This window comes from Rhinolophus sinicus, linkage group LG10 (genome assembly GCF_036562045.2).
Source record: "Rhinolophus sinicus isolate RSC01 linkage group LG10, ASM3656204v1, whole genome shotgun sequence".
Taxonomy (NCBI): Eukaryota; Metazoa; Chordata; class Mammalia; order Chiroptera; family Rhinolophidae; genus Rhinolophus; species Rhinolophus sinicus.
The window spans coordinates 55,884,142-56,460,857 of record NC_133759.1 but is presented as its reverse complement, the minus strand read 5'-3'; the positions used below and the strand labels follow the sequence as shown (position 1 = coordinate 56,460,857).

The window sequence follows — 576,716 nt, the reverse complement described above, 5'->3', positions numbered from 1 at the left end:
GATGGAAATGTATATGGATGGCTAAATCAATGAAAATAACCACCAGGAGACAGGATGAGCCAGGTTCTGACATTGCTAGATTGTGGTCCAGCACTGTTGGAACACCAGTGACTGGAAATACTCAACTGAAGAATGGGGGAAATCAGCATACAACTAAGGCCTCACTACAAACCTGTACTGGGCAGGCAGGAGTTTCATGGTGTAGGACCACCAAGACTGCCTTATGAGAAGATACAGTAATCTTTATAACTCCATAACTAAAATCTTTCCCATGAAGTGTCATACTACAGCAAATCCTATTATAATGAGATTCTGCTGTGCAGTATTTTGGAAACATCAAGGTGTCTTAGAAATTATAACAACAAACATTCTAAACAAGAGGGAACCAACGATTTGAATGACTATTTGAAACACTCAAGATGACAAGCTTTGGTAGATTAAGCTCTGATTTATGCTGGATAAAATGAAAATTGCTTTCTTGCTGGTCTTGGATAAATTTGGATTTCAGGTAATAGGTGACAAAACGAATTTCCTTTCCAATCAAATCACTTGTCACCCTTCAGTCCACCTTGAATTACTTGTGCTATCTTTAGCATGCAAGATATATTTGTATTTATATAATAAATTATGGGAAACTATTTAAGGCCCAGAAAGAAATTTTCTTTTTTTGATGTTTTTTGTACCCCTAAATTTCAAAGTCATACATTTGTGGTTTATTGTAATTCAAATCAACTCCACAACTTAGCAAATATTTATTGAATGTTTGTTCAGACAAAATATTGCCTGTTCTGTTCAGACAAAAATTGTGTATACTAAAATTACCTCGGAAATGCTCCTAACTCACCCAATGTGTACAATAATATATGTGTGATTTTGTGTTTATAGTCTTGTATCAGTTTATCTATATTCTCTTTATTCAGCATTACTCTATGACGCACACTTAATATTTGCATTTCTTTACTTGAGGATATTGATATAGTATCACTGCCTATTTACCTGGTCACTTAATCAATGTGTTTCCGCTTGGCCCCTGGTTGGCACAACTTAGTCTTCCACACATTTTTCCATAGGTTTTTCCACCGTACATTGACTGTGCAGGCTTACTTATATCCATTGACTATTTAAAATAGTTAATGTAGGGGCAGCTGGGTGGCTCAGTTGGTTAGAGCACGAGCTCTCAACAACAAGGTTTCCAGTTTGATTCCCGCATGGGATGGTGGACTGCACCCCCTGCAACTAAAGATTGAAGACAGCGAGTGGACTTGGAGCTGAGCTGCGCCCTCCACAACAAGATTGAAGGACAATGACTTGGAGCTGATGGGCCCTGGAGAAACACACTGTTCCCCAATATTTCCCAACAAAGAAAAAAATAAAACCACTAGCTAATGTAGTGTTTCCCTTGCAAGCTGGCATGGTTGAGGTCATGGACATGGATTTGCCTGTGTTATGGCTCCACTATGCTGTGCCAGTCAACATGGTGACACAAAGATGAGCCTTGTGCAACGTTTGAACTCAAGGAGATCCCAACCTTATGTAGGGGAGAGAGATGGTACAGAATAACTACAGCACAGGGGAGAAGGTAGTGTCTTAAGCAAAGCAGAGGAAGAGGTTAAATCTGAGGACTGTCAGAAGAGCTGAAGGGAGGAGGTGGCATTTGCAAGGAACCTAAAAGATAGATGAGATTTTAAGGGGCACAAATGGAGGGAAAAATGAGTCTAGACAGAGAGAACAGAAATAAACTCTCAGAGCTGGTAAAGGGCAGAGGTGTTCAGGGAATATGAAGATCTAGAATTTATTACTGCTTGAGTAAAGAGAATGGGGGTGTTGCAATGGCAAGAGTAAGGCCAATAGGCTAAAACAAATCTGAATGTGAATCCTAGTTCTGCCTCTTATGTGACCTTGAACATGTTACCCAGCCTTGCTAAGCACCATGGCTTTACCTTATGAATAGGGAAAATACCACTGTCTCCTAGGATGGCTGTGAGGGTTAAATAAGCTGAGGTGTTCATTGAATGCTAATATCCTACTCCCATACCTTATTTTTCTTCTGAAATCACTATACCTCCAAAGAAAGCAAAGGAAGGATGTAAATACTTATTTTTAAAATATATAATAATAATAATATCTATTGAGAATTCAATATATGCTAGACACTGGGCTTAATATTCTATATGCACCCTCTTCATGATTTGTGTTTTATTATCATATCTATTTTGCAGATAAGGAAACTGGGGCTTATAGAGGTGACAATTAAGTGGTAGAGCAGCACTTTTGACTCAGGCAGTCTGGCTCCATGGTCCATGTGCTAAAGACCACATTAAATTATGCCCTGTTGAAGTTCATCCATTTATTCAACACAAATTCACTGAACTCATAGTATATGTCAGACACTCAGTAAACCAAAGAGACAATGATCTCTGGCCTCATAAACCCATGGCCTATATAAGGAGAAGATTAATGAACAAGTAAGCTGCATAATATTTTGGAAGGTGATAAGTTCTATGGGGCAATAAAAAAGCAGGAATAGACAGCAGAGAGTGTAGGAGTGGATTACAATGTTTAAACATGGTGGTCTGAGCAAAGACAGTATTAGTTTAAATATAGTGGTCAAAGGAAAGGTGACAATGAACACAAACTTGAAGGAAGTAAGAGGGAGCACTTGAAGAGATCTGGGAGCGACAAATGAAAGGGCCAGAGGTGGGAGCAGGCTGGGTGTGTCCTAGAAAGTGTAAGGAAATCAGTGTGGAGTGAAGTCAGTGAGGAGGACAGCAGCCAGCCACACCTTGCAGGGCCGTGTGGGCCCTAGAAAGACTTTGGCTTTTCTAAGAACGAGCTGGGAACCGTGGGTGGGTTTTGAGTAGAGAAATGACATGATCTCATATGATAACAGCATCAGTCTGCCTGTGCTCTTTAGGCAGGGGCAGCGTCTGAAGGTGCTACAGCGACCCAGACAAAATGAAGATGGTACAGATGGCAATAGCAGAGGAAGAAGTGACAAGTGGTCACATCCTGTATATATTATGAAGGTGGAGCCAGTAGGGTTGCTGATGGATTAAATGTAGGGTACGAGAGAAAAGTGGAGTCTGCAACGAAGTCAAATGTTTTTAACCTCCAAACCAGATTGCTCTTATGGCAGCCCATTCATTGCGGTTTCTCCCCCACTAACCAGCTGATTATGCCAAGAAAGGAATACTCACTATCTTAGGACTCTCACGTGGAAGTAAGGCTTAGAGGAACACAGGTATGGACTATAAAGCACTGATGGTGACTGTGAAGTAGGGATTTATGTTTCTGTCTTGGTCCAAACGGACAGTGTTTACAGGCTCCCCAGCACACGCAAAGCTACTCAGTCTGAGAGGGATCTGGGAGTCACTGACAGAATGTGGAATATCTGTCTTTGGAGTTTTGCTACCAGTTTTGCTTTAATCACTCTACACTTTTTAAGCCTAAGGAAATATCTAGGCTCACCTACTCAGTCTAGGTTTCCCTCTGTATCCGGGAAAAAGCCATCTCTTTCCTCCTAGTCTTTCCCTATCTACCCAAATGCACATGCATTTTGTCTTTGAGGAGAATCCTGGGTTTCTGTTTGGATGAACATGTGGCCACATATCCAGTTGGGTCCTTAGTTCCCACTACAAATCAAATGGGGAGTAATGCTGCTTTTGGACCAGGTGCTCTCACATAGATCATCAAATGAGCGCATATACACATGTATGGACTGGCTTCCCCAGTTACTTGCTGTGTGGTTTAGGCCGAGTTACTTTACCTGGGAAAGCTCCTTTTCCTTGTCGGTGGCATGGGAACAAGGGGAACATCAACCCTTTAGGGTTTTCATGAAGAGTGAAATAAAGCATGTGAATCCTTAACTCAGGGCCTGGCACATAAAAAGTCCTCAATAAATATTGTTTGCTCTTTCATTCTGATTATGTTTGTGATGACCCTTAATTATAAGCTTAATTAAATGCCTGGAATAAAGATGCCCAATGAATGTTAATGTATTCTCTTTCTCTCAACAAAATTGGGTTCAGAATCTTCCAAAACTGGAGCAAATTATAACAATACATGGAAGGGAAGTACACAGTCGTATCAGACAGTGTGAGAAACTGCAAGAGATGAAAATGACTGGGCTAAATGAGTGGTAGGGATGGTAATAGTAGTGGATGAGTTAAAGGCATTTCCAGGACAATAAAATAAGACCTGGAGCACAAACACTCTCTACTCTTTCTGCCAAATAAAGCTTTTCTGCACATGGCACCAGTTATCTATTGCCGTAACAATGCTGCATAACAAGCAGCCATAAAACTTCAATGACATATAATAAACATTCATTTCCACTCATGATTGTATTGGTCAACCAGGTAGCACTACTGATCTGGACGAGTCTTCACAAATCTTGGCTGAATTTACTCAGGCATCTCCAGGCAGGGTCTTCTGGGATCTAGCTGGTTAACAATGACTGGATGTTGACTGGGGGAACGGAATGATGGGGCCATCTCATCATCCTACAGGCTCACTGGGCTTATTCCCACAGTGCAGCAGAGTTCCAAGGAGGGAGGTAGAAGCACACAGGCCTCTTGCAGTCAAAATTTGGAGCTGGCACACTGTCTCTTTGACCACATTCTATTTGCCAGAGCCAGTCATTGACAACTCCTGGCCATGCAATGGGCAAGGATATGGGGTATGAAGAACTGAGTACATGTTTGCAATCAATTTACCACACACATCAATTTAAGCAAGTCAACACCTGCATGGAAACGAGAGGGTGTCAGCCCATAACTCCCATCCCTGTTGTGCTCTGCTGGGTTACCCTGCTATAAACTTAGGACAGATTGACTGTTGATCAAAGAGTTATTTGTATCCTTTCTAATGACTGAAAATTGACTTCTCAGCTACTGAATGCAGAGTCCCTGTCTAACCTTCACCACATTAGAAAACCCCACTTTTCAGAGGCAATCTTAAAAAGTTGTATACAGATCACATTGTTGTACATTGTTCCTCTTCCCCAAAGACTTGTTATTTTTGTTCTCATCATTTCTGATTGATTTAGGCAGGATCTCTCACTCTGCTATCCTCTAATCTTTAGCTCCCAGATTTCTCTGATCCCAGCCTCTCTGACAAGCTGTTTATAATATGTTTAAAAAAAAAAAAAAAAAAAGTTTAATTTATTGGAGTTGGGTTTTTTGTTTGTTTTTTTCGTTTTGGTTTGGTTTGGTTTGGGTTTTTTTGGTATGGCAACTCAGAGACAAATCCTTGCTTAAATCATCTGCTTCCTTTGGAAAATGAGATTTTCTTTCTTTCTTTCTTTTTTTTTTTTAAAGGAAGTATCCCTGGACATACTCATTGGTAGATGCAGAAATCAAACTAACAGCCTGAGCAGTGTTTCCACTGAGGTTTTACCTAGAATCAAAAATGTCATTCTTAAAGCAACAAACTACTGCCCTGTGATTAAGTGACTGGTGGAACAGTCCCACAAGTAAGTGGGCAGAAACCACCCTCCAAGTAGACAAACTTGGCAGTCTCCTTACAAGCTGTAATTTTAGGGCTTTGGAAAATGCATCCATCTATCTGCTCAACGGTAGCTGAAACTGGCAGCACACACAAGCTCTAATTAAAATTAAAATTAAGGCTTAAATTGCAAATATTCTCCTGGCTCTAACATAGGGACCTGTGTTCATGTTAATAAAATAGTATGATTAGATAGGACGATGATGGATTAAATAGACTGATATCTATCTATCTATCTGTCTATCAAATATGATGTGAACACCTCTGTCCTTTGATCCTTTTTTCCCTCTAAGTCTTTCCTTTTTGGAAAATTGCGTTTCTTACTTGCTGCCTTTCTTCTTCCCTTTCATTTTTTACTTTTCAATCCAAAGTGTCATTCTGATAGCTCCAAACCACAATGTGAACTCTTATCAGGTGAAAAGGACCAAGTGAAGGTGCCATCTGGTGAGCTAGGTAGGCCAAATGTACTAAGCATGTCTTTTTATTCTGATGCTTTAACTTCTTGGGGCCTTGCTGACACTTGAAGGGACTGCCCCTCCCAGAGTTAGCGAATCCTTGAGAAAGCAAACTGTCCCAGGCGTGCGCCTTTCATATGCAAACCAAGCAACCCAACCACCTCCTTTATCTAGCTCTTACTATTCTAGGCCACTATCCACCTGCCCTAGTCACTCCAGGATCAGGTATCATGATTGGGACAACCCTTATACTCTAGCCTCAGCTGAAATTCAAACTAACCAATCCCAAACCTGTTTACCCTACCTCATAGGTTCCTTCCTGTAAAAACCACAATAAAGCCTCTCACTGAGTTTTCTCCTCACTCCCTCTGTCTCCTGACTGTCTGGTACTGCCCCACGTAGCCCTCCATGGAGAGATGTGCTTCCTGTTTCTAGGTATCTGTGAGCATAAAAACGTCTTCCTTCATGACCGTCATTTCCATGTCTGCATGTCTTACCATAGCTAAGTAAAAGAAATCCCAGCTGTTTTAAAATATCTGAATACCTGGAATCAAATAAAAGATGAAAAATGTGATTTTGCTCATCTCCCAGATTCCTTTTTCAGGTCCACACGTGAGTCAGATCTGAATATGATGAAGTGAAGAAAAAGTGAATCCAGAGGACACACTTACCAGAGACAAGGAAAAAAACAAGGCAAAGATGCACTGAGACCCTTAGTGCCCAGCCCTGAGCTGCCTAAGCTTCCTGCCCCGTGAGAAGGAGAGCCTGAACCTCCATGGCCGTCATAAAGCAACGATGCTCTGAGCGTCTGTTCACATTCTCTCTTCAGTCAAAGGTTGGAAAATAGAAAGTTGAACAAGATGTGTCCCTGCCCTGAAGAGGATTGCCTGCTGCTGAGGGCAAAGGACAGTCATGAGATAACTGCTGTTAAGTATATTAAAGCTCCAAGCTTCCGCTATAGGTAGAATTTGCAATAGGTCATGAAGGATGAACAGAAGTTGACTTACAAAAGGTCAAGGTGGAGATCTTAGATAGGGCAACAGTATTTCTTTGCAAGAATAAAAAGTGGGAGAAAAGTTACGCAGTTTGTTTTTAGGAACTTGACAGTGTTTCCATGGTTTTGCATTTTTACTTAGTTTGTATTTTGTCCATCAGCCTTTGTACCTAGTCAGCAAATCACAAGAGTAGAACAGAATTGCAGAGTTGCAGTCTGTCAGTCTCAGGAGATAACCCATCCCTTGGGATTTCAAGTTTGTAGGCACGCAGGTAGATTCTCCCTCCTCTTCAGAGCTGGGTTTGTGTCTGGCCCTTTAAGAAACCACTTGAACTAGTATCAAGCAGAGGAAAATGAGCTGGTTAAGTGGAAGATTTACACTCTGCCATTACTGCATTGTATTCCTCAGCAATCTATTATGTGCCCAACCGGAAACACTAGAAAATGAGGGTGAAAAGCAGGGGGTAGAATTCTCAAGATGCCAGCTATGAAACACAGCAATCATATTTTTGCAGTGGTCCAAGTCTTAGGCACTCACTGATGCTCGCTTGTTCCCAAACTCCAAAGGTTTGCAAAATGTAGCCCTCTTAAGAAACTTAAAGCACTCCATTACTTTCAAGTCGCTCTACTCTGTCCAGACCCAAACTGTACTCATTTCCAAAGGAAATGACTCTTGAGAATCTGAAGAACCTCAATTATTCTAAATCACTCTGAAAGGCAAGTGCAAAATTAATCGGGGCTCCTATGCTTGGCGTCAGTCAGGCGTGCAGCAGAGAATGCCATAAATAAAAACACCAAATCCACTGCTGGCCAAAGCCCCGGGACAGTCTGTTTTCAACTGGGTAAAATGAAGCTATACCAACCCGTTCAACACATTCTACTGTTGAAATGAAAACTGGAAAATCTCTCAAATAAATAAAGCACTGATTAGCAAGGAGTTACTCCTTCACTACTAACCAATTAGCAGAGATATTTGTTTATTTTTTTAATGTTAAAATGATAACCTTATTTCCTGCTTTTGGGTTAGCAGTGTTTCCAGGTAGACAGTATTCAAAGTCTAGGGCTTTTTCATGCACTTCACCACCCTCAGGGCTAATTTGATCCTTTGCAGAGTGCTGGGACTTGTTTACTTGTTCGATGTTTCAGAATTCCAGGAAGCCGTAAGTAGAAGAGAACTTAGAGATCTCCTCTGCAGAAGAGTGAAACACACACAGACACACACACAATCCCAAAGATAAATCATCCTCCTGAGTATTTACCAAGCACTCATTACATGTAAGACACTCTGATAAAAGATTTATCTGGCAACTCTTGAATTCTCACAGCTATATGAGAGAAGGGCTTTTATCTTTCCCGTTTTATATTTGAGAAACCCAGAGAGGCTAAGTAAGCTGTCCAGGATGACATTGCTGAGAAGCAGAGGAGCGCGGACTCAAGGCAAGTTCCATGGCCTGAAGACCTCTGCCCTATAGCCACAGGCTGGACCACAGCGGGTGACAGCGCTGAACCACAATGAGTGGTGGGGCCAGAATGAGGACCCAGCCCTTCCAACTTCCTTTAGTTCTCCTCATACACAAGGTTGGCCAACAGAATCACGGAATAAGAATATAAACCTTTACTTTCAGCCCACTGCAGATTTTGAGCTTCTGGGAAGACACCATATCTCTTCCAATAGTATACCCAACACCTACTATAGTCAGGCCTTTGGTTAGTGACCAATTAATGGTCCTGGAATGAAGAAATGAATGAATTTAACCCAAAGTCATGTTTCCTTTGACAGTCTTCAAGTTTCAAGAAAACAATACAATGCAACCAACTTCTAGAGATAAAAACACCAGATACAATTCAGCTTCCCAAAGCGTCCATGCATCCACTTGAAAAGAGTCATTGGTAAGAGCTAGATAGTTTTAAAAGAGTCAAACTATTATCAATGTTCCACCCTCCCTAACAGGTACATTAGGCAGCAAGTGGACAAAAGGAGCTCGGGGTAATTATAGGATTGTCTTGGACAAAATGCTTGAATTTAAATGCAACTTAACTCCACTAGTGACAGATTCCTGGCTTTTGTCTCAGACACAATTCAATTGAGGGATAGAGGGTAGAGCTGCAGCTGAAAATACTAGCATAACAAGAGAATGTATTCAAAGCAGTTTCTTATTGTTTGAGGAAAATCATATATAAAAAAATACTTAAGATGCAAAGTTGATTATTCAATATACAGCTTTCAAAAATAATTCCATGTTATGTAAGAGTTCTCATTAATTTTATGTACTCAGTTTATTTTGTTTTTTTTTCCAAAACCATAACCACTCAATCCCCAAACACACATTATATCAGGCTAATTAGGTGTCATTTTCCTTACCCAGATTTGTAGCTATATTAATATAGGGCTATTTCCTGGGAGAAAGTGATGGAAGTGGGGGTTTAAAAACAGGGCAACTGAAACCAGACTGCCTGAACTCAAATATTTGTCCTGCCACTTTCCAAATGGGATTTGGGCAAGTTATTTAATATATTTGTGACCAATATTCCTTTGTAAATAGGGATGATAATAAGAGTATCAAAGTACCCAGTACCATAGGGATGTTCTAAAGATTCAATGAAATGATCCATGTATTTTACAAACAGTGCCTGGCCCAGGTAAGTACTCAAGGATTAAGAAGTACAAACTGGAAGTTACAAAAGAGTCATGGGGATGTAAAGTACAGTATGGGGAATATAGTTAATAATATTGTAAAAACTATGTATAGTGTCAGATGGGTACTAGACTTATGAGGGGATCACTTCATAAATTATATAAACGTTTAACCACAACAGTGTACGCCTGAAACTAATATAATAAAAAAAGAAAGGTTAAATGTCATTATTGATTTTCTGTCATTATCAATTTACCTTATTTCTTTAGATCTCATTTAGAATAATGTGGGTTGAGAGGAGTTTACCACTCAAAAGTTAGCTTTGATAATAAAGCTGTCACCTTATTTGCCAATTTGATCTTTTAAAGATGCAAATTCCATTTCTAGATTCCCAGATAAGATACTATCACCACATACTCAAAAAATGTACCTGATTTGTTAGAGACTAAACTAAGTAAACAAAGAAAAAGTATCTTACCTAACTATAGAAATAGTAAAAGTGATTAATTATAATGACCTACTATGTATGGGAATATTATATAATTTTGACTCCTCAGCACTTTAAAAGGTAGACATTATAATCCTATTTTATAACTGTAAACCCCAAGGCTCTGAGAGGCTAAGTAATCTGCAGCAGGTCACATGACTAGAAAGTGATGAAGATGAGTTTTAAAGCCTGCTTTTTCTGATGAAAGCCCACATTATACTATATATACATGTACACTCCTTCCTTAGCAGTTCTCAGATCTGACAACATGTTAGAATCATCTGGGGAGCCTTTGAAACCACTGATACACAGGACCCGTTGAAAACTATTGAATCACAGCCTCTGGGGTTCGAGGCAAAATCCAGTCACCTGTTTTTATAAAGCTTTCCAGGTGTTTCTAATGTGCAGTGAGGACTGAGAGCCATATATCTAGACTCTGTGATCTATCTGAAATGTAAAATAAAGATTAACTTAAAGGGGTACCTTTTGCATTATCTCTTCCATTGTTTAGTTTAAAGTAGCTTAAATAAAGACTCATTTGCATCATTTATATAATGCCTGATTTTCCTTCTCTTCTTAGATAGTCATCCATCCAAATTTGGATAAAGAATCCCACATCAGTTATGCTCTTTATCTAGATTGTGAGCTATATGATAGTTTCTGGTTGTGGGGACCGAACCCCAAAAAGCAGTTTCCAGGCTCTCGGCCTCACATAGACAGGTGCTGGCTCAGGTAGTAAATGGCCATCAACTGTGATTGCGTGGCCATCAGCTGTGGCTAGTTGGCCATCAGCTGTAACCAGTGAGCCATTGGCCACTAATATAACTGCTGTGGCTATGCTAGCAGCAAATGGGGGCTAGCAAGATGGTGGCTGAGCCTGCACGCGGCTCAATGAGGATTGAGAATTGTGTGGCTCCTGTTTCCTGTTTCTCCAACCCAGCCACCAGCGAGAATATAGTGGTATGACTCCCCCATCTATGGCTCCGTGGGTGTTCCTTTTTGGCCTCACCATATCCTGCGTTCTTATGTGGGGAGCGGGACCAGAGACCCCGCAGGTGCCCCGCACGACAAATGGCGCAGCGAGCAGGGTCTCTCGCATGACATTGGTGATAGACTTTTTTTCATTCAACAAATACTTTTGAGAACACTCTTTGTATCTTTATTATTAGTTATGAAAGACATAAATAAAAATGAGACAATGTTCTCCAGGAGCTTGACATCATTATTATAACCAATACCTATAAAGCATTTTATTGATACTGGGCATTGTAAAAGCCATTTGGGTACATACCGTGTTTCCCTGAAAATAAGACCGGGTCTTATATTAATTTTTGCTCCAAAAGACGCATTAGGGCTTATGTTCAGGGGATATCATCCTGAAAAATCATGCTAGGGCTTATTTTCCGGTTAGGTCTTATTTGGGGGGAAACACAGTATTGGCAAACAATGAACATGTAACTTCTGTCCTCTTAGAAATTATAGTCTAGCAGAGAGACAGGAGATCAACATGTAAATCAGTAAATAAATATATAATTACAAATTATGGTAAATGTTATGAAGAAAATAAACAGAGAGGGTCTCCTTTAGATTGGCAGTCAAGGATAGTTTCCATGAAACAGCTTCAAAATTATAAGACTATTTGATTGTTACCTGATGTATTCATAATAGATAATTTCATAATAAATATACCCAGTCTATACTTTTTTATGTCTGACTTTTTTCTCTCAGCATAATATTTTTGAGATGCATCCATGTTGTTCAGTGTATCAATAGTTCATTTCTTAATATAACTAAGTAGAATTTGGTGATTTTTATGCAAATGAAAGTATAAGAATCACTGAATTAGACTGTTGCTTCTTTAAGAGCAGGAATAATATCTAATACCTTTATTGTACTTTCCAAAACTTGGCCCACAATTGGATGGATTTTGGTGCTCACAGATAATACCTTTTGTTCTCTCTCCAATGTCCCTACCCACAATATACATGTGACTTTTGTTTCAATTTAAAATAGATGTTAATCTGACCCAACAAAAGACAGAAAGGATTATTTCTACTCAAGGCAAAAGATCCGTTTGTGCTGAACACAAGGAATCACATCGACAGCATTGAACATGTTTATTCTTAAGATTCTTTAAAATCGAATGTGTCTAATGCCGACAGACATTGCCTCATTCATAAACATGTCCATGGTTGGTTCTTACACTTTAGCAGGGATGTTAATTGACTACCCAAAATTCAGATTCATTGAGAGGTAAAGGTGCTACTGCGAGATCCTAGAAAAACCTGGCTTACCCTTATTCATCTCTGCCTCCACTTTAGCCCAAGTCACAGCATCTAGAATCTAGTAGGTAATCAATAAACTTTTCTCGAATGGAAGTGAAGGTAGATAAATTGCTTTAATACAAAATACAAATGATTACAATGCGCTTATCCATAATAATTAGTTTTGAAAGTGTTAAAAGAAACCCTTACCCACACTGCATTTTAATACAGGGCACAGTTTTGACCCGAGAAAGATGCTCTCTTCAATGTCTCCCGTGAAACAAGATTAACATTTAAAACCGTTAGTATGCCAGAAGCAGTCCGGGAAATGTCAGTGTGGTTTGCGATTATGAGCTGGTCTAAATGAAGAAAACAAGCTCCTCTTAATAACTGAGCTTATGCAGGCTGCGGAAACATATTAAAATTAAGGGAGACTGACTTGACTAAACTAGAAAAGGCTTAGACATATTATTGCCTAGTAAAATTTAGTCCTTAATTATGGGATAGAGCCATCAAGAGTAATTCCATTTTGATAGGAGACAGTTGGAAGATAGCTGTTGAGTGCTTAGGCTCTTGATGCAGATAGAATTCTGTCCGCTATGTCCTATTGGAGATCTTGGGAAATTCACCTAACCTCTCTGACCTTGGTTCCCTCATCTATGAAGAGGAGATAATACTATCGATCTCACTGGGTTGCACTCTGATTGAATTATATAATGCATTATAAAATGCCTTGCTAAACAATTTGTGGGCGGAAGCCCAGCACACCAGCATTATCTGAGAGGTTGTTAGAAATGCAGAATCTTAAGCTCCACCCCAGACTTACCGAATCAGAAACTCCATTTTTGTAAGATCCTCAGGTGACTTGCATGCAGGTTCAAGTTTGAGAAATCCAGATCTTAAGCACACAGTACATGCTCAATAAATATTTGTTACTATTATTCTATGGAAAAATTTAGAAATATAAGTAAAATATAGTTCCATTGTCTCCCTCGGGATAGTCAGATACAATTCTTTACTATATTGTGCATGTCTTTCATCTCTTTAGAATTCTTCCACCATTTCTAAGATCAACAGTCCTTTGATGTACAGCATTCAATAAAAACACTGACTTTCTTAGTTTGATGATCATTTGCAAAACTAGGATCCCATGGTAGGCATTCATTACCTAAAAAGCAGGCCAGATTTCTTTGTGGACTACAAACTTACAGCTTTATCAGAATTAGTAGGCTGATGTTAAAAAGAAATTATTAATTGACCTTTTTTTCTCCCTACAGTCATGAACCGATATATTGGTTTTAAATGGATTCTTCACACTCTGGAAGCTTAATCACACCAGAAGATGAAACATAATGAAACAAAGGGTAAATTTTAAGAGACAATTATTTCTAATTTCCTTGAGACTATTTTAACAAAGATTGGAAAGAGTGTATATTGGGTGGCGGACAATATTGTTTTCCTCACGGATTTCTTTTCCCCTCTCCATCAATATACTTGTGTATGGTGTCTGAAAACCTGTAAGAGAAATAAATAGTTCAGAATTTGGCTTGAGAATTCTCCTTCTTTCCTGAGAAGGAGCTGGAAGCATAGCAAAGACAATGCATTGCTTATAAACTGCAATTAGAAAGCACAAACCATCCAAATTTTTCAGAACCGCATGCTGGCTTCAAAGCATATGACCTGTAAATGGTGTCAGGCTGTAAAAAGTTAATTTACTGGAGTCTCTTTTGAGAACAGTCAAGTCATTCTAAATTCTAGTGCATTAGAATTTTTGTTCTTCTTCCACAACTGTGGCTGAACTAAAACAGAATAGGAGGAATTTACAGTGGAAGCTTTACGAAAGGCAGACCCAGAAGTCTGCCCTCCTGTGTGCATGCTGATCCGAGTTGTTAGTTCTCTCTGCTTCACTGAGAATATTTTCTGTTTTCCTAACATTTGTACCAGCCCACTGCACGGTGATCAGGTCTCCCTGAACACCCCTACTGTTAGCTGATCATCAAATGGAGAAAGTACAATTTGTCTTAGCAACCACTCCTTGTACACCCACACACCCTTTCTTCGATCCTTTCGCCCCACCTTGAACAAATTTACCTTCATGGAGCCCTCAAGTTACCATAGAGGTGATGAATCTAATAAAATAATTCACGTTGCAATATCTGTATCTAATCATGTCTCTATTTTTAAAAACTTATTATGAAATACAGAAGGCTCATACAAAAGGCATAAAGAATAGCATTTTTCTGTACAACATGCTCCAAAGAATTCCTGTTTCATAGAGAATGAAAGCAAATTTCCAACATGGACCTACGTGAGATGCTTCCCACTTCCAAACCTTCTCCTCTCCCCTCCGCCCAGCCCTGTTTCCCTGTATTAGTTCCAGGAGCGTTAACCCTCCATGCTCCCTTTGCTTTCAACACTCTTTTCCTAAGTATCTGTAAGTGTATATTCCTTGGTTTCTTCAGGTCTCTGAAATGTCTCTTCAAAAATGCCTTTGCTGACCATCCTACATGAACTAGCTCCCTCTTCCCCACCCCCGTTTCAGAATTTCATATCCCCTTATCTTGCTCTGTTTTTCTCCATGACAGTAATCATGACCTTGTAAAGTATCTATTTAGTTGTATATTTATTTATGGTCTGGTTGCCCTAACCAAAATATTTTTATTTCCATAAAGTCAGGAATTTTGTACGTTTTCTTTCTGCTACATTATCAGAACCTAGAAAAAAGTCTGAAACATGGTAGGGGCTCAGTAAATAACTGTAATGAATGATTTCCACTTTATCTATACCCACCATTCAGCTTAAGAAAAGTATAAATATATATGATATAAATAAAATTAAAAATTATATATGTACGTGTGTGTGTGTTTGTGTGTGTGTGTGTGTGTGTGTGTGTGTGTGTGTGTGTGTGTTGACATCACCCATGTATCCTTTCTGGTTTCGGGCACCTTCCTGTCTCTTGGAAGTAATCAGTATCTTGAATTTGGTGTTGATCATTTTGATGCATTTCTTTATATTACATCTACAGATATTCTCAAGCAATGCACAACCATAGATAGCACTACATCATAGCGTAACAGCACACCATAGTATTAGCACTATAGTAAAGTCTAACATAATCTACTATAATCATATAGAAAAGAACAGTGGTTTTCGAACATTGAAGCATCTTAGAATCATGAAAGGAGCTTTAAAAATTCTCAGTATGACTTTTATCTGAAAATCGCAATGGTGGGATGCTGGCATTGTTGGTTTAAAGCTCCCAGGTGTTTTCAACGGCAGCCAGGTTGGAGGAGCAGTGGTACTGCCCACAATCAAGTACAGTGGTTGGGAGTTAGGCTTAGGAGCCAGCCTGCTGGGGAATCCAGCCTCCTGATCTCTCTGGAGTTTCTAAAGTTCCCCAGACACAACATTCAGCTGCCCCCACCCACCCCACCCCAGAATGGAGCAGCACACAGAATCCCTTCTCAGAGACATTGACCAGAATCCAACGCTACCCCTTCAACTAACCTCTCTTTGGCATTTTTCTGAACTATTCAACCCTCAGTCATTTTAATATGGCCTTCTACCTAAGTCATTAGCAATCTCCAAAAAAAGTGGTCAATTCCTTGCTCAAAACACTCACTAATGCTTCTGAGTTTGTAGAACTGAAGTTCAACATGTAGAAGGAAGAGTGCACAAAACATAATTCCACAGCCGGATGAATTTTCACAAACTCAGCACACCCAGGTAACGAGTATCTTGATCAAAACACAGGACAACTTCAGTCTTCAGAGCCCCACTCAGATCTCCTCCAGGCTCTACCCTCCCTAAGGTAACTACTCACTAGGCACCTAATGATGGATTAATTTTGCCTATTTTTGAACTTCACATAAATAAAATTATAAAATATATAATCTTTCATCCGGTTCTTTCATAATACAGAGACATTACTTCTTAATACTTGCTAGATTTTTAAAAAGAAGTCTAAAATGGAAAACCATGCAGAAAAGAAACTAAAAGGCACTAATTATAAATAATAGATTTGATTCACTACCTAGAAAAATCAGAGAAATAATGTAAAGCGTTCTATAATGTATGTTTTAAAAGACATTTCTAATTTTAAGCTAATAACAATATTAGTCTGAAATACCTTTAGATTCATTTATTCAACAAATTTTGAGTGCTAGGAATATAACATTGTGCAAAAACAAATTTGGTCCCTGCCCTAACAGATCTTACAGTCTGGTGAGAGACAGATATTAATAAAAGAATTATGCAAATAAATTTAAACAATGCTAAGGGCTGAGTGGAGGCAGGCATAGCTCTATGAGAGCATATCAAAAGAGGGAACTGACTTGATTGGAAGAGTCAGAGACAATTTCCCCAAGGAAGTGATGGTGGAGCTGATAATTAAAAGATGGATAACAAAAGAATGGTGCTGGAACTTAAAACAGCCTTGAAAATGTATAAACTGCGTATATAGAAATGGAGTACAACATCTCAGGATTCTGTTTGCCTATAATAGTCTCCATATTCCCACTAGTATTCAACACACACACAGACACACACACACACACACACACACACACACACACACACACACACCGTTTGCTGTGTAGCTCTTACGCAACCTCAGGTGTCAGCTACAATTTCTCTTTCTTAGGGAAGAAGAACCTGGCTGTTCTTCATGCATCTAAAGTAGGTCAAGGTCCTCAGTTACATACTATTACATTACTCTTCACATCTTCTTTGTAGCATTTGTAATAGATTTTTCTCCCTTTTTGTAAAGAATAACATGAGATGATATACACCAGGTGCTTCACACAATGCTTTGCACATCACAAGTATGCAACAAACATTAGTTCTTAATGAACTTAATGTGCATAATCTCTGTAGAAACACTGTAAGCTCTGTGAGGGCAGAAACAATTATGTCACATTTTCCCCAGTAACCCCAGCACTTGACATGGTACGGGGCACTAGTCACCCAGCATAGCATAGTGTGAAGCATGAACTCAGTGGAGTCAGACTGTCTGGGTTTGGATTCAGAGCCAGCAGGGTGACCTTGGGCAATTTGTTTAAATTCTATTGCCTACATGTTCCATCTGAAACTCATCCTTATGATACAATTTACTTCAAAGTGTTGTGAGTGTTTATACATGGAAAGAAACAGTGTCTGGCTCACAGTAGGGGATTTATAAATGAGCTACTATTATTATTATTAGGGATTCAATAACTACTATTATTCCACTGTGCTTCCTTTAATAGTGCACAAACAGTGTGAGAATCCAAGAAAATGAGAACTGAATACCATGACACAGACCACCCAGGGGCAGTTCATGCATCTTGGGCCCTCCTCAGCTGAGTTAACTGATCCTTGAGGTCGGCCCCTGAACCTGAGCAGAACTCATTTGGAAAAAGACCTACAGTGACAGCCCCACTGAAAGAATTTGTACTTAAACACCTTGCTCTTCTTTCCCTCTTCCCACTTTACCAAGAGGATTCCTTTCCAACTTACACGTGGTTTCATTGTCTTCAATTTCAAAGGAATTCAAAGATTTTATAACTGGAAAGGAGCTGAGATATTATTTACTCCAGCATCAATGATTATATATGAATAAACTGAGGCCTAGAGACAAAAATTGAGTGGAACGAGGTCACACTGTGAGACTGCAGCAGATCAAAAGTAAACAAGCCCACCCTTTGACTCCAAAAACAGTGTTCTATCACACCACACAATTTCCTAATTGCTTTGGTTAATATTGTATCAATCTTTATTTTTAGAACAAGCCAGAAGAACTTGGCTACAATGGAAAGGAAAGTATGGTAATAGCTTCTTAATATTTTCCTAAATGAAAATTATAGCATAGATAATAAATATGCAAAACAATAATAATTTGTACACATATGCATTGAGCTACTATTTATTGCATGTTATATGTCATTGCATGAAGCAAAAGGTATGTGTTAAGATATGTTACCCTTAAAAGAACAGGGAACAAAACAACATTACTATTAGAAGTCTCACTCAGCCTGAGGTTGAATGACATATCCAAGGTCACACAGTTTGTAAGAGCTAGTCTACTCTGCTTCCTTTATCACTATTCTAACATCATCATAGTGCTGTATGGCCACACCTATAAAATCCAGGAAAATGAGAATAATTGGGTGCTACACTATTGTTCATCCAGGGTCACTTCATGAATCTTGAGACCTGCTCAGCTAAGTTAACTGAGGTCCATGAAACGCATCAGAAATCATTTGGAAAGGGCCTAAATTAAGAACCTAGTGCAGTCATTAAGAATAGAGTCACAGGAGATTTTGGACAAGATGTGCTTGCCTTCTCTTATGACTACATCAAAATTATAACTACACTACAGAACAATCATCACTGGAGAATTGCCTGAAGTCTTGCTGAACAAAAGCCTTACAACTAAGGACATACATAAGAAGCTACCTCAGACTGGTAGGAAGGGCCAAGCCAAGAAGGAGAGCAGTCCCACACCTCTGTCTGACCATTAAAAATGGGCAGGGTTATCTTAGCTGCAGAGGTCCCCCCAGGAGGAGAGAGGAATCCCAACCCCTCCCCAGCCCAGGGATCCAGTGCCAGGAAGACAAGTCACCATAATTTCTGGTTGTGAAAGCCAGCAGAGATTGTGGCTGAGTGAGATGGAGGGCAGCTGCATGCCCAGGTACTTCTTTTAAAGGGCCTGTGCACGGACTTACTCCCTGATGGACTCACTTGCTCTGAGCTCAAGCGCTGGGACAACAGCTCAAAAGGTGACAGAGACATATGGGTGGGAGGACAGGGATGTTAAGTTGTCTGGCCTCAGGGTGAGGGTTGGAAGAGCAGCTTTGTTTCAGACAGATGTGTTGGCAGAAGCCATCAATCCTTTGATGAGCCCTCCCCTCTCCCAGTGCAGATGCAGGTGGCCACCATATTTGAGTCTCCACCAATCTGGCTAACACTGTTGGCTCCACCCTGGTGATTCTGAGACCCTGCCACACCCAACTTTCGGGCACACTCAAGCTGCTTCCAGTGGCATTTTCATACAAACCGCCTGCCTTGGCTCATGCTGCAGAATTTCCCAAAGTCTCTCAAAGGTCCACAAAACCCAAATAAGCAGCATCTGGCTTGAGTGTGCCCCGTATCACTGGCTGAACAGCTCCAAACCTGGCACTAGTGGCAGCCAGCCTTGGTTAGTGGTATCACCTCCCAACGCACCTCCAAGCACAGAGCAGGTGGGAGGAATCTGCAGCTTGCATTCTGAATCATGGCAGGTAGCCCCAGGCAGGACACAGGCTATGGATAAACTTAGCCTGCAGTAGGTCCCCTCAGAGGTGGCCCAGTGGCCAGCTTCAAACTGAGCTGGAGCATTAACCAGCTGCCTCCAAGAATGACACACCAAAAAGCCAGACTGGGCAGGCACCAGAGTCCTGCTAAGCAAATCCTGTTCCATAGGGTCAGCCCCTTCACAACAGCTCCTTCATTGTAGTCATAGCCAGTCCTCGCAACCAATCAGTCCAAGGATCAATCCCTCCCATGGACATATAAATAGCAACAAAGACTCAACTACAACAAGAGGACAAACAACCCACACGAGACAAACCTGGAGCACCCTGCTCTAGTGACCAGGGAGACTGCACCACTGGGCCTCACAGCACACCTACTACATAAGGCCACTGTACTCAGACCAGGAGACATAGCAGCCCTACTTAACAGATAGAAACAGAGGCAGGGAGGCAGCCAAAATGGGGAGACAAAGAAACATGTCCCAAATAAAGAACAGAGCAAAGCTCCAGAAAAAGAACTCAACAAAATGGAGACAAGCAACCTACCAGATGCAGAGTTTAAAACACTGGTTTTAAGGATGATCAATGATCTCAGTGAGAACTTCAACAAAGAAATAGGAAACATAAAAAAGAACCAGTCAAAAATAAAGAATACAACAACAGAAATGAAGACTACATTACAGGAAATCAACAGTAGATTATAATAGATAAAGCAGAAGATATGGTAGCAGAAAACACCCAAACAGAACAGTAAAAAGAAAAAAAGAATACCAAAAAGTGAGGGCAATTTAAAGGGCCTCTGGAACAATATCAAACATACAACATTCGCATCATAAGGGTACCAGAAGAAGAAGAGAGAGAACAAATAATTCAAAACCTATATGAAGAACTAATGATGGAAAATTTCCCTAACCTGGTATGGATATTTCAACCCAGAAAGCACAGGGTCCCAAACAAGATGAACCCAAAAAGGCACACACCAAGACACATCATAATTAAATGACAAAGATTAAAGACAAAGAAAAAAATCTTAAATGCAGCAAGAGAAAAGCAGTCAGGCTGCTCCCATAAGATTGTCAGGTGATTCTTCAACAGAAACTTTTCAGGCCAGAAAGGATTGGCACGAAATATTCAAAGTGATGAAAAGAAAGGACCTACAACCAAGATTACTCTACCCAGCAAAGCTATTATTTTGAATCGAAGAATAGATAAAGAGTTTCCCAGACAAGAAAAAGCTAAAGGAATTCATCACCACCAAACCAATATTACAAGGAGTCTTAGAGAAATTTCTTTAACACAATAAATAAATAAATAAATAGATAAATAAATAAATAAATATTTAAAAATAAAAAATGTAAATAATAAAATAGCAATAACTACATACCCATCAACAATTACTTTAAATTTAAATGGATTAAATGCTGCAATCAAAAGATAAAGGGTGGCTGTATGGATGACAAAACAAGACCTATATGTATACAACGGACTCACTTCAGATTAAAAGACACACACAGACTGACAGTAAAGGAATACAAAAAGTGATTTCATAAAAATGAAAAAAAAAAGGTGGGGTAACAATACTTGTATTAGACAAAATAGACTTTAAAACAAAGGCTATAACAAGAGACAATTCAGTAATCCCATTTCTGGGTATTTATTCAAAAAAACCAAAAATGGTACTTCAAGGGGTGAGACATGTTTGTCCATTTGTTCATTGCAGCATTATTTACAATGGCCAAGATATGAAGGCAACCTGGGTGTCCCTGAATGGATGGATGGAGAAAGAAGATGTGGTACATATATACAATGGAATATTACTTAGCCATTAGAAAGAATGAAATCTTGCCATCTGCTACAACACAGATGGACCTAGAGTGCATTGTGCTGAGTGTAGTAAGTCAGACAGTGAAAGACAAATGTCATGTGTTTTCACCTATAAGTGGAATCTAAAGAACAAGATAAACAAACAAATAATGCAGAAACAAATATACACAGAGAACATTTTTATGGTTGCCAGGTGGGAGGGCAGTTGGGGGTTGGTGAAAAAGGGGAAGGGATTAATAAGTACAAATTGGTTGTTAGACAGTAGTCATGGGGATGTAGGGTATAGCATAAGGAATATAGTCAATAACATTGTAATAACTATGTATGGTGTCAGATGGGTACAACACTTATTGGGGTGATAGACGGGAGGGGTGTTGGGGGCAGGCTGAAAAAAGTAAAGGGATTAAATACAAATTGGAAGTTATCAAATACTCAGTGGGATGTAAAGTAAAGCATAGGGAATATAATTTGAAAAACATGGTAAAAACTATGTATAGTGCCAGGTGGGTACTAGACTAGTTAGGAGAATAACTTCTTAAATTATACCGTGTTTCCCCCAAAATAAGACCTAGCCAGACCATCAGCTCTAATGAGTCTTTTGGAGCAACAACTAATATAAGACCTGGTATTATGATATTATATTATATTATATTATATTATATTATATTATATTATATTATATTAGACCTGGTCTTATATTATAGTAAAATAAGTCCTGGTCTTGTATTAATTTTTGCTCCAAAAGATGCATTAGAGCTGATGGTCTGGCTAGGTCTTATTTTTGGGGAAGCACAGTATAAATGTCTAACCACTATGCTGTACATTTGACGTAATGTGAAGCATGGGGAAAATAGTTAATAACACTGTGATAGCATGGTGCAGTGTCAGATGGTTGCGGGACTCATCATGATGATCCCTTCTTTAGGTATATAAATGCTGGATAACTATGGTGTACACATGAAAGTAATATAATATTATATGTTAGCTATATATTAGTAACAGTTTTTTAAAAGAAGTACAAGTTAGTTCTTAGAAAATAGTCATGGGAAAAGAAAAAAGAAAAGAACAAAAAGAAACCCCAACAAAATAAAATAGTCAGGGAGATGAAAATTATAGCATTAGGAATATAGTCAATACTATGTATTATGATAACTATGTATGGTGTCAGATGAGTACTAGATTTATTGGGGTGATTGCTTCATAAGTTATATAAATGTCTAATTATTATGTTGTACACCTGAAAGTAATACAATATTGTATGCTAACTGTAATTAAAAAATTATTAAGAGTCTCAGTATAAGCAAAGAATGTACATGATCGGAATGAATCATTCTACAAAGACTGGATTCTGAAGCAAAGAGCAGAACTTATTAGATAAAAGAGAAGTAGCTATTCCCTCTGGGGTTAAAGTAGCCAATGGATCACCTCTCCCCTTTCAATTTGAGAGCATGTTTAATTAGTTAGGAGTTTTATGTTCTGATCATTCCAGTGTAAAAATTCTAACATGGTGGGGAGAAGGTCTGATATGTAGATATTACTCATACAGTACTTATCACATGGATCACCCAGGACCTCAAAGAATTGGGTTTTTTTAATTAACATATTTGGTGATGTACCCATTACTGAAATATTCATATAGGCTCGGGGAACAATACTTCTACTGGCAAAGCCCTGAGTTACAAGATCTATACCTGGAACTGGGGGGTTAAATCAACTTCACCGAGAAGTACTCTGCTGGGATTGGAAGAGGATTCCCAGAGGAAGTTCAGGATCCTGGCCTAATATGCCATTTTTGCTCTTAGGGGAATCTGAACAGCTGGCCAGTCTATGCCCCCTGACAAGACCAGACAAGATACATGGCTTTGCCTTGAGATGCCTATGCCATAGTCAAGTTTCTATGTGACTTAAAAGAATTTTCATCTTGTGTGTGTTTGTGTGTGTGAGAATATTTACATTCTAAAAGATAAATATGTGAGGGAATGGATGTGTTAATTAACTAGATGGGGAAATCCTTGCACAATGTATATGTATATTAAATCACCACGATGTACACTTTATATATCTTACAAATTTATAGGTCATTATACCTCAATAAAGCTGAATTATTTTTTTTTTATAAAGGAGAATTTTCAGAAGTAGTAAGTGTCCTACATGATACTATGGTTGGTGAGTCAATGGTCCAAGAGAGGGCAGAGGGAGGAGGGTACAAGTGGTACCAAGCAAAGGAAGAATAGCCTGGATGTGGTTTGTCATTTACACTAGTCAGAGAAATGCACCAGTCTTTCCTCAAAATTATAGCCGTGGCCAAAGGAGACATCCCATCATGTTCCATCATCATAATTGGTTGGCCCTTTTCTATAGTGGCAGCAACAATCTCTGTGTTGGGAATTCATAGCAAAACGAACTACCATTCTCAACTCTTGTAAGGAGCAATAAATTTCAACAAGAAAAAAATGATTATTTCTGTAAAAACAAAACCAGCAAACATCTCCAACTAGGGAAGTTAGCTGTAAATGAAAAACAGAAATTAAAGTTTGAGTTTCAGACTATGAATTACATGTTTTTTCTATGACTGATTTTTGCTAGTTAATTAGAATGATTCCTTATTAAATCAAACACTTTTCTCAAGAGATGCTGTAAACCTTTACTGTACCTTTTTACCTTTCTTGACAAATAAATCATATTTCTTTCTAGTATTGTTTCTACTTTTATGCCCTAACATTTTCCATAACAAGGACTTATAGAAACCGGTAGTTAATAAAACAGATTAAAATGAAATCATGAAAGAATAGTTTCTAATAGGATCAAAATTCCCTTGGATTGAGAAATTTAAAAGAAAAAAATACGAAGCTTAAAATGAACATTTTTACAGAATTGATATTTTATCTTATTATCTTCCCTCATGCAAAGTAAAATAAAAGAATCATGACACTAGATCAGAATAAACAGATTGTACCACATTTTATTGCACCTTGATGTTAAGAACATCTGTTTAATGAGGCTATAAAATTCATTTAAATTGCAGTAGACTAAAATATTAGCTTGGTGAGGACAGGGATGGTTCTGCTTATTTCCACTGTATCAATGTCATGCCCCTAATACAACTTTAAGAAATTTGTTAAGCAAATAAATTCAAGATGAGGAAACTGATGTTCTAAGGGTCAGTTGAGTTGCAAGTCTTAGCACTATGAGAAGATCAAAATTATCACATGGGTCTCTTAATTTACCCTAACTCAGTGTTTTATTTTCTAATTAGAATGATAATAATGAAAGATAACATCCCTGGACATAATGCCATGTTCCCAGCATTATTTCCCCTTCTGCTTTCCCATTATCTCCCAATTTTCATTTGAGATTTATAGAATCTTTAAAAATCTGACTCCATTTCCAACTCCAAGAGCACATGACTTAAGTTAAATCAATCAGCGCATTCTGCCTTCTAGTTACAGGGATTGGTTCAGGGTAGGCATGTAACTTAAGCCAACCCAATCAGATTGACTCTCAGAACTTCAACAGGAATTGTTCTTGCTATGCTTTCTTTCTCTGGCTAGAATGGAATGTGGATGCAATGCCTGGAATACCTTCAGGGATGTGCAGAATAAGGCCTGTGGCAGATGCAGTCATTTTGTCATTATGTGAAAAGCCAGCCAGATGCAAATACAGATTCACGTGGAGGATATAACAAAGAGAATTAAGGGAACCAAAGCCAGAGTTCATTGTAAATCTCTCTAGATCAAACCACACCTAAAAGTTTGCCTTGTCTTAGAAGGTTCTGCCATGTGATACAACACATTTCACTTTATTTTCTGAGTTGGGTTTTTCGGGGAAATGGAGTTCTGGACAACCTAATGATATCTGTAGAGCTCCTACCATATGCAGGTAATGGTGATAAGTACTTAAAATACAATTTTATTTCATCTTTACAACATCTACTTAAGGTAGTAATTCTGTTATCCTATTTTACAGATAAGGAAACTGACGCTCCCAAGAGTTAAATGATGTGCCCAATATCACAGAGCTAAGTGTTAGACTCTGGCCCCAGAGCCCACCTAATTAAGCACAGTACTATTATATAATCCCTAAAACCACATTGCTTCCTTTCAGATATAACACAACAGACTCTTTTGTACTAAGGGCCTTTCATTTGTATTCCCTATGCTTAAGAAGGTTGTTCTTGTCTCAGTGGCTCTGGTTGCCACTGCAGGAATCCACCCAGATAGGTGGGGGTGGGCGCAGGGTGGGTTGTGAGAGGTGGTTCTGAGCAATGGCGACTACCAGCTTACAAAGTTGTCTTGCCCCTACAATTCCTTCCCTTTCACCAGAATTAGTTACCAGAGGGGAAGGGGGGAAGGTAGGTTGTAGTAGAAGAGGGTAAATGGGGTCAAATATATGGTGACAGAAGGAGAACTGAGTGGCTGGTGAACACACAATGTGATATATAGATGATGTATTACAGAATTGTACACTTGAAACCTATGTATTTTACTAAGTATCGTCACCCAAATAAATTTTAATTTTAAAAAAATGTGGAAAAATACAGATACATTTTTTTTTTAAAAAAAGGTTGTTCTTGTCATGTAAGTCATTCATTTCTCAGGTCAAATACAGTGGCCTCTCCTAACCACCTTATTTAAAGTAGGCACCCCAACTCCTGAAGGAACTCTGTATTCCATCGCCCCATTTGTTTCCTTCATTGCATTCTTCTCATTTTTATTTATTCCCCATTAAAATGTAAACTCCACAAAGGCAGAAACCTTGAACCTTGTTCACTCCTGTATTGCAGAGTTTTACATGGGGAAGGCACCTACTAAACAATTAATGATTTTTGAATGAATCAATACCTCAATTAATTAGAAATGATTGTGATTATTCAGATCATAATCTCACGCCCATTAAATTATGTTATAAAATTAAAAAGAGATGGACAGAGACACAGGGAGAGAGACAGAGAGATACCTGAGATGCTCACTGGTAGATTTGTTTTGCTGTGGCACCTAAGCAATTTAATGAGTCAGCAGGTCTGCAGCATCTGTGAATAGTCAGGTTATAATTTTAAATGTTCTCTGTATCCAGTCATGTGCTTGGCTACCCAGACAGTTATTTAAGGGAAGAGGGGAAGGAGTTGACTCCAAGTTCTATGTGATTCATGGGCATGAGGAAAACAAGTGGAGGTAAAATGGAATGAAAATGAATGCTGAACAACATCAGTTCTTGGCCAGGTCTTAGCATGCTCCTTCCCCAAACCCACTTCTGCTAGAGCACTCTTGGCAAAACTCCTAGCCTAGAACTCTGCCCTGCAATACATGCCCTGAGCCCACCCAACTTCAGAACCACTGTGATGGACAGTTCCATGTACATTACCACTGTCCCAACTCAAGAGCATACGTGGGGAAGTCTATCCACTTTTCTGCCTCAAAAGTGAATTGGCTCTAAAATGTGGGGTAATTTGTGTCCCAGGAGCAATCCTCAACTAACAGAGGATAGAAATCAGTGAATAAATGTCTCAATTTCCCATTCTTTCATTGACAATTTCTCTACATTTTCCTCAGAGGGTCCCCTGTGTGATTGAGCTCTAGTTGTTCACAGTACAAAACAGTTTAATAATGCAAACTTTAACTTTTTCTTTTTTTATTGTGCTTTCTTGTGTCTCCTCCCGAATAAACTATTGCACCCAAGTCCTTGGCTCAGGATTTGCTTTCAGGGGAGACTCTGAGCAAATTACATAAGGATTCTTCCAGATGTGTGAATGCAAACAGGAGCCTTCTCCAGTGGAAAAATTACAAAAAGGAAGAAGGCACTCTTCCTTTGAGCTGACAGACAGCCTGTTACAAACATAACTTGTATTTCAGCCCACCTCCCCTGCCTCCTGGGCCAGGTGATCTTGTGCAGCTCAAAAGTGCACAATTGTGCATGGCCTTTTTACTCTAGCCTCTTTTTACATCTCCTCAGATGTAGCAAAAACATTTCTAAGGTTTATCATATTTATCAAATTCTAAAGTGATCATATGCCCCCAAATTCCATTTTCCCCATAGTAGACCTATTATGAGTAAATGTATACTTTTAAAGCTCTTCTGGTGGATAATAGCAATGATTCTAATAAAGGTTGCATGTGTTTAAGTTTTGTTCCTAAATTACTACACAATATATTACCTCACAAGTTCCTCACGTGTGTATATTTTTCCCATTGTACCGGTAAGGAAAGTGAGACTCAGAGAGGATAACTAACTTGTCCAAAGCAATCTAGATAACAAGCTAGGACATAATTAACCCAATATTTAAACCCAGGTCTTCTGATTCCAGAATTGATTATAATGAGGTGTGAGAAAGAGAGGACCTGCAAGAAAGAATCACAAGCCATCTCTGGCCTTTCTATGGAGAGCCTGAATTGGCAGCTAATAGTACATGAGAGGAAAAGATACCGTTACAATAACTGTCATTCACTGGACATTTACTATATGCCAGGAACTCTACCATATTATCATATTTAAATTTCACAAAAAAGGTGAAGTGTGAGCTCCATGAGGGAAAGGACTTTGTCTCTTTCACTGTGGTACCCTGAAGCCATAAAAAGTGCCTGGCACATCACAGGTACTTCATTGATAGTTTTGAAGAGAATGAATAGATTGAATTATCTCCATTTTCTAGGTTAAAAACCAAGGTTTAGAGATGGCAGTCACATTGTGAAAGGGATAGGATTTGGACCTGTATCAGTCTGATGCCAAAGAGCGTACTCTTTCTAAATAAAAATCTTTGGAATTGGCATAGAAAACAAAAAAAGCTCAAATTATGAAAATCAGAAATGAAAGAGGAGACATCACTACACATCTCACAGAAATAAAAAGGCTTGTAAAGGAAAATTATCAAAAACTATCTGCCAACAAATCAGATAACTTACATGAAATGGACAAATTCCTAGGAACACACAAACTCCTGAAACTGACTCCCTCAAAGAGAAATGGAAAATCTGAGTAGACCTATAACAAGTAAAGTGGATGAAACTTTTGAAACTTCCCATGAAAAGAAGCTCAGGCCAAGATGGCTTTACTAGTGAATACTTCTAAACATTTTAAAAAGAACATACTTAAAGAAGAATTAACAACAATTTTTCACAAGCTCTTCCAAAGAATAGAAGTAGAAGAGGAGGGAATACTTTCTAACTCATTCTATGAGGCCAGTACAACCCTGATACTAAATCCAAAGATATCACAAGAAAACTATAGACCAATATCTTTTATGAATATGGACATAAAATATTCAACAAAATCCTAGCAAACTGAATCCAGTAACACACACAAAAAATGATGATTCATATTGACCAGGAATGTAACATCGCTTTAACATCCACAAATCAATGTAATACAGCAAATTAATAAAATAAAAAACAAAAACCACATGATTATCTGAACTGATACAGAAAAGCCATTTTACAAAATCCAACAATGTTTTATAATAAAAATGTGCAACAAACGAGGAATGGAAGGAACCCTCTTCAACCTCATAAACCCCACAATTCTATAAAATCCACTGCTAATATCATACTTAATAGTGAAATACTGACTGCTTCCCTCGAAGATCAGGGATGAGACAAAGATATTTTTCTCATCACTGCTCTTTGGCATTGTACCATAGATTCTAGCCAGGCAAACTAAATAAGAAAATGAAATAAAAGGCATTTAGATTCAAAAGGAATAAGTAGAACTATTTATATCGGCCAACGGTATGCTCTTATATATTGATAACCCTTAAAAAATGATTACAAAAAATAAACAAGCTTATCAAGGTTGCCTAGTACAGGATCAGTATGTAAAAATCAGTTGTATTTCTACACATTATTGTTATGAACTGAATGTTTGTATTCCTCCAAATTCATATACTGAAGCCCTGATCTTTAATGTGATAGTATTTTGAGGTGGGGTCTTTAGGAGATAATTAGGTTTAGATAAAGTCATGACAGTGAGATCTTAATGTTGGAATTAGTGCCCTTATAAAAAAAAAAAAAAAAGAACAGAGAGTACTCTCTCTCTCTCTCTCTCTCTCTCTCTCTCTCAACCCCCCATACACACACACCGACACACACACACTCTCTCTCCATTTGAGGATATAGTAAGAAGGGAACTATCTGCAAGCCAGGAAGAGGGTCTTCACCAGATCTGGACCATACTAGCACCTTGATCTCCAACTCTGAGCCTCCAGAACTGTGAGAAACAAATGTCTGTTGTTTAAGCCACCCAGTATATGGCATTATGTTATAGCAGCTGAAGCTAAGACAACTAGTGATGAATAATCAAAAATCAAATTAAGAAACCAATTCCTTTTAAAATAACATCCCAATGAATAAAATACTTAACAATAAATTTAACAAAAACAGCAAAATAGAGGAGACCCAAGATGGTGAAGTAGATAAACACTGTGCCTGTATCCTTCCATGAACACATTAAAATGACAACTAAATCATAAAACAGTGAACCTGGAGAACCTCTGAAGGCTGGCTGAACAAACGTTTTATAACTAAGGATATAAAGCAGAAGCCACAATGAGACTGGTAGGAGGAACAAAGATGTGAAACGGGCTGGTTCCAAACCACCACGTGGTGAATGAAAGTTGGGAGGGATATCTCAGCCACGGACGTTCCCCCCAAGAGGAGTGAAGGATCCCAGCCCCACACGAGGATCCCCAGCACGGAATGCTGGTGCCAGGAAGTGTAACCCCACAATATCTGGCTGTTAAAAACAGTGGGGATTCCAATCATCAAGGTGGGATGAAAGGCCATGGGAAACTGAGACCTCTTCTTGAAGGGCCCGAGCACAGACTCATTCACTCGCAGGCACTCACCTTGGACTATGGTGGAGGGACAGTGACTGGGGGGGGGGGGGGGTTTCAGAGGCATATGAGGAGCAGACTGAGGTGTGTGGCTTCAAGGGTAGGCCTGGAGGACAGTCCCATTTTTCCTGTAAGGGGGTCCTCCTTCCAAGCAGCCAGCAGCCTCCATCTTTAATGTGTTGAGCCTTCCCCCTACACTTATGGCCAAATCTGAATCTGATTGGTCTGGTGAGCTCCACTGCTCCACCCTGCTGACTCACTCAGACCCCACCTAACCCAACTCCCCCAACGCTGGAGGCACTTTCTTTGCTAGCAGCCAGCACCATCCTGCATTGCACTCTTTCTTCAAAAACTGTTGGAGGCCATGGGCCCCAGGCAGGCAGTGACTGTCCTTGGTGTGCTCTGCGACTATTGCTGAGTAGCTTCAGGCTCAGCACAGGCACCAAACCAGAGTCTACATTAACCTGGTGACCACAACTCTTCCTACTCTAGTGACTCCCTGAGACCCTGCCTCACACAACTTGCATACTTCATGAGGCTTTATCAGTGGCTGAACTTTAAGGGAGCTGGCAGGCGACAGCAGGAATCAGGGTGTCCTGGCTTTTGGGGGAGCTACCCCAGGCCTGGTACTGGTGGCAGCCATCCTCGTTTCACAGCACGCCCTCACCCACGTGCCTCCAGGTACAGCACAGGCAGCAACCAACTGGGGATCACTTTGTAGCTCCTACCAGATAGTCACTGGCCAGTCACAGGCAGTGGGTGACCTGGGCCTGCATGGAGCCCTTATCAAGAGACCCCAGAACAAACATACCTGGAGGTTGGCTTCAGACCACAGCAGAGCACTACCCAATTAGACCACCAAGTGGCACACAGAAAAGGCAGTCTCAACAGGCACCACAGCCTGCTGGGGTGAATTACACTCAGTGGGGAAAGCGCCCTGCACAGCAGCCTGTAAGCTGTGTATATGGCCAAGCCCCACAGCGAATCAGCAAGAGGTTCAATACCGCCAACTAATGAGCCAATAGCAATCAAGGATCAACTATAAAAGGAAGGCACACACAACCCACACAAGGGACACTCCTGAAGCACCCGAAGCAGGTGACCAGGGAGACTGTACCAGGGCCCCACAGGGCACCTACTATATAAGACTCCCTGGCCAAGACTGGGAGACATAGGAGATTTACCTCATATATAGAAACAAACACAAAGAGGCAGCCAAAATGAGGAAACAAAAAAACATATCACAAATAAAAGAACAGGAGAAAACGGAAGGAAAAGAACTAAATGAAATGGAGGCAAGCATCCTACCAGAGACAAAATTCAAAGCACTGGTTATAAGGATGCTCAAGGAACTTAATGAGAACTTCAACAAAGAGCTAGCAAGCATACAAAAGGACATATAAACCATAAAAAAAGGACTAGTAAGAAGTGAAGAATATAATAACTGAAGTGAAAAATGCACTAGAAGCAATCATGAGATGAAGTAGAAGATCAAATCAGCTATTTGGAAGACAAGTTAGCAGAAAACACCCAATCAGAACAGTGAAGGAGGAGGAGGAGGAGGAGGAGGAAAAGAAAAAAAGAATCCAAAAAAAATGAGGAAAGTTAAGAGACCTCTGGGACAACACGAAGCATAACATTCACATCATAGGGGTACCAGATGAGGAAGAGAAACAGCAAGGGACTGAGAATGTATTTGAAGAAATAATGACTGAAAATTTTCTGAACCTGGTGAAGGAAATAGACATACAAGCCCAGAAAGTACAGAGTCCCAAACAAGATTAATCAAAATAGGCCCACACCAAGACCCACACTATAATTATAATGGCAAAGGTTAAAACAAAGAGAGAAACCTAAAAGCAGGAAGAGAAAGGCAACTAGTAACTTGTAAGGTCACACATCCCAATTTTAGCACTTAGTACAAAGCTACACTAATAAGATAGTTTGGGACTAGCACAGGATAGACAAACAGATGGAATAGAATTGAGAGACCAGAAATGAGTTCTTACATTTATAGTCAATTGATTTTTGACAAGCATGTTGAGACAAATCAATGTCAAAAAGAATTGTCTTTTCAACAAATGATGGCAGAAGAACTGGATATCCACACGCAAAAGAGTGAAGTTGGACCTCTTTCTCATGCCATCCACAATAGTTAACGCAAAATGGATCACAGATCTAGATGTAGGAGAGAAAACTATAAGACTCTTACAAGAAAATATAGTAGTGAATCTTAGTGATCTAGGTTTAGGCAGAGTCTTCTTGGATGTAACACTAAATATTGGGGACTCTCCATGGCTGCACATGGTGAAGCAAGACTGTAAGCATTTCCTCTCTGCAAAGCATGGCCAATCTTGATGTTTCTCAGTCTCAGTTTTACATGATGTTGTTCAAAGTTTAGCCCCAGATCTTCCTGTGACACTTGCCTTCCTTGTGCTAGTGAGCTAAGAACCCTGCTTCCCCAACACACACACACACACACACACACACACACACACACACACACACACACACACACTGGCCATTGCTGTATTCTGTATGTCTGAAGTCTATGGAATCCAAGATAGTTGTTAACATAATATTCTAGCTACTTTAAGTTCCATGAAAATTAAAACTGAGATTTTATGACCTGAATTATAGAAGATGAGGTTTGTAAACATAGACCACCCACTCAGACATAGACAACATCAGGCCTGATGTTGGACTAAGAGGGTGTAACTAAGACTGGAAATCTGAATATCAGGACTTGGATGGCATCATGACAGATTTCAGGTACCAACCTGCCCCGCATCACAGGTGGCCTTTAGTGATGTGTAATAAATTGAACCTCCAATAGATACATAATATAATCCTACAGCACAAAATAATGGTGAAGACAGGCCAGGTTCCAGAAAACCTAAAGGGCTGTGAAGCATGAGAATCACATCCAGATTTAAATCATGCAACCTTGGTGGTTCCAGGTAGAGAATCTTAAAAGCCTGTGTTGGGGGCAGAGTGCTGGGGATGAGGGAGAAGAATATTAAAGGGGGGAGGCACTGATACACCACCCAGCTTTCCCTTCAGAGAAGGACTCATTGCCCCAGCTGCTAGGAGCAGTGACAGCCCCCTATAGGCCTTGGCTATAGGGATCTCCTTTCCTTTCCGGGTAGCCCATATCCGTGGCCAATATAAAGAGGTGGCCAGGAGTATAAGGACCTGGTCATCTTAGCCCTACTTGTCACCTCACGAGGGCCTTTCTAGCCCCTGAGCTTCTTGGACAGTTGGCAGAAGCTGATGTTGGACTTGCACCACAACTCAATTTCTCTCTGCTCAATCCTGCTTCCTCCCCCTCCCTCCACAAGTGGTGGTGATCCTAAGATACTCCTCAGATAAACCTCATGTATGGTACACTCTATCTCATCAACGACTTCCAAGACCCAATGCTTGACACTATTCAATTTTGAATGTCTATTCAAAATTCTTGTCTCTGAAACACAGCTCTAATCACTTTTGTACCATTTTTTAATATCATCTGACTGTCATCCTAATATCTAGTATAAACCCAGGTATGAAATTTTACCTAGGAATAAAATATATGTTTGATGTGGAGAAGTGTGAGGAATTAGAACTTCAATTTATTTCTGCCATTAGCTTGTCAGTTTCTTCCTCTTATACCTAGAATATTGTAGGGGAGGAAAAAGTTTTCTTCAACCCTCTGAGGGTCCCTGAAAATTCAAGTGACAAAGACAGATTAACAGGAGAAAAGCATACAAATTTATTTAACATAAGTTTTACATTGACATGGGAGCCTTCAAAAAAAATAATAAACGAAGACCTGAAGTATAGTTAAACATGAGGATTTTTATGCTAGGTTTGATGGAGAGGGGGCAGTTGTGGAGAAATATGATAGGGCACAGAGTATGAGACAAGTGAAGCAAACTGGGGGTTAATTAGCAGGGCCTGGTTTTTCATCTTTAGAGATAAGGATGCTTCTTTCCTCTGGATGTAGGGAGGATAACTCTTACATATCTACTTTAGGAAAGAAGGTTAGGTGAAGGTCAGAGTGACCTTCGAACTTCTGCCATTTTCTCAAATTCCTTCAGTTTAAAATATTCAATATGCCAAGGTACCATGTATTGGAGAAGTGTTGTCCCGAACCCCAGCATAAAGGTAGCTTTATACTTTCTCTTCAAAATCTCTATAGAATGAAGCATTCCCTGTTATTCATTTTTCCACAAACACTTAAATGTACTTAAGCGGTTTCAACCCTGTTCCCCACTGGTCTACTCCCCAAGTTCGGTTTGTATGTCTAAATTCATCCAGTATGGGACAATCAACACTTAGTACGCACTTAGTTCATGCAAACTTCAGACATGCGAAGTAGCTATAACTAAACCATCCAGAGGCTCTCAGTGCCGGATGTATACCCTTCAGGCCTTACCTGTCAGTGCCCTCTGGCTGATTCCAATGGACAGTAACTGCTTCTTTTTAGCCAGAAATGCCAGAAAATTGACACACATCCCTCCAGGAGCCCTTAACCAATGAACTAGTGATGGGAGTTGATGTATAAAATCTCTATCACCTTCAGCTCTCAGTGAAACCGGGCCCAAACACTAAAACCAGACTCTGATAGTTTTGTTTCTGGGTTGTGTGTGTATATGTCTTTCAGGAGATAATAGTAGGCATCCCCTCAGATCTCCTGAGACCACCAGACTAAGCCAGATCAAACTGTCCCAAGAAGCTTGAGCAGGATCAGTTAGCAGCCAAATGACCCTAGGCTGACCTTGAGAGAACAGCCGAACCAAGATTCACTGAACTCAAGGTGACAGCGGTATTACTGTTGCCCCCCAGAATACTTTAAAAAGTGAGAGGTTCATCAATAAGGAAGATCCTGAGCCCAAATCAAATATAAACACATTAGGACTGACCAGTCAAACTCTGCCAGATTGGAATTCCTTTGTTCCCTCTGACTCCTTTCACATTCTTTATCTTAGATGGCTTAGTTCTCAGATTGTCCAATCAGACCTCCTGAACTAAAATTAATAAATAGTATAGTCTGTCTTTACCCTTATTCTTTAAATTTCATTCAAGTCTTTATTCGGGGGCTCTGATTTGAGCTTTGTCTCCAGTCTCATTGGCTGCCTGACAAATAAACCCTTTTCTCTGTGAGAAACCTATTGCCTCAGACTTTGGCTTTTCCGTGCAGGATGGGCAATGGACCCACCAACTTTGTTCGGTAGGTAACATAAGTAAGATAATACTGAGGCGTGTTTTCCACCCCATTTTCCAGAGTTCCACAGGAGCACTCTAGTGGTAGCTAAATACTGCATACAGGGAGGTAACACACACAGATTTCACCGCCTTCTCTTGTTGCACCTACCTTGTTTCCCTACCGCGCCACTGGCTTCCTCACCTCTCAAATAAACTACTTACATTGAAATCTTTCCTTCAAGGTCTGCTTCTTAGGAAACAAAATCAAGGCATACGTTGTTCCCAACCATGCAGAATTTATAATACATTAATGATTGAATATAGACACAAAATAACTTAAACATGCATGCAGGTTTCCAGTGACCCAAAGAGAATTTTTTTGTTTTTGAAATTGAACAAAGAATGAATAAAAACTCTCTCAGCTGTTTAGCATAATGGTGTCTCTGGTTACCGGAGGGAGCTGTTAGTTAATCCCATCAAAGGCTGCTTCTCTTGCTGAGAGAGTAAAGCATTCCTCCTGTTCTCTCCACCCTTCCTCCCCAGGAGCCCTGTCACCATTAGCACCTCACTGATGGCAGATGAAGCCAACAGAGAAACACATAAAGGCTTGTTTGGGGAACCAAGAAAGCTGTTCTTGCTTTGGTCTCAAATCAAAGAGAGATTTCAATGTCAAATCTATGACTGAATTGTTAAACCTTTCTTTTAAAGTTTGAGGAAAAAGTCACATTTAGATCCAGTTCTTTCTGAATAGCCAGGAAGGAAACACACACACACACACACACACACACACACACACACACACACACACACAGCCAGCCAGCAAGTGTAAGGAAGTTATTTGTCCAGAAATCTAGAGAGTAAGAAAAATAATGAAAATGATACAATAACAGCTAACCTTTTTTGAATATTTACCAAGTGCCTAGCTCTAGCCTCCCAACAACTCTAAGAATTAGGTGTCTTTATCCCCATTTTACAGATGAGAAAACTGAGGTTTAGGGAATGTAGTAACTTGCTCAAATATTAAGGGAGAAAATAAATATAAGCTCTATGAGAATAGCAATTGTATCTTATTCATAATTCTATTCATTTAGCCAACATATAGTGCATAAAAAGTGTTAGATAAATGTTTGTTAGATCCTGGATGAATGTTGAAAATCTATTCTGTGGACCAAGTATTCAATTTCAAAAGAATCTTCTACAGTAGGGGCAGCACACTTTCACTGTAAATGCTAGCTAGCAAATATTTTAGGTTTTGCAGGCCATAAAATCTCTGTCATAACTGCATGGCTCTGCCACTGCAATGAGAAAGCAACTATAGATGCACATAAGCAAATGGGAATGGCCTTGTTCCAATAAAACTTTATTTACAGAACTGGATGAGGGCCAGGTTTGGTCCACTAGTTGTAGTTTACTAACTGCTGATCTAGGACCTTGCTACTCAAATTGGGGTGGACAGTAGCACAGGCATCACCTAGGCCAGAAATGCAGAATTTGAGCCCCATCCTAGACCATCTAAATTCTAAAATGAGTAAGTACACCAGGGACTCATATGCACAGTAACTTGAGAAGCACTGCTCTGGGAGATTTGAATAGGTTAACTGTCAATCAGAGTAATTATACAGGTTTTAAAATAAACTTTCATTTCCATTTGATACTGCCTCAGTGTGAAGATAGCAGAAATTTGCTTGGTTGGATGTGACCAGGTCACTCTTCTTTATTGGTGGAGAGAGGAATGGAAAAAGCTGAGAAGAATCAGCGTAAGGCCTACAGAATTGGAACTGACTACCAAATCTGGACAGTTCGATTTTGCACAACTCACAAGTAATCACACCACTCCATAGAACCAAGAAGCCCATGCCTTATTTTCCTTTTCTCCCACAAAGTAGAAATAGCTTCTACTGAACTGAACCAGTCAGCTGTGAATCTGATTGCTCAGATGTGTGTACAAATAATTTAGGTGTCTTTGCCATCACAGATCATTAAATGCCCACAAAGTACACAGATGTTCCCATAAATATCAGGTTCAGAGCCTTGAAAAAAAAATGAATACCTCTCTCCAAGTGCTGAAATGCCTGCTTGTTAAACTTACTAATCATTTTACATTCTATCAAAGATAAATCCGTAGTGGAAAGGACAAAGGAGGAGGAATGTGGGGTTGAGAGTATTGCCCTAGTCAGAAAATGATTGACAACCTGCTCTGCCACTCGCGAATCACATGAGCTTGAGAAAGGCGCTTGCATCCTCAGAACCACAGGATTCCCATCTGGAAAACGGGGATTAAAAATACCAGCTCCTGTTTTCTCAGTACCTGTAAACATTTTACAGGCTCATAACCTTTGACCCAACAGTTATACTTATAGTAATATGTTTTATAAAATTTTCATATAAGTTTACATATAAGTGTATGAAGGTTTATATTGACATACCATGTTTCCCCGAAAATAAGACCTAGCCGGACTATCAGTTCTAATGCGTCTTTTGGAGCAAAAATTAATATAAGACCTGGTATTATATTATATTATATTATATTATATTATATTATATTATATTATAGCATATCATATTATAAAGACCCAGTCTTATATTATAGTAAAATAATATATATAGTAATAGACTGGGTCTTGTATTAATTTTTGCTCCAAAAGACGCATTAGAGCTGGTTGTCTGGCTAGGTCTTATTTTCGGGGAAACCCGGTATATTCATCCAGTGCTACTTTGATAGTAAATATGAAAGCACCCTAAATGTTCCATAATGTGAGAATGACTAAATACATTGTGAAACAGCTAATTATAATATGCAGCAGTTTAAAAAGATGTGGATCCATTTGCACTGAAGTGAAAACATATCTGTGCTTTACTGTTAAATGAAAAAAAAATGCAAAACAAGGCCATATTTCCTTGATTTCAAGATGTGTGTTTTTCACACTACTATAAGGTAAATCATATAATTTATGGTGTCTTATAATTGCCGTTGGTCAGGCAACAGTCTTGATACTGTATATATTAATGAAATAATGGCAGGTTATGTCATCAGTAACATCCCAGATTTCATGCAGTAAGCAAGACAAAAAACACATGCATATGTGAATGGATGTGTTCATACATGATTCTTTTACATTGTATATATCTACATTTATAAACACATACACATATATATGAAAGCATTGAAAAATGCCTAGAAATAGACATCACAAATGAAGAGTGATGGATTTTAAGAAGGAGAATTAAGTAAACAGGGCTGGCGAGTGAGATGGGAGAGGAAGTTTTGCTTTTTCAGATTTTACACTTTTTACACTTCCTATATTGTATTGACAGAAAACGTATTTCACTTTTTTAATTTAAAAAATCACATGATAATAATGTCTTTATTTTTGTCTCACAAGACTGGGTGAAAATGTTGCCACGCACAAGTAATTGCTGTAGTGCTGTGTGGCCGGTCTACTATCTTTTCTCATCTGAGACTCAGCATAAGAGACAGAAATTGGAGACATTCAGGGCTGCCACTTTTTTCCTTTGCCTTGCGTACAACAACATTTATTCTGTGAGAAAATGAGACGGGATAGCCCACGGCAACAGGAGAAGCCAAATTTTTTGCTCATTGGGATAGCACTTCCGATCCCAAATGTGTCATGAGACATTCATTCATGAGGCAAATCAGCAAGGAAGTGTCAAAACATCGGCAAATTGTGAGTAAATAGATTCAGACAAGTTGGTGCAAACTTGCTGAGAACAGAGGCTGGGGTTTCCATATGCCCCGACAGATTCCACTGGTAGAAGCCCTCATGAATATTGACGACTTATATATTTCAGGGTGCATGATGGTGGTACAACCAAGCATGCCAACCAACTCAAGAAGAAGGGTCTGGCCCTCTGATGGGAAGGACTGAAGGAAGGGCAGTCCAGTCTGGCATCTCAAAGGCTTTCTCTGGAGCCAGAGAAACCATGTCCTAAGCAGAGCCGTTTTCTAAAATTGGGACATTCCATCACCTGTCATGAAACATATAGCCATGCTTTGCAAACTAAATAGCATCCTGCTCCTTCTTATTTTGTTGGTACATTTCGTGACAGTGTCTGTACATTTAGCTCCTGTAACTCAGTGCTTTTCATTCACCTTGTGCTTCACTATAACCAGGGGCTCAGCCCACGATCATAGGCAGCAGACACATTTTCTTTCAGGCAAAATTAACAGAGTAAACTTGCCGCTTTGAAAGTACAAGACTATTTCAGGTTTACCCTTGAGGATCTGCAAGGTAATTTATCCTCAAGTGAACTACAGTTTTCATGGAAAATTGGAGCAAAAAGACACGAGCAAAACGTTGGTGGAGTTAATGAAACAAGACAGACATGTTGATAATTGTTGACGCTGGGTAATGGTACATAGAGATTCATATTGCTTTTCACTCTACTTTTGTGTAAGCTTGAATTTTCCATAATATATAGTTAAATAAAGGAGAAATAACTGGGAGACTCCTGAAGAGGAGTGCGGAATTTCTGTATTAGTAGGCAGAGGATAATAGGCCAGCAATATTTCTGTTATTATAGTCTCAGTTTCCTTACTTAAAAAAATGGAGATAATACCAACTCATTGGGTTGTGAAATTAATATAAAATTCCCAGCACTGTGTCTGAAAGTGTGCTACTATTACTAAAATTAAATAAGATAAAAAGGCATTTAAAATACCAACATATTGGGTGGCCGGTTAGTTAGATTGGTTAGAGCATGGTGCTGATAACACCAAGGTTGCCAGTTTGATCCCTGCATGGGCCACTGTGAGCTACGCCCTCCTTAAACAAACAAACAAATAAACAAACAAACAAACCCAACATATTGACAGTGATTGCATATTAATGTTGGAAATATTTTTACTTGCTTTCTTTTAACTCTATTTTCTCTATTTTCTATATTGAGCGTGTATATCATTACAATTAAAACCAAATGAAATAATTTTTATTTGAAATTAACATTGGCTCATCTCTACTCGTATATGAAGAGTCTAAAAACTTGGAGTACAAAACATTCAAAAACATCCTTGGTAGTGTAATTTCAATTCCTCCCTGTCTGAAGTTTAAAGGCTTTTTGAATAACAACTTTGATTTGAAGTTCCTTAAAGAGCAATAAAAAAATAAAATAAAATAAACCACCTGAATTATAATATACTCATCTCTTCTACCTGTTAGTTTCAAAACAGTGTTTAAATTACCTCCTGTCTATTCCTGTATAAAATTCGTTTGTGATTTCAGTTGACAAGTGATGGGTTATAGTAACTCACCCTGTAGTTCCCCCAGGGATAAACATGAAATATTCTACTACCATCAAAGAAGCTAGATTGCTGTTGAGATTTTGCCTAAATAGCATTCATCTTGTGCCTATTGCTTCTGCTTTTATTTGGAGCATAAGATAAGTGGAAGACACTGACTTCCAGGAGTGTGGGGACAGAGCCCCAAAGAGCAGTTTCCAGGCTCTCGGCCTCATATGGAGGGGTGCTGGCTCGGGTGGTAGATGGCCATCAGCTGTGGTTGGTTGGCCATCAGCTGTAACCATTGTGTCATTGGCCACTAATATAACTGCTGCGGCTATGGAGGAGAGTAGAGGAGCAGAGTCGAGGAGAGTTGAGGAGCAGAGTCCAGGAGAGTGGAGGAGAGTCGTTGGTCGGTTGGCAGCAAAGCAGACAGCAGGTCGCACGTCGTGTGAACCCAGCCTCCAATGAGACCATAGTGGTATTACTTCCCTACCTATGGCTCCGTGGGTGTTCCTTTTGGGCCTGGCCACATCCTGCGTTCTTATGAGGGGAGTGGGACCAGAGACCACACAGGCCACCCCGCACGACACCTGTGTTCTTGTACAGGGAGCGGGAGCAGAGACCCCGCCTGATACCCCACACGACAAGGAGTTTTCAATGTTGCGCTGCTATAAATAGTCTTATATACTATATCAGTTACCAGTTGCTATAATGACACTATATAACTAGGCAAAATTGATACAGCAACATAACTCCTTGAGCGAAGTAGAATATTTCCCTGGGGGAACTGCAGGGTCAGTTAACCCCTCAAACTGTCCATGGAAAGAGAAAATCCAGGTGGAAAACTGAGCAGCCTACAATAATAAGCATTGATTTACCTTCTGAGGCTACAAGGTACAGTTGATGGGGCTGGGCTTGGCTGATCTGGGTTGGACACACCTTCGTTCACGTGTCTAGATTGGGCTGGCTGTGAGCAGCTTCAGGGAAGATGTGGTTGAAAGAAAGGAGCCAGGGGCTCTGCTGTGCTGCACATGTTTGTCACCCTCCAGCAGGCTATCTCAGACATGTTTTCCTGATGGGAGAAGAACAAGCACAAGCAAAAATGCCCAAGTGCTTTTTTCCCTTATCATTTTGTTCAAAATATGTCTTATATTGTCCCCTTATTTTTTTCCAAGTGCTTTTATAAACCTCTGGGTCATGTCTGCTAACATCCCTATGGCTAATGAAAGCATTAAGACAGCCCAGATTCAAGGGTGAGGAATCATCTTGAATCATCACTACATCTTTAGTGAAAGGAATCACAAAGCCACATGGCCAAAGCTGGCGATACAGGAAAGGGTAAAGAATTCAGGCAATTAATGCAATCAATATGCTATATAAGCTTACATAATAAAAACTAGCATTTCTCTGTGATGTTGTGTACTTTGCAAAGCATTGTTTTATATTTTCTTATATTTAAATACATCCCTAAGGACCAAAGAGGGTTAATTCTTTTAGTAGAGCAACTATGAGTTGTTTCAATGCTTAAATTTATTTTTACTTTTAGTATCTTGTGCCCTAATTTGTACATATAGTTGTATGCTATGGTAGTTTGAAGTTATATTTCAGAGATCAGTGAATAAAATTGCTTTCTGCACATGCACTTTATGCTTACCTGATACACTCTTGTGGTTGCCTGATAGACACCCATTCTTCTTTCAAAACCTACCTATTATGTCACCTCCTCCAGGAAGCCTCTCTGGTCTCTCCAGATAAAATTAATCATGCCCTTCTCTGATTTCTGTTTGTGTCTTGTACCTGAGTCTGTTTTCACCCTTATCTACTTGGAAAAGCTATGATCTGTCTTCTAGAGTCTGAGTCCATCGAGAGGACTGAGGAGCACAGGCTCTGGGATCAGTCTGCCATTTCTTACATGTTGGACCTTGGACAAGTTATTTAACTTAGGCTCTATTTGCCTCCTTATTCTCATCTGTATAATGAGAATAATAATTGCATTTGCTTAAAAGGGACATTGAGAGAATTAAATGAGCATTAAACATTTGGTAAAATACTTGACATAGAATAAAATTAACTAAATTAACTAAATAAAATTGACACTAAATAAAATTAACTATTATTCATTATAATCCTATTATCCTTAATGCTATTTAGTTGCCTTTATACCACATTGACATAAATTTCTAACACAGGGTCTGGACTGCCAAAGTAACCCTAGATCCTTGAGTCCTTTTTATTTTTTTTCCCAAAGTTTAGAATATCTTTATTTATGTTTTAAAATAATTGTTTTATTTTTCAATTACAGTTAACATACAATATCATATTAGTTTCAGGTGTACCTCATAGTGATTAGACATTTACGTAACTTATGACGTGATCACTCCAATACATCTAGTACCTACTTGGAACGTACAAAGTTATTATAATATTATTGACTATATTCCTTATACTATACTTTACATCCCCATGACTATTTTGTAACTACAAATTTGTACTTCTAAATCCCTTCCCCCTTTTCACCCCCAACATTGCTCCCAGCTGGCAACCATCAAAATGTTCTCTGTATCTATGAGTCTATTTGTTTGTTCATTTATTTTGTTCTTTAGATTCCACATATAAGTAAAATCATATGACATTTGTTTTTCTCTGTCTGACTTACTCCACTCAGTACAATCCTCTCTAGGTCCATCCTAGTTGTTGCAAATGATAAAATTTCATTCTTCTTTATGGTTGAGTAATATTCCATTTTCCATATGTACCACTTCTTCTTTGTCCATTCAGCCATTGATGAACACCTAGGTTGCCTCCATATCTTGGCCATTGTAAATATGCTGCAATGAACGTATGGATGCATATGTCCCTTGAAGTAGTGTTTTGGGTTTTCTCCAATAAATAACCAGAAGTGGGATTACTGGTTCCTTCTTTATCTCTTGCCGTAGTCTTTGTTTTACACTCTATTTTGGCTGGTATCAGTATTGCTAGTTTTTTGTTTATTTGTTTGTTTCTATTTTCATGAAGTAACATTTTCCATCCTTTTGCTTTATATTTGTGTGTATCTTTCAATCTGAAGTGAGTCACTTGTAGGCAGCAAATGTAAGAGTCTTGTTTTCTTATCCATTCAGCCACCCTATCTTTTGATTGGAGCATTTAATCCATTTACATTTAAAGTAATTGTTGATAGATATGTAGTTATCGCCATTTTATTATTTACATTTTTTATCTTTTTTGTTTTCATCTCAAAGAAATTTCTCTAAGATTGCTTATAATACTAGTTTGGTGCTGATGAATTCCTTTAGCTTTTTCTTGTCTGGGAAACTCTTTGTCCGTCATTTCTAAATAATAGCTTTGCAGGGTAGAATAATCTTGATTGTAGGTCCTTGCTTTTCATCACTTAGAATATTCCATGCCAATCTTTTCTGGCCTGCAAAGTTGCTGTTGAAGAATCAGCTGACAGTCTTATGGATGCTCCCGTGTAGGTAACTAACTGCTTTTCTCTTGCTGCTTTTAATGTTCTCTCTTTGCCTGTAACCTTTGACATTTTAATTATAATGTGTCTTGGTGTGGGTCTCTTTGAAATGTTGGCATGCTTGATGTTGTCCCAGAGGCCCCTGAAACTATCTTCACTTTTTTTGTATTCTTTTTTCTCTTTGCTGTTCTGATTGGGTGTTTTCTGCTATCTTAACTTTTAAATCACTAGTTGGATCCTCTGCTTTATCTAATCTGTTGATTCCCTCTAATGTATTCTTTATTTCAGTTATTGTATTCTTCATTTTCACTGGTTCTTTTTTACATTGTCTATCTCCATTTTTATGTTTCCTGTCTCTTTCTTGAAGTTCTCACTGAGTTCACCTACTCTTCCCCTTAGTTCACTGAACATCCTTATAACCGGTGTTTTGAACTCTGCATCAAGTGGATTGCTTTTCTACTTTGTTTAGTTCTTTTTCTGGAGCTTTATTCTGTTCTTTTATTTGGGACATGTTTCTTTGTCTTCCCCTTTTGGCTGCTTCTCGTGTTTGTTTCTATGTATTCGGTAGGGCTGCTATGTATCCTGGTCTTAGAAGAGTGGCCTTATGTAGTAGGTGTGCTGTGGGGTCCAGTGGTGCAGTCTCCCTGGTAACCTAAGCTGGGTGCTCCAGGTGTGTCCCTTGTGTGGGTTGTATGTGCTCTCCTGTTGTAGATGATCCTTGGTTGCTGTTTGTATGTCAGTAGGAGGAATTGACCCTCAAACTGATTGGTTGTGAGGACTGGCCCTGATTACACTGGAGGAGGTATTGTGGTAGCCCTATGGAACAGGATTCACATTAGCAGGGCTCTGGTGTCATCCCAGTCTGCCCTGTGGGTGTGTCACCTGCAGAAACAGATGGGTGGTGCTCCATCTGTGTTTGAAGCCAGCCACTGGTGGCCTCCTGGGAGGAGCCTTTCTGTAGGCCAACTTCAGCCACAGTTTGTGCCCTGTCTGGTGCCACCTGGCATGAGCCCCAAAGCAATCCACAATGACAGATAGCCACGATGCCCTTGGGGGTGCCTCCAGAGGTCAAGCCACAAACAGAGGCTGGTTCCTCTAGTGCCAGGCTTAGGTCTGCTCAGCACAAAGCTCAGTACACACAGAAACCAGATGCTGCTTGTTTGTGTTTTTGAATCTCTGAGAGACTTTAGGAACACCCACAGCATGAGCCAAAGCAGTCCATTTGCATGGAAAAGCCACTGGAAGTAGTTGGATGTACCTGCAAGTTGGGTGGGGCAGTGTCTCAGGGAATCACCAGGGTGGGGTAAATAGTGTTAGGCAGATATGGTGGCCACCTGTGTCTGCATACCAGGAGGGAGGAGGGCTCAACAAAGAAATAATGGATTCTGCCAGCAATTATGTCTGGTACAAAGCTGCCACTCCAGACTTTGCCCTGTGCCTAACAACTCAGTTCTTTCCTGTATGTCCCTGGCAGCTTTCGAGCTGCTGCCCCACCCAACACTGAAGCTCAGAGAGAGTGAGTCCATCAGTGAGTAAGTCCATGCACGAGCCCTTTAAGAGGAGCACCTGGGACTCCAGCTGCTCATCATCTCACTCAGCCACAGTCTCTGCCGGTTTTCATAGCCACAAGTTGTTGAGACTACTCTTTCTTACACTGGAACCCTGGGCTGAGGAGCCTGGTGTGGTGCTGGGACCCCTCGGTCCTCCATAGGGAACCTTAGCAGTCAAGATATCCCTCTTGATTTTTAACTGCCATGCTAGTTGGGGACCAGCCTATTCCATATCTCTGCCCCTACTACATAGCAGTCTCACGGTGGCTTCTTCTATACGTCCTTAGAGATAGGACTTTGGTTCAGCTAGACTTCAGGTGATTCTCAAGGATGGTTTTTCTGTAGTTTAGTTGTATTTTTGATGTCACGAGAGGAGATGAAGTACAGCATTTACCTGCTCTGCCACCTTGACCAGAAATCCTTTTTGCCACCTAGATCCTTGACCTTAAGACAGTCCTTTCAAGTCCATTGTTTAAATACAAATCATTAATGATACTGCAATCAAGACCAGAAGGTGAAGGGGTATAAAATTAATCACTGGGCAGTGTAACGAGCCTCTGAAGACCAACTCATTCAGATCTGATTCATAATTCCATGAAGATAAAGAAAATATAGGAGTACCTAAATGTAGCCAGTTAATATTCATCTTTATAGACCTCATTTCTAGGTATTGTCTTTCTGTTCCTCTGAGCAGAAGGTTCACTTAAGTTATTTAAATAAGCTCTATTTGCCAAAAAACAAATAATAAGATGTTGGGACACTGGGAAATAAAATGAATGGCATAACCCATCCCTGAGGCTAGAAGAGGCAGTGAAATAAAATGACATAAGCCAGGCAGCTGGTTAGCTCAGTTGGTTAGAGCACAGTGCTCTTAACAACAAGGTTGCAGGTTTGATCCCCATATGGGCCACTGTGAGCTGCACCCTCCACAACCAGATTGAAACAACACCTTGGAGCTGATGGGTCCTGGAAAAACACACTTAAATAAATAAGTTTTAAAATTATATAAGCTGCCCCTAAGTCCTCAATTTGAATGATGCATTTACTTTGAGACATTTCATCTTCAAAATGAGTGAGCTAAGGATTAGAGGAATTGAACAGATGCCATCTTGATAAATTAAATTAATACTCTGGAAATGAGAGGAGACACTGTCTATAAAATTCAGAAAGCATTTCTAGTAAAATAAAGTACATGGTATATATTAAAGATATTCTGATGATAAATTAAAATATTTGTGTTATTATCATTGCTTTAGTACCTTTTGGGGGACAAAGAATCTTAACAAGTGGAAAGATATACTTTACCATCTATTCACTTGTTAGAGTGCTACCAAATATTAAATTCAAAAGATAAGCGTGGTATATAAATAATAAACATGCTATTGTTTATCAAAGAAATTATCTTTGTAGAATTATATAATTTGGATTTTTAATAGATAAAATGTATACATAATAAAAATAAAAATAGTACAAAAATGTATATTGTGAAAACTGTCTCCTTTCCAGCTATAATTGTCCATTCCTCAAAAGAAACATGATTACCAGTTTATTATACATCCTTTCTTTTCTTGTATGTACTTATATGATCTGATAACTGTATTATAGCTTGAGAGAATGAAAGTTTTTTTTTTAATCTAGTGACATTTATTTTTCATTTATTTTCTTATTTTTTATTTTTCATACATATTTTTAAAAAAACTAAAGCCTTGCCACATAGAGAATTTACATGATTTGGGTAAAGTTGTTCAGTGAATCAGTTAGTATTCATTTGGTTTTCAAGTAACTGAAAGAAAACTGGCTTAAGAAAAAAAAAAATTATCACCTCCTGGGAATATGTCCAGGAGGTAGATCTGACAGCTTCAAACACAGCTTGAAGTCTTGGCTATTCATTCTCTTCCTTGCGTTTTTTTTTTTGTGTGTGTTTTTTTTTTTTGGCTCTGTTCTCCACAGGTTGCCTCCATTTTTAGATTCCATGGAGTGACAAAATAGTGGTCAGCAGCTCTAGCGCTATAGTCCACCTACCTTCAAATCTAGCAAAATGAAAAAGAGCTCTTTTCTTCTCCAGCTATTCAGGAAAGTCTAAAGCTTAATCCTTACTGGTCCAAATTAGCTCATACTCATCCCTGAACCAATCACTGTGCCAAGAGGGATGTCCTTTCATCTCAAAAGCACATGCACCCACCCCACCCCCACGACAAAGCGTGTGATCTAATATTGAGAGAAAGTGTACTGCCGAGGAAAACCTAGGGTGCCGATATCAGAAGATGGATGAATTGATGGCAGGCAGATGGAAATCACAGAAGTTCACAAGACTTATCCAATTAGGAGAAAGATGGGAATAGGTATCTCTTGCTATGCAGCAGAAACTAGTCATATTTAAGATTGGGGAAACTATATCCTCCTTTATCATATCACATAGTTGTTTATTTTCAAATCATATTTCTTACTACAGGATAAACCTCAGTTGGACAAGGGGTATACATTTGCCTGTATAATGTTCCTGCTTTCTATAATACTGACTTGAATTCAATAGTACAGTAATTCAAATTTTGGACACTTCCCAATTACTTTCAGAACCATTCCCAGCAAATGCATGGTTATAGCGTTATATTTTTCTCCCTTTCAGGAAATCCATTGTAGGAATCCTTCTTAGCCACTAACACCAGCAATTAAATTCTTCTGTTACCCAGATAACATGAACATACACACTAAAGTGTATCTGAGATAAAAATGATGAAAGAATATAGATGAATTAAATTAGGAAAATAACAGGTAAGAAGTAAGTAAATCAATAAGTAAATCAATAGGTAATACAAGGCAAAATATCCCCTTTTTAAACATGCATTTCAAGTGTCATTTAGGAATGTTGTTCACAATTAAAAAACAAAACAAAAACAAAAACAAGAACTATTCACTAACATTAAAAATATATTGCTTTTAACCTGTAGACTGCAGTAGATTAAGGCAGGAATAGAGATCACCTAGTCTAACGATGACTCCACAGTCCACTGGAAAGAGCAATAACTCAGGTGCTGGCTTCAAATGCAAATTATTGGGCATGACTTAGCTCTAATGAGCAAGTGATCTGCAGGTGGGATCTGAGAACTGTGTATTAATTAGCTCAATTGGTGAAGCTTATGCAGTCTAAACGTGAAAAAAAAACCACATGGTCTAACCCCCTCATTTCATAAACAGGGCTATTGAAGTGCAGAAAGTGGAAACGATTTGCTAGAAAATGGTTGTTCTGGGGCCAAGCCCGTGTGTGGTGGTTGCCATGCTCTTACCTTCTCTCTTGCTTTCCACCTTTCTGTACATGCACTTCAGTGGAGTCACTGAGAGTGAACCTGGCTGACCAGATTCTCCAAGCTGGTGAGAAATTCTTTCAGGAAGACATCTGGCAGAGAAATGACCATATCGATGGCCTTTAACTGTACCTTAAAGGATTTATTCTCCTGACCATACAAAGCATCTGTCTGGTTTAATACTTAGCTGATTTTTAAACAAAGAAAATGTCCCAGATAAGGGACGATGTTTCTCTTGGTCAAAAGGCCATACATTCAGAAGATCCAAATCAAACGATGGAACTCATTCAAGTTCAGGGTACACTGTATCCGAAATAGGTCCACTTCACTACACAATTGATTCTTTTTGTGTTCTCTACAATAAAAGTAAAGAGAGACTAAGGAGATTATTATATTGAAACCTGCTTGATTATATTTCTCCTGGCTATCTCAGGTCTTATTTCACCATACATAAAAGTATATCTTGGTAATTTCTTTGAAGTGATGTTTTAAACTGGAATGAAGCAGCCTCCACAATCTTTCAATTCCTAATAGTTGAGATTTTCTCTTCCTTACTTCTACTCGGACTGGTTCAACTTTGTGTCTTCTGTATCCAGCATAATGCCTAGTCCATAACATGATGACATTATGTAGAAGTTACATGCCACAGTAGTTAAGAGAAAGAGCCACTAATGTGCTGGTAAGCATCTAACAACTTGCTCTCCAAGATAAAAAAGTCCTGATTTGTCGTATTTGCTGATTCCTATGGTGTAAATAGCCCACCATGGCCAATTTCAAGCTACCAACGTGATGTCACTGAATGCAGAGCTGCAAAATGATGTGCCTTCGCACACCACTGTGTGGTATTTCCACCACAGAATTTCCAGAGATAGACAGAACTTCAAGGCAAAGGATAGAGTAGAATATAGCAAAATAATTAGAGCGCTATGAGTTTGAGTATGTATTACCTTTTTAATATAATTTATTTGATAAAAATTATATAATTTAATTTTAATAATGGCTGTATTTAATAACCAGTGCTCAAAATTCCTGAATATTTAGCGGTTGGCTCTCGTGAGCTAATATGATCTGATTTTGGTTGCCACTAGAAAAGGCTCTTGGATCAGAAAGATCTGGGTTTCAGTCATGACTTCCCCAAAGACTGACTCTGAGACTCTGAACAAATCTACTTTACCTCCGTATGCTTCACTCTCCTTACCTGTATAATGGAATAATAATAGTAAGTACCTCTCAGTTTGTGTGAAGAATAAATGAGAAAGTACATGTAAAATCAGTGAAGTTTTGTAAGAGCTCAACAAATGTTAGCTTTCAGTAATAATAATAATAATAATAATAATAATAATAATAATCAAAAAATGCTGACTTAGTGATGGATGGTAAATGGATGAGTGGATGGGTGATAGATGGATAGTATTTCTCAAGTGGGAGAAAAGAAAGCTTTTGAATGCAAAAAAAATACATAAATAAAAATGAGCTGTGTTCATCCATGAAATGTCTCTGAGACGGAAATGAAATCCTCCAAACTGAAATGCTGAGTAATTTAATCAACTACTCTGCTTTCTGTGGAACTACATGCCTGCCGTTATATACTAAGAGACACAACATGATTTGTTACTAGTAGCATCAGCAGTTACTGACAAAGCAGGGAAAGTAGTGCCTGTTATTCACTCTTAACTTCCCCTGGGAGCACAAGTGTTAAATCCTCTCTTTCAGGCATCTTTTCTGTGTGTTCAGTCCCTTTTTTTCAGAAGAGTCTGTCTTTCTCAGAATCACACCTTAGCTATTATCAAGTGGCATTGTTTATCCTCCAGCTACTGCCTCCTCTCCTAAGACCACCTAAGGAAACCTCTCTTTCTTGCTAAAAATGGATTGATCCCAACAGGCTTAACAGTGCCCTGTGGCACTGTCACCCACTCAGACAGAGAGTCTGACATACTGGGAACTATGTTTCCTCCCAGACTAGGAGGAGCCCTTCTCCTTTGGGACTGTGTCTTCCTCCTTGCTCCAGTTAGGGCTTTAGTTCACTTTCACATGCCAAGAGAGAGAAGAAAAGAGTCTCTTGACAACTGTGGATCCTGGAGCTTCTGTGCAAAAAGAGTGTCTCAGAAAAATACTACAAGAAGCCCAGTTGCCATCAAACTCAATTTTCTAAATCACTGAAAGAAATCCCCCAATGGTGGTACAACAACAATGAAAATAGGGGACCTGCAAAAAGGACTTTAACAAAAGTCTGCATCAATGAGTCAGGATGAGAATATTAACCTCCTTACTCTAAGTCTAGGCCTTTTCTTCATTGAATCATGCTGCGTTTTTTAGGGGTGAAGAGTAGGGGTTAGAGGGTTAGTTCTTGACATGTAAGTCATACACTTATTTTTGCTTCTTTCAAAAACTAAACACTAAGAGTATCTATGTGTTTGAATGAGGACACAAATCTATCTAGTATTTCTATCCTAAATATTTTAAAATGAAGGGGAAGTATTTTTTAGTATCTATAATAGGACTGGTAAACAAAGAAAAAAGTTCCATCGAAAGACAATAATCGAAAATGGATGGAGATTTAGAATAGAAGAAATATCTTTAACTTGGTAAAGGTTACCTACCAAAACCCTAGAGCAAGCCCCATATTTAATGGTGGTACATTCCTCTTAAAAATCAAGGAAAACGCCAGCATTTTCACTCTAATTTCTTCTGTTATCCTAGAGGTTTCAGTGATTACAGAAAGACAAGAGAAAGAAATCAAAAGTATAAGCATTAGAAAGGAAGAAATGAAACTGTCATTCACAAATGATACAAACTTAAACAGCTCAAGAGAATCCTCAAATTATTAGAATAAGTGAGTCTAAGAAAAGTGGTTGGATTTAAAATCAGCATGCAAAAATAAATCTATACACCAGCATCACATATTTTAAAAATTGATTTTAAAAATCTCTATTTATAATATTTTTATGATAGTGAGGAATAAAGTGAAAAGAATTGCTACCATGTTAATGAATAGGAAGATTCTACATCATAGTCAATTCTCTCCAAAATTACCTGTAAGTTAAATACTATTGCACTCTAAATTCCTGTAAATTTTTTTTAAAAAAATATATGTTAAAACCTGATTCCATAGTTCATGTAAATGAGGACAGGGATAAGCTATGACGCTTAAAGAAAAACAAGGTTGGGAGAGCAAGGTGCTCTCTAGGTATCAAGATATAGTATAAATCTATAGTAATTAGGACAGTGTGGTACTGTTTTAATTATAGACAAGTAGACAGAAAAAATAACAGACTAGCAAAGCCAGAAATATACTTAAGGACTGTTGTGGATCATGTGTCCCCAAAAAGGTATGTTCAGGTCCAAACCCCTGGAAACAGGGTTTTTGCAGATGTGATCAAGTTAAAATGAGGTCATACTAGATTACAGTGGGCCCTAAACCAGTCACTCATGTCCTTATAGAAGAGACACGGAAACAGAGAAAGAAACAGGGGAGAAGGCAGATAATGAAGTTATGCTGCCACAGCCAAGGAATGTCAAGGAATCTAGGCAACCACCAGAAGCAAGGAGGAAGTAAGGAAACATTCTTCATAGAGCCTTCAGAGAGAGCATGGCCCTACTTATACCTTGACTTTGGACTTCTAGTCTCCAGAACTATAAGAGAATACATTTCTATTGTGTTTAAACCACCTAGTTTGTGACACTTTAATATGGCGGCTCTGGAAAACTAATACAGGGATACATGAAAACCAAATCTAAAAGTCACAAACCATAAAGAGAAATATTGACAAATTTTATTAAAGACCTAGAAGTGAAAAACAATTTTTTAAACATTTTAGAAAAAATATATGAAGGCATACCTGTATTTCCTGTTATAGGAGTTCTTTACATATTTTGAATATTAACCCATTATCAGATCTATATATCTGTGTTTTGTGCCCGTGTTCCCTCTGTCACTTACAGACCCATCATCCACTCAAATTCTTAGGTCTCAGACCTAGAAGAACGCTTTAATTCTTCTCTTTGTCTTGCAAGTACTCTTGGCTTTGCCACCAAATATATCCAAATTCCCATCACTTCACCATCTCTGCTGCTGCCTCTTAAATCAAAGCAACCACTGTATACCTCTGGGCCACTGAAGTAGCTTTCTAACTTGCCTCCCTGCTGCTACTCTGCAGCCCCCATCCATTGCACACAGATAAGTCTCCGACAAGCTACTTAGCTACTTGCTATGGACCGAATGTCTGTGTCTCCTCCCCACCCTAATTCATATGTTGAAGCTTCAATCCCCAATGTAATGGATTTTGGAGGTAGGGCCTCTGGGAAGCACTTAGAGTTAGATGAGGTCATGAGGTGGAGCCCTCATGATGGGATTAATATCCCTATAAGAGGAGAAGACAATCTCCCTTTCTCTCAATCTCAATCTCTCTGCCTCATGAGGACACAGTGAGAAGGTAGCCATCAGCAACTAGGATGACGGCTCTCACCAGAACCTGACCATGCTGGCTCCCTGCTCTCGGACTGTCAGACTCCATAACTGTGGGCAATAAATGCCTGTGTTTTTTTTAAGCCAACTAGTCGATGATATTTATTAAAGTAGCCCAAGCTGACTATGACATTACTTGGAGGATTTTAAAAATTGTAATAAATATGGACCCTGACTCATGCCCTTATTTAAAATCTTCTAATGATCTCAATTGGACTTAGAATAATATCTAAGCTTCTTAACACGTTCTCCAAAGCCCCAGGTAGGCTGATCCTTGATCCTTCCTTCTTCTCTGGCTTCTCCTCCTGTTGTCCTCTAAGACCGAAACTGTCCCAAACTCTCACATCATGGCTATGCATGTATTTAAATAGAGACCAATGGCACAGCTTCCCTGGTGCTCTGGTCTTCACATTAAACATCCTAAGTTTTATCAAAAAGATCTCATAAGACAAAGTTTTGTGTCCCTTCATCACGTAATTTTTAAAAATGTATTGCTTTATTTATTATTCAAGTAACACTGGATTCTTACTACAAAAATATCAAGCAATATGTAAATATGTAGAATAAAACTTGAAAATGTCTTTTCATGGTCTCTTTTCAATCTAACTTCCCTCTCAGGCAGTAGCAACTCTAAGTAGTTTCACACGTTCTCCAAAATCTTTATCCCTTCACTTATATACTTATATGGACACAAACTCGTACATAGGATTTTTTAAAAAATACAAATGGATTGCATTATTCTGATTATGCAACTTCCTTTTTCTCTGACGTCTTGTGGACTTTCCATGCCAGTAAATATGGATATATTTTACTTTTTAATAGCTACACCATATTCTATAGTATGAATATACTAACATGCATATTATACATCAAAAGATATTTAAAGGTTCATCTATTGTTGGGATTTAATTTGTTTCTATTTTTGCAATAACACATAATGCTAGGAAAAACCTTGGTGTGCATGTAGGGACATTTCCAATGGAAGCAACATATATGAGTACAGCAAAACATAAGTTACATCTGGTGAGAGAAGTTAAATTCGTGAAACTATAATATGGTCCAGGAAATTCAGATTGCCAGACTTGATCGCAGGATCTCTTCTAAGGATCCTTTAAACACTGGGAACAAATATTTGTCATATAATCAACTTTTTGTGTTAATTTTGCCCTTTTGTTTTAATATTTTATTAAATAATTTGCTACTTAAAAACAAAAGTCTGTATCAAGAGGCAGGAGTAGAAACTTGTATGAGGCCAGTGAAATGATTAGAATGAGCTTTGGAGTTAGAACAAGCCCTCTGTGTGTCCTGGGGCCAGTTACTTAAATTCTCTGAGTCTCTGATTTCTTGTTCATAAATTGGGGAAAACTGTAATTACTTGTAGACTTGGGGGCTGGGGAGCAGAATGAAATCATGAATATAAAATGCTAGTCTAGTTCTTTGTCTACAATGAGCATTTAAAATAACATCTGTTATATTATTAATAATGTTTTACTTATTATTAATAATATATTATTGTTATTAATTGACTCCTATCTTGCACCAATTACTCTATGCACATATTTTCATTTAGTTCTCCCAACAACCATGCAAATGCTTGTTGTTGGCTAAGCATTTTTCACAGTTTGTGGGCTAGGAAACACAGGTGTACACACAGGAAAGAGAGGGCACATTCACATTTGAGGAGATATTAATAATGTGAAGGTAAATCTGAAGCATCCAGGGGAAGGAATGAGTCACCAGACCCCAGAGAGAACTATGTGAAGAGAGTCAGCTGAGAGCAGATGTGGCCTTCCTTAGAGACCACCCAGAAGTAAGGGAGCTGGAGAAATAATTATCCTGACCTCATGCTCCTCTTGCCCAGGTCTCCTGCTGGTGTCCCCACAGGTCAAGAAGAATCCAGAGAGTGAGGGTGTCCATTGATGTAGTCCATATTGGTCAGCCTTTGGGGCACAGAACGCTGTAGAAAAGGGGGAAGAGAGGATTTGGGAGGAAGCACACACATGACTAATTATATCAGTTTTACAACAGCCATAAGGGATATTCTCCCATTTTCACAAGAGAAAACTGGAGTTTCGAGAGCTTAAGTTACTTGCTGACAGCTGGCACGTGGTGGAGATGGAATCTAGGTCTAGAGAGTCCCAGTCATGAGTGAAGCTCATGGCTCCCTCATAGTTGAAAAGACTATGTCTCAGATCAGGTGCAAAGTGGGACCAATGCCACAAGAAAGAGCTAGTGTTTTCCAGTACTGCCTGGCTCCAAAGGCCACGGTCCACCCATGACACCATATGACCACCTATGACGTAGTGACTCACGAGAGGCAAACGCTTGGGATTTCTCCTCATAATAACAAAGTAGAGACGTAAGAACACCAATACCATGTTTCCCCGAAAATAAGACCTAACCGGAAAATGAGCCCTAGCATGATTTTTCAGGATGACATCCCCTGAACATAAGCCCTAATGTGTCTTTTGAAGCAAAAATTAATATAAGACCAGGTCAGTCTTATTTTCGGGGAAACATGGTAGTACTAATTGAAGGATTCAGCTGGTTATCATCAAAGCTGAGGGAGCAGTCATCCTTAGAAATTATCAGTGACGTGGAAAATAGTGAGGAGTAGGCCAGTATTTGCAGATCGGCATTTTGCAATCCCCCAGTGGTAACTAGAGATGTTCTTAGGATTTACATTGTTAAAGATGTTGGGGTATCTGCATTCGTTTTGATTTTTAAAGCCATAAAATAAAATAGTTCAGTAAAGGTGTTTTGTTTTTTTTTCTACTAAGGAAAAAAGAATAGTCTGAGGACTTACAGCTTTTATTATGGACACTTTCAATGTATGTAGTCACTTTTCACTCAGCTAAATGTTATTGGCCAAAACAGGGGCTTTAGACTTACACAGCTTTGTTTGGTTTTTATTAGTCTTGTTTATTCACACATTACTTAATTTACACTCTTATTAGACAGGATAAAGTTAGGGAGCATTAGAATAGCAAGAAATTAATGATCATGAAAAGGAGGATAAATCTATAATTTTCTCTCAGATTGATACCTTCTAGATTCATATGCTGACTTATCTGATAAGAATTTTTAAACTACACACGTCAGGATGTGTCTACTGCTCAACTCTCATTGCTCAATAAAGGAAATTCAGTGGGGATTATAATTAATTTGGCTTTTGATTTATTGGAGATAATGATAACTACCCACATTATGGTTTTTATTTGCTGAAAAGTGTTGCAAATAGAAGCCCTGAATTTTTTTAACTTGTCGTTTGGAAACAAAGCAGGAAAACATTAAAAATAAACTTTAATGTAAAAACATCCAAGCATTCCAGACGATCAACTAATGAAGCCATTTAAAAAAAATCTTTTTTGGCCGGCCCGGTGGCTCAGGTGGTTAGAGCTCCATGTTCCTAACTCCAAAGGCTGCTGGTTCGATTCCCACATGGGCCAGTGGGCTCTCAACCACAAGGTTGCCAGTTCAATTCCTCAAGTCCCCCAAGAGATGGTGGGCAGCGCCCCCTGCAACTAAGATTGAACACTGCACCTTGAGCTGAGCTGCCGCTGAGCTCCCAGATGGCTCAGTTGGTTGGAGCGCGTCCTCTCAACCACAAGGTTGCCAGTTCGACTCCCACAAGGGATGGCGGGCTGTGCCCCCTGCAACTAGAAATGGCAACCCAACCTGGAACTGAGCTGCGCCCTCCACATCTAAGACTTAAAGGACAACAACTTGACTCAGGAAAAAAAAGTCCTGGAAGTACACACTGTTCCCCAATAAAGTCCTGTTCCCCTTCCCCAATAAAATCTTAAAAAAAAAAAATCACAAACAAACAAAAACCTCTTTTGATGCTGTAACACCTGTTAAATCCCAATCTCTATTTTACTAACCATTCAATCCTCAAACTAAATAAAATATGATGTCCTTTTAAAATGCATTTTTGTTCCAGAATTAATTCAAAGTACATTAACTAGTGTCTGTCCTTTTTTAAAGGGAAAAAGTTGTCATTTTTTTTTACATATGAAGTGATTGCTATTGATCATTTAAAATTTATTTTATTATACAATAAGGGTCAAAATATTTTTTAAAATAAAATCACTTTTTTATGATATGCCATGAAAGAAATAATAAAGTTATTTATTAATGTGACAAGATGATTCACAAAGCATTGCTGTATGTAGTACACACTTGTGGCTTTTTTCCATATTTTCTCTTCTTCTGGCAATGTTGCCTGGAGTCTCCTCTGGGAATTTCCCTTTCCCAGCCACAGTCCCATATGGTTTAGGCGAAGCTGACCTGACTCCCTGCCTTGTTGATGGGCACCTTGACAAAGACCAGGAAAATAAAAATGTAGAATGACCCAAACTGGGCTAATGACTTTTACTGGAACAAGGAGAATCAAGAAGCTCTTTTTTGGCTGGAGCCACTGAGATGAGAGAACCTGAGGCTGGAGTGATCTTAGCACTGCATAGTAAGAGCCAGCCTGAGAAGAAAGCAACACGGAGAAAAGTAGAGCCACGTGATGGATAGCGACAGATTCCCGATGACATGTGTGAGCCCCTGGATGGAGCTACTACTGAACTCAGTTGAATATCACTCCTAGATTTCTCAGTTATATCAAGCAGTAACTTGATAGATGACCTTGAGTAAATCACTTTATTTCTCTGGACTTCAACATCCACATCTAAAAAGTAAAGTCGTTAGACTAGATGACAGCTTAAGATCTCCTTCAAATGTTACATCTTTTGATATTGTGATTGGCCATGCATTAGTGACTTCATTGATAGAATGTGTAAATGGATCCAATTTCAGTTGACAAAACTAATGCTGCTGACCACTTCTGCCCTCTTCATAAATAAAAAAGGTGACTTCTACAGTAGTTATAATTGTAGGGGGCTTGAGAGGTCATCTAATCCTACTTCTAAGTCTCTGATCTAAATTAAAAAATACACAAAGAATGTTTTATACACAGTATCTTCATTCCGATGGAACTCAAGGGCAAATGTCTGAGTTCACCTAATCAAAGATGCTATTTGCAACCTAGATCATGATCCTAAGTATTCCCGCCCCCATTTTGATGGATAACCCTGGCAGTTATCCATTTTAGTCTTAAATGTGTTTGATGAAATTCTTCTTGTACAATTCAGCAAATGCAAAGAAAAAGCCCTTTTATGTAATCTCTCATAGTTTAATAACTCTTTGTTAGATAGCATCTATAGCCTCTGTTAATTATTTTCCCACAAGGCTGGATATTGTATTTCCCAGAAGATGTTTTACAGATAGGAAAGCTTTTGAAAATATATAATATTTTGACCTTTTGAGGTAAGAGATTTGTTGTAAAACTAGTCCCTTTTATTACCAGTGTGTCATTCAAAATAAAATAAGACATTTAGACATGTTGCAGCAATTTACTTGCTATTACTCAAATCTTACCCTCTAATTAGAAAGAGAAATATGAAGCTTTATCAGTGCATAATTTAACAAACTCAATGTCATGAAATTACCATATTTTATTCTTGCCTAGCACCAAAATTTGTGAGCACAGAGGAAAATATTCACTTCTAAAAGACAAGATATGACTTATAACAAAAGAGTGCTTGAGAGGTTAGAGTACAGGTTCAGGCTAATCAAAAGTTTTGGACAAATTCCAAAAGGCAGATTTTAAAATAGACTCAATCTTCAAATCCCATCTGCTTTGGGATGCAGTGGAAAAGAAATGAAGTTACTTTGGGAGAAAGAAAACTATGAAAACCAGGGCTTTTAAAAGTACTGATGGAAATGATAATGGAGCAATGGGGATTCCAGAACGAATTTTCAAGGAATTAGAATTTCACCTTCAAGTAGAAAAGCACATACCTACGAAAGTGTCAGAGATCTGAATTCAAGTTTACTTTGCTCTATCATCTCTCTATCCACCATCTACTTATATACCCATATTAGGGTAGGTTAGAGGCTTTACCTGACAACCTTAAAATTATATTAGTGTAACAAAATCCAGGTTCTTTCTCATCACGTCATGATCCCATTAGGATGTTCCTGTTTAGGAAGCCTTCCACTTGGTCATTTCATTTTGTGGCTCCACCATTCTCTAGTCTCAAAGCATCCTCTCCACTCAGCTAGCAGTTGGGAAATGAAGACTTAGGGAAAGCACACCCACATCCATCTTAACTACTCTGGCTTAGAAATGACACAGATCACTTCTCTTCACATTTCATTAGCCAGAACTCACTCATATGTTTACATTCAGGTGAAAAGGACGCCAGAAAATATAATCTGTGTGCCAGGAGGAAAAGGAAAAGGTTTTGATGAACATGTCAGTCTCTGTTTCCTTCCCTCTACCCCTCTTTTCCTCCTTCTATCATCTTTGTAGATGCAATATTGCAAAATAATTAAGAATGCAGAGTTAAGTATGCTCCAGAGTCAGGATTCAAATGCAAGTTCTGCTCTTAGTAGCTATGTGATCTTGGGAAATTCTGTAAGTTTTCTGTGTTTACTCTTCCATTAAACAGGAATAAAGAAAGTACTTACTCATAGCATCATTATAAATATCAAATAAATTCATGCTTGTGAAGAACTTAGACTGTGTCTGGAACTTAGTGACTTTTCAATATCTTTATCAGTCAGACTTCTAAGTTGCAACAGAATCAATCTTGCTGACTTAAGCAAAACGGAATTAACGAGGAGACTGTGAAGACTGCAGAAAGAGGCTGAGGAAACAAGCCCAAAGCCAGCAACCTTTCGAGGCCCGAGGGCCGCACATCAGGAATCAGAACAGTTCTCCCAGCAGGAGCTGACTCATCCACAGGCCACTCTGTTGTTGGGGTGATGATTTCCTCCAAACCCCACCAAACCATGCAGCACTTTATTCAATTCCAAGTGCTACAAGAGACTGTCTGATTGGCCAAGATGAAGTCAAAGTCTGTCCTTGAATGTGCCATAATGGAGATAAAGGGAATTTGGCCTCATTTGCTTTCCATTTCCCCAAAATGCACACAATGGCACATTTCTAAGAGGAGAAAAAGTTTTAATCGTCACAGTACCTTGCCATGATTGGATTCTGGACAACCAGAATTTAAAAAGATAAACATCTATTATGTCCCATCTTCTCCTACATTCACTCATTCACCCACACACCCACCCACCCGCCCATCCAGTCATCTATCCATTCACCCACCCAGTCAACCAGGCATCTATCCACACACCAAGGCAAAGATACATATTTGACAAACACACATCACTAGATTTCAGTCATGTTTTTTATATCCAAGTGCCCAAAGGGAGGAAAAAAAGAGTCTTTCAGAGGAAGCTTTTAGGAACCTAGCTCTCCCCAAGGCTTATGTCTCTCTGAGCAGTAGATGAAAAATACTGCAGCCTGAAAAGAATTGACTTGAAAGAAGTAGGACCCCTGCCTACATGCCTAATGTAGTATAAAAGAGTGATTCCAGCCCCAGGGTGAATGGAATATTATGTTTCACAAGGCAAGGTATTTATTATGATGGCAGGACAGAAAGGCCTTGGTCAAATCTTAAATCCAAGATTCATCTAAAGCAAGAATGTCTCTTTCAAATTCAGATCGAAAATTTACATTAAAGACAAAGAGTGCATATGAATTATACTTAAAATTCTCTTTATAGAACCGGATAAGAGTTGAAATGACATAAAGCTTCTGTTCTACCTGAAATGCATTTAACGCTTTGAGCAAAGTGTAAGGCTTTCTTCTGGAATTAATAACCTCATTTAATTTGGAATTTCTATGTTAGAATTGCTGTGCTCAAAATAAAAGAAGAAAGTCACATTATTTTCTTCAATGAAATTCTAAATTAGCCGTTAGGATCTCCAACTATGACAGCCCCCACAAAAGATTCTGTATTTTAAAGGAGTTAATAGTCTTGGCATTTTAATGTCTGAGGAATTAAAATTCAGTCACCAAAATGCATTGTAATGCAATTGTAGTAGACACCTTCTTATATTTATATTTGCCTCCTACCCCTTAATGATTGGGTGCAATACACTATGCTAAGATATTTGCATAGATTAGTTCATTTAGTCCTCACAACAACCTATGACACAGGCTCTATGATTTCCATTGTGTATATGGAGAATTTGAGACTTGTAATATCAAGTAGCTTCCCCAAATTCACATATGTATAAAGGATGAAAATGAAAATCAAATCAAGTAGAATGATTCTAGGACCTCTGTTCAACCACCATATGGCCTTGCAGGTCCACTTACCTGTCTCTCTTACTTAAGTGGCTCATTTGCAGCCATGTTTGGTATGTGTGACCCCACCATCTTGATTATTATTAGTAGGGTTAGATACCTCATTCAAGAAGGACTAACTGGGGGTGGTAGTTCTGGAAATCTGGAATTGAAATTAAGATACTTCTATTTAATTTGTGCTAGCTTTAAAAAATGGGAGAGATATAATCTGAGAAGATGTGGATATGTGTATTCTCCACATGATGTGGGGCTGGGTAGTGGGAAAACTTGGACGGCAGCTGACAGAAGGAGTAAGAGGACATGCTGAGAGAAGTTTGGCATATTTCTTAAAACATTTTTAAATTTATTTAAGTAACATTTGGTGAAACATGGATTTAATGGCAATCTTAATAACAGCAATGTTGGAAACATCCCTTCCTGTATTTCTATAAATACAATTATTTCAGTTTTAAGAAAATCTGTAGAATCTGACACATTAGACAATATACCAGAACATGTACCTGTTATTTGCTTTACTATTTTGTCTGTAATGGACATTTTTTAGCACTTAACTAATGTTAGCAGTCCCAAAGGCATCTTAATCTATAGGTTGTTATTCTGAAAAAATATTGGTACTTAACTCATCATTTTCAGGTAGGGTTCCTTCTTAAAATAAAGTGCCTTTTTTTTTTTTTTTTTTTTTAAATTACAGAACTTTGTAAATGGCTTCCTAATATTTATAAATTGTGTTTGAAACTCTTATAAACATATGTCAAGCAAATGTTCCTCAAGTTCTGTCTGGCTTTCCAATTGTTCGAACCTCTTATAAGCCCAGTTGCATCGTTTCCTTTGAGTTCTGGAATTGTCCCTGTATCTATACAGTGCATTTCCTTGTATGTTTAAGATAGCTGAAATTGTTTTCTGTTGCTTGCAACCCAAAGTGCCCTAATCCTATAAGAAGCACGAGAGGGATCCAATATTTACTAAATGTTTATTACCTGCTAGGCCATTTATACAAGTTTACTAATTTAATTCTCATAGCATCCATGGGTGTGCTTTAAGTGATTTAAAGAAGTCAAGTTTCAGCTCAAGTCTCCTGACTCTAGAGCCCTAGCTCTTTCTCCTATACCATGCTGTAACCTACTTCAGAATTAAGAAGAAAAAGAAAAAAAAAATCAGAAACTCAGAAATATTGCTCAGAAGCTGAACTTCAACATTTGTGAATAATGAGGGTACAAATAAAATCTGATGACAGCTGTTTGCTTCTAAATTATATCACTGCCCCTTCTAAAGTAATGAATAGTAAGTGCCTATTTATGGTCCTGTGTACCCAGGGATTATAAAAGCCTGAACAGTTCTGTCATAACTTGCACAAATCAGAACAAGGCCAATCGCTCAGAAAAATAGGCAAGAAATGGACAAAGAATAAAGACGAGAAGGTAGTACATGCAGGACTGCAGTGTATGTAGAGCTGCACAGTTATACTGATGTTTGCTTTGCTTTAATTATTTCACCACACGGAAGAGACTTAGACCAAATGAAACAAGGCACGTTAATTGTCAGGGAGATGGGGATCTCAAAACAGAAACCCAGATGGGAAGGGGCCTGAGAGAGGCAAGAGGAGATGCCGAAGCACCTCAGAAGACCTGGGCAGAGGACCTGTGAGATCTTTCCATCAGTGCTGCACCCAGAAGTTGACCTGACTACTCTTTGTCCCATCTTGGTGTGTTTTTGCTTCTGCTCTTACTGCCAACCAGCTTGCTTGTCCACTGCTCTGTTTCTCTCCCTTGCAGTTTCTGTTACTTGTGGCTTCTACTTCCCTGTAACGTTTGCATACTGAGAGCTTCTCCTTGGTTCTTCTGTCTCTCAGGATCCCGGCTCCCCTACATCGTACCTTTCAACTTCACCCAGGACCATTAGCAACTGGGTGGGCCCTACAAAGTCCTAGAGTTTGATGCCTGAGTTCATCTTTACGTCAGCAGAAGTTTGTTTGTTCTTTTGCCAAGCCCTCTCATACAGAGCTGCCCAGATCATGGATGGCTTGCTGTGTGCACTCCTGACCCAAACAACTCTGGGTAGTGTGTGTGTGTGTGTGTGTGTGTGTGAAGGTGGGGGAGCGGTAGAGCTAGGACACAGTATAGAAATCACCATGGCCTAAGGCTGCCCACTAATCAGTCAGTGGCAGCGGGGGGTGGGGGTAAGAGGTTGTGGCAGCCACCAGGAAGGAGGTGCTTAGTCTGGGTTGTACCTGAAATCTCTATGTATTAATAAAACAACAGGTAGTATGTGCCAGCCCCTACTAGGTGCTTGGAACTATTCTAAATGCCTTCTGTACACTATCCTGTGTGCTGCTAATAATAACGTTATGAAGTAGGCCCTCTTTTTGAAGTATCATCTCATTTTAGAAATGAAAAAACAAAGACTCAGACAACTCACACTCTTAACCCCTAGATAGATTAGGATTTTTAGGAGAGATACCATTTAGAAAGTAGAACAGGGCAAAGTTATTCCTTGTCTTTGGTATTTCCAATCCCTAATGAGACTTGAGCATTTTTCAAGACCCTAAACAAACAAATAAACAAACAAAATAGTCTGGAGAAGGGTCATCTATCCAAAATGAGTTTGGGAAAATGGACTCAGCAAAGCAATGAAGGCATAGATTGACCAGGACACTTAGGTCTTGCTCTTCCACCCAGATCCTTGATTATAAAAGTGGGCTGGAGAGGCCGACTCTGATTCCGCCTGACCTTAAGATGTGATGAATTCCCCTCCTGCAAGAAGACTTCCCAGATTATTGTGGGTTCTCTCCTGCCTTGAAACCCTCGTTCCCCTTATTTTGCAGCTAGCACCAGAATACTGTTCATAAAATAGAAAAGAATGAAATAATTGTGAGTCCAATGTCTGAGCCACTCTGTGGCAGCTTCAACTATGGCAGCCGCAGGGGCCCTAGCAACTGCCAAACTAGTATGAGCATTAGCGGTTCACTCAGATACCCAAAGCCAAAGCAGACTTGTGTCTGGGCCTTAGTTTAGTCTTGCTGTGGTGGCAGCTGTGTTCCCTTCCTTCTTGTGCTCTAATCTCTCTCTTTTCTCTTTGGAGGGCCCCGTCCTGGGTTCAGAAGAGGCCTGTGGATCTTTGTGGCCTGGTCAAAGACCATTATGCCTGGGTGAGTCCACTGAGCAATCAGAAGGAAGGGAGAACAAACACAGCCAGGAAACAAGCTGCCAAATGAACTGAAACAAAACAGAATGCCGTAAGGAGACCGCTGCGGTCTCTGTGCCTTCCGCTGGCTCCACCTCAGGCAAACTGAAGAGTTAAGGACATGGTCTTCCTCTCCTGCCCCAGCAAATGCCTCCTGTGCAAATGCTGTCCTCCCATCCTCTTGATCACAGTCTGCTGATGGCTTTCAGGCTGCACTAAAACTGCCTTGATCAGAAGAAATGTGCAGTTACGTTCAAAATCAGCCCCCATCCTCCTGTCCCTCCCTGCCAGCAACTGGTTACTATTCTATTTCTATCAACTGCAATGCATCTGTCAGGGAAATGCCGAAGAGGCTTTCTTCCCCTTTGTCTCAAACTTCAGAGCATTTTTTATGCATTTGTGTGCATACGGTTTCAAGGAACAAATGCCCTGCAGAAGCAGAGGAACACTGCTTTTTACATCTAGACTGAATACCTGTCTATCAGCTATAGAGTTGGAAAATGTAGATTTAAATGTGGAGCCCATGTGTGTGTGTATGTGTGTGTGTGTTTCATTAAGACCAAATCCTCTTTCTGAGCCAGAATATGTCTTCTTTTAGAAAAAAACCACTGAGATCAAGAAAGTTTTGTGTGTTTGGTTTGGTTTTGGTTTTATTTTTAATAGCACAGTGTTACTTTCTTTGGAGGAAAACAATTGTTTTCAAGCTACACCTACATATCTTTTCTTCACGTAGTTCTGGGCTTCTCAGCCTCGGCACAGTGATGTGATGCGTTGGGTGGATACTCTTCGATGTGAGGGACTGTCCTGTGCATTGCAGGATATTTAACAGCATCCCAAACTCTAACCACTAGATGTCAGGTCAAGTCTTCCCCTCATTCCTGCCCTGCCACACAACTTGTGGCAACTAACAATATCTCCAAACATTGACAAATGTTGCCAAGGGGGTAAAAGCACCCCCAGTTAAGGACCCCTGACTTAGAGGAAAGCACAGGGCTTATACACAGTACATACTCAACATGTGAATTTAATTATGAACAACACAAAAAAACAGTATTTCACACTGCTCTTGAGGCAAATGCATAACATCTAAACTTGGCCTTTTTGGATAACATGTCTGGCCACAGTTGCTTGTCAATTCAGATCTCAAACCATACACCCCCTGCTGTCTTTGCTCCAACCAACTCCCTCTGCCTGGGGCTTAGCACAAGCTGGTCACTGTGTGGAAAGACCTCTCACTTTTGCACACTAACTCCTGTTTGTCCTTCAGGGCTCACTCTAGTGACCCTTCCTCAGGGAAATGACAAGGAGGTCCTCCCCCAATGGATTTCTCACTTTATTACAGCCACTCTTAACACCTCATGTGTCTCCTTTTTAGCTCTCGTCTTACTGAAAGTTCCTACTGTCTGTGGATTTCCGATAATGTCTCTCTGTCCTGCCTGGCTATAAGCTCCAGGAGGGCAGAGACGAGGACCAGGGGTGTTTACTTTTGGTTCTCATTTTTTCACCACTGTTGTCCATCATCCAGCACAGTTCCTGGAGTCATAGAGCATTTGAATAAATGATTGTATGATTCAATGACTCAAAGGACTGTTTCCTCACAGACTGACTACTTCAAATATCCTACTTCCTTGTTACTGTCAGTAAAGAGATTTGAATTTAAATAGATGCTGACACCAGAAAGATGTCCTTTTATTTTAAAATCTTGATTTAGCTTCCTCCATTCAATTGATCCCTGGAAGATGTGGAAAGCAATAAGAGTTTGCATATGACAATTGAGACTAGCATCAGCTCAATCAGGAGATTCCAGAGCAGTGGTTCTCAGACTTCAGTGCATCAGAACAGCCAGAGGCCTTGTGAAAATGCACCAAATTGTTGAGCCCACATCCAGAGTTCCTATCAGCAGGTCTGTGGCAGAGCCTGAGAATTTTCCTCACTAACAAATTCCCAGGTGATGCTGATATTGCTGCTTGGAATACCACACTTTGCAAACCATTGTCCTAGAACAAGTAGCTCTTTGGAAAGCCTGTGGGAATCTGGGCTTCTTTCAGTGGTGGCTTTTCTGGGGAAAAAAAAAAATTCTGATGACCATTTTACCGGAAATTGAGGTTCAGAATGACGGAATGATGGACCACGACCACACAGCTTAGCTAGTAAGCTGTAGAGTCAGGAAAAGATCCATTTCTGATTGCAAAGCCTGTGCTTTTTACTCCCATGGCCACGTGCTCTTTAAGTTGCTGAATGATAAAAATTGCTGGAGGCAGTTGTTAAATATACAGGTGAGTCTCTTGGTGAAGCAGATTTGGGAAACACTGCCCGAGCTGTACTTCCTGCCTCCCACTCAGAGACACAGCTTTGTGACTGGGACTTCCCCCGCTCCATCTTTTTCGGGAGCTACCCTGAGGTTATTCCTTCACTCAACTGATACAAACCGACCTACTCAGAACTTCTTCAGCTGGTATCTCTCTAGAGCTGAGCAAAATTGTGCCTAAGTTATGCAAAGGTGCAAGGTGAAAAGGACCTTTTCAATTTTTTTGGAGTATCAAGTTTTAATCCTTGTTTTAAGATGTTAAAAACAGCTATTATAGATAAGAGAGAGAGAGACAGACAGACAGAGAAACAGAGAGAGCTCAAAATGAGATAATCACCCCCGCCATACAACCCTTCTGTTCTGCTGTTGGAGCAATTCTTCACTGTTACTGGGGTCATTGGTGACAAGTTTGAAATTCTCAATACATGAGAGGATTATAATAGCATCTAAGGAAACAGTGAGAACAACCAAGGAGAATTTGCTATCAGAGGATTGACGGTTACTTTCATTCCTGAAAGGCAGATAAAAAGGCAAGTCAAGTCATAAGACAGCAGTCCCTTTCCCCCATCCTCAGTTTGGCTTCCTGAGGTTTCGGTTACCAGTGGTCAGCCTCGGTCTGAAAATATTAAATGGGAAATTCCAGAAATAAACAATTCGTAAGTTTTAAGTTGCACGCCATTTTGAGCAGCGTGATGAAATCTCGCAAGTCCCGCACCATCCCACCGAGGACGGGAATCGTCCCTTTGTCTAGCATCTCCACGCTGTATCCACTCCCTGCCCCTTAGTCACTTAGTAGCTGTCTCAGATATCAGATCGACTCATGGTATCGTAGTACTTGTGTTCAACCAACCCTTGTTTTACTTACTAATGCCACCTTCACATAACTTTTATTACAATATATTGTTATAATTGTTCTATTTTATTATTAGTTATTGTTTTTAATCTCTTGCTGTGCATAATTTATAAATTAAACTTTTTAATAGGTATGTATGTAGAGGAAAAAGCATAGTATACATAGAGTTCAGTACTACTCCTGGTTTCAAGCATCCACTGGGAGTCTTAGAACATATCCCTCCATGGATAATGGGGGGAACACTGTACTTAATTTCAAGAAGTTACAATCCAGGGGGGTTCAGGTTGCCAGAAAAAATACACAATGCCCAGTAAAATTTGAATGTCAGATAAGCATATCCCATGCAGTACTTAAATATACTTATACTAAGAAAATGATTTATTGTTTAACTGAAATTCAAATTTAACTAGATATTCTGTTCTCCTCCTCCCAAACCCTTAGTCTAGCAATCCTAAGTGGGGCAAGAAAGCAAGTACCCGTGTTATTATAATACAATTCCAACATTGGTTAGACAGTGAACATTACCGCAATGGAATGACAAAGGAACTGGTTTGAACCTAAAACTGACCCAAAATGTAAGAACTCCCAACTTATATTCCACAGTTCATTCATGCATTCATGCATTTATGTATCTATGGATGTACTTGTGCAGAAAACATTTATTGTGTTTTCTGCATGTGCCATTCCTATCTTAGACATTGAGCAGTCAAACAGTAATAATAATAGTAACAATAACAGCAATGAATGATTATGATAATGATAATATTTATTAACTGCCTGACAAGACAAGATACTAGGCTAAGCAATTTATTTGCACTAACCAATTTTATGTTTATCATAAATGTAGGAGGTGGCTACTATTATTATCCATTTTACAATTGAGGAAACCAAAACTGAAAGTGGGTGTTGACCATCCTAAGGGTCACACAGCTAAAAAGTGGCAGAGCCGAGATTCAAACCCAGATCTTTCTAACTCCAGAATCTGAATATTGAGCTATTGTTCCCCACTGCATTTCTAAAATGAGATTTATACAGTTCCTGTCCACAAGCAGCTCACTCTCTAGAATGAGAAATAGATGTGTAAGTAGAACTAAATGCAAATGGAGAGTATCGTGATGGAAGTATGGAAAAAGGGGTCAATCTCATCAATTGGTTTACTGATTTTTTCCCCAAGAACCAGCTGCAAATTTCTACATTCTGCCTTTGCTCACCAAATTTCCTCTACCCAGAGTCCCCACCCAGCGTCTCTCAATTTGTCCAATTATACTGCTATTTTAAGACTTACGTGCTCCCTGATATCTTCCCTCACGGTGGCAGACATAGCTAATCAAACACAAAAGAAGCTCTTTCCTGCCCAATCTGGATCTAACTCAATTCTTCTCGACACAGCTTTCAGAGGAGCCATTATTAATTAGAATTGGCACATAATATAAATATATACTGTCTGTCAAAGCTAATCTACTTCAATTCATTTTATAAATGAGGAGGTTGAGGCTTGGCAAGCTGGAATAACTGGCCTAAGGTCACATGGTGAGTCAGAGACAGACCAAGGTCTAGGAGCCAGGCGTTGTCCTTCCCAATCCAGGATTCATTCTCCCTCTTATCCCACACCCTCCCCATTCTTAGCCTGCCTGTGTCATCTATTGCCGTTCATGAGAAATGATGATAAATGAAGTTCAAGTAATCAGAGAGGGAGAAGGGAAGTAAAATGCCAATTACTCAGTCCTGACAGACTGGGTGTCTACTTTCAAGCTGCATAGAAATGGATACACCTACAGACACTGTCTTTAATTAAGGACATATTCTGATGAACGGTTGGCAGTGTCTCTGAAATCCTTGTTTGCATTTAAGTTCATGGAACACTATGAATTTATATCATTTCCATGCCATATTTGAGTTGAGGAATATTAAATATTTATTCTTTGCCAGTTACTGAGTAACATGCTGCTCAACTTTCCTGTTTACTAACACCACTCATTTATTTGGTCCATGGCTGCATTTCCAGTTGGATATCTAAAATGTCACTTCCAGCAAATTCCTAGGCATTTAAAGAAAATTTTAAACTTACAAAGGCCTAGAAATTATACACCTGTAAGATAAACTACAGGCCTGGTCATGGTCATTTAATCCCATGGTGTAGTAGGAAGGGCCTTTAGAACTAAGAAGATTGCAGTTTACACCAAAATCTCTTCTTGCCACCTGTGTGACCTTGGATAAGTTAATTAACCTTTCTGACCCTGGTTCTTTGTCTCTCTCAGAGATGCAAGATTAGTATAAGATAAGAGGCCCTCTATTGTGTCTGACATTTCTATTTTCTTGTTAAAAATATTTTTGTTCACTTTATGCTAAGATAACAATAGCCAATAGTTAGTAAACTCTTACTACATTCTATGCCATATGAGCCTCTTCATGTGGTCCCTGTATATGTGTTAGTTTGGGCTTCCTCACTGCACAAGTGCCTGGGACACAAGAGTGAGCACTGAGAGAGAGAGAGAGAGAGAGAGAGAGAGAGAGAGAGAGAGAGGAAGAAGAAGAGGAGGAGGAGGAGGAGGAAAAGGAGGAGGAGGAAGAGGAAAAGAAACAGCATCAGGCAACGTGACTGGCCTGGAAGTCACATAACAACACTTCGGCCACACTATTGGTTGAAGCCACCACAAGCCACCCAAGTACAAAGGGAGAGAAACAGGCTCCATATTGGATAAAGGGGTGACAAAGTTCTAGAAGAACATGTGGAAACTGAAATATTGCTTGGACCATTTAGGGGAAACATACTTTTGCTATAGAATATAAGTGCCACGAGGGCAAGAAGTTATGTATGTTTTGTTCCCAATTTGGCTCCTTCGTCTAGGAGAGAACTGACTCCCAGAAGTGCACAGTAAATTTTTGTTAAATAAGTTTAAAAAAAAAAAATGCCAGCTTGTAAGACCTGTGACTTGTCGAACACTTTGTTTTATGGAAGATGAAACTAAGACCCACTGAACAGAACAGATCTGTGCAAAGGCAAAGCTGGGACTACACCTGAGATTCCTGTTTCTAGGCTCCTGTTCTTTCCATACCCAAAATTCTGTGCTTCTTGGGTGAAGTTACTGGAAAAACCTGAGAGTAATTGTAATTCAATGTCTGCTGATGATGACCAATTTTGGAGCTCCCAGAAAGCTCCTGGAAGTAACAACCCTTCCCCCAACAAAATATCATTACTATATCCTGTTCCATTGATCTATGTGTCTGTTTTTATGCCAGTACCATTTTTATGCCAGCACTATTTTTATCACTATAGCCTCTAGTTTGATATCAGGCAGCATGATCCCTCCAATTTTGTTCTTCTTTCTCAAGATTGCTGTGACTACTCAGGTTCTTCTGTGGTTCCATATAAATTTGAGAATTACTTGTTCTAGTTCTGTGAAAAATGCCGTTGGTATTTTGATAGGGATTACATTGAATCTATAAATTGTTTTGGGTAGTATGGACATTTTAATAATGTTAATTCTTCCTATGGAACAAAATAGAGAGCCCAAAATAAACCCACATCTATATGGTCAATTAATATATGACAAAGGAGGCCAGAATATACAGTGAGGTAAAGATAGTCTATTCAATAAATGGTATGGGGGAAATTGGACAGATACCTGCAAAAAAAAAAAAAAAAAAAAAAAAAATGAAACTAGACCACCTTCTTACCATAAACAAGAATAAATTTAAAATGGATTAAAGACTTAAGTGCGAGACCTGACACCATAAAACTCCTAGAAGAAAACATAAACAGTAAACTCTCTTGACACAATTATTAGTAATATTTTTTTCTGATATATCTTCTTGGGTAAGGGAAATAAAAGAAATAATAAACAGCGGGACTACATCAAACTATTAATAAAAACTTTTTGCACAGCAAGAGAAACCATCAACAAAACAAAAAGCCAACCTACTAAATGGGATGAGATATAACCCAATGATATATCTGATAAGGCAGGGGTTAATATCCAAAATTTATAAAGAACTCATACAACTCAACACCAAAAAATAAACAATCCAATTAAAAAATGGGCAGAGGACCTGAACATACATTTCTCAAAAGAAGACATAGAGATGGGAAACAGACTTATGAAAAGATGCTCAGTGTCACTAATCACCACTAGTTATTTGGGAAATGCAAATCAAAACCACAATGAGATATCACCTAACACCTAGAAGAATGTCATCAATAAATCAACAAATAACAAGTACTGGTGAGGATATGGAGAAAAGGGCACCCTTATGCACTGTTGGTGGGATTGCAAATTGGTGCAACCACTATAGAAAACAGTATGGAGATTCCTCAAAAAATTAAAAATAGAACTGCCTTATGACCCAGCAATTCCACTGGGTATTTACCTGAAGAAAACCTAAAGCCTAATTCGAAAAGATATATGCACCCCTATGTTTACTGAAACAGTATTCATAATAGCCAAGATATAGAAGTAACCTAAGTGCTCATCAATGGATGATTAGATAAAGAAGATGTGATACATTTATACAGTGGAGTATTACTGGGCCATAAGAAAGAATGAAATCTTACCATTTGTGACAACATGGATGGACCTAGAGGGTATTATGCTAGGTTAAAAAAAGTCAGACTGAGAAAGACCAATGCCATATGATTTCACTTATATGTGGAATCTAAAGAACAAAATAAGCAAACAAACAAAACTGAAACAGACTCATAGATACATAGAACAAACTGATGGTTGCCAAATGTGAGGGGTGTTGGGGGGCTGAGTGAAAAAGGTAAAAGGATTAAGAAGTACAAATTGGTAGTTATAAAATAGTCACAGGTATGTAAAATACAGCATAAGAATTATAGTTAATATTGTCAACACTATTGTAATAACTATGTATGGTGCCAGGTGGGTACCATAGATTTTTCAGGGGGATCACTTTATAAATTACATAAATATCTAACCACTATGCTGTATACCTGAAACTGATATAAAATAATATTGAATGTCAACTGTAACTGAAAAATAAAAAACATATTTATCATTACTATAAATTGCCACTTGTTAAGAAACTTGTGGGGGTACACCATATTTACAGAAATAGCTGGAAACTGAGAGAACAATTATTAAAAAATGGATCACCCATAGCTCAACCCAATGAGATTCGTATTGTCCTGTGTTGTGGGGTACTAGTGAATCCAGTGCTGTGATATTTTTGAAAGACCATTGAATGCTCTCTGAGTAAGAGTTCATGCAGTTTGGGCCAAAAAGCAAGCCTGCATGGAACTCCTGATGAAATTTATGTAGCTACGTTTAGAAATAACTGCTAGGCCGGTTGTGAGAGTTACTGTTCTGGTTTCAGAAGCCTGCACAGTGCTTGTGTCATCCAATTAAACTACTTTATTAGCAGGTTAGTATTAGATGATACAGTTAAATATCATCTAGAGCTGGAGAATAAATCAAAGGTCAGAGCAAAGCCCACAACAATTCCCAGTTAGAATACTGATAATATGAAAGATAAACAAGATAAAAACTTGTCAGCAACAGTAGAACAGTGGTTAAACACATCAACTTTGCCACTGTGTTCCCTGGGCTCAAACAACCCTTCCATTACCTCCTAGCTGCTTGAACTTTGCAAGTTGCTTAAACTTCCTGTCCCATTGTTTCTATAATGGAGATAATCATAGCATATATCCAAGGCGTTGTTTGAACATCACAAAATTAACAAATCTAAAGCACTTAGGACAGTGCTTCTTCGGACATACCAATTGCTATACAAATACCCAGTTTCCCAGAAAATTAGACCTAGCCAGACAATCAGGTCTGATGTGTCTTTTGGAGCAAAAATTAATATAAGACCTGGTCTTGTTTTACTGTAATATAAGACCGGGTCTTATATTGTATAATATAAGATCGGGTCTTATATTAAGTTTTGCTCCAAAAGATGCATTAGAGCTGATTGTCCAGCTAGGTCTCATTTTCAAGGAAACACGGTATTAGTTGTGATTATTATTATGCAAGGGATCCATCTATCAAAACAGTTGATCATCTTCCAACAAAAAATTTTTAGCATCACCAGCCACCTAGCTACCAACCAGGTGGTAAAGCTGAGACACAAACTCCAAAGTCCTGCAAACAAGCTCAATGTCTTCACACCCTCCACTAAAAGGGCTCTTTCTTTATCCACTCCTAGGAGCTATATTTGCAGTTATCATTTGCTGAACTTCTAAGAACCAATGTCTGAGGTTCACCGAGCTGGAAAGTTTCCCTGAAATGAGGCTGAGGGGAACAGCTTGAGAGGAAGCAGTGTAAAGGACCCCAAGACCTGGAGGATTTAAAACTTGTCTGGAGGCATGGGCCACCTGCCCTTCTTTAATAAAGGAAAAGGCTTATTACTCCTGCTTCTATCCCTTGTAGTCTCTGGGTTGATGATCTCCTCTATGTTTGCCCCCATAATCTTCGTGTCTATAGACAGAGGGCCCACTGTCCCAGACTTCTTTGCTAAATCCTCCTTTATAGAAGGTGGCTGGTGAGAGTCCCAGTGTAACGTCTTGCCTATACCCACAGAATCACTTCCAGCATAGGAAGAGGGAGACATCAAGCCTTGACATTGAGCAGAAATCTGAGTTGTCAGATGCATGCTACTGTATGCAGAATTTTACTGAGTTCTTTTATCTACTAAGTGTTGCAATGTATTCTCGTAACAGCCTTATGACGTTGGTACCGTTACTGTACCCATTTCCGTGATGAAGAAACAATGACTCAAAGAAGTTAAGTAACTTGCCTAAAGTAACATGAAGAACAAAGCTGAGATTCACACAGGCCTACCCGACTCCAAAGCCCATGTTATCAAGATTTGGGTAAAACTGCACATAATCCAGAATTCTTATAGTGACCTGAAGTGCCCTTGGTGCTCTGGCTTCCACTTTCCTTTCTGACCTCCTGTCTCGCCCTTCCTCATGCCATTCAAGCCACACTGGCCTCCTCATTATTTTTTGAAGATGCCAGGCCTAGCCCTGCGTTAGGCCATTTCTCTAGCTGTTCTCTCAGCTTAGAATATTTGTCCCCCCCCCCGCCCCAAATATCTGCTTGACTCACACTCTCATCTCCTTTCTCACCTCTCATTTTTTCAGTAAGCGTCATTTTAATCTCTTCAATACTAAACCTGTCTCCCCATCCCCACCCACCCTGATCTTAACTACTTCAGCTTTTTTTCACTTACAACATCCTTACATACTGTATAATTTACTTATACTGCTCTTTGTCTGTTTCTTGCACTAAAATGTAAGCCCGATGCATGTAAGGATCCTTATTTAGTTCACTGATGTATCACAAGCATCTATAATAGGATCTGACGTGTAGTAGGTGCTCAATAAATAGTTGTCAAGTGGGAATAAATAGCCCCTCCTTAGATACACATATATCTTTCTTCAACCTTTCTCTTTTCTCTCTTCTTATCCTAAGAAGTTTTCACATTCCTAAGTTACGTCCCACAAAAATGTTACTAATATCTGACTGTTTATTTGGAATTTGCATACATTCTATTTACATTTATATATAGAATTTTCCTTCAAGTCTTTCAGGTTTCCTCCCTCCCTCCCTCCCTCCTTTCCTTCCTTCCTCCCTCCCTCCCTTCCTTGCTTCCTTTCTTCCATCCAAGATTTTCTGAGCCACCTACCCTACGCCTGGCATTCTATCACTTTCTGGGGATGAGATGATAAAAACTTCATGATCTTTGAAGTCTAGGAGATCATTTACTGTCTTAGGTCAGACTCACCAGAAGAACACCTCAGGAACAGGATTCATTTGCAAGTGATTTATTCAGTGCTCTTAGGAGAAGCCAGTGAAGGAGCAGGGGAACCCAGACAGAGGAAAGCATGAAAGCCAATCATAAGCACCATATCAGACGAAATCTCAGCCTCAGACAGATCCTGCCTGAGCGCTCCGGACTCCAAATTACCTCTTAGAGTGTGCACCTACCAGAGGCAGGAGACATGGGCTTTTTATACCCCCACATCAGTCAGTCCTGCGCTAAAGAGTGTCCTGGGGGTGAAATCACCACCCAGACACTTACCTGAAGCAGCTTTGGTAACATTAGGACAAGGAGAGCTGCAGGTGCTGGCTCACACAGCAGACAGGGATTGGACGCAGGTGAAGGGGATTCTAGGGAAACTGGGTGGAACACAGTGCGTACGCCACTTAATTGTCTGTAACATGTGTGGGACTTAATCGTTTTCTATTTGGTTCTTCATACTACCTCCCCATCCCACGCCCATGTCTTCAAGATTTCTTCCTTCCTCCCTGCAGATACGTATGTGTAGGGAGCACCAACAATGGACCCAGCACCGTGCCAGGTGCTGTATGTACTTCCGCCCGGTCCTCATGGAGTTTACAGCCAGCGGCTCTTTACAGAGCCGTGCATGTATCTTTGTCACATGAGCAGCTGCAACATCACTCCCATTCAACATTTATTCTGTTGAATACTTTAACCAATTAGGAAACTTGCCATTGCCTTCCTCTAAAATATGTTTGATTTCATCTTTTCAAGTGGTCATCATCTATTAGGCTGTCTAGAATTCTTCTAGTTTTATGTCACCTATGAATTAGTACAGTAACAAGCCCCTGACAAAAGTGTGGACAGAATCATACTGAAGACACGTATCTATACATAGACTTCTAGGTTGGCAGATGCAGTTAAATATCACCTCTGGAAGCATGTGCTTAATCCACTCCATCTACCTATACTATTGTCCTCTTCATATTTTCTCTCCTTTCCATTTTTGAATTTCATGACAAATTTTGTCATAGCACATACAGTTCAGATGTGCTATATCTGCAATAGTTCCCTGACTTTTCCAGACTAGTGGCCTTCATAGGATTTCTTGGTATTTCCTCCCCTATACTACAAATCACCCCCAAATTAATCTTCCTGGAATTAAATATATTATTAATTTATTCCTAACATTTCATTCTCTCTCCTACTTTCTCCATTTATTCATCAAGTATTCCAATTAAACAATAATAATATTCAACTTAAAGGTGACATTTCCATTTCAATGGGATGAAATAACTGTTGTGATTTTTATGCCCAAAGTAAAAATGTCTTAGAAATGTACTGTTTGACCAAAAGACAAATATCCCACACAAACTATACTCATATACTCACCCTTTCACTTTTTTTTAATGACAAACTATTTAAACAATTAGGAGAATGGTGATCTGAGAAACAATAGCATCATCTACATTGAGATTCTCCAATGGTATATGGCAGGAAAACAGATTTATGTAGCTACTTTGAAAATATAATGTTTAGACTAAGATAACTGACTCTTATGGAAAGCTGTATGTTGCACAAACCTGTTAGATTAACTTGTTCTACTATTAAAACCTTATGAACAACTAGTAACGATTTCCTAGAACATAATATTCTTAATAACCATAATAACATAATTTATTGAGTAGTTATTTGTATATCAGCCACTATGCTAAAGGTACTTGTGGGGACAGAGCCCCAGAAAGCAGTTTCCAGGCTCTTGGCCTCACATAGAAAAGTGCTGGCTCAGGTAATAAATGGCCATCAACTGTGATTGGATGGCCATCAGCTGTGGTTAGTTGGCTGTCAGCTGTAACCAGTGAGCCATTGGCCACTAATATACCTGCCGTGGCTACGCTAGCAGGAAATGGGGGCTGGCAAGCGTGGATTGCCGTTAGGACGACAGGTTGCAGACAGTGTGGTTCCTGCTTCCTGTGTCTCCAACTCAGCCGCCAGCGAGAATATAGTGGTATGACTCCCCTACCTATGGCTCCGTGGGTGTTTGTGGGGGCAGAGCCCCAGAAAGTAGTTTCCAGGCTCTCGGCCTCACATAGACAGGTGCTGGCTCAGGTAGTAAATGGCCAACTGTGATTGCATGGCCATCAGCTGTGGCTAGTTGGCCGTCAGCTGTAACCAGTGAGCCATTGGCCACTAATATAACTGCTGTGGCTACGCTAGAGGGAAGAAGAGAGGAAGAATGGGGGCTAGTAAGAAGATGGCGGCTGGCCTGGCAAGTGTGGATGGCGGTTTGCGGACAGTGTGGATCCAGCCTCCATTGAGAGTATAGTGCCGCCAGAGAGAATATAGTGGTATGACTCCCCTACCTATGGCTCCGTGGGTGTTCCTTTTTGGCCTCACCATGTCCTGTGTTCTTATCTCAGGAGCGGGACTAGAGACCCTGCATGACTCTCTGCACGACACATGGCGCAGCGAGCAGGGTTCCCTGCATGACACATGGTGCTGTGAGCAGGATATTGCATTCACTTCCAGGCTCCTCGCACAGGGCCCCTCGCGGAAGATGCTTGTCGGGTAGATTGTGAGGCGAGACCCTGTAGGGGTGGAGTGTGGGGACAGAGCCCCAGAAAGCAGTTTCCAGGCTCTTGGCCTCACATGGAAAGGTGCTGGCTCAGGTAGTAAATGGCCATCAACTGTGATTGGATGGCCATCAGCAGTGGCTAATTGGCCGTCAGCTGTAACCAGTGAGCCATTGGCCACTGATATAACTGCCGTGGCTACGCTAGCAGAAAATGGGGGCTAGCAAGAAGATGGTGTCTGGCAAACGTGGATTGCAGTTAGGACGGCGGGTTGTGAACAGTGTGGTTCCTGCTTCCTGTTTCTCCAACCCAGACGCCAGAGAGAATATAGTGGTATGACTCCCCTACCTATGGCTCCGTGGGTGTTCCTGTTTGGCCTCCCCATGTCCTGCGTTCTTATGTGGGGAGCGGGACTAGAGACCGCATGACTCCCTGCACAACAGTACTACATCTATCAGTTTATTTAATCCTCACCTCTTTATGAAGCAGCTCTTTTTGTAATTACTCCTAGTTTCATATATGAGGAAACTGAAGGTCAGAAGTATTGATTTGCTCAAAGTCTCCTGTGCAGCAAGGAGCAGAATGGGATCCTAAAAGAAGCTATCTGACACTACCATATTCCCTCTTAATCCCTAGCTATATTGACCCTGTTATGTTCTTCAAATGGCAGAAGTTGGAAAGAGCAATTAATTTTTCATTTTCTAGACTCCTCCTGATACAGGCCAAGCAAGTAGTCCCCCCCATTCCCCACTGAAAAACTGTAAGTTTTCTTTCCTATAGAGATGTCATGCAGGGTGTCATGCGGGGTCTCAGCTCCCGCTCCCCACATAGGAACTCAGGATATGGTGAGGCCAAAAATGAACACCCACAGAGCCATAGATAGGGGAGTCATACCACTATAGTCTCGCTGGCAGCTGGGTTGGAGACACAGGAAGCAGGAGCCACACGATCCGCAACCTGACATCCACTTCTCTCTGCCAACCAACCTCACTTGCTAGCTGCAGTCCACCATGCTAACTGTAATCCGCTCTTGCTAGCTCACTCACCATCTTCTTGCCAGCCCCCATTTGCTGCTAGCGTAGCCACGGCAGGTATATTAGTGGCCAATGGCTCACTGGTTACAGCTGACGGCCAACTAGCCACAGCTGATGGCCATCCAATCACAGTTGATGGCCATTTACTACCTGAGCCAGCACCTTTCCAAGTGAGGCCGAGAGCCTAGAAACTGGACTCCTGGCTCTGTCCCCACACCTGGCTAGCTCAGGCTTTGGCCTTTGCCTCTGTGGCTCCCCCTATCAGCTCCCAGGGGCAGTACTAGTCTCTTCCCTCTCACCCATTCAAGCTCTACTCATCCTCTCCGTCTTGGCTCAAGTCTTTATTACCTCCTCCCTGTAGCCGTCCTGACCATGAACACTTATTATCACTGGTTAATAATGGAAAGTCAATCAGATCAAGTATGTTTCTGAATGTAGGAGTTAAACAATTTTCTTTTTTTAATCCACTGGTCATGCCTAGAACAAGATTGCAGAGAAGGAAGACCACAGAGGGAAGCAGTATATGATGTTTTGGCAAAGTCTTAGCAGGGTTTGAATCCCTGCTCACCCACTTACAAGCTATGTGATTTTGGATACTTTACTCAAACTCTCTAAACCTACAATGTATCATCTGTAAAACAAAATATTATGGAGCTTTCTTAGGGATTTAATAAGATAATGTACATAAAGCATGATGCCTGCCACATAGCATTCAGGAAATGTTTGCTACAGCTATAGCTGCTGCAACTAACAATATTCCCTTATGCTAGTGGTTGATTCATTTCCACCTTTCCTCTAATACAATTGGCTGAATGAGGTGAGCTGAACTCACCAAGCTGTTCATTGGCCTCTATTTTGACTATCCTGGTGAGTTACACTAGAAAGAACTTTTGCTTATATGATTAAAGTATTATTCAAAATGTCAATATTTACTAGTTTGAAACGGGAGAAATCAAATGAGTTTTTGCTGTATTATGTATCTCTAGTCTTCTTGGCTTGTTTAATCACATTTAACTGGGTTCTACACGCCAGTCTAACCTTAGCTATTTGGCAACACTAGTCATGATGACTGACGGTCTCCCACAACTTGAGTCTTCCATGTAGCTACTACAATGAGCAGCATCTTCCTGGGACAACCTGCTTCTCTCCAACAGATTGCCACCTGCAAAGGATTAGAAGCACATCAGCATTCCGAAGCAGAGAAGTTTGTTAAAAACTATACACGTTTAGCTTAAACCCAGGAAAGGACAAATGGTACACAGAATTTCTCATCAGTAGAAATGTATTATATCCTGAATACGATCAAGGGCCATGATCATATTATCAACCAATACATACTCAACAACAGCACAGGGCCTGGCAAGGCAGTAAAACATCAATAAATATGTGTGGGACAAATTAATAAATTAAATTACAATAAAATCCAAAGTTCTAATGAGAATAATATTGCAGATCTTAAACCACTCTGAATCCTTTAAAGATTAAGGCAAAATATTAATTGCTTAAAAGCCCGAGTATAGTTGCTCTAAGCTCTCTCAAGAAAAGGAAATCAGATTAGATTACAAATAATTACTTTAACAATCTTTCTTTAGAGATTTTTTCTGTTCTAATCTATATTACAAATTGCCACCAAATTAATCTTTAAAATTCATTCTTTTATTAATTTATTACTAACACCACCTATCAGTTCTTTCTTTCTCTTACTTTCTCCACTCATTCATCAAATATTCCAATTAGGCAATTATCACATTCTACTTAAGAATGATGTTTCCATTTCAAGGAAAGTAACTGTTGTGACTTCTGTGCCCAAGGTAGAAATGTCTTAGAAATATACTGTTTCACCAGAAAGACAAACATCCCTCACAAGTTATATAGTTACCCTTTTACTCTCTTTGGATGACAAGCTATTTAAACAATTAGAAAAAGAATGTTGATCCCAGGAGCAAACAGCATCATCCAGCATATTGAGATCCTCCTATGGACTATGGCAGGAAAATAGATTTGTGTAGCTACTTTGAAAATAGAACATTTAGAAAGATAACTAACTCTTATGGAAAGCTAAACTTTTGCACAACCCTCTTAGAGTAGTTTGTTCTATTAAGACCTTATGAAATAATTAATAATAATTTCCCAGAACATAATATTTATACTAATGAGAACATCTATCACTTATTGAGTGTTTGTTGTCAGTCACTATGCTGAAGGTTTTACATCTGTCAGTTTGTTTAATCATCACCTCTTTATGAAGTAGTTAAGTAGTTACTGTTGTAATCTCCATTTCATAGATAAGGCAACTGAGGCTGAGAAATGTTGAGTAATTTGACCAAAGTGACCACATAGCAGGGAGCAGAATCAGATTAAAAAAGAAGTGGTCTACTGCGCTGCACACCTGAAGTTGAATAATATTGAATGTAAACTGTAATTTAATATATATGTATGTATATATATATATGTGTGTATATATATATATACACACACACACACATATATATATATATATATATATATATATATATATATATAGTCACAGGATATGAGTCATAAGGAATAGAGTCAATGGAATTGTGACAGCTATATACAATGTCAGAGGGGCAATAGATTTGGGGAGGAGGGTTATCACTTTGTGAGGGGTGTAAATTTCTAACTATTACATTGTTTTGTAAACCTGAAACTAGTATTTTTTAAAAAGGAAATGGTCTAACTCTACCACGTGCCCTCTTAATCCCTGTTTTTATTGACCTTGTATATTTTCCCTAAATGGCAGAGAGTAGAAAAGAGAAATAACATGAATATTTCAGCATTTTTTTGAGTCATTCTATAAATATGCAAAACCACTGCATTGGATACTTAACCACTCTGATCAATAGACCAATGAGCATTGGCAAAAAGGAAGGCGAGAGAATGCAAAAGTTTTTGTTATTGAACATGTATTAGGTAGTGTGCTAAGTGCTTTCCATAGTTATTTCTCAAATCAACAAACAAGCACTGCCCTTATCACCGTGCTTGCCACAAAATAAGTACCCACAACTCTATGCGGAAGCAAACAGCCAAACTAATACTTTAAAGTAGGAAACATCAGGTGACATATCAGTGGGGGGCGGTGCCCGAAGAGTCCTCTCTTTGTTACTTTCCACAAAATTTGTAGTAACTCAACATTTCAGTCAGGAGAGGTGTGAAAACATTCTTCACAGACACGGATTGTTAGATAGAAAAACAATAATGAAAAAATTTGAACATATTTTTTGAATGTAAGTGTAACTTTACTTCTATAAATTGCCTGAAATAATGGCCAAAAATGTGTTAGTTAAAATATGAAGTATGAGTGGGATTTGCAACACAGTCCATCGTAAATTTTTGTGGATTGTCAAAGCAGGGGTTCCAGAGCACAGAGAAGGGGGCTGGAATGGTCCCACGGACAGGAAGAAGTGCACGGAGCCCCACTCTAGGGAGATAATCCAAGGGACAAGACTTCCCACACCAAGTCTAACCCAATGACAATGCATACAAACTTGAAACACACTTCTACGATAGAGCAAATCTACTGGCAGTCCCCCCCACCCCCAAAGTAACTGCAAAATTCTCCTCCTATGTGCCTACCAGTGTAGTAGCAACAGACCCTTTCCAGATGTCCATTTGAAGCCGTCCTGTGCAAACTCTCAGCTCACAGTCGTGCATCCTTTTTAACTGTACCCCTTTCTTCTTATTCTCCAGGTATTTGAGGGTGATGAAAGGAGAAGAGAGCCAGAAGCAGCTCATCTCTATTTTTAGATTATTTCATTCCTGGCTAACCTTGGCATAATAGCTACAAAGAGAACAACTCAGAAAATATTAAAGGCTTTGAAAGTCACATCCAAAAGAGAAGCTGCTCCCCCTCCCCCAATTTATAGATGAGAAAATGGAGTCTCAGAGAAGGTAAGTAACTTGCCTGATGTCTTACAGTGGGTGGCAGAGCTGGAATTTGAGTTCAGATTTCTTTGCCTCCAAAATGTATACTCTTACTTAATGTAAAGAGGGTAAAACAGAAAGCTTTCCAAAACAAGGGTTCAATTTAGAATTCAAAACCGATCCTATGGAGAGGTGGTGACAAGAATCAAGCAGTAAGATTGATTATGGACATTCTGCCTCCACAAGGACTTCAGCACTTAAATAGCTAAACCTCAGAAAACAGATTGGGGTGTGGGCTTATGGGTGGCACCAAACAGATTGTTTAAAGAACCTTGTTAAAGGAAATCACTATCTATTTGTAGAGTACTAAAAATGGAAAGAGGAAAAAACCTATTTCACAAAATCTGCCATGGTGGTGTAAAACTATTTGAATGCTTTGGAATTGGAGGTTTAAATTATTTGTAAAATTAGTTAAGCCAGAATAAAATGATGTGCTTAGCAGAAGGGAAATGTCAACAGCCAGAAACACCCCCTTCTTGGTGGTCTTTACCTCCTGTGGTAAAAGTATTCTATGAAGAGGACAAAACCAGAAACATTATTTGCCAAGTCATAAGAAATATTTTGTCCTCAGAAGAGCCACCAAAAAAAAAAGAAAAAGAAAAAAAAAGAAAAAGAAAAAGCAAAGAAAAGTAAGAAAGAAAAGAAAACACAATAGAAGGCAATAATGCAACAACTCAAGCCCAGTTCAAAGGAGTACATTTTGATAAAATTCTGGGTAGATTAAAATCCTTTCTAAACTAAAGAAAGACTGATAACTTGTCACAGGATGCAGAATGCTTGGGTGCATACTGGAGATTTGGGAGGCATAATAACTAAATGCACTACAGATCCCAAAATTGGATCCTGGAACAGAAGGAGGAAAAACTGGTGAAATCCAAGTAAAATCTGGAGCTAAGTTAATAATAATGTGTCAATGTCAGTTTCTGTTTTGATAAACGTTCCATGGTAATGGGGGGAAACGGGTGAGGGGTATATGGGAACTCTCTGTAACTATCTTTGAGACTTTCCTGTAAATCCAAAATTAATGCAAAAATAAGAAGTTAATTTAAAATGCCATTTATAATATTTGTGCAGTGGTCTCCCAGTTCAGTGTTCTCTTCCCTATCACCATAGCAACCTTCATCCTATGGTAAGTGATGGGGTTATGAGAAGGGAGGAAGAAGCAAGCAGGCTAATGTGATCTTGGTTCCCAATCAAGGAATTTGTTCACCAAGGGCTCCACCAGAAACTTGGTCTTTTTATTGTCAGTGCTTGGTATCTTGGGATATAGGACACCTGCCCATGAACACGGGAAATACTCTAGTTTGTACTGCCGATGTCTTGCTATTTGAGGATATTGCTTAGTCCACATGTGTTGTGTCTGGTTTCAAGAACCAACAACCATAAAAATGTTTATATTACATAAATATGCACCTTCCATTGGGAGAAAGGCTGAACTTTCTAAGAAAAAGGCTATATGAGAAGCCCCTAAACTTAGATATGGAGATTTCAAAAGTTAGAAAATTAATATGTTGTCCAACTTAGAGATCAAAGAGAAAAAATTACCAGCCACATTTTAACACATCAAGAGAGGAGGAAAGACACAAAAAGCTCTCACAACTGGGAAAAGTCCAAAAATCATTCAGGCCATTGCATGCTGTCTTCAGAGAATTCTGTTATTTAACATCGTACTTGTTACTGTGTGCTAATTGGACCAAGGGATATACATGATTCTTTTCATTTAAAGAGTGATTAACAGTTTTTAGGAAAAGTGTCTGTAATAAACTGCCCAACAGAAGTAACTTACTTGCTGAAATGTATGTGCTTTCCCAAAATGTGAGCTAAAACAAAAAATGATGTAAGCCGAATTCAGCATAAACTGAGGCAAGTATAAATGTGATAGACATCCAAATGGACTTTTTGTTTTAAATGTGATGTGACACAGAATATTCTGTAACTTCCTTTATAATATATATCTTACTATGAATCAATGAGGAATATAATTCAAAGACTAAATTGCTTACTTCTTTACCTGCAAGCCAAAGAATTGAGTAAATTAATTTAATACTATCTTAATTTGAAATATCAAATAAATGAAATATTTTTTTAAAGAACTAAAGAAAATAAGAAAGAGAGAGAAACAAGGAGAAAAGGAGGAAAGAGGCAAGGGAAGAAGAGCGAGAGGGAGGAAAGAACAGATCTTTTAAAAACAGATACTGCCAGTGGCTTTATTTAATATACCAGCATTTCTTCTCCCACTCAGAATGCTTAAGCAGTGTTCTTTTTCCAGGAATACTGAGTTTGGGAAATACTCCCACAGTTATATAATGCTTTCTAAGAGGGAAGAAAAATAACAGATTTGTCTATTTTGTCCTTGTTAAGCAATAACCATTCTATTGGTCTCATTGAAAATACCATCAGGAAGCAGATAACAGCCCATCCTCTCCTTTTCCTTGGGGTTTGTTATTATTTCTGGTTATAAGAGGTTGGTTCTGAGGGTCAAAAGAATCGTGGCAGGACCTGTGCTAGCTTTGCAGGTCACTCTGGCCATGAGCGACATTCAGGCACAGTTGTTGCCTTAAAGCACCTCCCCCTCCTTCATTATTGACTTTATTTTATTGGATTTTTTGAAAAAGTATAATATATACAGTCACGCATCACTTAACAACAGGGATACAGTCTGAGAAATGCATTGTTAGGCGATGTTGTCATGAGAACATCCGAGTGCACTTACACAAACTTGGATGGTCTAGTCTACTCCACAGCTCGGCAATACGGTGTAGCCTATGGCTCCTAAGCTACAGACCTATTCACATGTTACTGTACTAAAAGCTTAGGCAACTAAAAACAATGGTAAGTATTTATGTATCTAAGCATAACTACACATAGAAAAGGTACAGTAAAAATGTGGCATAAAAGATGAAAACGGTGCACCTGTCTAGAGCACCTATGTATGGAGTGTGCTGGTCTGGAAGTTGCACTGGGTGAGTGTGTGCAGGAGGAGTGAGTGACTGTGATGGCTGGGACGTTGCTGTACGCTGCTGCAGACTTTATGAGCACTGTACCCAGAGGCCATACTCAATGTATAAAACAACATGACATTAAATCAAGCATTGGAGGAAATGATGGAATCGAAAGACATGTGTGAGGTTGCTCTGGTGTAACACGGCACACTGTTTTACAGCAAACTATTTTTTCTAAGTAGAAAGAGTACACTCTAAAATAACAATAAAAAGTATAGTACACAGGACCGACAATTAAGTTCGCGAACTTGCCCTGGTGCGCTTACATTGGCAGCACTGTGCAAACAGCTCGGGAAGGTTTCATAACCTTGGTGTATCAGTGTCTCACAGCTGTGTTCGTGTCGACGTGTGGCGGTGTCTTGCTGAGTGGCATTCATTATTTGTTGTTGAATGTTTTTGTGTGCCGTCCCAAGAATGTCTGAGCTTGAATTGGAGCAACAAGCAAACATTAAATTTCTTGTTAAACTTGGCAAGAGTGGAAGTGAAATCAAGGACATGCTATTTCAAGTTTATGGGGATAATGCCATGAAGAAAATGGAAGTGTGCAAATGGATTAAATGTTTTTCTGAGGGGAGAGAACACGTCACTGATGAAGAGAGTTCAGGGCATCTAGTAATGAGCAGAACTGATGAAAACATTACAAAAATTCACAGAATTATGTATCAAAGTTGTCAGCTGACTGTGAGAAGCATAGCAGACCAAGTAAACATTGATAGAGAAACAGGAAAGTTTTAACTGAAAATGTTGACATGAGAAAGATGTGTGCAAAAATGGTAAGAAGGGTCTTACTGATGAACAAAAGCAAAGGAGAGTCGAAGTTTGCCAAGACCTTTTGGAGAGGCAAGACAATGTTTGGGGCCGTATTATCACTGGTGATGAAACATGGGTGTATCAATATGACCCTGACACAAAATGCACATTGGAAGTCAGCCAATTCTCCACGACTGAAAAATTTACGTAAGTCCAAATCAAGAGTCAAAACAAAGTTGCTAAACTTTTTTGATATCAGGGGGATTATTCATTATGAATTTGTACCAACTGGGCAAACAATTAACCAAGTTTACTGTTTGGAATTGCTGAAAAGGCTGCATGAAAAAGTTAAGTGACCTGCATGAAAAGGCTGCGTGAAAAAGTTATTGCCAACAATTAATTCATGGCTCTTGCATCACGACAATGCACCAGCTCACATGGCACTGTCTGTGAGGGAGTTTTTAGCGAGTAAACAAATAACTGTATTGGAACAGCCTCCCTACTCACCTGATCTGGCCCCCAATGACTTCTTTCTTTACCTGAAGATAAAGGAAACATTGAAAGGAAAATATATTGATGACATTCAGGACATCAAGGGTAATACAACAACAGCTCTGATGGCCATTCCAGAAAGAGTTCCAAAATTGCTTTGAAGGGTGGACTAGGCACTGGCATCAGTGCATAGCTTCCCAAGGGGAGCACTTCAAAGGTAACTGTAGTGATATTCAGCAATGGAGTATGTAGCACTTTTTCTAGGATGAGTCTGCAAACTTAATTGGCAGACCTAGTATTTATACATAAACCAGTAACATAGTCATATATTTTCAAGTATTGTAGTACAGTAGGTTTGTTTACACCAGCATCAGCACAAACACAGTGAGTAATGTGTTGCGCTACAAAGTTATGACAACTAGAACTACAAGGTCACTAGGAAATGGGAACTTTTCAGCCCCATTATAATCTTATGGGACCATCATTGAACGTGTGGTCTGTACTTGACCGAACCATCATCATGAGGCATATAACTCTACTTATCATAATAAGTCAAACAAAAGTTAATAATATGCCCTTCCCTTGAAGCGTCCTTCTTACACCCTCCTGATAATCAATCCAGTGTTAATAGGTTAATAAACATCATTCTATGCGTTATCTATGCTCCTTTAAACATGGAAAACCATAAAGACTCACAAGTAGGTTTTGGGCACAGTATTTTACAATGCTGAAATTACATTCCTCACTCTACTACTCTGAAGCTTGTTTTTCCATTTGACAATGATTATGAACGTCCTCCAGGCCAAGATATACAGATCTAACTTCTTCTATTTTTGTTTGCAATTATGTAGTACTTCACAGTAGAAATGTGTCATAATGTAATCAACCAGCTCTCTATTGGTGGGCTTTGTTTCTGCTTTTGTTTTTCACTGCAACAATATTAAAATACATATCTATGTCCATCTATATCTATTTATATATTACATAATTATATGTTATATAACTAGATATACATAGATGCTTTATTTTTATAAGACAGATAGTCCAAAATAAGATTATTGACTCAAGGAAGCAACCCACTTTCCAATCCAGATACAGAGGCAATTTTAACTACAAGTATCCATTTTTTTCTCTTTTAATATTGATGGTCATATAGTAACATAAAAAGACAATAATCAACAGAATCCAAAATAAATTTGTTGGTACAAATATCCTACACATCACGGGACCAAGCAAAGTTCCCAAATGAACTTGATGGAAAGAGCTTCACACAGAGATTTTATAAACCAGTGTGATGGAAGCTTGACTAAGCCCTTCTCTGACGTGGACCATTCTCACCACCATGACAACTGGAGTAGGAAAAGAGGTTTCTAATAGTACCCTAGCCACGGTGCTTATCTCCTCCTTAGAATGCTAAGATTTACTCAACACTAATTACTCCTATTTTGAAGAATCAAGGTACCTAAATACTAAAAATAATGTAAGACACTACTTTTCTTTTTTGGGGGTATTTGCTGTGACAGCCTTTGAAAATAGCAGCAGTTTTGTAAATAAGTAGTTAGGGACAATACAAGTAACAAAAGAAAAGCCATTTGTGTCTGCAGAGCAATGTAGCACTCTTTAACATCAACAAGACTTATCAGGGAAAGAGGAGATGGTCATCCTCTTAAGTTGGAGCTCATCTGAGATATTAGATTTCTTATAATGAATATCAATTCTTTTATGCTTATTAATGTTACACCTCAACAGAAGCCTAGGCACAGAGATGGCTATGAAAACAGACTAGCCCCCTGTGGTCTTTCCAAATGCCCGGTGGAGAAGAATTTGTGTTATAAAAGCCATAGCTGGAACCTGAGCTCAGCCACCTCTGCTCAACATAATGGAAACGATTTGTACTCAGGAGACCTAGGTAACATTGAGCAAGTCATATGAACTCTCTGAGTTTCCATTTCTTTTTCTGCAAGATGGGGTAATCCTGCCCCCCTGTTCTATTTACCTCACTGTGGCCAATGAAACAACCTACCTGAAAAAGCACTAAACCCAATGTAAAGATAGAGGTTGAGAACACAGACTGGAATCAACCAGTCTCTGACTGTGGCACCAATGATGCTAATGAGCAATCTTGACCCCCTTACTTGCCCTCTGAGCTTTAGGTTCCAAAAAGGGGGTAATATACCTACTTTCACGACTGATTTAAGAATGAGATGGGACCATACCTTCAAATGTGCAAGCGCAGTGCCTGGTGCATCCTGAGACCTCAGTAAATGAGAGCTGTCATTTGTAACGTGCCAGTTGGAGATGATAATTCCTTACGGAAGCTCAGGCTTTCCGCTAAGGCCACTTCAGCATTGTCTTCCATTCAGTAGCTGCTGTCCTTCCTCTCCTGAGCCCTCTGTTCTTGCTACGGCCCATTTGTCCTGTCTCTGAGAGATCAACAAGGGCCTCAATGCTACAATCAAGGCCGCAGAAAATGGGTGAGAACACGAGATGTAGCTCGTGGTCTGATTGGAAGCCAAGTGCTCCGGAGTTCCTGGACACCTACATAGGCCACGGCATGGACGCCACACTAACTCCCAGTTGCTCTCCATCTCAGAACAAACCAAGAGGTCAAAGAGCAGCACATGCACCTGGATGTAAGCAGAGAGATTTCTGTCAACCCACTCTGAGATGAAGTGTGTGGGTTTGGGGGAGTTAAAGAATCAGCAAATGTATTCCCCTGCCTTGGCCTTTCCTTAGCGTCCATCTCATATTGTTTTATACTTATTGCCCTCAGGATCAGGAAGTAGAGATTATTTGTCTGAATGAGTCATTTCAGAACAAGTATGAAAACAAATTTGTATTTGTTTGGGCTGGGGCTGGATCATTCTATACTAGCTCTGGGGTAAGAAGCAGCTCTGGCCTTGAATCATGAGTCAGAAGGTCATGGTCAAAATAATTCTCATATGAGGGAAGTTGTATGGCCTTTGCAACATAGTGATAGATTAGAGAGCTGTGAGACCCGTCTGGAATTACATAATTTACAGACATTACAAATAGTAATATGAGGTCAGACAATTAAATTCAAGAACTCATCCTAGAAAAAGTGCTACATACCTCATTGATGAATATCACGACAGTCACCTTTGAAGTCCTCCCCTTGGGAAGTTATGTGCTTATGCCAGCCCCTTCAAAGCAATTTTGGAACTCTTTTTCTGGAATGGCCATCAGAGCTGTTGTATTATCCTTGATGTCCTGAATGTCATCAGAATGTCTTCCTTTCAATATTTCCTTTATCTTCAGGCAAAGAAAGAAGTCATTAGGGGCCAGATCAGGTGAGTAGGGAGGGTGTTCCAATGCAGTTATTTGTTTACTGGCTAAAAACTCCCTCACAGACAGTGCTGTGTGAGCTGGTGCATTGTCGTGATGCAAGAGCCATGAATTGTTGGCGAAAAGGTCAGGTCGTCTAACTTTTTCACGCAGCCTTTTCAGCACTTCCAAATAGTAAACTTGGTTAACTGTTTGTCCAGTTGGTACAAATTCATAATGACTAATCTCTCTGATATCAAAAAAGGTTAGCAACATTGTTGCAACAAGTTCTTGAACTTAATTATCTTATTTCATAGTTTAGAGCAAAGGGGGTGCCATGAAGTCTCCAATACAGATTTTAACTTGTCCCAGAAATTACCAAGGAAAGAGATCGTGGCCTGTTGAGTGTTGGCTCAGGGTATTATCTTGTTGGTTTTAATAAGAAGGTTGATCCCACAGGCTGGAGAACTATGTATCATCTGAGTTATGTAATTATCATAATAGTGACTTCAGCAGCTGCCAATTCTTGGCTGCCAGACAGTATGTCAAGGACATCAACTGATATGAGGTAAGCGGTTAATATCATTTCAATTCCATTTTACAGGTGAAGATCGGAGGATCGGGCCACTTGTCTGAGGTGCTGTCATAGGTATGCTGTGATCTGGGACTCAGACCTAGGTCTGTATGTCCCCAAAGATTAGGCTGTTCACCACACAAGCAGTATCTTGTAGGACAGCAAACTCAGTTTTATATTGAGACCCACATTTGCCAGGGTTGCCTGCCAACAATGCAGCTAGATTTCCTGCCTTAAAACTTCAAGTAGAACTTGTGGAGGAGGTGGCATTATAAGCTAATGACTCCTGCCTGGCATGACTGTAGAAAGGCCCAAAGAGGACAGTGTGTAAGGGGTGAGGCATGGAGCGGCATGGCTGCCCATCCTGTTGAGGGAGTAGACTGCAAATAGGGAAGGGCAGACAGCACAATGGGTGAGGATGCTCCATCCAAAACAGTCAGTTCCCACTCCCTTTATCAAGATTGGAAATGACATTTAGAATTCATCTACTACTGACACCCAATAGAGTTTCCTGTGAGAATAAAATTATTCTACATCTGTACTAGCCAGGTAGGGCTATTGAGCATCTTAAATGTGACTAGTATAACTGGGAAACTAAATTTTAACTTAATTTAATTTCAATTAGTTTTAACTTAGTCACGTGGCCAGTAACATATTGGACTGTACAGGTATAAACCACCTATCTCTCTGCTATCCAGTACGGTTTTGTCAAAATTGCGAGTCTGTGAGCCAATTCCTGATTTCCTTGTTTACATTCCTGAGAATTGACTCACTCTCTAGGAGAGGTTCTCAGGTCTGACTGCCTAGGCTTAAATTCCGGCTCTTCCATTTTACTACCTCTCTGTGCCTCAGTTTCCTCATCTATAAAATGGATATTAAAAACTATAATTACTTCATAGGGTTGTGAGGATTAAATTAGTTAGGGTTTAAAAAGTGCTTTACATGGTGTCCACAATGTCGTAAGGACTGAATAGATGTTAGTCGGGCGGCATTCATTCAACCAACATTTGAGTCTCTACTATTTGCCAGATCCTGTGCTCAGTTAAGTGTTATAAAGATACAGAAATGAACAAGATATATTCTCTACTCTAAAGAAGCTTTTCTTTTTCTTTAACCATTGCTGTATCTTTAGGATTTTTATTTATTTTACTGCCCCTGACCCAATGAGTCTATATAGTATGTAGAGATCAGCAGTATGAATCTGAATACTACGTATAAATTCGCAATGTCTGCTCTGTGTGTGTGTGTGTGTGTGTGTGTGTGTGTGTGTGTGTGTGGTATCTCTCACAGAACCTGGCACATGGTAGGTACTTGCTAAATAATAGAATGGCAGGACAAGTAGGTGGTGCCATTATAGGGTTTGCTTTTCTGTTTCTCTTCCCTTGGCCATCTTTCAGAGGCTTCATGAAATTTGAGGACCTGAGAGTCCTGGGGGTAGTAGGTGCTCCCCCAAATCCAGAAGTCCAGCAAGGGACTCACAATCACCATTTGCTTTGTCTAATCAAGTAATATGCAGTAGAGTTGTGTTGTCTTTTTTCCCAACTGTCCCACTGATTTTCTTCTGAAAACCAAACACTTCTTTTCCTTAGGGAACCACTCCTTCCCATTACAGTTCATGTCCTTTAGTGACTGGTTTTGACTCTAAGACGGGGCATGTGATTTTGGATCACGTAATCAGAACACTGCATGCACTTAGCCATGGTGATCAAGCATAAGTGGCATTTGGCCCAAATCAATCCAATGAGATTCAAGTCACAACTTTTGGGGGACTCTTGCGAAGAAAGAATACGTCTTTCCAAATGGCTTAAACTGAAAGGACGTTGTCTGGCATTGCCAGTAGACAGTACACGGAGAAGCCCTGACCTGGAGTTAAGTCAACACAAAGGAAACCAGAACTCAAAGAAAAAGGGACTGAGTCTTCATGATTTCTCTCCAGCTCTGGACTGGCTGTGCCTAAAGCTCTATCAAGGATATCAGGTATGTGAGCCAGTACCTTCCCTAACATGCTTAAAATGGTTAGAGTTGAGTTTCTGTTTCTTGTAACCAAAGCAGAATGTTCCCTCTGCCATGTCCTCGGTGCTAACTAAAAGGGTTGTTCCCAGCAGCTCAGCAGGAGTAAAGGCCACGTGACCTGTACTCTCCTTCCCTCTGGAGCCCGACTCACAACAGACTAAATGGTAAAAGCTGCCCATGTGCTCATGACAGCAATTTTAAGGATGTCCTGTGTGGGACTGACCCTAAGAAGGGATTCTAAAAAAGGCCTTGCTTATGTAATTTAAATTCTTAAAATAACTGCAGATTGAGTCTGAGAATCCCACGGGGGCCGTTGATGGCCTAACCTGGGATGGAGAGGTCAGAGATTCTCAGTGAATGAAAAATAGGCTGACAGCAAAATAGGCTAAGAACAAAATCATCTCTTATCCTCGGCAGAACATAAGAGTGAGTCAGGACTCCAAGTGGCACATTAGTGACTTTGCATTTATTTAAGTACTTCTCAAAAATACTCTTAGCAGCGCAGGAGGAGAGCTGACCCATTTCTGGGTCTGGAATCAATAGACTAATAAAAGTAATCCTTAAAAATAGCTTTTCCTTCTTCAAATATATTTTCTCATTGATAAGTAATCAGTAGAAAAATTTTATATGGGTCCTGGATCATTTTTTTATGGATTGAAACAGAGTAAGACAGAAGCCTTGTCATACTTTGTGGTTATTTGCCTGGATACTGTGCACAAGGGCTCCATTCCTGGGTGGAGACTCCAGCCCAGGTTTCCCAGGTCTCCTCCCTCCAGTGGGGTAGGGTACAATGCCGAGAGCCTCCCCGACTTCACTTTGCCAAGAGGGGTGCATCGGGTGTTCACATCCTGGTTCCATCAAACTGAAACCTGGAAGCGAAGAATAAGAAGCAGGGTCTGAAATGCCCAGAATGACCACTTGAAATAGTGCTGGGAAGTCCTCTGGAGGGAGTGACTGCTAAGATTATCCTGGTGAGTAGACAAGAGAGGGGGGAAGAAACCAATCTTCAGAAAAAAGCAAATACTTCAAGACTGTTTGAAATTTTTGGACAATGTCATTTTCTTGGGCTGATATTGGTTCCTTCAGAATGACACTGTCATTAAGCCCCCATTCAGATTGTTGTTTTTTTTCCCCCAAGTGTTCTCTTTCCTATGTATGCAGAAGAAAATATCTTTCTTTCTTCCACGTTCTGTCCAGCACTTCCTGCATAAGTAATAATTTGGGGTCTATGTCTCCTCTCCTCCATGTATGTGTCATTGGAATGAAAATTCCCTCAAGAGCATTTCTCTAAGGGGGACATAGACCAGTTGCACCAATTTCTCCCAGGGCACCTGACAAAGAATGCATGTTCCAGAAATTCGCTACAGACCTACTACATCAAACACTTAGGGGATGGAGACCAGAAATTTCCATCTTTAAGATTTTTTTCCAGGCATCCTTTGTGCATACTAAAATTTGAAAACCATGATCCAGTTGTAAGAGCATATGTTTTATGTTGCCATGGGCAGATGCATAGTAGGGCCTCCTATCACCATATGCCCTCTGATCTCCAGGGAAAGGTCCCACCTGAAGGTATGGTGTTCAAATTTGGTTGAGTGGGGAAGTAAAAAAGAAAGGACAGAAGTCATGTAATCCTGCATTTTCCTTCCCACATTATTCATTGTCAAAGCAATAGGTCCTATTTCTCCCTAGTTCATGGGAGAGACCTTGAAAATTCCAGAAGCTTCAAACTTCTTCCTAACTTCAACTCTAAGTCACTTTCATGAAATCTATGGTTAATGCTGTTTTATGGACTTTGGAGATTTGTCTATCCCTAATGCCACCAGAGATGGCATTGTGCTGTGAAAATTATTTTATTACAGACCATGACCTGGATTTTTGGTAATGGAGACAGTGGTGATTTTACAGTCATTCCTTTTGGGCTCTGAGGCTAAAATAATGGCCATGGGAGGGACAAAGGAAAAATGAACAAATTTGTTTCAAGATTTCTTAACTGGAATTTGAAAAGGATGAGAAATAGAGCCTAGACATTATCAGTGGGACATGGAGTACAAAATTATTGACAGATGCAAATTGAACCAAAGAGGCTTTCTAGGGAGCAGACAAGATAAGGTGAGAGTTTCCCATAACGGTATTTGAATGTAGTCTCAAGGAAGCAGTATAAAGGTGGTAAAATGATGACTGACCCCACAAGATAGAACACATTTGCTCAGGAGTTCTCCCTTAAAATGAGAAGATTGAAAAGGAACAAATCAAAGGGGAAGTCTTGAGCTCTGCCCTTGTTGGTAGTAGCTATACCATCAGGAGTGTGGAGGAAAAGATTAGTTGATGATTATGAAGAAATCTAAGAGTTACATATCTTGAGTTCTACATCTTAATCTTTGGAATGATCCTATGAACAAAGGAAACTTGGGAAATGAAACATTAAGTAACTTGACAAAGACACTGTATTTATCAGGAAGTATGACTAGCACCTGAATCCACTTTACTGTGGTAAAGGATTTGACTCTTAAATCTTCTGTTGGTGGCCTTTATAAAGACCAAAATCCAAACTACAAGCAAGTGATCTTAGAACCTTATTTTCCCTATGCTATACTGAGGTGTCTAACAAAACAACCTCACATCAAGACCATGAGACACTTGTTAGGAAAAATAAAAAAGAGAGACGTCTTTGGTGTCCATGTAGATTAAGCAAGCACCCCATAAATAAACATTATTTCATTATCATTATCAACATTTATCATTATGATCATTACCACTATTCCCCAAATAGGACAAATTTTAAAGTTTACTAATCTTAGACTTTTCTAAAGTTCACAATAAAAGTCTAAATTAAAATAGAATAGCAAAGCAGGTTCTGAATAGATTCAACTGCTCTAAGAAATTTCTACATGGTTTGACATTAGCTAGAGAGTTACAGAGCTAAGAGTTGAGATTTGAACCCAGGCTTATCTGACTCCAATATCTGAGCAGACCCCACCATGTACCATTCTACTGTTTGCCCTTGAGCCTCTGCTTACATAGTTCTCCCTACCCAGAGAACCCCCTCTGTCCTCCTCCTGCTTCAAAGGTAGCACCTTAAAACCTTTCTGGCACTATCATAGACATATTTCAAAATAGAGATTCTCCCCAGATCATCCTCTTTGGTACACTTTCCACGTTTCAGACATATTGGACTATAGCCCATTGTCCACTGCGCTTTTCTAGTTTCTTATGTAATTTCACAACCCAACTATAGGTGTTCCCCCTCTGTGGTCCTGTAACACCCAAGGCCTATAAATCTATGCTTGGACATTCCAGAGGACATTATCATTTTACATGTATTGCCTATGCCAACTAGACTGTGAGCTCCTTGGAAGCAAAAATCTTGCTTATGCAACATTGTATTCTCAGGATCTAGCACAGAAGCTGGCATATAATAGGGGTTCAATGTGTGTTTATTAAATCAATGAAAAAATAATTGAACTCTAAAGTCAGGAGTTACTCAACAAGCATTATTAGAAGTTCCCATATACCTTCCATAAATGTTAAGGATTCTCAGAGCCTCTGCTAACAAAATCTAACTTAAATGACAATGATTCTGGTCACAATGGTAAAAAATTCATCCACATTTCAATTAGCAGAATTGAAATGACTTTGAGGTCCTGGAATGCACTTTTAGGGTGCACACACCAGAACTCTTGCTCTCTGTAAATTTTCACGCATAATTCTTGTTACTTAGCATTCTCAGACTTGAAAATTGGCAAATGCTGAAAGGAATCTATGGGGTAAGAGAAAATCCTAATTCCCTGATATGTTCCAGCAGGGACAGAAGGATTGCAGTTTCATTTCCTGCCAATTTTTAAATTATGAATATTTTGGTATGATTATAAGTAAGCAAGACAAGCCTACCAAGGAATCAAATAATCCAGGAAGATGAAAACATAGATTATTGTTTTCCTTCTCTTTTCCTCTCAACTTGATTTGTTTTGCCTTTGCAAAAGAAAATAATGTCAGGTGGCTGGAAAATTACTTGGGGAAATTTACATCTGAAAAATCATTGCAAAAGGAAATTTATTCTTTCTTACTCAGTCACACCATCCAAATGCATAACGCTTCTCTGGTCACCTTAGAATTATGGGCAAGTTATTTGATTATTTTAAGGCCTTTTTTATGTAAAAAAAAAATCATCTTGCTTGATCACCCAGATACCTCTCCAGATTAGGTAAACTCTTTAGAAACCATCCCTTGGAAATATTCATAGTAAAATATAGACAGTTTAAAAAGAATTCCTAGTTCAGGGTAATAATAGAGATGACAGCAGATTTCCTTTTTAAGTTTCTGGAGTGAAATAAAGCTCAGCTTTTATGGCATCTTTTCCTAGTTTTGAAACACGGGTTTTGTTATGTTAATGAAACACACACTACTATTTGAGGACTCCCTATATTTTCCTTTCATACAAAAGCACTTTCAGAATCCAGACAGATTAGTTTAGGGCAAGACTACCTTTCCCATCACCATTTTATAAGCAAATCTTCCAACATCTAACATATGTTAGTTGAATTAATGAGAGCACTAAAGAAAGAAACCACGATTAGCAATGAACAGGATCAATAGAAAACTTCATTTTACTCTAAAATCGTCTCTCTCTCTCTCTCTCTCTCTCTTTATTTTTTTTGCTATTTCAATGTTATTGCTAAATATAAGATGAGAATGCTTTCTTGTATACTTCCCTTTATGTTTCAGTCTTGTTCACAGACTTTCTGACTCAGCCCTATTCATGATCAAACACAAATTTCACAAAAGGTTTAATTGCATCTAGACTTTAATAAATATTCTATTTGGGATCTGCAAATAAGACTATAGGAAGGTGGGGGAATCTTTTTATTATGCAAATACAAGCAAGTGGAAGCTCTTTCTGAAAGTTATTTAGTTGAGTCCTCAAGAAAACAATGTTTGAATGGGTTTTTTTGTTTGTTTGTTCTAAGAATGTCAACCTCATTACAAGTCTGGTTATAGCATCCTTATTTTGTGGACATTTGGCAAATAAGTTCTTTTTGAGATGAATTTTGGCAAAATATCTAATGATAACTTGATGTATTTTTATAAGCTATCTCAAAGTTCTTTATTCAGGGATGGAAGGTCAAGTTCTTGATAACAAAGAATATTTGCAGAGCCTTGTCCAACAGGAACTGTCCTTTCTGTAGAAGGCAAATAAATACTAGATATTTCTCTTCTTTTAATTTTCTCATTCAGCAAGACACAAATTCATGTGTAATGTTGATAATAGCTTCTATTTCCTGAAGTTGCGCCAGACATTGTGCTAAGCATTTTGTATGCGTGAACTTAACTCACCTTTAGAAAAACCTTATGCATTATTGGTACTTTCATTTCCAATTTCAAAGTTGAAAAACTAAAAAGCAAACAATTAACTATGTTTTCCCAAGTCACACAACTGGTAGAACCAGAATTTGAAATCAACTCTGATCCCAAAGGCAAAACTCATACCCTTTAGGCAAAAGTGTTTTTTATTTTTGGTTTGAGTATCTTTTTTCTTTCCAGAAACAACTAAATGAGTAAATCAGGAGGTACCTGGACATGTTTTACCCAGTGAGGCATGTCTATAAGAATAAGAAAACAATATACAAACCATGGCAATAGCAAGAGTAATAGTGAGGACAAAGAAACCAATTGTTTGACTTTGGGATTTCACAATAATTATGGAATATAAGATTGATACGGGGATGTCAGAAGTTTGCCTTTATCACCTAGATGTCAATTAACAGAGGAAAAGTTAGGGGTGGAAAAACAAACCCATAACAGGCTACAATTTCTCTTATTTTTATACTAGTTACTTCTATAAGAGATTAATTTTGACAGTTCTTATTTTGTAGCATGAATTTGGACACAATTTGAATATTCATCACTTTTTAGCATCCAAGTAAAAATGTAAGCAAGGAACTGAAGACTCATTTGCCCTCAAGAAATCTGAATAGATAATTGAGTTTCAGGATGAAATTACTCTATGATGATGTCATTCCTATTACCTGTGAAGTCATCAGAGGTTATGCATATGTATAGATGGAAAAGAAACGATCACTCAGTTTTATGTGATTACTCAACAGACTGCTTGAAGGCATCATCACACACGTAAGGTTTTTCCCTTTTCCACAGATTTTTCTAAAGTAATCAAATGAGTTATGGCCACTGCATGGCAAATATGCTGTTTTAAAAGCTGACAGAACAAATGACTTGATGACTCATAGGTGTCTTATTTTGTTCTGCAGTATAAATAATAATGCAAGGAAAGCTGAGGCCTTATGATTTAGGTTTAGTTTTCTGTAGTCTGTCTACCATGAGTTGACTTTGAGTGCAGAATATTCCTTAAACATTTATTGCATCTCCTATGTTGGGTTGATTCAAATGGAAATGGACTTTCACCAATCCAAGAAAACTCTCTATACTGATCTTCTGATGGTATGAAATAATGCTCTGCATTATAGATATAAAAGTATTTCTATGGCAGTTGATGTACCTACTCAAATACACTCCAAGGGCTCTCCTTGGAGTCCTAGCGCTACTTTCCAGCATTACTACTTTGCCCCTGACCTTCATTTAACTCTCCTCCTATACTGGTGTACCTTCTAAAAATGTAAAGGTGGACCAAGATATGAGAATGGGTAAAGAAGGGGAAAGTATTAAATTTAAACTGAAAGAACACAATGCCCACTTCCTCCAAAACCTGTGTTGTGGCTCTGATGTTGACTCTCATAGCCTACTGTAGGTTTGCAGTCTTAAGCTGCCCTTCCTTAAGGGTCAAGAGGTTTCTCACTAGTCTTAGTTAACTATGTTTCCATCCACTTTCAAAAAATAGGCAATAGAGGGAGATCCAAGATGGCAGAGTAGATAAACACTCTGCTTGCCTCCTTCCATGAACACATTAAAATTACAACTAAATTACAGAATAATCAAACTGGAGAACCATCTGAAGTCTGGCTGAATATAAGTTTTATAACTAAGGATATAAAGAAGTCACGTTGAGACTGGTAGGAGGGGCAGAGACATGAAATAGACTGGCCCCAAACCTTGTGGTGTTTTAGAATCAGGATGAATATCTGGGCTGTGGGAGTTCCCCCTGGAGGAGCGAGAGATCCAGCTCCACACCTGCTTCCCCAGCCCAGAGTACTGGTGCTGGGAAGAGGAGCCCCTACAGCATCTGGTGGTGAAAAACATTGGATTCTGACCATCCAGGTGGGATGGAAGGCTGTGGGAAACCCAGACATCCTCTTAAATGACCTGCACACAGACTCTCTCACTTGCAGATACTCACCTTGGGCTCCAACGTAGAGACAGTAACTTGGGGGGTGTCAGAGATAGATGGGGGACAGACTGAGGTGTGTGAATGGGAGTGAGGACTGCAGAACAATTGTCCTTTTCCCATGTGGGATTCTCCTCTCATGTAGCCAGCAGGCAGGTGCAATCTTTCCTGTGTTGAGCCCTCCCACACATAGCCAAATTTGAATCTGATTAGCCTGGTGAGCTCCACTGCTCCACCCTGCTGACTCCCTGAGATACGGCCCCACCCAACTTGACTAACACCAGAGGCACATTCTCCGAAAGCAGCCAGCACTGCCCACATTGCACTCTTTCTTGGAAAATGATCAGAGTCCACAGGTCTTAGGGAAGCAGTGACTGGCCTTGGTGTGCACTGAGACTTTTGTTGAGTAGCTCCAAGCTCAGCACTGACACCAAACCAGCGTCTACATTAACCTGTTGATGACAACTCTTCCCACTCTAGTGACTTCCTGGGACTCCACCTCATCCAACACACGTACTGCATGAGGCTTTACAAGTGGCTGAAGCTTAAGGGAGCTAGTAGGTATCAGCTGGCCTTGGAATGTCCTGGTACTGGTGGCAGGAGCTGGTACTGGTGGCAGCCACCCTCGGTTTGCAGCGTGGCCTCTCCCATGCACCTCCAGGGTTAGCACAGGCAACAGACAACTATGGAATGCTTTGTAGTTCCTACCAGGTAGTCCCCACCTGGTCACAGGCAGTGGGTGACCTTAGCCCTTCCCAAGAGGCCCCCAAACCAACATACTTGGAGGTTGGTTTCAGAAAACAGCAGAGCACCACCTAATTAGCCCCACAATTGGCACACCCAAAGGGCAGTCTCAACAGGCACCAGAGATCATTAGAGTGAATCCCACTCAGTGGGGTAAGTCCGACCCCCCCCACCCACCCCTCACAGCAGGTTGTAAGCTACAGATGTGGTCAAACCCCACAGCCAATCAGCCTGAGGGGCAATCCCACCCAATGAAGTGCCAATAGCAATCTAGGCTCAAGTATAACAGGACGGCACACACAACCCACACAAGGGACACTCCTGGAGGATGCAGAGCAGGTGACCAGGGAGACTGCCAGGGCCCCACATGGTACCTACTACATAAGGCCACCAGACCACGACTGGGAGACATAGCAGATCTACTTAATACATAGAAACAAACAGAGAAGCAGCCAAAATGAGGAAACAAAAAATACGTCCCAAATGAAAGAACAGAACAAAACACCAGAAAAAGAAATAAGCACATTGGAGGCAAGCAACCTACCAGATACAGAGTTCAAAACAATGGTTAAAAGGATGCTCAAGGAACTTAGTGAGAACTTCAACAAAGAAATAGCAAGTATTAAGAAAGACATAGAAACCATAAAAAGAACCAATCAGAAGTAAAGAATACAATAATTGAAATGAAAAATGCACTAGAAAGAATCACCAGTAGACTAGATGAAGCAGAGGATTGAATCCGCAATTTGGAAGACAAAGTAGTAGAAAACACCCAATCAGAACAACATCAACAACAGAAAAAGAATTTTAAATAAATGAGGATGGTTTAAGAAATTCTAGGACAACATCAAGCATGACAACATTCACATAATAGGGGTACAGAAGGAGGAGAGAGAAAGCAAGGGATTGAAAACCTATCTGAAGGAAAAATGACTGAAAACTTCCCTAACCTGTTGAAGGAATTAAACATACAAGTTCAGGAAGAACAGAGTCCCTAACAAGAGGAATCCAAACACGCCTACACCAAGACACATTATAATTAAAACAACAAAGATTAAAGACAAAGAGAGACTCTTAAAAGCAGCAAGAAAGAGGCAGTGAATAACATATAAAGGAGCTCCCAAAGGATTGTCAACTGATTTCTCAACAAAAACTTTGCAGGACAGAAGGACTGGAACAAAATATTCAACATGATGAAAAGCAAGCACCTCCAACCAAGGGTAGCCCACCCAGAAAGGCCATCATTAAGAATCAAAGGAGAGATAAAAACATTCCCAGAAAAGAAAAAACTAAAGGAGTTCAACACCACCAAACCAGTATTACAAGGAATGTTAGATAAACTTCTTTAAGATGGAGAAAAAAAAATATGAATAATAAAATGGCAATAACTACACAGCTATGAATGATTACTTTCAATGTAAATGGATTAATGCTCTACTCAAAAGACATAGGAGGGCTGAATGGATAAGAAAACAAAACTCTTACATATTTTGCCTACAAGAGACTCAGTTCAGATTGAAAGACACACATTGATGGAAAGTAAAGGGATGGAAAATGATATATCATGAAAATGGAAATGAAACAAAACAAAACAAAACCTAGGATAGCAGTACTTATACCAGACAAAATAGACTTTAAAACAAATGCTATAACAAGAGACAAAGAAGGGACCAATAATCCCACTTCAGGATATTTATCTGAAGAAACCCAAACGCTACTTGCTACTTCGAGGGGACAAGTACATCCATATGTTCATTGTAGCATTGTTTACAATGGCAAAGATGTGGAGGCAGCTTGGGTGTCTGTTGTTGAATGAATGGATAAAGAGGAGGTGGTACATATAAACAATGGAATATTGCTTGGCCATGGAAGGGAATGTGTTCTTGCCACCTGAGATGGCATGGATGTACCTGGAGGGTACTGTGTTGAGTGGAGTGTAAGACAGAGAAAGACAGATACAATATGATTTTACAATGTGATTTCACTTTGATGTGGAATCCAAAGAACAAAATAAACAAACAAAACAGACACAAAGTCATAGATACCAACATATTGATGGTTGACAGATGGGAGGGGTTTTCGGGGTGAGTGAAAAATGGGAAAAGATTAAGAAGTACACATTGGTTGTTACACAGTAATAATGGGGATGTAGGGTATAGCATAAGGAATATAGTCAATAATATTGTAATAACTGTGTATGGTGTCATATTGGTACTAGATTTGTTGGGGTGATAGATGGGAGGGAGTTGGGGGACAGGGTAAAAAAGGTGAAGGGATTAAGAAGTACAAACTAGTAGTTACAAAATAGTCATGGGGACGTAAAGTAAAGTACCGGGAATGTAGTCAATAATATGGCAATAACTATGTATAGTGCCCAGGGAATACTAGACTAATCAGAGGGATCACTTCTTAAATTATACACATGTCTACCCACTATGCTGTACAGTTGAAATTAACATAATATAATATTGAGTGTCAACTGTAATTGAAAAATTTTAAAAAGGGGGGAAAGTTTAAGAGGAATAAGAGGTTCAAATTTCCAGGTATAAAACAAATAAGTCATGGTGATGTAATATACAGTATGGGGAATACAGTCAATAATGTGATAGCATAGTATGGTGTCAGATGGTTGCTGGATTTATCATGGTGATCACTTCTTTAGGTATATAAATGTTGAATAACTATGCTGTACACCTGAAACTAATATAATATTGTATATTAGCTACAGTATAATAAAAATCTTAAAAAACATAAATTGGAAAAAAAAAGTTAAAAAACAAACAAGCAAACAAACGAACCAGAAGTTAAAAAACAAGAACAACAAAAAATAGGGACTAGCCTTGTTATTTGGAATATAAGTTTCATAGTAGTTATCAACTGTATCTCCACTGGCATAGCAGAAGCGTACTAGGAGCTAGAGTTTATTTTAAGCACATACCTGCATGAGCTCATTATCTCCTTCAAAGATACTGCCAAGAATAGTGCCAGAATTCCAAATAAATACAACTGATGGAAAGACCCACTCCTGAGGAACAAGTACAGGGGTTCATCTGATTCTTGGTTGTAAGATAATCAGAACTCTGAGCTCCTGAGCCACTTGGTGAAAGGTGGTAGCTTGAGTTATGATCTTACAGGGAGAAAGGCAAGCTTCTGGCCCTCTGCCAGCCTGTTTTGCTACCTTCTCCTCCCTCCTCCTTTAGAAGAGGGCATATTAATCAGATTGATTAGGTGACGTATGCTAATTTGGGCGTGTTTATGAGTAGGCAGGTCACTGTGCATTAAAGAACGCTGGTACCCCTGTGTATCTTTTCTGTTTTCTTCTTCCATGTGGCTGGGGTGAGTGAATACAAGACCTGCAGTCCTGGGGCAGGTCCTTCTATCTCTATTTTTGCAGGCATGCCTAATTGTACTAATTATTATTCCAGTTTACTGTATATTACAACTGATAAGAAACTGATAACATATCAAGAGATGAATTCTGGATAAGGAAGGCAGAGATTTTGCTTAGAAATAAAGCCTAAAGTATATGTTTCACTCTAACATTATCCGAGTTCAGTGTTGGGGAAGTGTTAAGCCCTGGCCCACTTATCATCATAATGGCATTGTGATTTTAATCTGCACCTGCTCCTTGTATATGTCTCTGGAGAGCCAGATGGGATGAAAGACAACAGAAAAACAGGATTCACATACTCATAAATACCTGGTTGGAATAAATCAAACCCCATGGTAATGCAATCCTAAATTGTAATGAAAGCCCCTTGCTCCTCATGGTAAAGATTGTTAGGTGCAACTTATAAGTGAAAAATAATAACATGTCAACATCTCATAAATATTCTTTTGGAATCAGACTGGGTAGAAAGTGCTTATTGATTAAAGAAGCAAGAAAAGAGTAATGGCATTCTTATGAACAACGGGCTGGAATAGTGGACGCTACTATGGAAGAGGAGTCTGTGTCACCCCAAGAAGAAGAGGAAGAGGAAGAAGTGTCCTAATGAGCAGAGCCCAGGCCTTCCTCTATGATTCCCTTTTTCTTGTTTGGGTTGGCATATAGGTGATTAGACCTTGTTGAGAGCATTTCCTGCAATACATTTACACGTATCAAACCCTTACTCAGCTGACAGTGTTTACCCTGATCAGGACCCATCCTTACACTTGCACTTACTGTCCCTTCATTATTCAAGCCTCTCTCAACCTCTTTTCTCCTACTCACTTTATCTCACCAAAAGAGTAAGTAAGACCCGTATTTTTCAGGGTAGCCTAATTTGAAGGAACTGAAAACAAACTTGTTAGTATGAAACACTGATTTCAGTCATTCTCACGTACAATCCGCAGAAAGCTTCCCAGTCTATATCCACTGTAGTTTGTGAAAACAATTAAATATAATCCAGCAAATTATTTTGAGAAGGTGGAGATATAATGGTAGCAGCAATTGCGAAAGTAAGTCAAACTGAAAAATTGGGCTAAGTAGGCAAAACATCTACTGAATATCTTTTTTTTTTAATTTATTGAGGAATATTGGGGAACAGTGTGCTTCTCCAAGGCCCATCAGTTCCAAGTCGTTGTCCTTCAATCTAGTTTTGGAGGGCACAGCTGAGATCCAAGTCCAGTCGCTATTTTCAATATTTAGTTGTGGGGGGTGCAGCCCACCATTCCATGTGGGAATTGAACCAGCAACCTTGTTGTTGAGAGCTCATACTCTAACCAACTGAGCCATCCAGCCACCCCTCTACCCTAATATCTTATCATGTGGACACAGCTATTTGGGTACTTTTTCCCTTTTTATTTGCTGGAAGAACATTGTGTCCCGGAGTCAACATAAAAGGCTTAATCCTCCAACTTTTCCATGTAAACACCAGCATAAACTTCATTTCAGTGTATACCATATCTAGCTTCCACTTCTATTAAAAGAAATTGTGTGTGCAAGAAATGTGATTACCTTTGCAAATGGTTGGTATTCAGAATTCAAGTTAAATATTTATTATAACGTATGTAGCTCCATTTTTCCTTTTCATATTCTTAACTAATAAGGTAGTTTTCCAAGACCAATTCCTGCAAGTAGCATTATTTATCTTTCCAAAATGTGTTTTGTTGCCTGGAGTGAAAGATGATGTTTTTATTTGGCTTGATTTTATTATTTTTAGTCTTATGATTATCCTTTAATTCAACCCTAACCCATTTCATTTCAGCAAGAGTCATCATATGATAAACAGTAAATTTCTCAAACAAAATAAACCATTTTCTAAGTTTCTGAAAATACAGTCTAAAACAAGACAAGGATCAACTTAAAAAAAGGCAAATATTCTTTTATTCAAGTATTTACGAGGTGTGATAAAAAAATTATGGTGAATGTTTAAATAAAAAATGTATTACAGTAAAAGACACATTGCCATTAATCCCTCTCAAAAACTCCCCCTTACTTCGCACACACTTATTTCATCATTTTTGCCATATTCTGAGGCAGTTCTTGAAGTCCTCTTTCATGATGTCTTTAGTTTTGCTGTCATGGCTGCCTCAATGTCCTGAATCGATTAAAACATTTACCTTTCATGGTCGTTTTGACTTTGGGGAAGAGCCAGAAGTTGCTCAGTGCCAGATCCAGTGAATAATGTGGATGAGAACACACTGTAATGTTTTTATTTGACAGAAATTGCCGTATCAGAAGTATTGTGTGCCATGGAGCATTGTCATGATGGAGGATGATTTATAGCTCAGTTTAAAACACACCTCCTCTCAACTGTAGCTCATACCTGACTGACTGCACTAAACAAGTTGAAACTTGTCACACACTGTTATAAGGTTCAATGCACATCTTCCCGTATTGAAGATCCTGCCCTTCCATTGGATGGTACTTGGCAGCAGCATTCACTGTACTTTTTGATCACACCTCATATTTGTTGATTTTTTAATGTTGTTTTTCCTTCCAGTCATTTGCATCCAATTTCTGGTCATCTCATTTATTACAAGACCCTTTCCCACTAGTTGAAAAAAATTATGTTTAAGCCTAAAATCTGTTGAGACATACTTTTAATATAACACCAAATTAAATTTTCATGTCATTCCATGGGAAATGAGTACTATTATCCCTCATTTTACATGTGAGAAAATTGAGTCTGAGTCCTTCACTAATTTGCTCAGAATAACTGCTATTGGGGTTGAGAGTCCAAATATTTAATTTGACATAAGCATACATACCATAAGGTTCAATTTACCATTTTGGTGTTTATGAGCTATTCTTAAACTTAAAAAAAAAAAAGAAAAGAAATCTTCGTCGGATGATATGATTACATCTAGTAGATAATATAAACTTCATTGTGAGATTAAAGAGAAAATACTTAACATGACCAAATTCTATCTCCTAGTAACAAACACACAAAAACAGTAAAACGGACATTAAACTCAGTTTTATTTGATTGAAACATGTTATATGAGTGACATAAAGAAGAGATTGTTTTTCACCAAAGTGTCTATCAATTGCTAGTGAGTCAGATATCCCCTCACACTTGTGGCCTTTTACATAATCATAGCAAATCCTTCAGAGGAGAATGGAGATAATCTAGGTCTAAATTATAAAACCTTGGCTTAGTGTTTCAGTCATTGGGATTTTAAAAAACAAAAACAAAAACAAAAAACACACAATGTTATAGCTTCTGCTTTTATGATATGGTCTCCAGATGGCTGACTACGATTTGTTTCATCACCGTGAGGTTATTCAAGTTATTCAAAGCAGAACTGGAGGAATGGGGGAGGGGCAAACATGCAAGCACATAAAATGGCTTGTTTGAGCATAGAAATACTTACGTGTGTTGGAATCTATGGTAGAATTGTATTTTTTAAAATAAGAACATTGATATTAACAAAAGTAGATGTTAAGAGCCTTTGCATTTGTTCTGGGTTATTTTCTTTCTTGTTCATCAAAATTTGGATCTAGAAAAGCTCACACACTCCTGGTTTAGATGCCTAAAGAGTTCTGGTTGGCATATCTTATTTTCAGCAGTAGCGAAGAATTAAAATATCTTCAAGGACATTGAACTGACTTTTAGGTAAGGTAAAAGATATCTTTGAAAGGTTGTACATTTTAATAGACAGCACACCATTTAATGCACACCATTTGAAAAAAATATATAAAAGTATTTCTAGTAAAATCTATTAAAGTCTCTGACTACTTATGGGAGGAATTGAGAAGAGTATTACATTCACCTAAGCAATGTTATATTTAATACTCTAATCATAGATATATATGATTAACAAAGGGTAGATACTGAGTTTGTTTTAATGAGTATAATTGGGGAAAAAACCTCACATAATTCCAAAAGAATTTGTAAAAATATAAAACTGACCAAAATTTTATTATAGTGCTTGAGAAGTTCCAAATAATTCTGAAGACAGAATTCATGGTGACTCTTCTACCAATGTCTACTATAATCATACTTAAATGCCTAAGCTTGATTAAAGAAGAAATATTGAATTTCTTCAATATTGGCCTTCAAAAATGGCCTTTGTTTGGCTTTCCAATAGCACCCATTTTACAAATAATGACATGCCCCCTAGATAACTTAATTCATTTCTTTGTGTCCTAAATATGATCCCTCCATTTGACCCAAATGGGTTATCATTTCAGGTCTTGGTTTTCCTCCTCACTTCCCCCTTACCCACACATTATCTCCATAACACTCTGTACTTTATTTGGTCCCTGACCTATCACTATGGCTCTGCAAATCACTTTTTCCACTTGTAGTATGTTCCCATTTCATCATCCATACATATGGTTCCTTCCTTTAAAATGTACCTCTCTTCTTTGGGAACTATAAGATTCTCTTCTATTTCCAGTTGCTTCATTCATGCACGCTTATAGCAGTTTACTAACTTGGATATGTTGATATGTTGACTTGAAAAAAGTGCTGTCAATCTTTTTTGCATGTCTATGTTGCATCTCCCAAAGGAGATTATGGACTCTTTAAGAGAATGTCTTCTAAAAATTCCATCTACCCAAGCACCTAGAAAAATGTTCTCTCCATAAAAAGGAGCTGAATAAAACTTGTTGTTTGGGCAGGCCCGGTGGCTCAGGCAGTTAGAGCTCCATGCTCCTAACTCCGAAGGCTGCCGGTTCGATTCCCACATGGGCCAGTGGGCTCTCAACCACAAGGTTGCCGGTTCAACTCCTGGAGTCACGCAAGTTATGGTGGGCTCCGCCACCTGCAACTAAGATTGAACACAGCACTTTGAGCTGAGCTACCTCCCGGATGGCTCAGTTGGTTGGAGCACGGGCTCTCAACTACAAAGTTGCCAGTTCAACTCCAGCAAGGGATGGTGGGCTGTGCCCACTGCAACTAGAAAATGGCAACTGGACCTGGAGCTGAGCTGCGCCCTCCACAACTAAGACTGAAAGGACAACAACTTGAAGCTGAACGGCACCCTGCACAACTAAGATTGAAAAGGACAACAACTTGACTTGGAAACAAAAGGATTGGAAGTACACACTGGTCCCCAATAAAGTCCTGTTCCCCTTCCCCAATAAAATCTTAAAAAACAAACAAACAAACAAAAAAAACTTGTTGCTTGATTGATTGACCTATTATTATATTTTCTGTTGCAGGGAAAGCAATACAACATAATTTGAACATCTTTTACTTCTTTAAAAGAATTAAAAAGTGAGGACTGCCAAACTGTAACAATTGCCACATTGTGTAATTATTTGTTTTAAATTGATACAGAATGAGTAATGGCCTTAAAGTGAGTAAGATGGTGAAGTCAAATATAAACCATACATATATTAATTAATTCAACAAATCAAACAGGATTGCTGAAGTTAATGTTAAACTAGATGTTGTTTTGAGTTCATTATTAGTTCTCAAATAGATTAGCTAGAAAGCTTCACTTGAATATCAAAGCCTACAGTGAAACTCTGGGTAAATTTGAAAATACATCAAGACAGATGTGATGTAAACTTTAAATTCACGCTACACTTTTATAACAACTCCCACGAGTACCTACGAATAATTAGAGCATTGGGAGATACAGAAGAGGGAGTGGGGGAAGGTGGAGAGAAGTCTCTAGAGAGCCTAAGATCCGAGGGTGGCCCGTGTTGGTGTTTTTAATCCATCTGCGGGTCGTTGATTAGATTCAGCACGCTGGCCAGCTCCCCATCCGCCGGTTTATTGGCCTAAGTGAAAGGAACAGGGGAGAGGAAGTCACCATCTGCTGCTTTTGAATTAACAGATAACCGAGAAGCAGGGATGAAGACAGTGCGACAGTCATCACATTAGATATTGATGCTGCTGAATTTTGGGGGTATCTTTGTTTGATCTTGGGATCCCCACTCCTCTACCCAGATTCTCCAGCGAACCAGACTGGAGAAAGGGCTGAGCAACCAAAAACCCATCTATTTCTCTTGAAGGCTCACCACAGCAGAAAGTGTTTCTAGTTCTTGGATTTGAAGAATGTTCATTATAGCTTTTGCGGGGTAGGCAAGGGCGGGGATTTTACTTAAATAGTTGAGCTGCACAGTCGATACACAAATCTGATTCACTTTTATATTAATGAGTGGGCGTATGTAAATTACTGGACTCAGAGTTTACACAGGTGGGATAAACCCGCTGCCAAGCCCCACTGCCCCCACGCCCCAGGTGTGAGGAAGCCGAGGGAAGGGAGATGGACTCTTTCTTTACTGGACGGGATCTCGCCGACTTCCTGCTTAGTGAGACCTGGATTAGCTTCTCCACTAACAAGAAGTCATCACTGGTTTGTCTATTTCTTCCTCCCCCAAGAGCTTTTTGTCCGAGAGAGGTCGAGGCAATGAGAGCTGAGGATCAAGGAGGAAATTATCCACAAAGGGGAGGGGGTGGGGTGGGGGTGAGGAGGATGGGAAAGCGTTAGGGTCAGTACTGAAACTCTGAGACTTTGGGGACGCTCGCGATCTCCCCCTTCCAGCCCTCTGCAGCCGCCCTTTACACCGCGGACACGGGAGAGTTAAGCCAATAAACACGTAAGCGCCGCTCCCTCCCCAATCGGCAAGATGCCTCTTCGGCTCTTGGCTGCATCGACAGCTTGCAACACTGGGCATCTTTTCTGGAGGCGCCTCCTTCAGCGGCTGCAGATGGCATCCGGCTGCGGGCTCGGGGCTCGCAATTGACTCTCCCCCTTGCCCACATCGGGTCCACGGACACACCTCTTCCTTCCCCTCCTCCCCTCGCGCTCCTGGGTCTGAGCCCAGCTCCGGATCGCCGGGCAAAAAAAGCAGCCGCGGCAGCCGAGGCTGAGCAGTAGCGCGCTCGCTCCCTTATTTAGGGAGAAGCGTCCATCCGGGAGAGCCGATCCCCAGCTGCCTCCAGCGCCCCCCATCTTTTGCACCCCAAGCCAGGGGCTCCAGGGACCCCCCTCCCCAGGCGCCACCATGCTGGACCCTTCGTCCAGCGAAGAGGAATCGGATGAGATTGTGGAAGAGGAGAGCGGCAAAGAGGTTCTCGGCTCGGCCGCGTCCAGCACGCGCCTGTCTCCCAGCCGCACCAGCGAGGGCTCGGGCGGCGGCGCCGGGCTGGGGGGCGGCGGCGGTGCCGGCGCCGGGGCCGGGGTGGGCGCCGGCGGCGGTGGGGGCAGCGGCGCTAGCAGCGGCGGCGGGGCCGGGGGGCTGCAGCCCAGCAGCCGGGCTGGTGGCGGCCGGCCCTCCAGCCCCAGCCCGTCGGTGGTGAGCGAGAAGGAGAAGGAGGAGTTGGAGCGGTTGCAGAAGGAGGAGGAAGAGCGGAAGAAGAAGCTGCAGCTCTATGTGTTCGTAATGCGCTGCATCGCCTACCCCTTCAACGCCAAGCAGCCCACCGACATGGCTCGCCGGCAGCAGAAGGTAGGTGCGCCTTTGAGGCCCAGGCAGCAGCGCCGGGACCTCGCCAGTCGGGAGGGGCGAACAATGGTAGCTGGCGGCGCAGCTGGCGCGGAGGAACAGAAGGAGGAGGAGACCGCGCCCTGGGGATGGGGCTACGAGGCCCCATCTCTGCGGCGCGGACTGGTAATCAGCCTGGAGCGCTATGCCGCGCGCCCGGGCCTCCCTTCCCGGGAGCGCAGGGCTGCGAGCAGGGCAGGTCCCGCTTAGTGACCCCGGAGGCTCGGGGAGTGACTTGCAGCCTACGCCGCCCAGAGAGGCCTTGCTTGTTTGCAGCGCTCCTGGCACTCTCCAGCGGCGGGCGGCTGCACTCAGCTCCGGGTCCGCCCTCCTGGGCGTGCGCTCCGCGGGCGGGGGCACCCCTCAGGTGGGGGCGCCAGTGTGGAGCGAGAGGAGCGCCTGGCTCGCCGGGGCAGGCGGGAGAAAGCAAGCTCGAAAGGCGAAGCTTCCAGTCACGCTGCTAGGGCATCCTCGTCACCCCGTTCGGGTCAGCTGACAGGGTCGCCAAAGGGTCTTGGGGCACGCTCTCCTCTGCCCCGGGTTCCCTCCAATTCCCCTTCCTTTTCTCACTGACCCCAGAGCAGGGGCACGCCCTCTGGTCCTTCAGCCCTCTACCTTCCTCCCTTTGACCCTCTTCTCTTCCCAAGGTGACTTCGCCGCCACCTTCTGGCTTTCCAAGGCCCTCAAAACCCTGCCGCTGCTGGCTTGATAAAGTGCAGCTGCGAAAAGCCTCGCAATTACAAGCATCAAAAGCTTTTTGTGTCTGAGGCTGGGGCAAGGCTGAGGCGGCTCCGAGCCGCCTTTGATGTGGGGGAAAAAGCGCCTATTTCCATCAGTTGTTCTACAGCCAGAGAAAGGAGGGGGGTGGTTACAGCAGGATGTGGTTGGGGGGGCAGTGGAGTGGGACCTGGGGAGAAAGGGTCAGGTACCCAGTTGGAGTGAGTTAGTGAAGAAAGTCAGCCTTCTGTTGTTTCCTGAGCGAATCTGCAGCAGCACTGGAGCTATCACAAACCCAGCGTAGGCCCCCGACGCGCGGTGTGAGACGCGAGCTCTAACCCCATTAAGGTTGAGAGACCAGTTTCTTATAATAGTGAATTTCTCGGTTGCTGCCATTTAAGACTGAATTTTATGTTGCTGTAGTAGAGTGTGAGGTTTTCCTGTGTTTATCCACCCTTATCATGAGTTAGCACAGATTCCTCTGTTTGTTTTGCTTACATATGTACACACACCACACAGCGCTGATGATTTATTTCGGCTATTACAAGCTTCGGTATCAGTTTTATTAAAAATAAAACTCATTTCCTGGTTGAGAAATAGCAGGTGGGCTACACACTCCATTCTCAACCCCTCATCAGTAAGTAACCCCATGCTTTTTTTTTACCTCGTGTTTTGGACTAGAGTAGAGCAAAAGTATCCTCAGAACAGTTAAAGTGTTTTGGATTTTCTTTTAAGGTTGGGTACTGGGTCCACACACAGGGCCTGATGTTTCAAGTTGCAGCTTGGAATTATTATAGTAATTGTGCCTTTATAGCAGGGGAAATTCCATCTTTAAAATCTATCCGGTTAATCAGAGCACCAACCAAAGATGTGCTATTCGTTTGGCAATGAAAACCGTTGTTAATAAAAACAAAAAGCCAAAAAAACAAAAAAAAGTTTAAACTTCCCTTTATCAGTCAAAAGGCCCTAGAGCTCTGTCCTTTAAATAGACACTTAAATCAAACACTGGAATGGAGAGAAAAATTCATTCTCATTGAGACCCTTCCTGTTCTAAACAACCTAAGAAAGATTATCACGATGTTTTGAGGGGCCAGTGGGTTCTGTTTTTACACATGACCTTAACGGCACCGACTACAGGACAGATTGGTAACAGTGGCATTTGGTCACACTATTGTTAGTTATTGCAGCAAATTAGTGCTAAATACATATCCCAGCAAAGCTGCCTCAGGGCTGTTGGCTATACTAGGAAGCTAACTATCTCTTTATTACAGAAGAAAACAAGCTTTTCCTTTACACTATCTTGAAGCTTTTAGTATCTTTTTGAAAAAGGATGTTTTGCTATTTTTCTCCAAGTAGAAAGCTTGGAAGTTTGATTTTATTTAAAAAAGCCATTATTGAAAGTAGCTAAACAGTTTGCATAATCATTGTGGTAAAATTTAAAGCCAACAAGTAAGATTGATGAATTAAAATTAGCCGTGGAGAAATACAAACTAGTTGTAAACTAAACATGGGTGGGTAGTAGAATAAAAATGGATGAACCAGAAAGAGCTAGAAAAAATTATGCAGCGAAAGGGAATAATAGAGTGACATGGTTGGAGAAAAAAAAAGCTGCCTATGAAAAAGAATTGCTGAATTGGGGAAAAGAGATCATATTGTCAAATCATCACACTGTATGCTTTAAACTTAGGCGTTCTATGTTGATTATATCTTAATAAAGCGAGGGGTAAAACCAGATCATATTGTACTGCATATAATACACGTTTTGAAACCAAATAGTCTATTCGTAATACTGACTACTGTTATTCAGGTTCTTACTATGTGCAAGGTACTTCACTTACATAATTTTTTTTAAAATAGGCATTATTTTTCAAAACAGTTTTAAATTTACTAAAAAATTGAGAAAATGATAGAGTTCCCATGTACTCCTCACCCAGTTTTCCTCTATTATTAATATCTTACTGTGATATGGTACGTCTGTTACAATTAAAGAACCCATATTGATAACATTATTATTAACTAAAATATATAGTTTATTCAAATTTCCTTAGTTTTTACCTAAATTCCTTTTTTTTTCTGTTCTTATATCATTTTAAATCCTCCTAAGAGCCCTAACAATGTAGGAATTACCATCTTCACATTTAGAAGAGAAAACAAATTCAGAGAGGTTTTGTAGTTTGCCTAAAGCTCTTACGCAGATAGGTGAGAGTAGGGACTGAGTCATGGGGCATTCTGATTCCAAATCTTATCTTTTTAATATGCAACACTGGCCAGAAGTTGTCTAAAGTAAAAAGTAGAATCTTAGTATCTGACAACATGTCAAGTGTATTTTTTTACCCAGGGTTATTTAAATTTGAATTGAGAGAGGACTGCCCCTCTCCTATCAAATAGAGCAGCCCATATATACAGAGAGAGAGCTTGGTACTATCCAAAGTTTCAGGCATCCACTGGGGGTCTTAGAAACACCCCAGTGGATGCCTGAAACTTTGGCTAGTACATATATATATATATATATATATATATATATATATATATATATATATATAATGTTTTACCTGTATATACATACATGTAAAATTTAATTTATGAATTTGGCACAGTAAGAGATTAAAAAATAACTAATGATAAATAGAACAATTATAGCAATATACTATAATAAAAGTTATGTGAATGGCTTTGAGGCCATTATTAAGTAAAATAAGGAGTTCTTGAACATAAGCACCATGATACCAAGACAGCCAATCTGATAACAGAGGCAGCTACTACTGAGTGACTCACGGGCAGGGAGCATATACAGCTTGGATACATTGGACAAAGGGATGATTCATGTCCCTGGCAAGACAGTGCAAGATTTCACCACAATACTCAGAACGATGCACAACGTAAAACTTATGAATTGTTTGGTTCTGGACTTTTTCATTTAATATTTTTGGACCGTGGTTGACCATGGGTAACTGAAACCGCAGATAAATGGGGACTACTACAGTCAATATGGGCAAAATGTATGTTTAGGTACTAACTTCATAAAGCATATGAAGGAGAGAGATGGGTTGTTAGCTGGTAAAGAACACCAAACTGTTGTCAGTCTTTCTATGTGGTTCTGGCTGGGAAAAATAAAAAAGTACTTTAGCTCAGAAGAACAGTTGGGAAGGAGCAGAGGGCAAAGGTACTATTGCTGGATAATTCTGATAGTTAATTACTTTGGTTTCACTTTTACTGGAAAAAAGAGTGGCTGGGCATTCCAACAATTTCCCCAGAAAATAAGAGACTTGAACCAGAATATATGGAAACATAGTTTATCATTTATAGGTACATTTTTTCTTATACTACTGTGAACCTAAATATAGCATTCTGGTAATGATAATTTATGACCAAAAATCTGGCCATCATCCTGACACAATTGTGTTTCAGCAGCTCATAAATGACAATTTGAAGAACAGTTCTGTGCTTTGTATTTTTCTTATTTTGTCAGAATGGTAGAGTGAATACCTAGAAGTTGGCATGGCAAAGCTACACCATATGTTCCTGAATTATGTAGTAACGGTGATGGGTGGCTACCTCATGTGAACCAGCTACTCAGGGATGGTACTGAGAGAGCGTAGAAGCAGGCATTGTAAACCATTGTGTAATATCTAGATTGACATAACCAATTTTTAAAAATTGGCTAGGAATGATTCATAATGCCTAGATTACAAAAGTCCAAAATGAGTGTTGTGTGCATATGTAGGTGTGTGTACATGTGTGTCTATGTGTGTACATATGTACATGATGAGTAAAGGGGCAATCCTAAAACTGTGTTTATTCTATACGAACTCCCATTTCATTCAAGAGGATTTGATAACTAGGCCAAATGTGTTGTAAATTCAAGCTACTCACTTCCATGTAATTCAGCTTATATCTTGCCATGAAATTATGGTTAACTTTGAGTCACTGTTAGCCACAGAAATTCCATTTTTATTAATTTACTTATTTGACTTTGTTAGTTGGTTATGGCTCAAAAGACTATACCTTTCATAAAGTTTAAGAACTACTGCTGGTTAACCACATATGTATATGAGTGTGTGTATTTTAAATCAATAATAGTCATTCATCCATTCAGACATGTTTTGAGGCATTTGAGTTAGCTCCACTACTCAAAATTCTTAAGGGTTGCTTTGTCAATGCAATGTATTTGATTTGCATTTTAAGAAATAAATATTCTAACTTTTTGAGAGAATTAAATGACTATAAAACCAGATTCCTTTTTAAAAGAATTATGTTTCTCTCTTTATCAGGGAAAGAATTGCATTCTTTAAATATGATTTTTGCCATCCCCCTCCCCCAATCTCTGTGCAATAGGCAGGAACTCTTATGCACTGGTATTAGCAGAGACATTCTAAAGATTCGAAATACCAAAAAAGTCATGAGTGGTTTTTGCCTCATTACACACATAGAATAGCCTTATGCTTCTCTAAAACTGAACTGAAGAACAAAGGAAATTAAATATTTCATTCCAAAAGAATTGTACTGTGTAAAGTGATAAAAGTCAGATGATTCAGAGATCTTACCCTGCACAAGTAAATTTAATACACGATTATAGACTATCACATGAAAATATCAATATTCATGATTTGGGGCCCGGTACATATACAACTTAAGCTGGAATGATCAGGAGAGTTCTACTAACTTAGAACTAAGTTCTAAATAAATGACTATAGTTACTCATTGCACCAAGCACTCTCCCATGGCAGAACAAGAAGATACCTGTGAGATAGTCTCCTTAACTGGAAAGCTATATTCTAGTTTCAAAGATAGCATCCATACATGTCAAGTAAGTTGAGAATAAGAAAGGGTTTAATTATAAGATGTTGATTACAAATACGAAAGTAGTGGAGGGAGAGAAAGAGAGTCTATTCATATGCATGCACAAGATTGGATATAATAGTGGGGAAAATATTCACGGAGGAAGTCGGATCTTAAAGAATTTGTATGATTTGTGTAAGCATACGGAAAAACAAGTATTCTATTCTGGAGAAGAGCATAAGGTAGCAGGAATGTGAAAAGGAGTCATTGTTTGTGGGACACTATTAGTCAGATTCTTTAGTCTGACACCAAGTGACAGAAACCCAACTTAAATCAAAAGGAAATAATGGGGAGAGGAAAGATTTATTAGTGCATGAATTGAAAAATCAAATACAGATGTGGCTGCAGGAATGGCTGGATCCAGGAGTTCAAATGACTTCATGGACAGAATGAAGAAAGCTGGCTAATGATGGGAAAGGATATGTGTTGAAACCTGTGTTTGAGTTCAAACTCTCCACTTGATTGTAAGTGAGTTTTCTTCTGTCTCTGGGATAATACCTTCATCTGTCATATAGAGAGGGGAATGGGGAAGCCTCAAATATTTTCTAATGTCCCTTTCTATAAAATAGTTGGTAGTTTTTTTCTGCACAATGAGCTTACTCATTATCAAGACATAATAATTTCATTCAAACTTGTATTTGGTATGTTTTTACATTACAAAATAAGGCATTGTCTTCAAAGAATCTGAGGTGGTTACAGATGAAGTTCAAATTCACTTTGTCCAACTCTCTGAGTTCTCAGACAAGGATGTGAGATCTTAAACGGTTACAAGACTACAAACTACATGAGAGATTATAAACTGTGGCCTCTGGTCTGAAAGTGACCCACAAATGTATTTTGTTTTTGTTTTTTCTACATTGAATTTTTCAATTTTTAAAGTTAGTTCTTGGCATTTAAAACTATCAAGATATGTCACATAAAAAAATCTGTTTCTGTCTTCTCTTATAATTGGAAGATGGAGTAAAGCTGAGCCTGAGATTTTATGAGTTTGCAAATAGCAATAGGAATAAGACTATCAAGCCATCACTTAAACAATGGAAACTTGATCACTTCTAACTGAAACTATGCTTATTCTAAGAGGGATACCACGTATATCTGGATGTTAGAACTGTCTGGTTCTTGTCCACACCATGTCTCCTTGCCATTGCTACACAGATGCTGATGGTGTGACTGTAGCCCCTGTAAGGCATCCAGAAAAAAAGAATCTGGAATTGGGAACTCTATGTTCCCTGTCTCTGGCAACTGTTTCCCTGTTAGGATCAGATTTATTGTTTCTGCAGAATCAGGTGGTTGATGATCGGAATTACCTTGTTATTTTTCTTCATTTGTCAGTTGAAGCATTCGGTAGAATTACTTCTTTGTCATTAGCAGGCAAAGAAAGGGGAATGAAGTCAGTCAAGGGGTTTGAAGTCTGGTCTTTATTTTTGACAAATGATGGACAGTGAAGAACTACTGTTAAGAGCACAGACTCTGAAACTTGAATGCTTGGGTTTGTTTCCTGGCTGTACCCCAAACTGGCAGTGTGATTTGAGGCCACTTAGTTAACCTCACTGTGACTCAGTTTACTCATAACAAAATGGGGATAGTAGTGGTATCTCCATCTTTGGGTACTTGTGAAAATTAAGTAAGATAATAAAGTGGCACTCTTAGAGCAATGTCTGGCCTGTGATAAGTGCTGTATAAGTGTCACATCTTGCTATGCTAAGATGGTATGTACAATGTTGTTTTATTTTTATCAATGAAAGGACTGAAAAAGTTAATATATTTAAAGTACTGACCATAGCAAGCCTTATTTATTATTGCTATCATCATTGTGATGGTCGTCATTAACATGATAAGCAGACCTTGAAGGCAGTGATTATGATTATAGCATTGTCTGCAAAACAGACGTGACAGAAGGTACAACACACCCCTGTTCCTCTTTTCTTGAGACACTTCACTAACTCTGCTGGCCATTAGTCTCTGGTGCAAATCCCAGGTCAATTTTGTGACCTTGGCCATATTATTCAATCTCTTTAAGTCTTGGTTTCCTCATCTGTAATATGGGAGAAAATAATGTGAGGATTATAATGAAAAAAGCACGTTCATTGCTGACAAGTCCTTACTTAATAAGGGGTAAATTTTGAGCAAATGTTATCAGTGACACTAATAATAGTATTGCATTTTTGTCCACCAAATGCCTTCATGTTGTTTTATATTATAGTACTTTTTCTCGTGTTGTTCCTTATTTTAGAACATATTTCTCACCTTTATTCACCTGACTTGCTCTTGTTCATCCTTTAATTAACTCAGGTGTTATCTCCTTCAAGAAATCTTACCCAAACCTTATTTTGGGCTAAATGCTCCCATAATCCCTGGTCTGTTTCCACATTATCTCCTATACATTATGTTAAATTACCTCTTATGAGTGTGCCTCTCTTCCACGAGACTGTAAGAACCTCAAAGACAGGGGCCACATTTCACTCGTCTTTGATTCCCCGTCTCTCGAAACAGTGCCTGGCACATAGTAAGTGCTTGTAAACATTCAGACTGTTGAAACTCTGCGCTGATGCTTTATTTTCCAAGGAGCTGCTAAGGAGAGAAAGTGAAGGAATCTTAAACACAGTCTGCTTCCATTACAGAAACACAACTTATTTATTTTTATAAAACCTTCTCAGTGGAACACATGAAGGCTAAACCAATTACCAAGTGATTTCCAAATTATTTATGTTGCAGAAACATACCATTGATCACCTCCCAACTTAGCTTGTTTATACCAACAATTGACCAATTTCTAAATTCATTATAGAGAAAAGTGTCCTTTAAAAACCATTAGCGATTATAAATTTCTTGCAATGGCTGAATCTCAATTGAACTTGAATCACTATAGTGCACATTTATGTGGCCAAACACTAAGTCAGAAAGAGCCAAGATGCAAACAAAATCTCCTTATTGGATATATGTTCTTCAGTATGTTTTATTTGATTTAGCTATTTCTGAGGGGGAAAATGAATAGGCATTATACAGCATTATAGTGAAAGTTAGGCTGTTTAAAATATTATCAGTCTCATTGTTGCCGACGTTATAGAATAGAATCTGTAAGTTCTGTATACTTAGACAAACGTAAATATGCTGCTTTTCTCTCGTTTTATTCTCTTATGGAATATAGGCACTATTTTCTCTGTTCCTGTATGCTGTCCTTACAAAGGAAGCCCTTTAAAGGTATAGTTATTTATATTTATATGAGTATTTAAATGACTATAAATGAATAATAACTATAGCAATATTGATAGTGGATGTGGTAATAAGAATATGACGGGTGTGAAATATCTATAAAAAAGTAAAACCACTTAGGTGTGGATTTTTGTGTTGTCTTTCACTAGTCAAAGGGAGAATTCCCTTTGCTAAGCCATTCCTTTCATTTTAACAAGCAGGGAAAACACTGAGAACTTTAAAAAATGAATTGAATTATCAAGCCTCCAAGTGTTCCTTGTTTCCCAGCTACCATTCTAAAATTGAGAGATATGGAGTAAACTAATAATGTCTGGATAATGTCTGGATAATGAAACTGATAATGGTCATTGATAATGTGTTATATAGCAGCCTACGGGAGGAAAACATCAAGCTGTCATGTGGTGTTTCTCAGGAGCACATCTGTGCAGCAGGAAAGTTCAGAGATACTTTGAAGTTAACTTTTTCAGAGATCGTTCCTAAGTGTGGTAGGAGCAGATGATAAGTCACAAACCTTCCAGGGGCTGTAGTGCTTTAAAAAAGACAATGGGATTTTGACACACATGCAGAGTGGTACAGAGAAGCTACTGTGCCACTTAGGAAAGCAAAGGAAAAACATTGAAAATTCTTGCAAATAATTATGCCTTCTGTTGCCCATGCAGAAAAACAGCCTTTTGGTGTGGATGGTAGGCATCGAGTTGTTTAAGCAAATGAGTTAAAACATATCTTGAACATCTACTTTGGTGATTTTTCTGACAAGTACAGCAACTGTTGTCTATAAGGCAGCGTGTCATAACATACTGTGTTCAAAACATTTCTTGGGGGCTATTCCATATTCAATTTTTGTTTGTTACACATCATCAGACAACATTGTTCTGAGCTGCTTATACATACAAGAAACTCTAAATCCTGTAGGCAAAATACGCAAAGACATTTCAGACAGCCTTCCTGGTCTCTGAAAATCCCATCAATCTGGCTGAGAAGTTGAGGTGCACCTACACATACCGTATACTGTAAAGCTGAGCATACCTTATACTGTAAAGCTGCCTATGGTGAATGTCTGAACCTTAAATATTGGTGTTCTTCAGGTCTCCATCTCTCTATCCTTGGCTTTTGTTATGGGTTGATTGTGTCCTGTCAGAATCCATGCTTCTAAGTCCTAACCCCCAGTACTTCAGAATGTGACTTTATATGGAAACAAGTTCTTTGCAGATGTAATTAGTTAATGAGGTTGTTAGGGTGGAGCCTAACCCGTTATGACTGGTATTCTTATTGAAGAGGGAAATTTGGACATAGAGATGCACACAGGGAGAATTCCATGTAAAGAGGAAGGCAGACATTGGGGTGATGCTTCTACAAGCAAGGACCACCAAAGATTGTCAGAAAACCACCAGAAGCTAAGGGAGAGGCATGGAATATATTCTTCCTCACAACCCTCCAAAGGAACAGACCCTACCAATATCTTAAATTTCTAGGCTCCAGACCTGTAAGACAATAAATTTCTGTTGTTTGCGTCACCTGATTTGTGGTACTTTGTCGCAGCAGCCCTAGCACAGTGATACAGTCGTCTTCTCATCTCTATTACCATCTCTCAGCAACCTCACCACTAAATAATAGTTGTAGCTACTAACATCTCTACACTTTCCATTTTCAAATCTTTATCTCCAGCATAGACCTCTCACCAGCCCTCAAACCCATCCATGTGGCCATTTACATCAGTGCTGCTGAAGGTGTGATCTCAGTCAGGTCCTAGTCAGTGAACTCTTTGTCATGGGCCTACAATGAGGTAAGGAGCTTGCACCCAAATGCAAATCAACTTGCTAGTGTCTTCAAGAAAGTCTTGCTACAAAAAATTGTCAGTTGACTTGAACAGCTTAGTGATGAAGTTGCTGTAATTTCTAGTACTAGAACTTTCTCTTGGTGAAGACCAGTAAAAAGCCATTCACAGATGGCAGAGGTCTATAGACTACACCTGAAAGAGCTACACCTGAAAGAGCATTGACATTCCTTGACACCTCCCCTGGGGTGTCCTCAGACCACTCGACATAGGATTCCTTACCAAGGCTCTTTCCCGTTTTCTAATTCAGTGAAGACAAATTTATTGTCTTCGGTTCTGGAGTACAGTTCTGGTACTACTATATGACCAAGGCAGAAAAGCACAACTGCAAATCTTTGCGTGGGTCATCCTCGCCACCAAAGGATGCACGTGTCCTGTTGATGTTGTTGCTGAGAAAGTTTGCATCTTTTTCTCTTCTTCTTCATCTTCATCACTGGTGCCCTGCTTTGAGTCTCTGTGATTGCTTACATGAACTTTTTTTAAATATAAATTTTATCGGGGAATATTGGGGGATAGTGTGTTTCTCCAGGGCCCATCAGCTTCAAGTAGTTGTCCTTCAATCTACTTGTGGAGGGCGCAGCTCAGCTCCAAGCCCAGTCGCGATTTTCAATCTTTAGTTGCAGGGGGCAAAACCCACCATCCCATGCAGGAATTGAACCAGCAACCTTGTTGTTGAGAACTCACTCTCTAACCAACTGAGCCATCTGGCCACCCCTGCTTACATGGACTTTTGCAATAACCTTCTAACTGGTCTCTCTGCCTCCTTTCTTGACCACATTCCATCCACCTTCCAGGGTGATCATTCTGAAGCAAAACTCCCATCATGACCCTTCCCTGCTCAGGATTCTTATGTAGCTTTTTGTTGCATTCACAGGACAAACTCCAAACTCATTTGCATGGCATATCTGTGTGCTACCTCCCTCCTGCAATCCTGCACTCACCCTTTGCTTCAGCCCATTAAACCACCTAACATAACTGCCCTGTTGTATGCTCTTTTGTGCCTCAGTGTCTTTGCACATGCTGTTCCTCCTGCTTGAGAAACCCTTCCCACCTGGCTTCCATCACTCTCCAAGGTAGATAATAGCAACCAGTCATTACAAGTAACAGGAATAAATAATGAATACTGCATGTTTACTCTAATAGCCACCGTATTATCAGTTTATAAATCTTATTTAATTCTTACAGTAACTCTGTAACACAGAGTTACCATGTTACTAATAATCTCAATCCTACAGATGAGGAAACCAAGAGGCAAAGCAGCTAAACTTGCCTTGGTCATACATTTAGGAAGTGGTAGAGCTGGGTTGGGGCCCATGCAGTCTGCCTCTAGCCTGCATTCTTACCCATGTGCTATACTAACTACACCAGAGGATGAGCACACCCGAGTTCACTGTATACCTGTTTCTTTCTTCTGAATCACAGAGATGACTTCATTTCATATTCCCTGGTAGCTGGTAGATAGTACATATACTTAATATGTGCTCAAAACCTAGCTGATACATGAATTCACGATTGTTGAATTCATGACTATTTAGAGAACAGTAATGAATAGTACTCACCATTTATAGCATGTTCATGAAGATGTTCTCATTTCTTCTTTAAAACAACCTTTTCGAATAGGTGGGGCATGGACTCTAAATCTGTCTCGGAGCAGATGAAAGTGAGATCCAGAGAGGTCCCACTGGCCAGAACTGTAGGATACCAACCTGGGCCCCTGCGTGCATGCAGGGCTCTTCCCGGTGTGCTGTGAGGCTCTGATTCGCACAAAGTATGGCCAGGTCATTGCAGACTTTTGAAGGCCACAGTGACTCACTTTCAGAAGGTCCACCTCACCTCATAGCAAACATCTTAAAATGTGCCTCACATTCCACATCACTATCTTTTTTATTATGAAAAAACTTGAAAAGATTTTTTCAATATTATTTTTGAAACTATTCATCTATGTAACTTGGTTAATAAATGTCTATGGTTTCTCAGGAATCATGGTGTATTCACAGCCATCCTTGCCAGCTGAAAAAAAAATCTCACCAATTGTTTTCAATCGTGATATTTTATGAGTACTGAATTTAACAATTAATGAAAGTGACACGTTTGGAAGTCATTTAATTGAACATTTATTAATTTCCATTTTCCATTTTTAGTTTTCCATTTGGGAGATAATACATTTTACTTAAAATCTGGGAATTTTTTTATTTAGACCGCTGGAAAGTTTCAAGTCTCTGGTCATCATGCCTGTGTTGCTAATGCCTTTGACCAGGCTTCATGGAAGAAGTGGCATTTAAATTAAACCTCAAAATGACTGATAAGATCAAAGGATAGGGATGTGATGTATTTTGAGGGGAAGAAAGATACTTTCATGTATTCAGAGATGAGAAAATGCAAAGCAAGTCTAAGGACTTCTGAACAAATACAATTGTATAATGTTGTATTCAATTGTATAATAACATTGCAGATAAAAGAAGTGGTTACAAAGATTAGTTCATGATCGTGGTTGCCCTTCAATACCAGAGAGAAGGGGTTGGGCAGCAGGGGTGGGAGATTTTATCTTGTACGCAATAGGGAACCACTGAAGAATTGTGAGCAGAGCAGTGACATAACCAGAACCCCACATTAAGTGTTATAAGAAGATAAATCTAAGTGAAGGATGAGGAGAGAATGGAGAAGGGAGAGAAAGAAAGAGTGTCAATGTCTTCACATTGTGAAAAAAGGTCACGAATTATGCCTGAATGCTGTATCCAACACAGATAATCTTTATAGTTTTGTGGGGGTATTTGTGGAAAATCTCAGAAAATTAATGCCTATATGTAGAAGTGTCTTGAATTAGTAGTTCAAAGATGTTTCATTAGAATAATTGTTGATCCTTGTTTTCATTTTATTAGAGTAATTTTTATGTATTTGTCATAATGTGCAGGGTATAAGTTTTCATTTCTCTCATTACAAATATTAAAAATATGAAGCAATGTGCCTGCCCTCTAAATTATATTTAATTTCAGTGACCAGTATTCTGGTACCTTCCTGTACAGGTGCAAAAGCATTCCTGCATAACATCGTGGAGAACGTAATGTCTCTTGGACAGAGATTATAGAGTCAGACCTGGTGCAATTTCAGAAATAATACATGTGATTCCTTTCCAGTTCCAGCGGACCTAGAGGATTCAGATGAAGCTTAATCTAGGCCCAAGAGGAAATGAACCCCACAATAAGCCCAGGGTTATATCAAGCTCACAGGAGGATAGAGGGAGCCTGAGTTGTGGTACAGGTATGGGATCTGAAGAGAAAGTTCAAAGAGTGCCCAATCAGACCAGAAGAGAATCCTGGACTTGTCGCTACCACTGTATAATTCCATCACCAAAACTGACCTAGGTTTGCATAAAAATCGGGGGGTGGGGGTGGGGGTGGGGGTGGGGGAGGCACATTTATATTCCCTGCCCTTCCTCACTCGGGAAGGAAGATTTTGATGTTGGTGGTAAGATTCAAGAAAAGTTATCGGGCCACATTTATTAATGGTCAGAGTTACATCAAATGGGAAACGTAAGGTTCCCCATAGTTTCTCTGTTCTTTCACATTCTTGGGTGCCATCGTCTTTTCTGTTTTTCATCTTTTAATAGAAATGGTAAGGTTTGGATGTGGGCATAGGGGTAGAGAAAGGTTACGTGCTCCAGTCTTCCAAAATTCTAATAAAGAGGGATTTTATTTTCCATTTGTCATTGGTATCTGTGTGTGTAGCTCTCCTGAGAAGATAGGTGACTTCTGGTTTAAAACAAGATTCAGGTATTTCTCGGTCAGCATGTCATTACACCAGCTTAAAGGCTTCAGAACACCACATGAATTACCAGAGGTCCACAGTCTACTTCCTGGAGGAGGTTGCATTGCAGCTGAGGAATAGGTAGTATTTGAACCTGGAAAGGCAGGAGAATAGGTATCTAGGGACAGCATGAGCAAAGACACAGAAGCCACACAAAGCTAGAACAAAGAGCACTTACAAGGCATAAGATTGGAAAGGTAGGTTGGAACCAGGTAGTGGTAAACTGACTACTACTAGTCTTTGTCAGTTGTCCTTTGTTTGTTAAGAGCCTTCAAAAATGACCTATACCTCTAAGTAGCCCTGATGGAAATACCACCAAACTGAGACATAGGGCCTGCCAAAGATAATGCAACCATCTGAGCAATTGCCAAATGGTTTTGCCAGAGGGTGTGATTGTCCTTGACCTTGTGTTGAAGTGATGTGTTTTCCCATAAGCCACTATGAGGCTTCAAAATATCCAAAGAATATTGTCAACACAAGCAGAAAGTCTTATTTGCAAAGCAATGCTTTGCCCCGGCATTATTTGCAGGGCCATTGGTAGAAACAACTACCTATGAGCTTTGACAATTTGCCAGCCTTCCTGTTTGCCCAGCAATGGAGAAAAGAAAAGGATTTCTTTCTACTATCTGCTTTCCACAGGCAGCCTATGTACTGCTGTGTATTATGAGTCAGCATTATAGACCTTCAAAGTGGACAGACGCTGGTTAAGATTTGTACTTGTTTGAATTAATCAGAACTACCTTCCCCACCCCACCCCCCGAAGGAGCAGTTCTAAACAACTGGGAATCTGTCATTTAGTACAAAGAGCTTTCAGTATTTTCCCCTCGATTTCTATATGCTGAGAGCTCAAAAGCTGTCTTTTAATCAATATTCAATTAAGACTTGTGTGGGAAGGCCATGTTGAGCTCTTACAGAGACGCGCAATGCAGTCACTTGCTCTGTCCTCCATTTGCCTGTGTGCAGAAAACAAGCCATCATTTTTCACTAAAGAAATGTAGGTCTGCTTCAGCATAAGTTAAATATTATGCCAAGATCAGTGTTTACTTCCTGATGACCTGGCAATAAATGACGGTGTTAAAAAAGAATTGTCGGAAAAGAAAACCGAATTCAACATTATGTATTTTGTCTACGCCAAAATTTAGGGGATTTCTAATCTAGAACATTTCCCTCTTTTCCATTCACAGTAAGAGCTCTGCATTTCTGTTTGGTGTACGTATCCAGATGCTTTTGTATGATGCCTTCTCGCATCACTGTCCTTGGACATAGTCTGTTGTTTCCAGGACAATCTACTATTCAATATCATCTTTGTCATTGAGTTATGATTTCAGAGACAAGAATAATTCACTCTTAACATTTAAATAGAAATCCTAATAAAGCTTTCCTACAAATATGACAGCAACAAAGATATTTGGAGACTGCATTCATTTCTTTTGATTTGATTTAAACTATATTTACCTGTCTACTTGAAATGCCATATCTTTGGGGACAACAGTAATATGAGACTTTTTTTTATTAGTTTCAGGTATACAAAACAACATAGTTATTAGACATTTATATACCTTACAAAGTGATAACCCCCTAAGGCTATTACCCACCTGACAATGTACATAGTTATTACAATATTATTGACTATATTCCCTATGCTGTACTTTATATCCCGTGACTGGTGTTTTTTTTTAATTATAGTTGACATTCAGTGTTATTTTATATTAGTTTCAGGTGTACAGAGTGGTTAGACATTTATATAATTTATGAAATGATCCCACTAAGTCCAGTACCCATCTGACACTATACCTAGATTTTACAATATTATTGACTATATTCCCCATACTATTCTTTACATCCCTATGACTATTTTGTAACTACCAATTTGTACTTCTTAATCCCTTCACCTTTCTCACCCTAACCCCCCTCCAATCAAGCAACCATCAGTTTGTTCTCAGTATCTATGAGTCTATTTCTGTTTTGTTTGCTCGTTTATTCTGTTCTTTAGATTCCACGTATAAGTGAGATCATATGGTATTTGTCTTTCTCAGTCTGACTTATTTTATTTACCATAATACATTCTACGTCCATCCATGTTGTTCCAACTGGTAAGATTTCATTATATTTTTATGGCAGAGTAATACTCTGTTGTATATATGTACCACAATTTCTTTATCCAATCATTTGCTGATGGGCATTTCGGTTGTTTCCATTTCTTGGCTATTGTGAATAGTGCTGCAGTAAACATAGGGTTGCATAATATGAGACATTTATGTTAAGTTGAATGAAAATTTATACTTGTTCCATGACCCCAGATTTACAACCGCAATACAAACCATTAAAGTAATGTAGATAATCCCAAAATTATGCAGCAAATTTAATCAATATGATTAGCCAGTTGAGATACTTCAAATGAAAACTTTCAATTGTGTCCTGTAAATATAAAAAAATCTACATATTCTATTTTTGGTGATCATTATTGGTTACCTATCTGTTATTCACACCCCTATCGCAAACAGAATTACAGTTTTATCAGGCAATTTTTTCTCCATCTGGAATTTCAGAAATAGATGCAGATTAGTCCAAGCCCATCAGCACATGGGACTGTACTGGAAATACAACTGGGTCACGGGTGTCCTTGTCACCTAAGTTGATCCAGTCAGACTGATGGGAAGGACTTGCATTCCATGGTTAAGAGGAAGGTTTACTCCTTTCCTGATGGACATACCAAGGAAGCATGTGCCTTTATTGCTACTGTCAGCCATCTTAGAACCATGAGGAGACCCAATAGGCTGAAGATAATGAAGTACTTGAGATATGGAGATAATTTCTGTTTCTCATGACATTATTGGGCCCCAACAATTAAGCCAGACCTGGAGTTCACTTTTCATCTGAACTTCCAATAATGTAGTACATTCCCTTATTGTGTAAGTCATTTTAAGGTGAAGTTTTCATTACTTGCAGCCAAAATCAGTCTACCCCATGCTATAATTCTCTTCAAAATAGGAATTCTGGGACTTGAATGAATGATCAGGCCTTAACTAGCTAATTTGTTTTTCATATTTAGATTCAGACATAGGTGGAACTATAATCCTATTTACCATGTAAGAAGCAAAATAAGAATTACTGCCTTCTATAATTTGATTTTTAAAAGTTTATTGATTAGATATAAATCATGTTTTAGCACAGGGCTATCTTTTATTGTAACTGAGAAGTAATAGTGAATTCAATGAAATGTTCTTCCTCACAGACTTAAATTGATTATCTTAAACATTTTTCTGTAAACAAAAATAAAGCCTGTTTATTACAGAAAAATCGAGCAATGTGGAAGTATAAAAAATAGAATTAAAAGTAATCCCTTAATCCCATTACCGAAAGACATCTACTCTGCACATAAAATATATTTACATTATCTTCATGGATCTATATATAGAGATCAATATTATATATACTTTTATATAAAAGTCGTAATTCTATACATGCTCTTTTACAATCTGTTTTTTTGCACAAAAAGGAAATCTTTCCAAGTCAATAAATACAAACACTACAAGCCTTCTAAATGGCTTGTAGCAATCCAGTTTATGGGTGCACCATAATTTATTTGACCAGTTGTCTGCTGATTTCTGTTTCTTACCATGGTATGTAGTCTATAGTGAGCATCTTCGTGTACATATCTTAGTACACGTCTACAAATGTATATGTCCTTAAATACAAAAAGTATGTTCATTTAAAATTTTGTTACCAATTTCCAAAGCATCTGTTAATAGAAACACTCCCACTAGCGGGGCACGAGACTGGTTCTCCATATTAAAACTAGACATCATTTTTTTTTTTCAATTTTGCCAACCTGTTGGGTGGCTTTAAAAATTTTATGTTTTTATTTCCTTTTTACATGTTTATTGCCTCTTAGATTTATTTTACAAATTCCCTGTTACTTCCTATTCATTTTTCTGTTTATTATTTCTTTTTAAGAGTGGTTTCTATTTTGATAGTAATAACACTTGGTTATGTGTGTATAATTTATGTTTTGTCATTTACTGTTGGACCATTTTTTTGTTTTTGTTATATTGTTGGTTTATTTATGTTTATCTGAACAGAATTTTTTAATGTAGTGAAATCTGTTAATTAATCTAATTAATCTAGCTTACTTTCTGCACCCAAACTACTGACTTTATTACTGTACTTTGTTAGGTTTTAGAATATCTTAACAAGAAGTTTCTTTTATTATACTTCTTCAGAATATTCCTGACGCTTCTTGAATTTTTCACTCTTTGGGAAATTCTGTTTTAATAACTCTGTAAGTTCTAAAATAAAATATTATTTGGATTTTGATTGAAATTCTATTGCATCTATAGATTAGTGTAGGGAAAGCTGACGTCTTTATGACATTGACTAATCCTGTCTAAGAACGAAGACTATCTGTGCATTAATTCACATATTTTTGATGTGTCTCAGTTGTTTTTTTTTGTAGTTTTCAACATATATGCCCTAAATATTTATTGTGAAATTTATTTCTGAGTGAACTATAACATTTATTAGATGAGTGCCCTTAACTGGGTTCCCCAAATTAACCAAAACTCTCCATAGCGTACGTGCTCAGGGCTAATGAACTACTCTCTAATACACCTGGATCCTTCTGCACCCATAGGCTGAGATGTACACCCATCAAGAGTAATTGTGCTCCCCAAACTTGTTTAAGCTGATTTCAGCAGTAATTGTAATTGCATTATTCAGTTAAATATTATGTAACTTAATGAGATATGATTGTGAAAACAAGTATTGTGTTTATGTTATCCAAGTTGATTGCTTTGGGAAGATTCAGTTGCATCTAAAAATGTCATATTTGGTAGTTGGGAAAAGCTACAGTAAAATTTTGGTGGAAAAGTCACAAAAATACAAAAGATTCTTTATCAGATTGCTTCTAAATTTCTTTAATTTTTTTATGCCTATTTAAGGAAATAAAATCTGGAAAGCGTAGACCGGGTAGTATAGGTCTGAATGAGATCATTGAACTTTAATCAGTGAACCTACACATAAAGGCAAGATTGTAACCCTACATCAAAAAATCAGCAAGTGAATAGTTACAAATTTTAAGTAAAATTAGATATTTGTTGCCTTATGTGTTAAGATTCTCTACTTCAGCTAATTTTTAAAAAATTAACCTGCAAAATATTATCCTGAGTGCATCGATTAAGAGGAATTCTACAGTATTTTATGTTTTTATTGTCATGTACCAAAACTATACATTTTAAAAATATTTATTATTTGTCATTCTAAATAGTTTATAGCATTTTTGGTGTTTCTTGATACTGAATTATTTCAAATTAAAATGATAATTTTGCTTTTTTTTCTATACGTTTACCTTTCCTTCTAATTTCATTGGCTAACGTTGGCTTCTCTATTACTACTAAACATGGCAAGATAATATGGTGCTTATACTGTCAGATACATAAACTCTGTAAAACTTAAAATCAGGACAATTAACTTTATTATGGTTATCATTTTTTAAAAAATAATTGTAACTCATATCTAGTAAAAACTGAGTGTACCCCAAGAAAGGAAAATGTAATTTCCATGCTGAGATCTATGTTTATTTTGAATAGGGCTCACTCTAGCTCATGCTAGAATAAAAGATTGATTCAACACATTTTTATTGAATAAATATTTCCGTTTTTTAATCTTTGACATAAAAATGTGTAAATTATAAGGTGCAACCAACTTTTAAAAGTCAAAAACTAGTATTCCATCTCCTTTAAATTTCACTATTATTTGTCTTCTTGTTGAAGATTTTATCATGCATGAAGGTGAAATATTTTCAGGCTCAGGTTAGGAGCTTCATATTGGGAGGAAGAAACGGAATACCGTTTTACTTATGACTTATGACTGCACAATTCTAGCCTGAAAATATATGTAATCTTTTGCAAGCTAGACTTTCCCCAGCATGCTCATATTTCTCACCTACATCCATGTAGAAAAGCAACATATAAAACTCCTAAGATAGCCATTTCTACTCTTCTTATTGGTCTCCATATTCCTTGATAGTAGAGAACACCCAATTGTATAGGCATTTCCCCACATTCTCTTTGTCATTAATGAGTATTCTCCCTCAGAAAGGTGTGATTTGAAATTTAAAATTACAGTCTTTATATTAGAGACTCTAGAATAAAATTCCCTGCACCAAAGAAAGATGAATGTCACTGCTACCTGATACACTGATTGCTTGCTATGACCTTCACAGGGCAAAACTATGAAAGAAATGTATGGAGATAAACTTATTGTTTCAACACAGAGATTGGTGATTTTATTCCATCAATTCCAACCACATAGATTCTATCTCTCAATTTACATAATTAAAGAAGTGTTGAACATATGGGTTGGTGTTTTTGACAAGCAAGTTACTTTTAAAACTTTCTGAGCTGAGATTTCTATATTTTAGTTCATTCCAATTAAACCTTTTTTCTTTTTTTTTCTTTTTCTTTTTTACAAATGGTCTTGAAAATGCTGAGATGCATGTCAATGGAGCAGCAGTAGATTAAGCGTAAAATGACACTAAGAAAAGAGAATTCAATCTTTCCTTTTACTTATTTTGTCATCTATATTTTAGTTGCTCTCTCACAACATATCACTATGTCTGTGATTATAGGCTGGAAGTACTGAAAACAATGTGATTGTGTGTGATGGAATCCTCTCTGACCTGGAAGAACTGTATTTTATTTTCTGGAGGTTCTTTCTTCTTTTTCAGTCTGCCTACGGAAAAAGGTGATGAAAGTGTCAGTGATCACAGTGATGTTTCCCTTTTTGATCTGCTGTTCACTTACGAATTCAGTTCATTCCGTTTCTGCAAAATTAATATGTCAAGTACAAGATAAAGCATTTGAACCACCACTTAGGCAGGCTTCCTAGGGCTTGCAGCTCATTTACATATCACGGGAGAATTGGGGGAAAGTTGCCAGAAGATATTATCGGTCTGGTATTTTTTAAACATTTTTTTAATAAAAGAATAATTGAATGTCAAAAATATCAGTAACAGCTCTGATCCGAGTTATTTTATGTTTGTAGTTATTTATTCATTCATTCAGTGCTATACAGACATGTAGACAAGTAACTAAAATATGAACTGTTGAGTGAAAAATGCCAGAAGGAAGAGTAAAACAAAGATCTTTTATAGCTTATGAAACTCGCAGAAGGAGGTGGCTTCTAACCTGTGTCCTGAAATATTACTGGGATTGCAAAAAGTAGAAAATATGGATCATCTTAAGCAAAGTCACGAAGGTGGAAAAGTACAGGACAATTTTAAAGAATTGTGGTGATATAGTTTGGCTGGAGTATATGATATACTTCAGGAAATTCAAAGTAAAATGGGGCTAACTGGGGCCAAATCGTGGTGAATCTCAAAACTCAGGTCAGTGAATTTGGACTCAGTATATATTTAAGAATGGATGAATTACTAAATATTTTAAAATAAGGGAAAACTGCTTACATGAGTTTTGTTTTTTGTGTTTTTTTTTTGTAAGTCTTTGGAGTGTGAGTAAGGAGAAAAGATTAGAGAAAGGCGGTCAAGTTAAGGAAGAAATGTTAACAGTCCCATGATGGGGCCAGTATGAATTGAACTTGACTCCTGGCAGAGAAGAAAGAAAGAAGGGATGCAAAGGTCATCTCAAAGGCAGCTGACAGGATCTTATAACTGGAAGTGGTGGGGCAGGAGTATTTTGTCATATCAAAAAGCAAAGAAATTATCAATGAAGTTATCAAAGACTACCAGGGTCATGTGAAAAGGACTCAGGAACCTACTAGAAAAGCCTCTGACTGGTAGAGGGGCCAAATGAGCATTAGTAATGGTTTGAACTCATTAAATTTATTCAAACTCATAAGTTTATAGTAATACTAAGAAAAAATACTCATCTCTTTGATTGGTCACTTTTGGAAGATGCAAGAAAATCAGTATTTTGGAACCTGATAAATGAAAGGAAAGAAGTATTTATCCTATCTTGCCCTATGATTGTCCTTTAGGGCAACCAGATAATGGAAAGTTTTTTCTTATAGAGCATTGCAAATAACATTGCAACTCCTAATGAATGATTGGGTCTAGGCAATGATCATAAATGCTGACAAAATAAGAAGAGATATAACTAGACATCACGTATCTCCTGATGGATACATAACACACTGTGTATGGATCAGTCTTGCCAGAAAATTGAACTAGAATCTGATCAGTCATCTAGATCTAACCATCAAAGTACAGGAAATACAAGTCAGAGAGAAACATGACCGTGCCAGATGGGGATGAAATCGGAACAATTCAGGCTGTTAGAAACTTCAGAATAAAACATCGAATGTCTTCAACCACAACAACAAAATCACAGGAAGAGATAGAGAGAGAAAGTGAGGGGGAGAGGGAGAGGAGAAAATGTCAATAAATTAAAAGAAATTTAAGATACATATCAATCAATTACATCAATACTTCAGGGCAGCAGAGATTAAATGGAGTTTGGAACTTAAATTCTCAAAATCCACTCTTGATAATTATGATGACAATAATAAGTTATGAAAATCAGTATCATGATAATGTTGATGGAATCAAGCATTTTTCCTATCTTTCCTCACACCTGAATGTTAGGCCAACATATTGAACTCCTACTATGGGCTTCATAACTTATAGTTGCATGTTTAACCTCATTTGATCCTCAAAACAACCCTATGAGATAAGCATAAAATATCACCTTTTCAGAGGTAATAGAATTGAGTTTCTGAGAGTTTATGTAACTTGCTCATGATCACACATCTGGCACGTTGCAGATTCTATATGAACAGCTACATTTTCGACTACTCAATATCTGGACATTTCTATTTTGGGGAAATAACAGATGTGAGTGTGTTGGGATATGGGGCTGTCTTTTACAACAGAAGCTCAAAAGACCACACCTCTGACAGTGCCTGAGAATCTGACCTAACATTGATCAATTTGATGGACATTTCCTCCTGAGATGAAAAAATGTGGAACAGTTGAAACAAAGTAACAAGAACCATTTAGGATTTGTTCCACCCACAGCGATAGCATCCTGCATCCAGTGGAATAAAGGCAGCAGAGTTACAAGCCTCACCCTGTGATGGTGAGTGACCATGAGTATTTCCAAGTATGATCTGGCTCTTTTCTCAGTAACCTAGCTTTGGCTCCTGCCAAAATGGTTTTTCCAAACCCATTCTGCCTTCCTGAAGGCCTATCCAATATTTCTCTAATAAGTTCTTTTTCAGGTTAAGTTAACCAGAGTTAGTTTCTCTTGTTTGCAATCAAGAACCCTGATTAGCTTGGCCAGAGTTTGACCACAAATTTGTCTGAAACTGAGCCTGTGACTTTTCCATATAATAAAAGACAGAGAGTAGTCAGCTATTTTCTCTAGTTTACATATTATACTAGGAATCCATTTTCATTTGCAGTAGTATGTTAAATAATCTACCCCTCAAGGTTTTTAAGTCTCTAGGTTTAGTTTTCAAATTTAGTTCAGAGGCCATGGTAACTATGGATCCTTGTGACTTCCTTAAATTTGTATTAAGTATTAGATTATTTGCTGTTCTCTCCAAGCTTGGAGGCTGTGTGCCCTTGGCTTTGGCAGGCAATCATTAGGGAGAGGTTGGTGGTGGGGGATGGGGGTTTGCTTCACAGTACAGGATAGTGATAAAGGAAAGGAAGAAAGGGAGTGAAATCTTTTCATGAATTCAACAACAATAACAACAAAAACTGGAATAAACCATAGGAACAGAAAATTATGTTAAAAAGGAGGGTTATCAACCTGAATCAGATTTTCCTTTGGTCACACATTCCAGCTGCATTCTTGCTCTCAACAAAATGGTTTTAATGGTTTATATTTCCTCTTACAGTTTTGTCAAGTCTAAGTCTTCTGTTGTTTGTCCACCTGGTGAGTTTTAAACCTGAAATACCAAAGTTGTACTAATGGATGACATAATGCTTGGTAACTTCATCAAAAGAGGTCGAACCATAACATTGTGGTTTAGCCCTTTGCTTTGACCCCTCCTTCCCTAGGCAGTGATAGTAGAGGCTCAAAAACATTTACTCCTGTGTATAAGATGTCTGCATTTAACTCTGGGTTATGCAACCTCAATTAAGGTTTTAGATTTCGTGTAGTTGCCAAGGGCCTAGATTTTGGCGTGGGGGAGAATACCTAAAAGACCTGGGGTAATGTCTTATTTTAAAGAAAAAATTATTAATACGTTTATATTCTTAAGTCTCATAGAGATTTTTAATTGTCTTACAACACCTATTCTCCTCTTCTTCCTAATAATAGGACCTTATTTTTTAGCTGGAGACAAAATAAAGATTCTTCCCAGCTCCCCTTTTATAGCTAGATATTGCATTGGACTAAGTTCTGGTCAATGGGAGGAAAGCATAGGTGTCTGAGTGACAGCCAGAAAGTGTCATTTAAAGAACTGGCCCCTCCCTTCCTCCTTTTCCCTCCTTCCTACTGTCTAGAAAGCAGACCTAATGGCTGGAGCTTGAGCAGCCATCTTGGATCATAAGGCAGAAGTTTTGTTTTGAAAATGGTGGAGCAACAAAATGGAAGTAACCAGGGCTCAGTTGTGGTTGAGTCCAACTTTGTACTGGTTTCCTCCAGCTTTAGTTTGCATGTGTATGTGTGTGAGTACACACACAGACACACACACACACACACACAACTGCTATCTTGTTTACATCACTATTATTTTGGAACATTTTATAATTCAATTCTATTTCTGTTAGAATAAAACATGAGCTATTGTCTATCTGTAACATAGAAACCTCAAATATATCTGTCTCGTGGCCATGAGTCTTTATTATTTATTAATTTCACTAACAATGGAAAACACACATGGTTTTAGTCATAAACAGTAAGGAACTAATGTAGTCTTAATTGTTTTCTGTTTAATAGTGATTATTAACAATCACTGAAATATTTGCCTATAATGCTTGGAATATTAATTCACTTTAACTTTAAACTGCATCATTTGTCTCACAGGAAATATCATTTTGATAGACTTACCTATTGTTTTGTATTTCAGGAAAACAAACACCAGAAATTAATTATCCAATAGAACATAGATTAAAAAAAAATTTCAATTTCATTATACCAGAGGCTGATAGTGACACTAAACTTGATGATAAATCATCATTTTCATTTTGAACACATTTGTTATGTGCTTTACAAAATACCGTGTCTTCCAGTGGCTAGGAAGAACTTGAATTCTCTTTCAGGCTCATTGGGTATAGGTCAAAGAAACTTCAAAGTGAAGCTTGGTTAAGCAGACATGTTTGCATTACACAGTTATGTATGTCTACTCCTGTGTATCATGAAGGTAAGTATAAAACTTTTATCATAATTCTAAGCAAAGGCTATGTCTATAGAGTGAGCAGGAGATGATACATTTATCATTATTGGAGGCTATGGGCCATGAAGTCTAGATTCCTGGCTCTTCATCTTTCTGTTTTTGACCTTGGGAAAGGTAATTAACTTCCCTGCACCACAATTTTGTTACCTATGAAATGAGGCTAATTTCTGCCTTGGAAGAATTTTTATAAGAAATCAATTAAAAGAAATAATCTCGGCAATGTACCTACTGTAGAGCTAGGCATATAAAAAGCAATAAAAAGCACTTATGATTATTTTAATGCGACAATGATGATGATTAAATACATAATAGAGGTTGTCATGCAGAAAATTAAACATACAGTCTTGCTTTGAAATTAAAAACAGGATTATTTTGATTGGCTGTATATTAGACAGATTTACTGAAGAAAATCCTCACTCCATTGTGGTGAAGAGTACAGATTTTGGAACCAGACTACCTGAGTTCTAATCCCATCTCTACCACTTACCAGTTGTATGACTTTGGGCAAGTTACTTGATCTCCCTGTGTCTCAGTTTTTTCATCTGAAAAATAGGGGTGACTCTACCTACTTCACTGGGTTCTAGTAACAAGTAGATGAGATACTATTTGTGAAATTCTCAGAACACTGCCTTGGCACTGCTAGGTGCTATATTATTGTCAGCTTTTGTTATTGCCAGCTCAATGTGTGAACACTGTTCCCTTTTGACCCATTGTGAATGAGGTCCATGTAGATTTCAGCCTCTGCATAAACTATCCCAAATATTTCAATTTATTTCAAATAGGATTATTTGCGTCTTGGATGTGGTTTAAAGAATGTCTTCATGCTTAGTTTTAATTTGAGGATATAAGTGGACTGGTAGCTAAGTCCATGAATAAGAGAACTGTCGTGGAAACATTTTCAGTAACTGAACAATGGCTTTCAATTAAAAGAAATAAATTTTTCTCAACCTTCATTTGTAGGGGGAGAGAGCCATAAGGCAGAGGGAAATGATACATGGATGTATTTGGGAGAGAACATTATAGCTAGCAAACATAGTTTCAAAGTTCCTTCTTAGGGAAGTCCCAGTATTACAAGGCGATGCCAGGTAACCATAGTGTTTTCTATCTCATCCTCTTCGGAGATAAATTATTTTATGTCTTCAAGACCCCAGTGCCAACATGATTACCTAAGAGATAAGGATTTCTCCTGCTCCGAGAAGATAGTTGTGAGACAAGCTCATACAGTGTTTAAATGTGCCACATGTCCTCTGCATATGTCACTCTAAGAAATACACAATGAAGCTCTTGACTGGTGGCTTTCGTTTTGTTTGTTTTGGACTGAAAGTTTTTTCTTCTTCTCTTACTCACTAGGCCATAAGTTTTCTCCTCAACATTTTGCATGCTGTTTGGTACCTAACAATGGATTTAGATGAGGCTCAGAGGAGTTATTTGCTGGCAATAAGGGATGTTAAAGAAAAGAATGTGTTACAGAGAGAAATTTAGCAGTCTCATTTACTGCCTAGAGATGGGGAATTGAGTAAATGAGGTTCCTTTTCCTCAAAAGTGAATGGACTTTCAGATAAATGAATACCAAGACTGTCTGGTTCTTGGAGCTACCAAGATTATTAGCATTACAAAAAAGGATTTCACCTAACTGACTGTGATTTCCTGACTTGGTCAATATATCACAAAAGACTGGCAGTGATCCAGAAAATTAGATATGCAAACAAGAATGTGTATTGTTTGGGACCTAGGCTGCTCCAAATACCTTGGATAATTGCTGGCCCTTAATTTTGACTTTTCAGTATTTCCTATGAGGCATATCTGCTGCTCAGGATATCAAGAGTTTATGCTAAAGTGTGAAAACTTTGTATAAAAAGTATTACTTCCTTAGCTTTGATTTACCAACCAACCTCAGGGACCCAGGTTGTTGACTTTATTAATTGTTTATTTCCAATCTGTACATGTAAGGGGGTACATACTTCTAAGTACGCACACACAATATACATACACGTACAAAAACATATACAATATTTTGTTTTCTGGGAAAGAGTTCTCAAAATAGATGTATGACTAATAGGAAAACTAAGTTTTCACTTACATGATTAAAAATTGCTTGGCGATCTGTCATATTAAACCATGCATTTCAGAGCTCTAATTGTCTCATTATTAAATATTGTGGAAATCATTGTTGTACACTGTCTCATCTCTTTGAATTTAATGCCATTTAATAATATTATGTTAGATTTATGTGTCTTTCCCACAAAAAACTCAGTGCTTCATAGATAATTTCATTTTATACGCAAATATCTTAGGAGTTAGAGATGATAGGTTGTTATTATTCTCATTGAAGCAGATGAAAAATTTAAGGATGAGAGAGGTTAGATAAGAAGTTGTGAGGCTCATGCTGTAAGCTAAGGGCAACAGTAATGAGGATAATTAGATTTTTTGTAGTTTACAAAGCAATCTGTGTGCCCCACCTAATTTAATCTTCATTAGAGACCTAGTTTGTACTCACTCAGTATGTCCTACTCAGTTTGCTCCAACTCAGTATGTCCCAGGCTGAGATCATCATCCCCCTAAGCATAGCTTTAGCTCCTCGTCACTTTCCTAATTTCAGACGTTGGAATCACCACACACCTAGACACACAAGCAAGAAATCTCAGTGGTTATACTTGAATGGGTCTCCCTTGCATCCCATGTGTCATCAATCACCAAGTCATTCACGTTTATCTCCTAGTGTTTCGTGTATCTTTCTTCCTTAGTTCTTGCCATCCTTGTTTCTCTCTTTGTGTTTCTCTTCCAAACCTTTTGTAAGTAGCCTCCTGCCCTCCAGTCCTGGTCGTCTTCAATCCGTTCTTTACACCTCCATGTAAGCCCTAGAATGTTCCCTGTAAGACAAGTCTTGGCTCCTTGCCAAGGGCCCAGGTCCGTCATGGTCTAGCCCCACCCTGCTGCTCCCTTCCCACCACTTCTTGTCCCATATTAGACTCCAGTATCATGAATCTACTGCGGCTCTTCGCACTTGCAGGGGTGTTTCTTGTCTCTTGGCCTTCGCTAATATTCTTGGCTTACAGACCCTGACCACTCCCTCCCTCTGAAATACCTCTTTAAGCAAAGCTTTCCTAGACAGATGTTGAAGGTCATCTTCCCCCACAACTGAATTAGCATCTCTCATGCGTGTACCCATAATTCTCTGAATGTAGCTGTGCTGTTGAACTTGCCAGTTAATTACAAGTATCTATATTCATTTTACACTTATCTACCCATCCTGGGCCAAGAGTTTCTCCCAGGAAGGGGCATGATTTTACTTTTAGCTTTAGAGGGGCTTTCCAGTTCCTGGTGCAAAGCAAGTGTTCAAAAGTCTTAAGGCTAGAAACTGTACCATTTTATATATTGGACATGTGATGTCAGATTTCTCAAGTGACTTGTTCATTAATTTTAGGGCAAGGTTTGTACAGTAACCAGTGACAAGCAGTTCCTTTGACATCCAGATGATGATAATTATTATTAATGAACACTGACTATTGTGCCCCAGGTACTTTTCTAAGGACATTGTAAATATTAACTCATTTAATTATCCTAACAACAGTATGGGATAAATTGGATTACTATTCCCAGAGAGGTTAAGCAACTTTCATAACAATCACACAGTTAAAAATTAGCAGAGCCTGGATTTTGAACACAGAGTCTGTGCCCTTAACACTTTTGAAAATCCGAAGAATGTAGATTTCTGCCCCCAAAACACACTTACCCACATAATATTTTACACACAGTTTTAGGGGTTTTGTAGATTCCCTAAAGACCGTATGAGAATCCCTTGTTTGAGAACCCCAGCTAAACAACCCTAATGCTGGATTTTCCTACTTCTAGAGTATCTCAAAGCTCTTTGATCTTCAAAGTACTGAATGGTTTATACTCATTCCTGCCTGCCTCCTGACTTTGACTTTTAAATTGACCTTCTAAAAACCAAGTGTTTTCCCTCCATAACATGTTAAATTGTTTCTCGCCTCAGTCCAACAAGGAGACTCACATGTTTCTGAGGCATCTCCAAGCCTCATCATTCCATTGCCTGTTTGTTAGTGAAGACAGTAACACATACAGCCAATGGAAGCAGCCCCTGGGCTCATCTGCAGGGTGCCCCACAAGTAGCCATGTCTTTTTTTATTTTTTAATTTATTGGGGTGACAATTGTTAGTAAAATTACATAGATTTCAGGTGTACAATTCTGTATTACATCATCTATAAATCCCATTGTGTGTTCACCACCCAGAGTCAGTTCTCCTTCCATCACCATATATTTGATCCCCCTTACCCTCATGTCTTTTCAAGTCTGCACAGATGCTGGGCACTCAGAACTCACTCTCGATGATATACTTAATGAGCATGTGGATTTCTCACCTATATTGGAAAGTGACATCTGTTTTCCTAAAAGCTAGTCCATTCATGTAAAGCCAATCCTCTCTGTCAGCTATAGCATGTCCGTTTTGGAGGCTCTTTCACTAATGTTTAATTAATCCATCTTTAGTCACAGCAGAAGAAAATTCTACATTTGTAGAGGGATCACTATGTGACAAGACTTTGACTCTCATACATTGTTTCTAGTGGTCACAATTTCCCTGCATTTTATAGATGAAGAGACTGAGATCCACAGAGGGTAAGTCTTTTGCCCCAAGTCAACTCAGTTAATAAGTGGTGAAACAGAGATTTCAATCTGTGTTTGACAAAGTCCATACTCTTTGCTCTATAACAGCTTGCTCTGTGGTCTTCTCTTGTTAATAAATATTTATTACTTGGTTATATCCTCATATCCTGGCATTGAGTTACCAGATAATTCACTGTGAAACATGATGTAGGTCATCTCAAAAGATCAAAAAGAAACGACTGTATAAAGAGGTTGGAATATTGAGTAGGCCAAGCCATGAATCAGGGGCTATTCCACATTGCTTCTGGAAGATATATCCAGCACATAAAGGTACTCTGATTGGCCCACATTCCTGGACCCTGATTAGCAACCATGAGACTCTGACATTGTAACTGGAAGAAACTGACTATGCTTTCCTCATCTTTCCTTTTGGATTCATTGTCATAACAGGGCTGTTATAAGTATCCTGGCAGATTATTGATGCTGTAATTTTCTTGACCTACCCTCTGCTGTGAGGTCAAGGGGAACAGAGAGTGTTCTCTATGTGGGTTGGGGAACTGAAATGTGTAAGATGAAAGAGGCTTAACTTTATAGTCAGGTGTGAGTTTTTATACCAGCTCAGTCACATATAAGCTGTGTGATCTTAGGCAAGTTATTTCACTTCACTGAGCTTCACTTACACCATGTGTAAAATGAGAATTCTAATATCACCTTAACAAAGGTTACTATACAGATTAAATGTATGTCCATTTCCTGGCACATAGGATGTGACAAAAGTTACCAATGTTAATATTATTACTGTTGTACTTCCCAAAAGAGGAGCTTTACTGTTTTTCAAACACTAAGAAATGGTGTAAGGCTTCCCACTTCATAGTGACAAGTTACCTACAAAAATATTTAATAAATTTAGGCTGAGCAGCCAGGTGTCCATATGACATAAAGACGGAGAGAAATTAATTCCTATAGGCATATTGTAATAAGTAAATGTGTCCCTAATTCCTTCATTTATCAAAATAAAGTTCCAGATTTACCTCAAAACCTAGACATTACTAGTTTAAAGTTCTTCAGAAGCTTCTTCAGAGCTCCAACTCCTGGGTATGGCAAATGATACTTTTTTTTTTTTTTAATAATCTGAATCTAGCGTCTCCAGTTTTGCTCCCAAATGTACCTTCTACACCAGCCCCATTGATAAACTCATGACTCCAAAGGCACACAGCTCTTTCTCATCTTCATGCCATCACACATGCTGTTCCCTCTGACTAAATGCCCTTGATGTTATACATATATACGTACACATATGTATACACAAACACACACATATATATATACATGGGCTAATTTCAGCTCAATCTTGAAAATTCTGGTCACATATTACCTCCTTAAAAAGACTTATCCCTAAACCTACATTCTGGCTGCCCAAAGGGCCTTCCTTTGGGGATCCCTTTGAATCCAGTGCTTACCTTTCTCCTCATCTTATTTTTATTGCCTGTGTCTCCTACCAGACCATGAACTCTTGGGGCATAGGGCAGTGTCTCTGTTGCCTCAGTTAGTTCCTGGCACATAATAGAGAGTCAATAAATATTTGAATAAAAGGAAGGAAGAAAGAAAAAAGGAAGGAAAAATGATTTCTAGGAAAATTTTAGCTTAGTTTTTGTTTGTTTATTAGGGTCTGAATTAGCCTGATAATTTAGTAAGTTCCTGGAGAGGGGGCATTCCTGATTTATCTTTGATTCCCATGTGTTTAGACCCATTAGTCTCAAACTTGGATACACACTGGATTAACCCAGGAGCTCTAAAAGATATAGAAGCCAAGGCCTTCATAAATTTTGTAATCTCCCCAGATGATTTCAATGTACTTCCAGGTTAAAAAACACTAGATTAACCAGAAGGTGCTCAACAAATGTATGGTGGTTGAATCATTCAATTAATAAACCTCACTTGGGCAATGTGTCTAAATACATATAGTTGTGGATAAGTAAGGGCAAGAAAAGAGTGAGAAAAAGGGGAAGAGGAAAAAAAAAGGCACGATTAGCTTTTAATTGAGTCACCTAATGAGTGTGACGCCCCAGGAATACAAAATATTTTTTAAAATAACAATGTAAACAGTTTCAGTTCTTCCTTTTCATTTCTAATTTCACCGGGCATTGTCAAGTCTACATTTGGGATAGGAAAGCTGAGTGCATCTTTGTAAACATCACAGTAAACAGGAGGTTGTCTGACAGTTCCTCGTATCAAGACTACACGGCTCAATTTTGCCCCTTCTATGATTTCCTCTGTCCTTTCTGAGGTCTATGCAACTACTCTCTCTCATAAGACAGCTAATGCTGGCCTGCATAATTCATGATTACAAAGTGTATATGCATGATGATAAAGGAAACTGGTATTTAATTTATACAGTCCTGTATTTTCTTATAAAGAGCCAAGCACAAATTATAGACTCAAAAATGAAAAGTAACAAGGAGGATGTGTTGGGTGTCATTTTTATAGACAAGATGCAAGAAAATTGAATTTGGAGATTATATGAATACCTGGATCAAAATCGTGTTTTCAAAAATTCAACTTGAAAACAGTCTGTCTTGCGGAGCCTCTGGTAAGCTTGGCAATGGGATCTTAGCAGCAGAGGATTGGAACTATATGATTTTTCTCTCAGGTACCATAGTTTTGGGTGGTATACTGGTGCTGGCAAAAGAAGGCCCCACAACATCTGCCTGTGAAAAACAGTAGGGATTCCGATGATCCGGGTGAGATGGAAGGCTGTGGGAAACCCAGGTGTCCTTTTGGAGGGCCCATGCACAGACGCACTTACCCTGGACTCTGGCAGAGGGAAGGTGACTTAGGAGGCGTCAGAAACGTAGAGGGAGAGACTGAGTTGTATGACTTCCAAGTAAGGACTGGAGAGACAGTTCCCATTTTCCCTGTGTAGAATCATCCTCCTGGGTAGCTGGCAACCTTGTGCCATCTTTCCTCTGTTGAGCCCTCCCCCACACAGCCAAATCTGAATCTGAAATGGCCTGGTAAGCTCTGCTCACTCCACCTTGGTGACTCCCTGGGATCCCACCCCACCCAATTCCCTCAATACTGGAGGTACATTCTCAGTCAGCAGCCAGCCCTGCACACATTGCATCCTTTTTTGGACAACACTCTGGAGTTTGTGGGCCCCTGGTGAAAGGCAGCTGGCTTTGCTGAGCTCTGAGACTTTTGCTGAGTATCTCCAAGCTCAGCACTGGTACCAAACCAGAATTTCCATTAATTGGTGAACAACACTCTTCCCACCCTGGTGACTCCTTTACACCCTATCACACCCAACTTGCATACCACACAAGGTTCTATCAGTGGCTGAGCCTTACAGGAGCTGGCAGGTGGCAGTAGGCCTGAGGGTGCCCTACCTTAGACCAAGTATTTGTGGTATCCATCCTCGGTTGGCAGCATAGCTTCTCCCACATGCTTCCAGGTCCAGCACAGGGAGTGACCCACAGCGGATCATTGTAACTCCTACCAGGTAGTCCCCAGCCAGTCACAGGCAGTGACTGACTTGAGCCTACAAAAGGCCCCAGAACAAACATACCTGGAGGTCAATTTCAGACCACAGCAGAACACCACCCAATTAGCCCCACAAGTGGCACATTCAAAGGGCAATCTCAGCAGGCAGCAGAGCCCCACTGGGGCAAATCCTGTTCTGCAGGGTAAGCCCCCACACAGTAGTCTCTAAGATGTGGATGTGGCCAAAGCGCACAGCCAGTCAGCCTGAGGGTCAATCCGAATCACTGATGTGCCAATAGCAATCAAGGCTCAACCGTAACAGGAAGGCACACACAACCCACACAAGGGACACACCTGGATCACCCAGCTCAGGTGACCAGGGAGACTGTGCCACTGGGCCCCACACAGTGTCTACTACATAAGGCCACTCGGCCAAGACTGGGAGACATAGCAGGCCTACCTAATACATAGAAACAAGCACAGAGAGGCAGCCAAAAAGAAGAAACAAAGAAATATTTCCCAAATGAAAGAACAGGAGAAAACTCAAGAAAAATAACTAAATTAAATGGAAGTAAGCAACTTACCAGATACAGAGTTCAAAACAAAGGTTGTAAGGATGCTCAATCAACATAGGGAAGAATAGATGAACTCAGTGAGAATTTTTCAACAAAGAGATAACAATTATAAAAAAAAAAGGACACAGAAACCATATAAAAGAACCAGTCAGAAATGAAGACTACAATAACTTAAATGCAGAATGCACTAGAAGGAGTCACTGGTAGACTAGATGAAGCAGAGGAACAAATCAGCAATTTGGAAGATACAATAGCAGAAAACACAATCAGAACAGCAAAAAGTAAAAAGAATTTTAAGAAATGAGGATAGGTTAAGAAACCTCTGCGACAACATCAAGCACAACAACATTTGTATTATAAGGACACGTCAGAAGGAGGAAAGAGACAGCAAGCAGCTGAGAACCTATTTCAAGAAAGAAAGATGGAGAACTTTCCTAACCTGGCAAAGGAAATAGACATACAAGTCAGGAAGCACAGAGAATCCCAAACAAGGTGAACCTAAACAGGCCCACACCAAGACACATTATAATTAAAATGGCAAAGGTTAAAGACAAAGGTAAACTTTTAAAAGCAGCAAGAGAAAGGCAACTAGTTACTTACAAAGAAACTCCCATAAACTTGTCGGCTGATTTCTCAAGAGAAACATTGCAGGTCAGAAGAGATTGGCATGAAATATTCAAACTGATGGAAAGCAAGGACCTACAAGGACTACTCTACCCAGCAAGGATATCATTTAAAATTGAAGGAGTAATAAAGAGCTTCCTAGACAAGAAAAAACTAAAGGAGTTCATTACCACCAAACCAGTATTATAAGGAATATTACAGGAACTTCTTTAAGAAAAAGAAGGGGGGGGGAAACACAAATGTAAACAATAAAATGGCAATAACTACATATTTATCAATAATCACTTTAAATATAAATGAATTAAATGCTCCAATCAAAAGATATAGGGTAGGGAGCATTTTCTCAATCTGTTGAGATTTTGCTTCCCAGCAACTGTCGTCAGTTTGGCTCAAATAAACTCTTACAAGTTAAAAAAAAAAAAAAAAGATATAGAGTAGCTGAATGGATAAGAAAACAAGATCCATACATGTGCTGTCTACAAGAGACCCACTTCAGACTGAAAGACGCACACGGACTGAAAGCTAAGGGATGAGAAAAGATATTTCATGCAAATGGAAATGAAAAAAAAATCTGGGGTAGCAATATTTATATCAGATGAAATAGACTTTAAAACAAAGGCTATAATAAGAGACAAAGAAGGACATGAAAATGATGAAAGGATTAATTCAACAAGAGGATATAACCTTTGTAATCATTTATGCACGTAATATAGGAGCACCTAAATATATAAAGCAAATATTGAGTGACATAAAGAGAGAGATTGATAGTAACAATCACAATAGGGGATTTTAATACTCCATTGACACCAATGGACATATCTTCCAAACAGAAAATCAACAAGGACACAGCAGCCTTAAATGACACACTAGACCAGATGGATTCAATTGATATTTTTAGAGCATTCAACACCAAAGCAGAAGAATATACATTATTTTCAAGTGTACAGGGAGTATATTCCAAGATAGACCATATGTTAGACCCCAAAACAAGTCTCAATAAATTTAAGAAGATTGAAATCATATCAAGTGTCTTCTCTGACCACAATGGTATGAAACTAGAAATCAATTACAAAAAAAAAAAAAAACCCTATAAAAACACACAAACATATGGAGTCTAAATAACATGCTACTAATTAATGAATGGGTGAACAATGAGACCAAGAAAGAAATCATAAGATACCTTGAGACAAATGAAAATGAAAATACAATGATCCAAAATCTATGGGACACAATGAAAGCATTCCTAAGAGGGAAATTCATAGCAATACAGGCCTACCTTAAGAAACAAGAAAAGCTCAAGCAATCTAAGCTGACACTTAAAGGAACTAGAAAAAGAACAGCAAATAAAGCCCAAAGTGAATAAAAGGAAGGAAATAATAAAGATCAGAGCAGAAATACACAAAGTAGACTCTTAAAAAAACAATACAAAAAGAATCAATGTAACCAAAAGCTGGTTCTTTGAAAAGATAAACAAAATTGACAAACCTTTAACCAGGTTAATCAAGAAAAAAAAAGAGAGGACCCAAATAAGTAAAATCAGAAATGAAAGAAGTGATAACTGACATCACAAAAATACAAAAGATTATGAGAAAATATTATGAACAATTATATGGCAACAATTGGACAATGTGGAAGAAATGGATAAATTCCTAGAAACATAAAATTTTCCAAGACTGAATGAAGAAGAAACAGAAAATATGAACAGATCGATTAATGATTACTCCTAACAAAATCGAATCAGTAATAAAAAAATTCCAACAAACAAAAGTTCTGAACCAGATCACTTCACAGGAGAATTTTGCCAAATATTCAAAGAAGAATTAGCACTTATTTTTTTTTCAAACTATTCCAAAAAATTCAACAGTAGGGAAAGCTCCCAAACTCATTTTACAAGGCCAATATTACCCTGATTCCAAAACTAGACAAAGACATTACAAAAAGAAAAAAATTTATAGCCGATATCCCTGATGAACGAAGATGCAAAATTTCTCAACAAAATATTAGCAAACCAAATTCAGCAATACATTAAAAAATCATGCACCATGATCAAGTGGTATTTATTCCTGGACTGCAAAATTGATTCAATATTTTCAAATCCATTAACGTGATACACCACTTAAACAAAATGAAAAATAAAAATTATATAGTCATATTAATAGATGAATAAAAAGCATTTGACAAAGTCCAGCATCCATTTATAATAAAAACTCTCAGCAAAGTGGGAATAGAGGGAATATATCTCAACCTAATGTCCATATATAACAAACTCACATCTACCATTATACTCAATGGGGGTAAGCTAAAAGCATTCTCCTTAAGATCAGGAACAAGACAAGAATGCCCACTTTCACCACTTTTATTCAACATAGTATTAGAAGTCCTAGCCACAGCAATCAGACAAGAAAAAGAAATAAAATACGTCAAAATTGGAAAGGAAGAAATGAAATTGTCATTATTTGTAGATGACATGATACTATATATATACAGAACCCTAAAGACTCCACCAAAAACTACTAGAAATGATCAATGAATTCAGTAAAGTAAAAGGATACTAAATTAATAGAAGTCAGTTGTATTTCTATATTCCAATAAAGAATTGTCAGAAAGAGAAATTAGGAAAAGAATCCCATTTACAATTGCATCAAAAAAATATGTAGGAATAAATTTAACCAAAGACACAACAGACTTATACTCAGTAAACTATAAGACACTGAAGAAAGAAATTGAAGAAGACACAAATAAATGGAAGCATATACCATGCTCATGGATAGGAAGACTTAACATCATTAAAACAGCCATTTTTCACAGAACGCAAACAAATAATCCTAAAATTTATATGGAACCATAAAAGACCCTGAATAGCCACAGCAATCTTGAGAAAGAAGAACAAAGTTGGAGTTACCATGCTGCCTGATATCAAACTATACTAGAATCCTATAGTAATCAAAACAGCATGGCACTGGCGTAAAAACTAACACACAGATCAACGGAAATAAACCCAGAAATAAATCCATGCCTATTTTGTCATTTAATGTATATCAAAGGAGGTAAGAATATATAGTTGGGTAAAAACAGTCTCTTCAATAAATGGTGTTGGGAAAACTAGACAGATACATACAGAAACTGAAACTGGACCACCTTCTTACACCATATACAAAAGCAAACTCAAAATATATTAAAGACTTAAATGTAAATCCAAAATCATAAAACTCCTAAAAGAAAATTAGACAGTAAACTCTCTGGCATTGATCTTAGTAATAGTTTTGCTGATCTCTCTCCTCGAGCAAGGGAAACAACAGAGCAAATGGCTAAATGGGACTACATCAAATGAAAAAGGTTTCGCACAGCAAAAAAAAAACCACCAACAAAATGAAAAGATAGACTACTGAATGGGAGAAGATATTTGCTAATGATACATCTGATAAGGGGTTAATATCCAAAATTTATAAAGCACTCATACAACTCAACACACACACACACACAAAAACCAATCCAATTAAAAAATGGGCAAAAGACCTAAATAGACATTTCTCCAGAAAAGACATACACATATTCAATAGACATATAAAAAGATACTCAACATCACTAATTATCAGAGAAATACAAATTAAAACTACAATGGGATATCACATCACACCTGTCAAAATGGCTATAAATAAATCAAAAAACAACTAGTGTTGGTGAGGATGTGGAAAAGAGGAACCCTAGTGCACTGTTAATGGGATGGCAAATTGATGCAGCAACTATGGAAAATGGTTTTGAGGTTCCTCAAAAAATTAAAAATAGAACTACCTTATGACTGAGCAATTCCATTCTGGGTATTTAAATAGCCAAGATATGGAAACAATCAAAATACCCATCAACAGATGATTGGATAAATTGTGATGTATATATCTATATATGTAGATATCACATCACATTACATATATATTAATACATTGGTATTTAAATAGCCAAGATATGGAAACAATCAAAATACCATTAACAGATGATTGGATAAATTGTGATATATATATATATATATCTATATATATAGATATCACATTACATATATATGTATATATAATGTGTGTGTATATATATATATAATGTGATGTGATATCTATATATATATATATATATATATATATATATATGTAATGGAGTATTACTCTGCCATAAAAAAGAATGAAATCTTACCATTTGCAACAACATGGATGGACCTATGGACCTAGAGGATGTCATGCTAAGTGAAATAAGTCAGACTAAGAAAGACAAATACCATATGATCTCACTTATATGTGGAATCTAAAGAACAAAATTAATGAACAAACAAAACAGAAACACACTCTAGACATGGAGAAAAAGTGATGGTTGTCAGAGGGGAGGGGCTTGGGGAGTTGAGTGAAAAAGGTGAAAGGATTAAGAAACACAAATTGGCAGTTACAAAATAATCACAGGGATGTAAACTGCAGCCTAGAGAACATAGTCAATAATGTTGCAGCAAATATGTATAGTGCCAGGTGGATACTAGACTAATTGGGGGGATCACTGCATAAATTATGGAAATGTCTAACCACAGAGCTATATGCCTGGAACTAATATAAAATAATACTGTATGTCCACTGTACGTAAAATAAATAAATAACTTAAAAAATAAAATTAAATTGAAAAAAAATCATTTCCAATCTAAGGTCAAAAACCAATTTAACTCAAGTGTGGCACGTTACGTGGAATTTTCTGGATTATACACACCAATCTCCTAATCATTTCCTGATTATTTTAATTTGCTGCAAGGTAGTCCAATATCATTTCTTTCTGTTTTTGTTTTTTTAATTTCAAGATAATACTTTATGAGGAAAAGTAACTTTACTATCTTGTATATCATCACTTATTTCCATGAAACTAAAAAAAAAAAAAAAAGTGCTCTAACTTGCTTTTTTCCAATTCAAAAGCTATCAGCATGCATTGTTTCTCATAAAATGGACTTACATTTTGCCAAGACATAGAAAACTTCCAAATGAACTTATATAAAGGTATCTGCTTCATCAGTCTTTATAGTGTGTGTTCCAGACAGTGAACCTTGCTCCTCAAAATATTATCCACTCTTCCAATCAAGTAGAAAATGGATGTAAAATTCCGCATTTGAACTCTGGTTACAGACTGGATATGATACTACTCATGTTACCCATTACCTGGGCATATTTGTGTAAGAGAATTGTAATTGGGAGAACATTGCAATCTCTGGCCTTATTTTCAAAATTGGCAAGGACACCCCTTACCTACACCTACATTAGATCATCCTCTGTAACTTTGCTGGTCTTAGAATCAAATATAATGTCAATGCGTCCAAGAAAAGCAGATAGATGGGGGGAGCAAAGGAAATATGATAATAATACTTATCATACTTGTAAATATTTGGTGACCCCAGACTAGGTCTGGTTCTGTGTTAGCCAACATGCATAAGAGTTTGGATCTAAGCCTCACTGTAACCCTGTGCAGTAATATCATGACCCTGATGTTGCAGTTGAGGAAGCTGAAGCATGAGAATGTAGGTGACCTGCCCGTGGCTTCAGCTGGGTAGGGGTGGAGCCAAGGCTCTGACAGATGTCTGACCCCAATGTTGGTGCCCTTAACTACTATGCTCCTACCTCAGTTTATCACTAAAGAAGGGCTGGTGCCCAATTGATTGAGAGGAGCTCGAAAGACCAAGGATCTAGTCTGTATTTTCTATAGCCAGTGTGTGGTGGGCTTCAGTGACTTCTCTGCTTTCTTTCCTGTAAAACCAGAGCATCTGCTCAAGTGCATTGAACTGCCCTTGAAGTCTGAATTGCCTACTACTGGATATCACCATTGGATTGGAAATGGTGATTCTTGTAGGATGCTGGGTGGGGCCAATTGAAAGCCAACCGCGTGCCCCATTTATGGATGTGTAAGCACACCCGAAGCAGGGCGTTTTCCTCAAACAGCACATCTTCACGTGGTCCCAAACCACACCTTCGTGTTGCTAAGGAGTCTTCAGAGCTTCAAGTTTCTTGAAAGCATGACTTTTCCTCTACTTCCACTCGTGATTCTTTTTTCTCCTTACAAAACCCATGACAGGGAACTTAGAAAATAGAAGTAAGTAAAATAATGAAGGTATGAATCATTATAATCACATCAGTAAGAGGTACCTCAGTGTACATATTTCCAGTACCTTTTTCTTTCTGATTAATATAAATACCTATATGCATATTTTTGAAAAATGAGATTATTCTATATACATGGTTAATGTTATGTTTTTCCCCAATTAATACTTTTTAGTAAGTGAAATAGTTTTCTTAAAACCAATAAGCAGAATCCCAATAGATAAACAGATAAAAGTGGAGATGCTCTTTTGGGGTGCAGAGAGAGAGGGGCGTGAGCCCACACTCAGTGCCTGCTTCTTTCTGTGTCTTCCTTATGCCCTCATGAGGTATCCTGAAGCACCACAAGGCAGAGCCCAGAACTTAGATAATAAATATATCCTCCAGGATAAAAATAGTATTAAAAGGTATTAGTAGTCATAATAGTTGAAAATATCACTTATCAAAAAGCTAAGAATAATAGAAAAATCTGTGCAGTATTCTCCCGGGCTAGAAAAGTAGCCTGGACTCCCCCTAAGACCAGACATTGAAGGAGAAATGACAAAAAGAAGGTACCTTGTGGTTTTTGTACTCTTTCCTAATTTTAGGCATATAAACATATTTAAAACATCCCCTACCTAGAAGAAGTAATTTCTCCAGAAATGAACAAAAAGAAGTTGTTGGTTGTTGTTGCTTTTTTTAAAGAAGTGAAGAGGTTCTTCATTCCATCCAAGCAGAGATGAATCTGTAGCCAGTGAGAAGCAGATGGCCCCTTCTTCACTGCCCTTTAGTTTTATGACAGTGAGACTGGGAGACTTTTCAGCAATTGCAGTAGTTGGCTTCATCTATCGTGCAAGGCAGCAGCTTATCTTTTTACATTTAGGATCTATAGATAAGGACTAAGTAAAGCTCTGTGTTTTCACATCAGAAAGCATGATGAGCCATGTGTGGAGACAGTGTTAAACAGATTCTTCCCCCCCTCTTCCCTCCATTCCTTAGTCCTATTGGTACCCAGGAGCTTCAAGCCGGAATTTATGGTGCTAGGTGAAAACTGCTCCAAAGGTGAAATATGTTCTCTACAACGTCTTGAGGTGTAATGAAATCACCTTCCTGCTTACATTTTAGGCTGTCTAAAGTAGCAGCAGCATCTTTACCTCAGAAATCTTCCCTAAAATCCAGGCACAGGTTTTCTGGATTCTGTTTTTGGCATATTATGCTGTGTGGCCTTGGGCAAGTCATTTAAGCTCTCTATTCCTCTGAGATCATATGCCACTATACTCATCCCTTAAAGTATAATATAAGGCAGTTTTTAAAGAAATTTGCATGGATTGGTGGCTCTCACATCTCCCTAGACATTAGGATCACCTGGTATTTTGAAAAATTACCAGTATAAGCATACCTTGTTTTACTGTGCTTTGCTTTATTGTGCTTCACAGATGTTGTGTTTTTAAATTTTTATTTATTTTTATTTTTTTACAAATAGAAGGCAAGACCCTCCACCAGCAAAAATATTACGACTGGTTTTATTGTGGTGGTCTGGAACCGACCCTGCAATATCTCTGAGGTGTGCCTGTACCAAGCTCCAATGATCCTGCAGTGTAGCCAAGATTCAGAAACACTAGCCCTGACAAACCCATTCAGAATTACTCCCCTGTGTTTGCTGTTTTTCTTTTATAACTCTTAATCCAATAGGATTCCACTTTTTCTTTCTGCATGTGGCTTATCTATGCAGTAATGAGCTATAAGCTTCCTGAGACAAGAAACAGATGTGTACTTCATCTTTGTATTGCCATAATATCTTGAACAGAAGGAATCCAGGTTCAAAAATTAGCTCTAAGATGTATTTTCCATGCAATCTCTTGGACAAGACACTTAGCTCTTCTGCATCTGTTTTTTCACCTGTTTCATATGGATGTGAATACAAATACCCACACTGCAGGGTGATCCTGAGGCTTAATGAAATTATTTATGTTAGGTTGTAGCACCTAGTAGGTAGTCAACTCATATCAGCTGTGCAATAAATGTTTGCTGAATTTTATGCCTTTTGTGTAATGATTATTCCTTTGTTGCATCAGTCATTCATTCACTCAACAGAAACTTTTGGTACTTCCTACTGTGGTCCTAGGTGTTTGGGATACTGTGGAAAATATGTTCATGTAATTGATATCTATAGGACCATGTCTGTGGCCTTATATAATTTTTAGAAACACCTGTGTTTTCTTGTGCCTAATCCAATAAGACCCCGAAGGTTAGGGAGATTAAGTGAATTAGCAAAGGCCTCACAGTAATTTGGTAATAGAGCCATGTCTGCAAACTATGTTTTAAGACTTTTACCCAATGCTCATTCAAAAGCATAGAATCATCATCTAATCAGTGACTGTGACAGTGGACTATTGTCCCAGAAACAGCCTTATGTGCGGGATAAGTTCGTGGATGGCCCAAATGTGACTAGTGACTCTGTCACTTTATAACTGTGTGACTTTGGAAAAGTTATTTTACCTCTCTGCATTTCAGTTTTCTCATCTGGAAAATGAAAATAATAATATGTACTTCAAAGTTTTTTGTGGATTAACTATATGTAACGTGTTGCACAGTACCTGGCTCATAGCACAAAATAGATGTCGACTATTATGATGCTTATCATAGCTACAGTTAAAAGTGAGTAGACTCTATTTAAAAGCTTTCCAGGATTTTAGGGAAGCTCCATAGCATGCTGCCCTTAAAATGGTGGGGGTCTGTTGTCAAGCAAATATCCTGGTTATAATCTTTGAAATGTACATACTTTTCTACAGTTATATGTCTAGGAAGTGTGATGATTCTGACATTTGTGCATATGAAGGAATAAATCCTCCCCAGCAAATTGGAATTATTCCATGGCCAACAGTTGGTGAAGTCCACAATTTGCATGAGGGTATGTAAAGATGTTATATATCCATTTATAAAAAGACTAAATGGATAATAAAAATATTCTATGGCATCGATAGCCTGGGCTTGGATGAGATGATCTCTTACGTGTGTTTGTATTTTCTTGTAAGAATAAACTAATCGAGTCTCCAGAGAACATGTGGAGTCTTATCTTAGGAGAGAAATGTCCATGACCCGCACGCCACATCAGTCAGTGTAATAGCTTTAACATCATTGAAAAGGCCATCTTTTGAAAGATTTCTTAAATCATGTCTGAGCAGCTAGAGAACCAATTTCCTGTCAGGAGACTTTGTTTATGACTGAGTGGAATTATGGGGTTTCTAATTAATTTAGCTTCTAGCACTCAGCATAGCCATTATCCCTTCACCTTGTTTTTTCTGTATTATTCTCCTAGGGAAAAAGCAAGGAGGGGAGAACAAAGACAAAAGCACAAGTATTTTCATCATTTCCCTTGCTTGGTGTACCAGTTTGGATAATAAGCATATTCAAGGAAGGGAGGGGAAGATGGCTAGCAGGTTATTGTGATTAAAGCAGGCTGGAAGAAAGCTTTTAACTTGGGTGGGGGTAATGTTCTTTTTTCTGTTTAAGATGATCTGATTTATAGAAATATCAGACCCCAGAGAAGCAATATTGGTGACTTGCTGTGGGCTAGAGGAGAGGGAGAATAATTTTCAGAGATGAGCACCAGTTGGATCTTTCAATAGGTCTCAAAAATTAGGATGTACGAGGCACCAGACCTCCACCCAAGACAATGGGTTGTGTGAAGATGCTTACATTCTTCTGTTATGGAATTATTTCAATATAATGTGCTAGGTTGTTGAATAGAACTTAGCACAGGATACTATAGGAGCAAAGAAAGGGGAAACCCACCCACCTGGTGGTGGTAGACAAGAAAGGAATAAAGTTTCAGCAGAGAAGATACTTGTTTATTGACAACACGTTTGTTATTGGGGAGGAATAGCTCCTGAAAGTTACAACCAAGTGGATAATTGAAAGTCAGTATTTCTTCCAACTTTTCTTGTCTCCATCTTGCATTCTTCTCTATATGAGCTATATTGTGGTCCTGTATCAAGAGTTGGCTGTCAGAAATGAGTAGAATACTCATTGGCATTGAGTTTGAAGCCTAAAGAGCTAATATTAGCTCCACAAAGCCTTGGCTTGTTCATTACTCTTGGCTCTGAACCAAAGCAAGAGTGTGCAGTAAATCATAGGCTCTTGGTAAATAGCCTATGTGTGAGTACATGCTTTACTTTGAACTTTATCAAAGTGTTTTCATATTTATTTGTTATTCAATCTTTATATGACACAAGTGAACTTATACCAGTATCATTTTTTATGCTGGGAAATGAAGGTGTCAGAAGGTGAAAAATCTGCATACTTTTAAACCATTAGCCATCAGGCCCCAAAGATTTTGATATGTAGTTTAGCTGTAATTTTGATGTAGTCATGAAAGGAGGCAAGCACAGTGTTTACCTTTTTCTCCATCTTGACTAGAAATCCCAAAGAGAGAATCTTAATTGCAGCAAAAGAAAAAGCAATTAGTTAAGGGAGCTCCCATAAGACGATCAGCTGATTTCTTAACAGAAATTTTGCAAGCCAGAATGGATTAGCATGAAATATTCCAAGCGATGACAAGCAAGGACCTACAACCAAGAGTACTCTATCCAGCAAAGCTATCATTTAGAATTGAAGGAGAGGTAAAGAACTTCCCAGACAAGAAAAAGCTAAAGGAGTTTATGAACACCAAATCATTATTACAATAAATGTTACAGGGACCTCTTTAAAAAGAATAAAATAAAAATATATGAATAATAAAATGACAATTACTAGATATCTTTTTATAAATGGATTAACTGCTTCAATCAAAAGGTGAAGTGGATGAATGAATAAAACATGACCCATACATATGCTGCCTATGAGGGACTCACTTCAGATTCAAAGACACACAAAGTAGAGGGATGGAAAAAGATATTTCATGAAATGGAAACAAATAAAAAAACTGGGGTAGCAATACTTCTACCAGACAAAACAGACTTTTAAAAAAAGATTCTAACAAGAGACAAAGAAGAACCCAGAAATCCTACTTCTGGGTATTTATTTGAAGAAACCCAAAGCACTACTTTGAAGATATATGTGCATTTATATGCTTATTGCAGCATTATTTACAAAAGCCAAGATATGGAGGAAACATGGGTGTCCATCAATGGATGAATAGATGAAGAAGAGGTCGTACATATTTACAATGGAATATTACTCAGTCATAAAGAAATATGAAATCTTGCCATCTGCAACAACCTGGATGGACCTAGAGGGTACTGTGCTGACTAGAGTAAGTTAGACAAAAAAAGACAAATGCCTCATGACTTTAGTTGCATGTGGAATCTAAAGAATATAATAAACAAACAAAACAGAAACAAACTCACAGATACAGAGAAATTTTTGATGGTTGCCAGATGAGATAGTGGTTGGGGGTGTGTGAAAAAAGGGGAAAGGATTAAGTACAAATTGATAGTTGCAAAATAGTCATGGGGATATACAGTACAGCATAAAGGATATAGTCAGTAATATTGTAATAACTATGTATGATGTCAGATACCCATCTAGATTTTTCAGTCTGGTCACTTTGTGAGTTATATAAATATCTAATCACTGTGCTATACACCTGAAACTAATATAACATTGTATGTCAAATGTAATTAAAAAGTTATTTTAAAAAGAAAATTAGAAAATATAGTTAATATAATTGGCATTGTGATGAGTGGATGCCAATTAGACAAATACAGAATCTAAGAAAGTACATTTGTGTATTTATTGGAATGATGCTTTTTAACATTAAAAAACAGAAATCTTAAAAAAAAAAACTTTTATGTCAAAGGTATGATTATCTCAATGACATTTGCTCAGTACCTTGATGATAATTATATGTTAACATACTCTTCCTGATGACTGACACAACAGAAATTGTTTTATGGGACCCACTTAACCCTGGTTGGGCTCCTACACATACAATGGCTTAGAATAGTGATATGGTAGATGGAGTGATGGATTTTTTATCTGGAAACCAAATCTGAGCCCTTGTTCTATGACTTATAAAAGGGTGCCCTCATCCCAACCTGTGCCATGTATCAGTGAGTCTTCATTTGGTGTCAGGGGGTTCAACTTCCTTAGGGCACATTTTCAAATGTGGTTGGATGAGGTTTGGTTGTGACAACAATTAGGCGGAGCTCTTGGCCTTTCATGGGTGGGAGCCCAGGACTGGCGCACGTCCCGCAGTCACCTGACAGCCCCACCAAATGAAGCAGTGTCCCGGCCAAAACCCAGAAGCTCCCTCTTTGAAAACCACGCTCTAGATAAGCTACTAACCCAACAGGAACCTCCTTTTCTTCATCTGTGAAATGTGCTATTGAGTTTATAGGATTATTATGATCAAATGAGATAATATGTGTGGAAGTGCTTTGTAAGCTGTAAAGCATTGTTTGCATGGGAACTATAATAATTTCTCTAAGTGGCAGAGAAGCAAAACTCTTTACGACAAATTGTGAACTGTACAGAACTATAATCTCCCTTTTTTTTTTTTTTTAAAGAAGGCTTAATCTGGATTATCTGGGTCAAGACAGTTGTTTTGATCCATTAAGATATTTTTGTTCTCTCTACTTTTAGGAAAAAACCCGTTACAAGATGTACTTATTTTTGAAAATGTCAACTACAATAGTCATTTACCAGCATCTAATTTAATATCAAAGCTACTCAAATTTTCAAAATAAAATTGTTTCCAAATCATTCACAATGTCTTAGGAAAATCACAGTTGGAAATGTCGACATAGCATATATAGCAAAACTGCAAGGAGTATGAATTTAGAGACCAAAGGATCCCAATTTGAGGCCTGACTCCACCACATCCGCACTGGCTGCGGGATCCTGGCAAATTAATTCACTTTTCTAATCCTCAATTATTTATAAAATGGGGATTAAAATACTTACTCCTTGGTGTTGAGGCATAATGAGTATTTGGCATAATGATTATTTCCAATAAAAAGTACTTTTATCTTGTTCAGCCCCCAACATGTGCTTGAAAAGTGCCATCGTACCTCTGTTTTCACATCTCACTACTGATGAAAGGGTTCATCCCATTTTCAGACTTCCCGGAAAGATGTGATTAAGGACTATATTGTATTTCCAGTTACTGGGTGGAGAGATTCCTTCATAAAACTTGGAGGGGAAAATCAAGAACTAGCCTCCACCCTGCTCTGAAGTATATTGTCTGATCTTTTCTGTAATCAAATTATCTACTGGAATGCCAGTATGTAATATTCAGTCTCCCATTAAAACTATTAACAGGCAGACAGGCAGTCAGTTGATGTGACATTCTTGGCTCTCAGTAACAGTTTAGGATTATTTTTAAATATTCCGTCTGGCAGCTCAGGAAAAAAAACAAAAAACTGAATAGGCAGCAACCAACAGATTTCTTCTTTCCAACAAAGATACTTTCCCCACAACTTGTCCACCCCTTTCGAGGAAGGAATAGTTTGAGATATGCTATACCAAAATAGTAGTGCGGCTACATTACCTAGCAACCACGCCTAAGGGTAGGTGCTAGACAAGCCAACTAATTACTAGATCAGAGACCCTCCCTCAGAGTGTGACTTCAACAGTGAGCAAAAGCATCTGGTTTTCAGTGACTCCTGTGAAAGGATAAGATGATGTGAAAGCCTCTCTGTTAGCTGCTCAGGAGCTGTAGGAACTTACAGGGCCAGAATGGGATGACATTTCAGGATCTAAAATAGTATGACTCAGATTACTTTCTCCAGACCACTTCCTGCCCTTTTTGCCATAACACCCTTTTTTTTTTCCAGCTTCTCTGAGGTATGATTGACAAATAAAAATTGTCTATATTTAGGTTGCGCAACATTATTTTTTAAAGGTACATGATATGATGATTTGATATATGTATGCATTTGGAAATGATTTCCATAATCAAGTTAATTAACATACCCACAGTCTCACATTGTTACTGTGTGTGGTGAAAACACGTAAGATCTACTCTCTTAGCAAATTTCAAGTATAGAATAATTAACTATAGTCACCATGCTGTCTGTACATTAGATCTCCAGAACTTACTTACTTTAAAACTGAAAGTTTATACCCTTTTACCAATATTTCCCTATTTCCCCCACCTCCCCCCATGACACCAATTTGTTATAACTTTTTATTTTGCAATAATTGTAAAATCATATGCAGCTGTAAGAAATAATAGAGAAGCCCTATATACCTACCCTTCAGCCAGTTTCTCCCGGTGGTAACATCTTGCCCAGCTATAGTACAGTATCACAGCCAGGAAATAAATATAATCCATCAACCTTATCCAAACTTCAGCTGTTTTACATGTACTATGATGGCAATTTTAAGGAAAATATACACCTAGTGCCACAAACCCCCCTTTTAAAAAGTCTTTCTTGATAACTCTGAGCAATTGAAAATATGGCCAGAATAAAATGGTTTTGGAAATGTGTCAGTAGCTCCACAAGAATGTGTCTGACCGTCTCTCTTGCTCTGTCTTCTACCTCCACTGTGTCTTCTAACAGCTGAATCAGAATTTGGGGGATGGAGTGAGAGGTCCATCAAGGTCGCATGAGGATGTAAGATAAGGTACAGCAGCCATGTTTCAGTTACTTACAAACCCATGGCCCATATATAGTCAGGACACTAAAGTCTGAATTTGGAGAGGTTAACGAATTTGAAAACCTGATTGTCATCCTGGGCTACTTCCCTGATGCTTACCTGCTGCTAGGTGTTATGATGCTGTGTCTAGCAGATTGAGGACTGAGGGTAAAAGAAGAGTTTGACTGCAGGTGTACACATAGGAAGGACCATTGCACTTCCAGGCCTGGGAAACTGCTTCATTTCTGGGCAGTGAAGCTATTTTCTATAGCCAACAGCGATTATATATTGAAGGCTGCATGGGTAGGGTTTAAGGTGAAGCCTGAACAACTGGAGTTTAAACCCAGACATTATTGACCAGTTATGTAACTGCTCACTTCTCTGAGCTTTGCTTTCCTCATCCATAAAAATTGGAGATGGAGATGACAATTTATACTTCCTAAAGCAGTTGTGGGGTTTAAATGCTATAAAGCAGTGGTTCTCAAACTTGAGCATGCACTGGAATAACCTGGAGGGCTTGTGCCAACAGATTGCTGGACCCCACATTTCAAGTTTGGTCCCCAAAATCTGTCAAAAATCCACAGAAAATAATTATGACATTTATATTTTTAAGTAAATACAGTTAAGGTGCTACATTTTATTAAAATAAATGATTCCTTTAAAGCATAAAAATTTCCTACTGTTACTCATTCTTGAAAAGCACAAAAATACAGAAAAATGTACATCTGCTTTCCTAAACTTCCTTTCTGGAACACTGAACTCATGGGGTAAAGTTGACTGCTGCAGTCAGTTGTTTGGAAATATCATTTGACTATAGATGAACATCAGCGGAAATGTTAATTCCATAGGCCTTGGGTAAAGCCCAGTAGTGTGTGCATTTCTAACAAGTTTCCAGGTGCTGCCGCTGTTGCTGGTTTGGGGATCCCTCTCTAGGAACCCCTAATATAAAGGAAATAAAGTGCCTAATAATATAACTGACCCTTTGTATTCACCCAGGGGAAGTAGTTCCCCTCCAAATGAATAAGGAATGAGATACCCTCCCACCCTCGGCTAAAAACAAAAACAAAACAAAACTAAGTTCTTTGACTTTCTAGAGACTAACCCTCTCGTGAATGTTTAAACAAGCAATATAAAACAAAAGTCTATGAAATTATCAAGCATATTTGACAAGTGTGCAAAGCCAATTTTGACATTTCCCAGTTTCAAAGAGATTTTCCCCCTAAAAGCGAATTCAGGGTTAGAGTTTCATGCCGGATGTATGTGCAGGTGTGTGTGCTGGCACACACATATGTACACATGCTTTTTAGCTGTTTATGTGCCAGCTTCAGCCTGGCTGGTTGCCTTTCCTTTTACCCAGGCAGGGCCCACCTTACATGCTATTTTTTGGTGTGTGCATGTGGGAGAGAATGTAGGAGAAGGAAGCTTGGGAAAACAAATGTTCTTAGAAGAACTGCAAAAAACCTCTCATTACAGAGGAGAATTAAAATATTTCAGTCCCTGGGCTATTCTCTAAATACACCAGATTACATCAGTTCTTTTTTTTTTTTTTTTTTTTTAATTTTATTGGGGGAGGGGAACAGGACTTTATTGGGGAACAGTGTGTACTTCCAGGCCTTTTTTCCAAGTCAAGTTGTTGTCCTTTCAGTCTTAGTTGTGGAGGGCGCAGCTCAGCTCCAGGTCCAGTTGCCATTGCTAGTTGCAGGGGGCACAGCTCACTATCCCTTGCAAGAGTCGAACTGGCAACCTTGTGGTTGAGAGGACACGCTCCAACCAACTGAGCCATCCGGGAGGCAGCTCAGCTCAAGGTGCCGTGTTCAATTTTAGTTGCAGGTGGCACAGCCCACCATCCCTTGCGGGACTCGAGGAGTTGAACCGGCAACCTTGTGGTTGAGAGCCCACTGGCCCATGTGGGAATCGAACCGGCAGCCTTCGGAGTCAGGAGCATGGAGCTCTAACCGCCTGAGCCACCGGGCCAGCCCCCAGATTACATCAGTTCTTGATAGAATAAACTGCAAGCTATAGAACTATTTTTTAAAAAAAAAGAAAAAGAAAGAAAAAAGGGCGCTCAGATGGCTCAGTTGGTTAGAGCACGAGCTCTGAACAACAGAGTTGCCAGTTCGATTCCCACATGGGCCACATGCAACCTCCACAACTAGATTGAAGACAATGAGCTGCCACTGAGCTTCCGGAGGGGCAGCCAGATGGCTCATTTGGTTAGAGTGTGAGCTCTCAGCAACAAGGTTACCAGTTCAATTCCCGCATGGGATGGTGGGCTGTGCCTCCTGTAACTAGATTGAAAATGGCAACTAGACTTGGAGCTGAGCTGCGCGCTCCACAACTAGACTGAAGGGCAACAACTTGGAGCTGCTGGGCCCCAGAGAAATACACTGTTCCCCAGTATTCTCCAATTAAAGACATAATTAAAAAATATAAAGTGAAGTTTCAAAAAAAAATAGTACTGTGATATAAGTCACTTGTGCTATGAATGATGTAAAGGAAATCATTCTAAATGTGATTTTCTTTGCCACTATGGATGTTTCTTTGTCAGGAAACGCTGGGTGTGAGCCTAAGGGATTATTTTAATAGTCTTCAGTGCCCTTGGTTTCCTGACGGTGCATATAGCCCTTGATTTCTTTTTATTAATTCACTCTGCTTACATGCTCTGACTTCCAGCATTGGAGAGCACACTCTCAAAACCTATGATAAAACTCAGATTGATTGGGCTAGCCTCAAACTTGACTTCCAGATTCAAGGTGCTATTGAACCTATTACTGCAACAAATGGTATAATAGACTCCATTTTTAGCAGATGATGACTGTTGAATATTCATCATTGTACAAACATTAGTAGCTTTAGCTTTCTCTCAAATATATCTGTGAAGATAGATTCATTTTTTTGAGGTTATAGCAACAAATACCAAAGCAAAAGCTGCAAAATATTTCAGAATCAGGAGATTAGAATGGCAATGCAATCTAGCCTTGGATGCCAGTTTGGATTTAGTTCTATGTCCAAGCCCTCCTAATCTGAGATTATTTCAGGCCATTCCCCTCTTGTGCATCATGTACTGTCTGCAAAGAGAAATCAGATGGAAAATATCAGCAGCAGTGATGGCGGATAAGCATGCGCAGTGTTACCTCAGGCTATCATACAACTTGAAACTTGCCGCCCCCTAAGGTCCAGCCAAGATGAAATGACAAGATGCCTGATCCCCATCAGTTCATTCCTAGGAAAGGCAACCAGCAGAAATTGAAATAGTAATTGCTTTCCTGTATTCAAAGAAATCATGGATGAAATGATTAAACAGATTAAGGCTTACTTCTTTCAATGCACCAGAATAAATGCAGTCTGGTTTTCTGATAGGACTGTAATGTCAGTCAAAGGATTAGGCCCGTAGGGGGTGGAGAGAGGAGGTCGCCTTAAAATGTATTCAAATTTGCAAAGTACAGCTGTGTATTTTAATCCTGGAGCTACACATTAATCTTGTCCCCTCTTTGAAGTCTGCTGTGCTACTATCTACAGGCTGTCTGTCCCCAACCAATTTCCTTACATTAAAAGAAGAATATTTAAACAACTCACTTAAAAATAGTACTGCTCTGAATCACCCAAAGCAGAAATATACTTAAGGATAACTATTTGCATTTCCCTCAGTGAGGACAAACTTTAGGAGTGTGATTAACTTTGGAATATATGAGTCTGATTATTTCATCAGAAATGCAGCATTGTGTATACCTAAAAAAGTTTTTTCCAGCCTGTTCGGGATTTCATACTTACAAGAAGTCTGTTTATCTATTTAGCAATTCAGTTGAGGGCTAAGTTTAGGTTTTTAATCTTGGCAATACAAGTATGCCTGTTGCATAAGTTGAGTTAGTACAGCTACAAAATGCACATACTGTTTTCTCACTAGCTGTCGTACAATTGTTGGCATCTCTTAATTTTTTTTAAAAAGGTAATAGATATACCTGGAGAAATCAAGAGAAAGTGGCAGATCATTTCTCAAATGGTGACAGACCATAAGCATTTGTAAGTTTCTTTCTGACAGTCGTCAGTCAGGGTCCTGGGTTCATTATCTCAACCTTGGCATTCAGATTCTTAATCTGCATACACAATTTCTTCCCACCATTTTCCTGCCTGAAAGCAAAAGTCCCATCAGCCAAGACTATGTTTCTTAATGTTTCTATACCTAACGAAAAACTCATGGGTAAGCTACTATATTGAATTAGGAGAAATCCATCTATTTTCCATCCACCCATTTGTGGATTCATTCGTTCAACAAGGGCCTACTTGGTCTCGTGCTTGGTTCTTAAGACACCAATTGTGAATAATAAGTGTTTATTCCCTACGCTCTTGGAGCTTACAACCTAACAAATAGAAGACACATTTTCAATAAGGAATTAGACATTTGAGGAAAGCAGCAGAAGAGACTGGCAAGGAAGATATGGGGGCAGAATAATGAGTGACACCTAGTGACCCTCAACTTTGTATAATTCCCTTTGCTATTTGTATGGGTAAACCATGTGAATATAATAAGATACCCTCTTTTGATTATGTTAGATTATATGGCAAAAGGGAAATTGTCCCAGTGGGCCTAATCTAGTATATGACCCTTTAAGACCAGACAATTTTTTTCTAACTGAAGAGCAGAAGAGGAAGTTAGAGAGATCCCAGTCACGGGAAGGGTTCAGTGCTCCATTGCTACCTTGAACATGGAGGTGGCCATGTGAAGAAAAATGGTGGTGGCCGCTGGAAGCTGAGAACAGCCCCTGGCTGACAGTCAGCAAGGATATAGCTGCAAGGAACAGAATTCTGCCAACAACTTGAATGAACTTGAAAGCGAATTCTCCCCCACAATTTCCAAATAAGTGTCTTGCCCTGCTCATACCTTCAGTTCAGCCTTGGGAGATTGCTATGGTTTGAATTTTGTCCAACATAAAAAGATAAGTTGAAGTCCCAGCCTCCAGTACCTTTGAATGTGACATTATTTGGAGGTAGGGTCTTTACAGGTTTAATAAAGTTAAGATAAAGTTATTAGGTGGGGCTCCATCCAGGTTGACTGGTGTCCTTATATGAGAGAAAATTAGATGTAGACACTGGTACACAGGAAGAATGCCATGTGAAGACACAGAGACACAAAGGCACACACAGAAGATGGCCATATGAAGGTGTAGGTGGAGATTAAAATGAGGCTGCCACAAGCCAAGGACTGCTTGGGGCCACCAGAGCTGGAAGAGGCAAAGAAAGTCTTCCACTGGAGCCCTCAGAGGGAGCATGGCCCTGCCAGCACATTGCATTTGGACTTCTAGCCTCCAGAAGTAAAAGAGAAAAAATTTCTGTTGTTTCAAGCCACCCAGGTTTTGGTACTTTGTTATGGCAGCCTTAGGAAACGAATACAGAAGCTCTAAAGCAGAGAACCCAGTTGAGTCTGCCCCAAGTTCTGATCTGCAAAAGTATAAGATATAAATGAGTGTTGTTTCTTGAGCCACCATGTTTGAGGTCATTTGTTTTGTACCAATAGAAAATTAATACACAAGAGTATGGAAAGAGTGTCTAATCTACCTAATGTGAGGGCAGTTTTCTGAGAAGGATATTTAAGATGAAGAAAAAGAGTAAGTACAAATGACCTAGCAGAAAGGAAAAAGGGAAGATTGTTCTCAACAGAAGGAATAACATATGCAAATGCCTTGATGTAGAGAAGAGCCAACTGTGCTCAAGGAACTGAACTACAGGCTTTATTTCCCATGCTGTATATTACATCCCCAAGACTTATTTGTTGTACACTTGGAAATTTCGATCTCTTAGTCCCCTTCACCTTTCCCCCCCTTTTAAAAATTTTCCAATTACAGTTGATATTAAATATTATTTTATATTAATTTCAGGTGTACAGCATATGGTTAGACATTTGTATAATTTAAGAAGTGATCCCCTGACTAGCCTAGCACCCACCTAGCACCATACAGTTATCACCATATTATTGACTATATTTCCTATGCTTTATGTTACATCCCCATAACTATTTTGTGACTACCAATTTGTATTTCTTAATCCCTTCACCTTTTTCACTGTGCCCCCAATGCCTTCACATCTCCACCCCAAATCTAGTACCCATCTGACACCATACATAGTTATTAGAATATTATCGATTATATTCCTTATGCTATACCCTATATTCCCACGACTACTGTGTAACAACAAATTCGTACTTCTTAATCCCTTCCCTTTGTTCACCCATCCCCAACCCCCCTCTCATCTGGCAACCATCGAAATATTTTCTGTATCTATAAATTTTCTGTTTTGTTTATTTTGTTCTTTAGATTCCACATATAAGCAAAATTACATTGCATTTGTCTTTCTCTGTTTCACATACTCTGATCAGCACAACACCCTCCAGGCCCATCCCTGCCACTACAGATGGTGAGAACATTTCCCTTCCCTGGCCAAGCAATATTCCATTGTATACATGTACCACCTCCTCTTTATCCATTCTTCCATTGACAGACACCCAGATGCTTCCACATCTTGGCCATTGTAAACAACGCTGCAATGAACATATGGATGCACAGGTCCCCTCAAAGTAGCGTTTTGGGTTTCTTTGGATAAATACCCTGAAGTGGGATTACTGGGCCCTTCTTTGTCCCCTGTTATAGCCTTTGTTTTAAAGTCTATTTTGTCTGGTATAAGTATTGCTATCCCAGCTATTTTTGTTTTTTTCATTTCCATTTTCCATCTTTTTCCATCTCTTTACTTTCAGTCTGTGTGTGTGTCTTTCAACCTGAAGTGAGTCTCTTGTAGGCAGCATATGTAAGGGTTTTGTTTTCTTGTCTATTCAGCCCATCTGTGTCTTTTGATTGGAGCATTTAATCCATTTACATTGAAAGTAATTGTTGATAGATATGTAGCTATTGCCATTTTATTATTCATAATTTTAATTTTTGGTTTTTTGTCTTAAAGAAGTCCATCTAAGATTCCTTGTAATACTGGTTTGGTGTTAATGAACTCTTAGGTTTTACTTGTCTGGGAAGCTCTGTATCTGTCCTTCGATTTTAAATGATAGCCGTGGTGGACAAAGTACCCCTGGGTGTAGGTCCTTGCTTCTCATCACGTTGAATATTTGGTGCCAAACCCTTCTGGCCTGCAAAATTTCTGCTGAGAAATCAGCTGACTATCTTATGGGAGCTCCCTTATAAGTTACTAGTTGCCTTACTCTTGCTGCTTTTAGGATTCTCTCTTTGTCTTTAACCTCTGCCATTTTACTTTATTATGTGTTTTGGTGTGGGCCTGTATGGGTTCATCTTGTTTGGGACTTTCTGTGCATTCTGGACTTGTATGTTTATTTCCTTCACCAAATTAGGAGAGTTTTCATTCATTATTTCTTCAAATAGGTTCTTAATCCCTTGCTTTCTCTCTTCTCCTTCTGTACCCCTATGATGCAAATCTTGTTACTCTTAATGTTGTCCAAGAGATCTCTTAAACTATACTCATTTTTTTTAAATTATTTTTTCTTTTTGCTGTTCTGATTGGATGTTTTCTGCTACTTTGTCTTCCAAATCGCTGATTCAATCCTCTGCTTCATCTGTAAGGTAGTCCACTGGTGATTCCTTCTAATACATTCTTCATTTCAGTTACTGTATTCTTCACTTCTGATTGGTTTCTTTTTATGGTTTCTATGTTCTTTTGCATGCTTGCTATTTCTTTGTTGAAGTTCTCACTAAGTTCCTGAGCATCCTTATAACCATTGTTTTGAACTCTGCATCTGGTGGGTTGCTTGCCTCCATTTTGTTTAGTTCCTTTTCTGGAGTTTTCTCCTGCTGTTTTATTTGAGATGCATTTCTTTGTTTCCTAATTTCGGCTGCCTCTCTTTGTTTGTTTCTATGTCTTAGGTAGACCTGCCATGTCTCTCAGTCTTGACCAGGTGGCCTGATCGGCTATGGGGTTTGGCCACGTGCACAGCTTATGGGCCGCTGTGTGAGGGGCTTACCCCACTGAGTGAGATTTGCCCCAGTGGGCTCTGATGCCTTTAAGACCACCCTTTGGTTGTGCTGCTTGTGGGGGTAATTAAGAGGTGCCCTGCTGTGGTCTGAAGCCAACTGCCAAGTATGTTGGTTCTGGGGCCTCTTGGGAGGGGCTCCAGTGCAGGCCGATGTCACTCACTGCCTATGGCCAGCCAGAGACTACCTGGTAGGAGCTACAAAGTGATCTGTGGTTGTTTGCTGCCTGTGGTAAACTTGGAGACGTGTGGGAGAGGCCATGCTGCTGTCACCAGTACCAGGCCTGGGGTAGCTCTGCAGAAAGCTGGAACACCCCAAACTCTGTTGCCACCTTCCATCTTCCTTAAGGTTCAGCCACTGATAAAGCCTCATGCAATACACAAGTTAAGTGAAGCAGTGTCTCAGGGAGTCAGTAGAGTGGGAAGATTTGTGGTCACCAACTTTAGATTTTGGTTTGCTGCCAGTGCTGAGCGTGGAACTATTCAGCAAAAGTCTCAGAGCACACCAAGGTCAGCTACTACCCAACTGGGGCCTGTGGATTCTGATAGTGTTCAAAGAAAGAGTGCAACGCAGGCGGGTCTGGCTGTTCCCAGAGAAAGTGCCTCTGGTGTTGGGGGAGTTGGGTAGGGCAGGTTCCCAGTGAGTCAGCAGGGTGGAGCGAGCAGAGCTCAACAGACAAGTGACATTCAGATTTGGCTTGTGGGGGTGGGCTCAACGTTGAAAAGATGGCGTCTGCCTGATGGCTGCATGGGGAGAGGCACTGACACAGTGAAAATGGTGACAGTCTTCCAGCACTCTCTCCAAAGTCACACACCTCAGTCTGCTCCCCTGTATGCTTCTGATGCCCTCCCAAGTCACCGTCACTCCGCCAGAGCCCAGGGTGCGTGCCTATGTGTGAGTCTGTGGGTGGGCCCTTTAAGACGACATCTAGGTCTCCTGCAGCCTTCCGCCCCACCTGGATGGTCAAAATCGCCACTGTTTTTCACAGTGAGATGTTGTGGGGGCCCCTCTTCCCAGAACCAACACTCTGGGCTGGGGAAACCAGTGTGGAGTTGGGTCCCTTGCTTCTCCAGGGGAATCTTCCATGGCCGAGATATTCTACCTGATTCTCAACCACCACATGGAGGTTTGGGACCAGCCCATTTCACATCTCTGCTCCTCCTACCAGTCTCAATATGGCTTCTTCTTTATATCTTTAGTTATAAAGCTTCTGTTCAACCAGACTTCAGATGGTTCTCTCCAGGTTGATTGTTCTATAATTTAGTTGTGATTTTAATGTGTTCACAGAAGGAAGCTGGCACGGTGTTTATCTACTTCACCATTTTGGATCTCTCCTGGTAGCTTGTTTCTTTTAATTGCTGAGTAGTTTTCCACTGTATGGCTACAGCACAATTTATGTATCCATTCTCCTTTTCATAGACATTGGGTTTGTTTCCAGTGTTTAGCTAGGATGAATAAAGTTGCTGTGTACATTCCCATTCAAGTTTTTCTGTGGACATATGTTTTTATTTCTCATGGATAAATAGCTACGAGTGGAGTGTCTGGCTTGTAAGGTAGATATAGGTTTCCTTATCTGCCAAACCATTATGCAAAGTGGTTGTATTGTTTTACACACCCACCAGCAATGTATAAGTGCTATGGTCGCTCCATATATTCTCCAACACTAGTTGTCTGTCTTTTTAATTTTAGCTATTTAAATAAATGTTGTGGGGACAGAGTCCCAGAGAGCAGTTTCCAGGCTCTCAACCTCATGTGGAAAGGTGCTAGCTCGGGTAGTAGATGGCCATCAGCTGTAACCAGTTAGCCATTAACCACTAATATAACTGCCTTGGCTAGGCTAGCAAGCATCGATTGCAGCTAGCAAGTGGAGTTGGTTGGTTGGCAGAGAAGTGCACGGCAGGTTGCAGGTCATGTGTCTCCTGCTTCCTGTGTCTCCAACCCAGCCGCCAGCGAGAATACAGTAGTATGATTCCCCTGTCTATGGCTCCGTGGGTGTTCCTTTTTGGCCTAACCATATCCTGCGTTCTTATTCGGGGAGCGGGACCAGAGACCTTGCATGACAAGTGTGTAGTGATAATTCATTATAGTTTGATTTGTATTTTCCTGACAACTAATGATACTGAACACTTTTTCATGTGTTTAACAGCCACATCTTTATTTGTGAAGTGTCTGTTCAAATCTTTTGCCCATTTTAAAAACTGGGTTGTTTGGTTTTTATTATTGAGTTGTAGAAGTGCCATTGCTGACTTAGCCTTTCTTGAGATTTTGATACAGTAGGTCTAGTGTGGATCTCCCCGTGACTCTGAGGTGCAGACAAATTTGAGGACCACTGCAATAACGGCTAAGACATGAGTTTGCTCAGACTTCAACTGTTCTCAGCAGCCTAAGACTTGCGTGATGATGGTTTTAAATTGTCAAGGAAAACATTTGAAAAATGATTCCAGTGTGTTGTTTCCTTCTCACGCTAGACTTGACATTGAATTTTAATGTGAAACTTCAGCTACAAAATTCCAAGGTTGGACACAGTCACTTATACCAAGTGTGGGTTGCATACAGTGTATCACTACAGTTATTAAAGGGCCCTTGAGTCCATTAGTTGCAGCATCTTCAACTACATCCTGTTTTCCCTCCCTCAAAGGGAACTATGGTAATGCAGATATTTGAACTTGGTAGCCAATATGCAATTTGCATTCTTTTCTAAGTAAAATTGGTTTGGAAACAACTTTAACTTCATGTTAATGTTCATATCCTAGCATTTTGTCTCGTGTACAACCTTCTCAACCGAAAATGTTAAGTTTCTACTCAATAATTCTTTGAACCTTCATACTGATTCACAGAGCATATTGAACTGGCTATCTGCCTAAGGACCTGTATTTAACCTCAAAAGAAAAGATTAAGCAAAAAATTCTACCCAATTATTTAATAAACCTTGGACATGTTAAAGGAAACTCCAGAATTAGAAGTTATTTTGACCTTGGTTCATGATTCTAAAGGATTAAAAGGCTAAAGAATCAGAATATCCCAGGAATCAAAAAGTTTCTACAAACTGAGGCATCTGAAAATGTACCAGTAGATTGTTTCTCTTGTCCAGATGCCCTTCTGCCCTATACAAAGATGGCATGTAGGTTGCGTCTCAGATGAAAATGCTGATTGATGTGGTTTCCTGGAAGGTCATGCCCTTCCCTGTTCCTTAGGAAAAATGGGATGCAGTTGCTATGTGATGTCCAGCATCCCTGATCCAGAAAGGACATTTTTCAATACTGTATACTTGACCTTTCAAGATACGAGGTTCTGAAGTTAGCCAGAGAGCAAAAGCAAACAAATTATGCAGTGTCTATCAAATATTCTATTATCCCTATGTTTAGAAAGGCTTGTCAGTCAACAGTTGATTCTCCATGTTAGTGAAAGGAGATATGTTAAATCTTAGAGAAGGGAGATATTTAAATCCTCAGATGCTCCAGGGACTGTATCTGACTTGGTTTTTATTTCCTGGCCTTGGACTATTCCCTGTTACTCCCACTGGGTCAGGGTTGAGAAAGACCAAGAAAAGTTCAACCCAGATCCTTCACTTCATTTGCAGCTCTGGCTGGAACATTTTGATGAGGAGAAGGTGGAGGAAAACCTGAGCTGTGATGCAGCATCTGGGTCACAAGTAGATTTCTGTTATCCTTGTCACTGCAGCCTGTGGAGATTTCAAAGCTGTGGGGATTAGTACAACATGCTGAAATGTGAAAGGAGTGCTGACTAGGTGTCAGCTCTGTTTGGTTTACACTAGGAGAAGCTGCATTTTTAAAACTCTCCTGTGAAATACATGAGGCTTTCTGAATGCAGAGCACCATACCATTGTGCACCAAGGCCAGTTCCTGCAGATGGGAGGGTCATCTTATCCAGCAGAACCAGCAAGGTCTCTTTCAGCCAGGCCTATATTTTATTTATTAAAAATTTTTAAATTTCTATGTATTCATTTTTTTTCACTTGCCACTGAGGGAGATTTTTTTTTTTCTTTTGTCACCCTGCAGTAATGCCTTTGCTCTAAATGGCTGTCCTAAACTGTGAATAGATTTTTTCCTTTGTTTTAGGTTCTCTGTCTAAATCCATGTGATGCTTTGGAATTAGGTCATTTTAATGCAAATTACTTTAATGGGAGGCAGAGACTAGTGAAATACCCACCTTTGTAAACAAACTTGTCTGAGGTTGGGTAGGAATGAGGAGGGGGGACCAATTTCTAAAGCCCAGAATCTAGTGGGTTCCTTGGAGACTGCATCCAGAGCCTGTGTCTAGATTACCCTTATCCTTCAGAGGCCCTGGTCCAGGAACAGTTGAAAAGGAAAAGATATATATATATGTATGTATATGTATATATACATATATATATAACATTTGAAAAATGATTCCAGTATGTATATATATATGTGTGTGTGTGTGAGAGTGTGTGTGTGTGTGTGTGTATACATATATATATATCTTGTTTCTCCGAAAATAAGACCTAGCCGGACCATCAGCTCTAATGCATATTTTGGAGCAAAAATTAATATAAGACCCGGTCTTATATTATATTTTATAATATATTATGTATTATATATGATATATTATGTATTAGACCCGGTCTTATGTTATAATAAGACCGGGTCTTATATTCATTTTTGTTCCAAAAGACACATTAGAGCTGATGGTCCAGCTAAGTCTTACTTTAGGGGAAAAACTATATATATGTGTGTGAGTGTGTGTGTGTGTGTGTGTGTGTGTGTACACACACACACACACATGCACACACACATCTGACAATTAAGTTAGCGAACTTTGTTGCAAAGACGTTGCTGAACTTTTTTTATATCAGAGGGATTATTCATTATGAATTTGTACCAACTGCACAAACAGTTAACCAGGTTTTCTATTTGGAAGTGCTGAAAAGGCTGCATGAAAAAGTTAGACGACCTGAACTTTTCGCTAACAATTCATGGCTCTTGCATCACGACAATGCATCAGCTCACACGGCACTGTCTGTGAGGGAGTTTTTAGCCAGTAAACAAATAACTGTATTGGAACACCCTCCCTACTCACCTGATCTGGCCCCCAATGACTTCTTTCTTTACCCAAAGATAAAGGAAATATTGAAAGGAAGATATTTTGATGACACTCAGGACATCAAGGGTAATACAACAACAGCTCTGATGGCCATTCCAGAAAAAGAGCTCCAAAATTGCTTTGAAGAGTGGATTAGGCACTGGTGTCATGCATAGCTTCCCAAGGGGAGTACTTCAAAGGTGACCGTACTGATTATTCAGTAATGAGGTATGTAGCTCTTTTTCTGGGATGAATTCTCACACTCAATTGTCCAGCCTCGCACACACGCGCGTCTGTGTGTGTGTGTGTGTGTGTGTGTGTGTATCACATATTTCATCCTTTTGGCCATTCCTATATTTCTTATAAATATGCTAAGTATTCATAGCAAGGCAGTGTCAGAATATCTACCATGTAATTGTTAGTTATAGCTTTATAAAAATATATTCCTCTCTCATAGGCACTCTCCAAGGAAGCTAGATGGGTGGAGAAAAATTGATCTCTTTTCCAGCTCAAATTGGAAAATGAGAAATTGAGTAAATATTCTAACTATTCAAGTTCCCCTCATCATCATGGAAAGATTAATTTGAAATTTTCAGAGAGCCCATAGCTGTTCTAATTCAATCCGAAGAGTTGAGTTATTTCTAGTCTCTCCTTTTTCAGTGAATTTGCTCACCTGAAGAAGAGAGTAGGCCAGGGACAGGGGCAGGAGTGGAGGGGGAGGGGATCAAAAGACGGAGACACAGAGAAAAACATGTCTTTTATTTAAAAGCCATGCCAGTTGTTTTATCTCAGCTACTTAGAAATCCAGAAAGGCAGAAGCATGAAGCAACATAAAATGACCGATCTTTAATAGAAACACATGCAGGAATGTACAACATCAAGCTTCTAACTTTCTTATGTATCCAGTTATTTTTGTATAAATGGTACCTAAGTATAATGAACATACAGGACATTGCACAAATCTTACATGTACCACACCCATGTTATCTGCACCCAGATTGAGAAACAGGATGTTTCCTGTACCCCAGCAGCCCCGTCTTAATCACTGTCCCCCTGAGAGTCACCACTGTCTTCATTTCTATCATCATAGATTAGTTTGCTTGGCTTTGAACTTTATATAAATGGAACATACAGCGCGATGTCCCTTGCTTGTGTCTGGCTTCATTCACTCACTGATTTGTTTGTGAGGTTCATCTGTGTTGTCACATAGAGCAGTAGTGGATTCATTTTCATTCTGTGTGTACTCCATTGACTAGACCATAATTTTTTACCCATTCTACTGGTGATGGACATTCGGTTGTTTGCAGTTTGGGGCCATTACAGCTCACGTTGCCATGATCAACCTAGTACAGCTATCACCCACTTTTTGGAAGTCTGCGTTACGCCACTTTGCTTTTTATGAAACACCTACATTAGTGTCTGTTTTTGCTAACCAAAAAAAAAAAAAAAAAAATCCAAAGAGGATTTTTGCTTTTATAAAAAAGGCAAAAATGGAAAAGAGCATTCAGAGTTTTGCAGGGAACCGTTTGCAGAGGCAGTGAGTACTTCTAGCAGCACCAGTGACCCTGCCAAGGTCCTTCCCCAGGAACTCCACTCAGCATCAAGCCACCATAGCTTTGAACTGTGTCTGTGAGCATCTGTGTTTAATCTCAATTTATTTTGTGTGTCCAATAGCAAATTATGACCTAAGGTATCAGAAAAGCCTAAGAGAGCTTGTAAGGTTGTTACACTTAGCATAAAACTGGATATAATTAAGTATTTCTATCGTGGTGTATGAGATGAAGACATTCACTGAGCATACATTGAAATTACGTGCATCCATCATTTGTACTATTTTCATGCAGAGAGAATGAATCTTGAAAGCTGCCAAAGTTCCTATTGGTTCTGCCAGCAGCAAAGTGGTCTGCTATCGTCAGAATCCAGTAATGGAAAAAAATGGAAAGTCTATTGCTTGAGTGAATTGATGGTTGTACAATCGTGGTGTTCCATTATCTTATACTTGAGAAATGTCAGTTGTTTTAATAAGTGAAACTACACTTTACATACATCATTTCTACTTTATACGGGCTGTGTATTTATCATATTATTCCTGCTTTTAGTCTGTTAGCGTTATTTTAGGTTTTATGTGTTACTTGCTGTTTTTTGGTAGGTTGTTTTGGAGGTCTGGGAATGCTCAAAATTTTTTCCATATAAATTAGCGGTAATTGCTACTTCACTTTATGGGACTTAGGCTTACAAAAGGTTTCATGGGAACACTCTACTTTCTGATAGTGGAGGTAGGGGGACTGTACATATCGTTTAGTGAAGATGTACATATGTATTTTGTCTCCATTTAGCCTAAGAATGGTAGTCTTACAAAAATCTAAGAAACAGAAATTTAAGTTTTTTTTTAAAACCTCTATACTTCAAAAGAAGAACAGGACAATTTTGGAAGGGTTGACTAGCTCTGCCAAGGGAGGGAGCAAAAAGAAGACAGAAATAAAGCCAAACCTGTTCTGTGATGTTCGTGTCTATGAGGAGTCCTCAGAATTGAGTTGGCTTTAAAATGTTAATATTTGTTTAGTAATTTATATCTTCAACTAATGGCTTTGATCTCTGAAGTAAGGAGAAGAGTTGAAAGAGAAAGATAGTGGGTACTCCCTGGACTGGACAACTCAGCTTCCTGGAGGCAATCCCTAATGATTACAGAGCACACAGGGTATACTCCAGCCTCATTTGAAACATGTTCTTGCAGTAACAAATCCCCATTGGCATTTTCAGAATACAGCTTGCCAGTGTCCAAGGAATTGTAAATTCAAGATCAACCATAGTTTAGGTTCTTCCACAGTGTAATTTCCTGAGATTTGATTACACACTTTGGAAAGTTATAAACCTGTGCTATATGTGTATAATGCACACAGATTCAGGAGAATTATAAAAAAATACCATATCACATAAATAACTTTTGATATTGATTACATTCTAAAATGATAATAGTGTAGCTACATTGGGTTAAATAGATTAAAATTAATGTTATCTATTTCTCTTTACTAAGGCAGCTACTAGAAAATTTTAAATTACATATATGGCTTACATTACATTTCTACTCTGTTTTTAGACCTTCACATCACCTTCCAAATATTGATGGTTCAGTCCAGAAAACAATGAGTTTGACAGGATTAAAGAAATGTTTCTCAGATGTGCTTTCTTTCTAACTGCTTACTTTCTAATCTACCCACAGATTCTGTGGCATATATGGGCTTAGTTCATTGCAACTATATTTTACCTTGTTTCATAGTTCTTTATCATAACATTAATAGACATTTAGTAAGTGCCAACTGTGTGCAGAGATAAGAGAGCTGTGTTATATAGCCATTGACTCTGGTTGAAGATAAAGGCCCCATATGTTTGTTTCATTCATTCAATTAACATTTATTGAATTTCTGCTGTGTGCTGGCAAATAGGCAAAACATGGGGGATTTAGTCATAAACAAAGCACAGCTTCTGTTGGAAATGAGCTTAGAGTCAAATGGCAAAGAGAAAGGAAACAGTGTATGGCAAGTAGGACCCTGGAGGGAGTGGGGAGGCGCGGTAGAGTATGATCTGCTTTAGACACTTTCACCAGTGACCGACTCCCATGCTTTTTTACCCCCAAAAGAAGCCTGTATAATTTTTACTAGGTAGTCAGAGGATGTAAGGGCTCACCAACCAAGAGTGTTCTGGGAGGGAGGTCTTACATATACTGTACAAATCAGTCGCCTGCAGAACCGTGCCTTTGGCTGATGCTTTGGGGCACTGGCTCAAGAAGAGTGATGGCGGATTCATTGGATCTGTGATAATTTACCAAGAAGTTCAACACCAGTTTCCTAAAAGAATGTGTGTATGTTCTTTTACATGATGGAGAGGATACATTTTGAACTGATTAATTGTCCTGTGACTGACTTGCAAAATGTGTACAGAACCATCTAGACAGTATGTGTGGCCTAAGGCAGCACACGCCAATTGTTTTTTCCGTTGCCTTTAAAATGAGATTGAGTGCATATCTGAAGCTGAGAGACTTGTCACCTTATGCTGATTCAGGATATAAAAGAAGGCAATTTGCTAACTCGTTTCTAGCAGAAAGGAATCATTTCAGTGTTCTATTTGAAGTTTCTGGGTTCAACCTTCAGCTCTGATACTCACTAGCTGATTGACCTGGGGCGCACCAGCTAGACTGTCTGGACATCACCATTTCACAGTGCAAGGCTAACTTACATATGTGGTGAAAGGGCTTTCAAAAAGGGACATTTACACATCATCTTGAGGGCGTGGTTCAGATTGTGTTGGGAAGATGCTCACCTCCTCCCACAGACACAACAAATCTACAGGTGCATATGGAACAGTTCTCTCTGAAGAAGACCTTGACACTAGTTGAACATCTCTTCCACGACAAAGGATAGAAGAGCCACACTGGGACTGACAGGAAAGGTAGAGATGTGGTCTTGCCAAAAACCTAGCCCCCCATCCCACAGTACTACGACTCACAATCAGATGGGGTCTCACAAATACAGATCGGCTCCCTGGGGCGGATTGTGGCCCACATCAGTCACCCCAACACTTGGGGTCTACACCAGAGCCTGCAAAATGCCTGGCTTTGAAAACCAACAGGGTTTACTTCCAGGAGAACCATAGGGCTGTAGGGAATGGAGATTCCCTTCTTAAAGGGCTTGCAGGCAAACTCACACTCGGGGGCCCAGTGCCAAAGCAGCAGTTAGAGAGGCACTTAGCCCCTAAGGAAGGAGTTTCATTTGCTCATCTTAAGGCATCTGCCAGGCGGGCAGGAACCGGCTGCAGCTTCTCCCAGGACAGGGGGTGTGCACTGATGTCTCAACACCCACCTTTTTGCTTAAGATGTCATGGGTTCCAGGTGGAGAAGGGCTGGTGTATAAACCATGTATAGTTGTAGAAAGTACGGTACCCCAGTCCTGGATTTGGCTTTCCCCTTCTAATTCCTTTGGCTTTTGAATCAGGCTCATTGGAAGTGAAAGGAGAGACGGGAACTCAGCTTACTCGTTTCCCTTCACACCCAGCACTGTGCTTGGCACCAAACACATTGGGGTCCTGAGTCCTGACAGCAGCCAGAGTGAGCAGGCAGCATCTCCACTTAGGGTCGGGGAATGGACGGGGGAGTTGTATTTGCCCTATTCGGAAATAATCAGAGTAAGACTGAGGAGACCTAAAACTGCGCATGATAAAGTTTCATATTGCCTAAACATGGATGACAATAAAGTCTTTTTGACAAAATTTCGATTTTGCAAATGTCCCAGGAAAATGAGCCTCCATAGAAATTACGACCAATGAGAAACTTCACTGTGGCCAAACATCCTTGGAGTCACGCTGGGTAAAACCTGACAGATGACGCAAAGTTCGTCAAACTTTTTCAGAACAAATGACGGGCTCACCCCTATGAAAATCATTTTGATAAAATGGAAAAATTCGAGATGATTCATTTGTGTTGAATAGAAATTTGATTAAGGAATTAAACTGACTTAATGACATTTACCTGAGAAACTCCTGCCTTGACAAAGATTCTGCCTTGTTGATTTAAATCTGATTAATGCTTGTAATCAAAACATTTGTGGTGTTGACATGGCTTGGTCAAACTCGGGGCCAGAACATCTTGTTCCCTGATAGGTCCAGTGGGACGAGAGACCCCTCATAACTCCCTGCACGACAAATGGCGCAGCGAGCAGGGTACGGTGCTGGCCAAAGCTCCCCGAAGGGTGGTGGAGCAGTTTGTGCGTGTGAACACTCAGTCTCAGGAAGACCAGGAGGAGAAGCTGTCGGAGAGCTGGACCCCGTGGAGGGGTGGGAAGACATGGATGGTTCCCCAACCAGCACAGGCTGGAGAAAGTGAAGGTCGTTGCAGCCCTGTGGGCTGGGAAGTGCTTGCTGAGGCCCTCACCCCCAGGTTGCAGAGGACTTGGAGTCCTCGCCCTGCGGAGAGGGCACACATTGTGAGGCTAACGTACAGCCCTGGCAAATGACTGTGGACTGTGGGGAATGGGCTCCATCCCTAGTTTAATGGACCGCTTGACTGTTTGCTTGGGAACGTACCACCATGTGGTAGAACTGGCAGCTGTTTGCTTTTGTGTCTCGACCAGCCGCCGTGGAGAATATGTGAGAAAGACTGGCTGTGCCCAGGAAGACTGGCTGTGCCTTGGAAGACTGGTGGTACCCTGAGAACCCTGGCTGAGCCCAGGAAGTCGGTCTGTGCCCAGAGAATGGGACAGTGCCCTGAGAGGGTGGCAGTGCCCTGAGAACCTTGGCTAAGTCCAGGAAGTCTGTCTGTGCCCAGAAGTACGGGTGGTGCCCTGAGAGGCCCTGGCTGTGCCCACAGAGCCTGGCTGTGTCCAGGAGACTGCATTCACCTCCAGGGTCCTCGCACAGGGCCACTCGCGGAAGATGCTTGTCGCATAGATTGTGAGGCGAGACCCTCTAGGGGTGGAGTGTGGGGACAGAGCCAGGAGTGTAGTTTCCAGGCTCTCGGCCTCACGTGGAAAGGTGCTGGCTCAGGTAGTAAATAGCCATCAACTGTGATTGGATGGCCATCAGCTATGGCTAGTTGGCCTTCAGCTGTTACCAGTGAGCCATTGGCCACTAATATAACTGCTATGGCTATGCTAGCAGAAAATGGGGGTTAGCAAAAAGATGGTGGCTGGCAAGCGCGGATTGCAGTTAGCACAGTGGAGTGCGAGTTGTGGATTGCAGAGTAGTGGACGGCAGGCTGTGGATAGTGTGGCTCCTGCTGCCTGTGACTCCAACACAGCCGCCAGCGAGACTATAGTGGTATGACTACGTTCTTATGTGAGGAGTGGGACCAGAGACCCCGCGTGACTCCCTGCACGACAGGTCCATTTTAGGCAATAATGCATTACAAACACAACTGTGTCTAAGGTGCAAGCTTTAATTGCTGTTTCAGAAGTTAAAGGACCATAGAAATAATTCTTAATTTCAAAGCCCTTGATCAAAGAAGTGATGGCTTTTGTACTGCAGTTTGTTCTGTCCCAGTTAAGACTGTAAATGTTAGAGAGGAAATAATTACAACAGCATCCTATTCAGGAAGAACTGCATATTCCTTGCCTGAGCAAGGACAGTTTCTAAATTTGTGTCATCTGAATTAGTGCCTTTTCAACTGGAAACAGTTCTCTCTAAAATACTTGTTTGTTCTTATGCTTGCTCTTTTTAAATTCTATTCGGTTGCAGTTGAGGTTAATATTAGTCAAATTTGACTGCTTTGACTGCTAAATTCAGTAATAGGCTCTACCTGTTACTGGCTGTATGGCCTTAAACAAGTTACTTCATCTCTCTAATTTTGTTCCCTCAACCATGAATGAAAGCAAACACACACACACACACACACACACACACACACACACACACACACTCCATAGGGTTATTGTGAGAAATCTGAGAGGAAGACTTTAAATACTTTGGCTTAAAGTAGATGTTCAATAAATTGTAGTCTTTACTCTCATCATTTTTATTAGTCTATTGCTTATTTTCTATACTCACAATGTAATTAGCTGTTTGGTTTGAATGATTTGTTCCCAATTAGGCTGAAAATTTTCTAAGACGGGTTAGGCTCTGTTCCTTTATTAGTTCCTTTCATTCCTCTGTGTCATCAGAGTCCTAGCAAAAAACAAACAAACAAACAAACAGAAGAACAGCTGGCTCACCCAGATTGGGTAATTGAGGTATGCTGAATGAATGCAGGATGTGAAAAAGAGTGGGCTGAATAAGGGAAATCCATAAGGGATGAAGAATTGCACCTGGGGTTAGCAAAAGCAGGGAGCCACAGCTTGAAAAGGCAGGAGACCTGCAAGAGGTGTGACTTTAGATAGAGAAATACCAAACAGCTATCTCACAGAAAGGAACCAGTAGGACAAATACTCCAACCTCTCTCTCATCCCACCAGAGAGGGATTGATCTCCTGCTGGTACCTTTCATTGGCTGAGCCCAACAGAAAGCCAAAAGACAAGCTGGGTAAGACAGTGTGTGGAAATCAACATCCCTGAACACAGAGCAGAGAGATTGGAGGAAACAGACCTGGGAAGTCAACAGAGTGAGCAGCAGAGCCTTTCCCAGGCCCGTCAGTTAATATGGCTGCTTTATGTATGGCAGGTGCCCATAAGCGGTTGTGGAAGACTAGGAAAGGAAAATGGTCCATAAAATGTTGAAAACTCATCTCTAGATGTAGATTAAGATTCTTCTCAACGACTTAGTAAGTAGTTTGGAGGTAAGGTTTAGAATCAGACAACCCCAGTTTGAATCATGCTTTTACCACTTCCTAATTGTGTGATCAAGGGCAGTTACGAAATGAGTCAGCCTCAGTTTCCTCCTTAGAGAGAGGGAGATAAGGTTAGTATCTACATCACAGGCTGCCTTTGAGGAGTAAATGGGAGGGTGTTTATAGTACGCCCGGCACAGAAAGAACTGCTAAAGAAATGTTAGCCAATAAATTCTCAATACCAGTGGTTCTCAGCTGGGGGCACTTTTGCCCCTGAGGGAACATTCTGGGTTGTCAAGAGACATTTTTGGTTGTAACAACTGAGAAGGTGGTACTGGCGTCTAGTGTGTAGACCTCATGGAGCCTGCTTACCGTCTTACTATGCCCAGGACAGCCTCCTGCACAAAGAATTAGTAGCCCAAAATGTCAATAGTGCCAAGGCTGAGAAACCCTGGACTAGCATGTTTCCATCTCTGCATCTCCATCCTTGGGCCTACGTATTGTTTAATACTCATTCTTAAGACCCATGATGACTACTCCTTTGTTCACTCTCAGTAAATTTGAGACTTCTGTCCTCTCCCTCCCATAAAAAGATGAGTAATATCATATACATATTATTTCAGTGCTCTGTGACTTTGTCCTTCCATTCTGTTAAATAAATAAATAAATAAGGAAAAAATAAAAATCACTGTGATATGTTATAATCTGAGCTACAACTACCCAATATTAAAGCACTTATGTCAAATACATGTTACAGATTTGTAAGGCAAAATAATACAGAGCTATTTCTACAGGCGTTTCAAATCATCAGAGTGCAATACGTTGGAACACATTGTTGCTTCTGCATCTGTAGTCTCAGGTGGGACCATTTCCTATAGAAAATGAAAGCCACAACTCTTCACAGTAATGACTCTGAAATAGGTCTGTGAAATTAGCATTAATTTAAATAAGAACCACCCTTAAACATCTTTTGATTGCATTTTTTTTCTTTATCACTTTCTTTTGTCTCTCAATCAGTTCTGTTCTACCCAGAGTTGTTGCCCCTGGCAACAGTAGACTTTCCTCTGGACAAAGTTGATGCTATTAAAGCAGCATGTTCCTGGACCTGAGGACGGCTCTGGGTCTTTACTATTTGTTTATTTTCCTCCAACCTCAAAGGAGGCATGGTCCTCTCAGCTCTCCAATTCATTTATTCATTCATCAAGTATTGACTCTAGTCCTTGGCTAAGGCAGAAGCAGCACAATGGTCTCTGTCCTCATGGAGCATACAATCTACTCGATGGAGATGATGGAGATGTAGATGACTCCATGGGGATGGAGACATTAATCAATTAAGCAAAGCAAATTAATAAGTTCTGATTGTGACCATCAGAAGCAGGGGTCATGACAGAAAACAAAACCAGAATTCTACTTAGGCAATCTCATCAAGGAAGGTCTCTTCCATGAGGCGACGTTTAAGGTGAGGCAAGAAGGAAGAGAGAGGGCTCTCCAAGTGCAGAGCAGGGGAACAGCACTCCAGGAAAAGGATGAGCAAAGACAGGAAAGACATGGGTACATTCAGGGACTAAACATTGGCAAGGGAGGTTTCCCTGGGGAGAGGATACGAGACAAGATCAGCTGAAGCAGAGAGAGCAGGGTCACTGAGGGTCTTGAAGTTACTCTGAAAGGAGTGGGAAGACGGAATTAGTTTAAACTGGGCAGTGATTTAATATTTATCAACATGCAGTGTGCATTTTCTATGTCCACCTTGTGAGGTAAAAACTGTTATTATACCCACTTTTACAGATGAGAAATTAGAGGCACCGGAAGGTTAAGAAACCTAAGGTCACAGCTGTACATCAGGGAGTCTCACTGCACCACGGTTGACATACGGGCAGGGGCTAGAACGTTGACTGGAGGATGTTTAGCAGCAACACTGCCCTCTACCCACTGATGCCAGCAGCAACCTCTGCTCTTTTCTAGTTGTGACAATCTCAAGTCCAGACTTTGTCAGATGTCCCTTGGGGTGGCGGGTAGGGTAAGAGCAAAATCATCCCTGGTTGAGAAACCATGCTATATAGAAAGAGAAAAAAAATTAAAACACCTCAAATCCCATCACCAAGTAATGACTGTATTGATGTCTGCCAGGCACCTTTGTAAGCTTTTTCTGTGTTTGCTTCAGAATATGGATCTTGTAAAGATCAGCCTCCTCAGAGCAATGCTTCCCTCCATGCCCAGCAAGTGGGTACTCAACCCTGGTGGGTCTACCCACTCATAAACTCCCAGAGAGAGTGGTGATGTGGAGTTGTCTGGCTCAGCTCTCCTGAGCATCCAAATAGATGTTGAAGGTGGAAGAGGAGAGATGTGCAAGAGGAGGCAGGTTATAGAGGAGGCCAGTGTTCCCTGTCTCATAGCCCCTCTATTCATGAAGGTCCTTCTCGTTCATCTCAGAAGCCACTCAGAACTGCCCTGTGACCCTGAGGCAGTGTCACCTCCAGGTCAGAGCCATTGCCTTTTAGCAGGGCCGGGGGATGGCTGGTGATGACCTAGTTTTAGGATACAGAAGAGTACATCCTTCCTCTGGTCAGTACTCTGGACGAGAGAATAGTGGGAAAGAGAAGGATAGCTGTGACTTACTTGTGGAGCAAACGATATACCACAGTGAGGTAGCTTCAGATTCTTGATTTGAAAAGTATGAAGGTGTCTAACATTATGAGTGTCACTTAATAAGTGTCCACAAGTGTTTATTTATTCAGCATCTAGAATGTCGAAGTATTTTGAGCCCTTTTCATTTCAAAACTATTCCTCTCACACAAGGTCTGTAACTCAATCCCTGTCAAAGTACATCAGCCACTCAAGGCTGACTCATTGCAGGAAAATGTACTGGGTGTCTGCCATGTACTAGGCAACACATTCTGTGTCCTTGGGGAGTTTAGAGGAGTGAGAACCCCATCGAGGAATCACATAAATAAATGACAACTCCGACCACCAGTTGGAAGGGGACGCTCAGTACCTATTAGGGGGATTAGGGAGGTGTGACCTAGTCTTGGAGTGGGAGGAGGGTCTGAAGAATGAGTAGACATAACTTAGGTGAAAGTAGAGACAAAGAAAGCACTCCAGACAGAGAGTACAGCATGTGCAAAGGCTGAACAGACAGGCTGACGTATCTTAAGCCCACGAGTGTGTGTCTCACAGGTACGTATGTTTGTATGTGTGCATAGGTGTGCATGTATGTTTTAATTTGGCATCACTGGACACTGCCCACCCTGCGTAATACTAGGTTATAATCAAAATTCATGTGTCCTGTGGTTTTAATTGTGTTTAATTTCCACTGATATGTATCATTTGCCAACACAGAAAAGACTTTTGCTGTTGAGCTCAGCTTTGGAAGGTAAGTTTGCCAATCTGAATCTCTGTCTTTATGAAAGCCTTGCTGGACAGCAACCATAAAATAATGTGTCAACACAAGCAAAGTGAGACAGAAGAGCGATACCTACAGGAGTGTGTCCAGCAAAATAAATAACCATAAAGAGAGGAAAATTAAGATCCAGGAAAATCTAGGTAAGAGAGATGATCAAAACCGGAGGTACTATGAAATTGTGGAAAGAACATAAATTTTGAGGTCAGATCAACCTGCATTCAAATCTCGGCTCCACGTCCTGTGTAACCCTGACAAAATTGCTTCACTTGTCTGAGCCTGTTTTCTTGTCTATAAAACGGGGTAATGCCACCTACTTGACAGGCTCGGTGTGAGGAGTAAAGATGATTTATGGAAAACAACTGGCGCATTGTTGACGTTGAATAATTGGTAGCTACCATTATTTTCATTCATATTATAAAGTTGGAAGTGCTGGATTTTACTCAGTGAACTACAGACTTCCTTCCTGGTGTCCATAGCAAAACAGGAAAGTTCCACCATTGATAGTGTTAATGACATAAGAGCATAGACATTCCCAGTATGACACGATTATCTGGGAAGTTAGGCATAAAAGAAATGTTGTATCCAGGTCTTCACTGAGGCCTCCCTGAATAATATAGGAGACAATATCTTTAGCATCATCCATCCCTATGACAAATAAATATAAATTCTATGTGTTTATTTCTTCTTCAACTGTTCAGAGTAAGCCAAAGCCATAAAGCCAAAGAGCAGTTGTTGGCAGGAATAACTTAATTCAGCCTTATATATCTGCCAAAAAATTCTTGCATTTGGTGGCATTTACTAAGCAGATCATCTATTCTTTTTTTTTTTATTTTTATTTTAGAGGCATGCATTTAAGTAGCATTCATGAAGCACTATCTCTCAATAAATCTTTGAGGTATGTGTTATAATGCCATTTTACAGATAAGGAAATTGGGGTTCACAGTTTAAGGGTAGTCCAAAGAGGGATCCAAGGTTCATTTAACTCATTCAATGCCATCCTTATCCTCTGCCCCAGCCTGCCACCTTAACATACAGCTAAGATATGTGTTCCTCTGACAGGGAAATCAAGGGCTTTGTATAAAAACAGAAAGAAGGAAAGTAAAATTGAAGGCTCTAGCTGTAAAATTGTCTTATTACTAAGACATCAAGGAAGAATGTTTTCTAAATGAGTTTTCTGGGAGTGATGTTTTAATCTTTTTGTTGTTGTTATTCTGGTTTATTCCAAATCATTTAACTAAAATGGCATAGATAAAAAGGATATCAAGAAACACATCCAACAAGATTGTGGCAGTGCAATAATATGCCAAATTGCACAAATGGCTCTCTTGAACTCTGAGCCATCGAAACAAGCAGAAACAAATGAACCTGTTTATATTAACGAGGAATATGCAAACCTGCAATTTATAATTTAAATGTAATTCTGTAATTAATCAGGTGAGCTCACGTCCAGTAAACACACTAAAATTTAAAGGGTGTTTAAAATAGCTTCCTAGTTAACTTAATTTTCATTTTTCTACATGATTCTGAGTGAGACTATTGTACATTAGTCGTAGTAAACATGTGCAAAAATAAATGATTGGTACCTTCCACAGGAGAGACACTCCTGAGATATCCAAGGACTTTCACTTGGATAGAGACTTTAATATTTGCTTTCAACATTTTCACTTAAAAGAATGATGATGATGATGATGTTGATGATGATTTTCAAGAACTAAGAAAGATCTGAGATTTGACTCTATTTGCAAGCTAACAAGTTTACTTGCCAGAGATTCATCGATGCTGGCAGATGGTACAGAACTCCTGTATCAATGACAAAGGACTTTCCTACTCATGCCACAGCGGGGGGGGAGGGGGGGGGCGGGGGGGGGGGGGGCGTGCACTGACTGTTTGCCCTGGTTCCACATGTTCCCCAAGTCTCCTGGGGTGACATGGAAGTGACCTGGTAGACACTGTATATTCAGTGGGTCTGTGTCCTAGCTGAGGAACCCTGAGTTTAGGAAACCCCAAGTTTTTAAGGTGCTGCCAGTAAATCTGCCAGAGTTTTGTCCTGGAGGGAGACTGTGTCTTTATTACCCTTGTCAGGAAACGAATCTTCCCTCCACCCTGTAGAGAAGCCATATCTTTATCTTCAAAAATACAAACATCCTTGAAAGGATAGACAAGAGCAAAAGATGTCTCAAGGATTGTAGAAACACCATGGGGGATCACTTCCCAACAACGATGACAGTGGTGGCGGCGGTGGTGGTGGTGGTGCTGGCGGCTAACATTTATTGAGCTCCTATTTCCTTGACATTGAGCCAAGCCCTTTACTACATAGTCTCATTCAACTCTCATTACAATCCTAGAAGAAGTCAGTATTATCCACATTTATACATAGACATAGGGGAAACTCCGAGAGGTTTAGCAACTTTCCCAGGCTTGCATATGCAGAAAGTGGCAGACCCAACGCTTGAATGCAGGTGTATTTGATTCTAGAATCTGTGCCCTTATTCCTAACATTATCTTGTTGCTTTAGAAAATATCCTTACACCTGAATATTTGCCACAGAGAAAACAAGTTGCTATTTGAAAACAGAAAGAATTTAGATTGGGTCTGTAAAAGTGTGCTCTTTTCCTTGCCAAGATGACAAGGGAGGGTGTTTCACAAGTAATCTTATTGGGAAAGTAGGTGACAGAGGCCAGATTTAAATCTTAGGAAGTCTGTCTCCAGAGTTGGAGAACTTCACCAGCAGGCTATGTGGCCAACACTGGACAGATGAAACCTTGGTTATAAAAGCCCGAGTACTGAGTGAATTTGGGGCAACTCATCCCCTATTTGACTCTTTAAACTTCTATTTAAGAAGAATCACGTCCCTCAAAACATGAGGTAAAGTGTTGTTGACAAGAACGTGTTATCTGAGAAGTGCTACTGTTCTCCTGGAGAACCTGGGCGATTTAGAAACGCATGACCCACACGGGCTGTCCAGAGAGGGACCATTACAAGAGGGGGCTGGAAGACAACAAGCAGCCAAAACGTTCTGGGACACAGTTCTGTAGGGTGACACCAGCAGTAGCTGGAGAGGTTACTGTCCAAATATCCGTGATGTCTAGAGAGACTCACGGCAGTGGATTCTCCATCAATACCTGGAGATTCTGATACTTTAAGAGTTACATCGGGTCATTCATTCAGTGAACAAATTCTTATAGGACGTCTGCCATGTGTGAGATCTTTGTTCCTGGTCTGCTGTAAATACTGACAAGCAAACTTATTATTAGAACATAAAGTCACTCATCCTATAAAGGACCTATGTAGGAAGTTTAATGAGAGAAGATAGGAAAAAGTAGCTAACACACCCCTGGACACTGAGGGGAGAGATTTACGGGGGTAACGTTTGGACTGAACTTTAAAAAATAGTAGAAACTTAATACCCCATTTATGTCCTTCATTTCATTTATCTAAATCTGGAATGTTTAATTTATTGAACATTTACTTGTATATTATCTATCTCCCATGTCTTTCTTGCCCACTTTTATATTCACAGTCCCAAGAACAGTGCCAGAAACACATTATTTGCTCAGTATTTATTGAGTGAATGAATTAATGTTAAACATGTTCTGCTTATATTCTTCATGATGGTGTCTAAAAAATATGTATGTTCATTTTGCAGTCCCCAAAGTTACTTTTGTTATAAGTAACTTTCAGGAAACCTTTTAAATTTGTTTCATGGCAGGATCTTTCTTACATACAAGTCTGGAGGCAAAGTGTAATGAGAGTTGATTGACTGATTCGTTCATTATTCATTAAATGTTTTTTGAGCATCTAATACATGCAAAGGGTTGGATGTATTAGAGGGTCATATAGAAGCCAACAACGTGATCCCTATCCACAAAGAAATCAAACATAGATAGCCATGGAACAGAGTGAGTGGGCACAGTGTATAAGAAAGAACAAAACAAAGAGGCATAGCTAAAAGAAAAAGTATGAAGTTAAAAGGCTATTTCTTGGAGATTCCCTGCAGAAAAACTTAGTAACTCAATTTTTAAATTTTTTTTAATTTTCCTGGAGGAAAACTTTTAGGCTGGATAAAGAGATGAACTCTGTATATTATTAATTTCCCCAGAGTGTTTCTTACCCCCATCTTACTTCTATTTGTCTCTTAGAATAAAGGACAAATTATGCAATTGGTGAAATTGTAAATATAAACACACTTATTGTTTTAAGAAAAATACTGAGATAAGCTTAGAAATATCCTAGGATGTATTTAATTATTAGGTGATTACCAAATACTAACTTAATGGGAACTAGTGTTTTCCTAGCAACAGTTTGTTTATCCAAGGAATTTCTGTTACACATCTTTTTGATTCCAACATGCCCTGCATTTATTCAAATTTTATTTTTTCTCTGCAGCACTAAAGCATACAAGTTTATTAGGTAATCGAGCTCATTCTCAAATAGGCTGATCCTGAGTGGTTATAAAATATTTATGCAGGTCATTTAAGTGGAATCAGAAATGGTTTCCAATCAGAGTGAAATCATCTTTTAGTTTGAGCAAATGATGCCAGTATGAAAAAAGAGTTGCAATTATACCCATGCCTAGACTCTCTGCTATAGGCCTTCTATCAAAAACAAAACCATAATGTCTTTTAACACAGCATTTGTCTTATGTAACCCTTTGTGGACTTCATCGTTCCTTCTCGTTACTTGACCAAGTGCAAACCGCTGCTCTTCAGGAGCGCAAGGAAAGGAAGCTTTGCAGTTGCTTCTTAAAAATCCAGAGAATGTAATACCTTTCCTGGAGAGCTCACTCTCCTGAATAAAATCTTCTATAGTTCCCCATTGCTCATAGGATTAAGTTCAAGCTTTTTAGCACGTGACTCGTGACCATCCATGATCTGGCCAATGTCATGCCTTCCTCACACTTACCCAACGAATATATAACCACTTAGAGTTTCCCTACCATCATGATTTCTGTAGTCTTGTTGATGCTACTTCCGCTACCCAGAATACCTGCCCCAACTTTCTTACTTGACTGTCTCCCACTTCTCTTTCAAAACTCAGCTTCTCTTTCATGTCCTGCAGGAAGTCTCCCCACTGCACCAGTTAGGCTAACAGCCCGTCTGCACTTCATAAAACCAGTGGTAGACAGAACCTCTGTTGAAATCATCTACCAACATCTGCCTCACCCAATGGACTAAAAGTTCCAAGAGTTAGAATGTGTCTTGTTTACCTTTGTGCCTCAATGTCTGTCCATTTGCAGGGGTACTCAACAAATATTTGTTTAATGAATAAATGAATGCATGAGCGCCCATGAATTAGAACCTGAAATGAGAAGTCAATGAGGCAGGAGAGACAATAATACAATTCTAGGGAGGCAAGACAAATCAAGGATACAGCTAATGCAAGAGAAAATATATGTATTTGTTGAATCAGTATTTATTGAGCATCTGTGTGCTAACATAGGAGGTCCAGTGATGAACAAGAATATCACAGAGCTTACTTCTAGGGCATATATCTACATTACTATAAAAAAATATGGTAAGTGGTATGAAGAAATAAACAAAGTGAAATTGATGAACGGGTGGTAGGGGGAGACATTTAAATTGAATAGTCAGAGCAGGACTCTTTGAGAAGAAGATTTTGGAGATGACACCTGAAGGGTGAGAAGAGGAGTTGGCCATGCCAAGAGCTTGTGGGAGACTATTCTAGTGTGTGCAAAGGCCCTGAGGTGGGGCAAAGCTCAAGACTGTGGAAGAGAAGGTCTAGCATTATCTAGAAGTCATTTGGAGAATCGGAGGGCCTGAGTTTCAAAGGAAGATATTCAGTGAAATGAGGCTAGCAGTGGGTAACTCTGAGGCCCAAGACTTAGAAACCTACAGAGAAAGGTCCTCTTCGAGCCCATGAAGCTCTGGCTGAGAGGCAAGGATCGGGAGGGGAGCCTCCCACAGGCTAATTACCAGCATCCACATTCCGGGAAGTGATCTGCAAGAGGAGAAATTAGCCTTTGGAAAATCTTCACCTGAGCTACTGAAACTAGAACACACATGAGGACAGGCTCTTGCATTCTTTACCACTTTGCCCTTCCGTTATAAACATGAACTACAAGTTTTCTAGCCCACAAAAATATATCAGCAGGGCCCTAGGCAGGGATAAGTAATGGCATAGGGACATTAGAAATGGTTTCTGCTCTATTTTTCAGTAATGTCCAGCACAAATGAAATAACAATAAAAACTAATTTCAGTAATCGCTTTTGCCAGTGACTCATAGTGCCAAGCAACTAGCACAATGGTTAGTTAACACATAGAGTCTGGAGTCAGACTCCCTGAGTTCAAATACGACCCCCTGTATGTACCAGTTTTTGAGTTTTGGCAGATTACCAAGTATGCATGTCTTCATTTCCTCATCTGCAAAATGGAGGGAAGAGGAGATAACAGCATGCACCCATGGGACATTGTGAGGAGTAATGAAGTGCTTAGAATAGTACTTAAAACATACTAATGTAAATGCAAGCTTCCATCAGTAACTTATGAGGTCCTACAATTAAGTTCGCAAACTGTTGCAACGATGTTGCTAACTTTTTTGATATCAGAGGGATTATTCATTATGAATTTGTACCAACTGGACAAACAGTTAACCAAGTTTACTATTTGGAAGTGCTGAAAGGCTGCGTGAAAAGTTAAACAACCTGAACTTTTCGCCAACAATCATGGCTCTTGCATCACGACAACGCACCAGCTCACACGGCACTGTCTGTGAGGGAGTTTTTAGCCAGTAAACAAATAACTGGATTGGAACACCCACCCCACTCACCTGATCTGGCCCCCAATGACTTCCTTCTTTACCTGAAGATCAAGGAAATATTGAAAGGAAGACATTTTGATGACATTCAGGACATCAAGGATAATACGACAACAGCTCTGATGGCCATTCCAGAAAAAGTGTTCCAAAATTGCTTTGAAGGGTGTACTAGGTGCCAGCATCAGTGCATAGCTTCCCAAGGGGAGTACTTCAAAGGTGACTGTAGTGACATTCAGCAATGAGGTATGTAGCACTTTTTCTAGGATGAGTTGGCAAACTTAATTGTCCGAACTCGTATTTAATTACACACACCTTATCAGGTGGGTGAGATTGTTATCCCCATTCTACACACAGAAAAACTCGGAAGCTCTAAATAACTTGCCAAAGTGTCATAGCTAGTCTGTGGCAGAGCTGGGATTGGAACCCAGCTTGATTTCAGAGCCCAAGCTCTTAATCATCGTTTTCATACTTTTTATTTGAATTAGAGTTATCATCTTGGTTGGAAAATAGCCCACTTATTTTGGCAGACTTTGATTGTAGGTTTTGTTTGTTTGTGGAGTTTTAAGACAAAAGGGGCAGAAATGTGCTGGAAATGCAAGGGTTTGGGGTCTTGATCAGACTTCTGGTCTCTATGACAGCCCGGAAAGTTCCACAGGTTCATACGACAAGTTAGATGTTAATTGGCGATCCTGCTTTCCAACAGTGTTATCTACACTTTATAATAATGATTCTGAGAAACAGTCATCAAACACACGTGTGTGCACACACACACACATACACACACACACACACACACTCTCCTCATGCTCAGGACAGTTCCAATTTTCTCTTTAATGTTTCTTTGAAAATTGGAAATCCGTAAACATATTTATTGAAATCTCTAAAAACCCGGTTACCCTCAGGAAATAACCCCATCTCTGATCATTGTGAGATAACCAAGCTTTCTGGAGCTGGGATGAAGATGAGTCAGAGGGAAGGACCCCAGTTATTCAGTGCAGTCATTGTCTAGCATTGGTTTGTGTCAAAAGGTGTATGTTCTGGGTTAAGAGTCATTCTGGCAAATGAGCAAGGGTGCTTAATGGATGGCCTGCTGCATATATTAGCTCAAATGCCAAATTTGTTTCTCCAACCTCTTCCATAGTTTTTAATTTTGTTCATGGATAAATTTGGTCGGCAGCACCACTGAAACTGATTCTGTATAATTTAGGTCTGTGTTGGATTCTCTCCAAGGAGACTCAGTTACAGAGAATACCAAGGAAACGTGCTACATATAGATAACTCAGTTTCACCTTTAATACCAGGAAAAAAAGCAACCACGTAATGTACTTGTTCTGAGAAATCAAATAAGTAGTGATGCCATATTCTACACCATATTAAATTTTATGTGTTATATTTCACAAGCTTATATTGTAAATGCTTGTTGTCGTTTACCATTCACAAGCTCTTGCAACATGTGCTTTGAAAGCTGAGCAAAATAGTGGCAGAACTAATTTGTAAGGAAAAGACTACTTCCAAACACTTCCTAGGCTGATAGACTTTAGGCAGTTTTTTTTTAGAAAGTCACTTGAGTGAGTAGTGTTTATAAAGTGCATGTATGTTTTTATTTTATTCACCACTGGTGTCTTTCTAGCTTGTATTTACTGAGCTACTGTGGTAATAAATACCCGACACTCCACTGAGTACTTTCAATGTAAAAACTCACTTATTCTTTACACATCCCTGTGAGGTTGATGTTACTGTTATTCTCATTTTGCAGGTGAAGAGACTAAAGCACAGGACAATTTTGCTAGTAGGTGGCAGAGCCGGGTTTCTAGTCTAGGTAGTTGGGCTCTAGAATACACGCTCTAAATCTCTATGCTGTACTGCCTCCCAAAATTAGGTTATCTGTAAATATTTAAGTAAATGAATTATCATGTGCACTTTAATTGTCCTGTGGCAGAAGATATGGCCTTTAAAAATTGAACAGTACACTATTATTCACACGAATTGATTACCGTGTGATATTTATTTAATGAAAAACGCATCCATGTGCAGAGGCTCCATCTTTTCCTACATGCTGAATTTGGTAAGCGTGACATTCCCTAGGAACAAAGCCACTGTGACTCAGCATCTTTTCAACATGGCCGATCGTTTATAAACTCTCCTCTGCTGCAAGGGTCCCTCTAAACAACTGGTTTAAGACTGTGAAATTCCTGCAGCTAAGTTGGAAGAGCCCAGATAATCAAAACAACAGCCACAACCATTTCTCGGGTGCTTGCTGTGTGCCAGATGTGTGCTAAGCCCTTAGTGTGAATTATCTCATTTAATCTTGAACAATTGTTTCTGCTTCAAGGGTGGGAAAACAGTTTCAGAGAAGTAAATTCACTTGTTCAAGACACACGTTTAGGCATGCAGAATACACACAGAATAGTCTGACCCCAAGCTTCTGCTCTTACCTACTGTGCTCTCCAGCCTCGTGTCCATTCTGATACCTTCTTTATTTCACCTGCTGCACCCAATCCAGTGCCTGGTGCCATGCACAGATACTGGTACCTGCTGACTGATTGAAATTTCAGTTGGTTGCTTGATTGACTGATGGAATGAAATGGAAAATTGAACACTTGTCCCTAGAGTGGTGCTTCTCATATTTTAGTTTGCATTTGAATCACCTGGGGATTTTGTCAAAGTGCAGATTCTGGCTCAGTAGGTTCCAGGTAGGGAATGAGATTCTGCATTCCTAACAATCTCCTGGGTAATGTTGTTGCTACCTATTTATGGACCACACTTCACATTGCAAGGCTCTCACCTGAGCTGTCCAGGTGTAGACACAAACCATATGTGGCTATTTAGATTTAATATAATTAAAATTCAGTTCTCATTCATGCTAGTCACATTTTCAGTGCTAAATAGCCACATGTGACTATTGTCTACCGTATTAGGCTGATATAGAGCTCTACCATCACCACAAACAGTGCTATTGGACTGCACTGCTATAGAATATTCAGTTCATGGAGAAAAATAATTACTGTAAGAGTCCCAAATGCATTCATCTCTTATTTCATGGGACTGAAAAGTGTCTATTTTGTCATCATCTCTTAGGCTATCCTGTCCGTACATCAGATATTCGAGTCTTTGATCAAAATGGCAATATTGCACACACAGTACTAATAAATAAATATATAATATATATGTGTGTGTGTGTGTGTATATATATATATATATATATATATATATATATATATATATATGTACTATATAGCTATGTATACCAGGGGTACCAAAAAAATGTATACACATTTTAAGAAAGGAAAAAACTATATTAAAATTGTAATAATATATACTGATAACAAAAGATGAATACAAGTCATGTTTGACGTCTGCAATTACAAGAGGTGCTCAGAGTGGTTACCACCAGGATCCAGACGCTTCTGATTACAGTGAACTACTGCTTGAGCAACGTTGACCAAAGTGTCCACTTGTATACATTTTTTTGTACCCTGGTTATACACACACACACACACACACACACACACACACATATATGTAAACATACATATATATTTACTTAGACTCCAACATATGTGTTCAAGGGAAAAAAAAAGGCATTGTTTTTAAAATAACAAACCACTGTCATGACTCCAAAAGCACCAGAACTTTATTGAAATTGTTCAAAGTAGACTCAGGAAGCCATATGCGGGCGCACCTGCAAACCCAGCACTCTCTGGTCCTTTCTGATCACAGCTGTGACTTTTCTCCACACATAGTTTTGTCAAGGTCTGAGCTTCCATCAATGCCATGGAATCTAAAGGCCATGGTCATTGTCAGCAGAGTAAGGAAATCATTTGATCATTGACAATATCCTTAAAACTCATTTTGTCCAATTCTCATATTTTGCAGGTGGATAAACAAAGCCTCAGATAGGAGATGTAATTTGTATTAGTGCTAATTAGAGCTGGTCTTAGGTGCATGGGGATATTTGCGGAACTGATGTAAATCTAGTTTTTTTCTCCACTGGATTATCTGAGACCAAACGACACAATAAGCACTAAAATACATCACCTTTTACTTCTGTTTCTTTGCATTCTGTCAATGACATACATGGAGACATTAGATTTCGAAAAACATATATATGGAGACATTAGATTCAGAAATAAATTGTCCGGGATGGAAACAAAAGGGCTATAACATTTATAATTTCTGTTTGCATCAGTGGTAACTATTCATTTTAGGAATTTAGAAAATACAAATAAGAAAACAATAAAATTTAAATCATCTACAGCACAGTTATTCCGAAATACTACTATAAATTTAGTGATTATGAAGCCTTATATTTCTGTGTGTGATTTATAAAAATACCTGCTCTTTTTCAATATCTGAACATTCTTCCGAATCATTTTATAGGATTCTAAGTCATTGGCAGTGACTGAAATAATATTCCATTGTATGGTAATGTCAAAAAGTTTCCATTTGAATCACAATGTTCAACATGTATATTATTATTTCCTTTTACTCATTATAAACAATCTTGTGATGAGCATCAATGTAGGAAAACTTGGCATAACTTTCTTCAGGATAAATCCCTAAAATTAGAACTGTTCAGTCAAATTTTAAAAAGATTTTAAGCCTTCAGATGCAAGTTTTCAAATTCCCCTCCAAAAAAGCTTATACTAATGTATCCAAGATAAACCATAAAAATTCCCTGAGCATATGGACTTTGGCTATTTTATTCAAGACCCTATCTACAGAACTCACAATAGTATCTAAAACTTAGTAGGCCCTCAGTAAATATTTATGATCCCAGAACCTGGCATGTAATGATGCTTCATAAATGTTAACTACAATTATTACTTTCTTTGCAGTAGTAATTCTTCTCATTGCACACACATTCCACTACACGGCAACATTTGTATAGGTTTACTTGGAATTATGTCTAAGAATAAACATAAAACTTCTGAAATACTCCAATCCTTTTTATATCCTCATGTACATTGTCTTCTTTGTTGAATATCTCTGAAACACTTTCATGGAGCTGGTTTCTGCCTTTTTTTTTTTTTTCTTTTTTTTTCTGCCAGTGTATTTAGAAAACTTTTTCCTTGGTGTCACTTGATGTCTGCTCAGGCTCAAAGAATACAACCCTTGGGGCAAATGAGCCTGAACAAAATACTATTGAATTGATGAAAAACAAAGAAAATGGTAACAATCGTGCCATCTCCAATATAAGTACTTTTTAGAGTGTCTGCTGGTTGGGCTCACACACTCCTCCCCTTCTGGGGGGAATAAAATGGAGTGATTAAAAACATTGGCTTTACATTGGTACTTGGAGTCTGCCATCCTGGCTCTGTGACTTTGGAGAAATTCTTACTCGGTCTCCCTAAGTCTTGCTTTCCTCAGTTGTAATAGCAGTGCCTACTTCTCAGGATTGTCAAGAAGAGCTCTTGAGACTACAGTCTAGCTCAGAAGGAACACCCAGTAAACAGTGGCATTGACATAAGAATTTCATTATCACCAGTGATTGAGAACTGAGTATGTGTACAGTTTTATGTTCCCATGGTTCTACTTTATGGAGTTGACATTTGCTTCCAAATTCTAAGAGATCAGTGCATTAGATCTTGCTCAGCTTATGACTTGGGGAAATTTTTTGGCAGATTTTATTGAGCCCATTTTCCACTTGGAGAAAATAGGATCCAAAGTTGCATAACAAATGCTTCTGGCATGCCAGAGATCCAGAAAAATGTTGGAACTGGAACTTTAACCACAACATCTCTATTTCCGCTTCGAAGTGCCAGACTACTTCATGATAATCGTACAAATGTGATGGTGCAATATTGAATGTCAGGATGCTGATGAAAGCTTGCATAAAATGATTGCTTATTTTTGCTGGACAGTATGCATTTATACATAGTATCTCATTTAATCTTTACAACAACCACAAATGTAGGTGCTATTATTCCCAGAAGCTGAGAGGATTTATTCATTTGCCCAAGATTACATAGTTGGGAATTGTAGAGTTTTATCATTTCTATCTGGAGCAAAACCTGTGCTTTTAACTACCACAATCTGGCCTGGAAACCCAACCATTCGGAAGCTAGTCCCTTCTAAAAATCAGTGAGAACATTTTTTTTTCTGATCATTGAAATAACGTCCAAATCACCAGGATTGAATATGCAGCCAGGTCAGCTCAATATTACAACCTAAGCTCTGTTTTCTATTTGCAGTCCTATTTCAGATCTAGGAAAAATACCCTAAACCACTAGCCTTTCAAATTTGAAGTTCAGTGGAATTTATCTTTAAAGCCTTCCTGGAAAAATACGTGAGTGAAATCCTGCTTTCCTTTGTAAAAAGAGATTCATTTTGCTTGTATTCATTAGTTCTCCGGCTGAGCACACAGAGAGGCGCAGATTATTCAAATAAACAAGTCATCTGATTGAAAGCACACTAATAACTTCGTTACTTAGGAGAGGCCCTGGCTGCTGGAAAGTCTCTTTAGGAACAAGTCAAGTCATTGAATCGGGAGCTAGAGCAGGGAGTAAAGTACACACGCAGTAGCTTTGCAGAATGTTAATATGCAGCTCTGTGGGTCTCCCAGGTCATTCAGACAGGGCTTTAAAACACATGGATTGAAGGCATGAATCTTATTTAAGTGGACATTGAGAAATGAGTAAGTTTCCTTGAGTCACCGATTTCCCACGTATCCTCACAGTAAAGTGCATGCTTATTTCAATGTCCTCTTAGCTCAGTTTGTTCTCATCTAAGGAAACCGAGGGATACGGAAACTATATGATGCAGCCATATAAGCAGCATCTGAGAGGAAGCTGGAGAAAAACTTTATGGTGAGAAGTGCTGGCACTGTGCCCAGTCTGATTTCTTCCTCTTAGATTTTATTCATACACTTTGTAAACAAATTAAGGGAAATAACTAGTAAGGAAAGGTATTGCATGGTATACCCTTCAGTTATTTCGGAGTTGACTGTGGTGTATCTCAAATCATTCAAATGAGCCTTGAGGGATACCTGACCTAGCTGAGCAGCCATGCTTTTAATGAAGCTGCCAAAATAAGTTATGGAATTTCTCCCACAGCTGTGAGGTCCCTACAAAGACATACTGAAGGTTACTGGAATTTTATTACTTCGGGTATAACATGGGTGGTAGTGAGTAGACAGCTGGTTGCATGATGGTGATGATGATGATGATAGCACCCAACATTTCTGTATACTTACACGTGCCAAGGACAGTGCTATAACTTCATACATTAGCTCAGTTAGTTTTTATAATAATTATAATGAAGACCTTATTAATATACCTATTTTATAGATAAACAAACTGAGGCTGAGAGAAGCCTCTTGTCCCAAGGACACATAGCTAGTGAGCAGTAGATCCAGAATTCAAATTCAGATAATCTGATTCCAAAATGAAGATCCTTAATCACTGTATCCATGGTCTTCAAACTTATTTGAACACATATCCCATCAGTAAAACATTTTGAGGATACCCCGTCTATACTCATTTATTAATAAGTAATGCTATACTAATATGCTATGTACATAATAATACACATAAAGTAAAAATTTTAAAGGATGAACCAAAGCTGAAATAATGTTTGGTTTTATATTTATTAATGGAATAAAAGTATTTTTGATCTCATGAAAAGATAATTATAATTAATGTTTTGATGTCAGTAATATGCATAAATATGCTTCAGTACTTTTGAAAATATTTGTTTAATGCTTTGTGGATTAGTAACTCAAAGACTCAGCTTTTGAGTTTTTTCACTACTTGGTCATGAGTGGAATAGATACTTCAGAAAGATCCTTAGATCCAAATGGAAGGTAGATGTCATTGGCTGCACTTTTATTTTTAAGGAGGGCGCAGCTCACAAGTGGCCCATGTGGGGATCGAACCGGCAATCTTGGCGTTATTAGCACCACGCTCTAACCAACTGAGCTAACCGGCTACTCCTTGGCTGCACGTTTTAAATTGAGATATGCATGGTTCAGTTCTGCCCACCACTTATTCCGAGATTTTTGTTAACATCTAATAAGTGGCTGTCTTTTCCAATGTCAATCTATTGTTATTCAATAAATGTTGGCTCTTTATATCTTTTAAAAATTTGTTTAAAGCTTACTAAAACTCTTAATTCAGGACCTCTAAAAACTGATTAATCAGTTTTGTAAAATTGTTTCCAATAGTTTAAAGAGATTTTTATAGGTATACCAAGTATATAGATACACCTTGACATCACACAATAAAAAATCATTTCCAAAAACAGCTTCTGCTTTCAAAGTACCCTCTCTATAAGCTCAGTTATTTTTTTTTTTAATGTTTCTTTCTGTCCTAGCTGCATAGCTTTTAAGTGTCTTGCTAATTGTGATGGCTTCAAACCATCATTAGCTAACGTCTCTGAATAGGATACGTGGGCACGGTTCAGTGTTGATGATTTTCCATACCCATATTTCAAATCTTTTTTCTCAGTAATTTTACACTGAGGAGGAGCTCATCTTTCTTTCTTAAGATTTTTTAAATTAAATTTATTGGGGTGACATTAGTTAGTAAAATTATATAGGTTTCAGTTGTGCATAATACATCATCTATATGCTGCATTGTGTGTTCACCACCCAGTCAGTTCTCCTTCCATCGCCATATATTTGACCCCTTTTCCCTCTTCTACCACCCCTTTCCTTACCCTCTGTTAACCACTAAACTGTTATCTGTGTCTATGAGTTTTTTGGTTTTTAGGGGCTTATGTTGATAAATTTGAGGAGCTCATCTTTGTTTTTACCATGTAATATGGTTGATAAGGAGTAAGAGTAGAAGTGTTGATTCTGCCATTTTCCTACTCACTTGTGGTAACCTTATTATCATCAACTTAACTACCTTAGGCAGGGATGGGAGGTGGGAAGCCCATGGGTCTTTAGTTATGTCACACAGCATTCTTTTCATGGGTTCTCTTAGCTTGGGGTATGGCTAGAGATCTCACCATTATGAATTGGGTGAATACTGCAGTTATAAAAGAAGGCTACTTTGGTAGCAACAAAAATAAAACAAAAAAAATTGCTGGATGGCAAAAGCGAGCCTCAAAGTATGTGACATTCAAAATCCAGTTTTTCAAAATATTCAAAGAACAGAATTAGCAAATAAAACTCATGGTGCTAGGAAGTGAAGATTCAGCATTATCATGGTGGGGAAGTTAAATTGCTATAGCTAACCCTGGTCACTTAGATTCCCCATCCCTGCCACAGCCACAACTACCAGCAGAGTTAGATTACTCACTAACTTAAAAACAGAAACAAAAGCCTTTTCTAAATTATGGAAATATCAAATGTATGTATAAAAGTAGAGGGGTTAGTGTAATAAACCCTCATGTACCCATCACCCAGCGTATTAACTGTCACTTCATGGTCATTGTTTCATCTATATTCCCCTGCTTCCCTATTGAATTATTTTGAAGCAAATCCCAGACATAACATCCATACATCCATAAATATTTTAGTATGAAAATCTAAAATATTAGGACCTGTTTTAAAAATGTAACCTATCATGCCAATAATACACCTGATAAGTTAATAGTACCTCCTAAGATCAACTATCAAGTCAGCTTTCAACTTCCTTAGAAGTCTCACAAATATTTTCCAGTTTGTCCATTGAAATCTGATTCCAAATAAGGTCCATACATAGTAATTAATTGATATAGCACTTATGTATCTTTTTAATCTATGGATTTTATCGTGTGTGTGCGTGTGTGTGTGTATGTGTGTATTTTTTTTTTCTTACAATATATTGTTGAAGATACCAGGTCATTTGTCTTGGAGAGTTTCCACAGTCTGGATTTGCTGGATTTACCCCTTGGTATTATTTCACAAGGTCCTCTGCATTCCCCATAAACTGGTAATTGGACCCAGTGGATTATCACATTAAGATTTGATTCTTTTTCCAGAATATCTCAAAAGCAATATTTGTACTTCTGTCAGTAGTCACATAATGACTAGTTTTCTCCCTTTGGGCATGTTAATAGCCCTCAAGGACAATTACCTAAATCCATTATTTTATTAAGGGTTAAAACCAGGTGACTGTTTATCATTCTTTTTTCATGCATTAGCTAGAACAAGTTTCTAAAAAGAAAGTTTCCTTCATCAATTGTTTGTTTATTCTGAGGTAAAGATCATAGAGGAAAGGCAAAAAATAAATAAATAAATACATGATACTTTTTATTTATTGATCAAAATAAAGGGTTGGTTCCTTAGCATTCTTGGAAGGTGACTAATTACATTGTTTGTTCAGTTTTGTTTTATTTATTTGAGTACTGTTATGATTTAAGGATATTTGACATCCTGCCCTATGTAGTCATTATTTTTATTGATATTCAAATCACCTATGGCCAGTGGGAACCTTTTCTGATTGGTTTGTGTATGTATGTGTGTATATTTTTTCTTACAATATATTGTTGAAGATGCCAGCAGTTTTTGATAGCTTCCTGAATTTCTCATCAGACAAAGGTCATTGTGTACATTTCATGTCTCAGGGAGTCACCTGAGGAAACCCCATCAATTTTCATGGGAGATGGTATTTATAGATCACAATCCAGAAACCATTTTCATTTTAAACTTTAGTTTGTCTTCCATTTTTAAAATATAGTTGACCATTGAACAGTGCAAGTGTTAGGCGCACCAATCCTCCATGCAACTGAGAATTCATGTACAACTTGGCTCCACGAAAACTTAACTACTAATAGCCTACTGGTGACTGGAAGCCTTACTGATAATGTAAACAATCAATTAACACATCTTTTGTATGTTGTATGTATTATGTATTGTATTCTTACAATCAAGTAAGCTAGAGAAAATAAAATATTATTAAGAAAATCATAAGGAAGAGAAAATACATTCACAGTATTTATTGAAAAAAAATCCACATATAAGTAGACGTGCATAGTTCAAACCTATGTGTTATTCAGGGGTGAACTGTATAAGCAAGTGTGTGTGTGTGTGTGTGTGTGTGTGTGTGTATTTCTCTTTCTCTTAGATAAATAGTACCATATTACACACACACACATTTCTCTGCCTCATATTTTTTCAATTAACAATATGTACTAGAGGTCACTTCATATCAGTATCTAAAGCTATTCTCCAATCCTTTGTTATAATTATATAGTAATCCATTGTAGGTATAGTGATACAATAGCTTAGTCAGCCAGTCCCCAATAATGGACATTTGCTATTATAAGTAATACTTCAATGAATAGCCTTGGGCATATATCTTTTTTTTTTTTTTTAATTTTTTTTTAATTTTCAGGTTTACAAATCAGTGTAATAGTTAGACATTTCACCCCTCACAAGGTGATAAGCCCCCTACCCCAATCTATTGCCCCTCTGACATCGTATGTAGCTGTTACAATTCCATTGACTCTATTCCCTATGCTGTATTCCATACCCAGTAACTATACATGTATTAAATTACAGTTGACGTTCAATATTCTTCCACTTTAGCTTCAGGTATACACTGCAGTGGTCAAGCATATATGTCTTTTTTAAGTTGTCTCACCCACATTTATAATCATTCCTCACAGGTTAAGGACGTTACCTATGGTCACACAACTCCAGAGTGCTGAGCTGGGATTCAAACCCTATATGACTATCCAGCTCCGGAATCCAGGTGTTTATTTGCTGTCTCTTTGTTATTCCCAGAGAATTCATTGACCTGGAATTATATCAATTTAGTATAGAGCTACTGCTGGTCTGAAATTTAAACTTTACCCCACTTTTGATTAATAAAAGTAAAGGGAAAAGGGGAGACAATTACTAGATAAAAGCAAATCCTTAAGGAGGAGACAACCTTCAAAACTTGGGTCCATAGGAGAAAACCATTTCTTGGTGGTGGGAAAACTTAAGGTGTACCATTCCCAACTGTGCTTGGAACTAGCGTTGGCCCTTTACTGATGCATAGACGAGAGCACACATCAGTGAGACTGCTCACCCAGGTCTCAAACTGGTCACTTAGATCGTCTGTGATCAAGGAAAGCTACACATTGTGTTGTTTGTTTTCTTTCTGGAGGAATATTCTGGAGGAGTGTAAGACGATGTTATTAGGAAGATAATAGTCTGGACTATACTAAAAACTCTTGGAATCCAGTGTTTAAGCACCAAAGACAATTTCTGAGGTCATTTTTTCTCTTGCCCAGGATTTGGCCTCCAGCTAACACAATACTTCTTCAAATTCTGTATATCCTTCTAGAGAGAGAAATGTGGCCACCTTTCATGGCCAAATTTAGTCCATGAAGACATTTTTCACTTTTGGTGACTATATGGAAAATCGTAAGTCAGAATTTACCTTTCCTTTTATTATACACTAAGTAAACTGTTGGGCATAAATTCATGCTATCCATTGGGCATCATGGGGGTCAACTAGAATGGTAGCTCCCAAAGGACAAGGTTTTCTGCTTTTTACATCACCACTGTATTCTCAGTACTTATAACAGTGCTTAACACATAGTGATGCTCAATTAGTAATTGAATGAATGAATAAATGAATGAATGAATGAATTTGGGCTCCAGAACTGTGAACACTAAGAGCTGATGTTAAACTTTAGAGACATTGTATTAGTCTGCCTTATGTAAAAATTAGCAAGAAAGGAAAACACTTTTTTTCTCTCGCTCTTTTCTTTCTGGCCTTTGGATATCCTCTCCTTTCTCCAGAGCTTTTCAACTGGATCCAGAATGATGTTTCTCTTCCGTACACACACCAAAAGTCCAGATCTTTCAATAGAGCAGATGTCAGCTTAGTATTTGTAGGATCAGGGTGAGGGATTGTTGGATCATTAGGGTATGAGTAGCTAGAAATTGATATTTAGGTTTTTTTTAAGCTTCTTAGAACTAAAAAATCTTGATTATATTGTGAAGGTTCTAGAAACCAAAAGGAAACAGTTTCAGTGAAGTGGAGGATGTAAAGCCTGCTATGGTCTCTTATTATTGATTTTTAAAATCAAGAGGGAATCTCCCAAAAAGCACTCTCTGAGATGCAAAGACTTGGAAACCCTGGCTTCTGCATTACCCTTCCATCTTGTGGTCTGCTTGGCTTTTGGTGCTAGCTGCCATGGGGTACCTCACAGGTCACTCCACTGCCAGCTGCTCCCCACACAAGCGCAGCATGTCCTGGCTCCCTGGAGTAGCTTTCTCTGAACTCCAGTCCTCTGTGTTCTCCCAGCAGAATTTACCTTGCTCTTTCCAGAAGCCTTATTCCACATTTCTCCCCTTTCTATTCCTGCTCCAGGATTCTCAGGTACCCGTGCTTGATGTTAAATGTGCTATTATCCCTTCATGCTGGTACGTCAGCGGCCCAGGAGGCTAACCCAGCATATCTGCTCTTCTCTGGCTTTCCACACCAAACTTCAAGGTTGCTTATTCTTTGAAAAGAGCAGGTTTGTGTAGGAAAGGCTTCTGTGCTTCTAAAAGGGCGTATGTCAATGGGGTGCATGTCCTGACATGCCCTCAATTTCCTCCTGCCCACAGTGTCACTGCTCTTGTGTTTGGCAGCAGCCACCTCAGCAAAAGGGCTGATGGCTTTGTCTTCTGTGAGCCCTCAGAGCAATCAACACTCCTGAGAGAGCCTGGAGTCTGCCCTGGGACGAGCTTCCTGGTTATGAGTTGTGTGAATACAGCATGTCTGTCCTCTCACCCCCGGGAAAACATATCTCCTGCAAACAAGGTTGCCTGTCTCCAATAGGTCTCATTCACATCAGTAGCCATTCATATGTCAGGAAGCAGACTGGACCCTAATGAGCATCGACAAACTTTTTCTTTTCATGAATGTAGAAACTAAGTCCTGGAGAGAGAGAGAGAGAGAGAGAGAGAGAGAAATCAGGACTGATGCTTACTAGGTAGCACTTAACTGCCAAGTCCTATGAGAAGTCTTTATATGTTATCAAAGTATATTTTTTCAGAAAGTTAAAAACATGACTCACATATAAACACATGATGAGCATTTATCAAAGATTTATTTAACTCATTATTGAAAGTACCAGAAGGATGGAAAAGCTGGTTCAAAGAGCATTAGAGATGAGAGATTTATATAGTCAGCCAGCAAAGGAATCCTAAAATAAGTTTGACAAGTTACATTCAGAATTGGATAGTGTCCCACAGGTCAACCAAGCTGTAACTTTTGGGGTTATCTTTTCTCTACCAGGCAGAAATCATTTGCAATCAATATTCTATAAGTTAACCTCAAGCTTCACAGATTCTGAGGCCTAGTCATTAGACACAAGTAAATCAAACAAACTTACAGTTCTTCTGGGAATGAGGTGACCTCTGGGTACATTTGTTAGACAATGTCCTATATGACACCATCATCTTTTAGCTTTATTTCCTAGTTTTAGATATTTTTTTCCCAATAAATTACCTAATTTAATCTGCAAGAACCCAAGATGGAAGTATTTGTATCCCTGTTTTAAGACAAACAAACTGAGAGGACTTAGGTAAAATGCCCAAAGTCATATAGCTCAAAGGTGGTAGAGCAAGGGAGAATATACAACCATTCCATTCCCCACCTAGGGCTTTTTAAAAAAAACTGTATCCAATTGCATTTTATGATATCCATTCATCTAGCAGCTATTGAATAAGTAATTTCGATGTATCGCTTTGTTAGTGCAGAAGATGGCGTAGAACAGGAAACTGAGTGGAACAGACTCAATCCAGTCCTATGGGCAGATTATAGTAGAGATGGTGCCTATTCGATAAATAAGCACAAGGGTGGTATGGATCGCAATTGAAGCAGCCATAGGAGTATAGAGACTCATCTGGGTGTTCAGAGACAGCTTCCTGGAAGAGGTGGCATTTTACTGGAGTTTAGTACTAAAACCGCGGTGGGAGATGAGGTTAAACAGTGTGGATATGTGCTACAGTTCTGTATTGAGACAGAGTTTACACCTGAACGAGTATTTCCCAGTTGCCTGATTCAAATAAAACTTCTAGATTTTAAAGAAGTGAGATGAATTTTCTTGGAGTTTGAACTTGAGTTCTTCTCGGTCATAAATTACATATGGATAAAAGATGAAGGGCGATGAAGAAGGAGGGAGAAATTGGGAAAACATAAGAGAGAAGGATGATGAAAGAGGAGGCAAATTTCCAGCTTGTGCTCGAACCAGTTATCAAGCCCAAATGTTGCATTTTCGGGAATTTTATGAGAAAATGTTCCTTTGGTAGCTTGAGATCCATCATCTTGGAAATATTTACATCATGGAAACCAGCAAATAGTACAAACCATCTCCACCCCGACCCCTTCCCCAAGGTCTAGTTGTTAGACTTTTACCATCACTGCAGCTTTCCCAGGAGGAAACTCAAAGCCATGGGTTTATTTAACATTTTCAGAGAAAATAATTAACTGCTCCTTATCTCCACTGATTATACATTTCTATGATTGGAAAATACCTCTGTAGACTAAAGTGCCATGAACTCTGTGTGCAAGGGGCCATGGTCACCAAATACTCCATTCTCAGGTCAGTTTCTCAACAAGAAACTGCATCAAAGGGAAACCTAATTCATTATTTTAAAGTTGCAAATAATAGAAACTCTTCCCTCATGTTGCCCTAAATCAGCTTTCCTGTACCTTCCTCTTACTCCTAACTTAGTATTTTGAAATTGCATAGAAAAATCTAGTTTGTATTTCACAGGACATTGGGGAATGTTCAATCCATGCTAAAGACAATAGGAAAATATCTTTAATTCTTTATAAAAATACACCACAGTTCAATTAATTCAGTAAGCTTTTTGGCAGTGGCACTCAACTTGGATGTGCATTTGAAATGCTCGTGAAGGTTCTAAACTTGTATGTTCCTGGATCTCCACCTCTAGACATTCTGAGTCTGTGGTGGGGCCACAGGCATTGATATTTTTTATAAGCTTCCTGAGTAATGCTGATACAAATGATTAATCCCTAAATGTATTGAGTCTCTCGGCTACTACTAGGACCTGGGTTTCAGTGATTAAAAAAAAAAATCATAAAAAACAAGGTTCTTCTCCTCAGGAGCAGTGTAGTAGGAAGAACAGACATAGAGTTCATGCTTTACATTAATACTATAATAAAACGCCAGGAGTCAGGCGATGGAGTTCAGAGAAAAGGCATCTAGCTCAGGGGCTGGAAGGAGCCATCAGAGAGAGGTGGCGTTAAACAGCAATTTAGCCAGATGAAGAAAGTGAAGGGAGAAGACAGAAGGAAAGGCCTTTACATGACATTAACAGCCAAAAAGGAACAAGGCATAGTGGAATTGTGAAGACATGCTGAAAAATAGAATTTGAATTATTGTTAAAAAACCATAGGGGCGATATTCTAGACACAGCGTAAGAGCATATTGTTTCCCGATGGTAGACAAATATTACAAGGGGATTAAAGGAACTTTCCTCAAGGAGATTTCAGTAATATTTCATGCATTCTACCCACATGCTGCCCAATGTGTGAAGTAAACACTGCTTGTCCATTGATAGGACAAATGACATCACTCATGAAGGCGGTTTACCCTCTGGGCTGCTTCCTAAAGAAACCAAAACTCTGTCAGATGGAGCAAGATTAACTCACCGATGCCTTTAAAATATCAGTAACACAGAATCTCAGGGGAGAGAATTGAGTCAATGACAAATATCACTTCCATAAGCCAGAACTCATTCGTGAGTACAGAAAGGTCCCTGAAACCTCTGTGCAACCCAGCTGGTTGATATTGCCATAAGGTGTTGGAAGACGTAACTCAAAAACACTGATGACTTTTTACTCTTTCCTGCTTCTGAATTTCAGGACAAGCTTGAATGGAAGGATTTTCTGTTCTCCCCTGTATAGGTTTAGGTCTGCATTATGTGTGTTACTATACTTAGATCACTTTGTGTGTGTGTGTGTGTGTGTGTGTGGTGTGTTTGGTGTGTTTAATTAATATACTTTATTTTTTAGAGCAGTTTTAGGGCTATGGAAAAATTGAGCGGAAAGTACAGAGAGTCCCACATACTCAGTATTTCCCCTCCCCCAAACAGTTTCCTCTATTATTACCATCTTGCATTAGTGTGGTACATTTGTTACAATTGATGAACCAATATTAGTACATTATTATTAACTAAAGTTCATCATGTACCGTAGGGTTTACTGTGTGTTTTTAGTATTTCCCAGTTTCAGAGCACCTTCCAACTTTCTCCCATTTCTTCTCTCTGCCATTGTGGATCATGAATGGAGATTGTTAGAACTACTTAAGGTCTCCACTTCCCTCCAAATACACCAGCAGCTGAAGAGTGACTGCTGAGCAATTCTGCCTTCTCTCTCTGTTCATGACTGACAGGGCCAGGTTCTTATCTAAATCAATTTCAGTGAAGCTGAAGTCACAATTTGTGCGGTGTTCCATTAAAATCTTCTGTAACCTATATATAGACCACATTTAGATTTTTCGACTTTTTCTCTGGAAATTATTGCAACTGATAAATTCACTATTAAATCTCATAAGCCTCAGGATGGTGTTTAGTGATTTCATTAGTGTTGCTGCACTGGTCTTTTAAATCTGGGCTTCAGCCAAATGGAACTATCTGCCATTTCCATTTCCAATGTTCCTACTGAGAGCTGCCTCTAACCCCCGCCCCCTTGTTTTAAATCAATAGGATCTAAATAGACAAAAGAAATTGTTACTGAGTCCCCCAAATAGGACCACATTTTCTCTTCTCTCTTTATTTATTCATTTTGTACCCCCATCCTTGAATGCCCTTCTCGTCCTTTCTCCCAGTAGTCCTCTCTCTTCCATCTCATGCAGCTATTCCTATCTCTGCCAGCTGAGTTTCTAGGTACTACTATAGACCCTTCTCTCCTCAGATGTCACAGCTCGCATCAAGCGTTCTCCTGATTCTACACTAAAACCCAGAGCTCGTTACGGTTCCCTTAACCAGCTTTCTTTCAAAGTATGTTACTCTCTGGTATAAAACACCTCTATGGTTTCCCACCTTTCTTTGAATTAAATCGCGACTCCTCACTCTGGCACGCAAGGCCCTGCACCATAGTCTGCTCCCTGCCTCCTCTCCCAGAGCACACAATACCTCTCTCTTCCTGGTTAACTACCTTGCAGCATTAATAGCTGACCAAGTTTGTTGATTCGCTAGGTCAATGCTTCTCAAAGGGTGGTCCTCAAACCCTGAGAGTGATTTTCCTAACAATACTAACACATTATTTGCTTCCCCCTCCCCACACTGTGCAAAAGTAAGGGTGGGTAAAACTGCTGGTGTGTCAGCACAAACCAGGGCAGTGGTACCAGCCTGCCCTACTCACGGTATTCCTCAGAGCCACACACTCGCTGCCTAAACTACTGAGTTCATGGCATAGTCTTCTTTACGAAGCAGCGGGAATTAATAACGCTGTGTTTCCCGGAAAATGAGACCTAGCCGGATAATCAGCTCTAATGCGTCTTTTGGAGCAAAAATTAATGTAAGACCTGGTCTTATTTTACTATAATACAAGACTGGGTATAATATAATATAATGCAATTAATATAATATAAATATAATATAATACCAGGTCTTATATTAATTTTTGCTCCAAAAGACACATTAGAGCTGATTGTCCGGCTATGTCTTATTTTCGGGGAAACACGGTGTTATTAAATTTTGACCCGGAGGACACACTCTTTTAATATTTTATATTAAATGGTAACTAAACATCAGGCACTTAAGCTGCATAACAAAGGGCTGTGGTTGTCTTATGGGAAGGTGCTTATGTTGCCAACTGAACCAGTCTTTTTTTTTTTTTTAAGTTTTTTTTTACTTTACTGATTTACACCAAGAGTTAAATTGCTCATAGCCATCACTTCAGTTCACATTATGATTATCGATCTGAGCAAGGCCACTTTCTTACTTTACATAATTATTTATTACATTTTATTGCCATATTCCAATAGCATCCCCATATAATATCCATTGTAAAGTGTTCAATAAATGTTTTTGTTTGAATATGTTCTTCCAAAATGTATATGGATGTTTTGTGAACATGTAATCCATACCCCTATCAAAATATAAAACATTTCTATCACGTTGGAAAGTTAAATTATGTCCATTTTGAATCAATACCACCACCCCCAATCAATTACTCTTCTGATCTCCATCACTCACCTGTTTTAGAACTTCATATAAATGGAATCATGTACTATAAAGTTTTTTTACTACTGGGTTCTGTCAGTCAGTATAATGTCTGCATCACGTCATTCATCTGTGTAGTGAGTATAGCAGTAGTTCCTCCTTTTAAATGTTATTATGGGGAAATCACTTAACATGAGGTCTACCCTCTTAACAAATTTTTAAATGTACAAAAATGCACTATCATTGATGATAGGTACAGTTTTGTTTCTATCGCTCTAGAGCTAATTCATTTTTCTTAACTGAAATTTTATACCCAAGGATTAGTTACCCCCATGTCTCCGACTTCCCAACCCCTAGTAACCACCATTTAATTATTAGATTCTACAAACTTGACAATTGTAGATAACATATATAAGTGGAATCATGCAGTATTTGTCTTTCTGTGACTATGTTATTTCACTAAGCATAATGTCCTCAAGTTTCATCAATGTTGTCACATATTAAAAGAACGTCCTTCCTTTTTGAGGCTAAATAGTATACACATACACACACATATATATTTATCGCATATATTTTTAAATATGCCTTTATTTTTCAATTACAGTTAACATGCAATGTTATACTAGTTTCAGGTGTATAACACAATGATTAGATATTTATATAACTTACAAAGTGATCCCCCCAATAAATCTAGTTCCCATCTGACACCATACATAGTTATTATAATATTACTGACTGTATTACCCACGCTATCCTCTACGAGTGTGCGTATATCCCCATGACTGCTTTGTAATTACCAGTTTGTAGCTCTTAATTCCCTTCCCTATCACCTATTCCCCCAAGGCCCTGCATCTGGCAACAATCAAAATGCTCTCTGTATCGATGAGCTTGTTTCTGTTTTGATTGCTTATTTATCTTGTTCTCTAGATTCCACATATAAGTGAAGTCATAGGTCATTTGTCTTTGTCTGTCTTACTCCACTCATCCCCTAGGTCCATCCAGGTTGTTGCAGATGGCAAGATTTCGTTCTTTTTAAAATTGAGTAATATTGCATTTTATATATGTACCTTATCTTCTCTATCCATTTATCCATTGATAGACACCCAGGTTGCCTCCATATCTTGGCTATCGTAAGCAATGCTGCAATGAACATATAGATGCACATATCCCTTCAAGGTAGTGTTTTGGGTTTCTTCTGATAAATACCCAGAAGTGGAATTACTGGGTCCTTCTCTTTCTCTTGTTATAGACTTTTTTAAAAAGTCTATTCTGTCTGGTATAAGTATTGCTACCCCAACTTTTTGTTTTCATTTCCGTTTTCCATCTCTTTACTTTCAGTCTCTGTGTGTCTTTCAATCTGAAGTGAGTCTCTTGTAGGCAGTATGTGTAAGAGTCTTGTTTTCTTATCCATTCAGCTACCTTATCTTTTTATTGGAACATTCAGTCCATTTACATTTAGAGTAATTGTTGATAGATGCATAGTTATTGCCATTTTATTATTCATATTTTGATCTTTATTTTTTCTGTTTTTCTTCTTTAAAAAGTCCCTCTAATATTTCTTATAATATTGGTTTGGTGCTGATGAACTCCTTTAGATTTTTCTTGTTTGGGAAGCTCTTTACCTTTCCTTCAATTCTAAATAATAGCTTTGTTGGTAGAGTAATCTTGGTGTAGGTCCTTGCTTTTCATCACTTTGAATATTTTTCATGCCAATCCCTTTAGGCCTGCAAAGCTTGTGTTGAGAAATCAGCTGACAGTCTTGTGGGAGCTCCTTTATAGGTAACTAATTGTTTTTCTCTTGCTGCTTTTAAGATTCTCTCTTTGTCTTTAATCTCTGGCATTTTAATTATGGTGTGTCTTGGTGTGAGCCTCTGTGGGTTCACTTGTCTGGGACTCTACACTTCTTAGACTTGTATATCTATTTCCTTCACCAGGTTAGGGAAGTTTTCTGTTATCATTTTTTAAAATAGTTTTTCAATTCCTTGCTCTCTCTTTGCTCCTTCAGGCATCCCAACGATGCAAATATTGATATGCATGATATGCCCAGAGGCCCCTTAAACTATCTTCATTTTTTGGATTATTTTTTCTTTTTGCTGTTTTGATTGGGTGTTTTCTGCTACCTTAACTTCTAAATCACTGATTCGATCCTCTGCTTCGTCTAATCTACCTCTAATTAACTCTAATGTAATCTTTACTTCAATTATTGTATTCTTTATTTCTGACTGGTTCTTTTTATGTTTTCTATCTCTATTTTTATGTTTCCTATATCTTCACTGAAGTTTTCCCTGAGATCATTGAGCATCCTTATAACCAGTGTTTGGAATTCTGCGCCTTGTAAATTGCTTGTCTCCATTTTGTTTAGTCCTTTTTCTAGAGCTTTGTAATGTTCTTTTATTTAGGGCGTGTTTCTTTGTCTCCCTGTGCTTGTTTCTATGTATTAGGTAGATCTGCTCTGTCTCCTGGTCTTAGTAGAGTGGCCTTATGTAGCAGGTGTGCTGTGGGGCTCAGTGGTGCAGTCTTCCTGGTCACCTGAGCCATGCACTTCAGGTGTGTCCCTTGTGTGTGCCCTTTTCTTGTAGTTGAGCCTTGGTTCCTGTTTGCACTTCAATGGGAGGGACTGACCCTCCAGCTGATTGGCTCTGAGGATGGGCGTGACTATAGTGGAGAAACTGTTGTGCAGGATCTGACCCTACAGAGCAGGATTCACATTAGCAGGGCTCTCTGGTGCCTGCCCAGTCTGCCTTTTGGGTGTATTTTTTTGTGGAGGTGATTGGATGGTCCTCTGATGTGATCTGAAGCTGAACACCAGGTATGTTGGCTCTGGGGCCTCTTGGGAGGGGCTTTGTTGCAGGCCAAGGTCAGCCACTGCCTGTGCCCTGCTCATGGCCACCTAGCAAAAGCCACAAAGCAATCCGCAGATAGCAGCCTCCTGTGCTGTGCCACTCAGAGAGGCCACTGCTGATAGCCGGGTTTGGGGCTGATCAGCACAAGGTATGGGGCACACCAAGGCCAGATGGTGCTTGTTTGGGTTTTGTGAACTCTTGAGAGAGTTTAAGAAATTTCACAGCATGAGCAAGACAAGTTGCTTGTATGGAAAAGTCACTGGAAGTGGCTTGTGGGTCCACAATTTGGATGAGGTAGGGTCTGGAGAAATCACGAGCGTGGGATGAATGATGTTAGCCAGGTTGATGGAGACTCAAATATGGCAGCAGCCTGCCTTCGAAGGCTGGGAGGGAGGGAGGGCTCAACAAAGAGATAAGGGATTTTACCAGCACTTCTGTCTGGTAGACTGCTCCTCTTGCCCTCACCTACAAGCCAAACAATTCAGTTCCTCCCCTTATATTCCTGGTAACTTTGAGCTGCTGCCCCAGAGCTGGAGCTCAGAGAGAGTGAGTCCTTCAGCGAGTTAGTCCATGTGCAGGCCCGTTAAGAGGAATGCCTGTGACTCCAGCCCCCCTCCATCTCATCCAGTCACAATCTCCCCTGGTTTTCACAGCCAGAAGTTTGGGGACTTCTCTTCCTGTCACTGGAACCTGGCCTGGGAGACTGGTGTGGGGCTGGGACCCCCCTCACTCATTCAGGGGGACCTCCATTTCTGAGATATCCCTCCTGATTTTTAATTGCCACATGTGGGTGTGGAACCAGCATGTTCTACGTCTCTGCCTGTCTTATTAGTCTCAAGGTGGCTTCTTCTGGATGTTCTTAGTTGTAGGGCTTCAGTACTGCTAGACCTCAGGTGATTCTCAATGATAGTTTTTCTGTAATTTAGTTATAATTTTGATGTGGTTGTGAAAGGAGGCAAGCACAGTGTTTACCTTCTCCACCATCTTGACCAGAAATGTGTTCTTTTTTTTTTTAATGGAACATCAATTTTACTTGAAAGAACAACTGACAAACTAAAATTATTTAAACTTAGATATTTAGAAAATATTTTCCAGAAAATGAATGGAGGAAGACTGTTACCTCAAGAAAAGAACTTGTAGTATATTTTGCCAGTGATAAAATTTGAGCTTTCAATTCACAACTATAAACCAGACAGTTTCCCAATACCTATAGACTTTTTTTGTGATACCAGTGGTGACATTAAGTAATATGATTTTTTATATATTATGTAATAAAATGTTTCAATATTTGAAATATTTACATAATTCAATGAACTGATATTTTCCATATGACCAATGTATGATTTTTTTCATGGGTAAAAGATTATTTCAAAGAAATAAGATAGACCAATGAATTTTAATGTAATAGAGTACAAAATGTTCATTGATATGGTTTACAGTTTTACATTACAACTAACCTTTAAGAAAATACCACTGGTTGAAGTTTGGTTTAGTATCATTTAAGACTATCTATATCTGCCTGAAAAGGCTATTAAAATATTCCTCCCTTTTCCAACAATATATCTGTGGGAGGACAGATTTTCTTCACATACTTCAACCAAAATAGTATATTACGAGAGATTGAATGCGGAAACAGGTATGAGAATCTAGCTATATTTTATTAATCTGTAAAGGAGATTTGCAATACTACAAATATAATGCCAGTCATTTCACTAATTTTTGTTTGGAAAATGTAGTTATTTTCATAAAAGTGTATTATTTAGGTTAACATGTGATAAACTTATTGTTATTTTCAATGAATTAATAAATATTTTAAACTCCCCATTATAGCACATATCGCTAGATCTAACATAACTTGCATAAACAAAAGCTCTTGGGATTCTTCAATAAATTTTAAGAATGTAAAGAGACTGGAAACTAAAATGTTTGAGAAACAGGGCAATTAGGACAACTTTTAATGATGTGTACAGGTCTAACAATCCATATTTGACTACCTGTCAGAAGAATCTAGGCGAATACTGCCTGAGTGCCTCCAACCTAGAAAAATATATTCTTATTTTTAAAAACTATCTTTCATTCAGGGGTAGGATGTGTGATCCAACTCTTAAGCTGCTTTGCTCTGTGTGTGTGTGTGTGTGTGTGTGTGTGTGTGTGTGTAGAGTATCTTCTGCCCTTAATCTTTTTCTTTGCCTCTATCCTCTTCTTCCTGTCTTTCTATCTTCAATCAAACTATTAGCCTGACTCATCCTCTAAATTCATTTTTCCTATTTTTTTCTCTTCTACTAAATAATTGTTTACTGAGAGAATTCCAGCTTAATCAGGTTTAAATTTTGTTTCCAAGGTCACTTTCCTTTAGGTCATAGAAACGTTTGCTCTTTCTCTCCTGTCCAAATAGGTTTTTAGGAATAACATGGCTAATTGGTCTTTTTTATTATTTAACAATTAAAAAATTCAGAGTTGTTTTTATTAAAGTAGTAATTAACTTGAAGACATTCAGCTGCTGCTACCCTAATTTTTTTTAAATGAGCAAGAACTTTTATAGTAGATTTAAAATTTTTTTCTAAAGAAGCACTTCCTAAAATGTGGTAGATACATGCAGGATGATAGTTCCTATCTATTTTAAGTGTAGCTAGTCTATAAAGTCTATGATTTCACAGATATTACTTAGAATAAGTTTCAGTTTTTAAAACCTGAAGTGACTTGAAATATATTCAAGGCAAAATATAAAGTAAACAGTAGTACATTTGGTATATGCAAAGGACGTACTCATGAAGGTAGTACTTGAATAGTTGAATTTGGGGAAACCGTGTTCCAAAGAGAAGTCCAGGGTTATACCCCCATCATAACACCTCACACCTTCAATACTTTTTCCCCTTTAACTTTGATTTCACAATGATTCAGTACTACTTTTCCATAATGAAGTCTTTCAAATTGATTTTCTTTTGCTCAAGCCAAATGAATAAAACTCACTTAAAACACCTTTTTAAAAATTGTTATGTAAATGCACATAATATAGAAGTTTAAAAGAAGTTTATGTAATTAAGTAAATATTTGGTTAGGATGGTACAATTTCTAAATTTCCTAGAAGCACAACTTCATTTAGGGTGGAATATATTTTAATCTGGTTGTAGAAAGAGGATATTTTATTTATCAATAAAATTAATGGACCAATGTAAATTTTTGATAACCTTCAAACAAAGAAAATTAAATGAACATTGCTCTCATCTCTCTAGACTAACTTATGGCTTTTAAAAAACTCTTTGACTTGACATGTTTGCCAGATTTCTATGATGAAGAAGAGTTAAAAAATACTATTTTCCCCAAATAATGATTTCTTTTTAAAAAAGAATAGGCATAACTCATATTATTTGGTTGTAATATATAGTGTTGACCTTCATTTCTATGTATAATTGGAACATCTCCTTATACTTCAAAATAATTTTTCTATTACCTGTTGCCTGTGCTTAGAATTCCACCATTCTAGATTCATTCCCTAAGGGTAATCATTGCTTCCCTCCTCTCCTACAACACAGTTACTGCTGTGATAGGAGGCATATTAACCAGTAAGCACCTTGGTACGTGTGCTTTCTTTTATGCCTAGAGAAAGTCACATGGATCCATTACGCAAGTATTTGGCTGCAATTAAGAGGAAACACACAATGACTTGAACAAATAGTGATTCATTTTTTTCTCATATAATCAGAAGGCCAGAAATATGTATTTACAAACATTTGTACAGTTCCTCAAAAGTGTAAGGACCTATTGTCGAAAAGACAAGGAATAACAAGTGATGGAGAGGTTGCAGAGGAAAAGGAACCTTAATACACTGCTACTGGAAATGTAAACTGGTATAGCCACTGTACAAAACAGCATAGAGGTTCCTCAAAAATTAGGAATAGAATTACTGTATGACCCAGCAATGCCTCTTCTGGGTATCTACCCAAAACATCCAAAAACATTTATCCATAAAGATATATGTTCCCCTATGTTCATTGCAGCATTATTCATAGTGTCCAAGACATGGAAACAACCAAAGAGTCCTTTGATAGATGATTGGATAAAGAAGGTAATATATATATATATATATATATATATATATATATATATATACACACACACACACACACACACACACACACACAGTGGAATATTACTCTGCCATAAGAAAAGATGAAATACTGCCATTTGTAACAACATGGATGGATCTTGAGATTATCATGCTAAGCGAAATAAGTCAAACAAGAAAAGTTGAGAACTATGCGATTTCACTCATATGTGGGATATAAAACTGAAAGCAACAACCAAATAAGACAAGCAAACTGTCAGTAACAAGCAAAAACTCATAGATACAGACAACAGTTTAGTGGTTACCAGAGGGTAAGGAGGTCATATAAATGGAACTGACTCTGGGTAGTGAGCACACAATACAATGTATATTAGATGATATATACAATGCAATATATGATATGTTATAGAAGTTTACACTTGAAACCTATATAATTTTATTAGTCAATGTCACCCCAACAAATTTAATAATATGGTATATTATTCTTTAAATAGGTTTTCAATTCCTTGCTCATATAAATATATCTCAACATCTTTATGATGCTCTTGGCTTTTCTTCATGGTCACAAAATAGACCCTAAAGGTCTAGACAATACATTTGCATTCTCAGCAGAAGAATGGGGCAGCAGAAATGGAAAGGGTTATTCCACCAGATATGTTCCATTTTATGGGGATTTCAAAAGCTTTTCCAGAAGACCCTCAATAGTTTTCTGCCTCTTTCACATGGCTACCCATGGATACACAGGAGATGGGAAAAATTGCCTGACTTTTCAGCCTCTAAAATGAGAGGACCAAAGAAAAAAGGGGCAAAGAATACCACATCAGTGTCACTTCAAAAGACTAAATAAACAAGAAAGAAGGAGCATTGAAAGAAGATAAAAGATTAATGACAATGAAAAGTAAAAACTCAATCATAACAATAATCTTCTTACTTTTGTTTTTATTGATTGAATCCTTACTGAATTCCATATATTATGCTATGTACCTTACATAAATTATCTCATCTACTCACAAAAATGCTGTAAGACAGATAAGATGATCTCCTATTTACAGAGAAGAAAACTGAAGTAACTATTGGCCCAAGGACTTGTATTAAAGCCAGGATTTGACCTGAGCTTGCTCTGACTTCCGCATTGCCTCTCCCGAGACCAGCACTTAGGACGTGCAGTTCTCTCTTCACTGTAGATCCCATTTCATGCTGCTCCAGAATGTTGCAGTAAATCACAAACTGCCTGAAATGCAGTGGGAATTTCAGGCCTTAATGAGGTGGATTGAACCAAGGATGCTCAAATAGTTCTAGCAAACGCAGCTGCAGCACTTTCTTCTACAATAATTACCTTTCATTGTTTCAGTTTTTCTTGCTCTTAGAACTCATTACTTCAATTCTGAATTTGGATCTGAGGCACAAGTCGTTTCTATACATGTTGAAGGCTTTCAGATGGACTTCTATTTTAGGAGGGTTCTGTTTGTAAGCAGCTCATGAAAGCCCGTTTGTCTGTTTAGAGTTGCACTGTCAGCTATTCTGGGCCAATTATTTCCACGTGTTCATGTAAGGTCACCTTCACGGTTCAGTCCTATCTAGGTCAGTTATCTTTTACCCATGATAATTCTGTCCCACAGATTGGTTCTCAGCCTGGTTATTTATGTGAGCTCCTCATGGAGATTTCCATTCCCTCATACAATCACCAAAAAAGGTTGCTAAGGGCTCAAAAATGAATATGTGATCTCTGACTACCTTGTAAGGAAACAGAGAACTTTATTGTGCCTTGGTATTTTATATCTCCAGACCCTAACATTGTGCCTGCTATATATGAAACACTCAATACGTTTATGTATTCACTCAACAAATATTTGGTTATAGCCCATTATGTGCTAGACACTAGAAGCACAGCAGTAAACAGGATAGATGTTGTTCTTGCACATGTGAAATATGGGGAGATAGATTATGAAAAGTAAGCACAATTTTATAATAAAAGAGGCCCAAATGTCCATTAACAGGAGAATGGACAAACTGTGGTAGAGTCGCACAATGGAATACTGCTCAGCAATGAGGATAAACAAGCTATTGCTACCCCCAACCACATGGCAGAATCTCATAATGCATGACCGCACAGACATCCAGTTCAAACATAGGCAAATGTAACCTATGATGATAGAAGTCGAGATCCTGGTCACCTTTGGGGAGGAGTATTGACTTTAGGGACACGCAGGACATTCTGGGGTCTAGGTAATGTTCTCTATTTTGATGAAGAGTTGGTTCCATGAGAATGTTTACATTGTGAAAATTTCTTACACTCTGTGCTGATGACATATTTTTCTATGTGCAGGTTGTGATTCAGTTGAGTAATTGATCTTAGAGAAGATACGTGCTGACTATGATAATGAGCATGAAGGTAATGCAGAGGGTCCAGGGCAATGAGAGGGACTAGTTTGGAGGCACTACTGTAGACAGGATGGTGAGGGAAGACCTTCCTAGGAGATGCTGGGTAGGCTGAGCCACAAGGGTGAGAAGGTGGCAGCCATGGGGTGAGGCAGGGGGAAGGGCATTCCAGGAAGCGTGAACGGCAAGTGCAAGGGCTCTTAGGCAAGTGAGGTTGGGGCCCATTTGAGAAGTAGAAAAGAAGCCAGCATGGCTGGAGCAGAGTAAGTGGAGAGCAGAGTGGGACAAGACATAGCCAGGAGGTGACAGAGGCCCCACCTGCGGGGCCTTGAGACCATTTAGTTTATGGTCTGCCCCTTATTATTTGACTCTTCTTTTATGCCAGGCATTGTGCTAAGATCCTTAGGTACCTCATCCCCTTCCTTTTCATCTTTTCAGAAAGTAGGTTTTGTAATGCCAGTTTTATACATGAAGAACCAAGGCTTAGGAATAGTAACTTACCATGGTCGCCCAGCTTGAAATGAGTGGGACCACCAGGATTTGAACCCACATCCCTTTGAACACAAACCTGCATTCCCAACTCCTGACTCCTGACCATGCCTCAGAGTATCAGTGCCTAAAAGAATAACTGCTTCACAGTATGATCCATTGTGGGGACAGAGCCAGGAGTGCAGTGTTCACGTTCTCAGACTCACGTGGAAAGGTGCTGGCTCGGGTAGTAGATGGCCGCCAGCTGTGACTAGTTGGCCATCAGCTGTAAGCAGTAATCCATTGGCCACTGATATAACTGCTGTGGCTAAGCTAGCAAGGGCAGATTGCAGTTAGCAAGCATGGATTGCAGCTAGCAAGTGCAGGTAGCAAGTGGATTGTGGATTGTGTGGCTCCTACTTCCTGCGTTTCCAACCAGCCGCCAGCGAAAATATAGTGGTATGACTCCCCTATCTATGGCTCCGTGGGTGTTCCGTTTTTGGCCTCACCATACCCTGCGTTCTTGTGCGGGGAGCGGGAGCTGAGTTCCTGCGTGAAAGTCGTTTTCCCAGTGAGACACAGCTAGAGAGGTGACTAAATAAACACTATGCTTATTTAATTAGTGGTGAGAAAAGTATTGAACATGGACTGGCAGGTGTCAAAACCCATACATAAACATAGCTCTGCCACTAGAGTCTGTGTCCCTAACTCCCCACTGAGAGCAGGGAAATGGAGCTTCCTGATATGTGTTCTCTGAACTTGACTGAATTTAATATTCCTGAAGTCCTTCTCTTTTTGACAGTTCTATATATTGTGCAATCTCTTTCCTCTGAAACCCTAAAGTATTCTTTTGTGCATTTTTTTCGCATGCTTCTTCCTCTCCTCTAGACTTCAAGGTCCCTGAGGACAATTCTTATTTCTTTTGATTCCCCAGGGGCTAGCCCCGGCAGGCCAGCAGGTGAGATCAGAGGTTGAGTGTGCTTTGATGATCATTAAACACTCAGGGCCTGGGGCAGGGCCAGGCAGGTTGTAGGTACTTTGTAAATATTTCTTGACTAAATGATCACTGGGAGTATTTAACAAAAAGTTAGAGTGATAATGGGTTTGGCTTGGGTCAACAATCAATCTTCATCATTCAGAGGGTGTGTGTCGTGCGGAGCGCGGAGGCCTTCTCGCCGCGCCATCTTTCAGGCGGGGCGGCCTGCGGGGTCTCTGCTCCCGCTCCCCACATAAGAACGCAGGATATGGTGAGGCCGAAAAGGAACACCCACAGAGCCATAGGTAGGGGAGTCATACCACTATGGTCTCACTGGAGGCTGGGCCCACCAGACGTGTGACCTGCCATCAGCCTTTCCGCCAACCGACCGACGACTCTCCTCCACTCTCTCTACTCTCCTCTTCCGCTCTCTTCGGCTTTGCTCGGCTCCTCGGCAATCCTCCGCAGTCCTCCATAGTCGCAGCAGTTATATCAGCGGCCAATTGGCTAACCGGCCACAGCCGATGGCCAATCAGCCACAGCCGACGGCCATTCACCACCTGAGCCAGTACCCCTTCCACGTGAGGCCAAGAGCCTGTAAACTACTCTCTGGGGCTCTGTCCCCACAGTGTGTACCTAATTTTATTTCAATTACTTAAAATTTAAGGCAAGCAAGGGTTATTGGTCTCCCTGCTCTGGCAGCCCCATCATGCCACTCCATGCCACACCCCAAGTCACACAGAATTGGTAGTGACCCAGTGTGGGGACAGAGGCCCAGAGAGCAGTTTCCAGGCTCTCGACCTCATGTGGAAAGGTGCTGGCTCTGGTAGTAGATGGCCGTCAGCTGTGATCAGAGGGCCACCAGTTAGCCACTAGCCACTAATATAACTGCATGGCTGGGTTGGCAAGGGGGTTGGTTTGTTGGCAGAGAAGCAGATGACGGGTTGCGGATCATGTGGCTCCTGCTTCCTGTGTCTCCAACCCAGCTGCCAGCGAGAATACAGTGATATGACTCCCCTATCTATGGTTCCGTGGGTGTTCCTTTTTGGCCTCACCATATCCTGCGTTCTTATGCGGGGAGCGGGAGCTGAGACCCTGCAAGACATCCTGCATGACACCCAGTCTGAGCAAGAAATTTGTGAGACACCTTAGTTGGTACTATCAGTAAAGATTTGTGACTGAAGCCAGTTAAGGCTGGCCTGCTGAAAAGAGATTCATGTCATGGTGTCCCCTTTACAAGCAAATCAACTGTTTATATGGTTTCAAGTGCATATGGCTTTCTGTACAACTGTGCTGATACCAATGTCCCTGGGTCAGAACAAGAAGGCTTAAGTGGCTTAGAAGTGAGTTCATTCCATATTGCAGGCTGGTGCTAACAGTGTGGCCATTTAGCCACGTGCACCGTGGTTATTCTGTATGAAGAGGTACCATGCATATAACATACACCAAATTTCAAACACATAGCATAGAAATAAAATGTAAAATATCTCAATAATTTATTTAATGATTACATGTTGAAATTATAATATTTAGGACATATTGGGTTCAATAAAGTGTACTACAATTCATGTGACCTGTTTCTTTTTCCTTTTTTTTAATATGACTACTAGAAAATGTAAAATTACGTGTGTGGCTAACATTGAGTGGTGGTACTTGTCATGCGGGAGACCCTGCTCGCTGCGCCATTTGTCATGCGGGGCGTCCTGCGGGGTCTCTGCTCCCACTCCCCACATAAGAACGCAGGATATGGTGAGGCCAAAAAGGAACACCCACGGAGCCATAGGTAGGGGAGTCATACCACTATATTCTCTCTGGCGGCACTATACTCTCAGTGGAGGCTGGATCCACACTGTCCGCAAACCGCCATCCACGCTTGCCAGCCCAGCCGCCATCTTCTTGCTAGCCCCCATTCTTTCTCTCTTCTCTCTCTGCTAGCGTAGCCACAGCAGTTATATTAGTGGCCAATGGCTCACTGGTTACAGCTGACGGCCAACTAGCCACAGCTGATGGCCATGCAATCACAGTTGATGGCCATTTACTACCTGAGCCAGCACCTGTCTAGGTGAGGCCGAGAGCCTGGAAACTACTTTCTGGGGCTCTGCCCCCACAGTACTCTACTCATAGAATGTAACAAATATGAATCTGATTTAAAAAAAACCAACTCCTTTATATCTGCCCCCTATTTCACTCTTCCCCACATATCCCAAACTTACAAAAATTAGATAAAGCACCCACTTCTTATCTAGGTTCATTCTCAAAGCTGTTTTGTTTCCTGGATTGAGTCAAAATTCAAGCTACTCTTCAGTCTCATAGCTTTAAGGTTTGTTTTGTATTAGCAAGACTTGTATTGGCTTTAAAGATTAAAGCATTTTCAATTTATATAGAAATTTATAATTTTAAAAAAGAACCAATACTATATCATTGAATAGCTGTAACTACCCTGAGGTAGCAAGAAGTGAGAATTGTCACCATTTTCCAAGTGAAAAATTATCTGTTTTCCAAATGAGAAAACTGAGGATGAGATAACATTTATTTAAACCAGGCCCTATGCCAGAAAGACTTTCAGCTCTCTGGCCAATTCAGAGAATATAAGTGGCTTTTCCAGTGGTCGATTAAATGGGGACTGGAATTATCTTCTTACTCTTTCTACTAGAACAGCAGTTCTCAGACACAGTATTGCATTATCAATTATAAAGTGTAACTTTTTATAAATAATAGTTAAAAGAGCAAAGTTTTAGGTGACTTTATATAAATTAGAACTGATTAAAGGATATTTGAAAATAATTTATCTTTTGTACATTTCATTCATTTATTCATTTAACAAGCACGTATTGAGTGCTTGTTATGTGTAAAGTACTAAGTTGGTCTCGGGGGAAACATCAGTGAACAAAACAGCAAGAAAAGACAGATCGTCTAACAAATTCAATCCTAATTAACAAGCAGTTAGAATAAATGGTGTGTTGTGGAAAGACATCGCGGGAAGACCTAGGCTAGGGGTTGGGAAGGGCTTCATTAGCTAGGACTGCACATGCTGAGACTGAAAGATTGTGGGATACGGCCAGATAGGGGTGGAGGAGGGAAACGCATAGGACTCTTTTAGGAAGGCTTTCCTAAGTGGGAAAGAAAGGTGGGATTGATAAGGCAGGGAATTATACAGAACCTACCGTCCAAATTATCTGTGCACATCCTGAAAATGTATCCTGTACCTAAATATCATCTGTCATATGGTCATAGATGCAACAACCACAATAGTTTGAAAACTTCTGCATATTACCATGCTGCACTTAGGTTCTTTTTTTTCCCCTGCTATATTGAAATATTATTGACATATAACATATGTAAGGTTAAGGTGTACAATGTAATGATTTGACACCTGCATATGCCATGAAATGATTTCTGCATTAAGGTTAATTAACATCTCCCTCCCCTCACATAATTACCATTTAGTATTATTAGCTATAATCACTATGCTGTATATTAGATCCTTAGAGCTTGTTAATCTTATTACTGGATGTTTATACCCTTTGACCAATATCTCCTCATTTCTCCCCACACCGCAGCCCCTGGTAAACACCATTCTTCTCTGCTTCTTTGAGTTCAACTTTTTCTAATAGATTCTACATGTAACTGATATACTGTACTTGTCTTTCTCTGTCTGACTTTTTTAACTTAGTATAATGCCCTCAAGTTTCATCTAAGTTATGGAAATGGCAGGATTTCCTTCTTTCTCGTGGCAGAATAATATTTAATTGTGTGTGCATGTGTGTGTGTATTTGCGTGTGTGTATGTATGTGTGTATCTCACATCTTCAGTCATCTGTTGATGGGCACTTAGGTTGTTTCAAATCTTGACTGTTGTGAATAATGCTGCGGTGAACATGGGGTGCCAGTATCTCTTTGAGATCCTGTTTCATTTCCTTTGTACATATACCCAGAAGTGGGTTTGCCAGATCATATGAGTTCTGTTTTTAAATTTTGAGGCACCTCCATACTGTTTTCCATAGTGGCTGCACAAATTTACATTCCAACTAACAGTGTACGAGGGTTCCCTTTTCTCCACATTCTTGACAGCACATATTATTTCTTGTCTTTTGACATTAGCCATTCTAATAGGTGTGAGGTGATATCTCCTTGTGGTTTTAATTTGCATTTCCCAGATGATTAATGATGTTGAACACCTTTTCATGTATGTGTTAGCCATTTGTATGCCTTCTTTGGAAAAATATCTATTTAGACCTCCCCCATTTTTAAATTGGAATTTGTTTTTTTGTTATATAGTTGTATGAGTTCCTTATATATTTTGGATATTAACTCCTTACCAGATACATAGTTGGCAAATATTTTCTCTCATATCATAAGGTGACTTTTCATTTTGTTAATGGTTTTTCTTACTGTGTAGAAACTTTGTTTTTGAAGTTGAACATGCAAAGGTTTTACATTTTTTAATTCATTTTTAATTGTAGTTGATATATATTATATTAGTTTCAGGTGTACAACATAGTGATTCAACATTTTATACCTTACAAAGTGGTCACCACAATAACTCTAGTAACCATCTATCACGGTATATAGTTATTGTGATATTATTGACTCTGTTCTTTATGCTGTACATTACTTCCTGATGACTTATTTCATAACTGGAAGTTTGTATTTCTTAATTCCCTTCCCCTTTTCTACCCACCCCCACCCCCGTCCCACTATGTCTCTCCCCTCTGGCAACCATCAGTTTGTTCTCTGTATCTATGAGTTCGTTTTGTTTAATTTTGTTTGTTCATTGGTTTCGTGTTTTTTTGTTTTTTAGATTCCACATATTAGTGAAATCATAAAGTATTTCTCTTTCCTCTGACCAACTTATTTCATTTAACATAATACTTTCTAGGTCCATACATGTTATCACTTTTTAATTGCATTCCTTTCTTTTCATTTTCTGTGTATTGTATATTTTTGGTTATGGTTGCCATGAGGTTTATATATATTAATTTATATCTATCTCGGTGTATTTTAAGCTGATAGGCATTTAAGTTCAATCGTATTCTAAAAGCCCTACATTTCTTCTACCCCGTCCACTCTTTATGTTTTTGATATCATGTTTTTTATATTTTTGTTTTGTGTATCCTCTGATTATTTATTGTAGTTAATTAATTTTGCTACTATTGTATTTTAACATTCGTATTAGCTTTTTAAGTGCTTGATTCACTGTGATTATTGTATATTTGCCTTTTTCAGTAAGATGTTTTATCTTTCCTGTATTTTCTTATTTCTGGTTATGGCCTTTTCTGTGTAAAGAAGACACTTAAATATTTCTTGTAAGGCCAGTTTCGTGGTTGGAAACTCCTTTGGTTTTTTACTCATCTGGGAAACTTTGTATCTCTCCTTCAATTCTGAATGATAACTTCGCCAGATATAGTATTTAGAATACTACAGTATTCTAAAGTCCTTTCTTTGAGCACTTTAAATATCTCCTGCCACACTCCCTTCTGGCTTGTAAAGTTGATTCTGAGAAATCATCTGATAGCTTTATGGGGTTTCCCTTACATGTGACTTGATGTTTCGTTCTTTCTGCCTAAAAGATTGTCTCTTTATCCTTCACTTTTGCCATTTTATTGAAAATATGCCTTGGTGTGAGTCTCTTTGTGTTCATCTTGTTTGACACTCTCTGTGCTTTTTGGACCTGGATGTCTGTTTTCTTCCCCAGATTAGGAAAGTTTTTGGATGCTATTTCTTCAAATATTCTTCCTTCCCCTTTCTATCTCTCTTCTCCATCCTGAATCCCTATAATGAGATAGCTTACAATATCCTCATTTTCTAAAATTCTTTTTTCATTGTGCTGCTCTCATAGGGTGATTTCTACTATTCTGTTGTCCAGGTCGCTAATTCCTTCTTCTGTATTAGCTAATCTGCTGTGGATTCCTTTTAATGTATTCTTCATTTCAGTTATTGTGTTCTTCATCTCTAATTCTCTGGTACATTTTCTATGTCTTTGCTGAAGTGCTCTGTCAAGTTTGCTGAGCACGCTTATGACCCTTTCTTTGAATTCTTTATCAGGCAAATTACTTATCTCCATTGCGTTAGGGTTTTTAATCTAGAGCTTTTTCTTTTTTTTTTTTTTTTTATTTAGTAAAATTGCCAATTTTGTATTTCTGTTTGGTCATTTATTGACTGCAGCATTTGATTCTACATTTAATGTTTGTATTTCTTTTTTTTTTAATTTTATTTTATTAAATTTATTGGGGTGACAATTGTTAGTAAAATTACATAGATTTCAGTTGTACAATTCTGTATTACATCATCTATAAATCCCATTGTGTGTTCATCACCCAGAGTCAGTTCTCCTTCCATCACCATATATTCGATCCCCCTTACCCTCATCTCCCACCCCCCACTCCCCGCCCCCCTTACCCTCTGGCAACCACTAAACTATTGTCTGTGTCTATGAGTTTCTGTAGAGCTTTTTCTAGTTCTATCATTTGGGGCAATTTTGTTTGACTTTCTGTTTATTCCTAAGAGTTGTCTAGATAGCTATCTCTTCTAGTCTTGAAAGATGGTCTCTGTGTAGGCTGGGTGTTGAATAGTTTTGTCAGGCTGGCTACAGTCAGGGAAGGTGCAGGTGGTACCTGATGTGTCACCTGACCTGGAGGAGTGGGTTCCAGGTGGGGCAGCCTGGTGTGTGTGTGGTTTCCTTGCCCTTTTAATATGAGTGGGGCTGCTTAATATAGACAAGGCTTTGAGGCGTGCTCTTAGCTTGCCCTGTTGCTTTAACTGTCTGTGATCAGAGCAGGGTCTGGGCAGAGATACTTTAAGTCTCAGTGCACCAGCAGCTCCACGACCACTCCAGGTGAGACAGACCAGCTTGCATGCATAACCTCACTTTTCCAGTCTGCTCTCTCTTCCAGGACTGCAGTTCCTGACACACTCAGCCATACCCCTCTCACTCCGCAAAGGCAGCCCTGCATTCATGTCTTGTTGCTGTAATTGTCCACAATCAGAGAAGGGTCTGGGTGGGTTTCTTCCTGTGCATGCTGCTCAATGCCCTACTAGCTCTGCCCTTTTTCCAGGAGGGGCAGCCTTGCTTGCCACACAGCAGTACCCTTCTCACTCCATGGGGAGTAGTCCTCTGTGTGGGCACTGCAGTTTTGCTAGCTCTACACTCCCATGTGAGCATACAGTAGGACCCCATACTTTCTCTGGACTAGATAGCCCTGCAGGCAGCTACTGCAACCATTTTGTTAGCTCTGCACGCTCTTCAGGCCAGGGAACCCCTTGTGTGCACATCCCAGTTGGTGTATAAAGCAAAACACGGCTGCATCTGCGGGATCAATCTCCAGGTGGAGGGGACACTTATATGCGCACTATGGCACTGTCCTGTTTTTGCTGGATCCAGTTCAGGAGGGGTGACTGGCGATGAACCACAGCGCCCTACAAGTTGGCTAGAGAACCTAGCTGGAGCTCCTGCCTGCTCTGCAAGCTCAGGGGAAATATCAGCAATGGCACTCACCAGGTCCTCTGCTCCTGGGTTGTTCCCTAGACTCCTGGAGAGCTCTCATGTTTCCTTGACCTTCTCTCTGCAGTCCCTCCCTCTTGCTTGTTGTGCAGAAGCTGTTCAATTGGCTCACAGTTGTCTCTCAGGAGAAAATGCTCTAAATATGTGTACATTCCGTGTGTTATTGGGAGGGGATGACCTCAGTGTCCACCTACACTGTCGTCTTGGACCCACCTCCCATGTTGTTGCTTTTTAGTTTGATGTAGTCCCACTTGTTTATTTTTGCTTTTGTTCTTTGTGCTTTTGTTGTCAGAAAACCATTGCCAAGACAATGTCAAGGAGCTTTCCCCCCATTTTCTTCTAACAGTTTTACAGGTTGGGATCTTACATTTAAGTCTTCAATCTATTTTGAGTTAATTTTTGTAATTGTGTAAGCTAGGGGGCCAGTTTTATTCTTCCACATGTGCACATCCAATTTTTCCAACATCATTTATTGAAGAGACTACCCTTTCCCCATTGAGTGTTCTTGGATCCCTTGTCAAATATTAGTTGACCATGTATGCATGGGTTTCTTCTCTCTGGGCTCTTAATTCTCTTCCATTGGTCTATGTGTCTGTTTTGATTACTATAACTTTGTAAAGCAGGATGTTTCAGACCACCTGAGGGGCCTGTGACATGGTGTATTTAACAACCATCTCTAAAAACAAAAAACAAATTAACAAAAAAAAAAAAACCCTGACATGCAGCATTTGCCAATTTCCGTGGTGCAACTACTTCTACCTTGTCTGATACTAACTGTCTAGATATCTAGATGTCACTGAATATGGAGTTGAGAAGAGATGGGGGGTAGTACCCCATTATGTATCATTTCCACAATACAAATACAATAGATGTAAATAGTCCCCAAAGCACAGATAATAATAGTGAATTGTAAAATAATCGAAAGCAATTAATTTCTAGTAGGTATTAACTTTGTAACATAATTTATTTAACTGTGATTTATACATATGTTTAATAGTGGCTGTGTCTAAATTAACAACTGCATCACAAAATTGCTGCCAATGTAGCCACCAGTTCTCACATGCCTGTACAGGCTGCTCCAGCACACCACTGGGTACGGTGTCTTCAGCGAAAAAGAACCATGATCCTGATGTAGAACAGGTCCTCACTGTCCCCTTTCTCTCTCTGTTTCTTACAGATCAGCAAACAGCAACTGCAGACAGTCAAGGACCGGTTTCAGGCTTTCCTCAATGGGGAAACCCAGATCGTGGCTGATGAAGCCTTCATGAACGCCGTCCAGAGTTATTATGAGGTAAGACTCACTAGGCAGGCGAAGGCCAAGACTGCTCCGGCCTGAAGCCCAGCGTCTCAGAACTACTGGGCAGTGGGAACAGCAGGCTTGGCCTCTACAAGTCCATTCCTCCTGAGGCAAAGCGGGTGGGGAGTGGTTGCCATTTAAAGGCGTAATAGCATTTTGTCTGAGGGCAAAGTGTAAATAAAAGCTACTGCTTACCAACTCATTTTTGTACCAGGCAGTGTGCTGAGTGCTTTACATACGATTTCTTGTTTAATCTTTACAGCAGTCTTAAGAGTTAAGTCCTGATATTTTCCCCATTTCACTGATGAAGAGATTGAGGCTCAGAGTTTAGAGCAATTACTCAAGGCCATACAGCTGTTAAAATGCCACAGCTAAGACTTGAAGTGAGTCGGAGCATTTTCCCACCACTTACACCTTTTCTAAATGATCTGAATACCTCCTAAGGATGATGCCTTCGGTAGTTTTCTTGTTCTTTCGATTCAAATGGTGCTGTGAGTTCTTTTCTGCAAGTTAGAACACCGTCCAAAATACAGTACTATTCTCAGGAGAAAACCTGTGAGTGAGGGAATATATCCTGAGTATATCACAAGTAAATTTTCACCCTGACTTCAGAGGTGTATTTATTAGTAAAGTGAATTTGGAATACCACTAGTATTTTTAAATGTTATAAGTATTTTGATGTAATGTGCATGTTGGCTATCACTGGTCCACCACTAATGAAGTGACAGGCCATACCTTCCTCCTGGCACTGCTTAACTGACATGTATATGTTCAGAAATGATGATCTGATCATTGAAAGACATTTTACTTTATATTAAGCTATTTTCATGTGAATGTGAATGAAACAAAACAAAAACAATGGTGCTCCCACTTCCACTCCAGTCCTCAATAGATGCTTTAACAATGTTCATTGAGTGATTTGGTAAAACTGTCCTTCCCACTTGCAAAAACATTTGACTCCTTTCATGGAGAGAGTGGAGCAAGATTACAATAAAATCTTGTGAAAATAAAGATATTATTGATTAGTTTGCTAATTAGTTCGCTAATTAGCGTTTCATAGCCAACAGCCTTTGTCTCTATGATGTTTTCTGGATCCATCCACAGACTCATCTTACACGTCATTTCCTCAGTGACATTTGTATTCGGATCTATTTTGGAAGTTGGGTTCGTTTTTTACACTTGTCAAATTTAAGCTTTTTTTCCCCTTTTACAAGCAGTATTAATTATTGCCAATAAATGTCAAACTTCATGCTTTATCTGATGTGATACAATATTTCAGTCAAATTTAAGGGAGAATGGAAATGAGATTTGGAATCACAATGATGGTATGACAGTGAATAACTTGAATATATTTTACAAAAGATTCTGTTTAGAAACTGCCAGGGAATGAAATTAGTTCCCTCTCCCCTTTTTTTCAAATTCTGAAAGCCAATTCAGACCAGGCAGACCCTTACTAATAACTCTCCATGTTTAAAGTCATTCACCAGTTTACAAATTTCAAAATTGCAAAACTTAATTAGAAAGCTCATTTGACTAATGACATAAATTGAAAGAAAGTGCCATTTCTATCTATTAATTAAATCTGAAAATTAGTAGTTATCAACGTGCTAATCAGTCTCTGGAAATTACCATTATATCTATAGTGACCCCAATATTTTCTTCTATATTGTCCAGTTTGTTTGAAAGGACTTCTTTTTAGTCTGGTAAGATTATAGGCATTGAGAAATTACTGAATATTTCATACTGAGATTTGAGTAACAGGAAACAATGTGGAGTATTAATTATTTACCATATTCATTAGTAAAGCTTTAGAGTGCCCTGAGATTCACGTTTCCTGGAAAGCCTAATCCTCTGCAGCAAAGGTCCTCAATCAAAGGATCGGATTAACACTTTACCTGGGAGAGCCTCAAGCTGTTTATTCCTCTGTTTCCCCCCTTTCCCTTTATGCTCGGGCAATGGAGAAGCTAGTGTCTCTTCCTCCACCCTATTCTAAAAATCCAATTTCTTTTCTGTCAGTATCTGTCTTGGTTTGGTCTGTTTGGATTACAAATGACAGACAACTACTTCAAACTGGTTTAAGCCAAAAAGGAGATTTATTTGCTTAAGCAACTTAAAAGTCTAGGGGTAGATTTGGCCACGGTTGTGGCTGAATCCTGAGACTCCGAAGATGCCAGCAGGATGGATGGATATCTCTACACACCTCAGATTTGCTTTTGTCTGTGTTGGCTTTATTCCTAGGCATGTTCTCTCCATGCTACCGACTTAGCAACCCCAGGAGCAAAGAGCATACATCTTTACTGAGAATACCAGCAAAAGACCCGGGGGTGACTTAGTTGGAGTGACATAGGTCATGTATGCTTTCTTGAGCCAATCACAATGGAAGGGGGTGAAATAGGCCCAAGACAAATACTACTTCGAGACCCTGAGTACAGGCTCAGTCCCACTGAAGTCATTTGAACTGAAAATGCAATGGTTTCCTATTAAGAAATTAGGGAGATTCTTACCAGAAGAAGGGGTAATGTATGTTTGTCAGGAAAAAACCCCCACATATATTCTCCTTCTAATTCTCTCTCTCTCTCTCTCTCTCTCTCTCTCTCTCTCTCTCTCTTTCCACCCCACCATACTACACCTTCACATTCCAGGTTACCAAGGGTAATGTCATTAAGGAAAAAAACAAAAACAAGAAATATTTTCCTCAAAAAGTTCTGAGATTATCATACTAGAAAAAGTCAGTTTCAGCTATTTGCCTGTCTTACTAAGTAAGGCAGAAATGGTTTGTCAACACACTAGAGTAGTAAAGAGCAGTTTCTGTCTGTGCTCATCCAGCCCAGTCTGAACCCAGCCTGCCACCATCAACGGCAAGCTGGTGAGGCCTGGCACCTGAGCTGGGCCAGGGTGAAGGGAGCCCCAGTTTCCCTATGGTATTTGATCCTTTGGTGGTGGCCCTGACTATCCAAGAGGGTCCAGCAGGGCAGCAGACGAGTCCTTTACTCTCTTCCATCATGGCTTTGAGGGCTGAGTGCAGGGGTAGGTGCTGAGATGTGGCCCAGCAACCCAAACTGGTCCCACAGCCACAGTCCTCACACTTCAAAGAGTCCACTCTTGGCCTCCACATCTTTTCTGACTCTCAGCCCTCTTAAGACAAACGTCTAAAACGTAAGCCTCCATTCTCACCTTCACCTCCTCATCCCCCTGCTTTATTTTGATTTCTTCACATGCTGATCCTAGCATCAGAGATGAGATGGATGGAAAAGTTTTACAAAAACTTTCTCACTTAGATGTGGCCTGGAAGGAAACATGGGGGATTTGGTGGGAAGTGGGGCTGTAGAATGGGGAGGAAGACATGCGCGCACTTGCGGAGAACTCTGCAGCTGCGCCTGGGCTTCAGGTGGTGGGACTGCTCTGCCTGACTGGTTTGGTTGTTTTTTTGTTTGTTTTTTTTTAGCTGATCTCCTCTAAAAAAGGCCCGGTTGGTTTTTGTCAAACTAGCTTTGAATGTTGTATCAGACAAAATTTTTCAGTTGCTAGCAACAGAAACTGGCTGTGATTAAATTAAGCTTTAATAATAACAATAACAACTATTGTTGTTGTTGTTGTTATTAAAAGAAATAACTGAGCATAAAGAAAACTGGAAAGCAGGGCAGACTGACTTTAGGAAGGCAGGTAGCAGGCTATAACGGACACTCTATCATTGGTCTGAATCCTCTCCAACACCATTCCCTCCTTGTGCCTCCACACTCTGAATCTGAACCCCAGAACGGGAAGTGTGATTGGCCAAGCTCAGGTCCCAACTCACCACTTGGCTAAGGAAGGACAGGGTCCCATGGTTGACAGTCCCATTGAAACTGTGTAATGACAAAGAGGTTTCAGACTGAGAGGCTGTTCAAAGAGGAAAGGATGGTTGACAGGCTAAAAAATGCAAGTGTCCTCTATACAGGGTGACATATTTTGTTTAGTCTTTATGATTGAAGTTTTTTTATTAAATCTAAGAAAAGTAGCTGTCAGGTCACACCTGGCTGTTTCTCTGAAATGAAGCTGTATATTTTCCAATATGCAAAACCCACTATAACTCCTTAGTGGTCTTAGAACAGACACATCCCTAGGAGAAGAGAAACTACCCATTCTGAAGGCATTCGTCCTTATGGGAAAGCCAGGAAGGAAGGACGAGGCAGAGGTCAGTGTCATTAGGAGGACAAGTTTAGTGTCCAAACAGTGTACGGTCGACTTCTAATTTGGCTGTATGGTGACGTTGGGATGCCAGCCAAGTCTGAGCCTCAGTGCCTTCCTCTGTAATAAGACTGATCGTGCATAATTGTTCTCAGGGTTAAAGTGTACACACACACACACACACACACACACACACAATCACACACACACAACCTCATCTTGAATCTAGCACCTGGAACGTGCCATTATGAATATATGAAGGTTAGAAGGAGAGAATGGTGGTGTGGTGCCCATCTAGTGCGTAGAAATAATAGCAAAGAGTTGAAAGTTGATAGAATCAATCCACTCCCGAATTTCTGGGCCTGGGCTTGGGGTAAAGAAAGTACAAGGTCAAGACAAGGAAAAGAAGTATAGACAGGGGAAAGGGAACTGCTTTTGCTCCTAAACGACCACCACCTACCACAGGTCATGGCCCCAGATCTGCACTGGAGTTTGTCCTAGGATGCCTTACCTTTTGGTGAGGAATAGCTTTGAGATCCAAAGGTGTATTTTATTTTAGAAATTAACATGAACCTTGCCTTACCAAAGGTAAATTTTTACTTTTTTTCACATAGGAAGGGGCACTTTAAGTGATTTTGCAAGTAAAACCTGCCAATTATAAAAGTGGACAGTATAGGAAAAAATCTAGATGAAATAGTTAGAAAAATACCTATAATCCCATCATCCTGAATGACCACTGTGAAATTTGGGTATATATCTTTTCAGATACTTTAATGTATCTATAAACATAAAGATAGCTGTTTGATTTCCATATTAAGATGGGAACTATTAATATCCCACTTGTTTCATTAGCACATGGTTTTCAATCCCCTTTCTATGTCGGCAAAAGTCACACATATGACAGTCATCGGTAAAATGTTTTACCACCTAAGATGTTCTCAATCCAGGGTCATGCTTCGATCCTCCAACCCCATCTCCCCCCTGCCATTGGAAGTCTCTGGTTTAACAATACATCATGGACATCTTTTGATGCTAATGAAAAAAGTATTATTATTTTTTCATGACTGCATGATAGTCTTTTAAAAACGAATAACTAACTTTTGTTATATTCTCGTAGCAGGCACCGTGCTCACTAGTTGACGGACATTGTCTCATTAAATCCTTACCCAACTCCTTCAGGTAGGGTAGTTAGGATTCCCATTTGAGAGTTGAGGAAACTAAAGCCCCAAAAGTTAAGTAACTTGCTCAGGTTTCAAAACTAGCGACTGGTATAGTCAGGATTTGAACCCAGGCCACGTGGCACTAGAGCCTGCGCCTTCTGTTATCTGTGTGTCATTTATTAGAAGCGACCAGGTCGTTGTTGTATGTGTGTGTGTTTTAATCTCATTTACTCTAACATCCAGATCTTTTTGTAATTTATGTCAGAATGATGTGATTTGTAGAGCAGGAAAGTGCCTGACTTGGTTTCTCAGCCAGTCAGCAAGAAGTGGGACGTGGGCCAGCTTCCCCCCGCCCCGTACTGTGTACAGTCATTAAGTACTGATGTGCTCATGGCTTTCTGAAACAACCTTGAGGTTGCTTGGCACTGGCGATGGAGGGGAGGACTGATGGATGAGGTCAAGTCACTGAACTGACTGCCCTTCACCGTTCCATTTTTACTTGTTTATCTTCCATCTCCCATTATGACCTATCTGGAAGTTGGCAGAAGAGTAGGGCGGATTTATGGATGGGCCGCATAAAACTGTGCCTGGAGAGGAAGTCTCTTGCGACAGCCATTGACTGCCAAAAACAAAAACTGAAAACAAAAACACCAGATAAAGCTCTCAGTACAAATGAGTGTCAAGAGTGGTTTTAGAGGCACAGAAGCAATCAGTCCTCAGTGGCTGCATTCACTATGGGGCGAGGCTGGCCCAGGCCCCACTTCCCTCTGACAGACGGAGAAGCCAAGACGGATGATGTGCCTGGAAAATTAGTTTTCTGCTGCCACCTTTTCTCCCCCGGGCTGCCTTGCCTCCTTTCGGCACTCCATCTTTGCTGTCTCCTCAATCTTCAGCCTCCTTCCTCCACACTCGTGACAGCCCACTCATCTCCCCTCATCCTGGGGTCTGGCAACCATATTTTACCTCTGGACAGATGGAGCCTCTCCTTTTCAAAGTCCTTTCAGTTTAATCCTCATCAAAGAAGACTGTCTGGATTAACCCTGTGTGACAGTGAAGGAGAGTAAGGTTGATAGAGTTTAAGTGACTTGGCTAAGGTCATCTAGTAGTTCGACAAATATTTTTTGAGTGGCCACTATGTACAAAGGAAGGGACTATGTGAAGCAGATGATGTGTCACATAGGAATCACCCAGCCGGTTATGGACACCAGCTGGGACCAATGTGCCAACATCCTCATTTCTTTTTTTTTTTTTTTAATTAGTTTCAGGGGTACAAAACAATGTAATAATTAGACATTTATCCCCCTCACAAAGTGATAACCCCCTTCCCCAACTTACTACCCCTCTGACATCGCACAGAGCCATTGCATTTCCACTGTCTCTATGTCTCTATTCCTAATGCTGCACTCTATTTCTTGTGACTGTATATATATATATATATATATATATATATATATATATATATATAATTATAGTTGACATTCATTATTGTTCAGCTTCAGGTGTGCAGTGCAGTGATCAGGCATCTACATCATCCCTGAGGTGGTCTCCCTAATGAGACAAGTGTCCATCAGGTACCCTACCAAATCTTTACCACATTATTAATCATCCTTAATTCTTACCACCTATTTTCAGGTCCCATGGAATATCTAGTCTCAACTGTTTGGAGAGACAATATATTGTGCTTGCTGCTTTCCCCTTTACTTTCCTGCCTGCATATAGATATAATCTCAGTAGGGTCTCTGCTTTGAGAAGGGTCTTTTGTTCTTATTCATTCACTCATTCAACATAGTACCAACTGTGCACCATGCTGTGTCTTAAACACTCAGGAGAAGTAATAGGAAAAAGTAGCTACAACTTCTGCCTTCCTGGGACTCAGATATTAACCAAAGAGTCACAAAGACAGATGACAAATGGGAGCTATGAAACGTCTTTGGGGGAAAGGAATGTGATGCTGAGGGCTTATAACTGGGGCCAGCCCTAGTTTCATGGGCTGGGACACTGATATTAACCGATGGGGAAGAGAGTATGGCTTCATTGTTCATTGAATGTTGCCAAGTCACCTCTGATGTTCACTAGAACAAAAACAAGGGATTAACCCCTTTGCATCCCCTCTACCATCATCAGTCACCTGCATTTCTATAAGTGCTGCCCACTGGGCTGCTGCCTAGTCTCCTGGCCCTTTTCAGGTCTGTTTTCTACATTAAAGACAGAGAATGTGAACTTGATTGTGTGTGTCCCAGCTTAAGACCTTCATGGTCTCCCAGTGCCCTTCAAATGAAGACCCACATACCCAATGTGGCCTCCCATGCCCTTGGCATTCTGGTCCCTTTGTGCCCACCTGACACGGGTCCTTCCCCACTCCTCACTGCCCCAGCCACACTGGCTTCCCCTTATTTGCTCAGACACTCAGGGTCTTTACATAGATTGTTCACTGTCTCTGAAACACTCTCTCGCTTTCACTTCACCTAACCATCTTTCACATATCACCTCAAAGGACTCTTCCTCCAGGAAGGCTTTCCTGACCACACATTAGAACAGATTCCTGATTATATGCACCCATGGACTCCTGTACTTTCCCTGGATAGCACTTATCCCAGATTGTATGATATTTGCATGGAATTATTAAAATAATGTCATGGAGGTGTGCAGGCTGGATCTGCATCTGTTTCCTCACTGCTGTGTCCCTGGCACCTGGCACAGTGACTTCTACCTACTGAGTGCCCAAAGAAAGGGAAAAATAAGCTTGTAAAGAAGAATATAGGCAGCCGGATGGCTCAGTTGGTTAGAGCACAAGCTCTGAACAACAGGGCTGCCAGTTCGATTTCCACATGGGCCAGTGAGCTGCACCCTCTACAACTAGATTGAAGACAACGAGCTGCCGCTGCCACTGAGCTTACAGAGGGGTGGACGGTTAGTTCAGTTGGTTAGAGCGCGAGCTCTCAACAACAAGGTTGCCGGTTCAATTCCTGCATGGGATGGTGGGCTGTGCGCCCTGCAACTAGATTGCAAATGGCAACTGGACTAGGAGTGGAGCTGCGCCCTCCACAACTAGATTGAAGGGCAACAACCTGGAGCTGATGGGCCCTGGAGAAACACACTGGTCCCCAATATTCCCCAATAAAATAAAATAAAAAGAGTATAAATGTTACAGCTGGAAGGACATCCCCAACATTTTATAGTTCAACTCCTTCAATGTGCAGATTAGAAACAGGAGAATCAGAGAGGGAAGGCGACTTACCCAAGGTTATACAGCAAGTTGGTGGTAGAGCTGGCCTGGGACCATGGTTTATAGCTCCTGCTATATTGCCTTCCCAGAAACTTCTATTTGACTCAAAACTTTGATGTTCTTTGAGATGGAGATCTAAAACTGAGACACAATGTAGAAACCATCTGTATTAAGCATTAACAAATTTTCAGATGAATTCTTTGGCTCATGAAGGCTTATAAAGCCTGAGGATTTATTTGAAACTTTTTTTCTAAAATTGATTTTTATTTTATTTTATTTTATTTTATTTTAAACTTTTATTTATTTAAGTGTGTTTTTCCAGGACCCATCAGCTCCAAGTCAAGTAGTTGTTTCAATCTAGTTGTGGAGAGTGCAGCTCACAGTGGCCCATGTGGGAATAAGAGCACTGCACTCTAACCAACTGAGCTAACTGGCCACCCTAAAATTGATGTTTAAATGAAGTCTAAGATCTCAGCTAAGTACCAGTTCCCAGGCTCAGGTGAATGGGCCACTGCCTCTAGCCTGTGAATCAAACCCTCAGCCCTCCTTCTTTCTAAGTGAGTTCATTAAATCAGTAATAAATGGAGGCCACCTTTCTAATATCGCTCTTCCCCAAGAAAGGCTTTGTGAGGAAGCAGGAGGTGATGAGATGCACCCCAAGCAATGCCATCTCATGGCCATCAAGGGCATTTCCTGAAATCTGACAGAGTAATGAACATTTGTTCTGCTTCTGAAAGGATATTTATACACCTTATGAAGTGTGACCAGGACACAGCTCAAAAGTGTCAGAGTTTCATCTCTGTGAATACGAAGTAGCAGCTTCACTACCTTGTATTTCACCCAGAAGAACCATGTAGCTTGTGTAAGCTCCCAAATGGTTGGCACTGCAGTAAAAGTAAACTCTTCTTAATGCATGGTTTGGTCCAGGACCCAGGCAGCACCAGCAAAACAACTTAGGGTTCCCCACCAGAGGACAAAGCTTTCCCACCAGGCAGGGGAGACCCCTAAGGAAGGAAGAAACCAAGGTGAAGTCAAAAGACCACACATTCAAAGTCAGCCAGTTTGAGTTACCAAAAACAAGTCCCTTCCCCTCTCTGGAGTCTTGATTTTACATGTACAAAATGGACTGAATATAATGCCTACCTTCTATGTTCACTCACTCTGAAAGTGCCAGGCTCTGTACTAGGGACAGATGGTTTTGTGGGAAACAAGAAGGACACAGTCCTTGACCATGTGGAGTCTACATTTTGGGAAGGGAAGATAGACATTAAATACATATGTGCTTAATTCAATTTCCATTGTAATGAGTATCACTGAGAGGATAAAATGAGCTATAAATAGTGGTTAACATTTAAGTGCTATGTGCCAGACATTGTGCCAGATACTTTATGTATAATAATAGTGACAAGCACAACAACTACTCCTAAGGCATTAATACCCTGTTTTCCTGAAAATAAGACCTAGCCGGGCCATCAGCTCTAATGCGTCTTTTGGAGCAAAAATTAATTAAAAGACACATTAGAGCTCATTGTCTGGCTAGGTCTTATTTTTGGGAAAACACGGTATGGGCTATTTTTAAAAGTGGTTTTCATATATTAACTCATTTAATCTTCATTTTAAAATATATGTGATGCAGAGACTACTATCCCCAGTTTATAGGCGAGAACACTGAGTTACAAAGAGATTAACTTGCCAAAAGAAACACAGCCACTAAGTGTCAGAGAAAGAACTCAGGCAGTCTGAGCTCAAATCTAGCTACCAGATTTTACCTCTCAGGATATTACTCGTTTAATCCTTGCAACAACCTGGTCAGTACTGTTGTTATTCTCATTTTCCAGATTTGGACACAAAAGCAAAAAATGTGCGTGACTTCCCTGAGTTTGCACAGCCAAGAGTCCCCCACATTGGGGCCTCCTGCAATGCCCGGGAACTGGTATTTCCAGGGCCAACTTCCCAATGTTTTTCCTTGTTTTCTTCTTGCTCAGGTGTTCCTGAAGAGTGACCGCGTGGCCCGCATGGTGCAGAGTGGGGGCTGCTCCGCCAACGACTCGCGGGAGGTCTTCAAGAAGCACATTGAGAAGAGGGTGCGCAGCCTGCCCGAGATCGACGGCCTCAGCAAGGAGACGGTGTTGAGCTCCTGGATGGCCAAGTTTGACGCCATCTACCGCGGGGAAGAGGACCCCAGGAAGCAGCAGGCCCGGATGACCGCCAGTGCAGCCTCCGAGCTGATTCTGAGCAAAGAGCAACTCTACGAGATGTTCCAGAACATTCTTGGCATCAAGAAGTTTGAACATCAGCTCCTGTACAATGCGTGCCAGGTAAGTTGTCTATCACCGGGCCCAGAGCGGTGAGTGGGCAGGCACATTATGACTTAGGTGTACCCTTGGCACTGCTGCCTTCTTGGGTCATGTGTTGATTAAAAAACATTTTACAACTGCATTGGTAAATGTTGAATGTAATTCAGGTTAGAATATATTCATGTTTTTCTTTTGATTTTAAAAGAAATTAAAACATTTTTGTGATCCCCTCAAGGCCTCGGGTCCAGGCACTGTGCTCATTGTGTCTAATGGGTAAATTGACCCTATGAGTAAGGCCTGGCTCCCATGTGTAAAAGAACTAAAATGTCAAAATAATGTTTTGTTTTTCTTTAAAAAAGATTGTTTTGCCTTTAAAATAGGAGGTGTTTTCCAGAGGGGTTTGTACTTCCTCAGCTGGGGCGACAATTGGACTTAGCACCTGGGCATCAAGAGTAATTATTTAAAATAGAAGGCCTGAGTATATCTTACTCATATAGTCACATCATGAATTTCTGAGTGGATCTGAAGGGGCTAGCTGAGGCTCTATTTGGGCTCACCCTAAAATGGGCTTAAATATTCTCTGAATCAGGGGCTGGGGGAGTGAGTTTCCCTATATCTTCATTTCCTGCGAATCTTTCCTTTATATTCATTCATTCATTCATTCATTCATTCATTCATTCAACAAGTATTTATTGAGTGCCAATTTTTTTTTTTTAAGGATTTTATTGGGGAAGGGGAACAGGACTTTATTGGGGAACAGTGTGTACTTCCAGGCCTTTTTTCCAAGTCAAGTTGTTTTCCTTTCAGTCTTAGTTGTGGAGGGCGCAGCTCAGCTCCAGGTCCAGTTGCCGTTGCTAGTTGCAGGGGGCACAGCCCACCATCCCTTGCGGGAGTCGAACCGGCAACCTTGTGGTTGAGAGGATGCGCTCCAACCAACTGAGCCATCCGGGAGCTTAGCGGCAGCTCAGCTCAAGGTGCCGTGTTCAATCTTAGTTGCAGGGGACGGAACCCACCATCCCTTTCGGGACTCGAGGAGTTGAACCGGCAACCTTGTGGTTGAGAGCCCACTGGCCCATGTGGGAATCGAACCTGCAGCCTTCGGAGTTAGGAGCACAGAGCTCCAACCGCCTGAGCCACAGGGCCAGCCCAAGTGCCTATTTTGCAGTGTCTGTACATTTTACTGTCATTTGAGAGAATTTTTTAAATGCACATTTTAAGCCCCAATCCTAGAGATTTTGATTGTGATTCTCAGGGCAGGGCCCAGGAATCTATTTTAAACAAGAACCTCCCTTCCTAGTAACTTTGCTATTCTTCCCTTCTAAGAACCATTAGAAAAACTTGGCTGTGCCCTGGTTCCCCTGTGCCAACTCTGCCCCTACAGTAGGTTAAATGGAGACATTGTAGTGTATTGGCTGAGATTTGTGCCTTGCTCAGAATCAGACAGACCTAGGTAAACCTTAACATGACCCCTCACTAGCGGTGTGGCCTTAGGGAGCTAGTTAGCCTCCCCACACATGAGCTTGGGATGAAACTGTTATAAGGATTCAATGTGTATAAAGCCCAGTGCAACACAGGACACTTAAATGGTTGCAGTTAATATATATTTCAGTGTCCTGGAAGAGGCAAAAAGTCAAGGAACAGTATCAGAATGGCAACACAAAGTTTTAACATAAAAACTGCAGGGTTTTGAGGCTTACTTCTTTCCACCTCCATGGCTACCCCCGGTTCAAAGCACCAGCATCTCTCACCTGGCTGACCAGTGTTAACCCAACAGATCATTCCGACCCTTCTCTTGCCCATGGCAATGCACTCAACACACAGCTGGAGTGATCTTAGCATGTAAATTGAATCATGCCAGTCCTATGCCTAAAACCTTCCAGTGGCATCCTAACACCCTTAGAATGGCATTTCAACTCCTCACTATGGCTTGAGGCAGTGCATGAACCAGCCTGCTCATACCACTTTCCTGCATGCTCACTCACTGGCCTTCTTTCCATTTCCCCAACATTTCAAATTGGTTCTGGACCAAATTTCAAATTGGTTCTGGACCTTTGCTTTTGTTCTCCCCTCAGTTCACAGTACCCTTACCATGACCTTGGCATCAGCTTAAATGTCAACTTCTCCAAGAGGTTGCCCACGACCACCCATCTAAAGTTCTCCCTTGCCTCACACCTCACCAAGTCACTCTATCCCACCCCCTGATCTGTTTTCATCACAGCCTTTACCACTATTTTTTCCATTTCGTATTCATTCATTTTTACTTGCTTATTATCTGTCTTACTCCCCCTGCTCATCCTTCACCAGAATGTTAGCCTCCAGAGGATGGCAGTTCATCTTTGCCTTCCTTACTCACTAACATTTCCAGTGCATGAAACAATTCTCAGTATGTGGTGAGTGGTCAATCATTGCTTATTTAATTAATATATGGATTATAGCCGATGATTTTAACTGGTAAATAGGGTCAACCCTCATAGTTTGCCCAGAACTTTCTGAATGTTTTAATAAGTAGAAATCTATTTAGCATTTCATAATGTAATACATGCATTACATTTGAAGATATTCCTGACATTCTACTTTCTACTGAGCCACTTCAATTGAGGACACTAATTGCCAACCCAGAGATAAAGGGTATCTTTGATTAGTAAAGAAGTATTTTAAAATTCTCAAGTAAGTCTCAATATAAAATTAAATTTAATTGTTCTTTTTATTTAAAACTTACTGCATTCCATGTGACATGTTTAGATTGAGGTAAGCAGGTAGTGTCACCATCTATGCCCATCAACACCTCTACCACCACCACCACCTTCACCAATGGAAGATGGCTTATCGTAGCTTCCTAAAGACTATCACCACCCTGGGTTATGAGTAAGATTCAAAATTACAGACAGAATCAAGTGTTCCTAAACCTGATACACACAGAATTATTCTAGGAATTATTTTTCTCATTGCAACAGTTTATTACGTGTATTTTCTGTTCTTGCTCAAACATCTGCATCATTGGAATGAATCCATCGCTATGCCATTTTTTATCTTGGTGTTTTTGAACTTGATGAATAGGGCTGAGTGGCTGGACCACATTTACTGTTTTGTCCTAAAAAAATGAATTAATTTGACTCACCTTTTCCATGAGTTAGAAAAAAATACAATAATATAAAAGTTATATCCCCTCTCCCAAGAATAATGATTGTCCCTTAATTAAAAGAGAATTGTAAGAAATGTAAAGTGAGATTCTTCTTGGGATAGGAATAGTTAAGGCATTTAGCATTATATTCTAGACTCACACCTAAGTCTGATTAAGGGCTTCATGTCAAGAGAAATTAGGACAAAGAGTATATGCAGGTAATTCACAAAAGGAAAAAATACAAATGACTTCTAAATACATGGTTATTTTTACATTCCATGTCTTTAGTAATCTGAGTTATATAAGTATATTGGCAAACAGTAAAAGTATTTTAAAAGAAAACAAACAATGGTAATAATAATACATTGTGAGTGTTATAGGAATGGATATTCTCATAACTGACCGTTGGAATAATTTATTATGGTAAACTTTCTATAATCTGTTAATTTTCAGCAAAACACCTTTATAATGGATAAACCTACTGAACTAGCAGCTTTCCCTCTAGGAATTTGTGATAAGTAAATATTCAGAGATATGTACAAGAGTGTTAAGTTCCAAAGATGGTCATTGAATATGGCAGTGAAAAAGTGGAGACAATTTTAATTCCCAACAGAAGGAGATTAATTAGACTTTGATTTAATCACCCTGAGAGAATACTATTCAGCCAATAAAGTCGTTGTTGAAGAAGAAAGCTTACCACATGGGAAAAATGTTCACTAGCTATTGTTAAATGGAAAACACTTAACAATAAAGGCTGTCAAACAGAGTATGAAGGCATAATTCCATTTTTATGGGAAAAGTGCTGGATGGGTGAAAAAGAAAATCTTAACTGTGCTTATCTTTGGTGCTAGCATTATGGTTGATTTTTATTTTTTTCATTTGTGCTTTTCTGGGTCCCCAAATTTTCTGCCTTAAGCATATAGATATTTTGTAAATGGAAACAAATAGCAAAAATCTCAACCAAGAAACTATCAAAACAATGGGAGAAGAAGAACATTATCTTCTGCACTGTTTTCTAGGCTTCAGCCATTAGCATACCATCTTAATGAGTTTTGTCATTTCCAACTACCATCTGTATGATTACTTATTTAATATTTCTAATTAAACCAAGTCCTAATTCACTTTTTAAACCTATCTTTATCTTTAGAAGTAAAGTATGTGAAATCATAGCTTTGAAGTATCCCGTTGTTTTAAAAAACAATATGAGTTAAGGTGATACATAACCATCTAAACAGAAGCTCTTCATCAGTCTGCCCTCTTATCTAACCACAGCACCAGTGATGTGGGACACATGGCTCGGGTGACTAGTCCTGACATCCTGAGGTTGGTGAGCCCTCTGACGCTATCCTTGAAAATAGCCCCAGACTGACCAGAACAGCTTTCACATACGTCTGCATTTCTCACACCCTGCAGTCAGGTTTCAGAAATTATATTAATAGATTCGCTCACTGGCTTTCTCATAGACCACACTGAGTGCTTCTGAACTCTATTAACTCATGGAGCAAAGATACAGAAGTGAAAATCATATGGCTTTCATTCTCACCCTGCTTAAAGAGAATGTTTCTTATTTTGTTTTGGATTTTCTGGACTTTCTCTGGACTTTCTCCTTGAGACAAAGCAATTCCTAGGTGCTTCCCAAACCAGAAATATGCACAGTATTTTCTTCTTATGCATATTGCATTCTTGGGAAAGCTGTAATCTGATTTCTGGTACTGCTTTGTGAAGGTTCACGTGATCTCTTTTTAGAAGCTTCTTCCAGTAACTGCAGTTTTTATCTCAAACAAGAAATGATGTTTATCAAAGAGTGATTATATCAGTCACATACCAGTTCTCTGTTAACATCAACGTGTCTATCAAAATATTTAAAAAAACAAGGAAGCTTAACAAATGTCTTCCGATTTGCACATGGAATTTTTTAAGATCTATTATTTTTTATTTGAGGATGCGTGGTCCTGTCTCATAGAAGTTTACTTATACTCAACATAATAGTCAATGTAAAATAACTGGAAACTTTTATGAAATCATGGTTGTTTTTATTTTCTTAGACTCTTGGGAGGGAGCCATCAATTATGTAGCTATTTGAGTATTTGACTTGAATACTAAACCTAACTCAAAAGAAGTAGGATAACCTCTTTCGCAATGGGTGGAATCATCTGGAAAATGAGACTAAGACAGACCTGCCCTCCACAAAAGGCAAAGGTGGTGATGATGATGATGATGTGTTTAAAAGGTTTTAAAACTGCAGTGCTCCATTTCTATCCTTTCCCTTTAGTGGCCTCCACATCTGGAGTTGATTTGATACCCAGTTGTACCAGCTACTGCTGCTTCCTAACCCTCTGCTTAACCGTATGAGTTATCTTTAATCGCTTCATTTGGAAAAGGGTGGACCTCTCCCATGAAAAACACCTCTGCGGTGTGTGTTAGAAGGAGGCAGGTCTACATCTTAATACATTTTAAATGTAAATAAACTATACTTTGGGAAGCAGCCCAGCTAATTTCCAAGGGGTTATAGATGAGTATGAGCTAAGGAAATCAACTCATTTCCTTCCTCATGTTTTGATTCTGCGCTTGCAGAAGGCCACTTGTGGTCGTGCTGTTCCTGCCCTCGGCCCACCTCCTCAGCACATCCGCAGGATGACGCTGACCTTCTGCTGAGCCAGCATCTGTGCCTCAGCAGCAGCAGGGAAAACGTGTACGTTCCACCTGACAGAAGCTCAAAATATTCCCTTCATTTATCTTCTCTGAATTCCTAGAGACTCTTCACATAGAAGACTTGACTAGAGACACCTGGGATATAATCTCCCAATCTACAAACACCTTTGCATTTTCAAAATTGAATTCCCCACTATTATTGAACTACGTATTTTCTTGCCTCCCAACCCTCATCGATGTGGTCATCTTATTACAGTGCTATCTTCCTTGGACTTGATTAGCACTTGCCACCTTTTCCGATAGTTTATTAGACTCTGAAGAGAAACCTCCAATTATCAGCTTTTTGGCTGTGACCCAGATATTAGGTTTGTTCCATACCTCATTATAGAGTCTTTAGTCCAGAAGTTTCCCATAGATCAGTTAGCTGAGAATTTGCTTCTTGGACAAGGCTCTATTTCTCAATCCCTTTTCTTGGCCCTCTAAAATCAATACAGTTCTTTGCACATAATGGTCTTTAAATGAATATCTTATTGAAGAAATGTTTTAAAATCTGAAGGGGGTGGCAATGATAGTCTGGTCTTAAATACTTTAACTACATCTTTTCATTATCCACAAATTCTTTCATTCTTTCAGCAGATATTTTAAGCACCTACTATGCCCGAGGCACTGCCTATCAGATGCTGGGGAGAAAGCTTGCACTTTCCTACTTTGTCATAGAATGGCGTGATCTGGCTCCTTGCTAACCACTATGCACCTCCCAGCGACTTCATAGCTTTGTCCAGCTTACAGTGTTGTATTTGTTCTTGTTGTATTGCTGGGTAGCAAAGCACCACAACTGAGAGGCTTAAGCAGAGACCCATGTATCACCTCACAGTTCTCCTAGGGCAGAAATCCAGGCAACACTTAGCTGGGTTCTCCACTCAGGGCCTGAGAAGCCTAGAATGATGGTTCTGCCTGGGCTGTGTTCTCATCTACAGGCTCAAAAGGGAAGGATATACTTCCAGCTCCCTTATGGTGTTGGTACGACTCACATCCTTGCAGCTGTAGAATTCTTCAAAGCCAGCAAGAGAGAGAGGGTGTCTCTGGTACTTCAAGTCTCTGATTTCTAGACCCTCTTTTAAAAGGATCAACTGATTGAGTCAGATCCACCAAGAATAATTTCTCTTTTCTATTAAAGTCAATTGATTCAGGTCTTTAATTACATCTGCAAAATCCCCTCACTCTTGTCATATACTATTGATTAGAAGCAAGACACAGGTTCTGCCCACATTCAAGGAGAAGAGACTATAATAGAGTATGACTCACTGAGTGACATCCTAGGGTTTCTACCACAAGTGTTCTTTCTCCATCCTGGTGTTATTTATGTAGCTGGCTTCTTCAAGTATCAATTTAAATGTGTTCTTTTTAGATGAGCTCTCGCTCATCATTCTGCCTAAAATAGGCTTCTCCTGTTTGCTTATTTATAACAGTACCTTGTTTATTACCATCATAAAATTTCATATCATCTGAAATTACCTTGCATACTTCTTCATTCTCTTATTGTCTCTCTGCTCCTCTAGACTATCTCTTTCAGAGCAAGGCCGTGTCTGGTGCATTCGCCACTAGATGCCAACACTTAGCACAGTAAATACTTGGCACAACAATAGATGCCCACATTCCACAAAGGTGTGTCTTTGGTCGTTTTTTCTGGTTAGGCCACGTGCAGCAGTGGAATAGGCTCGTCACCCCGAGACCTGAATCCACGTGCTGAAAGTCTTATTCCATAGTGTGGATTTCACCTGAATTTCACAGTATGTCTTAAGCCGTAAACTTTCCCTCTGTTCACACGTGACTTGTCTCTCCCATCACAGGGTGAGACAGGAAGAGGCATAGAAATTAAATCTCATCTTTCCAAAGTCATCCACAGTTTCTAAAAGTCATTAAATATTTTATGGACAGCTGGCTTTCGGTGGCTCTGCTTGCCAGATACACTTCAGTTTCAGTGTTCTTAGGATGCTGTGAGAGGTCAAGATGCATATACCACATGAACATGTTCTATTCTGTTAAAGACAAAATCGGAAGGCATTAGAGATGTGGAGGACACAGGGCCAGATAGCAATATTTAATTTCCCAGGGCAACGATTCTTTGAGACGCCATCATGATTTTCCATGATGGGGTCATCAGAAAATTCTTCCCTAGCAGTTCCTCCTAGAACACGTGACCAGATATTTCTGTCCCACTGCACCTGTGTTATTGAGAGAGCAACTGCAATGGAAAGATGAAATTCAAAGACAGTGGGTATCCTGCATCTGAGGAACAGGGAATTGGGTTTTCTATGTAGTCTTCTAAACCTTTATAGATATTTTATCCATCTCTTCCCTTTGTTGCCAAAATAGAATCATACATATGCTCTTTTATTCAAAGTCCGTTCATAAGCATTGAACCACAAAATTGTAATCTGAAGTGTTAAAGAGGTATGCATTCGGAAAGAGGCATTCAGAAATAGTATTTTCTACTTTTGCCATCTTTCATCAAATGATGGAAGTTATTATCAACCGTCTAACACAGCTTTGCAAATAGAGAGATTTTACAAACCTCTCCCATGTTTTACCCGCCCAGATTCCCCATGATAATGATTTGAATTTACCTTCTTCCAAAATGTAGCCTCCTTGCTTCTTCAATGATTCAAACCTAAAATTTGCAGGAATTTGGGTAATGGAGTGTAGAGTGATGACTACATTTTGTTGTTAACCATTTTTGCCTTAAATCTTTCTGAAAATATGCATAAAATATCTTAATTATCTTTCCTGCCTGGCTAGTGAATAATTCCACATGGACTTTCAGTCACGGGGGGGGGGGGGGGGGGCTTTATGATCTTTGTACTGATCTCCTGTTTGAACAGTAATAATGCCCGCCAAATGTGAAGCATTTATTATGTGCCAGACGCTAAGCCTAGTGCTTTACTTATATTTAATTCTTATAATAAATTTGTAAGCTAGATATTTTACCCACATTTTAATAAGGAACCTGAAAAAAAAAAGGAAAGAGAAAAGGTTAACAGATTTTCTGAGGTCAAACAGCCAGTCAGCAGCAAAATCAGAACTTGAATTCAAGTTTGTGTAACTTCAAAATAAGTTCTTTAATTCAATTGCTGAAAATAGTAGTGATTTTTCATTGATGTAGAAAGTTCTGGAGATGCAGTAGAAATTTGATTGGTCCTGCCTATACTCTAGGAAGATGTGTGTATTTTGCTAAATCTTCAAGGAGTTCTTTGAATAGCCTACTTCTTTTTTTCCTAAAATTTGTTGGGGGAGAAGAGAGGTCAGCTGAAGACTCAGTTCTGTGTATTAGCTGACTGTGATTTTCATGAGTATTTCCTCACTCAGTGGAAACTGATTAGGTTTATGTTTGCTTGACTCATTTGGGTTCTACCATATCAACACACTATTTCCTGGTTTAAGTTTTGAAAATATATATAAAGCCCCACAATATTCAGAGGACGATTAAGGATAGGAAATGCTCATCTTTCTTGTTTTGTCCTTGCTAGTGTGTGATGGAGCCAGTCGGATGACTTGAAAAAAGTGGTTACTTCGTGTTTCACATGGGTACCTTCTGGCAGGGTCTAGTGACTCCAGAATTAACACAAAGTTGCTCTTTGGAGAACTGCATGCAAATACAAATTACAAAGATTTTAAATAAAGAATCCAGTGTGGTAAATATTTTAGGCTGTGTGGGCCATACAGTCTTTGTAGCAACTACTTAATTGTGTCATTGTAGCAAAAGCAGCCATAGACAATATCTAAAGGAATCAGCATGAAGGTGTTTCACTAAAACTATTTACAAAAACAGTCAGCAGGTGGATTTGACTCAAGGGCTACAGTATGAACCCCCTAATTAAATAAGTATCACATTGTAGCAGAAAGAGTATTTTCACTTTCCAAAAACTTACCTTGTGGATATGAGGTGTTACTTTTTTGACTCAGAAAGTTGTAAAGTAAAACTTAGCCCATCCATTCTGTGCAGGGTGGGAAGTGATGGTTGTTTACAATGTTGGAACTGAGCAGTCATGAGGTAACACAGAAGCCAACTATGTGCTGTGAGACTAGTACACTAGACTCATACAGGCTCTCGCCCTAACACTGTAAATCTTGGGCAAATCACTTAACTCCCCTTAGCGTCAGTGTGCTTGTCTGTAAAATGGGAATAGTAACAGATTGTACCTTACTGCATTTATTATAAGTTAATGAATAAATCACTTAGCACCGTGCTTGGCATATACACATTTTTTAAAAATATAAACAATCCTCATCATTTATATTATTGCCACTTGAGCCAAGACTTGGTCCGTAATTAGGGGGTTAGCAAGAGTTGGTCTTTATAGAATTGCACAGCTAAAATCTTCAGCACAGTTAGAACTTAACTCTAGTATTGTATAGAAATTAAATATTGAACACCAGTGTTAGAAAAATAGAACTCTGAAGTTACAGAGATTTACATTTGCATTCTGACCCTACTAGTTACTCTGTGTTCATGACACAGTTGGTTAACCTCTCTGAACCTCACTTTTTGCATATATAATATCAGAATATTGATAGTTCCTGCCTAATAAGATAGTTGGTACAAGTTATTATTAGTCACCACTAAGTAATTAATCGAATTCCTGTGTCTTGGGAAATTCCATTCTGTTGAATAATGATGTTTGGGATTGGGCTGCTTCTCTGCAATCAGTTCTTGAAATCAAGCAATCAAATCGTGCTAAGGAAGAATCCGAAGACGTGTAATACAAGATACTTGCCTTCAAGCAGGATATAATGTAATTTAAAGGAACAAAATGCATATGCAAGCAACATGCATCCATAATACCAAGTCAATATATAAAACAGTAGACAGTTGTAATGTGTGTGTGTAACATAATATAGTAGAGATAGTGTGTTTATAGATACATCTGGGTATGAATCCAGATACTCAGTTACTTATTATCTATTAGCAAGTTCATTAACTTCTCTATAAAGCAGGGATATCAGTGCTACCAGGTAGAAATTAAGAGCCTGTCACATACTAGAGATTCAGTGAACAGTAACCTGAGTTGGTCATGGCAGTTAGTAGCAATGGTGACAGGGGCAGGAGGGATGGTAGCAAAGCAATGTAAGCTTCAACAGTTGGAGGATTTTGGAGACATCAGATAGCAATGGGGTTGGGTTGGTCAGTAGCTACTCCACAGAGGAGATACTAGTTGAGCTGGGTTTAAATGATGAGGAGGCAGTTTAGGCTGAATGAAGAGAGATGATCTGAGATGCCTGCTATCCTCTTTTGCCCACTGATGGACCAGAGTAAAGAAGAAATTGTATTATAAAGATAATGTTGATTAAACAATTGGCCCTAATTCTTCACTTACCTGTATAGCATTAAATATCCTGCCATGGCTTATGGTGCATTGAGTAAACTTATCCACCATTTGACTTTGGGCCTGGCCCTCACACTTGCTTTGTCATTGGGCAGTTACCAGAATTAAAGAGTGGACAACTTGAAATGTGCTTGTGCGTGTGGTCTTGTTCCCATTGCACTTTGGTGGTCTTCCAACATAACGTGCCTCTGGTAGTTGTTACTCTTCCAGTCTGGGCCTCAGTGTAATATTTATGGAAAGGCCTGAACTGAACCCATAGCCTGGAACCAAGCCCAGACAGCCTTCAGTCTAAAGCAACCCATGCTCTAAAGCCTACAGCCAAGCCCAGTCTAGATCCGCAGAATCCAGCCGACTCACAGACCCATGAACAGGACAACCGATGTTTGTTAAAGTGAGTCACTGAGTTTAGGAGTGGTTTGTTGTGCAGCATTATTGTGGCAATAGCTCCCTAAACATATGATGTTTAGCATAGTACACATTATAAGGACAGAACTCTAGTAAGACTCAGGTACAACTGTGTCTTACAGAACCTCAGGTATAGTGGGGATCTAGGGCTAATTACCAACCTCTCTTTACTATTACAACTGTCTTAATCGACAATTCCCATGTTTGCCTCTCTCATTTTCTGTGTCAAAGCTGAATTGTCCACTTTTCCAGACCATACTCATATGCTGGCATCCTGGCATCGATGCCAACATGCTAACGTTAAAGGGCTTCTATGAGATTGGAAAGAAGGAGAAAATAGGTGGGCTGGGTGAATATCTGAGAACTGAAACTAGACGGTTTTACTCATTATCCAAGTGTGAGGGGAGAATCGGAATAGTTTTGGCAACTGGACAAGAGATCAGGAAATCCAAATCCCCGTTTGTTAGGGAGGCCAAAGACACTAACAAGGACTGTTAGAAATCTACAAAGCCCTTGCCCTTTAAGGGCATTTATTTTACTTTTGCCCTAATGCCTGTATCAACTAGCGATCGCTACATAACAAACACAGTCAAACTCAATAGATTAAACCAGTAAGCATTTATTATTGATCACAAGTCTACCTGGGTGCTTGGTCTGGCCGTGGCTGGGCTCACTGGTGTGTTTGTTGTCAGCTGTAGGTCTGGTAGGAAGTTCTGTTCTCTTTGGTGGCTATAGATTCATTGGATGACAGCTGGGATGATGCAGGGATCCTCCATGGGGTCTCACAAGCTGGATTTCTTCACATGGCTGCTAGACAGGGTACTAAGTAAGAGAAGGGAAGGATGCCGAGTCTCTGGAAGTCGTGGTTCAGAACGGTCACCCTGTCACTTCTCTTGGCCAGAAGAGCTCACAAAGTCAGTCAAGATTCCAAAGGAGGAGAAACAAACTCTTTTTCTTGGTGGGAGGACCTGCAGAGTTGCATTGCAAATGGTGTGGCCATGATGGCAGAGAAGACCTTGGCCACCTTTGGGTCTACCACAGTTTGGGTTATGCTTATTGTTGACATGTCCTATGTTCAACTGTATAAAGCTAATATATGTCCAACACATTTTACCAATTTCTTTTAATGAATAGGCAATGTTTCATTAGAAAATAATATTGTTATTGCTGTAGTAAAAGCAAACACCATATATAACAAGAAATTGGGACCTTATGGTCATTGATTTATCCTAATGAAAAGTGCAGCAAAATTTTAAGTGTGGAAGTATTTTTGTTCTCAGGAAACTATTAGAAAATGTAGAAAGATGAATCTGGTAATATTTTCAATTAGAAGTTTGGAAAATCATTAGCTTTTTTCCTTTTTTATGTTATACATTTTTTTTTAATTTTTATCAAATTTATTGGGGTCACATTGGTTAGTAAAATTATATAGGTTTCAAGTGTACAATTCTGTACTACATCATCTGTATATTACATTGTGTGTTATCATTTCAAATGCTTTCCAGAGGGAAAGAAAACATTCTATCTGTTCCTTTCGTCATTGAGAAGCATTAGCCACTTCATTATGTCCCTCTGAGATGTACAGGCATTGCTTTTTCATCTAAAAATACTGTCTTGATAACAATAAAATTAGCAAAAAACTCATAAAAAAGTAAGGTGACAGTGAAATTCGGTGCGTAAGGCTCGATGCACCATTAGTGATGAAACAATTTCGCATTTATTCAACATGAATTGAGTGTCTGTCATGTGCTAGATGTTGTTCTATGACCTGAGGACACAGCAGTGAGTATGACAGTCAAGATCCCGCCCTCATGAAGCGGACGTGTAATGGGCAAGACAGGGAACTCATTGCCTGTGTGCACATGATTTAAGCTGTCTCACCACCAACACATTCATCTTCATCCCACAAGAAGAGAGAAAATGGAAATGGTAGGCAAGTTGCTGCATTTTAAAGACATAACTGAAAAGTTGTACTCACTCCAGTAAGATTCCAAGGCAAGAACTTAGTCATATGACCACATCTCTTCACAAAGAAACTCGACAAGTGTAGTCTCTAGTTGGGCAGCCATGTGCCCAGGTAAAACTTTGTGGGGGTGCAGAGATTCGTGCACTGATAAATGAAGCTTAAATACCAGGGCATGCTTAGCCATCTCCACCGGTTTGACAGATTCTTTTGTTATTACTATACACTTTTTAAAACAGGAAAAATGATAGAAAATGTAATAGCACCAACACCTCCATGCCCATTACCCAGGCTAATAAATAAAAATGATTGATGCAGTGGAAGTCTCAATGTCTCACCCTGCCCCAAATATGGAGTAACCATTTTCTTCTGTTGCTGTTTATCTTTTCTATGCATTTCTTAATACTTTCGTTACCAGCATATCCTTAACAGGTCTAGTACTGTTGTGACTGTATTAAATCTTTATATAAGTCATACTGAACTGGGATATTTTTTTTTGCCACTATTTTTGTTTTGGTTCATTATATTGAGAGATTCATTCATATTGATACAACTAGCTCTGTTTATTTTCATGATGATATCCCATTATGGATATGTTGTCATTTATTTACGTAGAAATTCCATTTTTTTTACTATTATAAAAAAATGCTGTTATGAATATTCCTATACATGTTTCCTTGTGCACATGTTCAAGAATTTCTCCAGGGAACATACCTAGAAGTCTAATTACTGGGACATGAGTTAATTGTATCTTCACGTTATTAGATATTACCAAATAATGCTTTAATTAGTTGTTGTATATTCCCTTGTACTCTTTACAAATATTCACTGTTCAAAAGTAACATTTTATTTTGATGAAGCAAATGGACTTCTCCTACATTGCTGTGGGAAGGATAAGACTCCGCAATACCCCCCTCCCTGGTACGTACCCAAGAAATTAGTATATTTGTCTACCAAAATATATGCACAAGAATATGTATAATAGCTTCATTGCCAATAACCACAAATTGGAAACAACTCAAATATCTAACAGTAGACTGTATAAATAAACTATGGCATATTCATACATTGTAACACTCAAGCAATTAAAAAAAGAAGTGGCACATTCAACAAAAAGGATAAATCTCACAGACGTCTACTGAGAGAGTATATCCCAACCCAAAGAGTGTATATTCTATGAGTTCGTTTATGTGAAATTCAAGATCAGGAAAAACTGATCTATGGTGATAAAAATCGGAATAGTGATTGCATCAGCAGAAGGAGGAGGGAAGACTAGGTTGGTATTAATTTGAAGGTAGTATTAGAAATGTTCTATATCTGCGATGTCCAAAGTGGTAACCACTAGTCCAATTAAATACAATTTAAAATTTAACCCCTCAGTCACACTAGCCACATTTCAAGTGCTCAATAGTCATGTATGGCTTGTGGCTGTCACAGTGGACAGACACATGTGCAGACAATGTCCACCACCACACTCAGTCCTTTGGGACAGGACTGTTCTATATCTTGAGCTGCGTGGTGTTTGCATGGTGCACATATGTAAAAATTGATCAAGCTATGCCCTTAAATATTTCACTTTACAATATGTATGCCTCGTACATAAAACATCCTTCAAAATAAATACATTATGCCTCAGAAAATAAGAAGAAAGAGAGCAATAAAGGAAATAGAAAAGACAAAGAATAAACAACAAAAATTCTTACAAATAAGGGCTTTTCAAATTTGAATTTTGAATGTAATGTGTCGTGAACTCAGGAGCTAAAAGCGCAAAGACTCTGTACAAAAATAACAAATTAAGACTTTTGAAATGGAGATTATTCCTCATTAACTTTAATTAGGCTCCTTCTAGTTTTGCAGGTTTAGCAAATGATTCAAACCAAAAATAAAAACCTTAGGCTCATCTCTCAGGCAAGTTTCCTCAAATTCCAAAGTGTCCGTGGATGCCCTTCTGGCATCATTGCCTTTGTTACATATCTACCTCACTAATCTATGTTGCTAATTAGATTCCACCATGAAGAATGCTTTCAGTCATTTTCTGTTCAACACCAGTGTCTTTGTATAGAGATATGTGACCACCACCCCAACCATGTGCAAATGTATGCAGAGTAATGAGTTAGATTAGATTGGTTGCTTTCTGTTTTATGAAAGTTAATTGGAAATGTAATGTTAATCTTTGTCACAGAAACCTGATTAACCTATTGCCTAGCTTACATTTGCAGTAAAGAATTCATTTCAATATATATCTGGTTTTAGATTACCAAGAAGCATATGGGAGAAGCAGTCTGATCCTGTAGGTTGAAAGAGAGAGTCTTACACTGGAGATAAACACATGTCCTCCACCATGTTTGAGCAGAGCAGAATGAATCAGAAGAGCTGTGTGACCTTGGGCAACTTCTTGCCCTCCCTGAGCCTCAGTTTCCTCACTTCCTGCCTTCGCTGACTCTGCCAGGAAGAGTTGTTGTCTCCCTTCTATCTGTTCGCCACACAAAGCATTGCAATCAGTAGAACAGCACAGAGCACAGCTGTCTCATAAGTTAGTACCAGGCACATCGTCTCCTTCTATAAGACTGTGAGTACCTGAGGACTGTTTCCTTAGCACCTAGATCACTGCCTGGCCTGCAGGATATCTCAAAAAAGATTTCTTGAATAAGTGAGTCAGTGAGTGAATGAATGAATGAATCAATCAATCAATCAATCCATCAATGTTAGATTATCTGTTGCTGTGCAACATATTACCCCAAAACTTATGCACATTTATTATCTCATAATTCCTGAGAGCCGGGAAGCTGGGCATAGCTCAGCTGGGTCGTCTGTTCCAGAGTCTCTCACAGGCTACAATTAAGATATTGGCTGGAGCCACAATCTTCCCAACTAGGGTTGGATCTGCTTCCAAATCCTCTCTGTGGTTGTTGGAAGGACTCAGTTCCTTGCAGGCTGTTGGACTGAGCCTTCAGTTTCTTGACGTGTGGGACTTGCCAATGTGGCAGTTTGTACCCGCAAGAGAGAGTCTGCTAAGAAGATGGGGGTCATGATCTTTTATAACCTAATCATGGATGTGACATACCATGGCTTTGGCTGTGTTTGATTTGTTAGAACCAAGTCACTAGGTCCAGACCTCACTCCAGAGGGAGAGATTCCTCCAGAGTGTGACCCCCAGGTGGGGATCCTCACGGCCCATTCAGAAGTGCCTGCCACAGGTGCCTGCTTCACAAGACTGTGAGGAAATCCAAAATGAGACAATGTCCGTATGCTTGCCGATTACGCCTCCTACATTGTTCTTTCCCCTACTGTGTACTTGCACCACCTCCTTCTCATCGTTCATGTTTCAGCTTAAATGCCACCACCGCCAACGGGCTTGCACTGAGTATCGCAGTATGGTGCCCAGTCGTTCTTTTAACCCAGCGCCCTACTTATTTCATTTCAAGCACAAATTACCATTCATAATTATTTCATTTGCGTATTGTTGGTCTTCTCCATTAGAAAGTAAGCTCCATGAGGCCAGGAACCCAGCCTGTCTATGCTACTTTCTCCTCTTTTACCAGGGCCTCACATACGGGAGGACTCGATAAATATGTGTTGAAAAAACTGTACTACTATCCCACTGTAATTTATTTGCTTTGTAAAATTAGTGCCGTTGGGAGTCATTGTACTTGTAATAGTTTTCAGAGGGTTAGAATCAGACCAGTGCGTCCTCGGGCAGGGTCTCCTCATTGTGCTGAGATTTCATAGTGTGCATTCCAACAAAGACAATCAGCTTTAGGGTGCAAGTTATTAATAAACTGCAACGACAAATGGCTTCCCTAAGTTCAGCAGGTTCGAGCATATTAAGGCCTGTCATGCAAATGAAAGTGACATTTGTGTTTGGTTTCTCTCCACTCCCTTCCCCACCCTCCCCTCCAGGCTTCTTTGGACCGCTACAGCTCCCACAGCCTTACGCCTCTCTGCGCCATCCCTCTCAGTTCCCACCCCCTGTCCCAGCATTAGGGCTGCATTTTCCAATGCTGTCATTGCCACTTACTGAGTAATAACTACATGCCAGGCATTGCACTAAACAATTTACATATGTTCTTCCCCATTCACACTACAACTTTTACACAGGAGACTGAAGTGCAAATAAGTTAAAAAAAAAAAAAAAAAAAGACAACCCTCAGGGCAACCAGACTTTGAAGGCCAAGCTAGTTCTGCCATGCGTATGTCTACCACCCACTCACCAACCCCTCTTCCCTCCCCAACATCTGTAAAAAAAAGATTTGGGGATGAGCAGGAGGTCTGCGTTCTGGTCTTGGTTATGCCACTGATCATATGACCATGGACGCACTGTTTTTAACCTTCTGTGAAGTTCGGTCATCAATCTCTTTGAAGGAAGCCTATTAGAATTCCAGCTCAGACCTTGCCCACAGGTATTCCACTGTGCGAAGTCCTAATCCAAATGGACGTCTCATACCTATGTCAAATTCCCTTTCCTTCCAAGTCTTTAAACTGAAACGTTTAATGAGCCAGAATATGGATTTTTCTGTGATTTTTCTAGACGACGTCAGGAAATTGTATAACTTGGTGGTAAAAGCGGAAGCTTGCAATGGAAGAAGAGAAAAAGGCCTCTTCAGGACAAAGACGCCTTGTTGCTTTTGTAGTATCTGCACTTCAGGTCAGGCTCACCTCCCAGGGTATCCCTTACAGGGGTGGTCTGCAGAATCCTCGTGACACAATGTTCGTTGTTCCTAAAGTACTCAGTGTGTCAGGTGACCGAGCATAGTGACGAGAGAGCATGGTCCCTGTGGGCATTTGGGGCATGTTCTCTGATGACAGGGAGTGGGGTCTAGGCGGAGAAACTGTAAGAAGGTAAGCAGTACGAGGGGCTGAGAGAAGCTCGGTATTGGGCACAGTGCTACTGACACTTGCAGCTAGATCATTTGTTCTTGTAGGAGTTTCCCTGTGGATTGTAGGATGTGTAGCAGCATCCCTGGCCTCTCCTCACTAGATGCCAGTAGCACACACATCACTCCATTTGTGAAAACCCCAAATGTCTCCAGACATCAAATGTGCCTGGGGTGGGCTGGTGGTGGGTCACCAGCAGCTGACAGTCACTGCACCGTGGGTAGAGATGTGGTATGATCAGGTTTGGCTAAATAAGTGACATTAACAAACAGCACCAACGTCTCAGTAGCCTAAAACCAGAGGTGTTTCTTGCTCATGCTCCCTGACCATCGTGGGGTGACAGAAAGATTCTAGACTTCACAGTTACTCAGAGGCTTAGGCTGATGGAGCAGCCAACATTTCCACTGTCATAAGCTGCCATGCCAGAGGGAATAGAATACTCTGGTGAATCTCAAATCCGCTATTAAACCTTCATCCCAGAAGCTTCACTTCACGTCACTTTCTCTCACCAAGCACTAGTCAGAACTAGACTCGCCCAACCACAGGGAGACTAGGAAGTGTAGCCTTACCATGGGCCCAACTGAGAGAAGAACAAAAATAGTTGTCAAGTAGCGTTAATGACTACCACAGATGCAGGGAGATCTCTCTTCCCTGTTGACCCAGAATGAGCAAGTGCTAAAGGCAGGATATACAAATATTACCAAAGAGCAAGAACAATACTGATGTAATCATAACTACAACTTGGATTGTGCTTATTACATCAGATAATTTAATTCTCACACAACAACCCAATGTGGAATGTACAGTTGACCGTTGAACAATGCGGGGGTTAGGGACATCGACCCTCTGTGCTGTCAAAAATCCACATGTAACTTTAGATTCCTCAAAAACTTAAATACCCATAGCTTACTGTTAACCAGAAACCTTACTAATAACAAAACCAGTCGCTTAACACATATTTTGTATGTTGCATGTATTATTACATACTGTACTCTTACCATGAAGTAAGTTAGAGAAAAGATGTTATTAAGACAATTGTAAGAAAGAGAAAATGCATTTATAGTACTGTACGTGTTTATTGGAAAAAATCCACATATAAGTGGACCCGTGCAATTCAAACCTGTGTTGTTCAAGGGTCAACTGTACATTCATTTTCATTGTACAGATTATGAAACGGAGACACAGAATGTTTAAGTAACTTGCTTAGAATCCTATAGCTGGTAAGTAGCAGGACTGAAATTTGATCCAAGCTCTCTCTCACATTAAAGACAATACTTAAACCTCACTTTCTAAGCCAGTTAGTTGTGCAAATCACTTCCCCTCACTATTGGGTTGAATAAGCAAATTCTCTCTCCTGTAACGTCCTCTGCACAGTTATGGTCTATTTAGAGGCATGACTGAAATGTTTTGGCAAACTTGTTCCGTCCTTTCACTCCCTAACTTTTTTCCTTAATGAATCCCACTGTACCTAGAGCATTTGGAAGAGTTCCTTCAGTACCTCCATCATGGGGCAGTCATGCTCAGAGAAACGAACAGAATGTTTCCAGACGTTTAGAGACAGCGCTGAGAGCCACGTCACTTTGGGTACTAAGAACACAGACTCCTACACTAAAAGCAGGTAGTGGACGCAGCCGCGTGAATACGGGAGGGTGCGGTGACCACTCCACGTGAAGCAGGCCCAGGTACACCTCGTGTTTCTAGACCCCAGACACTAAAGCCAGGGGCTTCATTACCAAAGCAAGCAATAATGAAAAATGCTTAACATTTATGCTAGGGACTGTTATAAGTATGCATTTTCTCATGCAGACAAATACTGTGAATATCACTATGTTAGAGATGTGAAAACTGAAGCTGAGAGAAGTTAACGAGCCAAGGTCACCGGAGGAGGTTTTGGAGGGATTATAAACTTGTCAAATTTCAAACATTTATCCACACTACTGGATACATGAAATCGCTTATGTTTTAAACACACACACACACACACACGCACACACACTCACATCTAGTATCTTCCCCACTCGTCAGTCAAACTTACAATATTTATTTCAGAGAGAAAGGAGAATAAAAGATGCAGGTTTATTTTACCTTTTCTTCCCTTGGTCCAAAGTGTTATCTGAGAATCATTCAATTTACCATGTCTCAATACAGCCAAGCTTTCCCAAGCAGGCATCAGAATGAGATAACTCAAGTTATTAGCACTGAAAGAAACTTTAGATTTAGATATGAACTGGCACTGCGTCCATTGTCTTCCTCAAGCTCAAATTCCAGTTTTATTTTTTTAAAGTATAGTTGACATGCAATATTATATTAGTTTCAGGTGTTCAACATAGTGATTCAACATTTATATACCATATGAAATGATCACCATGATAAGTCTGTCATTATAGAAAATTATTATGGTATTAGGACTGTATTCCCTATGCTGTACATTACATCCCCATGACTTTTTTATTTTATAACTGGAAGTTTGTACTTCTTAATCTCCTCCAACTTTTTCACCCATTCTCTCACCCCACCCCTCTCCTCTGGCAACCATCAGTTTGTTCTCTGTGTCTATGAATTTGCTTTGGTTTTGTTTTATTTATTTTTATGATTCCACATATAAGTGAGATCATATAGTATTTGTCTTTCTCAGTCTGACTTATTTCACTTAGTATAATACCCTCTAGGTCCATCCATATTGTCTCAAATGGTAAGATTCCATTCTATTTTATGGCAGAATAATACTCCATTTTGTGTGTGTGTGTGTGTGTGTGTGTGTGTGAGAGAGAGAGAGAGAGAGAGAGAGAGAGAGAGAGAGAGAGAGAAATTTCACATATTTGTTGTCCATTCATCTGTTGATGAACACTTAGACACTTTAGTTGCTTCCATGCATATGCATACACGTATCTATCTTTCAAATTAGTGTTCTCTAAATATCCAGAAGTAGAATTGCTGGGTCATAAGGTGGTTCTGTTTTTAACTTTTTGAGGAACCTCCATACTGTTTTCCATAGTGGCTGCATCAATTTGCAATCCCACCAACAGTGCACGAGGGTTCCCTTTTCTCTACATCCTCGCCAGCATTTATTTGTGGATTTATTGATGATAGCCATTCTGACAGGTGTGAGGTGGTATCTCATTGTGATTTTTATTTGCATTTCTCTGATGATTAGTGATGTTTAGCATGTTTTCATATGTCTATTGACCATCTGTATGTCCTCTTTGGAGAAATGTCAATTCAGGTCCTCTGCCAATTTTTTAATCAGATAGTTTTTTATGTTGAGTTCTTTATATATTTCAGATATTATCCCCTTATTGGATATAGCCTTTGGAAATATCTTCTCCCATTCAGTAGATTGCCTTTTCATTTTGTTGGTGGTTCCCTTTGCTGTGTCAAACTCCAATTTTCAATGTCATATTGGAGGAGGCTGTTAAGATCTTTGGTAATAATTCTTGCTAAAGGAATGAGGACATAGTAGGAAAAGAGAAGCTGAGATGTGGCTCTTAGTATCTTCCAAAGAATTTAATTAAATCTATTTAAGGAAAAAGTGAGATGGGTGTTAGATTTAAGAAAGACTTCCCTAATTAAGTTGGAAACAGATTGTTGATGGTAACAAGGAGCCTGTACCATCTCCCTCCCTGTGGAAGTCTGAGGAGCAGACGATCCACCCCAGATGGAAACAGCCAGTGTGGGAAAAAGAACATGGACTTTGTACACAGACCCTTCTGGATTTGAATTCCAGCCCTGTCATCTACTAGTTTTGTGACCTTGTGCAGTGACTTCACCTTGCTAAGCCTCAATTTCTCCACCAGCCAGATAAAAATAGTAAAATGTTAAGATGGTAAGATAGTCCTTCACAATCAGATGGCCATTTATACATTGATAAGAGCCATGCATGCACAGTTGAACCAAAATTGCATTTGTGCCACTTCTTATAACCTACCCCTGTTCCTGGACATCTAGAAAAAGAACAAGACCAGCAGTCAGAATGATCTCATTTTAGTTTCACTCCAGGTATGAGCAAACTAAGTATTTGTGGGGAAGCTTCATCAGGATTTCCATTTTCTGTATCCATTTTGCACCAGGTGAATCACAGTCTCCCAGGACTGAACCGTTTGCTTCTAAATGAGTTAGTGGTGTCTGTCAAGACGGTGGTTCTAAGGCCTCCACATGGTGTTCACGTTCAAACTCGCCCGAGTACTATCATTTGCAAAACCTTTCTCTAATGGGAAAAAGTGTAGGAAGCCCCGCGTCTATGCACCTGCCACTTTAACTGGGCATTGGCGACTTTCCCAGGCAGCTGCCGAGAATGACAATCTCTTTTGTGTTTAAGAGACTACCCATTTCAGAGTGTGCAACTATTGCTATGGAGACAACTGTGAACACAGAGAAAAACTAGGTATTGGGTTTTTAAAATCAACATTTTTCTCAGACTTCCCACCCACTGCAGCTGTTCTGATGGATTAGCTTTGCTGTTTCGAGCTTCCTGTAAATGAAAGTATAAAGTACATACATACCCTCTTGTGTCTGCCTTCTTTTTCTCAACTTCCAGTCTATGAGATTTATCTCAGTTGTTGCAGGTAGCAGTAGTGCATTCTCTGTCATTGCTCTGTAGTATTCCAGTGTGTGAATATACCAAAACGATCAGTCTACTGTTCATGAAGATTTGGGTTGTTTCCATTTTGGAGCTATTCGGAATAAAGCTATTCTGAACACTCTTAGACATGCTATGTGATGAGTGTTAGGACTCATTTCTGTTGGAAGATACCCAGGAGTGGAATGCTGGATCATGAAACAGGGGTAGACAGATAGATGTTCATCTTCAGTAGGCATTGCCAAACCATTTTCCAAAGTGGTTTTACCAACGAACACTGCTACCAGCTGTGTAAGAGAATCTGGGCGCTTCACATTTTCACCCACAAGTAGCCTTGCTTATGCTCTTAAAGCAATGACTTTTTTTAAAGAGTTGCCTTTAAACCCTGTACAGGTTTACATAACATTCCCAAATGTCTACCATACCAGATAGATAGTGAACAAAGCGAGGACTTGACTCTTTTATGGATGATTTTTCTGATCTTACTGTGCCATTAAGAAAGAAAGAGAATTTTTATTTGAGGGTTGGTTGGTTGGTCAGTCGGTATGAAAAACATAAAGGAAGTAGAACGGTTAATACTTTGGGCTAAGCTAAATATTGCTTTTACTTTCTTTTGCCAGAATCCAGTATTATTTATCATTAGCCATTGATCAATACACTTAACGGGTCACTTGAAGGTATTGCACATCCCCTGCATAACTAAAAACTGAGCGATCTAGGATCCTGTAGTTAATAATAAAGCAAATTAGCCTTTCTAGCAGGGTCTATCTGATGTCATGGACGGGGTCGATGGTTCCTGCCAGCAGCAGGTGATACTCGGTCCCCTGATATTTGTGGCTAAGGCCTGGTCTACTGAAAACCTCAGGGTGCTTTCGTTGAGTCCGAAGAATATGACTCCTTCATTTCATCTGGAACCAGAGTTTTATTTCAAATTTGAATATAGAAAAGTCGAGTTTCAGTTTGAGGAAAGTATAAATGCATTACTTATGCCGTGGCACACTATGACAGAAATTGGTGTAATTACTCTTCCAATAGAATGAACTCAAAAGCCCCTCCATGGACCCTAAGTGGCCATTTCTTTCCTTGTCCCCTCACCTCATCACAGTGGAAATATGCGAGGCCAGAGCTGCTAACAACAGCTGCAGACACTGACTGCCCAGCAGCAACTCGCTGCTCCATCCGTCACTTATCCGAGGAGAGAGCTATAAAAATATCTGCACTGCCCCTGTCGCAGCCTGCTCCTTCTCTCCCTGTTCATTCCTCATTCGATGCCTTTTGTCAGAGCAGTGTTCTTCATGAGCGATGTATCACACTTCCTTCTCAGTGGGCAGAGAGTAGGCAGTTTGGCACCGTGTTGAGAGCCTGGTGTTCAAATCCAGACTCTGACATGTTCTAGCAGCATGACATTGGGAAAACTGCTTATGTCTCTATGCTTCACTTACCTTCTCTTTGAAGTGGGCAGTGGTGACAAAATCTCCTAGTAGGGCAGTGAGTATCAAATGAGATATTCCAGACTGCCTCTGCCACTGCTGCTGAGGTTCCGATGTCTGTCTTTGTGAGAGTGACACCTCCGAAGCATGGATTTCGGAGCAGGGTCTAGTGTCTTGTCTTTAGCTGCTAATCCAAACTTAATCATGGGGCTTCACACATAGTATGAATTAAGTAATAATAATGGCCAACATGCCAGTGCTTCCTGTATGCCAGGCAGTGTCTAAGCATTTTAGTGTATTATTAACTACGTAATTATCATCCAGCCTATGCGCTGGGTCCTCCTATCAGCCCTGTTTTACAGTGGAGAAAACGGAGGCACAGAGTTGTTAAAACTTATTCAAGGTCACATAGCTAATTAGTGCTAGAGTTACGGTTCAAACCGAGAGTCTGGCTCCACTTCACTATACTTTGCTTTTGAACATTTATAGAGTAATTTATCTGAGCTCCAGGTTAAGAATGAAATTCATGGAGGAAGGTCTAGATCCACTCTGTCCCGAACAGTAGCCGCTAGTCACATGTGGCTATTTAGGTTTAAATTAGTTAGAATTTACGAAAAATAAAAACTCAGTTCTTTGGTCGAACTAGCCCCATTTCAGGGGTCTGTTAAGCTACCATCTTGGAAGCAGAGATACAGAAAATTTCCATCATCACAGACAGTTCTGTTAGACTTGAGATTTGAAATAAAGGAAACAAGATATAGAAGTCCATGTTGGGTTCTGAGGACAGGTTGGGAACCCACATATCGGTAACCCATGAAATAGGAAGGGAGTAAAGGCAGACAAATGGAATTTCCCAGTGGGCTGACAGGGTGGCTGGTTACCTATGCAGCAGGTAGCTTCCTGGCTAACAGGAGGGTCTGCAGTCATGTGTGCCTGGGGTTCAACAGCCCAGGCTCGGGGGAGAACGAGTTATGTGCCCAGGCAAGTCATTTAGCTTCTCTGCATTTTCCAAGTATGTTTCACCTTATCCCGAGGATAGTTCAGAAGCGTTTGGAGGGTTTTCAGCTGTGGAGGGGTGTGGTAAGATTTGCATTTTAGGAAGATATCTTTTGGAGGTTTCATGGAGGAGACTGATGAAAGAGAGAAATCAGAGTTAGGGAAGTACATTAAGATGCTGCTTCTCACAAGTGGCCCCTTGCAGTAGTGACAGCTCTTGGCAGAGTTTTCACTGATCCATCGAGAAATGAGGAAGGTAAAGGTGTGTGTGTGTGTGTGTGTGTGTGTGGTGCATGTGACTGTATATGTGAGAAGGCCTTGTTATTTGGAGATGCCTGCTTCCTACTTTTTTGGTGCAAAAGGCCCTTTTTTATGGAAATACTGTTCATGGCATCAGAGTAGATGATAGGAATTCTTTTTTACATCTTTAGCAGACAAAATGTATGTCTACGCTTATTTCATTGTTTTTAAGTTATTATTTTTTAGTCCATGAAGTTCCCAAGTCTAGAAACTGCTGAGTGAGACACCATTGCAGTGGTGCCTGGTGAAAGCTAAGTTGTTAAGGGTAAGGAGGACGTAGGTTTGAGAGTGAAAGGTAAACCAGCAGACATGTGGATGGGGAAAAACATCAAGGAGAGGGAGAAAAAGAAAGAGAGTGGTCTCCAAAGAGTATGGTCTCTCCTGGCCCTGAATGAAGCAAGGGTGGTGGGGGTTGACCTAACGCCCCGCTACAGGTCTGCTTCACCCCTGACCCATGGGAGCTCCTGAGCGCCAGTCCTGAGCACTCATACTTCAAGGTTAAGTGCATGCAGGGAGAGAGTTGGTTCCCATCTCACACCAGAAAACCACAGGCACAGCTCCCTGGGACAATGCAGGACCCAAGTGAGGCCACCGTACCTGTGATACCCTCCACCCCAGGCCCTTCCCCTGCCCTGTCCTGGACAAATAGACCTCTGGAGACGGCTCTCCAAAGCCCCTCTCTGAGACAGTGGCATGGCTGCCACGGTGCCTCTCAGACAGAGACTGCAGAGGTGGGAAAGGGCGCTGCCAGACCCAGAGAGCTGTCAGGCTCCTAGCAGCAGGCTTCTGGAATTTTAAGCAGAATATGCAAATTAAATTAGCAAGGGTTCCACTTCATCTCCTGAGCCGCTCAGCCGCATTCCCCAATAATTCCCAAGCCAAACTGACCCAGTTTGAAATTAAAATCAGGTTTATTTTTAGAGAGAGACAGTTTTCCCTAGTCTCAGTCTCAGTGGATGCTTTTTCCGTTTGGCCTGATAAACATCTGAGTGCATTATCCCCAAACCTGCTGAGCCCTTCTGAGAGCCACTTGATGGATAAAAAGCCTAGTAGTGCCCAGCTCATGTATATTCAGATGGCAGAGGCAGGCCCCACACCATTCCGGTGCCTGCATTGCCAAAGGAGGTCTCTATAACTGTGTCCCTTTTCCTTCTCTCTGATGATTTTCAGGCTGGTGTCAAGGTCCCTAGAACTGGAAAGACCTTAGAGTTAAGGTGATTTAGAGCCTGGTTGCACTCGGGTTCAGCAGAACCTACTGGCATTCATTGGAGACCTATAACATCTTCCCTTGATAAAAATTTAGTCAATATGAATTGCCTCTTTGCAGCTAGTTCCAAGGACATTTTTCATCCTAGCTGAAGGCTCTGTAATTTTCCTTTGTAGCACTTTCCACAAGGAATTATTCACAGGATTGTGTGGTTCACATCAGGCTCTTTTCTCAAAAGCGGAAGCTTCCGGAAGGCCCCCCGCTGCCTCTGACTTGCCTGTTATCATCCCAGAATCTGGTACTGTAAGTCCTCAGCAAGTGACTTAAATCTGCTACTAGACCAATGGTTCTCAGCGGGGGGAAGTGTTGGCACCTATTCCCCTCACCTCCCGGACAATAAAGAATTACCCAACCCCAAATGTCATCAGTGCTGAGGTTGAGAAACCTGTGCTGGATAAAGTCATTAACATGTGCTGATGCCCGGACTGGGCAGGCCTGCTCTCTGCGTGGTTAACATTACACGGGCTTAGGAGTCAGGCAAGATCAGGGTCCACCTCTCACAAACAAGCTGACTTGGCACAATTTACTTAACCTCCCCGAGCCTCATGTCTGCGTCTGTAAACTGAGAATAAAACTATTATCCCCTTAGACTGTCCTTGTGAAGTTGATATGGGCTCATTCCCATGAAGCTTATAGAGCCACGTGTGACACGTGGTTCTTAGTGCTGTTGTCATTATGATTATTGCTCCTGTTACTGTTTGATTAAGGAAGCTTGGATGTAGCTTTTATATCAGTTCAGTTACGCTACATACGTAGTAACCAACAGCCCCAAATTCAGGGGCTTAAAAGACAAGGGCTATTTTCTCTCTTGTGTTATGTGTCTACCTTAGGTTGGCAAGGGGTCTCTGTTCCTAATACTTACTCAGTAATCCAGGCTGATGGTGCAGCCCCCACTTCAATGATGTCCCCTCTCTGCCTGAGCAGAAGGAAGCTCTGGAGGGTCTTGGACTGGAGAACAAACACTCTAGCCTGGAAGAGACACGCAGCAGACGTGCTCACAGCTCATTGGCCAGAAGGAGTCACACATTCCCACCCAATCACTAAGGTTGTAGGAAGTTGAATGCTACCATGTCAGCAGAAGGGAGAGACCTGGAAATGTTTACTGACGGAACAAATGACAACTACAGACCTTTTGGTTGGATAAACTTTTTCTTTGGACAATGGCTGCATTTTTCAGGACGTATGTTTTCCAAGAATATGTCCTCCTTATTTACAGATTACCCAGTTATGTGTATTTGTATTTTATTTAACAACTACATGCTGATGGCAGGCCCTGTGCTAAGGCCCTGGGGATATAATGGTAAGCAAAAACATAAAATCCCGGCACTCATGTACCTTACAGACCTTTGGGGGAGACCAAAATTAATTGAAAGCTTTTACCAATGAGTTCATAGTTATACATTGAGATTAAAAATTCTGAAGGAAAGAAACAGCTCTGTGGAGGGATAGAATACAGATTACCGTATTTCCCCAAAAATAAGACCTAACCGGAAAATAAGCCCTAGCATGATTTTTCAGGATGACATCCCCTGAACATAAGCCTTAATGCATCTTTTGGAGCAAAAACAAATATAAAACCCGGTCTTATTTTGGGGGAAACACAGTAGGAGTCAGGGCTAACTTGTCTGAGCTAACATCTGAGTAGGCATTCACTAGGTGAAGTAGGGAGAGGGCAAGGAACTCTTAGGACAGAGGACACAGTACATGCAAAGGCCCTGGCCAGGAGGGGGCTGAAAGTGTGAAGAGTTGAAAGCAGGTGTGTGTGGCCAGAGCAGGGCCGAGCAGGAGCATAGTGACAGATGGGACTGGAAGGGCAGGCAGTTCCCAGGTAAGGTCTGGTCTAGATCTGATTCTTTATCTCCACTATAAACTGAAGCTTTGAAAGGATTTAGTGCAAGGGATTAGCACGTGAATCTGGATGGCATGCCCATGATCTCTGAGCTTTCAAAGGAGTCCTTGTGTTGGGAAGGCTCCTGATTCCTTTCTTTCACCAGAACTGTTCTAAAGGCACAGATCCGCACCTTTACCTGCAGCATTTTAAAGCAAGTACTCTGCATCTCTCCCGAAACCTGAATCCCAAAGCCGCCTTCTGTATAACAAACGTGTCCCTTTCTGTAGCACTTCTCACTCTCAAGGAGGCATCCCACAGACTCAGAGAAGGAAATGACATAGTCACTCAGAGCAGTGCAACTGCCTGCAGGGAGCAAAACACTCCTACTGTGACTGACAATATGTTGTTCCCTCCTGGGAATGTGGGCTGCACTGTCTGTCAGATGTGTAGGGTTGGAATGTGTCACCTTCTTAACCCTGGAGGATTAGAGTTTCCAGATCTGCTGCCAAAACGGATTCAAGTCACTGAGCCCACCCAGTCTCACATCTGCACCTTTACATGGGTGAGGAGATTTGAGCTGTAGTCACTCAAGTGGGAAGCAACCAGGATTCTCAGAGCGGAATTTCACCTGGTCATGCCTCTCCTGGAGGAGAGGAGAGGAGAGAAATAGCCTGAATGTTGCCCTTCAGACTTGCACAGAAAATCAGCAAGCTCTCTAGTCATTTCCCTTCGGGTTGAAAAATATAGTTTGGAAACTCTATAATGGTGGAAGTTGTTTAACATTTGCACCCTCAGAAAAAAGTTTCTGGTTTACAATGGGCCCTCAAACCTTTAAATGGACAGATTTTTTAAAAATGCACGACTTCATTTATTAGCATAGCCATACAAAGAGCCCATACAAAGAGCCCATACAAAGAGCCAGACACTGCTGGCCCTGGGAATGTGACAGGTGTGAAGAGGGAAGATGTGTTGTGTTTTATGGAGCTTTCATGCTGGTGAGAAAAGATGAACAATAAACATGTAAATAATTAAATAGTGTCAATGAGGGGAGGAGCAATTTCTTTAGCTGGAGTGGCCAGGAAGAAAGTCACTCTATGAGGTGACATTTGGCCCAAGAACTGAATAATGAGCAGGAGTCAGCCATGAGCTGGATGGAGACAAGTTACCGGGCAGAGGGAATAGTCAGGAGAAGAGAGTGTGGGGTGTTGTAGGAGCATGGGGATGAGGGAGGAAGGAGGTAAGAAATGAAGTCAGAGAGGTGGGCAGAATCCAGATGATGAGTTTGGATTTTATTCTGTCAGCAACAGGACACCACGGGTGCATCTTAAGCAAGGTGGTAGTAAGATTTCATTGTTGCCTTGAGAAGGTCACTCTGGCTGTTTTGTGGAAACAGCTGAAGAGTGAACAAACATGGACGTAGGGAGATCAGGTGGAAATCTGAGCAGTGGTCACAGGAGAGATGATGGTGGTTTGGAAATATTGAGAAGCTGTGAGATTCAGCAGAAAGTACAAAGATAGGAACAATAAGAATCACTGATTGACTGAATGTGGAACATGAGAGAAAAAGGAAGTAAGGATGATCCCCAGACTTTTAAGTATGAGCAATGGGATAGAGATATGTGTTATTTTCAAAGATGAGAAAAGAGCAGATTTGGGGTAGATGGAGCCAACATTTCTGTGCAAGTTGTCTTTGATCCTTCTACCAGATACCTAAGTGGGCATTTTTAGGAGGCATACAAATATGTACGGAGCTCAGGGCTGGAGACACACTTAGGGTATTCAGTTGTGTAATAAATGCCAAATACCATCGTACTAATTTGCATTGTTCCAGAACATTTGGCATTTCTCTATTTTTTCATTCAACAAATAATGTGTTTACTATAATGTGATATTCTGTCCTTAACACTAGCAGAGCCAATCTCATCTTGGTTTTTGATGGGCAAGTAACACAATTCTTCAATGGCTGTTTGATCTGTCTGGTTTTGAGTGTAATGTGTCTGTTGAAAGAGAGATGAATGAATTGGAGATATTGGCATGTAGAAGAAGAAAAACACAAAATTGATCAGTTCCAATGTACTGATTTTCTATGGCTATTGCTGCAAGAGTGAATTGCCCTGCTACTGAGAAGTTCTGAAACAACCTAGGATTGAAGAACTGGCTGAGATGCCCACACTGTGGATGGCACTACTCTGTAAATGATCTCTGCCTGCCTGGAGTTGCTTGTATGAACCATTAACATTTCTAGAATCTGCATTTATACCACCAGGAGGTTAGCAAAATAATGTCATTTGGGACATAAGCACTAGATTTTCAAGACTTTGTGATGCTTTGACTCTCTCCAAAATATCCATTAATTCAGCTTAAAAGTTAAGCCACACGACAGAATTTAGATAGTCAAAGCAAGCAGGTTTTGAGGGATGAATCTACTGTTTAGCTACTTATTGTGAGAACCCATGAATCTGATGTAAAAGATAAGGATCGTGTCATCTCTCTGCCCCAGTTCTGTCATTTCTAAATGTTTGGTTTTTGTTATAGACAAGTGGTAGAAAATAGCAGTAAAGTCTTCCCATTTGGGTGACAGTATTTAATGTAATGCCACTTTCAGAAAATGGCAAAGTGCTTTGATCTGTCAGACTATATAGCAAGCAAATGATATAGAATGTTTCAAGTTTGCATAAAGGTCTGGCTTCACAATTTAAAAACTATTATTCAGAAAACTGAACCCTGAGCTTTCTGGATTTTTCCATAAATTCTCCTACCATTTTCTACTAGATCTATAGTTATAATAATATAAGTTGAAATGTTGTACCACACATTGCAATCTATTGTTTTATTATCTATAAACGAGATAAATGTAAATATGCGTAGTCGGATAATATTCTAAATGTTACACTGAATTTCAAATTTCTAAGCAGAATGTATTAATGTTTCATTTTGAAAGACCTTGTATAGCTAGCTACAAGTAGCATTTATGATATTTAATATGTGGCAATGATGATACCTAAGGTTCAGGTAAACTGTCTTTTACTGGCATGCAGCAATAATGTGGGGTCTTTTGTGACTCAAACAAATGTAATATCATTCTTAAGTGCTATATTTATTGAATTATTTCTGTTTACAGTGTTGTAATGAGGAAAACAGCTCTCAAGCACATAATGAAATCACAATAGACATTCAATGACTGTTGAATGAATAAATACCTCAAAATACTTTTATGTATTATTAATGATTATAATAGTAGTAGTTAACACTTGCCAAATTTTTATATCTCAGGCACTAGGCTTAGTACTTTAGAGGTATTGTCAATTTAATATTCACAAAAATCCTATAAGAAATGCTTTATCATGATTTTAAAGATAAGAAAACTGAGATACAGAGAACTAAAGTAACTTGTTCAAGGCCTGACAGCTGAGAAGAAATGAGATTCATGCCAAGAACATTCAGAGCCTAATAAATAATGCAGACATAGGCTAACTCAAAAAAATTAATTTCATGTCATGGATCTATCATATATACAAAACAATATATGTATCGTATATAGAGTTTCAAGAATTATAATAAAATGAACACCTACATCTAGCTTAACAGATACATTGTACCTTTTTTATTTAACTTTTTACTAAGGAAAATCTCTCACGGGTGCTAAAGTAAAAAGAATAGTATAATGAGCCCCCAGGTAGCTATCATCCAGCTTTTATCACCTGTCACCTGCGTCATTCTTGTTTTGTCTTTGTCCCTACCCACACCCTCTATTCTCAGATTATTTTGAAACAAGTTTCAAACATCTTATTATCTGTATTTATTTCAGTATGTATCTTTACAAGATAGAAACTCTAAAAAGTAATTATCATTGACAAAAAACCATTATTACACCTTAAACAAATTTATAAATGTTCCTTTATCATTAGTAGCAAATGTGGTCACATGTCCCTGTTATGTGTGTGCGTATATCTATAGAAATGTTTTTACAGTTTGGTATGCAAATGAGGTCCATCCATGTGATTGGGTACACCATCTCTCAAGTGTCTTTTTAATCTATAAGTAGAAACGTTATTTTTTTTAAGTAAAAGTTTTGCTGACTCCAGGAAAAATCAGTGTCCTACATAGCAAGATATTTTGCATCAGCAAAAATTTAAAATGACAAGAAAATTGTGCTCTTAGGCATCTTCTTTTTAGGACTCTAGCCTAACCACAGTTTGAATATATCTGTGAATTTTGTAAAATACTGTTTTGTTTTGGTTTTCTACCCATCTCATTGGTTTACTTAAACCACCTGATATTTTGCAGGCAGGCTTCTCCTTTGTCTCAAAAGTCTCCTTCTTTGCACAAGACGACCCTCCCTCTTTTTCCTTTCATTTCTTCCCTTTGCCATTGAAATCACAGCCCTATAGTGGTTGGTGTTGCCATGATTTCTTCTGGCCTCCATTCACCACAGCTAAACAGCAGTTCCAAAAAGAGCAACTGGGAGGACAAAGGCTTCCCACGTTAGAAATCCCAAATTGGCTTAATGGGGGTTCTTGTTCCCCAAGTGATCTCTCCAAAATAGGAAATTGTACAATGTCAGGTAGCAAAACTGAGCAATTTTAATTAACCAGGATGTAAAGCTTTTTAATGTTGTATATGCAATTCCTTTATTAAGAAAAAGACTTTTAATTCAACTACGTTGTAGCTGAGAAATTAAAAAGAAACTTCCAAGGTTTGTTTATTTGCTGCTTGCTTTTCCTTTATACCAACTAACTGGGACTTGGCTACATACATACCCATACCAGTGTTTAGCAGCTTTTGGTATAAAACGGGTTTTTGGTACTTCCCAGCTCCTCAACTTACTAGTTGCACAGCCTCAATTATCTCATCTGTACAATGGGACTAATAATATATAAATTCTCTAGTTGATTTAACCAAAGGTGAAAGTATTGGGAGCATATGGAATTCAGGGAATCAAAGAAATGGCTGGAAACTGTTTCAGAAAATGCAGAAAGCTGGGTGGCTATAAGGATCTAAATATCAAGAACTAATGAAAAGGACCCCAGGTTGACAACCCCTGAGAAGAATCAGCTCTAACAGGAAAGATTCCAAGTCCCCAGAAAGGGATAGTGGCTGGTGTTGGGTCACAATATCCCTCTTGACAAGGCTCCTTATTTGACAGGTTCTGTCACAATTAAACACAGTGAAGAATAGGTCATCCGATAAAGGAAACTGTCGTCCTTTACCAAGAGAAAGAGGGTTAGAGTGAGCAACAAAAAACAAACAAATAAAACCGAGCAAGACAACAAAACAAATGCCCATTACATTATTCACAGTTTTAATAAGGATTAAAGAAGATAACACATAAAATTCAGAGTGCCTGGCATTTAGTAAAAGCTCAATAAATGGTGGCCAGTATCATTATTACAGTATAAAAGAGAAAACAGGCAAAATTCAGCCATAGTACAAGGCTATATAATCATTACCAATCCCTCACTATGAGAGAAGGTCCTGACATTGTAACTCTAGAATTCTCAGAATTGGCCAGGTTTGATGTTGGCTCATTTGCGTCCATTAACTTTATGACCTTGAGTCATAGCATTTCTGGCCCAGTTCCTCCTTGTACAAAATGGTGGTATAATACCGCATTACCTCAGAGAACAGCTGTAGAACACAATTTCTGCCCACTGTCAAGGACTCAGGGAAAGAGGGATTTCAGTGCCAAACATCTCCGGTTGACTCCAAAAGAAGAACTGAGGCAAGTTGCATACAACCCTAGTTTGCACATTTTAAGAAGTGTCTTTTATTTATAACCTTACCTCATTCCAAAAGGATTTTTGGCTGCTTGTATTTTGTATAAGTAGCAATGATTCAACTTTCAACTCATCAAGTTAAAGATGCAAGCAGGTGAAAGGAAATTCAGAGGGGGAGCAACAGGGCTTTGTTTTAATTCATCTAGGAAACATGTTTGTAACCCAAACAGGAAAATGAGCAAAGGGTATAAACCCTGAATAAATGCAAATATACAGTAAGTATAGGAACAAAATTTCAATATCGCTAATAATTGATAGAATGTATGTCTGACAATACTGGCAGATTTTTCACCTATCGTATTGGCAACAACTGAAAATAAAGACTACCAATACGTAGTGTTGGCAATAATGCAGGGCACCTTGCTGGTGGGAATATAAATTGGCACAAACTTTCTGGAGGACAAATAAGATGATACCTTTCAAAATTAAGTCATAAAATACCATTTGATCCAATAATTCTACTTCTAGTAATCTGCCTTACAAAAGTATTCATGTATGTGATTAAAGAAATATACACATGAATATGTCTTGTTTTTAAGAGCTAAAAATTAGAAACAATCAAAGTTCCATCATTTGAGGAATTGTTTACAATTTTAATACAATCATGCAATTGAAACTTTTGACAGATGTTAAAGAATGAAGTATATCTATCTCTAAAATAGAAAGATATCCAAAATATATTTTAAAGTACAAATTCTAGTTGCAGAAAATTGATAGTGTGATCTCATTTTATAAATATGTGTTTCTAGTTATTTAATTTTATTGTTATTTTCTTTCTGCATTACTTAATGTTATCATAAAACAGAGTTCATTGGCAGTATTTAAATATTCTAGTTTTGAAAGTCCATGGACACTCTTTTGGATAACAGATTTGTTTTATATTGACATATAAAATTAGTTATATGTTATATGGAGACATAATTAGACATAACATTTGTTAATTTCAGGTGTACAATATAATGATTTGATATTTGTACATATTGTGAAATGATTACCATAATAAATCTAATCACATTTGTCACCACACATAGTTACAAATTTTTTTGTGTGATGAGAATTTTTAAGATCTACTCTCTTGTCAACTTTCAAATATGCAATACAGTATTATTATAATCACCATGCTGTACATTACATCCCCATGACTTACTTATTTTGTAATTGGAAATTTGTATCTTTTGAATCCCTTCACCCATTTTGCCCATCATACCCCGTACTCTGGCAACCACCAATCTGTTCTCTTTCTCTATGAGCTTGGGTTTGCTTTTGCTTTTTTCAGTTTCCACATATCATATATAAGTGAGATCATACAGGTTTTTTTTAAATTACAGTTTATCGGGGGGGGCCAATTGTTAGCAAAGTTACATAGATTTCAGATGTATACGGTATTTGTCTGTCTCTGTCTGACTTACTATACTTAGCATAGTGTCCTCCAGGACCATTTATGTTGTTGCAAACAGCAAGACTTCATTCTTTTTATGGCTGAATAATATTCTATAGTGTCTATATACCAATTTGCTTTGTCCATTCATCCATCGATGGACACTAAGGTCGTTTCCATATCTTGGCCGTTGTAAATAATGCTGCAGTGATCATGGCAGAGCATAGATCTCTTCAAGTTAGTGTTTTTCTTTTCTTCAAACAAATACCAAGACGTAGAATTGCTGGATCATATGGTACTTCTATTCTTAATTTTGGGGGCAATCTCTATACTGTTTTCCATAGTGGCTGCAACCAATTTACATTCCCACCAGGAGTGCACAAGAGTTCCCTTTTCTCCACATCCTCACCAAAACTTCTTATTTCTGGTCTTTTTTATAATAACCATTCTAACAGGTATGAGGTGGTAACTCATTGTGTTTTTTATTTGCGTTTCCTTAATGATTAATGATGTTGAGCACCTTTTAATGTACCTGTTGGCCATCTGTATGTCTTATTTATAAAAATGTCTGTTCAGATCTTCTACCCATTTTTCAATCAGATTGTTTGGTTTTTTGCTCTTGAGTTGTATGAGTTCTTTGTATATTTTGGATATTAACCCCTTATCAGATATATGATTTGTAAATATCCTCTCCCATTCAGTTGGTTGCCTTTTCATTTTATTGATGGTTTCCTTTGCTGAGCCGAAGCTTTTCAGTTTGATGTAATTTCACTTTTTTATTTTGCTTTTGTTGCGTTTGCAATTGGTGTCAAATCTGAAAAATCCTCACCAAGACCAATATCAAGGAACTTATAGCTTACATTTTCTTCTAGGAGTTTTATTGTTTCAGGTCTTGCATTCAAGTCTTTCATTCATTTTGAGTAAATTTTGTGTATGGTGTAAGATAGTGGTCCATTTTCTTTTTTTTTTTTCTTTTTCTTTTGCCTGTGGCTGTCCAGTTTTCCTAACACCATTTATTGAAGACAGTGTCCATTCCCCATTGTATATTCTTGGCTCCTTTGTCATAAATTAATTGATCATATATGCATGCATTTATTTCTGGTCACAAAAGAAAATAAGACTTAACTGCTTGGTCTTGGACTTTACATCATAATAGGAGAGAAATAAAAGCATGCACGTAGCTATTAGAATATAAAGCAACACTATGAATAATTAAATAATTGAATAATAAATACTACCCAAACCTGATACAAACCAAGAAAATAATCATGTTATTCCAAGCTACGTGGAGTGTTGACATGGGGAAGAACTAGAATTCCGCTCCAGCGGCCAGCTGTGTGACCCTGGCCAGTCACTACAGCTCTCCATAGCTTATGTTCAATGTAGGTAACGTGACTAAGCTGGCCAAGCTACTCACCAACAATAGCTATGGCTTTGGATCCAGAAAGTCACAATAAGACAAGAATTTGAAACTCTCACACAGGGGATTTAGGGAGATTTTAGGGGGAGTCTATGAAATGCATTAGGATTTCCATGAACTCAATTGGAGGAAAAATTGCATCTTTATTTTTACTATCCTTTACCTGAAACAGCATTTTATTTAATTATGAATATAGGCAACAAACTATAATAATATTAATAGATACTTTCATATCATCTTAGTAGTTACTGCAGATACCTTGAAATATTGTTTATACTCATCACTGCATCAAAATTACTGTATTAGATTTGCTGCTAGACCTTGTTATTTAATGAGTTATTAAATAAGTACATATTATTAAAAAGGTGTTATTTTGATATCTGTATATCTAAAGAATTAGTTAACTTTGTAATCCTACATATCTTATTTTATGCATTTAAAAACATTGCGATGAGAGGGGTCTATAGGAGTCAACCTGTCTGTGCCAAGAAGTTCTTGGCACAAAAGAAATTAAGAACCTCCACCTTTTTTTGTTTGCTTTCCCGCGGCAGCTGGCATCCTGGGGAGATGCACAGAGCCCAGGGGGATTGTGATGGCATTAAGGAATAGGAACAGAGGCAATCGTAAGTCAGGAATTGAAAGAAGCCATAAGCATGGGTAGGCAGCGTTAAGCCAGGTTAGCCTGACAGATTCATTTCCTCTTTGCCCTGATAACTAACTTAATTAAGATTCACCCCATTATTTCCTGTTCTCTCTCACCTCAGGATGAAATTGCCCAAAGGCAAGTTCACAGATGTGGTGGGAGGGGTTAGAGATGGAAAGCCCCGTGTTCTAGGATCTAAATCAGTGATCCTCAAACCTATCTGTACATTAGAATCGTGGGAACCTTTGAAGAGTATCAGTGAGGGGAAAGGGGATAATATGTGTTACTGACTCGGAGAGGCCTGAGGGAGCCTTCTAGATAGACAAAAATGTTTCACACCTTGATCCGGGTGGCGGTTAAATGTGTGTATCTCTACATAAAAATTCATTGAGCTATACATTTAAGATTTGTGCAGTTATACCTCAATTAAAAAAAAAAAGGCCGTTCCCAGGCCCCACCACTGAAAAGCCTAATTCAGTTGATCTGGAGCAGTTCCAGGAATCAGTATTTCTTATAAAACTACCCCTTTCCCACTAAGCAACATTAGTTGATCCCAATGTGCAGCCAGGATTGAGAAACACCTCGACGTGTCAGAGGAGGAACCATTCACTCAGTCATTAAGTTCGGCAATATTGGAGTGCTAACAAGTAGTGGGGACAGGGAGGAAGACGATTTCTGTTCTCAAGACTTTGCATCAAGTGAAGTAAAGTACCGGGACTAGCTATCACTATGGAGATGTTGGCATGTAACCTAGGGGTTGTCCTTCTTCAGTGCCCATCCTGACTCTGATTTAGTACGTCTGGCCTGGGGCCTAAGGAATCTGCTTAAAGAACAGTAAATAACCCAAGGTCTAGCACATAGTAAGAGAACAATAAAGAGCTATTAAGTGTATGCGTTACTGGGCCAAGTGCTTCGTAAGCAGTATCTAATGTAATGCTAAGCAACAGCTCTCTGATGGTATGCACCAAGTCACACTCAGTTCTCCACAGAAGGAGACTGCAAACTGGAGATGTTTAACAATTCGTCCCAGGTCCAATAGCTAGGGAATGGGGATTCAAGCACACGCCTCTCATAATGACCTCAAGTCTGAATGTTCATGAAAAAATGTAGTTTTGTTTTGTTCCCACTCCCGCCAGGGGTGGGAAGGGAGTGGAGGGACGAGTGTTATGGGAAGAGAAGAGGCAGGAGTGACCTGATTCATCAGATTATTTCTCTGACACACCCTTCTGTTTGAGCAGTAGCTGAAGATACCTAATGAAAACTGGTGTTAACTGCAAGATGCTAGAAGACAGCATCTGGAAGCTCCGAGTTACTGCTTGCAAGTACTTTCCAACGCCCCTGCAATGAAAGAGAAGGTGTTTTGGCTTGGGAGCTCATTTCCCGCATTCCACAGAACTTTCTTCTGGGGCGGAGCCCTGGCCAAGAGAGAGGCCGTTAGCTAATTGTTCTGTCTGCGTTTGCTTTTTGCTCAACTTCCAGTCCCTTGGGCTTCCCTGAAAGTCAAAATGTGCTAACTACGCCTCTGCCCCTTTCTTTATCCTGTTCAGCTACTGCAGATGCCACAGAGGCTTGGCTTTCTGCTTCATCTGATCCAACAGTGGAGGCAATTATAGCAGGGTCACAAGTGACTCAACTGGGTTTCTTTGTTATGTCTGATTAGGCTCAGTTCTAATAAGGACTGGGAAGGAGGTAGGATTTGCCTGCAGGGTTCTGCATGTGCAGTGTTAGGCTCTGGCTCCTCTCAGTGATTTTGCTCTCTCCAAGCAGAGAGCTCTCTCATGAAAAGGAAGCAGTGAGCAAGGGAGTAGGCTCTGGGGACAGGGTGGCTGGGTTTAAATCACCAGCTGTGGTAACCTTGCCTGAGTTACGTGACTTCTGGGTAGTTCACTTTCCTCATCTGTGAAATGGAGATAATAATAATAATAATAATAATATACACCACATCAGATCATGAAGATTAATAAGATTTTGCATATAGAGTACTTAGCACATGGATGCATAATAATACACACAAATATACTATATATACCAGCAATATATATGCATGCAAACCAGTACACAAATATATACACAACAAATATTGTTATGTTCTAGCTACTTTTTTCTCTCCTCTCCCCCCTTCAACACTTTCTCTGTGCTCTAAACTCTACTTATACTAGTGCTGTTCAATACAAATATAATGCAAGATATATATGTTATTTGAAATTTCTAGCAGCCACATTAAGAAAGTAAAAAGCAGGTAAAATTAATTTTAATGATACATTTTATTTTACCCAGTATAGCCAAAATATTTCAACATATGATGAATATAAAAATTATTAAGAAGGTATCTTACATTTATTTTTTACTACGTTTTTGAAATCTGGAATGCATTTTTCAGTTAGAGCACAACTCAATTTGGACTAGCTATATACTAAGTACTCAAGAGCCACGTGGGGCTGGAGGCTAACGTAATGTACAGCAAAGCCTTACCCCATCACCATCCTTTATGAAACTTACTGATCCAGCTTTTCTCCTTTGGGGCCCATTACCAACCACTGATTCTTTCATTCATTCAAGAAGTGTTTATTAAGTGTTTACTACATGTCAGTCACTGTGTTGAATGTTATGGATGCAAAGTGACATAGTCCTTGTTATAGGGTGAATTGTGAACCCCAAAAACTTGTATGTTGAAGGTATACCCCCAGTGAATGTGACCTTATTGGAGACAGAAGCTTTCCAGAGGTAACCAAGTTAGAATGTGGTTGCTAGGGTCGCCCCTAATGCAGTATGACTGGTGTTTGTATAAGAAGGGGACATTGGCTGGGCACACAGGGAGAATACCATGTGAAGACAGACATTCTGCTGAAAGCAGGATGGATTGGAGGGGAGTCGGGGAAGCTCCCCTTATGCCTCTCTGGTGGGAAATTAGAAGCAACCGAGGAAAGAAGAGTGAGCTAGGGAGGATGGGTATTTGTGGGCAAAGGAAAAGAAATCCCCTGTGTGCCTCTGTGGCGGCTGCCTGTAAGGATAAGGATGCTGCCTCGGAGAGGAGAGAGGAACCCCACATGACCTCACCCCAGCTATCCTTACCTTTTCTAGAATTACAGCATGTGACACAAATGTAAAGGAATCCTGCCAAGTCTATCATCAAATTAAGAAAGAAAACACAGCAAAGGTAGCTGATTTTCCCAGTTTTCTCCCAGAACAACTCTTCCGTCTTACTCACCGGAACATTTCTTTTGTCACAGGTAATTTTTAACACCAATCTGGAACCACCAAAATCATCAAAGCGCAGATGTGCTGCGATTGATTAACTTATGTGGGCATTTTTTTTCCTCGTGTTCTTGATCTTTCTCCTTGTACTGGGCTGATTCTATGAGGAGTATTCCCCCACCCCCACCCCCAATTTGGCTTTCAGCAATAGTGTAATGAAGAGAGGGAAGGGATCTTTCCATACTGTAGTTTGTTAATTGATTAAAAGGTTGTCAGTCTACAGAACACCTGCAAAAACAAACACCATCAAGTGCTGTTTTTATGCTGGATCCTCCTCTGTTTTTAAAATTTGATGGAACCTTTTTAGAAGTTCAAAAGTGCTATGTCTGGCCGGTATTAGCTTTGTACAAAAGGAAGAAAACGTCCTCAATGATCCACAGTACTTGTTAATGATGACAACTTTAATTTCCATGTACAAATCCATCATCATTAGCACTAAGCCCAATTCAGAGCGGGCAGATGAGAGAAAGCCTGCCAGATGAAAGGAAGACCAAATTCAGGATTGTCGTTGTGAGGAAAAAAAAGTAAAGACAGAAAACAGTAGTTGAAATAAATAGAAACCCAAAGGATACCAGCAAAACTCAGATATTATTAGATCATGTGAGAGTCAAATGAAAACTGGAATGAGTCAAGTGAAAGTCAAATGTATACTCCTGAGTATAGCACAGACAGGCTTCTCGCAGCTTCAATTTACCAGGAGTGTTGGGTAGAAGGGATTCAGAGAGCAGGGGAGGAATATTCCCTGAGAGTGAAAAATGAAGCTGTGCTTTATCACACAGACCAAGAGAAAGGTCTCTGGACAACGAGACCATGGTATCATAAACATCCTAATTTATGTTCTGCAGCACAGGTGTAATGATATGAAATGGTCTTCTTTGTTAACTTTCCCGTTTATTGACTTCTTTCCCCACTAGAATGTTAGCTCTAAGTAAGCAGAAACCTTGTTTGATTCATTCAATGCTGTGTCTCCAGTACCGAGAATCTTGCCTGACATGGAACAGCTGTCCAATACATGGCTGAAGTAATGAATGAAGGCAGAGTCAAGTCTTGCAACATGATGACCTAGTGTGAATTAGCCGAAAACTCCTTGTGTTGCCGGAATTCACTTATGGGTACCCTATTCTAGATAAGGGGACTTGCAAAGGAAGACGCTTTGCTCTACCAACTGGATTGAACATCGTGTTATATATACAACAGCTGGTTCATGGGGAGTCCTTACTCACCTTTCAAAACTGCACCTTTTGCAACTGAGGGAAAACACCACCTGGCGTTTGGTCTCAGTCTGATTTGCCTCCTTTTCATCTTTGAGTAACACATCATGTGACCTTTGCTGGTCTCCTATAGCTAGGCCACATTACTCTAGGGGCCATTGGTTCACATCTATTTTAAAGCCCCATCATTCATTCTGACTTCTCCTGGAGTCTGCAATTTCTAAGACTTTTCTCTTAAATTTACCATTAATCCCACTGAAGAAAAAATTGGCATCACTTTCAATTTCAGTCTCTTGGTGGACAGGCCAAACGTCAGCAATCTTTGAGGACTGTTGAAAGATATTCCCAGGAGATCGCTCACGTCCATACAACAGAGTCTCCAGTTGTGAGCTCTAACGCCAATTCGACACTGAAAGCCAAAACAATGCCCAGTGATTTCCCTTAGATTAACTACAAAGCCATTCTCCCACAAGGAGAGGTCCCTCCCTGGATTAAGTGACTTCTGGTAGAAAAGGGTTTGGAGTCCCTTAGCAGTTTATTACATTTTCAGAATTCATGAAGTAGGGTCACTTAGTTGGAGTTGTGAACTGTCTCAGCAAACTCTTATGGATTTACCAAAAAATTGAATCAGGGTGTTCACACATGAATTCATTTAAAGAACAAGCTCCCTTAATACCTTGTTAATAATTCTACTGTCAAAATGTCATAAGCTTTTAATGTGTTACATAAAGGGGCTTATCTCTACAAGAAGATTTGTGTGAACAGAGTGCTGACGTCATCTTGGAGTGATTGAAAGCATGGACTCTGGGGCCAGGATGTCTCAGCTCAAATCCCACTTCCTGCCTATGTCAAGTGACTTCCCCTTTCCGTGACTTGGTTTCTTCATCCATGAAATGGGGCTAAGGGTGGTACCTATTGCATTGAATTATTGTGAGAATTAAATGAAATAATTCATTTAAGTGCTTTAAATTTACATTAATTAAAATTCTATAGAAGTTTAATTGATCACTTGCACGAGCCATATCTCAGGTGTGCAGTAGTTATGTGAGACTAGGAGTTATGATATCGAACAATGTAGATTAAACATTTCCATCACCTCAGAAAGTTCTATTGGGTAGATAGAGATTGCCAGAAACAGACTTAAAATCATCTCAGTAATGCCTGCATTTCTTTTGCTTCCTTCCTGTCAGTCACCAGGTACTCTCGAGTCTGTGTTTTTCATGTTTGTTCCCCTTTCTCTGTTTTCATCATCCCCAGTCCATTTATGCCTGGATGATATAGCTCAGCTGGTGTCCCCGTGACTCTCCTCCTGTGTGACATCGTCCAGAGCTGCCTCCAGCTGAGCCCCACAGCTCTTTCTTCGTTCCTCTCTGTAGCTGTCAGCCCGTAGCATCGTGACTAGTCACTTGGACATTAGCCTTCATGATCCTCAAGGGCAGAGACCATATTTTATTTATAGTTGTGTCTCCCACAATCCTCGGCATATAATACGCATTCAAATGTTTGCGTGAATGAATGAGTCTATGAGTAAATGAACAAACCTTCCTCCGCCCACGAACAGGAGGCTATGTCTAGTGCATCGTCATTCTGTAAGGCACCTTTCTATGAACTGCTTCTGGGCCCCGAGGCAGTGCCTGCAGGCATGAGCCCGTAGTAGCTGCTGTGAAATCAGATGACAAGCAGGGCATGTCCTCCAAGCATCATTTTACCCTCAGGCTTTTCAGAGAGACTCCCCAGTGGTCTCATGCTCCCCTGAGAGAGGCCAGGAGTTATGTTCCTCTCTACATTCTATTCATACCTGGGCCTTTAAGTTGGGTAGCTCTGGGCACCTTTACTGGGATCTTTTTGTCCTAGACCCCTAACCCCCACAACCAACAACACTAATAATAATAACTTTCCCCAAAGTAGCTGCTCTCTCTCTTGTCCTACAAGAGTAATATGAGTGAAAAAGTAGTTTCTGGGATCCAATTAAGGGTTCCCATGCTGCCTCTACCACTTCCTAGCTGTATAGCCTTGAGAACATTACTTAAAAATTCTATGCTCTGTTTTTCGAACCATAAACTGAAGATAATAATGGTACATCCTTTATAGAATTACTGTGAAAATTAAGGGAGCCAAAGCATGTGAAATTCAAGTATATTGCCAGAGGCAAGGTAAAAGCTAAGTAGAGATTGTAGTGTTAGAGATTATAGTCCTAGAATTCCAGTTTAATAACACCAATGATTCATAGGATTAGCTCCAATTCTCTCCTTTAAAATGCAAAAATCATCCCTAATAGGAGTGAGCCACTAGCAGGGATTGAGTTATGATGATTATGATAATGAGACCTAAGGTTTATGTAAGGAGCATGTAGCATGTACCAGACACTGCACAAATACCTGACCTGCATCATCTAATTTAATCCTTGAAGGAATCCAAGAAAGAGAGCAACCAAGATGAAAACCACAGTGTTTTTTTATGACCTAGCCTCTGAAGTCACACATCATTACTTGTGCTGAATTCTATTCCTTGGAACCATGATATTAAGTCCAGCCCACACTCAAGAATTATGTGGAGAATTAGACTCCATCTCTTAATGGGAAGACTATCAATGACTTTGTAGACATAGTTTCAAAACCGCCACAGATATAAGATGTGTTTCTTACTCTAGGTTGCGGACTAAAATGTTTCAAAGCCACTTCTCTAGGTTGACTATATTATCTAATTTATCTGATGGGAATCATGGGTCCATAGTATGGCAGAGATAGAAGACCCATAGAGATCATACAGGCCTTTGGAATAGGGTTGGCAAACTTTTCTGCAAAGGGTCAATTAGTAAATATTTTAGGCTTTGCAGGCCATATGGTCTCTGTTGCAATGCTCAACTGTGCTGCAGTCGTGCAAAAGCAGCCATGGGCAATATGTAAACAACCAAGTGTATCTGTGTTTCAATAAAACTTTATTTACAAAAACAGACCATTGGCCAGATTTGGCCCATGGACTATAGTTTGTCAACCCCTGATCTAGACAGTGTTTATCAACCCTGTCTTTACAATAGACTCTAGAGGATTTTTTCTTAATGACTAATGTCTAGGCTACAGCTCAGTTCAATTAAATCACAATTTCTGGGAGTGAGAACCTAGATATCAGTATTTAAAAAAAAAAAAAAAATCTTCCCATGTGATGCTAAAGTGCAGCCTGTTAAGAAGAACCACTGATGTAGGAGGGATCACTCTACTTGAGGAAACTGAGGCTGAACAGGGTAAAAATGTCAAACTCTGAATCACACCCACACTGGATGGCAGTGCCAAGACTAGCTGATACCAGGGACAGTGGCCCAAGAGAGCTACATTTGAGCAGGTATTCACCATCGGAAACAGTGTGAGCTATTGCCTACACAGGACATACGTGGGAAGACCAAGGTCCAAGCCCCTTGGCAGACGGGCTTCCGGAAGAATTGTGCTGCTAATGAAAAAGTGTGAAGGAATTCAGGTGTGAGGCCTGAATTCACCACTTTGTGACTTTGGGCAAGTAAATTCACCTCTCCAGTTTCCTCTTTGCTCATCCATGAAATAACAGCAAGTATTTTTGAACATGTATTATATAAGGCAATAAGCTAAGTTCTTTGTGTACTTTCTCTCTCCTGACCGTTCAAATAGCTCTATGAGGTGGGCAGTGCTAGGGTGTTCATTTTTGAAGAAGAGGAAACTAAGCATCAAGCTATTTAAGTAACTTGCCCAAGATCCCATAGCCAGGAAGTGATCGAGCCAAGATTCAAACCTGTCTTTAAGTCTCCAAAGCTCATGCGCTTGACTGCCTTCTGTATCTCTCAAGGTTTGTGTGGATCGAGTCAGATCACCTATGAAAATGTATTGTAAGCTCTAAAGCATTGTGCAGATGTCAGGCATTATTCTAGAAGGTCAACATTCACATTCAAGGCCATCAGTGAGCCGTACTCTGGAAATGTTATCCATCAGAAGGTCCTCACATGTAATCCTGTTCTGAGCTGCAGGCTGGTCCGTGAGGCCATTGCCACGGCCCCTGATGGATGGAGAAGCCACTCTGGACCACGACACCAGCACATGGAGGTGCAGCCCCTGTCTTGACGGTGCGGTGCTGATGCGTACAGGCCTCTGCCTCCAGGCAGCCAGGCCTCTGTCTTCCTGCTCCTGCCACAGAGCACCTTCACTGTCATTAACAGGGCCTGCATCCACATCGCCATGTTGTGTTGGGTAACCCGTTAAGTAAATTAATTGGTTCCCTTTGCCAACAGGTCTTGCTCTTGCTATGTCATCTCCTTTCTAAGCAAGGTTAGGACCTGCTCTGTTAGGCTGTGGCAGCACCCACCACTGTCAGCCTGTCTGCCTGTCTTAGGGCCAGTCTGGAGAGTGAAACGAGTTACTTAAACAGAGAGGATTTAACATAAAGGGTTGTTCACTGTTTATACAGTTGTTAACTAAGTAACCGAGAAGGTAAAAAGAGAAATTTAAGGTATGTAGAGGCAACAATTGAGGAAGCAGCCACCACCCCGAGTTGAGGGAACAAAAAGAACAGGGTGACATGCTTTAATTCTTTACACTTAGAAGCTTAAGGCAGGGAGCACCCAGAGATGAAACTGAGACCTCTGAGGAGGGTGCTGGGCACTGACGCCAACGACTGAGCTGCAGGCCGGTCCGTGAGGCCTATGAGGACAGGACCCTGCTGTGCATTTCTCTGGGGAAGGCGCAGTGAGGTGGTTTCAGGGGGTGAAAACGTGGCCCACTGGATTCAGCTGTGCTGAGGGGAGACATAAGAAGTTTTGCTGGGGTGCAACTCATGGTAAAGGCAGCAAACAGGAAGGAGCAAGTACTGCTTCCTCCTCTACCTACAGCCTCCCGTAATGCCACCTATTGGCAAAGCCTAACAGGCAGCAGCTGGCAAAGCAGAAAAAGAAAAGAAAAAAAAAGAAAAAGTTTGCAGCATCCAGGCCCCAGCATAAAAGGATGGGTTTGGGGTGGAGAGGCAATAACTTAATTATTGACCCAATTCACCTCTGGCTATTGACCATCTAAGCACACTTTTCTGTGCATACTTGAACTTCCATACAACAACAAAACAATTCTGTATCTACCTCACACGATGTAACTAGCCTTCCTGCAATCATAAACATTCTCCCCCTCTCACCAAAATGAAGGGATGCAAAATCCTCACAGTCACCATATCCATTTCTGAGCTATGTTAATTCCTATAAAAATTCAATGACAGCTCCACCCAAGTTTTCTGTTACCTAAAGACAACATTATAAAATTAACCTCCAACAAATTTGTGTAAAACAAGGTGGGGCATGAAATACCACGATCTGGAAACCAGCAGAATTCAGCATTCTAAGACAGGAAGAAAACATGCTCTGAGTGGCTTCTTAGTTATAACAATGAGAAGAGACAGCCCCACTCTCACCTTTGATTCCCAGACCCATGAATTCTGCTGCTGGGTGAGACTGCCCCATATCACTCTCTGATTTAAAGCCTCTGTGGCTTCCTATAAGACAGAACCCCATTATTTTCAGGTGTTGTCTCCTGCCCAGCAACATGACCAAGTCCTCAGCAAACCATTCCAACTTTAAGTTGGACCAGTTCCTTTCAGGTGATGGGTAAGGACAGTGTAGTAAATGTGTTAATTCCATTGTCAAAACTCACGGCTGCTCTCGTTTTGCTGTGAAATGAGTTCCTTGGGCAAAGGCAGTGCTATGCAGATGCCCTAATGGTGCTTCAGGCGTCCTGTGAGCCCACAGAGGATGGTGCTGGCAGGATCATATGGGCACAGAAGGCAAATTCATATCCACAATATGTGTGTATTCCAGTGAGGGCAAATTTCTGTCCCTCCCTTGATGAAAAGGGTCTCATGTAGTCAACCTGCTGCCACATGACTGGCTGGTGCCCCCCCACCCCCGGATGTGGTGCAGTATTAGGGACTCAGTGCTGGTTGGCAGCTTAGGCACTCAGCAGTAGCACTGACCAGGTTAGCCTGGGTGAGGGGAAGTCCATGTTGCTGAGCCCATGGGCAGCGTCCATCTCTGCCATCGTGGCCATTTTACCCACAGCCTCATTGAGTAAGCACTGGTGGCCAGGGACGAGGCTGGCTGACATGGGCAGATGTGTCCCTTTGTCCACATGGGCAATGAGAGCCTCTTCCTGTGGCTGCCCTCTGAAGGGCCCTCACATGGCACACAAATGAAATGAGGTGCATTTCAGGTTAGAGCTGATGAACATTAACTTTGCAGATACGGTCATAAAATGGCAAGTGAAGATAGTCAGGTATTCTATTGCTAGCTTATCTTGGTGGTACAAAGCAGGAAATGGAATTTTGAGTATTTTTTCCCATTTGTTTATTCCTCAAATCTGTATTGAGAATCTACTCTGTATCCAGTGTGATGCTGAGTGCTGGGATTACACCTGATGAGAATAACAGGTACTGCCCCCGCCCTTATACTGTGTAGCTTACACACTAGGGTGAGAAACAGGCTTTAAAAATTAACAAATGAATACAAAAAAATAATCATTGCTCGTCAGAATGATGTGAAGGAAATGAATAGACTGGTGTGATACAGAGTAATGGAGTGGGAAGTAACAAGTACTACTTTAGATAAAATCAGGAGGACCTCTCTAAGGAAGTGAAGGAGGCTGAGATGGATATTTACCATGAGAAGAATAGGGAGAAATTAGCATAGATATAGAAAGGGACTGAGTGTCTCTGACAGAAAGCAGAGAAAGAGTAGGGCTCTGGGATAGAGAAAAACTTGATATTCAAGAACGGGGGGAAAAACCAAAAAGGTCAGTGAGAGGGAAGAGTGACTCAAAGTGATATTAAGGAGGTTAGAAGAGATCAGATCTTCTACTGGGGAGCCATGATTATTCTAGAAAAAAATGAGAAGGGCCATTGATGGTTTTTGCGTATGAGCACGACGTGACCTTTATATTACAAAGATGTCAACTCTCCCTAAATTAATTTATACATGCAATAGGATCCTAATAAAAACACCAACAAACTTTGTTTTTAGGAGGAAGAAAACCCTCACTTCAGCTGTTTTTAGAGACAGGGAGCAAAAATCAACACGGGGAGACCAGGTAGAATGCTGACGAACTGTCCCGTGGAGCAAAAATGGCATCTTGGAACAGGATGATGACAGTGGGGGTTGAAAAGGGTGGCATACTCATTCATCTTATGACAGAGTTTGTACCCTTTTACCAGTCTCTCCCCACTGCCCCACCCTCCTGCCCCAGCAAGGAGCTAAGGTGAAATCTGGTGACTAGAGTTGATAATATTGTACTGTGTCATTGAAATGTACTAAGAGAGAACTTAAGTGTTCTCTCACACAAATCAAGGTAGCAACTATGGAGGTGATTGGATGTGTTAATTAACTAGATGGTGGGAATTCGTTCACAATGTATACACATATCGAATCATCACATTGTACACTTTAAATACATTACAATTTTATTTGTTAATTGTACCTCAATTTTAAAGAAAGAAAGAAAGAAAGAAAGAAAGAAAGAAAGAAAGAAAGAAAGAAAGAAAGAAAGAAAGAAAGAAAGAAAGAAAAGAATGGCCTTCTTCGAGAATATGATTAAAGGATCAGGTTTATGTTTGCAATAGGCCAATGGAATGTGGGCTAATTGTTTCCAACCTATTTCCAAAAGGCTGGAACAATATATAGGTTTTATCTCTGGAACAAAAAATAGGTTTATTTCCTGAGCCAAGTCTGATCAAGTGGTAGTTGTTGTGAGCAACTTTGCAGCTCAGTGGAAGAGTACGGAGGTGAATTAGTGATGTCTGCTGTGGCGCAGGAGAAAAATGGGGTAATAAATGGGCCAACTATTTTCCTTCTCTGGATCAGATGGTTCCTTTCTACTCAGTGGTTCTTATATTTTGTTGCACATAGGAATTTCTTTGGAAGTGGTACAAAAGTGCAGGCACTGGAGCCCCATCCCCTAGAAATTCCGATCCAAAGTTTTGGGGGGAAAAAACGTGGGGGGTGAGTTCTGAGCATCTATGTTTCTTTTGTTTTGTTTTTTTCAAACTCCTAGGCAATTCACACCAGATGCACACTAGAGTTTGAGGAGCTAGTCTAAAATACCATCATCCATATTCTAAAAGATACAGCTTTGGCAAGTTTTGTAAAGGCAGTGAGTTGAGAATTTCAGATCATGGATGTTAAGTGAAAATTTATACAACCAAATCCATATGCTTCTGGACTTATGTATACGTTTCGTAAAAGAAAACCACATTGTCAAAAGGATCATACTATTTAGTTATTCACTGTCTTAACTCAGGGACCTCTAGGAGAAGAGATACCTTTACTGGCTGCTGTTGGAAGAGTCGTTGTTGAAGTGTTTCTCTCTCTCTCTCTGTCTTTGTCTCTGTCTCTCTCTCTGTCTCATACTTCTTCAGCCTAACCATGAGTTTAGGTCCAGGGCCCACTGCGGTTGTCAGGTACAGAGCAGAATTTGCTGGGTGGAAGTCGGCTTACCACAATGCTGCAGTGAACAGAGAGACAGCCCAGGTGTTTCTTTTTAATTTATGCAGAAAAGAGGAGGATGGCCTCTGGAGTTGTTGCATTTTATTGCCAAGTCAGGCATTGACTTTCACTGTGGCCTTGGACACTTGTTTAGTGACTCAGTTTCAGTGTCCCAGTCGTAAAGAAAGGAGCCTGATATTCACCTTGGAGGAGTTTCATGAGGAAGAAAATGTAAAGTTCTGTATGACTGTCATGATGGCAGCGAGGGTCCACTCCTGTACAGTCATTCATTTAATGAGCACCTACTATGTGCCAGGTTCTGTTCCAAGCATTGTCTCTATAACAATGAAGAACAGACACAGTCCTGCTCCCATGGAGCAATAGAAGAGTATCTCAAGGAGGATTTGTGATGGCAGTTAGTGTTCAGGACGTGTTTCCAAATAATGTTCATAGTTAACCATGCAAATTCCCCGTTAACTCATCTTCATCTCCAGTATCATGTCATCAGTAAAATTCACCAATAGTGTCTCCGTAAACATATATGTAGCAGTGAGAATATTTGGGTAACACACAAGTTAAACTGATTCCACGTAACTTAAACAACAGCATTTTTTAAAGAAACAGTTGAGCAATCAGACTTGGAGAACAACAGGAGCAGAACCACTCTGAAAGTAACAGCAAAAGACACTGTTGGCAGTTTCTTCAAGGTGCCGCCATATGAATGGCTTGACTCCAACTAAATTTTGTTCTTGCATTCCTCTGCTCATGAGTAGGAGTCTCAGGAGGTCGGATTGACTTTTTTGGGTCTTACGCCCGGGTTTTGGCCTGGGTAGGGAGAGTAGTGACAGTGAGTGAGAAGGTCATACCTTGCTTGAGACGGCCATTCCAGCAGAACAAGATAGAATTAGGGAGTGGTAGTTTACTAAAAGCAAAGCAGTGGCCCATGGCCAGAAGAAAAGGGTACCACTATAGGACAAGCACAAACCATCAGATTTCCGCCCTAGATGTTGTTATAGTCTGTGTTGTGCAGAGGTGTGACAGTGGTTTGAGAAGTTCAAGTGGTTGACGCCAAAATGGTAGGGTGGGTTTATAAAACAAAAGCCACACATCCGTGCAAAGCCCCAAACACGTTTTCTTATTTGTAAACTATCTAGTGATGTATGCCTGATTTTAGAATGTCGCTGATGGCAGTGAGAAGGACTGGATACTCTCTATGAGCAAATTCAACCAAATGACTTGGAATGTTTAAAACAACTCTTTCTGATTCCTTAATTTCTATAACTCACCACTCTCTGTCCTCTGATACTCAGAGACCCTGGTGGTTAAGTCTTTATGTAATTTATTTAACAGGGTCATTAATGTACATGACTCCTCAACTGTTCCTTTACCCCTCTGAATCTGGCGTTACCCCACGGAGTCCTCTGGATTCAGTAGTCCCGCTTGAGACCACGGCGTTGACACTGCAGGCCACGTCCTTTCATCTCAAACTTCCCCTCTCCCATCCTCTCGTCATGCTTTGCTCTCTCGGTCGTCTGCCTTTTCTCTGGTTGCTCCTTTTCTGGCCATTTTGTGGTCTCCTTATGGCTCCTTGCCTTAGACTAAATGTTTGTGTCCCCCCCCAAATTCATACATTAAAACCCAATCCTCAGTGGTATTTGGTGGTGGTATCTGGATGCAGGGCTTTTAGGAGGTGACCAGGTCGTAAGGGTAGACATCTCATGAATGGGCTTAGTGCTCCTATAAAAGAGATGCCACAGAGCTACCTCCCTGGGCCTTCTGCACGTGAGGACACAGAAGACACCCATCGGTGAACCAGGAAGTGGACCCTCACTAGACACAGGATCTGCCAGAGCCTTGATTTTGGGCTGCCCTGCATCCAGAACTACTAGAAATAAATGTCTGGTTATTTTTCATAGCAGCTCAAACAGACTAAGATACTCCTAAATGTAGATTTTCCTGTGGTTCTGTCATGGACCTCTACTCAATCTCTCTCTCGAGTCTCTGAGCCTTGGTGACCTTCTTTCCAGTGATATCAACTGTCTTTTCCATTGAGGTGATTCCCAATTCTCTGCCCTTTGCTTCAGTCTCTTCATTATGCTCTAGAGCAGGGATGTCCAAACTTTTTTCAACAGTTTTCACCAAGGGCCATTTGCAGTAAAATACACAAACAGACGGGCCACTCATTCAAGGTGAAGTCCGTATTGCCTCACCTGGTTTATTTAAGTAAACTAAATATATTTTTGGAATTTGCTGTGGGCCAATAAAAAATGGATCGCAGGCCGCAGTTGGTCCGCAGGCCGCCGTTTGGACACCCCTGGTCTAATGTCATCTTTTCAACTAATCTGCCCAGTATCCTTAACATAACATATCCAAAATGAGCACCTCACTCACCTCAATACCCCAGTTCCTTCTTCCAGTTTTTTATGTCATACATTCAGGAAGCTGGAATGAAAACCTCAAAATGTCATCCCCTTCACCCCTGCATCTGAGTCACTGCCCCCTAAGCCGTGGCTACTGCTACTGGCCTGGAGCAGACCCTTCTGATCTTGAACCTCTAGTACTATAGTCACCTGCTGATTCTGCTCTCTGTTTTTGAGCACGCTTCCTTCTTTCCCATATAGTGTGGTTTCTCGTGGACAGACTGTGATACAATTTTTATCATGTCACTCCCTACCCCCAACCACTTTTAACGTCTTCTCATATCAGAAGGAGGGACTCATGCTCTCAAAGACTGACAGAGTTAGTAGAAATGAGTAAAGTGAATTTGGTGTAAGGAAATTAAACGTCCTTTTCCATGGCCCTCAGTATAGAACAAAACACAGTAAAACCATGCATTTTCTTCTCTTGGAGATTATGATTATCCACCATCAGAAAAATTTGACAGTAAATAGCAACTTTCCTTCTTCCTCAGTGTGTTGTAAACCAATAGGGAATGGTGGGGACTGTGGCCAACTAGAGAATGAACACCTCACCTAATTGGGACAGCTCCTCTTAGGGACCTGTTCTAGCACCATCATAGGCCCACTGTTGACAGGTCTCCTAGAATTTCAACAGAAGCTAAAAATCTCAGATAAATAAATAAATAAATGTGTGTGTGTGTGTGTGTGTGTGTGATAGGAGCCAAAGCTCATCTTCATTCCAAACGTGGCAAACGAGGTCCTGGTTTGGGACTCTAGCCTAAAGAAGAATCAGTGCTCTTCCCAGCTACGATGCTCATTACTGTTCTCCATCAGTTTTGTCCTTGGTCCAACCGGACTACTCATCATCTTTCTAAACTTGCTTTGAGCTTTCCTACCACCACACCTCACTTATGCTGTTTCCTCCACCCACAATACCCTCTCAGCTCCTCTCCCATTGCTACATTTTGAAATCTGACCCAATCTACCCATCTCAGGAGCTACTCCTTTCTAGAAGTTTTTCCAGTTATTCAAAGGGAGATGTATCTCCTGGGAAAGATGACACAAGAAGCTAGCACATTTACAGGAATTGATTTATTAACAAGAAGCAGAACTTAAGGCTTAAAAGTTTAGGAAATGGATTCGATAAGTTTTGGCAGAAAGAAATTCTGTAATGACAAGTGCTCTTGTGTCCAAAGGATTATACAAACACATGATCCAAATACAAATGAATATGTTGCTTTTTACTTCATGACTTAAAATTCTCCTCCTGAGAATGATGGAGAATCACCTACTGTTTCTAAAGCAGCGATTCAGTTACCACTCAGGGAGCCCTGGGGCACTGACATTGAAATCCAGGTCTTGGCCAGTGCCCAACCTGTATTTCTGGGCATCGGTTTTCCTCTCCTTCCACACTTTTACAGCAGTTGGAGGTCATTATCTCAAGGTGACATTCTATCCTCTTGGCATTATCTCTTAATTGTGTTTACATTATGGTTTTAAAGTTCATTGTATATAGTCTCTTTAGACTCAGGTTTCATATTATAGGGAAAGTGCTTATAAGCCATCTAAGGTAATAAACAGAAAAAAAACTGGAATAGAGGAATGCATTTTTTTCAGCTCAGGTGCCGCATGGAAAAATTAATTGCACTCTTTCGCCTAGAGAAACATGTTACTGCTTGGATGAAATCAAACATCAACCCTTTCTTACTCATTCTTAGGACAAGAAAAATTTTCTACAAATAAATACCACTAAAACTCTTGAAAACTGTCAAATCACAGCCTAGTAACAAAGGAAGTTAAAAGAAACATTATTTGTCATACAGAGTCTGAAAAAAAACTGTTTTTTCTGAGACTCATTTAGAGAAAATTGCTGACAATTCTCCTCTTCCTCTTTTCTCACATCAACTCTCAATGGTGCAATGGACCCCTTGGGGACAGTAGGTTACAGTACCCCCAGTTCCTTCTGATGCTAGACATTCGGAGGGCCTTGTGATCCGGTATGTGGGTTGTTCATGAGAAGGGGCAGCAAGATGACGTGGAGCCCTCTGAGCATGGCAAGTCTTTTCTAAAATGTCAGCCTGAAAAAACCTTGTCAACACCTGAAAGCTTCCCTACAACTTAAGTGACAAGAAATGATGACAAACTAGGACAGGAACATGTCTACAGATAGCAAGAGCAAGAATAAAATGAGACTTTGGGCTAGATAGGAAGCTTAGAAGAGTTTCCCGCTGCTGGAACAAATGGAGCACCGTAAGTGGAAGGGAAGGCCCAGAGGTGAAGGCCAAGAGGTTAAGGCCTGAATCTGCCTCCACCTTCCTGTTTGCATGGCACAGAGTAGGCACCCCATAAATATTGGATGACCTGAATAATAATAATAATACAGCAACAACATCTCCCAGTTCCTGGTCACTTCCTGTCAATTCATAGCCACAACAGTGAGATAGAGACAGTTATACCCATTTTAGAGATGAGGGACTGAGGGCCACAAAATTTAGAGCTCAGTAGTCCTCAACTGAAGTAATTTTGCCCCTGAGGAGACATCTGCCAGTGTCTTAGAGATCTTTTTGGTTATCACAACTGGGAGACGTGTGCCCCTGGCTTCTGTTGAGTGGAGGTCAGGTGTGCTGCTAAACATCTACAATGGACAGCACAGGCCCTACAACAGAGAACTACCAATTCCAAAATATTACTAGTACTGAGATTGAGAACCCTTGATGAACTGATGGAAAATTTTGATTAAATCCTGATCTCTGCTCCCAATTAGAGGCTCCCAACCCCTGTACTTACCACCTCACCAATATAATGTAATTGTGCACCTGGCACTGGTGCGTGCTCACTAAAGAGCTGCTGAATGGATGGGTAACGGGCTTAGATGAATGATTTGCTTTGGGAGTTTTCCTTTACCTTCTGGGCTTCAGTTTCCTCAACTGTAAAGTGGATCTGACTTCAGTTTCACCTACTTCACAACTGTGCAGTTCAAGTGAGATAATGTCTTTGAAAGTTCTTTGTCAATAATTTTTCGAAAGTATAATAAGGGACTTTTGCCATACACATATTAAGGTGGAAGTGAAAAAAAATATGAAGAATAAGAGAAAAACAGCAATAAAAACTCTTAATGCACATGTTGAAATTTTAAGGACAAGATTTCAAAATACATAGTAGATAATATTAACAAAAGGTGAAGTAATACTGATACTCACCCTTGAACATTAAAAATGTGCAAGCCCATCCATCCTAGCCCTAAATTCCTGGTACGCTGGGGTCTTAAGCCTCCTTTCCTATTATTTGCCATCTTGTCATTTAATTTAAAAAAAAAAAGAAATTCCTTTTCTTGACAGCAGTTAAGTACTTTTTCTTAGAATTTATTAACAGTATCCCAATAAAATGTCCCTAACTGTTGAAAGAAATCATTTCTGATTGAATCAGATGGCTCTTTGCAGTATTTCCTGCCCCATTTGGGACTTTTTCACAAATTCCCTGTGGAGGTCAGTGTGAACTTACAAATCTATAAACTGATATTGATGGCAGTGAGTGGAGAATTTTAATCATTTTAAATTGGTCATTGACATCAGCCCTTTCGAAAAACAAGAACAGATGGGAGAGATTTGCTGCCCCCCTTTGGATCCCCTTTCAACCGTAGTCTACAACAAACAAGACTGTTGCTCCCTTTTCTCTGCCATAAACAAAGCTCCTCATGCTGTTTGAGCTGCAGGCCTCTGGCCATAAAGGAAGCAACCCATTCCTGATGGCAGTTCCCAAGCTGTGGTGACTGCTGCTGCAGCTGTGCTGCTTGGTAGAAGCCCACAGCTATCACCATCTCACAATTCTGTTATTAAGAATGAGATGAGGCCAACATCTTCTGGGAATTACTGTCTGGGGAGGAGCATGAGACCAAAAGGCATGTTTGGTGATGACAAATTCTCTAGTCCCTGATGGTTTCTAATACACTCCTGCCTCATTACCCAGGGTATTCTGGGACATTCCCTAAGTGACAGACATTATCAAAATGCATGATGTTAAGTAAAAGGCCATTTTGAAATACACTCTAAAATATAAATGAGTTAGACTACACTTATTATGAGCCACCAAGACAAGCTAGGCAAGATACCATCATGAAATAAACTCCGTAAACAGGACATTCAAAAAGGCAAAAACAGAAAGAATGGGAATGATAAATCCTAAAGCATATGCCATTATGAAACCTGGGGATTTTATTTGCTTCTACTTGTCTGTAGACAATCACTTTTTTTCTTACATCATGACTTATAATGTACATTAACCCCAATTGCCAAAAACATAAGCTTCAGAAATCCAAGGAAAATATCTCTCAGGTTCATAGACACATGTGTTTCTGTGGTTTGGGACCAAAGACACCTTCCTGCCCACTGATGTCAGCTGATTCATTGACTTCTGCTCCTGCATCACTTTCTAAAATAACTTTAAATAAAATTCTTTAATTTTTATTTTACCTCTATAGGAAAGTGAGGTAGTTTATGCTTCTGAAATGTTATGTCAAGAAAAGTAAAATGCTCTTCTGTTTGCTAAAAAAAGTAGGGTTTTAATTTTTTTATTCACTAGAATGCTGTCAACTTATTCTCTTAGCATCATTCTTCATTTTCAGTGTTTGTAGCTGTGTGAACAAGTCACTTCTCTACTTACACATTTTTATAGCTTGTTTTTAAAGGAGGCGTTAAATAATTTGCTTATTGCAAAATAATATTTTATAAAATCAGAAAACTTCATAGAAGGAGAAAACAGCCCTTGAAATTGTTCTGTTTTAGCTATCGATTGCTACATAACAAACTATCCCCAAATTTTGGCTTAAGGGAGCAACCATTTTATCAACTCTCATGATTGTATGCATTGGCTGGGCTTAGCTGGGAGGTTCTTCTGCTCTGTATGATAACAGCTGGCATTGCAATGACCTGCAGTGTCCACTGAGCAGGAACATCAAAGATGGCATACTCACATGGCTTGCAGTTAGTGCTGAAAGTCTTTACAGAGTGCTTCAGTTCTCTTCTCCAGGGCGTCTCCATGTGTACTGGGCTTTCACAGCTCAGCAGCTGGGCATCAAGAGGCAGGCAATAGAAACTTCCAGTCCACTTAAGGCTTGGGCCTCTCTTATGTTCCAGAACATAATTGAGTTATATCCTGTTAGCCAAGGCCAATCACAAACTAATCCAAATTCAAGAGGGGGGGAAATAGATTCCATCTCCCGATACCAGGAGTGATACATGCCTAGAGGGAGGAGGGGCTACAGGGGTTAGAGGCCATATTTGGAGACTGTTCACTACCATGAACATTTTGACATCTATATGTTCACTATTTCTTTGTCTTTATGCATGCACTGGGTTATATTTCAGTGTCAAATATAGTTATTAAGGGCCCTGCAGTTGTATTAGCAGCAGATGTTTTTCTCAAATGAAGTGTTTGTTAGATTAAAGTCTAGAGCTGCTCTGCCTGAAGTGAGGGTGGAAAATCTGAAGCCCTACCCTTGTCCTCTATGCAGCCCTCCTTTGTGGCCCCTGAGGGACCTACAGGGAACCCTAGGGCATAGTAGAACACAATTTGGAAAACACTGACTAAAGGATGGTTGACAGAACACACATAAATACCATCATTCCCTCCAACGACCTTTCCAAACTAATAATTAAGTGGGGGTGGAGGGTGGGTGCGAGGAGAGAAGATAACGGCAAAGTAATGTAAGTTGGATAATAGAGAAGCGGTAAATGATTTAGCAACCCCAAAGAAATATAATCCTAAACCAGCAATAAGGAAATCTGATATATACACACATACCTGTAAATGTCTTAGGACTTGGTGCCACTATGTAGCTCTGAAAATGGGGGTTATAGGAGGAACTACAAATAAGGATTGGTTGAAAGTCTAAGAAGCATTGCTATCCTCAGAGCTCCAACCACATCCTGTCTGGAAAAGTATTGAAGAGGACAAACACAGGGTCTCTGGATGGGTACATCAGGCACAGTTGATAGTGTAGAAAAATAGTGAATGAGTTGTAAGTAGAAAAATGCAAACTGGGTCTTGGGATCTTCAGCTTTCTTCTGCTGCATAGCAACCTCATACTGATAATTAGGCCTGTGTCATCCAAGCAGGAGATAGGCAGCATCTGCTCTGGGGAATCTGCAGCACTAAATAGGGCATATCTAGAGTTAGCGACATTGGAGATTGCCCCCAAATAAACCACCTAGATCATCCTAAGCAAAGCTCAGAGTTGAAAACTCCCTCAACTTCTCAATACTTTCAACTAGATTTTTAGTGCCCCACTCCCTTCTTGAAAATGACCAGAAACCAAAGATTATCAGACCAAGAGGAAAATCAAAGGCAACTTGGAGAAAACGTAGACCACAAGGAAGAATAAAATGTCAACAGATGTTAACATCCTTGGTTGTATCAGAGCAAATATTGCAACCATGAAACAAGAACAATGGATTACAGTAAAAGGAACATTTGAAGAACAATAAAGTACTCTTAGAAATAAAAACTTTGATAACAGCACTTAAAAACTCAATAGAAGGGTTCCAGATTATCTTCTAGAATATGAAGCAAACTCTTAAAAAGATTTTCAAAATAAGAAAGAAATCATAAAAAAATAAGATAATCAGTTCAGGAGGTTCAACATCAAAATGAGAGACACAAATAGAGACCAGAGAAAATGAAGGTGAGGAAATCATCAGTGAAGTAATTCAAGGAAGTTTCACACAACTAAAGGAAATATGGTTCCAGATCGAAAGGTATCACTTAGTGCCTAGCACAATGGATGAAAATGAAGCCACACCAATTGACTTTAGAGTGAAACTTCAGAAAATCAGGAGTAAAGAAGAATCTTCAAGTTTTAGGAGAGGTGGGTGGGGTATGGCAGAGGGAAATTGGTTTAAATAACAAAGAGTAATTTAAATGATATGGGGCTTTTTGACAATAATACTGGAAGCTAGAAAGCAAGGGAGTAATGCTTTCAAATTTCTAGATATTAATGATTTTCTTTTTCTTTTCTTTCTTTTTTTTTTTTTTTTTTTTTTTTGTAAGATTTTATTGGGGGAGGGGAACAGGACTTTATTGGGGAACAGTGTGTACTTCCAGGACTTTTTTCCAAGTCAAGTTGTCCTTTCAATCTTAGTTGTGGAGGATGCCATTCAGCTTCAAGTTGTTGCCCTTTCAGTCTTAGTTGTGGAGGGCGCAGCTCAGCTCCAGGTCCAGTTGCCATTCCTAATTGCAGGGGCACAGCCCAGCATCCCTTGCAGGAGTCCAACCGGCAACCTTATGGTTGTGAGGATGCGCCCCAATTATGATTATGAAAACAAAGTAATTTGTTTTCTTCTTCATTTTGCCTTTGGTGATTAGGAATTCAGGGTCTTGTTTTTGTTTAATTTCAGTAAGTTTCCTTAGCCTAACTTTTTTGGTGAAATTACCTAATTCTTTTCTGAAAGCAAAATAGGCATATTATAAATTATAAGTAATTGAATGGGTGGATCACTTATCATCTTTAATTGGTAGCAGAATTTTCAACTCTGTATGATTTTATACCTTAACTTTCATTGTAAACTACTGAGTTCAGGACACAATACACTGCACAGTCTTATTCTGCAATAGGTTCTTCTCACAGTTTCATTCACATCCAACAGGAAGAGAGAATGTTCCCCAGCATCTCTCTCAGAAGAGTGAGAAAGTCTCTTATCCAGAAACCATCTAGAAATGTCATCTTGTGTCTGATTGGTGCATATATTTTATACCGAAGTGTCATGTCGTCCATGATCCAGTCACTATGGCCAGGTGCATGGGATCTGCTCAATGGCTGAAGCCAGGGAGGACCCCCACCTGGCACTGAGGATAGGATCAGCTTCCCCCAAAGTGCATGGGCCAACTAGGGTAACTGTGGGTATGGAGTGAAATTGAAAGTGGTTTTTTGTTTTTTACAAAGGAGAATGGAGGAAAGGATGTTTGGTTGAATCTTGGCTATGCTCGTGTCTTTTACTTGGGCAAGTAAGTCACTTAACTTCTCTAATCAACAGTGTTCGCATCTGAATTGAGGATAAAAGTCCTTCTTTCCCCAGCAGCAATGAGCACATACAATGCCCATATCTTGGTTTCTAATACCGTTCTCCCATAGAAGGCACCAGGCCTCCTTGGAGAAATGGCTAATTCTAGGGCTGGTGTAGGCAATATACAAGATGAACCTGGAACACCATGGAGTACCAAAAAGTAAGGAAGGGCGTGAAAAGAAAACTCACAATAATGAGCATATGTGAAAGGGACACAGGAGCTAACAGAAAGTATTCCCAATAGCCAAATGTGTGACAATTAAAGTGACAAATTAAATAACGCATTGGGTTATTATAATGTAAAGTATAAAATAAATATCCTTAAGTCCATACTGTAATAAACAAATGACTTGGTAAGTAAATAGAAGATAAGAGACAAATGGGAGACAAATCTCCCACACAGAAGAATGCCAAATAATTTATTTAGATATTATACTACTCAAGGAGATGGAGCATAGCTTGTCCAATAAGTTTGGTTGTACTAAGTGACTTGTTTTGGAAGAGAGCAATATGAAGTGGGGGTGGGGGTAGGAAGTAACTTTACAGTAAAGAAACCTGGAAAACATTACCTTAGCCACGTGATCAAGGTTGATATCAATGAAAAGTTACACTGGCTGCATGTACCCTCAATATGGTATGCTGAGAATGGCTCTTCATTTCTGTGGTCTGCATCCTCAAAACCCATAAACCCAGTCTATCCATGAGAAAAACTTGAATGTCCCACATCTAGGACATTCTAAAACAGACCAGGACTTCTCAAAACTGTCAAGGTCATCCATAAAAAGGGAAATCTTAGAAACAGTCCAAAGGAGTCTGAGGCATAATGGCAAAATGTAATGTGGTATCTTTTATGGTATCCTGGAAGCATGGAAATGACATTAGGGAGAAACTAAGGAAATCCACGAAAAGTATGGAGTTTAGTTAATAATAATGTATTGATATTGGTTCATTAGTTTTGAGAAATGGACCATGGTAAAGTAAGATATTTAGCATAGGGGGACCTGGGTGTGGGGTATATGGGAACATTCTGTACTATCTTTGCCCACTGTTCCGTAAATCTGAAACTATTCTAAAATAAGTTTATTTAAATATAAAAAAGACCTTTATGGGATTGTAGGCACAATCAAATGAGTGTATGTACACTATAAATCACCTGGCCCAATGTAGGCACTTGGTTTATATAGTTGACTGGCCACTATCAGCAGGATTCACCCTTAATTTTTCCAGTCCATTTTCCATACATGCTACATTAAATACTAATGTAAGATTCTAATTAAATCTTCCAGTGGTTTCCTACTGCTTCTAGGAAAAGATAAAGATGAATAATGTCCCCATAACCAACAAGACCCCATGCACAGGCTTTTCACAACCCCATGCATGGATTGACCCCTGTCTGTCTTCCCCAGCCTTATCTCATGTAACTCTCCCCATTGCCCTGTACTCTAGCCACACTGACCTGTTCCCACATTCCCTGCTGCCTCAGGCCCTTTTCACATACTAGTCCTGTCTGAAATGTGCTTCCCCACTCTTTGCCTAGTTCACTTAGTTAACCTTTGCTTATCTTTAGTTCTCAATTCAAGAGCCACTAGGCCAAGACTTCTTTGCAGAATCATGTTCTCATCCTTTGGAGCAATTATCTATTTGTAAGTTTACATTAATGTGCATGCTTATTTGATTAACCTTTGCGTCCCTCACTAGATTATAAATTTCATAGGGAAGGCCAGTTCATTTATGTTCATCATTGTATGCCTAGCACCTAGCACATTGCCTGGCGCAATCTGTGTTTAATGAGTATGTGTGGAAAGAAGGAAAGAATGAACTGCTTTTGTTACAATCACTTTTAGAAACATTTTTTCCATGAGAGCTACAGAGGTCTTAAATAAGAATTTTAAAACGTTAAACTAGTGTCCTGACCTCTCAGCTTACAACTCTGGTGAATAGCAAAGCACAGGTCTTAAAATGGACTAGTTTGAAAATGCTGTGACTTCCTGGACGTGAACAGTTCTGAAAGATGTGTTTTGAAGCCCTAACATTGACAGTGAAAAAATAGTGCTTGCAGAAGAAGAGTACAAGGCAGTCATGAGGAGCTAGCACCTCTGGTGCTTGGGGCTTCCTAGTAAGGATTCCCGATTAGGCTCCTTTAGGATTTAGTGTCTCACAACTGAGACCAAGCAGGTCCATTTCTGGTCATTTAGTGATTCCCAGGCTTCCTAGAGAGTATAGGTTCCCTATGCTAAAGCAGAATAAACAGTGAAAAAACTAGCTCCTGTATTTATCTTTAACGTCAAAAACAAAAACAAACAAAAAGCTGAGTTCTTTCCTTGATTCCAGAAATTCTTTTACTGTGGTCAAAGGCGCAGCCACAAAATCTGTGGACTGTGAAATAGGATTTCAATTATTAAAGAAGGAAGCCTCCACCTTTCAGAATTGCCTTCATCCTGTGTGCTGCTGAAAATAGTTCACTACCGTGACTTCTGATTATTTTCTTACTATCTTTGAATTCGTTAGTTAATAAGGCAGCCCTGAAATAAATACTTTTTAGTTCCTCTACAGGTGCAAACATGGTTTGTCTCCTTCAATCTGATTTTCCCCCAACTCGGTCCTCTGGAGAGCAAAAGGTCTGAAGTGTCATTCTTCCCTCTATTGCCACCCACATCCAGCACTTCTTGTGCCTCCTTACCTGTTACGTAAGTCAGGCTGGAACAGAATTTAGAATTAAGTGGAGGAATTTGGAAGATCATGTAGACATACGGAAGTCATTGACTGAAGAACCAGAATTCTTCCAAGCAAGATTTTGTAGCAGGGACTCTGAGGGTAAATGTTGACTGAGAAGAATCCAGTGCAGGTTTTTGTTCAGGTGGCTTTATCAAACAACGAAAATCTTGCCTGCTGTTTATTCTTTTTTCAAAGTTCTATCAGAAATAAGGGGAGAACCCAGATATAGTTCCCGCCCTCAGAAGTTTCTAGTCTTACAGGAGCATTAGACATGTGTACAAATAACAATAACACCAAGTTCTAAGGTGATAAATGCTGAGAGAAAGGGTCGTCAGGAGGGCTACACACAGAAGGTTCATTTCTTCCTTTCCTCCTACAAGAATTTATTAAACCCCCAATGGCTAGGTTCTGTGCCAGTCTCTAAGGTTATCATGTGGAGCAAAAACCATGGATCTTACAGTCTAATGGAGACACGGGCATCAACCAGCAATCACACTAACGCATGCACAGTTGCAAACTAACTGGGTTCTGTGATGTCAAGGGCATGGTTTTCTGAGAGCCTTTGAGAAAGGAGTCTGAAAGACAGGATGTGGTGGAAAGCCTGCCCTAGAGAGGAAAGATGGCAGGGACTGACTTAGGGTAGCTTGCTGTAGGAACAAACATTTTACACAGGGCAACAGCATGTCTGGTGCGGCTCTGCAGCCTGCGAGATCCAAGTCCTGCAGTGATACATCCTCGTGAGGGAGACCTTCAGCTTTCCATCTCCTGACCACACATCGGCTCCCGTCCCTGGAACTCCGTGGAGCACCTTCTGTTGCTGGGTTTCCCCGGACCACACCCACCCTGGAGGACGAGGTTCTAGCAAGATGGCTCTAGCTCAGCTATCTTCTTCAGTAGGCACTTAACCCATGAAAGACTCATGTATCTTTGCCACACCAAACAGTTGTAGTAAAAATAGTCCACAGGTGCACTCCACCATCACGCTATCTTCCTCTAGTTCCCGCTGTGTTGTAGATCTGCTGAACTCGATATAGCCTATCGGCTGCAAAGCAGACATCCAATAGGAAAAATGAGATGCCCAGCTTCTTGCAGGCATCCCACTCTCTACAAGCATTTTGTTGTTGTTGTTTGTTTTTTTGTTTGTTTGTTTGGGTGTTTTGTTTTGTTTTGAGGAGGAGAAGCAGCAGGTAGCCCCACAAGAAGCATAAAGAAAAGCCTCAGCAATCCCCCTAGGCCAATGCCCTGGGAGCCCTGCCGGTTTTCTTTCTTTCTAATAAATCCCTCTCCTCCCCTTTCCAAGTCTTCTGCTTCTATAGACCTGGGGACAAGGCTGGTGGGGAGGGTCATGGGGTTGAAGATTGGGGGTAGTAGGTAAGGCTGGACAGGTCTTAATAAGCCCTGGAACATATGGGTGTCCCCCTAAAGACTGGGTCTCCAATTCCTTAATAGGAAGAATCCCACTCAACACCCATTGCAGATGTTCCCTGGGGTCAACATGTTTCTCCTTTGTTCATGTAGAAATTATATGTAAAAATATGCATATATTTATGCTTTTTAAAAAAAAAGACTTTAACGGGAAGAGAGATATAAACCTTGGCCCCAGGAATCTCAATTTTTCACTCACTGTGAACCTTATCAGGGAAGAGAAACTGATTTAAAATGTTCTTTGGTAAAACAAATTCACTTCAAGATCTTTTTTCTCTGCAAGGTTAGTGTGGTTTCTCATTCCAGTGAAAGAATCCCCAGAAACACAGATGCTAGAATCAAGCATTGTTTTTCTTCCTTACGAAATAGTGACTTTGGAAAACCTAAAAAGATAACTGAAAATGGAATTTAGTGAGGAAGGAGGGCAAAATCTTTTGGCTGATTGGAAAAGGAGGAGGGTTTTCTACTTTAATCCTAACATTAATTAGATAAAGTGATCGAAGGACTTCCTGCCCAGACATCCTACTCCTTACCTCTGCTTCCATCCCACCCCATGTTTTCTGCCTCTTTGGTTCTGATTCATTTGTGGGATGCTTCTCAGGCTTTTAAATCAAGGAGAGGTGGTTATATGTTTGTGTCACCCTTTCCCTCTGAGCAACATGTTGGGGTCCTGGTTTGTGAGTATGATACAGTCAGTATACACCTGACAGGATGTTAGAGAAGAATGTGCTGCAGCTTTATTCTGGAAAAAGGCCACATGCTGCAGGAACACACATAGAACAGAGTGGGGCTGACACACACAGAATGTTCCCAGCAAGGTTCCATTTGAACCCCTGTGACTCATACACCTCAGCGAAATAACATCTAAAGCAGGGCTCCGTAAATACCTGCCCAGATCATTTTTGCAAAAGCAGGACCTTCTTGAACAGATTTCTTAACCACAGTATAGACTGCTCAAATTCCCATTTTTATCTCTTTCTTTGCTCAAATTATTTCAGATCTCAGCCCAGCTGGTAACATTGGGAAGAGTTTAATAGCTAGAGAATTACATGATAAAGTTAAGTCTCCATGTCAGTTTAGGAGTGTTCCCCTTGCCCTGCATAAACAAATGTTGTAGGGACAAACATTTTGCTTGCCCAAGGCCAGTGTCTACAGCAGTTTCTCAACCTCAGCACTACTGACATTTGGGGCTGGATAACACCTTGTTATGTATGGGTGGCTGTCCTGTGCATTGTAAGATGTTTGACAGTGTCCCTGGCCTCTTACCCACTAGATGCCAATCGCACTCTCTCCTTCAATTGTGACAACCAAAAATGTCTCCAGACTTTACCGAATGTCCCCTGGGGGACAAAATCACATGCTCCTCTTCACCTGGTTAAGAACCGCTGGTCTATACAGATTATAGAATTTTGTCAGAAAAATCTCGATCTGAGTCTCTTTCGAATTTAAACCTCAGGAGACTGTGCTTAAGGAAAGACCTCATGCTTCCATCTTATAAATTGGGTAATATCACAGTTTATGTTGAATATTGTCTCCTGCTTTTCTGATAAAAAATGGAAGATGACCATGACATTAATTGTTTCAAAGGGGTTTGCAGAGGGAGGTATAACTCCAATCCTTGGCTAGTGTAAATTGCTAGTGCTTATTGACTTAGAGATTAATTATTAATGATAGGAAAGCTTATGAATTTTTCTGATTTTTTTCCTTATTGGGTGCAGCAGACTGACTTCCTATCGGGAGCCTCAGATCGCTTCCAACTGTCCTACATCAAAGCCACAGGCTGTCACCCAGGGCATTATCGTGTTTTGTGCAGGCTGGATGCATATGTTTACTCTAAATTTTTTAATCAGCCATTTTCCATTTCAACTGCACATGTCAAACGGTAGAGACAGAATCCATTAAGCACTGTCTGAAACCAGCAGGGGCCTTATGGAATTCTGATTTGATATCTCTACGGCAAAATTTCACAATAAGAAATTTCAGAAATGTGTGTTTTGCTAAAATGTCTGTAAAATGCCTACAGGAATTAAAAAGAGGTAAAACACCATTAACAATAATAATATCTCTGCACAGTCATTTCAACTTTCTGAAGGATTTTGGTATCTACGTATCTCATTTTCGCTAATCCCTGTACTTTTAGATCGCTTCCTTATTTTTATCAAATAAAATTAATAGGTAGCTGATCTAATAATCTCTTAATCAGTAGAGTTGGTAATGAAGACCATATAGTTTGAATGATAAAAACGGAGGAAATTTTAAAAATTTTAAAAAACACGTAGATCAGCTTAGAATACCAATGGTTCTCTGTTAACATGAAGGATAAAATTTTTATAAGCAATTGCTCAATAAATATATATTTGACACCCATTTTGTGTCAGGAACTAGCCACATCATTAACCTGAAAATCATTTCAATTTTACTTCCTGTTAAAACCACTCCTCAAAAATGCATTTTTCCACTTACTCCCCTGCCTTAGATACAACAAACATCATCTTGCTGAAAGGAATCATTTTGCAAATCAAATGTGTGTCCAGGAATGCTAGTGTAAAAAGGTCAGGTTATTAACCTGATACATACAGTTGGTATTAATTTTTAAAAATACAATCCCCATTGTGAATTTACTTCTTTTGTGAAAATAAGTTCTTTTTTTAAAGGAGGTTAATTGAAATCTCTAGCTAAATTTTTGTTCCTTTTAAGATTTTACAGTAATTTACGAGGGGGTATATTTGCTATAATCCCTACAAAGTTTTTGCTCTGAAGGCCCTAAAAATCATCCCCTTTGCCAAAAAATTCAACTTAGGTGCTTTGGCAAATATGAAAGGGCAGCATCCGCAAATGAAATATCTAATCTTTAAAACAGTTTCACAGAGGATTAGTCTTGCATCTAAATTGCAAATAAAATTTAAAGAGAGGCGAAATCATCTGTCTTGATGGTGGTCTACCCCTTAAAGTGTTTCTTATTCTGGGCAATTGTAAGTAGATTAGAAATAAATTGGATTGCGAGAAGATCCTAGGGCCATCTTAATTTGAACCTCTCCAGAGCCAGAATTGTGTATTTCAGTCAATATTATTTTCATGTTCACTTGTGTAAATTTGAATTGATGTAGAATTGTTTACAAGGATCAGGTAAAATAGAGAATAGAGCAATTTTCAGATATTCAAGAAAGACTTTATATTATAAGCACTCTAACCAGAATTATAGTAGTTTTCTGTGGCAGAGATAGTAATGCTCATAAAACATTTTATGTGTTTTCTTACATTTTCTAGCTTCCTTTACAGTTAGGTTAGGGCTACATGACTGGTTCCAACAAATAGGCTATGAGTACTTTATGCTGTAAGTTCTACTGTCAAAGTGAACCTGGAAGCCACATGTTGAGATGGCAGAGTCACAAAATGGTGGTCCTTCCACCTTCCTGAGTCCCAGAGTGACAATGTGGAACAGAGTCCCCCATAATCCACATTGAACATGAAGGTTAAGTAAGAAATACACCATTGTTATCTTAAGACACTGAGATTTCAGATTTCATTTGTTACCATGGAATAAATTAGCCTATCCTGATGGATTTGTCCCCCTTTTTGAATTTACCTTTTAAATATTTACTTGTATTTTTAATAAAATTGGGGTCAATAATCCCATGTCAATCATAAGCAAGCAAGGTTATCCTTTTTTATGATTGACATTGGATTATTGAACCTAATTTCACTGAAAATACAAAATCTCCTACTTCTGAATCCCCCCCAACTATGCCTAACTTTCTGAGTATGGCAAAAGCAGGCCTGAATGTATCCCCACACATACATTCAGAACTGTTCCATGTGGTAGAGTAGCTGACATCCTGGTGCCTTTGCTCATCTGTAGCACATGAGAAGCGCAATGCAAGCAGGAAGCACTTAATAGATGCTAACAATGTAACAGGGGTGTGTTTTTGTCATTTCTTTCCCCCATCTGTTGGAAAATTTGGGACCTCACTCTTTTTAATACTACTTCTTCCTCTTACCCACAGGAACTTTTGAAATAACGAATCAAAAATATGTCTGCTTGGTTATGGACTGACACCAGGAATTAACTGTTCCTTTGACAGATCTTAATCAAGGCGAAACACACCCTTTATAAATATTTTTGGCTTTGAACAATGGGATCACCAATATAGACACACTCTTCAGGGCAGGAAAAATGAGATAATGATGTATGTGGTAGACTTATGAATGGACCCATTTCTACCAGACACTTGTGTAATGATCAGCCTGGGATAAGAAATTAAGCATGTCTTGTATTTGTGACATGCCGCTCAGAGGGAACAGAGGTACATGTGACAGTTCGCAAAGGAAATTATACTCCTTTGCCTCAGTTTTAATTGACATGGGCAGCTCTGTAATTTAGAGCTCTGCATGTTTTCTACTGCTTGAGATCTGTGTTACACCACACACAGGCACACACCTCTGCATGCACATATACGTTCACTAATTGTGGAGGCTGGAAAACTTGGTTTCATTTTGACCTTGTGATATAGCTCTGTCACTATTTGAAAATGAAGTTCGCTTCCTCTTAAAAAAGAACTGTCGTTTTCAGCAAAAGAATTTGATTTTATTAGCGTATAGAGGTATTTTAGATATCATTGGATGTTTTCTGGATTTCCTGTTGAGCACATTTATTTTTGCCAGTCACAAATTGCTTTTCACCATGACTCGATGCTGCTGAAATATCAAAATTATTCAATAGCGCAAAATGGCATTTTTATTTCCCATAAAATTCATGTCAAAATTGGCAGCCTGAACAGAATTTCAGAAATTAGTAATAACTAAATCAAAACTAATGACAATAAAAATAATAATTTACGTTTGTTCAATGCTTTCCTAATTTTGAAAAATCACCCTTCTTTTCTGTTTTTGAAAGAACGCTGAAAGTTATCCGACTGCGTGTTGTGACAGTGAGATGGTGGAAAGCACGCACTCTGCATTCAGGCAGAACTGAATTCATATCCCAGCTCTGCCACTTCTTTGAGATGTTACTTTAATCCCTCTGAGCCTCAGTTTCCTCATCTGTAAAGCAGTATTGATCATAATAGTAAAACCTACTTCAAGGATTAAAACAGACAATGAATGAAACACTTGGTACAATTCCTGGCCTTAGTAAATACTCAGTATTCAATATATGTTAACTCTCAAGTGGGCCATAAGTGCATGGAAGGTGTGTTCTGTGTTTATCCTGCTCTCACAGCTCCTAGTACCATGCCTGGTGCAAAGCAAGTGTTTAATGACTATTTGTTAAATGGTGAATTCAGTATTAATACTCCCAGTCTCCAGATGAGGAAACTGAGGTTCCCAGAGTTTTATTGGTTCACACCTCTTTTATTCACACCATGGCAGTCAGTTACTCTCTGTTTCTTCTGCACTTATACTCAGTTTTTCTTATACATTCCATGAGGATTTATTAAGTTTGAAACATTTGCATTCAGATTTCTATTTAGGTCATGATTTGGATACTTACTAAGTTTCAGATACCACAGTAAGTGTCTGGACAAACTTACCTCATTAACTCATAAAAACAACCCTGCCAAGCAAATATTATTATCTCCATCTCAAATTAATTCTGCAAATATTCTTGCTCACCTACCATGCATCAGTCACTGAAGATTTTACAATGAATAAAGCAGACAAGTTCCCTGTCCTCCAGGCATTTATAGTCTTACAGAGAAATGTCCTGGAGCAAATAATGCAAATATGACGGAGTGATAAAAGAGGGTCAGGATGTTATGGGGACCCAGAGAATGTGACCTTGGCTGGGGCCAAGAAGGTGCCTTAGGAAGCAATATTGAGGCTTGAAGTTGGGTTAATGAGTAAGTGTGTGCCGGACAACGATGGCAGAGGAGGGCAGAGTGTGTGCCTGAGCCTGGGGCCATGAAAAAATATGTCACATTTGAGAACCTAGAAGCAGCACAGAATGGCCTGAGCCTGGAGGGCAGGACAGAGTAGTGGCGGCTAAGGCTGGAAGGCTGTGCAAGAGCCAGATGGCAGCCGCTCCCTGCACTGTGATAGGATCCTCAGGATCCGGGACGCCTATTGCCAAGGAAAATGGAACGTTATCGAAGGGCCTTAAGCAGGAGAGTGACATGAGCAAATGCACGTTCCAAAAAGAAGAGCAGAGTGCAGTGCTGAGCATGGCTGTGACCCTTGCTCTCAGAGTGTGGTTCGCAGCATCAGAGTCACTCAGGAGCTTGTTAGAAGGGCCAGCTCTTGGGCCTCATCCCAGACCTACTGAATCAAAACTCTCAGGGCTGAGGCCAATGACTCCGTGCTTTATACAAAGTTCTCTGGGGATTCCTATGTGCACCATGTTTGAGAACCACTAGCTCTTGGTAGAGGTTCTCCTTCTCTGGTACATTGGAATCAACTGGGCAGTTCAAACAATACTGATGGCCGGGTCCCAACCCTAATGTCTGATTTAGTGGGGCTGGGTGCAGCCTGGATATCGGGATTGCCTTTCATCTCCCACAGATTGTTCTAATGTGCAACCAAGGTGGAGAACTACTACATCAGAGAGGATGCAGGTAAACACGTCAGTGGTTCAGGATGGAGACAATGGAAGCCTTCCTAGGGAAGTGGGTAGATGGATTCAAAAGATATTTAGGAGGCGACTACACAGTTAAGAAGGAAGAAATCAACCTAGTCTCCAGCATCCTCTGTTTATAAAACCACCTGCTTATTCCATAGCCTGGGCTTCTGTTGCCACACTCCCACCCAAAAAGACAATGTCCATTCCCTTCTTTGATCACCTTCAGTTCCCTGTGTCCTCAGGATAATGCAGGTGAATTGGACCCTCTCCCAGCCCCAGCTGCAAAGATCATGAAGTTGACTCAAAACCACAGCTGTGTCCTGCATGCTGGCTGGAAACCATATCCTCTGGCCTCAGCGGTACCCGATTATAGCCTTGGCTCTGTGGACCTGAGTCATGTTCGAGGCGTCACGCTAAGTGCTTTATGAGTATTGCCTTTCGTTCTTGTAACAAGCCCCTGCTCTTGTTATTGTTACTGTTAGGAATCCCACTTTGCAGAGGGGGCTGCAGACGTACAGAGTTCAGTATTTGGTCCAGTGTCCCAGATCTGGAAGGTGGCAGAGCAAAGGTTTGAGCTCAGATCTGTTTCCAGTTCCTGGGTCCCTGACCACTATGCCCTACAGCTATTCTGGCAGGGAAGGGAAATCGAAGACACGTGACACATAGAAGGGTTAGATGCTGGACTGGCTTGCGGCGCCAATCTAGTGGCTAAAGTCATTAAGGAGGGCTTCCCTAAAGGAGGTGGGTCTCAACCCAGACCCTGAATGAAATGTCAGATTTGAAAGGGCGGAAAGGAGAGAGGAGGTCACTCCAGGACTGGGGTGGGAATGGGGAAAGATTGGCTGAGCACAGCAGGATCATAAAGGAATGGATTGGTTTTCTGTTGGGGGTATTTTTCATGTATTTATTTGCTCCTTGCTCAGAGAATTACTGCATTTGGAGCCGTTGTGTTATATTTACTGCATAGCCAGAAGCCAGCAAAGACATAAATCCGGTGACTCAAATGCAGAGGACATTCTCATTGGCTGGCACACTCTGGGAGCATTTTGCAGCCAAAGAGAAGTACCTAGTTTAGACCGGAAACTTCGACCGACTCAAGGTCTTCTCCTGGCAAGGAGTTAAGGCATAGGAAAAACAGACAAATGATCTCCTTTTAACTCTTCCACAGTTGAGGTGGTATCTCCTTGGGGGATTTTTATAAAGGTGATTGAGTGTGAATGGGACACCAAACTCTACACTTTCACTACAAATAACCCTGGAACAGAGCTTTGGTAAAGTCTCAAAGGGGAGCCAAGGCTGCAGATTTAAGCAGATTGCCCCCAGTAATAATAAAAGTAATAATAAACCCACAAGGTGGTAAGCCCCTACAGGGTAAAAAGGTCTATTATTATCATCAGTACCATAGCCCTCTGAGGGTATTATTTTAGAGCTACAGGCACAAATGCTCAGAGAGGTTGAGCCCCTGGCCCTGGTCACACAGTGAGGAGGTAAAAGAGGTAGGGTTTGAGTTCAAAGTTTTCTGATTTTAAAACCCCCGCTCTTTGTCCTAAGGATTATGCCCTCAGTGCAGGGCCAACTATCTCTAGAACTAGTTAATGTTTTGAAGCTTGGTTTCTTACCAGAAAGTTGGACAAACCTGTTTGAATTTGCAAAAGGGAGAAGTATGCAGGCTGCAGGCTGCCAAGTGCTAATCACTGCTAAGCTTTACTGGAACTGACAGCATGCCAGGCCCCCTGCTAGGTGTCATACACATGCCACTGCATGTAACCTCTTATCAATCCTACGAGGTAGGTATTATCATTATTATTCCCATTTTAGAGTTAAGAGAGTTAAAAAATGAAAAGCTAAGACTCAGGAAAGTCTAGTAACTTACTCAATGCCACTCAGCTTCCAAGGGGAAAGGCAAGTATTTGAACCTGGATGGCAGAGAACAGGAACTGGCGCCTGCCAACCACGTTCTACAGCCTCCACATGAAAGGTGGACACGTGGGGGACAGGCTGTAAGAGAAGGGAGGAAGGCATGTGGACGTGGCAGACAGGCACTGAAGGCCTCAGACTGGCCTCAGTACTTTCTTGAGACAGGAGCTTGGGCAGCCATGTCCCCTGGTTGAGAACTGACATTGTTCTGGCTGTAACTTTCCAGACTGCAGTGCACCAAGAAGGCAGCACTCACTGGAGCAGTTTGTCTCTGAAGGAAGATGAAAAACATGGAGCTGTGGAGATAAAAAAGGGCTCAACCAGCTGAGGAGTGTGCTTTACAGGGAGGCTCCCCCGCCTCCTCCACAGTAGCTCTTGCAGCCTCCTTCTCAGACATGAATCCCAAGGAACCAAGGGGCCAGGCTGGGAAATGGAAAGGAAACGGGAACAGATGGAGCTAAAGCCAGGTCAGCAGGTGGCTTGCACTGCAGCTTTTTAAGGTACACCTGCCTCAGTCCCCTAAAGCCTAGAATAAGAAGGTTTTTATCAAGAATGTGGCTGCTTATCGTCCAGCAAGGTTTAATGTTTCCCTATTTCTGCAGAGAACAGCACTTCCAGGACATAACACTAAGCTGCAAGAGAGCCAATGGGAAGTTAGCAGCTTGGGAATCTGGTCCCAGTTCTCTCACTGATTACTGTGTGACTGTGGGCAGGTCACCTTCCCTCTCTCGGTCTCAATTAATTAACTCTGTTCCTCAGCCACTCAGGCAATCATCAGAGCCTGCTATGTATTTGGCACCAGGCTGGGTTCCAGGAATGCAGAGGTGAGCAAAGGCACACCCTTGCTGCCCTGGTGGAGCTGACAGCTAGCTAGAAAGTGAACGTCAAATGATCACCTGAGTACATGTGAAATTGCAATCGTGACAAATCCTAACAAAGGAGAGGTGCATAGTGCCTGGAAAGCCTGTGACAGGAGGACTCACCACGTCTAGGGGAGTCTGAGGAGTTTGCTGCAAAGCTGAAGGTGAAGGACGAGAAGCAGTTACCAGTAAGGGGGACGAGAGAGAGAGAGAGAGAGAGAGAGAGAGAGAGAGAGCGCTCCAGGTGTGAGGAACAGCACATGCAAAGGTCCAGCAGCAGGAGGGAGGTCCCCGTGAGGGACCCAGGGGAGCACCCTGAGGGGGGACTGGGTCACAGAGCCCAGCAGGGCCTACACCCCAGCCTGAGGTTACCGCCTCATCTCTGAAGCTCCTTCCCAGCACAGTTCTGAATCATTGTCATTTTAGTGGCTGAGGCTGAAGTGGGTCTATTTGCTCTGAGGCTGAGGACCACAGATTTTTCCAGAAAGTAGAACAATTATTCAAATAACACATAAAGTAATCCGCCTGTTTCTGTTTACATTTTCTGCATATTTGAATCACACCTTTTCTGTCCTTGACCGAGGGCTGACTCTGGCTGTAATACTGACGATTTTGGATGAGTCCAGAGCTGGCCTCACCTCCATAGTATCGTAACGTGTGAGCACTGCAGAATCCAGGCATCGCTAGGGAAAGCCGGGGCCCAAGGATGTTCCCCTGCCCCACTGTCAAGGTCAGTCCTCCAGGGCTTTGAGGCAAAGGAGGAGGCTCCACGTCTGGGCCCTGTGATGACTTCTCCATCACCCCAGAGATCAAACAAGGCGTGTGCATCCGGTGCCTTTTTACTGAGATATAGACCCATTTGCGTTGTGGGCTTGCTTCTTCCCTCCTCCCCCCCAAAAAAAAATTTCTGTCCATGGACACGAGAAAGTGAAGTACACAGGAGAATTGCATAGATGAGGGTATCGCCAAATGTGTTGTTGGGGTGTTTAAATGTACACACATTGTCAGATAAGTTTGGGCAATGTGGGGCCACACGAGGCTGCCTTGGCTTTGTCACAAATGGTCCTGTGGCTCTCCAGGAAGGGGTGAGAGCAAGCCAACTTGATCTGGCCACAGAACCCTTTCTCATCGAAGATCTGTAGGACTATTGCTCCCCAGAAAATAACTTTGAGAAATGCTCATCGAGGCTTGGAACATAGTCGCTTAGGGCTTGTCATTTCTCAGATGAAGGGAGTGCGGCAGATAGGTCATGACTTTGGCCGTGATCCTCCCGCTAAAGGCAAATCGCGGACCAGAATCCAGGCACCTCACGGCCGCTGCAGGGCTCCCTAGTCGCTCTGTCCGATTTCTTTCATAAATGACAAAGAGCAGGGAGGGAAGTTAACATCTGATGAGTGTTCACCCTAAAATAGGGATAATTCTAGAAACTATTTGCTAAACTAGAGGACCTACTGTGTTCCAGCACCATGCTAGGGGATCCACACACATCATCTCACTCTTTCTAACAACATGCTGAGGTAGATCTCTTATCCCAGTTTTACCAACAAGGAAACTGAGGCTTAGGAAGGTCCAGTGACTTGTGTGATCCCTTTGAGTAGGGAAACTGCAAAGCCAAGATGTGGACCCACGTCGGTCTGATGTCCCTTCAAGCACACCACACATTGTCTCATTTGGTTCTCTTAATAGCCATGCAAGATAAAAATCATCCCTACTTTATAACTGAGGAAATTGAGGCTCACAGAGGTGAAGAGACTTGACAAGGTCATGCAACCAGGGAGTGAAGTAAGGGCACAAACTGCCCTCTGCAGCTTCCCGGGCCTGTGTCCTCTGCCACACAGTATTCCTACGGCTGCGTGTCAGCCCCACAGCCAGCACTGCTGGTCTGGGTTTTTGTCTCTGCATTGACTGAGGGAACACAGCTGTGAGCCGGAGACAGTCACAAGCCTCGGATGGACTTGAACTGATGGCTTAGGAAATGCCTGTCTGCAGGTAGTCTGTGTGACCTCAGTGCCCCATCACTTTAAAAGAAAAGTGAGGGAGACTTCCCTTTGCAGGGCTGGCAAGTCAAACAATGACACTGCTTCTGCTTGACCTCTGCTAGTAGGAAATTATTTGTTGACCTTGTTTCCCCGAAAATAAGACCTAGCCAGACAATCAGCTCTAATGCGTCTTTTGGAGCAAACATTAATATAAGACTCAGTATTTTATTATAATATTATATTATATTATATTATATTATATTATATTATATACCCGGTCTTATAGTAAAATAAGACCGGGTCTTATATTAATTTTTGCACCAAAAGATACATTAATGCTGATTGTCTGGCTAGGTCTTCGTTTCGGGGAAACACGGTAATTAGGTAAAGAGCCTTAATGCACACGTCCATATTTTAACCCTAATGAGCTGTCAATAGGAAAGTTTTGTCCTTGGCCTGGTTCACCAGCTGATGTTTCCTTGACTCCGTGGAAAAGACCAGTGCAGTAAACAGAATCTCGTTTCCATGGAAGCTCATTCTCTGGCTTTTTCTTTCCAGCACTTGAAAAGGTAATTACTTGATTTCTCTTTATACTTTTGGATTTCCTACAGTGGGGCTGTCAAGCGCCTCGACTGAGGATGGCCTTCTCTATCATGCCAGGCTATTTTAGCAGCTTCCGATGCATTTCCATTTTCCTTTACATCATTAGCTATCAGGCAGCAGTGCCCGCCTTCCGCTCATTCCTACTAATTAAAGTCTAGCAGAGCAAAGGGACTTGACCCTGGAGAAAGTGGGAGACACCGAGAAGCCAGGCAAATTTGTCAAGAAATGGAAACCCCTGATCACCTTCCTTTCTGGTGCACAGACTATCAGACCAAGGCCACACATCGGCATCAGAGAGGGACTCGGGTCCACCTGGCGCACTCTCCTCTGAATCTTTGACGCCCCATTGTGGCCCATGTCAGAAATACAACCAACGTGGGCTGCCTGTTAACACCAAAGGCATCCACCATTTCCAGAGGGTTCGCTTCCTGCCAAGCATGGGGCTGAGCACTTTGTATACTCTGTCTCAGTGAATCCTCATGGCATCCGTAGGCAGTTATTATCCTGATCATTCGGATGAAGTACAGGGAGGTTAAGTGACTTGCTAAAGTCACACGGCAATTAAGTGGCAGAGCTAGGATAAGGACACACCCACTGCTATCATTTCGTAGGAAGGGCTCTGGCATTGCTAGAGCCTTCCCAGAAGAAATCAGCCACTCATGACAGATGACAGAGGGTAGATATTTCTCTGCTCCCCCCCAGTGAAGGGTCTGTGTGTGAAATCGATCCAGGCATACAAGGAACAAAGTAGGGCACTGAGTTCATTAATTGTCAAGACCAATTAGAAAACCAAACAAGGCATTTAAAAAGGAAGCCAACGTAACACACGTTAAAAGAGCTCCAGTTTGAGAAGGCAGACTCCATTTCAAATGGCTGGTACTTTCCTAACCATGGGACATGGGGCACATTCCTGAACCAGACTGAGACTCAGCTTCCTCATCTGTAAATGGGATAATAATGGTACCTACCTCATAAAGTTGTTTGACATGTGGAATGTCTCAAGCTGCTCTGTGGAATGTTTTCAGTGACATAATTGTGTAAAAGACAATGTTCAATGCAGTTAAGTAGGCTTACTTACTCTAGAATTTCTCAGAATCTTTATTAGGCTAATAGGTAATACAAATTTTTAGGAGGGAGCAGCATTTCCTGACCCCAGAGTCCTTTCCCTGGGAGAATACACATTAATATCTGTTTCTTGGACCCTTTATAAAAAGCTGAAATATAGGTCCTGAGGTACCCGGGCTGGATATAGGCATCAATAAGTACTAATCCTCTCAGTTTTGTGCCCCAAATGTTCAATAACTATACTTGTTCTTGCTAGATTTAAGCTTCATGGAGGGAGAGACTGGGGCCTGTCTTGTTCCTTTCTCTATTCCAGTGTCTTGACATATCAGGACATTCCATGGAACTTTGATGAGCGAATGCGTAAATGAGTGAACCAATGAATTAATGAACAAAGCTTCGTGTAAAGCGAGCCTGATCATCTTAATCGCTGGCCTTCTCTGCTCTTTCTGGTTGCATTCGATGAGGCCAGCAGCAGAATTCAGACATCTCCACAAAACTTAGTGATAGGGATGTTTCTATTGCACTGTTTTCCCTTTGCAGTTTTAACCTATGTGAGCGTCAGATCTTCTGACAGAATTCCCAAGTTTAGCCCCTGAACAAATCATTGTACTACTTCTCAGTGAAGTAGTCAGATGTTTCTTTTACATTGTTCCCAGTGGGTTTGCACCTGGATCTGAAGAAGTCTGGCACTTCCAACGGAATCAAATTGAAACAGCTTGTTGGAGCTTTAAAACAACACTGAGGATACCATGTTTCCCACATTCGCCTGTTGGCAAGTGGTGATGGATGGACCACTGGTCAGCGGTGTGACTGTTTTCAGGTGGTTTCCTTTATATTTATTTAGAATGGGATTTCCAACTCTGGACATCATGCAAAATAATAATAATAATAATAATAATAATAATAATAATAATAATATAATGATAATGATAATAATAAGTTTAAGTTAAAAAAAAGTCATGTTGGTCAAAGTCTAACTGGTACTCTTACTGCAGAACTTCTCAGAGACTTTGTGCATTTCAACATAGCATTTCCCAAACTTATCCGACCATTCTTCTGGACCCTTCCCGACACCCTTTCTTCTGCAACATCACATAAGATTGTTGTTCATCAGAACACCCTTTGGAAAATGCTACCTTAGAATGCATGGCCAAAAGTTGCAATCCAGGCTTCATAATCTAGGAAATAGTCCTGCGCTTCAAAACTGTGGAAAGGAGAAAATAAGGCAACTCCTGAATTGAACAGGGTGTTAAAGATACACAGCATAAAGCCAGATGGATTTCTGAGTTTTGTGTAACAAACCAAAGACAAGTCATGATGCTTCAAAAGTATGACCATAAATTGTGTAGTGGTTTTGTTTACATATTATAACTTATTTTCCACACCATTTTGTAGCAAAATGAGATTCTTTTTTTAAGCATGAAGCTGGGTTTTCATTTTCAAATTTCTGAGTGAAAATTTCATTTTGAAATTTCTGACCAAAAGTGGCTTTTTAAAGAAAGGAACTTAGAAAACTCACATACTTCTTTAGCTACTTTTCATTGTGAGTTAATTTGTACTAAAAAGAGGAATAAAGCCCATCCTATTTGAAGGCCACTTTTCCCTACATATCAACCTTTTCGGTGATTAAAATAAATCATAAATTACTGAACAAAACAGACTCAGTTACAGTATGAAGGATAACACTAGGCTTGCTTGGAAATGAAGTGAGAACTTCAATTCACAGAGCAGGGATCGGCAAATACGGCCCGCCACCTGCTGTTGTGTATAAAGTTTTATTGGAACACAGCAGTGCTCACTCATTTATGGATTGTCTATGGCCATTTTCACACTTCATTAGGAGAGTTGAGTTATTGCAACAGAGATCTAGCTTATGGCCGTGCAAGCCTACAGTACTAATAATATGGTCTTTATGGAAATGTTTGCCAATCTCTTTTAAAGATTTGCAGGAAAATGTGAAAAGGATGGAGATTATATAACTAATCCCTTTAGTCTATTGATGGGAAAGCTGAAACTAGAGATATTAGGGAATTGTCCAAGTTTATTTTTGCTTGGCTATTCTGATCCTTATATCCTAATAACTCTAATAATTATGGCAAACAAAGATAGATTGCCACTTAAATATCAACACCAAGTGGTAGTGACCATAAAGTGCTAGTTGAGAAGGTCTCAGGGCTCATTAAGAAGGAAAGCAATGATTGATTCATCTTCCAGGGCCCAGGCATGGGAGAGCAGCAGAGTATGTGCCATGTAGGCACTATGGACACACACTATGTCTGCTCCATATATTATTAATAGTTACATTACCATTTCCTTCCTTGTACGTCTGCCATGTAAGCACTTTGTTCATTGGACCAAATCAGAGGTGCTGCATTGGACCCTCATTAGAAGTACTTCATTAGAATTACTGCTGCTTAGCAGTTCAGAAGTGACTCTTGTACAAGCTCATTCAAATACCTGCCTTAGCAACTGCCTACATCCTCACACTCTGCCTAAAAGGATTTAACTTGGGATTTCATTCAAACTCAATTTTTCTGTTTACGAGAATCTTAACTTTGAGTGAAATGTATCCATGGGGGCACAGAGGGGGGGATGTAAAATGGAAAGCCGTCGGTTTATTGGCTTTTGTGACTCAAATTGAAAGTCTCCTTGTTTGTGCTTCTGTGCAGCTGGACAATCCAGATGAGCAAGCCGCGCAGATCCGACGAGAATTGGATGGACGACTCCAAATGGCAGACCAAATAGCCAGGGTAAGGAAACTCTGGGGACGTTTACTGGAGGATCAAAGTCCACACGGGAGGCACACAGATCACTAAGGGCCATCAAAAGATAAAACTGAGAAGCCGAGAGGAGGGACAATGAGGACAGTCCCTCTGATTGGGCCTTATCCCTCCTTTCTCAGGGCATCTCTCCCAGAGATAGTTCATGTATTTCCTCCATGACTCCAGTCAATACCCAAACCCAGCCTGACTTTTCTTCTGAGTCCCAGACTTACATTTCCAACTGTCTATGGAGCATTTCAACTTGGACATCCCCTGGCATTTCGAGTTGAATGTGTTCAAAATCTCACTCCTTCCTCTGACCATATTCAGATACCATGTTTCCCCCAAAATAAGACTGGGTCTTTTATTAATTTTTGCTCCAAAAGATGCATTAGGGCTTATGTTCAGGGGATGTCCTCCTGAAGAATCACTCTAGGGCTTATTTTCCGGTAAGGTCTTATTTTCGGGGAAACACGGTACCTATATTTACTCCTCTTCACTTACTCTCCATTCAGTTACTGTGGATGAAACCCTGTAGTGACTCTCAATTTTTCCTTCCTCCCCACAACACTCCATACTCGATCAACCAGCCAGTCATTGATCCCGTCTCCTAAATGTGGGTCAGATCTCTATTCTGCTTTCCAGCACCAATGCTAAGACTTTGATTCAGGCCCTCATCTGCAACTCCTGGATATTAAAATAGCCTCCTAACGGGCACCCCTGGCTCCAGTCCATCTTCCTCTCCTGTCCATCCTTCATGCAGTTGCCGTTCTAAAACTTATATACGAACATCTCAAAGCAGAGCCTGGGAATCCTTCAACAGAATCCCTCATTGTCCCCAGAACAAAATCTAAGCTCTTTAGAAAAATAGTCAAGGATTTTAGTCCACACATCCTATCTTCCCTCACCTCCCACAAATTTCCCACCAGAACTCCCCATTCCAGCTACAGAGAATGTGTCCCCCTGAATGTTCCAGGCTCTTTCCAACCTTAGTGCCTTTCTACCCACTGGTGTTTCAAGCTGGAATGACCTTTCTTCTCTCTTCCACTTAGCAAACTCTCCGACTCAGTCTTCAGTGCATAACTTAAAACCCCTTCTCCAAGAGCCTAGCAGTTAGTCCTCTCCACTTTTGTACTTTCTTCATGTCACATATAAACCTTTATTGTAACAATTCATTGCATGGTGATGATTCCTTTCCATGTCTGAGTCTCCCGGTAGATAGGATTTCTCTAGGACTGAGATTATGTGTTACTATTGATGACCGTTTGCCTAAGTAGTATTGCTGTTGTGCCATTTGTGTTATTATTAACGATAGTGATGCTAGTACTATATATGGAGTGCTGACCCTGTGTCAAGCATACTAGATGCTTCTTTACATGTACCATCATATTCAATCCTCAGAACCACTCTACAAGGACACTTCCATTATCATTCTTGTTTTAGGGATGGGGAAATCCGGACTGAGGCACCAGTTAAGAGGCTATACTGAACCCTTAACTCAAGTCTGTCTAAATATTAGGGCTGGGACAAGGGTTAGGCACTTACCTCAGGTGAAAAATTAAAAGTGAGGGGAGGGGCAAAAATGCAGTATAAAAATAAATAAAACTTAATGCAGTATTTTAAAATTACAATTAATACCAAAAAATCTGTGAAGAACAAAATACCAGGTTTTAAGTAACCGGATCCTACTTATTCCTACGGGAACCACAGGCCATGTGTGCATGTGAGGGTAGGGGCGGTGGGAGGTGGCAGGGAGGATGGATAGAGAGTAGAGCTTGGCATTCAACCTTTCTCTTTCTGGAAAGAGGTGTCTCAGGACTTGGACGCGTGGAAAAAAATTCTACTGGAAGAGAAACTGAAGAGAGATTCCAAGAAGCATGAAAATCCCCATTTGTGCTCAGGCAGTTTTACTGAAATGTTTTGCATCTTGTTTTTGGACACCTTCAAAGTTTACAGTAGAGTCAGTCTGGTGGTTAAAAATAGTATGCAGTTATGGATTTGGCTAAAGGTAGTGTAAAAGGCTCTTATGTTTGAAAACCCCGCTTAATGTGGGAGTAAACATCAATAAGGCTTTAGAATTTCCTTCTGTAAACTCAGTGTCTCCTCAGCAAGTTATCCAGAAAATGCAAGTCACTTGGGCCATTCCCTGCCTTTAGGCAACTGTTATATTCCCCACTAAGTAGTCATCCCATTTAAACAAAATCACACACACACACACACACACACACACACACACACACTTTCAAAACAAGATCATGGCACTTTTATTTTAGTTGTTTACTTTGAGGCTTAACATGATAAGTTAAGAAATTAATGTGGGCTAATTTTAATTTTTTAAAGATGATTGATGAACAACTATTGTGTAGTGAGCCAAGTTGCTCATCTCTGAACAGTAGATGAAGAAATCTCTCTTCCAGTCCACACCACTAGATATTCTGATAACAAGTAGGATATTATTAACAACCTAGAGCTAGACTTTCTTAGACGGTGAAGTAGGCAATTAAAGTGAATCTTGGTCATTATTTACAGAGAATGAAGAATAGTTTTAAAGTGTATGGAAGGCCCTCCAAACATTTGGGTTATTGAGGATTTCTATGAGAGAGTCTGCCCACTACTATCTCCTATTCTCCTAGAAATTGATTCTTTTCCCATAATGTTCATTCATACCAGTGACCAATTGCCACAGCTCGTTGGTCCTGGAAGTGAGGAACCAATCACATTTCTCAGCTTGCACGGGCCACAAGTGCTTGGGCCAGAAATGGATGTCTGAGGCATCTAAACCAGCGAATCCTTTCCCTGGTACCTGTGGACTACAGGCCAACAGGGCGGTGTCCTCTAGTGGTTGAAACATGTCTGAAGCCATTTTAAATTTATAGGGAAAAGAAGATGAAAGAACGAAGCCAACATACAGAGAGAAACAGAGACAGAGCATATACTGATGTCCTCAGGATGGTCAAGTCCCGAGATCGACTTATTCTTGAGCCTCAGCCGTGTAACTGTTTTTTCCCTCAGTTTAGTTAGATTCCAAAATAAATAAATTCTCTTTTTTGTGTGTAAACCAGCCTGGGTAGTACTGAGGAAAATTTAGACAGAGCTCATCTACTGAAAATTAAATAAAATATCAAGATCTCAGATATTGCCGAGTTCATGGAGAAACAAAGCACCTATGTTCATCTTCTTTGAGCATGCCCTGATATTTCTATTTCCGGCATCACAGTGAATTTTAGTGAGGATATGTAATTCAACCCATATGGCTGAACATCAGCTCCTGTAAACATCATAACCAGAAATTCCTGGATCTAGATGTCTTCTATCATACATAATTCACTCTGTTCTCTGAATTAAAAGATGAGTAGAGCATTTTGTTTGCAAATTAGAGGCACCAACTCAAGGAAGCTTATGGATCAGGATCAAAGCGTGTCTCACAGAGGAAAGGTGCAGCTGAAACCAGGAAGGACCTGGAACCAGGGACCCCCAGGTGGTCAGGTCTTCCATCTCTTAACTCTGTATATCCCATTCATTGTTCCTTTTTTCTTTGCAACCAACTTTCTTTGCTTATCAATGGGAAACATACTGCTCCACAGCTCTGCATGTCTCCAGTGTGGCCAAGTAGGAAATCGTTTAGCCAATCAACCTCTCTCTCAAATCTTTATCCCTGTCTTCCCTTTCCCCTTTTCTTACTATCCTCTTCAAATTCACAATTTGAAGAGTCAGGCCTCTCATTGGCCCAACTTTGTTCAAGGGCCAATCACTGGAACAATCAACTAATCTACCATGGAAAGGGGGTGAAGGCCTCACTGAACAGGCAGGTACTGGAAATACCTCACTGAGGGTGAGGGTGGTACCTGAGATCAGGCTGTGGGTGCTATGGTCGGTATGAATTGGGAGATGCCCCAAGATGTGCCCCAAATTAATAACTATCACTTATATGGCATTTACTATATGTCAGACTCTCTTTCTTCTAAGCATTTTGCATTTGATAACCTATCTAGCCCGCGAATAACTTTATAAAAAATGTGCTATCATTAAGATATTACAGGACTCGGCCAGGGTCACTCAGTGACGGGAATCTGCAGTCCTAGCCTGTCTGCATGACCATCATTATAACATGCCTACTCAAATACAGCCTCTCATTTTCCCCATCACCCCAATCTAAGTCTCCAACATGCCCCTCACGCAGGCCTTTACCTACCTCATCCTGACCGCTCCTCTCTGCTAATCAGACCTTTTGTTAAATGTGGCAGGCTGTGTGATTCCATCTAAACTGGAGAGTTCCTTTAGACCTATATGACAAACAATCCTGATAGTTACAGTAATTCTCCCCAATGTAGGCACATCAAAAAGTTTAAGTGATGTGCTCAAGTTCACTCAGCTGGTAAGTAGAAAGCTGGGTGCTCTAATTCTAAGTTTCATGCTCTTTTTTTTTTTTTTTTTTGAGTAGTCAGATGACAGATAGAAAGTTACGCTGGGAGAGGACTGCTCCAGGTCCTCTCTCCCTGATGGCTGCCCCTCAAGGGAGCTGCTTTCTTTCTTTGACTGAAATTTGTTCTGTAGTCTCTTCAGTTTATCCAGCAGGCCAAATGAAGCAACAGCATCAGGCAAAACTGGCTCCTGGAATTCTGAATCCTTTCTACTTTGATTCCCTTGAAATCCGGAAAAGAGGTTGTAACCCCTAGTGGTTCTGCCTGCAGCATTTTCATCATCACACACTTGTGAAAGGCCTGCGTTTGTCCTTTCTTCTTGGAGAGACGGAGGAAAGTACACAGTGGCTTTCCTCTACCCACAGTCCTAACACTGTAATCTGTTAATTCACACCAATATCCCACAAGCCATCAGACAGAGAGGGCTGCATGAGTCCCTGCTGTGGATATCAGACATGCTGTCTTAAAAGCTCCATGAGGAAATCTGAACGCGTTTTTTTTTTTTAATCTGGTAGACAAGACTTCTTAATCCCTGTTCAAACATTTTCTCAAATCCTCTCATGTTGATATTACTGTGTCCCCAAATTTCACCCATGAATTAAGTCTAAGTTATTTAAATTGTGTGATCAGAAGTTGACATTGGAGCTTAAACAGGCAGTTTGTCGCATTAGTGCTGCTGTGATAGTTGCCAGTTCTCTTGGCCACGTTTTAAGGTAAAATTCAAAAATTCTTGAGCTAATTAGATAAGACAAATAATATAGCTTTTGTAGTATTAGTGGCAGAGGTCTGGCAGTGAAACACCATTTGTTTTTCAAGCTATCATTTAAATGTGAAATTGCCATTTAGACCCCTGTTTTCTGCAGAGTGAAATTCCCATCTCATGCCACGGTCCTGTTGCAAACATGGATGAAACTATGCCCCCAGGAGCAAAATAATATCCAAATATTTCCCGGATAAAAAAGTTCTGCTTCATACATTGCCAAAAATAAAGTGGAAATGGATTCCCTTCCTACCAGAGAATGCTGCTCCCCCTCAGCCTGTAAATTAATTTTGTAGCACCTGGCGTCCACCCTGTGCCATGAAGTAGTACCGTGTCCCCACACACGGGAGGTGTTTAGTTCATTTTCTTTGCCTGAAAGAATGTGTGTGGAGAGCACCTCCCTGACTCAGGCCTTCCTCCGGTAGCTAAGAAACCAGGGAAATCTGAGTTCAAGGAAAAATCTAAATGCCAAAGAGGTTCTCTGAAGTTCATTCAAGTGAAGGAAAGTCCATCCAATTCATAAAAGCTGAGGAAGTAAGACCAAGACAATTAAAGACAGATTTGAGTAAAGAAGCCAATCCAGAAACTATACCTGCGCCCAAAATGCCTTCTAACTTTCTGTGATGCTGATTTTGACAAATTACTACCAAGACCTTCCTCTTGCCCAACTGCCCGGCCCTCGTCCATCATTTCCTATACTTTACCCGATGCCCGCCATCCTATTGACTGGTTACACCAGTCCACGTGGACTGGTGAGAGTGGAGCGGTCACTGCTGTGGAAGACTATCTGTCACCAGCCCTGTGAAATGACGTGATGCATAGAGGGTGCTGAGAAGCCTAATATGGTTTAACTCGGCTCTGTTACCATTTGGGGACAGATGGTTCTGCCCTATTATATGGTAGCTAAGGACATGGGTTCTGGGTTTCAAATGCAATTCTACTAATTATTGATTTAATTTCTATGCTTCATTTTCCTGCAGAAAATGGTAATAAATAATAGCACTAGCCTCAATGGGTTGTTGGAGAGATTAAATGAGGTACAGCGTGTAAACTGCTTAGACTAGTGCCCAGTGCACAGTTAAGACTCAGTAAATGCCAACTGGCATCATGGTCTTTACTATAGTCACCCTCATTGGTATCGGATTGTTAGCGGTGCGGGGGTAGTTGGTGCCTGATGTATATGGATATGGATGTGGACGTATGCATGCATATATATGCATATGTGTGTGTGTATATGAGTATGGATATGTGTATGTGTCTATATGTATATATGTGTATGCATATGTGTACATGTATTGGTATTAGTGCATGTGTATATGTATACATATAGGTATACATATACATTATACACACATACATGCACACAGTCAGTGGTCAAAAGTATTAATGTTGGTTATTATCTCTTACTCTAGAGGTTCATTATTCTCAGTTCAAATGTAGAAATACAATTTCAGACAGATTAAAAAACCTGTCTAAAGTCACACAGCTAGTAAGTGGCAGACCCAGGATTCAAAGTAGAGTCTATTTTGCTAACGTGGGCTGGATACGGTTCCTTGGTGCCCTTTGTACCCTGTACATGCTTCTGTTACTTCATGTGTCACATGGTGTCTAATTGGTTGCTTTCATCATGGTCCCCCATCCCATTACCAATCTGATGGCTCATTCATCCCCAGTAACAACCATACTACCTGACACATGATAGGAGCCACTTGAGAGATTGGACCAAATTATTGCAATGCTGTTGGTGAGCTCCAATGTCCAGGAAGTGTTCTGCCACCTCCTTCCTTCTGATTGTCCACTAGTATATGTCATTTGAGCCTTTCGAGTGTAAGGATCCTCTATCTGAGTAGGGGTACCCTTATAAGCTTTTACATGTACCCATTTCATCCTCTGTGGGTAAAAATGCAAAGACAGAAAAGCAAAGCAAATGGCTGACAGAGCTGTTAGCACTTTCAAATGCTATTTTTCAAGATGTTCCAAAAATCCTTCAGTGTGACCAAGCATAAACAACCCTGGTAGGAATTGTCCTTGGGAGGACATCCCCACTGAGGAATGTTATCAGCCCAAAACAAAAATAAACGGCCAGCAAAGATTTTCTTTGGAAGACTTTGCCCACCCGTATGCCGTGTCTTTCATAAAGCAGTATGAAAAAAACAATCTTTTTGTCAGGGCTAATTTGCTTTTATGCTTGGGAACGTAGCAATCGAGATGGACGACTATATTTTCCTTATTTTGGCACAACTTCAGCTTTAAAATGTGTTTGTAATGGGCCCGCTGCTAAAAACTCCCCTCAAGAACCTCAGCTTAGATTGACAGAATGCTATTTCTTCTCAAGGTTTAAGTACTCAGGGCAGAAAAATGGCCTTGTTTTCCCTTGCAGACTTCAGTTTTATGAGTCTCTTTTTATGATGTTGTTAGGAACTGTCCAACTTCTGGAAGGAGTGATAATTCTTTGAATTTTTCCAATATTCTGCTACATAAAGTTTGGTGGATGCTAATTCTGGGCCAGAGTGATATTGTCTGTAGCTACTGGGTATTCTTCCAGTGCTTGAAACTGGAGAGTTTAAATAGATACAGAGAATAAACTGATGGTTGCGAGGTGGGAGAGGGCTTCGGAGGGGTGAGTGGGAAAAGGGGAAGGGATTAAGAAATACAAATTGGTAATTATGAAATAGTCTATGGGATATAAAGTACAGCATAGGGAATATAGTCAATAATATTGTAATAACTACGTATAGTGCCAGGTGGGTATTAGTCAGAGGGATTACTTTGTAAATTATGTAAATGTCTAACCACTATGGTGTACACTTTAAACTAATATACAATAATATTGAATGTCAAACTAATTGAAAAAAATGTAAGAAAAAAAAAAAAAGAAAGACTGTAGAGGTAAAGGCTTTGAGTGATTCCTGAAGATGAGTAGGTATCTCAAGGATGATTAGCAGGAAAGAACCCACTTCATAGACATGATAGTTTTTCTCACTGTCTCCTTGGCAACTGCAAGGCCAGGAGCTTCCAGTGAAGATGAGAGATACCACTTACCCAGCTCCCCAAGAATCCCACGTAGTTATGAGGTTTGGGCTCCAATAAGAGGAGGAAAGCGATAGGTCAGTGTAACGACCTTTGCTGTGTGGTAGCCTTTATCATGGCCTTGGAGACCACTCTGCAATCATGAATTAACCTATCTCATTTTTCCCTTACTCTCAAGAAGTACCATGTTCAAAACGATATGGAGAAATATTCTGTGACCATGTACAGTTATGTAGATCTTCTTGGATGCATGGTTGCCTGTTATATTTTCCATAGAAAGAAGAAAATATCAGTGGCCCTGTCTCAGCCAGCTCATGTTGGTGGCAAACTTTTCATCCATCACATTCACAGCCCATGTTACCGCCTCTGAAAAGCCACCCTAATTCTCTCAGGAAGAGTTCACATCTCATAGACTTCCGTTACATCAACCTTGATGTTTCCTTGTAGGGCCTTCTCACCACTAGCTATAAGCTCCAGGAGAATAGTCCACATCCTGACATAATGATCCTCCTATACCTAGTACTGTACCAGGTATAGTATTGATGGCCATAAATGTTTCCAAGTGATGATGACCCATTAGCCAAGTTCTCACATTTCCATGACCCTTTACACAAGGGTACCCATAATTTTGAGGGACAGTTGTCCCCTGACTAAGTCTAAGAATAATTAAAAATCAAGCCCACTTGCAGAAGTTTTAGAGAACATGACTCTTGCATTGAATCATTCCTAGCTCCTGTCGAGCTCATCAGCCTATCATCTCATGTCAGAAGCATCCATCCTGCTTCTGCCCTCACATTCACCCGCAGTGTGTTTAGAAAGCACCACACAGTGGGCTGAGCCCAGCCGCAAAGCAGGACATGATTATACCAAGAGGTTGCAGAAGGAATTGGTACTCTAAGGCTGCTGGGTGGATTTCAGACTCCCATACTCATTTACATGAAAAAGAATCTCAGTGTTCTTCCAGAACTTAATTTATTAGCTCTTCACCTCCTGCTCACCAATGGCTTTTAGCGACATTGATATTTAACAAGGACCTTTTGTCAAGCCATCATTCATTCACTCAACTCCTACATATTGAATATTTACTATGTGGCAAACATTATTGCAGATATCAGGAATTCAGCACAAGTATCAAAATAGGTATGGTCCTGCCTCATGGCCCAACAGAAAAGACAGACATTAAACAAATACATTTTATCATTTATTAATTAATTATAATAAATGTTACCAAGAAGATGTGCTAAGAATTACAAGAAAGTACAATAAAGGACCCAACCTAGGGAAGTGAAGCTTTGAGGCTGAAATATGGAAGGTGACAAGATGGCTGAGGATTACATAGGGAGGCAGGAGGAACGGGAAGCACTTATGATGGTCTCTGAGTAGGAAAAAGACTGGCATAACACAGAGGCATTTCCAAGCTCTACATAGAAGACCCACTATGTGAATCTGAGTGAAGCTCTATGGTGGCAAAGAGGAGCTGCCCTTCTAGCTAAGTAGTTAGTAGGGAGAATTATTATATGAAAAATAAGACCTCAAGGATCCAGAATACGAAAGTAATAACTAGGCTTTGTGGGAATTAGAAAACCAATAAAAGTCAAAGCTCTTTTCCTGTGACTCTAGATAGTTTATTCCTTCCTCTTCTCTTCCCTCCTGCCCTCCTTCCCTCCCTTCCTCTCTCCTCTCAGTCTCTGCCTTCCTCCTTTTCTGTCTATCTCTCTACATCTTTTTTTCTCTTCTTTGTCAAGGGTCTTATTCTGCTTTCACTTGGTTCAGTATGGCAGCCACCCATGAGTCTACATGATCTTACTGTTTCAGCTCCACCACTGAATTCAATCTCAGTATCTCTTAGTTCAATTGTCTGAGAAAATAATTCTGGTTGATTGCTGGCCACTTAATAGAATTAGCTGGTTGACTTTGAGCCAGGTGCCCATGTACTATATACATTATTTTTTGCCACCCAGAATTGGCAAAGCAATTCATGTGCTCTAGGTAGAGTTCTACCCCCAGCCACAGGGATGGAGGATATGACTCATACCTAAGCAATTCAACACAACCTGTTCCTGGCCTTAGAAACTGGCTCAATATATGTACAGACGTTGGGTGAGAATTCTTTGATTAAGAATCTCTCCATTTTCCATGGTCATTACAAGAGGAGAAATTCTCTCTTCCTTTAGATAGTTTGATATGCTGTTTTGAGGTTCAGTTATTTAGCAACTTTTTGTGACATTGAGTGAAACAAGACTGAGAATGGAGCCACCCCAGAGGAACCCAAACCAAGATTTGGAGGCAAAACTCACTCAATTGTGGTGATATTATTTGAGTGCTGATTCCAGCCTTACCTGAAGCTGGGCTACCCCAGGACATTTTCAAGCCAATAAATTCTTTTCATTGTTTAATCTAGTTTAAATTAGATTTTTCTGTCATTCGCAAAAAAAAAAAAAAAAAAGAAAAGAAAAAGTCAAACTGATTTTGCTTGCCCCTTACCTGATCAGTTATGGAGTGGGCCTGGGGAGGACAAGCTCATGTTTCAATTAGGAAATGATTATTTGAGAAGGGGATCAATCCAAAGTATATTGAAGGATCCTAGACGACTTAGAGGCATGAAGAAACAAATAGCACAGCTAAAACATGTTGCCATTACAATGGAATTCATATGCAATGCAGTGAGAAAACAGGTCAGTTCTGATACTGAATTGATTTAACTTCTTTTCTAAAGAATTTTAATGAACTTTTTCATTAATTTATTTTTTTTTCAATTTTTCTTGAAAACAGTAGTTATTCTTTTTAGAAATAGCCACCAGCTATGTTTGAAACTTCTCAAATGAGCTCCTTTTGAATTATTCAAGTGAGAAAATCTCAATAGATATCCAGAAATAGGGTGTCTTTCTGTCTCCATAACTTAGAAACGACTGACTGCATTTTGCTAAAGAGAAACACTGTTTTAACTAAAATCAGATTTGAAAAATATCACCCCATTTTTCTTTCCATAAATCAGACTTGCTGGAGAAAACAAATAGAACTATAATAAAACAATTGACTCTTCCTTACTATATGTTTATGAATGCTTGTTACCCGGTAGGGACTATCAAGAACTGGAAGGCAGGCAGCTGTCCACTCCACTAGGCTGAACATTTTGCTAGCATGGTGCCACACAGTGTATGGGCCACGTTCCCAACTCTGGGTTCCAAGATGCAAACCTTCTATGTAAGTCAGGTCTCTATTTACTCCTCTGCTCATGTTTTTCTTTTGTTTTGCCAGGAACGCAAATTTCCCAAGTTCGTATCCAAAGAAATGGAAAACATGTACATTGAGGAGCTGAAGTCCTCTGTCAACCTGCTCATGGCCAACTTGGAGAGCATGCCAGTGTCCAAAGGTGGCGAGTTCAAGCTTCAGAAGCTCAAGCGCAGCCACAATGCTTCCATCATCGACATGGGCGAGGAGAGTGAGAACCAGCTCTCCAAGTCCGACGTCGTGCTGTCTTTCTCCTTGGAGGTAAAAAGCTCTAAACCCTTGAAAGTTTCCTGGCACAGCAAGCAGAACATTGGTGATTAGACGCATTAAAATCAGCTTGTTTTCCTCCTTACACCCCAGGGGCAGTTACTGAAATAACAGTTTGCTAAGCACAGGTCAGCTAATCAGCAAGTGATTCCCCATCTCCAGGAGCCCATGCTTTTCTCAAGAAAATGCAGTCTTAAGAACCACCTACTAAATTTAACCTTGCATTCCTTTTCCTGTTTTAAAACAGTGAGCAAGGATTTTTTTGTAAAGACCTATGCAATTTAGAAAGTTTAGATTTAGGGCAACCTATGTTGAAGTTATGAGAGGAGAAATCTAGCATCATTTCATGGTGAGTTGTAAATTTTCTTTCCTGTCATCTCTCCTGTTGGTTATAGCGTAGAGACACTCTTGTGGTGGAGCATTTTTTATTTATCTCATAACCCAAAGAAAAAACCCATTTGGTCTAGAATTGGGGTAGAATGCTCAATATGTCAATGCATTTCTCTAACTTCTACTCAGAAGTTTTTTTTCATAGGTAGAATTTAAGGAGTAGTTGCAATCTAGCTTCATTAGAATCACCTTGGGAAGCAGGTTCGATATGCGGAGCCCTGACACCACCCTGTCCTAGTCACCAAAATCTCTAGGGGGTGGAAATTTAAAACACAGCAGTCACTTTGGAAAATAGTTTGGTGTTTTCTCAGAAAGCTAAACATAAAATTACTGTGTGTTCCAGCAACGCCACTCTTTGATATCTACCCCAGAGAAATGAAAACTCATGTCTCACGAAGATTTGCTCACAAATGTTCATAGCAGCATCATTCACAATAGCCAAAAATGGAAACAATCTAAATGTGTATCAACTGGTGAATGGGCAAAATGTGGTACATCCACATAAGTCAGCAATGAAAAGAAAGAAACTACTGATATGTGCTTTGATTTATTGAACCTCAAAAACATTACCCTCAGTGAAAGAAACCAGACACAAGAGACCACATATTGTTTGATTCCATTGATATGAAATGTCCGGAAAAGGTGACTCTCCAGAAACAGAAAGTAGATTTGTGTTTACTGAGGCAAGGGGTGGACCTTTTGGAGGAAGATAAAAAATGTCCTAAAACTAATTTATGATGATGATTGCACAGCTTAGTACATTTACAAAAACCACTGTATTGTACACTTAAAACAGGTTAATTACATGACATGTAAAATATGCCTCAATAAAGTTATAGGAAAAAAGAATCTCTAGGAGAGTACAGGCCAGAAATGTGCATTTTCATGAGCTACCCAGGTACTTATGTATTCCTAAGTTAGAGAACCATTCATAACTTATTGAAGTTCAAAACTCCACACGGATTTTATGATGACCCTAGTTTTGGGAGAACAAGAGAATAGATCAAATTTCTGTAGATGTGATTAGAATTTGTAAAGGCAGACTTCGTTTTCTAGACCATCATTCAGGCTTGCTGTGAATGAGCTGCAGGTAATTTGTGCTCGCTCAGTTTCGGTTGAGATAGCCATATGACAGTATTTTCAACACATATTTTGCAGTCAAAAGAGGCAGTGTTCAATTAAATATAGAGCACTTGGAACGTGAAAAAAATGATCAGTGTAATTTCACAGAAACTTTCTTTCTTTTTTAATCCTGACACCTGAGGCACTGAACGCTTTTTCTTAGGTGTTTTTGAATTTGATTATTGCCAATTAGAGGTGGTAATTTATTCCCTACTGCCTCTTTTCTTTCTACAGAAGCAGGGGGAGAAGTGGTTTGTTTATTGATTTTCATGAAGCTTTTAAATCTGTAATTTTCTAATTCTGTATCAGTACTCAATATTATACAGCTGATTGTCTGAAATTTAGGTGTGGGCCAGACCCCAATCATACCCACATATGTACATGATTAAAACAGGCTTTAACTTGTAAGTACAAGTACAGAATGAAATGCCCCAGGGTTCCCAGATACTTTTTAATTAGAACACTAAATTGAACATTATACCAAAACTGCCAGCAAAAAACATTGTACATTTACTTGGGGACGTGTTTTGGGGGACGTGGAAAGGGGAAGCAAGAAGAGGGAGAGAGACTGTCATCTCATCAGCGCAGTGGGTTTGAATTTTCGGATTGGTAGGAGACATAGTCTGTGTAATTATAGAATTGCATGGCTGGAAGGGACACATGAGAGCAGTGAACTGCGGCCAGAGAACTAAGGTTCAGGATGCCAGCTGGGCATGGCTGTGGGCAGGGGGAGGTGCTCTGATGAAAACAATAGGTATTCGCAGAATGCTGCTGCGGCCCAGGTGCTCTGTCATCATTAACTAGGGAATCCTCACAGCACTCTTTGGAGGCATTTGCCGATGTGAAAAGAAGCCTCAGAGAGGTTAAGGAACTTGCAAATGATTACACAGGTAGTGAAGATACAGATTCGGGATTTGAACTCAGATCGTTTAAAGTCCAAAAAGTGTGTTCTTTCCTCTGTTCCTCCCATTGTTTTTCATTTCTATGGTTCCTTTCAGTTTAAAATTTTTCAATTATACACACACACACACACACACACACACACACACACACACACAGAGGGTACCAGAAAAACGTATACACATTTTAAGAAAGGAAAAAACTGTATTCAAATTGTGATACTAAATATATAACAATAACAAAAGATGAATACAAGTCACATTTGACTTCTGCAATTATAAGAGGTGCTCAAAGTGGTTTCCATCAGTATAATTTTAATACAGTTTTTTCCTTTCTTAAAACATGTACATTTTTTTGGCACCCTCTGTGTGTGTGTGTGTGTGTGTGTGTGTGTGTGTGTGGATCAAATGTCACACACACAGTGAGAAATAGGACACATATATCATTATCCACTTTACAGATGAGGAAACTGAGGCTCAGGAAGTTTGAAAGAAAAATAAAGTGATTTCAAGGCCAAGTCATTTGCTCAACGTCACATGAGACGTATAATGATTCTCAAAGTATGGCTCCTGGATCATCAGCATAGCATCAGCATCTTCAGGGAAATTGTTAAAAATTCAAACTCTAGGACCCCACCCCAGACCTACTTATCAGAAACTGGGGGTGGAGCCCAGCAAGCCCTCCAGGAGATTCCGAGTCACACTGTTTGAGAACCAATGGCTGTTAAGCAGCAAAACTGTGGCTTGTGAGTCCTGGTTCAGTGCAGCTCTATTGTACTTCCTTGAATCCCGCCCATTAAAGAAGTGTACCTTTTTGCCCACCCACATCCTTCTCCTTGTGTAATGCCACTCCCTAGCATGGGGTACCATTGAGTGATTTAAAAAAAAAAAATACATTATAGATCTCATTCTAGATCTCTGATATATGTCATTTGCTTCAGATTTTTAAATCAGTATCTCTGCCCTCCACTCATTTCCACCCCCCCCGCCCCCCAATAAATGACGGCATACCACTGAATATGAGAAAAGCAGGTGATGAAATGGAGTTTGAGGGTAGTGGTGGGAAGTACAGTCTTGGTCCATCAAGACACCAGCATTTTCCTTCGGTCTAAAACAGAATATGCAGATGCAGACATATTTTTGTTTTGACCCAATAATGTTGGCCTGCACAAAGTTTGAGTATTCTATGTCTCCCTTTTTGGACTATTGACAAAATTTTAAAATCAGATTTCTGACTTTGATTCTGATTCAGATTTCCATGTTCTGGTAGGAAAAATTAGAGTATCTGCCAACTATGAACTGGGAAAGACAAGGCAACAATGGGCTGTAACTAAGTAGCCACTGCTCCATTTCATTAGAGCCTGTGCTCTCAAGTTTGCCCCAGTCTTCACTACACCCTAGTGATCTCCGAGTCTAATGCTGAATGCTCCTTGCCCACCATCTTTGCACTTGCATCGTCACTTATCTTATTATAAAGGGAAAAGTAAATTCAGGGGCCTATGTTTTTGCCAAGTGCTGAATTAAAATCCAGACTATTTTTAAAGAAATAAGAGACAGCCCAAGTCTTTTTGGAAATGAAAACTGATCCTATATGTCTCACACAGAAAAGAGTAACTCATTTCATATTACTTGTCTGGCCCCCATGAGTTAGGGAACCTGTTTTCCATCTGTGAGGCTATAAGCTACACTGTAAAAAAATGACATCTTCATGCTAGACTGGTCCCAACACGGCTGGTAGAAACCCAGTAGACGCCATCAGGTACCTGTTGGTTTCTTCTGTAACTTCTCATGTAAGTATTTTCCTATGGATGATTCTGCCTATGGGTTTTGGCAATAACCTCCACTGTGTGTGATTCGGTTTCCAGGTCGTGATCATGGAAGTCCAAGGCCTCAAATCCTTGGCTCCAAATCGCATCGTATACTGTACGATGGAGGTGGAAGGAGGAGAGAAACTACAGACTGACCAGGCCGAGGCTTCGAAACCAACGTAAGTCACGTTTCTCCATAGTTCGTCTTCTGCAGGTTTGCTCTCATTGGCTCCACTTTGGCCAACTCCGAGTTAAAGGTCTGCCTTCCCAGAAGGTTCAAGAAGACGTATACTTGGTTTATTTTTCAAACAAGATAACTCGATTATGTTTTTCTTTGGTAATCATAACAAGGATTCTGATTCCTTTAAAGCCAAGAACAGAAGGAAGTTAAAGAAACAAGAGGTTTTATGTATTCACCTTAGAGTCACAGCTTCCATCTTATGGTGTGGTGTGCAGGAGAGTCTGATATAAATTGGTTTTATTATATTTTCTAAATAATATTTGGTTTATGGTATAAGCAATATTTTTTTCCAAACCTTTCTTTGTGTGCCACAGTTATAAATAAATCAGCAAGCAGTCTGTTACATTAGACATAATACATTATTCATTAGGTCAGTACGTGTTTGTCAAATGCTCACTGTGTGTACAAGCTACTGTTGCACAGTGGAAAGGAAAACAGTCAGTTATAGACCTGCACAGCTTACGGGTGACAGTTGGCATCAGAAAAATAGCCACACAAACATATAATTAGTCATATAATTATATAATTCATATAAACATATATATATATATATATATATATATATATATATGTCATATAAATATATAATTAGTCGTGACAATAGTCATAAATGCTGAAAACGAAAGTGTGCTTTGAGAGGAGATAGCAGGGGGACCTGAACCAGTTTGTGGGAACAGAGTCACACAGCAGGATTTCTGTAGGAGTTAAAAGACATTTGGACTAGTGTTATAAAAGTTGAGCAAGGACAGTAGGAGTGGAAAGAGCATTCCAGGCAGAGTCAGCTTGTGCAAAGGCCCTGTGGCAAGGCGGAATTGAAAGAAGGCCAGCAGGGCTAGAGATCAGAAACCAAGTTATGCCCTAAGCTGCCAGTGAGGCAGGAAAGGGCCTCACTACAAAGGGCCTCGTTAAGCCATGGAGAAGAAAGCATGGGGATCTATGATTAGATGTGTATTTTCAAAAGAGCACACTGGCTGCAGTGCCGGGAGCCAGAGTTTGATGCAGAAGAGCAGTTGGGATTCTATTGCAATGGTTCACAGGAGTGATGATGATTAATTCACTTGGGTCGATAGACTCTTGGGCCTCAAGGATTCCTGAGAGCACTGCTCTCTTCTTTCCCTAACCACTGCCTCTCATTCTTTCTCGCCTATCTCAATGAAGCTTAGACTAATGAGAATCTTTTTTTATTGTTGTTGATTCATAAGAAACTCATAAAAAGGGTCACTCCCGACAGCAGCTCACTGCCTCTCCTCCCCCACAGCATTATGAGCTATTTAGCAGAACATGAATAACTTACCAGGATGTTCAAATAAAATAGTTCAAAGAAAGCACTGAATGGTTCCCAGACTAGAGAAAACGTGCGGGCATTGTATGCCTTCGAGTGGTTCTTGGCATGACTTGGCAAGGTCTCAGATGCTCAGACGCTGGGTGAAATTAATGAATGTCTGCAGGAGAAAATGGAAACCAGTGCAGCTTGTCACACACCAGCCTTCCTCCCTTTTTTTAAACTTAGTTTCAAACTGAAAATAAATGCAGTTCCTTTTTTACTATCATGGATAAAATCCCACATTTTTCTCCAGCTGTCACCATGGCCTGATCATTATCAATGCTATTCTATGCTGCTGCATCACTTCTTTGTGCTTTAAAAAAAATGTGCCGTGTATGGGGGAAGAAAAACCTATTTGGTGTTCCTGCCAACCTTTTACGATGTTGAGCCCAATATGGTGTTACAAGGTAGATAAGAAAGGAAAAAGCTCTGATTATTCTAACAGGCTGCTGTTTTATATGTGTTAGTTTAACTCAGAATGCAATTTATATCATTTTATTGGGTTTAAAGGTTTCAGTTGCCAGGGTAAATGATGAGCTGAATTTCATGTGCTTGTGAATGTCTGAAAGCGTTTCAGATTACAAATATGGACTACTTGGGTCTACCTACTTTAAATACTCATATTCCACATACAGATTTATTCATATCCATATATGTGCATTATTATGTCCATATGAATAAACATTTCATACTGAAACATTTTGCTTTTCTGGCCAGAGTATAATTTTTTAATTCTTCTTTATTCAGTGAGTGGGTATTACCACGACCCCATAGAAGGCTGGTTCATTGGTTGGTTGGTTGGCTGGCTGGTTGTTTTTTCAATACACTAGGAATGCAAGTTTCATGACGAACATCAAGTCAGATAAGTTGGCAGTGCCTACCTAGAGTGTTGTGTTGAGAAGGGTTCTGAAGTCAAATCTGTATTCAGAGGAAAATAGTGTCATGATTAACTTATAATGTCTGACATGAGAGTGTAAGTGGTACGAGTTCCCCATACCGGGGGTGCCAAAAAACTGTACCTGTGTTCATCTTTTGTTATAAGTACATATGGGGTATTGCAATTTTAATAGTATTTTTTCCTTTTTTAAAATGTGTATACATTTTGTTGGCACCCTCTGTATTTACTATTTCTATAGTATCCCAAAAAGATATACCCAGAGTTTGAAATCTACCAATGCTCTTATTTCTTTCTGTCTCTTCCTTTATCCTTTGTATATAAATTCTCCCTATAACCTCTACTCATCTTCCTTTTAAACCCACAATTCTTTTCCTGATTCTCTTCTTTATCTGTTTCTTTGTTATAGTTCAGTGCTGGTAGTTTTCCTCTGCCACCAGTTTTATCTGGCAGGATACATGAGCTTGTTCGTGCACGTACATTTCCTTCCTCCCTCCATCATTTCTTTTCTTTGAAGCTTCTGTTTCTTCTCCTTTCCTCCCCTCTTCTACTTACAGTTTATCCCATGAGTAATCTCCAACTGTCTTCTCTGCTACTTGATTTTGATTATCCCAAAATGTGTCCTTTTGAGGGTTATCTTTCATCTGTCCTAATTACTTTGTTCATCTGACAAATTTAGCCTTTTTTCTGCCCTATTCACTTTCTGAATCTTGTCATTGGCTGTTCTTACAGCCAGCTGACACCCACACTTTATTTATACATTCTAAAACTAAAATTCCATTCAAACCTGTTCTATTTATTACTCATAAATTCTATTGTTGCTGCTCCCAAGTATTTTACCCAATAACGGGAACACTAACACCTTATCTTACCACGTCTCTGTAAGGCATTTGGCCTTTTCCTTTCAAGTACAGTCACAAATCCAGGAGTATGTTACACAACTCAGTTTGTCCAAGACTGTTTTTAGAACTTTAATGTGTAGAATACTCTAAGAAAAACAAGGGCAGGGAGAGTGATGCCTCGGTCAGGGAAGGTTGGGAAATACAAAACACTCCGTCTCCATCTCTTTATGAGTTCCTCACAGTGCACATCGGCATTTTAAAGGCTTTGAAGATTTCCAACAGTAAATAAATTTGTTTCCCCATGAGTTCCCCAAACTTAGTAGCTAACACCTATTAGCATCCATTGGAAATGCTGGTCTGTGTTGTTCAAACTTAGTAGTAGAGTTTCCACACTTTCCATCACCTCCTTTATCAGTGTCATCTCTTCACTTAGAACCAGGGTCCTGCCTGGCATGGTCGTTCTGGATCAGTTGCATATCAGAATGCTGTGTTCATCAGTTAACTATACATTTTGCTTGGAAAAAATGGTGTGTATATGTGTGTGTAGCCCCCACTCATTCTTTGTTTTATCAATCTCTTTGCTACATGTGGGTTATTTTCAAGCAGTGTATATATCTCCTGTCAATTCTATTGTCCTCCTCTTCGGGGTTTTGAATGTGGAAAGCCAGGAGAATATAGGATCATAAATTTTCAAGATTTATATTTATGTTTTCAAATATTGCCTCCATTTGCAATATATTGTTTCTGCCAATATATTGGTGCTGAGGCTGAAGTAAACTGAAATCGTGTTTTTAGGTGACCAACCTCAAGAAGGCATGGGAACGTAGAAGGGTAATATTTGTGGATTCAAGAACCCTAATATATGTGCCCAGCTCCTTTGAAATAGAGCCCAGGTCTTTTCTTGCCATGAGGCAGTGTTTTACAAAGGGTGTCACTAATACTCTGATGATAACAGAGATTATGTCAGCTATTACCAAGACATGGCATTGAGTAGCACCAAGTCATGTGACAAGGAAGTTGCTACTTTTCCTTTTATTTTTCCGGTTCTGCTGATCAAGTCAAGGGCAGTGTTTTGATTTGGCTCTAGTCAATCTTTATCACTCCACAGGCTTCGGGCTCAGAGCCTTCTGCAGGAAAGACCTGTTAGAATTTACTGGCATTGTTTAGATTGCGTTTAACCAAAAGTGTTCTCTGTGTGCTGGTCCTTGAAATAGTTTAAATGGAAACAGAATGTCTTTCCTGAAAGTCTCCTTTGGAATTGACATGTAAGAAATGATGGGAAGGGTAGGCACTTGCATTCCCTCAGCAGTAAGCGTACCTGGAATGTTCTACTTGTGTCCAACTAGTGCTGGGGCTACAGACGTGAACAACATTGGCCTCGTGAAGCCTACATCCTAGTAAAGGATATAGGCAATAAACAAACGAACAAATAAGTATAAAGGATAATAGCAGATTGTAGTTTGTGTTATTTTCCATTCATGGGTGGTGGTGCTGCTTTGTCTTTTGCAGCAGTGACATGTTCTCCTTTTTAAAGAAATATATTAACATTTAAAAAGTGAATTCATTTAAATAAAATATATTAAGTAAAGATTAGCACAGGTGGTACTCAGATATGATAAAAAAAAATCATCAAATTATCTTGTGCTGGTATGCGGAAGTGGCAAAAATTGGGAAGATGGTATGCAAATTACTTTGGGAAATTTGATGTAAGGAATCTTGACGTATTTCTTGAGAAGATATACTCCAAAATGATTGTCTCTCTCCGTACATTAGTACAGTGTAAGTTACCCCCTAAAGAAAGCATGCCCTGAGGGTTGAAGACTAGAGAAATGTAAGTAATTTTGCTGAAAAGAAAGGCAATTTGAGTTAACAGCCCAATATTGTGCTGACTTATCTGAAATTATGTTCTTCTGAATTAAAACCAAGGATGCCATTTGGCATTTGATTATGTAACAAGTTCATTATTCCCTGACAAGCTATGGGCTTCATGACATATTGATTTCATTATTGTCAGGAATTTAAAAAAATAATCAAACTGTTTCCTGCCACTTTCCAGGGGAATAAGAAAATAAAATACCTTAACTGGTAAATCTTGCTATAGCCCTAGTATTTTTCAATGACACCTTATCTGATGAGACCATATTAAAAGAAAAAATGAAAAAAAGCAAAACACAATGGCTCTCTATAACATTTTCTTTCTGTGAAATATATTATTTGTCCTAATGATACACTCAGAATGCGTCAGGCTTATTATACCCAAATTACTCATAGAAATGCAGTTCCAGTAAATCGCCCCCACATTGTAAGTCAGTTACAAAGTCAGAAAAAGGAAGTTGTGCCCTCTATTTCCATGCCTCATGTATCATCTTCTTAATGGTAATTCCTTTCTCAATATGACTGAAAAGGTTTTCTGTGTACTGGGCCTTGCAATGGTTTAAATAGAAATAGAATATCCTTCCTGAGGGGCCATTGTGTCTTTCTTTTTTTCTTTTTCTTTTTTTTTTTTAAATTGAGATGTAAATGAATGATTTGAAGGGTAGGCATTTGCTTCCCTCAGTAAGTATACATGGAATACTCTATTTGTGTCCAACTAGTGCTGGGGCCATAGACATGCATAACATAGATCAAGCCGTGGCCTCATGGAGCATACACTCTAATAAAGGACATAGGCAATAAACAAATGAACAAATAAATAGATAAGAAAATACCAAATTGTATTTCGTTCTGAGAGAAATGAAAGGCTGCTGCAGTAAAAAGTAATGAAGATGTAGGGTACTCTAGTGGCCAAGAAAGCCTGCTCAGGGTAGGTAATGTGTGAGTTGATACCTGGACGATGAGAAGGAACCGGCCATTAGAAGAGCTAGGAAAAGCATTTCAGGCATGGGGAACAGTAGGTGCAAAGGCTTTGAGGTAGGAGGGAGCTTGAGGTGTTCCTGGACCAGAGAGGAGAGCAATGTGACTAGAGATTAGTAAGTAAGGGGGAGTGTGCTACAGGAAGAGTCTAAAGAGCAAAGCAGGGTCAGACAACTCAGGACCTTATAGACCACATGTAGGGTTTGAACTTTACCCCAAGACCATGGAGAAGCCAGTGGACGATTTTAAGCCAGGGAAGGTATGACTGGATTTCCACCTGGAAACCTGAAGCATCTTTAAGGACCAGAGGAAACTTGGAACGACAGGCATATTGGTCAACAAATATGGAGCACATACTATTGGCCCAGCCATAGTGTGATAGTGGGGAATAATGCAGACGTGACACTTGACATTGCAGAGACATGGAAAAAAGCTGGCTGGAAATATCCAACTGCCTGGGCACAGAGTGACAAATTCAGGAGCCACTATAGCTTTTGAGAACTAGAAAAGCCACCACAGGACAAAGGGACCTCCTGAGAATCAGCTCCTTTCTTGTCTACTTTTCTTGAAAGTCCATGCTGAAGGTCACAGTCCAGGAGATTTTTATGTCTGAAGTACTGACTAGGAGCAAGTATACCATTTCTCTTGTTTTTCCTTTCTGAGAAAAAATCTTAGCTTCTTTCAGAGTTAATTAAATCATAAATGGTAAAGGGCAACACTGACCCAGAAATTCAATTTTGCTAGGCTCCCTGAAGATAGGTGGGTCGGGAGGAAGCTAAATAATGATCACAGTTTGGGAGGCTGCGAGGCTGTCCTGCCTCCCAGACCAGAAAGCTCGCTCGCTCCAAAAGCCTCAACTTTTGTTGAAAACCAGTTCGTATTTGCTTGTGAGCTGGAAGGTGAAAGTATGCCAGCTGGTAAAACAACACACAGTAGGGTAGACAGTGGAAGGAAACGGGGTGCTGGAGAGAAGGCTTTGGAGAAGGAGCTCCTAGTGCTGCACCGAGTCCTTCATGCCCCCCATCTTACACAGGCCACAAGTTTTCTAGCTTCACCTTGTCCTCATAAGTGGTATCCAAGACCCCTTCTCTCTCAACAATTCCATAATTGTTTTTCATCCAGCTGACTCCAAGTAGAGCCATAATGGCAAAATTTAAGGCAGCGTTGTCAGGAATTGCAAGTAATATTGAGTTGGAATTTCTAGTGTTGGGAAAAGTGAGTTCCAGAACTGGATGATTGAGTGGCGGCTGGAGTTTGGCAGCTAAACAGTGATGATCTACTCAAATGTCAGCAACCCATGAAAGTTCTGATTTCATGAGTAGTCCAAGACTGGGTAGGCATGAAGCAAAGACATGTTTTTAATATCCCTTTCAGGACTAAGTGAGGTCCATTTCCTTTCTAGTTCAGCTCCTAGAATACCTTGCCTGAACTTACTTGCCAAGTATATCTAGAAAGCTGATGTCATCTGAGAACATGACTAATTGCAAATCACTGTTCATTTGAAATCCAATTCAATACATTTCTCCCCAAGTGTGAAAAACCATTATACTTGTTATTTAGTGATCAGGGAGAATCTAGGAAGGAGTGTCACATAGGTACTTACCTGTAATAATGGGATACAGCCCAGAAACTCTACATTCTCACTAATAAGAAACGAGAGGTTTGGTTTAGATTCACTGATGCATAAAAGCAGCATGGCGATATGAACAAGAGCATAGAATCTGAAGCCATGTCTCAGCTATGTGACCTTGGGCAGGTTACCTAACTCTTTGCATCTCATTTCCCACATTTTTGTGGAAATTAAATGAATTAACATATATAAAATACATAAAACAGTGCCTGTCACATAGTAATTCTGTTAGCTATTTTTGTCATGGCTTCATTCTTATTTATAGGTAGAAGAAAGAGATGGGGGAAAAAGTGACCTGGGACTAAAACAGTAATCACTAATATTGATTCAGTGCTTTGGGCCAGGTGCTATACTAAGTGCTTCATAGTCAGTGACTTTTTTGACGCCTTACTGAAACCTGTAAAATAGGTACTATTGTTATTTCCATTTTACTGATGGAAATACTGAGATTCAGAGAAGTTAAATGACTTAGTCAGAGTTGCACAGATAATAAATAGCTCAGCCAGGAGTCAAACTTAAAGCGTTACCGTACCTTTCTGGAAAAAAAATAAATCATGCCACTAAAAGAAGGTGTATTAATTAGCATTAACTACTCAGCAAAACTATCTACTTGGGCTCATTTCCTTTCCATAAATTCAGTTTTTTTGTGTGAGTTAAATCACTGCCTCTATTTAAATGGTGACGAATGTGCTATCGCATAGTTAGTTCAATGCCAGACACTCAGCTGCCCAGGCCTTATTCAACCCATATGTACCAGCATTATTAGATGCTACATACCGTATTTTGCCATGTATAATGTGCACTCACGTTTTTGGTCCAAACTTCCAGGGAAAAAAACCTTTCGTTTTAATTTTTTAATTCAAATTTTTATTTGTTTACATTTAGGTACTTTTTTTTGTATTATAAAGGAATTTTAGCATTCATTTTTTAACATATTATGATACAAGAAATTTTATGTAACAAATAATTACAAAACAAAGGAACAGACAAAAGGTACAAGAAATTTTACATACCGGTAACAAATTTACGATATTTACGCATCATAGAAGGCCAAGAAGTCTACGTAGTTGCAAGTTCATTGTAATTTCAATAAAACCGATGATTGTATTCCAGGGTATTATTTTGCATATGGATATCGCTACTGATTTCTAGAGTTACGCTTTTAATTCATAAGCATAAATAAAAGAATTAAAAACATTTCTATAGATATGGAATTAGTACTACCCATGTATACTGCGCATTCTTATTTTTCCCTCACACATTTGGGCAAAAAAGTGTATGTTATACACAAAATATGGTATGTGAGTCTGCAAAGATGAGCCCATAGTGGCCCCTGCCCTCAGGTGCTTACAGAATTCCAGGAGAGCCACTAATGATAATGATCATCATCCTTCTGGAAACCATGATCAACAACAATAGCCCCTCCCATTTATTGCAATGAGCTCGCTGCTACCATATGGCTGAGTCCAACAGACCTGGGTTCAAATCCCAGCTCCACCACTCACCAGCTGGGTGACCTGGAGCAAGTGGATTCTGCTCATTGAGCTTCAGTTTCCTCAGGTTTGAAATGGAGACAATCATATAACCTGCCACATGGGGTTGGTATTGAAAAATGATATGATTATGCTAAGGGCTGAGTCCAATGAATAGCATATTGTGACGGCTCGAGAAATATTATTAATAACCAAAACCCACTATAATGCCCCTGAATCCTACATGATACTATTAAGAAGTAGATACCCACTATATTGATACCTCATTACCTGTAAAGAAAAAGAAGGTTGGAGAAGTTAGGAAGCCTGCCCTAAAATCCTTCAAGTCCTCAAACACAGGCCTTATGACTCCAAACACATGGGAAGCCAATAGCCAAGTCTGCCAAAGGACAGAGGGCACAAAAGCCAAAACGCTTCCCAGAGCCGGAAGACAGAGCCTCGGGGTGGGCAGCCATCAATTTGATGACATGAGAGCTGATTGCCAAAGACAAAAGAAATGGAAAAAGACAGTGTCCTCCCTGAGTCCTCATTCAGAGTCACAACACACTGGTCATCCAGCCCCCTGCAGTCTGGGTCTCCACACGCCCCTTCTTTCAGCTTCTTTCTGGGTCACAGCCTTTCTTCAAGAGAGGTTAGAATGCTCTAAGATAATACTTTCTGCATGTTCATACATGTCTTATTTGTTTTCTAGCAACCCCCTGAGCTGTGGGGATGCAGATGAGTATGGGGCCTCCAGGGAACACAGATGCTCGTCTTGGCATGAGGCCAGTCAGCAGGGTGTTTGGGAACTTCCGGGGCTCTGGGGCTTACATTCTAGAGTCATTCAAAGTCCCTTGGGTTTCTTGGTGAGGATGTAAACGCTCTTGCCCCCCACCCCCCATAGCTTCTGGTTCAGAGGGTTTGGAGGGTAGCAGCTATTCCAGGGAGCCTGTTATAGCTGGAATCTAGTTGGAAACATTTTAGTGATTATACGGAAAATAAGGTTGAGCATGGGCATTGGGGCAAAAGCTTTGGGTAAGACAGTCCCTCATTTGGATCCCAATTGTGCCATTTGCTTTGTTAAATAGTTACTAAATCCTTCTGAACCTCATCTATAAAATGAAACGAAGGATACTTATAGGATTGTTGATGAGGATTCAAATTTAGTAATATATGCAAAGCACTTGGCACAAATGTAAGAGCTGTTATTCTTATCTTTATAATTATTGCTGCCATCAGTGGAGCCAGGGTAAAAAGGAAAACAGCACAGGCCATCAAAGTCAGATGGTATGAACTAAAGATGCTTAAGGTACTTTATCTTTCAATTAGATGCCCCTTTATCATTTCCCTTGGCATGTGTTCATTTATACGTAGATTTCTTACTTGTGCTTGGAAAAATCTATATATCAAGCTAGTTTTTTGTTTTGTTTTGTTTACAATGCCTTACATGTAATAGATGGTCAATAATACTTGATTGTCTCAGAGCTAAGCCTTAACAGCTAATGGTGAAGGGCTCTGGAAAAAGCTAAAAACGGGGCCCATGTGATAGGCTTATAATTATGACAATTATGGTAAAGATTTCTCCATTCAAATGAGTGTTCAATATCCGAAAAAACAAAAATGGCTGCAAAATATCCAAAAGAACAGAAGAGTATAAAAAATAAAGTGAACCCATAGTATGAGCTCTTCTTGACACCACGCCACTGTCACTTTTCAAGTAATGAACAAAACATGCAAACACACACCAAGGAGTTGCTAAGTGTTTCACAAGTTAAACTAAATCTATATAAGTTTGGGGGTATCTTGATATTTTTAACAAATAGAGCTGTCATGCAATCTAATTAGGGCAGGGTTTTGTTGTTTGGGGTTTTTTTGTTTTAGTTTTGAGGGTTTTTTTGTGTGTAAATTTACTAGAGACACAGAAGAAATGAAAAGAGAGCTCTACTTATCAAGAAGTGCAATCAAGTTGCAATATCAGGACTATTAGGATAGAGGAATTGGAGGCAAGAATCTCAGCGTCTGAAGGCCCAGTTCTGCCCTTTCATGTGTTGTCACCGTGTTTTTCTCCCTGCTGTTCAAATCATGCAAAGTATTTCTACTTCAAGAACAGAACCAGGAGATTTTCTGTTGAGCCAAATGTATCAAGGCTTGGGACCAGGGAAATGCTTCTCTTTCTCACTTTCCTACGTTCGAGAAACCCCAAACAAAACAACTCTCAAAACGAGCCTGATCTCTAGAAATGCCAGCCTCTAGCAGAATTCATTGAGCACGTTTGGTCATTTGTCATCAGAGCTCATCCCATGGGCCCCGCTGTAGCTGATCCCACAAATAACTGTAAATTAGGGAGAGAATTAGATCACAGAGAGAGAGAGAAACACTAGATGCTATTACTCCGTTCAGTCCGTCAGCCCTTCCGTCCTTTGTCTCATGAAAGTGGCTACTTTCTGTAAATACTGGGCAAGGTGCTGGGGACACGGCAGTGAAAAAAAGAAACAAAAATGCTGCCACTGTGCGACACACAAACATTAGACAAGACCATTTTAAATCATTCCGTATAGGTACCCAAGTTTGGCTTTAGCCTTACAATTCAGACAAAATCTAGTCTACAGCTTGTTCTGCACGTGTGTGTGCTCAGTGATCATGTAATAATACATAGATGACCATCATAGTCAACCTGTGTGATAAATGTCTGTAATAACACCAACAACGTATGTCATTCTTCCTTACTGTTAATATCTGAATATTCATTTTGAAATATAAGTGAGCATTCTAAATGCATATTGGAATCAAAGTCTTTTTATGCTGAAATCCTATCAGTCAGTAGAACTATAAATATAAATATATATATATATTTATATATATTTATCAAAATATCAACATGTGTAATAATGCACCATTATAAAACTTCTGATTTTACATGGAAAAAACAATTAACATTTTCAAACAGTTAAATAAGTAGATGAATATTAAAAGAATGTAACTTGATATTTTGAGGATGGCTATTATTACCGTGTGTCCCCGAAAATGAGACCTAACTGGAAATTAAGCCCTAGCATGATTTTTCAGGAGGCCATCCCCTGAACATAAGCCCTAATGCGTCTTTTGGAGCAAAACTTAATATAAGACCCGTTCTTATTTTCGGGGAAACGTGGTATGTCCCTTTAAGCCAAGAAATCTTTATAAAACTTAAATAATAGTACAAGGCAGAAAAATAAAGATTAGGCTATCTTATAATTCTAGTCTTTGTAGATTCATTTGGTGTACTAGCATTCATCACATTAAACAAAATCAGATATAGCTTACCTTAATCCGTCCTATCCAGAAGGAAGGAAAGCAGGGCTGACCCAAAAATATTTCACTCCTCTACCAAATGTATCATATAAAGCCACCAGGGGAAATTGTTAGCTATTAGTGCTAAGAAATTGTCATTCCTATATCATAATAACAAAAGTTTAAATGTTGACTATTAAAATTGCAATGATAACTAAATTGTTAATAATTTCATTTGATTCTTGTGTTCCCAGAAGCTTGCTCTGTGATGTTGATCCTCAGCTTTGGCCACATATTTGCTTATAACCTAATTGTTACCCTCAGCCCAGTTGGCTTTCAGCCAAAATAGACGTTCAGGGCCCCTCTAGTGCTGCTGTGCAGTAAGACTCCAAGGGATTCAGTGGAGGTTAACCCAAATGGGGTGAAGAAACTGTTTTCATTAGGTTAGTCAGAAAGTGTCCCCAGGGAGTGACAAGTGAACAAGAAGCCAGCAGGACAAACAGCATGCTGGGCAGAGGAAATGGAGAGTTCGGTGACCCTGGGATAATGAGCAGCCTGACATGTTTGAGGGGCAGGCAGAGACCAGAGAGGCTGGGGCAGAGTGAGCAGAATGAGAGGGAAGGTTGGCTGAGGTCAGATCCCACAGGGGCTGGAGGTCAAGATATGAAGTGTGGATTTTAAATCCAAAAGTAATGTGATGGTACGTATGTATGTAAAAGATCACTCTGGCTCTATGAAAAATAATACGTGGGGCACGGGCAGGAATGGAAGCAGGGGTACCAGCTGGGAGGCGTTTGCAGTCCTGGGGGAGCTGATGGTGGCTGGCGTTAGCAGAGGAAGAGGAGTGAAATGGATAAATTCAAGGTCCGTTGGGACCTAGAGCCAAGACTCTCCTTCTTATTTCTATTTTCCACTCTTTTCCAAGGAGAGTATCATGCCCTCTGGAGGTTGCATTGTAGCCCCCGACAACATTTGGCTCTTCTCTCGTGAGTTTGCAGTAGCTTATTACCCCCAAACCTTGCTTTGCGCACACTGCTTGCCAGTGTGCAAGTTGGGTTCCTGGCATCTTGGTGAATGACCTTGAGTTGAAGCCAGCCAGCATCTCTTACATCCTTACGGGTAATGGATGTGCCGCTAGGAACTGGGGCAGTCAGTTCTCTGCGTCTTTTCTTCCCTGCAAGGATTACTTACTCTACAGCTGTACCAAATTGGTTCTTCCTCCATGTTAGCAAAGGCATGCCTTTCACAGAATATTACATGCTGACATTGGTGTGACATTGATACCAAACCAAAAAACAAAATGAACACATTCACTTCCCCCCTGAAGGTTTCATTTCCTGCTTGGTTTAAAAGTCAGATTGTACTGTGTTTATGGTAATTCCTGCCCTTCGTAGAGAGGTATTAATGTGAAAGGATTTCAAGAAATAATCTACAATGAGTCCAATCTCACTAAGTGCAGGCTCTCTGTAGATAAAATAAGTGGTGGGTACTTGAAGTCTTTCATAAGGAAATTGTTTAATAACATTTAAGTAAATCAGGCTTGACTCCGACTTTCCAGTGGCATCTTAGAGCCAGGACTCCCCTCCCAAATGCGGCTGTTGAAAAATCTCAGTGGGAAGTAGCTTTTTGTTGCCTATACTTCAAATAATACTTTCTACTATCAATTTTGTATCAAGCACTGTGCTTGGTCTTATTAGTGGCTTTGTTTTTAAAATTAGATTTGATGTTTCTGATCAAAAAAATAATATGTTGCCCAAAATAAGGGAAAGTGTAAGGAAAAATGAAATATTACTCATGATCACAATACCCCGCACTGATGACTGTATATGTTTTGGTGTTGTTTTCCAGTTTGCTTTTCTGTTTCTCTGAGTGTGTGTGCACACACCCACTGATATATACATGTGATAGATAAGCTTTTATGGAAATCTATATATACACTCATCTATGATTGTTTCTTTTGGAGAAATTCCTAGAAATGGTATCATTAGTTCACAGCTAGTTATTTCCTATGTGTTGGTGAGGTAGGTGACCGGCTCACCCTGGTTTGTCCAAGATTTTCTGGTCTTAACACTGAAGGTCCTGTGTCCTGGGGCAAACTGGGACAGTTGACCACCCTGTTTGAATGAAGGCTTATATTCAACCTCCATCGTCATATATTCTGGAGGAAAGTGTGTGACTGATAGTCACTCACTGAGTTTATTCGTTGGAAGTCCTCTGTCTTTTCAGCTTCCACCATCAGTATGCCATCTTTGTCTCTGGCAACCACAGAGAATTTGTTGCCACTTTTGAACTTGAGCCTGGGATTAAGATGCATTCGGTTGTTTGTATACAAACAGCAAGCAAGTCACTGTGCTCAGATGAAGGTCATTCTCCAGGCTCACTGAGCAGTCTCAGTTTGCTCCGTTTGTCTGGATACATAAAAAACTTCACAATTAGAATTATTGTGTAAACAGCAGAGGGATACTGGATACATAAAAAACTTCACAATTAGACTTATTGTGTAAACAGCAGAGGGATACTTCATGTAACTAAGCAAGCAGATTACATTGTGGTGTTTGTGCATCGAGGTGAACAATCAATGTCTTAGTTGTATTTGTGCAGGATCTTGGGTGTTTAAAGCATCAGGAGAAAACAAAGTCATGGATTAAAGTGGATAGAGAGAGACAATGCACATGAAAGAAACACAACTCACTGGAGGAATTTTCCAGGTCTTTTGCAATAACTGCTAACAATATAAATCCTTTTAAAAATTGTGAATTCCCTCCCAATTTTTTTTAACCTACTAGGGATCAAGGCACTATATCCATATTGTATATGTTACGTTCAAATGAAAATGAGTCTACCAAGCAAATCCTAGGACCAAGGTTAATATCACTCGCTTTAATTAAAGTAACCTAAGCTCAGCTACCAAATTCATTACCTGATACCTAAACGTTTCTAGGGTCTAGGAAATATTTTATATAGAAAAAAATATGGATGTATAAATATAAAAAAAACAAGTACAAATATAAAAATAATTTGAGTAAAACGAGAGAGGGAGGGAAGGAGGGAGGAGGAGACAGAGGGAAGAAGGATTCTTTCTCTTTGGCTTTTATTATCTCTTTTTAATAAGTAAACTAAGAAAAAGTTTGACCCGCATTTGAAATGGAAAATATTCAGGAACTTGAGAAATAAGATGAGAAACCTACATAACCTGGAGGACACTCTAAGCAGAAAGGCAGTTAATAGGGCTTAATTCTAAACCTAGATTGCCAGGGTGATGGAAACCACAAGTCTCTTGAAACTGACATCAAACACCTTGTTAAATAGTGGGGGGAAACCACACAGAACTCCAAACCAGCAATATCTGCACTGATATTTTAGACCCCAAGGGTTGTCAGAAGTACATACTTTCTCTGCATGAGGTTCAACCTAATCAAGGGACAAATGATTCAAATGTCTTCCTAGGAATACTTGTTTTAAAAAGAAAATGGGAAAGCACAGATCCAAAAATATCATCCATTCAACTAAAACAAAGGCTGTGGTTTGGTGTGGTCTTCTGCCTGCTTGTTTCAGAGCTCCACACCCACCTGGCATCCTGATTTAACCTGTTTATCCTGTGTTCTGATTCCACCCGCTTTCCTTATTCGTTCAGTAAACAGTCATTTACATCAAAATATGAATTAGGCACTGCACTATCACAGGGGTATAACAAAGAGCAAGACAGACGCAGTCCCTGCCCTCGGGGAACCTATATTCTGATGGGAGAAGATATAAAATAAGTATGTAAGCACAGAAGATCACTTAATTCAGCAGATCGCAGTGAGTAACATAAACAAGTTAAACAGGGTGGCATGAGGGCTAAGGAGAAATTCCCTTTAGATTGGCTGGTCAGGAAATCCCTCCCTGTGGAGGTGCCATTGGAAATGAAACTTCAGTGTCAAGGATCCAATCCCCTGAAGATCAATCAGAAGAGCATTTAAGGAGAAGAAAAAGCAAATTTAAAGTCCCTGAGATGGGACTAGCTTGTAATGTTCAAGGGACAGAAAGGAGAACACTGTTTAGCGTATGTGAGGAAGGAGAAAGTAATAAGTGGGAGCAGCAAGCATCATATCAGGGAGAGGTTTGTGGGCAATGAAAGGACTTAAAGGACTTTGGATTTGATATGAATGGCCACAGGAATTCATCAGAAAGTGGTAAACAAAGGACGGTCACCGTACCAGGTACTAGGTGGGTGACAGATTGCTAAATAGCTTTGTAATATTCTAATAATTCAAAGTTGAGCGATAGCTTCCTGGTGTTTGTTTAATTCTTATGCTTCAGAACTTACATATATGGGTGTATTATTTGGCAATAAAAAGGCATGAAGTATGATGCATGCTACAATACTGATAAGCCTCAAAAACATTCTATGTAAAAAAAGCCCAATGCCAGGGACCACCATGTTACATGATCCCATTTATGTGAATGTCCAGAAAAGGCAAATCTATGGAGACAGAAAGTAGACCAATGGTTGCCTAGGGTTGCAGGTGGGAGTGTGACTGGCTGCAAACTGGCACAAAGGCTCTTTGGAGGGTGATGGTTATATTCTAAAATTGTGTGATAGCTACTGTTTTGCAATGTTGTAAATTTACTAAAAATCATTGAATAGTAAGTACACTTAAAGGAAATGAATTTCATGGTATGAAAATTATACCTCAATAGAGCTGTTATTTTTAAAAAATTATCAGGAAAATAACTTCATCCATTTTTTTTTTTTAAAGAGCAGGGAGTCTAGTATGGAGCCTATTATAGCCCTCTAAGCAAGAGGTGATGTGGCTTAGACTTTATTGACAGGGAAGAAAAATAGGTGTGGAGAATGATGCAAAACAGACTCATGCTTGGATTAAGTGTGTGTGTGTGTGTGTGTGTGTGTGTGTGTGTGTGTGTGTGTAAGTAGTGGCCCTGAGAGAGGAATCCAGTGTAGCATCTAGGTTTGAGGTTCGAGCAGACAGTTGCTCTGCCGTTTCCTGAATTGGTACGAAGCATGTGGCTAGTAGTTAGTTACTAAATTTTTGTTTCATCTTACATCTTTAATTTTTATGTATCTGAGATTCTTTAATTTGCTTTATAACACAATTTAGTGCATATGTATAAAACATTAAAGGTGGGCGTAACGTTCTTTTTTTTCAATTATAGTTGACATTAAATACCGGGGGTGCCAAAAAATATGTATACAAGTAGACACTTTGGTCAGTGTTGCTCAAGCAGTAGTTCGCTGTCATCAGAAGTGTCTGGACGCTGATGGTAACCACTTTGAGCACCTCTTGTAGTTGCAGGAGTCAAACATGATTTGTATTCATCTTTTGTTATCAGTATATATTAGTACAATTTTAATACAGTTTTCCTTTCTTAAAATGTTTATACATTTTTTGGCACCTTCTGTATTTATTTTTGTATTAGGTTCAGGTGTACAGCATAGTGGTTAGACATTTAAATAATTAATGAAGTGATTCCCCCGATAAGTCTAGTACCCACCAGGCACCATGGAGAAAAAGAAACCCTTGTACACTGTTGGTGGGATTGCTAATTAGTTACTAAGCTTTGCACAGAAAAAATATAGAAGATTCAGAGATGTCCCTATATTAATATCTCCCTAATTCTCTTGAGCTTTTATAGGCTTTTTTTGAGTCTAGAAGAAAATGATTGCTTGATGGCTAACATGCTTGGGGAACTGGTCTAATCTGCAGCCTGCCATGTCTGCGTCACAGCGAGTGACTGCAGCTTAGGTGCGTTCTCTGTTGCAACAGGCACTGTTTGGTGCCTTAACCCTGGGCACATCAGGGAGAGTTTATCTCCAACCTAGTTATGCCCATGGGAGCGAGTCACACAGCTCAACACAGTCCCAATGGTTTCTTCCTAATTTGTAAATCTGAAGAGAGAAGGAAGAACATTCTACTTCACCTACAATAAAGACCTAAATATTTAGATATTATTAGCATGAGAGATTGTACCTGCAAAAACTTCCTCAGGGCAAAGAATGGATCAACTGATTTATGAACACATTTCTTACCTGGAGCTTCTCAATTAGAATTCCACATGACAGTTTGAGACTGCATATATTTGAAACCTCAAATAATAATTTTTTTTTAAGGACAGGGGGAATCCTATTTCTTCCCACTGGTGTTTAAAGCACTGATGGTGACAGTCTGAATGAGGGGAGAGAGGGATAAATAAATGCATGCCTGAGTGATCTTCAGCGATCAAAGCTAAATTACCAAAAAACACACAGATTAGAATCTCCTGACTCTACAGATTCCTTAAACAATAGCTTAAATGGTGAACATAAGTAATATGTATATATACATTTTTTTAAAATTCCATATCACCATATAATTTAAAAGAAAAACATCAGATAATGGTTTGTTTTAAAGATCCTTAGATTATCCTGATAGCATTGCTCTGTTTAATAATTTCTATAGTTATGACATCAATATAGTTGGCGTCTTTTAAATCCCTTGGTTGGGAATTTTCCGTTTAGTAAACAGGCCAGAAAGTAGGTCTTATTTGCTTTCTAACAAATAAAGTAGAACAGCTTGCCCATGGGGATTTAAATCATAATTTACATTTAGGTTTATTTTTATAGACAGGCCATAAGCACAATTTTCAAAGCTGGATAAAACTAAGGCACTAGAAAATTAAAAAGAGAGATTTATTATTTTCCTCTTAAAATTGAGCTCAGTTGTAATTTAAAACTAACTGCTTTAATTATATAGAATAATTGGATTAGGCAGAGGTTTACATAGTTTGTCACAATCAGAATGTGACAGCTAATGTTTGCTGTTCTGTTCTTATGAATGCACACACACAGAAAAGAAAGAAAACTGGAAGTAAAATGTAACATGGAAATGATTCAGAGGAATTAAGGACTTAACATTATATAAAAATAAATCCTTGTATATTACTGATGTCCTTACATATTAATGATGAATTTTCATAGAGAAATCTATTCCAAATATAGCTTTGAGAAGAATTAGGACATACATCTACTTGTAAAGCACGCTTCCTTTTTCAAATCCAAGGTATCTTTCACATTCACTGCAGTTACATGTACAGAGTATAGCACTAGCTACATCTTTCTAAAACTTCAGTCGTGTCTGAGCACCACCGCTCACACCATGCCTGCACACCACCGCTACTAGTGTTGGGTTTATATTTTTCTTTAAATCTACTTCCATTTTTAAACTTAGATTTTACAGGGATGTGTTTTCTTTTCTGTCTGTAAATAGAGATTAGCCATAAAAACAACTTCAGTGAAAATAAAACAATGTTAGTAAGTTCTAGGTGGATTCTGTTCCTTCGGAGACTCCAAATGTCAACGAAACTGCCCTCTCTCTTTAAACGAAAGAGGATGTGAGAATTTAAGACATTCCTATGTCACACTGAGACTTTGTCCTTGAAGTAATCAGAAGGAATGGAAGAGAATGGTTGTCTCACGTGGCCATTTGGTGCCCCATCTCTGTGCCACCCAAAAGCAGCTCCAGAATATAATATCTGCATTTTGTGAATCATAATGCTCAGTTCCTGTTTGTTAAATTGTTTAAGTATTCTCTGAATTTCTCTGGTTTCCATTCATCCTAGAACATTCCATGGCTTTTCTAGAACATTCCATGGTTTCTTTTCTGCTCAGTAAATCTTTCCATGCCAGCATGCAAAATGAAGTGAATGAGAAACACTTAATTAGTGATATTGTTGAATGTAGACAGTCATGACGAAAGAAAACATTTTCCTCCACAGCTGGCTTTGTCTCCTGAATTATCTGAATAAGACATCAAATGAAAGTGTCAATTCTTGATGGGAAAACCAAAGAAAGTTCCAAAGAGAAGGAAACATTTGAAATTGGTCCCACTTTTCTCTGAATTTTCTTTTTATATACATCAGCATTTTGTTACAGCCTTTAAGTAGATAAGATGACAGTTATTGAAGAAGTCCCCAGGCCACAAATAAATACAATGAATAATTCTTAATTTGATAAATTTCAATTGAGGATCTACAACGTGTAAAACATTACTAGACCAGATGCCAAAGATGAGAAGATGAAAAGCCGAGACCTTGCCCTCAGGATGCATCCACACTCATAGGGCAGTCACGTATATTAATAATGAATATGAAATAGAAAAGATTCCTTTCTGAGAAGAACTGCCTGCTCCTTCTTGTTGGGAAAATGAAAGACTGCTTCTGGGGGCAATGACTCTTGAAACAGCCCTTGAATTTGGCTATGAAGGGCTTGCAAGTGCAGGGTGGGTAGGAAGGGCATTCCAGCACAAGGAAGCTGTGTTCACCAACGCTGAAAGTCTCAGAGGTGCAGGACTGTGTGGGGAACGTAGGTTCTAAACAGGTATAAAAGGGGGAAGAGAAGAGAATGAAATCTATAAATATAGGCTGAGTCAAGGCAAAAACAGAGCTTTGAAAATTAAACAAAGGGGATATAACTTAAAAAAACAAGTACAACTTGTTTTCTTTAGAAGGGACAACACGAAAACTGGAGAACGAATGCTCATGAATGGCCATTAATATGACCCAGCTCCAGCAGTTACCCGGTTCTGGGCTTCTCCATTCTAAGTTTCAAATTCTGGAAGGAGCAAATTGGATGGACTTAGCCTGGTCACGTGCTCATTCCTGGACCAGTCAGCTATGGCCAAGAGGGCAAGTTCATGTGCCACAGACATGGCTACTGGAGGCCAAACGAGTGCATGGAGAGGGAGCCGGAGAGGGAGCTGGACACTAGTGTACACCTACCTTAGAACAATTCTGCGGAGTAGGTATTATCATCCCCATTTACGGATGAGAAAAACTGAGGCTCAGTGCAATAAGGTAACTTACCCTATGGAATGGGAACTTAAAAATATAAAGAAAAGGAGTTAAGCAAACCTGTCTGGGAATTCCAAGTTCTCAGTAAAGCAAGAACTAAGTTCATCTGAAAAGACATGGGCAATGTTATCTCTCAACAAGAGATTGTTTTTTAAGGTACTCTTTAAGAGGCTGAAGAAGTTTTGGAATAGGTTCTTTGCACAGCTGTGTACTTAGCTGAGAATAAGTCATTTGTATTTTTGGATTTTTTCTTTTTTCTTTGGCAGATGAATGGCCTGATGCAATTCTCAAATAGCTGGAGCTGCAAATACACTGGGATGGGGATAGGAAGAAAGAATGGGAAGGACAGAGATTCAGAGACCAAACATTTCATCCTACCCAAACAGTCCTGACAGTCCATCAGTCCTCTTCCTGACTGTATATCTCTTAGAAGTACCTAAATTTCCGTACCACTAGATAAAGGTGAAAGATTTGAGGCCAGTGTGTCTCAACCTCACCACTATTGACATGTGGGGCCAGGTAATGTTTGTCCTGTGCATTGTAGGACGTTCAGCCTCCTTCCTGGATTCTCCAAAGTTCTAAAGGATTCTCAAAAGTTATCAAAGGAAGAAGAGAACAAAGTCTATAAATATAAGCTGAGTAGATAGAGGCCCGTAGCATCCCTACCCTCGCTTGTGACAACCAAAAAATGTAACAGACATTGTCAAATGTTCCTGGGAAGGGAGGGCAAAATCACCCCCAGTTGAGAACCATTGATTTATCTAATAATCCATTTTATCTGTGATATTAAACCATTTTCATTTGTTTCTCCTGGCTGAGAGAGTGGTTTCGGAAAATGATTGTTCAGCTGTGGGAAGTTACAGTTTGTGTTCATTGGCCTCGTGGGCAGAATCATTAGTGAAAGACTATATGGAAGAGTCTGGGTGCCTGGTGGTTAACTCAGAAAAATGATCTAACAGTCCAGGATCAAACACTCCTCACACTGTTGACAAATAGTAACCAGTGTACAGCTAGCAAACAAGAAGGCTAGGGACTTACTGGAAATTGCATCCTGTCATCTTCTCACATGCCAAAAATAAATAGAAATCTATTCCGGTCTAGTGCGTTTCCTGGTGGTCTCCAGGGATGAAGCCTCACTGACTGATTCAATCAGAGGAAATGGAGGGATTGCATTTCAGTATTAATGAAATACTCGGGAGTTATCAGCCACCAATAAAGAATAATCCAGTGGCACTTTCCATTCAAAAACTCAACTCCCTGCCTCTCCATCTCCCTGATCTAAGTTTCATATTCTCCACGGTATGAGACCTTGAATGGCAATGCTTTGACCTTGTGTCTTTCTCTGTCTTGGTCAGCTCTGAACAAGGGCAGAACAACCATTGCAGCCCCATTCCACCCCACCCGTGGGGGCCCACTCCTAGAGAAGGGAGATGGAATTTTCTTGAGATACACTTACCTTTCATAACACTATTCTGCTTTTATATAAAGCAGAATCAAGGTCCGTTTTTTAAAAAATAGCCAAGGTGCATTTATAAATTATATTAGAATGTCAACCCTCGCTACAGTTCCTCTTTATTATCAATTAACTCTACTTGGTTGATTGACAAGGTAGTGAAGAATGCAAAGGACGTGGTGTGTGCTTCAACATTTCCAAATCAGCTAAAATATTTCTACAGGAAATGGAAATGTGCTTGGGAACACTGGATTAAAAAACGTACCGTGGTTGAATTATAGTGAAGCTCTCTTTGGAAATCTGCTGTTGCCAAAATTGTGGGAGCATTTACAGCCTGGGATTGCCATCTAGTGGCTAAATCCTATCATAACGTCCTTTTCTCCTGGACTTGCAGAGACTTATTTGTGTCTCAGCTTTTATCAGGGAACAAATGATTTAATGGCCCAGTGTATCCTCACAGCCCAGCTCAGGGATAAACAACAAAGAATTATATCAAAAGAAGGAACCAGGATCCCTGAAAATACCAGCAGCTAATGTTTGGCCCTTTCCATTTGTAAGACATTTTCATATTTCTTATTTTATCAAGGCTGGCTCTCTACCTTTAAAATCCTAGCTAAAATAGGAAAGCTTACAATTACCATGTTCTGGAAAACAGATCAGATGTACACATGCATGTAGGCAGGATTGCTCAGTTTATGGAAGAAGTTTCAAGGGCCCAGAAAAAAAAATGAAAGGAGTCCCAGGGCACGAGTAACAGAGCTGTGTCCGTGTTGTGTCCTATGCATATTCAAAGCACCAAGAACTCAGCCAGGCACATAGCAGAAATGCAATAAATGTTTGTTGTTGAGAGCAGGAGGAACCCAGAAGTCAGGTACATTTAACTCCATTTCATCTCCTTCTCGCATCCCAGACCCTCTGGGATATGGGGCGTGCCTACTCAGCGTACACCCCTGGGCCCAGTTCCCTGGGGATACACACCAGCTCCAAGCTGAAACCAACACAAGGGAACCAGTTAAAGAAACTCTACAGGGTGGGGGTGACTGCAGAAGGAGGGAGAGATGGGTGAGAGCTGAGTTATTCGGAAAGGTGCACAGAGTAGGTGGGACTTGTATAGGGGGCAAATGGGACTTTAGTAGGAGAGGAAAGAAGTGGAATTACTGATGGGGAAACAGCCTCTTGGGAAAGGCCCAGAAGTGAGTAGGACTATGGAGCTTGGGGAGAATGAGGTCAGCATTGGGAGTGAGGAGCAGGGAGCTTTGGTCGTTGGGGCTCTGCCAGCCGAGGAGGCATTTCCGTGCCGTGGAGGCTGGCATTCTGGTCTTCCTGGGTGACATCCTGCAATCCCCTTCTCGCACCAGCAGCCCCTTTTGGCTCCTCTGCCACCTGCCTTCTGTGCTTCCATCTGGGTAGTTGTCCTCTGGACACAGGAAGCCCCCACACACACACACCACCACAAGAGGTTCCCAGAATGTGCCATTCAAAGTCCGCTTTCAGAGATCTCTGGCTGCCCCACATCCAGAGATTTGTCTATGTTTTGTATTCACACAAGTTCCACAGGACAATCTACAGCACCTTGGACTTGGGCAGAGAGGAAATGACAGAAACAAAGACGCTGGACCCAGAAGGGAGTGTTGAGTTTATCCTGTCCAACCCTCTCTCTTCACAGAGATATCAGGGAGCCTGCTCAGAGTTGCTCAGACTAAACCAGGGGCTGGATCCTGAGCCTCTGAACTGTCAGTCCACGGGTCTTTCTAATTAACCCCCTGCGTCCTGAGAGAGGCGCCGGCAGCCAAGCAGAGTTCCGCTTCCATTCTGGAGTTCCTGCTCAGAGTTGGGAAGCGGGCCCTCTGCCAGAGGCACCAGCCCAGAGGCCGTGCTGGCAGGCTGGGATGGCCAGAGTGTGGGAGAGTTGGACGTTGGTTTCAGAGGGTGCGGCATTTGTTCCAGTCCCACAACCAACAGCGAGGGCCATGTGGATTAGCACAGGTGTTTAAGAAATGACTGAAGTCGAGCTGTCTGAGCTTGAGTCTCAGCTTCACTCTTTATTAGTCTGGCAGCCTGCAGTGGGTTCTCTAATGTCTCTGAGCCTCAGTTTCCTGCTCTTTAACATGACAGTAATGACAGGACTGCTCCATAAGGCTGCTGTGATAATGAAGCAGGATACTGTGTGTAAGTGTTTAGCACGGTGCCAGGCCTACTGTGTTTCCATGTCTTTAGCTGTAAAATGGGAGTGAAAGCTCCACTTTACAATGAGTGTGGTACTGATTCAATGAGCTCCTACAGGCAAAGCGCTCCACACAAACCCGACACGTAGTAGGCCCTCACTCATGTCTTTCACAAGTGAACCATTAGACATCCCTAAATGGTAACAGTCCTTCAGCCCAACCTGCCATCCCTGCTCTGCCAAGAGAAGGGGGCTGGGTCTGTCCGGCTAAGTGATTCTCTTTCCAAAAAGGTTAAATAAAACCAAATAACATGAACATGTCCCAGTTCCCCAAGAGTGAAAACAAATCTACAGCCCCCAGTAAATAATGAATGCGTTTTTGTACAATAACAAATGCAATGCTCCAACTGCACAGAACAATTTTTCTACCACCCAAACGTGCCAAACAAATAAATAAAGGCAACAAAATAATCCAAAATCATCACCTCGGATCCAGAGATGCATCCCTACGCAGGCTCTGTCCACAAGTAATATACTGATGGGCGCCACAGAGCCCCTCAGAGATGTCATGAGGGTCAAGGGCATAAAACACAGCGCAACGAGGAATATCTAAATGTTTCCTCGCATGAGGAAAATTGAAATGCTTCAGAAAACCAAGAAAATATGGTAGACCAAAAACTGTTTTCAGACTCTTATAAATTTCCAGTATTCCAAAGAGGCAGAGGGACAGGTGCTAGGAGAAGCCCTGGCCTTTTCCGATCGCTGTTACCTCTTTCGTGGAGGACAGAGGGGCTGCGAGGACTGGAGAGAGCCCTGCCTCCTCTAAGCTCCGACTTGAAAGCCCCCCCTCAGATTCATATTCATCTGAATACAGACAGAGCTTTTCTAGCTAGAACATGCACAGAACTCAAGGTCACAGAGTTCAACAGGAAGCATCTTCCTGTCATACCAGCTTAGTGGGGAAATCTAAAACATTAATTTTATATTGAGACAAACCACCATGTCATGGGGTAGAATGCAAAATGTGTAGGGTTTTTAAATCAGAATACTTTGAATACATATGGTGCTTGCAGAATAGCATTTCAGACAGTGCCACCAAGCTCCTGGGAGTTCAAGTGTACCCTTTATTTACCTCCACCATTAAAAAGAGCTGAGTTGAAATACCAGCTCTCCTAAGATCTTTTTTATGCTGCAGAAGAAACAGATTAGACACCAGGGGTCAGCAAAATGTTTTGTAAAGGGCTGGATAGCAAATACTTCAGGTTTGCAAGCCATCCAGTCTTTGTCACAACTACTTGACTCTGCCATTCTAGTGTGAAAGGAGCCACACATGATGTGTAAATAAATGGTCATAGATTTGCCCCCAGTAAGACTGTATTTACAAAAGCAGGCAGCAAGCCAGATTTGCCACGGGAGTTTGGCAATCCCTGGATTAGACCATCCCTAGTCATCAATACCTAAAGTAGATTAGCTTCTCGTACAACGAATCTAAACTGTTAGCTCCTTGAGAGCAGGGACCTTTCCCATCTAATAATCCAAGTATCTAGTACAGTGCCTGGACCTACTAAGTGCCAGTAAATGAGTTGAATACATACATAAAGGAAATTTGGGGTTTTCCGACTAGTCTGTATTCTGTTAAGAACCTGAAGAAATAGAACTCAGGATAAGTCAGGTTTGATTAAGAGACGTTCTCAAGAAATGTCCAGATAGTGAAGTAGTGCTGGCCCAGTTGGAAGAGAAAAATGTCAGGCTCTGGTCAGGAGGTAGCAGGCATCTGAAAAGAAGTGAAGTACGGGATACGGGATACAGGAAGCAAATGGGAAAGGAGGAAGCAGGTGAAGGAATACAGAGAACTAGGGCGTGGCTTTACTAAACCCTTCTCCTGTTGCAATTAGCAGAACCCTAATTCTAACTGGCTTAGACTGAGAAAAGATTTCAACATCCCATATAACAGAAGAGTCTAAGGCTACAGGGATGGCTGGATCCAGATGCTCAAATGATGTCATCAAGAGTTTTTCTCTCCTCTCAGCTCTGTCCTCTGGATTGTCTTCATTCTCAGGCAGTGTCTTCCCTCATGGAGGCCAACTGGTTGCTGCCCACAGTTCATGGGTTACATTCTATGAGTGTGATAACCCCAACAGAAAAGGCTTCTCCTTCCCTATGGTTTTAGCCAAAGTCTTCTGGCTGATTCTTATGGAATCAACTGAGTCAGGTACCCACCCCTGAACCAGCCATCATCGCTTAGGTAATGCAGTGGCAAGAAGGGCCACCTCTCAATTCAGGAGTGGGATCAGCTTCACCCAAACCATATGAATCCAGGTCAGGGAGAGGTGGTTCCCCAGGAAGAACTGGAATGCTATCACTGGAAGCAAAGGCAAGGGTGAGCACCAACAGAGCAGCAAAGTAACAGATGTCCACGAACTATACCTACTTCCCCAGTTTCCCCTGGGCCAACGCTGCCTGCCCTGGGATAGCTCGTTCATCATATCAAACCTACAAATTTCCACCCTTTCTCCGGCAGCCTAAGTCGGCCACCCTCCATAACTGCCAACACTTTTCTGTGACAGTGAGTAACTGACTCCATGTGTGTTAGATGTTCTTACAGAGCTCCTTAGCGCCTTCTCCTCTCTCATCCCCATGTTAAATACTCTCCCACATTATATGATCCTTTGCCCGTCTACTTTTCCCTTCATAAATATCATCACACATGCCCGCGTTCCATTTGGGGCTTCCCCACCAGCCTATGAGCTGGTGAAAGCAGGGACCATATCTGCAATACCTCCAAGCACAGTAGGTACTTGAACATATATTTATTGAATAAATGAGCACAGAGTTTGACATTTGTCCTGAAAGGAAAGGAAAATACTGAAGGATTTTTAGTAACAATTACATTCAACTTCCACTCCCTAATACAGTCCCTCTGCCCATCCGCATTTTATGGGTCTTAAGACCCATCCTCGTCCACACTCTCCCCATGATGGACTCCCAAATCACTGCCACCATGTCAGGCTCACTCTGCTCTGAACCAGTGTTCAGTGCCTCTATTATTCATTTACTAGCTCACTGTCTTCTGCCTTGGGACATTTCTTAGACTATCTTAAACTATTCAGTTCCTCTGTGCAAGTCTTTAATTGTTCAGGGGATCATTCAGTTTTTCAAATGAACTAGGACAGAAACTGGGAGCCCAACATCCCTGTAGCACCTCAAAACTTACCACAATGGTGTACAAAGAGTAGATTATCACTTAATGTTTATTGCAAGATCAGTTGTGCATCTTTTCTCAGGGTGCCAGGGAATCAAAAAATCATAAAATTTAAGAGGTCTTTTTTTTTTCTGCAGGAACTTTTAAAAGGTTAGAGGGACATTTGAATAAAATATACTTCTAATTAAAACCACGGGCCTAAGTTTACTCAATTTTAATAAATTTTAGACACAATAACAATATATAGATAGACCTCATCTTATGGTAAATACCTGGGATTAGACACTTTAAAAATGCCCTCAGTTTTGGAGTCTTGAGGGCACCCACCTCACCTGCCAAAGAGAATTAGTCATGCCGACACCATAGGGGTGTTGCAAGGATTCAGACAGATGATGTCTGCAGCATCAGGTCTAGGATCTTGTCAGTAGTTAATGAATGTTGTTGGCAGCATACGACAGTGTGGAATTCCACCGGAGATGTGCTGTAACACCATCTAGGGCTCAGGCAGCGGCCCAGCCAAGGCCTCCTGATGGCTTGGTGAGACTTTGCACTTGGGAGCTGTTGGGGTGGGGTGAATACATGTTGCCCGTGAGAGGGACACGGATTTGGGAGATCCAGGGGCAGATTATTATGAGTTGAATGTTTGTATTCCCCCAAATTTCATAGGTTGAATCTCTAATCCCCCATATGTTGGTATTTGGAGGTGGGGATTTGGGTGCCCTCATAAATAGTATTAGTGTCCTTATAAAGAGACACGAGACAGAGAGTCTCTCTCTCTCTCTCTCTCTCTCTGCCTCTCTCTCTCTCTCTCTCTCTCTCTCCCCCTGACATGTAAGGACAAAACCAGGAAGAGCTCTTTCACCAGACCCTGAATCTGCTGGCACTTAGACATCCCAGCCTCCAGAATTGTGAGAAATAAGTGTGTGTTGTTTCAACCACCCAATCTACGGTATTTTTTATGCAGCCCCAGCTAAGATATTGACGGTATACCAAAATGCATTTACAGACAAGGTGTGCTGTCACATGATCCATTATTACAGGCAAAGCACTGGCCAAGCCACGGTCCCGTGACATGGACATCAAGTTGCGGTCTAACTCATTAGGGGAAGGTATGAGTATACATCAAACATTTAAACTGTCCGGCAAACCGCTGCTCTAGGAGGGCCGGAACGACCTATCAGTCTCTCACTCGTGTTACTTAATCTGACTTTGTGGCATTTCCTCACACTCTCCCCCAGAATATAGCTTTGCTTTTTCCACCCTCTGTGAAGGAGAAGACAGTGTCAACACCCTAAATGTCACCAATATTTGTGCCTAACACAAGGCAGAAGGAGAAGGAAAAAAAGTCTGATCCAAACAGCTCTGCATTTTCATGTTAGGCACATGCTGAATCTTAATGATGCAAATAATTCATAATAATTAACAAGCACTCATAATGGATAATGAAATGATCATTCCTTGCTTTAAAGTGATGAAATTAATGACCACGGTTCTATAAATTTTCCTGGATGATTGATGGAGGAAATAAACCTGACTTTATTGCGCTCGTAATGAACTGCCAGAACCTAAAGTACTGATGGTCAGGTTGGAGGGAGGGAGGGCATTTGTAAGCAGAGAAAAAAGACATACGCTTCCTTAGGGGGATGCAGACTCGAGCTGAACTGAAAAGCAGTGTAGTATTGATTCTGTTCTCATCCTGGAAAGGGCAGTGTATCTCTGTGGTGGTGCTCAGAAGGTCATGAACTTGTCTTAGTATTTATGTAAATCAGAAAGCTGTGAGAGGAGGATTGAAAACACTATTGGTTACTGAATTCTTATTTTCAACAAATTCGTATCACAATGTTTTACTCAGAAACAAATGCCTCACCTCTCCCTCCCCTCTTCTCCCTCTTCTTCCTCCTTTTCTGCCTCTTCCTCCTCTTCTCCTTCCTCTCTCTCTCTCTCTCTCTCTCTCTCTCTCTCACTCTCTCTCTCTCTCTCTCTCCTCTCTCTCTCTCTCTCTCTCATCTCATATCTGTTGGTTGCTCACAATATTGTGAGACAGTCACATTAAGGCAGACCATTTGTTTTCATACAGACCTGTTTTCCAGGAATCACATGTAAATTGGGGTCTCAGACATGTTTCACGAATCAAGCCTTCTTGACTTAGGCTGACCTCACCCACCTGAGTGAGACATGTGATGGTCAACATTCACTCAGCTCAGGTTTCATTCTTAGTTTACTAACTGAGCTGACCCATGTGGAAGCACCTAGAACAGTGATCGGCACCTAGAACAGTGATGGGCACACAGTAAGTACTCAGAGCTTTGTTAGTAATGACTTCCACGGCTGAGGAGTGGGAGAGTCACTCTGCCAACCTCCTGCTAAGAGTCACCGTTGTGCTGACTTACAAGTTGTCATTACAGGCACCACTGCTCCAGTGTACCCCTTAATGGCTCACAAACTGGAAAAGACAGTTTACCCGTGGTCAGCCTCTCAAGGAAACCAAGTAACTACTCTTTTCTTCCTTCAAGGGCCATCTAATATTGAGGGGAAATTTATGATTAGGAGACGAAGGCCTCTTCATCCTTGTGAATCTTAAAGTATTTCCTGTAGGCCTGTTTGCTGTTTGTTTGGTACTCTGTTAAGAACTGTAGAGTCTGCAGTAGTTCACAAACATAGCCAAGCAGCAGAATCACTAGGGAATATCATTCAAAATAAACACTCCTGGACAGGTTATTCTCTATGTAAATTTTTGCATAGTAGGTATGGGATAGAGCCTGGAAATCTTCAACTATGATTTTGAGACACTTATTTTGTCCCATCTAAACTAATATTTTCCCGGCCTCCCCTTACTCTGATCTATTCTGTACATGGTGGACCAATGATCATCCTAAATTATAAACCAGCTTATGTCTATTGAGAACTCTCAGTGGTACCTGATAGTGTGCTGAGCCCTCAGTATTCACTGTCTTATTGAATCCTCACGAAACCCCAAAGAGGTAGACGTTGTTGTGTCCCACTTACAGATGAGAAACTTGAGGCTCAGAGAGATTAGGAGACTTCCCCCAGGTCACGTAGCTGCTTAGTGGTCTGCCATATCTGTATCTACACCGATACAGGACACAGGAAACCCAGGTATGTCTGATTTGAGAGCTGCAGCTCCTAGATGTGACATAATTATGATCAAATTATGATGTACACATTATGTACGTACATATGCATATGCCTCGCTCTCCTGCCAAAAGGTCCCTATTCCCTGCAGCAGGATGACAAACATAGATGCTTCCAAGGGCCGGGCAACAATTACCCATGCCTGAAGATGGTGGGGATGAGGAATGAAGCTGAGCTTCTCTTAGTGAGCAAGCTCCATGCTGCCCAGATACAGTGTCTTTCCAAACAGTGGCCAGGAAATCGTCATCAGCATGATCAACAAGGATCGTTGATTGAAGTACTGACCTTCATTGTTCTTTAGAACTTTTCTTGTTAGTAACAACAATTTCCATATCATAACTCAGACACTGACTTTGCAGACAGGAGTCAAAAGTCGCTCTTTTGGAGAAAAGGAATTAAAAGGTCCAGGGGCTCACAGAGCTCAGCCCGGCTTGTCTTTCTGACCATTGCCTGCCCACCTAGGGTCTGCTGACCTCGCCTGAGATCCTGCAGTCAATTTATCCGAGTAAAGTGGCTAAGAATGGGACTCGAACATCAGAAAGAAGAAGTCATACCTACCACTTAGTAAACATGTCACTTTTGTCAAATGACTTAATCTTTCTAAATTTTCAGTTTCCTCCTCTATGAAACAGAGCGAACAGTCCTCCATGCCCCATAGCACCACTGTGAAGATTAAATGAGACAATATGTGGAAAGCACTTGGAACAGTGCCTGCCTCATAGGAAGTGCTCACTAAATGGTAGTTGTTGGGATGAACTGATGACCATGGTGGTAATTAATAATTAAAATGATTATATTACTCAGCTGAAAAGTATAACAATTTGAGGTTTCCCTAGACCCTCCCCCTATGGCAGATGGGGAATAAGGATGGGGAGGGGGTCATGCTGATTGGAAACAACTCAAGGAAAACAGAGAGGCATAGGGAGAAAAATGTAGATGAGGTGTGATCGAAAAATACAGCGAACGTTTAAATTAAAAAAACTATTACAGTAAAAGACACATTGTTATTAATCCCCCTCAAAATACTCCCCCTCACTTCGAACACACTTATCCCATCATTCCTGCCACTTTATGAAGCAGTTCTGAAAGTTGTCTTTCGTGAGTGTCTTTACTTCATCATCCATCATGACAATGCTCAGTGTCACGCATCACTTCTGGTACAGCAATTTCTGTCAAATAAAAATATTACAGTGTGTCATCATCCACCTTATTCACCGGATCTGGCACCGTGCGACTTCTGGCTCTTCCCCAAAGTCAAAATGACCATGAAAGGAAAACGTTTTGAATCTATTCAGGACATCAAGGCAGCCACAACAGTGCAGCTAAAGACACTCATGAAAGAGGACTTCCAGAACTGCTTCAGAAAGTGGCAAGAACAATGGGATAAGTGTGTTTGAAGTGAGGGGAAGTTTGAAGTTTGAGGAGTATTAATGGCAATGTGTCTTTTACTGTAATATTTTTTTTTTAAATTTAAACAGTCACCATATTTTTTTATTACACCTCATATATAGAGAACTCTCCTCTAACCTCTTCCTTTCTCCATGTCTCCCAGACCTATTCCAACAATGCCACCCACAGCAAATTGAATGACCTGCCTTCTTTCTTTCTAACCAAGCCTTTTAAGTGAATTGACTATTTTCGCCTACATAGTAACGATCAGGTTTACCTGATAACATAGGGACACCAATATTTGGACAGGAGGAGAGCACCCTAGTCCCAGCATTCCTTAGAGATGGCCTTGGTTATCCAGGACAAAATTATTAGCTAATAAGAATTTCCTTAATACACTGGTCAGTTTCGTCAGTTTCCCAAAGTATCACCCACTAAACACTAGCCATTCGTGATGCTCTTTGGAAAAGTGTTCCATAGTCACATAATTTTGGGAAATGTTGTGTGCTGTGGGCCCTCTTGAAGAGTCAGAATATATATTAGCATAATAAAGACTCCGAGAAATCCTGCGTGAAAAAACAGCTTTTGTGTAAGTCATCATTTCCTAAACTGATTTCCTCATGAGATCCTTCTTTCTCATAACATCTGCTACTAAACTGCCCATGCTCAGGTTCTTTCATGTTGGAGCTCTGGAAACAGAGAGAGTGAGAGAGACGGAAGAGAAGGAGGGAGAGGAAGAGGGAAGGAGGGAGAGAGGAACGGAGGGAGGGAGGGACCAGGGAACAAAGTGAGCAGCTTGATGAGGACCCCTCCTTTCTGGTCTCAGCTCAAGCTCCATGTCCTCAGACGGAACAGCCCTGATCTCCCTGCCTCATGTAACCCTGCCCCAGCCATTCTCTGTGTCAAGGCTGTTCTGCTGTCCTCAGAGCCCCTCTCCTCAGAAGTCATCATTTTTTAACGCGTGGTTATTGTCATCTTGCTCCAACAATAAGAACTCCTTCGTGAGTGCAGGGACCTTGTCTTTTATGCAGTGAGTCTTGCCCAAGCTCAGATAGTGCTTGGCACATGTGGGGCTCCACATACATTGGACAGGTGGTGAATACGTATGTGAATGAACAATGAACAACAACAAAGGAGGCCTACTGAAGGTTAATCAGTAAACCTGCTCTCATTCACTGGAAAACTCAGAGACAGCAGCGGGAGCAGCTCTCCAATCAATTCCCTGGTGTCCCCAGTTCTATAGTAGTGATCCAGCCTCCCGTCTTGCAAGTCCAGGGCAGAAGTAATTTGTCTGGTGACTAGTGACTCATCTCCATTATTGACATAACAGTATCTCTCAGCAAGAAGGTTCCTTATCTATTGAATTGATTGGGAATAAAATAAGTGGATTCAGAGGGCTCAGAAGCCTAGGGAACCCTGGGCCTGGCCTAAAATGTCTAGAGGAGATGGATAGGAAACAGGCAGGCACGGATGCTCTGGGAGAGTCTCTGAAGTTGGGCAGCTAGAGCGGGAATTCTTAATGGGTTCCTGTACAAAGTAGATAAAATCTCCATGTAAACCCTCATTATCATCATCTGTTACCATTTATTTAGTTATTCGTATGTTATGGACACTATACCAAATGCTTTGTGTGTTTTATTCCATTTAACCTCATAATGGCTTAGGAATTGAAACCCTGATGAGTTTTCAGATAAGGAAGCTGAAGCCCAAAGAACTTAAATAGCCTCCCATGATTACACAACATGTAAGCGGCAAAGAAGAGATTCCCAGCTGGCCTACCACATTTGGAAAATTCTATTTATGGTGGATGAAAATTATTCTGACATTAAAACTCTTCAATAGCACTATTTCAAAGTTCCTTATTTATTCCACAAATATTTGTGAAGTGTTTACAATGAGTCAGGCATTGGTCTAGATACAGACGTGGCAGAGAACAAAGCAGACAAAAGTCCCCGACTTCCACAGGGCTTGGCCTATAGTGGGGGGCTGGACAGGCAACAAACAGACAAGAACAAAGGTAAAAAAAAGGATGAATGGCAATAGAGCGCTAAGGAGAAAAACAGAGTGGGGAAAAAGAATAAGGAGCGCTGGGATGCTGTTTTATGCAGGATGGACAGGGAAGACCTCACTGATAAAGTGACTTTGAGCAGAGAGTGATTCATGCAAAATGCTGCAGGAGAGCGTTTCAGATATAGGGAAGAGAACGTGCCAAGTCCCTGAGGTGGAAGTATGCTTGGTAGTTTTGAAAAACAGCAAAGAGACTGGTGTGGCTGGATCTGAGTGAAGGACAGTGAAACTGACAGGGTCAAGGGCAATGCAGGCCCAACTCACGTAGACTCCTGGAAGCCATAGCGAAGACTTTGTCATTTATTTTGACTGAGATGGAGAAGCATCGGAGGGTTTTGAGCAGAGGCGTGATCAGAGCTGTCTCGCATGTTAAAGGATCACTCTAGCTTCTCGGGGTTTCAGGGACACAGGGAAAATGTTGAAAAACAAGCTACCAGGCTATTGTAATACATCAGAGGAGAGATGATGGGGACTTGGGCCGGGACGGGATCAGTGGAGAGGTGAGAAATGGTTGGATTCTGCCTATATTTTGAAAATAGGACCAACAGATTTTCTGTAGTCACAGATGACTCCCGAGTTTTCAGCAAGAACAGCTGGAAGGATGGAGCTGCCAACTGCTGATCTGAGGAAGACTTCAGAAGTCAATTTGGATTTGGGGTGGAGAAGATTAGAAGTTGAGTGTTAAGCATACTAAGTTGGAGGTGCCTCTTTAGACATCATCAGTGTGGCTAATGTAGACTCGGACTTCTCTACCTCATCACGCTGGCACTTTGAGATGGATAATTCTTCGTGGCTAAGGACTGCCCTGTGCATTGTAAGAGATTTAGCAGCATTGCTGGCCTCTACTCATCAGATGCCCATAGCAGCACTCACACCCCCACCACAGTAATGACAACCAAAAATGACTCCAGATACTGCAAAATGTATTGGGAGTGAGGGGACAAAAGTGCCACCATTGAGAAGCACTCATGTAGACAGAGAAATGGTCTGCAGACTGAAGCCTGGATATACTAAGGTTTAGAGAGAAGGTGAAGGAAAGCAACAAGGGAGACTGAGGAGGCTTGCCAGTGAGGTAGGAGAACCAGGAGCGGGAACTCATGCTTCACTTGCTGTGTGAGTGATTCTAAGTAGTTATCGTGATTAAAACAAACAAACAAACCTCTGCAAACATGTCCATCAAGGTGCATAGAATTTGGTAGTAAGTATATTATAGTTGGTCGTAACAAACCAAAGAAAGCATTTTTATGAGTTTAGTCATGGCCTTTTTCAAGAAAGCCTCCAAATTCAACCACTTGGATTTCTAAAGGGCCTTTTAAACTGCTGTCACCTCCCGGACCCTGCTAATCACAATAGCTAACATTTACTCAGCCAAGCAATGTCACACATTTACGGTGCTAGTGCTTTTCCTGAACTACGTAACTTACTCTTTAGAACAACCCCAGGAGGTAGGTATTTTGATTATCCCCAGTCTACACATGAGGAAACTGAGGCGTAGAAAGGTTATATCTCTTGCCTACAATCACACAGGTCCTAAGAGGTGGAGTCAAGACTCAAACCAGGCCATCTGACTTCAGAGCCCACGTTTCCAATCGCATCATCTTTAGATTTCTTCACAGGCTGCACCTGGCTTTTTTTCTGCCACTCAATTTTTTAAGGCGTTGAGTCTCACTGTACTGGAAACCTTAAAAAGCAGAACTGAGCACCCAACAAGTGGGAGCGGTGGGGACAGAGAGGAACCAGAAGCTGAGGGGCTCCAAATGGATCTATACACCTTGCACCCATCTCTGAACAGGAGGGGGAGGATGTAGGACGGAAGGAGGCAGGCAGGCTGATGTGACAAAGAAAGGCTCCACTGTAACTAAATTTTAGATAACTAAAATTTGTAACAGCCTCAGAGGGACTAAGAGGTTTTTATGACCATGATCTACCCAGGGCACTAAAGAAGGCAAGTTTTGTTACTATCAAATCCACAGTATGTGAGAAAACTTAGTCCAGAGGTGAGTGATTGGCCCATGAGTTGGGCATTTCAGGCACGCTAGGTCAAGCACCCTCCTTTCACTTTATGTCTCCCAGTACTGAGAAAAGGAGAGTACCTGGGTCTTACAGATAGAAGTACATAGCAGAAATATCTGCCCACATACTTATATCTAGACAAAGGACATGAAACTGGTTTTTATTGGGAGGGTGTATGCAAGTCGGCATCAAAGGAAATTAAATTCTGACTCGTATCAATCGGTGAGCCTTCAGATGTATATTTCAGAGTGAAAACCAAGTGCCAATCCTGAAGTTTGAGTTATATCTGGGCCCAAGGGTCTACCCAGCAGACTCACCTTATCTGCTAGACTCAAGAAGTTACAGTACTTGGGGCCCAAATGCTTTTCAAGAGCCTAGGAAACTGTCTAAACCTCAAAAGGGAATGTATTAACCTTGAAATAAAAATAAGAGTAAAATAAAAAATGATATTGAATTAAATGCCTTTTACATGTAACACATCCACTCATCGATTGCAACTCACTGCAGCATTTATTCAATAGGAACAGTACTTCTGGTATGTTTAATATCATGTGGGTGGGAGTCCCAAAGTAAGAGTGGCGTTCCCTGTGGAGAACCACAGTGGTCAGTGCAAAGAGAGCTGAATTTGACTGGGAACGTGGGTGGTGTTTCCAGTCCATGGAGAAGATGTCAATACACCACAGTCTGATTGGTGGTGACATTTCTCCACAACTGATATTTGACACTTTTCAAGAACAATTCTGTGCCTCCAGATTGGACCCTTGCCAACCACTTGGCCTCGAGAGCAATTTCCCCAAAGCTTTAAGAAAACACCTCAGTCCTTACTGAAGGGCGTTTGGCCAGCTGGCCTGTTCACCATATCCCTTTGAGACTCCTGGCATTTGTGGCCACTCCCAGTGATTTAGCATAAATGTTAAACAGAGAGAAAAAAGAACAAATCTACAAGCCAGTTCCCGGGGGTAGAGACAAGCATGGCTCACAACAATCCCCTCTCTGTGGGATGATGGGAACCCAGCCCATGAAAGCAAAACCAACAACAGCTCCCATAATCCCCTCTGTCAAAGGCAACGGGAGGGCTCACAGGAGGGGCTGGCCGCTCCCAGGGCAGCCAACGCTCTGAATAGCCATCCCTGACAACCCCCCCACATAAGTGCTGCCTCTGTGTGCCCACCACAGCTTGGGTGCCTACTCAGACAGAGCCAGATGGTGGGGTTACTCAAGTGCTGCTGAGGTTGGCTTACTGCTCATTGCCTCCATGTGGGAGGCTTGTCCGAGTTCCTTTGATGTGGGTAGGGCTTCCCCTGGGAGCACTTGACCACCAGTGGTATAGAGACATTGGCAGCATGCCTTTGCCTCGCGAGGTGCTGACACTCTTTCTCATGAAGGAACATAGACAGTGCCGGTGGCGGCCTTAGCCAGTGCAATCAGGCCTCAGTCCAGTTCTCACACTGTGGAGAGACCGCCGCATTTGACACTGGCAAACAGGGTGGTTGTTCTCTCAGGACACAGGAGTTGGGAACTGTTTTTCTGAACCAGCAAGGTCAGTAGGTAGGTGTTTATTGATTGAGTATAACAGACTTTTTAATTGTATGAAAGGACTATAAAGTGTGTCTGGGCCCTTCAGGATGTGCTTTTCTAAGTGAGGACTCCAGGCCCGTCTATAGGACACAGAGTAGAAACAGAATGATGTGATGAAGTCCCAGATAAAGGCACAACATCAGGGAGCTCTTGCTATATACGAAACCATCTCAACACTGAATGGCTTAACACCCCATTCATTTATTTCATTCACTCATCTGCAGATTGGTTGGGGGTTGGCTGATTCATGCCAGGCTCTGCTTGGCTCTGCTTCAAACTGTGGATCTGGTTGGCCTTGGCTCCTCACTGTCAGTTGAGATCAGGCCTTCTCCATACAGCTCTGTCTGGGGTCCAAGGGGGAGGGATAGCAGCTGCCTGGAGGAAGCTCTGCTCATGGTGATGACAGAGGCACAGGAGAGCAAGCCTAACCACTCACACATATTTCAAGCCTCTGCTTCCATCACATCTGCTAAAACCCCATTGGCCCAAGAAAGTCACGTGGATAATTTCAAAGTCAAGTTGTGGAGGTATAGATTCTGCCCAGAAGGAGGCCAAAGCAAGTGGTCACGTGGACAAACCCAACATCCGCAGGGCAGGAAGAAAACTCTTCTCTTGCGGAAGACAGGAGAGAATGAATCTAACTCAAGAGAGGGCCAGAGAAGGAAGATAAGAAGGATGGGGGTTGGGAGGAAGTGTTTCAGGCACTCAGAGACGGAAGCCCAAGTGAGAATGAGCTCCCAACACTTACTCCTTTGCCATAATTGCCAAAAAATCAAACCTGAATTCAAGTCCCAATTTTATTTTGCCTGGACTGAGAAAACACAAATTCCATTGCTCAGATGATTTTGAAAACATCTCACATTTGATGTTTTATTCTAGAGCTGTCTCTTGGGCTAAGATTTTATGTATCTTTGAGTTGTCACTGAATAATTATGGAAGGCTTATTGATGATCAGGCTGGGAAGCAATTTTCTTACCTAATTCTAACAAGAGAATGCTCAAAAGGAAGCACTGTTAATGTACCCATTTTACAGGTAAGAAAATAGAGACTACAAGAGAGTCAGTCAGCTGCTCGGGGTCACTACGGTAGGAAGTGGCACAGCTGGGTGTGGAACCCAAGTTGCCCGATTCCAGAGTCTCTTAATCCTGAGCTACCAGATAATGCAAACTGCCATTTAATAAGAACTTACACTGTACTCAGTGTTTCTCTCATTTAACTCAGAGACAGGCAGATAGGAAGCCCTATATGATAAATACTGTTATTGTGTCCATTTTATAGACATGAAAACTGAGACCTCAGAGGCTAATAAATTTGTCTGAGGTAATAAAGCTGTTAGATGATAGAAACAAAACAGTCTGGCTCCAAAATTCTTCCCCACTGCTTCCTCATTTGTACATGGGGGGAATGACCAAAGTGATCTTCAGCGCTCCTTTCAACTCAGTCTGTTGCTGTCTCTCCCAGTCGTTTTTTTCTCATTTGGCTCATACTCTTAGTGGACCTGGTTGGAACACAAAGGGGTTGCAGTGCATTTTGTAATTCCTCTGGCCCAGGTCCCCTGACAGCTTTGGCCTAGCTGACTGCAGTGTGGGTTTTGTATACCCAGGAGCCTTCTGGGGGCTGCAGGTGTCCTAAAGCAGATTCAAGTTCTAAAGACACAATTAACCATAGTGCTTCCCAGTTGTTTATGAGACTCACAGGTTGCAGCCATAATAACCAGCTCAGGTTACAAGAGCAATTCTAGGAAGAAGTCCAGTGTAGAAAATTAAATAGGAGTTGGTTGGCTGAGTCACAGAAAGAAGAAAGTGAATAAATGTATTTCCAGCAAACTTTTCAGAGCTTCTATCGATCGATCGATCATCTATCTATCTATCATCTATCTATCTATTTAGTCTGTCATCCAATGAACAGTTCATTTCCTCTCAAGGTCTTTAGAACCTGGGCATAAACCGATGATTGAGGGAAGGCAGTAGGTGCTGGAGATGCAGGAGAACGTCAGACTGGGAGACAGCCATCATTTACAAAGACAGGGGATGTCTTCGGGCCTCGCTGTAAACTCCACTCCAAAGAAGGCAACGCGGACACTCAAGCCATGTGACGTGCTATCATCTCTAGACTTTAGCCCTTGATAGATCCTCCTCATTTCACCCCAGACCCACCAACCCCACGACACCCAACCTCACAGTACTGCATACTCCCCCACCCACCCTAATCCCACACCGGCCTGTTATTTAGCCCCGGACTTGGCTTTTCCATAGATTTTTCTTTTGACCACCTATCCGTGTTCTTACATGTCAACCTCCAATGAAGAATACAATCTAAACTCTCACAGCTAAATAGGATCTTGAAATATCCAGATTCTAGTGGATTTTTGGTTTCCTGTCTGGCATGTAAAGAACTTGGAAGTCTTGGTTCCCATCCTCACAACAAGAAAACGGCTGAACAGACTGAAAATCAGCAACTCTTCTCAGATCAATCAGAGAATTTAGGTCGCAGGGAAAACAGCTTCCCCCCAAATTAGAAAGACAGACAGGCAGGTACAGAGGATCACTGGAGGAGAAGGCTAGCAGCAGAAATGGTGCTGGAACCACACTGGGTTCCTTTGACCCAGTATATCATGTTTTGCTTTCACCAAAAATTAGAAGTCATACTAAAAAAATAAAACAGTGTAATCTGGAGAGATAGAGCAAGCATCAGAACCAGACTCAGATGTGGCAGTGATGTTGGAATTATCAGACTGGGAATTTAAAACAACTATGGTTAATACGCTAAAATTTCTAATAGAAAAAAAAAAAGTTGACAGCATGCAAGAGCAGTTGGGTACTATGAGCAAAGAGATGGAAACTCTAAGAAAGAATCAAAAGGAAATGCTAGAAAGTAAATACTCAGGATTTTGTCTCTAGGATAAAAATATATATTAGCCCCCACTATACAGGTAAGCAAACTGAGACTGCCAGTGGCTTGTCCAAGGTCACATAGCTAATGAGAAAATGAAGGTTGATCTCTGGTATTTGAATGAAGTGTTGTATGTATTATTCCCTCTGGCCTTCATTTAACAACCTCTGGTCAATGAGCTAAACATTGGAATACAACAGTGAGCAAGATGAACTTGGTCCCTGCCCTTACAAAGTTTATAGTCTATAGTTCTCCTGATCTTCCTTTTTAACCATACCAAAGAATGTAAGTCCATAATAATCAAGTATTGCTACATTTAACTTTCAACTTCAATCTCATCTCCACGTGTGTATATGTGTGTGGAGGAATTCACGATTCAGTGGATTCATTCCTTCAGCAAATGCCTATTGAACATGCCCTGTGTGCCAGGCATGTGCTAGGGGCTGTGATTATATTAACAGTAATGAAGGAAGCAGACATAGATCCCCGCCCTTGTGGAGTTTGCAGTCTAGCAAGGGGAGACAAACAAACACAAATAAAGAAGTACAGGTGATAATTGCTTCTTGGTGAAATTTTCACTGGCCACCTACCCTTCTCCTGGCACTTCCAACCTCCCTTTTTTGATTGATTTTCCTCCATAGCTGTTTATGATATATGTAGGAGGTATGACAGATCTGGTGGGGAAGTGGATATGGGGTGAAGAGGAAAAAACAGGAATAATGTTCAGGTGGCTGCCTGTTCCTTTGACTCAGTAGGGGAAGCCTTAGAAGAACAGATGTGAGGGGAGAAAGTGAAAGCTGAGGTTTGTACACCTTTGATTTCAGGTTCCTGGGGAGGAGACATTCCAGTGGAAATGTCAAACAGGCAAACCGGAGCCTTTATCTATTCACCACCCAAAAAAAACAATTTCTTCAAAGCAAACATCTCATTTATAGATAAGAGGTAATTTAGCTTTTCTAGTCCATTAGAGGCCCCAAATCACATCCTATCAATAGTTTGCAAGAGACATACTGCAATGGCACAATTGATTCACTTGGTGTAGAATATCATGCAGTCTGCCTGAAGGGTCAGCCAAAAGGTTTTAATGCAGTATCTCCAGGCAATTATTAACTTTCTCTCTTAGCAACGGAACCAAGACATTTTCATTCCCTGACATGACTTCTCCCTTGTTAAAGCCCTCAGTGAATTTTATGAACCAAACCAATTTAACACCCAGCTCACATGAGCCATATACCTTGCATAAATGCAAATCCAGTCTTCGTGGCATGAATTATGGCCTAATGCTAAGCATCACCATGGCAACTAATGACATCATCCACCAACACCAACCTGCACAAAACCCAATTCTCCAAGGGTCTTTATTTGCCTAAAGTGGGTGAGTTCTTGGCTTACTCACATTCACATTCGTAAGTATCACTCTGTTGTCAGAGGTTTGCAGTGGATGTTTACTGTCATTTTGGGAGATATATTCCCTTTGTGGCAAATGTTGTTTTTTGTTCATGGGGGGGGGGAATTCTAACGAAAATTACTGTGTGTATTTGATTAGCGACATTTGTTGGTAGCATATGGTCTGAGGAGACTTCCGCAAATAAGAGGCTTTAAATAGTAAACAGAGATGTGCCTGCGATGAAGCAGATGCTCTCCAAATACACAGTAGAAGGTTCTTCGCCTATAGGTTTCTCCCTCTCTCCACCCAAGCATATTTCTCTCCCTTGTTTTCTCCCCAGATCAAAGTGTTCACTTTCAAAGCAGTGAGACGGGGGAATAGGTTTGGAGAAATAATGTGCTGTGACTTTAAAAGTCCTCTACAACCCCCCCAATATATGAATTATCTGCTGCTCATGTTTACTGTTTCGTGTTAATAATGATGTATATGACTAAGTGACTCAGCCAGCTCCAGTGGATTGGGAAGCAGCATTTGGGCACCATGTGTCTGAAATGCTCTGATCCACAATCCCAGTTTTTCCACTACACCACGAGTGTTGGAAAGAGCTCCATGAAGAATTTAGAGCAGCAGATTGGATAACCCTGGAGGGAGCTATCCTTGTAAGTATATGTTTACAGTTCGTCTTTATGGATGCGCTCAGTTGAGCATACTTCTAATCTGCTAATGAAAATAAAAGTGTTCCCATTAGACTGCGCCAGCGCTTGAACTGTGTATAGCAGGGGTCAGTAAACTTTTTCTGTAAAGGACCAGAGAATAAATATTTTAGGCTTATTGGCCAGATGGCCTCTGTTAGAACTATTCAACTCTGCCTTTGAAGCACAAAAGCAGCATAGGCAATATGTAAACAAATGAGTGTAGCCGTGTTCTAATAAAACTTTATTAATGGACGCTACATATTAACTTCATACAGCTTTCATGTGTCATGAAATGTTATTTTCCTTTTGGTTATTTTCAGCCATTTAAAAATGTAAAAACCATTCTTAGCTCATGAGCTGTACACAAGCAGGTTGTCAGCCAGACTTGGCCCAGGGGCCATATAGTTTACTAACCCCTGGTCTATAATCCTGAACTGAAGGATATATTTTTTGGGCTTTCTGTGTACTGGGTATTGAGTTGAGTGCTGTACATACAATAGCTTATCTCCTACTTATCCTCCCATGGACCCTCTGGGATCAGCACTGTTCTTATCCCCAATTTATAGATGGGAAAGTCAAGGCTCAAACTCACACCTAATCAGTGTGATCATTTCTGCACGTGGCATCTCCCCAAGTAGGCTATCATACCCATAAGGGCAGTGCTGGTATCTCATTCACCTTTGGATCCACAGTAGCACCTAACAGTGATTTGCACGTGGCAGACATTCAAGAAGTGTTTTCTAAATGAGGGGAGAAGTGGAGGGTTGATTAGAGTCAGGGTCCCTAAGAAGTGAAGTCAGGGCTGCATCTGATGCGTGTAGGTGTTGGTGGTGCATGGAGGGCGTAGTGCGAGGAAGTCAGCTGGCTGGGCTCTTCATCTCTTAATTCCCCACCAGGGACCTGGTTTGGATAGGACACATGTGTCTCAATACACGTGTCTTCATATTTGGAGGCGCCACTGTGTGTGATGGCATTTCTGTAGTGTGTGCTTGTGTGCTTATGGCTAAAAAGACCGAAAGTAACAATGATAGTTTATTTTATAACTTGGTGGCACTTTCCAGCTCTCTACCTGTTGGCATCTGCGCTGCTTCCCACCCTTAGCCGCATCAGCTCACCTCGCCTTGACCTTCTAGGACCTATGCCTTGTCCCTCGGTGCTGTCCTTGCTGCTGTGTAGCTGGGTCTCCCCTGCACGCTGCCAGCCGCTGTATGCTCTTCAGAGAGCTAATGTACTCTTAAAAAACATGTAATCCTCAAGGAGATAAAGACCTCAGTTTGGTTTAAAGGTGGTAGTCATACCCTTGGTTATCTCACGTGTCACATGTCTCCAGAATCTCCTGATTTTGGTGACATGATTATTCTGAATTTGACATTAAACAATTATTTATTGTATGCCAGGCCCAGTGCTGAGTGTAGGAGATCTTAAAAACTCATGCTATGTTTCCTGCCCCTGAGGTGTTCACCATCCAAAGAGAGAGCCAGAAACACATACAGAGACATATGCAGACTACACTGTCATGAGTTCCTGAGAGGCCCTAACGCTCTGCAGTTTAATGCATGGGCTTTGGGCTCAGAAACTTGGAGTTTGACGTCCAGCTCTGTGACAGCCTGACACCCTGGCCCAGTGACTTACCTCTCCTCATCCGAGTTGCTCTGTCTACAAAGGGGGGATAATAACAGAATCTACCTCAGAGACCTGTCAGAAGGATTAAATGAGATAATCCATGAAAAGCACTTGGCCCACGTCCTGGTAAATCATAAGTATTCAATAACTGGTGACTATTTTTAACATTTTTGTGAGCTAGCCGTACAGTGTGAGCACAGTGGTAGAGAAGATGGGATCGCAGGAGAGGGACCCATCACACATTGTACTTTACCTACCTTGTTTGTGTTCAGAGAGAAGTTAGTCATCCCCTTCAAAGTGTAATTTTATTTCAGTTCTAGGAAACTTTTAAGAAGAGGTATTCCCCTTAATAGCCACAGTCAATGCACAGCAAAGGAAAAGAAATGAGCAGAGAAGAAGGCAGCAATGAGAAATAGATTCACTAATTGACCTGTGGCCCCACCAAAAGGCCAAGGATTTTCATGCTTCCTCCACTGACTAATTTGTCTGTAGAGTATGTCACATTCTGTGAAAAATATTGACCATGTGAAATAAACCCAAACTGAGAAGCCAGAGTATCCCAGAGTCCCATCAGTCTTGAAACAGAAGTCTCCCTTGGAGTTACGAGTGTAACTGATGTTAGCTGGATCAGGACACAGTGGAGTCAGTTGCTGGAATGTGTGAGGGAGGCAATATGACGGCATGGATAAGAGTTTGGGTTGTGGAGTCCAACTGCCATTTGCTTCCTGCGTGTGACCCTGGATATGTTACTAACCTCTCTGAGCCTCAGTTTTCTCATCCGTAACTATGGGGGTGTAACTGTAAGCATTTCACAGGATGGTCAAAATGGCTTAAAAAAATAAAATGCATGTATGACTGGATAACATTTTTGAGATAGGAATTTGTGCCTTGCACATAGTAATCTTTGAGTAAATATTAACTGTTTCTATTATGAATCTTTCCATGGCTGAAAAAAAAAACACAAAGAGTGTACATCTTCATGCCTTTTTTCCCAAAGGGGAGATGATCAGGGAAAGGTACTGATCATTAAACCTCCTTGGGACTCCTAAGAGTAGGATGCATTGACAAAAAGAACCCAGGAGTGGTTTTCACGGAGTCCAATGACGAGCGAGGCTCAAAGGTTTCGCGTCAAAACCAGTGGCAGCCAACCTCAGCTGCATGGTCCACCCTCAATCCAGGCTCCACAGACCGGGGTGGCATTGGGCTCAGAGCCTGATTCATGGGCCTGTGGTCAACCCACGCTGCTGCACAGGACCCGCACTCAGACAGGACTATGTGGGGCGTAATGCCCTGCTGTTGCCGCCTTTTTTTCTTTTTAAATATCTTAACCTGCTCTCAGAAATCTCATGTTTACTTTGTTTGTTTGTTTGTTTTGTTTTGTTTTGTTTTGTTTATTGGGGAATATTGAGGAAAAGTGTGTTTCTCCAGGGCCCATCAGCTCCAAGTCGTTGTCCTTCAATCTAGTTGTGGAGGGTGCAGCTCAGCTCCAAGTCCAGTTGCTGTTCTCAATCTTACTTGCAGGGGGCGCAGCCCACCATCCCATGCAGGAATTGAACTGGCAACCTTGTTGTTGAGAGCTCATCCTCTAATCAGCTGAGCCATCCGGCCGCCCCTCCAGAAGCTCAGCGGCAGCTCGTTGTCTTCAGTCTAGTTGTGGAGGCCACAGCTCTAACCAACTGAGCCATCCGGCCAGCCCTGCTATTGCCATCTTGAAATTCTTAATAATTTTATTTTTGAACTTGTGTCCATAAGTACAGTCTGTTGGAACAATGGAGCATGCATTTGAGCAGAGGAAATACTTAAAGAAAGAAAAATGCTTTATATTTTGGAACCATGAATGGTACTTTTTTTGTGCTTTTTGAACAAGGAGCCCCACATTTTCATTTTGCACTGTGCCCTGAAAAAAGCATGGCCAGTCCTGATTAGACTGGAGACTTTCTCTTTTTGCTGGCTCCACTGGGCCAGGTTACCATTTTGAAATCTGATTTATAAATTGGGATTCAGTAATGACCTAACAACATGAGGTGAGCCAAGGGTCACGGTAGGAAGCCAAAAGCACAGCTGCAGTCCTGGTGGAAAGGAAAAGCAACTCAGTGTCCAAATATACAGCGTTTGTCAGGGCGGCCTCCAGCAGCTTGAATTCCATCCAGCTGACCGGGTCTCGGAGGTCTCACCCTGGCCCACAGTCTGAGTCATATTGAATGCCTTATGAGCTGAACATCTCTGGGTAGCAGCAGGGTTTCAGGCAGCCTGGGTCAGTGCCTGCTGAGCAGGCCACAAAATCCCTACAAACCACATCCAAGGATGGTATCAGGGGGATACGGTGTGGGGGACAACCAGAGCCCTGGAACAAGTCCTCTTTGTGGCATAGTGTTAAAGCATCTCGTTCCAGAACGCTTGGTTTCCAGCAGGAATCCTCCTCATCTCCATGAGCAGGCATGATAAATGCCCAGAGGGATTCATAGCAAAATTAATCATAAATAATGAATTAATGCTCATGTTTTTTTGCCAGTCACTAATAGTGTGTGTTGTTGATAATCATAACAATATTAGAACTGAGAGCTGTAAAGTAAGAATTAAGAGATTTGGGTTCCAGCCCTACTTGGTTGCAATTTGCTGGAATAAAATAAGCGAGATCTTGAGTTTCTTCTCAGTTTTTTCATCTGTGAAATGGGGATGACAATAACTGTTTTACTACTTACTTTGTGTAGTAACAAGGGCAATGTCTGTCTTGCTTGCTCAGGGTCAGACTTAGTAGGTGCTTAATAGATATGTATTGAATAGATAACACAAAATATGAGTGATCGTCACTGTTACTAGGATACATCTTACATACCCTTATGTAAAGGGGAAGGGAAAGCAGCCAAAATCTGTTGTCCCAAGCCTGCTACTGTTTGCTCTGTGAAATGAGGTTATTTCATAGCTGAGCAAACCAAGATACAGGGACACTAATTCACTTGCCTCAAGGTCCTACAGTTTGTAAGTGACTAACCAGCATCTGAACTAAGCATATCTAGTCAAACTCTATGCCTTGTCACGTCACCTTTGCTAGGACAAAGATTCCCCTAGCTTAGGGGCTTGCTGCAATTGTCAGTGACCAAAATTAGGAACTTCCAGCTGTACATCTAACATTTTGCAGTTGTGTTTGGAACCTGTAGCGTCTCGTTCTGTGTCACCTCCTCGTCCACGTCCTCTCCCTTTCTCCATTTTGACTGATATGCTTCCTCATGATTCTCACGCACACAGATCCCCATGGGTCAGGGTCTCCATTGTTCTGGTGCTCTCTTGTTAGCTCTCGCTAGATCCCTCATGTCTTTGAGCTTGAGTGCAACAGTGAGATTAGAAGTCAGATTTCCATCATTTAGGAAGGAAGGAAGGAAGGAAGGAAGGAAGGAAGGAAGGAAGGAAGGAAGGAAGGAAGGAAGGAAGGAAGGAGAGACAACCAACCAGTGAACAGAGTAAAATATTTAAGCCTGCTATTAGTCAAAGAAATGCCCATGAGAATGAAAATGACAATGACAAAATGGGCCAGAAGAAAAAGTGCATAGGGACACCCCATGTGGGCAAGAAGTCCTTGAGACTGATTTGCACTCTCATTCCGAGGTGGTGGGAGGACAGTCCTCACCTTTACGGAAATCATTTTGGGAATAGGTGTCCCGAGCCTTGGAAGTATCCACTGATGAACGGCAAAGTTACATCTACTCCTGTTTCCTAGTTTTGTAAAAGAACATATATATTTGGCATCATTGTTTATTCAACAAATACTTACTGTGTCTTCCATGTGCTAAGCACTGTGTTAAGTACTAGGTATGTGATATAAACAAAACAGTCTCTGTGTTCATGGAACTTACAGACTAATAGGAATTCACCTATTAAAAAAAATCATACAGATCAATAAAAAAATGCTAGGATGGAAAATAAATATGTTCAAGACAGTTTAACATTGGAACCAAATTTACACTGGGAGATGAACACAGGACCATGTTCTCTGGGAATGTGGTGTATAAGCTGAGCCCATAAGAAGTAGCCAAGTGAGAAATAGGGTAGGAAGAAGCATTGCCAACAGAGGAAACCAGAAACGTGCAGGCAACAGCTCAGAAGTGGCAAACCAGGAGGCCCATGACACTGGTGCGGATGAATGGGTGGCCATGCCAACGGGTCCTGGTTGCATCCTGAGTACAATGGAGCAGGTGCCATGGGAGGGTTTAGGGCAGGGGCTCAATGCAATCCACTCGACACTTCCAGACGATCACACTGATTTCAGGTACAGAGTGGATGGAGATAGCCCTGTAAAAATAATGATGAGTGAATGAAGAGACATCTGAGGGGCCCATCAGGGGCTCATGTCAGCCCAGCCTGCCACTCTACCCAGATGCTAAGTAAGCCAGGCTTCCCTCTGGGGCAAGCTAAGATTCAGACTCCCACAGACCGTGAGGGGTAAGGACATATACTACATCACTCCTTCTACCTTTCATGACAAGGCTGAGCTCCATCCATCCTTCTGTTCAACTCATTTTTGAATGCCAGTGGGGTTCCTTGCCTCTGCACTGCTACTGAAGTTTCATTGTAAAGTCAGGTGTTGACTTGGACCAAATAAAGCCCCATTTCAAAATCTAGAACTGCAGCTTCCATGAACTAGGGATTCCAAGGATGCAAGGAAATACTAATGTTTAAGTGGGTTAGTTTATAGGTATAGCAAATGCATAGGGGAGAGTTCTTGCTTTCATGCTAAATTCCCCATGATTCCTTCCTAGTGCTCTGTGTAGACCCAGTGGCAACTTTCTGAGCATCTGTCTTGCATTTGCCTAACAAGTTAATTAACACTTTTTGTCACTCTGGCAGCTTTGGAGGGGAGGAGAGAAGGATGTGACAGCCAATGCTGCCTCGGGTTAACCCTGCATTCACCCAACTTGCAAGAAGGCAGCTGAGTTTAGCATTGTCAAGGCAGAGTCTCCACACTGACCTCTCTGATTCTGTCCACAGCTGGGGCACCCAGGGTGACTTCTCCACGACCCACGCACTGCCTGCTGTGAAGGTGAAGCTGTTCACAGAAAGCACAGGCGTCCTGGCCTTGGAGGACAAGGAGCTCGGACGGGTAAGCGCTCCCCATCACAAGGGGTATCCATCACAGGTGCTCCAAAGAGCAGGTGTCCCAGGTGCCAAGAGACAGCATTGCCAAGTGCCAAAAGACCTGGCTTTGCAATCTGAATCCCAGGCTCCACTCTACATTGACTTTCCGACTTCTCCAAGCCTCAGCTTCCCCTCTTCAAATAGGGTGACACAGCAGAAGCTAGAGCAGGGGTTCTCAAACCAGCAAACCTAAACCCACGTTAGAGCAAAGAGTAGCCATGCCCTTTACTATCCTGAAGTGAAATTCTTAGGTCATTTAACAAACCGACCCATCTAACCATTTCAAAATCAACATGACATAATATAAAGGAGAAATAAAAGGAAATTAATTAATAATAAGATAATTTCAAAATGTAAACACTTAGGCACAACTGAGCTCGAAGACCTAAACTGAAGGAGGGGTGTTTTGCTGTCTCCCATGTGGAGAATCGCTGTGAACATGACAGCTACAAAATCCACTTGAGGTTGGCGACTCAAAAGTCTGAGTACCAGTAAACTGATTTCTTGAATCAGTAAACAAGTCTTGGTAACAAAATGTCCTTGGTTTTCCTGGAAAAGTGCCAAAAATACTTTGAGTGTGTGTGTAAAAAAGATTTAAGATCTAGACTCGGTTAATTATAAACAGGGTTTTCTGCCTCCATTCATATCCAGTGGGAAGATTCAAAAGTCAGGTGGGATGCAGGACAATTCCTCATTGGAGAGGAATATCTCACTCCTGCAGGAGGTTTAGTGTCCCTCCGCCCTGCCCATTAACACCAACCAAGCCAAACACCAATTATTCCACCACCACCCCCGTCCAAAAAAGTCCCCCCCCCCAATTTTTGAAACATCCTAAGGGATGATACCGATCCCTTGGAATACCACTGAGAGAATAAAGACATTCCTTCTTGCATCTCAGCTACTGACGCTGCACCAAACAGCCAGTAGTATTTTCAGAATGCAGGTTGAACTTGTCCTTTGCCAGCTTGAAATGCTTCCCTCACCTCACACTGCTTATAATAAAATCTGAACTCTGTAGCGCAGCCTACAAAGATTCGGGTGGTCTGGCTTCTGCCCACCGCTTCAGCCCATTTGCCCCCTCATCCACATGCTTCAGCATCCTTAGCCAAATTTCAGTCCTTCAAATAAACCAAATTCTTTCCTCCCTCAGGGGAACTTCTCTCTGCCTGGAGGGCTTTCCTCACCTCCCAACTCTTTGAAAGGCTCCCTTCTTCTCTTTATAAATGCACCCTCCTCTACTCTCCTCCTTGAAGAGCCTTTGTGGATTGTCTGTCCTCCTTCATTTGTTACCTCAGCCCCCAACTCACCTCCTACACAGAACTTAACACTAATGAGACAAACAGAGAGAATTTACAGAAATTGTGGCCTCTCTTCTCCACCAAACTGTAAAACTCCATGGGGAGAGAAACCTAAACTATTTTGTTTGCTACCCTATACCCAGAGCCCAGCATATAGACACTCAATAAATTTCATTTCCTACTGGTTGAATGCATAATCTCTTCTGTAAGTTGTGTAATTTTAGCCAGGGTGTTTAACCTCTCTGGGCCTCTGATGTTTCATCTAGAGAATAATAAGAGAATACTCCAACACAAGCACGCAGACACCCACACGTAAGAACGCCAGCAAGAACACATGAACTGTGCTTCCGTTTCTCTTCCTTCGTGTTTGCAATTCCTTCTTCTGCTTTCATTGATAGAACTGACCTGGAATCATGTTACTAGGACCTACGTCACAGATGGAAGTAAAACAAAAAGTAAACAAGGCTAACAGTAAACAGAGTGCCGCCCCCAACCCCCAAAAAAACGAGGAAGATGAAAGAAAAGAAGAGGTTTAGTTGCTTTATTTGAGAAATGACAAATATTCATTTCTACCTCTAGGGAAAGAGAGACACACAGAGAGTAGGGGGAAGTAGCCTGCCTTTTCTTTTTCTTCAAACTTCTTTTTCCGTGAAGGATCTTGTCAAGAATCATGAGTCTCAGAGACCTAGGACATTAATGTTAGAAGACAGAAGTCCAGGAACGCTCAACCTGAGTCTTTGGAGGGCTCCATGGACCCAGGAGCCCCTTGAAATTGTTTGCAATTTGGGGGTTGGAGGTTGAATGTGTGCATTTTTTTGGATATGTGCATTTTGCTAGTTCAAAGCATTCACGAGCTTCTCAAAGCTGTTCCCACTCAGAGAAGTTGAAACCACAGGGCTAGTCAAACCCTTTCATTTTATAGATGAGAAACCTGATCCCTGAGGACTGGGAGTTTTCCCAGGACCACCTGATTGGTTGGCGCCTATGCACTGTTGCACACGTACCATCGGCCAGGCCACTGTCTGAAGGACTTTATGTGCAGCCCCTCTTGCGTCTTCACCATAACCCTAGTGACGCAGCTACACTTATGACTCCTCGTGTCCACATGAGCACACTGGGTCCAGAGGAGTTAACTAATTTAGCAGGAATGATGCCTCATCTTCAGGGCCATTTTTACTACACAACATTGTCCTATATAAAAATAAAACCCTCGGTTCTGCTGTTGTGAAAGCAACAAGCTTGCCACAGCCCCCACACAGCCATTCATTTCTTAATAAATCATTCTCTCCTCCAGCCCCATTATGCATTTCTACTTCCTTCCTGCCAAAGAAACTTTCCACCGATTAGTGTGTAGCTGGCCTGCCTGGCCCTTGTTCTAGCTGGGGCGCCCTCTGCTGGCAGCACCTCTGTAGGCAGCTGGCTGATCACTCCCAGGTCTTTTTTAAAATGGAGCCGTTCCTTAGACTCCCAAGGAAATGTTTTTCTATGCTATAATTCTCCCCAAGCTTAGCGGAACACAGCCACTTTAGAAATCCCAGTGCCGCATTCATTCATTCAACAATATTTAATTTGTTCCATTTTTACTATGTTACATACTTATTAACATTTGTAAATGAAAAAATAATTCATGTACGTTGTTAAAAATTAAAATTGGGTATATAGTAAAACTAATGATCCCTCCCACCTCACCCCAGTATCCTTTCCCAGAGATAAACCTTGTTTTCAATTTATTGTGTATTATTCCCCAAATATTCTGTGCATGTACAAGCATATGTGTATATATCCCTCTTTAAAATAAAAGGAAGACAGCACAGTTGGAAGTTACTGTATACATATTGCTCTGCACTTTGCTTGAACTATCATAGTATATGGCGATTATTCCATATCAGCCCATATTGACTTTCCTTCTGTTTCCATAGCTGCATAGTATTCCATTGTGTGGATCCATCGTAATTTATTTGAATTGTTTCCAGTCTTTCGTTATATAAGCAATACTTCAGTAAATAACCTTGAATTTATTCCTTTGAACATGTATGTGTGTGTGTGTGTGTATACATATATATAAATTTCAAAAAATATTTTGCTGAATGAAATTTGAATTTTGATAGATATTGCCAAATTATCCCTAAAGAGTATACACCAATTTATACTTCCACAAAAGGCATGAGCATGAATATTTCCCCACACCCTTGCCAACACTGCAATATTATCACATTTTTATGCATTGAATGTGATTATTAGTCCACTGTGTCCTATCATTTGTGCTATGCACAGAGCAAACGAGAATGACAGGTAAAAATTCCTAATCTCAAAAAACTTAAAGGATATAGACATAAAAATTAGAACTTATAGTGCAGTGTGGTAAGTGCTTGAAAGGACACCTGGGGAACACATAGCAAGGGGACATAATCCAGTCTGGGGGTGTGGAGGAGGATGCCTTCCCCAGGGGCCACGCAGAGGTAGGGAGAGATATATAGGCTAAGTCTTGGGGGAGAAAGGCTCAGTATAAAACAGTCCCCCACAAGGACCTGCCTGCATGTCCAGGTAACAAGACGCGGAGGCTGGCTGGCGTGCGGCTTACTGCATGGGGTGGGTTGTGTTCCCACATCAGCACCGCCACATCAAAGCACAGCACACATGGGCCTCGGCTGAGATGACGAAGTGCTTGATTAGCAGCCTGGAATGTCCAGATGAGGTGTCTGGACTGCTCGGGCTTATGTGCACCCAGGAGGACCCCTAATAATTCAGCAAGGCTGACACATACAAAGGAGTTGTCGACCCATCGGGTGCACGGCAGGGTGGGGATGAAGATGGTGTAGAACTGCAGTGACCTCATCTCTCCATCCACCCTGAAGAGGAGGTCTCCCCAGGGAGCCACCACATGGGGGAAGAAGTCTTTGTAGAGAGGCCAGTAATAAGCGGAGGCCATTTGCATCGGCAAGCGGACACCATATTGCCAGTGGGAAACACGCCCAGAGCCCATATGGTGGGAGGCCTGTTAACAAGCTGCGGGTGCCCAGAGCGCTGCTCGCACTTCTTTTGCCAAATGGGCAGGAGTAGGAGGCCAGGGCCTTGCATGCTGCTGTTCCCGCCCTGGCTGGGATTTCTCCTATCAGCCTCCCCCCTTCCTTGCTTCCCAGCATGTCACCTCTTAGGTCACACTAGCTCAGGAGAGAGGGTCAGCTTCACTGGGATCAGCAGCCCTCCTCTCCATCTCCCAAAGGCTGGGGTCTCAGGATATGGAGCATGACACAGCGTGGCCTAAAGGACAAGTGGTCTCTTGAGGGAAGGGAGAGGTCTCCACCTCCTAATGGCACCTTGGCTTACTCATTTACTCCCAGCGTCCTGCAGTATATCACAGTTAGCTAGCACCAGTTAAGTGAATTTACACATTTCGTGATAGAATTTTAACTAAATTAACCCTCACGAAATGAACAAGTGGCCTAAAAAAGGTTACTACAGAATGGCTATGATTTGAAGATAGTACTAGTATTGTAAGCCTGACAACCAACACGAAAATGGTGGAGCTGACACCAGGCCAGCAAGAGTTCTGTCATCCATATCATGAGACAAAAACAGTGCTGATGTAATCACACAGAGTCAGATGGCAGTTAAGACTTTATGAACTTATTTGTAAGACACTTTGAACTACAGATTTACATCCAGTATCGTTAATTACACTTGCCCTAAATATATGGTACCTTAAAATATAGCTAATAATAGAATAATATGGCTGCCACAATTCGCAAGATATTTAAAAATACAGTTTTTTGTCTTTAGCCCATCTTTTAAGACTTCTATATTTGTGCATGTTTTATGATACATGTCATAATGTAATATAGTAATACAAAGTAAGCATATGTAATGTAAAATATATATGGATATATATTTTTTACTGATATTTATATATAGGCATACCTGGTTTGATTGCGCTTCACAGATATTGCGTTTTTACAAGTTGAAGGTTTGTGGCGACCCTGCATCAAGCAACTGTATTGGCACCATTTTTTCAACAGGCTCAGAAGATGGTTAACATTTTTTAGCAACAAAGGGTTTTTTAATTAGGGTACATATATTAGACATAATGCTATTACATACTTAATAGACTACAGTATAGTATAAACATAACTTTTAGATATACTGGGAAACCAGAAGCTTTGTGTGGCTCATTTTATTGCGATATTCGCTTTATTGCAGTATTCTGGAACTGAACCCTTGATAGCTCCAAGATATGCCTGTATTTATATTGATATATTTTTATATTACTAGTGATATAGTTATAGATATTGGGCTAATTGCTCAAAAATATTTTGCTGACGTAGGACAAAATCAAAAAAACTTTGGCAGTCTCTGGTCTGAAATATCAGGCCTTATATTTCAGTCATGTCATCAGATATTAAGAAGAATCTAATTTTGTCTTTAGCAAAAAATATATAAATTTTCTTTCCTCAGAGAGAAGGAATTTAATAAAATAAAGAAAAGTTCAGGCCTGGAGTCAGAAGGAGTGAAAAATCAGCGCAAGCGAGGCCTATGAAAGTGGGCTGATTTTGCTTTTCTGCCTCGGTCCCCGACTCTTCTCAGAGTCCTTGATCTGCAGTCACCCAGAAGCCATACGTTTCTGCCCTCCAAACACAGGCCAAGCTTGTGTGATGGCAGTGGAGCTGACACAGCATCTGGAAGGCCATGTCCACCCCTGAGACTTTGAGGCCCCCACCCCCTCCAGAGGTAAAAGAAGCTCAGGAAAAGAGCCGGACTTCCCTGCACCTGGAGAAAATAGAAGCTTTGAAAGCAGATCCAAAGCAACATGCAACAAACCAGGGCACGCTGCCATCGCAGAAGCAAATCTTAGCAAGCCCAGCTTTTGTTGTGCCTATATTTAGCTCACGTTCCCTTAGTTCAGGGGAGCTTCCAGACACTTCACTCCTCCCCGAGTGCACGTTCCCCAGATCCCATGGGGCTCCTGAGAACTCTTTTATCGAAATGCAGGAGTGGATTTACTGAGTTATTACCTTCTTGTTCCACTCACAGCATGTGAGGCAATGAGAGCTGAGGCAGAAGTCTCGAATCAGAGCGCCATCTCTGAAGCACACTGGGGAAAGGCTTTCTCTAAAAGCTAATCCTCCTTCAAGCTGTGTGTGCTTTCTTCCGGGCCAAGACAGAGTTGGGTGTTGTGTGATAAGATGAAAAGTACAGGTGAAATCGGGCTGAAATTTGTGACTGTCCTCAAGCCCCTTCTCTTCTCTAAATGTCACATTTTTTATCCATCAAATAAGATCCCTTCCACATTCCCCCGTAGCCTCTGAGGAATTTCTCCTCTTGGAAGGAATCCTAAAGAATGGAAAGAGTGGACTAGAAGTGCTCTCTCTAACATGTAAGGATATTTCTTCCTTTCATACATCCATCTTTTTCTTTTTCCTTTTTTTTTTTTTTTTTTTTAGCATGTATCCAATTTTTTATATGAAGAGAATGAGTGGAGAACATTCTCTGTTCTGGGTTGCTTTAGTATTTTGGACTTGGGAAAAGTACAAAAACAGGATCACAGAAATCATGATCCTTACTTTTACAGAGTTAGCCAGGTAGAGAGACAGGAGAACAAGATAGCGCCATTTCTGTCCTCAGGCCAGGCTGCTTGGCAGGAGACCGCCACGATGGGTAGGTGGAGCCTTAGATATAAGTCCAATGGCCAGGCCTCCGTTTTATGTAACTGCCTTCTCTCTGGCTATGGAACCTGGATAAGACACTCAACTCAGTAGCAGTTTCTCATCTATAAAAACACACCCATAATAGTGTTTCTGTTTTCTGGTTAAGATGATTGTTCTTTTTCCCAACAGGTTATTCTCCATCCCACCCCAAACAGCCCCAAACAGTCAGAATGGCACAAAATGACAGTCTCCAAAAACTGTCCTGATCAAGACCTCAAAATCAAACTTGCTGTCCGCATGGATAAACCTCAAAACATGAAGCATTCTGGGTAAGTGTTTCTTCTCTGAGTGGTAAATTTGGACACACCTACATTTATTTCTTAAAATATTTTTTAAAAAGAAAAATTGATCTTCAGAGAACCACATAGAAGGAAATATAAAGGATTCATGAGAGGTTATTACAATACTTGACTTTGCTATTTACAGCCATCCCTCAGTATCCACAGATAATTAGATCCAGGACCCCCTGTAGATACCACAGTCCATGGATGCTCAAGTGCCTTATATAAAATGGCACAGTATTTGCATGTAACCTAGGCACATCCTCCCATATACTTTAAATCATCTCCAGCTTACTTATAATTCCTAATACAATCTAAATGCGGTGTAAATAGTTGTTACACTGTATTGTTTAAGGAGTAATGACAAGAATAAAGTCTGTACATGTTCAGCACAGACACAAGCATCATAGGCCTAACTACATACTTCACGTCAGCAACAACGGAATATTTTTTTGGACTATTTTTCATCAGCAATGGTTTGGATCTGACGATTTCTAATAGGATTTCCAGTACAATTTAAAAGCTTCCCAGAATGTGCTGGGTGATTGTGCTTTAGGAGGTTTTGTTGACTTCACTACCTTCTCAAAGGTATCCAGATCTTTCTGACTAGAAATCACTCACTTGCACCTTCATTAACAACCACATGCAGGAGGTGTGAGCAGTTGCCATAGGCAACCTTCAAACAAACAATTCACATTGAATCAGTTTTAGTTTGTACTGGAGAATTTAAATAAACACACACACACAAAAAAAAACACAGAAAATGTATGATCAACTTTACTTCCTTAAGATTTGAGAGGAAAGACCAATTAAGTAATTTCAAGTTACGATGAAAAGAATAGGTCAAATACAGTTTTATTGTACAGATCAAACCAATGATTTGTACAGAAACTGTTTATTGACAACTGGGTATATGCTGAGTGGCGGCCTGTTAAACAAAATTGCTTGGACACCGCTGTCTCAGAAAATGTGATCACTTAGGGAGGGAGGAGTTGTACAATAGAACTCTGAACAGGGGGATGTTGAACCAACAGAAGGGAATGGATTGTTTTTCAAGGATTCTGCAGGTACCATTTGTCAACCAACTATCATTCGGTTTAGCCCCTGTGGTCGGTAGAAATGTCTCATTACACATGTCTCACATTTCCCTTGGGGTATATGTGTTTACAAGAAGGCGTAAAGTGGTAAAACTGACAGGAAAATTGAGATTGGTTATCTCAGTTTATCTCAGGGGTCAGAAAACCAACACCAGGGCCTCACCGCTGATTCAGACAGATTTAAATAGAGACCCAGGAGGGAGGGATGAGGACAGGAAGTACAAATCCCAGCAGATGAGCAGATCATAGCAGCATGCCATCCGAGAGTAAAGAACAGAGCCCCAGCCTTGGTGCTTCGGAGTTTTAGGAAGCAAAGAGAACTCAAGGTTCTGGAAAAAGATAGATACCTACCAGTCAGGGCACTGGAAGGGGTCAGGGAGAGGGAACTCCCTAGGAAAGAATTATCTGGCAGGGATGGGAACCCAATACTGAACCTGAGCTCTGGCTTGGATTTGGAAAATTTGCATGACATTGTCTGGAGGCCAAACTATTTGCAGAGGCTGAGGTGGGATTATGGCAAATCTCTTCTGCTTGGGCCTTGCAAAGGGCGTAGGGGTGAGCCAGTTCCCTGCTACACACTCATTCCTTTTTCAGCTGTCCACGATGAAGAGCAGCCAGCTTCTCAATTAAATTAGCGTCTCATGAAAATGTTCACAACTTTTTTCTGAGGTCAGCCTTTCCTCCTTATCATGCTGCTGGCGCGTCTTCCAAAATTGTCAAATGGGAATCTCCCACATATCGCCTCCCCTTCCATGTAAACATTCTGGCTGCAAGACAAAGGGTTGGAAAATTCAGTTAGGTTCCTATAGCACAAAGGAAAAGATTCTGCATCTTTAGCAAAACACTGGCTCATGAATCCTCAGTAGATATTTGCTAAAGGAACCAGACCATAAGGATAGGACAGAAGGAGACAGAGAGACGTGAAAAACGTAGGGAAGACCAAAGAGAGAGAACAAAAATATGAATGAATGTATCTATTCTCAAAACTGCTTTTTAAAAAACTTTCTTAAGAGGATCAGTAGCTCAGCCCACATTTCTAGGGTCCTTGGAAGCACTAGACCAGTTTTACAATTACTCTCATTGAATCTCCACACAAACACTTGACGTGGGCATTATTTTTCCCATTGGACAAATTCCCACATTCTCTTCATTTCCTCTGTTGGAAATTGAACTAACTACCGTGTTTCCTCCCGAAAATAAGATCTAACTGGAAAATAAGCCCTAGCATGATTTTTCAGGAGGACATCCCCTGAACGTAAGCCCTGATGCGTCTTTTGGAGCAAACCTTAATATAAGACCCGGTCTTATTTTCGGGGAAACACGGTAATCAGAATTCAGTTAGTTTTTTGTTGATTTATTTGTAAAATTATTGACATGTTTCAGATTACCTTGACCCTACCGATGACAGAAGAAATATGTAGCTCCCTTCTGACAAGTTCCATAGCTATTTCATATCACTAGGCTGCCATTTAAAAATTACCCCTGCCAGGCAATATACCCGGATGCCCTAGAATAGTTCTGAAGACTGAGAAATGGATGCCTTGATATAACAAACACCCTCAGACCCAGTGTGACCTAAATCGGGGGGGGGGGGGGGGGAGGAACAGCCTTAGTTACACCAGGATAATTCAGGGAAAATAGAAATGTTTATGGACTACATTTTTTAAATTTAAATTTAAAATAGCTTTATTGATCCCATTGTGTGGGAAAGAGAAATAGAGATATCAGAGCAGCGTCACAGCTTAGAGTATTGGAGCGAGAAAGGAATTTTTAAGAAGCATGGCTGAGGTTATAAATTGTATCCACTTTAATGTTTATTAAAACAAAAGGAAGCTCAGAATTATTCCTTTGGTGGACTATGGTTCCTTAAATAAGCCACTGAGCCATTCAACATAACTTTCTTTACTGAATAGAAAAGTATCAGTAAGAAAATCAATACTGCCTTTTGCCCTTAAGACATTAGTATTTGACATACTTGAGAATTAGCAACTCCTAGGTGTCTTTCTAATTTTTCATCTTTTACATCCAAATGATGTTTTAAGTTCAGGAAGTGCATTCATATACATTATCTCATTTTATCCCTAAAACAGTCTCATAATGATTAGGTATTATTAACCTCTTACCTTAATAAATGCCCTCTCCCTTCACCCAGTTGCTCAGACTTAGATCCTTGGATATCTTTGACATTTCTCTTTCTCTCCCACGCTTCACCTCATCCATCATCAAATTCTCTTCACTATACCTTCAAGATGAATCCTGATTTCAACCTCTCGTCACCACTTCCACATCACCATTCGAATCCAAGCCTCCATTACTTCTCCCCTTCACTTGTTGCATTTGCCTCATAAGCAGTCCCCTTGCTATCCTTGCCTCCCTGTAGTCTATTTTCCACCCCAAAGCCAGAGTAATTCTTTTGTAAAACACAAGTCAGATCCTGCCACTCAAATGCTAGAAAACATCCAATGGTTCCCCATCTCATTCAGAGTAAAAGCCATTGTTGTTACCATGGCTACAAGACCCTATCTGATGAGGACTTCACTCGCTATCTGACCTTGATCACTGCTCCAGACACATTGCTTCCTTGCTCTTCCCAGAACTCTGAGTGCACTCCCAACTCAGGGCCCTTGTCCCTACTGTTTCCTCTGCCTTGAATGCTCCTTCTCACCCACCCAGATATCCACATGGCTCACCTTGATTTCTGCATGTCTCTGCACCTTATCAAAATGCTTTTCCTGGGCCAGCTCTGTCCCCCCTCTCTTTCTTACTCTACTCTATGTTTACCAGAGCAGTTATCATCACCTCACATATCATACATTTCTTTGTTTATTAGGTTGTTGTCTGTGTTTCCCATTAGACTGTAAGTTCCTTGTCAGCAAGGACATTTGTCTCCTTTGTTCAGGTAGCTACTATAAGGCCTGACACGTAGTGAAAGTCCAATAAATTATTTGCTGCATAAATGAGTAAATGAATGAATGACTCCCCACTTTACAAATAAGGAAACTGAGGCTCAGAGTGGTGAAAAGATGTGCCCAAGTCAGAGTAAGCCTCAAAGCCAGATCTAGAATTGTTTCAGTTCAACCTTAACTGTGCAACTGAAACTGAAATTCAATGAACCACAGTCCACCAACCAGGAGTAATTCACAGCAATTCTGATTTTTTTGTTTTAACAAATCTAAGAAGCAAGTCTCAGCCATGCTTCTTAAAATTCCCTTTCCTCTTCCCGTTTCTTAGCTGTACCACTGCTCTAGACTTCTTGTTCTTTAAAACCATCACACTCCTCTCTCCTCCCCGTAAGTCTCCAAGACACCACTCATATTAGTGGTGACTCTCAAATTAGACTCCTCAGACTGGACTAGTTACTCGAAAATATTTTTAGGATTCCCTTTATCTCCCTTATTGGCTTATTTTCTATAAATGTCAATTAGATCTAATTGGTTGATAAAATCTTTTAAATCCTTACTGATTTTCTATCAATTGTTGATAGACAGATATTAAAAGCTCTGACTATAACTCTAGATTTGTTTGTTTCTCTTTATAGTTTTCTGTCCATTTTTGCTTCACATATTTTTAAGTTCTGTTTGCTGTTATTAGATACATAAACATCTAATATTATTAAGTCTTCTTGTGGAATTGAGGCATTATCATCATGTAATGATCTTCTATAACCCTGGTAATATTCTTGGCCCTAAAATTTAGTAAATATAACCATTCCAGATTTTTAAAAAGGTAATGGTAGATCTTAAATCCTTTTCTATTATTTTTCACCTATTATGTCTTTAGAGTTCAAGTGCATTTCTTATAGTCAGCATAGAGTTGGTTCTAGCTTTTTAAATCCAACCTGAAGATCTCTACCTTTTACTTGTAATATTCATTTAGCCTATTTATATTTAATGTGATTATTGACATGACTAGGTTTAAATTAAATTGCTATGTGTCATCTTGCTATTTGTTTTCTGTTTGTTTCATCTGATCATTGTTTCCTTTTTCCTCTTTTTCATCCTTCTTTTGAATTAATTGAATAGTTTTATGATTCCATTTACCTTTTTTTATTGTATTATTATATATAAACGCCAATTAGGTGAATTGCCTAGAATGTAATCCCTGGCGCTACCACTTACTAACTAGAAGCAAGTTGTTTAACCTCTCTGGACCTCATTTTGCATAGCATAAAGTGAAGTTAATGACAGTCCTCATAGCGTTGTTGTGAGGATTAAATGAGTTGATAAATGTAAAGCATTTAGAATAGGGTCTGATACATGGTAAGAGCTGTAACTACAGTAGAGTCAGTGATGGTTGTCATCATTGATGTTTGCTTTCATCCATGCTTTGCACTTTTTCTTGGCCCATGGCCCCTGCTGGGCTGCTGTAAGAAGATTGAGGCACCTGGAGCCTAAGCAGCTTCCTTGTTCTATTTCAATCCCCAGGGTGTGGGGAAGCCTCCCATTAGGAACCATGGCTTTTGTCTTACTGTAACTGCTACTCTTAAAAGAAATTCTCATGAAGCATTTCTGGAAAGAAAAAAAGATCTGCCTGATTACCACATGTGATGGGCTAGACACAATGGTGGCACAAGGACACAGAGAGAACAAATGCCATCCTCCACCTCAACTAGAGCAGCACCGACTCCCTGGCTCCTCTAGGCTCTTCAGTCATTTCTGCCTTCACAGTCCCCAACAGGAAACCTCAGCATCCCTGGAATCCATGGCCCTCCCAGCCATGATTTCACCTTTGTAAGGTGCTCAGGGGCAAGTGACTCTGGCAAAGGTCTTGATGGAGTCACACACTCTTCTCCCTGCAATGGATGCTCATCCCCAGGCATCCTAAGAGAAGATACATGATAAATAATTTTCCCCATGAATAGCTATTGAGCACCCATCACGGGCACACTTAGTGCTAAGCACAGACGATATTTAATGAACGGAGCTGAGATACTACTTCATTTACTTTCACAAATACATCGTGAAGCAGAACCGTCCCTTTTTTATAGACAGATGACACCCTGGGTCCTGCCCTGCCATCTAGTTCTAGGGCAGAGGGACGCTGAGGCCAGGGAGTCTCCCTTGCCTTTGATTGGGATTCCTGGGACTTAAGTTGAACCCAAGTGCATCTTCCTCATCTCTTTTTAGTCCTTTGTAATTCATTCTGGATTCTCGTATAACTAAAATGCCCCTAGCAAATGACAGGAAGGTCAGTGACCCACTGGCATGGGTCTTACAAATATGCTACAAGAAAGGATACATTAGAATCATGATGTAAAATATGACCTTGAGATCCAAACCCAGACACATACACCTCACTTTATTTCCCAATAGATGTGTGCCCAAAAGCTTAAAGTAAATTGAAATAAAGAATTCGAAGATGAATCCTTTGCAAAGTTGTAGTCATATACTCTTTATACTAGGACCAAATTGTAGTAGTAGTAATAACACTAACAACGAACAACAATAATGTCGAACATTATCGACAACTTACTATATGCCAGTTACTATGCTAAACACTTGACCTGCATTATCTCCATCAATCCTTATAACAACTGAATGGAGTAGATCCTATGCTCTCCCCATTTTACAGCTAAGGAAACTGAGGCACAGGGCAGCTAAGCCAAAGTCAATAGCAGGGCCAGAATTCTCACCTAGGTGTTTCCACCTGAGGCTGAGATATAACCACTAGGCTAAACTTCTGCTCACTACACTAAAATGCTGATTTATTTATTTGTAAACCCAGATTCCCACATATCTGGATGGTCTAAAGCAGGGGTGTCCAAACTTTTTTCAACATTTTTTACCAAGGGCCATATGCGGTAAAATACACAAACAGCCGGGCCACTCACTCGAGGTGAAGTACGTATTGCCTCACCTCGTTTATTTAAGTAAACTAAATATATTTTTGGAATTTGCTGCGGGCCAATTAGCAATGGATTGTGGACCACAGTTGGCCCGTGGGCCGCAGTTTTGACACCCCTGGTCTAAAGAGACAGTTGAGGGCCAGTAATGTTTGCACAGATAGATCTGTCTGTAGTGTGTGGAGATAGAGGTGGAAAGCCACCTGTACATCTGCAATAACTGATTTCCATCTGCTCCAGGTATTTTGCATTCTGTTTAATGAGCATGTTTCAATCTAATAAAATACAGAACCGGAGCTGACTAGACAGAAACAATCCATGGCAGCCCTCAGTTTTCTCGGTTTTGACACCTTCTGGTATGTGCCAATTAGCAATAAATTCTGAGGAAAACCTCAGAAGGAAAGCCCCTCCTTCATGTTAACCAGTGGATACTTTCCAAAGGAGGATTGTGAATTTTTCTCTGGTCCCACTCAGTGTCCCCATTCAAAAGCCCTTCACCAGATATCTTCTCTGTTCAGTGAGAATAGCAATTCATGTTCTTATTTCAGGAAAGAAACCAGTTTGTCATCTAGAGTGGAAAGAATAGCATCGTGAAAAGAGTGTTCTAGAACCTGGCTGTTCTGAGTTTAAATTCTGGCTATGTTAGTCACCAACTGGAAAACTAAAGTTCTTTCTGAACTTCAGTTTTCTCATGAAAAATAGGGATAATAGCATAATGACATACCTAATAATAATATTTACTTTGTGACAGATATTGTTCTAAGCACTTTACATTTCATTAACTACTTTAATCCTCACAACAACCTGTGAAAGTAGGTACCTTTATTTTTATTATTATTATTATCTCCATTGTGCAGATGAGAAAACTAAGGTAGAGATAAGTCTAGTAACTTGTCCAAAGTCACATACAAACAAAAGCAGCATGGCTCCAGGTTCAAGCTCTTAATCCCTCCAGGTGGGTATAATAAATTCATGTAAACTGCTTGGCATAGCGCAGAAGTCTAGTGAAACTACATTAAGTGGTAGCTACCATGTTTCCCCGAAAATGAGACCTAGCTAGACAATCAGCTCTAATGCATCTTTTGGAGCATAAATTAACATAACACCCAGTGTTATATCATTATATATTATATTATATTATATTATATTATATTATATTATATTATATTATGTGATATTATGTGATATTATGTGATATTATGTGATATTATGTGATATTATGTGATATTATGTGATATTATATTATATCCGGTCTTATATTAAAATAAGACTGGGTCTTATGTTAATGTTTGCTCCAAAACACGCATTAAAGCTGATTGTCCATCCGACTAGGTCTTATTTTCGGGGAAACACAGTATGAAGGGAAAGTTAATGATTCAATATGAGTTGCATTCTAGCGGCCTTTTCCTACCTCCAGTCTCATCCTTTAAAACTATAAACACTTTAAATGTAGCTCTGTTCATGGCTTCAAATCTCTCTATATGGATTCAAGTTAAGGGGAAAGAGAAAATGGATAGGAGCTGCCAGATGTAATTCCAGGAAAGTATGAGACTGTTACAACCTTGCCAGCCATTACTAAAAATACAAGACTTTTCACACAACTTTCTTTACTCGATCTTTTATTTCATCTATGTACACATGTCCAGGAAGATTCCGTTTCATGTGTTTAGCTATTATTTACTACAAGTAGCGAATAATATGCTTTCCTCTGTAAACAGAGATGTTTTATAATAAGGCTGACATTTATGGTACATCTACTCTGGCCAGACCTCATGCTTACACTTCCCAAGCATCATCTCATCGAATCCCCACAAAGCTCCGGCCGTTTCCAGAACGCCAAGAGGGTAAGCAGATTGCCTAACAGCTCAGAGCAACCTGCAGAGCCAGACCTGGAAGACTATACCCTTACGTTTCTATTACATTTCCGCCGTGCATATGTTAATATATTATTTCCAAAAGGTTGCGAGCACTGTCCAGGACGGCTAAGTGATCCATGGAACAAACAGCTGGCCGTGTTGGCTTCGGGGCTGATGAACTTACCAGCCATCCAATCATTTCCACAGCCTCCGCCTCCATTCTCTCTCTCGTCTGCACCACTGTAACCATCTCCTCACTGTCTCCCACCCTTCTTTCTTGCCCCTTCCAGCTATAATGCATTCATCACCCAGCAGCCACTGGGATCATCTTAAAGAGAAATATAAGTGTACCACTCCCCTGACTAAAACCCTTCCGTAGTTTTCCAGCCTTATTTGGAGTGACTGCATTAATGATCTGTTTTACCCATTTAAAAGATCACTCTATCTGCTGTGTAATGAATGGCGTGTAGGGGCAAGAGTGAAAGCAGGGATGCCAGTTAGAAGTCTGCCATGGGCCAGGTGGACATTAGGGTGGTTTGACTGGGTAAAAGCAGAAGAGATAGAAGTAGATGGGATATAGTTTAGAAGGAAAACACGAAAAACTTGGCAATGTATTGCATGTCTCTATGCAATGTTTTAAAATCTCATCAAAAATCTTTATAAAAATCACTCTGTTTTTCCAAGAACACGGCATTTAAAATGAATTAAAATATAGCAAATATTTATTGACCCCCTACCGTATACATTCAGCCCCTCAACAATGCTGCAGTTATGGGCACTGAGACCCACGAAGTCGAAAGTCCACGTATGACTTTTGACTCCCGTCGGCCCTTCACATCTGCAGATTCAATCAGGGTCGACATCCGCAGGAACCCAAGGTTGGAAAACTGCTGTTGGGGATGCAAAAATACTATTTTGAACCGCTATTGGTTAAACCTTGTGGATGCGAAACCCACGGATACCAAGGGCTGACTGTATTTATTTGTTAAAATCTGCATATAAGTGGACGTGCGCAGTTCAAACCCATGCTGCCCAAGGCCAGCTGTATAAGAACTATGCTAAGAATTTAGAAAGAAGGTTCCTTCCGTAGAGGAGCTCACAGAATAGATACAATAAATAGAAAAGCAAATAAGTTATTGCTAGCAGCAGAATTTATCTACGGAGCCCAGGAGGTGATGACATCAAGGTAAGGAATATGAGTTCTAACTTCAGGAGTTGGGAGAGAAAGCATTCCCAACAGCATAACATGTACAAAGTTATGGAGGTGTGAAACTTTATGGTGTGGTCAGTAATTATAGATATTGTGCAGAAGCTGAGTCTAGAGAGTTAAGCAGGGCGGGGAAATGAAGAGGTTTCTAGGCCAGGTCAAGATGCTAGATTCCGTCTCCGTATGCCAAGGTTTCCCTGAGTGTATTCATTCCCCTAGTGGTACACAAGATAGTTTACTGATATACAGACACACATGTATTACTTATGTAGTTACTAAAGTATTTCAATGTGTGCTACATATAATAATATTAATATAATTACATAATGTATTATATATATATAATAGGCTACAATATAAAATTTTCTTTCAAAATAAATTTAGTCATGTGAAGTAGGTCAATTTAGAGAAAAATTTCAAGAAAATCACAGAATAGGTGGACAGATATGGGATAAATCGTGAAAGTGGAATGTGAATGGCCAAAGTTTGGGGCTCCCTTCATGTAAATAGGGGAGACCCACTGAAGGAGTTTCAGCAGGGAAAGCCAAGATAGCATTTGTAGATGGTAGAATGTATCTCACGACTAAGAGGGGGATGAAAATCATTCTGGTGTCCCCGAAGCCCATTAAGACATTCCCTTAGAGTTGTCCATGGAAGCAAAAATGTGGCTGGGGCTGAGCAGAGTGAAGAACTCTGCAGGAGGTGAAAATCAACTGCACTTGGCAATTGGGGAATATGGATGGGGAAACAGAAGGACCCAGGCTGATCTCTGGGTTTCTGGCTTGAAAGTCTGAGTAGATTTTGGCCACCAGTCACTCCAAGAGCCCCTGACATTTGTCAAACAGTATAAATTCTAAGTAGGTGTATTCTTTATGTTCTAAAGCAGAATTGTCTGATTCTTGGTGAAGTGAGGATTTGGAAGTTGTCCAGTGGTTTTGATAGCAAATAAAGCCAGTTTGGGAACGCGAGTATTTGAATGTATTTGAATATGACCAAGTCTCTCCCTATTTGGTCAGATAGAGCCTGAAAACCACCAGCCTCACTTCCTTGATCAATGCCCATTCATAAAACAATCCACAAGGCCAACGGGATAATTCATGAATGAATTACTAACACTCATCTTAAAATCTCCAGATACCGCTGACCTGTGCCTCTGTAGTTGTTAACCTTCCTTATTATTTCATTTTTCTGTTTAAAAATTAATTTTCATCAACAGAAGAGCATTTGGGGAAAAGGAAGGAATGTAGGAAGGACTTTCTATGTTAACATGAAACTTCTCCCCTGTAATATACCTGCATTTGACAGAATTACAGCAAAAGGAAATGAGGGAAGGTTTTCCTGAATGAGACTTGACAAGAGGTAAAGGAGTTGAAAGTTGTGAGATTTAGCACTTTTTTTTTTTTCTCTCGTGTACAACACCTTTCAGGAGTTTCCCTACCTTAAAAAAAAAACTTTTAGCACATATACAAATTAAGTCACAGTGTAACATTTTCCAAGGTGTTTTCTGGAATCAGTCAAAGAATCCAACACAGTCTGAGGAGGGCCCCAATTCCTTCTATAAGTAGAAGTGAAACTTGCCAGGTCTTTCTTATCCTCAAACACACAGCTCCTAAATCTGCTTTCTGCTTCTGAGCCGCGTGCCTTTCCTTGTTTATGAGTACCAAGCTTCACACTACAGTGTATTAAACAGTGTCCTCGTTCAAGCATTAATGCAACGTTTGTCTTTCTCCTTTCCCTTAGGTATTTATGGGCCATCGGTAAGAATGTCTGGAAGAGATGGAAGAAAAGGTTTTTTGTATTGGTGCAGGTAACTCTTCAACTCTAATGTCAGTCTTAAGAGCCATTAGTTTTAAAGATTTGACAGACTTAATTAATGCTTTTTTGTTGCGGTAAACTTACCTGAAGTACACAACACTCGTGCATTTAGCTCAATGAATTTTTACATATGATGTATCCACATAACCACCGTTCAGAGGAATCCAAACCATTTCAGTATCCAGAGGGCTCCCTTTTGCTCCTTTTCCTATTTTTATATCACTTTAAAATTGAAAAAAATAACACGTGCTCATTACTTTTTCATTCTGACAATACAGAATTACATAAGTAGAAGTGACCCCCCCCAACCCCCCACACCCTGTCAGTAATGGAGGACCCCAGGGAGGGAGCAAACATGTGTCTGGTTAGGGCACTGGGACATTAACATGGTTTTAGAAAAATCTGCTGTTTCTGAAGGCACTAAGATACTCATTATGGGAATATTCAGTTTACTGGAACTTCTTACATCTATTTTATTGTTTAGTGTGTTTGAGTTTAATTACCTGTAGGAGAGCACTCCATTCTCTTGATGCCTGGGATTTCCTGAAGTCTTAACTGACCTCCTATAACTATGCTTAACAGTCTGGAACATCTCTCTCCAGGTAGACTTTTTTTTAACCAAAGATAATCAAACGCTTCATGTTGTTCTGCAACTTGCTTTAAAAAATAAATCATCGTAGACATTTTTCCATGTTTGTACATATCGCTCTGGCTCTAAAACCTGTAAATTCCCCCCACACCCCCCTTTTTTTTCTTGTGGTGAGAATTTTTAAGATTTACTTTCTTAGCAACTAGAATTTTCCTTTTTGATAGACTTCTGGGCTTCCCCAATTGGGACTATTATTAACCATGCCGCACAGGTTATCTATGTATAAAGATACAGATGCAGATGCAGATATTGATATTAATAATACATTACTAACATACACATAGTATCTTAGCTCTCTTGAGTGTTTCTTTAAGAAAAAAAAATGTCCAGAAATAGTAATATATATCCTTGAAAATCCTTCCCTTTTTTTCTTGTTTCGGTTTGTTTGTTTTTTGCATTAGGATTTTTCAGTTTACAAAGGAATTTGCCATTGCCTCTTTTTAATTTGCAGGCTCCACCAGAGCATGTAAACTGTAATTCAATTTGCAAAAAGTTAATTTATGCTGTACTCTGAAAGACATCACAAAGTGAGTCAACTTGTAATTTAGTAACTAACAGTGTTTATTGGGTTACTTTGATGGCTATAAGTACTGGTTAGTATTCTGATCACTATCAATTCTGAAACCTTCCTGTGAAGCAACTGCCTCTTAGGCCTAAATAGCCTTGAAAGTTTCTCCAACCCTGAGCTTCTAAGATGAGACATTCCACGGATTTACTCAAGTCTGGGCCTCTAAGGCAAAATGTATCTCTCTGGCTGTGAAGAAGAAGTAATCTTTTTTTTTTTTTTTTTTTTCAGTTTTGCCAAGAGTTCTTTTTATTTAGCATTGAAACATGCACAAAGAAGAACGACTTTTGTGCATTTTATATTAATTAAACTACTATTAAATGCTGTTCCGAATAGCCTTAATACAGTAATAATCGGTATTCATGATTATAACAAGAGGTGATCTTTGCTTTCACAATTGCTACAGGGTACAACAAAACCTTAAAATAAAGTAGCCAAAGGAAAACTTTGGAATTATGCCCAACCCCCCAAAATAATACGGGGCAAAGCAGTGGAAGACATTTTATCCTGAGATGTATTTCCTCAGACTATTAACTGACCAATATTTATTGAGTACCTACTTTGTGTAAGGCACGTTGATAGGTCATAGAAAAGAACTATGAGGCCCAGTCTCACACTTCCAGAAGAGTATCTGATAGAGTTCTTTATATAAAACGGCAGAAATAGACTCAAGGTAATTAAGATTTTTTTAAAAGAAAAGGAATGTATTGGCAACCTCTTGAGGTAAGGGATTGTTGAAAAAGCTGAATGACTAGTCCTTATTACAAACAGAACCCAGACTACTTCCAGAAATTCAAGTGGTAGAAACCATGGCCAGTGTCATCAATGTGGTCATAAGACAAAATGGGCTCTGACCATTTTCAATCCTCACATCTCTACTTGAGGGCCAAATTTGAGAGAGAGAGAATTGTGTTGGTCCAGCTTGGGTAACACATCTAATTTTTAGCAGGGACAGGCCATGGTACTTTCATTAACAGGCCCACTGGGCTGTGTCCAAGATAAAATCAGGATGTCATTACCAGAAGGAGAAATGGATGCGGGGCAGGCAAAAGCAGCTGATGTCCACCCCTAAGAGAGCACAGTGTAGATGGAGAGACAAGATACATCGAAAGAAGCAGTGCTGAATTATTGATGGTTCTCCCCGTCAGTACTCTCCCTTGGCATAGCAGCCTCTCTTGGAATCACTTAGGAGACTATACGTTGGCCGCCCTCAGTAGACTATATGCTGTTTCATGGCCAGTTCTGTTTGATTCATCTTGGTGTCCTTCCCTGTTTCACCACCACACACGTACATCCTTTAGCTCAGCATATGGTACGGGCATTCAGGAAATGTTTGGTGGAAGAAAGAAGGAAAAGGAAGAGAGGAGAAGAGCCCCGGCAAGACCTCGAGTGGTTCTGAGAAAGGAAAGATCATATGGCCTGGAAAGTGACCACTTCCCAGAGGAAGTGGGACAAGTGGCCCTCTCACCATGATATGGAGTCTCCTCTCCCACTCTGAGTGAACCAGTAATTGCTCCACTGGACACACGACTTTTCTCTGAGAATCTTTGAAATAATGAAGTTTTTAGGGAAGTAGCTGACCTCTTACTTTGGGAAATATTTTAGGGGAAAATTCTTCAGGAAAAAAAACAAGAAGAAATGTGCCCAAAATATCAATGAAGCCATGTCTGTACAACATGTACTGAATGGAAAAGGAGAAAATGAGTTTTAGGCCATGCACCTAGAACATAGATGTTTTAAGGCCTTCGCACTGAAGCTTCCACCCAGAGAAGATACGACTCACACAGTAGCTAAAAAGCAAGCTCTGTGCTCACTTGTGAAAATCATAAAAGGGTCCAGCCCATCTAAAGCTCAGTGTCTTTCCTAAAAGGGCACAAGAGAAGAATCTCAGGATTTGATGAGATGTTTCAATACATGTGATTCTCTTTAACTTTAAAGAGCCATTGAGATGCATTGGTTATATCGATCTCCCAAATTAAACCTTCTGTTTCAACCTAAGTCAGATTCCTTCCTTAACAACTTCTGTGGCCTGCAGAGGGACAGCCCCACCATCACAATTGCAATGGGAGAGCCAGGATGAGAACTAAGGTCTTCTCTTTCTTTTCTTGTCCTGTTCACCACAATAATGTCTAAAAGCAATTTTGCTGGCCGACCTAGAAAACACTGCATTACTTTTGGATTCTTCCTGTTTTTCCTTCTCCATTATTGAAGTCATCATATCTACATGTGCTTTATCAAAATAATAAGGAGAATACTCACCCCCTTTGAAACAACTCCGATACCAACATAATTGCAGGAGATAAGTTCAAGGGCACCATTGCTGGCCCCGTGCAGGGGCAGCAGAACTATCCTGAGTTGCTTGAAGAGAAAGATGGCGGTCCAGACAGTGACAATCAGCCCCCAACAGCTGCATGCAACGTGGAGTTCAGTCACACATGCAAATTATGTTCCCTTCCTTGTTAGCCACCAGACCCTTCCACGGAAACTCAAAATGCAGGGGAAACCAGGAGAAGCACTCTGGTCAATCTGAGGGAAGAATGAGGGAGCTGAAGAAGGAAGCAGATCCCACACAGCCTGCCCCAGTCCCCTGGGCATCCTCAGAGGGAGCTCTGTGGGGAGCAGTGTACAAACCCCCACACAGGAAGCGTAGCTACCCAAGTGACTTACTGAATATTGGTTCCTTTCCACTCAGATGTCAGATCTCATGGAGTGTTTTTTGTAGAGAGTTTGCAACACAACTATGTGTTCTCCAACACAATTATGAATTCCATTAGATTTAATACAGGGATATTTGTTCGAAAGTCCTAGGAGTAAGACACATCCAACATGAGTCTCCTCAAAATCATCTCCTCTCCTGCCCCATTCTCTCTCTCTCTCTCTCTCTCTCTCTCTCTCTCTCTCTCTCTCTCTCTCTCTCTCTCACACACACACACACACGCACACAGAGTCTACATTTTGTCCGTAATACAGAAATATTAAAATTCTCCCTACGTGAAATTTCCTTCTAGTGCTACTACCTTGGGTGGGAAATAAAGATAGATTATAAATGGACTTCCCAGCAGCCAGGACAAAGGACATTCTCAGAGGGGTGTGGAACCAAAGCAGCAATTCTCATTTTTAAGTATCAGGGTTAAAATTATTATGGTTGTGACTGGAGTCTGCCCCACCAACTGTGAAAGGCATGAAGCAGTTTCAGGGTGTTTCTGTGCCAGAGACTTAAGTGTTCCTACAAGATAAGACAGTGTTCCCCACCTGAGGACCTGGGCCACCTGCCCCGGCTGCTATTTAGCATGCAGACCCCAAGGTGCCGTCCAGAAGGCTGCGACCCAAGAATCTGTGCATGTCACAAGCTCACCAGGTAATACTGATGAAGGCTGTCCAGAGTGGTCCCGTGCCCTTCCCTGCACCAATCACTCTAAGCAAGGAGATGCACTGATGACTGGCCACGCCTGGGCCACACATCCCACACAGCCCACCTACAGCGAGAGGTATAATTAACCCTACACAAACTCTGTGGGCTGAAAGTGGAGGAGAGGGGGAACCCCCAAGGAGAGTCAGTGTTCAGTCACCACAGGGAAATGAGCCCTCTGCATGCAAATATAAGAAATGTCCCACAGCTGTTATCATCACCATCGAAAGGCAATGCAGTTGAGTCCCAGCAAAGATAACTGAGCTGCCCGGGATCACAACCTAGAAAGTAATGGATCTGAGACTCAAATCCAGGTCTGTAGAGCTCCAAACTCATTCTCCCTCTATTCCACCAAATGGCCTTAGTGTCAGTCAGGAGCATGGTATTTAGACTGTGGTTCTTCATACACAACCACATCACATGAAAATGGTCCTTGGTCCCAGGAATTGTGTGCGTCACATCATAAACATTTTCTCCATCCTCACATCTTGACTCAGTCAGTCAGTGTTTCCTCATGAAAACCTTCCCTGACCACCCAACTAAACCAAATCCCCAAGCTCTTCCAGGATCATCTCTCTTTTTAATACTAATCACCATTAAAGTTACACATTTCTGAGAAGATGTGATTAATGTCTGCCTTCCCACTAGACATGAGGGCAGGAACCATATCTGGTTTTGTATGTCTTTATATTCCCAGCGCCAAAATATACCCAAGTTTTGTTGAATGAATGAATGAATGAATGAATGAATGAATGAATCTGCCATAAAGAAAGAACTCTTTTCTAAAATGTAGTATGTGAATTGTAGACAGGGCTAGTAACCAGAGTTCTGTAAAAATGACAGCTGAGTTATTCTCAAAGATGGAAAAAGAAGAAAGGAAAGGAAAGGAAAGGAAAGGAAAGGAAAGGAAAGGAAAGGAAAGGAAAGGAAAGGAAAGGAAAGGAAAGGGGCATTAGACAAAATGTGTGTCTGTGTGTCCAAGTATTTTAGTCTTCCATGGGTGGGAGGAAGAAGAGGGGAGAGTCAGGGACAAAAAAGGACTAACCTTCTTATCTCATAACTAGACTCTAGTTGCTAAATATAATTGAAACTCAAGGCAACTTTAAAATTTCTAGACAGTTCCTCTATGATAAAACAATGGTTCTCAAACTTTAGTGTGCCTTAAGAAATACCTGAGACAGTTATGAAAAATATAGATTCTTGAGGTCCACCATAACCTAAGATCCTGTTTTAATTGGTCTGACTTAAAAATCTGCATATTTATAACCTACCCCCACTACAAACAAATGACAAAGGTGGCCTCAGTCCACTCTTTAAGAAACATTATTGCAAACCTTTCCCTAATTTAAAGAACTGTTTGGAAAGGAGCTACAGTGTTCCTTGTGTACTTAAAGTTCAGTCATCTTTAAAACAAAACCTCACAGACCCAGCCTCAGAAGTCCCTCCTGCCCATCCCATGATTTCATGAGACAGGACATACCAGCTAAAAATCCCAAAGATGTAAAAACTGTGGTCCTTTAAGTCCTCCCCTCAAAAGTGCACTCTCAGATATCACTTGAGATTACTAGCGCTTTCTGTTTTCTGTTGTTCTAGTCCAGGCTTTTAACCAGGGGTGACTGACTCTCTAACATATATTCTAGGCTCTTTTATGCCGTCATTACAACAGCACTAATCATTAATTTTCATTAAATATAGTTTAAGTAGAATTTTACTGTGACAGACAAACATGCCTTTGACTGGGAATAGCTTTCACTTGGTGATGCCTTACGGAAGCTTGAAAAAATATCAACATGCTCCCAAACTTGGCTATTTCTGCCCTCTCAGGTACTCTAGAGAGACTGAAGGTCCCCCCAAACTTGCAATAATTAGAAATATTCAAAGAGAAATTACCTCCCCCCCCCCTTTTATTTCCTAAAGTAAGTTGCCAAATCCCAAGTTAAAACTCAAGTTTATTTTAGCCCATTTGTCAGGACAACTTCAGCAGTATTACCAGAAGAGGGCAGCAGCATACAGGGCTCGAAGAAAGCAGCAACTAAAATAGAAGAAAAATCAAAAAGCCCAAAGCATGTAGAAATAGTAAATTCATGATCTTGAAATAACACCCTTCTGTTGTGATTTTTCTTCTGATCTCAAGTGAGTGTCTGCATCTCTCTATTTGTTTGGCTAATCATCACATTAGCAAATTGTATCACCTCTTTTGTTGACAGAGACAGGTAAAAATCACTTTCCAATCCTTCCAGGAATGTCTGTGCTCACTGTCATGCTGGGGGTTGGGGGGGTAAGCCTGGGGGATCCGTTATCTGTGGGACCAGTAATAAGCTGGAAAAGCCTGGTGTTGTACTTCCAGTAACATGTAAATTGGGAAGGACGAAAAAGAACCTCTTTATTAGATTATACGTACTCAAATTTCTGGAACCAATGAGACTCAATTAGTGAACGCCCACTGTATGATGGATTTAGTTTTTGGGAAGGGGAATGTAACCAAAATGTATGACTCCCTAGGCCACCTTCAAGGGATTTATCATCTAGTAGGCAAACACACCTACTCAGCAATGCTATATTAGAATGTTAGTGTCAGATGCAAGGAACCTGCTTACGTAAATGCATATGTTATTTGTTATGTGTCACACAGGCTGTATAAAGCCCTTCACGGCTCAATTAATCCTCTAGCACTAATAAGGTGCAGGTATAATACAGATGAGGACTTTGAGACTTAGGTAGGTGACAGCTTATCAGACCTGGGATGGGGTCCCCAAGCTCACACTCTTAAGCCTCACTTTCAGAAGAAGAGGATGTTACTGGATGTTCTGCTCATTGCAAAGAATAATGCTTTCGACTTACGGAAATGCTCTCAGTCACCTAGCCTTGTTTCCCTTGGATCTCACCAAGACCTTGCAGCATAAAGAACATGTTCTGCAAACTGTGCATCATAAAGAAACCAAAGTTGGGCAGAAAGTTTTCATCAGGACCAACAGAGGGCAGCAACAGACAAACCAAGCAGTAAAGCGTCCTCCCACAGAGCCCTTTCTGTCCCCACGGGGACCTGCAGGGCTGGAGAGTGCCAGTTCTCTATCGCCATTTTACAAAAGACAAATCTCACCATGGAGAAGGAGACTGCAAACATCCTCAGCAGGAATCAAAGTTCACTTAGAAAATGTCTCCTTAAATAAAGGGAACTAAGAGATAAGGGATGTGGCACTCCTTTGCTGAGATGTTTGACATGCGTGGATGGTAAATATGCCCACGAGCTCTTAGCCTCCAGCCCGAAGATGCTCGTTCTCCCACAGGCTCCTTGCAGACAAGCCAGATGCAGAAATGCTAGTATCCACACTGGATCTGCACACACCATGGCGACAGGGCCCTGAGGCCGGCCTGTGGCCTCAGAGTCCCCATCCGGCACCGGCATCAGGCCCGTGTCGGGACTGAGGGCTGCACCAGTGACCACGGCCATGCTGTCGGGGCTGAGGATGGCGCTACCATGATTGGCACGTAGCAGTCAAGTGCTCGTTGCTTATGACAGCGTGTCACTCCTGCATTTGTCTGAGATAAAAGGAAGATTTTTTTTAAAGGAACCAAAAGCATTCTTTCGGGGGAAAGAGAGAAGGGAGATGAAATGTGTGGCTTGATGCTGAGAATTGGTCTGCATAAAACAAATGCTAAAATATATTAAAAAGTTGGGCATAAATAAATGAAAGTGTAGTCCCTAACTTCTGACCAGGCCTATGGTTATGTCTGTGAACTTGGCCGTCTCAGCTAAGGCCGTAGTCCTGTTAGGTATAACCTATACAACTGTCACTATTCAAGTTTTGACCTACAAAAATGGCAACTTCATGTAGCTTAACCCAATTAAAATAAGAGCAACAATGATAATAGCTAACTGTTATCAAGCATTACTAAGCACCACTCAGTCTTCACAATAGGGAGTGAAAACGTAGCTTCTCAGATTATATCCAGCCTATAGATGAGATAACAGAGAATCAGAGAGGCTAAGTAACTTGCTCTATATCACACAGCCAGGAGGTGATGAAACTCAATCTGAACCCAGCTCCCGAGCCACAGGGTCCCAGGGAAAAGGACATGCTTAAAGGGTGAGGGTTTCTTCAAGGAAGGTGGGCTCTCGGGGACCAACCTCACTCTCTGTGCTTTCCCTTCCCAGGTCAGTCAGTATACCTTCGCCATGTGCAGTTACCGGGAGAAAAAAGCAGAGCCTCAGGAACTTCTACAGCTGGATGGCTACACTGTGGATTACACCGACCCCCAGCCAGGTACCCACTCACCCTGTAGGCCATGAACCTACAAAACTCCCCCTTCCCGGATCAATGGTCAAATAATATTTGCTGGGCATTTGCTCCGTGTTAGACATTAAGCCGTCCCCAGGATTTCACAGGTGACCAGGACAGCCACAATCCCTGATCTTATGGAACTTCTATCCTGGTTGAGAAAATGCCATGCCAATCAAGAGCTTTGGTTTTATTCAAGGGATCCTTATAAAACCAAAAAGAAAACAATGTTTTTCTTTCACGTAGCTGTGCCCACATACATGTACTCCACCCTACAATGCTAAAAAAGAAATTCCTGAAAAAGAAGTCCTATATGTATACCAAGGACTGACTGAGAGTGTGTGTGTGTGTGTGGTTTTTCACCAGTGATGTGTGACCTAGGCAGGTACGCTGTCTCCATGTCCAAGTAAGCCTGCGCTGTACATCCATACCTGCTATCTACCCTTCAAGGTTGGCTGATGGCTAACCTTGAAAAGAAAGCCCTCCCTAAATGTCTTTTTTCCTAAGAACACACCAATCCACAAGCATAGACATCTAAGCTCCGAAGCCTTATGTAACTAAGAGAACCACACAAATGGTAGTATTTCTCATGAGTTCTGCATCCTGCCCCCTCACACCTCTCCCCCCCATACACACCCATTTTATCTTTTTTCCCAGAAAAAAAAATGAATAGAAATCAGCCTCAAAGAACCTTCAAAATGGGGGGGGGGGGTGTGAAATCATTTCAGCATATTAATGAACAACGAGCACCAACAGCCCTCTCCCAGAGAAGTTTATTTTTATGCCAAATCTGCACAAGGAAAGCATTTCCAACCATACTGCATTATTTGGCCCAAAACCTTTTTTTCTACTCCCATATTGCTCTTCCACATGCAACAAAATACACATAAAAGAAAAACAGAGATAGAGAGAAGATGGGGTGTTAACCTGAAAAGGTGTGGCAGGGAAGGCCTTAGGAAAAGTAGCACCTTCAGAATCCCAAACCTGAGTGACTTGGACCAGCCCCACGCCCCAGGACTTTCCAAAGTAATTAGCATCCTACCAGAGCATGATGCAGACCACATGCGGCGTGACTTAAAGGCTCTATCTGGACATTTTTCATAATGAGTAGAACCTGTGAGTATGAAACAATTTCATGAAACATCTCGTTGAAAGGCCATGGCTCCTGCATTAACAAACCAGCCCTCAGGGTGTTTTGTGATCGTCTGTGATCTCAAACCATTGATTTCCCTTCAGAGAAATGGATTTGGTCTTTCCCAAAACCTGCATGTTATGGTGGGACGCTAAAGGGCCAATATGAGAAGGAGAAATGAGCACATCTGCTGACAGGAATTCCTTCTAAGCCAGTTCACCACTCTTTTCCTCTACGTGATTACACTTGGCCCTCACCACAATCCCACCCACGAAGTAGATAGGAGCACGATTATCGTTCCGTTTTATAAAGAAAGAAACTGAGCTGGGATTCAGGCTCTTGCCCATGCCACCCTTTGGCACTTGTAGTAAAACATAGCTATGTGTACAGCTATAGCAAAGCTATAGTTGTTATTTTTATCACATGAAGACAGAATCCTCTTCCTATGGGAGGGCAGCAGTGGGGAGAAAGCTGTTCTATCTACGTGCAAAGGGAGTGTGCACATGTATTATAGAAGCTTCTTTTTTTTTCACATTGATCCCATGGGATATAATTTATAAATTCCTTTACCAAAGATGTAAATGGAAAGTAAATTGATTATGTTCTTGAGAATAATAAGCAGTTTCTTCTCTGCCTTTCTGTGTGCCAAGTCCTATTTATTTTCAAAGTAGCATTTGATTGAAAATGAGATTTAAATACTCCCAATTGTCATAAGAGAAGTCTAACTCAGAATTTCTTAAAGATTGCTTGTTAAAAGTAGAAGTTCTAGGTCCCAAACCTAACCTATGAGCCAGAAGGGGGAGGGCAAAATCCTCATATTTCAATAAGCCCTGTAGGGGAGTCCTATACATAGTAAAGTTTTCTAGCTAGAGATCAAAATAATGTACAATTCAGCCAGTGTCCAGAAAGATGTGAGGGGCCTCCCCAGTGCGCCCTGAAAGGTGAGTTTGCAGATGGAGAAGGGACGTGTGAGTCCATCTGTTCCGCTCTCCCTCTTAGCCTCAGCCAGGCTGTTAGTGGAACCCACGGTGGAGGTGTTTATGGGGTAGGTAGCCTGGGAGCTGTGGATGCCCTTGCTTTTGTAGTAGCCAGCAATCCACTAGTCACCCAGACACAAGCATTTGCACTAAATCCACTCTGCCTGTTTAGGTCCTTGAAATACTCATTTTGGAATTGGTAAGGAATCACATGTAAGTTTTACAGATACGCTACTCATTTTAAGCTCAAGATGAAAATGCTTCACTTTACCTTTCCCTGGGTATGATTTAGAGAGTATGCAACGATCTCTCAATTCCTATTAGAATAAGTGATGCAGTCTTCAAATAAAAGCATATTCATTCAGAATAATTCAGTGGCACAACTTAAATGAGTGCATGGAATCTTCGACAACGTTACCACTATAAATAGACCACATCCATGCGTGCTGTTGGCCAGCCTCTCCCCCAGGGAGCTGGCCAGCGTATCTTGCCTGGTCCGCATGCATCCATTCCCAGATGTGTCCTCTTGTTCTTGACACGTCAGTACCTGTGGGGTGGTCCATGGAGAGCATGTGTACTGTCACACAAGGCATTGTGCAGATTCAGTCCCCAGGAATTGTTACTTTGGCTAAGAGTCTTCTGCCTTAAAGCATGGGTTGATGTTCACTTTGCTTTCTCCTCCCTTGGTTTCCTTTCCATTGGGTTGCTCTGCTCTCTCCTTGCTCTTGTTGGTGTGTCCTAGTCTCCCATGTTTTCTGAAAAAGCTCTATTGCTCTCTGCTGCTCTCATTGTCATTGCTTCTGCTGCTTTAGATGTTTCTCTTTGCCCTGCTCACTCCATGATTAGGCGTTATTCTGTTGTTGATAACTGGTCCTCACAGAGCTGTTGCTGTGTGCCCGGCCGTGTTGTCCAGGCCTTACAGACGTACAGCGCCGTAGTTACAATCATCAGCTCTGGAGTCAGCCGGGATTAGGAGCCCACCTCTGACGCTCACAGCCACACCTTGTGTTCATGGGCTAGTTAGCACCTTCTCTGTGACTCAATTTCCTCATTTATAAAATGGGAATAATAGTATTTCCCTCAGAGGGCTGTTGGGAGGATTAAAGAAAAATCTGAAAACGTCTTAGCATCTTTCTATCTCTACCTCTCCACTTCCCAAGGCAACCCCGTGAACTGACTTCTGACAGTAGCTGTAGGAACACAGCCTCCCTCCCCTACCTGCAGGCGCTGGGAGAAAAGGGGTTGCGCCAGGGACAGTTCCCACCCAGTGATGTCTCCCTGGGATTCACTGACTGTCAAAGTAGCTCATCCCGAAGTTACCATGACACTAGACTATGGAACGTCTTGTGGCCCACTCTTCCTTTAAGCTCCTCATGCTCTCTTGTCGGGGCTTAACGCATCCCTCAAGTTCCTCTTCCTCTCACCCCCTCCAGAATTTTCCTTCTTATGCCATCCATTCCTTTCATCAGGTTTTCCCAGCTTGCTAGCGACATCATCCTACCCAAATCACACATTTTAAAACCCTCCATAAGAAATTAGGCAAAATATTCCCTCATAATTGTAACCAAAAAGCTTTTATTAAAAGCTTCATATAAAGAAGTAGCTGTTTATTGTTCTAGAGTCCCTGGAAATTCTAAGTGTTAAACTACCAATACACAGCTACTCTTGTGGAATAGACACCTGAATTAATATTATCAACACAATGGAGAAATCTTCATGTCACCAGAAATTTTTTCCAATGTCAATGTCAAACAGGTTAGTGACTGGGCCTTGTTGGAAATTTGGGGGTACCAGTCACTCCAATTCTCCTCTCAAATTTAACTGATAATTTGGGGCATAATAAAGAACCTGATGAAGATATGAAGCTTTATTTCTGAAGAGAGTACCCAGTAACTCCAAAATATAGGCTTTGGGAATATGTTGACAGATACAATGTAACTTGGGTCTGAGCCCAAAGAGAGGATTCCACCTTCCTCTCTCTAAAGTTTAACCTTGAAAACTGCCTATGGAAAAAGATGAATCTATAGAGCAGTCATTCATCCATTCATTTATCCAAGAAGTATGTGTTAGGTACCTACGATATGCGCCATTCTAGGTAACTGGGACATAGCAGTGAACAAATCAGACAAAAACTCCCTGTCCTTATAAAGTAAATTATATAGTTTGTTAGATGGTGATAAGCGCTATAGACAAAAATGAAGTCAGATAGGAGAGATGAGTAATGAGGCGTGGAAGTCAGAGAAGGCCTGAACAAGAATTTGACATTTGAGCAAAGATATGAAGGGAGTGAGGGTAGGGATCATTCAGATATCTCGAGGAAGTGTTCTAAGCACCAGAAACAGCAAGTGCAAAGGTCCTGGGGTGAGAGCAGACCTGGAATGTTCAAGGAACAGCAAGAGGCCAGTGTGGCCACCATGAAGAGAGTACATGCATGGGCATATCAGAGAGAGAGAGGGGGTATTAGGAGATGAGGGTAGAGTAGTGGAGGGCCAATTCCTGTTGGGCCTAGCAGACCTTGTCAGAACCTGGACTTTTCCTCTAAATGAAATGCAATCACTGGCAGATTTTGAGCAAAGGAGTCACGTGACCTGACTCTTGTACTGAACCAATTACTCTGGCTGCCGTGTTGAGAATCAACTACAGAGAGTGAGGATGGAGGCAGACAGATCAGATAGGAGACAACTGAAATAATGCAGGTGAGAGACGAGCACGACTAGATTCCAGGTAGTAGCACTAGAGATGGGAGAAGGAGTCAGATTTTGCTATAATGTCCTGAAGGCAAAGCCAACAGAATTCCACTGGAAGGGGGTAGTGAGAAAAAGTGAGGAGTCTAAAAGGACCCCAACGCTGTGGGTTTGAGCAACTGCAAAGATGAGCTTAGCTTCACAGAAGACTGGGAGAAAGACCAGGAATTCAGTGTTGGATATAATAAGCTTGGGATGTTTATTAAATATCCATGTGAAGAAGTCAAGAAAACGGTTAGATTATTCAGATCTGCGTTTCAAAGGGAGAGATCCGGGATGGAGGGAGAAATTTAGGACCATGAGCATATTCGTGATATTTAAGAGTGGATGCCACCACTGGGGAGAGGGTGTAGATAAAGAAAGGATGAGATCCCAGGACAGAACACCTGGAGGCCGCAAGGAGGAGCAGGAGGAACCAGCAAACCAGCCTGGCAGTTAGCAGCCGAGGAGGGAGAAAGGTTACCAGGTGACCTGGAGCCCAGTGCATGTCAAAGGAAACAGCGTGTCAAGTGCTGCCAATAGGTAGATGGATCTAATAAAATGAGGACTTTGAATTGATCACTGGATTCAGCAAGTGGAAGTCATGGTGACCTTGACAAGTAGGGCAGTATCCTGATTTGGAAGGGGAGAGGATGTTAAGGCAGAATAGGGGAGAGAGAGAGACCGTCGGAACTCAAAGTGTGGTCCTAGGACCAGCACCATCTACATCGTCCAGGAGCTTGTCAGAAATGCAGTCTCGGGCTCTCTGGCGGACATACTGCATCAGAAGCTGCATTTTAACAAGATGTCCGTGGGATTCACATTTGAGAAGCCCTGGTACACATTCCTCTTGTACTATAAAGAGAAGAACAATAGGACAGTACCTGAAGGGAGATGTGGGGGCCAAGAGATATTTTTGTTGTTTGTTTGTTTGAAAGATGAGAAAAATAATAGTATATCTATAGGCAGATGTTTACCCAGCCAGCAGGCAGCCTGCGTGATAATTCCATCCCAGTGAGACACAGACGGAGGCAGGCACCATGCTCAAAACACCTCTTTAACATCATGGCCCCACGCTGTAGTCCTCTGGGTATCACACTTCCTGTCCTAGAGTTAGATAAATGGCTCCTCCCCTCTGCGGCCCAAGGAAAAGGCGCAGAAACCGCCTTTCTCAAGGCTCAGTCCGGCCAAGAACATTGCAGCTCAGCTTAGTAGTTTTTATTCCCTTTTATTCAAGGACTGGAGGGTGGCCGTGCCTTCTTCAATGCAGTCAAAGAAGGAGACACCGTGATCTTTGCCAGTGATGATGAGCAAGACCGCATCCTGTGGGTCCAGGCCATGTATCGGGCCACCGGGCAGTCACACAAGCCTGTGCCCCCGACCCAAGTCCAGAAACTCAACGCCAAGGGAGGGAATGTGCCTCAGCTGGATGCCCCCATCTCCCAATTTTGTAAGTAAATATGCCATTTGTTCAAAATAGCTCTGTAGAGTAATCTTCCAAAATGGAATTAGAAAATCTAGTTACGTTACCATAAAGATTCATAAATCATGTTTGCTGAAAAAGAATAGCGGATTCAGGAGGGAAAAGTCGGGACAAAAATGTTAGATGAAAGTAATTTTAAAGTGCAATACTTGACATTTCCCCCCAAGGACTAAACAAAGGGTAATATATTTTAGGTGGATTTTTATCTCTCTGTCTTAGTGACAGTTTGGAATCCACAGCCAAACATGTATTTGTTTGAGTTCTTCAAAAAGAGTAAATAATGTATGTCTTTGCTTCATTTCTTTCCATGAAAAGTAATTTTAAAATAGGGCTTGACTTGAAATAAATTTAAATCTGCAACTTCGAGCCACTTAAAAATAAATGATGACATTATCACACGCAGTGGAAAAACAAAACAAGAAACCTATGGTACCTATAATCCAATTCTGAGCTAAAATACCAGGACCCAAAAAGGAAACTGTCTCTTTAAACATCCCTAGTTACTATTCCAGTTTCTTCTCCTCTTACCTCTGCATCTGGTTTAATTCTCGCCCCTTTGCCATGTCTTCTTGCTATCTATGATGGTTTTTATCTCCCAACCCTTCTGATGCACAGGGTAAGGTGAAATCCAGCATACATTTGGAGACGTTTATTAAAACAGAAGATGGCAACATCGGAAACAAAACACCAAATAAAGTCATTCATTTTAGTTACAAACCTTTACCCTAAATAGAGATTTTTGCCTAACCAAGTCATTAGGGGTAACTCAGGAACAAGTCATTTTTAGCAATAATCATCATGATTCATTACTTTAGCGTGGAACCCACTCATTTGGTCCAGTTCATGAAGCAACTGTTTAGGTGATAAGACACTACTGAGGAAAACAGGCCAGATCCCTGCTCTCCGGATGCCTGAATCCTAGTGGGGAAGTCTGGATAGCAAACAAATCAACAAGTAAAAGGACAGTTCCAGACATTGAGACATACCATGAAGAGTGTCCCGCCTTAGTGACTGAGTGAGGGGAGGGGATATTAGACAGATGATCTGAGCTTGAGTCCGAATAATAGGGAGTCAGTCCCACAAGTATCTGTGGAATGAGAGCTGCAGCAGAAGGGAAGCAAGTATGGAGGCCCATAGCAGAAACCTGCCCTCTGGTACAGGGCTTGGACATAGTCTTTCCTCTGTTGCTCCTACACAAAATGTGCATATGGATAGAATAATTTTGCAGTGACAGCAACTAAATGAGGTAAATCCTCTTTCTGATGGAGTCCACTGCCATGTCCATTTCTGTCTAACAAGACCATGTTCGTAAGCCTTGTAACACCTTTGCTGATGGGGAAAAACCCTTTTTGGATGACAAATCCTATGAATTAGGTGCTCCCAGGAATTTGTCTCCAGTACTGATGGTTTCTTAAAGGAAAGTGCATTCCTTGTGGGACATTATAAATAATCACACAATCACTGTGGGTTTCCACACAAAAACCCTGAAAGAATAAGGAAGAGGTTGAGCAGGGACTTGGGGGAGAAGGGAAGGCCCTCCCAACAGCTACACCACCAAACTCCCCACTCTCTCCCTGGGGCGCTCAGGTTTACTTGAGAGCAGTAAGAGGAAGGCAGTATTTCTTTCTAATGGTTTAGTTGTTGGTTGAGATAAAGCATACCCAATATTTCTTTAATGTTTTTAAAAAATCTCTGTGATGGAATATTTTCTTTCATCTTGCCTGACAGTCTCCTTTTTAATAAATGTGGAAACAACACCTCCTACCATATTCCTCTGAAATGGAGTTATCTGTGTATCAGGAAAAGAGTTTTCTAATTATAACCCCCATCCAAATCAACCTCATAATACATGTATCTCAAGTGATAGTTGGAAAATTATGGTCTTATTTCCAAATAATCTCCATTTCTTTTGAAGTCATTTCAGTTTACATTCAGTATCTGTGTTCTAGCATCTGCCCATTTTAAGAACTTGGTTTCTTATTAGCCTCACATTTTCCTCACTAGTATGGAAAAGAGGAAGGACATTCAGGAGTAAAATTAAAAGGAGACCAGATAATGATTTGAAAAAGACGACTGATGGAAGTGGATAAAGAGGGATGGATATCCCTTCATGGAAATACACAGGGGCTCTTGATTTAGATTTCCCTCTATGAATAGGATTCATTTAGCTGTGAAATAAAGGCTAGTCTTGAGGCATCAACTGGAGGATTCAATTGAGTACACATGAGCTTGATATATGTCACTACCCTAGTTGACATAAGGGACTTTTATTAGACTGCATGTAAAGTCAACTAATTCATGCCTCTGGGATTTATCAGTATCTGGTTGGTGGAGCCAACCAGTATCTGGTTGGTTGGAGTATCTATTGTCTCCTTAATCACTACCCAAGAATGGGGGTTCTCCAGAGAGTAAGGTCCTACCACACCTACCAGGTTCTATAAGAACAAGGCCATCACTTTCAGCCATGAAGATTGTGCACTGCAGGAGGCATTTTTCACATAGACAAAGAGGTGAATGGCACCTATTGAGTTGTTCAGTGCCCAATCTGCACAACCATACACTATGACCCTGTAATAAATGACAATCCTTACTCAGAGCTTCAATCCAATAATGTTGAACCCAATAATCCCATAGTTACTCTATTACCCAAACACAGAGCCTCAACACTGCTCCTATCTATTGCTAGTTTAGGCACTTACTAAAAACTGCCGCCAGAGTACCAGCAAGTGAAGCATCTGTTCCCATAATTTAGCAACGGGCAGAGGAAACCAGTCAGGATTTGACCAACCTAACCTTCTGTACCTGATCCTTTGCAGTTACGGGTATATAAAACCCATGAGAAAGATCAAAAAAGGAACCAGGGATTTTCCATTCTGTGGTGTTACTGAATGGTTATACATAACAACCAAAAAAAATGGCTGGAGGTGGGAGGGTATATAATAATACTTAGAGGAGTATGCCACAGAATGGTGGTCATGTCACACTTGCTTCACAGCTGCGCTGAATTTACTAAATTCAAACCATCACTGTGAAACAGATCAGTCAAAACACACAGTGTTCATTCTTAGGGTGACGAGCTCATCCAGATTTGCCCACGACTTCTGGGTGTTAGTACTAAAGTCCTGTGCCCCCAGAAACCCTTCAGTCCTGGGCCAGCTGGGACAGATCGCTCACCTGGTACTGCCAAGCAAGGTGATAGAAAAAGGAAAAAACAATCACAACATAGTAATAGATAGAAAATGTTGATCCTTCACTTACCTTTGGTTTTCTATGTACACATTGGTTTGCTTTAAGAGTCACATCTCAAAGTCTAAGTCCATCCCAGATTCTCTAACAAAAAGAGTAAAAACAATCAAGTATTGCATTTTAAAAAGGTTTCCTTGACTTCCAAAAGGTAAGGGTCATTGTTAAATACGTCTTGCTATACACATGTCATCATATCCTGGTTTTGAATATTTGTTCAAAGCATTTGCCATTCTTGCAAGTGAAGAATTCTTAAGAACAACATTCAGGGAGTTAACTTTTTAATCACTTTATTAGTACTTCCACGGCAAAGGGAAGCTACAGAAAAATGGGAGAGGACTTTTGGGTAGAGAAAAATAAACACTCCAGTCTTGTCATGTCGCTGTCTGTTCAAGGGAGACTTGAGAATGGAACATTTTACAGTTTGGGAAACTTGGGGGTAATTGTGAGTTTATTTGGGTCTTTCTAAATTCTGTTTAACAGCTTCTAGGTGCAGTTTTTAATTTTTTGCAATTTTCAAATGCTTAATTTCAAAATGAAAAGACACGTCTAAGAAAGAGTGGAGTGGAGTATTTATCTGGAATTGTAAATACTGAAAAAAAAAATAGATCCTGCTATTCATTAGTTTGTATAAGACTCTACAATGATCTGGGGAGGGTTCCACCAAAACTTATAACATTTTTGTTCTTTTGTGGTTTTGTTGGTGTGTGTTGTTGATTTAATTTTTCCCTTTTTTTGATTAAAACTTGAGAAAAATTAAGTCAGTGCCTAGCTATACAACTTTTTAAAACAACAACTTGCAATTTTCCAATTTGTAAAGGCCAGTGTTGCTTACCTTGGAAACGATGTCCAAATCTGTAGTTGAGTGTTGCCACAATTTATTATGCCATGTGGCCTCTCAACTGAGACACCTGATCCCCTGTCCAATCTGTGTTAGAGGAACAGTCAAAAATCAGTACCTCAGAGTGGGAGGGGGAGTGGTATTTTAAGGTTTGCTATTTGGTCGATGATTATTTGATGTATCACTTGCAATGAGTCTCATTTTAATGTCTGTTTCTCAACTAATAACTGTTAATCATATCATAGATTCCCAAAGTTGGGTGTTTTTGAGAATTGTTCTGTTTTTGCTACCACTTGAACAGCCTTCAACAGTTAGGGGGTGGTCTTGGTTACTGTTGGTTCGGGGTGGGGGTTGATTTTGGTTTTCGTTTTGTTTTGTTTCCTTTAAGTTTTCTTGTTCAATCTTTGTTCGAACCCAAGAACTTTAGCTGCTAGGTTAGAACTCCTGTCTGCTTTCCTGAGCCTTGTTGCTAGTCTTTATGTTATTCTGGTTTGTTCCTTCTTACCCTGCTAACTTCTAGCTGGACTGAAGGGTAAGTGTTCCCCTATAGCTAGCACAGCTCAGATAATCAGACTAGATTATCTGACACCTGCAATGTGCTTCCTCCCTCTCCTCTGAAATCTTCCTCATGTCTAGACTTTGTAGTAAGACTTTTCATGTTATTTTCCTGACCTTAGGTTTGAAATGTCAGCTTCCATACTGAAACTAGGATGCATGTGATGTGTGCATAATTGCCTCCTCTCCTTGGCTTTCATATTGGCATCAAATGATCCTCTGAATAAAGCCAACTAGTAACATCTCCTCATTTTTTTCATTCCAAGAACATTAATTAACATCACAACGAAGTGGCAAATAATGCTTTTGTTTCATGGAATTGACAGCTATCTGACTGCTTAATGCCTGAAAACAGATCATTTTGCACTCTGATAATGTATTGTTGTTTTTCCTGTCCCATTCCAAAGATTAGAATGATCGGTGCACCAATGATAAGGTAACCATCAATAACCTTAACAAATAGATAGGTGGTGTAGGAAACCCAAATGTGTTAACTGAGCAAGACTTCAAGAAATTGTGAAATACAATTAATAAAGTAAATGCATTATTTGAACACTAAATAATTAATTCTCCCTGGCTTGAGGGTGTGCTCTAAGGAAGACCCGATGGAGGATTAATTTTGAAAGGACAGCAGTAGTACACGGGACGACCTGCCGTGCACAAAAACAAGAAATGAAGCACACAGCTGAGTCCTAATGTACTTTATTCATAAAAGTTGCAGATTTACAGTCACACAATTTCATGGAGCGCTTTGCCCTCTGGTCTTGACTGTCTCTCTGCTACTCCCCCAAGGACAATGACAATAACTTCAACATCATTAGTATTTGTATTAATTTTTCTAAAAATACAACTAAAAGAGAAAAAAGAAACTGAAACTTAGGAAAATATTTTCCTTCACAATTTGAGTTGTTAATAAAAGAGAGTATACAATCTCTTTATTCATGTAGGAAAACTCTGACCACCAAAAAAATGTGTTGTGGACAGACTTGACATTAGAGGGAGCTAGAAAATTTGGTCAAGAGAGCAGGCAAATATGTACTTGAGTATTCTGAATGCTAATTTAGAAGTCGCAGGTCATATCATTTCTCCTGATCATTTAATAATAGTCCTTCTAATACTTTTAGTTTATTTCTTTAATTTGCTTTCTTTACCCCTTTCTTTCTTTTTTCTTTTATTTTGCATAAATGTACCCCTGGCTAGCAGACAGATTTGATTTTTTTTTTTTTAACACTCCAAGCAGATACTTAATTTAACTTTACTTTCCTTTGAATGTCTGATGAGGCATTTTAAAAAGCTTACCATAGTATGTGAACTTAGTGGGAATTTAGGGTTTTGCTCTACTTTTTTTAAAGAGTGAAAGGAAGGATGGATGAATAAATGACTGAATGAGTTGTGTTCTGCGTAAATTCACATGTATTTGCACCACAGTGCATTGCTCTCCTAGTAGATTCCCAAATAGTCATTTCCCTTCATTCTTTTCTATAGTGTTATCTCTCGAGATTTTTGCTATAGCTTCTTGATTGTCAACTTGCAGTTGCTACATTGCAGGAATGCAACATCAAAGAATTAATTCGATATTAACTTAATTTGCATGACCTAAAACCACCCTGGAAATCACTTTCCTTCTCATTGTAAAAATCAATGGTCTTTTAAAAGAATAGGCTCCACAATCAGGCTCTAAATTTTCTAAATACCATGATATGTTCTAAATAGACCATATTACATGAAGGTTCATTTCTTTTTTAACTACTTGACACATATTTAATATATTATTCACTAATCAGCTGAGTATTTTCATGTCATGGAGTGATTTACAGTAAAGTACATTATTAATTAGTCAATTATAGAAAATTTATTTTTGCTCATGTTGCAGGGAAAGTAAAAACATCAAGTACTCTGTAAGTTAATTGAAAATGTAATAGTTACAGCAAGGAAAATTGCAAATCATGCATTTATTTATTTTGAGATCATTAACAAAATCTGTTATGATTTTTACTCAAAGCAGCTGTCTTATAAAGAATTATAAAAATTAACATTGCAATACACATCACATGTTTATCCCCTTGGATGCATTGCCATAGTAATTTTAAATTCAAGATTTTTGCAGAATTCATTGTGGCCCTTCATAGATTCTGAAGAATTCACCCTCTCTTGGCCATGAAAGTTAGCTTGATTTAGTCAAAGGGACCATGAAGGAATTAAGTTGTTTCTCAAGGGCAGTAGGCATCGGAGGACCAGTCGTTTGCTTGCTGCGCAGAGCTCAGGAAGGGCACATCATCCCCTGGTTACTTTATCATGCCAAGAAAAACTCTTCTAGAAAAATCTGTAAACAGCCAGCTGCCATCAATCATTGTCATTTCTTTATTTCATGTCTTCTGATGAGGTTGACTACTGTCATTGTTCGTTATGTCCAAAGCATACATTCACTCTTGTACTGTCAAGCAGATATGACAAGCACACATTTTTCGTATAAGAAAGATACAAAGTCACCTTTTAATTTGCAGTTTGGGTTCACAATGACTTTAGAGTTACATTAGCTATTCTCTTGCCTCTAGCATCCATCAGGAGTAACGACAGCCATAACCGTGCTCTAAATTCCAGTAATAAACAGCTACCTCTAGCTTATTGTAAAAGGGATTCCTTTTACAATAATTGCCTCTTTCAGACAATGTTATAACAGTACAATCATGATTATTTTTAACAGCAAAATTTCTTTTTCTCTAGGCTATAAAAAGTTCCAAAATGTCATATTACAAAATAAAGAGAGATTTGGCCTTTTGTCTTCATTCCCTTAGCTGTGAGAAAAACTGGAAAATCTCAATAAAATGAAATTGAAAACCATGCTTGGTAGACCTTATCGCAAACTTATCTAAAAATTTTTTATATTTGAAATGAAGTCACATAAAGATGCTTGCTATTAAGATAAGAAATTATGAAAAATATTATATATTTTTTCCATTGTGGGGGGAGAAGAAAAAGAATATCAAACAGGTCATGACTGAGAATATCAAACATCATGATCAATTAAAGAACAACATAAATGATAGAGTGGCCAATTAGTGACATCACTTGAATTTTAATGAAGTAGATTGAATGAGAGTATAAAACCTACTTAATCATATCACTTTAGGAGCTGATATTTCCCCAACATTCCTTAAATGCCCAACCAGAATTGTTTCTGAGCAAACCTGGAGTAAAGGTTTTGATTAGTTTCCACTTAAAAGTGTATCTACCTTCCAACAGTCGGTGTGTCCACCAGCTTGCTTCTGTGCCATGGATACCATTGATAGTATTTTAAATTTCTTAATGTAGTTAGGTACCAATATCAGCTTTATATAGCCAAGTTGAGTCTGAAGTCAGTCTCCTATGCCCATTCGATAAAGGACTTCAAAATCCTCATGCAATTAAACCCAGAAGTGAAACAAGTAGCATTGTTTGGAAGATGTGTTGAATGATGCCCTAGCTGCAGCGCCTATATGGTTACATAGCCCGTTTCAGTACATTTGGAGCCCTTACAGACCAAGCAGGACTTAGGAACTGTTCAGCCAGGTCTGAAAACGGTAAAGGGCAAAGGTTGAAGTCAGTTCTTAAAATGCAGTAGTCAATCCTTGATTTCTAAATTTAAAATGATAATAATAAATAATAATAATAAAGTGTATTGATATGCATCTCCCAAAGCAAGAGATAATCCAAACATCATTGGAGTTGTAAGCAGCCACTTCACCCTCCTAATTCTATTTTGCCCACCCTAGCGTTAAAATTCATTTTCTTTCTCTTGACATAAGCCAAACATTGGCAAAGGAAGGGATCCCGAGGTGTCCTGAATTTAAGAATTAACTTTCTCCTACTTTGGCTCTGGGCTATTTTCCCCTTGCTAATGTCAACACTGGAGTTTTCCTTCTCTTTAATCAACCCATTCCAATTGTTTATAGGGGGAAAATGGAGTTGCACAGAGCATTTATTTTTAAATGTTCAGCGCTGTAGAAGAACAGACTGGGACAGTGCAAGGATGACGAGATGGTGTTGCTTGGGAAGCACCCACAAGTTCTTTGAAACAGAATTTGGAACAGCTGGACCACTGCAGTGTTTTATTTTAAAATAGACAACATATGTAATGCATATGGTCCTAGACATGTATGGAGACACAGGCAGACATTCTGAATGGTATCCAAAGACACCTGCACCTAGAATTCTGTTTCCTTCTAGAAGATTTTTTTCCCCTGAGAGCACATGTTCCCACTTTTGGATTTGCAAGATGCCATCTGAATCCCCATGTGTGTGACTCCTTAATAAAGTCAGTGGGAAGTTTCCTGGGGTGGAGGTGTCAGAGTAAGTCCCTTAATAAACACTTTCTAAGGACATGGCTCCTCTGGGAGCTGGCAAGGGAAGTAACAGGTCAGAAACTTGCCCTCAAGGAACATGCTATTTACCAAAGGATTCGATTGGTATGTGTGTGTTGCAACCACACAGAAATTGGAACATAACCTATCAAAAACTCAAAGATGGGACGTAGGAGTTGGTTATTAGCTGGGGCAGAGCAGAAACATAAAACAGAGAGTTTGGAAAGGACTCCCAGCTTCCTAGAAACAATATGGTTTAAGAAGCAACCTATAACTAACATTAGGTATAAACTAAAAGACATCCTTGGCTTTCTAAGTACATAAACTGGCTTCAAGAGCACCAAGAAGCCCGCGCATTCCCTCCCAAGTAAGGTTTGTTGAACACTTCCCCTGTGCCAGGCACCCAGGTACTTTCCAGCTACTTCTCCTCTTCAGCCCCTCTCAACAGCCCTCTGAGAGTAGACCCAAACCCTGTTCTCAGCTTACAAGTGACGACAATGAGATCAGAAATACTAATCAGCCTGCCTCACATCGCATACCTGGTAACGGGCAGAGCTAGCCTCAGAGTTAGTCTTTCTGACCCCTAAGCCCACCCACTTAACCACCCGCTATCTTAGCACCAATAAACTTGTTGCCACTGAATTTAGTATATCAACATTCCATGAAATCAAGAAATAGAAAATATTTGTTGAAAGAGTGAATTTATTTATTTTGATTATATTATTTTCATTATAGTGACACTTGTATCAAGTGTCTTCTATGGACTAAGTACTGTTGTAGGTGCTGGGAATAGAGCAGAGAATAACAACAACAATTCCCTGTTTAGATGGAGCTTAAAAATCAGATCCCTTTCTTAGGAAGTACAAATTAGTTGTTAAAATGTAGTCATGGGGATGTAGGGTATTACATAAGGAATACAGTCAGTAATATTATAATAACTATGTATGGTGTTAGATGGGTACTAGATTTGTTGGGGTGATAGATGGGAGGGTTTGGGGGCAGGGTGAGAAAGGTGAAGGGATTAAGAAGTACAAATTGGTAGTAACAAAACAGTCATGAGGATATAAAGTAAAGCACAGAGAATAGTCAATGATATGGTAATAACTATGCATAGTGCCAGGTGCGTACTAGGCTAGTCAGGGGATCACTTCTTAAATTATATAAATGTCTAACTAGATGCTGTACACCTGAAATTAATATAAAATAATATTGAATGTCAAAAGATAAATAAATGTTATGGAGAATTTTTTTAAAAAATCAGATCCCCTCCTCTCTGACTCCTGAAAATAGCATTCCTGGCCTACCACTCCTCTTTCTTTTACGGAATATAACAAGCTCAATGAAACTCTCAAAGATTTCATGAGAGCCAGCTACCCTTTTAAGCACTCTTGAGTTGTTGGAACCATTAAGATAATGAGCCTAATTCTGAGTAAATGATGATTTCGTGTAAGCAAAACCCAGAGGCTGCTCCTTTTACTTGCTGTAAATTCCCACTGCAGTAAGTAAGCCTCATCCCACACATACAGAAGTGTGCAAAGGATCTTAAGGATGATTAAATGACAGTAACAGCAGAAAGAGAACTGAAAGTTCAGCTCATTTTACACACCAGGAAATTGAGGCTCGGAGAGCTAACAACTCAGCCAGCATCCCACAGCTATTTAAAAACGGAGCTCAAATTAGAATCCAGACCTCCTAAATCGGGCCCAGCTTCATTCCACATGTGGACCCAGAAAGAGAGAGGAAAGAAAGAAAGGGAAATGAATCTTTATGTTGAGAGGGTTGCCTTCTGAAAAGGAAAACAGGCTAAAGCATGTATTTTCTTTAAAGCTGCTTTAAAACGTAAGTAAAACCAAAATTGTTCTTCAGATGTACTCCAAGCCAAGAATTAGCAGGGTGAGATGGACTGTGATGGACTGGGGTGGGGGTAGAGAGGGCATCCGTATCAGGTCTCTGAGAAGGAACCAAGTCGCCTTTTCAGATCCATTTCCTGAGTGGGCAGCAAGGCAAAATATTTCATCGCAAAGTTTTCAAGAGGTTTAACACAAAAAGAAAGAGTAGGAGACTTGAAACATGTGCCATATTTTTAACAGCTACAAAAGAGCCCCCTTCTCTTTGCACTAAATGACCGGTTGCACCATCATAATTGAAGAGCAATAAAATAGCAGAGCCAAACTGGCAAAGTGAGTTCCCGGCCGATTTGTCGCCTCACAGCCTCTCCTGAGCAATCCGAGAGTAAGAAGGCCGTGCCAGCCAAATGCTGCATCTGTCTGGTAACGTGGGGAGGGCAGGGAGGCTTCTGATGGGGATGAAACAGGATAAACAATTCGTGTACCCACTGTTAGTTTTTCCTGAATGAAATTGACCCGGGACTGACAGGATGGAGATGAGAGGGCAGAATCTGTCCTGAGAGGTACGCGGTGCAGGGTTGCCATTCTGCCAGGGGAGACCTAAAGTGGAAGTTCTCTCTCTCTCTCTCTCTCTCTCTCTCTCTCTCTCTCTCTCACACACACACACACACACACACACAGAGGCATGCACCCTGAAAACAGCTAGCTTTTTCCCCAGCACCAACTTCCTGGCTACCTCTCTTACCAACCACCCTGAGTCAAAGAAGAAATGTAGTTTAGAGACCAGAGAAACAAACAAAGGAATCCTCCTAAATAAAGCATGTAACCTCAGTTTGAAAGCACTTTCTTGAATACAAATCTGAGGCAATTAACACAGTAAAGAGCATTCTTTCAGACTCTCTCATATTTCTGCACATGTGATATCCCTTCTAAAAGCTTGTGTTTTATCATCCTCATGGAACAATTTGGCTATTAAAACACACATTCTTCAACTTGCCTTCTGGAAACCGTTGCTTCTGTGTGTCTTGGGCATAAACAACACATCCTGTTCAAACACTGACCACTTGCTGCTTCTATGAAAAAAGACTGAAGATTTAAAAATGCTAATAGTAAGAGGGCATAAATCTAACATATCATGCATTTAGGTTTAAATGAAACACACATTCACTAATGTTTGGAGAAATCATCTTCAAGTCACATTGCTAACATGACCCAAGTTTTCAGCCATACCCCAAGCATGGGAAGGAAAACAAAAAGAACACTGCCTGAGATGAAGGTCACATATGAAAATATTATCCAAACACCCTCTCAAGTCAAAAATTGACTTGCCCTGTGTCCTGACAGCATTGCTGGTCCCTGGCAAGCCCCCATGCTCCAGTAGAATGTTACCTGTAAGGGGTGAATAAACCCTTGCTTGATTTGATGTAAGTTTTTTTTCTCTTCACAGTCTGCATATCAGGAGAGTGAGTAACTATGAGGTGGAGTGAGCTGATTCCTTTAATGTCTGGGATCGTCATTCCTACCTCTTCAGGATTTGCTTGAATTCTCTGAGTTGTTTTGCCAATTGAGGATAGAGTATTTCAGTTCCACATATTGAGATTAATTAGTTAGCCCTTAGGAGGTTTTGCCTACAGCCTTCACCCTGTAAGGAAAAGTGTGAATACGTTGAGACTATTAATTCACAATAAATGGCAGATCATAGCCCTTGCTGAGTAAATTTGTTTCTCTTTCATAAGCTTTGCTAACTGAGGGAGCACACTATAAGACAACATCCTTGGCTATTACAAACTAAATTCCCATTTAACTTATTCTCCAGGTTTCAATGAAAAGCTTCTGTTATTATTATTTTTTTTAATTTTGGAGGGTGGGGACCCAAACCTTCTGTGAAACCAAATTGGCAATGGGAATTTGGAAGGGGAGGATACAAATATTGTCACTTTGCTGAAAATCAGCATAACCCTTTTCCAGATAATCCCAATAATTGTAGAGAATTGCTCTAGATATAACCACTGGAATGGCAGAATCTATTAAAAACCTAAAAAGCTAAATATAAATAGGCTTTTATAAGCAAAGACCCGATCTGCTTTCAGTGTTTGGTGAAACGCAGGCGAAGTTACGGTCGTGTGCTTAGCTTTTAAAGAACGACATAAAAGCACTGGAGTTGTGATCATTTGATAAACATGTTGATGCCAATATATGTTTGCCTAAATGCAACAAACTCACCAGTAAGTGATGCAAGTTGACAATGGGAGATAAAAAGAATATCTTGGGGATGATGGTGGGAGGCAACGGGAAACAGCTAGTGTTCGTAATGCCTAGTGAATTCCTGTGTATTTGAAATGTCAAAGAAAATGTGATGTATTTCTCTAAATTGTGTCTCTCTCTACATGTATAAATGAACAGATGCAGATAGAGCTCAAAAACATGGCATGGATGAATTTATCTCGTCCAACCCCTGTAACTTTGACCACGCTTCCCTCTTTGAGATGGTACAACGCCTTACTTTGGATCACAGACTTAATGATTCCTATTCTTGCCTGGCAAGTATATTCTTTGGTCTACGGCAATTTAAACATAATGACTTTTTTTTTAAAATGAAATATTTCTCTACCTTGATGTTAGAAGCTCTTTTCTCTGTTACAGAGCCCCTTTAACAATTATAAATGTGTTCTTGATTTCCTGAGTTGAGAATTTTTCTTACCAAAGAAAGAAGACAGAGCGGGAGGAAGTGATCGGTAGAGATGATCCAATTCCCCAGCCTCCCTATGTGAGCTTCCCCCTTTTCAGCTGCCACATGAGAAATATTCCCAAGAGGGTAGTCAAGTTTGGCATCTGCTTGCGTAGAACTTGTAAAAATCGCCTTGGTTTCTTAGACTTTGAGATCTCCCTCCTTCCCCACCCCAGAGGATAAGACCCTGTGCTCCTGTCTCTGAAATGAATGTGTTCTTTTTCTTTATTTTTGAAAGATTAAAATGATTTGTAAATAATAAACTCCACTTTTCAGAAGCTAAACTGGTTTGGGTTTGTTTGGGTGGCTTTTTTTCTTCATAGTATTTGATACATTTTTCACCCTTTGGGGGAATTTTTTCTGGCATTTAGACGTTTGGAAGTCCAGCTCTCCAACAAGAGCATCAACATTTCTTGAAATCCTGTTTTTAGCCTAGATTTAAATCATTTAGATTCAAGGGACTGCTATTATGTCTTCATTGGATTTCTGAAGCTGCATTTGGGTCTTTATACTGTCAGAGTCGGAAGCCTAAAAAGGACTCAATTTACTTTCTTCTGCAAACCATAAATTGTCACTTCATTTCTTAAAGGTAAATGTTACTAATCCCACTTTATAGATGGGAAGGGTAAGGGGAAATGATGAAATGACTTTACACGGAGGAAAAGCCTCATCCCTGACTCCAACTCCTAAGGTTAATATATCTGCATTTTATTAATATTGCATATTAACTAAGGCTAACATGTTATTGATATTAACATAAATATAATGAAAATATATTTCTTTTCTAAACGACACGGCTATATCCTAAATCCATTCCGACTAATTTTTATTTTAAATTTCTTCTTTTTCTGTACCAGAAGCCAAAATATTAAAAATAGTAGATAAAATAGGCTTAAAAATTGAAGTAAGATTAAATGGAATAATTTATTAATCTGTGTCTTTAAAAGATTCATTGATTATCTCAGTTTGGAATCACTTTATCAGAAGAATCTGAACTTTGCCAAATTGGAAAGAAACACATCACTTTAACTTAAAAAAAAAAGAAAGCTTACCTTGCATTGCAAGGCAATTTTTCTCAAATGCGTTTCCTATGATTATGTGATTATTCATATAATTATAAATCGCATTCATAAGACTTGTAAGAATATACCTCCGAACCTAAATCATTCCCTTTTACATATAATTTCTATTCTCCTGAGGAATTTTTTGAGGTGTATTATTTTCAAGGCTTTTTTCACATGATCTTTTTCTAAACAATTTTCTTTTTCACTAACAAATTCATCACTAAGGAGAGTTGGTAAATGCCCTCTAAAAAATGAAACCAGAAATGAAATTCTGAAGCTTGCTTTCTATTAGTCATGTATAGGCTTAAAAATATGGTCCAAAATCCAAAATTAATTATGAATAGCATAAAATAGTTTCCTTCCCCATTTGTATACCTGTATCTATTAATCATCATCCCAAATTTTCAAAATAACAGCAATTAAAAGGACTTTATCTCTTGCCTCTCTATATTTCATTTTTTTTATTATTACAATCTTTTTTTTTTTCTGTTAGTTTTGGAGACCGACCAGCAGGGATACATAAATTTTTCTGTGTCTTCGACTGAGTTCCTAATTGATATTTCTTCAACTCTTTTCAAAGCAGCTATTTTGGCATCCACAAAAGACTTGGTGTCATCTGAGTCGTAGAAAATATATTTTAATCTTTCACAGCAGTGTTGTTTCTAAGATTTAGCATTTGGGGTAGCAGATGGAGTGGCAAAGAAGTTGCCTATAGGGGCAGCCCACTGCCTCAACTACTCTCCCGCCCTCTGCAGTAACTTATAATTTGAAATAGGAAAGATGCCGTCTTTCGTTGGATGTATTGCTGAGCTGAATGTTGTCAATCGAAGATTCCCCAGATCATTAATACAAGCCGAGAGTGTTGCACAGGCCTCCCTCACTGCACTCGTGTGGCCTCTACTTGCCCCCAAGTCACTTTCTCCTTTTGCCTTTTCTCTCTCAAGACAGAGCCATCTTCAGAAGATGACTCAGAGAAGACCCTCACATTAAATTTGTATTTTTAAAAATCCTAATTTCCCAGCTTAGAAAGTACCACCTAAATTGGTATATTTCTTGCTCAGAAAGGTGCCAAAACCAAAAAAAAAAAAAAATCATTTTATTTCCTACTTGGCCCAAGGGTGACCCTGAATAGCAAGTCACATGGCCTTCCTGAGGGTTTATTTTCTTAAGTGCCTACGGAGGCAGCAATTTCTATCCCATCGTGCTTCCCAGTCTGCTCTGAATCGGAGATTTGTTCAGGTTCTCTTTTATAGCAGTTTACTTGCTGGTCCTGCAGCAAGCAAATAAATAAGAAGAAAACAAATAATTGCCAGAGGAAAAAGGAAGCAAAACACTAAACCAGGGCACGAGAAGTTCCTCTCGGTTTAATTGAACCATAGCTGAACACTTAGTCATGTTGTTCTCTTTGGAAATTACGTTATCATCTTCATTTCAAAATTAAATTTTTTTTGGCTTCCAAAGTGAAAAGATTTATAAAGTCTTGGCATGTATGTAGACAAATCCTAATATTTCTTAAGCCTTCAGAGTAGGAAACACAGAAGACCTGGAGAGAGACAGAGCTGGGTTTGAGTCCTGCCTGTTTTGTATTATCTGTGAGCCACTTAACAGCTCTGATTTCCATTTCCTCATCTATGACCTGCAGATAAATCTGCCCTGTCTACCTCGTAAGGTTGCTGTGGGGCTCAACTGAAACTTCTGTGTCAAGTGTAAAGCACTCTACCAATTTAAGGCATTAATGTTGTTACTTTTTCTTAGCAGAACCAAGACTTTGCCCTGCCCCACTCCAATACTCTTTTAAGGTGTACAGTTAAGTATTAGAAAAGTGGGGGAAACTCCTCCTGGAATCATACTGTCTGCTAATCCAGACTCCACCACATACTAGCTCTAGGATACTAGGGAAATTCCATGTCTTCCCTGAGCTTAATTTTTTCATCCATCGAGCAAGGATAGCAGTACCCACCCCAGAGGGCTGTTGTGAGGGTCGGACCAGGTAACACACACAGTGTGTTACCACAGTGGCTGTCAATTAACAAGCAGTCAGCAAGTGTTAACTCTGGCTACTTTTTAACCCCCTTCTCCAGTCACCCCCAACTCTAGCAGCCCTCCCCAAACAACCAACCTGTATTTAAAAGAAAGTCTCTCCTTTATTCCCCAAACAGGGCTGGTTCAGTCCTGGCCAGGTGTTTGTACTAGATGAGTACTGTGCACGAAACGGAGTCCGAGGCTGTCACCGACATCTCTGCTACCTCAGAGACTTGCTGGAACGGGCAGAAAATGGCGCCATGATCGACCCCACCCTCCTTCACTACAGCTTTGCCTTCTGTGCATCCCACGTCCACGGGAACAGGTAAGCACCTGTCTGGAGTTCCTGCTTGTAGCATCATCACTAACTCTCCTGCATCCCCACTCCCTCGGTATGCACACACACACACACACACACACACACACACACGCACACGAGTGCATGCGCGCACACACCAGCCATGCACACACAAAGAACACAAAGATCTAACTTAGTTTCTTCTCCTTTCAAGAGAATAAAGAAAATGGCAAATGGGACTTTGAGAGTGGTCTCTGAAATTAGAAAAATCTAGGTTCAAATCATGGCTTCTCCATTTGCTAGCAATAACCTTGGATGGTAATGAAATGTTTTGTGCCACAGTTTTCTCAGCTGTAAACAGTGATGATAGTATCCTCATGGGACTATTGAGAGGATGCAAATGGATACAAAGGGCTCAGCACAATGCCAGGAACATGGCAAGAGCTCTTAATAAATGTTTGCCTTTGTTGTTACTATCATTTGTTCCATAGCTATTACCAACTGAGTGTCCGGCACTCTGGTATACACTCAGCATATGTGGTGAACAAAAACTAGACACCAAACGAAAGCAGGGATACATAGAGATTGGTGCTTTGAGGAAAAGACAAAACTCCATGGTAGCATGTAATAAAGGAACACAACTCAGATGGCGTGGCTGGATGGCAGTCAGGCCTCTCTGAGGAAGTGGTAACTGGGCTGAGAACACAGGCAAGTGTAGGGGTTGAGGGTTCCAGACAAAAGGAGTGGCAGGGACAAATGCCCTGCAAGTGGGAGGCAAGTCCATCTCCAGAGCTGAAATAAGCCAGGTGAAGCTGAAAGGCAAAGATAATCACAAAGCATTTGATTTAACCATAGAGCTGGGAAGAATTTCTGAGATTAAATGTAATCAACTCCCCCAGTTTATAGATTTTATAGACAAGCCCAGAACATTAGTTCTTCTAATGCTGCACTAAGGACTCTCTTCCTTTAGACGTTGCCCAGCTCCTGGAGGAAAAGATCCAAGTTCTGAATAATGCAAAGCAGCAAATAATTTAAGAACATTACCATTTGGCTCTGAAGACACATTTTTGAAAGTTTTCTGAGAGAAATTTATTGGAATAAATTTCAATACTGCCACAGCCAGTTTACTATCCCAATGTAGGTAGCCTCACATTACTGTAAAGGCAAACCTACATTACCCCAGAGCACCCCAAATACCCAGGGAAGGCACACCCAGGGAAACCCAGTTGGCCTGAGAAACACAACCTGGGAGGAAAAAGTTGCTGCGCTGGGGAAATTCACATGTGGGAAAATCCAGAATTGACTACATTGATTTGAAATCAGAGCTGTGTCAGTTATCTTCATCTTTGCAAGCTATACAACTCTGAAATATCTGTGGGATTTGTTCTGTGCTTTTCCTCTCTGTAGTGGTGGTAAATTTTATGAAATGCAACTTGAACATGTAGAGCTAGATAACAATAGCATTGTGGGTTTGAATATTTAACAGGCAACAAGATTTTCATCAGCTCCCATTATTATCAGGTTCACGAGCCCAGTATATGACCTTTTATTTGCACAAAAGATATTCATGAAAATTCTGATACCTGGGAAGTAACTGGGCATAATTCTGCTTTTTATAAATATGTACACTTTGATGACTATCTGTTACAGCCTCTTGGACTGAATTCTTTAAAGAGAGAGAGAAGTTGCATTATATTCTCTGGGTTGTCACACTGTATTCTACATATGTTACTGAATAAGAAAGTGTTATAAAATAATGAAGTGTTTTTGTAAACTCCCTGGTAAACATCATCATGAATTATGATACACATTGTCTGGATTTCATATTGTAAGACTGCCACTTGATTCACAGTTAGGTTTATACATCTTGTCATGGAAACAGTTTTGGATTTCTTATTTTCTTTTCAATTCTGATTTTCCTTATGCAAGTTTGCATCTTTTTCTTTTTTTTTTTTTTTTGCTTATTATTTTAGTTTAAATGCATTTGCTCTTGCTGTTTGACGCATCCTTCTTTTTCTTTCTTTTGTTTGTGCATGTACGTGTGCTCTTGATTATCCTGTGGCTGGCCACACTCTCTGCATGCCCCATGTGACCACCCCCTCTCCAAAGTCAACAAATGCATGTGTACTTTAGTGGGCTGCCACCAAATGTAGACCCTGACGGGCGCAAAAGTCCCTCCCCATCTGAACCACAGGCTAAAAGAGACACCAAAAAGGAATCTAAAAAAAGGAAAGATTTCAAAACGCAGGCAAATCTAGAGCCCAAAAGGTAAGAAGTTATGTGTGTATTGGCTTGTGTTCTGTAATCTGTGACTGTGACCTCCCCCTGTCCCCATCTGTGCCACAACCTCCACCTTAGGTAACAGCAAGCTTTGTGCGCTCCTGAAATCTCTGTTCAGTTAAGCTCGTACAAAAGTTCACTTTAAAAATATCCTGGCAATGGGTAAAAATACCACGTATTAGGACTGAATTTGAGGCGGGTGTTTAGTGACTCTTAAAACATGTTCTTATTGAAAAAACTAATTGAGCAATATATTATAAACAGATTTATATTATATTATAATATGTTATATTATATATTATAAACAGAATCATGAGTCAGATTGCTTTTCAGTGGCATGTAGTCAGGGGTCTGGTACCTTACCAAGTCATGCATAATAAGCAACCCGTGCTTTATACTTTTGTAATTATGTTCACGGAGCAAATAAAATGTGTTGACATAAGATGGTCCATACATTTACAGTAGCTCCATTGTTTTCAGCAAAACTCCCTCAGTTCCACTGTTATCTCATGCAACAAATTTATTTTCAAATGATGCTTTATAACAAAGACACAAAATAAAGCCTATCACTAAATTAATAGCTCTTACTGGAATCACTTATGTAATGAGGTCCCTTGAAGGCACTTTTAAGTTCCAAAATTATGTTTATCCTCTCCTCTTTCCTCTGGCCTTTAGAGATACTCTCTTTGTGAGTTGATGAAATGGCAAATTGGTGGCTTTTTTCCCTAATAAACTAGATTTACAATTATTTCTAGTGTTATCCTTATGTCCTTCTTCACCTTTCCCACCCTAAATTAGCATTGATATTTTAAAGTTAGGTTGTTGCAGTTTTGAAACTGGTGTTAGGACCAGGGCTGGCATTGCCAAGCTACACAAAGTTCACAAGTAGGTTTGCTTTATGCTTCAGTATGAATATATTCACTGGAATATCTCTAAATCCTGATATATATATATATATATATATATATTTCACATGTAGGCAGACTGAATGACAATGCTGACTTTCTTTCTAGAGAATGTGACAGTCAGTGTATGCAGGTCCAATAGAGCCGTGATTCCACGTAGACACCTATCTTCTGAACTTGCCGGTTGTAAGGATGGAGGTGATGTGGAGTTTCTGTTTGTGTTTCCCAGTGAGGGTCTGAATGCAAGGCAACAATAGCTTGTAGCCAGTAAGAAAGGGGCTTGAGAATGTTGTGGGATGCCTGAGGAAGCTTCTCTGGCTGCTGTCCAAGGTGCTGCTTTTGGAGTGATTGGTGTTGAAACAGAACAGAGTAAATGGCCACACTTGATGGATCCTGTGCCATGAAAAACTAGCCAAAAGGACCTTGAATGGTACTTTGAGAGGCTTATGTGTGTTCAAGGGTCTATGTTTGCATGCATTTTTTAATGAAGAGTAAGTCATAATATTAAGTATCAGTTGTGTAGCATTCTGCAATTTACAAAGTGCTTTCATATAGTCTATCGCATTTGCTATAATATTTTCAAGTCAGCTATTTTTACATCCATTTTGCAGATGATTACACTGAATGTCTGTAAATTTAAGTGACAAACCTAGATATTCTGAGTCCAAAATTCTTCCTCTTTGCACTATATCAGCACTGTACATAGATTCTAAAGGTCTGAGTATTAGAGCCTGTTCTGTACAAATACAGGACTATTATATCTCATTTCTGTGCCTCAGTTTTCTCATCTTCAAAATAAGCACATAGAATCATAGCATCTGTAATATCTCATCAACCTCTAAAATTATAATCTATGGATTATAATAGCAAATGAAATAGTACATTGTCAGATTTCCTAAGTAAAGTTTAATTAAAATAAGGACAGTTGCTGCCTCTTAATAAGTACTTGTTATATGCCAGGCACTGTGAGAACTGCTGTTTTTGTATATGATCTTATTTTATCCTTGTTACATCCCTATACGTATTGTTATTACCTTCACCTGACATAGATGCCCGGCTCCATATGACTTGCTGAATCAAATTATATGAGGATGGGACCTAGTACTTTCCATTTTAACAAACTCCCCATGTGATTTATATGCACACTAGAGTGTAAGAACCACCGCACAAGTTGAAAATCAGTGGTGGCAACTGTTAAACCTTTAGACATAGAACACATCTGTGTGAAAGAAACAAAAACTCCAAGTAAAAAGGAGAAATTTCAGCCCACCACTTCAGAGTTTGTTTTGGGGGCTTTGTTTGCAGGGGGATGTCCTGTTCATTGTTGGATATTTAGAAACATCGCTGGCCTCTACCCACTCGATGACAGTAGCACCACCCCACTGTAGCGTGACAATCAAAAATGTCTCCAGACATTGCCAAGTGTCTCCTGGGGGAAAAGATCACCCCCAGTTGAGAATCACTATTGTAAAAGATGCCAAACATATGGATGGTTCCACATTTTCCAGCAATTGGAATTATAGAAAGCAAATATCTTCCTAATTGACAGGAAGTGTCTCCTTTGAGTTAGATGTTTACAATTCACAAAGGCATAGTTTTTCACAGAGATTTGACACAGGCTTCCAGAGAAGGTGAGAGAAACTGGGTCATGAGCACCTGAGCACTCACTAATGATTTCCAGCTGCAGCAGGGTGGGGCTCTGCCTCCACCTTTGGGGCTGCTGAGTTAGTGTTAATAGGTAAAACGTTAATGGTTAGGTAAAAAGTGACTTGTTACCTAATCTGAAGCTGGTTGTGACATAACAATAGGAATGGGCTCTATTGTTCAGTTAAATTCAGTTAAAGGGCAGTTTGTGTCCACGACTCATGAATTCCTTCTTCATCTGGGTCAAAGAATAGATAACATCTCTACATACAAATAGTGATCATCCTGGTAAAAGAGGTTTGGAAAATGGTTTCGCCAACACCAAAGGCCATTGATAGCATTCGAAGGAGATGCTCCCTTTGGGTTGTCTAAAATACATATACATTGTATATTATATATTCTGGCTTTCTCCACAAGGCCAAAATTACCAAGAGGGCCAAATTGATTTAGGACATATTTAGGACAAAAATAGAAGACTCTTTGATTAATTCAGATGATTGTTATATCTCACCCGGAAATGTTAAAACTCATACCAAATGGCCGAATTTGGCATCTCACACCACACACAAGAGCTGACTCTGGGCAGGCAGCAAGGCAGAGAGGTTACAAATGCAGGCTGCAAAATCAGAATGTCTATGTGTGAATTAAGCTCGCACACTTATTTGTTATGGAGTAAGTGACTGAACTTCTTTGAACCTCAAACTCCCTTAGTTCCTCCCAGATAGTTCCAAGGCATTTGATCTTCAGAGCCCACTGAGTTAGGCCTTGGTCGTCAAACTCAGCTGCACATTGGAATCATGTAAGGAGCCTAGAATCGCCTGAGCCCCACCTGCAGAGGTTCTGACTTGATTCATTTGGGATATGGCCTAAGCATCATGCTTTTAAAAATCTCTTCAAGTGATTCCTTTAGGTAGCAACGTTTAAGAACCACTGACTGAAGGAACATTCATTTGGGCCAGCTCTTTAAAACTGAACCCATGTTCTCAGAGAAGGAAAAGGAAAATGTACATTCAGCTGGTTGCACTTGGCGATCATAAAACCCACAGATGTAAATCGCTACATCTTCTGATTTTTAAATCAGCTCCTAAGGTTGCAGTACTTAATTTTCACCATAATATTTTTCGTATTCTTTCTAGATGACATTTAGATTAGCATCACTTTGGTCACTGTCCCACAGTGACAAGGCGATCAAACAGCTCCGATGATTGCAAGTTGCGTCAATGTTCCTTGGATCCCTTTATTATTGGGATGGAAAATTTTTCTCATTTACATTATTATTTAACATTTCTTGAATGCCAGTGCTGCTCTTCACATATGGCCTGCCTAGAAAGTACATTGTATCAGCAATTAGCAAATCCATAATGCCAACCGCCCCAATCCAAAGTAAGCTGCATAGATTAATGAGTCTGCAAGCAGATGCAAGAGGGCAGGAGCCCTAAAAATCTCTGAAAATGTGTCCAAGGATTCTTTTGGGAGATGTATTTGGAGCCAAGGTGCTGCTTGTGTGCAGAAACGATGTGCTCCCTGTGGGTTAGATGTGAGTAACAGAACATTCAGACGGAACTCCCTTTTCTCCTCTGTTACTCCACCAGGGTCCCTAAATCAGTAAGTGGTTCCATCTACCCAGTTGCCCAAGACATACCCTCAGGAGCCTCCTCTCTCTTTCTCACCCAGCACATCACAAGGGTGCAATCACTATGCCCCATCCATTACATTAAGTATCTATCTCCACGCCTATCCACTTCTCCCTCTCTCCAGTGCCACTGCCAGAATTCAGGTCGCTGTCTTCTCTCCTCTGGACCACAGCCGTTGCCTTATTGACTGTATTCTTGCCTCCAGTGTTGGTCCCTCACTCCTAATCCATGTTGCATAATGGTTTCTTTTATTGCTTTTTTTTTTTTTTTTTTTTTTTGCAAGTGCCTACCTGGAAGTAAATGAGTAGTTTTTGCACAATTACATGTTTTCATGTTTTTCCTTTCACTCCAATCTCACCTTCCTCCCCTTCTCTCCCTCTCTCATTTCTCTCCTTCCTGTCTTCCTCCCCTCCCTCTCTCCCTCTTCCTCTGTCACACACACATACACTTATTATGACATTGTGTCTGGGGCTTTTTAACTCTCCCTCTCCAAAAGAGAAAGAGAGAAAAGACTGTGTCGCAGGAACAGCTGTTTTACCAACCTCTGAATACTGTACTTTAGTAGCAGGCAGGTGTGGGTGGGGGGTCACAGTGACCCCCACATTCTTGGCCACATGTTACACATGGACACAGGACATTATTGCACTTGTGGGCAGGAGCACGTGGCTGTGGCTGACTGGCCTCCCAGCTCTGAGCAGGTGCTGGTCTTGCATACAGCTAAGTCACACTCTCTAACTTCTAAAGAACCATCTTCACCTAATGGGAAACACTCTTAAGAGAGGTGGGGGGGAAATCAAAACATTTTAAGTAAATGTCTGAATTCCCAAGGAGAAATCCTCTTTAGAGTTTGTATGCTAACTTTTCATGTGACTCTTCCAGGAGGAAATTTGCCCCATGAGAACAGCAGAGTTTCTAACTCAGGCATAAAATATTATGAAATGTGCTGATTTATTTATGGCCCATAACAAATTATCAAGTAATATGCATTTCCCTTCTAAAATTCCAACAGTGTGTCCTCATCTTGTCATTGAATTCACTGGTGAAAAACATATTTGCAGATGTCACACCCTTTTCAGGGTGGATGTGTTAACAAAAAGCCACACATATAACTGGTCTGACCATTTAGAAGTCAGATACAGGTGCTCAGGGTAGAATCTAAAGCTTAATTGTCTATGTTTGTCTAGAAATAAAGAAGCCCATGTCTTCTCTTAATCCTCAAAGAGAAAAATTTACGTAGTAGCTATTTTAGAAATTGGTCCTTCTCTGGGGAAAGAAATATATGCTTTCTAATCTTCTCTTGCGTTCTTGCTTCATTCAGTACCTGGACCTAGCCTGAGCCACTTTGACTAATGTCCATATAGTGACAATAGCATCCATATTCTTTAAGATTGTTCAGTAGGAAGAGATTTCTCGATCCTTCCCATACTTGTAATAATAGACACCTTCTGATATCGTTGGGTTATAGCTACGTGTTTATGAAAACAGTGAACGAGTCAGAAAAAACCTTACTGGTATATTTTTGCCATCCCCAGGCCTCTTTTTCAAATGGACTCATAGTCAACCTCAAGAAGCTTCAATGCACATTTGTCATGGTGTAGAAACTGCTTGTTGCTGCTTCCTGTCCTACCCTTTGTGATACAAACACTTTGATATATTTGTTTTAGCAGCGTGTCTGAGCCCCAGGGCATCAGAGCATAATTAGAAAGGGCATGGGCTGGAGGGAAAGGAGAAGGAAAGGGTAAGGCTGGGCTTTCCTAATGAAGCAGTGACCATGGCATGTGAGAGTCCTAATTACAATTTATAACTAACCCCGAGATTATACAAACCATCCAGATGAGTAAGCACGGATGTCTCTTTTAAAACTATAAAGTGTTGGTGCTATCTTCAATTCATAGTTATTAACCACTCGAAAGAGACGAAGGAAAATATTCCATGCCAGGGTTAAATTCAAAGGTATCATTCTCAAAGTTGTAGGGATAAGGAATTGCTAGGAGAAGTCAGTTAAAATAAGAGAGGTTGCCAGAGTGTGTTTGGTCTTAATGTTCCATTCAGGGAGCATTGCAAGGTACATTACTGAGATATTCCGTCCTACTCTGGCCCTTTAAGGTCTCATGTTTCTGGGCTGGAACAACTTAGTAGCAAGTAGGATTCAGTTATCATGCTTGTTTAAGGACATTTTCATGGATCCATAATGCGGTCTGCAGGCATGCATCCATTTGGAGAGAGAGAATATATCATGTTTACAGTGCCTGCACCGGCATATGTGGACATTTGCATTTGGAGAGAAAGTATATTCCCACTTCAGCTGGAGTTTTACCCCTTGTTGGTAGTGATTGAAGCTGAAAGCTGGCTGTATGTGGAGAGGTGGACCAGACATACTGGCCTCTTTTGTTGAATCATTTCTTTTTACACCTGGATTCTGCACCCGATTACCAAATAGATGCAATATCGGAACCTATCAACCATTGTAAGCTTTGCATTAATTTAGTAACCTGACCTTCTTGAAAAGATATCTGACCTTCCAAATGAGGGCTTTGTGGCCCAGCTTTCAACATAATGTGGAGAACTGTGCTAACAGGATAATTAAAAGCTGGGAATCTGTGTGCTTACCTGCGTGTGTAGGGACAGTTTAATGACCCCAAAGAGATAAATTCACTTTCGTTTTTACAAGACACATTGCAGCTTGATTTCTTTCACTGGATTGTTCATACTTAATTTCAAATAGCAAAATAAAATGTTTCACATTAAAAGCCTAGTACTTAATCATATTGGATTAATCCTACAATAGATATTAATTAATAAGCTATAGCTCAGAAGCATTTGGGGAAAGGGAGAACAATTTGTATAACTAGTAACTTAAAGGATGGTAGCTGGTTTATGGTATTTTCAACCTGACAAAAAAAAAATAATAAAAACACAACTCTAGATATATTATGATTTGTGACACGCCTCAAGATGGGAAACTGTGAGGAGAGTGAAGATGACAGAACTGGTGCTAACCACTGTGACGAGAACTTGAAGAACAACCGACGTGACATCTTTCCTATCATGCTGCTGAAAATGTCAACTTTGTGAAGGACAGTGAGAAAATTGTTTGCCGAGAACTTGAGAGGTAGATTCCAGAGCTGCCTGCTGTGTCAGATGCAATACAGTCTTTTGTGGCCAGAGACCCACTTCTGGCTCCAGTGATGGCCTGCAGGTGGGAGAGTGTCCCGTCTTCAACAGGCCTCCAGAAATGATTTCACGTGACCTGCATATTGGCTCAAGTCTGCGGTATCATGATACACAAGAAGAGAGTTGTTAGCTAGTGTGCAGTTAGGTGGAACCGGAGGCCAGGGTCCATATTTCCTTATTCTCTCTCTCTCTCTCTCTCCCCCCCCACCCCCCCGTTTCTAAACCTAGGTTCAAAGGCGTCAATGCTTTACTAAATTCGGGAGCAGGGGAAAGGAGAGGATATGTGCTTTGTGAACTTACATCAATTCAGTAGTAACAAAAACTAACTCTGGATCATCTAAGCAAAAGGGAGTTTGTTGGGATGATTCAGGGAGCCTCAGGGAATGAGAGGGGAAAACTGGAATCAAGGCAGCTACTGAAAAGTAGGAAACAGGACCAAAGCAGTGGTTCTCAACCCTTAACTGCTCGTTAGAGTAACCCGGAGAGCTTGAAACCTGACGACGTCTAGGCCCCGCTGTGGACTAATTAATCAGAGCCTGAGGATGAGACCTCTGAAAGCTCTCACATGGTTCTGAAAAGTATAAGCAAAGCTTAAGAACTACTGACCTATGAGGAGAGCCTGGTCAGGGCCCAGCTGCTGGGACATGCAGATTCCACCTCTTCTATCCTTACATCATTTACTCGATGTAAACATTCCAGAAAAGAGTGTCCAGTTGGCTGAGCCTGGGTCATAGTACAGTGTATAGTCACCATGAAAGGTAGGCACTGGACAAAGGCCTACAGCCTTAACAGCAGGAGAGTAGGCACCTGGATTCCCTTCCCCCAAGGTTACCCACAATGTGGCCGTGATCATTCTCCAGAAACAATTCAGGTGCTTCTAGGAAGTGGCGATGGATGGTAAGAAACCAAAAATCAAGAGGGCAGAAAATACACCAGTCAGGACATGAGAGGGTGGGGGTGTCCCAGTGCCTAGACTTGTGTTCTGATTAAAGACACATCTCAGCCTGGAATTTACCCGCTAGGAGTTTAAAATCCAAATTCATCCCTCCTCTTCTCTCATTCTTTTTGAATCCTTAAGTGTTAAAAGTAATGAGAAAGGAACAAGATGCAAAGCCAGTTTTATGGCAATTATAGAATCACCCCCAAATGTTTCCAGAGAAAAAAACATACAAAAGCATGGCTTCTGAGAGACACCCATACAGTTTTTCTATTTATTTTGCAACTGGCGCTGCTTGGAATGGCACCTTGGAAACATTGCAAATGCCACTTTTGGAAGGGAGTGCTAGCTTTGCAAGTGGACCATGTACTTGGAAAAGATCTCTGGTTCCAAATTTACTCCAATCCAAGGGAAATTGGGAACCCTGCATCACACATACCCTTTCAGCCACGAAATATTCTCTTGGTCTAGGGCAGACGTTCTCAAAGTGTGGTTTCCAAACCAGCAGCACCACAGAACTTGTTAGAAACGCGAATTCTCAGACCCCATCTCAGATCTAATGAATCAGAAACTCTGGGGCCAGGCAGTCGGGGCCATGGCAAGCCCTCCAGGTAATTCTGAACTCCGCTTAGGTAGGAGAACAAGCCTCTAGGAAAAGCATTTTATTGCTTCTGTGAGAACAGTGCTCCCCAAAATATTGTACCAGGATTTTTCAGTTAGTAGCTCTGTAGAAATCAGTAGAAACCTGTACAGTTAACACTGGTAAATTCTAGGGGTCCATGGAAAACGAATTGATGTTTGACAAGTTTCAAAAATATTAATAATTATGTGAAATAAAAAAATTATATATTTTTTATTTTTAACTGATATAGTTGTCACCTATAATCTTTGACAAATTGTATTATTCCTGCGTGTCTCTTCCACATTTTGTAAAATAGCATTCTTTGTTACCAGTACCATTTCAGAGCGATTCTGGCAATTACAAACAAATTTCTATTCATTGTCAAAATCGTGATTTTTTTTTTTTTTTAAATCACCTGGATCTTTTTTGGTGAATTCTGTACTATGTGCCTTGCAGATGTAAAGTTAGTTTCATTTATTTTAAAATAAAACTATACACACTGACATAGGCAATTAAGAAGCAAATTTAGGAAAAGACTACAACAATAATTTTTAGTCATTTACTCTTTGTGAATAGTTAGATGAACTGTGTTCAGAAAGTAATCCAAGGAAGTGGAAACTGCTATCTGATACCTTTAATAATTACAAATGTGATTCATCAGAACAAAAGGGGAAAAAAAACATAATCAAATTGTACGTTTGTAATAACACCCTTTGTAGTGAGAATTAACTGAGAAGGCCAAGCACACACTAAATATTTAGTTTTTATCATGTCAAACACAAACCTAAAAATTGCTTTCTAATTGCCTAATTGCCTTAGAAGACTTGATGGGTAAGGAGTGAATGGTTTTCTTTTGAGAGGTTTATCTCCTAATAATGGCCCCAGACACCTCGGGGCTGTCCATGTTATTGGTTTCCATGCCTTTTCTAGGGACCTACAAGCCCCTCTCTGACTTGTGAATTATATTTAATAGCATTCTTCTATGGTCAATTCCCTGCTAAGAAACAAAATGTCTCAAACATCTCCCTTTTTCCCAAATCAAGTGTGTGCATGCACATGGCACTTGTATAAATGTGTGTTCAGTGCATTAGCAAGCTGAATTCTGTGTAAAAGTCCAAACGCTACAGCTGAAGGAAGTTGTAGATTATAACAGAAACATGAGAAGTTACCACGTGTGTTTTGTGGAGGCTAGTGAATTCATTCTGAGATTTAACTACAGATTTATGGACATTTTGTGTTAAAAAAATTAATAAACTTTGTAAATTAACATTTGCGATTTCTCCAGAAAATTTGAAAATAAGGGCACATTTAGAGTTTCCAGCAGCCTACCTGATATTTACCATTTGCCTTCCTTCTTTCCTTAAGTTCTGGGAAGTGTGAAGAAATGAACAGGATTTTAATGTTTAATGGTGTTTTTTATAAAGTGGAAGAGGGGAATTTGGGGCATTTTCGTATTTTCAAAGGGAAGCTGACCAATTAACCCCTAACAGGAGGTAGGCTGCTGTCATTTGCCAAGCCTTTTGTGGAGTCAGACTGGTCTAGGATACAGGATTTCCCAACTTATGCTGGATCCTTGAGAAGGCCTATAAATAAGACCATTTGTTTGGTCTCAAGATGACTTACATTTGCAAACTGAAGAATGTTCCAATAGAAGTTTCATGGTGACGCACCAATCTGCAAACTGGCTCAGTCGGTAGTCAAAACAAGTCACTACGGATGTGGGAAGCTGAAGTCTTTGAATGGGTCAGATTATCCTACGTCTAATTTGGCACAGATAAATTTGGGCTGTAAATATGCAGCCTCTCTTTGTATTTTCAACTTGAATAGTCCAAAACAAATAGGGAAAATGTGTGTGAAACTAATGGCGGGTTAGAAACATGAGAATACTGTGAGTAAACTGAAATTCACTTATTTATGCTAGGGCCCTTCTTGTTATTAAAATGAGCAATAGTTTGCTAAGATTGAAAAACACCATATGTGGTTTATTCTTTTTTTCTTCTTAGCTTTATTGAGATATTGACGTAACATACATAATTTTATGTCATGGGATGATTTTATGGGATTATTTGATACACATATATATTGTGAAATTATTACTACGATAAGGTTAGTTAACACCTACATCCCCTTACATACTATTCTGTGTGTGTGGTGAGAACTTTTAATACTACTGTCTTAACAATTTTCAAGTATATAATATAGTACTGTTCATTATAGTCACCATGCTGCACATTAGATCTCCAGAACTTATTCATCTTACAGCTGGAAGTTTGGACCCTTTGGTCAATATCTCCTCATTTCCCCCACCCCTCAGGTCCTGACATCTCTGATTCTACTTTCTATTTCTATGAGTTCAATGTTTTCAGATTCCACGTGTAAGTGAGAACGTACAGTATTTGTCTTTCTCTGTCTCGCATTTCACTTAGGATAATGCCCTCAAGTTCCAGTGATATTGTTGCAAGGTGCAGGATTTCCTTCTTTTTATGGCTGAATAATATTCCATCATATATACAGCTTATATTTACTTTATCCTTTGTTATTTATATATATGTATATATGTAATATTATATATATCACAATGTAATATTGTATATACACGTATATATGTATATATCACAATGTAATATTATATATATGTGTATATATGTGTGTATTATATATATATATATATATCGCATTTCCCTTATCCATATCTGTCAGTGAACACTTAGATTGTTTCCATATCTTGGCTATTGTAAATAATGGTACAATGAACACAGGGTGCACATAAATTTTCAAAATAGTGCTTTCCTTCCTTTCAGATGTATACCCAGAGGAGAGATTGCTAGATCATATGGTAGTTCTAGTTTTAATTTTTTGAGCATCCTTTATATTGTTTTCCATAGTGGCTGCACCAAATAACATGCCCACCAACAGTACACAAGGGTTTCCTTTTCTCCACATTCACACTAACACTTGCTGTTTCTTGACTTTTTGATAATAGCCATTCTAATAGATGTGAGGTGATATCTCATTGTGGTTTTGATTTGCATTTCCTTGATGACTAATGATGTTAAGCATCTTTTCACGTACCCATTGGCCATTTGTGTGTCTTCTTTGGAAAAATATCTATTCAAATTCTCTGCCCAATTTTTAATTGAATTGTTTAGGGTTTTTTTGCTATTGAGTTTTGTGGATTCTTTCTATAGTTTGGATATTAACCCTTTATCAGATAGATGGTTTACAAATATTTTTCCCATTCCATAGTTTGCCTTTTCATTTTACTATATAGAAGCATTTCAGTTTGATGTAGTCCCACTTGTCTATTTTTGCTTTTGTTCCTTGTGTTTTGGTGTAACATCCAAAAAAATTATTGCCAAGACCAAGATCAAAGAGTTTTTCTCCCATGTTTTCTTTTAGGATTTTTGCTGTTTCATGTCTTACTTTTAAGTCTTTAATCCATTTCAAGTTCAGTTTTGTGAGTGGTATGACATAGGAAACCAATTTCATTCTTTTGCATGTAAATATCCAATTTTCCCAACACTATTTAATGAAGAAACTATCCTTTCCCCATTGAGTATTATTGTTTTCCTTGCCAAATATTAGTTGATCATATTTATGAAAGTTTATTTCTGAACTTTCAATTCTCTTCCATTGGTCTATGTGACTTTTTTTATGCAAATACCATACTGTTTTAATCATTATAACTTTGTAATAAAGTTTAAAATCAGGAATTGTGATGCCTCCAACTTTGTTCTTCTTTCTCAGGATTGTTTTGCCTATTCAGGTCTTTTGTGAATCCATACAAATTTTAGGATTTTTTTTTTCCTGTGAAAAATGCCATTGGAATTTTGATAGGGATTGCATTGAATCTCCAGATAGCTTTGGGTATTATGGACACTTTTTAACAATATTAATTCTTCCAAACTATGAACATGGGATATCTTTCCATTTGTGTGTGTGTGTGTGTGTGTGTGTGTGTGTGTGTGTCTGTGTGTGTGTGTGTTTTCAATTTCTTTTATCAATATCTTGCAATTTTTACAATGCCTTGTAATTTTTTCTTCAGTTAATACATGAGTGCTTAAATTAATCTGAACATCTATAATTGTAAGCTAGAAACTGAGTCACTTAAGAACATTTAACACTGGGAAAGACAAACTCTTATGAGGCACCTGGTTTTCAAAGGAGTCTGTATGTAATTCAGGGGTCCCAAATCTAAGTGTCTATAAGAGACAAGTAATGCAAATTAGAGATGTGAGATGAGTCAGTGCCTGCCCCAGCTAAGGAAGAAACTGTTAGTTATACTTACCAATTAATGCCAGTTGTTCCAAATTTTCAAGAGAATTGTATTATAAGCCTTTCCTAATTTTAAAAATGTTGGCAACTAGTTCAAAATGTTAAGAAGCTGTGAGACAAACAGAAGGTTTACAAAATGAAACTTCAAGCCACTAGTTTGTACATTTTACCATTTCACAATAAATGAGTGACAATTTTGCAAATGTCTCCAAATGATAACCCCAAAATACCACATCCCCTTTAATATCCAGCACTGAAAAGCAGGGCTTCTCCTCAGATCGCGTCTATCATTGTAGTTGTTCTTCTAAAATGGACAGTTTCCTCCTGCTAGAGATTTGATTTGATGGTGTCAGCATATGAGGTTCCCATCACTTCATGACATGTCTTCTTTCAGGCCTGATGGAATTGGAACTGTGACTGTTGAAGAAAAGGAACGTTTTGAAGAAATCAAAGAAAGACTCCGAGTTCTGCTGGAAAATCAGATTACACATTTTAGGTAAGGATCTGGGGTTGAGGGGCTTATTAGGATCGTGAGACTGGAGAGGGGTAAATAAAGGACTTGATTTTCTACAATTTTAAATCAATAAGATCCACAATGGCTATTTAGAAATAACTGAATGGAAAAAGCAAACCAATAGGACAGGGTCCTACTACAATAGCTAGGAGACTGAAATCTTACATTCATTTTATTTCCACCAAGGGAAAAAAGGCCTCCTGTGAAAACTAACCCTGGTCATGAATCTATTTTTTTTAATCTATTAAAAAGTTGATTTGAAGCTTCTTTGAGGTTCCTAAATGAAACAGTGAAAAATCCTGGGAATCAGATCACATGAACAGAGAAGGAAGGCAGTGGTACCTTCTTTACCTTCTCCATTATCTCCGAAACAAAATTGCTGGCTACTCAGAGAAAGAAAGAAACGTGGATCAGCCTTGGCAGATTGCCTCTGCCCCACGTACAAGATAGCCAGTAGGTTCGACACTTGAGCCTTGTACCACGTAGCTCACTTCTCCCTTGGAACAAATTAGACATTTCTAATGCTGCTGTGATGGTTCTGGACCAGAGATTCTGAAATAGTAACTCAAAAATAATTAGAGCATTTTTAATGGCATGATAAGTAGGTCCTTCTTGTTATATGCTTTATATTAATATGTGCCAGATACAGGGCTAGAGGCTAGATAAGTATTAACTCGCTTTTTAATTCTCAGAACAATTTTGTAAGGTAGTTGTTATAATCCCCATGTAAACAAAAAGTAAACTGAGGCTGAGAGAAGTTAAGGAACTCGACCCAGGCTACTCACCCAGCAAGTGGAGGAAATACATAGGGTAGTCTGAGTGTAAGTAGGCCATGCCGGTCCCTTCGTACCATAAAGAACAGTGTCCCAAAGGGCTGATGACAGCCTGAAACAGTCAATGGAACTCCTAGTGGTACCTGACATAGTTCTATCTGTGCCGTAAAATCGTCCTGAATAAATCTTTACTGATCTTACACTAAACGCAAGATGCATTACCTGCAATGAAAAAAAAATCCAGTAACAACTGAAACTTACACTCAAGAAAGGACAACTAGCAAAATAATGAATTTGCTTAAAATGCACTCCTTTATATCCTTTATATCCTATATAAATTCTTTAAGGATTTAAGTAAGTATGTTTGAATTATAGCCTGTTTCAACTAATATTTTTTAATGCTGGTTTCTATAATGCATAAAAGGTTTTATTTGAGCTAACAAACAGTTCTCCTTCACAATAGAAATCTAAACAGAGCCTTATGTCATCACTCTAAATACTCTTTTCTGCTGCAGACACTTGCAGAGTCTCTCTTTAGTAATTATTCACACATACACACATATATACGTTATATACACACATATATGGTGTGAATTCAGATTAACATAACACAATGTGACAAAATAAAAAGCATTTTCAGTTCCTCAGAGAGAGTTGCTATAGGAATCAAATTCCAGTATATTTAATGATAAAATGTAATAAATTTGGGCGACTTGAAGAATTTTCTCTTTTTTAGGTATTGCTTTCCATTTGGTCGACCTGAAGGTGCTCTGAAAGCTACTCTCTCACTCTTGGAAAGGGTAAGAATGAAAGTAAAAGACAGATTATATATATTCAGATACAAACATAATTGTAATGAAATATTGTGGTTGAATCACCTAGATTGTAATTTTTTGAGGTTTTATTTACCATTCATCAAATATCAGAATAAACGTGGGGGAAACTGCCCAAATTCTAGGTATTTTATCTCCAGACTCCCAAGTAGTTAGGATAGATATATTGAAGATATGCGTCCAGCCCTTCCCTGATTCAAGGATGGGCTTTACCATCCTAACTGTGCATTGCAGTTCTGTGTTTTCTCTTTAACAATGGCTCTTGATAAGTCGCAAGGAGACATTCACAACTAATTTTAAACTTGAACTCTTTAAGAAATATAAATGAGGAACACCTTTGGTTGAACCGTCTTAATAATTTTTTTCCTCTCCTAAAGGTTTTGATGAAAGATATTGTTACCCCAGTGCCACAAGAGGAGGTAAAAACAGTCATCCGTAAATGTCTAGAGCAGGCTGCATTAGTCAACTATTCTCGGCTATCAGAGTATGCCAAAATCGAAGGTAAGGCTCCCTTCTGCCCCCAGTGTTTCACTGAATATTTGGTATGCCTCCCTGGGGAAGTCTCTCTCTTTTCTGATGGTCCCCAGAAAACAGTGGTCCGTCTGAGTATGTTAAGCTGAACCTTGAAAGCACTTGAAATGTGAAAGTTTCCTTGGCTGTGGCCAAATACATAAATTAAAGAAGAGGAGCTCAGGAATCAGTCTTTGTAGGGGAAGAATATTGAACACGGGATGTTGACAGATAACTAAAGGTCCTTCTGAGAGTCCGTGTTGGCCCCAAGTTTGCTCTGTGACTAGTGTTTTACTATGAAAGAGCTCTGTAGGATTCGTACCTTCTTTAAGGAGAGGAAAACAAGGCAGTTTGTTGTCCACTGTTGTTAACATTGGAGGTAAAACAAGAACTGACTAAAGCAACATCAAGATTTTGCTTAACTCTATTTTGCCCCGTGAACATTCAAAGCGTTGTCTTTGGTAGCACGTCAGATTTGATAGTGGGTTAGTGTCCAGCCGTCTCTGATGGCTCCTGATTTGTTTTAGACATTCTTGTTACTTTAGACCTAGGATGGTTGCTACCACTGCCCTCTCAAGTTTTAGAGAAGCAGTCACTGATGACCAAGTAATCACCCCAAAAAAAGGCACTTTGGGTAAACTCTACTTGAAAAGTTATGGTTCTTTGGGACCTATTCATTTGCAAAGGTATTAATCACTTTTCATTGTTACCCTGTTGGCTGCTATAGGGTGATTTGAAAACCACACCCAACTTGACCAGTGGTGTAAGTGTATAAATGTGGAAGTTCTGTGTGCAAAACCCAATGTGTCCGCATTCTGGAATCTGATGTTCTCTCACATGCACAACACCTGACTAAAACCAGCAAATGCCTGTTGTCTGCCTTCAGGACATGACTTGGAGAGAAAAAAAAAAAAAAAAAAAAAGACCTAACCAACCACCAAAACCCATCACTTAACTTGCCAAAGTACTTGTTTCCTTAGAGAATTAGGTTAAGATCATGTTAAATTCACAGTGTTTTGTACATTACATGTCCTCCCTCTCTCAATTTTGTCTGTCTGACAATGCAAATTGTGTACCAGTGGTAATGAATTCATTGTTATGCATCCAGGGAGAAACACTTAAGAATTGGGCACTAAAAGGATGTTTATCAACTCTTGACTTGGTAATGAGTGACAAAAATAAAGGAACAAGAAGATCGTTAAAGGACTATATTAGCAAGTAATTGTTCCAGCATTTACCTTCCCAGGACATAATGATTAGTTGTATTTGGTAATGTCAACTGGGTACCTAATAATTTTAGGCAAGGCCAGAGATGGGATGGGATCAAGGAATGTTCGGTTGCCATGGCTGCTGCCTTGTGGGTCTTGGTCTAGCTATTACTAGTCTTTTGGTAAGCTCTGCTCTCTTCTTTCAGATAAATATATCCAAAAACAAACTTTAAGATCTGTAAGTAAAAATGCATTCATTTCCAAAGTAGATCAGCTGGTCTGTAATTTCCTTTTGTGCCTCAATTCTTCTTGGTTGTGTTAATTATCTTTTGCACTGTGACTTTTAGGTCTGGGGATTCTTTGAAGAAACCAATCTTTTTTTTCCAACTCTTTTCAGAGAAGTACCTCATTCCACACTACCTGCTCTCTTTGCTTCTCTCCTTCCTTGTTCGTGATTGGCTCAGCCACTTTTTGGCATTACCTCTGCAAAAGTGGCTGTGACACCAATTTCAAAGCATGCTGGGATTGTTAATTCAAACAACCCAACATCCTCTGGCTGCATGTATCAGGTTTTCTTTCATGAACATAGTCCACCATAAGCTGAGACATTACAGCTTTAAAGATATTACTACTAGACAACTTTCTTTTACAAAGTTCCAATCCTGCGCTCAGAAAAGAAATCATCCATGTTTACATTTGAGCCCCTCTGTAAGCACTAACAGCTTAGTCCCCAGAGAATTTTGGAAAGAAGTTGTAGTAATATTGCTGGAGACTATGTTTATGAAGAAATACCTCAAGAGCCTTAGATACTAAAGTCTGAAATCCTTAGTATCTTGGAGCCTTAAATCGATGAAATTCTGTTTCCCTTTACTCATGATGTTTTTGGTCATTGTATTCTTGCAAACAATTCTAAAGAGACGTGTAAAATCATGGTCACAATCTCTCTCGTGACTCATGGCATGCTGAATGGTTAATCCAGTAGATCTCCAATTTTGAAACTCCTTTTTCTTTTATCCTGTGTTTATCCCAAAATACTCTGTGGCTATTTTCCTTTGAGCTAATGTAACGTTTTCCTCTAACCTATGACCTTTAACCTCTTTACCTCTGACCTAAGCCTCTTGCATGCCCAAATCCTCTTTTATAGGGAAAAAGAGAGAAATGTATGAGCATCCTGTCTTCTGCTTGGCCTCCCAAGTGATGGATTTAACCATTCGTGAGTACCTACCACCTCCTCGCCATGCTGTCTTCACTCTTTCTGTTTTCATTATTTCAAGAAAATCCAGATCCAAACCAACTCACTCTCCTTGCTTCAAGTTTTTTAGCATTGGCTTGTCTGTTGATTCTGTCTGTGAAACCCAGTGTGAGAAGTCAAGTCACATTTTAATCAGCCTAAAACAGGTTAGACAATTAAGCCATTTGTTTGTGATAAACTCAGATTTGTCTGTAAGTTTTTCAGTTATTCTCTGTCTGTGACCTGAATGCATTTTTACTTTGCTTGTGTGTAACCCCAATTTGTAAAGTGCTTGTCACTGGTACACAATCAAAAGGTAGCAGCGAGGCTGGGAGCAATGTGTTAGGTATCAGGAAAAGGACAGTTGGGGCAAAATCATGCCTTCTTGTCCATGTTTAACATGTTAAATTGTGGGGATAAGATCACATGAGGTGGTCCATTTTCTGTAAAAATTAGATCTTATATGCCTCCTGTCTGTTCTCTCTCAAGCTGGGAAGCTTTTCCTCGTTCTCTCTGGAGATTTTGACTTGTTCTTGTCCTTGAAGCTTTGGCTAGAACATATGACTTAATTGTCACTTGGAGAGTTCATGTATGTTTCATAGCTTGATTTCACATTAAACTTAATTTTACTAATTTTCTATTTGTGCAGCATTTTCCACCTCTGTGAAGGAGCCTTTTTTTGCTGGCCCCCACACTTTGGGGCGGTGGGAACCCAAGGGCAAACTTTTCTTCCAGTATCATGTGTCACATATAAGTGGGGGGCATTTTGGTCCACTTGCTCATTAATCCTGCATATGTGTTCTTGTTTTTCTCTCTCTCTTCTCTCCTTGTTGTGCTCTCTCTTTCAAATAGAGAATCAAAAGGACGCAGGTGAACCAATTGTATATGCATTATAAACTATCAGGACTGTTGAGTTATATTTAGTTTTTGTTTTTGTTTTTTAATAGCTCCTTAAGGCATGTACTCCCTAAGACTGACGTGGAGTTGCAATAATACTTAAGGAGTTAATTTGTGCTGTCTAAATATACCTCACGCCCCTTAGGTGGTGACCTTTATCGAGTAGGGTTTCTGTAAAAGCACAAGCTTTGAAGGGACAGAATTCTGGTTTGCTGCAGAATTTCATTTCCTCTTTGGTTTCAGGATTCCTGTGATTTGGCCTCAGGTGCTTTTGAAAAATAGTTACTGAACCAAACGAATCTTCCTTTTCTGTTCTCATTTCTTTTTTCCGTTTTCTACCCTCCTGAGAAGTTTATGTTCTTTGATGAGTGTCTATAAGCCCAGAGAGAAGTTGTGTTTGTGTTGTTCTTGTATGTATCATGTGACAAGGCAGGATGCAGGGTGGCTGCTTGGGGGCCTTGCTGGAAGTTTCATGAGATGAAAGTTCTTAGAAAGTTCTCTGGCTTTGGACATTTTCTTCTTGTTTAATCCAAAATCTTCAGAGCACGTTGTGAGGAAAGCTCTAACTTAAAACTTTAATATAATATTGATTATTGTTTATGAGGTCTAAAGGATTCTCAAAAGATAGTTTTCATTCAATCAAAGTTATACATATTTCATTTAACCAAAGTTGAATGTATTTCAGATCAATTCAGAAAGTATTTTTGAACACATGCCAAGCACCAAGCTGGCAATGAGTATTTGAAGACTCGCGAACCTTTGTTCGCCATACACATGCTTTTCTCTCCCTAGAAAGGAAGGTATTCATTCATTCATTCATTCATTCATTCATTCATTCAACAAGTGTTTAGTGGGAGCCTACCATGAGCCAGGTACAGTGGTAAAAACCAGGGCATACGTAAACAACCTTATGGAGCATATGTGCAAATGGATGCATAAGTGTAAATTACAAATTAAGCATGCAGCAACACCGATTAGTAGAGTTATGTATAAGAGGATATTGTCAGAAAACTATGGAAATCTTCACAAGGGTGGTGAGATTGAACTGTATCTTGAAAGATGAATTAGAATCAGTGAAAGGTAGCTGGGATTGGAAAGTGACAAGGCATCCTAGATGAGAGAGTAACGTGCAAATTCATAAAACCATATAGCTAATAAAAACAGCTGATGCTTATTCAATGTGCATTATGTACCAGGTATGCCTCTGAAGTGCGTTATATGCATTAACTCATTTAATTCTCAAAACTCCTTATGAGGTGCATACTACAATTATTCGCATTTTAGAGATAAGCAAACTGAGGCACAGGGAGGTTAAATAACACACTTCCAGAAGAATAAGTGGCAAAGCCAGAATGAGAGCCCAGGCAGATGCCAGACTCTTAACGACTCTGTAATTCAATGTGGTAGCAAACCAGGATGAAAAGATGTCAACGATGGGTGCTGATGATGGCAACGTACGTTAGGAGGCAACATCTCAAACCCTTTCTATGCCTTCCTGATATAGAGTTAAGGCTGTAGCTCCTGGTCCAAAGCTTCTTCCCCTGGAATCTATGCCAACTTTTGCATGCATATAGATTTTTCCAGGGAAAATTCCACAGTCTCAGTTCCAAAGGTGAGAGAGAGCCATTAAAGGCTGTTTAGGCAAAGGATGGAAAATCGTACTGACAATGATGGAGAGAAAGGACTGAGAAGGAGGTATAGAGTAAAACTGAACCAAAAAGTTAGGGTCAAAGCAGACATGCATTTGAAGCTTAGTATGTCTGAGGCCTCTTCCAGGCAGAGCAAATCTCAATCACAATCATAATCATAATTACTGCTTTCTTGAACTTTAAATCATTTTCTTCACTCCCTCTCCCTTGTCTATTTCCTCAGAGGGACCTAAGCACAAATACATGGATGGGTATTCAAAACCAACAGTACGTAGGTGGCAGGGCACAGCTGGAGTTACGTGTGCAAATTGGGGTGGAAAAGGAACAACTATGTAGTCCTTTAGTCAGACTGTGCCTTGAGAGGCTACGGGACTCTGTAGATGGCATTTTGGTGCTTATGCTTTCCGTCTTGTGGCATTATTATGAATTAAATGTTCAGTATAATTATCGCATCTCAAAAAATGCAAAAAGCTGCTACTCTATGAAAGAAAAGGGAAGAGAGAGAGAGAGAGTCTATGGGGTCAGGCCCAGTGCTAAGGACATTACAGGAAGAATCTGATTCAATCTTTCCCTTAGTCTCATAGAGAAAGCTTTATTATTGCCCCTTTTACGGATGAGGGAGCTGAGATTTGGAGAAGAGAAGTGAATTTCTGAAGGAGGATTGGAACCCAGATCTTTCTGAGTTCAAACACTACACTTTTTTTGTCTCTTTCCACCATGCAGCCTTTCCAGCTGATGTGGTAGCCACTTGGACAATATCCATTCATTCAATGGATAAGTTCAAAAATACCTACAACTTTTAGTCGAGGAAGACCACTCAAACATCAAAAAATAGAACAGTCCTTTCTGGGAGAGCTCATTACCCAGATCTTTCCACTGTGAAGTCTCCCTGAGGCAGTTGAGATTTCCTGAGATTGCCAAAGAACTGAGGGCTTTTTTCCCCCCTAAAATTGACAGAAACCTAAAGTAGATGAAATTCATCCAAAGGATTTCCAAGTAGATTCTGTCATGTTGAGGTCCTATATCTTTTCCTATCTCCAGTCAAACTTCCTACAGGGCCGAGGCCAGTTGAAGGAGCAGAAGAAACAACTAAGCTTCCATTACTGAAACACACAGCACAGAGCCACCCATCCAAGGGACTGTGAGGGCAATTCCCATCCAGGCCCTTCTAAAATGAGGACCATGTCATGCTTCGTGTCTTACACAAGGGATTGAATGTGTCTCTTTTCATCCTTCTGGTTTCAGTGATGCATAAATCAGGATTTGCAAGCCCAAATTATTTTGCAGACTAGTACCTCATCTATACTTTACAAAAAAGTGAGGAGGGCAAAAACTGTGAGACCAAAAAGGGGCTTCTCAATAATCTAATCCCAAACATTCATTTAACAGATAGGAAAACCAAGGCCTAGAGAAAAGCAGCCAGTTTCTAAATAAGATGGTTAGTTAGTGACACTAGCCTGGGGTCGTGCACATAGTTTCGGAGCCTTCACCCCCACCAGGCTGCCTTACCATTCAGCCAAGGGATAATGGGCCCACCCGCAATCCACTAACTAACCTGAGTTTCCAGTATGGCAGCTATGACATCCAGCTTCCCGCACACTAGAATCCTATACATTTAGCTCCAAGAAAACACTACCTCAGGACCAGGCTGAGCACTCAGGATTTTTCACACCAAAAATTCAAATCACTATCCTAGCTCCAACGAGTTTTTTAACTGCTGTAAGCTTCACTTCTATTTTCTGTAAAAGGGACTAATAATGTTTCTTCATGCAAAGGGTTGTTGCAAAGATTAAAACACATATTCCAAATAAAGCTCTTAGCATAGTGCCTGGCAAATAGTAAGCACTCATTACCTATATTGTCTGCTATTGTTTGTTTTTTATTATTATTTAAAAGGAAATTTCCAAGTCCAAATGTGTAGTATAGACATGTTATTCGATTTCAGAAATGGAATATAAAACAATGCATCTCAGGCTTTAATGTTCATATAATCCCTGGGGGGTCTTCTTAAAACATAGATTCTGAGTTGGCAGGTCTGGGCTGGAGCCTGGAAATCTGCATTTCTAACAAACCCCAGGTGATGCAGAAGCTGCTGATCCATGGATTGCAAATTGGATGTCAATGAAATATGGGAGGCAGGGGACTTATCCCCATTATCATTCATTTCAAAATAAAACATTGCAGCATAGTTCCACACATATTTGTTAAATACCTACTAAGTTCCACCAGCCATTCCAGGCACCAGGGAAGTGAGCAGTGTGCAAAGCCACCCCCAGAGAGCTTACAATCAAGTAGAGAACACGGGCATGAAACAAACAGTTACATTCTGGTGACCGTGCTGAAGGGAAATGCAAGGTGCTGCATGGGACTCCGCCCAGACCAGGGTCTTTGATGTACTGCAAGGAGGGGGACATCATGGAGGTCAAGGGACTGTTCCCCAAGAAGAACTGTCTAGGGTGTCCCCTGGCCTTGTTGAAGTGTTTGCCTCTGTTCATCATCCTTCCAGATACCCTAAGGTCCTCTCCCAGAGAGACTGTGGCCATATACATGAAAGCTTACATGGGGAGTCGGTGGATGTTTTATACTACTATTAAATCAGTATTCTTGCTACAGAAAGCAACTAAAATCATCATCATCATCATCATCATCAACTTAAATAACTTAAGCAAGAAAAGAGAATTTGGGGCCAGCGTAGCTAGGAAACGTCCAGAGGAACTAGACTCAGGGAGTAAGACTCTTAGCGTGGTTCAATCTCTCCAACTGCTGACGGGCTTCTTTAATGTGAGTGGGGGTCATGGTAGGGAGGTTGAGAGCAACACAGCCACAAAGAGCAACAGCTAATAACCCCAAAGGAAAAAGAGCTTTCCTCTCCAAGCAACTGTATAAAATCCCAGAAAAGGGTCTCTTTGGCATGCTTGGGTCCCACGTGAATCCCTGAGCCAACCCTGATACCCATAGTGGTGTGGGCTGCTGTGGTTGGCCTGGCTTGGCTCATGTGACTGCTGTTGCAGGGCCCGTTGCTTGCCATTTCTACCAGAACCACATGGAGTGGGGAAGAGGCAATCCTCCTGAGGAAGGTTACTGCACACGTAAGAACAGTTGTCGGGGGCGGCCAGTTAGCTCAGTTGGTCAGAGCACGGTGCGCTTAACAACAAGGTCGCTGGTTCAATCCCCACACGGGCCACTGTGAGCTGTGCCCTCCACAACCAGGTTGAAACAACTACTTGACTTGGAGCTGATGGATCCTAGAAAAACACACCTAAGATAAATAAAAAGTTTTAAAAACAAAACCAAAAAAAATGATTTAAAAATAAAAGGACTGACAGTTGTCCACTACTGTGTCTCTCTGGAATGAAGTGCACTTTTCTTACTCGCAACAGCTCATTCTTAAGGACAAATCCTGACTCAGGATTCAAAGATACTAAATTAGTAAAGACAAATGTCATGATAGCATCATTTCTTCCTTGTAGGTAAAATTTATTTTAATTTAAGTGAAAAGTATTTTTAGTCATCTTAAATCATTGTAAATTGCATTAAGAAACCTGTAGTTGTTCTCTGGTTTTGGAAACTTAGGTTATAATGTTTACTCTCCAGCAATTCAGCTTAGTACATGTGTTACGTAACCAGGGTCTTTGGGTAAGAGATAAAAGTTGCTATGTAGAATGTATCTGCATATTGCAGCCACAGAGTATTTGTTTTTGCATGAAAACACTGCGTTGGGCAGGACCACTGAGGATTTCCTGTCACTACTACCTGAGGACCTGCCCTGGACCGGACACTGTTCCAGCCCCTAGAAATGCAGCGTTCACTGGGCATAGAGAGAGATAAATGCGTGTATAATTTGCTGTTGTTCAAAGCCACGAGTGCTCGAGGAGCTGGGCCTTTGTCAGGAAGGCACGGTTTTATTCCGGTATATGAAGGCGTCACTCTTATTATGAAGGGGTGACTTACAGGCTTTGAGCAAGAGTATGACAGGGTCAGATGCATGCTTTACAGGAGACACAAAGATAATTGCAATGAAAAGAATAGAGAAAATGATCCGTGATACATCCAACAGTCTTTATTACCATATACTCATACTGTCCTAGAGATGGAATCTTCTGAAAGGGAGTGATAAAGACGCAAAAGGATCAAGTATATGTAATGCACAACAGCCCCACTAAAGAAATTATGTTAATTTGTAATGCATCCAATGTATGGTCCATGTAGCCATCATTTTAGGGAGGCAGGGGACTCTGGAAAAGCATGATGTGGCTATCTGCTTAGCTTTCTGTTCCTACTCTAGCTTTTATCCACCCTGGCCCCAAATCATAGCAAATTGTTACAGGCTAGTTATTTTCAGTAATAGCATAATACGAACACTGGCATCTTCAGCCATTCGTCAATAGATTGGAACTTGGTAATAAGTGGGCTTTCCATCAACCATATCCATCTCTCATATGATATTTCAGGGCCTGGCAATTCACTCGCTGGAACCAGAGATGGTCAGGTTATTTAAGGGCTAATTGGAGTGTCTCTCACTCCTGGATGCTTCTCTTCCTTGGCTTAGCTGAGCATGCAGAGGAATTCTCTTCTGGTTTTTCTGCAGTCACATTTAACTCTCTCTCTCTCTCTGGAAGCCAAGCAGATTTAATTGTGTAAACATGAGCAATGGTAATTGGGTAAATAAAGTTGGAAACCTAGGTATGATGTTTTTGTTTTGCTCTGTGAGGGGGAAAAATAGGGAGCTTGTTTTTCTATAGTGGCAAACCTGACTGTCAGAATTCTGGACAGACAGTTGGCAGCAGGGAAACCCTTTACGAATTTTCATCAAGACCCATTGAGCTGAAATGTGTATCTGCTGCCTGTAAGTTAAGCATCAGCCTGGGACATTGCATTGTTTTGTAAAACACTGGCTCCGGTGTTTCTCTACGCAGATTTAGTGATCTCACTGAGAATGAGTAAGGAGTTTTTGTGAGAACTGTACACTCAGGTAACACATATTCACTGAAAAAGTCAGGAGAATGAATTACCGGAGATGTACCTAACTTTCAGCACCACTGTAGGTGGAAAACCAATTTTTACAAATTAAAATGTGGAGTACTTTTTTATAAAGAAGATATCAGTCATTGCCTTTCTTTCAGTACCTGTCATTTAAAACTGATTTTTCCAACTTCTATTTACACACAATCTTTTAGAAACAAAAGATTTAAGTAAGAGAAGACTAGTAAATAATATTTTACTCCTGCATTCAAAATGTTGACGCGGTCCCACAAGAAAAAGATCTCATCCACTTTTGCTTATAATAGATAGTCTTGCCAGAATATTTTATTTATCCTCATTTCTCATATTTTTATTAATGTCACTAGAATTCCATCTCATAAGCCTGTAGTAAAATTCATTTTCCCAGCTGAAAATTCAAGCAAACCAAGAAGCAAACTTGGCAGTGGAGTATGTCCCCTCTCACCATGCAGATTGCTTTATAAATGAGAATTATTAGAAAGGAGCAGGTCCAAGGTTAATGAGACACTCATTAAAGAGAGAGAATGTGGAAGCTGATAGTGCCCTGTGCCTGTGCAGAAGGAGAGGCTATTGTTATAGGATGTTTGCTGTGCTGATATTGTAAACCACATGACAGATGGGTCAAGTACTGATTACAGTATTCTAACATTTGGAATAGCAAAGAACATATTTGATAAGCTGGCAAGTTTTTATATATGATTCAAGCCACAATATAAAAGCCACAAGAATTCCAAATTGAAAATAATTAAATGAGCTGGAAACAATCAGATACCACACATTTCCCCTCCAAATGACAGATTTTGACATGTTGAAATTCCACAAAGGGAGCAAGAATATTCCCTAGCTCACTTGAACTAATAACAGCCCTTCATCTGCTTTTGCAAAGCAATTAATTCCTGCCTTTTCACAATGTTGGCGAGAACAATAAACATTTGTAGGCACCTTAGGCTTTACAGCTATCTGTCCCATGCATTGTTTTATTTGCTCTTATCAGCAACCTTACGAGGTACACCAAGCATAGGGAGGTTTAAGTAGAAGGTGCAAGGTTATATAAAGAGTGAAGTAGCGTATTGAGGGTGAGAAGCCAGATCTTCCTTCCAACTACGAATATATCGGGTCCTGTTTCTGGTCATCTGGAAGAAGGATGCCGCTATTAACATATAGGTGTTCTTTATTGTGCAAAAGTGTGTCTTCTTTCGGTCAATGATGCTGCCACCATCATTCATGTGTATCTATCTGGATAAAGGCATCCAGTATTTGCATTCAGCCTCTAAGTGTCTCTGTAAGGTGGTGCCGGTGATGCTGGTAATAGTCTAGTCCCGTTCCTTGTCAAACGATGTCACACCTGTTATGTTGCAGAAACGCCGAGAAAGCAGCAGTCCTGCATTTATGTTTTATCATTTTTACTTGTTTGGTTGTTCTCAGAGTTAGTCATCTTACTTGTCACTCTTTGTGAAAGTCACTTTGTCTCCTTACTTTTTTACTGTCTCCACGTACCTGAGCAGCTCCCCCATCACCTCCTGGGTCTCCTCCACACACCCAAACGCAGACGAGCATGTTATATCAAAGGCTCAAAGGCTTTCCTAGGCCAAAATCAAGTACTGTAAACTTCTACCATTCCTTTACTCAGCAGCTTTCTAGTTTAGTTTGCTTTTCTGTTCATTTTTCTTCTTGAAATTTTATTTCAGTTTGGAATACTAAGCTGAGGCTCCGGCTCTCAAGTTTGACGCTGTAGGTTTTGAGAGACCCAAAAGAGAGCATTTATTTCCAAATGTCCACATTTTTTTTTTTTGTCTAGCTATGTCTGACATATGCAACATTTTCAAATCTCAATGTCAGCACAAAATAACATTGTTGTTGCATAACATTTTGCATGAAGATTTTTTATATGTTATGAGCTTCAATTTTGTTGTATGAAATATTTACTAAATATATTGTATTTTTAGTTCCTCTTTGCCAGTGCTCCAGCTAGAACAAGATTGGGTGATAGGAATATTGCAATACATTTCAAGACAGATGGGACAAAAAAAGTAATTTATAAGCACAAATTTCTCCTTGACCTCTTTTGGGGGGGAGGGAGGAGATGCTAGAGGATTTTTGCACCATATTTTCTTTAAAGACAACATCTTAGAGAAGTCACTTTTAGTACCAGTTTTGCCACTTAGCTAGTAAGTTAGCTATGCAAATGAACAGGAAAACAGTGTTATGTCTCAATAAAGTGGCTTAATCTCCAGATAATGGAATCGTAGCTAATTTATAGTAAATGAAAGTCTGGCTACATGGGTTAATTGGAAGATCAAGCTTTCTAGATTAAAGTATTCTTAACCTATTTACTTTAATGGTTGCATGTTAAAGTAATGTTGCAAAAGGTTTTATTAAACATACTGTCTGTATATATATCAAGCATACACGTGGCTGTGTGCATGTGCACACACTCACAGAATGGCTGTGTGCACTTATACACTTTATGTGTATCTATCGATATATATTGTAGTCAGTCTAAGAGTACTGCATATTAAAACAAACCTTCAGGTGGTCCTAGCTTAAGCATCTTGGATTTCTCCAAACATAAAAGTCGTTCACAGTTTTTAAGTAAAAGTCATAAAAATATTTGTGGGAATTATTTCATTTCTACATGATATGTCATGTACAACTAGAATTCCCCTAGATTTGGTGAGTATTCTACCCAAAAGTGCAATGCTCTCTATTTTCAAAGCAAGAGATTTCAAAGATGTGCTCCCAGTGGGATTTCCTGCAGATTTGTATTAATGTGCAGGCTTGTCTGGTTACTAGAAAATGTACGTTAGTGTGTGATGTGTGTATGTAGGTGTATGTGTCGAATGGGTAATAAGCATAGGATGAGGAATTTGCAAATTGATGTGTAAATGTGAGTATCAACTAATAAAAAATAATAGCCTATGCATATTTACTATCAAAATGCAAGTACCTCGCTCTACTCATATTACCCAAACATATATACACAGTATGTTTGTAGAAATGCCTGAAAGCCTACTAATGAAATTATAATAGTCCATTTATGAAATTATAAACAGGTCAGGTGCCCCAAAAGCACAGAAATCACTCATAATTTCTCAAAATAATTATCACTCTGGTCCAGGCAATGAGTTGTCAGCCCCTGACCTCCACACATCTCTCTACTCTGAGTGCTGACTATTCACTGCCTGATCTGCATATTTTTGTTCCCCGTAGCTCCCACCTTCATGCCCTAACCATATCCAGGCACATTTCCACCTGAGCGTGGCAGAGACAATGGAGCTTTCAATTGGTCTGAATACCGCAAGTCCAGTTTCATACCAGTCATCAGGCCTTGTTGAACTGAAAATTTCAACACCTCGATAATCTTTCCCGGTCCCGTCCAGCACTCTTACTTCCCAGTGTCCCAGAGTGGCTGAACTTGTCTTTCATTATTAAATACTAAATTACTAATCATCTGATATATCCATCACCTATCTAACAAATGTACAAAGAGAAAATCATGAGGCGCTTTTTTTTTTGTAAATGTGCAATCTCTTAAGATTTTGTTTAACACCCCCCTCAAAAACACACACACAGACACACACACAAAACGAAAAAAAAAACAAAAAAACAGCAACAAACGTTCCTGGGAAGCATTAAGTAATCTTCTCTAGCAAGAAGAATTCCGAAGCCAAAACATATCAGCTTCAGATGAATGGATCAAAATAAATTTGAGCAGTCCTTTTTTGCACACATATACCTACCTGTGGAATGGTGCTAAATCACCCTTCTGGTCATTTTACCCTGTGGGCTCCAAATGACACTGAGGCTGCAAGGTTTGAAGAGGTCTAAGCATGAAATACAAGATCCCCTGTGAGTTCAAACTGGTTGAATTCAGGCAATTTCATTGGCTAAACAAACTTTTATGTTTTAAATATTATTCTTTTCCCCAAGGAAAAAATGTTTGTGATTTTTGGTAACATAATGACGTTGCCAAACATTCAGGAATTCAGCTCTATAAAGGATACAGCATAAACCAAGATTCAGGTTGTTCTTCAGTCAGATAAAAACACAACCCATCCAACACAATAGACACTAAAAACAAAGAAAAAATTTGAGTAAATTATTTCCACCTAACTGGTAAAATTTTAGTTGTACCAACCAATAGCACAAACTACCACCACTTCACCCAATACCCTTTCAATAATTTGATCCTGCTTTCTACCTAATGGCCCAGGAATGGCCATTAATTTTTCAGTCTCCACCCCCCGAACTACTTCAAACAGCCAGATCTTTGACTCTGCTTTTGAAAAATGGACATTCCAATACCTGTTAAACTTGCAGACCTGTAATGAAAAACAAGGCCGTAGTATCAAATGTTTAGGGCCAAATCCAGGCAACAGATGTAGCCACAATCAAGAGTAAGCTTCCGTTACATCTTCCCACTCAGGTAGCACGAACACAGTCTAGAGAGTGATGTAACATAGTATATTTATGCTGTCTTTAAAGAACGTGTGTACAAAATGTCACAAAATTTGAAATGGGCTGTCATAGACGATATGGCTTAATATGCAAATTTGAAGCTGGAGCACTGCTTTTTCTTCATATGTATTATACTGAGGATGGGGATAATAATAAAATGGCTTTATGGTTTGCTCACTACTAATTATGTGGCTCTTAACATCTGCATGAATCTTTTTTAAAAATTGGTAACTATTCGAAATTTCTTACCCACTAGTTCTAACGGCCACAAAACGAGCCTGTCACTTTCGCCAAATTTTAACACAAATTCTTGTACTACAGAAAATGTAGGCCGGTTAATCACGCCTGCCAAAAAGCTCGAAGACACAATACGTCTTGCTGAACTAGTCATTGAAGTTCTTCAGCAGAATGAGGAGCACCACGCAGAGGTGAGCGGGCGTGGTGGGGAGCGTCTCTCTGGGTTCCTTCCTTAGCTGAGGTGGCACAACTCACTCCGCTGGCGTCGTTGTGAATAACATGCCTTAACACCCATTTTCTTTTAACTGGCCTTGCCAAGACAATGGAAGTGGAAGTTTGGCAAGGAGAAGCCATTGGGAGGTTGTTTAAAACAACCAAACAGTGAGTGCGGGTTGTATGTTTCAACTTAAGTATTCAGATATTTCTAGCAACCGGCAAAAGAGGTGAGTGTATTTTAAGGATATTATTCAAGCAGCATAGAGTTATTGTCCAGAGCACACGGAATACTTTTTGGTCTTTTGTGGTTGTTTTTGTTGCCACCACTGTTGTTTTTATTTATTTTATAATATTTGGTATGTGGGTCACAGACCTTGTTTTTGGATTTATCCTGTAACATACTCTGTTTGCACTAGAGTCTTCATTTGTCAACCTCAGGTGATCCAGCTTGCTAAATGCAGTGACAGAAGGGAATTATTCTGTGTTGTTCAACTTGTCAATTCTTCAGCAAACATCTAAATAAATTCAGCTAACTTTTTTTTTTTACAAACCACTGTCAAAATGATCGTTTTGATAATGATAAACCAAGGGATTTTAAGGCCCACTAAATCACAAACCTGTAAGGACTTAAACAACCCAACCCTTCCAAGCAAAGATTCCAAGACTCCATTATGGTCAAACTGTTATATCACTGCTTGCTTCAAAACTGAGATTTAAAATTGTCTGTCTTAAAATAACATTTTGAAAATTGCAGTAATTCTCACTCTTCCTCTCCATTCAACTCTACAGTGAAAGGGGAAGAACAGACATTCCGTAAAAGTAATTTCTTAAGTACCTGAAATGATCATTCCCCTGAATAAATGAAAACTGACGGTACAGTTAACTAAGGCATAATACACCATAAATCCAGTCATCCCGAATAATGCCTGATTGCATATTTAAATTTCCTCCCTGTTTTTCTACTGTTCCACTCAATCTTGGCTGATCGTGGCAGGGGAAAGAGGTATGTGACTGAACCGAATGAGCCAGCCAGCTGCTATCATAGTCTGTGCATGCCCTTCCAGTACCATGTCTTCTAGTGGGACTTTTCCTGGGGGCCCTGCTTCCTAACACTGACCCAAGGAATGTAACAGCAACTTCCAGTGGACTGCTTGTGACATGGGTGGCCCTCCACGGCAGGGTAAATGTGGGGTGATTCTCCTGTGCGTGCATGAAGCAATTGATATACCTAACAACAACTGCAGTTACATCCCGACACATGCCTCCTTACCTGCCTGGTTCTGTCCTCAGCCTGTCATAGTTCCCTATGTCCGTCTGTACTTACCTTTATTACAGCAGATGAGTACCAAACGTAGTAACCAGTAGCTAGCCAGTGATACTAATCTTCCTCTACCTACGACTGTCTCTTTGTGAATCATATATACAGTATTTATATATAGAGAGAGTGCCACAGAATCATTATTTCTCCAAAAGCTCTCTGAAGAATGGGGTGAAGACCACTTGAGGTGGGTCTAACACTCCTACTGTACCCAGTGATACACAGCTGGGAGTCAGAGGAGGGGCCAAATCAGCACCTTCCAAACATAGAAACCTAGAACTAACCTGTAGACATAAAATTAAGTTGGGTTAGAATTGTTTTCTCCTCTATGCTGTATGACGTTCTTTTCAGATTGGGGGCATTTGGGGTTCAAGTGATGGTAAGTATCCACGGGCATCCACAAAATTGTCTCTAGAGGCATGCAGGGAGCCTTCCTCCCCTTATTTGGATATTGAGGCTTTTCTCACAATGACAAATCAAATTTTTGAAGACATGGATACGAAGAAAAGGTTTTCTATAGTCACAATTGTGCTTTTAAGTAAATCATACAAGACAAATGACAGATATGTTTGATTTATAACCTATTTTCTGAGGTTGCTGTAAGCTAAGAAAGGATGGATATTTTCCCAACTTACTCAAAGGGGTGCCAGAGGAAAGTTGATATTCCAAAGAAGACATTTTTTTCACTTTTCCAAAAAGCGCTTTCTCACTAAGTGTTAATCATCATCATAAACTGCCCTAGTAGCCATCTTCATAAAAATATTTTAATCTTTCATATTCAAAAACCATTGCGGTAAATAAGTAGGCTAGAACTAAATTCAGTTCTGTTTTCATTTACTAACTTTAGAAGTTAGAAATGAAAACTTTAGCATGCTATGAAATTTGGAGACCCAGCTTGCTTTTAGGTAAATGTACAGGATTAGTTCCTGAATTAATCATTTACCCAATCACAAAATGTCATGACTCGACTAATCAAAAGCCACCTATCTGCTGAGCATTGAGACAACTACCTCTGTGCTGTTTTTGAAGAACGAGGAGGCATACAGCGGTCTTGATCTTCAGGCAATAGAAGACAGGCCAGGAGCTTGGGTTCTGTGCCAGAGAAGCTTGAGTTTGAAGTGTGATCTCTACCCAGTTACCTAACCTCTCTTATCCTGTAAATCGGAGATAATAATAGAATCTAGTTCAGATGGTGATTGTTAGGACGGAAGACCACATTAAGTAAAGCACCTGGTATTAAGCCTGGCACAGAGTAAGCACTCCACAAAGCTTGGCTGGTGTATTATTAGGGACAAACTACTGAGGAAGCAAAATACATGGATATGTGGTCATGAAAAGGACAAACCTATGTGGAAAGTACCACGTGAATGATGTAGACAGAATATGTTGATAGGTGAGTGGGTTCATTTTAAGGTGGGGTGTCCAGAAAGGCACCACCTCCTGCTCTTATCATTCACTTACAGGTTGCAGTCACCTGGGAAGCTCTTAACACTTGCTGATGCCCGCGTCTCACCCCAGCTCAGTTTGTCAGATCTCATGTGGAGGGGTCAAGTATTAGTCATTTTTAAAACTGCCCAGATGATTCCAGTATATAGCCGGGTCAAGAACCCCTGGCTACAGCCGAAGAGGTAGAATTTGCCCTGGCACACTAAAACAAGATGAGGTTTTGCTGCCAAATGGATGAAGTATGAAAAACATTTTCTACTGCCCAGTACTCACTGCCATACTCTCTGGGTGCTCAATGAACTCTAGAGAATCACCACATCTTGGCTGTGTAGCCATGCTGTTTGATGGTACCACACAAATGAAAGTGACAAGCAGACTTGCCTCTTCCACCAAAACACAATAATCCTTGAAGCCATTTTTAATTCCAATACAAAGTAATTAAATGTCCCAAGAGGAATAATTCTCAGCTACGAATACATCATATAGACACACATGCAGAGTATAGTAGCAGTTGTCACATTTATTTCTTAATTGCAGCTTAATTCTGCTCTCAGAGCCTAAGTTATTCACAGACACACATGCATTATGCCTTAATGAATTGTTGCTTCATCTTCCCAATCTCTCTCTCTCTATGTATATGTATGTATATGTATATATGTATTGTGGTATACAGAGGGGTACATATATACATGTAATTTGTGTACAAAAAATACAGTGTGTTCAGTGTGGTACCTCTGAAGCATACATCTTTGCCTTTCAATAATGAAAAGCACTGGGTAAGTACTTAGATGCCAAAGCATAACTTTATATTGTCTTTGGAAAAGATTTTAAAGACTTTAGATGCCCACAACATTGAGTTAGCTCACTTAGAAAACTAGCATTCACCTGTCTGAGCAAGACGTAAAAGAAATATAGTATTAATGTAAACATAGTATTTTTTAAGGCTTGCCTCGCCCAATCCAGGCACACAGACTCTGTTTATTCAATTGAAGTTATTATACAGCTTTTTACTGCCCTTGCCATAATCTTTTTCTCCTTCCCAGAGAGTCAGGTTTGGCTCTAAGGTTCTGAAAGAATTACCTTGTGTGTACAGAAATAGATCGAGTCTTCCCTTCTCCTACAAGCCCTGCCCCCCGCCCCTTTAAATTCTCTTGGTTCCCTAGAATTCTGAGTTCCTCTGCCAGACTGTAACAGTGATCATCCATACCACAGTAGTCATTGTCCTTTGTAGGGCTGCCCAGCACCTAGCTATATGATGAGGAGCACCACAACTGCAGCAGTTGCTCTCTAATTTATTAAATTCCAATGAGGAACAAAGTTCTCTATATGTAGTAGAAGCGGGCGCTTCTGATGATCTCTGTTTTGCAACTTGTAAATAAAGCTGGTAAGAACTAGGTATGAGTTTGGGCTAAGACATTTTCAATTTCAGGCATTTAGGGCTGGTGTTTTGTTTTGTTTTCTCCTGTCACCCTAGAGCAAAATCATGTCTCGGAAGGCAACTCAATCCCCCTAATAACTGTTTTCTTAGACTCACACTGAAGATGTAAAGTTAATCAAGTAACTAAAGAATAAGTGCCAATATTTAATGTGCCTTTGTGTATTTTGAAAATATCCTGCATCGGGCCTAATGAAAGTCAGCCTTCCTTATAGGGCTGGGACTGGGAGTGGGGCTCCAGCAATTTCCAATATTTAGAAGACAGGTGGCTGGGATTGCTCACGGGTGGGCTGGAGGATTTTCACGACCGCCGGATTTAGCAAGGGAGTCAGTATAGCAAGCCCCAAGCCCCAGGGCTCTCATCCCCAGGTGGTAAAACTACAATAAAACCTCATCCATTCAGACCCAGACCCTTGAAATTTGTGACAATTCAATTGTTGATATGGCTCTTTTAATTTTTCTTAAGTAAAATGTTTGACATGATCTCAACTTTCTCTGTAAATTCGAAAGACTCTTCTTATAAGTTCAACCCAAGGACCTGTGAAATTAAACCTTCTGTGTCTTTTATTTCAATTTATATGTCAATTTATCTGTGATTATTAGAAGTTTTTTTTAAAAACCTATACATTTATGATACATTCGTATAGAGTACATTTTACTTTGATGCCGCAGTACAGACTGCATTTGAAAGCAGCAAATATCTCTTTTTAGGAAGCCCAATAAATTAGGGTTTTATGCTGACAAACTAGCATCTCTCCACTCCCATTACTCTGAATCAGTGAGGTTTTATTGTAAATTAAAATGGAAACAGCAGGTGTCTATTTCCAGCCAAACTGACCTTGAAGAATAGTCCATGACTTGATTTTTTCCATTTAATTTGCAAACCAGCCACATGTTGATAAAGGAGAAGTAAGTAAAATGAAATCTCATGAAAGAAGAGAGGTAGATCACTGTTCTGCCTCCTAGTGGCTGTTAGAATATCCCCAAATAACAATAGATCACAGAAGAGCTTGGCCATTGAACAAACACTTTCATTTATGGAATTATTTCCATAATCTTTCATGTTTCCAAACGCGTTCCATCCTTTTTCAGTGAATGCTCCGGAAAGTGTTTCCAGTGTAAATACTTTACGGCATCGAGTGGGGAGGTGGGGGACAAGATGGGGCTGGCGATTTGTTTTTATTTTATTGCTGTCTTTGGAATCAGCAAAAGAGGGCCTGTTGACACTGCCACTCATCGTGCATGCTCCCTGCCAGAAATGATAGCCACCGTGCATGCATGCCTTTGAATTGCATTCACATCTGGCCCAGTCCGATGCGAATGTCGCCCCTGAGACCCTGCACAGTGATTTCCAAGGACCCACGTGCATGAAAATGAGTTACTTCACTGATATTTTTTGGTTTTCAATGTACATATGTGTCCAACCCCCAGAAAAGTAAGTCCTCATCTTACTGAGTGTTTCCTAGCGTACGCCTGATCTTTCCTACAGACAGGATGCAAAACCAGAAGCTCCCGGCTTAAAGAGATTTTGACTCAAAAGTTTTGTGACAATTGTAACAATGGCTTCCTTTTCCTTAGTGTGAATAGGAGTAACATTTCCAATGTGTAGGGAAACACGAGTCACTGAGCTTGTATGAGACCGTAGACAATTAAGCCCCAGATGTGTAGATATAAGTGAACAATCACTGCAAATTTTCAAGTTAGACCAGCAGAAAACCCATAAACACAGTGAAGAAACTCCCAAATTCTAATACCCTAGAGCAAGACCTAGCCAGCCACAGTGATGAAGAGCATGACCCAAAACTTACTGAGTTATTGTAAATTGAACAGAAGTTCCACGTCTGTCACATCTACAGCTGCATCCTCCGACCAGTGGGTCAGAATAAAGGCTTTCTAAGGCAGGTCTGGAAGCATGAAAAGCATTGCCTTGGGACACTTTGAGGCCCAATTGTATCAAACGTGCTGTTCTCTTTACAATAAAATTACCAATCCCTGCTGGATGCATAATTAATCTTGAACAGTGAGGGCTTGACTTCCCATCTTATGTTGGAGAGAGAAGCTCATTGCCTCTTTGTCTGTTGTTTTTCTGCCACATTTCGAAGGCTTTTGCGTGGTGGTCAGACTTGATGGTGGAGCATGCGGAGACGTTCCTCTCACTCTTTGCGGTGGACATGGATGCAGCATTAGAAGTGCAGCCCCCAGACACATGGGACAGTTTTCCACTGTTTCAGCTGCTGAATGATTTTCTGCGTACCGATTGTATGTATCGTCTTTGACTTTGACTTTCCTAAGTAGTGTGCAGATAAGCAGATGGCTAAAACATTTTTGTCCCAGGCAGACTATAGGATGGACATAGATCTTCATAGTTTTATGATTAATTCAAAACAGAAACAAACTTAGAACTAATGGACAGTCTCTTCCAACAAGTGTGCTATGACAGGGAAGCCCTCTCTCAACCAGGCAGCAGGGCCCAAGGGCAGTCGTGTCAGAAGTGGTGCCCGTGTTTTGCTCTTGAACAAGTTGATGAACTTAACCCCTTCACAGTCGGCTATTTTGATCTAAAGGTGATTTCTAGATGAAAAACAATTTCTAGCTAAGCAATATCACGAGCACTTCAGAGTACCTTATAACAATATACAGCCACGCTTCATCCCCAGGGAGCGCGATGCACCAAAGGAGTAGAACCTTCTACAGGGAACTGGAATGTGATAGGAGGAAGCCGAGAGGGTGCAAGGAAAACCTAAAAACTAGTGTCGACTGTTGTTTTGTTGTTTTTAAAGGAGCGTGATTGTTTTTCCTTTTTAGAAAAGCAACACCAATAGGTAAAATGTTTTTGAATTCCACTTTCCTTCCACACTGATTAAAGCATGAACTTTGATGCTGTTCAGGTACTTTATTTTACTTTATTTCTTTCTCTTTTTTTTTATTTTTTATTTTTATTTTTTTTTTTTTGCTCTCTTAGAAGCAGTGCATATGTGTATATGTTGTATGCTGATAACACAACTGTGGGTTCTTACCAAGATTTTGCTTGTCTGTTCTAGATAACTTGTGCAATGGAAAATTTCACAAACACCTGCAAGACCTGTTTGCCCCACTTGTGGTTAGATATGTGGATTTGATGGAGTCCTCAATTGCACAATCCATTCACAGGGGCTTTGAGCGGGAGTCATGGGAACCAGTCAAGTAAGGAAACCTCTTTTGATACCATCGGAGTTTGGGTGCAAATGGCTGGAGAGTCATACAGAAATGGATTAATGGTGTCTTATGGTTTTCATTGTTAGCATGGACAGAGAGTAAACACTGTATGTGTTTCCTGCTATGATGCTCATAGCCTCCTGGTCCAAAGAGGGGGGACGGGGATGAGGTTGAGAAATGTTTCATGAAATGAAATCATTGTTTTATTGTACAAGATAAATAAGGAATAAGGGATAGAAACCTGTCTGCGATACTTATACTGTGTATCTTACTCCAGTGGTGTTATCCATAGGAATTAACATTTCCCAAAGTGTATTCCAAAGGGGTCTAAGCTAGGGGTCAGCAAATGTTTTCTATAAAAGTCCATATAATAAATATTTAGACTTTTCAAGCTACATGATCTCTGCCACAACTGGTCAACTCTGCTGTTGTAGCGCAAAAGCAGCTATAGACAATAGGTAAAGGAGTGAATGTGGCTGTGTTCCCATAACATTGTATTTGCAAAAATGGGAGACTGGCCTGTGAGCCGTAGTTTGCTGTTCTCTGGTCTAGGCCTTTGAGACCTACCTCGAGTAATGGACTCTAAGGCTGAATATGGTTAGGAAACTATTATTATACACCCCACTAATCTACTCCACACCCTCATCTCCTGGAGAGCCACAAAGCACACCAGTATATTGCAAAACTGTGAGAAGATAGTAATACAGAACCTTTTTAACTCAACTTAATCTAGAGTTTCTTAAATGTATTTGACCACAATACTCACATTTTTATAATAGGATATTGATGTAAAGGACAAATTACAGGAAATCCTGTGAGTTGTAAATTTGGCAATTTCCTTAACTGCTTGGTGAATCTTAGATTCTATTTGAAAATGTCTGGCAGATTCATTGCCACCTCCATTCCCCAGCAAGGATGAGGGCTGTGACTCAAGGAGCCAAAGGAGCAGTCTCAGGCTCCCCTTTCTGGAGAAGTAGAGAGAGAATTCTCTCTACCTAGGTGGAGAGAATTTTCTGTTATGAGTTGAAAAGCTTCAATAAAGCCTGCTATTAGCTTTACCCTGTTAGATTCTCTTCTCTCCTCTCTCTCTCTCTCTCTCTCTCTCTCTCTCTCTCTCTCTCTCTCTCCTCTCTCTTTTCCCATAGGAAAATCATTTTGTTCTTTCTAGTCTTTCACATCTTTGGAATGTAGGAGCCAGTGTGGAGCAAAATGGGGGTATGTACAAGCAGACTTTCAGGCACTCCAGAACAAATATTCAAGAGACTTCCTCAATTTGAAAGCTTTGACTTACATCTAATCTGTAAGCGGTTTTCTGAATTGAGACCTTCTCTCTAACTTTATACTGTGTAAGGTTCTGACTGATAAAGAAATTAATGCAAAACTGCTTTCTCAACCTCCCTTCCGCATTTGAGCACTAGAGAAGTGTCTTGACTTACCATACTGCAAGCAGGTTAACGGGTATTGGCTCTTCATTTTCAAGTACTAAGGAATCTAAAGTTTAGCTTGTTATTCTCAGATTTAGAACAGTCTGTTAATATGGCCCTGCTGACTTTTTACTCATAAGAAAAAAACCGGGTCCCTTGACGATAAGGGACCTAATATGAAAGGACTCCATTTCTTTTTTAATGCTCACTGCAGTCAAGATAATTGTGCTGTGGCGAACAGTTATGAAAAGGAAAAGGTTAAAATGGGTAATATTCACATTTTGAAAATAGCTATGGTCTTGAAATAGCATTTACTTGCTTGGGTTTAAATGTGGAGGCTACTACCGCCAACAGACACAGGAGGAAATGATTGGTATTCTTCACTGGTTCTTAAAGGGCCCTGGAGTTGGGACCTCGTCCTCCATTTACCAGCCGGAAGGCTAATAAAGGCAATGGAATCAGTTTCTTCTCTGCAAAACTGATTTTTAAAAATGTTCCTATTCAGTGTCCGAGAATTGTCATGAAGTTCTGTGATAATGTCACTAAAGCCATTTTATAATCTGTTCAATTCTTCAAAAACCAAGCAAATGCCTGTTACTCCTAAATATTCTTCGTACTATCAAAAGTAAAGATAGAATCAAAATCATTTTCACAATTGGAAGTCTTAGTCTGGGAATGTTTTCTTGGGGATTTTTTTAATGATTAAAAAATAAAATTTGAACTCATGGATCAGAAATTTAAGGATTTGAAAATGAGTGAAGGATTAATAGTTGTAAATAATAACCTGAGAATCTTATACGTAGATGTGGTTTTTTAAGTAGCTTTTAATATGATTGTGGTTTGTTCAATTCATGCTAAATGGTATGTGCCTTTCAGAGTATACAGAGATATTTGAAAGTGCCAACCAAAATGTAAGCTAAATTAAAACTCTTGAAGCCACACATATTTTATTAGAGGATTTGTATACAGAATGTGGATACCATGGGACAGATTTGCAGAATGGCCGGCACAAAATGAAGGGTACAAAAGAGCTTGGGGACATGCTTATGTACTATAAGGAATGAGTCTTTCTGTACTTCGTACCTCGTGAAGAGAAACAAAGTATGAACGAACGTTTATCTGATCACTACTTAGGCAGCTGATAAAGAAGCAGAGATTCATTTTTCTTGTTGGATTGTTTTTCCAAGTAAAGAATGATCTTTTTGAAATGTCTTTCAAACTTCCACAAAAACAAGAAACAGTCTTGGAGAAATAAATTTACTTTGCTCAATCTTCTTTAATTTTGCCACATGATTCCCCAATACACACACACACACACACACACACACACACACACACACACAGACCACAGCCTTTCTTTCAAGCAAATGTTATACTCAAATAATTCTGTTCTACCGCTTTTCAAAAGTCATAATTATAAGACTGAGAAATGCATCAGCAAGCCTCCTTCAAGAAAAACTAGTATTCAAAATGTTAAAGAAAAACAGCACTCTGACAAGATAATGCTAGCAACAGTGTGAGCTTGCTAAAAACAGATTTTAAATATTATTTATTCTTCAGATTTTCTTGTTTCAAAATCTGGCCATGTAAAAGAAAAGTAGAGATATAATCATCACTTGGGTTTGATACGAATTATCTGGCAGAAAGGGTCGAATGGCTCAGTCCTCTTGCTGCCTCTGTGAGGAGAGAAAGGGAGGCTGCATCTCTGTTTCCATTAAGCCAGATACAGTCATGATTAGCGTCTCTATGCATTAGTGAAAATATTATCGCATAGCTTCCAACCGCAGCTGAAGACAGCCAGCCTCTGAAGGCCAAGCCCAAACTGGAGCCCGTTGCCCTCTAATGGGTATCCATCAGGAAATATCATGCGCCAGCACTCACAGGGGACCTGGTCGTTCACACCCATCCCGGCAACCCTGAATATCCGCCTTGGGTCCAAACGAGCAGATGGACAATTTCTACCAGCTCTTTCGAGTTGGCTTGTTGCTAGTCAAGTCATCGTGGAAAACTTCGAAAGTGTCTACTCCAAAGCTTGCCAAGTCTAGTACCCTCCTCACACTACTCTTTCCTTGACAGATCATCTCAATCTCCACTTGTAGGCACAGGGAATCCACGTTTCATGGCGGCCATGTCAGGTTAGAATGGCTCTAAACAATGAAACTAAACATTGCTTCTTGATATATATGCACTGAAAAATCTGGGTTTCTCATTTCTCAAAATGCTTTCTCTCTCTCTCTGCCTGAGATATACACATGAAAGTTATTTTTAAAATAATGTCATTTTCCAGATTCTCAAAGATGCCAATATCTTGATGATAATAAACTGCCAGACCAGAGACACCTTAGCAATATGGCGTGAAATAGACAATTACTAAACATGGAGTCAGAACTCCTGACTCTCAGTAACTTGGAGTCAGGACTCCTGACTTGCTGGGTGAACTTGGGCAAATCAGAGGACTTTTCTTACGCTCAGTATCCTCCTTTGCAAAACAAGGACTTTGAATACCCAGGACTGTTCCAACACTAACATTCTAGAAAATGTGACTTCTCATATTCACCCCGTATACACATTTGATCACTACTACCTCCCTAGCACCTAGAAAAAGGCCTGGGACATAACAGGTGCTTCAGAAATATTTATTGATTAACTGACCTTTATTAAGAAACCCATACAGACTGAAAATTGTAAGGATATAGTGGGAAAACTATGGGGAGGGGAAAAAGAACAAGATACATTCCCAATCAGGGATTTCAATTTAGTTGGGTCTGAGCAACATGCACACAGGAAAAATGGCTTTAAATATTCACCGATGTACAAATGCACAGATAACATAAGGAAGAGTATGAGAATGCAGAGTAAAAGGGAATGGATTTCTGCTGAGGGGTCATGAAGGAAACAACTGGGAGACTAAGATTTCAAAAGGAGCTGGGTGCTGGGAAAGAGCACAAACAAAAGTGGAAATATGGGGGAAAGTAGGGTGTGTAACAGAAACTGGGTGTTCACTTTGGGCCAGCGTGGACGATGAAGGAGGCAAGCCATAAGGCTGGAGAGATATTTGGGATTTAAAATGTTCTAAAATCCCATGAAGTTTGAAACTGTATTATCTAGGTTATGCATTCTAAACAGAGGCTTTACAGCTCTCAAAGCTGATGAAATTTGGAGATATATATATATATATATCTCACAGGTCTGTATACAGTACATAAACATATACAGTATGTTGGTGGTATTAAGTTTTCATGGGAAAGGCAGTTGGGCAGGGTCTGGTGGTGATAAAGAATAAAAGGTTAATAAACATCGCTCTAAACTCTAAGATGTCAAAAAATGCTCATGCCCCAAAGTAGGGCTCAGATCTAAGAATAAGCACTGAGAGAGATTGCAGAGTCCATAATACCAAGACTGGATGAGATGTGTTGCATATATTCATGCAAGAAATGGCTCATAGAGTAAAAGGCATTCTGTATCTTAGCTCTAACCCTGTCCATAAATCTAAAGATGTCTTTGAAAGAATACCCTTACCATATCCTCTCTCAATGGAGACACAATCTTGATGATAATTAATCCTGGAAGCACGGAACGACTCTACCACCTCTAGTCATTTCCATCAGTAGAAATGATGAGGCACACACAAACTTGTAACTTTCACCCATATGAGAGAAAGTGGATCAGAATTTTTTAATCCAGTGCTCCAGGGATGGGCCCTTTCATATAAATGGGCACTACCCTTTTTCAGCAGGATCCCCAAAATGAATGAGTCTAATTCGTAACATATATCAGTTGTTAGGATTGCAATTCACACTTCTTAATACTAGTCAGAGATATCCAATTATGACTCTCACAGAGATGCATGACAGACTTGTTTTTAGGTAGTTGCTAAAGAGCCCTATAAGATAATAATTTGTTACATCCATCCTGGTCATACCAGGAAGCTGATATGACCTGAGTGCTGCTAGAAAACGTCCCCTTTCACATGTCTATCAGTGAGATATAATGTTTGGAATTGCCTCTTTGATTACTAATATAAGTGATTAATATCCAAAGGAAATATTAGTAACCTTTGTAATACACTATTCTATTTTGCTAAATGCAGGAATACCAAACATGTTTCAGCCTTTTAAAACTAGAGCATTATAATATGTTACATGAAAGAAATGTTTCTATATGAGTACAGTGCAGTCGTCCAGCCAAAATGTCATATTTTACAAATACAATATGTTTTGATTAATATAAGCATTTTTTAATTTTTGTGTGCAAAATGAAGCTCATTTCTAATTTGTGTACCCACCATCCACTAATATGTTTAAATTAAGTTGCTTTTGCATACATTTGTATGTTATTCATTCCTAGCTACTTTTAATTTGCTCAGAATTGACATTTTAACTTTCCAGGCTGCCATCTCTAAAGATCTCCTAATTCCTTGATCATTATTCAGTGTGTGTGTCATTTAATGATCACATTTGCTTATATAGGCGTACACATGTCTCAGTGGAAATCGGTTTTGTTACATGGCAGTGTTTAAGACAGAGAGAACCACCAGGGACTGAAATCAAAGGCAAATTCCGCAGTTAAACACAGAAAGATGGAAGGAAAAGTTCCATTTTCCCCACTACTTAATAGTCATATTTAGCTTCTTCTCTTGACCATTCCCACAAGGGCAACCTTTGGTCCCAAGTAGAGAAGTATAATTGGTTTTCCCACAATGTGAAGTGTAAACCTTTGAGACACCTGTGTCCCTTAAGGAAGAGAGTGACAGGCTGGCAATTTTGCTTTCTAAGTTTTTTCCATCTACAAGCCTGCGCTATATTGTCATTGTAAAAGGGTAAGTGGTTTCAGAGGGAGACAGATGTCCAGACTATCTCCAGGGTCCAGAATTTCTGACTTATCGAAGGCTTGCCCCCCTGAGCAAACCCAGAGGCAGCTCCAGGCCTTGCAAGAGTTGTGTTAGTCAAACACAGCTTGCCCGGGGCAGAGCTGCTTTGGCAAAACTTGCTCTTCTCCTGCAAGCTCCAAAAAGAAAGCCTCAACTCCTTTGCCAAAGTGCTGTCAACTCCACTTAAACAGGAGGGCTCCTCTCAGATGCAGAGTTACACTGGGCTCTACCGTGCCAGTGACTTTGGCGGCATGGAACACCCTTAAAATGCCACTACAGAGATACGTGGTGCCAGCTTGTAGAGCAGAGTTTGACACAGTCTCTCAGAAGACATGTAGTTGATTTGAGTTGGGGTTATTGTTTTGTTTTATTTTCTCCCGTTAATCATGAAGTCATCCATCTCTCATCACAACAGTTGATCGATCTTTGTTCAAAAACAAGAAGCTTCTGTGACATCACATTTTAAAACAATTTATTAATTTTTAACTTAAATTTTAACTCTTTGTAGAAAAATGCACTGCTTTAATTTTCACAAACTGAATACACCCATATAACAATCGCACAGATCAGGAAACTGCACATTCCCAGTACCAGCACCCCAGAAGCCCTGTCATCCTTTCTCCTGCCTCTATCTCACTTTCAAGGGTAATTGCTGTAACATGAGGCTACATTTTAAACCTACTTGTAGTCAAAGAATTTACTATAAGAAGTGAATTTGAGATTTTTTCTGTATGTGTGTGTGTGTGTATGTGTGCACACGCGTGCGTGCACGCAAACATTTCTCCATTTTAATTTTTAATTGGACTTGGTTTGGGAGGAGCAGTTTCCATTTTCATTAAGTGTTCTATAAAATTATTCAAAGCTCGTCATTTCCTTGATATAATTCTCTCATTTTCACCATCAACTCTGACACCCGTTGCACATACACCTGTCTGCAGAGGTAGCGGTTGGAAAGAATTTCTTTTCTGTGCACCACCATTATGTATACATTCAACTGGGTGAATTTTCTGTTACATCATGTATCTCAAAGCTGATTTAAGAAATGTGACTCCATCAAAAATAGTTTATAAATAAAAGTAAGAAAATTAAAGAGCTCCACAGTTTCTGTCAACCCCGGCCACTTGACAGCAGCCCTAGCCCCAACACCACTAGGAATTCCATGTACTTCAAGTTATATATAATGTGATCATTGCATGAAGGTGTCCATGTGTGTCCATGCTTCTATGTCACTCTATGGTTAATTTTTTTACATTAACTTTTGTCATTTCTCTCTGGATATTGAGCCACACCACAGCTCCCCATCCATAAGCTGCTTTCTGAAGTGTGTCGCTTGAGTTTTCGCTGTTGTCTTGCTGTGGACTTAGCCAATTTATTTACAACTGTCATGTGCTTCTGCCACATCTGCATTGTCACCGTGATGGTATTTTTTCTTTCTGTCTGTTTCTTCCACAGGAGTTTAACCAGTAACCTACCCAATGTGAACCTACCCAATGTGAACCTTCCCAAAGTACCAAATCTACCAGTTAACATCCCTCTAGGCATCCCACAAATGCCTACTTTTTCGGCACCGTCATGGATGGCTGCTATATATGATGCTGAGTGTGTATTCAGTTCACATTAGATCTAATTTAAATTTAAGTGATCTTGGCATGGATATGTATTGTTTATTTCTATACATCCTATATAACAGAGATGGAGAGGGATAATTAGACATATTTTGCTGATCATACAGAGACAATATTGTTTATTTCTGGCATGTGGCGTGTTTGTAAGACGTTTGCTATATATACAGCACTAACAATTTGTCTTACGCCCACTGAACGTTTGAGGACTATGTTTCACTTCCTGAATTCTTTTGCAAAAGGATTCTGCCCATGTTTTGTTTTGATTTTCTTGTTTAATGCAGGTGGCGTGACTTAAGGAGTTATTCATCCAAAAGTAGTCCAGGGAACCTCTTTGATGGGCTGGCCAGTCATCTCTGGCCTGATCCAAATCTAAGAGGGAAGCCCACCTACCTAGAGGCTAAGGGTATTTTTGTTGTTGTTGTTGTTGCTTTTAAAAAACAAAATTCCGAGTGACTGTCAAACCATAAAGTATATTTCTGGTGTCAGCAAATGGCAGGATATAGTAACAGTATGTTCAGGGCTAAATGAAAATTTCTGAATGGATCAAGCCTTAGTCATGCAAATGTTATATAAAGATACTTTCCAAGGTCATAATACAGTACAGAGTACTGAGATCTAGGCAGCAAGATTGCTAAACTTGAGAATGCAAGGTTTAAACAAGAAATAATTACATTTTTGGGGTAGCTATATCATCTGTGGTCAGAGTGTAGGATCATTCTTTACATTCATCCACACAAATTCCAGGAATGCATGGGTTTCTTTTTCTTTGGCAACCAAGCCACTCCTTTAATGCCAGGAGTTTAGGGGAGTGGAGGTTGAGTAGCCATTTCTTCTGGTTTAGGAAATGAATCCTCTCTTTTTTTTTTCCTTAGCAAGAAGAAGATCCAGCACCCCTAAATTCTACCTCAGGGAAATAAAATTAGAACCACGTGCATGATTTAATAAGTGAAATAAGGTTTAGCGATTCCGTACCCTCCTTTGATCCTTTTCTTAGACCACAGCTAATTATAGGCCAGATAAGCTTTTTCTTGAAAGAATAAATTGGCACGTTTTCAAAGGGAAGTGTTATTATCAAAGGAATAAAAAATGATCTGAAACTGGCAGTGATGTTTTGAAATCTCGAAATCACATTCGTCAAGATGGCCCTCAACATTTTTATTTTTGTGGTAATCCAGGTAGAGAACAGGGCATTAAAATGATTCCTCTGCTTGGCTCCTCCACAGCTGCCTGATATTTTTAAAAACCTATGTTTGTTCACAAATTCACAGTGAAATCATGTGGTCAATGTGTCTGATTCTCTTTTAAAGACAAATGAAAACCTCTAAAAATCTATATCTGGAAAAAAACTCTTCTAAGAAAACATAAATCATATTCATGCTAAGATGACTGTATTAAAAGTTAGATTAGGTATTATCTGTTAATAATTAAAAAATAAATATCTGAAAGCTTCTCTTACCTTCTTCTGTGCATGCTCTGTGACATTGTTTTTGAAAAGATATGAATCAAGACATTGTAATAAAGCAGATAATGGTCTCTGTTCAATTAATTAAGGCATGAGTGGGAACACATTTTGGTAACTGCTCAGCAATCAAAATAATCTTGGTGCTATTGCCTTAACATTAACAGTTTATCTTAAAAATAAAAAGAAAATATTCTTTTCCTCATGTCAAAACTTAATAATAAGCTCTTCAAAGAAAACGAAAAAAAAAACCCTAGAAGAATTTTTTGAAACTCTGAAACCAGATGGGTGTCAAAATGTTGTTGTAATAAATACCAATTATTGCATTCATATGTACTTAATGATTTAAAACATACAACCATGCAGTTCCAAAACGGGGTTTAGACTAGACAAAGTTGGGGTTTCTTTTTCCCAAGCATAGGATGGGGCAGGGGGGAAGGCTGAACTTTCATGGAGAAACAATGCATTCCCCCACTTTTGAATGCTTCCAGCAGTATCTGAAAAGAAGGCGTAGATTCTCAATCACCCAACCAGGAAATGCCTGATTCTATATCTTTTCATAATTCCAGTTTCCTCCTTTGCCACCTTTCATTTTAAGGACGTGTTTCCATGTTACCTGCTCCTTCGTGTCAGATACATCTACGTACTGACCTCAGACTGGTCTGTCCTTGAAAACGTTACCCTGTTGGTCCAGGCCGTAGGCTCCCTCTCGGCATGTTGGGAGTTTGCCCCTTCCCCAACCCGCAGTAGCTGTGTATGCATTTATGCACTAGCTATATTTCTCTCTGAAGCATTAATTCAATGCAGCTGGCATCTGTCACAATAGAAACACCCACTCTCATCTGTTTCTATAGACGATGTCAGTACAAGTGGTAATGCATGGTGTGTTGGACATTTTATAAATTACTGTGTTAGCATTAGTGGTATGCGAGGAAGGGGGTGGGAGGTGGCCACCCCTCAGAGCTCCAAATGGGATTGTTACAAAAGAGAAAGCCAGCCAGAGAAGGGCAAGAGGGTGAGCGATGGAGCATTTCCCACACACAGGCCTTCCGTGGATGCCCCAGGTAAACGTTTCTTAGACGTCATTGTACAGAAAGAAATCAAGACCAATTTCTCCATCTGTACAGAGGACTGGGTAAGCTGGTGCAATGGTTAAAAAAAAACAACACAGTAAAGCTCAGGTTTTGAGCCGTAAAGCTTTGCAAATATCCCTCGTCCACTCACCTCCCCCCCAACTCACCTCATCCTGGGGCTGCCTATGCAACAGGCTGGGCTATGAAAATTGGAATAATAACCAAACTGAACAAGAGTCTTGGATTCAAGGTATCCAGGTGTACTTGTCTCGATCTGAGTCACCCCAATTTCTTTCCAGCTCTTCAATAGAGAAAGCAGGTCCTCGCTCACCACTTTGTTAGCACTGTCCTTTTAAAACTAAGTCTTGTGCAATCTCCAAGAGGCCTCCGCTCTGGAGGGGAGCTGGGGAAATGCATGAAACCCTGAATTTTAATAACTGCATGTTGCCATGTAGTTATTATTTGTTGAGACTTACTTCTCCCTCTGGTTCGTGGCCTTCATCTGAATCATCACATGTGTTAATGTGGTTATTAATAGAAGGCTGATTTTTACCATACACCGTTCTCCTGGCTATTATGGGGCAATACCTTTCTCAGACTTCTCACTGGTCTGGAATAATTGGCTGAACAAAGCCGACTAAGTCATGTATGGTAAAACTCAAAATCTGCCAGTGGAGATTGCCCCCATGTCCACTGCCAACACGCGTCGTTTTGTATGTTGAAGCCACTGTTTGCCTTAAGCCTTCTAGTCCCCGGTTGTCTTTGTGTCAACTTTTAAGAACCCCAGGCCAGTGGGTGACTCTTGTTTTCTAATTTTTATCCTGCCAGTAACGGATCAGGCACTTCCGAAGATCTGTTCTGGAAACTCGATGCCCTTCAGACCTTCATTCGGGACTTGCACTGGCCCGAAGAAGAGTTTGGAAAACACCTGGAACAACGGCTGAAGCTGATGGCAAGTGACATGATTGAATCCTGTGTCAAAAGGTAAGCACAGGTGTCTGGCCAGCCTCTGCATGCCTCCCCCACTTACACTAACTCGGGGCAGGATAGATGGCCCCTCTTTCAATAGGCCATAATGGGGAGTTTCTGGAGAAGGTGATCACTTGTCAAAGTCAGCCGAAGTGGTGGCCACCCAAGTCTGGCTTCCGTTCACCTGCCCCACAGCTGTCCCAAAGCCGACAATGTGGCTGCCAGTGTTTTCCACTTCGCTCCATGAGGAAAGGATCCATGTCGGTTCTTGTTTAGCTCTGTATCCCTGATATCTAGCAGTGTCTGGCACAAAATATTTACATAATAAATGTGTTCTCAGTGCAGGAGTGCATGCATGGCTGGACAGCTAGATGGGAATAAAAGACGCGCGTACCGTTCTAGAGGCGGCGCAGCCAGTACAGGCAGTAGGAACCTAACAACTTCCAGCCGCAGGGGCAGGACCGGCAGTGTCGCTCCTTCTGTGCACGTGAACTGATCCTGTACTATGCGCAACTATTAGTTGTCTTGCCCCAAATCTAACTAGATATGAACAAGGGGGCACGAGACGCTTTGCCTGCTTTGTCACTGTGGGATACAGTGTTGAGGTGGGAATGCTGCATTTGAAGTTCCCAGGTAGACACTTCTGTAGGTAAGGGGGAGAAAAGGAGGGTGCCAGGCAGCCATTCGACAAAAATTGAGCTCCTCCTATGTGCCAGGCAGAGCGCTAAGCTCTTGGCATACCGTAAAGAACGAGAGACTGCAGCCCTTCCCTCATGGAGTATCTGTAGCTCCATGTTTAACATCATTATCATCACCCTGTCGATCCCCAGACACACATCCAAGTTCTTTCTCCAGTTCACAACTGTTCCATTATGTTTCCTCATTCAAAAAATAAAAATAAAAGACCACAAGTAGCGTAGGCCACTCCAGGTCTCCAGATGTTGTAGAGTTTAGCTGATGGACCAGTTGTGGGAGATGGAGGATGGGTTTGGCTGGGAGCACTCTGAATTCATCACTTTGTATTTTGGGAAAAGAAAAGAGAAGTAATAACATCCAAAGTGGAAACCGAAAGGGCAGAAGAACCACACAGGCCCAGGTAGGTGAGTGTCTCAGCAGGAACTGGGAAAGGGACCATGACTATGGAGAGTCTGGCCGGTGTTTGACGGTACTTGGAGAGGCTTAAAGTCCCGCCGATCCACACTTTGTGTTTTGCTCTTTTCTTCCCACTCTTGAAATCAAAGGCAGGCCTATTTCTCACACCCAAGGTCAAAATGTTTCCTTAGGGTTTTTAGTTGCACCATCGCCTACACAGTCTGTATCAATTTTAGGAAAAGCCAGTCTTGTCTGATGTCCAAACCATTTCACACAAACTTGCAGGGAGTTTCCCTGCAGCAAAATGTTCTTCCCTGATCTGTACTAGGGGCTGCAATGCATTAGAATTAAGACTCACTAGCTTTTCATCTGTGCATGTAATTGTACAGAAAGACATGTAGGCCCTTCTCCGAGAAGCCAGTCATTTGAGTAGGGTATAAACAAATAATAGAAAGATGCTAGGAGAAAAAGGGAAGACATATATGTGAAAGGCAGATAGTGGCTCTATTTTATCCCTTCCCACATATCTTTATGAGTCAGGCACCTCAAAGAGTGTGAGTGCCGCAGAGGCAGGGAGTGTGTCTTGTTGGTTTTGAGCTCCTCACCCTCTCCAGGTCCCAGCATCATGCTTAGCACATAGTAGCTGTTGAGTAACCTTTCATTAATAGAGTTGGTCAACGTAAGTTGGTAATACATACGTACACACCTAGTGCTGGTGTTCCTTTCCACTGAGGCCCCAGAAACACAGACAAGGGCAAACACAGGTGGAAATTTCATCCCAGACCTCCAGAGTCAGAGCATAAAATATGAAACAGTCCTTGGATATGTTAAGGCATCGAATCTACATTAGTGGAGCCTAGAGCCTTTGCTTTCCTCTTTGGGACAGAATAAATGGCCTTGGTTCTAGAAGGACAACATACTAAGGATATGATTTCGAGATGTAAATATGTAACTCCAAAAGGTCAATCAAGCACTCTTCATTTCCAAGTTTCTAAGAAATTTAACTCATTCATTTGATGGACTTTACAGAGCCTCGCATCTTAGTCTGTATCAGGTACTATGCTCCACACAAAACAAGGCACCCTAACTCGGCCCTCAAGGAAGGTCAGTTGGATTGAGTGACCTCTCCATTCCAGGCTTTTTGGCCCCATAGAGCCCTCTCAGTCATATTAGTTTTGCATTTGGCTTCCTCTTCTCACAGCCCCACACTCTAAGGGCTTGAACAGTTCTCCTGTGAAAACAAAAGACAATTACTTCATTGTAAGGGAGTGACTTAGCATTTCCCTTTCACAAATTGGACCAGAACTGGCCTGCAAGCCTCAGAAGAGCAGCACCGGGACCTGCCCAGTTCAGACCCCATCAGGTTCCCTTTGCACAAACCCAGAAAATGATGTATTTTCAGCATAGCTTAAAGTGACCATCATGATTAGAAAGCTACTTCAGTGCACCGAGGCTTTAGAAGCCAAGATACATTTATCTTTAATGAGATCATATAATATATAGGAGTGTTTTAAAGTTTTTTTGTTTGTTGTTTGTTTGTTTTTCAGTTGTTGTCTTAAGAACTGGGCTTCCAACCTTAGAAATTATACTTGGCTTCCCTGCATGCACCCAGGTTGTGTTAGCAAGCTGTCACCCTTTCCTGAGCTAACTAGCTGTGTGGTTCCCCTATGCACTGTTAGAAAACTGCTACAAATGCCTCTTAAAGTGATGCTTTCCTGGTGGCTACATGATCTCCAGAACCTGACAGTGAACAATGCTGAAAAGATGCATTGGACGAAAGGACCTTTAATAAAACCACTCACTAACCAGGTGCTTTTCCTTAAAGACGTGTGATGATGTGACCCACTTCTCCGAAATCTTTTAAAATATAACTAGTCCCCTTTATGATGCTGATATCAGGCACCAAGCACTAGATCTAATACCTGTATTACCAGCTGGCCACGTCGGACTGGGTTTTTCCCATGAACGGTTCGCACGTTGCTGGGATCATAATTTGACCTGAGTCAAAATAATGTCACATTAAGTTTCCACCATTACACAATTCTTGAATTGGTAAGTATATTATGGACATTTTTACATGTGGAACTAATGTATTCTTATTGCAAAATAATACATTGACATTGCAAAACAAACAAATATAATGGAAGTCCCCCATCGCCACTTCTCTTAATTTCACTCTCCTCCCCGAAGGTAGCCATCTTACTTTTTTAGTCTTTAAAGCAATATAATAAGCTTGTTAGATTTTTTTTTTTTAACTTCAGTCTCTTTCAAAACCAGAAAGAAAGGAAAAAAACAATAAATGTCATTTAAGATTTTTCCCCACCTTGAGATTTTGAAGATTGGAAGCTGCTTTTTTGTTTTTTGTTTTTTTAATGAAGTGATTCAAGGTAGGCAGTTGCCAATGTGAGAGAACTTACATATGCTATAATGCTGTAATTGGGTTTTTGTTAATTCATTCATTCTCCTGCAATTAGGGTTCTCCATAGCACGTAAACTATAGACGGAAATACGCCGAGCTACAGGTGTTCTGTGTGTTGCCGAGAAAGGAAGGGTTTACGTGGCTGTCTCCCTGAATAGGCCTTCCTTAGTTGGGAAAATCATTTTTAAAAGAACACATGTGAAGTCATTGTCGAATGAAACTGATTATAGCCTTCAATTTTCTTTTTCACTGACCGCTCACAAAATGTCTCCTCCACCTGCTGCCATCTGAATGCTGAATTGGTCTTTTCCTACTTTGTTTTAATAGAACCAGGATTGCATTTGAAGTTAAGCTGCAAAAAACCAGTCGATCAACAGATTTTCGAGTCCCACAGTCAATATGCACCATGTTTAATGTTATGGTTGATGCCAAAGCTCAATCAACAAAACTTTGCAGCATGGAAATGGGCCAAGAGGTAAAAAAAAAAAAAAAACAGATTTTTTTTCCCCCCCGCGCCATTGATCATGTAGAAGAAAACTTCACAAATTCCTTCCATCTACACTAGTCTGCTCATTTCAGAAATATATTCTTAACATTGTGTGGATTAAGCCACAAATGAATGTTTGGTGTCTGTTTGTTAAGTAAACGTCTAAGGCATGGGCTGATGAGCGTGCCACTCACTTGGAAATGATTCCTGGCTGGAGTCATGGTGGCCATAAAGTTCCTTTAAGTCAAATGATGTCTGATGATCTTATTTATTAGGCGGGTGGCTCCAGCAAATCTGTTTGCCAGAATGCAAGTCATTTTCACATTTGAAGTACATTTTATCACTTAGAACATCTGGACAGCAGCAGAGCTCTCATTTTTACATCAAGGTATCTCTCAGGATATATAATGTTAGATTCCCCCTGCTACTCAGTCCCCAGCAGCAGGTTCTGAATTTCCAAGAAATCGCAGACTTTAATTTTCCTTTGATTGACTTGAGTATGAATCTTCCCTGACCAAAAGTTTAGTCCTTTGCTAAGTTTCCAATTCCAAAGTGGTATTTAAAATGTAAAGGAGAAAGAAACAGCAACGTGGGCTTGATTAAAGACTATCATGATCATTTTTCTCTGATGGCCTTAAGCCAGCTAGATATTCATATACCAATTTAGAATTAATTCAGAAACATTTCTGGCAACTCTCATGTTGTTGCCAATTGGCATAAATTGCTCCCAAATCAGATCTTTCGATACCAGTCCTACATGCTCAGTATAATTTAATTTTACTAACTTATATTTGTTCCTTCTTCGTTATTTATTTTCTCTTTCAGCACCTTCCATTTTTACATGTGGGTCGGTTGTATTCCCTCCCTGGCAAGACCATCTTAAACCTTCTTTCCCCTCCAAATTAGCTTCCTCAACCACAAGCAATGAGCCTCCGCTCCTGACTGATTTTCTTGTTGGGGAACTTTCCCTGGGGTTTATGTTCTAGGCACTGGGGTCAAATGCAAGGGGTTTTCTGTCCCGGATGCATTTGCTGCCCGTGAATGACCTAAAGCAGTGGTTCTCAGATTTCAGTGTGCATCAGACTTATCTAGAGAGCTTTAAAACCCAGCTTCATGGGTCTCACCCCTAGAGTTTCTGATAGGTCTGGGGTATGGTCCAAGAATCTGCCATTCTGACAAGTTCCCTGGTGGTCCTGATGCTGCTGGCTGCTCTGGAGACCACACTTTGAGACCCACTGGTCTGGAGGCTGCGTATCCAAACGTCAGTTAAGGAGAAGCGCTTAAGCACACAGGACAGCCTCCGGAGGAAGGCTTAGGTGGGCCATCAGGCCCTGGCTGTGCTGCAAACTAGAGCTGGTCAAGTCACTCAGCCTTTTTGGACCTTAGTTTCTTCATCTATAAAATGATAGCACTATTCTAGTTTTATTCAGGCTGTGTTTAGCTACAGAATCAATCAGATTTTCAGAAGGTACCGAGGCCAGAGTGTGAAACAGATACAATTAGAGCTGCTCTGGATGAAGTGGGGGACAGGGGACCAAGGAAAGGGAGCCCAGAGCAAGGCTACCATGTTTCCCTCCACCTCTGCATTTCTACACTGCCCATCATCTGCCCACCCACACTACTCTGGGGGGCTCTGAGCTATCTCTTTGGCTTACAGAGCCTACTTTCAAAAAAAACCATTTTGAGGGATCTCTAAGAGTCTTGGGTGATTTTCAGAATCCTATCCCTCCTGAATTTTTCTCCCCTTGGAGCTTGTTTTTTTGTTTTTAATTGAGATATAATTCACATACCGTAACACTCACTCTTTTAAAGAATACAATTCAGTAGTTTTTCATATATTCACAAAATTGTACAACCATCATCACAATCAATTGTAGGTCATTTGTTATCACCCTAAAAGGAAACCTCGACGCATTAGTAGTAATTCTCCAACCCACCCTCCCTAGCCCCAGGTAGCTACTACTCTACTTTCAATTTCTAAGGACTTCCCTATTTGAGCATTTCATATGCATGGCATATACTACATAATATGTGGCCTTATGTGACTTGTTTCTTTCACGCCTGTAATATGTTCAAGGTTCTTCCATGTTGTTGCATGTATTAGTACTTCATTCCTTTTTATAGCTAAATAATATTCTATTATGTGTATATGGCACATTTTGTCACTTCATCAGTTAATGGACATTTGAGTGGTTTCCACTTTTTAGCTACTATGAATAATGCTGCCCTGAACATTCATGTACAAGTTTTCATGTGGACCTATGCTTTCAACTCTCTTGGATGTCAACTCACCTTGGAGTGAAATTGCTGGGTCATACTGTCACTCTATATATAACTTTTTGAGGAACTGCCAAACTGTTTTTTGAAGTGGCTGCAGTATTTTATATTCCCATTATCAATGTCTGAGAAATCCTATTTCTACACATCTTAGCCAATTCTTATTATCTGTCTTTTTAAAATTATAGTCATCCTAGTGGGATCTCATTGTGGTTTTGATTTGCAGCGATGTTGGCCATCTTTTCATGTGCTTTGTGACCATTTGTATATATTCTTTGAAAAAATGTCTATTCAAATTCTTGGCTCATTTTTAAAATTGGGTTGTCCTTTTATTATTTAGTATAAGATTCTTTATGTATTCTGGATAATAGACCATTGTTATATATATGACTTGCAACTATTTCCTCACATTCCATAGGTTGTCTTTTTCACTTTTTTGGTACTAATTCTTTAAAGCACAAAAGTTTATTTATGTGTTATGAAGTCCAATTTATCTATTATCCCTTGGAGCTTCTTGAGATGTCCATTTTAACTGAGTTTCACAAGGATAACACCATTCCAGCTTGGAGAAGAGTTGGTATACTAAAACTGACCTCCTTTTCCCATCAACAGCTTTTAATGCCCCTCTTCAGATTGACTCAAATATTTAAAGAACTCCGATATACCTGGTCAGAAAGCTAAATAATTTTTCCAAACAAACCAAGTCTCTCTGATCTTAACTTTTGTCTTTGTGAATTGGGGTTTGGGGAGAGTAGTATGTATTGCAGGGCGGAGGGGTGGGGATTGTTGTCATAGACTCCAACCGAAAAATCTGATGAAATTTATGGAGCCATTTCCCAGGAAAAAATATTTTCACACAATTTTACTATACAATTTCAGGGGACCTGTGAACTTTATTAGGTCAAACTAAAGACCCAGTTGGAGATATATGATAAAAAATAACTAGTTCTCTGAGGGACCTTGCTCTGGAATTTCAATGGGAAGTCCCATGCAAATACTCTCTAATTAACTCTTCTCACTTTGTAGAATGGGAATATTCACCTTCAAAGTAAAACTGAGTCACTAAAATGGTGACTAAGGATGACTAAAAAATCCTAAAATTGAAAGAATAGATAGAAGTCTAATATTTATTTTGTAGTTTTCCCTTCGTGAGTATTTGATATTAAGCTCATATTATAGATCTAGTTACTGTGGTAATACCTGCTTCCACCTGAATTCCAACACCGTCAAGGTGTTTTAGACTAGATCCTGGCCAGGTGATACAATAGTCTCCAATTTTAAGACCACTTCCTGAATTTCATCACTGGGGTAAAGTATCATCTAAAGGCAGCTGTTGAAACATTTGTTAACCATACTTTTCCATCTTAAATATTTATTTTTTCATTAAAATTTGTGAAGCACCAATAGAGAGGAAATTGTGTATTAAATAGTTTCTCACTTGGTCTAGTGTGTTTTCATCTCATTTCCAAGGTCAGATGGTCTTAACAGAAAGACAACATACACACAATCTGTTCCATGACAAGGCAAAATGTGCAGCACAGGAAGTCAAGTGGAATGATTTTCACAAAGTGATTGTGAATTTGCAGCAGCCTAGCTCTTCAGAAGCAAAAGTAAACTCTTCAGACTTCCCATGCCCTTGACAAGGATTAGTTCCCTTGCTATCATCATGACCTAGTGCCCCAAAATATAATTTAGGAATATTATTATTATTAATTATTCCAATCCAAGAAGACGAGCAGAAGGGATGGATGAAAAGGCAAAAATAGGAAAGCTCCTTCTTTGTACTTATATTGGGATGCAGAAAGAATTGAATAGTTTATCCCACTACAAGAAATTTTGTGACAAGATAATCTTGTTGGGGGATGTTAATTAAAAGATGCCCCAGTAGTACATACATCACTTCATGGAGCGCCACATCTGCATAGAACCATTTATCTCCCAAGAAAAAGTAGAGTACTCACTATTGCTCAAGAAAAGTAAGTTACTCGAGTCACAGAAGAATCTGCTAAAATGAATCCTTATATTTTGTAATTACTTGTATAGGAATTGGGGTTGCTTTGATACATACCCCTTTACTACATGACAAGCAGAGTAGATATTGCCCTGCCCTACTATCTCTCCTAAAGTAAGTTTTATTTCATTGAAATTATAATTTACATACAATAAAGTACAGATTTTAGAAAAATGTATACACACATGTAACCACCATGTTACTCATTCGTTATAGCAGTAGTGATTCTGCCGGATAGCACTTCTAAGTTTCTAAACCATGTTTCCATGCATTGTGTCATTACTTTGTTAGGTGAATATGATTTCTATGTTCACAACAGGGATCATTCTAGCCCCATTGAAGAGATGAGGCAATAGACCAACAGACATTGACATGCTCAAGTTTCCTCTGGAAGTAAGAGGCGGAATAATCATATCAAAACACTTTTTTTTTTACAAGCAGAATAAAAGAAATGAGGAGATCAAAATATTCACCGAGTGAAGGGAAGAGACAGTGAGAGTATCTGGAGAAAAGTCAGGGTCAAGTCCGTGAGGGAAAAATTGAAAGTGAGAAGAGGTTCCCATAAACCACAATCTCTCCATACACCTTAGTTTGGGTTCCTTAGAAGATAAAAAGGTATGAGGTTCCCCCACTTCTGAAGAGAAGGCTTGTTTGTTTTTTGAGAAAGAATGACGTTCTTAACTCCTCAGACCAAATCTTGTCCAAATCTTTCTTACCTGATGCATACAGAACACTTACTCTTGGCTTGGTTGGCCATTTCAGCCAACGTTTTCAAGAGAATGTTTCTGTTGTCATTGATGGTCTTTGTTTGGTTAGAAGCCCCTCACTTAATAGTTCATATTGTATGATTTTGCCTACAGCTAGCTTTTCTGAGTTAGTTAAATCTCATAATTAATTTAATACATGTGAATCATTTATAGCAATCTAAAGAAAATCTAGCAGAGGGAGACAGTCACATGAGGAAGGAAAGTAAGCATGTGACTCTGGATCTTATCTCAAGACCTAAAAATGAATTTGGAGCCCTGTCAATATTCCTGAATTCCTTTGCTCTGACATCTTTTTTTGTGTTTCTAGCGCAGAATTCTGCAGATAGTTTTTGCATTTAGCTTCAGGTTTATGCCATTGACGAGTAAATCCTTTTGTGATCTTGGCAATAGAGCCAACATGGGCTCTGTTTATCAGGACTATACAACATGGGCTGTTTGCTTTCTTGTTTTTTCCCTAATCAACTAAAAGGAAACTAAACTGAGATGACAGAACAATAAGACCATCTTCCCCTACCCTTCTCTTCTACTTTAGGAACTTGCACAAATAATATTGGAATTGCAATTATAAGTTGACAAAACGTTTTCATATCAAGCCCTTCACTTGATCTTCAAAATAGGTCTATGAGTCTGAGAGCAGGATTGCCAAGAAAAGACCGGGCCCTGGTTTTTGAACAATAATAATAATAGTAATAGTAATAATAACAACAGACCTGCTAAGTATCTTTATACTGTGTGTCATTCCCTTTCCAAAATCAATAATTTTTACTGGCTTCCCCTCCTCCCCCACTTATCCTGGGTGGTACTATTATCTGTATTTTTACAGACAGATGAAGAAACCAAACTATATTTTCTTAGGCAACATAACTCACCAACTTTGTGCTAAGACTTCATCTAGGTCTTCCAATTGAAAACAAAATTCCCCTATGACTTTAAATGAATTAACCTAATTCATTTCCTCACTTTCAGTAACTCTGATTGCTGGTTATCAGAATATCAAGCCATATTACTATGGCTTATTATTTCTGTGTGTTTTCATAGCTTTCTGAGTGGTTTGCTTAATTTTTATTTTCTCATGTATCCTTTCATCCTAATTTTTATTTGCACTGTTCCTTTTTTTTTCCTATTTCTAATTAATCATCCTTCTGAAAGTTTGCTAAAGAATGGGTAAGTGAATTCTCCTTTCCAAATAGCAATGTTTTGCATTGTTATTTTTTATTAAGGAAACATGGAATCATTCAAATGGATACTAAAATGATCTAGTAAATGTCAAGGAGCTGGCACACAATATTTTCTGTTGAAATCCCTTTTTCTTTTTTCCTGGCACTCACAGCAGATTTTTGTTTATGTGGGGGTTTGTTTTCGCATTACTATTTAAATTAATCACCGGCAGCAGCAATTAGAGAAACCGAAAAACTTAGCCGCAGTCTCAGTCGAGGCTCTAAACCTGGGTCTGCTTATCAATGAATGGAGAAAATGAGCGGCAGACACAAGGATTCAGAAAGAGACTCTTGGCCTCAGCACGGAGTCAACATTTTGAGATAGAACTGGGAGGCTCTAAGGCATTACCCCCAAATATTCGAAGGTCTTAGAACAGTTTTTTGCAAAACCATTCAGATTGTGTTGGTCAAATTCCCTTGGGAAGGATTCTACTCTCTAAGCTACATCTCCCGCCAGTTTTCCAAAGGTAATTTTTCATCCCCATACCCTGTATTAAATGATTGTGTTGTTTTGCTTTGTAAAGCCCAGGTCAGCCCACTGCTAGGCCGTTAAGCCACCCATGCAAGCAATTTGTAAATGTGTGTCTGTCTCTACATATAGCAAAGCCATCAGAAGGCTTGGGTGAGGAACAATATGTCTGGTAGTTTTTTTAAGAGCTTCGCATCTCTCTTCATCAAAGACCTGGAGTAAGAATCTTATAGCTGCTCTGGAACTGTGGAAATAAACTGGCTGTGCAGTCCAGGCTTTATTTATAAATTATGTTGTCTAAAAATTACTGACGGATGCAATGCCATCACCTCCCAAACATGCTAATATTTGTCTTTCTGTGTTCTTTAGCATCAATACCATTCAAAAATAGACGAACTAATTGAAGAAACTGTTAAAGAAATGATAACACTCTTGGTTGCAAAGGTAACCTTCAACTTTAGGTGAAATGTTTCATTGTGAACATTGCTTTGTTATGTCTGCATTTCCATTAAAATGTAACACGTTAAAAAGTTAAGCTGGATACTCACATTTCTCAGGAAACAAGATTGTGGTCACCCAGCCTCAGCTCCGAATGACTTTTCTGATGATTGTGAGCCTGTGAAGAGGAATTGATGAAGTGGCATATGTCACCTTAATAAGAATTGGTCCCCCAACATTGCATTAGGTTATGCAGAAAGTGTTTGTTTTGTTTTTCAGCACTGACAAAGTTCGATTTTTAAATACAGAAAGTTAAACGGTAATAAGGAATTCTGCCATCATGAAAACCCCCTTTTCTCTAGTTTCACATGCAGTGAGAGTCATAATAAAACATAAAAGTCAGATAAAGCTATTTCAGTCACCCTCATGAATTATAGAATTTTAACTAAGTAATGTTGAATGGGAAGACATTTATATTTGCCAGTGCTAAACTTCTGTTTTCCCCAAATTACTGATAAAATACAAATAAAAATAGATTGGATTAAATGTAGTGCTAATATGTAACGTAAAAACGGCTTTGCGCAGTTTTGGATTTTGAAAAGTGCATTTAATATTATCGCATGCTATATGCAACTCAATAATATTTTGTCACTTTGCACTTCTGTAACACTCTCTATTTGCAATCACATAATAATGAAGAGAAAGCCGGATAAGTCAAATATTTCTATGTAAAGGCAGTCTATTCCTTTCCCCAAAGGCTGAAATCAAAGAGTGCAAAGTGAGCAAGGAGCTCCATACTAGTCTCTATGTGGTCAGGAAATGTTGCTTTTTATTGTGAACAACTCTAGTTTGAAATAATAATTCTTTTTCTTTTGTGCTGTTTTACTAGTTTGTTACTATCTTGGAAGGAGTCCTGGCAAAATTATCCAGATATGACGAAGGGACTTTGTTTTCTTCTTTTTTGTCCTTTACCGTAAGTAAAGAGCTTTACATTGTTATTTTTGTGAAGAAAATATGGAGTCATTCAAATGGATACTAAAATGACCTGATAAATGTCAAGGAGCTGGCATAGGGGAGGGGTGCTGTTCTGTCATTTTGGTTTTGATTTGTGTATGTATGCTAACTGCAGTCAACTACCAGTGTATAGTGGTAACGCTAGGAAAATAAGCAGGACATTTCATAACAGCAGGTTACACAAAACCATTTCTGTCTCATTTCATATGCAATATGTGGCTCTATATTGGCCTGTATACACAAGCAGGTATGTCTCTCTATGTTTGTATCCAAAGAAAGTTACCGGCTTGAGCCCACCTTAGCGATCTTGGGCAAATCACTTAATGTTTCTGAGCTACCATTTCTTCATCTGTAAATGATGAAAATTAATTTTGGAGGTTGCAAATGGAGACCTACAGGTCAGGTAGAGGTTGAAAATATGTTTTATTTGGTCCTTGCTGTGTCGGGTGCACTTTTCTTAACTGAATTAGTTGTCCACCTTTAAAAATCAGGAGAATTCACGGAGAAGTCTGGAATCCAGGGCTTTCTTTATAAAGTGGATGGTCAGTAGCCTGCATATGTGCATTGAAAGAGTCCGCCGGGGCTCAGTCAGGGTGGTCTCCACAGCCCAAACATGTGTTGGCCAGTTTCTTGTGGCCCCCTCCTGGCCATTTCTCTCATTCACAGACCTACCTGGGCTTGGGGACACTTGAGTTTACAACCTGTGGTGCAGGTGATCGAGTCTGTACAGAGGCCGAGAGCATCTGATTCTATACGCGAATTGGGCAAAGCCATAGACGTGAGTTAGGTGGTGGGCAGAAGGCCAGCGTAAAGCTCTATGGGTGAAGGATCAATGGAGATAGTCACGGTGCATGGACTGCTTCAGGGGCCCGGTTCTCCCACCCTTCCTGTGCTAGGCAGGTGCTGCAGCGGCATGCTTTCTTGCCATTTCTGATGGCAAGGTTCTTGCTGGCTCTGAGACCAGCTGTTTTCCTCTGACAACGCCATAGGAAGGGCAATCAATTTAGGACAATAGCCTCAGTGTGTGAAGAATTTCTAAAAGGGCACTGAATGCCAAGACAAGGCCCAGCACAGGGAGGGCATAGTCCATCATCATCTTTGGAATCCAACAAAATCGGGTTCACGTCTCATTGCCCATATTAACCAGCTGTATGATCTTGAGTAGGTGTCTCATCCTCTCTGAGTTTTGTGTTAGTTTTGGTTTTGATTTTAGGGAGGTGTGCTGTTATGTCATTTTGCTGTGTGTGTGTGTGTGTGTGTGTGTGTGTGTGTGTGTGTGTTGCAGTCAACCACCAATGTGGTATGGGAATGGAGAATAAATAATGTCTTTCCTAATGAGCTGTGTGGGGTTAATATTGTAAGTCAAAGAGCTTAGCATAGTCCTAGCACATAATAGGCCTCAATAAATGGCAGCTATTATTAATGAAAAATATCTAATGTGATTATTACACACTGCAGACATACATGCACACAAGTTCTTTCCAAATATGTCCAACTTTGGTCTTTCCCTAACCCATACATTAGCTTTCCCAGGAACTGAGGGAAATGTAGACAGAAAATATTTAAAACAATTCTAGGCAGCATCCACGTATCTTATGCCCAGCTTGTTTTGATATGTAGTTCTGACCTATATGTAATATGAGGATTGAACTCAACCTCACCAGGTGTGATGACCTCAATCCCTGGAATTTATTGGTGAAGGTGGGATGGGAATAGGATGGTGACGACAGGAATTCTGTCTGATTTCACTCTGTAGAACTACTCATGTGTCATAGCTGAAAGGAAACCTAGTCAAGCCAACCTATCCTTTGGCAAACAAAAAAAAGCCAAGGCCCAAAGAGGGGGAGAAATTTGTCTAAGGTCATACGGCAATGGGCAGAGTGGGGATAGCAACCCAGGTTTTCTGCCAGCTTCCCTCCACCACTGAACTGCTTCCTGAAGAGAGTGGGATTTAGCTGGCACTTGCCTGGTACTAGGAGGCAGATGGGCAAATGAGTGGGGAAGATTCATAAAGAAGGATTCAGGGCACATGAGTGGGAAATATTAGATAATCTTTCATTCCTCAGTGAAGTCATGGAAATGATGGAAAGAGGCAGAATTAAATGCAATATTTCTGGAAAACGGTCCCCTGACACCCACAAAAGATATCACTTTCTTTGAGTCTTCATTTTGAGCAATGATTTTTACTGCACTGGACTGAAACCAGTGAAAACCACCAAAGCTCCTCTGCAATTTACTGAGCAGAATTCAATCTACCAAGGGCCCCACCCAATTACTGACTTACCAAGAGGACTCGTGAAAGATGGTCTAGTGGCAGCAATCTCAAGGACATGGTATCAGGAAGATTCTCACAGGAACATTTGAAACAAAGAAGACTTAGCATAGCCTATGCAAGAGTTTTCAAGCTGAAATTCTCATGCTCTCATCTCCCTTTTCTGAGACATTTTGCAGCCACACAGCATGCCTAGTGAAATCCCCGCCACTGCAGAACGCTTCAGTGCCTGTTGCTGGGCCTGTAACTTCCCTTCCTTAGTGACACTTCTCCCACACACTTGGCCACCCCCAGGCCAGAAGCACCCACTTATCATTTGCAGCCTGTGTTCTCATCTCCTGCTGGTATTCGGTGTTGAAGACCGTGAGCTGTGCTTAGAGGTGGCAGGAATATCTCCACACGTGTATTCTGAGCTCCTGCCCAAATTTCAAAGGGCTTCTGAAAACTTCCTGTAGCCCAGCTGTGTTCATTCCCGTGGAGTGGAGTGGAGGTGAGGGATTGAGCAGAGGCAGCAGGTATTGTGGGAAAAGCCTTGAAATCAATGAAGAGAGAACCAGATGTGAGTCCTAGGACCCTGGACAAAGGCATAGAGAGAGTGCTGACATCCTGGCAGGATTTCCGTAATTCCGCTCCCATTTCTGATTCAATGCTTCAAGTATTACTGTGCACTTACCACGTCCCCACCTCAGCAGGGCTGCCAAGGATGAGCCATGTGCTCTGCCCCCCAGAAAGCTGACAAGTATCGACAAATATGCCACCCTTTCCCCCTCTTTCTCCCGCTGAGTGCCTCCTTTCCTGGGTGGGCTTGATTTCATGGTCCAAGCCAGACATTTTGGAAAACGTCTGCAGTGGCACCGAGCAGGCAGGAATATTTATTTCTCGTCTCCATCTGCATTGCTTCCTCTCTTGGAGAGGAGCTGGGGGGAGGAGGGAGGATGAGATGTGGCTTCTTCGTGCCAGCCCGAGAGGCGCCCAAGCGCACCCCTCCTCTCCTCCCTCCCCAGTCTCAGCAGCAGTAGCAGCCTGGGATTTATGGAGGCAGGCGCCTTTGGAACTTTGGAAAGATCAGCCCAGTTGGAAGTCGCAATTAGCAACTATCCGCCCATTTCCCCTGCCTGCAAGATGTGCTTTTGTGTGGGTTGCCTGCTTACAAGAGCCCCTGTTTGTAGGTAGCTTCGGGCTGTTCTTTTAGGAGGCCAAGAAGGGGGATGAGCAGGTGTCCAGGTCCATCTCACAGCAGGTTAAAAACCCTTTCCTTGGTTCTATCCAGGTGTTAACAGCTATGCTGGGTCTGGAACTCATTCTTTCATTCATTCATTTATTCACCCACTAACATATATTTACTGAGCACCTATGTGTCATGTGTTGTGCTAGGTACTAGGGACACGTGTCCTGTGTCCTTTTGGGGCTTATAGTTAGGAAAGGAGACAGACAATAAAAATGAAAAGAAAATTATAGGGTAGGGGAAGTTCTGTACAGGCCACAAACTGGAGAGAGAAAGAGAGAGAGTGAGAGAGACAGAGAGAGAGAGAACAGGATGGCATTACTTCAGCTAGGATGGTTTCTCTGAGGAGACGTGAGCTGAAACTTAAAGGGGCCAACCACGGGTAAAGAGGAGGGGAGAATCTTCTGGACAGAACAACTACCACGGCCATGAGGCAGAAAAGCGAGGAAGTTTTGCTGGATATTTTCGAGATAATGTGAACAGGATTTAGGGATTGAGTAGATGTTGGAGGTGGACACTCGATTGGAGAGGGCAAAGGTTGAAGGCTCAAGAATGGTGATGTCCTGAGGAGCTAAGCTGAGCTAAATGAGTCCCAAGAGTCAGAGGGGTACAGCAAGACAGACAGCCAGGAGTGGCGAGACCTGGGATTGGACCCCTGCTCTGCCCTCACCAAGGAGCTATGACCTGGAACACAAGACCACACCTTGGCTTTTAATTCCCTTCAGTGTACTACGACGCCAGTTACATGAATTCCGAAGTCTAAAATAGCTCCTCGAGCTACAGCTCCTATTCGTTAAGCACTTGCTAAGTGCCTGGCACAGGGCTAAGTAGGTGCTTTAAATAGATTGTTCTCGGTAAATCCTCTGAACAATGCCATTCCAAGAACTCTCTTCTGCAGATGATGAAACAGGCTCACAGAGGTTAAGTGCTTCAGCTCCACCAGTGTCCACCCTCCCTCCAAACTCTGGAGTCTCCAGGGAGGAGTGAAGATGTAGGACGAGGCCACCACCCCTTGTGCCAGAACAATTACATCAAATCCCCTAGAATTCACCCAGGACCCCCATCAACCAAATCCATTTGAGATAGTCACAGTATAACTTGGAAGCCTCTCGGGACAGGGACGATAAAGTCTATTTTAGGGGTGTCAGGGGCCCAAACCCTATTGTGTTGTCCAATCTCCTAGGTCTCAATTTACCCTCCTTCACGCTGCTTTTGTTTTGCCAGCAAAATGAAATTGTTTTGCCACTTACAAATGAAACAAAGTAGCCATGCTTCTTCTTACTAGAATCCACAGCCAGGGCTGGTGTTAGCATAGATCAACCAGCAGCTGAGGCTGCTTTTGTGCAGAGCCCTGGATGTCATGCCACCTTGGTTAAAAGGCAGAACTGGATGGAGGAAATTCACTTCTGTCCACAGAACATTTTGGTTGGGAAGCAGTTCAGATGTTAGAGTGGGGTGAGTGTTCACATAGTTTGTTGCTGTCATCTCTAAAGGCATTCCATTTTTGCTTTGGCTTCAGGGAATGCCCTGCAGCATGGGAGAGATGGCTTTTTATAGAGGGGGCTGGTGATGGTGGTGCAGACAGAGAGGTGTTGGGTCATCCTCAGAGGGTAACATCATCAAGTGACCAGGTGCTGAATCCACGTGATTCAAGTCTGTTTGTTTGTACATTTCCGAGTGGAGGTGCCAACCGGGGTAGTAGTAGCTGACGTTTATTGGCCACATACTATGTGACAGGCATTGTGCTGACTGACTACATGCACTTTCTCATCTGAGCCTCACAATCACCCTATGCAATAGGTACATTATTATCCCCATTTTACAGATAAGGAAGTTGAGTAAGTTTCCAAAGTCACACAGCTACTAAGACTCCACCTTACATTTACTCCTTTGTTATTGCCAGAATTTTATTCCCATAGAGGCACAGAAACCCATAAATGAAGTCAATTAATGACTCTTCCAGGAGCCATCTACTAACTGATATCATTCCTAAGGGAAAGAGTCATCATTTTTTAGCAATTAACAGCAAAACTATTTTATAAATAATTTACTTACCAGTCAATCCATTTTGCAATAACACTGAAGGAATAGACATTCAAAATCCCCCACTTCCTTTGTGCTCTCCAAATAATCCTCAGTTTCATATTTGTCCTTCATTCAACATGAGTTTACTGAGCACCTGTTATGTGCTAGGCACTGGGGGCTGAGCAATGAATAAGAGGAACGATATCACTTAGTGTGTATTCCTATGAGGGAGATATATGCTCACCAAGTAATTCACAAGTGTGGCAGGTATTCAGAGAAAGAAGTAACTGATGCAATGGGACCCTAGGCCACAGAGACCCAGCCTCATCTGGGAGGCCATGAAGGAAATGACATTTGAGCCGAGGCCTAACGGATAAGTAAAACTTCACCTGGCAAAGGAGAGAACAAAGAGTGTCCCAAGGTCCGAGGACATAGAGAAGAGAGGGAAGGTTAAGTCCATTTTGAGAACTGGAAGTTCATGGTGACTCAGGGAAAGATCAGAGCAAAAGGCGGAAAATGACAGAGGTGGGTTAAAGAGCTGGTTGGGAGCCTGGTCGTGAAGTAGCTTGGTCGTGGTTATGGAATTTAGGAAGTTTACACAGGACGTTATCAAAATGGATTCAGCTGGAGAAGTTAAAAGAAGTCACAGAGAGACCAGCTACCTATTATAAGGCAGGGTTGGGCTTGTGATCTTCTGATTTTGAAGCCTTGAGCCACCCCTTGCAAGGCAAGCTTTCTTTTGTCTTACGTATTTTGTTCACGAGGACCAACAAAAACGCTGTGCCCTGAAACATTCAGAACTAGAAAGCATTGATCTGCCATGTCTCCTACCAACTTCTTTCATCAGCCGCTCCCCAATGTGTCAGAACTTGACATTCACCTTTGGGGCCTGTGTGACAGGTAATTTTATCACCTAGTAGGACATCATCCTCATTCCAGCTCATGCCTTGAAAACACATTGGACAATTAACATACCTGCTGTCCAAAGCAGACCTTCAGAAGCTTTTCAGAAGAAATAAATAAGCATCCAAAGTTAACCGTTTCCCTTAATAGTCTTCGGTAGACAGATGATTATCAGTCAAAGTAAACATAAGACAGGCACAGTTTTTCTTCAGACTGTGAGGTGCTGAACAACCAAGTCACAGAAATGTGAACTATGAGAGAAATGCCTAATGAACAGGTATGTGACTTCAAACAGGAAATAATTGTTCCGAAATTAAAAATTAAGAGATTCTGACCTGACCTCTGAACCAACCACATGCAATGGGAAGCTTACCACCAGAAAGTTAGAGGGAGAGATGTGATTGTGAAGCCCAGACTAATGGAAATGTGGGCAAGTAATCGGCCATTCCTGAGCCTCAGTTTCTTCATCTGCAGAGTGGTAATGCTGATGCCACTTCAGAGAGTTGATGGGACAATTAGAAACAAAGTGAGCAGTAGACTTTGCATGGTATCTGACATGTTGTAGATGCTCCATAAATAGTCGTTCTTAGCCTTACCTTCAACTTAAACTTGTAAGAAGGTATAAATGACCCTGGTGTTTTTAACTAACAATTTTCTCACCTGTTCAGTTCTTAGCATAGCAATCATTTCTCCTAAAGAACCCAAACTATTGTGTGGAATAGGAACCAAAACTTTCTTAAAACTTCTATCTCGGAACACACTTACATTCAAAACTTTGACTCTTCAAAGATATTTTCTATTAAGTTTAGTGTATGTCTAGCATTTAGTGTTTTCATTCTTCAAGGACTTTTCATTCATACGTCATATCTGGAATACCTCTTTATTAATCAAAATATTTGCTCAACCAGAATTGAATATCCCATTCTCAAAGCATATTTTGGGTTGAAGCAGATTTATTTCAATATACTTGTTTGTCTAGTTCTGCCCCTTACTAGAGTATAATCTTGGACAGATTAATTAAGCCCTGACCTCAATTTACTGACCTACAAAATGGGAATAATAATAAGACCTAAATTATGTGCTATTGTTAGAATTAAATGCGAAAACGTTATATACCTGGAATGGGGTAAGTATTCGATATTTGTTAGATATTGCTATTATTGTGGTTATTACAGTGGTTATGTCACCGAGTACTGAGTATTAGAATCAGTTACTCAATCAGCCACCACATTTTAAATGACTGCTGTATGTACATTACTGAGCTAGAGCTGTAGATATGGAAAGATTAAAAAAAAAAAAAAAAGATCCTATCTTTGTTTTCTGGAAATTACTATCTAGAGTGCATACAGCAGGAAGAACTTCTGAGATGTTCTTCCAGTGTTTCCAGTGCGGTGCTGGCGTCTGCTCAGACCCTACCTGCTGTTAAGAGCCAATTATTTGCATTTCTTCCCATCTCCCCATTTAGTGATGTCACATTGGTAGCTTGAAATTGACCATGGTCGAAGTATTTGCACCATCAAAGTTGGCAAACACTACCAACCAGGGCAGTGGTTTCTTCTTCCTCCTCCTCTTCCTCTTTCTCCTCCTCCTCCTTGTTAGGCACGGGGGGAGAAATGAGTCGCAGGAGACCAAGATTGGTCTATTAGAATGTATTTGGCATGTTTGAGCTGCCAGGAGGTCAGGTTAGAGCAGAGGGAGAAGATCATAACCTCCCTGAGCAAAGAGGGGTGTGGAGTTTTATAGGAGGGGGTGAACGAGGCTGTTCCCCCTTCAATGCTTCAGGGGGTTTTCGTCGACAAAGGGTTTCAGGGCATAACCGAGCTCTCCAGCTCCACACCCCGGCTCCACATCGCTGTCTGGACCACCCCTAGGAGATAAAGCAAGACAGGATCAAGACAAGATGGCTTTTAAGATAAGGTTTCTACTCCTGGCCTAGATATGGCTTAACACCCTCCTCCTTCTCCTCCTTTTATTAGCATACCACAGCCCTTTTATTAGTATATCACTGAGTGTTTTCCAAACCTAGGATATGTACCACATGGTACTTAAGAAGATATCAGATGCTACAAAAACTCAGCACTAAACAACACCAATCACATTGTGGGAAGGTTATTCCCTTTTTACATTTATTTTCATTCTTATCCTTATATCAAGCAGAAACTTTCCATTGAGTACTTTATCTCTCACACTTCTCTATAATTTCAAATATTCATGTGTAAGAGAGAGAGAGAAAGAAAGAAAGACTGAGCAGGCCTCAGGCTCAGCACCTCAGCAGGTGACCATGTCCACCTAGAATGTAATTATTTTGTTTATATTACATTTATTTTTACCTTGTCTTATATTTTTAAGATGTTTATTAAGATATAGTTAACATACAATATTATATTAATTTCAGGTATACATCATAGTTATGCAACAGCACTCACCTGGCACCATATAGAGCTATTACCACATTATTGATTATATTCCCTGCGCTAAAGAAGTGATCTCCATAAGTCTGGCAACCATCTGACACCATACCACGCTGTCACAATATCACTGACTATATTCTCTATGACGTAAATTACATCCCCATGACTTACTTGTTTTAGATCAGGGAATTTGAACCTCTTATATCCCTTTACCTTTCCCCTTTTTTAATTTTACAGTTGACATTTAATATTATTTTATATTAATTTCAGGTGTACAGCACAGTGGTTACACATTTATATAATTTAAGAAGTGATCCCCCTGACTAGTCTGGTACTCACCTGGCACTACACATAGTAATTACCATATCATTGACTATATTCCCTCTGCTTTACTTTACATCCCCAAGACTATTTTATAACTACCAGTCTTCCTGGTCACCTGAGCCGCACACTCTAGCTGTGCCCTCCTCTTGTAGTTGAGTCTTGGTTGCTGTTTCCATGTCAGTGGGAGGGATTGACCCTCATGCTCACTGGTTGTGATGACTGGGCCTGACTACAGGGGAAGAGTTGTTGTGCAGGGGCTGATGCTACAGAGCAGGATCTGCCTCAGCAGGACTCTGGTACCTGTGCAATCTGCCCCTTGGGTGTGTTGTCCTGGGAGGTAGCTAGCTGATGTTCCAGCTTGTTTTGAAGCTGGCCACCGGGCGCATGCATCAACCCCAGTGCCACCTGGGAGGGGACCCACTGCAAGTCAAGTTCAGCCGCAGCCCATGCTCCACCCGGGACTACCCTGCAGGAGCCACAAAGTAATCTGTAGTTGGCTGCTGCCCATGCTGTCTTTGGAGGTGCCTTGAGAGGCCAAGCCATGAACAAAGGTTGGCTGCCACTAGTGCCAGCTTAGGGCTGCTCAGCCAGAGGTGCAGAACACACTCAAGCCAGGTTGCTTGTCTGAGTTCTGTATACTTTGAGAGACCTCAGGAAAGTCAGCAGCATGACCCAAAGCAGGCGGTTCGTGGGGAAATGCCACTGGAAATGGCTTGGGTGTGCCCAAAAGTTGGGTGGGGTGGGGACTCAGAATCACCAGGGCGTGGCAAACAAGCAATGCTAGCCAGCTTGATGGAGACTGAGATACAGTGGCTGCCTGTGTCTGCAGGCTGGGAAGGGAAAGGGCTCAACAAAGAAACAATGGCCTCCACCAGCTGCTCTGTCCGGGAGAAAGCTGCCCCTCCAGCCTCATCCTGAAGCCAGACAACATGGTTTCCCCCCAATCAATATGTCCCCGTCGCCTCTCCAGCTGCTGCCCCAGCACTAGCACTCAGAGACAGTGATTGCATCACTGAGTAAGTCTGTGTGCAGGCCCTTTAAGAGGAGCGTCCAGGGGTGCAGCCACCCTCTGTCTCACTCAGCCACAATCTCTGCTGGTTTTCACAGCCAGGAGTTATGGGACTTCTCTGTCCAGCACTGGAAACCTGGACTGGGACCCCTCACTTCTCCTGGGAGGACCTCCACAGCTGAGATATCTGTCCTGTTTTTTAATGGTCACATGCAGGTGTGGGACCATTCCATGTCTCTGCCTCTCCCACTAGTCTCAAGGTGGCTTCTTCTGTATATCCTTAGTTGCAGGGCCTCATTTCAGCAAGATTTCAGGCAATTCTCAATGATGGTTGTTCTGTGTTTTAGTTGTAATTTTGATGTGGTCATGACAGAAGGTGAGCACAGCATTTATCTACTCTGCCATCTTGACTGGAACTCTTACCTTCTTTTATTGAGAGTGATATTGATTTTTATTTATGATAGTGATATAAAGTTTCCTTTTATAATTAAGTATTTAAAATATTTAAAAAGTAAGCCAATTTAAATAATATTATATAGATAACTAAATATAGTATAGATGGCATATGGGCAACAGCCAAAATCAGAAAGGTAGCATTGAAGCTGCAAGTTTGGGAAGATGTGATACATTCTAAGTAACCCATTTTGCAGCTGTGTAAACTGAGACCAGAGAAGGAAAATAACTTGAACAGTTCACTTGGTCACAGAACCCAGATCTGTTATCTCATCTATTTTTTTCTGTTCCCCTCTATCTGAGATGAAGGGGGGGGGGAATAAAATAAAACCTCTCCACTGTGTAGCAGATCTAGGCTGACTGTGATGGACAAGTTGTCACTGATAGCAGGGATATAAACAATCTATACCCTCAAGTTCAGGCTGAGGCAGCCAAGGGGAGAAGGCAGGATATCAGGGATGAAAGGTGATCCATTCATGCAGAACATTATCATTCAGTAAGGACAACACAGCCTTCATTTGCCCAACACCAAGGCCATGCAGAGGCCAAGGACACAAGTAGGCGTAGCTCTTCCCTCTTCAATTTTTCATTCTATTGGGCTTCTTAGTGTTAAGAGATGTTCAAAGGGCAAAGCAATTCCTGAAAATGCCAGGGGTGGGCAGAGGCCCCCCATTTACAATCAAAACTAGCCTTCATACCTGATTAGATATTTTGCAAAATTAAAACTTTCCAATTTTTACATCTGAGTTTGTCTAAAATGAGTGTGTGCCACGTAGACAAATGGAAAAGCAGTAGAGCGTTGTTAAGAGAGCAAACCCTGGCATCCAACAGACCCACAATGTTTACATGCCAGCTCCATGATGCCACCAGCTGTGGGTCTTTTGGGAAGCCGTTAAACCTCTCTGAGCCTCAGTTTCCTCGTCTGTAAATGATGATAATCATCATGCCCATCATTGTGAGGATTAATTACTTACAAACTTGCTTAGCCTTGTTCCAGGCAAAACATGTAACCATTGTTAAGTCTTCGCAGCATTACAAGGGTGGGTTTGAAGGAGCCAGTGAGCCTTGCAGAAATTTTCTCTGGGAATGAAGGGCTGGGACAGAAATGAAGAAAACTGGAAGGAAAACCAGGTTACTTCAATCAGGCATCTGTTCGGAAGCCCCAGGGGGGAAGAGAGATGAGAACATCCACTTCCTGGACCTAGTCTCGGAGCCCAGCACCCTGAGCAACAGGAGACGCAAGCAATTCTCCTCGGTAATGAGGCTGTGCCTCCTAATCGGTGCATGGAACAGAATGCTTTGGCTTAATAGAGATCATTTCCCTGCCTCTTGCCCAACTCCCCAGCACAGCCAGCAGCTCTTTGTTTAGTGAAAAGTAGGGGCTTTGTGTAGTGTGGTGGGAAGGGCTGTAGGAGGCATTATTACCCTTATTACTATGATAATAGTTTAATCACAATCAATATTTATGAACATGCACAGAAGTCATGCAATCAACCAGCAGCTCTGCAACTCAAGGTTTTCTTGTTCTTGCCTAAGGACGCTTTCCAGGAAAGCCTGGGCTCTCTCACACTTTCCCCCAGCCCCTCTGAAGCTCTACAGTGGTCTTCAGAGGTCTTTTCAGATATCCATGATGGTTCTCAATAGTTCTATATGAGGTCTTATTTGTGGTAATAAGCATAGGAGTAGATCATCACAATATAACACTTTTGCTGTCGAAGTACTTCCACAGTCATCATCAGATTTTGGTAAATCATCTTGTGAAAAAGGTAGGACAGAGGAGGGGGCAGCATAATACAGTAGTGGATCCTTTGAAGTCAGATGCACTTGAGTTCAAATCCTAGCTCTACCACTATTTAGCTGTGTTCCCTGGGGAAAACAACTTAACCTCTCTGAGCCACAGTTTCTTCGTTTGTAAAATGAGATTGAATGAGATAGTGGAAGTCCGGCATTCAGTCATTGGTAAATGTATCCATATTTTTATATGTTACTATGTATTAGGTATTAAGTATTTCTATGTTGTCTATGAGAAAGCTGAATAATTGCTTTTCCCAAAGTCACGGAGCTGATAGTTGAGAGAGTAGGAGTGAGAATCCAAACTTGGAATCCAATATTCTCTTTCTGTTATCTGAAAATTTTTAAAATACTTGTTCCATTTAACACTGGCAACTTAGGGAAACCTTATTTTAAAACATTTCAACGCTTAACTCTTTTCTTTCAAACATGAATCAAATTTTGAAAGCCAGTGATCATTTTCCTGAGCAATGGCCATCCGGTGAGCTACCCATAAAAATGTTTGGTGTCCCAATTCCCACATCTGTAAACACAGGATTATAAACTCTGGAAAGTGAGGGGAGCTGAGCATCTCTGTAGCAGTTGCACGGCGCTTACGTGGGCATAGCGTTTCCCATTTGGCCGGAAATTCCATTGATCTTCAGCAAGCCCTGGAGACATTTCAGCCCCTCAGTGGCAGAGCTCTGAGAACTCATCATGCTGTGTATGATTCCAGATATACTTCAAGGGTTGTGTTTTTCTCCAGTCCTCAGCAAGTGTTGGAAGGGGCTTTCACTGTAATTGTCACTTGGCCTCAAGCAGGAGCCAGCCACTGAGGTTTGCTCAACTGCTCACCCGCACACACAGTCCCAGTACATCCACCCACTGGCACATTCTGTCTTCCCCAAGCAGTCAGTCCCTCAGTTGGCACTTACAATTTATTCTTCCTCCCAAGATGCACTGAGAGCATCCGGATTATGTATTGAGGGAGGTTTTTGCTAGGTTTTGCCTTTGCTTTTGTAAAGGACGTATCTCGAAATCCTGATTTCAGTCAAGCAAAAACCTTGAAGAAGTTACCCGGGAGAAGATACATTCTTCCTGCAAAAATGCTTGTCTCCACTGGAATGTTAAAAATTCCATCACTTGTTTTGTTCTTTTTTCAATAACTTTTTATGAAGAAAATATATATACACATTTAAAAAATGAAATAGTACAGAAACACTCATAATAATAATTTTTTTAAAGCAACATTTGTCTTTGACTACATGCATTTAGATGTAAACCCTGCCTGTTTCCACCCTCGGTTCCTTACCTCAGAAGGGACCCTTTGACACAATTTTGTGCTGTGTATCTTCATAGCTCCAAGTACTATTCTTATATAATTTGATATAGTGATTGTCCCCCGACCGTAATACGAGTTGTAGCCCAGTCACCATCTTCCACTTCTCCTCCTCCCTCCTCCTGTTACAGTTGTAACATTGTTACATTGTGTATATTGTTCTTCTCAGTACCTTGGTAACTTGAAATAATACCCATCCATCTTTAGTTCTCATTTCATCCCCAAGATGAGGCTATGGACACCCTGCCCTTTCCCTTTGTACCCTGCTTTATCCTCCAGTTGATCTCTTGTTCTAACATGGGAAGTGCATGGCAATCTCTCCACTCTTATCATTTAAAAATGCAATAACCTCTATTTATGAATGTCTCCTGTGACTAGACCAACACTCTCCAATAGAATTTTCTGCAATGATGGAAATATTCTATGTCTGAACAGTCCAGCCTAATAGCCACTAGCCACATGTGGCTCATGAGTACTTGAAATGTGGCTAGTACCACTAAGAAGTTGAATTTTTCATTGTATTTTAATTCATAAATTTAAATAACTACATGTAGCTATTGAATCGTATAGGGCCAGATCAAGCTGAATATTCAAATCTGATTACCTAGGACAGCCTGATTTTTCAGCAGAAATGATAGTAATATCTGACACGCAGTTGTTACTATGCCCTGGAAACTGTTCTGGGAACTCAGTTAATAACCCAACAATTTTATGATGAGTACCATTACCCCCATTTTATAGATAAGGAAAATGTGGCATGGAAAAGTTAAGAAACTTGCTAGTAAGTGGTAGAGCTAGAATTTAGCCCCACGCAATCCAACTCCAGAGTTTATGCTCTAAACCACTTCTCTATACTGTCTGTAATCCCCCTTAGAAATCCCCACATCCTTTTTCAGATACTATTTCCAATCTGCTGATCGATGATGTGGTCACAGCTCCTTCCACGTTATTGGCCTCAGTGATGCTTGTCGTAGGGACACATGCATTTAGATATAAACCCTGCCCATTCCATTTCTGCCACAAAAGGAGAGCATAAAACTGGAGGCTGAGGGAGATGGGCAAATCAGCAGAGGGGCACACTGCCCAGTCATAGAAAAGCTGTTCCTTTGGCCTGGTGATGCCAACAAGAGCAGGATAGCAGCCTGCATGCACTGAGGGTTTGCCATGTTCCACTATTACGGCCCTTTCTGTGTAACATCTTCATTAATTTTTATAACAGCCCAACGAGGCACAGACGAGGCGACTACAACTAAAGGGTGCTGGGAATCTGAAATGAGGCGGTGCATGAGAAACACAGAAAATAGTGCCTGGCGTAGAGTAAATTCTCAACACACGCTGCTTATTGTTATCCTTTTATCTCTTTGCCAAGTCTACCCAGTGGGCCATGCTGCATTGTCTGGTACCTGTGTGAATGGTCTTTACTTATCTCTAATGTTTTTCCTTTCCCTGGTAACTACAGTTTTTTCCCAGAGCCTCATTTCTAGAGCTCTTATTAATACTAAAGTAGTAATAGCCTTTTGTTTTACTGCTAGAGTATTTATAATCTTTCCACAGTGTGGGAAGTGTTTCCTATTCCACATTCTAACTAGAACCTGCCTCATACACCAGCCAATAGTCACAGACTTTTTTTTTTTTTTTTAATTCCTGAAAGAATCTGGAGAAAACAGCCTGGCACCCTATTATAGTAGATAAGGACAGGAGGCCAACAGGTTAGGCAGGTGGCAGAGGTCAATCAACTAGTTAATGGTCAGATTCGGATTAGAAATTTACATTTTGTGATTCTTCCCCCACCTCTTTGTCTCCCACTTGTGATGCTCTAGTCCAGAAGTCAGAAAACTTCTTCTAGAAAGGATCAGACACTAAATATTTTTGACTGTACAGGCTACATGGTCTCTGCCACAGCTACTCAACCTCTGCCCTTGTAGCATGATAGCAACTCTGCACAAGATGTAAATAAATGGGCACGGCTGTGTTCCAATAAAACTATTCATGGGCACTGAAATGTCAATAGCTGATCATTTTCAAATGTCAGGAAATTTTCTTTTTTTTTCAAATTTTCTTTCAACTATTTGAAAATGTGAAAACCATTCTTTGCTCATGGGCCATCCCAAAACAGGCAGCAGGCTAGATGTGGCCCATGGGCCATCCCCGGCCCACCTTTGTTCTAGTCTATTAACTGTACATGGGGACCCATTTGGCACAGTCAACTCTCAGCTAACCGCAGTGAATTAAACACTAGTAATAATATCAGCTACTGCTTCCTGGGCTCTTACTGTGTAACAGGAATTGTTTTGAGTACTTTATTTGATGTCAACCTGTCCAGCCTCACAGGAACCCTCTGAAGAAGATACTATTGTTATCCTCATTTTGAAGATGAGATTATTGGAGCTGTGGGAGCTTAAATAATTTTTTCAAAGCTCATTCAGCTAGTAAGTGATGGAGCATAATTAAAACCAAGATCTGTCTGACCCAAAGGTCCCTATACATCCTACAAAGTAGGTTCCCTTTTTCCCAGATCTCAGATGGTTGGTAGGTAAGAAATAGATTTAGAATGACACCTCATTTTCAGAATATCAACAACTTGACATGGTGAAAGGAGTCTGCACTTTATAACCAGCCCTGGGTTTGTATTTCAGCTCCACCACTTACTGGTCCACCTCTTGAGAGTTGCTTAACTTCTCTGAGGCTGAACATCTTCATCTGTGAAGCAGGGATGCTGAAAGGAACCTTCTAAAGTTCTACAGTGATGGTTAATTGAGTTAATTATACATAAGGTACCTAGCACAGTGCTCCATACATACATGCTCAATAAATGTCATTAAGGATCAGGTGAAAATTAGGTTGCTCATTAATGTTTTTATAGCCAGGAGACTCAGGAATGACCAAATCCTGTCCTAGACCATCCCACAGTATCCTCCAGGGAAATATGTGCAATGGATAAATTTGGGGAAATAAGAGACAAAGTAACATCTTCTTGAATGTCTTGGTTATCTATTGCTGCATAGCATACTATGGCAAAATTAATGACTTAAAACAATCAGATTACTTTGCTCACAATTTTATGAGTTAGGAGCTTAGGAAGAGCTCTGCTAGAAGATTCTTTGGTGCCTTGTGGCACTGACTGGGGTCATTTGTTTGGCTGCTTTCAGCAGGAGACTGATCAGAGCTGGGATTGGATGTCTGATAATTTGATGTGTCTCCGTGTCACTTCCATCTCCCCATATGGGGGTCTCATCCTGTTGACCCCCTCCACATGACTTGGCTTCTTGCAGCATGGGAGACCCAGCACAGTTGCACTTTTGTGGCAGCTGGCTTTCAAGACCCTCCTAAGACTAGGCTCAGGACTGGCATGGAAGAGACCATATTCTATTCTATTTGACATATTCTATTAGTCAAAGTAGTCACAGGCTGGCCCAGACTCAAGGGAGGTGGAAGAATAGACTCCACTTCTCAATCAGGGAATGGCATGCCCACACAGGGAGCAAAATAATGGACCACAAGCATCTTTGGAAACAAGCTACCACATTGTTAACTGGGGTTCAGGTCCATATTTCAGTGCAGAGACCTCTACAAGCCATTCTGGTCTCCAGGGATGTATTTCTAAGAAGCTAGGGCTAACGAGCCAGGGAGATATAGAATCAGAGAGTCAGTCTAGACTACAACTTGGCACAGGGCCAGAAAAGAAAAGCCAAATAAGACCGCCAGGCCTCTTACAGCAGGATAAGTCACACACTCTTACCTGAAGCATTCTAACCATGAAACAGAAGCCCCACATTTAAGGTTTACTGGCCCCACCCACTAGCGAACATAGCCCAGTCTGTAACGTAGAACCTGACCAGTCAAACCAGCCTCTTTGGAGGTGAAAGGAAAAGATAACGCAAAAATAGTAGGTAACACTTATTGAACACATACTATATGCTGGTCCCTGTGCAAAGGTTTTTTACAGACATTAACTCGTTTATTCCTTTGCATGAACTAAATGAATAGAGGCCAAATGCTTAGAATAGTGTCCGGCACATGCTAAACACTCAAGAAATCTGACTTTTTAAATTGATAATCCATATCGCCATTCTATGAGAAAGCGTATTGTCATTATTTCTATTTTCCAAGAAGGAAGCTGATGCTTAGAGAGGTTAATAACCTGGCCCACACATGATGAGTGACAGAACCACATGCCAGCTCAGGCATCTGACTCCTGACCCCAAGCTCTTATTTCTACCTTGTACTGCCTACAGTGTAGAGAAACGAGAGACCCTTTAAGATCTTCTCATAGAGGCGACAAATTCCCTGTATAGTGCCTTGCTGCACTTTCTTTAATGTCCCTGTACGACTGTTAAAGCTTAAAAACAAACTTCAAGAAAGCACTGGGAACCTCGACCCTGGGTACTGAGACAAGAGTGCTATGCTCAGAAGTTCATTCATTCAACACGTTTTTATTGAGACCCTACAATATACCAGGCAGTGCAGACACTGAGGGGAGAGAGAGTTCTTAGTCCTCAGAAAGCCTACACTCTAGACAGGAGGATGGTGATAGATGATAAAATTCAACTAATAGAGAAAAACTTATTTTATGGATGGCGGTAGCGTGAGTCACATTTTTGCATACTAATCTGCCTCACTCTCAAAACAAGAAAAAAAAAGAAATCCAGATCACTAAGATCACCCGGGTTAGGGAAGCGGAGAAAGGGGCAAAATAGCGTCATTATCCTGGCGGCAGAAATTTCAAAAGCCAAACGTTGAAGTCAGTTTTGCTGGCCTCTTGAGATGGTGGTGTGGTCGGCAGTTTCTAAGCAAAGGCAGAGAAATCAGCTCTTGTGAAGTCAAACAAGCAGGGGTGGAGTCAGCTCATGCAGAGAATAAATTGTTTCCTTGGTTGATTTTTTTAAGAGACCATGGGGAGAAAGGAGAGCTCAGGCAGTCACTAATGCAGTGGTATCTGTTCAGACTTATTTTTCCTTCAATCTTTGAGTCTTACCCACCAGATTTCTGTTTGCAAAAAGGGCTTAATCCACTTTTTTTTTTTTCATCTGTGCATTGATTTAATAGTATCAAACCCCAAGGTCCTCCAAGCCTGCACCTGGGTTGCTTTTTCCCCTAATGAAGCAAGAGAAGTGGTTTAAGCCCCTGCCGTGCCCCCTATCAAAGCTTCACAATGATTAACTCAGGTCCCCTTATTAGGAACAGGCAGTAGAAAATCCCTTAGTCATCAGCATTGTGAAAATCCCAGAATAGTGAGTGTTCAATGAAAAGATTACCTTGGGCACCTGAGAAATAATGGAAGAGCTCAATAGAGAAACCATTAAGCCTGTCTACACAGGCTAAGTCAGGTGGAGGGTCGAGGTAATTAGCTGGGACATTCAGGCCCGAGAAACCGTTTTGGACCTTCTACCCTGACTGAGTCAGCACAGATAATTATTCAAATCCCTTATATATTTTTCCTAGAGACGCCATTTTGGGTTGTGTCTACACATACACACACACACACACACACACACACACACACACACAAATATGCCTTGTCAATAAAAGTGATTTGATAGGTGTGTTTTTTTAATTGAGTATTAGGCAGCTTAGGGGATGGGAGGTCCAAAGTCGTAATTTATTAGCTGTGTGACTTTAAGCTAAGTTGCTTCATGACTCTTAGCCTCAATTTCTTCAACTGTAAAATGGGAATATTAGTAGGACACCCGCCTCCTCATAAGGTTGTTGAGAGGATTAAACACAGCAAGTGCACTATTCCCAAGTCATCGCCTGATAAGTCGTAAACACTCAAGAAGTGTTCCTTATGTTGTTACTTTTGGGGGAACATGACTCATTCTGAGTGTTTGGAAAGATTGTGCAGTTAGACATTATTTTAGATAGAAGCCAGGAGTCATGGAGCAAACTCATCTGCAGCCCCTCCTGTGGTACCTTGTCCATATCAAGGCTCTTTGCTTCAGGCACATGGGAACTGGAACAAGGCTGCTCACTGACAGTTTGCTTCCAACCTTCATGCTTGATCTCCACAGCCTCTCCTAATCTGTCTCCATTTCTAAACTTTTTCCAGAACTGGCTCTATCTAGGAGGTCGGGCATGGGGAGGGAAGAAGGCTCGTGGATCCTGCTAGAGAAGGTTATTCTTTTTTCCACCAGAGGGAATGGTGGGAAAGCAGATTGTCTCAGGAAATGCAATCACAGTTCTTGCCTCTCCTTTGCAGGGAGCTGAGTGCCTGCTTAGAGTGCCAGACCAGGTGTCTGGAGTAAACTCCTCCCCCTCTCCCCAATCACCCATGCTCAGGGCACATGGCTCGGTCCCAGAGAGCATTAGACATGTGTCACTGAATATCACAGAGTGCACTGGCCTGGGGAAGTGCCCCCTCAGCTCAGCCTAAGCTCAGCCATCCTGACAGAGGGAGCAGAGGTCTTTGCTCTCTGCCTCAGTGTTTCAAGGGCAAGTTCTCCAGTGTATAGGGTGTTCACAGAATTGTCAGAGAGTATGCCAGACTGAGAATGTTCTCAGATATCTGGTGGTAACCTGAGGAGGGTCCAGCATCCTTTTCTTATGGCAAGAAATTGCCTGTGGTCTAGAGGTGGGGAGTGAAACTGTCACCATTGCCACCAGGACTAGGAGTATGTGCTTTATCTGCACCAGTAATCGTGTTACAGTTTACCATGTGCCCAGCCAGCACTGTTCTACACACTTAGCTGGATCACCTCATTCCTCACAGCATCCCTTTGAGTAACATTATTGTTCAAAGTCACCAAGCTAGAAAATGGCAAAACCCGAGTTCTAACCCAGCCAATCCTAAGCCACTAAGCCAGTCTTAGTCACTACGCTAGGAAGATTTCTTTTAAAGTTTAAAAAAAGAAGAAAGAAAATTATACACACACTTCTGAGAACCGTTGATGTTTCCAGTCATACATAATGACAGAATTCTATGAAATAGTAGTACTTTTTAAGAAACTTACATTCATCAAAACATCTACATATAATGGAAAACAGCCTTGTGTAGATTATAAGGCCTCTTGTTTATTTGATCTAGAGACAGTGCCTCGTGTGCACCTGGATTTCTGACCCTTGGCAATAATTCCAAAGTCTTAGTGGGACGGGAGGGTCTGGTCCTTCCTCTCTACTTAGACATATTCCTACGGCTACTTAAAAGAAATATTATGCGTCCAGGAAGCACTGTTGGCAGGAGGCAGGAAATGGTTCTGGGGACTAGAATTCTGATCCTGCTTCTGCCAGTGTAGTCACTCTGCTATAGCTTACCATGTCTACTCTGAAAAATAGAAATGATGACAGCTGCCTACCACTTAGAGACGAGCATCAGAGAACAGGAAGGACAGGTGACCTGTCACATCAGGATAGGCTCACGTGCAGGGAATCCTAAGTAGCCTCTGCTGGAGCTACCTTATCCAAGAGGTTTCAACCACCCGGGGTGGCCAAAGGATGGCTGGACTGAGATAGCCGTTTGCACCCTCTTCTGGGGCCCTGTCGTGTTACTCATTCATCCTGGTTCTATGCTCTAGAACCACTATGAACACTTTCAGTCCATCTGTGTTGAAGCTCCTTAATTCACTACATAAAGATTATCATTTTCTTTGCCATTAGTTTTTCCCTTTTGAGCAAGATGCCTCTGCTTTCATTTTCCTTATCAACGACACTTCCAGGCTCCCCTGTATCCTTACCGTCAACATCCTTCTTAAAGTTCAATGGCCAGAACCAAACATGATACACCATAAGGTTCTAAATAATAATAGGACCACTGTTTCTGTGAGCTATCTTTCCTGTTATTGTGTGATTGGAGGAAGACATAAGACTATGTGCAAGTCAGCAGTTATCAGATTAAAAAAAAAAAAGCCCAACGACCTGAAGGCTGGTGCATGTAGGAGCGTGGCTGGTTTTCATTCATGACATAAAACTTGTTTTGTCTTTTCAAACTGCCTTGAAAGGAACAGAATTTGACTGGTGTCATTCTCTGGATTGGAACTGCATGTTAGTGGTAAATGCAGAGTAGGCGTGTTTAAAGGTTGATCATTTCAGCTGTAGCAAAACTCTACCAACTGCCAAGCACCAACTCTATTGAGCAAAGAAATCAATTTCTAGCTGAGAGTTATTTTGCCAGCTCTGACCACTGATGCTTGAATTCCTCGTACTTTTCTACCATTGGTATGGAGATCAGGAGTTCCAGAGGAAACATTGGGGCTCAGGAGTCTCTGCCTTCTGGCTGAGATCATTAGCAAATACCGTGTTTTCTCGAAAATAAGACATAGCTGGACCATCAGCTCTAATGCGTCTTTTGGAGCAAAAATTGATATAAGACCCATATTTTATGTATTATATTATATTATATTATATTATATTATATTATATTATACTATATTATATTAAAAACCCTGTTTTATATTATATTAAAATAAGACTGGGTCTTATATTAATTTTTGCTCCAAAAGACGCATTAGAGCCGATGGTGCAGCTTATGTCTTATTTTTGAGAAAACACGGTGAATTCTTAAATTCTATGGGTTTTAGTGTTCTCAGTTGTAAGTAAATATGATTCATAGCCCCCATTTTGTAGGGTGTCTTAAAGAAGAAACTGTACATAAAAGTGCTTTGCAAAGTGGAAAACTGCACTTATAGTGTGAGATTATGGTAAATGGGGGAGACTTGAAAGAAAGGAAAGCCACCTTTTTGCCCAAACTAAATCCTGGAACAGGCATGGAGAGGAATGGTTTGGGAATGTGAGTCATTTAATAGAAATGTTAATTGTGCAAAATCTGGAATGCTTTCCTCCAGTTCCTTTAATGGCCCAGAGTGGTTTGCTTCACCCACCAGCCTTTGCAGGTGGGTAGCTTTACATACGACTATATTGGCTTTCAGTGGCTTCTCAATCTGCTCATTCCTTTGCTTATTCCTCAACCATCCTGGAGCCAGAACTGGTCAATAGCTTTCTCTCCTTTCTTCCTTCTACCAATTTTTCCTAAGCGCCCTTTATAAGCCAAGTCCAAGTGAATCGCTGGGGATACAACCATGAGCAAGACATGACATTCTGTGGGAGACAGACATTGCACCAAAATTAGTGACGTGCAATGGCAATCAGTGCTGCAAAGAAAAAATGTAGGCTTCTCGAAGAATCTCTACCAGGGAAATCTGGGAATCATCCTGGGTACTGGTAGTGATTCCAGAAGATAGAATGCATTGCTCTCTCAGTAATTAACTAACCAATGTGTGTTCAGCTCTGTAAAGTTTACGAAGCACTTTCTCACATGTTTTTCTCACTTGATCAGGTTCTCAACCCTGCAAGGTACACAGTATTATCACCCTGTTCTAGAAATCTAGAAACCAAGGCTAAGGAATTAAAGTAATTATCCCAGGGTCAACTGGTTCTTTCACTTACAGAACGTTTGACTCTCAATCCTCTGCTCTTTCCACCCCCACTCTTCAGGCTTGTTGGCTTCTCTCCCTTGGAAGCTAACATTTTGAAAAGTAGTAGCTTTGGGAAAAGGACAAGGGGGGAAAAATGCTCCTCTGGATACTTTCCTGGGAGACATGTGGGTAGAGGTTTTGATTCCCAGTATGGATCTCAACCAAATGGCAAGAGGAAGCCTCCCTGCGATGTAAGAAGACGTCCTAACTGCTTTGGGGGCATAACAGTCTTTGTGGTTGCCAATAAAACCAAAAACCCTCTCTGACCCCAAATGTTGCCCCTCCATCTTACCTGTACTTAGAGGCACCTGTATGACTAAATGTGAGTCAAAATGAAACACATGCCATATCAGACGTACTCCCACAGGAGTACGTCCTCAAACCCAGCTGGTCATTGACTTCTCCCAGGACCCAGAGCCCACCCAGGTCAGCATATGAATGGCTCATCTTAGCTCCCATTTGCTCCGTGCTTACTATGTCCCAGAACTTGGTGTGCGTTCATCCCTGGGGTAACCGCTGAAGCAGGCACCAGTAGTATCTCCATTTCCCAGATGGTGCAACTGAGGCTCAGAGTGATGAAGTACCTTGCCCAAGGTCAGACAGCTTTTCAGTTGAAAAGCCAGGATTTGAACCCAGGTCTGAATCAAACTCCATGCTCGAACACTATACTCCACCGCACTTTCTCCCCAAAAACTGAAATTTGATAACTACCTCTTGCACTTCCCTTCTGAGATTTTTAGTTTTTAAAACCAAGAGACACAACATCATCATTGGGATAGTTTTAGAAGGCTCTGGTACCCTCCCCACCCCACCCACAGACACCCATCTCTCTCTGGGGTAAGGATGCCCACCTACCACAGCCCCTCCTCTTCTTGAAAAGACTTAACTGACACAGAGAACTGAAGGAGTCAATGAGGCAATTAGGACAAACCTGCAGCCCAATTGTACAAAGACCCAAGGTCCAAGGAGCGACACTGGCCTCAGCTGCTTTTCTAGGCTGGTGAGCCCTTCATCACAGTGTGGGTTTAGCTACAGTCATTTTTCTTCCTTTCAAAGAGAGGGAGGAAAATGCAAATCTCCCACACCAGCTACAGAACCTCAGTCAGTAAAACTTCACTCTCTTTCTGTTCACTTTCTCCTCCTCCTCCTCCTTCTTTCTCCACACCCCCCGCCCCCCCTCTCAGTGGCTATAGCTTGGGAAAAAAATAGCAGACAGATTTTATTTGTTAGTACCTTCCTGTGTTCCCTGGTCAGCTCCATGTGCCGGCATATTGTTTTAACTCTGATGGTGATACAGCATTGAGCTGTGAACAATTAAACATAAACACCAGTCTCACTTCTATCCTCCTCTTCCTCCTTAGGTGAAGGCAGCCTCCAAATATGTGGATGTACCTGTGAGTATTTGAAAATTGTTTTTGTGGGTTTTGGGGGGGGTTTAGTTTGGTTTGGGGTTTTTTGCTTTCATGAGAATTTTGGTGGAACTGTTTTCATTAGTTGCTGCTAAATTCTATATTCCTAATGGAATCACCAGAAAGAGGGAAGCCACAAATATTTCATGGTAAAATTTTTATCATTGGAGAAGAGGGAAAGGTTTCTTTCATCAGGAAGAGAGGTCTTACGTGAGGATAAACCCAGTTCACTTTCATTTTAATTTTCATTGGCTTCTCTGATATATTTCCTTCTGTGATCACCCTGCTCACCTCCTCTCCTGCACACACACCTCAGAAGTAGAACCATGAGCTAAAAATTTGCACAAGGGTACCAGTATTTTTTTAAAAAACAAATAAATTCTGAATTTGTTCATTTTGGGGTCAATTCTGCAATTGTTTTAAGGAAACCTTACAAAACTGTTTATAATTAGTGCAGACCTCATTAATGAAGAGTGCTCTCAAAGTTCACAGATAAAGCACTTGAAGTTGCCCAAAATTTACATTTAAATTGAGGTTAAGTACAACACATGAACGTTAGAACATGGGATTACCTGTGATAAACCAGGTCACATTTATAGACAGACTTTGCCCGCCTATTAGCAAAATAAAATTGGAGAGACTTAAATATATTCCAATAAAGAGGGAAAGAAATAATTCTGTTTCTCTATTTCGAACAAAAGAGGTGTGAGTCTATTATAAAATATTAAATTTAGAGAGCTTATCTCAACAGCCACCAAGGGTCTTGTACTGAATGTTTTTCATTCTGAACGTGGTTAAGTACCCTCCTTGTTCAAATACTTAATTGTTAAAATTTGTTTTTTTCTAAAAGGATTTATATTAACATTTAAATTCATTTCCCCAGGAAGTTAAGTGTGTAATGGTTTATTGGCTTATTTCTCAAAGGATGGCAAAATGGAAAATTGGAGTGAATTTAGCATTAGCCTATATTTTGTTTATTTAATGAAAGAATGTACAATCAATAATTATGCTGTGAATTTATATAATATTTCTCATCGAGGGACTTCAGATTCCTTCACGTAGATAGTCCTTATAATGGAGAAGAGAAAAATCTCATATAACTGCAGCAAGGAGTGAAGTTAAGTAACTTATTTTCCCAAGTCCCAAAAATATAAACTTTCAGTTCACAGGGAGCAAACCACTCAAATTCTGTAGGCCTGTTTCTCCATCCTTAGAATAGAAATAATAATACCCAAGTCACGGGTTTGCAGATTAAATGACACATACTCAGCACCATGCCTGGCCCTTGTTAGACATTTCAGCAGCAGAAGCAGGGCACGTGGGGGTGAGGAGTTGAACCCACACTCTATTGCATGGGGGTGAGAGTGAGGTATGAATTTACTGACATCAGTCCTGGCCTGCACTGGTCTTCAACAGTAGTAGAAACCGATGGCTAAGGTATGTTTTCTGGAGGCTTCAAAGCAGAGGGGAGACCCCACCAGCAAGGCTGGAACAGGTGACCAGTAAGCAAGGCTCAAATGCCTGGAGAAATTTGATTAGGCAATCCATACTAGCAACTGAAATTGGCATTTGGGGGAGGTCAAAATGTATGGGTGAAGTTCGGTAAATAATGTAATTAGACTTAGCTAGTTTGCAGTTAGATCCACCCTGATATTCAGCTATTTCCTCTTTGTTCCTCCCCTCACTGATTAACTGGAGAACTCTGTTTTGTTCCCTTTCTCAAGACTACCCATACCTCATTAATCCACTTAATTAACAAAATCTTAACCTGGTAATGGTAATTTCTTAATCCTCAGGCGCCCAAACACCAGAATACACATAAAACCCCAGGCCGGGTGGCTGAGTCTATTATCTCAAAACAGATAATATTATCTTAAAACAGACCCGACCCCAAGAAGCGATGTCAGCCCTGGAACCTGCCTGACCGACTCCCCCTTTCCTTTGTTCTTCTTCTTATGTCCCTATAAAACTGTCTGTCGGTTCTAGGAATGGGGAGATGGCCTTTGGACAGGAGTGCACCATCCTCCCAGAATGCCGGCATTCGGAATAAACCTGCTCTTCTTTCCACCAACCTTGTCTCTCGACTTTTAACTTTTTCGAGCAGCACGCAGCCGGACCTTAGGATGGTATCAAAAAGAGTCAAATATCAGCAATTTCATGTGATTCAACCTAATTCCTGCCAGTCAGGTTCAGATTTATTGTAGAGGAAAAAGATGGACTCTGCATCAACATGATAGGTGCCATGATCTATAGCCATCCCATGTTTGTGGATGAATTACGTTGTATCAGAAGCCTTGCTCACTACGGGGGAACAAAATGAATTAGCAGAGTGTACACTCCATAGGGAGGCAGAAGAAAATGATGTGGCTTGTCCCAAAAGGTGGTGCCTTTACCACTGAGGATACACAGTACGATAACAATTGCAGCCAAACCTTACAAAGTACTCACTGTGTGTCGGGCACTTTCCTAAGCGTTTTACATTTAATCTTCACAACAACCCCATTTTAAAGATGAGGAAAGTGAGGCCCAGATAGGTTAGCTTGCTCAGGGTCCCACAGTTGGTAAGTGGCAGAGCTGAGATTTAACCCAATGTTCTTAAACACTGTACCATCTGCAAGCTGATGTTAGTGAATAGACAAACATCTTTATTTGAATAATTGAGTAATTATTTTCATATTGGAAAAACTGTGATTAGCACATCAAACCCATGATTTTACCAATGACTATGGCTTAGGACAAAGGTACACTGTAAAATTAACTTGATTAAAATATGCTTTATAGCAAATACTATTATAGTAATAACAGTATAACTAATGTTCTAGTACATAAATAATTTTAGAGAAAATAATAGTACATAATACATGTATGTGCTATATGTGCATTATTTATATGTAGTAGATAACAGTAATTATGTACTTCTTAAAACAACCCTATAGGGGGTTAATATTTTCATCCTCGTTCACAGCTGAGGAAACTGGGAGGTTAAGTAGCACACCCAAGGTCGCCTGGCAAGTAAGTGGGAGAGTGAATCGAGGGCTAGCAGATTGCGCGCTGGCACTGGCTCCCAAGAGTCACCTGTGTGCCTTCCTTTCCAACAGCGCCTTCAGTGATGGCTCCTTGGTAGCTGGAACTCAGCCATGGAGAGGGTATTTACACCTTGGAAATCGGCAAGCACTACAAATCAAGGGTTTTTATTTATTTTGTTTTGTTGTTTTTGTTTTGAAGAGCCAGTTTAACCAGCACACCAGTGATTATCACCTATTGAATCAGTGGTCCTCAAACTAGAATGTGCAGTGGTAATATTTGACAAGGTTTTTTAGATTGTTTTGTTTTGTTTTCATTTGATTTCATAGAGATTTCCAGCCCCTTGCCTCCAGAGATTCTTCCTCCAGAGTACTTCTGAGATGGAGCCTGGAAATCTCTTTCTAAAAAGCTCTCCACGTGATTTGGATATGTAGTACAAGTTTGGGAACCATTGGACTCAGTCATAGATTCTTGACCTTGCGTACATACTGGAAACACTTGGGGGCTTTTCGCACCTATTAGTGCCAGGTTGCTTGCCAAATTAACACAGTTTCTGGAGTCTGAGGTCTAGGCATCAGTATTTTTTAAAGTTCCCCAGGTCCTTCTCATTTGCAACCAGGTTTAAGAACCATTGGATAAAACTATCGTTCAAGTTATTTCTAGCTCTAAAGACTCTGAGTTCATTTCGGTTGCCGTGTGAGGTCTTGGCACATGATTTATTGGTTTAGTTCTATGTGGACTACCTTAGAGACTCATCTCTTAATTATCCACACTAATGAAGAGAAGCACTATCACCAGTCATTCAAAACGTTGCATAATCCCCAAAGCATATCTCTTTGTCTTAGATGTAGTATTCAGACCCTTTGGTATCTGTAGAAGATTTGCATTCCTAATTAGGGCTTGCTTAGGATACTGAAAATCTGAATTTATTTTCTCCAGCTCAGACGTATCCTGGTAGGAGCAAGCTATTAATACAATTAAAATGTCCTATTTCTCCTAAGCCACAGAGTGGATCCTTCGCAAATGATGTTTCCCACATGTGGATGGACATAACTACACAGAGATGTATTTATGTGTTGTTTGTATCATATGTTTTCTAAAGTATACATTCTATCCCCTCTGCCCAAGCCACAGTTAAAATAAACAATGTAATTATGTGATATTAAAAACCATTGCCTAAAGTTTTTCCCACTGTTCGTAGATAGCAATATGGTATAAAGCATGATTTATCTAATAGAATCAGTTGTTTAGCCAAGAACATTTTCCATCCATAACTACAAGTTAGCTTGTTTATGTGTGAACTGTTTCTGTTTTAACCATTTTGGTTGGACATCTATTTACAATGCATTACACACCCTCCCCTGCCTTATTAAATAAGGAACTGGCCGTACTTTAACATTTTTTCTGTGACCGAGGATCACCGTTGTGACAATGACTTTCCCAATGACGCCTCCCCCCAGGGCCTCCCGAGGGGCAGGGGCAGCCTCCTTCTCCCAGACCCCAGCCATTGGCGGCTCTAATGTCTTGTTACTACAGTTTGGCAGCCTTCTCCCTCACACTCAGGGCAGCAGGAAAAGGGGTAACGCTCTTTTATCAATACACCTGTTTCAAACAAGCCCCCTCATCCCCCTTGATGGCTCACCAAAGGATGGAAAGCTAACTTGGAATGAGATGTAAAGCTCGTTAAAAAGAAAGCTGGCTGTGAGATGTGGCCTTAGGACTCTATTAAGAGAAAACTACACATTTTCATGCAGCGACTCTGTCATTTTTATTTCGATGTTGGTTTCTCTGAGGCCCCCTTTTACTTCTTGGTTCTAAAGTAGATTTCAAAGGTAGGTAAGGCTATGAAATAACATAATATGGGGGCGGGGGGGCGGGTCATAGTGTCTCATGTTTGCTATAGTAATATAGAGCTTTATATATATTGCTATATATAGTAATATATAGCTTTTAAGGTATTTTCACATACATTATTTTAGCTGATGATCATAACAATTCTTAAAGGTAAGGAGGGAGCTACTATTAACCCCATTTTACAGGTGGTATAACTAAGGCCCAGAGAAATTTAAATGATTTTCACAAGTTTGTTTGTAGGGTACCCAATCAAAATCCATGTACAATAAGTCCCCACTTAACATCCTGGATAGGCTCTTGCAAACTACAACTTTAAGCAAGAGGACGCATAATGAAACCCATTTTACCAGAGGCTAATTGATGTAAACAAGAGTTAAGTTCCTAGGGCATTTCATCAACATTATTTGTTATTCAAGGACCTACTGTAGAGTGACTGAAGAACTTAAAAAAAAGAGGTGGGATGAGGGCTTATTCATTCATGGATTTCTTCATTCAGCAAATATTTATGAGTACCCACTACTATGTGCCAGGCATTATTCTATGTGCTCAGGATACAAGAGAAAAAGACCAAATAAAGCCCCTGCATTCATGGAGCTTGTGTTCTAGTAGGCGAAGACAGACAAAACAAACAACAAATAAATACCTAGTACAATGTCAGATATTAGTAAGTGCTAGGAAGAAAAATTAAACAGTCAACAGATAGAGAATCGTGGAGTTTCTTAACTATCTGGGAGAGATGAACCATACTGTTTTTCCGTTTTAATCAAAGTCTTAATAACTTAAATGCCCCTTTGAGGACAGCAAATTTAGGGAAAAGAGGGGTGGTGAAAATAATCACTATTGTAGATCACTGTTTCTAACGTTGTGGGTTACTAATAGGTCTGTGAAATTTGGCTTTGCATCTTAGCTGTAAGATGGCTGCATGTGTCCAGGAAAAAACGACATCTGCCACAAGTATCACCAGGGAAGAAATGGGCACAATAATCCTAAGTCCCCCTAGGGGGTAGGGGTCCCTATGGTAGGAGAATGCCCTTTGATGTGAGACTGCCAAAGGGAGAGAAGAGAGGTGCCAATTTAGAACTGATAGCTGTCACTTATATCTCATTGGAGAACCACTATTGTTTTGTATCATAAAACTGCAACAATTATAGGACCATCACAGAACCTGTTCGATCCATTCGCTGAAAATTGCTTGAAAGTGTAACAGTTGACTACTGTGGCGTTGGGCTGTCCTCATTGTTTTTCAAATTAATACCTTGTCATTGTTTCAGCAGGTGTTAAGAAATGTTACTAGCATCCCAGGGGCCAAGCATTGGCCCTTTGCTTGATAATTGTTTGCTTTGTATCAGGAAAAAAAAAATACAGTCCTACTGTTTCCGAACCTTCCTCATTTTCACCCTGGAAATTACACAGAAGTGTTAACTAACTTCAATTTGCAGTGCCTGACAGTCACGTCTTGTAGAGAAATGATACTTTGTGATCTAAGGTAAATCACAGTAATGAAAACTAATATTTTTAGCTATTAGCAAACATACATATCTACTGTGGAAATATAAAGGATTTGTGGCAACTCTCCTAATGACCCATATTACAGTGTTTTAATAGGATTCTTTGGAGATAACTTTGATTGCAACATCTCAAGCAGTATGCATTCTGAGTTTCTTTTTTTGCCTCCTTACAATAAATCATTTGCTAACTATGGACGAGGTATTGCATACCTTTCCAGAAATCTAATTTATGTAAAAATCTAATCCTTCCCCCTCCCCCCTTTTTTAAATGCTTGGACTATAAGGCTACACAGGGAAGCAAAGACAAATAGTTGAATGTCTCCTCTGAGTGAACTGATTAGGAAATACTACGTGGGGGGTAAGAAATACTCCTACCCCGCAAAATGTGACTTGGGTAGGAGGGGGTCTAGATTGAACTATGATTTCTTTACTTAGCACTTTCTCAACGTTTTAAAAAGGAGAAGAGGATCGGGGAAGGCTGTCACCTTTCTAATGTTATATTCAGGACAGACAGTGGAAGACATAGAAGTATGTTTGGGTATTTTTAAATGGGGGAGTTCAATCCAAAGGAAAGCCAGACAGTTATCCGGTGAATATTTATTCGTTAGAGTATCTTTGCCAGAAAACAAAACAAAAAAGACTTAATAGTAGAAAAATATCTATAAACTCTAGTAATCCCAATTCTCTTCTTAGCCAGTTTTGATTTCCAGAAAAAGCAGAAGGTTCCAACATCAGTTCCTACCAACCCAGGTTATAGATAGTTAAACTGTACACTGTAGATAGTTTCAAACTCCAGCAAGGCAATATGGGGTGGGGTGGTGAGAGTAAAATGCCTGGGTAATCAAGGAAGAGTCATTGTCTGAAAACTCCATTTTCATGTTTTCCTGTTTCTTTACAGAAACCCGGGATGGACGTGGCCGACGCCTATGTGACTTTCGTCCGCCACTCTCAGGATGTCCTTCGTGATAAGGTCAATGAGGAGATGTATATAGAAAGGTTATTTGATGTAAGTAAATGCCTTCTCCTCCTTGCAAACCAAGGAGGAGAGCCTCCAAAATGTGACAAAATAAGAGACAGGAGGATAAGTCACATTTTGAGAACATGGATTGGTCCCGATTCAAACAACAAAATCTTTTCCTTTCCCTCTGCCTTAGGCTCTTATCTGTTGTATGTCTGTTCTGAACCCACTCTGGTGTGGCCGGGTCTCAGCCAGTCTGTATGATACGTAGGACAGCGTACAGCGTCTCAGTGAGCTGCCTCGTTCCTGCACAAAGCTTCTGAGGCAGCTTTCTCTGGCAAAGACCTTTCTTGGTCATGGTTCTCCTCCTTGCAATCTGGCCTCGCCTTAGGGAGATATTCTCACGGGAAGGGGAGGCCAGCTCCCTTTCCTGGGGGTGGTACCTCCCTGACACCAGCTTTGGCTTGCAGATGTGCATAAATGTTTCATTGTTATTGTTTCAAAGAGGATTCCGTTTCTGGAAGGCTAGAGATCCTCACTTAGCCCTGGTTTTTGGCCAACACTTATATTAGAGTTGATCGGTCAGTTGCCCCTTTAAACTGAGGAGCCCCCTGCCCACCCATCCGCCTGAAAATTGGGAAAAAGAAGCAAGTGCATAAAGAGCAAGTATATCAGGCTGCCAGACCCTGACTGAACTTCAGAACTCTCAGATTTCCAAGGGTTAATAGTGACTGAGTAATCTTATTTCTACTGTGACTCCATCTGCACTTCCAAAGCAAGCCACTGAGGCAAAAAGAAAAAAATAAGGAATCCTCGTAGGTCTCAAATCGCCCACCTCTTTCAGGCCAAAGCAGATGGGGCTGCCTAATTTAGCCAGATATTTTGCTTCAAGTTTCCACCAAATTTGCCAGTGGAGACCCGGCCAGAGTGCATGGAAGCTGCCGTCCTCGTCTCCGTGTGATTCTTTCTCATTGTGCAGCCGACTTCTGTCTTGTGAAGCGTGAGCTGCTCCTGTCCAGGTGCCCGTATTTTTAGTGCCAGCCCGAACATGAATGTTTTGGTCTACTATGGAATCTGTGTGTCTAGTTTTTTTCCCTGTGATTGTGTTCAGCAATTTACATTGAGTTTGTGTGTATGTGTGTTTTTGTTCCACAGCTAAGTGAGCGCTTTGCTGGCACCGCGGAGGACATTGCAGCTTCTGACTTTTTTTGTGCTTTGTCTTCCAGCCCATTTGCTTTCCTTGTGTGTTGAAAAGGCTCCTTTCTTTTTTTTCTTTCCCAGCCATCCCCTTTCTGTGCTCAATATCGCTCTTTCTTCCTCATCACCTTTCTTTGAGAAAACCCTTCTCACTTTTTAATTCCCACCCGTACCCTCTCAGATTAAAATGGAACTTATCTCTCATGTCAAATGTTTTATCACATTATATCAAGTGGCATGAATTAGAATCAAATAATCTTCCTGTGTACATCTTCTAGCATGACCCACATCCACTGAGAATGCCTCATCCATGCATACAGCTCACAGCAGGTCCTGTCCCTTCTCTGCATGCGTGCCTTTATCAGAGTACTGAGCCTAGAGTGTCGGGGGCACAGTCACCCATCCAACTGGCATTGAAAACAGACAGGCAGCCCCTCAGGTCTGCAGTTAGGAGTGTGGACACTGCCCATCTCCACTGAATTCAATTCCAAACCACAAATTTTCGAGAAGCCTGTGGATTGTTCTTTTCAATGCCTACGTTGCCTTTTTTTTCCCTTTGATCAGTATCTTCTGATTTTCAATTTTGTGTGGCCCCTGCGTGCGTGTGCGTGTGTGTTCCTATGTGAGTGTGTATGCGAATAACCTTCTACTCTCAAACTTTAAAACATCTAGCACTGAATTTGATGTTTAATCTGCAGTTTAGCCTGTCACTCCATTCACAAATAACCTAGCCTTCCCTCTGTCTGTTTTTTCATTAGAAATACACGGGGAAATGTTTTTTAAAGTCGCCTAGTGGAAGGCAGCAAGGCAAATTGTCCTCTTCTGTGACATTTTTAAAGGGAAAGTGCAACTGAATCTTTATTTTAAATGTCTTAAGAGTACAGCCTTGGCTAGCACAGATGGTAAAACTAGATTTCTCCGACCATTGAAGAACACAGGCAGACTCAAGCCCTCTGGCCTTAATCTGAATTAATAATATAAAGAAATATTACTAACAATATGTTTTTCAGAAAGCAAATTATGTTTAGGGTAATTCAGAAATTTACAAGTATGTTAATCTCTTATTGAACTACATTGACCACTATAAAATCGCATCAGAAACATTTAGTCTTATATTGTCCCAGTTACGTTTTCTTAAGGGAATCTTAATTACAGTCCACTGAGTATTTGATTTTAAAGACTTAACTATTACGATCGATCGTTCACTGAACATCACTTCCCCGCGCCCCACCCCCACCCCATGAAAAACAATTTGTTCAGTAGTTTATTTAGAGATAACAAATTTCTTTGCCATTTACTTTCTTACTTTTCAAATAACCTGCTCCCCTAATTTACAGAATATTGGTGCTAGGCAACCTAACTGATGTAGTACAAAAAAAGTTATTGAATCTGTCATGGATTTAAAACATTTGTCATTTGAAAAACCCAGAGCTTCTCAAAAAGCTTCATTACCATGCCATCTCAGTAATTTGATTCAGTACTTACTGTTTTTCTATAATCTAGCAGCAAAACATCAGATTACCAACATGTTTGATTATTTTCGGCTTCTGTTTCCTCAAGCATGGTGTTTATTTCTTTGCAAATATGCGCTGCACGGCTCTCATGTCCACCGAGCTGAACAAGAGAATAGGAATATTAAGGGCCTGTGAAACCTGCCACCCTAAATTTCTTGCTGCAGTGAACTTGTTCTGTCAACTCCATTTCTTAATGATAGGGGTCCTAGGGCAGGTTTCTAAACAATTGGCAGAAATCTATTGAGAAAAACTTGTTGATCTGAGAGGTTTCTCTTCCAAATTGTTGCATTTTGATAAATGGCAAAAATGAATAATAGAAAATTAGCATTTTGAATGAGGAAAAACATCTATATCTCTGAGATTGTTTGCTGTTTGGGGGTTGTTGATTTCTGACTGTTGTGTCACTCTCTGGTTTTTAGTTCCTGCTGGCATCTGTCATCTAGAGGCATGTTCTCAGAGGCCCTGTTGTGTTTTTAGCTGTGTTTCAAAGTCTTATATTTATTTACCTGACAAGTTCTTTAAGTTCTTACTGTTTAGTATTGTCCCTCAGCCCCCACCCTTTGTTTGTTTGTTTGCCTTTTTGAATGTGCTTTGTTGAAAAGGCTGGATGGCATTAGTGTATGTTTGTATCTGAGACCATTTGGACTAATAGCTGGTCATTTAATGAGTGCGTCTTTCATTTTAACCAGGCCTCTATCTCAGTGCTCTCTTTGAGCTGGTTTGCTCTCTGCCTCGTCAGTGTACTTTTGGCTGGAACTGGGTGCTTGTGGGAGATTATCGGCACAGCATTTGGGGCTCTAGATTTGATGTTCTGCATTTTTATCTACCTTATTATGTAACTTAAGAGCAGCTTTCCAAATTCATCTTAACCAATTTTTTTTTTTTAAACAGGCATTCTCTAGATTTATTGAAGAAATATTTTCAGACATAACGTTGACTGACCAGGTCTTTTTAATGCAGAGAAAGTTTCCCCGTTTGTCAATATATAATTAATTTACATAGTCCTTCTATAAAATATTATCAACTTTTGGGGTAATGCCCATAAGAAAAAGCTAACTGGTCCAAAATACAGTGCTGATTGGAAAAGAATCCTCATATTGCCTCCTATAGTATTTTAGTTGTACAGCTAGCTATACATTTTTTTATCTGCATTTTGGTCATTTTTTTCCAAAACAATGACATGCAATTGTAAACTGGTTTATTTGCTGCAAAATAACAGTTTGTAATAATTTTGAAACGAAAGAGTCAGTAAAGTAAAAGATTATGTGCAATAGCGATGAATTTAAATTATATTAAAGATGCTGGATTTTTAAAAGAGAATCAGATTACTGTTGGACTCAAGTGGAAGCTTGGCCTCCTTGAAAATTATTGCTGACTTTTAAAGAAAATATAAAAGATAGATATGAAATAATCTCCACACTCCTAAAGCAGCAACTGAGAAGGAAAGCACAGCCCAAGAAAACCTCAAAGGCAGTGCTTTAAAGCTGGAGTGTCCATAAATCATGCAGATGGCTTCCCCCCTTCTCTGGTGATTAATTCAACGTCTTCCCCAAAACAAAAACACGCTTTTTGAAATTAGAGATCAGATCATCAAGAGAAGCACCTAAGATGTCAAGGTCTAAACAAAAATTAATTTATCTTCTTTCCTCCTTGTACTTCTTGAAGACAGAGACTGAGAAGAAAATCGGGATTAAACGATATGTGCTTAGGGTGAATTCATCTGCTTAAACCTCACCGGCTCAGAGATGAGTGATTAAAAAGCCATCCCACACTTGGATGGAGTCCACAGCCGCACTGGCTTCCTTCAGGCCCGTGTCATTGTGAACCAAGCCCAGGGAACATTTGCCTGGAGATGATACATGGATTATATAGGTCAATTATACACTTAATCTGCCTTCTGGAGGATTAAGTATTTGCAGATTGACTCTGCATTTGGCTTCTCCGTGGCAGTTATCAGATCAGGACAGGGCCCCTTACCAAACCGCCTGCTAAGAACTTAATCAGGCATCACGGTCAGGTTCGGACGGGGCTGTGGTTCCCTGTCCTTTACCCTGCACAGATTGTAATTTGCTGTTCCATTATCAGATCATATGTTTGTCCACTTTATGTGTCAGCACAATAATTGAGTGTGAATATTTCCCTTTAAAGGGGTAATTTGAAAAATGAAACCTCTGCCTATTAAAATATATTCGCTATAGTCGTATATGAAACCACAGATCACCTTATTTTAATACCCTTATTAAATTACAAAAGCACTATCCAGGTGAACATATATCAGTCAAAGTAGGAGTCAACCTGCTGAAGGAAGGAAGTACCGAAGAATAGGCCACAAGGGAAGCATTATGTTGTTATGTTGTATCTGTAAGGTACTCACCAACGGTCGAGGTGAGGAAAACGACTTCCAAAAGTACACAGAGGGGAGAGGTGCACAAGATTCCCCAGTGTAATAGACTGCTGTTCTTAGGGGCTGGTTAGAGAAAATCAAGGCAGATGGCATTGCAGACACTGAGAAAGTGAGTGATCGCCTCTGTAGGCAAGAAGTCGGCTCTGCTGCCCCAAATGGGAGCTGCTGTGTAGTGATCAAGGGCCTTGCTTCTGGAGCCTTCAGACTTCAGCCCTGGGCCTTCCAAGCTGGGTGACCCTGGACAAGGTATTTAATCTCCCGGAGCCTCAGCTGACGCATCTATGTAACAGAGATGATTATAAGCAGAACCTTCTCGTGGAGTTGGTATCAGGATGAAGGGCCGCGTGCAGCTTCAAACGTTGGGCTCTGAGGAAGCATTTGGTAAGTGTCAGCTGCCACCACCACCACCATCATCACCGTCACATCATCACCATCTCTGAAATGGAAATGGTTTTCCCAGACATCTTTTTCTCTTGTTAAACAAAACTCCATATCCGTTCTAAAGTGCCGTAAGAGTCTTGCGGTCACTTTCAGACGTCAACCCCAAGCTTTCTTAGAATTACTTGATGTACAGTAGCCTGGTACCTTTTTACTTTCGGTGAAACATAGTTCTGAAACAGGCGGAAGAGCAAAGGTCGGGACTGAGGCTTCGAAGTAAGCCCGACAAGACTAGGAACCCTGTTTCTGCCACTTCTGAGCGTTCTAACCTCAGGATGAATGAATTATTTAGCCGCCCTGAACGTTGATTTCCTCATCTGTGAAGAAATTGATTTCTTATAGTTGTCGGAGGACTAAATAATGGATGTAGAACTGGCACCGTTAAATATTCAACAAATCTTTTATCATCATCATCATCATCATTTCATAAGACTATTAGTCCCTTCAGGTGATTTTGAAATGACCTAGCCCTACCCGCTAAACAAAACAATAGTGCATTGGCAAATGAATCAGAATTGACCTTCTGAATGTGAGGAATCTGGGGAGTAGAGGAGAGCAGGCGTGGTTAATACCTTTTATTATTACAGATGCAGTATAGGCACATTGTAGACATTTAGAAAATACGGCTAAGCAAAAATAAGAAAACGTAATGTTCCCAGCACCCAGAGATTACTGCTCGAGGCTCATTCCTTTAGATCTTTGCTATGTGCTTATACACATTATGTACTTTTTACTAAAATAAGTAAGCAAAAAAAATTGCTTTTTTAAGTTAATGATCTTCATTTTCCTCGTCAATAAATGTTCATCTAATACACTGTCCACATTCAGAATTCCCCACTTGTCCCGAAAATATTCTTTCCAGCTGGTTTGTGCAAACCAGGATCCAATGCAGGGCCCCACATGGCATCTGGTTGTGATGCACTTTAAATTTCTTTTTACCAGCACTAGCCCTTTTCTCATGATCCTGACTTGTTAAAAGGACCGCCGTGCCAATTGTTCTGCAGACTGGAGGAGTTTATTACTATCTAAACATAGAACTGATTTGAAGAGGAAAAAAATCTAGCTGGATTCAACCAAGTAGTTCTTTTAGACATAATTAGTAACTCAGCATAATTCAACCAGGGTTTTTTTAAAGCTGTTCTCTGTGTGTAAGGAGAATTTCTGAAGCTAGTTTTTGTTTTGTTTTGTTTTGTTTTGTTTAGAAAAAAGAAAAAAAGCTAAACAGCAAGAAATCCACAGAAGCCAGGGTACAGGCTGGTCATGTAAAGAGCTACAGGAATTTTATTTCATGTATTGCGGCATAGATATCTGAGCTGGATGGGTAAATCTGAGGTCCATGGTCATGGTCCAGTATTTCTTGTGTCACTGTAACTGCTTTGGTGAAATCTTGGACTAGCAACTTTGACATATGCACCCCTAGACCATGAGGAAGGTTTCTTTGTTAATTCTGTGAGGATTTCCTCTGAGGTTATCAATCTGAAATTAAGCCCTTCAAATCAGTCTGAGGCTGAGCTTTCAATACGCTTCATATCAAATTTTAATTGAACTATGGATCGTCTCTTTCATCCTCAATTATCAGGCTGAAGAGCATGCTCTCTAGTCTTCTAGAACTTCCTTTAGAATCTGTGTGATTATGTGTATTGGAACAGGAAAACAAATCCAACATGGACCAGGAAAGGCAATTAGGAAAGGAGAGACAATTGATTTTCCACCCAATTTTGAATTCCAAAGTAAATTCTAGCAGTTAAGCCATGTCCTCGGCCAGGCATTAGCGTTTTAGCGGGCCGTCATTTCCCAAGTAGAGTATGGAGACTGGGTATGGAGTCAGAGAGAAATGAGAAGTGGAAGGCCTATCTCTCTCCCCTTGATTTGTAACATTAAAAGGTAAACACACACACACACACACACACACACACACACACACACACACATGCACGTGCGATTGAAGTTTGTGTTCTTGGACTCAAGATCTTTCCAAGCTGAAATTAAACAACAATACAAGTTGATCTTCATGACTTTTATCCTCCAGCACCCCTCAAAGACCCAATGTCTTCTGCTCCCCACTATACACATCTGCTCTTAGCAGATTTGCTGTTTCCTCCTCTAGTGAAGGAAAGAAGATTTAGTGTTGTCCTTATTGGGATTTGGCAATTTTAACAAAATAGCCAAAGGAAAAGGGCACTACTAATAGAAGTTTTTGCCCTTTGACGTGACAGAAAAAAATCTCTATAGGGTATAGAAACACATTTCTATTCCACATGGATGTGGGGATGCCTCTCTACCAGGCCTGGGTAGCTGGAGGTTTCAGCAATGCTGTGAGCAGAAAAGATAAGGGGCCATCAATAGATTTGGATTATTTGTGTCAAATGGGTTATTACTATCCAAAAGGAATTATTTATTTTTGTTAGCACCATCCTTACAGATTTGCATTTCTGGGGCATATCTTCAAGTAGTTCTTTTCTAATCTAGCTTCTTCCTTCTAAAGTCATTTGTAGAAATAGGTCTTGTATACTTTTGGGCCAACCTTTCATAAAACCAGTCTTGAATTTTCTCGGGAGCTTGTGTGCAATGAAGAGTTTTGTTAAGTGTCTGTATCAGAACAGCTTTCTGTGTTCCAGGAGACATTTGGTGAATACAGTTAATTTGTTTTCTTTTCCAGAAGAGAATATTCCAATACCCATTCTAAGAAGCCAGACTGATTGCTCTGTTACTTTAAGGTCACCGTATCTTTGCAAATATGACCCATAGGATATTTTTGTGTCTTAGAAAAGTTTTTTGCTTTTTATTTTATTGTGGTGTGAAGGCAGTAAGTGACAGACACTTTTATACCACACATGTACACACATGTGTGTACACACACACACACACAATAGCCAAGGCACATTTTGTAGAACAAATATTAGCACATTGCATTGTAAGATACAAGATGTACTAAATCCTCAAATACTTCCTATTAATTAACCAAGTATTTCTTTCCCTACGGGGCTCTGTAGAGGATACTACCAAAAGATTTCACTGTCTAACCAAACTACAGGCACTCACTTGTTCTAATATTTTTTAATGAATAAATTTAAAATCATCTAGGTTCTTATTATTCTAAGTGTGGTTCATGGACCCTCAGCATTAACCTCACCTGGGGGCTTGTAAGAGGTGCAAAATCTCAGCACTAACCCCAGCCCAGATGAATCCAAACCTGCATTCTAACAAGATCCTCTGTTGATTCAAGTGAAGATTAAAGTTTAAGAAATACTCGGTAAGATCAGTAACTTTCAAACTTATTTGCTTATAACTCACAGTAAGAAACAAATTTTACATTGCAACCCAGTATGTGTAGGTACACAGACATACACATACACATATAGATACATATGTGTGAAACAAGAGTTTATGAAACAATTTTTACACTCAACATGACACAGTCTGATATTTTCCATTCCATCTTCAAAAATGATTTCACACACACTAATAGGTCACGACCCTCAGGTTTAAAAACACATCTTGAACAAAGATTTTCACCCTGGTACTACTGCCATTCAAGCCAGGTAATCCTTTGTTGTGGGGTGCCAGCCTGTGCAGTGAAGGTTGTTGGGCAGCAACGCTGGCTTCTACCTGCTGGATGCCAACAGCAACTCCCTCTCAGTTGTAATGACCAAGAATGTCTCCAGACTTGGCCAAATGACCCCAAGGGGTACAAAATCACCCCTGTTTGAGAACCACTGATCTGGATGACCCAGAAAAGATGTTAATGCTAAATGAATACAAAGGAACCCTACCTCTGCACGTCAGGTGTCCCTCTGCCGCCACCACCACCACACACACTGACAAGTATGTTGTAGTAGCAATAACAAAGTGTCCATTTGTCAACCCAAGAGTTAGCCTGGGAGCTATGCCAGTCTCAGAAATAGATTATGTTGGGGGCGGTGGGGAGGCTTCATGCAATGGCAAGAAAAGCTTGTGAGACATACAAGACTGTTCACCCCCTCTCACTGTCTCTCCCCAAAATAGTCCACTGAGAGCCAAGGAAAGGGTCTGGAGCAGCGAGTTAGATCAACAGTATGGATTCCCACTTTGGCCTCCTTCGATTGTTCTCCTTTTCTTTCTATAATTCCACCTGGACCTTGGTTTAAAATAAAAAGAAAAGAAAAAAGTTGTTGCTTCCACCAGGTGGCCACAAGTTATTTTTTGTGTCCAAAAACCTGAAAAGAAGACTCAACTTGAATATTGAATTTTCTGAACAAAAAGGAGTGATCATTCATTCTTTCCAAATTCCTAGTTCAAAAGAGAACAGTTAACAGGTTCCTGTTTTTCTGTTTAATTCCTGCCCAGATGATTAAAAATCCAGTGAATGGAGTCAAGTGATTCGCCTCCAGTACAGATACTCCCATGTAGGAAGGCTTGCAATGACAGTGTCACTTACCATATCAGGTACCTTGACTGCCTCGAGCAAAATTTTCCTTATGACCATCCTTAGACTAATGCCAGTTATACTCACAAACCTCCAGGCTGGGGATATTGTTAATTACCAGATCGGCATGCCAAACAGGATATAAAGGCCCCTCTCATTTTTCATGTAGAAAGAAATTTTAAAAAAAATTTTTTTTTTTTTTTTATTGGGTAACAGTGTGTTTCTCCAGGGCCCATCAGCTCCAAGTCGTTGTCCTTCAATCTAGTTGTGGAGGGCGCAGCTCAGCTCCAAGTCCGGTTGCCCTTTTCAATCTTAGTTGCAGGGGGTGCAGCCCACCATCCCATGCGAGAATTGAACCGGCAACCTTGTTGTTAAGAGTTCGCACTCTAAACAACTGAGCCATCTGGCCACCCCACCCCAAAAAATAATTTTTTAGAAAAGAACAAATAATATATGAAGTAAGCAAAGTTAAATTCATGAGTTTTCTCATGAAATTCTCTAAATTGCTTTTTAAGAAAGAGAGTTATCACTCCCTTTTGTTCAGAAAACTCATCATTTGACCTAGAAAACCATCCTGTTAAAAGAGAAAAGACCCAGTCATTAGGTGGCTCCCTAGCTTTGGGAACACCAGGTCAGTGCTTCTCACCTAGAGGTGATTCCCCCACCCCCACCCCACTCCCAGCTCCACCCCCCTCCCACCCCTAGGGACCCTCAGCAGTGTCTGGAGGTATTTTTGGTTGTCACAAATGGAAGGATGCTATTAGCATTTACTGAGTAGAAGGAAGGGATGCTGCTAAACACCCTGCATCTGATCCAGCAGAACAGCCCCACAGCAAAGGATTATCCAGCTCAAAATGTCAACAGTATGGAGGTTAAAAAATCCTTTGTATTTAATGGTATGAGCTACTTGAGTTTAAATTCTGGTATAAATAGTGAGAATTATCTGTGGGTCATTTTCTCAGCCAGGGATTCCAGGGACTGTCTCTAAAGAATGCTCTACTTGGCAGATATCTCAGAAACTAGTCTCAAAAATCCTTTTGACAAGCTTCATCCCAACCATCTTTTCAGGGACTAAAAAATAAAAACCAAAGAATCATTAACACCTAACTTTCTCAGCTTGAACTTAACACTCACCCATGTGTAGTTCCCATGGAGCTTCAATATTTCAACAAAAACTCCAGTGTTGTCAGTTAAATGAATCACTACAGCTTCCTTCTACTCAAAAGTGACCCTTCGAGTTCTGAAGGGGCTGGTTCCTTTACATCAAACAGACATTAAGAGCATCAGCTTTGCAGTAAGACACCACACCCTTAATTTCCTCCTCTGTGAAATGGGGATAAAAACACCACGTGCCTCTTTGGCTTAGGACTAAATGAGGCAATACCTATAAAGCAGAAACCACAATCGTTGAAGCATAGAAATTACTCCACAAACACCTCTTCTTGTTGTTCTCGGTTTCACCAGTGGTGGTACTAACGTAAAAACCAGCACACACCCTTGCCTCATGCGAAGGTAGGTTTTGCAGCAGAGAAAAGTAGTGATATGCTCCAGGCCAACGGGGATTCTAAGAGCCAGAGACGAACTGGTCAGAGAACATGACAGCAAGTAGCAAAGAGTCCAGTTGTGCTGCAGGATCCCTTTAAAACCTGTTTGACAATAGAGTGAGAACCCAATGTATGGAGCCTCAGGGATAGAGCCGTGCAGAGGCAGCTCCGTGGTTGGATCTACAGACAGATATCTAGGGGAAGAGGAAAGAGGCAGGATTCTATGCTCAGGCACTAAACGAGGGGCCTTGACTGCTTTCTCAGAGAGCGTCCCTGACTCACCAAAAGCTCGTCTTCACCAGCCTTAGCAGAGCTCCTCTTTGGAGAGGTCCTTTCAGAATTCAAACAAGGGATGACGTCACCCAGGTTATGATGATGCCTGTCTAGGCATCTGGACATTTGCTTTGTGGGCATTAGCTGCTCTACAAACATAAGGGCTACATTCTTTTGATAGTAATGTATGTTGTTTTGTCTTTCACTGTGTGCTCCTTAACCAGGGGTGTGCCTCAGAATTACTTAGTACTCTTCCAAGTTGTATACCAAAAATTATAAGTCGGTAGATCTAAGGAAGGGCTCAGGCATGCTTTGTTTTATTTTGACAAATCCAAGGGTTTAATCTGATCAAGAACCATTGATTTAAAGGAGTGATCCCCCACTGTGGGGGATTTTGTCACCCAGGGTATATTTGAAAATGTCTGGAGACATTTTCTACTGTCACCCTTTGGGTGGGGGTGGATGCTACCACTAGCATGGTGCCGTTCTGGTGCCAAGGTAGATGGTAAACATCCTACACTGCACAGGACAGTCCCACAACACAGAATTATCTGGTTCAGAATGTCAGTAGTGGTGAGGTTCATAAATCCTGATTTAGGGCGTAAAAGATACTGAAAGACATGTTTATTTCTATTACTACATTTCCTACTTTGTGTCCTACCAAACAACTTCATAACCTTTTTCATTTATTTAGCAATAGTAGGAAGAGATAAGAGAAGATACTATTGTTTCCATTTTTAAGATAAGAACCTACAGTCCAGAAAGAGCTTGCCTAAGACTCCAAGGCCCAGGGGTCCCGTCTCCTAAAACTAGGGATTTTCCATCTCTCCTCTGAGAGCAGTGATACTCTCTTATTTGCCATTGAGTCCCCAGTATGTGGCATATGTAAGCCCTCGATAACTGTCTGTTAAACAGGTAATGATGAATTCCTAGCCCCTTTGTAGTATCTTGGGTACGTTGCCAATATTTTCTATTCCAATTCTAACTCAAAAATAGTAATTAAGGCCTTTAAGTATCTCACTATGAATTATTGCAATTGTCACATGATTTTTTTGGAAGCCTCGAATATATAGTGTTCTGGTTAATTTAATGGGGAATGAATTATTTTGGCCCATTTGATTTTTTAGTTAATTTGAAGATTCATTGGAAAACCATTTCTTTTTCAACTCCTACTTTTGAAACTATTTTTTAAATGTCTTAGTTCTGTTTTCTGCCTTACTGAGGATTTGAAACAGAACCTAGTTCTCTGAGTCAAGATCTTTCAGGGCTCCGGCTGTGCCCTACTTAACCCCAAGTGTCGCTGTCTAGCCATGAAGATGTAAAAAGAATGAATTATCCAGGATCGCACCACTAATAACTTCCCAGACTCCAAATACAATGCTCTTTCTGCTGTATCCCCTGCCTCGGGAAGATGGGGCCAAAATGTTTGTCAGCCCCCAAACACATTGTGGAAGCTGCTCTTTTGCTTCCATCCCAAAGAGGACTTCTGGGAAGAGGAAAAAGAGCAGCTTTCTCCTAAAAGGCAAATGCAAATGGGAAAAGGTTCTAATTCATTGAGGGTTCTAATAATAATAACAGTGAAAACTTTAATAATAACAGTGAAAACTTACTTACAGTTTCTTTTATATGTTTTCCTGATCCATACATGGGAGACAAGAGCATCATCTTGTTAAAGGTAATACTTCCTTTAAGACCTCTAGCAGCCCTAGGAGCTACGTACCTAATGATTCTGTTTTTAGCTATGGAGGCTGATGAGAGCCAGAATGTGTTGGGTACTATCTATATACCAGCTACTATTCTAGGCACTTAAATGTAATAATCTGTGTAATTTTCATAACTTCCTGTGAAGTAGGTTTTTACAGATAGAGAAGGTGGATCACTGAGAGGTAAAAATGACCATTAAATTCAGAAGCCTGGAAAGTGATCAATTCTAGATCAAACTATTTTCTTTCTGATGCAGAGTGAGTACCTAACCTTAATGTCTTAGGAAAAGACCTACACTATTCGAATGTGTGCCCCAGAACGCCCACTCCACAGAGTGCGCTGCATCCCACATGCACCCACTGGGGATTTACTGCAACAGAAGTCACTCTTGCCCACATGGTACCACCGCAGTATACAAGACAGACATTGCAATTCCATGACCTCCCTGGTAGAAAGTAACTTATTAGTCATGGCTTGTCTGCTAACAATGATGGGAGTTGCATAGCTGATCAGGCAGACCCCTTAATGAAAATGCAACCCCGCTGGGCAGGCCTCCTCCCAAATGTGAGCACATTGCCACTGGGTTCACGGTCCAGGAACCAGCAGAACTAGACCTGCAGGTGGGGAGATCCCAGGAGGCGCTACTGTACCCACTTCAGGGTAACACCCCATCCTCAGCAGAGAGGGCCATAGCACAGTGGGGAAGATTGCATACCATATGTGCTGCAAAACCCACTCTACCTAGGCCCAGCTAAGGGCTGGGTTTCGGCTTTCTGTCTGTTTCTCCCTCTGTGTTCTGTCTAAGATCTTTTATCCCATAAGAATAAAGTTTTGTGGTTTATTGGTGGGGGCGGGAAGGTGGAAGGATGGTAACACAATACCATTACATCCCAGACAGTTGATAAATGGTGTAGGGTAGCAACTTAAGTTCCTTAAGCAAAGCTTGACACAGTGGTATTATTAAACAACAATGCCTAAGATTTTCCTACGAGGCCCTGTTGACTCTTAGCTAAGTTTTCAATGGCACTGTGAGGTTTCACAGATTGGCAATACTTTACAGGAGGGGAAAAGTAATCCAAAATTACAGAATAATATGGTTATACAATCCGTGCATAATACAAATGTAATTGCAACTAAATCATTATGTGCTCATTATCCAATAATGCCTAAGGTGTCAGTGACGTGAAAATTTGCGATCAGGTATCACCAGAGTCCTTCCTTGATTTCTTTCCAGCCAAAGCTTACAATAAACAATGTGACAAGGTGATGTGGAAGGAAGGAAGGAAGGAAGGAAGGAAGGAAGGAAGGAAGGAAGGAAGGAAGGAAGGAAGGAAGAAAGGAAGAGTTTTTTTCTCTAGAAGCCTTAGAGAGCTTACCAGTCAGCTGTTAGCCAACCCTTGACAGTGGCAAATCCCTTGGCCAGTGGAAAATGGTGTCTATGCATTGTTTCTAAAGAGTCTGTTTATTCAAAATATGCCTGCTTTTGGCATCAGTTTCCTAAGTGAGTAGGGGCTCAGGGGTAATAGCTGAGGCCAGCTCTGTGCATCCTTTAATGAAACTCACTCCTGCCTCTGGTTTCTGAACACCACCAAATAGTGGTGACCAAGGCACAGGGGGACGGGGATGAGGATGTGATGGAACTCTTTTAAAGGCTCCCCACTTGGCTTACCCAGAATTAGAGAAATGGAGGCCTGTTTGCATCTGTTGGTGCACATTAGAAATAAATTTGGGCATTCAGCTTAAACAACTCACTAACGGCAAGATGCACAAAGAAACACTATTATGTATTTAGCAGTCTTTGTAAGCTTGGCCAGGCAAGGGGGTTTATCAAAAGAAATATGTAAATAACACAACCTGCTTTACAAAGGAAAAGAGAATAAAATTAATCCAAGACATCCATGGCGTAATACTATTTTCTGCCCTCAGCTTCTCTTTTTATATCTTGAGACACTCAGCCTAACAGTCCAACACAAACAATGGCACGCTCAAAAACAAAAAACAAACACAAAACCCAGACCTGGGGCATCCCTTAGTCCCTAGGAGAGAGCTCCAAATGAGTCTTCAGCCTCACGCATAATATTATTATTACATCTAACATGATCATAGCCAAATCGTTGGCTTGGGCACGGTCCCCCTTTCCCCCTCCTTTTGGGGGGAGGGAAGTGTTGGGAGGGGCAGGGGAACCAAGCCAATCAAAGTTAAAATGAAGTCTCTTTCTAGCAAGACTACTGTCTATAACATGTTGTTCCTTATAGAAAGTGGGATATGGTGGCATTTGCTTGATTAACTTGCTCGACAAAAGTGACAGCTGCTGTGGGTGCATGCGGATAAGATGCACGGCGCAGTTCCGCCTTTGTACATCTGTCAGCAAAAAGGGAAGAATAAAGAGTGAAAAGAGACAAATTGGTCCCAAAAGACACTCCATTCACGTTAGGAGGTTTGCCCCATTCAGGCGCTTGCTGTGAGCCTCAAGTACTGAGAGCTTATTCAATTTCATTCACTCTTTCGAATGAACCCACAAGTGTTTAATTTCTTATTCTGTCGCTTCAAAAAGGCGGGGGGTTGAGGGGGGTAGAGAGGAAGGGGGAGGGAGGCTTGTGGACGGGAAGCATTAATGGCAAGGCAGGGTGATCCAGGCCGAATGTATTAACTCATGGCTAATTTACGGTTTAACTCTATGTACTCAGGTCCAAGACCCATCTGAGTGCTTCAGTGGGGGACCTGATGCAGACTCCTTATCTCTGGCTGGTGGGTCCAAAACCATCTGTAGGTATCGAGGGCACCGGGCAAGGTCGAGTGTGTCTTGCATAAGGACAATGGTCTAAGGTTAATGCCTTTTCCAGAGATGGGGTAGCAGGCTCCCCAGGATGAGGTTTGGGTAAGCAATCCAGCGAATGTGGGGATTTCTTTTTCCTTCCCAGAAAGGGGGGAAAAGATAGTCACATGCAGTGAGAAGTAGTAAGAGGGGAATATGGTTTCCAGAGATTAAAAATAAAGCAAGAGGAAAGGGCGCCATTGGGACGCAGATCCCAGCTGTACATGGGGAAAACACATGTTAACTTTTTAAAAGCAGCACTTTGTCTGTCTTTTCCTCAGCCCTGCGCCCTGGCATCAAACCCAATTTCTGGCCATTTTTAAAGGGGCAGTCGCTGCGTACACCCTGCTAGGAGTTTGAGAAGCCTTCACCAGTCCGCATGTGCTGCTGTGCTCTGCCTCATCTCCTTCCTTCCTTGCTCCTGTCTTCATGGCACTTTGCCTTCTGTTTTGAAACCCAACATTCCCTTCCAGCTCCTGGGCCAGCATTGAGTAGCGTCCCTGCACCCAAGCCTTCTTTGTTGGCTGCTTTTTGGAAACCACTTAATGCCATCTCTGACTCCTAAAAAGATCACACCCTTTCCTTACGAGAAATCGTTCCCCATAGAGCCCAGGTTCACTATGTTGATATAGATCTAATTCTAAAGTACACAGAGGACTTTTTAATTTTAAACTGGACCCAGTTATAGTTGTTGGCTTTTGCTGCCTTGGCATTCAGAGCTCTGGACCATGCCTCCTGGGTGGTATTTTTGTGTCCTTTCATCATCTGAGTGGCTTGACCTAAAGTGGTTACCTGTTTACCTGAAATTATGTGAATGTCCACATCGTGTTGTTTTTATATTGAGAGTAGGATTAAAACAACCTTGGCCAGGAAAACAACTCCCTAAAGTCCATGTGAGTTTTCATGCATAAAAACTTCAACTTTGACTCACCAAACTCTTATGATTCATGACTACAGAAAGTTTAATACGTGCAAATTATGAAATTAGCCCTAATGTGATTAACCAACCCTGTTTTAAAAAGACAAAGTTGGCACTCCACTTTATCTTTCCGTTCTGTACATGAGCTACAATCCTTATTTTAGAGTATGATTTCTATAATCATTTCTATATGGCATGCAAATTTCTTATTCAGTGGCTTACGTCAATCGGCTTGTGAATTAATGCAGTTAACTCTAAATGTAGTTTCAGTACCTAAGAAGCAATCGGGGGTGGGCAGATGCTGTTCGTGAATAATCTGAGTTCAGTTCATAGGATGAATCCTTCTCCTACCTCTGAATCCTTGTATGCATATCAGGGAAGACTTTTCAGATAAATTATTCATACTTCTCTCATGGGTAATAGGTGGTAAGATGTGCCACCAAAACTAGAATTATGTTTTCAACATAATTGAGCTTAAAGTGATTGAGTGTGAATTTAGATTGTAACTACCATACATTTTCTCAAAACAGTAGGGTCCTTTGAGAGGACTGAGGCTAAAGGCATGGGGGTCCATTTTCTCAATGCGCAGGAAGGCCCGAGGACTAAATCCCCAACATATCCAGAGAAAAATAGGCCCCAGAAAAAAGGTATTGTTCACCACGGTCAGTTTGTTAATTCCCAAACTGCACACCTGCCCGGGCGGCCCAGGTGGCAAACAAGGCTCGTCAGAAGCTGATGGGGGCTTAACCACACTGGGCTCATTATTTATGTCTCTTAGAGAGAGAAATAGTCTGAACTAAGAAAATCCAGGTACATAAGAGAGCTATTTCTTTTCTCTTAAATATCACAGTTCCCCGGTCCGCTTGCTGAAAGTTAGGTGTCAGCCTCTGACATTTGCTACAAAAACTTGTCCATTTGACAGAAGTCACAAACTGGAGTTTGCCCTGATTTGCTGTGAAAGGGTCCTGTCGACCAGCCAGGGGGCATTAGAACAGCTGGTATTGGGCCCATGTTCCACCTCTCACTCAGGGTTTGACCACTAGTAGTTACATTTTTATTCAATTACTTCGATGCCCAGCAGTTTCCGACATCATATTGTGTACAAGCAAGCACAGATCTAATTTTGATACCTAAATTGGATTCTTTCTTTCAGGACAGCAGGACTTCAGCGGCTAATCAACAGAGATAGAAGAGAAAGGTAGACTTCACTATTTGGGTTCCTTAAGTTCAAAAGTGGAAGGATTTTGCAGGAAGCCATGCCTCCCTCCTCATTTAACTTGGTATTAAGTAGGGCATGGGGTTATAGGAAAAAATTCTTTATTTAGCGAGCCCGTGAGCTGCAGGATTTCTGGGGAGCCAGAAGCAGGATCAATATAATGAAAAATTAAAAGCCACTTCATTACATATGGCTTATTAAATTTCCTTTTCTCTCGTTTTCATAGAGAAAAACTCATATAAATATTCTATGCTATAGAAATGTAAAATGGGATTTAAAAAGTAACTACTTCTTGAGGCTGTTAGTAGAATTAAATAAGTTTAATTCATAGAAACTGCTTAGAATAGTACCTGGCACATAAGTGCTCACTAAATATTTACTCGTTATATTTATTACTTTCATTGCTAATTTTTTAACTTTATTTTATTTATATCATTATTATTATCGCTAATCTTTTATTATTAATGTCACTATAGAACTTTTTTCCAAAGTAAATTCAATAGAACATAAGTACCCTAAAATATACTAATAGGTGGCTCATGAAAAGTGGCTCTTTAGTCAAATGCGTTTAGTCAAATACAAAGCAAAGTTAAATGAGTTTTGTTTTGTTTTTACCGCAGGACTTCTCAGAGCGTTTAATATGTTAATGTAACCCTATGAATTTGAATCGCCAATAGTATTTAGAGAACTATACAATATGCACGTATGGATTCACATGCATATTCACAGGCCAGCAAAAAAATACAAAGCTGGAAAAGTTTATGCTAGTGTTACTTTTATTTTCTTTTAAAAACTGGCAATCAAAAGCCTCTGGGTAGTAGTTCTGTCTTGTCTGCATTTAGCCCCAGTGATATGATAAAATAGTAAACATTCCCCAGGAAGAGCCTCCAATTTCCCTCGTCCCGAACTTTGGAGACGTTAGATAGCGAGAGGCTGAGGCAGTGTACGCCGCCTCCACCGCAGCTGGGAGGCTGCGGCCTTTGATACACACATGTTCTTTTCTTTTTATTGGGCATTGTTCTGTGTCTTCATAACGTGTTTCAAGGCATCCCACAGCCTCGCATCCACAAATTTCAGAACCACCTTGGATTCAAAAGGTGAAAGCGCCTTACCTCAAATTTTCAAAACAAGTGATTATCCAGGACAAAGACAGGAGTAGCCTCTCTCGGGAGCTTTCCAGTCCAAGTCTATGTCATTATTTAACTAAATAAAAAGACACAAACTCTTTGGATTGGTTCAGCTGGGCTGGGAGCCCCGCGATAAGAGGTCACTGGTGTGAGTTACTATGGTAATTGAGTAGTATCAGCAATAGTTTTGCTCTCATGAGCATTAAAGCACATAATAATAGGCAAACAACAGTGGTTAAAGCAAGCAGGTAGGATTACTATGTTCTTTTGTCAGAAGTATATAATGTCTTGTAGTCAGTTTTAAAGACTTCTCAACCCCCAAATCCACCCCACCGTCACCTGCTGAGTAATTTTGTATGCTTAATCTCCTGCCCTCAACTCCAAGATCTCTGCTAATTTGAGGCAAATGGGTATTTCTGACATTAAATAGGGCGGCAAGGAAGCTCTGACCTAGAAAACCTGCATTCTAAAGCGCTGAGAAAAATATTCTTTCAACAATTTGGTTAAGATTTTGAATGACGAGGAGGGGAGAAAAATAGCTTTCACTGAAACGGGAGGTTGCAGCCTCCCAAGGAAGGGTTTTCGCAGAACAAGGAAAAAAGAAAGAAAGAGAAACTTGCAGAGCATCCCCACTCCCAACTTCCCGCATAAAACTTGTCACTTCGCATTGCCATCCGCTACCCCAACAATAATCACTCCGTGCCTATTGCTAATTGCAAGCACAGCTGAGGCCCAGCGGGGAGCCCTTGCACAGTCTCAGGCCTTTATACGAGGCTCAATCTGTTGTATGGCACTTGTTCACACACAAAAAAACTACCAGCAAAGGCAGAAAGAGGCAGAGTCACAGGTTTCTTGTAATCCCTCTGCCTCCCCGCTGACAGCCCAGCCCTGGAAGCATTCCTGGTTTTGTCCTCCTCTTTACAAAATCTGAAGTGACCTTAAGCTACGAGCATGTCAGCTTTTGAATGTCGAGTTGCCGGCTTCTTCAGGTGCATTAAGGAGCAAAGGGGGGGTGGGCTACATCTGGCTTCTGCGTGTCTGTTTGCAGCACCCCTGGGGCGAGCTGTGGCTTCCTGTAACATGTAAAATATGAGTGTGAACTCAGAGTTCATGGCAAGGAACAGGAGGTCATGCCTCCATTCAGTTCTAAGTAAAGAAACTGGGAGTTTGCAGATGTTTTTCTGTATGTGTAATGACACCACCCCCCGCCCCAGCCACCGAGCAACCGAGCGCCGTTTTTTGATAAAATGTGCCACAATCAGTGTGCTACTTGCAGATTTATTCATATCAATTTTTGCAATTTATATATTCAGAGACAAGATTGCTATTTCGGCAACTTTATGTTGGATGTTGTATGTTTGCATCTAGAGAAAGAGGGAAAAACGTATGGGGCGGGGAGGGTGGGCAGAGAACGAAAAGAAATTAAGTCTGTTCCTGGAGCCACCAGCTGGGGTGTTGTCAAGGAGACAAAGCTTCGGACAGGAGGGTCTGTGTCTGTGTCCCCCTTTTGCCCAGGGATCACTTCCTACCCAGGCTTGGAGATGGTGAATTTATTGCTTCTGGCCCAGAGGAAGGCCCAGTAATGGCTACCGCGAGGAGGAGAGTGGGGTTGGGAGTGGTGAGGAAAATCTCCTCAGTAGACAAGGCCCACCTGAAGAAAAGCCTTCCCCTCTGCCCTGGAGGTAAAGAACAGGCAGGCTCAAGACAACCCTTGGCATGAGCCTCCATGTGGGCCTGGCAGGGAGTGCCCAACCCTTCCTGTCCTCCTTGCCACCCTCTAAGATGGCAAGGGGATTAAGCCTCCTGTGAAATTCCCACTCGCAGAAATTTCTCTTCCCAACCCAAAGCCTCACACTGAATTTTCTCCAAAGGAAGACATTGGTTGAGCGAACACGGAGATTAATCCTCCTTAGCCTGGGGAATAAACGCTCCTCAGTATGGCAGTGTTAATTGCCGAGCTTGGTGCAAAGATCATTTTGAGGCATTGAAGAAATACATGATTTTTATTAGTATAACTGTTCCACGTAGGAGTTAGTTCTCAGCAAAGGGCGAAAGCTTTGCCTGGCTCGCATTATTAGCCTAATTCTACTTAATTGTTTCCTAAAATAAGGGCTTCCTGAACACATATTCCAAACCTTAATAAGTCTGTTGTGGTGGGAGTCGTTCTGGATGGAAAGCTGCTGCCTTTTGGGGCAGAGGGAACTGGGTCTCAGTGCTGAGAGCTGCTTGATCGGATCTGTGCTTGGAAAATCGGGGGGAGAGGTGGGTAAGGGGAGTCTCTGTGAAAACCTGAGGTAACGTGTCACACAGTGTGAAAAATGCATCCTTTTTTGTTGTCTGGACTCAATCCTCAATGCGGATTCTTAGTCCTTGTCTCTGGGCTTCGTTGAATTCTATTTCACAGATTTAGAAATGTTGGCCCTGTGGCATGTTTTAAATAAACCAAATAAATGACTGAGCAAATGCTACCAGATTTGTTCTTTGTTCTTCACAGCCTCAAAACTCGGCCTTGAGAAACTGCCTCAGTCCTAGTATTAAATGAAATGCCCATGTTCGTCTTACAAGGAATTTTTTGGCTTTTTGTGAAATATGGTTGAGTGTTCCATATTAAAATGTGTACATGGCTACATAACCAAGCTTTCTTTTCACAACGGGAAGTGATGTTTCATTCCCCATCTTTTTGTTATAATTGTGATAAAATGAACATAACATAAAATGTACCATGTTAACCATTTCAAAGTATACACTTCAGTGGTGTTATATTCACGCTGCTGTGCAACCCATCTCCAGAACTCTTTTCATCTTGCAAAACTGAAACTCTATATCCATTAAACAATAACCCCCCTTTTCCCTTCCCCAGGCCCTGGCAACCACTTTTCTATTTTCTGTTTCTATGAATTTGACTATTCCAGATAACTTATATAAGTGAAATCATACAATATTTGCCCTTTTTGTCCCCTGGCTTATTTTACTTTGCATACTATCCTCAGGGTTCCTCAATGCTGTACCATGTGACAGGATTTCCTTCCTTTTAAGTCTGAATAATATTCCATTCTGTGTATACAGAGGGTGCCAAAACAACATATACACATTTTAAGAAAGGAAAAAAATGTATTTAAATTGTAATAATATATACCAATAACGAAAGATGAATGTATCATGTGTATATATTTTTTTGGCATCCCGGTATATCACATTTTGTTTATCCATTCATCTGTTAATAGACACTTGGGTTACTTCCACCTTTTGGCTATTATAAATAATACTGCAATGAACATGGGTGTGCAAATATCTCCTCAAGAGTCTGCTTTCAATTTTTTTGCATCTATACTCAAAAGCAGAATTGCTGGATCTCCATCTTTTTATGATAGCACTTACTTAGGTTGTGGAAATAGTGGAAGAGTGGTATTTGTATTTGGGTGGAGATAGCATGTACAGTTGAAAATTCCCATTAGTGCTTCTGCTTTCCCATCATATGCCTGCCTGTCTTTAGGTATGTATCTATTAATTCATTTTTGACTTAGTTTTCTCATTCAGAGATGGTAAACTATTTCCAGCAGTATCTAAGAGTATTAGGAAAGAAATCCTTTCAGAGACCATCACATCTCCTTGCAGGTAACCATCCACCATATTGAAACATAGGTGTTAGGCCAGATACAAGGGAATTTGTGACCTGTTGGGTTTCATACAGTCTGATTGATTCAGAAGCAAAAAACCTCATTTCCAGTCTGGTTTTGGCTAGCGTGGATAGCTTACTGGGATTGCCAACAAGTTAATCAAACCATTTAAAACAAAAAAAAAAAAAACAAAAAAAAGGTGCCTTCCAGAGAGAGAGACCCCTGTGATCTAAGCTTTGAATTAAACTCTCCTTCTTGATTTGTTTTCAGAAAGGATCCTTCAGGACTCTTCATTCCCTTGTATTTTCCCCTAGGCAACTCATCGTGATAGGACTGACCTGGGTTAGAAGGATGCAACGCATTAGGTCAGGGATCCAAGTATCGTTCATCATCTTCATCATTTGTGTGAAATCTCAATGCTAAAGATGCTTGTTGTTGGATATTTCTCCACATTTCTGGTTTAGAGAGTTGAAATTTGGTCTTGCATAGATAACTACTTATTTTAATAAAAGAATATTAAGGTATTATTTAGGCCCTTTCTAAGGAGGTTAAAATAATATTTGCTCCCAAATGCTAAATTCTAGACATGTTCCTATAGAAGAGGCAACAATTTTAAGCAGGAACAATTTAAATCACGTTTCAAAAATTATTATGGGTTTGTACCATCTCTTACGAGAGGAAGCTGAAGGCAAAAGTGTAGCTGCATCCTCTCCGTACCGGGTTACTGATAACTATAGTCTCTGGGACCGTGCTTTCCAGCAAGGCGCCTCTGATTGCTCCACCCGTCTGGGCTGCATCACGTTTTCAGGGGCTGCAATCCAGAGTTTAGAACTTTGAAGAGCCACAGCACTAGGACAGTTTTGCAAAGACTTCCATGGAATGGAGTCTTAGGCATCCGAAGAATTACAGATGTTGGGAGAAAAAAAACCACTCTCAACCATAAAGGACCTTTGGGACAGCCTAGAAAGTCATTCTGATTATCGGTCTGCATCCTCTGATTTTGGTGTCTGGTTATTTTTCATGTCTTTGTGCTTTGAGCTGAGCGTCCCGAAGCTGTGACTGGGAAATACCCATTTCTAGGAGCAGTTGTAAATCTTGAATTACAGTAACACTCAAGTAAGGCAGATTTCCCCTTTCAACTATGTACCCATTTTTAAAAGCATCCAGATGATATGCCCTTTTAGAAAGTGTTTATTTAGCTCTTGTGGGGCTTTGGTAAATCCTGAAACTTGCCTGCAGTCCTTCAGTGCTTTGGCCTCTGGACATAGGTGGCTTGGAAATGCCAAGGTTTCTTAGTCAAACCCTGTCTGCCTCTGGATTAGAACACCCAGACAAACCAGATCCTTGGTAGTCCTTACACCTGAGAGACATGGGCTGTGGAATTGGGGCTTAGGTTAACGAAACTATGGGTACTTTGGTAGAAGTGTAAAGAAACCCTGAATAATGCTTTTCACATGCTCTTAAATTACCCAAATTGTAAGGAAGAAATGTGCATTGAAAGCTTCAAATGTAAAAGATTTTATTACAGTATTTCAATATAGCAATTTAAATAGGTTGTGGGGTTTTTTTTCCTAATTATAACCCACTTTTGTAATAAAAAACAAAGCGAAGAACTTAGTCACATGGGTGTGGTCAAAGTATTATCTTCCTCTTTGACTGCTTGCCAACAAACAAAATGGCCTTTCTTCATTAAACAGTCTAGGCAAGGTGCTGAGGCAATTTCTCTGATGTGTGGCTGTGTTGAGTTGGAAAAAGGGTACTTTCCAAAGAAAAGATAAAAATTATCTAGCGTTCAGTATGTTTCTTCAGTCCAGAAATATAGGTTGGTTACCATGAGGCTACAAATTGCCTGTTTGCTCTGACATTTTTAGAAGAATGGAGGCAGTTTGTAAAGATTTGCACAACCTTGAATAGCTCATACTTAAGGAAATGTGTTTTCTTATTTGTGAAGTAGGGTGGGATAGCGTGGTTCAGATAATTATGTGGTTATTACTTAGTATGTGCCTGGTGCTGTCGTAAACACTCCACAAATATTAACTCATTTACCCCACAATAACCCTAAGTAGCTTTTATTATTAGCCCCATTTAAAAGATGAGAAAACTGAGGCACAGAGAGGTTCACAGATTTATGAAGATTCAAACATGGAGAGGCCTGGTTCAAGTCCATTCTCTTTGCCACTAGGCTGCACTGCCTCTCAGTCCCTTGAGTCCAGACTTTATCTCTTGCTAGCTGCTAGACCACTTTACTTCCCTGAGTTTCAGTTTCCTCATCTGTGAAGTGAGACTCTAGATGATAATAAAGACTCAACTGTTTAGAGTTTAGCCATGAACTACCCAGGCATTTAGTGCTTTGCCTGCCTGGCATGTATGGATTGAGCATGCCAGTTTCAAAGGAAATACATATTTAGAATTGAACTAATGATAGAACGCATATCCTTGTAAATTTCAACTATCATTCATGCTAGAATATATTGGACTGAGTCACAAGTTTTAAGTCAGAAAAGGTGCGTAAAGTTGTGTGTTTGTGCATGGTGTGTGTGGTTATTGGTCCTTAGGCCAAATACCATAATGTCTAAAAGAGCTCAAATTTACAATATTGGGCTAAATATTACCCTCAGTTATAGGCATGGGGAAACATGTCTTGATAGGAGTATGTATTTATGTGCGTGTGTTTTGCTAAAAGTGATACACTACGGCATGCATGCTATTTTTCAATAAAATTTTTCTTTAGAGAATAAAGCAACACACAAAGAGCTGAGTTTTGCACTAGACTATTTTCATTAGATTGTCTGAAATTGCTTCTCTTATAGTACTTCTTTAATTTCACATGAAAACGAATTTCCCCAAGGCTCTACGATTTTACTGTCCCTACTCACTGAAAATTTTAAAGCTTATGATGCATAATTTTCAGAACTGAAATGTTCGTCAATGTTAGAACTTTTGTATCTCCAAACCTCTGTTAGGAAAATTCAATCCATCGTGATAAAGGCAACATTTCTAGTTGTATTTCTTCTTGAAAACTCAAACTATCCAGTGAGAACTTTCTCACTTTCTCCCAGTAGCAATTGCTGAGTTACCAACCTAAAAGAAAATAAAAAGAAGTCAGGCAGGGCTACAGGGGAGAAGAAAAAGTATGTTCATTCTAACTGAGAAATAGCATCCCTCATCCCCATCTAACTTTTCCAAGTATTTCCCTGAAGAGTCCGTCATGGTTGACTCTCACCCATCAATTCCTTGAGGCTATTGAGTGGTTTTCCATGGGAATATCCCTGACTACCCACACTTAGCTTAGCAACTTTCTAAGCCCATAAAAAGTAGAATCTTTTCAACCCCAAGCGAAGTGCAAGCTCAGGTTCTGAGACAGGTTCAATAGCATTGTCCTACCCACACACTTCTCCTTTGAGAAGCTCAGAGCTGAATGACTTTGTTGAGGAAACGCCTGGAATTAGAGCTGTTTCTATATAAACAATCCATTACTTTTTTAAAATTATTGAATTGAATAACAGGCTACTTGTTATTTAACTTATCTATGTCCCTTTTTTCCCCACAGGGCTGTTAATAGTGTCACCGTCATACGAGGTCAGCTTGATAATTAAATTACGTAATGCTCGTAGAATGCAGTGCATGGTGTCTGCTCATTGTAAGGACTCAGTACTCAGTGAGTCGGTAGCTTTTTTTATTAAGTGTGTGTGTGTGTGTGTGTGTGTGTGTGTGTGTGTGTGTTATTTAGAGACCCTGTATGAAATAGTACTTTGCTTACAACAGTAGACTCTGAAGTCTTATAGAATGGACTGGTCTAAGAGGGGTTGCGTAAGTTAAGGGGATAAGTTACCCTGGTGACTAGTGAGTACAGAGGCACAGTGAATAGTTCTAGCTCCTTTCCAGCTCTGGGCCTTGTTTCCATTGCCACTCATGTGTAATATATGGCTTGCTCTGAAAACAAATGAATCACTAACAGTAAGGTCTCTTTAGGGTATCAAATTAACGTCAAGACGAGGGGTCAGGAATTTAGACTCATCTAGAGGGAGGTGGCCATAATCACTGTAGCAATGCTCTCTCTTGCTGATTAGGGATTATCCAAATTTAAGTGAAAGTCCATTTTCTGTGAACTCCATTGGCCAATGAGATTCAAAGGATTTACAACTCCACAGCCTTGCCAAGAGATAAAGTTTCCAGGGGAACTGTGAACCTACAGGTGGAGACTAGAGAGAGGTGTGTGAGTCACTTCTCAGATGGAAAAACTGGGGAACTTCTCAGTTCCAAGAAATACAGTAAGCAAGATAATTGATATTTTCATACAACGCTTAAAAAATCAGAATCAATGCGAAAAATCCATGATGAACCAAATGTCAAAATGTTCATTGTTAATATCATTAATAATTAAATATTAATAATAAATAGTCAAGGCTGTATCCCATTCTGCACTTGCAAGATCCTGCCTCACTTGCTTCACTCTATCTCTGGCTGTAATGAACCCTAATATTACAGAAGAGACATGTTGTATGTAAGGATTTTTTGCTTGAAGTGTGTGTGTTTGCAGGGCAGAATGTGTGACCTGAGTGTATCTGCCTATTAATTACCTAAGCTTCTACTAGAAATAAATCAAGAAAATTCATTTGTGTTGTATATTGAAAGTATTTATATCTGTTACATTTCTGAGGGTAATAATTACAATAGTGGCTAAATTTTATTGAATGCTTACTACATGACAGTCACTCTGCTAGACACTTGACGTAATTATCTCTTTTAATGCTCAGAGGACTCCTACAAAGTAGGTACTGGTATTAAGCTCAAGAGGAAACAGAGAGTTGGAGAGTTAAGTAGCTTGCTTGAGCCTACCCAGCTAATAAGGAGCCAACCCAAGCTGATGGTGTAACTTAACCACACAGGGTTTGAGAAAGCACTCATTATGTATCTGAATCCTTTTCATCCAATGTGTAATGTAGTTTAAAACATGCTTTCTGCACCCAGGACAATGGTGCAGGTTTGGGTGCTGATCTACCACAAAACAAGTTGACAACAGAACTGCACTGCTCAGAGCTACTTGTACGCCCTTGGCGACGTCTGCGTACAATTCCAGAGATACTCGAATAGGAATCATTTCCTCCACCACATGGCTTTCCCTGGTCTCTTGCTCTGCTTTCTCCCTTGTTTTGTGGTATTTCTTGTGGGGGCGTGGAAGGGAGGGAGAGAGAGAACAGAGGGGAGAGATGACGGTGATGATAATAAGGATGATGGTGGTGGTGGCAGCATTTATTGAGGCCTTATCATGTGCCAAGTACTGTGATGAGAGCTTTATTAGCATCACTTCATTTTGTCATCATAAAGCCTCTGAAAGGCTAATTAATTCCCATTTTCTGATCAGGAAACTGAGTCTCTAAGAATAAAAGTAATTTGCCCCAAAGCACAAACACAGACAAAAGACAGGTAAGGCTTATGCTCTTAATGACTAATTGGACAAAGGAAGAAAGAAGAAATAAGTGGCAGTTTCAGATAAGCCTTCCAGCTCTTCTGAGGCCTTCAGAACTGGCTTCCGTGATGGAGAGGTTCCCAGCTTTCTGAAGGGCCTTAGTATCCTGCAGGCCGTAGCTATGATGGGAGTCCTTTTGGTCCCAACTCCAAAATGCCAGAATTATCCCCAGAGGACACTTTAAATGTGCCTAGGATACTGGGGATTTTATTTCTCCAGTGCTTTTTTGGGATTAAAGTAACCTTACTTAGGAAGTTTCTAATTGATATGCCTGAATTACGGGGAGGCAGTAAAGGAGTCATGGTTACACTTAACTACTTAGTATATGTCATCGGCTCACAATTTTTATTCCTAAGGGTTTAGAGAACATTTTACCAAAATGTTAGTGCCCAGGTATTAGGCTGTCTAGGGAAAAGGCATATCTGAACCAAAGAGAAAACAGAATGGGGAAAACTAAAAATGTTTTATTAATTTCCTCTTCTGAAGAATCATAACAAATCTGCTCTATTAGCATTCATCTCAAATAAAGCAAACCTGATTAATAAGCACTGTAAGCTGCATGAGGAAACCCAAAAACAACCCAGACACCCAGGAGTCTGCTGCTAAATGTTTAACAACTGGCTTTCTGGAAGGAAGAATGCCCTGGCTTGCAGTGTTAGCCAGTTTCCCTGGTGTAAAAACTCCCACCCTGGCCTATTTCTGCTTATCAGTGTACCACTGTCTCTGAATGTGGAGTCTGGAAGAGATTCGCAGGATCGGCTCTCGTGGCCAGCGCACTACCATCATAGCCACTTAAGGAGGAGTGATTAGATGGTAAACTAGTTCAGCCCTGTGCCTAATCCTGGAAAACTGCTGCTCTGGACTCACTGGCTGTGTGACCTTGGGCAAGTCACTTCACCTCTCTGGGCCTTTGTTTCCTCCTCTACAAAGGATAATATGAAAGATCCCTTTCACCTCTAACATTTTAAAGTTCTAGGAGGCAGTGAGTGACTCCTGCTTTCTCCAACATCCAAATGCCTTTAAGCGCCTTCCTGGAAAACCAAGTTAGCACTGTGCTGCATCCAAAAGTGCCGCCAATTTCATCTACTGAGCATAAGGTTTGGAAAGGAGTGACTTCTCCCTTTTGCCTCTTTAAATGTGTAGCCAATGGGGCATCATACAGTTTTTACACTTCTTTTGCTAGATGTGAGATCCAGGAGGAAAAGCATGGATGTTCCAGAGCTTTCGTGTTCTTCTGGGGTGGGAATCTGTGAATGTGATACGCGGATCCATTGCTATGTGCATTTCCTACCTCTCTACCCTTTCAGCAGCAGAGAAAGAGTACTGATAGTATTCTACCTTTCTGTTTTTATTTTTTACTTCCCAAAAGCCATTTACAAGAATGGGAGCTACTTATATAAAACCGGGCTGGGGGGTCGTTGTTTTTTTCCTGAAAGGTGGCACGTCTCTCAGCAAAGAGAAAAAGGCATGTTGCACAAGGCTTGCTGGCAGTGATAGAAGCCAGCGCTGGTTCGCCTGTCATCACAGCCAAAGCAAAATGCCACCTCTGCCTAGAAGCCAGAGTGCCACATTCCTCTTCTGTGTCCCTGAGATGCACCTATCATGAGGCCCTGGGCTTGTAGGTTTGGCCAGGAGGTCATCAGGTTCCTTGAAGGTCATCTTCCAACCCCAGGCGGGGGGGTGGGGAGCTTGCTCATAACTCTCCAAAAAGATTATTTGATTGCATGTCAGATACAGCCAGTAAATACGGAATTTGAGGCCTGGGGGGAACACAAGAGCGCCCCCAGTTGCAGAGAGTGAGGTAGGGCTGAGGAAACACCAGTGATCCAGTGGTAGCCCTGTCCCAGGCCCCTTCTTAATCAACCCAGATATAGTGACAATAAAGGCTCCAGAATCCCAAGGCAGGAGGTGCCAAAAACACCCCCTAACAACCACTACTCCCCACTCCCCCCCAAAAAAGTTTCAGTAAAATGTTCTCACTCCTAGAAGGGAAAACCTGTCCATGCCTGAAGCAACTTGACCTGGGCAAACCCCCTCCCTCCATGGAGTGAACTGCAAATCTCAAGAAAAATTCCCCACCCCACCGCCTGCTCCCTGGGGAGGGACAGAAGGTTCCTAAAACTGACGGTTTCGCCTCCATGATCTTTAAAAGAGCAGAAGTTGGCTGTGAGGCTGCAGTGCTGCCTAGATTGGGGTAGTGTGGTCTCTGTTTGCGGCTGGGCTCCAAGGAGAGCCACAATTGGCTCTGAGGAGGAAGGAGCCTACAAATGAAAGATTTCAAAGAGGGCTTCTGAACGCCATGGCTGAGACTGTGTGGTTTCTTGCAAGGTGAAACTTGGCAGTTCTACCTTGCAAGTAAAAACCCAAATTAATTTTTTTTAAAAGAAATTAAGTCAGAAACAAGGCTTCAGAAAAACTGTGAGTGTTAGGCATAAACTGATTTTGGATGATCTTTAGGTGAGAAAGGGTGGAGTTACCATCGGAAACATGTTTTTATTTATGCTTTTCAAATCCCCACTGGTGTGCAATGTGTGTGCATGTGTGTTGGTTAGCATGAAAGTATGCATCACCTTAATTCTCTAACCACTCTTTTTTTTTTCATCTTTTCTGTGCACAGTTCATATAGATGCCCTATAAATAAATATATAGGTCCATCCACACCTTTTCATTTTATTTGTAAATTGTTTGGTATAAGCGGCAATGCGTAATGAAACCTGGTGAAGTTTAAAAGATTAGATTTTTTTTCATAGTGACACTTCCTAACACTGTTCATATGTCTCCGAGTGAGATTTATGAATATATGAGCAGTACTGCAAAATTATACCGCATCCGAGACTTCCGGCACCACAGGGGTGGCAGTCTAAAGTGACACAGCTTCAAGCATTTTTCACAGACAAGAAGCAAAATTTAACCCCCTTAAGGGGAAGTATGATTTCAACAGCTTGAAATGAGCTCATTTGTAGATGTTTTTTTCTCTCATCTTCCATCATTTTTTTGGTGTTAAGATTAAAACAGATTGCACAACCAACGTAAGGGCACATAAGCTGCCCAGAGTATAATTTGGCCATTAAAGAGAAACCCTCCTTCATGGTCTTTAGCTGAACACCCCAATAAGGTAAATGAAAGTAAAATTTGCCCTAAAATTTTAAGTCTCTCAGCCTGATATTTGGAATTGTCCTTAGCACGAGAGGTCTGCATTTTTCAAACGGTAAGTAGCAAGGGACATCAATTAGTTCAATGGAGGAAGCCCCATCTTCTTGGCACCCAAGACAATGGCATTAGGAAACAAACAGTGACTTGACTCTCAACTGAGTAAAATTAACCAATAAAACGGAGAATTCGAAGAGCAAATGGTGATCTATATGAATTGATCGTACATGAGATGTCTACAGTAGAGGAGTTTTGTTTTAGATTCAATGTCTAAACCTATCTTTTTTAGGCTGATCTGGTACCTTGTGATTTTGTGTCAATTAATAATGTTCATGATCTCAGGTGGCTCAGTTGGTTAGAGTGTGGCTCGATTCCCGCGTGGGCCACTGTGAACTGCGCCCTCCTTGGGAGGAAAAATAAATAAATAATAATAATGTTCATGCTCCCTACGCTCCCAAATGCTCTTTAACCATTTTGTTTCCTCTTGGAACAGACGAGGGTGCTCAAATGGGGCCTGTTCCCTCTCTGCTCTATAAATGCTCCATGATGTGTTGGCTGGAGAACTTTTGTCTCTTTTTTCAGCAATGGTACAACAGCTCCATGAACGTGATCTGCACCTGGCTGACAGACCGAATGGACTTACAGCTTCACATTTATCAGTTGAAAACACTAATTAGGATGGTAAAGGTAAAAGAAAAAATATTCTTCTTTGCAAATAGCTTACTGAAATCCATTTCATTGGCAAGCCGCAGAACTTCCTTACCACAAAGACTATTAGTTTACATATAAAACAAGATGATTTCTAAGATAGTATTTCATGCAAGAAAAACGTATGAAATCACTTTGGGATGCACAGTTAGTTACTCAGACAGCAAAGGAAAATTTAATAAAAAGGAATTTGATATGTTATCTAGACTGGAAAAACGTTTTGTGTATTTGCTGTGTAAAATACTGCAGGGGCCATGATGCCCTTTGCATTAGACTTTCAAAAGCTGGATTTGGGTACCACTGTGCTAATCACATCAATTACCAATTTCATTTATGGTTTAATTAAATAAAATTTTGCCATTATTGATTTAATAGAAATATTTACCTCCAGCTATTTCTAAATATGTCCTGTGACCATTACCAGGATGCAAATCAATATTGTTCTCATCGTTAATTGAAGTAGTTTCTCTTACAATGCGTGTATACAATCCAATGTAAAGGCTCACAAAGGTGAGATAACATACCCTGAAAGTAGCTTTTTTCCCTGTTCTTGTGTGTGTGCCTTGGACTAATGATAATTATTTCAGCGTGAAATCTCAGTGGTTTACATGAAATAATAAGATCACAGAAGGGGGTAAATACGTTTTTGATCATTTCAGTTTCCATTTGATGTTTCACCATAGAGGGTTTTAAAACATTCGTATGCAAAAACCTCGTTCAAAGCGCAAAGTCTCTTTAAAAATACTTTAACAATAAAATGTAGCTGAATTTTTATTTCGTAATTGTTTGCCAAAAATCTGCACCACCCCTGCTATCTGCCACATCCCCACCCCCCACCCCCCGGCCGCCATTTCTTAGTCTCTTTCGGATTAGCACTATTTCATTGAAGGTGCTCCTCTACCCCAGTGCTGACTTGAAACCAATTACTGTTCCGTTGAGTGTAATTAAGGAGAATTATTATCATGTGCATTTGATCTCACAAAGAGTCCGCCCAGGGAAGGTTACAGACAGCAGTGTATTGTACTCTGTGTATTTCTCTTAAAAAAGAAATGTATGCACTCAGACGATGGACCCAGCCTAATTTTCATGTATATGTATTTTTTAATTTCAGTTCCTTAAGGCAAGCTCACTAGCCATTATTGTTTGACCACCTGAATTCCATTTTCTGGGTGTAAATATTGTTTGGGAGAATTTCTGATTGACCCCTACTGAATAGACAAGAAAAGAAGACATTAATTTTAAAATTTTAAAATATCTCCCCATTACTGATATTTCCAGATCTGTGTTAGTAGCGTTGGAATACACAATATTTTATTAAGGAAAAAATATGTCAGAGAGGAGGCTTATTCTGCCAGGAAAAACAAAAACAAAAACAAAAACTAAAAAACACAGACAGGAACCACAGGGAAAGGGACACAAACATCACTGCCAAAGGAACACTTTCACTTTTACCCAAAATGGGTAAACTAGTTACCCAGCTTAACTAGTGCCACAGCACAGAGAGACGAAGCAGAATTCACTACCTCTTTACAAAGTACATTACCTAGAGTCTCCTTCTCCAAGGCAAACTTCCAAAGATAATTGGCTCTCTTTCCTGCTTTTACATCCACTGCGTTTATTCATCCATTCATTTACTATTCAGCAAACATTTATTCATCCATCCAACATGGGGCAAATATTACTTGAGCCCTTACTTGTATATTACAAGATGGAGAATTAAAAAATAACTAGTAATAGTCCCTGTAGGCATTTAGAGTCTAGTTGGGGAGCACACTACTCTGACATAAAGGGGAGAATACTCAATTGCTTTCTACCTTTCTTTTTCCCCATCCTATTCTTGCAACAATTATGTTATGCTGAGTGGCAGAGCAGAACTGATTGAAAAGTACAAAATAAAGCAAGTTAATTATCTGGATATCTGCTATACACCTTACCTAACATTTACTCAGCCTCCTACCTTCCCCCTTCAGGTACTTGCCTAGCTCCCTAGGAGAGCCTCCTAGGAGAGCCTTGCATCTCAATCCATAATTCGGATGACATTTTCATTTAGTGTCAAAACCAGATTACTTTTAAGAGGGAAAGAAGATGCTATGAAAATTCATGCTGGCACACGTGTAAACGGACAAAGGGGACATGTAGTCATCCTATCAATAATCTTATATTATTGGACTTCACTGAGCTGAACTGTATTCACTAGCTAACTCTGCAGTCATGATAACATATAACCTTCACGAGGGGTTGACATTGTGAGTGGTGACACTGCATTAGATGGATTACAAAAAATAGAAATCGTGAAGCAGTGGCATTGAAGTACTTAACATTCCTTCTCTTGCCCCCTTAGCAAGTTTCCCATATCAATAGGAGAAACAAACAGCAGAATCAGTAGCTGAAATGATATGCAGTGTGATGAGAAGAGTTGTAGTCAAAGAGAGACCTTTTCCAATAAAATGTTTTACGAAGAAGACAACAGCCAGATGCTTCTGGTCATGTTCAATTAACGCTAAGGGATTTCTAGAAAAACAGTCCGTGGGATACCTAAGGAAATCCGAGAGAAGTCGCCTGAAGGAACAAAGAAAGAATCTGTAGTACAGTAATACCAAACCATTGTTCTTGAAAAAGAGCCAAATTTCTTCCCTGAGACCATGAAGTTGTGAACAGAATAGATACGCTTCTCGCCCAAAGAGATGAGAAATGAGTCACATGCCTGCAACATATTGATGAGGCATTAGCGCTCCCTCTTCCCCGTAATTGTTGCTGCGCCTAATAGGTTTCATATACCAACATACATATGTCTGTCTTGTGAATGAGACAGAGGAATATGCAGTTACACGCCTCAAAAATACTAAAGACCAGACTGCAACAGAAATCTCAAAATACCATAATCACTTGATCCATTATTTATCTGTTATAGCCCCTTCCACTGTCTATCATATTATATTATAATAACCTAAGAGAAAGAACCAGACCCAAAAAAAAGGAACCAAAACAATTATGGAACATTTCCCTTGACGGAACTGAATAAACACAAGCTTATGTTCTTTGCTTTGTCTCATCTAATACAGTTTATCCTGTCACAATTTCTTATCTTCTGTCATTCAACAAATCTCAGTTTTCAGTACAAGTGAAATCTGAGCATGGTGGCTTTTCATTTGACCATGCTTAAAGTATGACACTTAGCTGAAGGCCGGTGTTCTCACACCCACCTGGCTTTTTGTCCTTTCTTTTCCCTGCATGGAGATGAAAGCTCCCTGACCGCTGAATCTTTTCCCTCTTTAGAAAACCTATAGGGATTTCCGATTGCAAGGGGTCCTGGACTCGACCTTGAACAGCAAGACGTATGAAACCATCCGGAACCGTCTTACTGTGGAGGAAGCCACAGCGTCAGTGAGCGAAGGTGGGGGCCTGCAAGGGATCAGCATGAAGGACAGTGACGAGGAAGACGAAGAAGACGATTAGAACGCTCGGGCCTCGTGTTCTTTAGGACGAGTCCTGTAATCAATGCATGTCCTTAGTCTGTTAGTTAACCCCATTAGGGAATTTTCTGTCAACGACCACGCTCATGAGATGTTTACCAATACAATTGCCATTTTAGCTATGTGGTATCCAGATTAGTAAATGACCTTCAAATCCACCATTTCCTGATCCATGTCTATATGTTTACAAGCAATATGGAGCACCATTCTTTGACTACTGTTCATGGAGAATACATAGTCCACCTGCTAGGTGTGTCCCTGTTATCAGCAAAGCTAAATGATGCTTCATTAATGTACTGCGTATGGATTGACAGTAAGTGGATGTGAGGGCAAGTACACCAGGTACTTTCACTCCTTTGTTTCACGTATGTGGGTATGTGGATGCCAGTTATTTAAACGAGTACAATAAATTAATGAAGACACATGGATCTGCTTTGTCTTTTAAAAAACAAAAGACAAGGCCCAGCAAGTAACTTTGGGTTCTTTCTGTTCCCCTGAAAGTAAAAATGAACCCCTGGTGTCCTTGTTAGCCCATCCTTTCATTTAATCCCATAGAGTGAGCCAAAACGATGGCTACAGACCAGTGGGTTGGTCCTCTTACATTTCCATGGCGAGGGTGATCCTATCATGACTGAACATCAAGCCCAGTTCAGAGCAACTGTCTTCTGTCCAAGTCTATCCTATTACATGTTACATTTTGCTTTTGTGTTTCAATAACCGTGTATGTAAAAAACCTGAATATTTAAATTACAACCCTAGACTCTAAATGTGTTTATATAATAAGATATGGATATTTCCTTCAGTAGACTGTAACCCCAATTTAAATTATTTTGTTCCACACTGTTTTTTATATCTGTCACTTACATTGCATTTTGATCTGTCACTGCACGACCCTTGGGTCCTCTGCAGAGCTACTTCTTTCTGTGTAAAGTAGTGGATCCATCTTGCTTTCTGCCTTATATAAAGCCTACAGTTATGAAAGTGTGGAAAACTGTGGCTTCCCAATAAATAACTATTCAAATGTCCTAAGTATATGCTTTTGAGTCTTTTTTCCTCTGTCTCCTTTGAAAGCCAGAACTAAAATGCACAAACCAGGAAGAGATGGGAAAGAGGAGAAAAGAAGTCGTTTTCTTAGGGTGTTCTTGGAACTGTTGGAGTGGTTTCCTGATGCTTGCCTTGACAAGAGATAGCCCCGAATTTCGTGAATTCAGACTCCACTACTTCAGAATCTGTGGGCATTTGGACATGTTGGGCAGATTACACTGTATTATAGGATAAATAAGGGTTTGCTAAGAAAGAGAGTAGTGTAAACGAGAGAAATGTTTCTCCTGTACGAAAAGAAGGCCAACAAACTGTTTTGAAGCACCACTCTGACAGCAGTGTTTGCATTCAAACAAAGCGTGTGCCAATTATATATGATTCTTATATATTTGTTAAAGCATTTTACAAGATTCTCTAAGCTATGGAGCACTCTTCTCCTTCCTCAGTCCTTGGCAGAACTAGAATCACCTAGGCTTGAAAGAAGTCAAACATTTTGTGGCCTTATCTGTTTTACTGTGTCTGTCACTAAATCAGGCTGATCTTTCCTTGGGGCTGACTGAGGTTTTAGAGAAATGACTACTTTTCCAATAGGACCAAGTAGAATGCTCACCAGTTGGTCTCTACAAATCAGCTCCTCTAAAGAGCATATCCCATTCGTGTTTAATCCTTGAGGTCTGCAGGTGCAAATCAGCAGTCCTTCCTGCCTTTGGTGGGATTATAAGAATAACTCCCGTTTATTGAGCAGCTATTCTATGCCAGACATCCTACATGTATCACCTCATTTAAATTTCACAACAACCTTAAGAGGAGAGAACTGTTATTATCCTCATTATAGATGAGAAAATGGAAGTCAGAAAGGTTAAGGTAACTTGCCCAACTGCTACACAAGTCCATGTAGAAAATGAATCCCGAAATCCTAGCATCGCACTGGTAATACAAGTGGTACAGCTATAGCATTCACCCGATGGCACAAAGTTAAGTCTGTGTGGCAAAGCCAGGGTTTTAAAAAAATACATTTGTATTAATTATGTTTTGAGGTGCAAAGCTAAAGCATATTTCCTGCAATAATTACAATTAAAAATGTGCAAAGTAAAGAGGGAGCACATGCCCGGAGTACAGGAGCCGGGAAAGGGGAAAATTCTCAGGAACACTGGAGGAGAGCTACTTGAGTGAGTTAAACAACTAACCAAAAGACGTGATCCAAAAGGCATAAAGAGAAGCAAGTCAGAAAAGACTCTCCAAAGACAAGGTTTAAAACAAAATCCCTTCACAAGCTGGCTTCACTGCAGGCTAGCACTGGTGGCCCTATTGAGTAGCATCCCCCGTTGGCGACCCTGGAAGGAGGGCTGTGGAGAAGGAAGTGACGTCAGAAGAGATCAGGGAAAAAGAACTGACCAAGGTTAAGTCTCGGTTATCCTTGACACGCTCTCAAAGCTGGGAAGGAGTCAGTTTTGGTATCTTGATCTTTGTTTTTTATTTCCTTTGGGACGAATCTTAAGTTTTCTTTCCCTTTTTGTTATTTTTTTTTTAATTAAAAGACAATATACATATAGAATGCACAAATCAAATCCTCAGCAATTGGTGCAATTGCTGGGTGATAGGGTAAAGAAAGGTATATTCATTTTTAGAAGACACTGCCAGTTTTCCATAGAAGGTGGGTGAAATTATATTCTCACCCGCAGAGTATCAAAGTCCCTAATAACACTAGGTATTGCCACTCTTTCTAATTTGTATCATTCTGGTAAATGGTGTAGTGGTTTATAATTGTGGTTCATTGATTACAAAAATGGAGTTGGTTGTCTTTTAACATATGTATTCGCAATTCACGTAGTCTCTCATGAAATGCACGTTTCTTTCCCCTTTTCTGAAAAGAGGAAAATTGCAGAGCTATTTGAGAACTGGTAGGGAAGAGGCCGTAGAAGAAAGTACCAGATGGATGGTGAGGCATAGAGATGTTGAGGGAAACGTTAGCCTGATGTAAAAGCATGCGCTGTATTAACAATCAGTCCACAATAGTTGAGTACACACTGATCAGGCACTGCTAGAAACACCCAGGCTCTTTGTAATCCATTCTCTCTCATAAGTCAGCAGGGCCATTCTAAAAGGAAGTGTGATCTTGTCCCTCGTCCAGTTAAAAGCATCCAGTGGCTCCCCTTGCTCACAGTATGAAGCTCAAGGTTATTGAGGCGCATACACGGCTGTGTGCAATCTGATCTTCACCTGCCCCTCCAGTTTCCTGGGTTAACTC

The 576,716-nt window shown here is 40.2% G+C and overlaps 1 protein-coding gene across 20 annotated transcripts; it reads left to right on the top strand.

Moving 5' to 3' along the window:
- The first annotated feature begins 111,397 nt into the window (after positions 1 to 111,397).
- CADPS (calcium dependent secretion activator) lies at positions 111,398 to 574,452 on the top strand. 20 transcript variants are annotated; one of them, XM_074313207.1, is made up of 32 exons: positions 111,403 to 112,311; positions 232,017 to 232,130; positions 242,675 to 243,007; positions 324,186 to 324,266; positions 335,748 to 335,981; positions 340,264 to 340,385; positions 390,162 to 390,273; positions 397,438 to 397,577; positions 409,332 to 409,398; positions 418,186 to 418,294; positions 424,379 to 424,591; positions 429,229 to 429,240; positions 437,854 to 437,990; positions 441,402 to 441,589; positions 457,428 to 457,529; positions 459,057 to 459,120; positions 459,531 to 459,654; positions 462,016 to 462,084; positions 462,955 to 462,972; positions 474,429 to 474,535; positions 479,648 to 479,668; positions 480,862 to 481,018; positions 481,801 to 481,942; positions 489,701 to 489,847; positions 493,234 to 493,389; positions 497,213 to 497,360; positions 504,483 to 504,557; positions 505,441 to 505,524; positions 530,062 to 530,094; positions 537,394 to 537,501; positions 569,829 to 569,933; positions 573,231 to 574,452. In XM_074313207.1, the coding sequence occupies exons 1-32, from the start codon at positions 111,868 to 111,870 to the stop codon at positions 573,408 to 573,410; spliced, it is 4,146 nt and encodes a 1,381-aa protein (XP_074169308.1). In that variant the 5' UTR covers positions 111,403 to 111,867; the 3' UTR covers positions 573,411 to 574,452. The 20 variants fall into 20 exon arrangements, with proteins under 20 accessions (XP_074169321.1, XP_074169322.1, XP_074169326.1 ...); XM_074313220.1 differs by lacking the exon at positions 489,701 to 489,847 and having other exon boundaries at positions 111,398 to 112,311; XM_074313209.1 differs by lacking the exon at positions 462,955 to 462,972.
- Positions 574,453 to 576,716: the final 2,264 nt, after the last annotated feature.

What these genes read in the sequence shown, in the direction of transcription:
- CADPS (XM_074313207.1), top strand. Translation starts at nt 111,868, where the DNA reads ATGCTGGACCCTTCGTCCAGCGAAGAGGAATCGGATGAGATTGTGGAA. An exon ending in TGATTTTCTGCGTACCGATT is followed by an intron (nt 481,019 to 481,800) that starts GTATGTATCGTC and finishes TGTCTGTTCTAG; the next exon opens with ATAACTTGTGCAATGGAAAA. An exon ending in GCTGCTATATATGATGCTGA is followed by an intron (nt 489,848 to 493,233) that starts GTGTGTATTCAG and finishes TTATCCTGCCAG; the next exon opens with TAACGGATCAGGCACTTCCG.